The 576,716-nt window shown below is 45.6% G+C and overlaps 4 long non-coding RNA genes and 68 other non-coding genes across 75 annotated transcripts; 2 read left to right on the plus strand and 70 right to left on the minus strand.

The window, feature by feature from the left end:
- Window positions 1-6,530: 6,530 nt before the first annotated feature.
- LOC126426715 (uncharacterized) lies at window positions 6,531-416,319 on the plus strand. 4 transcript variants are annotated; one of them, XR_007576399.1, is made up of 5 exons: window positions 409,933-410,030; window positions 410,189-410,400; window positions 410,540-410,650; window positions 410,759-410,840; window positions 416,210-416,319. It is a non-coding gene; the product is annotated as an uncharacterized LOC126426715 (long non-coding RNA). The 4 variants fall into 4 exon arrangements; XR_007576401.1 differs by lacking the exons at window positions 409,933-410,030; window positions 416,210-416,319 and adding an exon at window positions 6,531-6,571 and having other exon boundaries at window positions 410,759-411,724; XR_007576400.1 differs by lacking the exon at window positions 416,210-416,319 and having other exon boundaries at window positions 409,902-409,940; window positions 410,759-411,724.
- On the plus strand, window positions 6,898-7,523 carry LOC126426712 (uncharacterized). The gene is made up of 3 exons (XR_007576395.1): window positions 6,898-7,036; window positions 7,176-7,286; window positions 7,394-7,523. It is a non-coding gene; the product is annotated as an uncharacterized LOC126426712 (long non-coding RNA).
- Trnas-cga (transfer RNA serine (anticodon CGA)) lies at window positions 38,487-38,563 on the minus strand. The gene has a single exon. It is a non-coding gene; the product is annotated as a tRNA-Ser (tRNA).
- Window positions 39,390-39,466, minus strand: Trnas-cga (transfer RNA serine (anticodon CGA)). The gene has a single exon. It is a non-coding gene; the product is annotated as a tRNA-Ser (tRNA).
- Trnas-cga (transfer RNA serine (anticodon CGA)) lies at window positions 42,398-42,474 on the minus strand. The gene has a single exon. It is a non-coding gene; the product is annotated as a tRNA-Ser (tRNA).
- Trnas-cga (transfer RNA serine (anticodon CGA)) lies at window positions 42,699-42,775 on the minus strand. Its single transcript has one exon. It is a non-coding gene; the product is annotated as a tRNA-Ser (tRNA).
- Trnas-cga (transfer RNA serine (anticodon CGA)) lies at window positions 49,922-49,998 on the minus strand. The gene has a single exon. It is a non-coding gene; the product is annotated as a tRNA-Ser (tRNA).
- On the minus strand, window positions 75,025-75,101 carry Trnas-cga (transfer RNA serine (anticodon CGA)). The gene has a single exon. It is a non-coding gene; the product is annotated as a tRNA-Ser (tRNA).
- Trnas-cga (transfer RNA serine (anticodon CGA)) lies at window positions 75,931-76,007 on the minus strand. The gene has a single exon. It is a non-coding gene; the product is annotated as a tRNA-Ser (tRNA).
- Trnas-cga (transfer RNA serine (anticodon CGA)) lies at window positions 76,233-76,309 on the minus strand. Its single transcript has one exon. It is a non-coding gene; the product is annotated as a tRNA-Ser (tRNA).
- On the minus strand, window positions 76,535-76,611 carry Trnas-cga (transfer RNA serine (anticodon CGA)). The gene has a single exon. It is a non-coding gene; the product is annotated as a tRNA-Ser (tRNA).
- Trnas-cga (transfer RNA serine (anticodon CGA)) lies at window positions 78,043-78,119 on the minus strand. The gene has a single exon. It is a non-coding gene; the product is annotated as a tRNA-Ser (tRNA).
- On the minus strand, window positions 78,949-79,025 carry Trnas-cga (transfer RNA serine (anticodon CGA)). The gene has a single exon. It is a non-coding gene; the product is annotated as a tRNA-Ser (tRNA).
- Window positions 80,157-80,233, minus strand: Trnas-cga (transfer RNA serine (anticodon CGA)). The gene has a single exon. It is a non-coding gene; the product is annotated as a tRNA-Ser (tRNA).
- On the minus strand, window positions 81,363-81,439 carry Trnas-cga (transfer RNA serine (anticodon CGA)). Its single transcript has one exon. It is a non-coding gene; the product is annotated as a tRNA-Ser (tRNA).
- On the minus strand, window positions 82,269-82,345 carry Trnas-cga (transfer RNA serine (anticodon CGA)). Its single transcript has one exon. It is a non-coding gene; the product is annotated as a tRNA-Ser (tRNA).
- Trnas-cga (transfer RNA serine (anticodon CGA)) lies at window positions 83,475-83,551 on the minus strand. The gene has a single exon. It is a non-coding gene; the product is annotated as a tRNA-Ser (tRNA).
- On the minus strand, window positions 83,777-83,853 carry Trnas-cga (transfer RNA serine (anticodon CGA)). The gene has a single exon. It is a non-coding gene; the product is annotated as a tRNA-Ser (tRNA).
- On the minus strand, window positions 84,381-84,457 carry Trnas-cga (transfer RNA serine (anticodon CGA)). Its single transcript has one exon. It is a non-coding gene; the product is annotated as a tRNA-Ser (tRNA).
- Window positions 86,189-86,265, minus strand: Trnas-cga (transfer RNA serine (anticodon CGA)). The gene has a single exon. It is a non-coding gene; the product is annotated as a tRNA-Ser (tRNA).
- Window positions 88,300-88,376, minus strand: Trnas-cga (transfer RNA serine (anticodon CGA)). Its single transcript has one exon. It is a non-coding gene; the product is annotated as a tRNA-Ser (tRNA).
- Window positions 91,910-91,986, minus strand: Trnas-cga (transfer RNA serine (anticodon CGA)). Its single transcript has one exon. It is a non-coding gene; the product is annotated as a tRNA-Ser (tRNA).
- On the minus strand, window positions 92,814-92,890 carry Trnas-cga (transfer RNA serine (anticodon CGA)). The gene has a single exon. It is a non-coding gene; the product is annotated as a tRNA-Ser (tRNA).
- Window positions 94,321-94,397, minus strand: Trnas-cga (transfer RNA serine (anticodon CGA)). The gene has a single exon. It is a non-coding gene; the product is annotated as a tRNA-Ser (tRNA).
- On the minus strand, window positions 95,226-95,302 carry Trnas-cga (transfer RNA serine (anticodon CGA)). The gene has a single exon. It is a non-coding gene; the product is annotated as a tRNA-Ser (tRNA).
- Window positions 95,528-95,604, minus strand: Trnas-cga (transfer RNA serine (anticodon CGA)). Its single transcript has one exon. It is a non-coding gene; the product is annotated as a tRNA-Ser (tRNA).
- On the minus strand, window positions 95,830-95,906 carry Trnas-cga (transfer RNA serine (anticodon CGA)). The gene has a single exon. It is a non-coding gene; the product is annotated as a tRNA-Ser (tRNA).
- On the minus strand, window positions 96,434-96,510 carry Trnas-cga (transfer RNA serine (anticodon CGA)). Its single transcript has one exon. It is a non-coding gene; the product is annotated as a tRNA-Ser (tRNA).
- On the minus strand, window positions 96,736-96,812 carry Trnas-cga (transfer RNA serine (anticodon CGA)). Its single transcript has one exon. It is a non-coding gene; the product is annotated as a tRNA-Ser (tRNA).
- Trnas-cga (transfer RNA serine (anticodon CGA)) lies at window positions 97,340-97,416 on the minus strand. Its single transcript has one exon. It is a non-coding gene; the product is annotated as a tRNA-Ser (tRNA).
- On the minus strand, window positions 97,642-97,718 carry Trnas-cga (transfer RNA serine (anticodon CGA)). Its single transcript has one exon. It is a non-coding gene; the product is annotated as a tRNA-Ser (tRNA).
- Window positions 97,944-98,020, minus strand: Trnas-cga (transfer RNA serine (anticodon CGA)). The gene has a single exon. It is a non-coding gene; the product is annotated as a tRNA-Ser (tRNA).
- Trnas-cga (transfer RNA serine (anticodon CGA)) lies at window positions 98,246-98,322 on the minus strand. The gene has a single exon. It is a non-coding gene; the product is annotated as a tRNA-Ser (tRNA).
- Trnas-cga (transfer RNA serine (anticodon CGA)) lies at window positions 98,548-98,624 on the minus strand. Its single transcript has one exon. It is a non-coding gene; the product is annotated as a tRNA-Ser (tRNA).
- Trnas-cga (transfer RNA serine (anticodon CGA)) lies at window positions 99,152-99,228 on the minus strand. The gene has a single exon. It is a non-coding gene; the product is annotated as a tRNA-Ser (tRNA).
- Window positions 99,456-99,532, minus strand: Trnas-cga (transfer RNA serine (anticodon CGA)). The gene has a single exon. It is a non-coding gene; the product is annotated as a tRNA-Ser (tRNA).
- Window positions 100,661-100,737, minus strand: Trnas-cga (transfer RNA serine (anticodon CGA)). The gene has a single exon. It is a non-coding gene; the product is annotated as a tRNA-Ser (tRNA).
- Trnas-cga (transfer RNA serine (anticodon CGA)) lies at window positions 100,963-101,039 on the minus strand. Its single transcript has one exon. It is a non-coding gene; the product is annotated as a tRNA-Ser (tRNA).
- Window positions 101,567-101,643, minus strand: Trnas-gga (transfer RNA serine (anticodon GGA)). The gene has a single exon. It is a non-coding gene; the product is annotated as a tRNA-Ser (tRNA).
- Window positions 101,869-101,945, minus strand: Trnas-cga (transfer RNA serine (anticodon CGA)). Its single transcript has one exon. It is a non-coding gene; the product is annotated as a tRNA-Ser (tRNA).
- Window positions 102,473-102,549, minus strand: Trnas-cga (transfer RNA serine (anticodon CGA)). Its single transcript has one exon. It is a non-coding gene; the product is annotated as a tRNA-Ser (tRNA).
- On the minus strand, window positions 102,775-102,851 carry Trnas-cga (transfer RNA serine (anticodon CGA)). Its single transcript has one exon. It is a non-coding gene; the product is annotated as a tRNA-Ser (tRNA).
- Trnas-cga (transfer RNA serine (anticodon CGA)) lies at window positions 103,077-103,153 on the minus strand. Its single transcript has one exon. It is a non-coding gene; the product is annotated as a tRNA-Ser (tRNA).
- On the minus strand, window positions 103,379-103,455 carry Trnas-cga (transfer RNA serine (anticodon CGA)). The gene has a single exon. It is a non-coding gene; the product is annotated as a tRNA-Ser (tRNA).
- Trnas-cga (transfer RNA serine (anticodon CGA)) lies at window positions 103,681-103,757 on the minus strand. The gene has a single exon. It is a non-coding gene; the product is annotated as a tRNA-Ser (tRNA).
- Trnas-cga (transfer RNA serine (anticodon CGA)) lies at window positions 104,587-104,663 on the minus strand. The gene has a single exon. It is a non-coding gene; the product is annotated as a tRNA-Ser (tRNA).
- Window positions 104,889-104,965, minus strand: Trnas-cga (transfer RNA serine (anticodon CGA)). The gene has a single exon. It is a non-coding gene; the product is annotated as a tRNA-Ser (tRNA).
- Window positions 105,191-105,267, minus strand: Trnas-cga (transfer RNA serine (anticodon CGA)). Its single transcript has one exon. It is a non-coding gene; the product is annotated as a tRNA-Ser (tRNA).
- On the minus strand, window positions 105,493-105,569 carry Trnas-cga (transfer RNA serine (anticodon CGA)). Its single transcript has one exon. It is a non-coding gene; the product is annotated as a tRNA-Ser (tRNA).
- Trnas-cga (transfer RNA serine (anticodon CGA)) lies at window positions 105,795-105,871 on the minus strand. The gene has a single exon. It is a non-coding gene; the product is annotated as a tRNA-Ser (tRNA).
- On the minus strand, window positions 106,701-106,777 carry Trnas-cga (transfer RNA serine (anticodon CGA)). Its single transcript has one exon. It is a non-coding gene; the product is annotated as a tRNA-Ser (tRNA).
- Trnas-cga (transfer RNA serine (anticodon CGA)) lies at window positions 107,003-107,079 on the minus strand. The gene has a single exon. It is a non-coding gene; the product is annotated as a tRNA-Ser (tRNA).
- Trnas-cga (transfer RNA serine (anticodon CGA)) lies at window positions 107,305-107,381 on the minus strand. The gene has a single exon. It is a non-coding gene; the product is annotated as a tRNA-Ser (tRNA).
- Window positions 107,607-107,683, minus strand: Trnas-cga (transfer RNA serine (anticodon CGA)). Its single transcript has one exon. It is a non-coding gene; the product is annotated as a tRNA-Ser (tRNA).
- On the minus strand, window positions 108,211-108,287 carry Trnas-cga (transfer RNA serine (anticodon CGA)). Its single transcript has one exon. It is a non-coding gene; the product is annotated as a tRNA-Ser (tRNA).
- On the minus strand, window positions 108,814-108,890 carry Trnas-cga (transfer RNA serine (anticodon CGA)). Its single transcript has one exon. It is a non-coding gene; the product is annotated as a tRNA-Ser (tRNA).
- Trnas-cga (transfer RNA serine (anticodon CGA)) lies at window positions 109,418-109,494 on the minus strand. The gene has a single exon. It is a non-coding gene; the product is annotated as a tRNA-Ser (tRNA).
- Trnas-cga (transfer RNA serine (anticodon CGA)) lies at window positions 109,722-109,798 on the minus strand. Its single transcript has one exon. It is a non-coding gene; the product is annotated as a tRNA-Ser (tRNA).
- On the minus strand, window positions 110,626-110,702 carry Trnas-cga (transfer RNA serine (anticodon CGA)). The gene has a single exon. It is a non-coding gene; the product is annotated as a tRNA-Ser (tRNA).
- Trnas-cga (transfer RNA serine (anticodon CGA)) lies at window positions 110,928-111,004 on the minus strand. Its single transcript has one exon. It is a non-coding gene; the product is annotated as a tRNA-Ser (tRNA).
- On the minus strand, window positions 111,230-111,306 carry Trnas-cga (transfer RNA serine (anticodon CGA)). The gene has a single exon. It is a non-coding gene; the product is annotated as a tRNA-Ser (tRNA).
- Window positions 111,532-111,608, minus strand: Trnas-cga (transfer RNA serine (anticodon CGA)). Its single transcript has one exon. It is a non-coding gene; the product is annotated as a tRNA-Ser (tRNA).
- Trnas-cga (transfer RNA serine (anticodon CGA)) lies at window positions 112,136-112,212 on the minus strand. The gene has a single exon. It is a non-coding gene; the product is annotated as a tRNA-Ser (tRNA).
- Window positions 112,739-112,815, minus strand: Trnas-cga (transfer RNA serine (anticodon CGA)). The gene has a single exon. It is a non-coding gene; the product is annotated as a tRNA-Ser (tRNA).
- Trnas-cga (transfer RNA serine (anticodon CGA)) lies at window positions 113,343-113,419 on the minus strand. The gene has a single exon. It is a non-coding gene; the product is annotated as a tRNA-Ser (tRNA).
- Trnas-cga (transfer RNA serine (anticodon CGA)) lies at window positions 113,647-113,723 on the minus strand. The gene has a single exon. It is a non-coding gene; the product is annotated as a tRNA-Ser (tRNA).
- Trnas-cga (transfer RNA serine (anticodon CGA)) lies at window positions 113,947-114,023 on the minus strand. The gene has a single exon. It is a non-coding gene; the product is annotated as a tRNA-Ser (tRNA).
- Trnas-cga (transfer RNA serine (anticodon CGA)) lies at window positions 114,851-114,927 on the minus strand. Its single transcript has one exon. It is a non-coding gene; the product is annotated as a tRNA-Ser (tRNA).
- Trnas-cga (transfer RNA serine (anticodon CGA)) lies at window positions 115,153-115,229 on the minus strand. Its single transcript has one exon. It is a non-coding gene; the product is annotated as a tRNA-Ser (tRNA).
- Window positions 212,920-212,996, minus strand: Trnal-caa (transfer RNA leucine (anticodon CAA)). The gene has a single exon. It is a non-coding gene; the product is annotated as a tRNA-Leu (tRNA).
- LOC126426713 (uncharacterized) lies at window positions 261,765-262,315 on the minus strand. The gene is made up of 3 exons (XR_007576396.1): window positions 262,196-262,315; window positions 261,946-262,056; window positions 261,765-261,838 (listed from the first exon to the last, which is right to left on the minus strand). It is a non-coding gene; the product is annotated as an uncharacterized LOC126426713 (long non-coding RNA).
- Window positions 372,223-450,248, minus strand: LOC126426714 (uncharacterized). The gene is made up of 3 exons (XR_007576397.1): window positions 449,983-450,248; window positions 373,611-373,760; window positions 372,223-372,315 (listed from the first exon to the last, which is right to left on the minus strand). It is a non-coding gene; the product is annotated as an uncharacterized LOC126426714 (long non-coding RNA).
- Window positions 450,249-576,716: the final 126,468 nt, after the last annotated feature.

Consider the following 576,716-nt stretch of genomic DNA (forward strand, 5'->3'; position numbering starts at 1 on the left):
GGGAGGGGCAGGTCCCGGGGCCGGAGTCGGCGCCGGAGATGGTGACGGTGATGGTGAAGGCGACGATGACGATGACGGCGGCAGAGGCGGCGGTGATGGCGAAGGTGACAGGGAAAGCTGGGCGTGGGCAGTGGCCCGACGGGCCACCACCCGAGCTGGAGCTGCAGTGACAGGCTGGGGGAGTGGGGGGAAGGGATCAGAACGAGAGGAGCGGGAGGAAGAAGCGGGAGAGGGGGCGACAAAGATAGAGGGTGAAGGGACAGTGAGGAGAGGTGGAATGGAAGGAGGGAGGTGGGACTGGGCACACCAAGTTATAGTGGTGGAGGCGGCGGAAGGGGAGGTATAGACAATGGCGGTGGTGGTAGTAGTGACAGTGGTGGTGGGGGCGGACATGACGGGAGAGAGAAACAAGAACGAACAGAACGAAGAGGAGAGGACAGAAACCGGGGACAGACAAAGACGAAGACGGATGAAGACGAAGACGGCCGTAGACCAGGGTCAGGACGGCGGCGATGGTGGCGACCAGGCGGCACCGGATGGCGGCGGCGGCGGCGGCGGGCACCGGCGGCGGCGGCGGCGGCGGCGACGGGCGACGAGCCCCGGCAGGCGGCGGCGGCGGCAAGGACCGGAAGGCGGCGACCAAGCGGCGGCGGCGGCGGCGGCGGCGGCGGCAAACAGACGACACGGCAAGGATCTTCCACGTCGAAGGCGCACCCTGAGAGTAGCCCAGGCAGTGAAACTCTTCGATGAAGAAGAGAGGGAATCCAACCCTCGAATGTGCAGCTAACACTTTTTTTTTTTTTTTTACTTTATTGTTATTTTAAAACCTGGACAATTCAGGTAGGCTGGCAGCGGCACACTACGCCGCTCTTCAGCCATAGCGTTTTACAAGAGTATGAAACATGGTGAATGACAATGAACAAAGTGACGGGCAAAAGAGAGAGGACACAGAGACATAAAAAACACGGAGTCGTTCACATGTGACGATAACAACACTGAAAACACGTTGGCACGGCGCACAAAACACTGGTGAGTCCGACGGCACAAGTGAACGTAGGAGTGCGACGGCGGACACCAAAAACACTATATGACGTCACACACACGAAGCACAAAAGGCGACGATCTCCGGCGCGCGAATGTTCACTATACGTGTGCGAGTCCGGGGATCTGCCAAGAGAGGAGGAGGAGGAGGAAGGGGAGTGGGAGAGCGAGAGGGGAGAGCAGAGACGCCACGGGCAGGGGAGATAGGGGGAGGGAGGAAGGGGGAGAGGAAGCCCGGGGGAAGAGGGGGAAGGGAGGGGACAGGGAGATGGAAAAAGAAGGGAAGAGAAGAGAAGAGAGGGAGGGTGCCGAAAGGAAAGGACATGGGAAGTGGGTGGTGGGGCAGGGTCAAAGTTGATAGGAGGGGTAGATGGAGGGGACGAGGACATCATCAGGGAGAGGGAGCCGGCGGAAGCCACCTTGGGAGAGGGCATGGAGGGTGGAGAGATGGAGACCGGGTGGGACGTGCGAATACAGGCGCGGCAGCGGGCGGGGGTGGGAGAGGAGTGGGGAAACGAGCGGGTGAGGAGGATCAAGTGTACGTGAGATGTACAGGATACGAATCCTTTCAAGGAAAAGGAGGAGGTGGGGGAAGGGGATGAGATCATACAGGATCCGCGTGGGGGAGGGGAGACGGATGCGATAGGCAAGGCGGAGAGCATGGCGTTCAAGGATTTGGAGGGATTTATAGAAGGTAGGGGGGGCGGAGATCCAGGCTGGATGGGCGTAACAAAGGATAGGGCGGATGAGGGATTTATAGGTGTGGAGGATTGTGGAGGGGTCCAGACCCCACGTGCGGCCGGAAAGGAGCTTGAGGAGACGGAGTCGGGAACGTGCCTTGGCTTGGATTGTCTGGAGATGGGGAGTCCAGGAGAGGCGACGGTCGAGGGTGACGCCAAGGTACTTAAGGGTGGGAGTGAGGGCGATAGGACGGCCATAGACGGTGAGATAGAAATCAAGGAGGCGGAAGGAAGGGGTGGTTTTGCCTACAATGATCGCCTGGGTTTTGGAGGGATTGACCTTGAGCAACCACTGGTTGCACCAAGCGGTGAACTGGTCAAGATGGGATTGGAGAAGGCGTTGGGAGCGTTGCAGGGTGGGGGCAAGGGCGAGGAATGCGGTGTCATCGGCAAACTGGAGGAGGTGGACGGGGGGCGACGGCGGCGGCATGTCCGCCGTGTACAAAAGGTACAGAAGGGGGGAGAGGACGGAGCCTTGGGGCACACCGGCGGAGGGGAAAAAGGTGTAGGAATCGGTGTTATGGATGGTGACATAGGAAGGACGGCGGGAGAGAAAGGAACCGATCAGACGGACGTAGTTAATGGGAAGGGCAAAGGTTTGGAGCTTGAAGAGGAGACCGGAATGCCAGACGCGGTCATAAGCGCGTTCGAGGTCAAGTGAGAGGAAGATGGCGGAGCGACGGGAATTAAGCTGTTCGGAAAGGAGATGAGTGAGGTGAAGGAGAAGATCGTCGGAAGAGAAGGATGGCCGAAAGCCACACTGGGTGACGGGAAGGAGGCGGTGCTGGTGGAGATGCTGGTGGATGCGGCGGGTGAGGATAGATTCGAGGACCTTGCTGAAGACCGAGGTAAGGCTGATGGGACGGTAGGAGGAGACGGCGGACGGCGGTTTGCCAGGTTTAAGGAACATGAGGATACGGGAGGTTTTCCACAGGTCGGGGTAGTAACCGGTGGACAGGACGACATTGTAGAGCCTGGCCAGGGTGGAGAGGAAAGAGACAGGAGCTTAACGAAGGTGACGGTAGGTGGCACGATCGTGACCAGGAGCGGTGTTGCGTTTTGTGCGGAGTGTATCAATGAGATCCTGTGTAGTGATAGGGGCATTGAGTTCCGTGTGTGTAATGTTGTCCAAGTACTGGAAGCCAGGAGCGAGGGGAGGGGAAGAGGTGTCAGTTCGATCGCGGATATCTGGGAAGAGGGAGTAATCGAACTGTGGATCATCAGGGACGGAAAATACATCGGAGAGGTAGGAGGCAAAGTGATTGGCCTTACTAATTGAGTCAGGGAAAGGGTGATCATCATGGAGAAGAGGATAATAGGGGGAGGGTTTAGTTCCGGTAAGGCGACGGAAGGCCGACCAGAACTTGGACGAGTTGATTGGTAGGGTTGCATTTAAACGGGTGCATGTCTGTCGCCAGTCCCGGCGTTTCTTAGCCGCGAGCAAATTACGAACGTGTCGCTGGAGTTGCCGGTGGCGTCGTAGTGTGTCCGGGTCACGCGTGCGGAGGAAGGCACGGTAGAGACGACGGGATTCACGGAGGAGGAGAACGGCCTGTGGGGGTAAGGGAGGACGGTGGGGGTGGATGGCGACAGTAGGAACGTGGGCCTCCACAGCCTCAGACAAGGTCCGCTGGAGAAAGGAGGCGGCATGGGTGACATCGTCAGGGTGGTGGTAGGTGAGAGGGTGGCTATCGACCTGGGTGGAAAGGGTATCCCGGTAGGCATTCCAGTCGGCTCGGGAATAGTCGTGGACATACTTAGGGGGAGGGTCAGTACGAGGGTCGGGGCGAGGGCGACGACCGTCTGAAACGGTGAGGAGGACAGGGAGATGGTCGCTACCAATAGGCTCCAGGACATCCACCGTGATACGGCCAAGGAGGTTGGGGGAGGAGAGGATAACATCAGGAGTGGAGTTGGATTCAGGACGGGTATGCTGGGGGATGGGGACGAGGTCACCTTGAAGGGTGGAGAGGAACCGATGCCATCGCCGTAACTGGGCAGCGGAACGACTATGGATGTTGAGGTCGGCGGCGATCACGTAGGAGGAAAAGGTACGATCGACGTGGGAGAGGAAGTCGAAGGGAATAGGAGCGTTGGGGCGGACATAGATGGTGGCGCAGGTAACGGTAAGGCCGGGGAAGAAGAGACTAAGGATCAGGTGTTCGGTGGGGTCGGGAAGGAGAGGTTGGAGCCGAACGGGGATCTGGCGGTGGTGACCAATGGCAACTCCGCCACGAGCAATTGGGAGGGGATTATCGGAGCGGTGGAGGAGGTAGGGCGAAGTGTGGACTGTGTGTTGGGGTTGCAGGAAGGTTTCATTGAGGAGGAAGGCATCCACACGGTGGGTGGCAAGGGTGTGCAGGAACAGGTTTTTGTTGGCGGGAAGGGAGCGTATGTTGTGGAAAAGGATACGTTGCTGTCGCGCCATGACTGGGATTTAAACGAGGGTGTCAAGACGGGAGAAGGTGAAATGGGCCTGGTTGTTGGAGTAGGTGGCGTACATCTTGAGTGGGAAGATGGAACGGGCAGCAAGGGAGATCTGCTGGAGGGTGTGAGGGCGCTGAAAGGGATGAACATTCTGGAGGACGATGGTGAGGAACCTGATGATGTCCTCAGCGGTGGGTGGGGGACGAAGGGAATTGCCAGGAGGGGTGGGGGCGTCCAGAGGACGGACAGGTACGGTGAGTTCAGGAGTGGTCGGAGGGGGTCGGGCTTTACACTTTTGGGAGTAGGTGGGATGAGGGAGATTGCAGGTATTACAGGAGGGAGGGGATTGGAGGTTAGGGCACTGCCGGAGGAAGTGCGCCTGCCGACAATGCGGGCAGGTGGGGGCCTCGCGGCACTCAGCTGTGGGGTGCGCATTATAGCGCAGACACCTCTGGCAGCGCAGGGATTGAGGAGGGGAACGGGAAGGGTCTACCTTGTACCGCTGGTGGAAGAGGAGGGCACCCTCCTTCAGGAGACGGTCAATGGAGGGGGCGTCCTCAGAGAAAACCCGCATAAGGCGGGTGGGGCCGGCCGAGTTGAAAATGCGGCGGACCGCCCGCACCTCCAGCGTGGGATGGGCCTGGAGCTCCGCCAACACCTCCTCCTCCGTGATCGACGGACTGAGCCGTGTGATCACGGCGGTGAGGGTCGGCGGGCGACGCGGGGGTTGGGATTGGCGGGTAGGAGATGGAGAAGGAGCAGGGGTAAGGGAGGCGTTGGGACCAAAACGGGTGATGGGGAGACGGGAGAGGATGTCAGTATGGAGGGTTGGGCTGGGGGAGGAGATGAGAACAGAATCTCGGCGAGGAGTGAGGAGGGAGATGGGGGCACCAGGACAATGCTGGCGAAGGAAGAGGGTGAGGTTCCGGGCTTCAAGGAGAGAGGGATCAGGACGGGAGAGGAGGTAGCGGTAGGAGGAAGGGGGAGAGGAGGAGGATGAGGGGGCAGGGACAGGCGGGGAGACTTCCATGGCATCATGGGTGGGGGAAGGAGGACGAGGTGCAGCCTTTTTGGAAGCAGAGGAAGCAGGGGTGCCACCGGGGCGCTTGACGGCGGTGGAGGAGGGGTGGGGGATGGGAACAACGGGAATGTGGCGGGGAGGGGCAGGTCCCGGGGCCGGAGTCGGCGCCGGAGATGGTGACGGTGATGGTGAAGGCGACGATGACGATGACAGCGGCAGTGGCGGCGGTGATGGCGAAGGTGACGGGGAGAGCTGGGCGTGGGCAGTGGCCCGACGGGCCACCACCCGAGCTGGAGCTGCAGTGACAGGCTGGGGGAGTGGGGGGAAGGGATCAGAACGAGAGGAGCGGGAGGAAGAAGCGGGAGAGGGGGCGACAAAGATAGAGGGTGAAGGGACAGTGAGGAGAGGTGGAATGGAAGGAGGGAGGTGGGACTGGGCACACCAAGTTATAGTGGTGGAGGCGGCGGAAGGGGAGGTATAGACAATGGCGGTGGTGGTAGTAGTGACAGTGGTGGTGGGGGCGGACATGACGGGAGAGAGAAACAAGAACGAACAGAACGAAGAGGAGAGGACAGAAACTGGGGACAGACAAAGACGAAGACGGATGAAGACGAAGACGGCCGTAGACCAGGGTCAGGACGGCGGCGATGGTGGCGACCAGGCGGCACCGGATGGCGGCTGCGGCGGCGGGCACCGGACGGCGGCGGCGGCCACCGGCGGCGGCGGCGGCGGCGGCGGCGGCGGCGGCGGCGGCGAGCACCGGCAGGCGGCGACCAGGCGGGGGCGGCGAGCCCCGGCAAACGGCGACCAGGCGGCGACGGCGGCGGCGGCGGCTGCAAGGACCGGAAGGCGGTGACCAAGCGGCAGCCGCGGCGGCGGCGGCGGCAAACAGACGACACGGCAGGGATCTTCTACGTCGAAGGCGCACCCTGAGAGTAGCCCAGGCAGTGAAACTCTTCGATGAAGAAGAGAGGGGATCCAACCCTCGAATGCGCAGCTAACACTGTAACGTTACCATATGTAACGAGCACCTTACCACAAAACTTTATGGGTATGAAGTATATCATTTACATATAATCAAAAGATGTGGCCACTTATTGCAATTCTGTTAGAAAATTAAAAATAACTAAATGATATTCCTGCGATAATGTATGTTACTTCCAATATTTTCCTGCTAAACTTGTCAATGCGAAGTAAAATAAGCAGCGCTTGAATACTGCAGTGTTGCTCGGTGTCGCCAACAGATGTCAGCTCAAGACGCTGTTACAGAAGATATGGCTTTGCTTTTAGCATGGCCATCTAGGAACAAGGCCGCTACACTGTCTTTGGAGTCGCTCGTGATGTAAGTACTCGGGTCATAACAAACACAAGGCAACATGTGCTGTCGTGGTTGATTCGCATGTGTAGCCGTTATATGATTGTGAATTGAAATGTTAGTGTAATAGTGTTCATAGTACTTCAACATATAAACATGCCACGTAGATGCTGTATGCCTACTTTCCACAATTTTCCACCGTTTTACAATTTAAGCACCATTTTATCACCTGTTTTTCTTGTTTCTTTTCTTCTTACGTTTTTAACGTCTGTAGGCTGCAGAGCAGCGTACGGCGGGGGGGGGGGGGGGGGGGGGGGAGGAGATCGAAATGCAGTAAAGGAAAAAAAAGAAGACTTTATGCATGCTTGTAGAGGCTATTAAACTGCTCGGGAAAGAGTCAGTGCATTCCATTTCCCTCGTGATGAAGATGCATGGAGAGAATGGATAAGAGCAGTTCACCGTGATAATTTCATCCCTTCAGATCACTCTGTGGTAAGTAGCAGATTTAGTAAATAAACCTATGAAATGGTTCTGTTTAGTCTGAGTGTTAATTGTAATTTATAAACATAACCTGTATTCATAGGCCAAACTTTTCTCATATTAACGTAACGTAATCCATTATTTTTAACAGATTTGTGAGCTGCATTTCCATGCACACGAAATAGAAAGAAGTACATCGTCATATGATGCTAAGACTGGAAGATTAATTACACGCCTCTTGATCGTCCACGTTTAAGGAAAGGTAAGTTGATCGTTTTCGGACTTAAGTTAGGTTATATAATTATTGGATGAATCTCTTACACTCCTGGTTTATATGGTAAGGTACTGAGAATTAATATTTGTTTATAGGTGCAATACCAGCACTATTGCCAGCATGTCCTGATTATTTATCTACACCATAAGAAGGCAATATCTTTCTTTTCGTTGAAGGTATTATGTGATAAAATTAATAGTAGTCATTTGAATGAGTGGACCTGTGTCAAAAAGTTGAATGGTGTGTATTTTCTTTTAATTAGTGAAATGTCATTTTTGAGAGTTCTGTGGTATGTTACAATTAACGCAAGTCTCACTTTCACTGTCCATGTCAATGATTAAACAGCTTGGTCAAATAGGGAACATAAAGTTTCTAGTAACCGTAAGTACCAAAACACAGTTAGCTAATATTCTTAATATTGTCGAGTTAAAATTTAGCAACAGAGAAGATCAGGAACCTAATGAGAGTATTGATTTCATAACCACTATTTTGAATAATTTATCTGAAAACTTGCCAGATAAACATGAAATTATAAACGTTATGGAAGAACAGATTCCATTGCTAAAATGCAAAAAGAAAATTGCAAGATATTCGTGGGATATTTTAGTTTTGTGGTCATTAGTTCATTCTATTTCTCCTCAGTGTTACAAGTTTTTAAGAAGCAGTGGTATAATAACTATGTCTAGCCCTGCTACTCTGACTAGAATATGTGGTGGATTTGCTAGTAATACTGCTCTTGAACAAGTTCCTGCACATTTTCTGGGATACATAACTAGGACAGTAATATTTTTAACTGAAGAAGACTGGGCGGTCTCCTCTCGATGCATGAAATCCATTTAAAGTCACAAATGGGCTACAAAGGGGGAAACGTAGTTGGCCAGGCCTACAATAGTAGTGAATTTGCATCCGCAGCCTACGTATTCGTGGTGCGTGGTTTGGATACACAGTACACCGATGTAGCTCATATTCTGCCGGTCAAAGTCTTGCAGGCTCCTGCTCTTTTCACCTTCCTTAAAGATATTGTATTGAAGTTAGAAAGCATAGAGTTTGAAGTTGTTGGTATTGTATCTCATAATAATAACATTAATAAGAAAGCTGTATCTTACTTCAGTGATCCACCTGAACTTAAAATTAAATACCGACACCCTTCTCCAGGTGCTGGAAGTAGGCTATTTTATTTTCTTATCGATAGTGTGCACCTATCAAAATGCATAAAAAACAACTGGCTGAATCAGAAAGAAGAGATTATAGAGCTTCCGGATTTTAATTATGAGCTGGGTGATGGTTTTGCGTCTTTCAACAGCTTGAAATCTCTTCATTTGCTGTAAAATGCAAATTTATTGACATTTGCAAACAAGCTATGTCTTAAATCACTGTATCCCTGAACCATAGAAAGGCAGAATGTAAAACTTGCTCTTCATATTTTTGACCATACAACAGCTATTGCTCTGAGAGAATTAGGCTCTAAACACAATACTGAATACTGCAACTTTCATTGAGATCATTTGCAAGTGGTGGATGCAGTTAATGTAAAAACATTATTAAAAGGTCAAAGGTTATTAAATAGGATTCAGCAGCCAATAATCAGGAATTCTAAGCACATACTGGAGTTCCTATTTCAGTTTGCAAATTGGTTAATAAAGGAAAATTCTCAGGGTTTAATTGGTCTTAGCAGATAAACACATTTAGCTCTTAGGCATACCACTCTCACATTGGTGGATCTGGCTAGGTATTGCGACAATGAGAAAAAGAGGCAATACTTTCTAACAGGCAAGGTTCAAACTGATGACCTGGAAAGCAGGTTTGGTAAATTTTGTCAGATGAGTGGTGGTAATTACCATGTGTCAATTAGACAGATTTTTGAGACAGAAAGACTCTGAGGGTATGAAGCTATGTATCATTAATATTAAAGTCCCAAAAACGGGTGGTGTTGTAATTGCCAAGGATGACATTTTTTCTACTGAGACAGATATAAATGACCTCCCAGGAGTGACATATAATGAAGAGTTAAATGTAGTTGTGGAAGATGTTGATATACAGGAATTGGATGAGTATGTGTGGCCTGTACTCCACTACATAAGTCGTTACTGCTCATATGCAGTCATTAAGAAACTTAAATGTGATTATTTATTTTATTTATTTGCCTGTAGATAACTGTTGTGTTGTGTAGGCACGGTCAGATGGTTATACAAATGATTATACATAAGGTCAGTAGTTACATAGTTATACAGATTGTGGTACAAATGATTACACAAAAGATAACATATGGTATATGATTATGCAAAAGGTCAGTATGGTTGTATGACATAAATTACAGTTCCTTTGATCACAATCACATTTATAATAATAGAGAATCATATTTTTTCATCATGTAGGAATTCACTTATGCTATAGAATGCTTTCTCTTTCAATCATGTCTCTACTACCATTTTAAATCTATTCTCATGCAATTCCCTCGTTCCATGTGATGTATTTTTGTAAAATGTTTTGCCAGCATGTAAAAAATTATTTTGGATTTTACTCAAACGTGTCCAAGGATGTCTAATAAGTTCCTATGTCTGGTTTCATACGAGCGCACGTCTGACCTGCTTTCCTACATGTGAGAATTCTCTTTGGCATGCATAAGTGCTTTAAGTATGTATAGACTGGGAACTGAAAGAATTCTGTGCTCAATGAAGCACTGTCCGCAAGAAGTTAAATTGCTCACATCAAAAATACATCTAATGGCTTTCTTCTGCCAGAGGAAAACATCTTTTGCCCCAGCAGAGTTTCCCCAAAGAAGTATTCCGTAATGCAGATGAGTATGAAAATAGGCATGGTATGCCATAAGTATGCACTCCTTACTGACACAATGCTTCAGTTTCCTAAGGAGATATAGAAATCTTTCCAACCTACTGCACAGCTTTTCTGTGTGAGTATTCCAGCACAATTTGGTATCAAGATAAATGCTTAGCAATTTTACTGAATGTCTGATTTCATTAGGTCCATCATTAATATCTCTAAGGGAAGACAGGATGTGTTCAGTTTTATTTTTGTTTAACGACAGCCTATTTTCGTGGAACAAGTGAGCTGCCATTTCCTTCATGGATTTGTTCATTTGTTTGACAACATCCACATCATTATGTGACGTGATAAAAGTTGTGTCATCAGCATACATTACAGATTTATATGGTAATGTGTTGGGCAGGTCATTCACATACACAATGAATAAAAAAGGTCCCAGTACAGACCCTTGTGGGACTCCATATTTTACCTTGAGAAGGTCAGATTTGTTGTTTGAATTTATATAGATCATTTGGTTTCTGTTTGTCAAATATGATTTCAGCAGTAATAGTTCTGTTTCAGTTATTCCATATTTTTCTAATTTCTTAATTAAAATGCTATATGAGGCAGTGTCAAATGCCTTGGTTAAATCAAATAAAATGATAAATAAATATACACCCTAGCTGCAAACAGGCGTTGATGTACTTCATTGGGGTCATGTTGAAATTGTGTGCCCCGACCGGGACTCGAACCCGGGATCTCCCGCTTACATGGCAGACACTCTATCCATCTGAGCCACCGCGGACACAGAGGATAGTGCGTCTGCATGGACTTATCCCTTGCACGCTCCCCGTGAGATCCACATTCCCAACATGTCCACACCACTACATTCGTAGTGCGCCTAATAGATGTTTGCCCATCATTCTCATTACTCGTGGCAGATTAATCCATCAAGTCCCGTACGAGTTCGGGCATAGCGTGTGCATTCGCACAAGAAGGTCAATGGCCGGGAAGCCTTTTTTTTTTAACTATATATGACAGTAGTATCTGTTCCCGAAAGAACAGTTACCGTGGATGACCATGCAGCTTTGCTAGAAATGAAATGATAATTAAATGGACACCCTAGCTGCAACATGTCCCCAATGAAGTACATCAACGCCTGTTTGCAGCTAGGGTGTCCATTTAATTATCATTTCATTTCTAGCAAAGCTGCATGGTCATCCACGGTAACTGTTCTTTCGGGAACAGATACTACCGTCATATACAGTTAAATCAAATAAAGTTGTATAGGTATGTTCCCTTTCTTCAAAACCTTGTAATATTGATAAGACAACTTCCTGAACTGCTTTTATTGTTGATAGCCCAGTTCGGAATCCATACTGAGCCTTATTGAGACGGTTGTGACACTAAAAAAAATCGTTTAATTGGACTTTCAATAATTTTAGATAATATTGGTACTATTGCTATAGGCCTGTAATTTTGGTGTGAATTTCTGTCTCCCTTTTTGTATATGGGCAATACAATTGTCAGTTTAAGGCAGTCTGGAAATGTTCCCTCTGTAAACATCCTATTGATTACGTAAGACAGTGGAATGCATATAGTGTCATATTTTCTTTATGGTAAAATTAGAAAAACCATGGATGTCCTCAGTTGTGGAGTTGCTTAGTGATCTGACTACATCCAGCATATCCTTAAGATAAATTGTTCTCCATTCAAATTTTGGGAAGTCACCTGTCAACTCTGTTTCCTGCAATTTGGGAAGTCTGTCTTCACTATCATCTAAATTACTTTCATCTGTCATAGCTAATTCTCCAGAATTTATGAAACTATTATTTAGTTCAACTGCACTTAGAGGAACAAGTAAATTTTCTGCAAATAGCCCAGTTTCTGCTTTAACTATTTTCCATGCTGCTTTATATTTGCTGCTGGAGTGATAAATATAGTTATCATTAGCTTTTTTCTTTGCAGAAATGATTTCTTTTCTGTACAGCTTTTTTGAATTGGCATATCAATTGCCGCATCATATTCCCCAATCTGTAATGTGCTATTGCAACTCATCAAGACACTTCAGTAGTACAACAAATGTGGCTGTAATCACTAGATGCTGCAGTAAAACAGTTCTCCTCTAACAAACTTCTGTCTAAACCTGACAAGAACCAGCATTTTCTGTCAGAACTATCTAAAGATATAGGAAATTGAACAGTTAAACTTTTAGGAATCCATATTGACTTCAAGTTGACCTGGGAAGAACACATTAGTCACATCTGTAAAAAATTGTCAAAGGTATCACATCTATAATGGATACTGAGAGATTTATGTACTATAGAATATTTAAGATTGACCTATTTTGCACTGCTCCAGTCCCACATTTCTCATGGACTGCTGGTGCGGGGCCACTCTACACATATAAGCCATCTATTGACGATACAAAGAAAATCTTGGTACTAAATGCTTTTTATTTCTTGACTGTGAAAATGATGTAAGCTTACTGAATTTATAATTCGATGAAATGTAAACACTTCAGATGGCTGGCTGGCAGATATCTGGTGCAACTCAAGTAATTGTCTTTTCTTCCTCATTTTCCCGAAATTTTTGACAAGAATAGGATATGAATCTAAGGTCCAGTCAGCATTGTAAGTGAATAGAGTAAACAGTATATGCTTTTATAGATATCAAATTTTTACTACTCAAAGATACACAGACGGTCCTTTGCAAATGTCAGATCAACAGTGAACAGTGCGAACCTCAACCCCACCTGTTATATATGTTTTCAAACAGTTGTTTGATAGTATTGCTCTATTTAGATATTACAATTAAAAATGATCAAAAGTCAATTTTCCCTCTTATTATTTTCAGACATTCAGTTTTGGGTAACAGCAAAACAGAGCAATGTGCTACAATGCAGTTTTAGTATATGCTAATTACAAGACAATGTAACAGTTTCAGATGCTTCTACTATTTTATCGATTTTTATGTGTTTGATGTGTTACTGTTTCATAATCATTTAGATATTATATCATCTAGAATGAAAGATTACTGTTCCTAACATAATAATTATTTTGTAAATTGGAATCTTGCCACAAATGAGCAGAGAGTTGTGGTATCAATCTGCGTGATACCCTTTCTAATGTTTCCTCGTACACATCAACACTTTCAAATATTATTGTGTGTCACCAGGCTATTCACGAAATGGAGAACTGGTAATGAGAATAAATATAAAGGTAAAAAATAAGGTTTCCTGAGCGTAAGCGAATACTGAAGATACATAGTAAACTGTACTGCCTACACAGTTACCTGGTAATCAGCATCTTACTGCCACATGTATTCTGTGAATAAAAATATATTTTATACATCCAGGACTTGTAATTTTGGACTATATGATTTCTCACTCACACAGTTTCTTTTCTCGCACTGTAGAAGCTAATTGTCTCCTCTATCATATCATATGTCATTTATTGTTAATCCTTGAAAAATTGCACACAAACTGGATGACTCTTTCTGTCAACCAGAGCACTTGCGTAAAATAACATGCGTATGTGATTAACAACACAGTGTGAAACATCGGGTAGACAACACACACCGAAACACGTAAAGATTAACCGAAACTTTAGAACCAGCTACAATAATGTATGGGAAAAGTAAAATTTCATATCTTCTGACCCAGTAATTTTGATGTGTTTCTTTGTACACAGTTCCATAGTTTTTAACTAATCCTGGTCGCGCCAGTGTCCTATATGTGGTCTCCTTTACAGATGAACCATACTTTCTTACTGATTAAAAGAAAGCATTTAAATTACAAATATTTACACACAATTCCGCAAAATTATATAACGGTATCAGGTGCCATGCATCCTGCATTTTTGGTGTTACAACCGGAGTGCCTAATAAGGAAATCACCGCATTAACAATTAACGCAACTGCTGACAGTGGATGCAGTACACTGATCAGGAGATTACTGCAGACTGAGATGGTCACTCCTTTGGAACAAAAAGGTAGACACACCTGGAGCTGAGAACAAGGCTGGTCGTATGTGGGTGCCAAGTTATTTTGAGCTAGATGTAACGTAGTGATGTCTAGAGTAGCACGATGTCTTATGTTTGTGACCTATTTAGTGCACTTTTTGTTACAAAAACGAACTGCAAGGTAAATTCAGAAAGCACATACAGGATAAAAGACATGTACCTCATTTGTGCATAACATGTATTGTACGTAACTACAAAAAATGCAGTGGTCGAATGGTATACTGTCTTTTAACCACATACAATAAATAATTCTACTTTGTTTCATGATAAATAGTTGAGAACATCTAACTGGTATTATTACATGAGTTTAATTTGTCAGTTTTTGTTTACATTTTATGCTTAATATAAGAATTTAAGTATTATATTATTTTGCTGTCTTGTCATATTTACTGTTACCACTATAAATGCATAGACAAATCCATGAAAAAGTAAAGAATCACATTTTTTTCATAGGAAAGTATTACAAATGTACAATTATATTAGTAATAAATTGCAAAACAAACAAATGTAGAGAATTTGGATGAACACAAAGAAGTCATTGTACGAGAGTTTGCCAGAACAAGAAACGAACAGCGATTATTTTATGGGTGGTTCTGAGCAAATCACTTCGCTGGGAGCGTCTGGATTCAATGCAATCAAGCAACTAGCTTCTGTTGAATGTACACAATGTGAGGACAATGATGTGCCGCTGGCTACGAATCCACCTTCACCCCTTTGTGGTCATGACTCATTATTATTCTTTTATATAAATGTCAGGTCATATTCGTAATCCTAGTATTCTGTCAGGCATAGACAAGAAAACTGCATTACGTGTTAATAAACTCTGGCTTAGTGAAGATGAGCTGCAACTGCCATGTATCACAGGGGATGGACCTCTGATACGTGTCAGTCATGGCATACTGTGGGAGATGAAGCTGGCTCCCTCTGCCTGCTCCGACTACACCCCAACTACTACCAATAATTCTTTTCTGTCTTTTTCTGTCTATGGACATCTTTTGGTTCTGATTTTCAGTGATATCCATATGAGAGGTAGGCATAAATCTGCCCATTTGTTATTTAGGTCAGATATCATTGTTACAATTGTAGCCTAAGGATCTGACAGCAAAAATACAATTACTTTTGTTTCAAACCATGTTAATTAAAAGTTATGTCTGATTAAACATTTTACTATAGCAAATAACAGAGAAATATATTTTGAGCTACTTTTGGTAAGGATGCGCAAACTGGCTTGCTTCATTAACTGACTGAGCCATTAGTTATAAGATTTGCACAATCTACCACGATGCTCAGTATTTTGCTTGTACCCACAAACGGATCAGTGCCACTGCAGATTCATAAAACGATTCCATATACTTTTCCAAAGTCCTAGATCACTACACTTTTTACAAAGCAAATTAATATTGACAGTTATAAGGAAATTTTTTTTCCAACAATGAAACGTTGAAAGCAATATGTGAAAAAACGAAACCAAAATTTTGGTGGGGCGTATATTTTTTAGCAAACACCATCCTGTACTCATTAAGATTTTCAGCTTTATGACTTCAGACTGATGTGCTACCAAAGAGGCTCCACCGAGGAGAAAACATAAATCAGGTTGGTGGGCTTACAGTACTTGTGCAATAGAGTGTCCTTACTGTGGGTGATACAAGCATAGAAAATGCAATGGAGGCAGCTGCACCATTACGGCCCATGTTAAAAATCGTAACTAAATTTTTGTACTGTATGGCAGACACTAATATTGAAGCATTTGCTCAGTCCTTGAAGAAAATTGACCCTTTTTTTTTTTTTTTGGAAAATGATCTAAGGACAGAATATGTATTCATGGAGACATAAATACTGATCTAAGACTAAGGGAACCACACAATTCAGTTTTGTTAAAATCCTACGACTGGATGACTTGTACTGCATTAATGATACTTCATAACAATTTTTCTGTCATCATCAGTGTTCATTAGTGATACTTCGGAGAATGACAGCGACTTGACAACCTCTCATCATGTCACGAAATGCAAAATATCTCGCCGCCCCCCCCCCCCCAACTAAGGTATTCAACTGCTTACCCAACTTATGCGACATCCTTCCCTGCCCCTATTCCGAATCAATTGCCCCATGGGGCTTATCCTGCAAAACCTGATCCATACAACAACACACTCCAGTCCTGTCCCGGGCATCTCCCATCCCATCAAAGCAAGGGACAAATGTGAAAGCAGCCGTGTGCTCCAGCAAGTCACCTGCAACCACTTCCTGGCATTCTACACGGTCACGACCACTAACAAGTCGTGTGTCCGCACGAATGGCCACCGCCAAACTGGCCGAGAGACAGCTGGACCACCCAGCTGCTCAGCATGCCACCCAACAGGATATGCTCGAATTTTCTAGATTCGCCAATGACCCTAAAACATTGCTCTTCACATTTCACAAGTGGAATTTCAATATGTTTACACAAGCAATTTTTGTCGGTTCTACATGAGTACATAAAATCCACAAATTTGTTTTTCAGTGTAAATATTGATCACTCATAGTGGTATCATGATTTAATGTGTTGCTTACTGCAATAGGTGTGCAAATGTTGCCATTTGATGTATTGTAAGATTCAGTTTTTGGGTTCTTCTATCTCTCAATTGTAAAATCACAGTTCCTTTATTTTGAACTATGCCATAAGGTACTAAGTAGTTCTAAATTTAATGTTCCTTATTCACTACATGTATGTTGTAATTTTACTTAAAACAAATTTCAGTTACTGCTCTTAAAATATTTTGGCAGGCTGTTGTACCACTTGTGTATATTCATAAATGTTTCTTAGTCTGAAGTAATGGTATTGTGCTCATGTATCTTATTACACATATGTTATCCTTAATGGTGTACAGGAAATAAAAAGTAACTGTGAAAATAAATATCTTTTATTACGTTTTCTTGTATCTTGTCCTGAAATGAGGTCCTTCCTAAACAAGCTTACAACTACTTAGCCAAGAGTTCTTTTTTGTAGCTCTTTGTGTTAGGTAATTATAATAAAATATTAATGCTGGATTGTAACTTCACGAATGTAGATCTGATGCAAGTGTTTGTGCACTCTTTTACAACAGTGTTTTGTTACTGTGTGTACTAACCCAAAGAAATATTATTCTATGAACACTGTACCACTTTGTCAAAAGGAGGGAACTATGTTTGATCCAAGAGCTATCTGTCATACTACTATCTACAGCTATCTATCATACTACTATTGACAGTGCCATAAGGTTAGTATATTACCAGATACACTAATTTGGCACAGATGGTAAAATATAAAATAATGTTCTCAGTTATTGACCACAGCCTATCCCTGGCAACCACCCCAGAAAATAAAGGGCGGTGGCAGAAAACGTTTGGTTGTGCAATCCTGTAGTCGTTTTGTTGTGGTGCTGAGTTTGCGATGTGTCTCTGAAAACAAATCAAAGGTATATTGAATGAATTGTTGAATAGTTTCTGATAGAACATGGCAGTAATGGAAAGGACAAACATAAGCAGAATAACATCATTCTGTCAAATCAGAAAAGAATTAAGTCTACACTGATTAGTAACACGATTTCTGTATGTAGAGTACACCACTCTGTCGCCAGTGAGGTGCAAATCAATCTCAAATGAAGTACCTAGGAGCAAAAACTCCTGCATTCGATCAAATACCAAGTTATCAAGTGGTGCTGCCGACAACGATAATAATAAAAGTAATCTGACTACATGTTTTGCTCTGTTTGCGTTGCACGTGCAGCTCTTGTTCGTTCCAAGTATGTGGAATAATGTATACAACCAGCAACACTGCACCACCACACGTGACTGCCAGCCGCGAAGTAGTTTTAATCGAAATTTAGAAGAAAACATAATTATCGTTTATCACTAAATCGCCAAAGGCTCATGAAAGGGTCAAACAATAGCCACAAAAGTTTTGTATTGTTTTCCCACTAATATAATCTGACATGTGCCAAAAAATTTAAAAACCTTTAGTATCTGTCCATTATATGTGTGGGGCATGGTAACTGTCGTGGATCAATCTCTCTAGAAATTACAGTTACCAGCCACATTTTCTATTATTTTCCAATCTTTGTTTACCATGACCAGGTTTGAATCTTTATAATCACATGGTACATATTTGTTGCATGTTTGCAGCATTGTTGGAGTTGCCCAGCTGTGGCCAGATGTGAACCGCACATACTACTCACCACATTACATGCGTACATGTTTCGTTTTCTTGCCATAGCTACATGAGCCACAACAATGCTGCAAATATGCAATAAATATGTACCACTTGATGATAAATCGCTTGTCGATTCAAAACCAGACACTGTAAACAGAGGGGTACATGGAAGATGCCTCAGTGAAGATCGCAACATGAAGAAGATACGACACACAATGTCGTCGTCAGCGCTCGGGCGTACCCTGGGCAATGCTGGGAGAAATTCCAGTGGCAGATCCTTAGACCACCAGAACACTACACATTAAGGAAAAATGGTAAATATAAACTGAATAATAAAACTAAAGGCTACTGGCTGCTGGAAACCATTACACAACATTAAATCTGAACTGAAATTCCTTCTTCTGGCAACATCTGCCCTGAAGATAGATATTTAACAAAAATCTTGTGGCACAAAACACTACAATGATTACTTGTGCTATTGAGAAGTAGATGTAAATGTTACATGAGCAGTGACAGATCAATATGTTCATTATTATTACTTTTCAGCCAGTAATCTGTAAGTAGCTAGTATGTAGCCATAAACACAAAGAAAATTAATATTAAATCTCCGACCATAAGAAACACATATCACTGATTGTTCCAAACATAAAAGTTAATCCATCAGCTATAATATGTAAATTCAAAGTGTCTCACCAGTAAACCAGCACAAATTCTTCCAATAGCAGCCTGAAACATTCAATTCATGTCAACCAATTCACTAACCAACATCCAACTCAAGAGAGGGCCACCAAATGCTACAGCACACCATCTACAAACACAGAGACAAAAACATCAAACCCCACCATGACATCACACACCACATCACAGTTATGTCACGGGCCTAAGCAGACGGGTGTAGCATCAGACCCGACCGAGTGCGAATAACCTTACGTTATCCCCACATAGTAAATGGTGACAATGACTGCCAATTGGCAAGAAAACAGGAACAAATTATCTAACATGAAGCTTAAATGCTGTTGGAACTTTTGTTCAGAGTGTGAGTCTTTTGGTACAATCCAAGAATATCAGTACTGGCTGCTTTGCACTTGGAAATCTTTCTCACTGTACTGGCCCACAAACAGGACTCACAGCATAATTTTATTCAATCTGTCCTGCAGCATTTTCTCTTTATGTGCCACAGCTAGGATATAAAATTGTACATTCTAACACTGAAATTGTTATACTTACAACCTAAACCATTCACTTCCTAATTGTAATTGTTATTAATAATGAGTGCGTTTACTACACACTGATTTGATTTACGAATTTTCAGAATATCAGTCGAGACATTCGTATGAAGACCTACCTGCTATTTCTTCAGCATCTTGTTTTGAAAATGCAAATTTCCCACAGTATCTCCAGTTCTGCTGCATCTCTCCTTCTACTGTTGGCGAGTTTGATCGTTAAATACTTGGTGAATGAAGTTCAATAACTCCACTACTTAACAAGTCAGAATGTTTAAGTGGGAGATAACTTTCAAGAAGCCTTGCACACTCTTTAAAGCAGTACTACATTGCATAAAACACAGCTTTCATATATGCACACAATTACGAAACTAAACTGCAGTTTATGACGTCCATCAGTACAACACTACACTTGCAGCTTGAGTACATACGTCACAGTGTTACATAAATGCTATGCATTTATATTCTACGGCAATATACGATTTTCTAACCACAACCCCTTTAACCGATCAACTAATTTGGATCCCGAACATGAATGTATATTACATTTTTTATTCTCTCTCCAACTATTTTGCGTTCCGCTTTTCGTGTCTTAGAAATCGGAACAGCGCAAACCCTGTTGCTGTGCTACTACTACAGTTCAACGCAGCATCTACTTACCTTGATGAGAACATCAACAAACACGGATCATTCTCCAGAATGAGTTTTTCACTCTGCAGCGGAGTGTGCGATGATATGAAACTTCCTAGCAGATTAAAACTGCGTGCCGGACCGAGACTCGAACTCGGGACATTTGCCTCTCGCGGGCAAGTGCTCTACCAACCGAGCCACCCAAGCACAACTCACGCTCCATCCTCACAGCTTTACTTCTGTCAGAACATCGTCTCCTACCTTCCAAAGTTAACAGAAGCTCTCCTGCGAACCTTGCAGAACTAGCACTCCTGAAAGAAAGGATATTGCGGAGACATGGCATAGCTACAGCCTGGGGAATGTTTCCAGAATGAGATTTTCACTCTGCAGGGGAGTGTGCGCTGATATGAAACTTCCTGGCAGATTAAAACTGCGTGCCGGACCGAGACTCGAACTCGGCACATTTGCCTCTCGCGGGCAAGTGCTCTACCGACCGAGCCACCCAAGCACAACTCACGCTCCATCCTCACAGCTTTACTTCTGTCAGAACCTCGTCTCCTACCTTCCAAAGTTAACAGAAGCTCTCCTGCGAACCTTGCAGAACTAGCACTCCTGAAAGAAAGGATATTGCGGAGACATGGCATAGCTACAGCCTGGGGAATGTTTCTAGAATGAGATTTTCACTCTGCAGCGGAGTGTGCGCTGATATGAAACTTCCTGGCAGATTAAAACTGCGTGCCGGACCGAGACTCGAACTCGTGACCTTTGCCTCTCACGGGCAAGTGCTCTACCAACCCAGCCACCCAAGCACAACTCACGCTCCATCCTCACAGCTTTACTTCTGCCAGTACCTCGTCTCCTACCTTCCAAAGTTAACAGAAGCTCTCCTGCGAACCTTGCAGAACTAGCACTCCTGAAAGAAATGATATTGTGGAGATATGGCATAGCTACAGCCTGAGGAATGTTTCCAGAATGAGCTTTCACTCTGCAGCGGAGTGTGCGCTGATATGAAACTTCCTGGCAGATTAAAACTGCGTGCCGGACCGAGACTCGAACTCGGACCGTTTGCCTCTAGCGGGCAAGTGCTCTACCAACTGAGCCACCCAAGCACGACTCACGCCCCATCCTCACAGCTTTACTTCTGCCACTACCTCGTCTCCTACCTTCCAAAGTTAACAGAAGCTCTACTGCGAAACTTGCAGAACTAGCACTCCTGAAAGAAAGGATATTGCGGAGACATGGCATAGCCACAGCCTGGGTAATATTTCCAGAATGAGATTTTAACTCTGCAGCGGAGTGTGCGCTGATATGAAACTTCCTGGCAGATTGAACCTGCGTGCCGGACCGAGACTCGAACTCGGGACCTTTGCCTCTCGTGGGCAAGTGCTCTACCAACTGAGCCACCCAAACACGACTCACGCCCCATCCTCACAGCTTTACTTCTGCCACTACCTCGTCTCCTACCTTCCAAAGATAACAGAAGCTCTCCTGCGAATCTTGTAGAACTAGCACTCCTGAAAGAAATGATATTGCGGAGACATGGCATAGCCACAGCCTGGGGAATGTTTCCAGAATGGGATTTTCACTCTGCAGTGGAGTGCGCTGATATGAAACTTCCTGGCAGATTAAATCTGCGTGCCGGACCGAGACTCGAACTCGGGACCTTTGCCTGTAGCAGGCAAGTGCTCTACCAACTGAGCCACCCAAGCACGACTCACGCCCCATCCTCACAGCTTTACTTCTGCCACTACCTCGTCTCCTACCTTCCAAAGTTAACAGAAGCTCTACTGCGAAACTTGCAGAACTAGCACTCCTGAAAGAAAGGATATTGCGGAGACATGGCATAGCCACAGCCTGGGTAATGTTTCCAGAATGAGATTTTCACTCTGCAGCGGAGTGTGCGCTGATATGAAACTTCCTGGCAGATTAAAACTGCGTGCCGGACCGAGACTCGAACTCGGGACGTTTGCCTCTAGCGGGCAAGTGCTCTACCAACTGAGCCACCCAAGCACGACTCACGCCCCATCCTCACAGCTTTACTTCTGCCAGTACCTCGTCTCCTACCTTCCAAAGATAACAGAAGCTCTCCTGCGAACCTTGCAGATCTAGCACTCCTGAAAGAAAGGATATTGCGGAGACATGGCATAGCCACAGCCTGGGGAATGTTTCCAGAATGAGATTTTCACTCTGCAGTGGAGAGTGCGCTGATAGGAAACTTCCTGGCAGATTAAATCTGCGTGCCGGACCGAGACTCGAACTCGGGACCTTTGCCTCTCGCGGGCAAGAGCTCTACCAACTGAGCCACCCAAGCACGACTCACGCCCCATCCTCACAGCTTTACTTCTGCCAGTACCTCGTCTCCTACCTTCCAAAGTTAACAGAAGCTCTCCTGCGAAACTTGCAGAACTAACACTCCTGAAAGAAAGTACACTCCTGGAAATGGAAAAAAGAACACATTGACACCGGTGTGTCAGACCCACCCTATTTGCTCCGGACACTGCGAGAGGGCTGTACAAGCAATGATCACATGCACGGCTCAGCGGACACACCAGGAACCGCGGTGTTGGCCGTCGAATGGCGCTAGCTGCGCAGCATTTGTGCACCGCCGCCGTCAGTGTCAGACAGTTTGCCGTGGCATACGGAGCTCCATCGCAGTCTTTAACACTGGTAGCATGCCGCGACAGCGTGGACGTGAACCTATGTGCAGTTGACGGACTTTGAGCGAGGGCGTATAGTGGGCATGCGGGAGGCCGGGTGGACGTACCGCCGAATTGCTCAACACGCGGGGCGTGAGGTCTCCACAGTACATCGATGTTGTCGCCACTGGTCGGCGGAAGGTGCACGTGCCCGTCGACCTGGGACCGGACCGCAGCGACGCACGGATGCACGCCAAGACCGTAGGATCCTACGCAGTGCCGTAGGGGACCGCACCGCCACTTCCCAGTAAATTAGGGACACTGTTGCTCCTGGGGTATCGGCGGGGACCATTCGCAACCGTCTCCATGAAGCTCGGCTACGGTCCCGCACACCGTTAGACCGTCTTCCGCTCACGCCCCAACATCGTGCAGCCCGCCTCCAGTGGTGTCGCGACAGGCGTGAATGGAGGGACGAATGGAGACGTGTCGTCTTCAGCGATGAGAGTCGCTTCTGCCTTGGTGCCAATGATGGTCGTATGCGTGTTTGGCGCCGTGCAGGTGAGCGCCACAATCGGGACTGCATATGACCGAGGCACACAGGGCCAACACCCGGCATCATGGTGTGGGGAGCGATCTCCTACACTGGCCGTACACCACTGGTGATCGTCGAGGGGACACTGAATAGTGCACGGTACATCCAAACCGTCGTCGAACCCATCGTTCTACCAATCCTAGACCGGCAAGGGAACTTGCTGTTCCAACAGGTCAATGCACGTCCGCATGTATCCCGTGCCACCCAATGTGCTCTAGAAGGTATAAGTCAACTACCCTGGCCAGCAAGATCTCCGGATCTGTCCCCCATTGAACATGTTTGGGACTGGATGAAGCGTCGTCTCACGTGGTCTGCACGTCCAACACGAACGCTGGTCCAACTGAGGCGCCAGGTGGAAATGGCATGGCAAACCGTTCCACAGGACTACATCCAGCATCTCTACGATCGTCTCCGTGGGAGAATAGCAGCCTGCATTGCTGCGAAAGGTGGATATACACTGTACTAGTGCCGACATTGTGCATGCTCTGTTGCCTGTGTCTATGTGCCTGTGGTTCTGTCAGTGTGATCATGTGATGTATCTGACCCCAGGAATGTGTCAATAAAGTTTCCCCTTCCTGGGACAATGAACTCACGGTGATCTTATTTCTATTTCCAGGAGTGTATATTGCGGAGACATGGCACAGCGACAGCCTGGGGAATGATTCCAGAATGAGATTTTCACTCTGCAGCGATGTGTGCGCTGATATGAAACTTCCTGGCAGATTAAAACTGCGTGCCGGACCGAGACTCGAACTCGGGACATTTGCCTCTCGCGGGCAAGTGCCCTACCAACTGAGCTACCCAAGCACGCCTCACGCCCCATCCTCAAAGCTTTACTTCTGCCAGTACCTCGTCTCCTACCTTCCAAAGTTAACAGAAGCTCTCCAGCGCACCTTGCTGAACTAGCACTCCTGAAAGAAAGGATATTGCGGAGACATGGCATTGCCACAGCCTAGGGAATGTTTCCAGAATGAGATTTTCACTCTGCAGCGGAGTGTGAGCTGATATGAAACTTCCTGGCAGATTAAAACTGCGTGCCGGACCGAGACTCGAACTCGGGACCTTTGCCTCTCGCGGGCAAGTGCTCTACCAACTGTGCCACCCAAGCACGACTCACGCCCCATCCTCACAGCTTTACTTTTGCCAGTACCTCGTCTCCTACCTTCCAAAGTTAACAGAAGCTCTCCTGCGAACCTTGCAGAACTAGCACTCCTGAAAGTAAGGATATTGCGCAGACATGGCATAGCTACAGCCTGGGGAATGTTTCCAGAATGAGATTTTCACTCTGCAGCGAAGTGTGCGCTGATATGAAACTTCCTGGCAGATTAAAACTGCGTGCCGGACCGACACTCGAACTCGGGACCTTTGCCTCTCACGGGCAGGTGCTCTACCAACTGTGCCACCCAAGCACGACTCACGCCCCATCCTCACAGTTTTACTTTTGCCAGTACCTCGTCTCCTACCTTCCAAAGTTAACAGAAGCTCTCCTGCGAAACTTGCAGAACTAGCACTCCTGAAAGAAAAGATATTGCGGAGACATGGCATAGCCACAGCCTGGGGAATGTTTCCAGAATGAGATTTTCACTCTGCAGCGAAGTGTGCGCTGATATGAAACTTCCTGGCAGGTTAAAACTGCGTGCCGGACCGAGACTCGAATTCGGGACCTTTGCCTTTCGCGGGGAGGTGCTCTACCAACTGTGCCACCCAAGCACGACTCACGCCCCATCCTCACAGTTTTACTTTTGCCAGTACCTCGTCTCCTACCTTCCAAAGTTAACAGAAGTTCTCCTGCGAACCTTGCAGAACTAGCACTCCTGAAAGAAAGGATATTGCGGAGACATGGCATAGCCACAGTCTGGGGAATGTTTCCAGAATGAGATTTTCACTCTGCAGCGAAGTGTGCGCTGATATGAAACTTCCTGGCAGATTAAAACTGCGTGCCGGACCGAGACTCGAACTCGGGGCCTTTGCCTCTCGCGGGCAGGTGCTCTACCAACTGTGCCACCCAAGCACGACTCACGCCCCATCCTCACAGTTTTACTTTTGCCAGTACCTCGTCTCCTACCTTCCAAAGTTAACAGAAGCTCTCCTGCGAAACTTGCAGAACTAGCACTCCTGAAAGAAAGGATATTGCGGAGACATGGCATAGCCACAGCCTGGGGAATGTTTCCAGAATGAGATTTTCACTCTGCAGCGATGTGTGCGCTGATATGAAACTTCCTGGCAGATTAAAACTGCGTGCCGGACCGAGACTCGAACTCGGGACCTTTGCCTCTCGCGGGCAGGTGCTCTACCAACTGTGCCACCCAAGCACGACTCACGCCCCATCCTCACAGTTTTACTTTTGCCAGTACCTCGTCTCCTACCTTCCAAAGTTAACAGAAGCTCTCCTGCGAAACTTGCAGAACTAGCACTCCTGAAAGAAAAGATATTGCGGGGACATGGCATAGCCACAGCCTGGGGAATGTTTCCAGAATGAGATTTTCACTCTGCAGCGAAGTGTGCGCTGATATGAAACTTCCTGGCAGGTTAAAACTGCGTGCCGGACCGAGACTCGAACTCGGGACCTTTGCCTTTCGCGGGCAGGTGCTCTACCAACTGTGCCACCCAAGCACGACTCACGCCCCATCCTCACACTTTTACTTTTGCCAGTACCTCGTCTCCTACCTTCCAAAGTTAACAGAAGTTCTCCTGCGAACCTTGCAGAACTAGCACTCCTGAAAGAAAGGATATTGCGGAGACATGGCATAGCCACAGCCTGGGGAATGTTTCCAGAATGAGATTTTCACTCTGCAGCGATGTGTGCGCTGATATGAAACTTCCTGGCAGATTAAAACTGCGTGCCGGACCGAGACTCGAACTCGGGACCTTTGCCTCTCGCGGGCAGGTGCTCTACCAACTGTGCCACCCAAGCACGACTCACGCCCCATCCTCACAGTTTTACTTTTGCCAGTACCTCGTCTCCTACCTTCCAAAGTTAACAGAAGCTCTCCTGCGAAACTTGCAGAACTAGCACTCCTGAAAGAAAAGATATTGCGGAGACATGGCATAGCCACAGCCTGGGGAATGTTTCCAGAATGAGATTTTCACTCTGCAGCGAAGTGTGCGCTGATATGAAACTTCCTGGCAGGTTAAAACTGCGTGCCGGACCGAGACTCGAACTCGGGATCTTTGCCTTTCGCGGGCAGGTGCTCTACCAACTGTGCCACCCAAGCACGACTCACGCCCCTTCCTCACAGTTTTACTTTTGCCAGTACCTCGTCTCCTACCTTCCAAAGTTAACAGAAGTTCTCCTGCGAACCTTGCAGAACTAGCACTCCTGAAAGAAAGGATATTGCGGAGACATGGCATAGCCACAGTCTGGGGAATGTTTCCAGAATGAGATTTTCACTCTGCAGCGAAGTGTGCGCTGATATGAAACTTCCTGGCAGGTTAAAACTGCGTGCCGGACCGAGACTCGAACTCGGGACCTTTGCCTTTCGCGGGCAGGTGCTCTACCAACTGTGCCACCCAAGCACGACTCACGCCCCATCCTCACAGTTTTACTTTTGCCAGTACCTCGTCTCCTACCTTCCAAAGTTAACAGAAGCTCTCCTGCGAAACTTGCAGAACTAGCACTCCTGAAAGAAATGATATTGCGGAGACATGGCATAGCCACAGCCTGGGGAATGTTTCCAGAATGAGATTTTCACTCTGCAGCGATGTGTGCGCTGATATGAAACTTCCTGGCAGATTAAAACTGCGTGCCGGACCGAGACTCGAACTCGGGACCTTTGCCTCTCGCGGGCAGGTGCTCTACCAACTGTGCCACCCAAGCACGACTCACGCCCCATCCTCACAGTTTTACTTTTGCCAGTACCTCGTCTCCTACCTTCCAAAGTTAACAGAAGCTCTCCTGCGAAACTTGCAGAACTAGCACTCCTGAAAGAAAGGATATTGCGGAGACATGGCATAGCCACAGTCTGGGGAATGTTTCCAGAATGAGATTTTCACTCTGCAGCGAAGTGTGCGCTGATATGAAACTTCCTGGCAGGTTAAAACTGCGTGCCGGACCGAGACTCGAACTCGGGACCTTTGCCTTTCGCGGGCAGGTGCTCTACCAACTGTGCCACCCAAGCACGACTCACGCCCCATCCTCACAGTTTTACTTTTGCCAGTACCTCGTCTCCTACCTTCCAAAGTTAACAGAAGTTCTCCTGCGAACCTTGCAGAACTAGCACTCCTGAAAGAAAGGATATTGCGGAGACATGGCATAGCCACAGTCTGGGGAATGTTTCCAGAATGAGATTTTCACTCTGCAGCGAAGTGTGCGCTGATATGAAACTTCCTGGCAGGTTAAAACTGCGTGCCGGACCGAGACTCGAACTCGGGACCTTTGCCTCTCGCGGGCAGGTGCTCTACCAACTGTGCCACCCAAGCACGACTCACGCCCCATCCTCACAGTTTTACTTTTGCCAGTACCTCGTCTCCTACCTTCCAAAGTTAACAGAAGCTCTCCTGCGAAACTTGCAGAACTAGCACTCCTGAAAGAAAAGATATTGCGGAGACATGGCATAGCCACAGCCTGGGGAATGTTTCCAGAATGAGATTTTCACTCTGCAGCGAAGTGTGCGCTGATATGAAACTTCCTGGCAGGTTAAAACTGCGTGCCGGACCGAGACTCGAACTCGGGACCTTTGCCTTTCGCGGGCAGGTGCTCTACCAACTGTGCCACCCAAGCACGACTCACGCCCCATCCTCACAGTTTTACTTTTGCCAGTACCTCGTCTCCTACCTTCCAAAGTTAACAGAAGCTCTCCTGCGAAACTTGCAGAACTAGCACTCCTGAAAGAAAGGATATTGCGGAGACATGGCATAGCCACAGCCTGGGGAATGTTTCCAGAATGAGATTTTCACTCTGCAGCGATGTGTGCGCTGATATGAAACTTCCTGGCAGATTAAAAATGCGTGCCGGACCGAGACTCGAACTCGGGACCTTTGCCTCTCGCGGGCAGGTGCTCTACCAACTGTGCCACCCAAGCACGACTCACGCCCCATCCTCACAGTTTTACTTTTGCCAGTACCTCGTCTCCTACCTTCCAAAGTTAACAGAAGCTCTCCTGCGAAACTTGCAGAACTAGCACTCCTGAAAGAAAAGATATTGCGGAGACATGGCATAGCCACAGCCTGGGGAATGTTTCCAGAATGAGATTTTCACTCTGCAGCGAAGTGTGCGCTGATATGAAACTTCCTGGCAGGTTAAAACTGCGTGCCGGACCGAGACTCGAACTCGGGACCTTTGCCTTTCGCGGGCAGTTGCTTTACCAACTGTGCCACCCAAGCACGACTCACGCCCCATCCTCACAGTTTTACTTTTGCCAGTACCTCGTCTCCTACCTTCCAAAGTTAACAGAAGCTCTCCTGCGAAACTTGCAGAACTAGCACTCCTGAAAGAAAGGATATTGCGGAGACATGGCATAGCCACAGCCTGGGGAATGTTTCCAGAATAAGATTTTCACTCTGCAGCGATGTGTGCGCTGATATGAAACTTCCTGGCAGATTAAAACTGCGTGCCGGACCGAGACTCGAACTCGGGACCTTTGCCTCTCGCGGGCAGGTGCTCTACCAACTGTGCCACCCAAGCACGACTCACGCCCCATCCTCAGAGTTTTACTTTTGCCAGTACCTCGTCTCCTACCTTCCAAAGTTAACAGAAGCTCTCCTGCGAAACTTGCAGAACTAGCACTCCTGAAAGAAAGGATATTGCGGAGACATGGCATAGCCACAGTCTGGGGAATGTTTCCAGAATGAGATTTTCACTCTGCAGCGAAGTGTGCGCTGATATGAAACTTCCTGGCAGGTTAAAACTGCGTGCCGGACCGAGACTCGAACTCGGGACCTTTGCCTTTCGCGGGCAGGTGCTCTACCAACTGTGCCACCCAAGCACGACTCACGCCCCATCCTCACAGTTTTACTTTTGCCAGTACCTCGTCTCCTACCTTCCAAAGTTAACAGAAGCTCTCCTGCGAAACTTGCAGAACTAGCACTCCTGAAAGAAAGGATATTGCGGAGACATGGCATAGCCACAGCCTGGGGAATGTTTCCAGAATGAGATTTTCACTCTGCAGCGATGTGTGCGCTGATATGAAACTTCCTGGCAGATTAAAACTGCGTGCCGGACCGAGACTCGAACTCGGGACCTTTGCCTCTCGCGGGCAGGTGCTCTACCAACTGTGCCACCCAAGCACGACTCACGCCCCATCCTCACAGTTTTACTTTTGCCAGTACCTCGTCTCCTACCTTCCAAAGTTAACAGAAGCTCTCCTGCGAAACTTGCAGAACTAGCACTCCTGAAAGAAAAGATATTGCGGAGACATGGCATAGCCACAGCCTGGGGAATGTTTCCAGAATGAGATTTTCACTCTGCAGCGAAGTGTGCGCTGATATGAAACTTCCTGGCAGATTAAAACTGCGTGCCGGACCGAGACTCGAACTCGGGACCTTTGCCTTTCGCGGGCAGGTCCTCTACCAACTGTGCCACCCAAGCACGACTCACGCCCCATCCTCACAGTTTTACTTTTGCCAGTACCTCGTCTCCTACCTTCCAAAGTTAACAGAAGCTCTCCTGCGAAACTTGCAGAACTTGCACTCCTGAAAGAAAGGATATTGCGGAGACATGGCATAGCCACAGCCTGGGGAATGTTTCCAGAAAGAGATTTCAACTCTGCAGCGATGTGTGCGCTGATATGAAACTTCCTGGCAGATTAAAACTGCGTGCCGGACCGAGACTCGAACTCGGGACATTTCCTTTCGCGGGCAGGTGCTCTACCAACTGTGCCACCCAAGCACGACTCACGCCCCATCCTCACAGTTTTACTTTTGCCAGTACCTCGTCTCCTACCTTCCAAAGTTAACAGAAGCTCTCCTGCGAAACTTGCAGAACTTGCACTCCTGAAAGAAAGGATATTGCGGAGACATGGCATAGCCACAGCCTGGGGAATGTTTCCAGAATGAGATTTTCACTCTGCAGCGATGTGTGCGCTGATATGAAACTTACTGGCAGATTAAAACTGCGTGCCGGACCGAGACTCGAACTCAGGACCTTTGCCTCTCGCGGGCAGGTGCTCTACCAACTGTGCCACCCAAGCACGACTCACGCCCCATCCTCACAGTTTTACTTTTGCCAGTACCTCGTCTCCTACCTTCCAAAGTTAACAGAAGCTCTCCTGCGAAACTTGCAGAACTAGCTCTCCTGAAAGAAAGGATATTGCGGAGACATGGCATAGCCACAGCCTGGGGAATGTTTCCAGAAGGAGATTTCAACTCTGCAGCGAAGTGTGCGCTGATATGAAACTTCCTGGCAGATTAAAACTGCGTGCCGGACCGAGACTCGAACTCGGGACCTTTGCCTCTCGCGGCCAGGTGCTCTACCAACCGTGCCACCCAAGCACGACTCACGCCCCATCCTCACAGTTTTACTTTTGCCAGTACCTCGTCTCCTACCTTCCAAAGTTAACAGAAGCTCTCCTGCGAAACTTGCAGAACTAGCACTCCTGAAAGAAAGGATATTGCGGAGACATGGCATAGCCACAGCCTGGGGAATGATTCCAGAATGAGATTTACACTCTGCAGCGATGTGTGCGCTGATATGAAACTTCCTGGCAGATTAAAACTGCGTGCCGGACCGAGAATAGAAATCGGGACCTTTGCCTCTCGCGGGCAGGTGCTCTACCAACTGTGCCACCCAACCACGACTCACGCCCCATCCTCACAGTTTTACTTTTGCCAGTACCTCGTCTCCTACCTTCCAAAGTTAACAGAAGCTCTCCTGCGAAACTTGCAGAACTAGCTCTCCTGAAAGAAAGGATATTGCGGAGACATGGCATAGCCACAGCCTGGGGAATGTTTCCAGAAGGAGATTTCAACTCTGCAGCGAAGTGTGCGCTGATATGAAACTTCCTGGCAGATTAAAACTGCGTGCCGGACCGAGACTCGAACTCGGGACCTTTGCCTCTCGCGGCCAGGTGCTCTACCAACCGTGCCACCCAAGCACGACTCACGCCCCATCCTCAGAGTTTTACTTTTGCCAGTACCTCGTCTCCTACCTTCCAAAGTTAACAGAAGCTCTCCTGCGAAACTTGCAGAACTAGCACTCCTGAAAGAAAGGATATTGCGGAGACATGGCATAGCCACAGCCTGGGGAATGTTTCCAGAATGAGATTTTCACTCTGCAGCGATGTGTGCGCTGATATGAAACTTACTGGCAGATTAAAACTGCGTGCCGGACCGAGACTCGAACTCAGGACCTTTGCCTCTCGCGGGCAGGTGCTCTACCAACTGTGCCACCCAAGCACGACTCACGCCCCATCCTCACAGTTTTACTTTTGCCAGTACCTCGTCTCCTACCTTCCAAAGTTAACAGAAGCTCTCCTGCGAAACTTGCAGAACTAGCACTCCTGAAAGAAAGGATATTGCGGAGACATGGCATAGCCACAGCCTGGGGAATGTTTCCGGAATGAGATTTACACTCTGCAGCGATGTGTGCGCTGATATGAAACATCCTGGCAGATTAAAACTGCGTGCCGGGCCGAGACTAGAACTCGGGACCTTTTCCTCTCGTGGGCAGGTGCTCTACCAACTGTGCCAGCCAAGCACGACTCACGCCCCATCCTCACAGTTTTACTTTTGCCAGTACCTCGTCTCCTACCTTCCAAAGTTAACAGAAGCTCTCCTGCGAAACTTGCAGAACTAGCACTCCTGAAAGAAAGGATATTGCGGAGACATGGCATAGCCACAGCCTGGGGAATGTTTCCAGAATGAGATTTTCACTCTGCAGCGAAGTGTGCGCTGATATGAAACTTCCTGGCAGATTAAAACTGCGTGCCGGACCGAGACTCGAACTCGGGACCTTTGCCTTTCGCGGGCAGGTGCTCTACCAACTGTGCCACCCAAGCACGACTCACGCCCCATCCTCACGGTTTTACTTTTGCCAGTACCTCGTCTCCTACCTTCCAAAGTTAACAGAAGCTCTCCTGCGAAACTTGCAGAACTAGCACTCCTGAAAGAAAGGATATTGCGGAGACATGGCATAGCCACAGCCTGGGGAATGTTTCCAGAATGAGATTTTCACTCTGCAGCAATGTGTGCGCTGATATGAAACTTCCTGCCAGATTAAAACTGCGTGCCGGACTGAGACTCAAACTCGGGACCTTTGCCTCTCGCGGGCAGGTAGTCTACCAACTGTGCCACCCAAGCACGACTCACGCCCCATTCTCACAGTTTTACTTTTGCCAGTACCTCGTCTCCTACCTTCCAAAGTTAACAGAAGCTCTCCTGCGAAACTTGCAGAACTAGCACTCCTGAAAGAAAGGATATTGCGGAGACATGGCATAGCCACAGCCTGGGGAATGTTTCCAGAAAGAGATTTTCACTCTGCAGCGAAGTGTGCGCTGATATGAAACTTCCTGGCAGATTAAAACTGCGTGCCGGACCGAGACTCGAACTCGGGACCTTTGCCTCTCGCTGGCAGGTGCTCTACCAACTGTGCCACCCAAGCACGACTCACGCCCCATCCTCACAGTTTTACTTTTGCCAGTACCTCGTCTCCTACCTTCCAAAGTTAACAGAAGCTCTCCTGCGATATTTGCAGAACTAGCACTCCTGAAAGAAAGGATATTACGGAGACATGGCATAGCGACAGCCTGGGGAATGATTCCAGAATGGGATTTTCACTCTGCAGCGATGTGTGCGCTGATATGAAACTTCCTGGCAGATTAAAACTGCGTGCCGGACCGAGACTAGAACTCGGGACGTTTGCCACTAGCGGGCAAGTGCTCTACCAACTGAGCCACCCATGCACGACTCACGCCCCATCCTCACAGCTTTACTTCTGCCAGTACCTCGTCTCCTACCTTCCAAAGATAACAGAAGCTCTCCTGCGAAACTTGCAGATCTAGCACTCCTGAAAGAAAGGATATTGCGGAGACATGGCATAGCCACAGCCTGAGGAATGTTTCCAGAATGAGATTTTCACTCTGCAGCGGAGTGTGCGCTGATATGAAATTTCCTGGCAAATTAAATCTGCGTGCCGGACCGAGACTCGAACTCGGGACCTTTGCCTCTCGCGGGCAAGTGCTCTACCAACTGAGCCACCCAAGCACGACTCACGCCCCATCCTCACAGCTTTACTTCTGCCAGTACCTCGTCTCCTACCTTCCAAAGTTAACAGAAGCTCTCCTGCGAAACTTGCAGATCTAGCACTCCTGAAAAAAAGGATATTGCGGAGACATGGCATAGCCACAGCCTGGGGAATGTTTCCAGAATGAGATTTTCACTCTGCAGCGAAATGTGCGCTGATATGAATCTTCCTGGCAGATTAAATCTGCGTGCCGGACCGAGACTCGAACTCGGGACCTTTGCGTCTCGCGGGCAAGTGCTCTACCAACTGAGCCACCCAAGCACGACTCACGCCCCATCCTCACAGCTTTACTTCTGCCAGTACCTCGTCTCCTACCTTCCAAAGTTAACAGAAGGTCTCCTGCGAACCTTGCAGAACTAGCTCTCCTGAAGGAAAGGATATTGTGGAGACATGGCATAGCCACAGCCTGGGGAATGTTTCCAGAATGAGATTTTCACTGTGCAGCGAAATGTGCGCTGATATGAAACTTCCTGGCAGATTAAAACTTCGTGCCGGACCGAGACACGAACTCGGGACCTTTGCCTCTCGCGGGCAAGTACTCTACCAACTGAGCCACCCAAGCACGACTCACGCCCCGTCCTCACAGCTTTACTTCTTCCAGTACCGCGTCTCTGACCTTCCAAAGTTAACAGAAGCTCTCCTGCGAAGTTTGCAGAACTAGCACTCCTGAAAGAAAGGGTATTGCGGAGACATGGCATAGCCACAGCCTGGGGAATGTTTCCAGAATGAGATTTTCACTCTGCAGCGGAGTATCCGCTGATATGAAACTTCCTAGCAGATTAAAATTGCGTGCCGAACCGAGACTCGAACTCGGGACCTTTGCCTCTCGGGGGCAAGTGCTCTACCAACCGAGCCACCCAAGCACAACTCACGCCCCATCCTCACAGCTTTACTTCTGCCAGTACCTCGTCTCCTACCTTCCAAAGTTAACAGAAGCTCTCCTGCGAACCTTGCAGAACTAGCACCCCTGAAACAAAGGATATGGCATAGCCACAGGCTGGGGAATTTTTCCAGAATGAGATTTTCACTCTGCAGCGGAGTGTGCGCTGATATGAAACTTCCTGGCAGATTAAAACTGCGTGCCAGACCTAGTCTCGAACTCGGGATATTTGCCTCACGCGGGCAAGAGCTCTAAAACCTGAGCCACCCAAGCACAACTCACGCCCCATGCTCACAGCTTTATTTCTGCCAGTACCTCGTCTCCTATCTTTCAAAGTTAACAGAAGCTCTCCTGCGAAGCTTGCAGAACTAGCACTCCTGAAAGAAAGGATATTGCGGAGACATGGCATAGCTACAGCCTGGGGAATGTTTCCAGAATGAGATTTTCACTCTGCAGCGGAGTGTGCGCTGATATGAAACTTCCTTTCAGATTAAAACTGCGTGCCGGACCGAGACTCGAACTCGGGACATTTGCCTCTCGCGGACAAGTGCTCTACCAACCGAGCCACCCAAGCACATCTCACGCTCCATCCTCACAGCTTTACTTCTGCCAGTACCTCGTCTCCTACCTTCCAAAGTTAACAGAAGTTCTCCTGCGAATCTTGCAGAACTAGCACTCCTGAAAGAAAGGATATTGCGGAGACATGGCTTAGCCACAGCCTGGGGAATGTTTCCAGAATGAGATTTTCACTCTGCAGCGAAAAGTGCGCTGATGTGAAACTTTCTGGCAGATTAAAACTTCGTGCCGGACCGAGACACGAACTCGGGACCTTTGCCTCTCGCGGGCAAATGCTCTACCAACTGAGCCACCCAAGCACGACTCACGCCCCATCCTCACAGCTTTACTTCTTCCAGTACCGCGTCTCCTACCTTCCAAAGTTAACAGAAGCTCTCCTGCGAAGTTTGCAGAACTAGGACTCCTGAAAGAAAGGGTATTGCGGAGACATGGCATAGCCACAGCCTGGGTAATGTTTCCAGAATGAGATTTTCACTCTGCAGCGGAGTATCCGCTGATATGAAACTTCCTAGCAGATTAAAACTGCGTGCCGAACCGAGACTCGAACTGGGGACCTTTGCCTCTCGGGGGCAAGTGCTCTAACAACCGAGCCACCCAAGCACAACTCACGCCCCATCCTCACAGCTTTACTTCTGCCAGTACCTCGTCTCCTACCTTCCAAAGTTAACAGAAGCTCTCCTGCGAACCTTGCAGAACTAGCACTCCTGAAACAAAGGATATGGCATAGCCACAGGCTGGGGAATTTTTCCAGAATGAGATTTTCACTCTGCAGCGGAGTGTGCGCTGATATGAAACTTCCTGGCAGATTAAAACTACGTGCCAGACCGAGTCACGAACTCGGGATATTTGCCTCACGCGGGCAAGAGCTCTAAAAACCGAGCCACCCAAGCACAACTCACGCCCCATGCTCACAGCTTTATTTCTGCCAGTACCTCGTCTCCTATCTTTCAAAGTTAACAGAAGCTCTCCTGCGAAGCTTGCAGAACTAGCACTCCTGAAAGAAAGGATACTGCGGAGACATGGCATAGCTACAGCCTGGGGATTGTTTGAAGAATGAGATTTTCACTCTGCAGCGGAGTGTGCGCTGATATGAAACTTCCTGGCAGATTAAAACTGCGTGCCGGACCGAGACTCGAACTCGGGACATTTACCTCTTGCGGGCCAAGTGCTCTACCAACCGAGCCACCCAAGCACAACTCACGCTCCATCCTCACAGCTTTACTTCTGCCAGTACCTCGTCTCCTACCTTCCAAAGTTAACAGAAGTTCTCCTGCGAATCTTGCAGAACTAGCACTCCTGAAAGAAAGGATATTTCGGAGACATGGCATAGCCACAGCCTAGGGAATGTTTCCAGAATGAGATTTTCACTCTGCAGCCGAGTGTGCGCTGATATGAAACTTCCAGGCAGATTGAAACTGCGTGCCGGACCGAGACTCGAACTCGGGTCCTTCGCCTCTCGCGGGCAAGTGCTCTACCAACTGAGCCACCCAAGCACGATTCACGCCCCATCCTCAAAGCTTTACTTCTGCCAGTACCTCGTCTCGTACCTTCCAAAGTTAACAGAAGCTCTCCTGCGAGCCTTGCAGAACTAGCACTCCTGAAAGAAAGGATATTGCGGAGACATGGCATAGTCACAGCCTAGGGAATGTTTCCAGAATGAGATTTTCACTCTGCAGCGGAGTGTGCGCTGATATGAAACTTCCTGGCAGATTAAAACTGCGTGCCGGACCAAGACTCGAACTCGGGAACTTTGCCTTTCGCGGGCAAGTGCTCTACCAACTGTGCCACCCAAGAACGACTCACGCCCCATCCTCACAGCTTTACTTTTGCCAGTACCTCGTCTCCAACCTTCCAAAGTTAACAGAAGCTCTCCTGCGAACCTTGCAGAACTAGCACTCCTGAAAGAAAGGATATTGCGGAGACATGGCATAGCCACAGCCTGGGGAATGTTGCCAGAATGAGATTTTCACTCTGAAGCGAAGTGTGCGCTGATATGAAACTTCCTGGCAGATAAAAACTGCGTGCCGTCCGAGATTCGAACTCGGGACATTTGCCTCTCACGGGCAATTGCTCTACTAACTGAGCCACCCAAGCACGACTCACGCCCCATCCTCACAGCTTTATTTCTGCCAGTACCTCGTCTCCTTCCTTCCAAAGTTAACAGAAGCTCTCCTCCGAAACTTGCAGAACTAGCACTCCTGAAAGAAAGGATATTGCGGAGACATGGCACGGCCACAGCCTGGGGAATGTTTCCAGAATGAGATTTTCACTCTGCAGCGGAGTGTGCGCTGATATGAAACTTCCTGGCAGATTAACACTGCGTGCCGGACCGAGACTAGAACTCGGGACCTTTGCCTCCCGCGGGCAAGTGCTGTACCAACCGAGCCATCCAAGCACAACTCACGCCCCATGCTCACAGCTTTATTTCTGCCAGTACCGCGTCTGCTACATTCCTAAGTTAACAGAAGCTCTCCTGCGAACCTTGCAGAACTAGCACTCCTGAAAGAAAGGATATTGCCTAGACATGGCATAGCCACAGCCTGGGGAATGTTTCCAGAATGAGATTTTCACTCTGCAGCGGAGTGAGCGCTGATATGAAACTTCCTGGCAGATTAAAACTGCGTGCCGGACCGAGACTCGAACTCGGGACAATTGCATCTCGCGGGCAAGTGCTCTACCAACTGAGCCACCCAAGCACGACTCACGCTCCATCCTCACAGCTTTACTTCTACCAGTACCTTGTCTCCTACCTTCCAAAGTTAACAGAAGCTCTCCTCCGAACCTAGCAGAACTAGCACTCCTGAAAGAAAGGATATTGTGGAGACATGGCATAGCTACAGCCTGGGGAATGTTTCCGGAATGAGATTTTCACTCTGCAGCGGAGTCTGCGCTGATATGAAACTTCCTGGCAGATTAAAACTGCGTGCCGGACCGAGACTCGAACTCGGGACATTTGCCTCTTGCGGGCAAGTGCTCTACCAACCGAGCCACCCAAGCACAACTCACGCCCCATGCTCACAGCTTTATTTCTGCCAGTACTTCGTCTGCTACATTCCTAAGTTAACAGAAGCTCTCCTGCGAACCTTGCAGAACAAGCACTCCTGAAAGAAAGGATATTGCGGAGACGTGGCATAGCTACAGCCTGGGGAAAGTTTCCAGAATGAGATTTTCACTCTGCTGCGGAGTGTGCGCTGATATGAAACTTCCTGGCAGATTAAAACTGCGTGCCGGACCGAGACTCGAACTCGGGACATTTGCCTCCAGGGGGCAAGTGCTCACCAACTGAGCCACCCAAGCACGACTCACGCTCCATCCTCACAGCTTTACTTCTGCCAGTACCTCGTCTCCTACCTTCCAAAGTTAACAGAAGCTCTCCTGCGAAACTTGCAGAACTAGCACTCCTGAAAGAAAGGATGTTGCGGAGACATGGCATAGCTACAGCCTGGGGAATGTTTCCAGATTGAGATTTTAACTCTGCAGCGGTGTGTGCGCTGATATGAAACTTCCTGGCAGATTAAAACTGCGTGTCGGACCGAGACTCGAACTCGGGACCTTTGCCTCTCGGGGGCAAATGCTCTACCAACTGAGCCACCCAAGCACAACTCACGCCCCATGCTTACAGCTTTATATCTGCCAGTACCTCGTCTCCTACCTTCCAAAGTTAACAGAAGCTCTCCTGCGAACCTTGCAGAACTAGCACTCCTGAAAGAAAGGATATTGCGGAGACATGGCATAGCTACAGCATGGGGAATGTTTCCAGAATGAGATTTTCACTCTGCAGCGGAGTGTGCGCTGATATGAAACTTCCTGGCAGATTAAAACTGCGTGCCGGACCGAGACTCGAACTCGGGACATTTGCCTCTTGCGGGCAAGTGCTCTACCAACCGAGCCACCCAAGCACAAGTCACGCTCCATCCTCACAGCTTTATTTCTGCCAGTACCTCGTCTCCTACCTTCCAAAGTTAACAGAAACTCTCCTGCGAACCTTGCAGAACTAGCACTCCTGAAAGAAAGGATATTGCGGAGACATGGCATAGCTACAGCCTGGGGAATGTTTCCAGAATGAGATTTTCACTCAGCAGCGGAGTGTGCGCTGATACGAAACTTCCTGGCAGATTAAAACTGCGTGCCGGACCGAGACTCGAACTCGGGACATTTGCCTCATGCAGGCAAGTGCTCTACCAACCGAGCCACCCAAGCACAACTCACGCCCCATGCTCACAGCTTTATTTCTGCCAGTACCTCGTCTCCTACCTTCCAAAGCTAACAGAAGCTCTACTGCGAACCTTGCAGAACTAGCACTCCTCAAAGAAAGGGTTTTGCGGAGACATGGCATAGCTACAGCCTGGGGAATGTTTCCAGAATGAGATTTTCACTCTGCAGCGGAGTGTGCGCTGATATGAAACTGCCTGGCAGATTAAAACTGCGTGCCGGACCGAGACTCGAACTCGGGACCTTTGCCTCTCGGGGGCAAGTGCTCTACCAACTGAGCCACCCAAGCACGACTCACGCTCCATCCTCACAGCTTTACTTCTGCCAGCACCTCGTCTCCTACTTTCCAATGTTAATAGAAGCTCTCCTGCGAATCTTGCAGAACTAGCACTCCTGAATGAAAGGATTTTGCGGAGACATGGCATAGCTACAGCCTGGGGAATGTTTCCAGAATGAGATTTTCACTCTGCAGCGGAGTGTGCGCTGATATGAAACTTCCTGGCGGATTAAAACTGCGTGCCGGACCGAGACTCGAACCCGGGACATTTGCCTCTTGCGGGCAAGTGCTCTACCAACCGATCCACCCAAGCACAACTCACGCCCCATGCTCACAGCTTTATTTCAGCCAGTACCTCCTCTCCTACCTTCCAAAGTTAACAGAAGCTCCCTGCGAACCTTGCAGAACTAGCACTCCTGAAAGAAAGGATATTGCGGAGACATGGCATAGCTACAGCCTGGGGAACGTTTACAGAATGAGATTTTCACTCTGCAGCGGAGTGTGCGCTGATATGAAACTTCCTGGCAGATTAAAACTGCGTGCCGGACCGAGACTCGAACTCGGGACATTTGCCTCTTGCGGGCAAGTGCTCTACCAACCGAGCCACCCAAGCACAACTCACGCCCCATGCTCACAGCTTTACTTCTGCCAGTACCTCGTCTCCTACCTTTTAATGTTAACAGAAGCTCTCCTGCGAACCCTGCAGAACTAGCACTCCTGAAAGAAAGGATAGTGCGGAGACATGGCATAGCTACAGCCTGGGGAATGTTTCCAGAATGAGATTTTCACTCTGCAGCGGAGTGTGCGCTGATATGAAACTTCCTGGCAGATTAAAACTGCGTGCCGGACCGAGACTCGAACTCGGGACATTTGCCTCTTGCGGGCAAGTGCTCTACCAACCGAGCCACCCAAGCACAACTCACGCCCCATGCTCACAGCTTTATTTCTGCCAGTACCTCGTCTCCTACCTTCCAAAGTTAACAGAAGCTCTCCTGCGAAGCTTGCAGAACCAGCACTCCTGAAAGAAAGGATATTGCGGAGACATGGCATAGCTACAGCCTGGGGAATGTTTCCAGAATGAGATTTTCACTCTGCAGCGGAGTGTGCGCGGATATGAAACTTCCTGGCAGATTAAAACTGCGTGCCGGACCGAGACTCGAACTCGGGTCCTTTGCCTCTCGTGGGCAAGTGCTCTACCAACTGAGCCACCCAAGCACGACTCACGCTCCATCCTCACAGCTTTACTTCTGCCAGCACCTCGTCTCCTACTTTCCAATGTTAATAGAAGCTCTCCTGCGAATCTTGCAGAACTAGCACTCCTGAATGAAAGGATTTTGCGGAGACATGGCATAGCTACAGCCTGGGGAATGTTTCCAGAATGAGATTTTCACTCTGCAGCGGAGTGTGCGCTGATATGAAACTTCCTGGCGGATTAAAACTGCGTGCCGGACCGAGACTCGAACTCGGGACATTTGCCTCTTGCGGGCAAGTGCTCTACCAACCGAGCCACCCAAGCACAACACACGCCCCGTGCTCACAGCTTCATTTCTGCCAGTACTGCGTCTCCTACTGTGCAAAGTTAACAGAAGCTCTCCTGCGAACCTATCAGAACTAGCACTCCTGACAGAAAGGATATTGCGGAGACATGGCATAGCTACAGCCTGGGGAATGTTTCCAGAATGAGATTTTCACTCTGCAGCGGAGTGTGCGCTGATATGAAACTTCCTGGCAGATTAAAACTGCGTGCCGGACCGAGACTCGAACTCGGGACATTTGCCTCTCGCGGGCAAGTGCTCTACCAACTGAGCCACCCAAGCACAACTCACGCCCCATGCTCACAGCTTTATTTCTGCCAGTACCTCGTCTCCTACCTTCCAAAGTTAACAGAAGCTCTCCTGCGAACCTTGCAGAACTAGCACTCCTGAAAGAAAGGATATTGCGGAGACATGGCATAGCTACAGCCTAGGGAATGTTTCCAGAATGAGATTTTCACTCTGCAGCGGAGTGTGCACTGATATGAATTTTCCTGGCAGATTAAAACTGCGTGCCGGACCGAGACTCGAACTCGGGACCTTTGCCTCTCGGGGGCAAGTGCTCTACCAACCGAGCCACCCAAGCACAACTCACGCCCCATGCTCACAGCTTTACTTCTGCCAGTACCTCGTCTCCTACCTTCCAAAGTTAACAGAAGCTCTCCTGCGAACCTTGCAGAACTAGCACTCCTGAAAGAAAGGATAGTGCGGAGACATGGCATAGCTACAGCCTGGGGAATGTTTCCAGAATGAGATTTTCACTCTGCAGCGGAGTGTGCGCTGATATGAAACTTCCTGGCAGATTAAAACTGCGTGCCGGACCGAGACTCGAATTCGGGACATTTGCCTCTTGCGGGCAAGTGCTCTACCAACCGATCCACCCAAGCACAACTCACGCCCCATGCTCACAGCTTTATTTCTGCCAGTACCTCCTCTCCTACCTTCCAAAGTTAACAGAAGCTCCCTGCGAACCTTGCAGAACTAGCACTCCTGAAAGAAAGGATATTGCGGAGACATGGCATAGCTACAGCCTGGGGAACGTTTCCAGAATGAGATTTTCACTCTGCAGCGGAGTGTGCGCTGATATGAAACTTCCTGGCAGATTAAAACTGCGTGCCGGACCGAGACTCGAACTCGGGACATTTGCCTCTTGCGGGCAAGTGCTCTACCAACCGAGCCACCCAAGCACAACTCACGCCCCATGCTCACAGCTTTATTTCTGCCAGTACCTCGTCTCCTACCTTCCAAAGTTAACAGAAGCTCTACTGCGAACCTTGCAGAAGTAGCACTCCTGAAAGAAAGGATATTGCGGAGACATGGCATAGCTACAGCCTGGGGATTGTTTCCAGAATGAGATTTTCACTCTGCAGCGGAGTGTGCGCTGATATGAAACTTCCTGGCAGATTAAAACTGCGTGCCGGACCGAGACTCGAACTCGGGACCTTTGCCTCTCGGGGGCAAGTGCTCTACCAACTGAGCCACCCAAGCACGACTCACGCTCCATCCTCACAGCTTTACTTCTGCCAGCACCTCGTCTCCTACCTTCCAAAGTTAACAGAAGCTCTCCTGCGAACCTTGCAGAACTAGCACTCCTGAAAGAAAGGATATTGCGCAGACATGGCATAGCTACAGCCTGGGGAATGTTTCCAGAATGAGATTTTCACTCTGCAGCGGAGTGTGCGCTGATATGAAACTTCCTGGCAGATTAAAACTGCGTGCCGGACCGAGACTCGAACTCGGGACCTTTGCCTCTCGGGGGCAAGTGCTCTACCAACTGAGCCACCCAAGCACAACTCACGACCCCTTCTCACAGCTTTACTTCTGCCAGTACCTCGTCTCCTACCTTTTAATGTTAACAGAAGCTCTCCTGCGAACCTTGCAGAACTAGCACTCCTGAAAGAAAGGATAGTGCGGAGACATGGCATAGCTACAGCCTGGGGAATGTTTCCAGAATGAGATTTTCACTCTGCAGCGGAGTGTGCGCTGATATGAAACTTCCTGGCTGATTAAAACTGCGTGCCGGACCGAGACTCGAACTCGGGACATTTGCCTCTTGCGGGCAAGTGCTCTACCAACCGAGCCACCCAAGCACAACTCACGCCCCATGCTCACAGCTTTATTTCTGCCAGTACCACGTCTCCTACTTTCCAAAGTTAACAGAAGCTCTCCTGCGAAGCTTGCTGAACCAGCACTCCTGAAAGAAAGGATATTGCGGAGACATGGCATAGCTACAGCCTGGGGAATGTTTCCAGAATGAGATTTTCACTCTGCAGCGGAGTGTGCGCGGATATGAAACTTCCTGGCAGATTAAAACTGCGTGCCGGACCGAGACTCGAACTCGGGACCTTTGCCTCTCGCGGGCAAGTGCTCTACCAACTGAGCCACCCAAGAACGACTCACGCTCCATCCTCACAGCTTTACTTCTGCCAGTACCTCGTCTCCTACCTTCCAAAGTTAACAGAAGCTCTCCTGCGAACCTGGCAGAACTAGCACTCCTGAAAGAAAGGATATTGCGGAGACATAGCATAGCTACAGCCTGGGGAACATTTCCAGAATGAAATTTTCACTCTGCAGCGGAGTGTGCGCTGATATGAAACTTCCTGGCAGATTAAAACTGCGTGCCGGACCGATACTCGAAATCGGGAACTTTGCCTCTCGGGGGCAAGTGCTCTACCAACTGAGCCACGCAAGCACAACTCACGCCCCATGCTCACAGCTTTATTTCTGCCAGAATCTCGTCTCCTACCTTCCAAAGTTAACAGAAGCTCTCCTGCGAACCTTGCAGAACTAGCACTCCTGAATGAAAGGATACTGCGGAGACATGACATAGCTACAGCCTGGGGAATGTTTCCAGAATGAGATTTTCACTCTGCAGTGGAGTGTGCGCTGATATGAAACTTCCTGGCAGATTAAAACTGCGTGCCGGACCGAGACTCGAACTCGGGACCTTTGCCTCTCGGGGGCAAGTGCTCTACCAACTGAGCCACGCAAGCACAACTCACGCCCCATGCTCACAGCTTTATTTCTGCCAGTACCTCGTCTCCTACCCTCCAAAGTTAACAGAAGCTCTCCTGCAAACCCTGCAGAACTAGCACTCCTGAAAGAAAGGATATTGCGGAGACATGACATAGCTACAGTCTGGGGAATGTTTCCAGAATGAGATTTTTACTCTGCAGCGGAGTGTGCGCTGATATGAAACCTCCTGGCAGATTAAAACTGCGTGCCGGACCGAGAATCGAACTCGGGACATTTGCCTCTCGCGGGCAAGTGCTGTACCAACTGAGCCACCCAAGCACGACTCACGCTCCATCTTCACAGCTTTACTTCTGCCAGTACCTCGTCTCCTACCTTCCAAAGTTAACAGAAGCTCTCCTGCGAACCTTGCAGAATTAGCACTCCTGAAAGGAAGGATATTGCGGAGACATGACATAGCTACAGTCTGGGAAATGTTTCCAGAATGAGATTTTCACTCTGCAGCGGAGTGTGCGCTGATATGAAACTTCCTGGCAGATTAAAACTGCGTGCCGGACCGAGACTCGAACACGGGACATTTGCCTCTTGCAGGCAAGTGCTCTACCAACTGAGCCACCCAAGCACAACTCACGCTCCATCCTAACAGCTTTATTTCTGCCAGTACCTCGTCTCCTACCTTCCAAAGTTAACAGAAGCTCTCCTGCGAACCTTGCAGAACTAGCACTCCTGAAAGAAAGGATATTGCGGAGACATGGCATAGCTACAGCCTGGGGAATGTTTCCAGAATGAGATTTTCACTCGGCAGCGGAGTGAGCGCTGAATTTAAACTTCCTGGCAGATTAAAACTGCGTGCCAGACCGAGTCTTGAACTCGGGACATTTGCCTCTCGCGGGCAAGTGCTCTACCAACTGAGCCACCCAAGCACGACTCACGCTCCATCCCCACAGCTTTACTTCTGCCAGTACCTCGTCTCCTACCTTACAAGGTTAACAGAAGCTCTCCTGCGATCCTTGCAGAACTAGCACTCCTGAAAGAAAGGATATTGCGGAGACATGACATAGCTACAGTCTGGGGAATGTTTCCAGAATGAGATTTTCACTCTGCAGCGGAGTGTGCGCTGATATGAAACTTCCTGACAGATTAAAACTGCGTGCCGGACCGAGACTCGAACTCGGGACATTTGCCTCTCGCGGGCAAATGCTCTACCAACTGAGCCACCCAAGAACGACTCACGCTCCATCCTCACAGCTTTACTTCTGCCAGTACCTCGTCTCCTACCTTACAAAGTTAACAGAAGCTCTCCTGCGATCCTTGCAGAACTAGCACTCCTGAAAGAAAGGATATTGCGGAGACATGGCATAGCTACAGCCTGGGGAATGTTTCCAGAATGAGATTGTCACTCTGCAGCGGAGTGTGCGCTGGTATGAAACTTCCTGGCAGATTAAAACTGCGTGCCGGACCGAGACTCGAACTCGGGACATTTGCCTCTTGCAGGCAAGTGCTCTACCAACTGAGCCTCCCAAGCACAACTCACGCTCCATCCTCCCAGCTTTATTTCTGCCAGTACCTCGTCTCCTACCTTCCAAAGTTAACAGAAGCTCTCCTGCGAACCTTGCAGAACAAGCACTCCTGAAAGAAAGGATATTGCGGAGACATGGCATAGCTACAGCCTGGGGAATGTTTCCAGAATGAGATTTTCACACTGCAGCGGAGTGAGCGCTGATTTTAAACTTCCTGGCAGATTAAAACTGCGTGCCGGACCGAGTCTCGAACTCGGGACATTTGCCTCTCGCGGGCAAGTGCTCTACCAACTGAGCCACCCAAGCACGACTCACGCTCCATCCTCACAGCTTTACTTCTGCCAGTACCTCGTCTCCTACCTTACAAAGTTAACAGAAGCTCTCCTGCGATCCTTGCAGAACTAGCACTCCTGAAAGAAAGGATGTTGCGGAGACATGGCATAGCTACAGCCTGGGGAATGTTTCCAGAATGAGATTTTCACTCTGCAGCGGAGTGTGCGCTGGTATGAAACTTCCTGGCAGATTAAAACTGCGTGCCGGACCGAGACTCGAACTCGGGACATTTGCCTCTCGCAGGCAAGTGCTCTACCAACTGAGCCACCCAAGCACGACTCACGCTCCATCCTCACAGCTTTACTTCTGCCAGTACCTCGTCTCATACCTTACAAAGTTAACAGAAGCTCTCCTGCGATCCTTGCAGAACTAGCACTCCTGAAAGAAAGGATATTGCGGAGACATGACATAGCTACAGTCTGGGGAATGTTTCCAGAATGAGATTTTCACTCTGCAGCGGAGTGTGCGCTGATATGAAACTTCCTGGCAGATTAAAACTGCGTGCCGGACCGAGACTCGAACTCGGGACATTTGCCTCTCGCGGGCAAATGTTCTACCAACTGAGCCACCCAAGCACGACTCACGCTCCATCCTCACAGCTTTACTTCTGCCAGTACCTCGTCTCCTACCTTACAAAGTTAACAGAAGCTCTCCTGCGATCCTTGCAGAACTAGCACTCCTGAAAGAAAGGATATTGCGGAGACATGACATAGCTACAGCCTGGGGAATGTTTCCAGAATGAGATTTTCACTCTGCAGCGGAGTGTGCGCTGATATGAAACTTCCTGGCAGATTAAAACTGCGTGCCGGACCGAGACTCGAACTCGGGACATTTGCCTCTCGCGGGCAAATGCTCTACCAACTGAGCCACCCAAGCACGACTCACGCTCCATCCTCACAGCTTTACTTCTGCCAGTACCTCGTCTCCTAACTTACAAAGTTAACAGAAGCTCTCCTGCGATCCTTGCAGAACTAGCACTCCTGAAAGAAAGGATATTGCGGAGACATGGCATAGCTACAGTCTGGGGAATGTTTCCAGAATGAGATTTTCACTCTGCAGCGGAGTGTGCGCTGATATGAAACTTCCTGGCAGATTAAAACTGCGTGCCGGACCGAGACTCGAACTCGGGACATTTGCCTCTTGCAGGCAAGTGCTCTACCAACTGAGCCACCCAAGCACAACTCACGCTCCATCCTCACAGCTTTATTTCTGCCAGTCCCTCGTCTCCTACCTTCCAAAGTTAACAGAAGCTCTCCTGCGAACCTTGCAGAACTAGCACTCCTGAAAGAAAGGATATTGCGGAGACATGGCATAGCTACAGCCTGGCGAATGTTTCCAGAATGAGATTTTCACTCTGCAGCGGAGTGAGCGCTGATTTTAAACTTCCTGGCAGATTAAAACTGCGTGCCAGACCGAGTCTCGAACTCGGGACATTTGCCTCTCGCGGGCAAGTGCTCTACCAACTGAGCCACCCAAGCACGACTCACGCTCCATCCTCACAGCTTTACTTCTGCCAGTACCTCGTCTCCTACCTTACAAAGTTAACAGAAGCTCTCCTGCGATCCTTGCAGAACTAGCACTCCTGAAAGAAAGGATATTGCGGAGACATGGCATAGCTACAGTCTGGGAAATGTTTCCAGAATGAGATTTTCACTCTGCAGCGGAGTGTGCGCTGGTATGAAACTTCCTGGCAGATTAAATCTGCGTGCCGGACCGAGACTCGAACTCGGGACATTTGCCTCTTGCAGGCAAGTGCTCTACCAACTGAGCCTCCCAAGCACAACTCACGCTCCATCCTCCCAGCTTTATTTCTGCCAGTACCTCGTCTCCTACCTTCCAAAGTTAACAGAAGCTCTCCTGCGAACCTTGCAGAACTAGCACTCCTGAAAGAAAGGATATTGCGGAGACATGGCATAGCTACAGCCTGGGGAATGTTTCCAGAATGAGATTTTCACACTGCAGCGGAGTGAGCGCTGATTTTAAACTTCCTGGCAGATTAAAACTGCGTGCCGGACCGAGTCTCGAACTCGGGACATTTGCCTCTCGCGGGCAAGTGCTCTACCAACTGAGCCACCCAAGCACGACTCACGCTCCATCCTCACAGCTTTACTTCTGCCAGTACCTCGTCTCCTACCTTACAAAGTTAACAGAAGCTCTCCTGCGATCCTTGCAGAACTAGCACTCCTGAAAGAAAGGATATTGCGGAGACATGGCATAGCTACAGCCTGGGGAATGTTTCCAGAATGAGATTTTCACTCTGCAGCGGAGTGTGCGCTGGTATGAAACTTCCTGGCAGATTAAAACTGCGTGCCGGACCGAGACTCGAACTCGGGACATTTGCCTCTCGCAGGCAAGTGCTCTACCAACTGTGCCACCCAAGCACGACTCACGCTCCATCCTCACAGCTTTACTTCTGCCAGTACCTCGTCTCCTACCTTACAAAGTTAACAGAAGCTCTCCTGCGATCCTTGCAGAACTAGCACTCCTGAAAGAAAGGATATTGCGGAGACATGACATAGCTACAGTCTGGGGAATGTTTCCAGAATGAGATTTTCACTCTGCAGCGGAGTGTGCGCTGATATGAAACTTCCTGGCAGATTAAAACTGCGTGCCGGACCGAGACTCGAACTCGGGACATTTGCCTCTCGCGGGCAAATGCTCTACCAACTGAGCCACCCAAGCACGACTCACGCTCCATCCTCACAGCTTTACTTCTGCCAGTACCTCGTCTCCTACCTTACAAAGTTAACAGAAGCTCTCCTGCGATCCTTGCAGAACTAGCACTCCTGAAAGAAAGGATATTGCGGAGACATGACATAGCTACAGTCTGGGGAATGTTTCCAGAATGAGATTTTCACTTTGCAGCGGAGTGTGCGCTGGTATGAAACTTCCTGGCAGATTAAAACTGCGTGCCGGACCGAGACTCGAACTCGGGACATTTGCCTCTCGCGGGCAAATGCTCTACCAACTGAGCCACCCAAGCACGACTCACGCTCCATCCTCACAGCTTTACTTCTGCCAGTACCTCGTCTCCTACCTTACAAAGTTAACAGAAGCTCTCCTGCGATCCTTGCAGAACTAGCACTCCTGAAAGAAAGGATATTGCGGAGACATGGCATAGCTACAGTCTGGGGAATGTTTCCAGAATGAGATTTTCACTCTGCAGCGGAGTGTGCGCTGATATGAAACTTCCTGGCAGATTAAAACTGCGTGCCGGACCGAGACTCGAACTCGGGACATGTGCCTCTCGCGGGCAAGTGCTCTACCAACTGAGCCACCCAAGCACGACTCACGCTCCATCCTCACAGCTTTACTTCTGCCAGTACCTCGTCTCCTACCTTCCAAAGTTAACAGAAGCTCTCCTGCGAACCTTGCAGAACTAGCACTCCTGAAAGAAAGGATATTGCGGAGACATGGCATAGCTACAGCCTGGGGAACGTTTCCAGGATGAGATTTTCACTCTGCAGCGGAGTGTGCGCTGATATGAAACTTCCTGGCAGATTAAAACTGCGTGCCGGACCTAGACTCGAACTCGGGACATTTGCCTCTCGCGGGCAAGTGCTCTACCAACTGAGCCACCCAAGAACAACTCACGCCCCATGCTCACAGCTTTATTTCTGCCAGTACCTCGTCTCCTACCTTACAAAGTTAACAGAAGCTCTCCTGCGAACCTTGCAGAACTAACACTCCTGAAAGAAAGGATATTGTGGAGACATGACATAGCTACAGTCTGGGGAATGTTTCCAGAATGAGATTTTCACTCTGCAGCGGAGTGTGCGCTGATATGAAACTTCCTGGCAGATTAAAACTGCGTGCCGGACCGAGACTCGAACTCGGGACATTTGCCTCTCGCGGGCAAGTGCTCTACCAACTGAGCCACCCAAGCACAACTCACGCTCCATCCTCACAGCTTTATTTCTGCCAGTACCTCGTCTCCTACCTCCAAAGTTAACAGAAGCTCTCCTGCGAACCTTGCAGAACTAGCAATCCTGAAAGAAAGGATATTGCGGAGACATGGCACAGCTACAGCCTGGGGAATATTTCCAGAATGAGATTTTCACTCTGCAGCGGAGTGTGCGCTGATATGAAACTTCCTGGCAGATTAAAACTGCGTGCCGGACCGAGACTCGAACTCGGGACCTTTGCCTCTCGGGGGCAAGTGCTCTACCAACTGAGCCACCCAAGCACGACTCACGCTACATCCTCACAGCTTTACTTCTGCCAGTACCTCGTCTCCTACCTTCCAAAGTTAACAGCAGCTCTCCTGCGAACCTTGCAGAACTAGCACTCCTGAAGGAAAGGATATTGCGGAGACATGGCATAGCCACAGCCAGGGGAATGTTTCCAGAATGAGATTTTCACTCTGCAGCGGAGTGTGCGCTGATATGAAACTTCCTGGCAGATTAAAACTGCGTGTCGGACCGATACCCGAACTCGGGACATTTGCCTCTTGCGGGCAAGTGCTCTACCAACCGAGCCACCCAAGCACAACTCACGCCCCATTGCCACAGCTTTATTTCTGCCAGTACCTCGTCTCCTACCTTCCAAAGTTAACAGAAGCTCTCCTGCGAACCTTGCAGAACTAGCACTCCTGAAAGGAAGGATATTGCGGAGACATGGCACTGCTACAGCCCGGGGAATGTTTCCAGAATGAGATTTTCACTCTGCAGCAGAGTGTGCGGTAATATGAAACTTCCTGGCAGATTAAAACTGCGTGCCAGACTGAGACTCGAACTCGGGACCTTTGCCTCTCGCGGACAAGTGCTCTAGCAACTGAGCCACCCAAGCACGACTCACGCTCCATCCTCACAGCTTTACATCTGCCAGTACCTCGTCTCCTACCTTCCATAGTTAACAGAAGCTCTCCTGCGAACCTTGCAGAACTAGCACTCCTGAAAGAAACGATATTGCGGAGACATGGCATAGCTACAGCCTGGGGAACGTTTCCAGAATGAGATTTTCACTCTGCAGCGGAGTGTGCGCTGATATGAAACTTCCTGGCAGATTAAAACTGCGTGCCGGACCGAGACTTGAACTCGGGACATTTACCTCTCGCGGGCAAGTGCTCTACCAACCGAGCCACCCAAGCACAACTCACGCCCCATGCTCACAGCTTTATTTCTGCCAGTACCTCGTCTCCTACCTTCCAACGTTAACAGAAGCTCTCCTGCGAACCTTGCAGAACTAGCACTCCTGAAAGAAAGGATATTGCGGAGACATGGCATAGCTACAGCCTGGGGAATGTTTCCAGAATGAGATTTTCACTCTGCAGCAGAGTGTGCGCTGATATGAAACTTCCTGGCAGATTAAAACTGCGTGCCAGACCGGGCACGAACTCGGGAACTTTACCTCTCGCGGGCAAGTGCTCTACCAACCGAGCCACCCAAGCACAACTCACGCCCCATGCTCACAGCTTTATTTCTGCCAGTACCTCGTCTCCTACCCTCCAAAGTTAACAGAAGCGCTCCTGCGAACCTTGCAGAACTAGCACTCCTGAAAGAAAGGATATTGCGGAGACATGGCATAGCTACAGCCTGGGGAATGTTTCCAGAATGAGATTTTCACTCTGCAGCGGAGTGTGCGGTGATATGAAACTTCCTGGCAGATTAAAACTACGTGCCGGACCGAGACTCGAACTCGGGACATTTGCCGCTTGCGGGCATGTGCTCTACCAACCGAGCCACCCAAGCACAATTCACGCCCCATTGCCACAGCTTTATTTCTGCCAGTACCGCGCCTCCTACCTTCCAAAGTTAACAGAAGCTCTCCTGCGAACCTTGCAGAACTAGCAGTCCTGAAAGAAAGGATATTGCGGAGACATGGCATTGCTCCAGCCTGGGGAATGTTTCCAGATTGAGATTTTCACTCTGCAGCGGAGTGTGCGCTGATATGAAATTTCCTGGCAGATTAAAACTGCGTGCCGGACCGAGACTCGAACTCGGGACCTTTGCCTCTCGCGGTCTAGTGCTCTAGCAACTGAGCCACCCAACCACGACTCACGCTCCATCCTCACAGCTTTACTTCTGCCAGTACCTCGTCTCCTACCTTCCAAAGTTAACAGAAGCTCTCCAGCGAACCTTGCAGAACTAGCACTCCTGAAAGAAAGGATATTGCGGAGACATGGCATAGCTACAGCCTGCGGAACGTTTCCAGAATGAGATTTTCACTCTGCAGCGGAGTGTGCTCTGATCTGAAAATTCCTGGCAGTTTAAAACTGCGTGCCGGACCGAGACTCGAACTCGGGACATTTGCCTCTCGCGGGCAAGTGCTCTACCAACCGAGCCACCCAAGCACAACTCACGCCCCATGCTCACAGCTTTATTTCTGCCAGTACCTCGTCTCCTACCTTCCAAAGTTAACAGAAGCTCTCCTGCGAACCTTGCAGAACTAGCACTCCTGAAAGAAAGGATAATGCGGAGACATGGCACAGCTACAGCCTGGGTTATGTTTCCAGAATGAGTTTTTCACTCTGCAGCGGAGTGTGCGCTGATATAAAACTTCCTGGCAGATGAAAACTGCGTGCCGGACCAAGACTCGAACTCGGGACATTTGTCTGTCGCGGGCAAGTGCTCTACCAACCGAGCCACCCAAGCACAACTCACGCTCCATCCTCACAGCTTTATTTCTGCCAGTTCCTCGTCTCCTACCTTCCAAAGTAACAGGAGTTCTCCTGCAAACTTGCAGAACCAGCACTCCTGAAAGAAAGGATATTGCGGAGACATGGCATAGCTACAGCCTGGGGAATGTTTCCAGAATGAGATTTTCACTCTGCAGCGGAGTGTGCGCTGATATGAAACTTCCTGGCAGATTAAAACTGCGTGCCGGACCGAGACTCGAACTCGGGACATTTGCCTCTTGCGGGCAAGTGCTCTACCAACCGAGCCACGCAAGCACAACTCACGCCCCAAGCTCACAGCTTTATTTCTGCCAGTACCCCGTCTCCTACCTTCCAAAGTTAACAGAAGCTGACCTGCGAACCTTGCAGAACTAGCACTCCTGAAAGAAAAGATATTGCGGAGACATGGCATAGCTACAGCCTGGGGTATGTTTAAAGAATGAGATTTTCACTCTGCAGCGGAGTGTGCGCTGATATGAAACTTCCTGGCAGATTAAAACTGCGTGCTGGACCGAGAATCGAACTCGGTACCTTTGCCTCTCGGGGGCAAGTGCTCTACCAACTGAGCCACCCAAGCACGACTCACGCCCCATCCTCACAGCTTTACTTCTGCCAGTACCTCATCTCCAACCTTACAATGTTAACAGAAGCTCTCCTGCGAACCTTGCAGAACTAGCACTCCTGAAAGAAAGGATAATGCGGAGACATGGCATAGCCACAGCCTGGGGAATGTTTGCAGAATGAGATTTTCACTCTGCAGCGGAGTGTGCGATGATATGAAACTTCGTGGCAGATTAAAACTGCGTGCCGGACCGAGACTCGAACTCGGGACCTTTGTCTCTCGCCGGCAAGTGCTCTACCAACATAGCCACCCAAGCACAACTCACGCTCCATCCTCACAGCTTTACTTCTGCCAGTACCTCGTCTCCTACATTCCAAAGTTAACAGAAGCTCTCCTGCGAACCTTGCAGAACTAGCACTCCTGAAAGAAAGGATAATGCGGAGACATGGCATAGCCACAGCCTGGGGAATGTTTGCAGAATGAGATTTTCACTCTGCAGCGGAGTGTGCGATGATATGAAACTTCGTGGCAGATTAAAACTGCGTGCCGGACCGAGACTCGAACTCGGGACCTTTGTCTCTCGCCGGCAAGTGCTCTACCAACTGAGCCACCCAGGCACAACTCACGCCCCATCCTCACAGCTTTACTTCTGCCAGTACCTCGTCTCCTAGCTTCCAAAGTTAACAGAAGCTCTCCTGCGAACCTTGCAGAACTAGCACTCCTGAAAGAAAGGATATTGCGTAGAAATGGCATAGCCACAGCCTAGGGAATGTTTCCAGTATGAGATTTTCACTCTGCTGCGGAGTGTGCGCTGATATGAAACTTCGTGGCAGATTAAAACTGCGTGCTGGACCGAGACTCGAACTCGGGATATTTGCCTCTCGCGGGCATGTGCTCTACCAACCGAGCCACCCAAGCACAACTCACGCTCCATCCTCACAGCTTTACTTCTGCCAGTACCTCGTCTCCTACCTTCCAAAGTTAACAGAAGCTCTCCTGCGAACCTTGCAGAACTAGCACTCCTGAAAGAAAGGATATTGCGGAGACATGGCAAAGCCACAGCCTGGGGAATGTTTCCAGAATGAGATTTTCACTCTGCAGCGGAGTGTGCGCTGATATGAAACTTCCTGGCAGATGAAAACTGCGTGCCGGACCGAGACTCGAACTCGTGACCTTTGCCTCTTGCGGGCAAGCGCTCTACCAACCGAGCCACCCAAGCACGACTCACGCCCCATCCTCACTGCTTTACTTCTGCCAGTACCTCGTCTCCTACCTTAGAAAAATAACAGAAGCTCTCCTGCGAACCTTGCAGAACTAGCACTCCTGAAAGAAATGATATTGCGGAGACATGGCATAGCCACAGGCTGGGGAATGTTTCCAGAATGAGATTTTCACTATGCAGTGCAGTGTGCGCTGATATGAAACTTCCTGACAGATTGAATCTGCGTGCCGGACCGAGACTCGAACTCGGTACATTTGCCTCTCGCGGGCAAGTGCTCTATCAACTGAGCCACATAAGCACGACCCACGCTCCATCCTCACAGCTTTATTTCTGCCAGTACCCCGTCTCCTACCTTCCAAAGATAACAGAAGCTCTCCTGCAAACCTTGCAGAACTAGCACTCCTGAAAGAAAGGATATTGCGTAGAAATGAAATAGCCACAGCCTAGGGAATGTTTCCAGTATGAGATTTTCACTCTGCTGCGGAGTGTGCGCTGATATGAAACTTCGTGGCAGATTAAAGCTGCGTGCCGGACCGAGACTCGAACTCGGGACATTTGCCTATCGCGGGCATGTGCTCTACCAACCGAGCCACCCAAGCACTACTCACGCTCCATCCTCACAGCTTTACTTCTGCCAGTACCTCGTCTCCTACCTTCCAAAGCTAACAGAAGCTCTCCTGCGAACCTTGCAGAACTAGCACTGCTGAAAGAAATAATATTGCGGAGACATGGCATAGCTACAGCCTGGGGAATGTTTCCAGAATGAGATTTTCACTCTGCAGCGGAGTGTGCGCTGATATGAAACTTCCTGGCAGATTAAAACTGCGTGCTGGACCGAGACTCGAACTCGTGACCTTTGCCTTTTGCGGGCAAGTGCTCTACCAACCGAGCCACCCAAGCACGACTCACGCCCCATCCTCACTGCTTTACTTCTGCCAGTACCTCGTCTCCTACCTTCCAAACATAACAGAAGCTCTCCTGCGAACCTTGCAGAACTAGCACACCTGAAAGAAATGATATTGCGGAGACATGGCATAGCCACAGGCTGGGGAATGTTTCCAGAATGAGATTTTCACTCTTCAGTGCTGTGTGCGCTGATATGGAACTTCCTGACAGATTAAATCTGCGTGCCGGACCGAGACTCGAACTCGGGACATTTGCCTCTCGCGGGCAAGTGCTCTACCAACCGAGCCACATAAGCACGACCCACGCCCCATCCTCACAGCTTTATTTCTGCCAGTACCTCGGCCTACCTTCCAAAGATAACAGAAGCTCTCCTGCGAACCTTGCAGAACTAGCCCTCCTGAAAGAAAGGATATTGCGGAGACATGGCATAGCCACAGCCTAGGGAATGTTTCCAGTGTGAGATTTTCACTCTGCAGCGGAGTGTGCGCTGATATGAAACTTCGTGGCAGATTAAAACTACGTGCCGGACCGAGACTCGAACTCGGGACCTTTGCCTCTCGCGGACAAGTGATCTACCAACTGAGCCACCCAAGCACAACTCACGCCCCATCCTCACTGCTTTACTTCTGCCAGTACCTCGTCTCCTACCTTCCAAACATAACAGAAGCTCTCCTGCGAACCTTGCAGAACTAGCACACCTGAAAGAAATGATATTGCGGAGACATGGCATAGCCACAGGCTGGGGAATGTTTCCAGAATGAGATTTTCACTCTTCAGTGCTGTGTGCGCTGATATGAAACTTCCTGACAGATTAAATCTGCGTGCCGGACCGAGACTCGAACTCGGGACATTTGCCTCTCGCGGGCAAGTGCTCTACCAACTGAGCCACATAAGCACGACCCACGCCCCATCCTCACAGCTTTATTTCTGCCAGTACCTCGTCCTACCTTCCAAAGATAACAGAAGCTCTCCTGCGAACCTTGCAGAACTAGCCCTCCAGAAAGAAAGGATATTGCGGAGACATGGCATAGCCACAGCCTAGGGAATGTTTCCAGTGTGAGATTTTCACTCTGCAGCGGAGTGTGCGCTGATATGAAACTTCGTGGCAGATTAAAACTACGTCCCGGACCGGAACTCGAACTCGGGACCTTTGCCTCTCGCGGACAAGTGATCTACCAACTGAGCCACCCAAGCACAACTCACGCCCCATCCTCACAGCTTTACTTCTGCCAGTACCTCGTCTCCTACCTTCCAAAGTTAACAGAAGCTCTCCTGCGAACCTTGCAGAACTAGCACTCCTGAGAGAAAGGATATTGCGGAGACATGGCATAGCTACAGCCTGGGGAATGTTTCCAGAATGAGATTTTCACTCTGCAGCGGAGTGTGCGCTGATATGAAATTTCCTGGCAGAATAAAACTGCGTGCCGGACCGAGACTCGAACTCGGGACGTTTGCCTCTCGCGGGCAAGTGCTCTACCAACTGACCCACCCAAGCACGACTCACGCCCCATCCTCACAGCTTTACTTCTGCCAGTACCTCGTGTCTTACCTTCCAAAGTTAACAGAAGCTCTCCTGCGAACCTTGCAGAACTAGCACTCCTGAAAGAAAGGATATTGCGGAGACATGGCATAGCCACAGCCTGGGGAATGTTTGCAGAATGAGATTTTCACTCTGCAGCGGAGTGTGCGCTGATATGAAACTTCGTGGCAGATTAAAACTGCGTGCCGGACCGAGACTCGAACTCGGGACCTTTGTCTCTCGCCAGCAAGTGCTCTACCAACTGAGCCACCCAAGCACAACTCACGCCCCATCCTCACAGCTTTACTTCTGCCAGTACCTCGTCTCCTACCTTCCAAAGATAACAGAAGCCCTCCTGCGAACCTTGCAGAACTAGCACTCCTGAAAGAAAGGATATTGCGGAGACATGGCATAGCCACAGCCTGGGGAATGTTTCCAGAATAAGATTTTCACTCCGCAGCGGAGTGTGCGCTGATATGAAACTTCCTGGCAGATTAAAACTGCGTGCCGGATCGAGACTCGTACTCGGGACCTTTGCCTCCCGCGGGCAAGTGCTCTACCAACCGAGCCACCCAAGCACAACCCACGCCCCATCCTCACTGCTTTACTTCTGCCAGTACCTCGTCTCCTACCTTCCAAAGATAACAGAAGCTCTCCTGCGAACCTTGCAGAACTAGCACTCCTGAAAGAAATGATATTGCGGAGACATGGCATAGGCAGGGAATGTTTCCAGAATGAGATTTTCACTCTGCAGTGCAGTGTGCGCTGATATGAAACTTCCTGGCAGATTAAATCTGCGTGCCGGACCGAGACTCGAACTCGGGACATTTGCCTCTCGCGAGCAAGTGCTCTAACAACTGAGCCACATAAGCACGACCCACGCTCCATCCTCACAGCTTTATTTCTACCAGTACCCCGTCTCCTACCTTCCAAAGATAACAGAAGCTCTCCTGCAAACCTTGCAGAACTAGCACTCCTGAAAGAAAGGATATTGCGTAGAAATGGCATAGCCACAGCCTAGGGAATGTTTCCAGTATGAGATTTTCACTCTGCTGCGGAGTGTGCGCTGATATGAAACTTCGTGGCAGATTAAAACTGCGTGCCGGACCGAGACTCGAACTCGGGACATTTGCCTCTCGTGGGCATGTGCTCTACCAACCGAGCCATCGAAGCACAACTCACGCTCCATCCTCACCGCTTTACTTCAGCCAGTACCTCGTCTCCTGCCTTCCAAAGCTAACAGAAGCTCTCCTGCGAACCATGCAGAACTAGCACTCCTGAAAGAAATAATATTGCGGAGACATGGCATAGCTACAGCCTGGGGAATGTTTCCAGAATGAGATTTTCACTCTGCAGCGGAGTGTGCGCTGATATGAAACTTACTGGCAGATTAAAACTGCGTGCCGGACCGAGAATCGAACTCGGGACGTTTGCCTCTCGCGGGCAAGTGCTCTACCAACCGAGCCACCCAAGCACAACTCACGCTCCATCCTCACAGCTTTACTTCTGCCAGTACCTCGTCTCCTACCTTCCAAAGTTAACAGAAGCTCTCCTGCGAACCTTGCAGAACTAGCACTCCTGAAAGAAAGGATATTGCGGAGACATGGCATAGCCACAGCCTGGGGAATATTTCCAGAATGAGATTTTCACTCTGCAGCAGAGTGTGCGCTGATATGAAACTTCCTGGCAGATTAAAACTGCGTGCCGGACCGAGACTGGAACTCGTGACCTTTGCCTCTTGCAGGCAAGTGCTCTACCAACCGAGCCACCCAAGCACGACTCACGCCCCATCCTCACTGCTTTACTTCTGCCAGTACCTCGTCTACTACCTTCCAAAAATAATAGAAGCTCTCCTGCGAACCTTGCAGAACTAGCACACCTGAAAGAAATGATATTGCGGAGACATGGCATAGCCACAGGCTGGGGAATACTTCCAGAATGAGATTTTCACTCTTCAGTGCAGTGTGCGTTGATATGAAACTACCTGACAGATTAAATCTGCGTGCCGGACCGAGACTCGACCTCGGGACATTTGCCTCTCGCGGGCAAGTGCTCTACCAACTGAGCCACATAAGCACGACCCACGCCCCATCCTCACAGCTTTATTTCTGCCAGTACCTCGTCTCCTACCTTCCAAAGATAACAGAAGCTCTCCTGCGAACCTTGCAGAACTAGCCCTCCTGAAAGAAAGGATATTGCGGAGACATGGCATAGCCACAGCCTAGGGAATGTTTCCAGTGTGAGATTTTCACTCTGCAGCGGAGTGTGCGCTGATATGAAACTTCGTGGCAGATTAAAACTGCGTGCCGGACCGAGACTCGAACTCGGGACCTTTGCCTCTCGCGGACAAGTGATCTACCAACTGAGCCACCCAAGCACGACTCACGCTCCATGGTCAGAGCTTTACTTCTGCCAGTACCTCGTCTCCTACCTTCCAAAGTTAACAGAAGCTCTCCTGCGAACCTTGCAGAACTAGCACTCCTGAAAGAAAGGATATTGCGGAGACATGGCATAGCTACAGCCTGGGGAATGTTTCCAGAATGAGATTTTCACTCTGCAGCGGAGTGTGCGCTGATATGAAACTTACTGGCAGATTAAAACTGCGTGCCGGACCGAGACTCGAACTCGGGATGTTTGCCTCTCGCAGGCAAGTGCTCTACCAACCGAGCCACCCAAGCACAACTCACGCTCCATCCTCACAGCCTTACTTCTGCCAGTAATTCGTCTCCGACCTTCCAAAGATAACAGAAGCTCTCCTGCGAACCTTGCGGAACTAGCCCTCCAGAAAGAAAGGATATTGCGGAGACATGGCATAGCCACAGCCTAGGGAATGTTTCCAGTGTGAGATTTTCACTCTGCAGCGGAGTGTGCGCTGATATGAAACTTCGTGGCAGATTAAAACTACGTGCCGGACCGGGACTCGAACTCGGGACCTTTGCCTCTCGCGGACAAGTGATCTACCAACTGAGCCACCCAAGCACAACTCACGCCCCATCCTCACAGCTTTACTTCTGCCAGTACCTCGTCTCCTACCTTCCAAAGTTAACAGAAGCTCTCCTGCGAACCTTGCAGAACTAGCACTCCTGAAAGAAAGGATATTGCGGAGACATGGCATAGCTACAGCCTGGGGAATGTTTCCAGAATGAGATTTTCACTCTGCAGCCGAGTGTGCGCTGATATGAAATTTCCTGGCAGAATAAAACTGCGTGCCGGACCGAGACTCGAACTCGGGACGTTTGCCTCTTGCGGGCAAGTGCTCTACCTACTGACCCACCCAAGCACGACTCACGCCCCATCCTCACAGCTTTACTTCTGCCAGTAGCTCGTGTCTTACCTTCCAAAGTTAACAGAAGCTCTCCTGCGAACCTTGCAGAACTAGCACTCCTGAAAGAAAGGATATTGCGGAGACATGGCATAGCCACAGCCTGGGGAATGTTTGCAGAATGAGATTTTCACTCTGCAGCGGAGTGTGCGCTGATATGAAACTTCGTGGCAGATTAAAACTGCGTGCCGGACCGAGACTCGAACTCGGGACCTTTGTCTCTCGCCAGCAAGTGCTCTACCAACTGAGCCACCCAAGCACAACTCACGCCCCATCCTCACAGCTTTACTTCTGCCAGTACCTCGTCTCCTACCTTCCAAAGATAACAGAAGCCCTCCTGCGAACCTTGCAGAACTAGCACTCCTGAAAGAAAGGATATTGCGGAGACATGGCATAGCCACAGCCTGGGGAATGTTTCCAGAATAAGATTTTCACTCCGCAGCGGAGTGTGCGCTGATATGAAACTTCCTGGCAGATTAAAACTGCGTGCCGGATCGAGACTCGTACTCGGGACCTTTGCCTCCCGCGGGCAAGTGCTCTACCAACCGAGCCACCCAAGCACAACCCACGCCCCATCCTCACTGCTTTACTTCTGCCAGTACCTCGTCTCCTACCTTCCAAAGATAACAGAAGCTCTCCTGCGAACCGTGCAGAACTAGCACTCCTGAAAGAAATGATATTGCGGAGACATGGCATAGCCACAGGCAGGGAATGTTTCCAGAATGAGATTTTCACTCTGCAGTGCAGTGTGCGCTGATATGAAACTTCCTGGCAGATTAAATCTGCGTGCCGGACCGAGACTCGAACTCGGGACATTTGCCTCTCGCGGGCAAGTGCTCTAACAACTGAGCCACATAAGCACGACCCACGCTCCATCCTCACAGCTCTATTTCTGCCAGTACCCCGTCTCCTACCTTCCAAAGATAACAGAAGCTCTCCTGCAAACCTTGCAGAACTAGCACTCCTGAAAGAAAGGATATTGCGTAGAAATGGCATAGCCACAGCCTAGGGAATGTTTCCAGTATGAGATTTTCACTCTGCTGCGGAGTTTGCGCTGATATGAAACTTACTGGCAGATTAAAACTGCGTGCCGGACCGAGAATCGAACTCGGGACGTTTGCCTCTCGCGGGCAAGTGCTCTACCAACCGAGCCACCCAAGCACAACTCACGCTCCATCCTCACAGCTTTACTTCTGCCAGTACGTCGTCTCCTACCTTCCAAAGTTAACAGAAGCTCTCCTGCGAACCTTGCAGAACTAGCACTCCTGAAAGAAAGGATATTGCGGAGACATGGCATAGCCACAGCCTGGGGAATATATCCAGAATGAGATTTTCACTCTGCAGCAGAGTGTGCGCTGATATGAAACTTCCTGGCAGATTAAAACTGCGTGCCGGACCGAGACTGGAACTCGTGACCTTTGCCTCTTGCGGGCAAGTGCTCTACCAACCGAGCCACCCAAGCACGACTCACGCTCCATCCTCACTGCTTTACTTCTGCCAGTACCTCGTCTCCTACCTTCCAAAAATAATAGAAGCTCTCCTGCGAACCTTGCAGAACTAGCACACCTGAAAGAAATGATATTGCGGAGACATGGCATAGCCACAGGCTGGGGAATGTTTCCAGAATGAGATTTTCACTCTTCAGTGCAGTGTGCGTTGATATGAAACTACCTGACAGATTAAATCTGCGTGCCGGACCGAGACTCGAACTCGGGACATTTGCCTCTCGCGGGCAAGTGCTCTACCAACTGAGCCACATAAGCACGACCCACGCCCCATCCTCACAGCTTTATTTCTGCCAGTACCTCGTCTCCTACCTTCCAAAGATAACAGAAGCTCTCCTGCGAACCTTGCAGAACTAGCCCTCCTGAAAGAAAGGATATTGCGGAGACATGGCATAGCCACAGCCTAGGGAATGTTTCCAGTATGAGATTTTCACTCTGCTGCGGAGTGTGCGCTGATATGAAACTTCGTGGCAGATTAAAACTGCGTGCCGGACCGAGACTCGAACTCGGGACCTTTGCCTCTCGCGGACAAGTGATCTACCAACTGAGCCACCCAAGCACGACTCACGCTCCATGGTCACAGCTTTACTTCTGCCAGTACCTCGTCTCCTACCTTCCAAAGTTAACAGAATCTCTCCTGCGAACCTTGCAGAACTAGCACTCCTGAAAGAAAGGATATTGCGGAGACATGGCATAGCTACAGCCTGGGGAATGTTTCCAGAATGAGATTTTCACTCTGCAGCGGAGTGTGCGCTGATATGAAACTTACTGGCAGATTAAAACTGCGTGCCGGACCGAGACTCGAACTCGGGATGTTTGCCTCTCGCAGGCAAGTGCTCTACCAACCGAGCCACCCAAGCACAACTCACGCTCCATCCTCACAGCCTTACTTCTGCCAGTACCTCGTCTCCGACCTTCCAAAGATAACAGAAGCTCTCCTGCGAACCTTGCAGAACTAGCACTCCTGAAAGAAAGGATATTGCGGAGACATGACATAGCTACAGCCTGGGGAATGTTTCCAGAATGAGATTTTCACTCTGCAGCGGAGTGTGCGCTGATATGAAACTTCCTGGCAGATTAAAACTGCGTGCCGGACCGAGACTCGAACTCGGGACGTTTGCCTCTCGCGGGCAAGTGCTCTACCAACCGAGCCACCCAAGCACGACTCACGCCCCATCCTCACAGCTTTACTTCTGCCAGTACCTGGTCTCCTACCTTCCAAAGATAACAGAAGCTCTCCTGCGAACCTAGAAGCACTAGCACTCCTGAAAGAAAGGATATTGCGGAGACATGGCATAGCTACAGCCTGGGGAATGTTTCCAGAATGAGATTTTCACTCTGCAGTGGAGTGTGCGCTGATATGAAACTTCCTGGCAGATTAAAACTGCGTGCTGGACCGAGACTCGAACTCGTGACATTTGCCTCTCGCGGATAAGTGCTCTACCAACCGAGCCACCCAAGCACAACTCACGCCCCATGCTCACAGCTTTATTTCTGCCAGTACCTCGTCTCCTACCTTCCAAAGTTAACAGAAGCTCCCCTGCGAACAATGCAGAACTAGCACTCCTGAAAGATAGGATATTGCGGAGACATGTCTTAGCTACAGCCTGGGGAATGTTTCCAGAATGAGATTTTCACTCTGCAGTGGAGTGTGCGCTGATATGAAACTTCCTGGCAGATTAAAACTGCGTGCCGGACCGAGACTCGAACTCGGGACATTTTGTAAGTAGGCTGTTTATGTTTTCTCTATGTAAGTAGGCTGTTTATGTTTTCTCTATGTAAGTAGGCTGTTTATATTTTCTTGTTGGCAACGTTAAGTAGGCTGTTTAGGTTTTTTTATGGTAACGCCACCTCTGTATGAAAATCACTGGCTGTGCTGTGTGCAGTCTGTGGCTGCTTTGCATTGTTGTAATACTCGCCATTGTAGTGTTGGGCAGCGGCAGCTGGATGCGAACAGCGCGTAGCGTTGCGCAGTTGGAGGTGAGCCGCCAGCAGTGGTGGATGTGGGGAGAGAGATGGCGGAGTTTTGAAATTTGTCATGAACTGCTATATTTATATATGATGATATCAAGGTAAATGCATTGTTTGTTCTCTACTAATACCTTTCATTTGCTAACTATCCCTATCAGTAGTTAGTGCCTTCCATAGTTTGAATCTTTTATTTAGCTGGCAGTAGTGGCGCTCGCTGTATTGCAGTAGCTTGAGCAGCGAAGATTTTTGTGAGGTAAGTGATTTGTGAAAGGTATAGTTTAATGTTAGTCAGGGCCATTCTTTTGTAGGGAATTTTGAAAGTCAGATTGCGTTGCGCTAACAAAATATTGTGTGTTAGTTTAAGCACAGTCATGCATAAATAGTAAAAAAGGGGACGTTTCATATGTCGACCCTTAGCCTAGGATACCTCACTGGAATCATCTGATTTTTTTCTTGTAGTTTGTGTAATTAGTGTAGATATTGTTTATTGCTAGCGCGTAATTATAGAGAGAATTTCCTTTGTAGTTGCAGTCTTTCATTGTGGTACAGTAAAACAGTTGTAGCATGCATGCAGTTTTACACCAAGTATTTCTCAGCAGCGCGTGCAATTAACTAGATATTTTTTCAGTGTTATGTTAATGTGTTCTCTTATTTTTGCTCTTCAAATTGTGCTTTTCTGTGTTGTCGTGTGAAATATTATGACAATAATGGCGTGTGAAAAACGTAATACTAGGCTCCAAAGTAAACTGAGAAATGACAGTGAAGACGAAAGCAGTGTGTTAGCGCCGCAGAGTAATGAATTAACAGACATTCAAAGTAGTAATTTGGTAACTGTGCATAGGGAAATGGAGCGGGCGGCAAACAATGGCGTGGACAGTGAAACAATTAGTGAAGAGGGACGCATTATCGAACGATCGGTCGGCAACAGCTCGCCTCAGGAATCCGAAATGACAGGAAACAATCTCGCAAATACTGTAGATTCAGGTTTTGGTTCCTCACCGTTTTCTCAAATAAGTCAAGACACATTTTCTGCTTGTCAAAATGTGAATGTTGCCGGTGCAAATTCACTGCCGAAAAGCACTGAGGAACATGTTCCAGACACCAGTGCATTGTTATTACAATTAATACAGCAAATGGGACAAACACAGCAAAAGCTTCAAAAGTTAGACACAATGGAACAAAATCTTCGAAAGTTAGACACAGTGGAACAAAATCTCAAAAAGTTAGACACAGTGGAACAAAATCTTAAAAAGTTAGACTCATTGGAACAAACTCTTGAACAAACACGTGAAGACTTAACTACTGAGTTACATAACATTGAATCGAAATGTCAAAAAGTCTGTAATGACGTAAAAACACAAATTTGTGAGCATTTTCAACCTATTTTTTCGCGGCATGAAAATGCATTACAGAATCACGAAGCAGCCATAAAAGAACTGCAAATTATTGTTCATGAAAATCATGAGACCTTGCAAGCTAAATTTGACTCAGTTGCATCTACCGATTCGGTTACGCAACTTGCAAAAACTCAGGATAAATTAAAGGACACAGTAGATTCGATTTCAACACAAATGGACACTCTGAAACTTGGTTCAGAAAAACACACTGAGGAAATGTGTTCATTATCAGAGAAAGTAGTTCAACTTTCGGATCAGCTAAATAATTTATCTACGAAGGTAGATGATAATCTGAATGACGCAAAACCGGTAGTCTTTAATGACACAGAACAGAGCGAACAAATTAGGAAACTGAAACAAAATCTGAATCAAATTGATACGCAACACCAAAGAGAAATCCGGGAAGTACAAGATCAGCTGACACAGGTAATACAAGAATTACGTATTTCAGAAGACACTCGCGCTCCAACACGGGAAGAGGAACTTAGAAATACGCAAAAGCCACAAAATAATAACACAGGGCATTTCGGTAATTATGAAAGAAATTGGCAAGGTACACCGAATTTTGAGATGGAACCGCCGACACGACGTAACTATGACCGAGATGCTACTCGCAGACACGATGATTTTGACTATAAGCTGCTCATTACTACACGTAAATTCAAAACGTTTAAGAATTCTGCCAACGACATTCATCCACAAGCGTGGCTCCATCAATTCTCTCATTGTTTCCCTCCCAACTGGTCATTGGAGCACAGGTTAGAATTTATGTGTGGCTACTTAGAGAATGAACCAGGTGTAAGAATGCGATCGGTCATTCACGATTGTCACAGTGAAGGAGATTTTTATCATGCCTTCCTCTCAGCGTATTGGTCTCAAGCTACACAAGACCGTGTAAAACATAGCATCATGATGATGAAACACTTTGAACAATCTGAATTTTCCAGTCTTGTCAAATATTTTGAAGACATGTTGCATAAGAATCAATATCTATCAAACCCATACAGCCCCTCAGAACTCATCCGCATTTGCTTACTCAAATTGCCTGAACATTTACGACATATTATTTTAGCAGGACGCTGCAAAGATGACATTGAAGCATTTCAGGGTCTGTTACAAGAACTGGAAATTGACACTGACAATCGGGGAACGCGGAAACAGGAGCACAACAATTACAGGTCACATCTGTCACAATTCCACGATGAAAGAAATAATAACTGGACACGACAAGGCTATTCTCACAACACATATCGTGACCAAAACAGACACCACCCGTATGACAACCGTTGGCAGAGTAGTAATAATTACAGGGAAAGATCACCTCTCCGCAGTAATGACTATCACAGAGACAATCAGAGAAACAGACAATATGGGAACCAAAATAATTATTATCAAGGGAGACAGAATAACTTCAGACGCAACGGTCCAGCGCGCAGTTACGATTCAGGGAGAAATTCTCCACCACGTGACCGACAAGAAAGATACTATCAAATCTACCGACATGACGACAGACGATATGATCGTAACGACAGACCTGAATTGCATCAGAACTGGCGAGATTTAAACAGAGCAGGGCCCTCTCGAGGAGGTGAATTTGTAGAAGTTAGGTCTCCAAATCCCAATAACGACAAAAAAAAACTTCATCACCACATCTTTAAAGGACATTGCTCATGAACAAGATAAAGATCCGATTTGGAAAGACATCAAGAGCAAATGGCATGAAAAGACACACACACAGATTCGGCATTATTACCTGGTTAGAAACAACATACTCTTCAAACGCTGCACTGTTGATGACAAGCTATGGGTACTTTGCATTCCTGACGATTTTGTTAATAAGCTCATTTGGTACATTCATTTCAGCTATGCACATTTTGGCCCAAGAAAATGTTATCATATTCTTCGAACGACTTGTTATTTTAACAATATGGAAAAGAGAATTCGAAGAGTCTTGTCTATTTGTAAACTTTGTCAAAAGGCGAAACCATCTACTATCTCCCATAGTGCTCCGCTGTTTCCTATCATTCCTTCTAAATTAAAAGAATTTGCTGCTGTTGATCTCTTGGGACCGCTTGTCAGAACATCTAATGGATTTTCGTACGTTCTAGTCGCTGTTGAACTTACTTCAAAATTTGTTTCTTTCACACCGTTACGTAAAGCCACTGGACGGTCTGTATCCAACGCCTTTGTTAAAAATTTCTTACGTGAAGTTGGACACGTTAGTAAAGTCATTTCAGATAACGGACCGCAATTCAGATCTGCTGTTTGGTCACGCATGCTTCGCAACCATAAAATCAAACCTGTTTTTATTTCATTGTACTCACCACATTGTAACCCGTCTGAACGGATTATGAAAGAAATCAATAAGCTTTGCAGACTTTATTGTCACAGAAAGCATCAGCATTGGGACAGATATTTACACTTATTTCAAAATGTGCTGAATGAAATGCCTCATGATTCCACTGCTTTACCACCTACTCTTGTACTAAAGAATGAAGAACCACCGAACAGAATCAGAGAGCTTGTACCTTTCCCAAATACACGTAAACTTCGACACAAAGACATAATTGATTTGGCTCTTAAAAATATAAAATCTGCAGCAGACAAAAGGAGAAAACTACACGGTAAAGCAAATGCAAAGAAATTGTATATTGGTCAGAAAGTTCTCATTAAAGCTCATTCATTGTCACATAAGAAGAAACACTTGAGTCACAAATTCTTTCTAGTTTACAATGGACCTTACAGAATCCGACGTATACCACATGATAATTGTGTTGAAGTTGAAACTCTGCGTACTAGGAAGAGTAAAGGTTTACACCACATTTCACATGTAAAACCATTTATTGACAGATAATCTGTCTTTTAACTTTGTCTTTGCCATAAAACGTTTCACTTCACGTTACTAGTATGCTTTAGAAACTGTTACCATGCAACAATGTTTGAAGTTAAATATCCAGCCAAGAACCAAGAGAAATTATTTAAACAGAAATTACGAATGCATTGTTATTGTGGACAGACGACACAGTGTTATTGTGTGTGTATTCTTGCTTGTTTGTTGCACGATTGCGTAACGACTATAAAGCTCACATACTTAGAACATTTACCAGTACTGCTAATGAGATTTTAATGCAACATTTTGGTTAACTTGAAAATACATTCCGGATTTAAAGTACTTTCTGTGAGATACCAGATGAGACAATAGTTAGTTTATGTGACAGCTACACGATTTTATCACGACGCTACTAATGAGTGACAATTTACAATGTTGATTTTGCGGTGTTTCTGTTTTATATCTGCACAGTTTTTCTGTATTATTCTGGAAAGTAAAACATGTTTTAGTAGTAACTTTTATGGTATAGCTACAAGGAGACAGCCTTTTCTGTAGCACAACAATACGTTACAGCACAGTACTTTCTTCATCACGGCAATAAGCGTAATAAGTATGATATCTATACGCAAAGCATTTCACTTTGTTTATCATGAGGTCAGTACATTGACTTCTGCAGAACTTAGCTTTCGGAGGACGATAACTACGACACTTCCACAGAGATTATGTTGCAACAAGACGCACATTTAGCGCTACAGGACACGTATTTGAGTGATCAATTTTGTACTAAAAACATTTATTTTCAAAGATATTTGAAACACAATGATACAAAGTTTTTCCGTGATACATTTCATTCCATTGCAATAATCTGTAGCACCTGAGGGTATAATTACATTAATCCTCAGGGGGGTACATGCTTACTTTGTGTACCATGTGTGTGGCAACCACAAGGAACCCTAGCTAATATGGTATTTGCTTATACAACTTTACACATCGGTACCATATTTCTCTAACACACAATTTACACAGCTATCTGATCATTTAACTGAGAGAGACAAACATTTATTTTTACTACATCAGTGACACATGTTTACGCAATTACACAGTTGGATAACTTCACACTTATGAAATTGTATTTTGTCTGTACTTTGTGAAATGCTCATATTTTTTCGGAACCATTGTGATACTATGAGAGCTTTGAATGATGTATTTGGTATGGATTCATGATTTTTAAAGTACGTTTGAGGCAGATGACACTTTTGACATGAGCAAAGAATTTTTTTAATTATTGGAGGAAGCTACGACGATTTTGAGATTTGACCGAGGTGTTATGATGTTATTTTTACGACGACGATGTGTATTATGCTGCTGAGGTATGTTTACGATTAATAGGCTGAGGCTATATGAGTTATTTGATTATGCTTCATATTTATAATGACGAAATATTGACGAGTGTCGATGGATACGTATATGTGTAATAAGGTAAGGAGTAATGAATAGTGGGTAGGGACTCTTGACTTGTGAAAAAGGATGTTGGAAACCAAGAATCGTACTTTAAGAGTTATGACATGTGTGAATCATGTGTGAATGTATCACAATGCCACTGAACATTTTTTGGACACTGTTATATTCATAGGATTTTGTTTCTACAGATTTGCAACGCTAATTCTTGACCTGTGAAATATTTTTATGTGAGGCTGTCACTGTAGCGGTAAATATTTCCGTAAGAAAGTTAAGTACCACCTGCACGTAATGCGTCGCGGGCACCCAGCTGTGTCAGACACCTGGAGAAAAAGCCATTATTGCGAGCCCTTTTCAGCGGCACAGGTAGAAAAAAAAGGGGACGTGGGACGTGTCAAACACCTGGAGAACAAGCCATTAGGGTGTGCCTTTCATCGCTAATGCGACACCCTCGTTACTTGAAAACATATGATTACTCGCACTTTGTGCTAATTACTGAAATGCTTATGAATTGATGGGAAATATTCGTACATCTGCACACCTGATTACGACAAGCGTCTTTCTACGAGAGTTGAGAGAATTTCTACTAACTTATGAAATGTCACATGACTATTGAATGATATTTTTATGCTTTGGTTTGCGTAACTGCTTATTTCATTTGATACCTGTTTTTCAGCTGTGTTGCAGCATTGCTTTTATAAAATGAAATGCATTTGCTAATGTGAACACTTTCTGTCAACAGATCTATTAAATAATTATTTTATGATCCACATTCTTTAAAAAAAAGGAGCACTTGGAAAGGAAAGAACAATAAGAAGGAACTAATAACAGTAACACATAATTTTCTTTTCAAGTACTTGGTAATTTCTTTTGTAGAATAAATTGTGATGCATCACTCTAATGTTAAGATGTGACATAGGTATTAGACATGGCCATTTTAGTGTAATATTTTTTCTGCTTGCGCTATGTCATGTTTAGGTATAAGTTGCTGCTGTTTGCCAGGCATAGTGTTATTGAATTTGACTTTTGCTAATTTATACTGTAGCTTGCTTTGCAATTTTCCATTTTTTTCATTGCTGTTTATAATAATTGTTTTACGTGCTGCTGCATTGCCTCATCCCTTAGTTTAGCATCTGAGCTCAGTAGATTTAAGTTAGCTTAAGAGGGGGTAGACTATATGAGAAACTGACTATGGAGAATAGGTAAAGAATGCATTGCGAAGTTATATAAAAAAGGATTTGGGCCCAAATGAGTATTGTACAATCAGAAATAATTATTTTGAAAGAAATATGATTAGAATACAGAAAAGAGGTACAGATAGGACTTTTTGGGAATAATGATGAACGAAGGGAGATCTCCAAGAACAAAAAAGGTTTTGTTCGCAAAATACTGCAGTACCAAATCTTACACTGAAAACAAACCCTGTCCTTTTCTCCTGTGTTATTCTGGTATGTGTATATGTACCCTTGTGTATTTGTCTTTTTCCTGTCTTTATGTGTTTAGCTAATAAGATTTATGTTGTAGAATTTTTCAAATACTATGTTATTTACTTTGTAAAGATATTAGACATTATTCATTCTGTTTAAATGCTTATGTGTGAAGTTGATGTTTCGAGAGTTATTCTGATCTTTTATGTACGTACTCATGTCATAATTCCTGTAACACTGATGTCTATGTTAGTTCGATTCTTTTGTAAAGCCTGTACTACAAATGTTATCTGTATTGTTATGTTCTTTAATGATGTATTTTGTACCTTTGTTATTGTATTCTTCTGTTATAAAATTGTAATTGTCACCAGTTCATGATATTATTAACTTGTAAGTTACATTTCACTGCACACGTTTCCGTTGGTCATAGTATATGGACAATATGTGAGAAGTTGGGACTGTTAGTGTTTGCACATGTGTTAATAATTCCGCAAGGGACTGGATAACAGCATTGCTGGTTCTAAGGACACGTCAAACAAATTTTTTGTGAGTGGACAAGGGGTGGTTTATGGACTTGCTATATTCTCCGCAAGACTCTTCGATGGTGATTGTGCACCTGCACAGTCGCAACAGATGGCTGCTGGCCGTGTCTACAAGGACTACAGTAGGTCTACATCTTTGATGATTCATCAATACCATTATTTCTACAAGGACTGCAGTGGGGTCTGCACCTCTGGTGGCCCACCAATACCACAATCTCTACCAGGACTACAGTGGGTCTGCTCTGTGATGACCTACCTACCAATATTCTTCAAAACTTCGAATGACTCTGCTGTGGGTTTGCTCTGTTGTGACCCATTACTTGTCTGCATGTCGAGAGTCAGCACTGTCTTTCCGTTGGAAGGACAACACTACTTCTTCAAGACTGCATGGAAATCCACTACTTCCGTGTGCATTTTCTTCTACTGCTCAGACTTTGAGAAAAACACTATATTTTACCGTAATGAATGATCAGGAATTTTAGCTTTTGACCAACATTGTATCAATAAGTGTGTGCATTTGATTTCTTTGTTATCGTAATTATGAAAAATTTTTTCAATTCTGTATTGGCCACTGCCCAATCCTATTTGTAAAAATTTTTTGTGGGGAGCATGGGGGCTATGTAAGTAGGCTGTTTATGTTTTCTCTATGTAAGTAGGCTGTTTATGTTTTCTCTATGTAAGTAGGCTGTTTATATTTTCTTGTTGGCAACGTTAAGTAGGCTGTTTAGGTTTTTTTATGGTAACGCCACCTCCGTATGAAAATCACTGGCTGTGCTGTGTGCAGTCTGTGGCTGCTTTGCATTGTTGTAATACTCGCCATTGTAGTGTTGGGCAGCGGCAGCTGGATGCGAACAGCGCGTAGCGTTGCGCAGTTGGAGGTGAGCCGCCAGCAGTGGTGGATGTGGGGAGAGAGATGGCGGAGTTTTGAAATTTGTCATGAACTGCTATATTTATATATGTTGATATCAAGGTAAATACATTGTTTGTTCTCTATTAATACCTTTCATTTGCTAACTATCCCTATCAGTAGTTAGTGCCTTCCATAGTTTGAATCTTTTATTTAGCTGGCAGTAGTGGCGCTCGCTGTATTCCAGTAGCTTGAGCAGCGAAGATTTTTGTGAGGTAAGTGATTTGTGAAAGGTATAGTTTAATGTTAGTCAGGGCCATTCTTTTGTAGGGAATTTTGAAAGTCAGATTGCGTTGCGCTAACAAAATATTGTGTGTCAGTTTAAGCACAGTCATGCGTAAATAGTAAAAAAGGGGACGTTCGCGGGCAAGTGCTCTACCAACCGAGCCACCCAAGCACAACTCACGCTCCATCCTCACAGCTTTACTTCTGCCAGTACCTCGTCTCCTACCTTCCAAAGTTAACAGAATTTCTCCTGCGAATCTTGCAGAACTAGCACCCCTAAAAGAAAGGATATTGCGGAGACATGGCATACCTACAGCCTGGAGAATGTTTCCAGAATGAGATTTTCACTCTGCAGCGGAGTGTGCGCTGATATGAAACTCCCTGACAGATTAAAACTGCGTGCCGGACCGAGACTCGAACTCGGGACATTTGCCTCTAGCGGGGAAGTGCTCTACCAACTGAGCCACCCAAGCATAACTCACGCCCCATGCTCACAGCTTTACTTCTGCCAGTACCTCGTCTCCTACCTTCCAAAGTTAACAGAAGCTCTCCTGCGAACCTTGCAGAACTAGCACTCCTGATAAAAAGGATATTGCGGAGACATGGCATAGCTACAGCCTGGGGAATGTTCCCAGAATGAGATTTTCACTCTGCAGCGGAGTGTGCGCTGATATGAAACTTCCTGACAGATTAAAACTGCGTGCCGGACCGAGACTCGAACTCGGGACATTTGCCTCTCGCGGGCAAGTGCTCTACCACCTGAGCCACCCAAGCACAACTCACGCCCCATGCTCACAGCTTTATTTCTGCCAGTACCTCGTCTCCTACCTTCCAAAGTGAACAGAAGATCTCCTGCGAACCTTGCAGAACTAGCACTCCTGAAAGAAATATATTGCGGAGACATGGCATAGGTACAGCCTGGGGAATGTTTCCAGAAAGAGATTTTCACTCTGCAGTGGAGTGTGCGCTGATATGAAACTTCCTGGCAGATTAAAACTGCGTGCCGGACCGAGACTCGAACTCGGGACATTTGCCTCTCGCGGGCAAGTGCTCTACCAACCGAGCCACCCAAGCACAACTCACGCCCCATGCTCACAGCTTTATTTATGCCAGTACCTCGCCTCCTACCTTCCAAAGTTAACAGAAGCTCTCCTGCGAACCTTGCAGTACTAGCACTCCTGAAAGAAAGGATATTGCGGAGACATGGCATAGCTACAGCCTGGGGAATGTTTCCAGAATGAGATTTTCACTCTCCAGTGGAGTGTCCGCTGATATGAAACTTCCTGGCAGATTAAAACTGCGTGCCGGACCGAGACTCGAACTCGGGACATTTGCCTCTCGCGGGCAAGTGCTCTACAAACCGAGCCACCCAAGCACAACTCACGCTCCATCCTCACAGCTTTACTTCTGCCAGTACCTCGTCTCCTACCTTCCAAAGTTAACAGAAGCTCTCCTGCGGACCTTGCAGAACTAGCACTCCTGAAAGAAAGGATATTGCGGAGACATGGTATAGCTACAGCCTGGGGAATGTTTCCAGAATGAGATTTTCACTCTGCAGTGGAGTGTGCGCTGATATGAAACTTCCTGGCAGATTAAAACTGCGTTCCAGACCGAGACTCGAACTCGGGACCTTTTCCTCTCGGGGGCAAGTGCTCTACCAACTGAGCCACCCAAGCACGGCTCACGCTCCATCCTCACATCTTTACTTCTGCCAGTACCTCGTCTCCTACCTTCCAAAGTTAACAGAAGCTCTCCTGCGAACCTTGCAGAACCAGCACTCCTGAAAGAAAGGATATTGCGGAGACATGGCATAGCTACAGCCTGGGGAATGTTTCCAGAAAGAGATTTTCACTCTGCAGAGAAGTGTGCGCTGATGTGAAACTTCCTGGCAGATTAAAACTGCGTGCCGGACCGAGACTCGAACTCGGAACATTTGCCTCTCGGGGGCAAGTGCTCTACCAACTGAGCGACCTAAGCACAACTCACGCCCCATGCTCACAGTTTTATTTCTGCCAGTACCTCGTCTCATACCTTCCAAAGTTAACAGAAGCTCTCCTGCGAACCTTGCAGTACTAGCACTCCTGAAAGAAAGGATATTGCGGAGACATGGCATAGCTACAGCCTGGGGAATGTTTCAGGAATGAGATTTTCACTCTGCAGCGGTGTGTGCCCTGATATGAAACTTCCTGACAGATTAAAACTGCGTGCCGGACCGAGACTCGAACTCGGGACATTTGCCTCTCGCGTTCAAGTGCTCTACCAACCGAGCCACCCAAGCACAAGTCACGCCCCATGCTCACAGCTTTATTTCTGCCAGTACCTCGTCTCCTACCTTTCAAAGTTAACAGAAGCTCTCCTGCGAACCATGCAGATCTATCACTCCTGAAAGAAAGGATATTGCGGAGACATGGCATAGCTACAGCCTGGGGAATGTTTCCAGAATGAGATTTTCACTCTGCAGCGGAGTGTGCGCTGATATGAAACTTCCTAAGAGATTAAAACTGCGTGCCCGACCGAGACTCGAAATCGGGACATTTGCCTCTCGCGGGCAAGTGCTCTACCAACTGAGCCACCTAAGCACAACTCACGCCCCATGCTCACAGTTTTATTTCTGCCAGTACCTCGTCTCCTACCTTCCAAAGTTAACAGAAGCTCTCCTGCGAACCTTGCAGTACTAGCACTCCAGAAAGAAAGGATATTGCGGAGACATGGCATAGCTACAGCCTGGGGAATGTTTCCAGAATGAGATTTTCACCCTGCAGCGGAGAGTGCGCTGATATGAAACTTCCTGGCAGATTAAAACTGCGTGCTGGACCGAGACTCGAACTCGGGACCTTTGCCTCTCGGGGGCAAGTGCTCTACCAACTGAGCCACCCAAGCACGACTCACACTCCATCCTCACAGCTTTACTTCTGCCAGTACCTCGTCTCCTAGCTTCCAAAGTTAACAGAAGCTCTCCTGCGAACCTTTGCAGAACTAGCACCCCTGAAAGAAAGGATATTGCGGAGACATGGCATAGCTACAGCCTGGGGAATGTTTCCAGAATGAGATTTTCACTCTGCAGAGGAGTGTGCGCTGATATGAAACTTCCTGGCAGATTAAAACTGCGTGCCGGACCGAGACTCGAACTCGGGACATTTGCCTCTCGGGGGCAAGTGCTCTACCAACTGAGCCACCCAAGCACGACTCACACTCCATCCTCACAGCTTTACTTCTGCCAGTACCTCGTCTCCTAGTATCCAAAGTTAACAGAAGCTCTCCTGCGAACCTTTGCAGAACTAGCACCCCTGAAAGAAAGGATATTGCGGAGACATGGCATAGCTACAGCCTGGGGAATGTTTCCAGAATGAGATTTTCACTCTGCAGAGGAGTGTGCGCTGATATGAAACTTCCTGGCAGATTAAAACTGCGTGCCGGACCGAGACTCGAACTCGGGGCATTTGCCTCTCGGGGGCAAGTGCTCTACCAACTGAGCCACCCAAGCACGACTCACACTCCATCCTCACAGCTTTACTTCTGCCAGTACCTCGTCTCCTAGCTTCCAAAGTTAACAGAAGCTCTCCTGCGAACCTTTGCAGAACTAGCACCCCTGAAAGAAAGGATATTGCGGAGACATGGCATAGCTACAGCCTGGGGAATGTTTCCAGAATGAGATTTTCACCCTGCAGCGGAGAGTGCGCTGATATGAAACTTCCTGGCAGATTAAAACTGCGTGCCGGACCGAGACTCGAACTCGGGACCTTTGCCTCTCGGGGGCAAGTGCTCTACCAACTGAGCCACCCAAGCACGACTCACACTCCATCCTCACAGCTTTACTTCTGCCAGCACCTCGTCTCCTAGCTTCCAAAGTTAACAGAAGCTCTCCTGCGAACCTTTGCAGAACTAGCACCCCTGAAAGAAAGGATATTGCGGAGACATGGCATAGCTACAGCCTGGGGAATGTTTCCAGAATGAGATTTTCACTCTGCAGAGGAGTGTGCGCTGATATGAAACTTCCTGGCAGATTAAAACTGCGTGCCGGACCGAGACTCGAACTCGGGACCTTTGCCTCTCGGGGGCAAGTGCTCTACCAACTGAGCCACCCAAGCACGACTCACACTCCATCCTCACAGCTTTACTTCTGCCAGTACCTCGTCTCCTAGCTTCCAAAGTTAACAGAAGCTCTCCTGCGAACCTTTGCAGAACTAGCACCCCTGAAAGAAAGGATATTGCGGAGACATGGCATAGCTACAGCCTGGGGAATGTTTCCAGAATGAGATTTTCACTCTGCAGAGGAGTGTGCGCTGATATGAAACTTCCTGGCAGATTAAAACTGCGTGCCGGACCGAGACTCGAACTCGGGACCTTTGCCTCTCGGGGGCAAGTGCTCTACCAACTGAGCCACCCAAGCACGACTCACACTCCATCCTCACAGCTTTACTTCTGCCAGTACCTCGTCTCCTAGCTTCCAAAGTTAACAGAAGCTCTCCTGCGAACCTTTGCAGAACTAGCACCCCTGAAAGAAAGGATATTGCGGAGACATGGCATAGCTACAGCCTGGGGAATGTTTCCAGAATGAGATTTTCACTCTGCAGAGGAGTGTGCGCTGATATGAAACTTCCTGGCAGATTAAAACTGCGTGCCGGACCGAGACTCGAACTCGGGACATTTGCCTCTCGGGGGCAAGTGCTCTACCAACTGAGCCACCCAAGCACGACTCACACTCCATCCTCACAGCTTTACTTCTGCCAGTATCTCGTCTCCTAGCTTCCAAAGTTAACAGAAGCTCTCCTGCGAACCTTTGCAGAACTAGCACCCCTGAAAGAAAGGATATTGCGGAGACATGGCATAGCTACAGCCTGGGGAATGTTTCCAGAATGAGATTTTCACCCTGCAGCGGAGAGTGCACTGATATGAATCTTCCTGGCAGATTAAAACTGCGTGCCGGTCCGAGACTCGAACTCGGGACCTTTGCCTCTCGGGGGCAAGTGCTCTACCAACTGAGCCACCCAAGCACGACTCACACTCCATCCTCACAGCTTTACTTCTGCCAGTACCTCGTCTCCTAGCTTCCAAAGTTAACAGAAGCTCTCCTGCGAACCTTTGCAGAACTAGCACCCCTGAAAGAAAGGATATTGCGGAGACATGGCATAGCTACAGCCTGGGGAATGTTTCCAGAATGAGATTTTCACTCTGCAGAGGAGTGTGCGCTGATATGAAACTTCCTGGCAGATTAAAACTACGTGCCGGACCGAGACTCGAACTCGGAACATTTGCCTCTCGGGGGCAAGTGCTCTACCAACTGAGCCACCTAAGCACAACTCACGCCCCATGCTCACAGTTTTATTTCTGCCAGTACGTCGTCTCATACCTTCCAAAGTTAACAGAAGCTCTCCTGCGAACCTTGCAGATCTATCACTCCTGAAAGAAAGGATATTGCGGAGACATGGCATAGCTACAGCCTGGGGATTGTTTCCAGAATGAGATTTTCACTCTGCAGCGGAGTGTGCGCTGATATGAAACTTCCTAAGAGATTAAAACTGCGTGCCCGACCGAGACTCGAAATCGGGACATTTGCCTCTCGCGGGCAAGTGCTCTACCAACTGAGCCACCTAAGCACAACTCACGCACCATGCTCACAGTTTTATTTCTGCCAGTACCTCGTCTCCTACCTTCCAAAGTTAACAGAAGCTCTCCTGCGAACCTTGCAGTACTAGCACTCCTGAAAGAAAGGATATTGCGGAGACATGGCATAGCTACAGCCTGGGGAATGTTTCCAGAATGAGATTTTCACCCTGCAGCGGAGAGTGTGCTGATATGAAACTTCCTGGCAGATTAAAACTGCGTGCCGGACCGAGACTCGAACTCGGGACCTTTGCCTCTCGGGGGCAAGTGCTCTACCAACTGAGCCACCCAAGCACGACTCACACTCCATCCTCACAGCTTTACTTCTGCCAGTACCTCGTCTCCTAGCTTCCAAAGTTAACAGAAGCTCTCCTGCGAACCTTTGCAGAACTAGCACCCCTGAAAGAAAGGATATTGCGGAGACATGGCATAGCTACAGCCTGGGGAATGTTTCCAGAATGAGATTTTCACTCAGCAGAGGAGTGTGCGCTGATATGAAACTTCCTGGCAGATTAAAACTGCGTGCCGGACCGAGACTCCAACTCGGGACCTTTGCCTCTCGGGGGCAAGTGCTCTACCAACTGAGCCACCCAAGCACGACTCACACTCCATCCTCACAGCTTTACTTCTGCCAGTACCTCGTCTCCTAGCTTCCAAAGTTAACAGAAGCTCTCCTGCGAACCTTTGCAGAACTAGCACCCCTGAAAGAAAGGATATTGCGGAGACATGGCATAGCTACAGCCTGGGGAATGTTTCCAGAATGAGATTTTCACTCTGCAGAGGAGTGTGCGCTGATATGAAACTTCCTGGCAGATTAAAACTGCGTGCCGGACCGAGACTCGAACTCGGGGCATTTGCCTCTCGGGGGCAAGTGCTCTACCAACTGAGCCACCCAAGCACGACTCACACTCCATCCTCACAGCTTTACTTCTGCCAGTACCTCGTCTCCTAGCTTCCAATGTTAACAGAAGCTCTCCTGCGAACCTTTGCAGAACTAGCACCCCTGAAAGAAAGGATATTGCGGAGACATGGCATAGCTACAGCCTGGGGAATGTTTCCAGAATGAGATTTTCACTCTGCAGAGGAGTGTGCGCTGATATGAAACTTCCTGGCAGATTAAAACTGCGTGCCGGACCGAGACTCGAACTCGGGACCTTTGCCTCTCGGGGGCAAGTGCTCTACCAACTGAGCCACCCAAGCACGACTCACACTCCATCCTCACAGCTTTACTTCTGCCAGTACCTCGTCTCCTAGCTTCCAAAGTTAACAGAAGCTCTCCTGCGAACCTTTGCAGAACTAGCACCCCTGAAAGAAAGGATATTGCGGAGACATGGCATAGCTACAGCCTGGGGAATGTTTCCAGAATGAGATTTTCACTCTGCAGAGGAGTGTGCGCTGATATGAAACTTCCTGGCAGATTAAAACTGCGTGCCGGACCGAGACTCGAACTCGGGACATTTGCCTCTCGGGGGCAAGTGCTCTACCAACTGAGCCACCCAAGCACGACTCACACTCCATCCTCACAGCTTTACTTCTGCCAGTATCTCGTCTCCTAGCTTCCAAAGTTAACAGAAGCTCTCCTGCGAACCTTTGCAGAACTAGCACCCCTGAAAGAAAGGATATTGCGGAGACATGGCATAGCTACAGCCTGGGGAATGTTTCCAGAATGAGATTTTCACCCTGCAGCGGAGAGTGCGCTGATATGAAACTTCCTGGCAGATTAAAAGTGCGTGCCAGACCGAGACTCGAACTCGGGACCTTTGCCACTCGGGGGCAAGTGCTCTACCAACTGAGCCACCCAAGCACGACTCACACTCCATCCTCACAGCTTTACTTCTGCCAGTACCTCGTCTCCTACCTTCCAAAGTTAACAGAAGCTCTCCTGCGAAACTTTGCAGAACTAGCACCCCTGAAAGAAAGGATATTGCGGAGACATGGCATAGCTACAGCCTGGGGAATGTTTCAAGAATGAGATTTTCACTCTGCAGAGGAGTGTGCGCTGATATGAAACTTCCTGGCAGATTAAAACTGCGTGCCGGACCGAGACTCGAACTCGGAACATTTGCCTCTCGGGGGCAAGTGCTCTACCAACTGAGCCACCTAAGCACAACTCACGCCCCATGCTCACAGTTTTATTTCTGCCAGTACCTCGTCTCATACCTTCCAAAGTTAACAGAAGCTCTCCTGCGAACCTTTGCAGAACTAGCACCCCTGAAAGAAAGGATATTGCGGAGACATGGCATAGCTACAGCCTGGGGAATGTTTCCAGAATGAGATTTTCACCCTGCAGCGGAGAGTGCACTGATATGAATCTTCCTGGCAGATTAAAACTGCGTGCCGGACCGAGACTCGAACTCGGGACCTTTGCCTCTCGGGGGCAAGTGCTCTACCAACTGAGCCACCCAAGCACGACTCACACTCCATCCTCACAGCTTTACTTCTGCCAGTACCTCGTCTCCTAGCTTCCAAAGTTAACAGAAGCTCTCCTGCGAAACTTTGCAGAACTAGCACCCCTGAAAGAAAGGATATTGCGGAGACATGGCATAGCTATAGCCTGGGGAATGTTTCCAGAATGAGATTTTCACTCTGCAGAGGAGTGTGCGCTGATATGAAACTTCCTGGCAGATTAAAACTGCGTGCCGGACCGAGACTCGAACTCGGGACATTTGCCTCTCGCGGGCAAGTGCTCTACCAACTGAGCCACCCAAGCACGACTCAACCTCCATCCTCACAGCTTTACTTCTGCCAGTACCTCGTCTCCTAGCTTCCAAAGTTAACAGAAGCTCTCCTGCGAACCTTTGCAGAACTAGCACCCCTGAAAGAAAGGATATTGCGGAGACATGGCATAGCTACAGCCTGGGGAATGTTTCCCGAATGAGATTTTCACTCTGCAGAGGAGTGTGCGCTGATATGAAACTTCCTGGCAGATTAAAACTACGTGCCGGACCGAGACTCGAACTCGGAACATTTGCCTCTCGGGGGCAAGTGCTCTACCAACTGAGCCACCTAAGCACAACTCACGCCCCATGCTCACTGTTTTATTTCTGCCAGTACGTCGTCTCATACCTTCCAAAGTTAACAGAAGCTCTCCTGCGAACCTTGCAGATCTATCACTCCTGAAAGAAAGGATATTGCGGAGACATGGCATAGCTACAGCCTGGGGAATGTTTCCAGAATGAGATTTTCACTCTGCAGCGGAGTGTGCGCTGATATGAAACTTCCTAAGAGATTAAAACTGCGTGCCCGACCGAGACTCGAAATCGGGACATTTGCCTCTCGCGGGCAAGTGCTCTACCAACTGAGCCACCTAAGCACAACTCACGCACCATGCTCACAGTTTTATTTCTGCCAGTACCTCGTCTCCTACCTTCCAAAGTTAACAGAAGCTCTCCTGCGGACATTGCAGTACTAGCACTCCTGAAAGAAAGGATATTGCGGAGACATGGCATAGCTACAGCCTGGGGAATGTTTCCAGAATGAGATTTTCACCCTGCAGCGGAGAGTGCGCTGATATGAAACTTCCTGGCAGATTAAAACTGCGTGCCGGACCGAGACTCGAACTCGGGACCTTTGCCTCTCGGGGGCAAGTGCTCTACCAACTGAGCCACCCAAGCACGACTCACACTCCATCCTCACAGCTTTACTTCTGCCAGTACCTCGTCTCCTAGCTTCCAAAGTTAACAGAAGCTCTCCTGCGAACCTTTGCAGAACTAGCACCCCTGAAAGAAAGGATATTGCGGAGACATGGCATAGCTACAGCCTGGGGAATGTTTCCAGAATGAGATTTTCACTCAGCAGAGGAGTGTGCGCTAATATGAAACTTCCTGGCAGATTAAAACTGCGTGCCGGACCGAGACTCCAACTCGGGACCTTTGCCTCTCGGGGGCAAGTGCTCTACCAACTGAGCCACCCAAGCACGACTCACACTCCATCCTCACAGCTTTACTTCTGCCAGTACCTCGTCTCCTAGCTTCCAAAGTTAACAGAAGCTCTCCTGCGAACCTTTGCAGAACTAGCACCCCTGAAAGAAAGGATATTGCGGAGACATGGCATAGCTACAGCCTGGGGAATGTTTCCAGAATGAGATTTTCACTCTGCAGAGGAGTGTGCGCTGATATGAAACTTCCTGGCAGATTAAAACTGCGTGCCGGACCGAGACTCGAACTCGGGGCATTTGCCTCTCGGGGGCAAGTGCTCTACCAACTGAGCCACCCAAGCACGACTCACACTCCATCCTCACAGCTTTACTTCTGCCAGTACCTCGTCTCCTAGCTTCCAATGTTAACAGAAGCTCTCCTGCGAACCTTTGCAGAACTAGCACCCCTGAAAGAAAGGATATTGCGGAGACATGGCATAGCTACAGCCTGGGGAATGTTTCCAGAATGAGATTTTCACTCTGCAGAGGAGTGTGCGCTGATATGAAACTTCCTGGCAGATTAAAACTGCGTGCCGGACCGAGACTCGAACTCGGGACCTTTGCCTCTCGGGGGCAAGTGCTCTACCAACTGAGCCACCCAAGCACGACTCACACTCCATCCTCACAGCTTTACTTCTGCCAGTACCTCGTCTCCTAGCTTCCAAAGTTAACAGAAGCTCTCCTGCGAACCTTTGCAGAACTAGCACCCCTGAAAGAAAGGATATTTCGGAGACATGGCATAGCTACAGCCTGGGGAATGTTTCCAGAATGAGATTTTCACTCTGCAGAGGAGTGTGCGCTGATATGAAACTTCCTGGCAGATTAAAACTGCGTGCCGGACCGAGACTCGAACTCGGGACATTTGCCTCTCGGGGGCAAGTGCTCTACCAACTGAGCCACCCAAGCACGACTCACACTCCATCCTCACAGCTTTACTTCTGCCAGTACCTCGTCTCCTACCTTCCAAAGTTAACAGAAGCTCTCCTGCGAAACTTTGCAGAACTAGCACCCCTGAAAGAAAGGATATTGCGGAGACATGGCATAGCTACAGCCTGGGGAATGTTTCCAGAATGAGATTTTCACTCTGCAGCGGACTGTGCCCTGATATGAAACTTCCTGACAGATTAAAACTGCGTGCCGGACCGAGACTCGAACTCGGGACATTTGCCTCTCGCGGGCAAGTGCTCTACCAACCGAACCACCCAAGCACAAGTCACGCCCCATGCTCACAGCTTTATTTCTGCCAGTACCTCGTCTCCTACCTTTCAAAGTTAACAGAAGCTCTCCAGCGAACCTTGCAGATCTATCACTCCTGAAAGAAAGGATATTGCGGAGACATGGCATAGCTACAGCCTGGGGAATGTTTCCAGAATGAGATTTTCACTCTGCAGCGGAGTGTGCGCTGATATGAAACTTCCTAAGAGATTAAAACTGCGTGCCCGACCGAGACTCGAAATCGGGACATTTGCCTCTCGCAGGCAAGTGCTCTACCAACTGAGCCACCTAAGCACAACTCACGCCCCATGCTCACAGTTTTATTTCTGCCAGTACCTCGTCTCCTACCTTCCAAAGTTAACAGAAGCTCTCCTGCGTACCTTGCAGTACTAGCACTCCTGAAAGAAAGGATATTGCGGAGACATGGCATAGCTACAGCCTGGGGAATGTTTCCAGAATGAGATTTTCACCCTGCAGCGGAGAGTGCGCTGATATGAAACTTCCTGGCAGATTAAAACTGCGTGCCGGACCGAGACTCGAACTCGGGACCTTTGCCTCTCGGGGGCAAGTGCTCTACCAACTGAGCCACCCAAGCACGACTCACACTCCATCCTCACAGCTTTACTTCTGCCAGTACCTCGTCTCCTAGCTTCCAAAGTTAACAGAAGCTCTCCTGCGAACCTTTGCAGAACTAGCACCCCTGAAAGAAAGGATATTGCGGAGACATGGCATAGCTACAGCCTGGGGAATGTTTCCAGAATGAGATTTTCACTCTGCAGAGGAGTGTGCGCTGATATGAAACTTCCTGGCAGATTAAAACTGCGTGCCGGACCGAGACTCGAACTCGGGACCTTTGCCTCTCGGGGGCAAGTGCTCTACCAACTGAGCCACCCAAGCACGACTCACACTTCATCTTCACAGCTTTACTTCTGCCAGTACCTCGTCTCCTAGCTTCCAAAGTTAACAGAAGCTCTCCTGCGAACCTTTGCAGAACTAGCACCCCTGAAAGAAAGGATATTGCGGAGACATGGCATAGCTACAGCCTGGGGAATGTTTCCAGAATGAGATTTTCACTCTGCAGAGGAGTGTGCGCTGATATGAAACTTCCTGGCAGATTAAAACTGCGTGCCGGACCGAGACTCGAAATCGGGACATTTGCCTCTCGGGGGCAAGTGCTCTACCAACTGAGCCACCCAAGCACGACTCACACTCCATCCTCACAGCTTTACTTCTGCCAGTACCTCGTCTCCTAGCTTCCAAAGTTAACAGAAGCTCTCCTGCGAACCTTTGCAGAACTAGCACCCCTGAAAGAAAGGATATTGCGGAGACATGGCATAGCTACAGCCTGGGGAATGTTTCCAGAATGAGATTTTCACCCTGCAGCGGAGAGTGCGCTGATATGAAACTTCTTGGCAGATTAAAACTGCGTGCCGGACCGAGACTCGAACTCGGGACCTTTGCCTCTCGGGGGCAAGTGCTCTACCAACTGAGCCACCCAAGCACGACTCACACTCCATCCTCACAGCTTTACTTCTGCCAGTACCTCGTCTCCTAGCTTCCAAAGTTAACAGAAGCTCTCCTGCGAAACTTTGCAGAACTAGCACCCCTGAAAGAAAGGATATTGCGGAGACATGGCATAGCTACAGCCTGCGGAATGTTTCCAGAATGAGATTTTCACTCTGCAGAGGAGTGTGCGCTGATATGAAACTTCCTGGCAGATAAAAACTGCGTGCCGGACCGAGACTCGAACTTGGGACATTTGCCTCTCGGGGGCAAGTGCTCTACCAACTGAGCCACCCAAGCAGCACTCACGCTCCATCCTCACAGCTTTACTTCTGCCAGTACCTCGTCTCCTACCTTCCAAAGTTAACAGAAGCTCTCCAGCGAACCTTGCAGAACTAGCACTCGTGAAAGAAATGATATTGCGGAGACATGGCATAGCCACAGCCTGGGGAATGTTTCCAGAATGAGATTTTCACTCTGCAGTGGAGTGTGCGCTGATATGAAACTTCCTGGCAGATTAAAACTGCGTGCCGGACCGAGACTCGAACTCGGGACATTTGCCTCTCGGGGGCAAGTGCTCTACCAACTGAGCCACCCAAGCACGACTCACACTCCATCCTCACAGCTTTACTTCTGCCAGTACCTCGTCTCCTAGCTTCCAAAGTTAACAGAGGCTCTCCTGCGAACTTTTGCAGAACTAGCACCCCTGAAAGAAAGGATATTGCGGAGACATGGCATAGCTACAGCCTGGGGAATGTTTCCAGAATGAGATTTTCACTCTGCAGAGGAGTGTGCGCTGATATGAAACTTCCTGGCAGATTAAAACTGCGTGCCGGACCGAGACTCGAACTCGGAACATTTGCCTCTCGGGGGCAAGTGCTCTACCAACTGAGCCACCCAAGCAGCACTCACGCTCCATCCTCACAGCTTTACTTCAGCCAGTACCTCGTCTCCTACCTTCCAAAGTTAACAGAAGCTCTCCTGCGAACCTTGCAGAACTAGCACCCCTGAAAGAAAGGATATTGCGGAGACATGGCATAGCTACAGCCTGGGGAATGTTTCCAGAATGAGATTTTCACTCTGCAGCGATGTGTGCGCTGATATGAAACTTCCTGGCAGATTAAAACTGCGTGCCGGACCGAGATTCGAACTCGGGACATTTGCCTCTCGCGGGCAAGTGCTCTACCAACTGAGCCACCCAAGCACAACCCACGCTCCATCCTCACAGCTTTACTTCAGCCAGTACCTCGTCTCCTACCTTCCAAAGTTAACAGAAGCTCTCCTGCGAACCTTGCAGAACTAGCACTCCTGAAAGAAATGATATTGCGGAGACATGGCATAGCTACAGCCTGGGGAATGTTTCCAGAATGAGATTTTCACTCTGCAGCGGAGTGTGCGCTGATATGAAACTTCCTAAGAGATTAAAACTGCGTGCCCGACCGAGACTCGAAATCGGGACATTTGCCTCTCGCGGGCAAGTGCTCTACCAACTGAGCCACCTAAGCACAACTCACGCCCCACGCTCACAGTTTTATTTCTGCCAGTACCTCGTCTCCTACCTTCCAAAGTTAACAGAAGCTCTCCTGCGAACCTTGCAGAACTAGCACTCCTGAAAGAAATGATATTGCGGAGACATGGCATAGCCACAGCCTGGGGAATGTTTCCAGAATGAGATTTTCACTCTGCAGTGGAGTGTGCGCTGATATGAAACTTCTTGGCAGATTAAATCTGCGTGCCGGACCGAGACTCGAACTCGGGACCTTTGCCTCTCGAGGTCAAGTGCTCTACCAACTGAGCCACCCAAGCACGACTCACACTCCATCCTCACAGCTTTACTTCAGCCAGTACCTCGTCTCCTACCTTCCAAAGTTAACAGAAGCTCTCCTGCGAACCTTTGCAGAACTAGCACCCCTGAAAGAAAGGATATTGCGGAGACATGGCATAGCTACAGCCTGGGGAATGTTTCCAGAATGAGATTTTCACTCTGCAGAGGAGTGTGCGCTGATATGAAACTTCCTGGCAGATTAAAACTGCGTGCCGGACCGAGACTCGAAATCGGGACATTTGCCTCTCGGGGGCAAGTGCTCTACCAACTGAGCCACCCAAGCACGACTCACACTCCATCCTCACAGCTTTACTTCTGCCAGTACCTCGTCTCCTAGCTTCCAAAGTTAACAGAAGCTCTCCTGCGAACCTTTGCAGAACTAGCACCCCTGAAAGAAAGGATATTGCGGAGACATGGCATAGCTACAGCCTGGGGAATGTTTCCAGAATGAGATTTTCACCTTGCAGCGGAGAGTGCGCTGATATGAAACTTCTTGGCAGATTAAAACTGCGTGCCGGACGGAGACTCGAACTCGGGACCTTTGCCTCTCGGGGGCAAGTGCTCTACCAACTGAGCCACCCAAGCACGACTCACACTCCATCCTCACAGCTTTACTTCTGCCAGTACCTCGTCTCCTAGCTTCCAAAGTTAACAGAAGCTCTCCTGCGAAACTTTGCAGAACTAGCACCCCTGAAAGAAAGGATATTGCGGAGACATGGCATAGCTACAGCCTGGGGAATGTTTCCAGAATGAGATTTTCACTCTGCAGAGGAGTGTGCGCTGATATGAAACTTCCTGGCAGATTAAAACTGCGTGCCGGACCGAGACTCGAACTTGGGACATTTGCCTCTCGGGGGCAAGTGCTCTACCAACTGAGCCACCCAAGCAGCACTCACGCTCCATCCTCACAGCTTCACTTCTGCCAGTACCTCGTCTCCTACCTTCCAAAGTTAACAGAAGCTCTCCTGCGAACCTTGCAGAACTAGCACTCGTGAAAGAAATGATATTGCGGAGACATGGCATAGCCACAGCCTGGGGAATGTTTCCAGAATGAGATTTTCACTCTGCAGTGGAGTGTGCGCTGATATGAAACTTCCTGGCAGATTAAAACTGCGTGCCGGACCGAGACTCGAACTCGGGACATTTGCCTCTCGGGGGCAAGTGCTCTACCAACTGAGCCACCCAAGCACGACTCACACTCCATCCTCACAGCTTTACTTCTGCCAGTACCTCGTCTCCTAGCTTCCAAAGTTAACAGAAGCTCTCCTGCGAACTTTTGCAGAACTAGCACCCCTGAAAGAAAGGATATTGCGGAGACATGGCATAGCTACAGCCTGGGGAATGTTTCCAGAATGAGATTTTCACTCTGCAGAGGAGTGTGCGCTGATATGAAACTTCCTGGCAGATTAAAACTGCGTGCCGGACCGAGATTCGAACTCGGGACATTTGCCTCTCGCGGGCAAGTGCTCTACCAACTGAGCCACCCAAGCACAACCCACGCTCCATCCTCACAGCTTTACTTCAGCCAGTACCTCGTCTCCTACCTTCCAAAGTTAACAGAAGCTCTCCTGCGAACCTTGCAGAACTAGCACTCCTGAAAGAAATGATATTGCGGAGACATGGCATAGCTACAGCCTGGGGAATGTTTCCAGAATGAGATTTTCACTCTGCAGCGGAGTGTGCGCTGATATGAAACTTCCTAAGAGATTAAAACTGCGTGCCCGACCGAGACTCGAAATCGGGACATTTGCCTCTCGCGGGCAAGTGCTCTACCAACTGAGCCACCTAAGCACAACTCACGCCCCACGCTAACAGTTTTATTTCTGCCAGTACCTCGTCTCCTACCTTCCAAAGTTAACAGAAGCTCTCCTGCGAACCTTGCAGAACTAGCACTCCTGAAAGAAATGATATTGCGGAGACATGGCATAGCCACAGCCTGGGGAATGTTTCCAGAATGAGATTTTCACTCTGCAGTGGAGTGTGCGCTGATATGAAACTTCTTGGCAGATTAAATCTGCGTGCCGGACCGAGACTCGAACTCGGGACCTTTGCCTCTCGAGGTCAAGTGCTCTACCAACTGAGCCACCCAAGCACGACTCACACTCCATCCTCACAGCTTTACTTCAGCCAGTACCTCGTCTCCTACCTTCCAAAGTTAACAGAAGCTCTCCTGCGAACCTTGCAGAACTAGCACTCCTGAAAGAAATGATATTGCGGAGACATGGCATAGCCACAGCCTGGGGAATGTTTCCAGAATGAGATTTTCACTCTGCAGTGGAGTGTGCGCTGATATGAAACTTCTTGGCAGATTAAATCTGCGTGCCGGACCGAGACTCGAACTTGGGACATTTGCCTCTCGCGGCCAAGCGCTCTACCAACCGAGCCACCCAAGCAAAACTCACGCTCCATCCTCTCAGCTTTACTCCTGCCAGTACCTCGTCTCCTACCTTCCGAAGTTAACAGAAATTCTCCTGCGAACCTTGCAGAACTAGCACTCCTGAAAGAAAGGATATTGCGGAGACATGGCATAGCTACAGCCTGGGGAATGTTTCCAGAATGAGATTTTCACGCTGCAGCGGAGTGTGCGCTGATATGAAACTTCCTGGCATCTTAAAACTGCGTGCCGGACCGAGACTCGAACTCGGGACATTTGCCTCTCGCGGGCAAGTGCTCTACCAACCGAGCCACCCATGCACAACTCACGCTCCATCCTCACAGCTTTACTTCTGCCAGTACCTCGTCTACTACCTTCCAAAGTTAACAGAAGCTCTCCTGCGAACCTTGCAGAACTACCACTCCTGAAATAAATGATATTGCGGAGACATGGCATAGCCACAGCCTGGGGAATGTTTCCAGAATGAGATTTTCACTCTGCAGTGGACTGTGCGCTGATATGAAACTTCCTGGCAGATTAAATCTGCGTGCCGGACCGAGACTCGAACTGGGGACCTTTGCCTCTCGCGGGCAAGTGCTCAACCAACTGAGCCACCCAAGCCGACTCACGCTCTATCCTCACAGCTTTACTTCTGCCAGTACCTCGTCTCCTACCTTCCAAGTTAACAGAAGCTCTCCTGCGAACCTTGCAGAACTAGCACTCCTGAAAGAAATGATATTGTGGAGACATGGCATAGCTACAGCCTGGGGAATGTTTCCAGAATGAGATTTTCACGCTGCAGCGGAGTGTGCGCTGATATGAAACTTCCTGGCACATTAAAACTGCGTGCCGGACCGAGACTCGATCTCGGGGCATTTGCCTCTCGCGGGCAACCGCTCTACCAACCGAGCCACCCAAGCACAACTCACGCTCCATCCTCACAGCTTTACTTCTGCCAATACCTCGTCTCCTACCTTCCAAAGATAACAGAAGCTCTCCTGCGAACCTTGCAGAACTAGCACTATTGAAAAAAAGGATATTGCGGAGTCATGGCATAGTTACAGCCTGGGGAATGTTTCCAGAATGAGATTTTCACTCTGCAGCGGAGTGTGCGCTTATATGAAACTTCCTGGCAGATTAAAACTGCGTGCCGGACCGAGACTCGAACTCGGGACATTTGCCTCTCGCGGGCAAGTGCTCTACCAACCGAGCCACCCAAGCACAACTCACGCTCCATCCTCACAGCTTTACTTCTGCCAGTACCTCGTCTCCTTCCTTCCAAAGTTAACAGAAGCTCTCCTGCAAACCTTGCAGAACTAGCACTCCTGAAAGAAAGGATATTGCGGAGACATGTCATAGCTACACCCTGGGGAATGTTTCCAGAATGAGATTTTCACTCTGAAGAGAAGTGTGCGCTGATATGAAACTTCCTGGCAGATTAAAACTGCGTGCCGAACCGATCCTCGAATTCGGGACATTTGCCTCTCGCGGGCAAGTGCTCTACCAACCGAGCCACCCAAGCACAAGTCACGCCCCATGCTCACAGCTTTATTTCTGCCAGTACCTCGTCTCCTACCTTCCAAAGTTAACAGAAGCTCTCCTGCGAACCTTGCAGAACTAGCACTCCTGAAAGTAAGGATATGCGGAGACATGGCATAGCTACAGCCTGGGGAATGTTTCCAGAATGAGATTTTCACTCTGCAGTGGAGTGTGCGCTGATATGAAACTTCCTAAGAGATTAAAACTGCGTGCCCGACCGAGACTCGAACTCGGGACATTTGCCTCTCGCGGGCAAGTGCTCCACCAACCGAGCCACCCAAGCACAACTCACGCCCCATGCTCACAGCTTTATTTCTGCCAGTACCTCGTCTCCTACCTTCCAAAGTTAGCAGAAGCTCTCCTGCGAACCTTTGCAGAACTAGCACCCCTGAAAGAAAGGATATTGCGGAGACATGGCATAGCTACAGCCTGGGGAATGTTTCCAGAATGAGATCTTCACTCTGCAGTGGAGTGTGCGCTGATATGAAACTTCCTGGCAGATTAAAACTGCGTGCCGGACCGAGACTCGAACTCGGGACACTTGCCTCTCGCGGCCAAGTGCTCTACCAACCGAGCCACCCAAGCACAACCCACGCCCCGTGCTCTCAGCTTTATTTCTGCCAGTACCTCGTCTCCTACCTTCCAAAGTTAACAGAAGCTCCCCTGCGAACCATGCAGAACGAGCACTCCTGAAAGATAGGATATTGCGGAGACATGGCTTAGCTACAGCCTGGGGAATGTTTCCAGAATGAGATTTTCACTCTGCAGTGGAGTGTGCGCTGATATGAAACTTCCTGGCAGATTAAAACTGCATGCCGGACCGAGACTCGAACACGGGACCTATGCCTCTCGGGGGCAAGTGCTCTACCAACTGAGCCACCCAAGCACGGCTCACGCTCCATCCTATCAGCTTTACTTCTGCCAGTACCTCGTCTCCTACCTTCCCAAGTTAACAGAAGCTCTCCTCCGAACCTTGCAGAACTAGCACTCCTGAAAGAAAGGATATTGCGGAGACATGGCATAGCTACAGCCTGGGGAATGTTTCCAGAATGAGATTTTCACTCTGCAGCGGAGTGTGCGCTGATATGAAACTTCCTGGCAGATTAAAACTGCGTGCCGGACCGAGACTCGAACTCGGGACATTTGCCTCTCGCGGGCAAGCGCTCTACCAACCGAGCCACCCAAGCACAACTCACGCTCCATCCTCTCAGCTTTACTCCTGCCAGTACCTCGTCTCCTACCTTCCAAAGTTAAGAGAAATTCTCCTGCGAACCTTGCAGAACTAGCACTCCTGAAAGAAAGGATATTGCGAAGACATGGCATAGCTACAGCCTGGGGAATGTTTCCAGAATGAGATTTTCACTCTGCAGCGGAGTGTGCGCTGATATGAAACTTCCTGGCAGATTAAAACTGCGTGCCGGACCGAGACTCGAACTCGGGACATTTGCCTCTCGCGGGCAAGTGCTCTACCAACCGAGCCACCCATGCAGAACTCACGCTCCATCCTCACAGCTTTACTTCTGCCAGTACCTTGTCTACTACCTTCCAAAGTTAACAGAAGCTCTCCTGCGAACCTTGCAGAACTAGCACTCCTGAAAGAAATGATATTGCGGAGACATGGCATAGCCACAGCCTGGGGAATGTTTCCAGAATGAGATTTTCACTCTGCAGTGGACTGTGCGCTGATATGAAACTTCCTGGCAGATTTAAACTGCGTGCCGGACCGAGACTCGAACTCGGGACCTTTGCCTCTCGGGGGCAAGTGCTCTACCAACTGAGCCACCCAAGCACGACTCACACTCCATTCTCACAGCTTTACTTCTGCCAGTACCTCGTCTCCTAGCTTCCAAAGTTAACAGAAGCTCTCCTGCGAACCTTTGCAGAACTAGCACCCCTGAAAGAAATGATATTGCGGAGACATGGCATAGCTACAGCCTGGGGAATGTTTCCAGAATGAGATTTTCACTCTGCAGTGGACTGTGCGCTGATATGAAACTTCCTGGCAGATTAAAACTGCGTGCCGGACCGAGACTCGAACTCGGGACCTTTGCCTCTCGCGGGCAAGTGCTCTACCAACCGAGCCACCCAAGCACGACACACTCCATCCTCACAGCTTTACTTCTGCCAATACCTCGTCTCCTAGCTTCCAAAGTTAACAGAAGCTCTCCTGCGAACCTTTGCAGAACTAGCACCCCTGAAAGAAAGGATATTGCGGAGACATGGCATAGCTACAGCCTGGGGAATGTTTCCAGAATGAGATTTTCACTCTGCAGAGGAGTGTGCGCTGATATGAAACTTCCTGGCAGATTAAAACTGCGTGCCGGACCGAGACTCGAAATCGGGACATTTGCCTCTCGGGGGCAAGTGCTCTACCAACTGAGCCACCCAAGGACGACTCACACTCCATCCTCACAGCTTTACTTCTGCCAGTACCTCGTCTCCTAGCTTCCAAAGTTAACAGAAGCTCTCCTGCGAACCTTTGCAGAACTAGCACCCCTGAAAGAAAGGATATTGCGGAGACATGGCATAGCTACAGCCTGGGGAATGTTTCCAGAATGAGATTTTCACCTTGCAGCGGAGAGTGCGCTGATATGAAACTTCCTGGCAGATTAAAACTGCGTGCCGGACCGAGACTCGAACTCGGGACCTTTGCCTCTCGGGGGCAATTGCTCTACCAACTGAGCCACCCAAGCACGACTCACACTCCATCCTCACAGCTTTACTTCTGCCAGTACCTCGTCTCCTAGCTTCCAAAGTTAACAGAAGCTCTCCTGCGAACCTTTGCAGAACTAGGACCCCTGAAAGAAAGGATATTGCGGAGACATGGCATAGCTACAGCCTGGGGAATGTTTCCAGAATGAGATTTTCACTCTGCAGAGGAGTGTGCGCTGATATGAAACTTCCTGGCAGATTAAAACTGCGTGCCGGACCGAGACTCGAACTCGGGACATTTGCCTCTCGGGGGCAAGTGCTCTACCAACTGAGCCACCCAAGCAGCACTCACGCTCCATCCTCACAGCTTTACTTCTGCCAGTACCTCGTCTCCTACCTTCCAAAGTTAACAGAAGCTCTCCTGCGAACCTTGCAGAACTAGCACTCGTGAAATAAATGATATTGCGGAGACATGGCATAGCCACAGCCTGGGGAATGTTTCCAGAATGAGATTTTCACTCTGCAGTGGAGTGTGCGCTGATATGAAACTTCCTGGCAGATTAAAACTGCGTGCCGGACCGAGACTCGAACTCGGGACATTTGCCTCTCGGGGGCAAGTGCTCTACCAACTGAGCCACCCAAGCACGACTCACACTCCATCCTCACAGCTTTACTTCTGCCAGTACCTCGTCTCCTAGCTTCCAAAGTTAACAGAAGCTCTCCTGCGAACCTTTGCAGAACTAGCACCCCTGAAAGAAAGGATATTGCGGAGACATGGCATAGCTACAGCCTGGGGAATGTTTCCAGAATGAGATTTTCACTCTGCAGAGGAGTGTGCGCTGATATGAAACTTCCTGGCAGATTAAAACTGCGTGCCGGACCGAGACTCGAACTCGGAACATTTGCCTCTCGGGGGCAAGTGCTCTACCAACTGAGCCACCCAAGCAGCACTCACGCTCCATCCTCACAGCTTTACTTCTGCCAGTACCTCGTCTCCTACCTTCCAAAGTTAACAGAAGCTCTCCTGCGAACCTTGCAGAACTAGCACCCCTGAAAGAAAGGATATTGCGGAGACATGGCATAGCTACAGCCTGGGGAATGTTTCCAGAATGAGATTTTCACTCTGCAGCGATGTGTGCGCTGATATGAAACTTCCTGGCAGATTAAAACTGCGTGCCGGACCGAGACTCGAACTCGGGACATTTGCCTCTCGCCGGCAAGTGCTCTACCAACTGAGCCACCCAAGCACAACTCACGCTCCATCCTCACAGCTTTACTTCAGCCAGTACCTCGTCTCCTACCTTCCAAAGTTAACAGAAGCTCTCCTGCGAACCTTGCAGAACTAGCACTCCTGAAAGAAATGATATTGCGGAGACATGGCATAGCCACAGCCTGGGGAATGTTTCCAGAATGAGATTTTCACTCTGCAGTGGAGTGTGCGCTGATATGAAACTTCTTGGCAGATTAAATCTGCGTGCCGGACCGAGACTCGAACTCGGGACCTTTGCCTCTCGAGGGCAAGTGCTCTACCAACCGAGCCACCCAAGCAGCACTCACGCTCCATCCTCACAGCTTTACTTCTGCCACTACCTCGTATCCTAGCTTCCAAAGTTAACAGAAGCTCTCCTGCGAACCTTTGCAGAACTAGCACCCCTGAAAGAAAGGATATTGCGGAGACATGGCATAGCTACAGCCTGGGGAATGTTTCCAGAATGAGATTTTCACTCTGCAGAGGAGTGTGCGCTGATATGAAACTTCCTGGCAGATTAAAACTGCGTGCCGGACCGAGACTCGAACTCGGGACATTTGCCTCTCGCGGGCAAGTGCTCTACCAACTGAGCCACCCAAGCACAACTCACGCTCCATCCTCACAGCTTTACTTCAGCCAGTACCTCGTCTCCTACCTTCCAAAGTTAACAGCAGCTCTCCTGCGAACCTTGCAGAACTAGCACTCCTGAAAGAAAGGATATTGCGGAGACATGGCAGAGCTACAGCCTGGGGAATGTTTCCAGAATGAGATTTTCACTCTGCAGAGGAGTGTCCGCTGATATGAAACTTCCTGGCAGATTAAAACTGCGTGCCGGACCGAGACTCGAACCCGGGACATTTGCCTCTCGAGGGCAAGTGCTCTACCAACTGAGCCACCCAAGCACGACTCACACTCCATCCTCACAGCTTTACTTCTGCCAGTACCTCGTCTCCTAGCTTCCAAAGTTAACAGAAGCTCTCCTGCGAACCTTTGCAGAACTAGCACCCCTGAAAGAAAGGATATTGCGGAGACATGGCATAGCTACAGCCTGGGGAATGTTTCCAGAATGAGATTTTCACTCTGCAGTGGAGTGTGCGCTGATATGAAACTTCCTGGCAGATTAAAACTGCGTGCCGGACCGAGACTCGAACTCGGGACCTTTGCCTCTCGGGGGCAAGTGCTCTACCAACTGAGCCACCCAAGCACGACTCACACTCCATCCTCACAGCTTTACTTCTGCCAGTACCTCGTCTCCTAGCTTCCAAAGTTAACAGAAGCTCTCCTGCGAACCTTTGCAGAACTAGCACCCCTGAAAGAAAGGATATTGCGGAGACATGGCATAGCTACAGCCTGGAGAATGTTTCCAGAATGAGATTTTCACTCTGCAGAGGAGTGTGTGCTGATATGAAACTTCTTGACAGATTAAAACTGCGTGCCGGACCGAGACTCGAACTCGGGACCTTTGCCTCTCGAGGGCAAGTGCTCTACCAACTGAGCCACCCAAGCACGACTCACACTCCATCCTCACAGCTTTACTTCTGCCAGTACCTCGTCTCCTAGCTTCCAAAGTTAACAGAAGCTCTCCTGCGAACCTTTGCAGAACTAGCACCCCTGAAAGAAAGGATATTGCGGAGACATGGCATAGCTACAGCCTGGGGAATGTTTCCAGAATGAGATTTTCACTCTGCAGTGGAGTGTGCGCTGATATGAAACTTCCTGGCAGATTAAAACTGCGTGCCGGACCGAGACTCGAACTCGGGACCTTTGCCTCTCGAGGGCAAGTGCTCTACCAACTGAGCCACCCAAGCACGACTCACACTCCATCCTCACAGCTTTACTTCTGCCAGTACCTCGTCTCCTAGCTTCCAAAGTTAACAGAAGCTCTCCTGCGAACCTTTGCAGAACTAGCACCCCTGAAAGAAAGGATATTGCGGAGACATGGCATAGCTACAGCCTGGGGAATGTTTCCAGAATGAGATTTTCACTCTGCAGTGGAGTGTGCGCTGATATGAAACTTCTTGGCAGATTAAATCTGCGTGCCGGACCGAGACTCGAACTCGGGAACTTTGCCTCTCGAGGGCAAGTGCTGTACCAACTGAGCCACCCAAGCACGACTCACACTCCATCCTCACAGCTTTACTTCTGCCAGTACCTCGTCTCCTAGCTTCCAAAGTTAACAGAAGCTCTCCTGCGAACCTTTGCAGAACTAGCACCCCTGAACGAAAGGATATTGCGGAGACATGGCATAGCTACAGCCTGGGGAATGTTTCCAGAATGAGATTTTCACTCTGCAGTGGAGTGTGCGCTGATATGAAACTTCTTGGCAGATTAAATCTGCGTGCCGGACCGAGACTCGAACTCGGGACCTTTGCCTCTCGAGGGCAAGTGCTCTACCAACTGAGCCACCCAAGCACGTCTCACACTCCATCCTCACAGCTTTACTTCTGCCAGTACCTCGTCTCCTAGCTTCCAAAGTTAACAGAAGCTCTCCTGCGAACCTTTGCAGAACTAGCACCCCTGAAAGAAAGGATATTGCGGAGACATGGCATAGCCACAGCCTGGGGAATGTTTCCAGAATGAGATTTTCACTCTGCAGTGGAGTGTGCGCTGATATGAAACTTCCTGGCAGATTAAAACTGCGTGCCGGACCGAGACTCGAACTCGGGACCTTTGCCTCTCGAGGGCAAGTGCTCTACCAACTGAGCCACCCAAGCACGACTCACACTCCATCCTCACAGCTTTACTTCTGCCAGTACCTCGTCTCCTAGCTTCCAAAGTTAACAGAAGCTCTCCTGCGAACCTTTGCAGAACTAGCTCCCCTGAAAGAAAGGATATTGCGGAGACATGGCATAGCTACAGCCTGGGGAATGTTTCCAGAATGAGATTTTCACTCTGCAGTGGAGTGTGCGCTGATATGAAACTTCCTGGCAGATTAAAACTGCGTGCCGGACCGAGACTCGAACTCGGGACTTTTGCCTCTCGAGGGCAAGTGCGCTACCAACTGAGCCACCCAAGCACGACTCACACTCCATCCTCACAGCTTTACTTCTGCCAGTACCTCGTCTCCTAGCTTCCAAAGTTAACAGAAGCTCTCCTGCGAACCTTTGCAGAACTAGCACCCCTGAAAGAAAGGATATTGCGGAGACATGGCATAGCTACAGCCTGGGGAATGTTTCCAGAATGAGATTTTCACTCTGCAGTGGAGTGTGCGCTGATATGAAACTTCCTGGCAGATTAAAACTGCGTGCCGGACCGAGACTCGAACTCGGGACCTTTGCCTCTCGGGGGCAAGTGCTCTACCAACTGAGCCACCCAAGCACGACTCACACTCCATCCTCACAGCTTTACTTCTGCCAGTACCTCGTCTCCTAGCTTCCAAAGTTAACAGAAGCTCTCCTGCGAACCTTTGCAGAACTAGCACCCCTGAAAGAAAGGATATTGCGGAGACATGGCATAGCTACAGCCTGGGGAATGTTTCCAGAATGAGATTTTCACTCTGCAGTGGAGTGTGCGCTGATATGAAACTTCTTGGCAGATTAAATCTGCGTGCCGGACCGAGACTCGAACTCGGGACCTTTGCCTCTCGAGGGCAAGTGCTCTACCAACTGAGCCACCCAAGCACGACTCACACTCCATCCTCACAGCTTTACTTCTGCCAGTACCTCGTCTCCTAGCTTCCAAAGTTAACAGAAGCTCTCCTGCGAACCTTTGTAGAACTAGCACCCCTGAAAGAAAGGATATTGCGGAGACATGGCATAGCTACAGCCTGGGGAATGTTTCCAGAATGAGATTTTCACTCTGCAGTGGAGTGTGCGCTGATATGAAACTTCCTGGCAGATTAAAACTGCGTGCCGGACCGAGACTCGAACTCGGGACCTTTGCCTCTCGGGGGCAAGTGCTCTACCAACTGAGCCACCCAAGCACGACTCACACTCCATCCTCACAGCTTTACTTCTGCCAGTACCTCGTCTCCTAGCTTCCAAAGTTAACAGAAGCTCTCCTGCGAACCTTTGCAGAACTAGCACCCCTGAAAGAAAGGATATTGCGGAGACATGGCATAGCTACAGCCTGGGGAATGTTTCCAGAATGAGATTTTCACCCTGCAGTGGAGTGTGCGCTGATATGAAACTTCCTGGCAGATTAAAACTGCGTGCCGGACCGAGACTCGAACTCGGGACCTTTGCCTCTCGAGGGCAAGTGCTCTACCAACTGAGCCACCCAAGCACGACTCACACTCCATCCTCACAGCTTTACTTCTGCCAGTACCTCGTCTCCTAGCTTCCAAAGTTAACAGAAGCTCTCCTGCGAACCTTTGCAGAACTAGCACCCCTGAAAGAAAGGATATTGCGGAGACATGGCATAGCTACAGCCTGGGGAATGTTTCCAGAATGAGATTTTCACTCTGCAGTGGAGTGTGCGCTGATATGAAACTTCCTGGCAGATTAAAACTGCGTGCCGGACCGAGACTCGAACTCGGGACCTTTGCCTCTCGAGGGCAAGTGCTCTACCAACTGAGCCACCCAAGCACGACTCACACTCCATCCTCACAGCTTTACTTCTGCCAGTACCTCGTCTCCTAGCTTCCAAAGTTAACAGAAGCTCTCCTGCGAACCTTTGCAGAACTAGCACCCCTGAAAGAAAGGATATTGCGGAGACATGGCATAGCTACAGCCTGGGGAATGTTTCCAGAATGAGATTTTCACTCTGCAGTGGAGTGTGCGCTGATATGAAACTTCCTGGCAGATTAAAACTGCGTGCCGGACCGAGACTCGAACTCGGGACCTTTGCCTCTCGAGGGCAAGTGCGCTACCAACTGAGCCACCCAAGCACGACTCACACTCCATCCTCACAGCTTTACTTCTGCCAGTACCTCGTCTCCTAGCTTCCAAAGTTAACAGAAGCTCTCCTGCGAACCTTTGCAGAACTAGCACCCCTGAAAGAAAGGATATTGCGGAGACATGGCATAGCTACAGCCTGGGGAATGTTTCCAGAATGAGATTTTCACTCTGCAGTGGAGTGTGAGCTGATATGAAACTTCCTGGCAGATTAAAACTGCGTGCCGGACCGAGACTCGAACTCGGGACCTTTGCCTCTCGGGGGCAAGTGCTCTACCAACTGAGCCACCCAAGCACGACTCACACTCCATCCTCACAGCTTTACTTCTGCCAGTACCTCGTCTCCTAGCTTCCAAAGTTAACAGAAGCTCTCCTGCGAAACTTTGCAGAACTAGCACCCCTGAAAGAAAGGATATTGCGGAGACATGGCATAGCTACAGCCTGGGGAATGTTTCCAGAATGAGATTTTCACTCTGCAGTGGAGTGTGCGCTGATATGAAACTTCTTGGCAGATTAAATCTGCGTGCCGGACCGAGACTCGAACTCGTGACCTTTGCCTCTCGAGGGCAAGTGCTCTACCAACTGAGCCACCCAAGCACGACTCACACTCCATCCTCACAGCTTTACTTCTGCCAGTACCTCGTCTCCTAGCTTCCAAAGTTAACAGAAGCTCTCCTGCGAACCTTTGCAGAACTAGCACCCCTGAAAGAAAGGATATTGCGGAGACATGGCATAGCTACAGCCTGGGGAATGTTTCCAGAATGAGATTTTCACTCTGCAGTGGAGTGTGCGCTGATATGAAACTTCCTGGCAGATTAAAACTGCGTGCCGGACCGAGACTCGAACTCGGGACCTTTGCCTCTCGGGGGTAAGTGCTCTACCAACTGAGCCACCCAAGCACGACTCACACTCCATCCTCACAGCTTTACTTCTGCCAGTACCTCGTCTCCTAGCTTCCAAAGTTAACAGAAGCCCTCCTGCGAACCTTTGCAGAACTAGCACCCCTGAAAGAAAGGATATTGCGGAGACATGGCATAGCTACAGCCTGGGGAATGTTTCCAGAATGAGATTTTCACTCTGCAGAGGAGTGTGCGCTGATATGAAACTTCCTGGCAGATTAAAACTGCGTGCCGGACCGAGACTCGAACCCGGGACATTTGCCTCTCGCGGGCAAGTGCTCTACCAACCAAGCCACCCAAGCAGCACTCACGCTCCATCCTCACAGCTTTACTTCTGCCAGTACCTCGTCTCCTACCTTCCAAAGTTAACAGAAGCTCTCCTGCGAACCTTGCAGAACTAGCACCCCTGAAAGAAAGGATATTGCGGAGACATGGCATAGCTACAGCCTGGGGAATGTTTCCAGAATGAGATTTTCACTCTGCAGTGGAGTGTGCGCTGATATGAAACTTCCTGGCAGATTAAAACTGCGTGCCGGACCGAGACTCGAACTCGGGACCTTTGCCTCTCGGGGGCAAGTGCTCTATCAACTGAGCCACCCAAGCACGACTCACACTCCATCCTCACAGCTTTACTTCAGCCAGTACCTCGTCTCCTAGCTTCCAAAGTTAACAGAAGCTCTCCTGCGAACCTTTGCAGAACTAGCACCCCTGAAAGAAAGGATATTGTGGAGACATGGCATAGCTACAGCCTGGGGAATGTTTCCAGAATGAGATTTTCACTCTGCAGTGGAGTGTGCGCTGATATGAAACTTCCTGGCAGATTAAAACTGCGTGCCGGACCGAGACTCGAACTCGGGACCTTTGCCTCTCGGGGGCAAGTGCTCTACCAACTGAGCCACCCAAGCACGACTCACACTCCATCCTCACAGCTTTACTTCTGCCAGTACCTCGTCTCCTAGCTTCCAAAGTTAACAGAAGCTCTCCTGCGAACCTTTGCAGAACTAGCACCCCTGAAAGAAAGGATATTGCGGAGACATGGCATAGCTACAGCCTGGGGAATGTTTCCAGAATGAGATTTTCACTCTGCAGTGGAGTGTGCGCTGATATGAAACTTCCTGGCAGATTAAAACTGCGTGCCGGACCGAGACTCGAACTCGGGACCTTTGCCTCTCGGGGGCAAGTGCTCTACCAACTGAGCCACCCAAGCACGACTCACAATCCATCCTCACAGCTTTACTTCTGCCAGTACCTTGTCTCCTAGCTTCCAAAGTTAACAGAAGCTCTCCTGCGAACCTTTGCAGAACTAGCACCCCTGAAAGAAAGGATATTGCGGAGACATGGCATAGCTACAGCCTGGGGAATGTTTCCAGAATGAGATTTTCACTCTGCAGTGGAGTGTGCGCTGATATGAAACTTCTTGGCAGATTAAATCTGCGTGCCGGACCGAGACTCGAACTCGGGACCTTTGCCTCTCGAGGGCAAGTGCTGTACCAACTGAGCCACCCAAGCACGACTCACACTCCATCCTCACAGCTTTACTTCTGCCAGTACCTCGTCTCCTAGCTTCCAAAGTTAACAGAAGCTCTCCTGCGAACCTTTGCAGAACTAGCACCCCTGAACGAAAGGATATTGCGGAGACATGGCATAGCTACAGCCTGGGGAATGTTTCCAGAATGAGATTTTCACTCTGCAGTGGAGTGTGCGCTGATATGAAACTTCTTGGCAGATTAAATCTGCGTGCCGGACCGAGACTCGAACTCGGGACCTTTGCCTCTCCAGGGCAAGTGCTCTACCAACTGAGCCACCCAAGCACGTCTCACACTCCATCCTCACAGCTTTACTTCTGCCAGTACCTCGTCTCCTAGCTTCCAAAGTTAACAGAAGCTCTCCTGCGAACCTTTGCAGAACTAGCACCCCTGAAAGAAAGGATATTGCGGAGACATGGCATAGCTACAGCCTGGGGAATGTTTCCAGAATGAGATTTTCACTCTGCAGTGGAGTGTGCGCTGATATGAAACTTCCTGGCAGATTAAAACTGCGTGCCGGACCGAGACTCGAACTCGGGACCTTTGCCTCTCGAGGGCAAGTGCTCTACCAACTGAGCCACCCAAGCACGACTCACACTCCATCCTCACAGCTTTACTTCTGCCAGTACCTCGTCTCCTAGCTTCCAAAGTTAACAGAAGCTCTCCTGCGAACCTTTGCAGAACTAGCTCCCCTGAAAGAAAGGATATTGCGGAGACATGGCATAGCTACAGCCTGGGGAATGTTTCCAGAATGAGATTTTCACTCTGCAGTGGAGTGTGCGCTGATATGAAACTTCCTGGCAGATTAAAACTGCGTGCCGGACCGAGACTCGAACTCGGGACCTTTGCCTCTCGAGGGCAAGTGCGCTACCAACTGAGCCACCCAAGCACGACTCACACTCCATCCTCACAGCTTTACTTCTGCCAGTACCTCGTCTCCTAGCTTCCAAAGTTAACAGAAGCTCTCCTGCGAACCTTTGCAGAACTAGCACCCCTGAAAGAAAGGATATTGCGGAGACATGGCATAGCTACAGCCTGGGGAATGTTTCCAGAATGAGATTTTCACTCTGCAGTGGAGTGTGCGCTGATATGAAACTTCCTGGCAGATTAAAACTGCGTGCCGGACCGAGACTCGAACTCGGGACCTTTGCCTCTCGGGGGCAAGTGCTCTACCAACTGAGCCACCCAAGCACGACTCACACTCCATCCTCACAGCTTTACTTCTGCCAGTACCTCGTCTCCTAGCTTCCAAAGTTAACAGAAGCTCTCCTGCGAACCTTTGCAGAACTAGCACCCCTGAAAGAAAGGATATTGCGGAGACATGGCATAGCTACAGCCTGGGGAATGTTTCCAGAATGAGATTTTCACTCTGCAGTGGAGTGTGCGCTGATATGAAACTTCCTGGCAGATTAAAACTGCGTGCCGGACCGAGACTCGAACTCGGGACCTTTGCCTCTCGAGGGCAAGTGCTCTACCAACTGAGCCACCCAAGCACGACTCACACTCCATCCTCACAGCTTTACTTCTGCCAGTACCTCGTCTCCTAGCTTCCAAAGTTAACAGAAGCTCTCCTGCGAACCTTTGTAGAACTAGCACCCCTGAAAGAAAGGATATTGCGGAGACATGGCATAGCTACAGCCTGGGGAATGTTTCCAGAATGAGATTTTCACTCTGCAGTGGAGTGTGCGCTGATATGAAACTTCCTGGCAGATTAAAACTGCGTGCCGGACCGAGACTCGAACTCGGGACCTTTGCCTCTCGGGGGCAAGTGCTCTACCAACTGAGCCACCCAAGCACGACTCACACTCCATCCTCACAGCTTTACTTCTGCCAGTACCTCGTCTCCTAGCTTCCAAACTTAACAGAAGCTCTCCTGCGAACCTTTGCAGAACTAGCACCCCTGAAAGAAAGGATATTGCGGAGACATGGCATAGCTACAGCCTGGGGAATGTTTCCAGAATGAGATTTTCACCCTGCAGTGGAGTGTGCGCTGATATGAAACTTCCTGGCAGATTAAAACTGCGTGCCGGACCGAGACTCGAACTCGGGACCTTTGCCTCTCGAGGGCAAGTGCTCTACCAACTGAGCCACCCAAGCACGACTCACACTCCATCCTCACAGCTTTACTTCTGCCAGTACCTCGTCTCCTAGCTTCCAAAGTTAACAGAAGCTCTCCTGCGAACCTTTGCAGAACTAGCACCCCTGAAAGAAAGGATATTGCGGAGACATGGCATAGCTACAGCCTGGGGAATGTTTCCAGAATGAGATTTTCACTCTGCAGTGGAGTGTGCGCTGACATGAAACTTCCTGGCAGATTAAAACTGCGTGCCGGACCGAGACTCGAACTCGGGACCTTTGCCTCTCGAGGGCAAGTGCTCTACCAACTGAGCCACCCAAGCACGACTCACACTCCATCCTCACAGCTTTACTTCTGCCAGTACCTCGTCTCCTAGCTTCCAAAGTTAACAGAAGCTCTCCTGCGAACCTTTGCAGAACTAGCACCCCTGAAAGAAAGGATATTGCGGAGACATGGCATAGCTACAGCCTGGGGAATGTTTCCAGAATGAGATTTTCACTCTGCAGTGGAGTGTGCGCTGATATGAAACTTCCTGGCAGATTAAAACTGCGTGCCGGACCGAGACTCGAACTCGGGACCTTTGCCTCTCGAGGGCAAGTGCGCTACCAACTGAGCCACCCAAGCACGACTCACACTCCATCCTCACAGCTTTACTTCTGCCAGTACCTCGTCTCCTAGCTTCCAAAGTTAACAGAAGCTCTCCTGCGAACCTTTGCAGAACTAGCACCCCTGAAAGAAAGGATATTGCGGAGACATGGCATAGCTACAGCCTGGGGAATGTTTCCAGAATGAGATTTTCACTCTGCAGTGGAGTGTGCGCTGATATGAAACTTCCTGGCAGATTAAAACTGCGTGCCAGACCGAGACTCGAACTCGGGACCTTTGCCTCTCGAGGGCAAGTGCGCTACCAACTGAGCCACCCAAGCACGACTCACACTCCATCCTCACAGCTTTACTTCTGCCAGTACCTCGTCTCCTAGCTTCCAAAGTTAACAGAAGCTCTCCTGCGAACCTTTGCAGAACTAGCACCCCTGAAAGAAAGGATATTGCGGAGACATGGCATAGCTACAGCCTGGGGAATGTTTCCAGAATGAGATTTTCACTCTGCAGTGGAGTGTGCGCTGATATGAAACTTCCTGGCAGATTAAAACTGCGTGCCGGACCGAGACTCGAACTCGGGACCTTTGCCTCTCGGGGGCAAGTGCTCTACCAACTGAGCCACCCAAGCACGACTCACACTCCATCCTCACAGCTTTACTTCTGCCAGTACCTCGTCTCCTAGCTTCCAAAGTTAACAGAAGCTCTCCTGCGAACCTTTGCAGAACTAGCACCCCTGAAAGAAAGGATATTGCGGAGACATGGCATAGCTACAGCCTGGGGAATGTTTCCAGAATGAGATTTTCACTCTGCAGTGGAGTGTGCGCTGATATGAAACTTCTTGGCAGATTAAATCTGCGTGCCAGACCGAGACTCGAACTCGGGACCTTTGCCTCTCGAGGGCAAGTGCTCTACCAACTGAGCCACCCAAGCACGACTCACACTCCATCCTCACAGCTTTACTTCTGCCAGTACCTCGTCTCCTAGCTTCCAAAGTTAACAGAAGCTCTCCTGCGAACCTTTGCAGAACTAGCACCCCTGAAAGAAAGGATATTGCGGAGACATGGCATAGCTACAGCCTGGGGAATGTTTCCAGAATGAGATTTTCACTCTGCAGTGGAGTGTGCGCTGATATGAAACTTCTTGGCAGATTAAATCTGCGTGCCAGACCGAGACTCGAACTCGGGACCTTTGCCTCTCGAGGGCAAGTGCTCTACCAACTGAGCCACCCAAGCACGACTCACACTCCATCCTCACAGCTTTACTTCTGCCAGTACCTCGTCTCCTAGCTTCCAAAGTTAACAGAAGCTCTCCTGCGAACCTTTGTAGAACTAGCACCCCTGAAAGAAAGGATATTGCGGAGACATGGCATAGCTACAGCCTGGGGAATGTTTCCAGAATGAGATTTTCACTCTGCAGTGGAGTGTGCGCTGATATGAAACTTCCTGGCAGATTAAAACTGCGTGCCGGACCGAGACTCGAACTCGGGACCTTTGCCTCTCGGGGGCAAGTGCTCTACCAACTGAGCCACCCAAGCACGACTCACACTCCATCCTCACAGCTTTACTTCTGCCAGTACCTCGTCTCCTAGCTTCCAAAGTTAACAGAAGCTCTCCTGCGAACCTTTGCAGAACTAGCACCCCTGAAAGAAAGGATATTGCGGAGACATGGCATAGCTACAGCCTGGGGAATGTTTCCAGAATGAGATTTTCACCCTGCAGTGGAGTGTGCGCTGATATGAAACTTCCTGGCAGATTAAAACTGCGTGCCGGACCGAGACTCGAACTCGGGACCTTTGCCTCTCGAGGGCAAGTGCTCTACCAACTGAGCCACCCAAGCACGACTCACACTCCATCCTCACAGCTTTACTTCTGCCAGTACCTCGTCTCCTAGCTTCCAAAGTTAACAGAAGCTCTCCTGCGAACCTTTGCAGAACTAGCACCCCTTAAAGAAAGGATATTGCGGAGACATGGCATAGCTACAGCCTGGGGAATGTTTCCAGAATGAGATTTTCACTCTGCAGTGGAGTGTGCGCTGATATGAAACTTCCTGGCAGATTAAAACTGCGTGCCGGACCGAGACTCGAACTCGGGACCTTTGCCTCTCGAGGGCAAGTGCGCTACCAACTGAGCCACCCAAGCACGACTCACACTCCATCCTCACAGCTTTACTTCTGCCAGTACCTCGTCTCCTAGCTTCCAAAGTTAACAGAAGCTCTCCTGCGAACCTTTGCAGAACTAGCACCCCTGAAAGAAAGGATATTGCGGAGACATGGCATAGCTACAGCCTGGGGAATGTTTCCAGAATGAGATTTTCACTCTGCAGTGGAGTGTGCGCTGATATGAAACTTCCTGGCAGATTAAAACTGCGTGCCGGACCGAGACTCGAACTCGGGACCTTTGCCTCTCGAGGGCAAGTGCGCTACCAACTGAGCCACCCAAGTACGACTCACACTCCATCCTCACAGCTTTACTTCTGCCAGTACCTCGTCTCCTAGCTTCCAAAGTTAACAGAAGCTCTCCTGCGAACCTTTGCAGAACTAGCACCCCTGAAAGAAAGGATATTGCGGAGACATGGCATAGCTACAGCCTGGGGAATGTTTCCAGAATGAGATTTTCACTCTGCAGTGGAGTGTGCGCTGATATGAAACTTCCTGGCAGATTAAAACTGCGTGCCGGACCGAGACTCGAACTCGGGACCTTTGCCTCTCGGGGGCAAGTGCTCTACCAACTGAGCCACCCAAGCACGACTCACACTCCATCCTCACAGCTTTACTTCTGCCAGTACCTCGTCTCCTAGCTTCCAAAGTTAACAGAAGCTCTCCTGCGAACCTTTGCAGAACTAGCACCCCTGAAAGAAAGGATATTGCGGAGACATGGCATAGCTACAGCCTGGGGAATGTTTCCAGAATGAGATTTTCACTCTGCAGTGGAGTGTGCGCTGATATGAAACTTCTTGGCAGATTAAATCTGCGTGCCAGACCGAGACTCGAACTCGGGACCTTTGCCTCTCGAGGGCAAGTGCTCTACCAACTGAGCCACCCAAGCACGACTCACACTCCATCCTCACAGCTTTACTTCTGCCAGTACCTCGTCTCCTAGCTTCCAAAGTTAACAGAAGCTCTCCTGCGAACCTTTGCAGAACTAGCACCCCTGAAAGAAAGGATATTGCGGAGACATGGCATAGCTACAGCCTGGGGAATGTTTCCAGAATGAGATTTTCACCCTGCAGTGGAGTGTGCGCTGATATGAAACTTCCTGGCAGATTAAAACTGCGTGCCGGACCGAGACTCGAACTCGGGACCTTTGCCTCTCGAGGGCAAGTGCTCTACCAACTGAGCCACCCAAGCACGACTCACACTCCATCCTCACAGCTTTACTTCTGCCAGTACCTCGTCTCCTAGCTTCCAAAGTTAACAGAAGCTCTCCTGCGAACCTTTGCAGAACTAGCACCCCTGAAAGAAAGGATATTGCGGAGACATGGCATAGCTACAGCCTGGGGAATGTTTCCAGAATGAGATTTTCACTCTGCAGTGGAGTGTGCGCTGATATGAAACTTCCTGGCAGATTAAAACTGCGTGCCGGACCGAGACTCGAACTCGGGACCTTTGCCTCTCGAGGGCAAGTGCTCTACCAACTGAGCCACCCAAGCACGACTCACACTCCATCCTCACAGCTTTACTTCTGCCAGTACCTCGTCTCCTAGCTTCCAAAGTTAACAGAAGCTCTCCTGCGAACCTTTGCAGAACTAGCACCCCTGAAAGAAAGGATATTGCGGAGACATGGCATAGCTACAGCCTGGGGAATGTTTCCAGAATGAGATTTTCACTCTGCAGTGGAGTGTGCGCTGATATGAAACTTCCTGGCAGATTAAAACTGCGTGCCGGACCGAGACTCGAACTCGGGACCTTTGCCTCTCGAGGGCAAGTGCGCTACCAACTGAGCCACCCAAGCACGACTCACACTCCATCCTCACAGCTTTACTTCTGCCAGTACCTCGTCTCCTAGCTTCCAAAGTTAACAGAAGCTCTCCTGCGAACCTTTGCAGAACTAGCACCCCTGAAAGAAAGGATATTGCGGAGACATGGCATAGCTACAGCCTGGGGAATGTTTCCAGAATGAGATTTTCACTCTGCAGTGGAGTGTGAGCTGATATCAAACTTCCTGGCAGATTAAAACTGCGTGCCGGACCGAGACTCGAACTCGGGACCTTTGCCTCTCGGGGGCAAGTGCTCTACCAACTGAGCCACCCAAGCACGACTCACACTCCATCCTCACAGCTTTACTTCTGCCAGTACCTCGTCTCCTAGCTTCCAAAGTTAACAGAAGCTCTCCTGCGAAACTTTGCAGAACTAGCACCCCTGAAAGAAAGGATATTGCGGAGACATGGCATAGCTACAGCCTGGGGAATGTTTCCAGAATGAGATTTTCACTCTGCAGTGGAGTGTGCGCTGATATGAAACTTCCTGGCAGATTAAAACTGCGTGCCGGACCGAGACTCGAATCGGGACCTTTGCCTCTCGGGGGCAAGTGCTCTATCAACTGAGCCACCCAAGCACGACTCACACTCCATCCTCACAGCTTTACTTCTGCCAGTACCTCGTCTCCTAGCTTCCAAAGTTAACAGAAGCTCTCCTGCGAACCTTTGCAGAACTAGCACCCCTGAAAGAAAGGATATTGTGGAGACATGGCATAGCTACAGCCTGGGGAATGTTTCCAGAATGAGATTTTCACTCTGCAGTGGAGTGTGCGCTGATATGAAACTTCCTGGCAGATTAAAACTGCGTGCCGGACCGAGACTCGAACTCGGGACCTTTGCCTCTCGAGGGCAAGTGCTCTACCAACTGAGCCACCCAAGCACGACTCACACTCCATCCTCACAGCTTTACTTCTGCCAGTACCTCGTCTCCTAGCTTCCAAAGTTAACAGAAGCTCTCCTGCGAACCTTTGCAGAACTAGCACCCCTGAAAGAAAGGATATTGCGGAGACATGGCATAGCTACAGCCTGGGGAATGTTTCCAGAATGAGATTTTCACTCTGCAGTGGAGTGTGCGCTGATATGAAACTTCCTGGCAGATTAAAACTGCGTGCCGGACCGAGACTCGAACTCGGGACCTTTGCCTCTCGAGGGCAAGTGCGCTACCAACTGAGCCACCCAAGCACGACTCACACTCCATCCTCACAGCTTTACTTCTGCCAGTACCTCGTCTCCTAGCTTCCAAAGTTAACAGAAGCTCTCCTGCGAACCTTTGCAGAACTAGCACCCCTGAAAGAAAGGATATTGCGGAGACATGGCATAGCTACAGCCTGGGGAATGTTTCCAGAATGAGATTTTCACTCTGCAGTGGAGTGTGAGCTGATATCAAACTTCCTGGCAGATTAAAACTGCGTGCCGGACCGAGACTCGAACTCGGGACCTTTGCCTCTCGGGGGCAAGTGCTCTACCAACTGAGCCACCCAAGCACGACTCACACTCCATCCTCACAGCTTTACTTCTGCCAGTACCTCGTCTCCTAGCTTCCAAAGTTAACAGAAGCTCTCCTGCGAAACTTTGCAGAACTAGCACCCCTGAAAGAAAGGATATTGCGGAGACATGGCATAGCTACAGCCTGGGGAATGTTTCCAGAATGAGATTTTCACTCTGCAGTGGAGTGTGCGCTGATATGAAACTTCTTGGCAGATTACATCTGCGTGCCGGACCGAGACTCGAACTCGTGACCTTTGCCTCTCGAGGGCAAGTGCTCTACCAACTGAGCCACCCAAGCACGACTCACACTCCATCCTCACAGCTTTACTTCTGCCAGTACCTCGTCTCCTAGCTTCCAAAGTTAACAGAAGCTCTCCTGCGAACCTTTGCAGAACTAGCACCCCTTAAAGAAAGGATATTGCGGAGACATGGCATAGCTACAGCCTGGGGAATGTTTCCAGAATGAGATTTTCACTCTGCAGTGGAGTGTGCGCTGATATGAAACTTCCTGGCAGATTAAAACTGCGTGCCGGACCGAGACTCGAACTCGGGACCTTTGCCTCTCGAGGGCAAGTGCGCTACCAACTGAGCCACCCAAGCACGACTCACACTCCATCCTCACAGCTTTACTTCTGCCAGTACCTCGTCTCCTAGCTTCCAAAGTTAACAGAAGCTCTCCTGCGAACCTTTGCAGAACTAGCACCCCTGAAAGAAAGGATATTGCGGAGACATGGCATAGCTACAGCCTGGGGAATGTTTCCAGAATGAGATTTTCACTCTGCAGTGGAGTGTGCGCTGATATGAAACTTCCTGGCAGATTAAAACTGCGTGCCGGACCGAGACTCGAACTCGGGACCTTTGCCTCTCGAGGGCAAGTGCGCTACCAACTGAGCCACCCAAGTACGACTCACACTCCATCCTCACAGCTTTACTTCTGCCAGTACCTCGTCTCCTAGCTTCCAAAGTTAACAGAAGCTCTCCTGCGAACCTTTGCAGAACTAGCACCCCTGAAAGAAAGGATATTGCGGAGACATGGCATAGCTACAGCCTGGGGAATGTTTCCAGAATGAGATTTTCACTCTGCAGTGGAGTGTGCGCTGATATGAAACTTCCTGGCAGATTAAAACTGCGTGCCGGACCGAGACTCGAACTCGGGACCTTTGCCTCTCGGGGGCAAGTGCTCTACCAACTGAGCCACCCAAGCACGACTCACACTCCATCCTCACAGCTTTACTTCTGCCAGTACCTCGTCTCCTAGCTTCCAAAGTTAACAGAAGCTCTCCTGCGAACCTTTGCAGAACTAGCACCCCTGAAAGAAAGGATATTGCGGAGACATGGCATAGCTACAGCCTGGGGAATGTTTCCAGAATGAGATTTTCACTCTGCAGTGGAGTGTGCGCTGATATGAAACTTCTTGGCAGATTAAATCTGCGTGCCAGACCGAGACTCGAACTCGGGACCTTTGCCTCTCGAGGGCAAGTGCTCTACCAACTGAGCCACCCAAGCACGACTCACACTCCATCCTCACAGCTTTACTTCTGCCAGTACCTCGTCTCCTAGCTTCCAAAGTTAACAGAAGCTCTCCTGCGAACCTTTGCAGAACTAGCACCCCTGAAAGAAAGGATATTGCGGAGACATGGCATAGCTACAGCCTGGGGAATGTTTCCAGAATGAGATTTTCACCCTGCAGTGGAGTGTGCGCTGATATGAAACTTCCTGGCAGATTAAAACTGCGTGCCGGACCGAGACTCGAACTCGGGACCTTTGCCTCTCGAGGGCAAGTGCTCTACCAACTGAGCCACCCAAGCACGACTCACACTCCATCCTCACAGCTTTACTTCTGCCAGTACCTCGTCTCCTAGCTTCCAAAGTTAACAGAAGCTCTCCTGCGAACCTTTGCAGAACTAGCACCCCTGAAAGAAAGGATATTGCGGAGACATGGCATAGCTACAGCCTGGGGAATGTTTCCAGAATGAGATTTTCACTCTGCAGTGGAGTGTGCGCTGATATGAAACTTCCTGGCAGATTAAAACTGCGTGCCGGACCGAGACTCGAACTCGGGACCTTTGCCTCTCGAGGGCAAGTGCTCTACCAACTGAGCCACCCAAGCACGACTCACACTCCATCCTCACAGCTTTACTTCTGCCAGTACCTCGTCTCCTAGCTTCCAAAGTTAACAGAAGCTCTCCTGCGAACCTTTGCAGAACTAGCACCCCTGAAAGAAAGGATATTGCGGAGACATGGCATAGCTACAGCCTGGGGAATGTTTCCAGAATGAGATTTTCACTCTGCAGTGGAGTGTGCGCTGATATGAAACTTCCTGGCAGATTAAAACTGCGTGCCGGACCGAGACTCGAACTCGGGACCTTTGCCTCTCGAGGGCAAGTGCGCTACCAACTGAGCCACCCAAGCACGACTCACACTCCATCCTCACAGCTTTACTTCTGCCAGTACCTCGTCTCCTAGCTTCCAAAGTTAACAGAAGCTCTCCTGCGAACCTTTGCAGAACTAGCACCCCTGAAAGAAAGGATATTGCGGAGACATGGCATAGCTACAGCCTGGGGAATGTTTCCAGAATGAGATTTTCACTCTGCAGTGGAGTGTGAGCTGATATCAAACTTCCTGGCAGATTAAAACTGCGTGCCGGACCGAGACTCGAACTCGGGACCTTTGCCTCTCGGGGGCAAGTGCTCTACCAACTGAGCCACCCAAGCACGACTCACACTCCATCCTCACAGCTTTACTTCTGCCAGTACCTCGTCTCCTAGCTTCCAAAGTTAACAGAAGCTCTCCTGCGAAACTTTGCAGAACTAGCACCCCTGAAAGAAAGGATATTGCGGAGACATGGCATAGCTACAGCCTGGGGAATGTTTCCAGAATGAGATTTTCACTCTGCAGTGGAGTGTGCGCTGATATGAAACTTCCTGGCAGATTAAAACTGCGTGCCGGACCGAGACTCGAATCGGGACCTTTGCCTCTCGGGGGCAAGTGCTCTATCAACTGAGCCACCCAAGCACGACTCACACTCCATCCTCACAGCTTTACTTCTGCCAGTACCTCGTCTCCTAGCTTCCAAAGTTAACAGAAGCTCTCCTGCGAACCTTTGCAGAACTAGCACCCCTGAAAGAAAGGATATTGTGGAGACATGGCATAGCTACAGCCTGGGGAATGTTTCCAGAATGAGATTTTCACTCTGCAGTGGAGTGTGCGCTGATATGAAACTTCCTGGCAGATTAAAACTGCGTGCCGGACCGAGACTCGAACTCGGGACCTTTGCCTCTCGAGGGCAAGTGCTCTACCAACTGAGCCACCCAAGCACGACTCACACTCCATCCTCACAGCTTTACTTCTGCCAGTACCTCGTCTCCTAGCTTCCAAAGTTAACAGAAGCTCTCCTGCGAACCTTTGCAGAACTAGCACCCCTGAAAGAAAGGATATTGCGGAGACATGGCATAGCTACAGCCTGGGGAATGTTTCCAGAATGAGATTTTCACTCTGCAGTGGAGTGTGCGCTGATATGAAACTTCCTGGCAGATTAAAACTGCGTGCCGGACCGAGACTCGAACTCGGGACCTTTGCCTCTCGAGGGCAAGTGCGCTACCAACTGAGCCACCCAAGCACGACTCACACTCCATCCTCACAGCTTTACTTCTGCCAGTACCTCGTCTCCTAGCTTCCAAAGTTAACAGAAGCTCTCCTGCGAACCTTTGCAGAACTAGCACCCCTGAAAGAAAGGATATTGCGGAGACATGGCATAGCTACAGCCTGGGGAATGTTTCCAGAATGAGATTTTCACTCTGCAGTGGAGTGTGAGCTGATATCAAACTTCCTGGCAGATTAAAACTGCGTGCCGGACCGAGACTCGAACTCGGGACCTTTGCCTCTCGGGGGCAAGTGCTCTACCAACTGAGCCACCCAAGCACGACTCACACTCCATCCTCACAGCTTTACTTCTGCCAGTACCTCGTCTCCTAGCTTCCAAAGTTAACAGAAGCTCTCCTGCGAAACTTTGCAGAACTAGCACCCCTGAAAGAAAGGATATTGCGGAGACATGGCATAGCTACAGCCTGGGGAATGTTTCCAGAATGAGATTTTCACTCTGCAGTGGAGTGTGCGCTGATATGAAACTTCTTGGCAGATTACATCTGCGTGCCGGACCGAGACTCGAACTCGTGACCTTTGCCTCTCGAGGGCAAGTGCTCTACCAACTGAGCCACCCAAGCACGACTCACACTCCATCCTCACAGCTTTACTTCTGCCAGTACCTCGTCTCCTAGCTTCCAAAGTTAACAGAAGCTCTCCTGCGAACCTTTGCAGAACTAGCACCCCTGAAAGAAAGGATATTGCGGAGACATGGCATAGCTACAGCCTGGGGAATGTTTCCAGAATGAGATTTTCACTCTGCAGTGGAGTGTGCGCTGATATGAAACTTCCTGGCAGATTAAAACTGCGTGCCGGACCGAGACTCGAACTCGGGACCTTTGCCTCTCGGGGGCAAGTGCTCTACCAACTGAGCCACCCAAGCACGACTCACACTGCATCCTCACAGCTTTACTTCTGCCAGTACCTCGTCTCCTAGCTTCCAAAGTTAACAGAAGCCCTCCTGCGAACCTTTGCAGAACTAGCACCCCTGAAAGAAAGGATATTGCGGAGACATGGCATAGCTACAGCCTGGGGAATGTTTCCAGAATGAGATTTTCACTCTGCAGAGGAGTGTGCGCTGATATGAAACTTCCTGGCAGATTAAAACTGCGTGCCGGACCGAGACTCGAACCCGGGACATTTGCCTCTCGCGGGCAAGTGCTCTACCAACCAAGCCACCCAAGCAGCACTCACGCTCCATCCTCACAGCTTTACTTCTGCCAGTACCTCGTCTCCTACCTTCCAAAGTTAACAGAAGCTCTCCTGCGAACCTTGCAGAACTAGCACCCCTGAAAGAAAGGATATTGCGGAGACATGGCATAGCTACAGCCTGGGGAATGTTTCCAGAATGAGATTTTCACTCTGCAGTGGAGTGTGCGCTGATATGAAACTTCCTGGCAGATTTAAACTGCGTGCCGGACCGAGACTCGAATCGGGACCTTTGCCTCTCGGGGGCAAGTGCTCTATCAACTGAGCCACCCAAGCACGACTCACACTCCATCCTCACAGCTTTACTTCTGCCAGTACCTCGTCTCCTAGCTTCCAAAGTTAACAGAAGCTCTCCTGCGAAACTTTGCAGAACTAGCACCCCTGAAAGAAAGGATATTGTGGAGACATGGCATAGCTACAGCCTGGGGAATGTTTCCAGAATGAGATTTTCACTCTGCAGTGGAGTGTGCGCTGATATGAAACTTCCTGGCAGATTAAAACTGCGTGCCGGACCGAGACTCGAACTCGGGACCTTTGCCTCTCGGGGGCAAGTGCTCTACCAACTGAGCCACCCAAGCACGACTCACGCTCCATCCTCACAGCTTTACTTCTGCCAGTACCTCGTCTCCTAGCTTCCAAAGTTAACAGAAGCTCTCCTGCGAACCTTTGCAGAACTAGCACCCCTGAAAGAAAGGATATTGCGGAGACATGGCATAGCTACAGCCTGGGGAATGTTTCCAGAATGAGATTTTCACTCTGCAGTGGAGTGTGCGCTGATATGAAACTTCCTGGCAGATTAAAACTGCGTGCCGGACCGAGACTCGAACTCGGGACCTTTGCCTCTCGGGGGCAAGTGCTCTACCAACTGAGCCACCCAAGCACGACTCACAATCCATCCTCACAGCTTTACTTCTGCCAGTACCTTGTCTCCTAGCTTCCAAAGTTAACAGAAGCTCTCCTGCGAACCTTTGCAGAACTAGCACCCCTGAAAGAAAGGATATTGCGGAGACATGGCATAGCTACAGCCTGGGGAATGTTTCCAGAATGAGATTTTCACTCTGCAGAGGAGTGTGCGCTGATATGAGACTTCCTGGCAGTTTAAAACTGCGTGCCGGACCGAGACTCAAACCCGGGACATTTGCCTCTCGCGGGCAAGTGCTCTACCAACCAAGCCACCCAAGCAGCACTCACGCTCCATCCTCACAGCTTTACTTCTGCCAGTACCTCGTCTCCAACCTTCCAAAGTTAACAGAAGCTCTCCTGCGAACCTTGCAGAACTAGCACCCCTGAAAGAAAGGATATTGCGTAGACATGGCATAGCTACAGCCTGGGGAATGTTTCCAGAATGAGATTTTCACTCTGCAGCGATGTGTGCGATGATATAAAACTTCCTGGCAGAATAAAACTGCGTGCCGGACCGAGACTCGAACTCGGGACATTTGCCTCTCGCGGGCAAGTGCTCTACTAACTGAGCCACCCAAGCACAACTCACGCTCCATCCTCACAGCTTTACTTCAGCCAGTACCTCGTCTCCTACCTTCCAAAGTTAACAGAAGCTCTCCTGCGAACCTTGCAGAACTAGCACTCCTGAAAGAAATGATATTGCGGAGACATGGCATAGCCACAGCCTGGGGAATGTTTCCAGAATGAGATTTTCACTCTGCAGTGGAGTGTGCGCTGATATGAAACTTCTTGGCAGATTAAATCTGCGTGCCGGACCGAGACTCGAACTCGGGACATTTGCCTCTCGCGGGCAAGCGCTCTACCAACCGAGCCACCCAAGCAAAACTCACGCTCCATCCTCTCAGCTTTACTCCTGCCAGTACCTCGTCTCCTACCTTCCGAAGTTAACAGAAATTCTCCTGCGAACCTTGCAGAACTAGCACTCCTGAAAGAAAGGATATTGCGGAGACATGGCATAGCTACAGCCTGGGGAATGTTTCCAGAATGAGATTTTCACGCTGCAGCGGATTGTGCGCTGATATGGAACTTCCTGGCATCTTAAAACTGCGTGCCGGACCGAGACTCGAACTCGGGACATTTGCCTCTCGCGGGCAAGTGCTCTACCAACCGAGCCACCCATGCACAACTCACGCTCCATCCTCACAGCTTTACTTCTGCCAGTACCTCGTCTACTACCTTCCAAAGTTAACAGAAGCTCTCCTGCGAACCTTGCAGAACTAGCACTCCTGAAAGAAATGATATTGCGGAGACATGGCATAGCCACAGCCTGGGGAATGTTTCCAGAATGAGATTTTCACTCTGCAGTGGACTGTGCGCTGATATGAAACTTCCTGGCAGATTAAATCTGCGTGCCGGACCGAGACTCGAACTGGGGACCTTTGCCTCTCGCGGGCAAGTGCTCAACCAACTGAGCCACCCAAGACGACTCACGCTCCATCCTCACAGCTTTACTTCTGCCAGTACCTCGTCTCCTACCTTCCAAGTTAACAGAAGCTCTCCTGCGAACCTTGCAGAACTAGCACTCCTGAAAGAAATGATATTGCGGAGACATGGCATAGCTACAGCCTGGGGAATGTTTCCAGAATGAGATTTTCTCTCTGCAGCGGAGTGTGCACTGATATGAAACTTCCTGGCACATTAAAACTGCGTGCCGGACCGAGACTCGATCTCGGGGCATTTGCCTCTCGCGGGCAACTGCTCTACCAACCGAGCCACCCAAGCACAACTCACGCTCCATCCTCACAGCTTTACTTCTGCCAATACCTCGTCTCCTACCTTCCAAAGATAACAGAAGCTCTCCTGCGAACCTTGCAGAACTAGCACTATTGAAAAAAAGGATATTGCGGAGACATGGCATAGTTACAGCCTGGGGAATGTTTCCAGAATGAGATTTTCACTCTGCAGCGGAGTGTGCGCTTATATGAAACTTCCTGGCAGATTAAAACTGCGTGCCGGACCGAGACTCGATCTCGGGAAATTTGCCTCTCGCGGGCAAGTGCTCTACCAACCGAGCCACCAAAGCACAACTCACGCTCCATCCTCACAGCTTTACTTCTGCCAGTACCTCGTCTCCTACCTTCCAAAGTTAACAGAAGCTCTCCTGCAAACCTTGCAGAACTAGCACTCCTGAAAGAAAGGATATTGCGGAGACATGTCATAGCTACAGCCTGGGGAATGTTTCCAGAATGAGATTTTCACTCTGAAGAGAAGTGTGCGCTGATATATAACTTCCTGGCAGATTAAAACTGCGTGCCGAACCGATCCTCGAATTCGGGACATTTGCCTCTCGCGGGCAAGTGCTCTACCAACCGAGCCACCCAAGCACAACTCACGCCCCATGCTCACAGCTATATTTCTGCCAGTACCTCGTCTCCTACCTTCCAAAGTTAGCAGAAGCTCTCCTGCGAACCTTTGCAGAACTAGCACCCCTGAAAGAAAGGATATTGCGGAGACATGGCATAGCTACAGCCTGGGGAATGTTTCCAGAATGAGATCTTCACTCTGCAGTGGAGTGTGCGCTGATATGAAACTTCCTGGCAGATTAAAACTGCGTGCCGGACCGAGCCTCGAACTCGGGACACTTGCCTCTCGCGGCCAAGTGCTCTACCAACCGAGCCACCCAAGCACAACCCACGCCCCATGCTCTCAGCTTTATTTCTGCCAGTATCTCGTCTCCTACCTTCCAAAGTTAACAGAAGCTCCCCTGCGAACCATGCAGAACGAGCACTCCTGAAAGATAGGATATTGCGGAGACATGGCTTAGCTACAGCCTGGGGAATGTTTCCAGAATGAGATTTTCACTCTGCAGTGGAGTGTGCGCTGATATGAAACTTCCTGGCAGATTAAAACTGCATGCCGGACCGAGACTCGAACACGGGACCTATGCCTCTCGGGGGCAAGTGCTCTACCAACTGAGCCACCCAAGCACGGCTCACGCTCCATCCTATCAGCTTTACTTCTGCCAGTACCTCGTCTCCTACCTTCCCAAGTTAACAGAAGCTCTCCTCCGAACCTTGCAGAACTAGCACTCCTGAAAGAAAGGATATTGCGGAGACATGGCATAGCTACAGCCTGGGGAATGTTTCCAGAATGAGATTTTCACTCTGCAGCGGAGTGTGCGCTGATATGAAACTTCCTGGCAGATTAAAACTGCGTGCCGGACCGAGACTCGAACTCGGGACATTTGCCTCTCGCGGGCAAGCGCTATACCAACCGAGCCACCCAAGCACCACTCACGCTCCATCCTCTCAGCTTTACTCCTGCCAGTACCTCGTCTCCTACCTTCCAAAGTTAAGAGAAATTCTCCTGCGAACCTTGCAGAACTAGCACTCCTGAAAGAAAGGATATTGCGGAGACATGGCATAGCTACAGCCTGGGGAATGTTTCCAGAATGAGATTTTCACGCTGCAGCGGAGTGTGCGCTGATATGAAACTTCCTGGCAGATTAAAACTGCGTGCCGGACCGAGACTCGAACTCGGGACATTTGCCTCTCGCGGGCAAGTGCTCTACCAACCGAGCCACCCATGCACAACTCACGCTCCATCCTCACAGCTTTACTTCTGCCAGTACCTTGTCTACTACCTTCCAAAGTTAACAGAAGCTCTCCTGCGAACCTTGCAGAACTAGCACTCCTGAAAGAAATGATATTGCGGAGACATGCCATAGCCACAGCCTGGGGAATGTTTCCAGAATGAGATTTTCACTCTGCAGTGGACTGTGCGCTGATATGAAACTTCCTGGCAGATTAAATCTGCGTGCCGGACCGACACTCGAACTGGGGACCTTTGCCTCTCGCGGGCAAGTGCTCAACCAAATGAGCCACCCAAGCACGACTCACGCTCCATCCTCACAGCTTTACTTCTGCCAGTACCTCGTCTCCTACCTTCCAAAGTTAACAGAAGCTCTCCTGCGAACCTTGCAGAACTAGCACTCCTGAAAGAAATGATATTGCGGAGACATGGCATAGCTACAGCCTGAGGAATGTTTCCAGAATGAGATTTTCTCTCTGCAGCGGAGTGTGCGATGATATGAAACTTCCTGGCAGATTAAAACTGCGTGCCGGACCGAGACTCGAACTCGGGGCATTTGCCTCTCGCGGGAAACTGCTCTACCAACCGAGCCACCCAAGCACAACTCACGCTCCATCCTCACAGCTTTACTTCTGCCAATACCTCGTCTCCTACCTTCCAAAGATAACAGAAGCTCTCCTGCGAACCTTGCAGAACTAGCACTATTGAAAAAAAGGATATTGCAGAGACATGGCATAGTTACAGCCTGGGGAATGTTTCCAGAATGAGATTTTCACTCTGCAGCGGAGTGTGCGCTGATATGAAACTTCCTGGCAGATTAAAACTGCGTGCCGGACCGAGACTCGAACTCGGGACATTTGCCTCTCGCGGGCAAGTGCTCTACCAACCGAGCCACCCAAGCACAACTCACGCTCCATCCTCACAGCTTTACTTCTGCCAATACCTCGTCTCCTACCTACCAAAGTTAACAGAAGCTCTCCTGCAGACCTTGCAGAACTAGCACTCCTGAAAGAAAGGATATTGCGGAGACTTGGCATAGCTACAGCCTGGGGAATGTTTCCAGAATGAGATTTTCACTCTGCAGAGAAGTGTGCGCTGATATGAAACTTCCTGGCAGATTAAAACTGAGTGCCGAACCGATCCTCGAATTCGGGACATTTGCCTCTCGCGGGCAAGTGCTCTACCAACCGCGCCACCCAAGCACAAGTCACGCCCCATGCTCACAGCTTTATTTCTGCCAGTACCTCGTCTCCTACCTTCCAAAGTTAACAGAAGCTCTCCTGCGAACCTTGCAGAACTAGCACTCCTGAAAGTAAGGATATGCGGAGACATGGCATAGCTACAGCCTGGGGAATGTTTCCAGAATGAGATTTTCACTCTGCAGCGGAGTGTGCGCTGATATGAAACTTCCTAAGAGATTAAAACTGCGTGCCTGACCAAGACTCGAACACGGGACCTTTGCCTCTCGGGGGCAAGTGCTCTACCAACTGAGCCACCCAAGCACGGCTCACGCTCCATCCTATCAGCTTTACTTCTGCCAGTACCTCGTCTCCTACCTTCCCAAGTTAACAGAAGCTCTCCTCCGAACCTTGCAGAACTAGCACTCCTGAAAGAAAGGATATTGCGGAGACATGGCATAGCTACAGCCTGGGGAATGTTTCCAGAATGAGATTTTCACTCTGCAGCGGAGTGTGCGCTGATATGAAACTTACTGGCAGATTAAAACTGCGTGCCGGACCGAGACTCGAACTCGGGACATTTGCCTCTCGCGGGCAAGTGCTCTACCAACCGAGCCACCCAAGCACAACTCACGCTCCATCCTCACAGCTTTACTTCTGCCAGTACCTCGTCTCCTACCTTCCAAAGTTAACAGAAGCTCTCCTGCGAACTTTGCAGAACTAGCACCCCTAAAAGAAAGGATATTGCGGAGACATGTCATACCTACAGCCTGGAGAGTGTTTCCAGAATGAGATTTTCACTCTGCAGCGGAGTGTGCGCTGATATGAAACATCCTGGCGGATTAAAACTGCGTGCCGGACCGAGACTCGAACTCGGGACATTTGTTTCTCGCGGGCAAGTGCTCTACCAACCGAGCCACCCAAGCACAACTCACGCTCCATCCTCACAGCTTTACTTCTGCCAGTACCTCGTCTCCTACCTTCCAAAGTTAACAGAAGCTCTCCTGCGAACTTTGCAGAACTAGCACCCCTAAAAGAAAGGATATTGCGGAGACATGTCATACCTACAGCCTGGAGAGTGTTTCCAGAATGAGATTTTCACTCTGCAGCGGAGTGTGCGCTGATATGAAACTTCCTGGCAGATTAAAACTGCGTGCCGGACCGAGACTCGAACTCGGGACATTAGCCTCTCGGGGGCAAGTGCTCTAAGAACTGAGCCACCCAAGCATAACTCACGCCCCATGCTCACAGCTTTACTTCTGCCAGTACCTCGTCTCCTACCTTCCAAAGTTAACAGAAGCTCTCCTGCGAACCTTGCAGAACTAGCACTCCTGATAGAAAGGATATTGCGGAGACATGGCATAGCTACAGCCTGGGGAATGTTTCCAGAATGAGATTTTCACGCTGCAGCGGAGTGTGCGCTGATATGAAACTTCCTGGCAGATTAAAACTGCGTGCCGGACCGAGACTCGAACTCGGGACATTTGCCTCTCGCGGGCAAGTGCTCTACCAACCGAGCCACCCATGCACAACTCACGCTCCATCCTCACAGCTTTACTTCTGCCAGTACCTCGTCTCCTACCTTCCAAAGTTAACAGAAGCTCTCCTGCGAACCTTGCAGAAATAGCACTCCTGAAAGAAATGATATTGCGGAGACATGGCATAGCCACAGCCTGGCGAATGTTTCCAGAATGAGATTTTCACTCTGCAGTGGACTGTGCGCTGATATGAAACTTCCTGGCAGATTAAATCTGCGTGCCGGACCGAGACTCGAACTGGGGACCTTTGCCTCTCGCGGGCAAGTGCTCAACCAACTGAGCCACCCAAGCACGACTCACGCTCCATCCTCACAGCTTCACTTCTGCCAGTACCTCGTCTCCTACCTTCCAAGTTAACAGAAGCTCTCCTGCGAACCTTGCAGAACTAGCACTCCTGAAAGAAATGATATTGCGGAGACATGGCATAGCTACAGCCTGGGGAATGTTTCCAGAATGAGATTTTCTCTCTGCAGCGGAGTTTGCGCCGATATGAAACTTCCTGGCAGATTAAAACTGCGTGCCGGACCGAGACTCGAACTTGGGGCACTTGCCTCTCGCGGGCAACTGCTCTACCAACCGAGCCACCCAAGCACAACTCACGCTCCATCCTCACAGCTTTACTTCTGCCAATACCTCGTCTCCTACCTTCCAAAGATAACAGAAGCTCTCCTGCGAACCTTGCAGAACTAGCACTATTGAAAAAAAGGATATTGCGGGGACATGGCATAGTTACAGCCTGGGGAATGTTTCCAGAATGAGATTTTCACTCTGCAGCGGAGTGTGCGCTGATATGAAACTTCCTGGCAGATTAAAACTGCGTGCCGGACCGAGACTCGAACTCGGGACATTTGCCTCTCGCGGGCAAGTGCTCTAAAAACCGAGCCACCCAAGCACAACTCACGCTCCATCCTCACAGTTTTACTTCTGCCAGTACCTCGTCTTCTACCTTCCAAAGTTAACAGAAGCTCTCCTGCAAACCTTGCAGAACTAGCACTCCTGAAAGAAAGGATATTGCGGAGACATGGCTTAGCTACAGCCTGGGGAATGTTTCCAGAATGAGATTTTCACTCTGCAGAGAAGTGTGCGCTGACATGAAACTTCCTGGCAGATTAAAACTGCGTGCCGGACCGAGACTCGAACTCGGGACATTTGCCTCTCGCGGCCAAGTGCTCTACCAACCGAGCCACCCAAGCACAACCCACGCCCCATGCTCTCAGCTTTATTTCTGCCAGTACCTCGTCTCCTACCTTCCAAAATTAACAGAAGCTCCCCTGCGAACCATGCAGAACTAGCACTCCTGAAAAATAGGATATTGCGGAGACATGGCTTAGCTACAGCCTGGGGAATGTTTCCAGAATGAGATTTTCACTCTGCAGTGGAGTGTGCGCTGATATGAAACTTCCTGGCAGATTAAAACTGCGTGCCGGACCGAGATTCGAACACGGGACCTTTGCCTCTCGGGGGCAAGTGCTCTACCAACTGAGCCACCGAAGCACGGCTCACTCTCCATCCTATCAGCTTTACTTCTGCCAGTACCTCGTCTCCTACCTTCCCAAGTTAACAGCAGCTCTCCTCCGAACCTTGCAGAACTAGCACTCCTGAAAGAAAGGATATTGCGGAGACATGGCATAGCTACAGCCTGGGGAATGTTTCCAGAATGAGATTTTCACTCTGCAGCGGAGTGTGCGCTGATATGAAACTTACTGGCAGATTAAAACCGCGTGCCGGACCGAGACTCGAACTCGGGACACTTGCCTCTCGCGGGCAAGTGCTCTACCAACCGAGCCACCCAAGCACAACTCACGCTCCATCCTCACAGCTTTACTTCTGCCAGTACCTCGTCTCCTACCTTCCAAAGTTAACAGAAGCTCTCCTGCGAACTTTGCAGTACTAGCACCCCTAAAAGAAAGGATTTTGCAGAGACATGTCATACCTACAGCCTGGAGGGTGATTCCAGAATGAGATTTTCACTCTGCAGCGGAGTGTGCGCTGATATGAAACTTCCTGGCAGATTAAAACTGCGTGCCGTACCGAGACTCGAACTCGGGACATTTGCCTCTCGGGGGCAAGTGCTCTAAGAACTGAGCCACCCAAGCATAACTCACGCCCCATGCTCACAGCTTTACTTCTGCCAGTACCTCGTCTCCTACCTTCCAAAGTTAACAGAAGCTCTCCTGCGAACCTTGCAGAACTAGCACTCCTGATAGAAATGATATTGCGGAGACATGGCATAGCTACAGCCTGGGGAATGTTTCCAGAATGAGATTTTCACTCTGCAGCGGAGTGTGCGCTGATATGAAACTTCCTGACAGATTAAAACTGCGTGCCGGACCGAGACTCGAACTCGGGACATTTGCCACTCGCGGGCAAGTGCTCTACCACCTGAGCCACCCAAGCACAACTAACGCCCCATGCTCACAGCTTTATCTCTGCCAGTACCTCGTCTCCTACCTTCCAAAGTTAACAGAAGCTCTCCTGCGAACCTTGCAGAACTAGCACTCCTGATAGAAAGGATATTGCGGAGACATGGCATAGCTACAGCCTGGGGAGTGTCTCCAGAATGAGATTTTCACTCTGCAGTGGAGTGTGCGCTGATATGAAACTTCCTGGCAGATTAAAACTGCGTGCCGGACCGAGACTCGAACACGGGACCTTTGCCTCTTGGGGGCAAGTGCTCTACCAACTGAGCCACCCAAGCACGGCTCACGCCCCATCCTATCAGCTTTACGTCTGCCTGTACCACGTCTCCTACCATCCCAAGTTAACAGAAGCTCTCCTCCGAACCTTGCAGAACTAGCACTCCTGAAAGAAAGGATATTGCGGAGACATGGCATAGCTACAGCCTGGGGAATGTTTCCAGAATGAGATTTTCACTCTGCAGCGGAGTGTGCGCTGATATGAAACTTACTGGCAGATTAAAACTGCGTGCCGGACCGAGACTCGAACTCGGGAAATTTGCCTCTCGCGGGCAAGTGCTCTACCAACCGAACCACCCAAGCACAACTCACGCTCCATCCTCACAGCTTTACTTCTGCCAGTACCTCGTCTCCTACCTTCCAAAGTTAACAGAAGCTCTCCTGCGAACTTTGCAGAACTAGCACCCCTAAAAGAAAGGATATTGCGGAGACATGTCATACCTACAGCCTGGAGAGTGTTTCCAGAATGAGATTTTCACTCTGCAGCGGAGTGTGCGCTGATATGAAACTTCCTGACAGATTAATACTGCGTGCCGGACCGAGACTCGAACTCGGGACATTTGCCTCTCGGGGGCAAGTGCTCTAAGAACTGAGCCACCCAAGCATAACTCACGCCCCATGCTCACAGCTTTACTTCTGCCAGTACCTCGTCTCCTACCTTCCAAAGTTAACAGAAGCTCTCCTGCGAAACTTGCAGAACTAGCACTCCTGATAGAAAGGATATTGCGGAGACATGGCATAGCTACAGCCTGGGGAATGTTTCCAGAATGAGATTTTCACTCTGCAGCGGAGTGTGCGCTGATATGAAACTTCCTGACAGATTAAAACTGCGTGCCGGACCGAGACTCGAACTCGATACATTTGCCTCTCGCGGGCAAGTGCTCTACAATCCGAGCCACCCAAGCACAACTCACGCTCTATCCTCACAGCTTTACTTCTGCCAGTACCTCGTCTCCTACCTTCCAAAGTTAACAGAAGCTCTCCTGCGAACCTTGCAGAACTAGCACTCCTGAAAGAAAGGATATTGCGGAGACATGGTATAGCTACAGCCTGGGGAATGTTTCCAGAATGAGATTTTCACTCTGCAGTGGAGTGTCCGCTGATATGAAACTTCCTGGCAGATTAAAACTGCGTGCCGGACCGAGACTCGAACTCGGGACCTTTTCCTCTCGGGGGCAAGTGCTCTACCAACTGAGCCACCCAAGCACGGCTCACGCTCCATCCTCACAACTTTACTTCTGCCAGTACCTCGTCTCCTACTTTCCAAAGTTAACAGAAGCTCTCCTGCGAACCTTGCCGAACTAGCACTCCTGAAAGTAAGGATATGCGGAGACATGGCATAGCTACAGCCTGGGGAATGTTTCCAGAATGAGATTTTCACTCTGCAGCGGAGTGTGCGCTGATATGAAACTTCCTGGCAGATTAAAACTGCGTGCCGGACCGAGACTCGAACTCGGAACATTTGCCTCTCGGGGGCAAGTGCTCTACCAACTGAGCCACCTAAGCACAACTCATGCCCCATGCTCACAGTTTTATTTCTGCCAGTACCTCGTCTCCTACCTTCCAAAGTTAACAGAAGCTCTCCTGCGAACCTTGCAGTACTAGCACTCCTGAAAGAAAGGATATTGCGGAGACATGGCATAGCTACAGCCTGGGGAATGTTTCCAGAATGAGATTTTCACTCTGCAGCGGAGTGTGCGCTGATATGAAACTTCCTGACAGATTAAAACTGCGTGCCGGACCGAGACTCGAACTCGGGACATTTGCCTCTCGCGGGCAAGTGCTCTACCAACCGAGCCACCCAAGCACAAGTCACGCCCCATGCTCATAGCTTTATTTCTGCCAGTACCTCGTCTCCTACCTTTCAAAGTTAACAGAAGCTCTCCTGCGAACCTTGCAGATCTATCACTCCTGAAAGAAAGGATATTGCGGAGACATGGCATAGCTACAGCCTGGGGAATGTTTCCAGATTGAGATTTTCACTCTGCAGCGGAGTGTGCGCTAATATGAAGCTTCCTAAGAAATTAAAACTGCGTGCCCGACCGAGACTCGAACTCGGGACATTTGCCTCTCGCGGGCAAGTGCTCTACCAACTGAGCCACCTAAGCACAACTCACACCCCATGCTCACAGTTTTATTTCTGCCAGTACCTCGTCTCCTACCTTCCAAAGTTAACAGAACCTCTCCTGCGAACCTTGCAGTACTAGCACTCCTGAAAGAAAGTATATTGCGGAGACATGGCATAGCTACTGCCTGGGGAATGTTTCCAGAATGAGATTTTCACTCTGCAGCGGAAAGTGCGCTGATATGAAACTTTCTGGCAGATTAAAACTGCGTGCCGGACCGAGACTCGAACTCGGGACCTTTGCCTCTCGGGGGTAAGTGCTCCACCAACTGAACCACCCAAGCTCGACTCACACTCCATCCTCACAGCTTTACTTCTGCCAGTACCTCGTCTCCTAGCTTCCAAAGTTAACAGAAGCTCTCCTGCGAACATTTGCAGAATTAGCACCCCTGAAAGAAAGGAGATTTCGGAGAAATGGCATAGTTACAGCCTGGGGAATGTTGCCAGAATGAGATTTTCACTCTGCAGCGGAGTGTGCGCTGATATGAAACTTCCTGGCAGATTAAGACTGCGTGCCGGACCGAGACTCGAACTCGGGACATTTGCCCCTCGCGGGCAAGTGCTCTACCAACCGAGCCACCCAAGCACAACTCACGCTCCATCCTCACAGCTTTACTTCTGCCAGTACCTCGTCTCCTACCTTCCAAAGATAACAGAAGCTCTCCTGCAAACCTTGCAGATCTAGCACTCATGAAAGAAAGGATATTGCGGAGACATGGCATAGCTACAGCCTGGGGAATGTTTCCAGAATGAGATTTTCACTCTGCAGAGAAGTGTGCGCTGATATGAAACTTCCTGGCAGAATAAAACTGCGTGCCGAACCGATCCTCGAATTCGGGACATTTGCCTCTCGCGGGCAAGTGCTCAACCAACCGAGCCACCCAAGCACAAGTCATGCCCCATGCTCACAGCTTTATTTTTGCCAGTACCTCGTCTCCTACCTTCCAAAGTTAACAGAAGCTCTCCTGCGAACCTTGCAGAACTAGCACTCCTGAAAGTAAGGATATGCGGAGATATGGCATAGCTACAGCCTGGGGAATGTTTCCAGAATGAGATTTTCACTCTGCAGCGGAGTGTGCGCTGATATGAAACTTCCTAAGAGATTAAAACTGAGTGCCCGACCGAGACTCGAACTCGGGACATTTGCCTCTCGCGGGCAAGTGCTCTACCAACCGAGCCACCCAAGCACAACTCACGCCCCATGCTCACAGCTTAATTTCTGCCAGTACCTCGTCTCCTACCTTCCAAAGTTAGCAGAAGCTCTCCTGCGAACCTTTGCAGAACTAGCACCCCTGAAAGAAAGGATATTGCGGAGACATGGCATAGCTACAGCCTGGGGAATGTTTCCAGAATGAGATTTTCACTCTGCAGAGGAGTGTGCGCTGATATGAAACTTCCTGGCAGATTAAAACTGCGTGCCAGACCGAGACTCGAACTCGGGACCTTTGCCTCTCGGGGGCAAGTGGTCTACAAACTGAGCCACCCAAGCACAACTCACGCCCCATGCTCTCAGCTTTATTTCTGCCAGTACCTCGTCTCCTACCTTCCAAAGTTAACAGAAGCTCTCCTGCGAAACTTGCAGAACTAGCACTCCTGAAAGAAAGGATATTGCGGAGACATGGCATAGCCACAGCCTGGGGAATGTTTCCAGAATGAGATTTTCACTCTGCAGTGGAGTGTGCGCTGATATGAAACTTCTTGGCAGATTAAATCTGCGTGCCGGACCGAGACTCGAACTCGGGACCTTTGCCTCTCGAGGAAAAGTGCTCTACCAACCGAGCCACCCAAGCACAAGTCACGCCCCATGCTCACAGCTTTATTTCTGCCAGTACCTCGTCTCCTACCTTCCAAAGTTAACAGAAGCTCTCCTGCGAACCTTGCAGAACTAGCACTCCTGAAAGTAAGGATATGCGGAGACATGGCATAGCTACAGCCTGGGGAATGTTTCCAGAATGAGATTTTCACTCTGCAGAGAAGTGTGCACTGATATGAAACTTCCTGGCAGATTAAAACTGCGTGCCGGACCGAGACTCGAACTCGGGACATTTGCCTCTCGCGTGCAAGTGCTCTACCAACCGAGCCACCCAAGCACAACTCACGCTCCATCTTCACAGCTTTACTCCTGCCAGTACCTCGTCTCCTACCTTCCAAAGTTAACAGAAATTCTCCTGTGAACCTTGCAGAACTAGCACTCCTGAAAGAAAGGATATTGCGGAGACATGGCATAGCTACAGCCTGGGGAATGTTTCCAGAATGAGATTTTCACGCTGCAGCGGAGTGTGCGCTGATATGAAACTTCCTGGCAGATTAAAACTGCGTGCCGGACCGAGACTCGAACTCGGGACATTTGCCTCTCGTGGGCAAGCGCTCTACCAACCGAGCCACCCAAGCACAACTCACGCTCCATCCTCACAGCTTTACTTCTGCCAGTACCTCGTCTCCTACCTTCCAAAGTTAACAGAAGCTCTCCTGCGAACCTTGCAGAACTAGCACTCCTGAAGGAAATGATATTGCGGAGACATGGCATAGCCACAGCCTGGGGAATGTTTCCAGAATGAGATTTTCACTCTGCAGTGGACTGTGCGCTGATATTAAAATTCCTGGCAGATTAAATCTGCGTGCCGGACCGAGACTCGAACTCGGGACCTCTGCCTCTCGCAGGCAACTGCTCTACCAACTGAGCCACCCAAGCACGACTCACGCTCCATCCTCACAGCTTTACTTCTGCCAGTACCTCACTCCTACCTTCCAAGTTAACAGAAGCTCTTCTGCGAACCTTGCTGAACAAGCACTCCTGAAAGAAATGATATTGCGGAGACATGGCATAGCTACAGCCTGGGGAATGTTTCCAGAATGAGATTTTCACTCTGCAGCGGAGTGTGCGCTGATATGAAACTTCCTTGCAGATTAAATCTGCGTGCCGGACTGAGACTCGAACTCGGGACATTTGCCTCACGCGGGCAAGTGCTCTACCAACTGAGTCACCCAAGCACAACTCACGCTTCATCCTCACAGCTTTACTTCTGCCAGTAAATCGTCTCCTACCTTCCAAAGTTAACAGAAGCTCTCCTGCGAACCTTGCAGAACTAGCACTCCTGAAAGTAAGGATATGCGGAGACATGGCATAGCTAGAGCCTGGGGAATGTTTCCAGAATGAGATTTTCACTCTGCAGCGGAGTGTGCGCTGATATGAAACTTCCTAAGAGATTAAAACTGCGTGCCCGACCGAGACTCGAACTCGGGACATTTGCCTCTCGCGGGCAAGTGCTCTACCAACCGAGCCACCCAAGCACAACTCACGCCCCATGCTCACAGCTTAATTTCTGCCAGTACCTCGTCTCCTACCTTCCAAAGTTAACAGAAGCTCTCCTGCGAACCTTGCAGAACTAGCACTCCTGAAAGAAAGGATATTGCGGAGACATGGCATAGCCACAGCCTGGGGAATGTTTCCAGAATGAGATTTTCACTCTGCAGTGGAGTGTGCGCTGATATGAAACTTCTTGGCAGATTAAATCTGCGTGCCGGACCGAGACTCGAACTCGGGACCTTTGCCTCTCGAGGAAAAGTGCTCTACCAACCGAGCCACCCAAGCAGCACTCACGCTCCATCCTCACAGCTTTACTTCTGCCAGTACCTTGTCTCCTACCTTCCAAAGTTAACAGCAGCTCTCCTGCGAACCTTGCAGAACTAGCACTCCTGAAAGAAAGGATATTGCGGAGACATGGCATAGCTACAGCCTGGGGAATGTTTCCAGAATGAGATTTTCACTCTGCAGCGGAGTGTGCGCTGATATGAAACTTCCTGGCAGATTAAAACTGCGTGCCGGACCGAGACTCGAACTCGGGACATTTGCCTCTCGCGGGCAAATGCTCTACCAACCGAGCCACCCAAGCACAACTCACGCTCCATCCTCTCAGCTTTACTTCTGCCAGTACCTCGTCTCCTACCTTCCAAAGATAACAGAAGTTCTCCTGCGAACCTTGCAGAAATAGCACTCCTGAAAACAAGGATATTGCCGAGACATGGCATAGTTACAGCCTGGGGAATGTTTCCAGAATGAGATTTTCACTCTGCAGCGGAGTGTGCGCTGATATGAAACTTCCTGGCAGATTAAAACTGCGTGCCGGACCGAGACTCGAACTCGGGACATTTGCCTCTCGCGGGCAAGTGCTCTACCAACCGAGCCACCCAAGCACAACTCACGCTCCATCCTCACAGCTTTACTTCTGCCAGTACCTCGTCTCCTACCTTCCAAAGTTAACAGAAGCTCTCCTGCGAAAGTTGCAGAACTAGCACCCCTGAATTAAAGGATATTGCGGAGACATGGCATAGCTACAGCCTGGGGAATGTTTCCAGAATGAGATTTTCACTCTGCAGTGGACCGTGCGCTGATATGAAACTTCCTGGCAGATTAAATCTGCGTGCCGGACCGAGACTCGAACTCGGGACCTTTGCCTCTCGCGGACAAGTGCACTACCAACTGAGCCACCCAAGCACGACTCACGCTCCATTCTCACAGCTTTACTTCTGCCAGTACCTCGTCTCCTACCTTCCAAGTTAACAGAAGCTCTCCTGCGAACCTTGCAGAACTAGCACTCCTGAAAGAAATGATATTGCGGAGACATGGCAATGCTACAGCCTGGGGAACGTTTCCAGAATGAGATTTTCACTCTGCAGCGGAGTGTGCGCTGATATGAAACTTCCTGGCAGATTAAAACTGCGTGCCGGACCGAGACTCGAACTCGGGACATTTGCCTCTCGCGGGCAACTGCTCTACCAACCTAGCCACCCAAGCACAACTCACGCTCCATCTTCACAGCTTTACTTCTGCCAGTACCTCGTCTCCTACCTTCCAAAGATAACAGAAGCTCTCCTGCGAACCTTGCAGAAATAGCACTCCTGAAAACTAGGATATTGCGGAGACATGGCATAGTTGCAGCCTGGGGAATGTTTCCAGAATGAGATTTTCACTCTGCAGCGGAGTGTGCGCTGATATGAAACTTCCTGGCAGATTAAAACTTCGTGCCGGACCGAGACTCGAACTCGGGACATTTGCCTCTCGCGGGCAAGTGCACTACCAACCGAGCCACCCAAGCACGACTCACGACACATCCTCACAGCTTTACTTCTGCCAGTACCTCGTCTCCTACCTTCCAAAGATAACAGAAGCTCTCCTGCGAACCTTGCAGAACTGGCACCCCTGAAAGAAATGATATTGCGGAGACATGGCAATGCCACAGCCTGGGGAATGTTTCCAGAATGAGATTTTCACTCTGCAGTGGAGTGTGCGCTGATATGAAACTTCGTGGCAGATTAAATCTGCGTGCCGGACCGAGACTCGAACTCGGGACATTTGCCTCTCGCGGGCAAGTGCTCTACCAACTGAGCCACCCAAGCACGACTCACGCCCCATCCTCACAGCTTTACTTCTGCCAGTACCTCTTCTTCTACCTTCCAAAGATAACAGTAGCTCTCCTGCGAACCTTGCAGAACTAGCACTCCTGAAAGAAAGGATATTGCGGAGACATGGCATAGCTACAGCCTGGGGAATGTTTCCAGAATGAGATTTTCACGCTGCAGCGGAGTGTGCGCTGATATGAAACTTCCTGGCAGATTAAAACTGCGTGCCGGACCGAGACTCGAACTCGGGACATTTGCCTCTCGCGGGCAAGTGCTCTACCAACCAAGCCACCCAAGCACAACTCACGCTCCATCCTCACAGCTTTACTTCTGCCAGTACCTCGTCTCCTACCTTCCAAAGTTAACAGAAGCTCTCCTGCAAACCTTGCAGAACTAGCACTCCTGAAAGAAAGGATATTGCGGAGACATGGCATAGCTACAGCCTGGGGAATATTTCCAGAATGAGATTTTCACTCTGCAGAGAAGTGTGCGCTGATATGAAACTTCCTGGCAGATTAAAACTGCGTGCCGAACCGATCCTCGAATTCGGGACATTTGCCTCTCGCGGGCAAGTGCTCTACCAACCGAGCCACCCAAGCACAAGTCAAGCCCCATGCTCACAGCTTTATTTCTGCCAGTACCTCGTCTCCTACCTTCCAAAGTTAACAGAAGCTCTCTTGCGAACCTTGCAGAACTAGCACTCCTGAAAGTAAGGATATGCGGAGACATGGCATAGCTACAGCCTGGGGAATGTTTCCAGAATGAGATTTTCACTCTGTAGCGGAGTGTGCGCTGATATGAAACTTCCTAAGATATTAAAACTACGTGCCCGATCGAGACTCGAACTCGGGACATTTGCCTCTCGCGGGCAAGTGCTCTACCAACCGAGCCACCCAAGCACAACTAACGCCCCATGCTCACAGCTTAATTTCTGCCAGTACCTCGTCTCCTACCTTCCAAAGTTAGCAGAAGCTCTCCTGCGAACCTTTGCAGAACTAGCACCCCTGAAAGAAAGGATATTGCGGAGACATGGCATAGCTACAGCCTGGGGAATGTTTCCAGAATGAGATTTTCACTCTGCAGAGGAGTGTGCGCTGATATGAAACTTCCTGGCAGATTAAAACTGCGTGCCGGACCGAGACTCGAACTCGGGACCTTTGCCTCTCGGGGGCAAGTGGTCTACAAACTGAGCCACCCAAGCACAACTCACGCCCCATGCTCTCAGCTTTATTTCTGCCAGTACCTCGTCTCCTACCTTCCAAAGCTAACAGAAGCTCTCCTGCGAACCTTGCAGAACTAGCACTCCTGAAAGAAAGGATATTGCGGAGACATGGCATAGCCACAGCCTGCGGAATGTTTCCAGAATGAGATTTTCACTCTGCAGTGGAGTGTGCGCTGATATGAAACTTCTTGGCAGATTAAATCTGCGTGCCGGACCGAGACTCGAACTCGGGACCTTTGCCTCTCGAGGAAAAGTGCTCTACCAACCGAGCCACCCAAGCACAACTCACACTCCATCCTCACAGCTTTACTTCTGCCAGTACCTCGTCTCCTACCTTCCAAGTTAACAGAAGCTCTCCTGCAAACCTTGCAGAACTAGCACTCCTGAAAGAAAGGATATTGCGGAGACATGGCATAGCTACAGCCTGGGGAATGTTTCTAGAATGAGATTTTCACTCTGCAGAGAAGTGTGCGCTGATATGAAACTTCCTGGCAGATTAAAACTGCGTGCCGAACCGATCCTCGAACTCGGGACATTTGCCTCTTGCGGGCAAGTGCTCTACCAACCGAGCCACCCAAGCACAAGTCACGCCCCATGCTCACAGCTTTATTTCTGCCAGTACCTCGTCTCCTACCTTCCAAAGTTAACAGAAGCTCTCCTGCGAACCTTGCAGAAATAGCACTCCTGAAAGAAAGGATATTGCGGAGACATGGCATAGCTACAGCCTGGGGAATGTTTCCAGAATGAGATTTTCACTCTGCAGCGGAGTGTGCGCTGATATGAAACTTTCTGGCAGATTAAAACTGCGTGCCGGACCGAGACTCGAACTCGGGACATTTGCCTCTCGCGGGCAAGTGCTCTACCAACCGAGCCACCCAAGCACAACTCACGCTCCATCCTCACAGCTTTATTTCTGCCAGTACCTCGTCTCCTACCTTCCAAAGTTAACAGAAGCTCTCCTGCAAACCTTGCAGAACTAGCACTCCTGAAAGAAAGGATATTGCGGAGACATGGCATAGCTACAGCCTGGGGAATGTTTCCAGAATGAGATTTTCACTCTGCAGAGAAGTGTGCGCTGATATGAAACTTCCTGGCAGATTAAAACTGCGTGCCGAACCGATCCTCGAATTCGGGACATTTGCCTCTCGCGGGCAAGTGCTCTACCAACCGAGCCACCCAAGCACAAGTCACGCCCCATGCTCACAGCTTTATTTCTGCCAGTACCTCGTCTCCTACCTTCCAAAGTTAACAGAAGCTCTCCTGCGAACCTTGCAGAACTAGCACTCCTGAAAGTAAGGATATGCGGAGACATGGCATAGCTACAGCCTGGGGAATGTTTCCAGAATGAGATTTTCACTCTGCAGCGGAGTGTGCGCTGATATGAAACTTCCTAAGAGATTAAAACTGCGTGCCCGACCGAGACTCGAACTCGGGACATTTGCCTCTCGCGGGCAAGTGCTCTACCAACCGAGCCACCCAAGCACAACTAACGCCCCATGCTCACAGCTTAATTTCTGCCAGTACCTCGTCTCCTACCTTCCAAAGTTAGCAGAAGCTCTCCTGCGAACCTTTGCAGAACTAGCACCCCTGAAAGAAAGGATATTGCGGAGACATGGCATAGCTACAGCCTGGGGAATGTTTCCAGAATGAGATTTTCACTCTGCAGAGGGGTGTGCGCTGATATGAAACTTCCTGGCAGATTAAAACTGCGTGCCGGACCGAGACTCGAACTCGCGACCTTTGCCTCTCGGGGGCAAGTGGTCTACAAACTGAGCCACCCAAGCACAACTCACGCCCCATGCTCTCAGCTTTATTTCTGCCAGTACCTCGTCTCCTACCTTCCAAAGTTAACAGAAGCTCTCCTGCGAACCTTGCAGAACTAGCACTCCTGAAAGAAAGGATATTGCGGAGACATGGCATAGCCACAGCCTGGGGAATGTTTCCAGAATGAGATTTTCACTCTGCAGTGGAGTGTGCGCTGATATGAAACTTCTTGGCAGATTAAATCTGCGTGCCGGACCGAGACTCGAACTCGGGACCTTTGCCTCTCGAGGAAAAGTGCTCTACCAACCGAGCCACCCATGCAGCACTCACGCTCCATCCTCACGGCTATACTTCTGCCAGTACCTCGTCTCCTACCTTCCAAAGTTAACAGCAGCTCTCCTGCGAACCTTGCAGAACTAGCACTCCTGAAAGAAAGGATATTGCGGAGACATGGCATAGCTACAGCCTGGGGAATGTTTCCAGAATGAGATTTTCACTCTGCAGCGGAGTGTGCGCTGATATGAAACTTCCTGGCAGATAAAAACTGCGTGCCGGACCGAGACTCGAACTCGGGACATTTGCCTCTCGCGGGCAAGTGCTCTACCAACCGAGCCACCCAAGCACAACTCACGCTCCATCCTCACAGCTTTACTTCTGCCAGTACCTCGTCTCCTACCTTCCAAAGATAACAGAAGCTCTCCTGCGAACCTCGCAGAAATAGCACTCCTGAAAAAAAGGATATTGCGGAGACATGGCATAGTTACAGCCTGGGGAATGTTTCCAGAATGAGATTTTCACTCTGCAGCGGAGTGTGCGCTGATATGAAACTTCCTGGCAGATTAAAACTGCGTGCCGGACCCAGACTCGAACTCGGGACATTTGCCTCTCGCGGGCAAGTGCTCTACCAACCGAGCCACCCAAGCACAACTCACGCTCCATCCTCACAGCTTTACTTCTGCCAGTACCTCGTCTCCTACCTTCCAAAGTTAACAGAAGCTCTCCTGTGAAAGTTGCAGAACTAGCACCCCTGAATGAAAGGATATTGCGGAGACATGGCATAGCTACAGCCTGGGGAATGTTTCCAGAATGAGATTTTCACTCTGCAGTGGACTGTGCGCTGATATGAAACTTCCTGGCAGATTAAATTTGCGTGCCGGACCGAGACTCGAACACGGGACCTTTGCCTCTCGCGGGCAAGTGCACTACCAACTGAGCCACCCAAGCACGACTCACGCTCCATCCTCACAGCTTTACTTCTGCCAGTACCTCGTCTCCTACCTTCCAAGTTAACAGAAGCTCTCCTGCGAACCTTGCAGAACTAGCACTCCTGAAAGAAATGATATTGCGGAGACATGGCAATGCTACAGCCTGGGGAATGTTTCCAGAATGAGATTTTCACTCTGCAGCGGAGTGTGCGCTGATATGAAACTTCCTGGCAGATTAAAACTGCGTGCCGGACCGAGACTCGAACTCGGGACATTTGCCTCTCGCGGGCAACTGCTCTACCAACCGAGCCACCCAAGCACAACTCACGCTCCATCTTCACAGCTTTACTTCTGCCAGTACCTCGTCTCCTACCTTCCAAAGATAACAGAAGCTCTCCTGCGAACCTTGCAGAACTAGCACTCCTGAAAAAAAGGATATTGCGGAGACATGGCATAGTTACAGCCTGGGGAATGGTTCCAGAATGAGATTTTCACTCTGCAGCGGAGTGTGCGCTGATATGAAACTTCCTGGCAGATTAAAACGGCGTGCCGGACCGAGACTCGAACTCGGGACATTTGCCTCTCGCGGGCAAGTGCTCTACCACCTGAGCCACCCAAGCACAACTCACGCCCCATGCTCACAGCTTTATTTCTGCCAGTACCTAGTCTCCTACCTTCCAAAGTTAACAGAAGCTCTCCTGCGAACCTTGCAGAACTAGCACTCCTGAAAGAAAGGATATTGCGGAGACATGGCATAGCTACAGCCTGGGGAATGTTTCCAGAATGAGATTTTCACTCTGCAGCGGAGTGTGCGCTGATATGAAACTTCCTGGCAGATTAAAACTGCGTGCCGGACCGAGACTCGAACTCGGGACATTTGCCTCTCGCGGGCACGTGCACTACCAACCGAGCCACCCAAGCACGACTCACGACACATCCTCACAGCTTTACTTCTGCCAGTACCTCGTCTCCTACCTTCCAAAGATAACAGAAGCTCTCCTGCGAACCTTGCAGAACTGGCACCCCTGAAAGAAATGATATTGCGGAGACATGGCAATGCCACAGCCTGGGGAATGTTTCCAGAATGAGATTTTCACTCTGCAGTGGAGTGTGCGCTGATATGAAACTTCGTGGCAGATTAAATCTGCGTGCCGGACCGAGACTCGAACTCGGGACATTTGCCTCTCGCGGGCAAGTGCTCTACCAACTGAGCCACCCAAGCACGACTCACGCCCCATCCTCACAGCTTTACTTCTTCCAGTACCTCTTCTTCTTCCTTCCAAAGATAACAGAAGCTCTCCTGCGAACCTTGCAGAACTAGCACTCCTGAAAGAAAGGATATTGCGGAGACATGGCTTAGCTACAGCCTGGGGAATGTTTCCAGAATGAGATTTTCACGCTGCAGCGGAGTGTGCGCTGATATGAAACTTCCTGGCAGATTAAAACTGCGTGCCGGACCGAGACTCGAACTCGGGACAGTTGCCTCTCGCGGGCAAGCGCTCTACCATCCGAGCCACCCAAGCACAACTCACGCTCCATCCTCACAGCTTTACTTCTGCCAGTAGCTCGTCTCCTACCTTCCAAAGTTAACAGAAGCTCTCCTGCGAACCTTGCAGAACTAGCACTCCTGAAAGAATTGATATTGCGGAGACATGGCATAGCCACAGCCTGGGGAATGTTTCCAGAATGAGATTTTCACTCTGCAGTGGACTGTGCGCTGATATTAAACTTCCTGGCAGATTAAATATGTGTGCCGGACCGAGACTCGAACTCGGGACCTCTGCCTCTCGCGGGCAAGTGCTCTACCAACTGAGCCACCCAAGCACGACTCACGCTCCATCCTCTCAGCTTTACTTCTGCCAGTACCTCGTCTCCTACCTTCCAAGTTAACAGAAGCTCTTCAGCGAACCTTGCTGAACTAGCACTCCTGAAAGAAATGATATTGCGGAGACATGGCATAGCTACAGCCTGGGGAATGTTTCCAGAATGAGATTTTCACTCTGCAGCGGAGTGTGCGCTGATATGAAACTTCCTTGCAGATTAAAACTGCGTGCCGGACCGAGACTCGAACTCGGGACATTTGCCTCTCGCGGGCAAGTGCTCTACCAACTGAGCCACCCAAGCACAACTCACGCTCCATCCTCACAGCTTTACTTCTCCCAGTAACCCGTCTCCTACCTTCCAAAGATAACAGAAGCTCTCCTGCGAAACTTGCAGAACTAGCACTCCTGAAAGAAAGGATGTTGCGGAGACATGGCATAGTTACAGCCTGGGGAATGTTTCCAGAATGAGATTTTCACTCTGCAGCGGAGTGTGCGCTGATATGAAACTTCCTGGCAGATTAAAACTGCGTGCCGGACCGATACTCGAACTCGGGACATTTGCCTCTCACGGGCAAGTGCTCTATCAACCGAGCCACCCAAGCACAACTCACGCTCCATCCTCACAGCTTTACTTCTGCCAGTACCACGTCTCCTACCTTCCAAAGTTAACAGAAGCTCTCCTGCAAACCTTGCAGAACTAGCACTCCTGAAAGAAAGGATATTGCGGAGACATGGCATAGCTACTGCCTGGGGAATGTTTCCAGAATGAGATTTTCACTCTGCAGAGAAGTGTGCGCTGATATGAAACTTCCTGGCAGATTAAAATTGCGTGCCGAACCGATCCTCGAATTCGGGACATTTGCCTCTCTCGGGCAAGTGCTCTACCAACCGAGCCACCCAAGCACAAGTCACGCCCCATGCTCACAGCTTTATTTCTGCCAGTACCTCGTCTCCTACCTTCCAAAGTTAACAGAAGCTCTCCTGTGAAAGTTGCAGAACTAGCACCCCTGAATGAAAGGATATTGCGGAGACATGGCATAGCTACAGCCTGGGGAATGTTTCCAGAATGAGATTTTCACTCTGCAGTGGACTGTGCGCTGATATGAAACTTCCTGGCAGATTAAATTTGCGTGCCGGACCGAGACTCGAACACGGGACCTTTGCCTCTCGCGGGCAAGTGCACTACCAACTGAGCCACCCAAGCACGACTCACGCTCCATCCTCACAGCTTTACTTCTGCCAGTACCTCGTCTCCTACCTTCCAAGTTAACAGAAGCTCTCCTGCGAACCTTGCCTAACTAGCACTCCTGAAAGAAATGATATTGCGGAGACATGGCAATGCTACAGCCTGGGGAATGTTTCCAGAATGAGATTTTCACTCTGCAGCGGAGTGTGCGCTGATATGAAACTTCCTGGCAGATTAAAACTGCGTGCCGGACCGAGACTCGAACTCGGGACATTTGCCTCTCGCGGGCAACTGCTCTACCAACCGAGCCACCCAAGCACAACTCACGCTCCATCTTCACAGCTTTACTTCTGCCAGTACCTCGTCTCCTACCTTCCAAAGATAACAGAAGCTCTCCTGCGAACCTTGCAGAACTAGCACTCCTGAAAAAATGGATATTGCGGAGACATGGCATAGTTACAGCCTGGGGAATGGTTCCAGAATGAGATTTTCACTCTGCAGCGGAGTGTGCGCTGATATGAAACTTCCTGGCAGATTAAAACGGCGTGCCGGACCGAGACTCGAACTCGGGACATTTGCCTCTCGCGGGCAAGTGCTCTACCACCTGAGCCACCCAAGCACAACTCACGCCCCATGCTCACAGCTTTATTTCTGCCAGTACCTAGTCTCCTACCTTCCAAAGTTAACAGAAGCTCTCCTGCAAACCTTGCAGAACTAGCACTCCTGAAAGAAAGGATATTGCGGAGACATGGCATAGCTACAGCCTGGGGAATGTTTCCAGAATGAGATTTTCACTCTGCAGCGGAGTGTGCGCTGATATGAAACTTCCTGGCAGATTAAAACTGCGTGCCGGACCGAGACTCGAACTCGGGACATTTGCCTCTCGCGGGCACGTGCACTACCAACCGAGCCACCCAAGCACGACTCACGACACATCCTCACAGCTTTACTTCTGCCAGTACCTCGTCTCCTACCTTCCAAAGATAACAGAAGCTCTCCTGCGAACCTTGCAGAACTGGCACCCCTGAAAGAAATGATATTGCGGAGACATGGCAATGCCACAGCCTGGGGAATGTTTCCAGAATGAGATTTTCACTCTGCAGTGGAGTGTGCGCTGATATGAAACTTCGTGGCAGATTAAATCTGCGTGCCGGACCGAGACTCGAACTCGGGACATTTGCCTCTCGCGGGCAAGTGCTCTACCAACTGAGCCACCCAAGCACGACTCACGCCCCATCCTCACAGCTTTACTTCTTCCAGTACCTCTTCTTCTACCTTCCAAAGATAACAGAAGCTCTCCTGCGAACCTTGCAGAACTAGCACTCCTGAAAGAAAGGATATTGCGGAGACATGGCATAGCTACAGCCTGGGGAATGTTTCCAGAATGAGATTTTCACGCTGCAGCGGAGTGTGCGCTGATATGAAACTTCCTGGCAGATTAAAACTGCGTGCCGGACCGAGACTCGAACTCGGGACATTTGCCTCTCGCGGGCAAGCGCTCTACCATCCGAGCCACCCAAGCACAACTCACGCTCCATCCTCACAGCTTTACTTCTGCCAGTAGCTCGTCTCCTACCTTCCAAAGTTAACAGAAGCTCTCCTGCGAACCTTGCAGAACTAGCACTCCTGAAAGAATTGATATTGCGGAGACATGGCATAGCCACAGCCTGGGGAATGTTTCCAGAATGAGATTTTCACTCTGCAGTGGACTATGCGCTGATATTAAACTTCCTGGCAGATTAAATCTGTGTGCCGGACCGAGACTCGAACTCGGGACCTCTGCCTCTCGCGGGCAAGTGCTCTACCAACTGAGCCACCCAAGCACGACTCACGCTCCATCCTCTCAGCTTTACTTCTGCCAGTACCTCGTCTCCTACCTTCCAAGTTAACAGAAGCTCTTCAGCGAACCTTGCTGAACTAGCACTCCTGAAAGAAATGATATTGCGGAGACATGGCATAGCTACAGCCTGGGGAATGTTTCCAGAATGAGATTTTCACTCTGCAGCGGAGTGTGCGCTGATATGAAACTTCCTTGCAGATTAAAACTGCGTGCCGGACCGAGACTCGAACTCGGGACATTTGCCTCTCGCGGGCAAGTGCTCTACCAACTGAGCCACCCAAGCACAACTCACGCTCCATCCTCACAGCTTTACTTCTGCCAGTAACCCGTCTCCTACCTTCCAAAGATAACAGAAGCTCTCCTGCAAACCTTGCAGAACTAGCACTCCTGAAAGAAAGGATATTGCGGAGACATGGCATAGCTACTGCCTGGGGAATGTTTCCAGAATGAGATTTTCACTCTGCAGAGAAGTGTGCGCTGATATGAAACTTCCTGGCAGATTAAAACTGCGTGCCGAACCGATCCTCGAATTCGGGACATTTGCCTCTCTCGGGCAAGTGCTCTACCAACCGAGCCACCCAAGCACAAGTCACGCCCCATGCTCACAGCTTTATTTCTGCCAGTACCTCGTCTCCTACCTTCCAAAGTTAACAGAAGCTCTCCTGCGAACCTTGCTGAACTAGCACTCCTGAAAGTAAGGATATGCGGAGACATGGCATAGCTACAGCCTGGGGAATGTTTCCAGAATGAGATTTTCACTCTGCAGCGGAGTGTGCGCTGATATGAAACTTCCTAAGAGATTAAAACTGCGTGCCCGACCGAGACTCGAACTCGGGACATTTGCCTCTCGCGGGCAAGTGCTCTACCAACCGAGCCACCCAAGCACAACTCACGCCCCATGCTCACAGCTTAATTTCTGCCAGTACCTCGTCTCCTACCTTCCAAAGTTAGCAGAAGCTCTCCTGCGAACCTTTGCAGACCTAGCACCCATGAAAGAAAGGATATTGCGGAGACAAGGCATAGCTACAGCCTGGGGAATGTTTCCAGAATGAGATTTTCACTCTGCAGAGGAGTGTGCGCTGATATGAAACTTCCTGGCAGATTAAAACTGCGTGCCGGACCGAGACTCGAACTCGGGACCTTTGCCTCTCGGGGGCAAGTGGTCTACAAACTGAGCCACCCAAGCACAACTCACGCCCCATGCTCTCAGCTTTATTTCTGCCAGTACCTCGTCTCCTACCTTCCAAAGTTAACAGAAGCTCTCCTGCGAACCTTGCAGAACTAGCACTCCTGAAAGAAAGGATATTGCGGAGACATGGCATAGCCACAGCCTGGGGAATGTTTCCAGAATGAGATTTTCACTCTGCAGTGGAGTGTGCGCTGATATGAAACTTCTTGGCAGATTAAATCTGCGTGCCGGACCGAGACTCGAACTCGGGGCCTTTGCCTCTCGAGGAAAAGTGCTCTACCAACCGAGCCACCCAAGCAGCACTCACGCTCCATCCTCACAGCTTTACTTCTGCCAGTACCTCGTCTCCTACCTTCCAAAGTTAACAGCAGCTCTCCTGCGAACCTTGCAGAACTAGCACTCCTGAAAGAAAGGATATTGCGGAGACATGGCATAGCTACAGCCTGGGGAATGTTTCCAGAATGAGATTTTCACTCTGCAGTGGAGTGTGCGCTGATATGAAACTTCCTGGCAGATTAAAACTGCGTGCCGGACCGAGACTCGAACTGGGGACATTTGCCTCTCGCGGGCAAGTGCTCTACCAACCGAGCCACCCAAGCACAACTCACGCTCCATCCTCACAGCTTTACTTCTGCCAGTACCTCGTCTCCTACCTTCCAAAGATAACAGAAGCTCTCCTGCGAACCTTGCAGAAATAGCACTCCTGAAAAAAAAGATATTGCGGAGACATGGCATAGTTACAGCTTGGGGAATGTTTCCAGAATGAGATTTTCACTCTGCAGCGGAGTGTGCGCTGATATGAAACTTCCTGGCAGATTAAAATTGCGTGCCGGACCGAGACTCGAACTCGGGACATTTGCCTCTCGCGGGCAAGTGCTCTACCAACTGAGCCACCCAAGCACAACTCACGCTCCATCCTCACAGCTTTACTTCTGCCAGTACCTCGTCTCCTACCTTCCAAAGTTAACAGAAGCTCTCCTGCGAACCTTGCAGAACTAGCACTCCTGAAAGAAATGATATTGCGCAGACATGGCAATGCTACAGCCTGGGGAATGTTTCCAGAATGAGATTTTCACTCTGCAGCGGAGTGTGCGCTGATATGAAACTTCCTGGCAGATTAAAACTGCGTGCCGGACCGAGACTCGAACTCGGGACATTTGCCTCTCGCGGGCAACAGCTCTACCAACCGAGCCACCCAAGCACAACTCACGCTCCATCTTCACAGCTTTACTTCTGCCAGTACCTCGTCTCCTACCTTCCAAAGATAACAGAAGCTCTCCTGCGAACCTTGCAGAACTAGCACTCCTGAAAAAAAGGATATTGGGGAGACATGGCATAGTTACAGCCTGGGGAATGGTTCCAGAATGAGATTTTCACTCTGCAGCGGAGTGTGCGCTGATATCAATGTTCCTGGCAGGTTAAAACTGCGTGCCGGACCGAGACTCGAACTCGGGACCTTTGCCTCTCGCGGGCAAGTGCTCTACCAACTGAGCCACCCAAGCACGACCCACGCCCCATCCTCACAGCTTTATTTCTGCCAGTACATCGTCTCCTACCTTCCAAAGTTAACAGAAGCCCTCCACCGAACCTTGCAGAACTAGCACTCCTGAAAGAAAGGATATTGCGGAGACATGGCATAGCTACAGCCTGGGGAATGTTTCCAGAATGAGATTTTCACTCTGCAGCGGAGTGTGCGCTGATATGAAACTTCCTGGCAGATTAAAACTGCGTGCCGGACCGAGACTCGAACTCGGGACCTTTGCATCTCGGGGGCAAGTGCTCTACCAACTGAGCCACCCAAGCACAACTCATCCCCATGCTCACTGCTCTATTTCTGCCAGTACCTGGTCTCCTACCTTCCAAAGTTAACAGAAGCTCTCCTGCGAACCTTGCAGAACTAGCACACCTGAAAGAAAGGATATTGGGGAGACATGGCATAGCTACAGCCTGGGGAATGTTTCCAGAATGAGATTTTCACTCTGCAGCGGAGTGTGCGCTGATATGAACTTCCTGGCAGACTAAAACTGCGTGCCGGACCGAGACTCGAACTCGGGACATTTGCCTCTCGCGGGCAAGTGCTCTACCAACCGAGCCACCCAAGCACAACTCACGCTCCTTCCTCACAGCTTTACTTCTGACAGTACCTCGTCTCCTACCTTCCAAAGTTAACAGAAGCTCTCCTGCGAACCTTGGAGAACTGGCACTCATGAAAGAAAGGATATTGCGGAGACATGGCATAGCTACAGCCTGGGGAATGCTTCCAGAATGAGATTTTCACTCTGCAGCGGAGTGTGCGCTGATATGAATCTTCCTGGCAGATTAAAACTGCGTGCCGGACCGAGACTCGAACTCGGGACCTTTGCCTCTCGCGGGCAAGTGCTCTACCAACTGAGCCACCCAAGCACGACTCACGCCCCATTCTCACAGCTTTACTTCTGCCAGTACCTCGTCTCCTACCTTCCAAAGTTAACAGAAGCTCTCCTGCGAACCTTGCAGAACTAGAACTCCTGAAAGAAAGGATTTTGCGGAGACATGGCATAGCCACAGCCTGGGGCATGTTTCCAGAATGAGATTTTCACTCTGCAGCGGAGTGTGCGCTGATATGAAACTTCCTGGCAGATTAAAACTGCGTGCCGGACCGAGACTCGAACTCGGGACATTTGCCTCTCGCGGGCAAGTGCTCTACCAACTGAGCCACCCAAGCACGACCCACGCCCCATCTTCACAGCTTTACTTCTGCCAGTACCTCGTCTCCTACCTTCCAAAGACAACAGAAGCTCTCCTGCGAACCTTGCAGATCTAGCACTCCTGAAAGAAAGGTTATTGCGGAGACATGGCATAGCTACAGCCTGGGGAATGTTTCCAGAATGAGATTTTCACTCTGCAGCGGAGTGTGCGCTGATATGAAACTTCCTGGCAGATTAAAACTGCGTGCCGGACCGAGACTCGAACTGGGGACATTTGCCTCTCGCGGGCAAGTGCTCTACCAACCGAGCCACCCAAGCACAACTCACGCTCCATCCTCACAGCTTTACTTCTGCCAGTACCTCGTCTCCTACCTTCAAAAGATAACAGAAGCTCTCCTGCGAACCTTGCAGAAATAGCACTCCTGAAAAAAAGGATATTGCGGAGACATGGCATAGTTACAGCCTGGGGAATGTTTCCAGAATGAGATTTTCACTCTGCAGCGGAGTGTGCGCTGATATGAAACTTCCTGGCAGATTAAAACTGCGTGCCGGACCGAGACTCGAACTCGGGACATTTGCCTCTCGCGGGCAAGTGCTCTACCAACCGAGCCACCCAAGCACAACTCACGCTCCTTCCTCACAGCTTTACTTCTGCCAGTACCTCGTCTCCTACCTTCCAAAGTTAACAGAAGCTCTCCTGCGAACCTTGGAGAACTGGCACTCATGAAAGAAAGGATATTGCGGAGACATGGCATAGCTACAGCCTGGGGAATGCTTCCAGAATGAGATTTTCACTCTGCAGCGGAGTGTGCGCTGATATGAATCTTCCTGGCAGATTAAAACTGCGTGCCGGACCGAGACTCGAACTCGGGACATTTGCCTCTCTCGGGCAAGTGCTCTACCAACTGAGCCACCCAAGCACGACTCACGCCCCATTCTCACAGCTTTACTTCTGCCAGTACCTCGTCTCCTACCTTCCAAAGTTAACAGAAGCTCTCCTGCGAACCTTGCAGAACTAGCACTCCTGAAAGAAAGGATTTTGCGGAGACATGGCATAGCCACAGCCTGGGGAATGTTTCCAGAATGAGATTTTCACTCTGCAGCGGAGTGTGCGCTGATATGAAACTTCCTGGCAGATTAAAACTGCGTGCCGGACCGAGACTCGAACTCGGGACATTTGCCTCTCGCGGGCAAGTGCTCTACCAACTGAGCCACCCAAGCACGACCCACGCCCCATCTTCACAGCTTTACTTCTGCCAGTACCTCGTCTCCTACCTTCCAAAGACAACAGAAGCTCTCCTGCGAACCTTGCAGATCTAGCACTCCTGAAAGAAAGGTTATTGCGGAGATGTGGCATAGCTACAGCCTGGGGAATGTTTCCAGAATGAGATTTTCACTCTGCAGCGGAGTGTGCGCTGATATGAAACTTCCTGGCAGATTAAAACTGCGTGCGGGAACGAGACTCGAACTCGGGATATTTGCCCCTCGCGGGCAACTGCTCTACCAACCGAGCCACCCAAGCACAACTCACGCTCCATCTTCACAGCTTTACTTCTGCCAGTACCTCGTCTCCTACCTTCCAAAGATAACAGAAGCTCTCCTGCGAACCTTGCAGAACTAGCACTCCTGAAAAAAAGGATATTGCGGAGACATGGCATAGTTACCGCCTGGGGAATGGTTCAAGAATGAGATTTTCACTCTGCAGCGGAGTGTGCGCTGATATGAAACTTCCTGGCAGATTAAAACTGCGTGCCGGACCGAGACTCGAACTCGGGACATTTGCCTCTCGCGGGCAAGTGCTCTACCACCTGAGCCACCCAAGCACAACTCACGCCCCATGCTCACAGCTTTATTTCTGCCAGTACATCGTCTCCTACCTTCCAAAGTTAACAGAAGCCCTCCTCCGAACCTTGCAGAACTAGCACTCCTGAAAGAAAGGATATTGCGGAGACATGGCATAGTTACAGCCTGGGGAATGGTTCCAGAATGAGATTTTCACTCTGCAGCGGAGTGTGCGCTGATATGAACTTTCGTGGCAGATTAAATCTGCGTGCCGGACCGAGACTCGAACTCGGGACATTTGCCTCTCGCGGGCAAGTGCTCTACCAACTGAGCCACCCAAGCACGACTCACGCCCCATCCTCACAGCTTTACTTCTGCCAGTACCTCTTCTTCTACCTTCCAAAGATAACAGAAGCTCTCCTGCGAACCTTGCAGAACTAGCACTCCTGAAAGAAAGGATATTGCGGAGACATGGCAAAGCTACAGCCTGGGGAATGTTTCCAGAATGAGATTTTCACTCTGCAGCGGAGTATGCGCTGATATGAAACTTCCTGGCATATTAAAACTGCGTGCCGGACCGAGACTCGAACTCGGGACATTTGCCTCTCGCGGTCAAGTGCACTACCAACCGAGCCACCCAAGCACAACTCACGCTCCATCCTCACAGCTTTACTTCTGCCAGTACCTCGTCTCCTACCTTCCAAAGTTAACAGAAGCTCTCCTGCGAAACTGGCAGTACTAGCACTCCTGAAAGAAAGGATATTGCGGAGACATGGCATAGCCACAGCCTGGGGAATGTTTCCAGAATGAGATTTTCACTCTGCAGCGGAGTGTGCGCTGATATCAATTTTCCTGGCAGGTTAAAACTGCGTGCCGGACCGAGACTCGAACTCGGGACCTTTGCCTCTCGCGGGCAAGTGCTCTACCAACTGAGCAACCCAAGCACGACTCACGCCCCATCCTAACAGCTTTATTTCTGCCAGTACATCGTCTCCTACCTTCCAAAGTTAACAGAAGCCCTCCTCCGAACCTTGCAGAACTAGCACTCCTGAAAGAAAGGATATTGCGGAGACATGGCATAGCTACAGCCTGGGGAATGTTTCCAGAATGAGATTTTCACTCTGCAGCGGAGTGTGCGCTGATATGAAACTTCCTGGCAGATTAAAACTGCGTGCCGGACCGAGACTCGAACTCGGGACCTTTGCATCTCGGGGGCAAGTGCTCTACCAACTGAGACACCCAAGCACAACTCACCCCCATGCTCACTGCTTTATTTCTGCCAGTACCTCGTCTCCTACCTTCCAAAGTTAACAGAAGCTCTGCTGCGAACCTTGCAGAACTAGCACACCTGAAAGAAAGGATATTGGGGAGACATGGCATAGCTACAGCCTGGGGAATGTTTCCAGAATGAGATTTTCACTCTGCAGCGGAGTGTGCGCTGATATGAACTTCCTGGCAGACTAAAACTGCGTGCCGGACCGAGACTCGAACTCGGGACATTTGCCTCTCGCGGGCAAGTGCTCTACCAACCGAGCCACCCAAGCACAACTCACGCTCCATCCTCACAGCTTTACTTCTGCCAGTACCTCGTCTCCTACCTTCCAAAGTTAACAGAAGCTCTCCTACGAACCTTGGAGAACTGGCACTCATGAAAGAAAGGATTTTGCGGAGACATGGCATAGCTACAGCCTGGGGAATGCTTCCAGAATGAGATTTTCACTCTGCAGCGGAGTGTGCGCTGATATGAATCTTCCTGGCAGATTAAAACTGCGTGCGGGACCTTTGCCTCTCGCGGGCAAGTGCTCTACCAACTGAGCTACCCAAGCTCGACTCACGCCCCATTCTCACAGCTTTACTTCTGCCAGTACCTTGTCTCCTACCTTCCAAAGTTAACAGAAGCTCTCCTGCGAACCTTGCAGAACTAGCACTCCTGAAAGAAAGGATTTTGCGGAGACATGGCATAGCCACAGCCTGGGGAATGTTTCCAGAATGAGATTTTCACTCTGCAGCGGAGTGTGCGCTGATATGAAACTTCCTGGCAGATTAAAACTGCGTGCCGGACCGAGACTCGAACTCGGGACCTTTGCTTCTCGCGTGCAAGTGCTCTACCAACTGAGCCACCCAAGCACGGCTCACGCCCCATCCTCACAGCTTTACTTCTGCCAGTACGTCGTCTCCTACCTTACAAAGATAACAGAAACTCTCCTGCGAAACTTGCAGAACTAGCACTCCTGAAAGAAAATATATTGCGGAGACACGGCATAGCCACAGGCTGGGGAATGTTTCCAGAATGAGATTTTCACTCTGCAGTGGAGTGTGCGCTGATATGAAACTTCCTGGCAGATTAAATCTGCATGCCGGACCGAGACTCGAACTCGGGACATTTGCCTCTCGCGGGCAAGTGCTCTACCAACTGAGCCACCCAAGCACGACCCACGCCCCATCTTCACAGCTTTACTTCTGCCAGTACCTCGTCTCCTACCTTCCAAAGACAACAGAAGCTCTCCTGCGAACCTTGCAGATCTAGCACTCCTGAAAGAAAGGTTTTTGCGGAGACATGGCATAGCCACAGCCTGGGGAATGTTTCCAGAATGAGATTTTCACTCTGCAGAGGAATGTGCGCTGATATGAAACTTCCTGGCAGATTAAAACTGCGTGCCGGACCGAGACTCGAACTCGGGACCTTTGCCTCTCGGGGGCAAGTGGTCTACAAACTGAGCCACCCAAGCACAACTCACGCCCCATGCTCTCAGCTTTATTTCTGCCAGTACCTCGTCTCCTACCTTCCAAAGTTAACAGAAGCTCTCCTGCGAACCTTGCAGAACTAGCACTCCTGAAAGAAAGGATATTGCGGAGACATGGCATAGCCACAGCCTGGGGAATGTTTCCAGAATGAGATTTTCACTCTGCAGTGGAGTGTGCGCTGATATGAAACTTCTTGGCAGATTAAATCTGCGTGCCGGACCGAGACTCGAACTCGGGACCTTTGCCTCTCGAGGAAAAGTGCTCTACCAACCGAGCCACCCAAGCAGCACTCACGCTCCATCCTCACAGCTTTACTTCTGCCAGTACCTCGTCTCCTACCTTCCAAAGTTAACAGCAGCTCTCCTGCGAACCTTGCAGGACTAGCACTCCTGAAAGAAAGGATATTGCGGAGACATGGCATAGTTACAGCCTGGGGAATGTTTCCAGAATGAGATTTTCACTCTGCAGCGGAGTGTGCGCTGATATGAAACTTCCTGGCAGATTAAAACTGCGTGCCGGACCGAGACTCGAACTCGGGACATTTGCCTCTCGCGGGCAAGTGCTCTACCAACCGAGCGACCCAAGCACAACCCACGCTCCATCCTCACAGCTTTACTTCTGCCAGTACCTCGTCTCCTACCTTCCAAAGTTAACAGAAGCTCTCCTGCGAAAGTTGCAGAACTAGCACCCCTGAATGAAAGGATATTTCGGAGACATGGCATAGCTACAGCCTGGGGAATGTTTCCAGAATGAGATTTACACTCTGCAGTGGACTGTGCGCTGATATGAAACTTCCTGGCAGATTAAATCTGCGTGCCGGACCGAGACTAGAACTCGGGACCTTTGCCTCTCGCGGGCAAGTGCTCTACCAACTGAGCCACCCAAGCACGACTCACGCTCCATCCTCACAGCTTTACTTCTGCCAGTACCTCGTCTCCTACCTTCCAAGTTAACAGAAGCTCTCCTGCGAACCTTGCAGAACTAGCACTCCTGAAAGAAATGATATTGCGGAGACATGGCAATGCTACAGCCTGGGGAATGTTTCCAGAATGAGATTTTTCACTCTGCAGCGGAGTATGCTCTGATATGAAACTTCCTGGCAGATTAAAACTGCGTGCTGGACCGAGACTCGAACTCGGGACCTTTGCCTCTCGGGAGCAAGTGGTCTACAAACTGAGCCACCCAAGCACAACTCACGCCCCTGCTCTCAGCTTTATTTCTGCCAGTACCTCGTCTCCTAAATTCCAAAGTTAACAGAAGCTCTCCTGCGAACCTTGCAGAACTAGCACTCCTGAAAGAAAGGATATTGCGGAGACATGGCATAGCCACAGCCTGGGGAATGTTTCCAGAATGAGATTTTCACTCTGCAGTGGAGTGTGCGCTGATATGAAACTTCTTGGCAGATTAAATCTGCGTGCCGGACCGAGACTCGAACTCGGGACCTTTGCCTCTCTAGGAAAAGTGCTCTACCAACCGAGCCACCCAAGCACGACTCACGCTCCATCCTCACAGCTTTACTTCTGCCAGTACCTCGTCTCCTACCTTCCAAAGTTAACAGCAGCTCTCCTGCGAACCTTGCAGAACTAGCACTCCTGAAAGAAAGGATATTGCGGAGACATGGCATAGCTACAGCCTGGGGAATGTTTCCAGAATGAGATTTTCACTCAGCAGCGGAGTGTGCGCTGATATGAAACTTCCTGGCAGATTAAAACTGCGTGCCGGACCGAGACTCGAACTCGGGACATTTGCCTCTCGCGGACAAGTGCTCTACCAACCGAGCCACCCAAGCACAACTCACGCTCCATCCTCACAGCTTTACTTCTGCCAGTACCTCGTCTCCTACCTTCCAAAGATAACAGAAGCTCTCCTGCGAACCTTGCAGAAATAGCACTCCTGAAAAAAAGGATATTGCGGAGACATGGCATAGTTACAGCCTGGGGAAAGTTTCCAGAATGAGATTTTCACTCTGCAGCGGAGTGTGCGCTGATATGAAACTTCCTGGCAGATTAAAACTGCGTGCCGGACCGAGACTCGAACTCGGGACATTTGCCTCTCGCGGGCAAGTGCTCTACCAACCGAGCCACCCAAGCACAACTCACGCTCGATCCTCACAGCTTTACTTCTGCCAGTACCTCGTCTCCTACCTTCCAAAGTTAACAGAAGCTCTCCTGCGAAAGTTGCAGAACTAGCACCCCTGAATGAAAGGATATTGCGGAGACATGGCATAGCTACAGCCTGGGGAATGTTTCCAGAATGAGATTTTCACTCTGCAGTGGACTGTGCGCTGATATGAAACTTCCTGGCAGATTAAAACTGCGTTCCGGACCGAGACTCGAACTCGGGACACTTGCCTCTCGCGGGCAAGTGCTCTACCACCCGAGCCACCCAAGCACAACTCACGTCCCATGCTCACAGCTTTATTTCTGCCAGTACCTAGTCTCCTACCTTCCAAAGTTAACAGAAGCTCTCCTGCGAACCTTGCAGAACTAGCACTCCTGAAAGAAAGGATATTGCGGAGACATGGCATAGCTACAGCCTGGGGAATGTTTCCAGAATGAGATTTTCACTCTGCAGCGGAGTGTGCGCTGATATGAAACTTCCTGGCAGTTTAAAACTGCGTGCCGGACCGAGACTCGAACTCGGGACATTTGCCTCTCGCGGGCAAGTGCACTACCAACCGAGCCACCCAAGCACGACTCACGACACATCCTCACAGCTTTACTTCTGCCAGTACCTCGTCTCCTACCTTCCAAAGATAACAGAAGCTCTCCTGCGAACCTTGCAGAACTGGCACCCCTGAAAGAAATGATATTGCGGAGACATGGCAATGCCACAGCCTGGGGAATGTGTCCAGAATGAGATTTTCACTCTGCTGTGGAGTGTGCGCTGATATGAAACTTCGTGGCAGATTAAATCTGCGTGCCGGACCGAGACTCGAACTCGGGATATTTGCCTCTCGCGGGCAAGTGCTCTACCAACTGAGCCACCCAAGCACGACCGACGCCCCATCTTCACAGCTTTACTTCTGCCAGTACCTCGTCTCCTACCTTCCAAAGACAACAGAAGCTCTCCTGCGAACTTTGCAGATCAAGCACTCCTGAAAGAAAGGTTATTTCGGAGACATGGCATAGCCACAGCCTGGGGAATGTTTCCAGAATGAGATTTTCACTCTGCAGAGGAGTGTGCGCTGATATGAAACTTCCTGGCAGATTAAAACTGCGTGCCGGACCGAGACTCGAACTCGGGAGCTTTGCCTCTCGGGGGCAAGTGGTCTACAAACTGAGCCACCCAAGCACAACTCACGCCCCATGCTCTCAGCTTTATTTCTGCCAGTACCTCGTCTCCTACCTTCCAAAGTTAACAGAAGCTCTCCTGCGAACCTCGCAGAACTAGCACTCCTGAAAGAAAGGATATTGCGGAGACATGGCATAGCCACATCCTGGGGAATGTTTCCAGAATGAGATTTTCACTCTGCAGCGGAGTGTGCGCTGATATCAATTTTCCAGGCAGGTTAAAACTGCGTGCCGGACCGAGACTCGAACTCGGGACCTTTGCCTCTCGCGGGCAAGTGCTCTACCAACTGCGCAACCCAAGCACGACTCACGCCCCATTCTCACAGCTTTATTTCTGCCAGTACATCGTCTCCTACCTTCCAAAGTTAACAGAAGCCCTCCTCCGAACCTTGCAGAACTAGCACTCCTGAAAGAAAGGATATTGCGGAGACATGGCATAGCTACAGCCTGGGAATGTTTCCAGAATGAGATTTTCACTCTGCAGCGTAATGTGCGCTGAAATGAAACTTCCCGGCAGATTAGAACTGCGTGCCGGACCGAGACTCGAACTCGGGACATTTGCCTCTCGCGGGCAAGTGCTCTACCAACCGAGCCACCCAAGCACAACTCACGCTCTATCCTCACAGCTTTATTTCTGCCAGTACCTCGTCTCCTACCTTCCAAAGTTAACAGAAGCTCTCCTGCGAACCTTGCAGAACTAGCACACCTGAAAGAAAGGATATTGGGGAGACATGGCATAGCTACAGCCTGGGGAATGTTTCCAGAATGAGATTTTCACTCTGCAGCGGAGTGTGCGCTGATATGAACTTCCTGGCAGACTAAAACTGCGTGCCGGACCGAGACTCGAACTCGGGACATTTGCCTCTCGCGGGCAAGTGCTCTACCAACCGAGCCACCCAAGCACAACTCACGCTCCATCCTCACAGCTTTACTTCTGCCAGTACCTTGTCTCCTACCTTCCAAAGTTAACAGAAGCTCTCCTGCGAACCTTGGAGAACTAGCACTCATGAAAGAAAGGATATTGCGGAGACATGGCATAGCTACAGCCTGGGGAATGCTTCCAGAATGAGATTTTCACTCTGCAGCGGAGTGTGCGCTGATATGAAACTTCCTGGCAGATTAAACCTGCATGCCGGACCGAGACTCGAACTCGGGACATTTGCCTCTCGCGGGCAAGTGCTCTACCAACTGACCCACCCAAGCACGACTCACGCCCCATCCTCACAGCTTTACTTCTGCCAGTACCTCGTCTCCTACCTTCCAATGTTAACAGCAGCTCTTCTGCGAACCTTGCAGAACTAGCACTCCTGAAAGAAAGGATATTGCGGAGACATGGCATAGCCACAGCCTGGGGAATGTTTCCAGAATGAGATTTTTACTCTGCAGCGGAGTGTGCGCTGATATGAAACTTCGTGGCAGATTAAAACTGCGTGCCGGACCGAGACTCGAACTCGGAACCCTAGCCTCTCGCGGGCAAGTGCTCTACCATCTGAGCCACCCATCACGACCCACGCCCCATCTTCACAGCTTTAATTCTGCCAGTACCTCGTCTCCTACATTCCAAAGATAACAGAAGCTCTCCTGCGAACCTTGCAGATCTAGCACTCCTGAAAGAAAGGATATTGCGGAGACATGGCATAGCCACAGCCTGGGGAATGTTTCCAGAATGAGATTTTCACTCTGCAGGAGAGTGTGCGCTGATATGAAACTTCCTGGCAGATTAAATCTGCATGCCGGACCGAGACTCGAACTCGGGACATTTGTCTCTCGTGGGCAAGTGCTCTACCAACTGAGCCACCCAAGCACGACTCACGCCCCATCCTCACAGCTTTACTTCTGCCAGTACCTCGTCTCCTACCTTCCAAAGATAACAGAAGCTCTCCTGCGAACCTCACAGATCTAGCACTCCTGAATGAAAGGATATTGCGGAGACATTGCATAGCCACAGCCTGGGGAATGTTTCCAGAATGAGATTTTCACTCTGCAGGAGAGTGTGCGCTGATATGAAACTTCCTGGCAGATTAAATCTGCATGCCGGACCGAGACTTGAACTCGGGACATTTGCCTCACGTGGGCAAGTGCTCTACCAACTGAGCCACCCAAGCATGACCCACGCCCCATCTTCACAGCTTTACTTCTGCCAGTACCTCGTGTCCTACCTTCCAAATACAACAGAAGCTCTCCTGCGAACCTTGCAGGACTAGCACTCCTGAAAGAAATGATATTGCGGATACATGGCATAGCCACAGCCTATGGAATGTTTCCAGAATGAGACTTTCACTCTGCAGCGGAGTGTGCGCTGATATGAAACTTCGTGGCAGATTAAAACTGCGTGCCGGACCGAGACTCGAACTCGGAAACCTTGCCTCTCGCGGGCAAGTGCTCTACCAACTGAGCCACCCAAACACGACTCACGCCCCATCCTCACAGCTTTACTTCTACCATTACCTCGTCTCCTACCTTCCAAAGATAACAGAAGCTCTCCTGCGAACCTTGCAGAACTAGCACTCCTGAAAGAAAGGATATTGCGGAGACATGGCATAGCCACAGCCTGGGGAATGTTTCCAGAATGAGATATTCACTCTGCAGCGGAGTGTGCGCTGATATGAAACTTCCTGGCAGTTTAAAACTGCGTGCCGGACCGAGACTCGTACTCGGAACCCTTGCCTCTCGCGGGCAAGTGCTCTACCAACTGAGCCACCCAAGCACGACACACGCCCAATCCTCACGGCTTTACTTCTACCATTACCTCGTCTCCTACCTTCCAAAGACAACAGAATCTCTCCTGCGAACCTTGCAGAACTAGCACTCCTGAAAGAAATGATATTGCGGATACATGGCATAGCCACAGCCTAAGGAATGTTTCCAGAATGAGATTTTCACTCTGCAGCGGAGTGTGCGCTGATATGAGACTTCGTTTCAGATTAAACCTGCGTGCCGGACCGTGACTCGAACTCGGGACATTTGCCTCTCGCGGGCAAGTGCTCTACCAACTGAGCCACCCAAGCACGACTCACGCCCCATCCTCACAGCTTTACTTCTGCCAGTACCTCGTCTCCTACCTTCCAAAGATAACAGAAGCTCTCCTGCGAACCTTGCAGAACTGGCACTCCTGAAAGAAATGATATTGCGGATACATGGCATAGCCTAGCCTGGGGAATGTTTCCAGAATGAGATTTTCACTCTGCAGTGGAGTGTGCGCTTATATGAAACTTCCTGGCAGATTAAATCTGCGTGCCGGACCGAGACTCGAACTCGGGACATTTGCCTCTCGCGGGCAAGTGCTCTACCAACTGAGCCACCCAAGCACGACCCACGCCCCATCTTCACAGCTTTACTTCTGCCAGTACCTCGTCTCCTACCTTCCAAAGACAACAGAAGCTCTCCTGCGAACCTTGTAGAACTAGCACTCCTGAAAGAAATGATATTGCGGAGACATGGCATACCCACAGGCTGGGGAATGTTTCCAGAATGAGATTTTCACTCTGCAGCGGAGTGTGCGCTGATATGAAACTTCCTGGCAGATTGAAACTGCGTGCCGGACCGAGACTCGAACTCGGGACATTTGCCTCTCGCGGGCAAGTGCTCTACCAACCGAGGCACCCAAGCACAACTCACGCCCCATGCTCACAGCTTTATTTCTGCCAGTACCTCGTCTCCTACCTTCCAAAGTTAACAGAAGCTTTCCTGCGAACCTTGCAGAACTAGCACTCCTGAAAGAAAGGATATTGCGGAGACATGGCATAGCTACAGCCTGGGGAATGTTTCCAGAATGAGATTTTCACTCTGCAGCGGAGTGTGCGCTGATATGGAACTTCCTGGCAGATAAAAACTGCGTGCCGGACCGAGACTCGAACTCGGGACATTTGCCTCTCGTGGGCAAGTGCTCTACCAACTAAGCCACCCAAGCACGACTCACGCTCCATCCTCACAGCTTTACTTCTGCCAGTACCTCGTCTCCTACCTTCCAAAGATAACAGAAGCTCTCCTGCGAAACTTGCAGAACTAGCACTTCTGAAAGAAAGGATATTGCGGAGACATGGCATAGCTACAGCCAGGGGAATGTTTCCAGAATGAGATTTTCACTCTGCAGCGGAGTGTGCGCTGATATGAAACCTCCTGGCAGATTAAAACTGGGTGCCGGACCGAGACTCGAACTCGGGACATTTGCCTCTCGCGGGCATGTGCTCTACCAACCGAGCCTCCCAAGCACAAGTCACGCCCCATGCTCACAGCATTATTTCTGCCAGTACCTAGTCTTCTACCTTCCAAAGTTAACAGAAGCCCTCCTGCGAACCATGCAGAACTAGCACTCCTGAAAGAAAGGATATTGCGGAGACATGGCATAGCGACAGCCTGGGGAATGTTTCCAGAATGAGATTTTCACTCTGCAGCGGAGTGTGCGCTGATATGAAACCTCCTGGCAGATTAAAACTGCGTGCCGGACCGAGACTCGAACTCGGGACATTTGCCTCTCGCGGGTAAGTGCTCTACCAACTGAGCCACCCAAGCACGACACACGCCCCATCCTCACAGATTTACTTCTACCATTACCTCGTCTCCTACCTCCCAAAGATAACAGAAGCTCTCCTGCGAAGCTTGCAGAACTAGCACTCCTGAAAGAAAATATATTGCGGAGACACGGCATAGCCACAGCCTGGGGAATGTTTCCAGAATGAGATTTTCACTCTGCAGTGGTGTGTGCGCTGATATGAAACTTCCTGGCAGATTAAATCTGCATGCCGGACCGAGACTCGAACTCGGGACATTTGCCTCTCGCGGGCAAGTGCTCTACCAACTGAGCCACCCAAGCACGACCCACGCCCCATCTTCACAGCTTTACTTCTGCCAGTACCTTGTCTCCTACCTTCCAAAGACAACAGAAGCTCTCCTGCGAACCTTGCAGATCTAGCACTCCTGAAAGAAAGGTTATTGCGGAGACATGGCATAGCCACAGCCTGATGAATGTTTCCAGAATGAGATTTTCACTCTGCATGAGAGTGTGCGCTGAAATGAAACTTCGTGGCAGATTAAAACTGTGTGCCGGACCGAGACTCGAACTCGGGACGTTTGCCTCTCGCGGGCAAGTGCTCTACCAACTGACCCACCAAAGCACGACTCACGCCCCATCTTCACAGCTTTACTTCTGCCAGTACCTCGTCTCCTACCTTCCAATGTTAACAGAAGCTCTCCTGCGAATCTTGCAGAACTAGCACTCCTGAAAGAAAGGATATTGCGGAGACATGGTATAGCCACAGCCTGGGGAATGTTTCCAGAATGAGATTTTCACTCTGCAGCGGAGTGTGCGCTGATATGAAACTTCCTGGCAGATTAAAACTGCGTGCCGGACCGAGACTCGAACTCGGAACCCTTGCATCTCGCGGGCAAGTGCTCTACCATCTGAGCCACCCATCACGACCCACGCCCCATCTTCACAGCTTTACTTCTGCCAGTACCTCGTCTCCTACATTCCAAAGATAACAGAAGCTCTCCTGCGAACCTTGCAGATCTAGCACTCCTGAAAGAAAGGATATTGCGGAGACATGGCATAGCCACAGCCTGGGGAATGTTTCCAGAATGAGATTTTCACTCTGCAGGAGAGTGTGCGCTGATATGAAACTTCCTGGCAGATTAAATCCGCATGCCGGACCGAGACTCGAACTCGGGACATTTGTCTCTCGCGGGCAAGTGCTCTACCAACTGAGCCACCCAAGCACGACTCACGCCCCATCCTCACAGCTTTACTTCTGCCAGTACCTCGTCTCCTACCTTCCAAAGATAACAGAAGCTCTCCTGCGAACCTCGCAGATCTAGCACTCCTGAATGAAAGGATATTGCGGAGACATGGCATAGCCACAGCCTGGGGAATGTTTCCAGAATGAGATTTTCACTCTGCAGGAGAGAGTGCGCTGATATGAAACTTCCTGGCATATTAAATCTGCATGCCGGACCGAGACTCGAACTCGGGACATTTGCCTCTCGCGGGCAAGTGCTCTACCAACTGAGCCACCTAAGCATGACCCACGCCCCAACTTCACAGCTTTACTTCTGCCAGTACCTCGTCTCCTACCTTCCAAAGACAACAGAAGCTCTCCTGCGAACCTTGCAGAACTAGCACTCCTGAAAGAAATGATATTGCGGATACATGGCACAGCCACAGCCTATCGAATGTTTCCAGAATGAGATTTTCACTCTGCAGCGGAGTGTGCGCTGATATGAAACTTCCTGGCAGATTAAAACTGCGTGCCGGACCGAGACTCGAACTCGGAACCCTTGCCTCTCGCGGGCAAGTGCTCTAATAACTGAGCCACCCAAGCACGACAAACGCCCAATCCTCACGGCTTTACTTTTACCATTACCTCGTCTCCTACCTTCCAAAGATAACAGAAGCTCTCCTGCGAAACTTGCAGAACTAGCACTCCTGAAAGAAATGATATTGCGGAGACATGGCATAGCCACAGCCTGGGGAATGTTTCCAGAATGAGATTTTCACTCTGCAGCGGAGTGTGCGCTGATATGAAACTTCGTGGCAGATTAAAACTGCGTGCTGGACCGAGACTCGAACTCGGGACATTTGCCTCTCGCGGGTAAGTGCTCTACCAACTGTGCCACCCAAGCACGACTCACGCCCCATCCTCACAGCTTTACTTCTGCCAGTACCTCGTCTCCTACCTTCCAAAGATAACAGAAGCTCTCCTGCGAACCTTGCAGAACTAGCACCCCTGAAAGAAATGATATTGCGGAGACATGGCATAGCCACAGCCTGGGGAATGTTTCCAGAATGAGATTTTCACTCTGCAGGAGAGTGTGCGCTGATATGAAACTTCCTGGCAGATTAAATCTGCATGCCGGACCGAGACTCGAACTCGGGACATTTGCCTCTCGCCGGCAAGTGCTCTACCAACTGAGCCACCCAAGCACGAATCACGCCCCATCTTCACAGCTTTACTTCTGCCAGTACCACGTCTCCTACCTTCCAAAGACAACAGAAGCTCTCCTGCGAAGCTTGCAGAACTAGCACTCCTGAAAGGAATGATATTGCGGATACATGGCATAGCCTCAGCCTATGGAATGTTTCCAGAATGAGATTTTCACTCGGCAGCGGAGTGTGCGCTGATATGAAACTTCGTGGCAGATTAAAACTGCGTGCCGGACCGAGACTCGAACTCTGGAAATTTGCCTCTCGCGGGTAAGTGCTCTACCAACTGAGCCACCCAAGCACGACTCACGCCCCATCCTCACAGCTTTACTTCTGCTAGTACCTCGTCTCCTACCTTCCAAAGACAACAGAAGCTCTCCTGCGAACCTTGCAGAACTAGCACTCCTGAAAGAAATGATATTGCGGATACATGGCATAGCCACAGCCCAAGGAATGTTTCCAGAATGAGATTTTCACTCTCCAGCGGAGTGTGCGCTGATATGAAACTTCGTTTCAGATTAAAACTGCGTGCCGGACCGAGACTCGAACTCGGGACATTTGCCTCTCGCGGGCAAGTGCTCTACCAACTGAGCCACCCAAGCACGACTCACGCCCCGTCCTCACAGCTTAACTTCTGCCAGTACCTCGTCTCCTACCTTCCAAAGACAACAGAAGCTCTCCTGCGAACCTTGCAGAACTAGCACTCCTGAAAGTAACGATATTGCGAATACATGGCATAGCCACAGCCTATGGAATGTTTCCAGAATGAGATTTTCACTCTGCAGCGGAGTGTGCGCTGATATGAAACTTCGTGGCAGATTAAAACTGCGTGCCGGACCGAGACTCGAACTCGGGACATTTGCCTCTCGCGGGCAAGTGCTCTACCAACTGAGCCACCCAAGCACGACCCACGCCCCATCTTCACAGCTTTACTTCTGCCAGTACCTCGTCTCCTACCTTCCTAAGAGAACAGATGCTCTCCTGCGAATCTTGCAGAACTAGCACTCCTGAAAGAAAGGATACTGCGGAGACATGGCATAGCCACAGCCTGGTGAATGTTTCCAGAATGAGACTTTCACTCTGCAGCGGAGTTTGCGCTGATATGAAACTTCCTGGCAGATTTAAACTGCGTGCCGGACCGAGACCCGAACTCGGGACCTTTGCCTCTCGCGGGCAAGTGCTCTACCAACTGAGCCACCCAAGCACGACTCACGCCCCATCCTCACAGCTTTACTTCTGCCAGTATCTCGTCTCCTACCTTCCAAAGATAACAGAAGCTCTCCTGCGAACCTTGCAGGACTGGCACTCCTGAAAGAAATGATATTGCGGATACATGGCATAGCCTAGCCTGGGGAATGTTTCCAGAATGAGATTTTCACTCTGCAGTGGAGTGTGCGCTGATATGAAACTTCCTGGCAGATTAAAACTGCATGCCGGACCGAGACTCGAACTCGGGACATTTGCCTCTCGCGGGCAAGTGCTCTACCAACTGAGCCACCCAAGCACGACCGACGCCCCATCTTCACAGCTTTACTTCTGCCAGTACCTCGTCTCCTACCTTCCAAAGACAACAGAAGCTCTCCTGCGAACCTTGCAGAACTAGCACTCCTGAAAGAAATGATATTGCGGAGACATGGCATACCCACAGCCTGGGGAATGTTTCCAGAATGAGATTTTCACTCTGCAGCGAAGTGTGCGCTGATATGAAACTTCCTGTCAGATTGAAACTGCTTGCTGGACCGAGACTCGAACTCGGGACATTTGCCTCTCGCGGGCAAGTGCTCTACCAACCGAGGCACCCAAGCACAACTCACGCCCCATGCTCACAGCTTTGTTTCTGCCAGTACCTCGTCTCCTACCTTCCAAAGTTAACAGAAGCTCTCCTGCGAACCTTGCAGAACTAGCACTCCTGAAAGAAAGGATATTGCGGAGACATGGCATAGCGACAGCCTGGGGAATGTTTCCAGAATGAGATTTTCACACTGCAGCGGAGTGTGCGCTGATACGAAACTTCCTGGCAGATTAAAACTGCGTGCCGGACTGAGACTCGAACTCGGGACGTTTGCCTCTTGCGGGCAAGTGCTCTACCAACTGAGCCACCCAATCACAACTCACGCTCCATCCTCACAGCTTTACTTCTGCCAGTACCTCGTCTCCTACCTTCCAAAGACAACAGAAGCTCTCCTGCGAACCTTGCAGAACTAGCACTCCTGAAAGGAATGATATTGCGGATACATGGCATAGCCTCAGCCTATGGAATGTTTCCAGAATGAGATTTTCACTCTGCAGCGGAGTGTGCGCTGATATGAAACTTCGTGGCCGATTAAAACTGCGTGCTGGACCGAGACTCGAACTCTGGACATTTGCCGCTCGCGGGAAAGTGCTCTACCAACTGAGCCACCCAAGCACGACTCACGCCCCATCCTCACAGCTTTACTTCTGCCAGTACCTCGTCCCCTACCTTCCAAAGACAACAGAAGCTCTCCTGCGAACCTTGCAGAACTAGCACTCCTGAAAGAAATGATATTGCGGATACATGGCATAGCCACAGATTAAGGAATGTTTCCAGAATGAGATTTTCACTCTGCAGCGGAGTGTGCGCTGATATGAAACTTCGTTTCAGATTAAAACTGCGTGCCGGACCGAGACTCGAACTCGGGACATTTGCCTCTCGCGGGCAAGTGCTCTACCAACTGAGCCACCCAAGCACGACTCACGCCCCATCCTCACAGCTTTACTTCTGCCAGTACCTCGTCTCCTACCTTCCAAAGACAACAGAAGCTCTCCTGCGAACCTTGCAGAACTAGCACTCCTGAAAGAAATGATATTGCGAATACATGGCATAGCCACAGCCTATGGAATGTTTCCAGAATGAGATTTTCACTCTGCAGCGGAGTGTGCGCTGATATGAAACTTCGTGGCAGATTAAAACTGCGTGCCGGACCGAGACTCGAACTCGGGACATTTGCCTCTCGCGGGCAAGTGCTCTACCAACTGAGCCACCCAAGCACGACCCACGACCCATCTTCACAGCTTTACTTCTGCCAGTACCTCGTCTCCTACCTTCCTAAGAGAACAGAAGCTCTCCTGCGAATCTTGCAGAACTAGCACTCCTGAAAGAAAGGATATTACGGAGACATCGCATAGCCACAGCCTGGGGAATGTTTCCAGAATGAGATTTTCACTCTGCAGCGGAGTGTGCGCTGATATGAAACTTCCTGGCAGATTAAAACTGCGTGCCGGACCGAGACCCGAACTCGGGACCTTTGCCTCTCGCGGGCAAGTGCTCTACCAACTGAGCCACCCAAGCACGACTCACGCCCCATCCTCACAGCTTTACTACTGCCAGTATCTCGTCTCCTACCTTCCAAAGATAACAGAAGCTCTCCTGGGAACCTTGCAGAACTGGCACTCCTGAAAGAAATGATATTGCGGATACATGGCATAGCCTAGCCTGGGGAATGTTTCCAGAATGAGATTTTCACTCTGCAGTTGAGTGTGCGCTGATATGAAACTTCGTGGCAGATTAAATCTGCATGCCGGACCGAGACTCGAACTCGGGACATTTGCCTCTCGCGGGCAAGTGCTCTACCAACTGAGCCACCCAAGCACAACTCATGCTCCATTCTCACAGCTTTACTTCTGCCAGTACCTCGTCTCCTACCTTCCAAAGTTAACATAAAATCATCTGCGAATCTTGGAGAACTAGCACTCCTGAAAGAAAGGATATTGCGGAGACATGGCATAGCTACAGCCTGGGGAATGTTTCCAGAATGAGATTTTCACTCTGCAGCGGAGTGTGCGCTGATACGAAACTTCCTGGCAGATTAAAACTGCGTGCCGGACTGAGACTTGAACTCGGGACATTTGCCTCTCGCGGGCAAGTGCCCTACCAACTGAGCCACCCAAGCACAACTCACGCTCCATCCTCACAGCTTTACTTCTGCCAGTACCTCCTCTCCTACCTTCCAAAGTTAACAGAAACTCATCTGCGAATCTTGGAGAATTAGGACTCCTGAAAGAAAGGATATTGCGGAGACATGGCATAGCTACAGCCTGGGGAATGTTTCCAGAATGAGATTTTCACTCTGCAGCGGAGTGTGCGCTGATACGAAACTTCCTGGCAGATTAAAACTGCGTGCCGGACAGAGACTCGAACTCGGGACATTTGCCTCTTGCAAGCAAGTGCTCTACCAACTGAGCCACCGAAGCACAACTCACGCTCCATCCTCACAGCTTTATTTCTGCCAGTTCCTCGTCTCCTACCTTCCAAAGTTGACAGAAGCTCTCCTGCGAACCTTGCAGAACTAGCACTCCTGAAAGAAAGGATATTGCGGTGACATGGCATAGCTACAGCCTGGGGAATGTTTCCAGAATGAGATTTTATCTCTGCAGCGGAGTGTGCGCTGATATGAAACTTCCTGGCAGATTAAAACTGCGTGCCGGACAAAGACTCGAACTCGGGACCTTTGCCTCTCGCGGGCAAGTGCTCTACCAACTGAGCCACCCAAGCACGATTTACGCCCCATCCTCACAGCTTTACTTTTGCCGGTACCTCGTCTCCTACCTGCCAAAGATAACAGAAGCTCCCCTGCGAACCTTGCAGAACTAGCACTCCTGAAAGAAATAATATTGCGGAGACATGGCATAGACACAGACTGGGGAATTTTTCCAGAATGAGATTTTCACTCTGCAGTGGAGTGTGCCCTGATATGAAACTTCCTGGCAGATTAAATCTGCATGCTGGACCGAGACTCGAACTCGGTACATTTGCCTCTCACGGGCAAATGCTCTACCAACCGAGGCACCCAAGCACAACTCACGCCCCATGCTCACAGCTTTATTTCTGCCAGTACCTCGTCTCCTACCTTCCAAAGTTAACAGAAGCTCTCCTGCGAAACTTGCAGAACTAGCACTCCTGAAAGAAAGGATATTGCGGAGACATGGCATAGCTACAGCCTGGGCAATGTTTCCAGAATGAGATTTTCAATCTGCAGCGGAGTGTGCGCTGATACGAAACTTCCTGGCAGATTAAAACTGCGTGCCGGACCGAGACTCGAACTCGGGACATTTGCCTCTCGTGGGGAAGTGCTCTACCAACTGAGCAACCCAAGCACGTCTCACGCTCCATCCTCACAGCTTTACTTCTGCCAGTACCTCGTCTCCTACCTTCCAAAGTTAACAGAAGCTCTCCTGCGAACCTTGCAGAACTAGCACTCCTGAAAGAAAGGATATTGCGGAGACATGGCATAGCTACAGCCTGGGGAATGTTTCCAGAATGAGATTTTCACTCTGCAGCGGAGTGTGCGCTGATGTGAAACTTCCTGGCAGATTAAAACTGCATGCCGGACCGAGACTCGAACTCGGAACCCTTGCCTCTCGCGGGCAAGTGCTCTACCAACCGAGCCACCCAAGCACAACTCACGTTCCATCCTCACAGCTTTACTTCTGCCAGTACCTCGTCTCCTACCTTCCAAAGTTAACAGAAGCTCTCCTGCGAACCTTGCAGAACTAGCACTCCTGAAAGAAAGGATATTGCGGAGACATGGCATAGCTACAGCCTGGGGAATGTTTCCAGAATGAGATTTTCACTCTGCAGCGGAGTGTGCGCTGATACGAAACTTCCTGGCAGATTAAAACTGCGTGCCGGACTGAAACTCGAACTCGGGACATTTGCCTCTTGCGGGCAAGTGCTCTACCAACTGAGCCACCCAAGCACAACTCACGCTCCACCCTCACAGCTTTACTTATGCCAGTACGTCGTCTCCTACCTTCCAAAGGTAACAGAAGCTCTCCTGCGAATCTTGCAGAACTAGCACTCTTGAAAGAAAGGATATTGCGGAGACATGGCATAGCTACAGCCTGGGGAATGTTTCCAGAATGAGATTTTCACTCTGCAGCGGAGTGTGCGCTGATACGAAACTTCCTGGCAGATTAAAACTGCGTGCCGGACCGAGACTCGAACTCGGGACCTTTGCCTCTCGCGGGCAAGTGCTCTACCAACTGAGCCACCCAAGCACAACTCACGCCCCATGCTCTCAGCTTTATTTCTGCCAGTACTTCGTCTCCTACCATCCAAAGTTAACAGAAGCTCTCCTGCGAACCTTGCAGAACTAGCACTCCTGAAAGAAAGGATATTGCGGAGACATGGCATAGCTACAGCCTGGGGAATGTTTCCAGAATGAGACTTTCACTCTGCAGCGAAATGTGCGCTGATATGAAACTTCCTGGCAGATTAAAACTGCGTGCCGGACCGAGACTCGAACTCGGGACATTTGCCTCTTGCGGGCAAGTGCTCTACCAACCGAGCCACCCAAGCACAACTCACGCTCCATCCTCACAGCTTTACTTCTGCCAGTACCTCGTCTCCTACCTTCCAAAGTTAACAGAAAATCATCTGCGAATCTTGGAGAACTAGCACTCCTGAAAGAAAGGATATTGCGGAGACATGGCATAGCTACAGCCTGGGGAATGTTTCCAGAATGAGATTTTCACTCTGCAGCGGAGTGTGCGCTGATACGAAACTTCCTGGCAGATTAAAACTGCGTGCCGGACTGAGACTCGAACTCGGGACGTTTGCCTCTTGCGGGCAAGTGCTCTACCAACTGAGCCACCCAAGCACAACTCACGCTCCATCCTCACAGCTTTACTTCTGCCAGTACCTCGTCTCCTACCTTCCAAAGTTAACAGAAAATCATCTGCGAATCTTGGAGATCTAGCACTCCTGAAAGAAAGGATATTGCGGAGACATGGCATAGCTACAGCCTGGGGAATGTTTCCAGAATGAGATTTTCACGCTGCAGCGGAGTGTGCGCTGATACGAAACTTCCCGGCAGATTAAAACTGCGTGCCGGACTGAGACTCGAACTCGGGACATTTGCCTCTCACGGGCAAGTGCTCTACCAACTGAGCCACCCAAGCACAACTCACGCTCCATCCTCACAGCTTTACTTCTGCCAGTACCTCGTCTCCTACCTTCCAAAGTTAACAGAAAATCATCTGCGAATCTTGGAGATCTTGCACTCCTGAAAGAAAGGATATTGCGGAGACATGGCATAGCTACAGCCTGGGGAATGTTTCCAGAATGAGATTTTCACTCTGCAGCGGAGTGTGCACTGATATGAAACTTCCTGGCAGATTAAAACTGTGTGCCGGACCGAGACTTGAACTCGGGACATTTGCCTCTCGCGGGCAAGTGCTCTACCAACCGAGCCACCCAAGCACAACTCACGCTCCATCCTCACAGCTGTACTTCTGCCAGTACCTCGTCTCCTCCCTTCCAAAGTTAACAGAAGCTCTCCTGCGAACCTTGCAGAACTAGCACTCCTGAAAGAAAGGATATTGCGGAGACATGGCATAACTACAGCCTGGGGAATGTTTCCAGAATGAGGTTTTCACTCTGCAGCGGAGTGTGCGCTGATACGAAACTTCCTGGCAGATTAAAACTGCGTGCCGGACTGAGACTCGAACTCGGGACGTTTGCCTCTTGCGGGCAAGTGCTCTACCAACTGAGCCACCCAAGCACAACTCACGCTCCATCCTCACAGATTTACTTCTGCCAGTACCTCGTCTCCTACCTTGCAAAGTTAACAGAAAATCATCTGCGAATCTTGGAGAACTAGCTAGCACTCCTGAAAGAAAGGATATTGCGGAGACATGGCATAGCTACAGCCTGGGTAATGTTTCCAGAATGGGATTTTCACTCTGCAGCGGAGTGTGCGCTGATACGAAACTTCCTGGCAGATTAAAACTGCGTGCCAGACTGAGACTCGAACTCGGGACGTTTGCCTCTTGCGGGCAAGTGCTCTACCAACTGAGCCACCCAAGCACAACTCACGCTCCATCCTCACAGCTTTACTTCTGCCAGTACCTTGTCTCCTACCTTCCAAAGTTAACAGAAAATCCTCTGCGAATCTTGGAGAACTAGCTCTCCTTAAAGAAAGGATATTGCGGAGACATGGCATAGCTACAGCCTGGGGAATGTTTCCAGAATGAGGTTTTCACTCTGCAGCGGTGTGTGCGCTGATACGAAACTTCCTGGCAGATTAAAATTGCGTGCCGGACTGAGACTCGAACTCGGGACATTTGCCTCTCGCGGGCAAGTGCTCTACCAACTGAGCCACCCAAGAACAACTCACGCTCCATCCTCACAGCTTTACTTCTGCCAGTACCTCGTCTCCTACATTCCAAAGTTAACAGAAAATCATCTGCGAATCTTGGAGAACTAGCACTCCTGAAAGAAAGGATATTGCGGAGACATGGCATAGCTACAGCCTGGGGAAGGTTTCCAGAATGAGATTTTCACTCTGCAGCGGAGTGTGCGCTGATATGAAATTTCCTGGCAGATTAAAACTGCGTGCCGGACTGAGACTCGAACTCGGGACATTTGCCTCTTGCGGGCAAGTGCTCTACCAACTGAGCCACCAAAGCACAACTCACGCTCCATCCTCACAGCTTTACTTCTGCCAGTACCTCGTCTCCTAGCTTCCAAAGTTAACAGAAGCTCTCCTGCGAAACTTGCAGAACTAGCACTCCTGAAAGAAAGGATATTGCGGAGACATGGCATAGCTACAGCCTGGGGAATGTTTCCAGAATGAGATTTTCACTCTGCAGCGGAGTGTGCGCTGATACGAAACTTCCTGGCAGATTAAAACTGTGTGCCGGACTGAGACTCGTACTCGGGACGTTTGCCTCTTGCGGGCAAGTGCTCTACCAACTGAGCCACCGAAGCACAACTCACGTTCCATCCTCACAGCTTTACTTCTGCCAGTACCTCGTCTCCTACCTTCCGAAGTTAACAGAAAATCATCTGCGAGTGTTGGAGATCTAGCACTCCTGAAAGAAAGGATATTGCGGAGACATGGCATAGCTACAGCCTGGGGAATGTTTCCAGAATGAGATTTTCACGCTGCAGCGGAGTGTGCGCTGATACGAAACTTCCTGGCAGATTAAAACTGCGTGCCGGACTGAGACTCGAACTCTGGACATTTGCCTCTCGCGGGCAAGTGCTCTACCAACCGAGCCACCCAAGCACAACTCACGCTCCATCCTCACAGCTTTACTTCTGCCAGTACCTCGTCTCCTACCTTCCAAAGTTAACAGAAAATCATCTGCGAATCTTGGAGAACTTGCACTCCTGAAAGAAAGGATATTGCGGAGACATGGCATAGCTACAGCCTGGGGAATGTTTCCAGAATGAGATTTTCACTCTGCAGCAGAGTGTGCACTGATATGAAACTTCCTGGCAGATTAAAACTGTGTGCCGGACCGAGACTTGAACTCGGGACATTTGCCTCTCGCGGGCAAGTGCTCTACCAACCGAGCCACCCAAGCACAACTCACGCTCCATCCTCACAGCTGTACTTCTGCCTGTACCTCGTCTCCTCCCTTCCAAAGTTAACAGAAGCTCTCCTGCGAACCTTGCAGAACTAGCACTCCTGAAAGAAAGGATATTGCGGAGACATGGCATAACTACAGCCTGGGGAATGTTTCCAGAATGAGGTTTTCACTCTGCAGCGGAGTGTGCGCTGATACGAAACTTCCTGGCAGATTAAAACTGCGTGCCGGACTGAGACTCGATCTCGGGACGTTTGCCTCTTGCGGGCAAGTGCTCTACCAACTGAGCCACCCAAGCACAACTCACGCTCCATCCTCACAGCTTTACTTCTGCCAGTACCTCGTCTCCTACCTTGCAAAGTTAACAGAAAATCATCTGCGAATCTTGGAGAACTAGCTAGCACTCCTGAAAGAAAGGATATTGCGGAGACATGGCATAGCTACAGCCTGGGTAATGTTTCCAGAATGAGATTTTCACTCTGCAGCGGAGTGTGCGCTGATACGAAACTTCCTGGCAGATTAAAACTGCGTGCCAGACTGAGACTCGAACTCGGGACGTTTGCCTCTTGCGGGCAAGTGCTCTACCAACTGAGCCACCCAAGCACAACTCACGCTCCATCCTCACAGCTTTACTTCTGCCAGTACCTTGTCTCCTACCTTCCAAAGTTAACAGAAAATCATCTGCGAATCTTGGAGAACTAGCTCTCCTGAAAGAAAGGATATTGTGGAGACATGGCATAGCTACAGCCTGGGGAATGTTTCCAGAATGAGGTTTTCACTCTGCAGCGGTGTGTGCGCTGATACGAAACTTCCTGGCAGATTAAAACTGCGTGCTGGACCGAGACTCGAACTCGGGACATTTGCCTCTCGCGGGCAAGTGCTCTACCAACCGAGCCACCCAAGCACAACTAACGCTCCATCCTCACAGCTTTACTTCTGCCAGTACCCGTCTCCTACCTTCCAAAGTTAACAGAAGCTCTCCTGCGAACCTTGCAGAACTAGCACTCCTGAAAGAAAGGATATTGCGGAGACATGGCATAGCTACAGCCTGGGGAATGCTTCCAGAATGAGATTTTCACTCTGCAGCGGAGTGTGCGCTGATATAAAACTTCCTGGCACATTAAAACTGCGTGCCGGACCGAGACTCGAACTCGGGACCTTTCATCTCGGGGGCAGGTGCTCTACCAACCGAGCCACCCAAGCACAACTCACGCTCCATCCTCACAGCTTTACTTCTGCCAGCACCTCGTCTCCTACATTCCAAAATCAACAGAAGCTCTCCTGCGAACCTTGCAGAACTAGCACTCCTGAAAGAAAGGATATTGCGGAGACATGGCATAGCTATAGCCTGGGGAATGTTTCCAGAATGAGATTTTCACTCTGCAGCGGAGTGTGCACTGATACGAAACTTCCTGGCAGATTAAAACTGCGTGCCGGACCGAGACTCGAACTCGGGACATTTTCCTCTCGCGGTCAAGTGCTCTACCAACCGAGCCACCCAAGCACAACTCACGCTCCATCCTCACAGCTTTACTTCTGCCAGTACCTCGTCTCATACCTTCCAAAGATAACACAAGCTCTCCTGCGAACCTTGCAGAACTAGCACTCCTGAAAGGAAGGATATTGCAGATACATTGCATAGCTACAGCCTGGGGAATGTTTCCAGAATGAGATTATCACTCTGCAGCGGAGTGTGCGCTGATATGAAACTTCCCGGCAGATTAAAACTGCGTGCCGGACCGAGACTCGAACTCGGTACCTTTGCCTCTCGCGGGCAAGTGCTCTACCAACCGAGCCACCCAAGCACGACTCACGCCCCATCCTCACAGCTTTACTTCTGCCAGTACCTCGTCTCCTACCTTCCAAAGATAACAGAAGCTCTCCTGTGAACCTTGCAGAACTGGCACTCCTGAAAGAAATGATATTGTGGAGACATGGCATAGCCACAGCCTGGGGAATGTTTCCAGAATGAGATTTTCACTCTGCAGTGGAGTGTGCGCTGAAATGAAACTTCCTGGGAGATTAAATCTGCATGCTGGACCGAGACTCGAACTCGGTACATTTGCCTCTCGCAAGGAAGTGCTCTACCAACTGAGCCACCCAAGCACGACTCACGCCCCATCCTCACAGCTTTTCTTCTTCCAGTACCTCGTCTCCTACCTTCCAAAGATAACAGAAGCTCTCCTGCGAACCTTGCAGAACTAGCACTCCTGAAAGAAAGGATATTGCGGAGACGTGGCATAGCCACAGCCTGGGGAAGGTTTTCACAATGAGATTTTCACTCTGCAGCGGAGTGTGCACTGATACGAAACTTCCTGGCAGATTAAAACTGCGTGCCGGACCGAGACTCGAACTCGGGACATTTTCCTCTCGCGGTCAAGTGCTCTACCAACCGAGCCACCCAAGCACAACTCACGCTCCATCCTCACAGCTTTACTTCTGCCAGTACCTCGTCTCATACCTTCCAAAGATAACACAAGCTCTCCTGCGAACCTTGCAGAACTAGCACTCCTGAAAGAAAGGATATTGCAGATACATTGCATAGCTACAGCCTGGGGAATGTTTCCAGAATGAGATTATCACTCTGCAGCGGAGTGTGCGCTGATATGAAACTTCCCGGCAGATTAAAACTGCGTGCCGGACCGAGACTCGAACTCGGTACCTTTGCCTCTCGCGGGCAAGTGCTCTACCAACCGAGCCACCCAAGCACGACTCACGCCCCATCCTCACAGCTTTACTTCTGCCAGTACCTCGTCTCCTACCTTCCAAAGATAACAGAAGCTCTCCTGTGAAACTTGCAGAACTGGCACTCCTGAAAGAAATGATATTGTGGAGACATGGCATAGCCACAGCCTGGGGAATGTTTCCAGAATGAGATTTTCACTCTGCAGTGGAGTGTGCGCTGAAATGAAACTTCCTGGGAGATTAAATCTGCGTGCTGGACCGAGACTCGAACTCGGTACATTTGCCTCTCGCAAGGAAGTGCTCTACCAACTGAGCCACCCAAGCACGACTCACGCCCCATCCTCACAGCTTTTCTTCTTCCAGTACCTCGTCTCCTACCTTCCAAAGATAACAGAAGCTCTCCTGCGAACCTTGCAGAACTAGCACTCCTGAAAGAAAGGATATTGCGGAGACGTGGCATAGCTACAGCCTGGGGAAGGTTTTCACAATGAGATTTTCACTCTGCAGCGGAGGGTGCGCTGATACGAAACTTCCTGGCAGATTAAAACTGCGTGCCGGACTGAGACTCGAACTCGGGACATTTGCCACTTGCGGGCAAGTGCTCTACCAACTGAGCCAACGAAGCACAACTCACGCTCCATCCTCACAGCTTTACTTCTGCCAGTACCTCGTCTCCTACCTTCCAAAGTTAACAGAAGCTCTCCTGCGAAACTTGCAGAACTAGCACTCCTGAAAGAAAGGATATTGCGGAGACATGGCATAGCTACAGCCTGGGGAATGTTTCCAGAATGAGATTTTCACTCTGCAGCGAAGTGTGCGCTGATACGAAACTTCCTGGCAGATTAAAACTGCGTGCCGGACTGAAACTCGAACTCGGGACGTTTGCCTCTTGCGGGCAAGTGCTCTACCAACTGAGCCAGCCAAGCACAACTCACGCTCCATCCTCACAGCTTTACTTCTGCCAGTACCTCGTCTCCTACCTTCCAAAGTTAACAGAAAATCATCTGCGAATCTTGGAGATCTAGCACTCCTGAAAGAAAGGATATTGCGGAGACATGGCATAGCTACAGCCTGGGGAATGTTTCCAGAATGAGGTTTTCACTCTGCAGCGGAGTGTGCGCTGATACGAAACTTCCTGGCAGATTAAAACTGCGTGCCGGACTGAGACTCGAACTCGGGACATTTGCCTCTCGCGGGGAAGTGCTGTACCAACTGAGCTACCCAAGCACAACTCACGCTCCATCCTCACAGCTTTACTTCTGCCAGTACCTCGTCTCCCACATTCCAAAGTTAACAGAAAATTATCTGCGAATCTTGGAGAACTGGCACTCCTGAAAGAAAGGATATTGCGGAGACATGGCATAGCTACAGCCTGGGGAATGTTTCCAGAATGAGATTTTCACTCTGCAGCGGAGTGTGCGCTGATATGAAACTTCCTGGCAGACTAGAACTGCGTGCCGGACCGAGACACGAACTCGAGACCAATGCCTCTTGGGGGCAAGTGCTCTATCAACTGTGCCACCCAAGCACGACTCACGCTCCATCCTCATAGCTTTACTTCTGCCAGTGCCTCGTCTCCTACCTTCCAAAGTTAACAGAAGCTCTCCTGCGAACCTTGCAGAACTAGCACTCCTGAATGAAAGGATATTGCGGAGACATGGCATAGCTACAGCCTGGGGAATATTTCCAGAATGAGATTTTCAATCTGCAGCGGTGTGTGCGCTGATCTGAAACTTCCTGGCAGATTAAAACTGCGTGCTGGACCGAGACTCGAACTCGGGACATTTGCCTCTCGCGGGCAAGTGCTCTACCAACCGAGCCACCCAAGCACAACTAACGCTCCTTCCTCACAGCTTTACTTCTGCCAGTACCTCGTCTCCTAACTTCCAAAGTTAACAGAAGCTCTCCTGCGAACCTTGCAAAACTAGCACTCCTGAAAGAAAGGATATTGCGGAGACATGGCATAGCTACAGCCTGGGGTATGCTTCCAGAATGAGATTTTCACTCTGCAGCGTAGTGTGCGCTGATATGAAACTTCCTGGCACTGCGTGCCGGACCGAGACTCGAACTCGGGACCTTTGATCTCGGCGGCAAGTGCTCTACCAACCGAGCGACCCAAGCACAACTCACGCTCCATCCTCACAGCTTTACTTCTTCCAGTACCTCGTCTCCTACCTTCCAAAGATAACAGAAGCTCTCCTGCGAACCTTGCAGAACTAGCCCTCCTGAAAGAAAGGATATTGCGGAGACATGGCATAGCCACAGCCTGGGGAATGTTTCCAGAATGAGATTTTCACTCTGCAGGAGAGTGTGCGCTGATATGAAACTTCCTGGCAGATTAAAACTGTGTGCCGGACCGAGACTCGAACTCGGGACCTTTGCCTTTCGCGGGCAAGTGCTCTACCAACTGAGCCACCCAAGCACGCCTCACGCTCCATCCTCACAGCTTTACTTCTGCCAGTACCTCGTCTCCTACCCTCCAAAGTTAACAGAAGCACACCTGCGAACCTTGCAGAACTAACGCTCCTGAAAGAAAGGATATTGCGGAGACATGGCATAGCTACAGCCTGGGGAATGTTTCCAGATGAGATTTTCACTCTGCAGCTGAGTGTGCGCTGATATCAAACTTCCTGGCAGATTAAAACTGCGTGCCGGACCAAGACTCGAACTCGGGACATTTGCCTCTCGCGGGCAAGTGCCCTACCAACCGAGCAACCCAAGCACAACTCACGCCCCACCCTCACAGCTTTACTTCTGCCAGTACCTCGTCTCCTACCTTCCAAAGTTAACAGAAGCTCTCCTGCGAACCTTGTAGAACTAGCACTCCTGAAAGAAAGGATATTGCGGAGACATGGCATAGCTACAGCCTGGGGAATGTTTCCAGAATGAGATTTTCACTCTGCAGCGGAGTGTGCGCTGATATGAAACTTCCTGGCAGATTAAAACTTCGTGCCGGACCGAGACTCGAACTCGGGACATTTGCCTCTCGCGGGCAAGTGCTCTACCAACTGAGCCACCCAAGCACGACTCACGCCCTATCCTCACAGCTTTACTTCTGCCAGTACCTCGTCTCCTACCTTCCAAAGTTAACACAAGCTGTCCCGCAAACCTTGCAGAACTAGCACTCCTGAAAGAAAGGATATTGCGGAGACATGGCATAGCCACAGCCTGGGGAATGTTTCCAGAATGAGATTTTCACTCTGCAGGAGAGTGTGCGCTGATATGAAACTTCCTGGCAGATTAAAACTGTGTGCCGGACCGAGACTCGAACTCGGGACCTTTGGCTCTCGCGGGCATGTGCTCTACCAACTGAGCCACCCAAGCACGACTCACGATCCATCCTCACAGCTTTACTTCTGCCAGTACCTCGTCTCCTACCTTCCAAAGTTAACAGAAGCTCTCCCGCGAACCTTGCAGAACTAGCACTCCTGAAAGAAAGGATATTGCGGAGACATGGCATAGCTACAGCCTGGGGAATGTTTCCAGAATGAGATTTTCACTCTGCAGCGGAGTGTCCGCTGATATGAAACTTCCTGGCAGATTAAAACTGCGTGCCGGACCGAGACTCGAACTCGGGACATTTGCCTCTCGCGGGCGAGCGCTCTACCATCCGAGCCACCCAAGCACAACTCACGCTCCATCCTCACAGCTTTACTTCTGCCAGTACCTCGTCTCCTACCTTCCAAAGTTAACAGAAGCTCTCCTGCGAACCTTGCAGAACTAGCACTCCTGAAAGAAAGGATATAGCCGAGACATGGCATAGCTACAGCCTGGGGAAGGTTTCCAGAATGAGCTTTTCACTCTGCAGCGGAGTGTGCGCTGATATGAAACTTCCTGGCAGATTAAAACTGCGTGCCGGACCGAGACTCGAACTCGGGACCTTTGCCTCTCGGGGGCAAGTGCTCTACCAACCGAGCCACCCAAGCACAACTAACGCCCGATACTCACAGCTTTACTTCTGCCAGTACCTCGTCTCCTACCATCCAAAGATAACAGAAGCTCTCCTGCAAACCTTGCAGAACTAGCACTCCTGAAAGAAAGGATATTGCGGAGACATGGCATAGCAACGGCCTGGGGAATGTTTCCAGAATGAGATTTTCGCTCTACAGCGGAGTGTGCGCTGATATGAAACTTCCTGGCAGATTAAAACTGCGTGCCGGACCGAGACTCGAACTCGGGACCTTTGATCTCGGGGGCAAGTGCTCTACCAACCGAGCCACCCAAGCACAACTCACGCTCCATCCTCACAGCTTTACTTCTGCCAGTACCTGGTCTCATACCTTCCAAAGAAAACAGAAGCTCTCCTGCGAAACTTGCAGAACTAGCACTCCTGAAAGAAAGGATATTGCAGATACATGGCATAGCTACAGCCTGGCGAATGTTTCCAGAATGAGATTATCACTCTGTAGCGGAGTGTGCGCTGATATGAAACTTCTGGCAGATTAAAACTGCGTGCCGGACCGAGACTCGAACTCGGGACCTTTGCCTCTCGCGGGCAAGTGCTCTACCAACTGACCCACCCAAAAACGACTCACGCCCCATACTCACAGCTGTACTTCTGCCAGTACCTCGTGTCCTACCTTCCAAAGATAACAGAAGCTCTCCTGTGAACCTTGCAGAACTGGCACTCCTGAAAGAAATGATATTGTGGAGACTTGGCATAGCCACAGCCTGGGGAATATTTCCAGAATGAGATTTTCACTCTGCAGTGGAGTGTGCGCTGAAATGAAACTTCCTGGCAGATTAAATCTGCGTGCCGGACCGAGACTCGAACTCGGGACATTTGCCTCTCGCGGGCAATTGCCCTACCAACCGAGCAACCCAAGCACAACTCACGCTCCATCCTCACAGCTTTACTTCTGCCAGTACCTCGTCTCCTACCTTCCAAAGTTAACAGAAGCTCTCCTGCGAACCTTGTAGAACTAGCACTCCTGAAAGAAAGGATATTGCGGAGACATGGAATAGCTACAGCCTTCGGAATGTTTCCAGAATGAGATTTTCACTCTGCAGCGGAGTGTGCGCTGATATGAAACTTCCTGGCAGATTAAAACTGTGTGCCGGACCGAGACTCGAACTCGGGACCTTTGGCTCTCGCGGGCAAGTGCTCTACCAACTGAGCCACCCAAGCACGACTCACGCTCCATCCTCACAGCTTTACTTCTGCCACTACCTCGTCTCCTACCTTCCAAAGTTAACACAAGCTCTCCCGCGAACCTTGCAGAACTAGCACTCCTGAAAGAAAGGATATTGCGGAGACATGGCATAGCTACAGCCTGGGGAATGTTTCCAGAATGAGATTTTCACTCTGCAGCGGAGTGTCCGCTGATATGAAACTTCCTGGCAGATTGAAACTGCGTGCCGGACCGAGACTCGTACTCGGGACATTTGCCTCTCGCGGTCAAGTGCTCTACCAACCGAGCCACCCAAGCACAACTCACGCCCCATGCTCACAGCTTTATTTCTGCCAGTACCTCGTCTCCTACCTTCCAAAGATAACAGAAGCTCTCCTGCGAACCTTGCAGAACTAGCACTCCTGAAAGAAAGGATATTGCGGAGACATGGCATAGCCACGGCCTGGGGAATGTTTCCAGAATGAGATTTTCGCTCTGCAGCGGAGTGTGCGCTGATATGAAACTTCCTGGCAGATTAAAACTGCGTGCCTCACCGAGACTCGAACTCGGGACCTTTGGCTCTCGCGGGCATGTGCTCTACCAACTGAGCCACCCAAGCACGACTCACGCTCCATCCTCACAGCTTTACTTCTGCCAGTACCTCGTCTCCTACCTTCCAAAGTTAACAGAAGCTCTCCCGCGAACCTTGCAGAACTAGCACTCCTGAAAGAAAGGATATTGCGGAGACATGGCATAGCTACAACCTGGGGAATGTTTCCAGAATGAGATTTTCACTCTGCAGCGGAGTGTCCGCTGATATGAAACTTCCTGGCAGATTAAAACTGCGTGCTGGACCGAGACTCGAACTCGGGACATTTGCCTCTCGCGGGCAAGTGCTCTACCAACCGAGCCACAAAAGCACAACTCACGCTCCATCCTCACAGCTTTACTTCTGCCAGTACCTCGTCTCCTTCCTTCCAAAGTTAACAGAAGCTCTCCTGCGAACCTTGCAGAACTAGCTCTCCTGAAAGAAAGGATATTGCGGAGACATGGCATAGCTACAGCCTGGGGAAGGTTTCCAGAATGAGATTTTCACTCTGCAGCGGAGTGTGCGCTGATATGAAACTTCCTGACAGATTAAAACTGCGTGCCAGACCGAGACTCGAACTCGGGACATTTGCCTCTCGCGGGCAATTGCTCTACCAACTGAGCCACCCAAGCACGACTCACGCTCCATCCTCACAGCTTTACTTCTGCCAGTACCTCGTCTCCTACCTTCCAAAGTTAACAGAAGCTCTCCTGCGAACCTTGCAGAACTAGCACTCCTGAAAGAATGGATATTGCGGAGACATGGCATAGCTACAGCCTGGGGAATGTTTCCAGAATGCGAGTTTCACTCTGCGGCGGAGTGTGCGCTGATATGAAACTTCCTGGCAGATTAAAACTGCGTGCCTCACCGAGACTCGAACTCGGGATCTTTGGCTCTCGCGGGCATGTGCTCTACCAACTGAGCCACCCAAGCACGACTCACGCTCCATCCTTACAGCTTTACTTCTGCCAGTACCTCGTCTCCTACCTTCCAAAGTTAACAGAAGCTCTCCCGCGAACCTTGCAGAACTACCACTCCTGAAAGAAAGGATATTGCGGAGACGTGGCATAGCTACAGCCTGGGGAATGTTTCCAGAATGAGATTTTCACTCTGCAGCGGAGTGTGCGCTGATATGAAACTTCCTGGCAGATAAAAACTGAGTGCCGGACCGAGACTCGAACTCGGGATATTTGCCTCTCGCGGGCAAGTGCTCTACCAACCGAGCCACCCAAGCACAACTCATGCTCCATCCTAACAGCTTTACTTCTGCCAGTACCTCGTCTCCTACCTTCCAAAGTTAACAGTAGCTCTCCTGCGAACCTTGCAGAAGTAGCACTCCTGAAAGAAAGGATATTGCGGAGACATGGCATAGCTACAGCCTGGGGAATGTTTCCAGAATGAGATTTTCACTCTGCAGCGGAGTGTGCGCTGATATGAAACTTCCTGGCAGATTAAAACTGCGTGCCGGACCGAGACTCGAACTCGGGACATTTGCCTCTCGCGGGCAAGTGCTCTACCAACCAAGCCACCCAAGCACAACTCACGCTCCATCCTCACAGCTTTACTTCTGCCAGTACCTCGTCTCCTACCTTCCGAAGTTAACAGAAGCTCTCCTGCGAACCTTGCAGAACTAGCACTCCTGAAAGAAAGGATATTGCGGAGACATGGCATAGCTACAGCCTGGGGAATGTTTCCAGAATGCGATTTTCACTCTGCAGCGGAGTGTGCGCTGATATGAAACTTCCTGGCAGATTAAAACTGCATGCCTGACCGAGACTCGATCTCGGGACCTTTGGCTCTCGCGGGCATGTGCTCTACCAACTGAGCCACCCAAGCACGACTCACGCTCCATCCTCACAGCTTTACTTCTGCCAGTACCTCGTCTCCTACCTTCCAAAGTTAACAGAAGCTCTCCCGCGAACCTAGCAGAACTAGCACTCCTGAAAGAAAGGATATTGCGGAGACATGGCATAGCTACAGCCTGGGGAATGTTTCCAGAATGCGATTTTCACTCTGCAGCGGAGTGTGCGCTGATATGAAACTTCCTGGAAGATTAAAACTGCGTGCCTGACCGAGACTCGAACTCGGGACCTTTGGCTCTCGCGGGCATGTGCTCTACCTACTGAGCCACCCAAGCACGACTCACGCTCCATCCTCACAGCTTTACTTCTGCCAGTACCTCGTCTCCTACCTTCCAAAGTTAACAGAAGCTCTCCCGCGAACCTTGCAGAACTAGCACTCCTGAAAGAAAGGATATTGCGGAGACATGGCATAGCTTCAGCCAGGGGAATGTTTCCAGAATGAGATTTTCACTCTGCAGCGGAGTGTCCGCTGATATGAAACTTCCTGGCAGATTAAAACTGCGTGCCGGACCGAGACTCGAACTCGGGACATTTGCCTCTCGCGGGCAAGTGCTCTACCAACCGAGCCACCCAAGCACAACTCACGCTCCATCCTCACAGCTTTACTTCTGCCAGTACCTCGTCTCCTACCTTCCAAAGTTAACAGAAGCTCTCCTGCGAACCTTGCAGAACTAGCACTCCTGAAAGAAAGGATATTGCGGAGACATGGCATAGCTACAGCCTGGGGAAGGTTTCCAGAATGAGATTTTCACTCTGCAGCGGAGTGTGCGCTGATATGAAACTTCCTGGCAGATTAAAACTGCGTGCCGGACCGAGACCCGAACTCGGGACATTTGCCTCTCGCGGGCAAGTGCTCTACCAACTGAGCCACCCAAGCACAACTAACGCCCCATACTCACAGCTTTACTTCTGCCAGTACCTCGTCTCCTACCTTCCAAAGATAACAGAAGCTCTCCTGCGAACCTTGCAGAACTAGCACTCCTGAAAGGAAGGATATTGCGGAGACATGGCATAACCACGGCCTGGGGAATGTTTCCAGAATGAGATTTTCGCTCTGCAGCGGAGTGTGCGCTGATATGAAACTTCCTGGCAGATTAAAACTGCGTGCCGGACCGAGACTCGAACTCGGGACATTTGCCTCTCGCGGGCAAGTGCTCTACCAACCGAGCCACCCAAGCACAACTCACGCTCCATCCTCACAGCTTTACTTCTGCCAGTACCTCGTCTCCTGCCTTCCAAAGTTAACAGAAGCTCTCCTGCGAACCTTGCAGAACTAGCACTCCTGAAAGAAAGGATATTGCGGAGACGTGGCATAGCTACAGCCTGGGGAATGTTTCCAGAATGAGATTTTCACTCTGCAACGGAGTGTGCGCTGATATGAAACTTCCTGGCAGATAAAAACTGAGTGCCGGACCGAGACTCGAACTCGGGATATTTGCCTCTCGCGGACAAGTGCTCTACCAACCGAGCCACCCAAGCACAACTCATGCTCCATCCTCACAGCTTTACTTCTGCCAGTACCTCGGCTCCTACCTTCCAAAGTTAACAGTAGCTCTCCTGCGAAACTTGCAGAACTAGCACTCCTGAAAGAAAGGATATTGCGGAGACATGGCATAGCTACAGCCTGGGGAATGTTTCCAGAATGAGATTTTCACTCTGAAGCGGAGTGTGCGCTGATATGAAACTTCCTGGCAGATTAAAACTGCGTGCCGGACCGAGACTCGAACTCGGGACATTTGCCTCTCGCGGGCAAGTGCTCTACCAACCAAGCCACCCAAGCACAACTCACGCTCCATCCTCACAGCTTTACTTCTGCCAGTACCTCGTCTCCTACCTTCCGAAGTTAACAGAAGCTCTCCTGCGAACCTTGCAGAACTAGCACTCCTGAAAGAAAGGATATTGCGGAGACATGGCATAGCTACAGCCTGGGGAATGTTTCCAGAATGCGATTTTCACTCTGCAGCGGAGTGTGCGCTGATATGAAACTTCCTGGCAGATTAAAACTGCGTGCCTGACCGAGACTCGAAATCGGGACCTTTGGCTCTCGCGGGCATGTGCTCTACCAACTGAGCCACCCAAGCACGACACACGCTCCATCCTCACAGCTTTACTTCTGCCAGTACCTCGTCTCCTACCTTCCAAAGTTAACAGAAGCTCTCCCGCGAACCTTGCAGAACTAGCACTCCTGAAAGAAAGGATATTGCGGAGACATGGCATAGCTACAGCCTGGGGAATGTTTCCAGAATGAGATTTTCACTCTGCAGCGGAGTGTGCGCTGATATGAAACTTCCTGGCAGATTAAAACTGCGTGCCGGACCGAGACTCGAACTTGGGACATTTGCCTCTCGCGTTCAAGTGCTCTACCAACCGAGCCACCCAAGCACAACTCACGCTCCATCCTCACAGCTTTACTTCTGCCAGTACCTCGTCTCCTACCTTCCAAAGTTAACAGAAGCTCTCCTGCGAACCTTGCAGAACTAGCACTCCTGAAAGAAAGGATATTGCGGAGACATGGCATAGCTACAGGCTGGGGAAGGTTTCCAGAATGAGATTTTCACTCTGCAGCGGAGTGTGCGCTGATATGAAACTTCCTGGCAGATTAAAACTGCGAGCCGGACCGAGACTCGAACTCGGGACATTTGCCTCTCGCGGGCAAGTGCTCTACCAACCGAGCCACCCAAGCACAACTAACGCCCCATACTCACAGCGGTACTTCTGCCAGTACCTCGTGTCCTACCTTCCAAAGATAACAGAAGCTCTTCTGCGAACCTTGCAGAACTAGCACTCCTGAAAGAAAGGATATTGCGGAGACATGGCATAGCTACGGCCTGGGGAATGTTTCCAGAATGAGATTTTCGCTCTGCAGCGGAGTGTGCGCTGATATGAAACTTCCTGGCAGATTAAAACTGCGTGCCGGACCGAGACTCGAACTCGGGACATTTGCCTCTCGCGGGCAAGTGCTCTACCAACCAATCCACCCAAGCACAACTCACGCTCCATCCTCACAGCTTTACTTCTGCCAGTACCTCGTCTCCTACCTTCCAAAGTTAACAGAAGCTCTCCTGCGAACCTTGCAGAACTAGCACTCCTGAAAGAAAGGATATTGCGGAGACATGGCATAGATACAGCCTTGGGAATGTTTCCAGAATGCGATTTTCACTCTGCAGCGGAGTGTGCGCTGATATGAAACTTCCTGGCAGATTAATACTGCCTGCCTGACCGAGACTCGAACTCGGGACATTTGCCTCTCGCGGGCAAGTGCTCTACCAACCGAGCCACCCAAGCACAACTCACGCCCCATGCTCACAGCTTTATTTCTGCCAGTACATCGCCTCCTACCTTCCAAAGTTAACAGAAGCTCTCCTGCGAATCTTGCAGAACTAGCACTCCTGAAAGAAAGGATATTGCGGAGACATGGCATAGCTACAGCCTGGGGAATGTTTCCAGAATGAGATTTTCACTCTGCAGCGGAGTGTGCGCTGATATGAAACTTCCTGGCAGATTAAAACTGAGTGCCGGACCGAGACACGAACTTGGGACGTTTGCCTCCCGCGGGCAAGTGCTCTACCAACTGCGACACCCAAGCACGACTCACGCCCCATCCTTACAGCTTTACTTCTGCCAGTACCTCGTCTCCTACCTTCCAAAGTTAACAGAAGCTCTCCTGCGAACTTGCAGAACTAGCACTCCTGAAAGAAATGATATTGCGGAGACATGGCATGGCCACAGCCTGGGGAATGTTTCCAGAATGAGATTTTCACTCTGCAGCGGAGTGTGCGCTGATATGAAACTTCCTGGCAGATAAACCTGCGTGCCGGACCGAGACTCGAACTCGGGACATTTGCCTCTCGCGGGCAAGTGCTCTACCAACTGAGCCACCCAAGCACGACCCACACCCCATCCTCACAGCTTTACTTCTGCCAGGACCTCGTCTCGTACCTTCCAAAGATAACAGAATCTCTCCTGCGAAACTTACAGAACTAGCACTCCTGAAAGAAAGGATATTGCGGATACATGGAATAGCCACAGCCTAGGGAATGTTTCCAGAATGAGATTTTCACTCTGCAACGGAGTGTCCGCTGATATGAAACTTCCTGTCAGATTAAAACTGCGTGCCGGACCGAGACTCAAACTCGGGACCTTTGCCTCCCGCGGGCAAGTGCTCTACCAACCGAGCCTCCCAAGCACAACTCACGCTCCATCCTCACAGCTTTACTTTAGCCAGTACCTCGTCTCCTACCTTCCAAAGTTAACAGAAGCTCTCCTGCGAACCTTGCAGAACTAGCACTCCTGAAAGAAAGGATATTGCGGAAACATGGCATGGCCAAAGCCTGGGCAATGTTTCCAGAATGAGATTTTCACTCTGCAGCGGAGTGTGCGCTGATATGAGATTTCCTGGCAGATTAAAACTGCGTGCCGGACCGAGACTCGAACTCGGGACCTTTGCCTCTCGCGGGCAAGTGCTCTACCAACTGAGCCACCCAAGCACAACTCACGCCCCATCCTCACAGCTTTACTTCTGCCAGTACCTCGTCTCATACCTTCCAAAGTTAACAGAAGCTCTCCTGCGAATCTTGCAGAACTAGCACTCCTGAAAGAAAGGATATTGCGGAGGCATGGCATAGCCACAGCCTGGGCAATGTTTCCAGGATGAGATTTTTACTCTGCAGCGGAGTGTGCACTGATATTAAACTTCCTGGCAGATTAAAACTGCGTGCTGGAGCGAGACTCGAACTCGGGACCTTTGCCTCTCGGGGGCAGGTGCTCTGCCAACTGAGCCACCCAAGCAGGACTCACGCTCCATCCTCACAGCTTTACTTCTGCCAGTACCTCGTCTCCTACCTTCCAAAGTTAACAGAAGCTCTCCTGCGAACCTTGCAGATCTAGCACTCCTGAAAGAAAGGATATTGCGGAGACATGGCATAGCCACAGCCTGGGGAATGTTTCCAGAATGAGATTTTCACTCTGCAGCGGAGTGTGCGCTGATATGAAACTTCCTGGCAGATTAAAACTGCGTGCCGGACCGAGACTCGAAATCGGGACATTTGCCTCTTGCGGCCAAGTGCTCTACCAACTGTGCCACCCAAGCACGACTCACGCCCCATCCTCACAGCTTCACTTTTGCCAGTACCACTTCTCCTACCTCCCAAAGTTAACAGAAGCTCTCCTGCGAACCTTGCAGAACTAGCACTCCTGAAATAAAGGATATTGCGGAGACATGGCATAGCCACAGCCTGGGGAATGTTTCCAGAATGAGATTTTCACTCTGCAGCGGAGTGTCCGCTGATATGAAACTTTCTGTCAGATTAGATCTGGGTGCCGAACCGAGACTCGAACTCGGGACCTTTGCCTCTCGCGGGCAAGTGCTCTACCAACCGAGCCACCCAAGCACAACACACGTCCCATCCTCACAGCTTTACTTCTGCCAATACCTCGTCTCCTACCTTCCAAAGTTAACAGAAGCTCTCCTGCGAACCTTGCAGAACTAGCACTCCTGAAAGAAAGGATATTGCGGAGACATGACATAGCCACAGCCTGGGCAATATTTTCAGAATGAGATTTTAACTCTGCAGCAGAGTGTGCGCTGATATGAAACTTCCTGGCAGATTAAAACTGCGTGCCGGACCGAGACTCGAACTCGGGACCTTTGCCTCTTTCGGGCAAGTGCTCCACCAACTGAGCCACCCAAGCACAACTCACGCTCCATCCTCACAGCTTTACTTCTGCCAGTACCTCGTCTCCTACCTTCCAAAGTTAACAGAAGCTCTCCTGCAAACCTTGCAGAACTAGCACTCCTGAAAGAAAGGATATTGCGGAGACATGGCATAGCTACAGCCTGGGGAATGTTTCCAGAATGAGATTTTCACTCTGCAGCGGAGTGTGCGCTGATATGAAACTTCCTGGCAGATTTAAACTGCGTGCCGGACCGAGAGTCGAACTCGGGACATTTGCCTCTCACGGGCAAGTGCTCTACCAACCGAGCCACCCAAGCACAACTCAATCTCCATCCTCACAGCTTTACTTCTGCCATTACCTCGTCTCCTACCTTCCAAAGTTAACAGAAGCTCTCCTGCGAATCTTGCAGAACTAGCACTCCTGAAAGAAAGGATATTGCGGATACATGGCATAGCCACAGCCTGGGGAATGTTTCCAGAATGAGATTTTCACTCTGCAGCGGAGTGTGCGCTGATATGAAACTTTTTGGCAGATTAAAACTGCGTGCCGGACCGAGACTCGAACTCGGGACATTTTCCTCTTGCGGGCAAGTGCTCTACCAACCGAGCCCCCCAAGCACAATTCACGCTCCATCCTCACAGCTTTACTTCTGCCAGTACCTCGTCTCCTACCTTCCAAAGTTAACAGAAGCTCTCCTGCGAACCTTGCAGAACTAGCACTCCTGTAAGAAAGGATATTGCGGAGACATGGCATAGCTACAGCCTGGGGAATGTTTCCAGAATTAGATTTTCACTCTGCAGCGGAGTGTGTGCTGATATGAAACTTCCTGGCAGATTAAAACTGCGTGCCGGAGCGAGACTCGAGCTCGGGACATTTGCCTCTCACGGGCAAGTGCTCTACCAACCGAGCCACCCAAGCACAACCCACGCTCCATCCTCATAGCTTTACCTCTGCCAGTACCTCGTCTCCTACCTTCCAAAGTTAACAGAAACTCTCCTGCGAACCTTGCAGAAGTAGCACTCCTAAAAGAAAGGATATTGCGGATACATGGCATAGCCACATCCTGGGGAATATGTCCAGAATGAGATTTTCACTCTGCAGTGGAGTGTGCGCTGATATGAAACTTCCTGGCAGATTAAAACTGCTTGCCGGACCGAGACTCGAACTCGAGACATTTGCCTCTCGCGGGCAAGTGCTCCACCCACTGAGCCACCCAAGCACAACTCACGCTCCATCCTCACAGCTTTACTTCTGCCAGTACCTCGTCTCCTACCTTCCGAAGTTAACAGAAGCTCTCCTGCGAACCTTGCAGAACTAGCACTCCTGAAAGAAAGGATATTGCGGAGACATGGCATAGCTACAGCCTGGGGAATGTTTCCAGAATGCGATTTTCACTCTGCAGCGGAGTGTGCGCTGATATGAAACTTCCTGACAGATTAAAACTGCGTGCCTGACCGAGACTCGAAATCGGGACCTTTGGCTCTCGCGGGCATGTGCTCTACCAACTGAGCCACCCAAGCACGACACACGCTCCATCCTCACAGCTTTACTTCTGCCAGTACCTCGTCTCCTACCTTCCAAAGTTAACAGAAGCTCTCCCGCGAACCTTGCAGAACTAGCACTCCTGAAAGAAAGGATATTGCGGAGACATGGCATAGCTACAGCCTGGGGAATGTTTCCAGAATGAGATTTTCACTCTGCAGCGGAGTGTCCGCTGATATGAAACTTCCTGGCAGATTAAAACTGCGTGCCGGATCGAGACTCGAACTTGGGACATTTGCCTCTCGCGTTCAAGTGCTCTACCAACCGAGCCACCCAAGCACAACTCACGCTCCATCCTCACAGCTTTACTTCTGCCAGTACCTCGTCTCCTACCTTCCAAAGTTAACAGAAGCTCTCCTGCGAACCTTGCAGAACTAGCACTCCTGAAAGAAAGGATATTGCGGAGACATGGCATAGCTACAGCCTGGGGAAGGTTTCCAGAATGAGATTTTCACTCTGCAGCGGAGTGTGCGCTGATATGAAACTTCCTGGCAGATTAAAACTGCGAGCCGGACCGAGACTCGAACTCGGGACATTTGCCTCTCGCGGGCAAGTGCTCTACCAACCGAGCCACCCAAGCACAACTAACGCCCCATACTCACAGCTGTACTTCTGCCAGTACCTCGTGTCCTACCTTCCAAAGATAACAGAAGCTCTCCTGCGAACCTTGCAGAACTAGCACTCCTGAAAGAAAGGATATTGCGGAGACATGGCATAGCTACGGCCTGGGGAATGTTTCCAGAATGAGATTTTCGCTCTGCAGCGGAGTGTGCGCTGATATGAAACTTCCTGGCAGATTAAAACTGCGTGCCGGACCGAGACTCGAACTCGGGACATTTGCCTCTCGCGGGCAAGTGCTCTACCAACCAATCCACCCAAGCACAACTCACGCTCCATCCTCACAGCTTTACTTCTGCCAGTACCTCGTCTCCTACCTTCCAAAGTTAACAGAAGCTCTCCTGCGAACCTTGCAGAACTAGCACTCCTGAAAGAAAGGATATTGCGGAGACATGGCATAGATACAGCCTTGGGAATGTTTCCAGAATGCGATTTTCACTCTGCAGCGGAGTGTGCGCTGATATGAAACTTCCTGGCAGATTAATACTGCCTGCCTGACCGAGACTCGAACTCGGGACATTTGCCTCTCGCGGGCAAGTGCTCCACCAACCGAGCCACCCAAGCACAACTCACGCCCCATGCTCACAGCTTTATTTCTGCCAGTACATCGTCTCCTACCTTCCAAAGTTAACAGAAGCTCTCCTGCGAACTTGCAGAACTAGCACTCCTGAAAGAAATGATATTGCGGAGACATGGCATGGCCACAGCCTGGGGAAGGTTTCCAGAATGAGATTTTCACTCTGCAGCGGAGTGTGCGCTGATATGAAACTTCCTGGCAGATAAACCTGCGTGCCGGACCGAGACTCGAACTCGGGACATTTGCCTCTCGCGGGCAAGTGCTCTACCAACTGAGCCACCCAAGCACGACCCACACCCCATCCTCACAGCTTTACTTCTGCCAGGACCTCGTCTCCTACCTTCCAAAGATAACAGAATCTCTCCTGCGAAACTTACAGAACTAGCACTCCTGAAAGAAAGGATATTGCGGATACATGGAATAGCCACAGCCTAGGGAATGTTTCCAGAATGAGATTTTCACTCTGCAACGGAGTGTCCGCTGATATGAAACTTCCTGTCAGATTAAAACTGTGTGCCGGACCGAGACTCAAACTCGGGACCTTTGCCTCCCGCGGGCAAGTGCTCTACCAACCGAGCCTCCCAAGCACAACTCACGCTCCATACTCACAGCTTTACTTTAGCCAGTACCTCGTCTCCTACCTTCCAAAGTTAACAGAAGCTCTCCTGCGAACCTTGCAGAACTAGCACTCCTGAAAGAAAGGATATTGCGGAGACATGGCATAGCTACAGCCTGGGGAATGTTTCCAGAATGAGATTTTCACTCTGCAGCGGAGTTTGCGCTGATATGAAACTTCCTGGCAGATTAAAACTGCGTGCCGGACCGAGACTCGAACTCGGGACCTTTCCCTCTCGCGCGCAAGTGCTCTACCAACTGAGCCACCCAAGCACGACTCACGCCCCATCCTCACAGCTTTACTTCTGCCAGTACCTCGTCTCCTACCTTCCAAAGTTAAGAGAAGCTCTCCTGCGAATCTTGCAGAACTAGCACTCCTGAAAGAAAGGATATTGCGGAAACATGGCATGGCCACAGCCTGGGCAATGTTTCCAGAATGAGATTTTCACTCTGCAGCGGAGTGTGCGCTGATATGAGACTTCCTGGCAGATTAAAACTGCGTGCCGGACCGAGACTCGAACTCGGGACCTTTGCCTCTCGCGGGCAAGTGCTCTACCAACTGAGCCACCCAAGCACGTCTCACGCCCCATCCTCACAGCTTTACTTCTGCCAGTACCTCGTCTCATACCTTCCAAAGTTAACAGAAGCTCTCCTGCGAATCTTGCAGAACTAGCACTCCTGAAAGAAAGGATATTGCGGAGGCATGGCATAGCCACAGCCTGGGCAATGTTTCCAGGATGAGATTTTTACTCTGCAGCGGAGTGTGCACTGATATGAAACTTCCTGGCAGATTAAAACTGCGTGCTGGAGCGAGACTCGAACTCGGGACCTTTGCCTCTCGGGGGCAGGTGCTCTGCCAACTGAGCCACCCAAGCAGGACTCACGCTCCATCCTCACAGCTTTACTTCTGCCAGTACCTCGTCTCCTACCTTCCAAAGTTAACAGAAGCTCTCCTGCGAACGTTGCAGATCTAGCACTCCTGAAAGAAAGGATATTGCGGAGACATGGCATAGCCACAGCCTGGGGAATGTTTCCAGAATGAGATTTTCACTCTGCAGCGGAGTGTGCGCTGATATGAAACTTCCTGGCAGATTAAAACTGCGTGCCGGACCGAGACTCGAACTCGGGACATTTGCCTCTTGCGGCCAAGTGCTCTACCAACTGTGCCACCCAAGCACGACTCACGCCCCATCCTCACAGCTTCACTTTTGCCAGTACCACTTCTCCTACCTCCCAAAGTTAACAGAAGCTCTCCTGCGAACCTTGCAGAACTAGCACTCCTGAAATAAAGGATATTGCGGAGACATGGCATAGCCACAGCCTGGGGAATGTTTCCAGAATGAGATTTTCACTCTGCAGCGGAGTGTCCGCTGATATGAAACTTTCTGTCAGATTAGATCTGGGTGCCGAACCGAGACTCGAACTCGGGACCTTTGCCTCTCGCGGGCAAGTGCTCTACCAACCGAGCCACCCAAGCACAACACACGTCCCATCCTCACAGCTTTACTTCTGCCAGTACCTCGTCTCCTACCTTCCAAAGTTAACAGAAGCTCTCCTGCGAATCTTGCAGAACTAGCACTCCTGAAAGAAAGGATATTGCGGAGACATGACATAGCCACAGCCTGGGCAATATTTCCAGAATGAGATTTTAACTCTGCAGCAGAGTGTGCGCTGATATGAAACTTCCTGGCAGATTAAAACTGCGTGCCGGACCGAGACTCGAACTCGGGACCTTTGCCTCTTTCGGGCAAGTGCTCCACCAACTGAGCCACCCAAGCACAACTCACGCTCCATCCTCACAGCTTTACTTCTGCCAGTACCTCGTCTCCTACCTTCCAAAGTTAACAGAAGCTCCTGCAAACCTTGCAGAACTAGCACTCCTGAAAGAAAGGATATTGCGGAGACATGGCATAGCTACAGCCTGGGGAATGTTTCCAGAATGAGATTTTCACTCTGCAGCGGAGTGTGCGCTGATATGAAACTTCCTGGCAGATTAAAACTGCGTGCCGGACCGAGAGTCGAACTCGGGACATTTGCCTCTCACGGGCAAGTGCTCTACCAACCGAGCCACCCAAGCACAACTCAATCTCCATCCTCACAGCTTTACTTCTGCCATTACCTCGTCTCCTACCTTCCAAAGTTAACAGAAGCTCTCCTGCGAACCTTGCAGAACTAGCACTCCTGAAAGAAAGGATATTGCGGATACATGGCATAGCCACAGCCTGGGGAATGTTTCCAGAATGAGATTTTCACTCTGCAGCGGAGTGTGCGCTGATATGAAACTTTTTGGCAGATTAAAACTGCGTGCCGGACCGAGACTCGAACTCGGGACATTTTCCTCTTGCGGGCAAGTGCTCTACCAACCGAGCCCCCCAAGCACAATTCACGCTCCATCCTCACAGCTTTACTTCTGCCAGTACCTCGTCTCCTACCTTCCAAAGTTAACAGAAGCTCTCCTGCGAACCTTGCAGAACTAGCACTCCTGAAAGAAAGGATATTGCGGAGACATGGCATAGCTACAGCCTGGGGAATGTTTCCAGAATGAGATTTTCACTCTGCAGCGGAGTGTGTGCTGATATGAAACTTCCTGGCAGATTAAAACTGCGTGCCGGAGCGAGACTCGAGCTCGGGACATTTGCCTCTCACGGGCAAGTGCTCTACCAACCGAGCCACCCAAGCACAACTCACGCTCCATCCTCATAGCTTTACCTCTGCCAGTACCTCGTCTCCTACCTTCCAAAGTTAACAGAAACTCTCCTGCGAACCTTGCAGAAGTAGCACTCCTAAAAGAAAGGATATTGCGGATACATGGCATAGCCACATCCTGGGGAATATGTCCAGAATGAGATTTTCACTCTGCAGTGGAGTGTGCGCTGATATGAAACTTCCTGGCAGATTAAAACTGCTTGCCGGACCGAGACTCGAACTCGAGACATTTGCCTCTCGCGGGCAAGTGCTCCACCAACTGAGCCACCCAAGCACAACTCACGCTCCATCCTCACAGCTTTACTTCTGCCAGTACCTCGTCTCCTACCTTCCGAAGTTAACAGAAGCTCTCCTGCGAACCTTGCAGAACTAGCACTCCTGAAAGAAAGGATATTGCGGAGACATGGCATAGCTACAGCCTGGGGAATGTTTCCAGAATGCGATTTTCACTCTGCAGCGGAGTGTGCGCTGATATGAAACTTCCTGACAGATTAAAACTGCGTGCCTGACCGAGACTCGAAATCGGGACCTTTGGCTCTCGCGGGCATGTGCTCTACCAACTGAGCCACCCAAGCACGACACACGCTCCATCCTCACAGCTTTACTTCTGCCAGTACCTCGTCTCCTACCTTCCAAAGTTAACAGAAGCTCTCCCGCGAACCTTGCAGAACTAGCACTCCTGAAAGAAAGGATATTGCGGAGACATGGCATAGCTACAGCCTGGGGAATGTTTCCAGAATGAGATTTTCACTCTGCAGCGGAGTGTCCGCTGATATGAAACTTCCTGGCAGATTAAAACTGCGTGCCGGACCGAGACTCGAACTCGGGACATTTGCCTCTCGCGGGCAAGTGCTCTACCAACCGAGCCACCCAAGCACAACTAACGCCCCATACTCACAGCTGTACTTCTGCCAGTACCTCGTGTCCTACCTTCCAAAGATAACAGAAGCTCTCCTGCGAACCTTGCAGAACTAGCACTCCTGAAAGAAAGGATATTGCGGAGACATGGCATAGCTACGGCCTGGGGAATGTTTCCAGAATGAGATTTTCGCTCTGCAGCGGAGTGTGCGCTGATATGAAACTTCCTGGCAGATTAAAACTGCGTGCCGGACCGAGACTCGAACTCGGGACATTTGCCTCTCGCGGGCAAGTGCTCTACCAACCAATCCACCCAAGCACAACTCACGCTCCATCCTCACAGCTTTACTTCTGCCAGTACCTCGTCTCCTACCTTCCAAAGTTAACAGAAGCTCTCCTGCGAACCTTGCAGAACTAGCACTCCTGAAAGAAAGGATATTGCGGAGACATGGCATAGATACAGCCTTGGGAATGTTTCCAGAATGCGATTTTCACTCTGCAGCGGAGTGTGCGCTGATATGAAACTTCCTGGCAGATTAATACTGCCTGCCTGACCGAGACTCGAACTCGGGACATTTGCCTCTCGCGGGCAAGTGCTCCACCAACCGAGCCACCCAAGCACAACTCACGCCCCATGCTCACAGCTTTATTTCTGCCAGTACATCGCCTCCTACCTTCCAAAGTTAACAGAAGCTCTCCTGCGAATCTTGCAGAACTAGCACTCCTGAAAGAAAGGATATTGCGGAGACATGGCATAGCTACAGCCTGGGGAATGTTTCCAGAATGAGATTTTCACTCTGCAGCGGAGTGTGCGCTGATATGAAACTTCCTGGCAGATTAAAACTGAGTGCCGGACCGAGACACGAACTTGGGACGTTTGCCTCCCGCGGGCAAGTGCTCTACCAACTGCGACACCCAAGCACGACTCACGCCCCATCCTTACAGCTTTACTTCTGCCAGTACCTCGTCTCCTACCTTCCAAAGTTAACAGAAGCTCTCCTGCGAACTTGCAGAACTAGCACTCCTGAAAGAAATGATATTGCGGAGACATGGCATGGCCACAGCCTGGGGAAGGTTTCCAGAATGAGATTTTCACTCTGCAGCGGAGTGTGCGCTGATATGAAACTTCCTGGCAGATAAACCTGCGTGCCGGACCGAGATACGAACTCGGGACATTTGCCTCTCGCGGGCAAGTGCTCTACCAACTGAGCCACCCAAGCACGACCCACACCCCATCCTCACAGCTTTACTTCTGCCAGGACCTCGTCTCCTACCTTCCAAAGATAACAGAATCTCTCCTGCGAAACTTACAGAACTAGCACTCCTGAAAGAAAGGATATAGCGGATACATGGAATAGCCACAGCCTAGGGAATGTTTCCAGAATGAGATTTTCACTCTGCAACGGAGTGTCCGCTGATATGAAACTTCCTGTCAGATTAAAACTGTGTGCCGGACCGAGACTCAAACTCGGGACCTTTGCCTCCCGCGGGCAAGTGCTCTACCAACCGAGCCTCCCAAGCACAACTCACGCTCCATACTCACAGCTTTACTTTAGCCAGTACCTCGTCTCCTACCTTCCAAAGTTAACAGAAGCTCTCCTGCGAACCTTGCAGAACTAGCACTCCTGAAAGAAAGGATATTGCGGAGACATGGCATAGCTACAGCCTGGGGAATGTTTCCAGAATGAGATTTTCACTCTGCAGCGGAGTTTGCGCTGATATGAAACTTCCTGGCAGATTAAAACTGCGTGCCGGACCGAGACTCGAACTCGGGACCTTTCCCTCTCGCGCGCAAGTGCTCTACCAACTGAGCCACCCAAGCACGACTCACGCCCCATCCTCACAGCTTTACTTCTGCCAGTACCTCGTCTCCTACCTTCCAAAGTTAAGAGAAGCTCTCCTGCGAATCTTGCAGAACTAGCACTCCTGAAAGAAAGGATATTGCGGAAACATGGCATGGCCACAGCCTGGGCAATGTTTCCAGAATGAGATTTTCACTCTGCAGCGGAGTGTGCGCTGATATGAGACTTCCTGGCAGATTAAAACTGCGTGCCGGACCGAGACTCGAACTCGGGACCTTTGCCTCTCGCGGGCAAGTGCTCTACCAACTGAGCCACCCAAGCACGTCTCACGCCCCATCCTCACAGCTTTACTTCTGCCAGTACCTCGTCTCATACCTTCCAAAGTTAACAGAAGCTCTCCTGCGAATCTTGCAGAACTAGCACTCCTGAAAGAAAGGATATTGCGGAGGCATGGCATAGCCACAGCCTGGGCAATGTTTCCAGGATGAGATTTTTACTCTGCAGCGGAGTGTGCACTGATATGAAACTTCCTGGCAGATTAAAACTGCGTGCTGGAGCGAGACTCGAACTCGGGACCTTTGCCTCTCGGGGGCAGGTGCTCTGCCAACTGAGCCACCCAAGCAGGACTCACGCTCCATCCTCACAGCTTTACTTCTGCCAGTACCTCGTCTCCTACCTTCCAAAGTTAACAGAAGCTCTCCTGCGAACCTTGCAGATCTAGCACTCCTGAAAGAAAGGATATTGCGGAGACATGGCATAGCCACAGCCTGGGGAATGTTTCCAGAATGAGATTTTCACTCTGCAGCGGAGTGTGCGCTGATATGAAACTTCCTGGCAGATTAAAACTGCGTGCCGGACCGAGACTCGAACTCGGGACATTTGCCTCTTGCGGCCAAGTGCTCTACCAACTGTGCCACCCAAGCACGACTCACGCCCCATCCTCACAGCTTCACTTTTGCCAGTACCACTTCTCCTACCTCCCAAAGTTAACAGAAGCTCTCCTGCGAACCTTGCAGAACTAGCACTCCTGAAATAAAGGATATTGCGGAGACATGGCATAGCCACAGCCTGGGGAATGTTTCCAGAATGAGATTTTCACTCTGCAGCGGAGTGTCCGCTGATATGAAACTTTCTGTCAGATTAGATCTGGGTGCCGAACCGAGACTCGAACTCGGGACCTTTGCCTCTCGCGGGCAAGTGCTCTACCAACCGAGCCACCCAAGCACAACACACGTCCCATCCTCACAGCTTTACTTCTGCCAGTACCTCGTCTCCTACCTTCCAAAGTTAACAGAAGCTCTCCTGCGAAACTTGCAGAACTAGCACTCCTGAAAGAAAGGATATTGCGGAGACATGACATAGCCACAGCCTGGGCAATATTTCCAGAATGAGATTTTAACTCTGCAGCAGAGTGTGCGCTGATATGAAACTTCCTGGCAGATTAAAACTGCGTGCCGGACCGAGACTCGAACTCGGGACCTTTGCCTCTTTCGGGCAAGTGCTCCACCAACTGAGCCACCCAAGCACAACTCACGCTCCATCCTCACAGCTTTACTTCTGCCAGTACCTCGTCTCCTACCTTCCAAAGTTAACAGAAGCTCTCCTGCAAACCTTGCAGAACTAGCACTCCTGAAAGAAAGGATATTGCGGAGACATGGCATAGCTACAGCCTGGGGAATGTTTCCAGAATGAGATTTTCACTCTGCAGCGGAGTGTGCGCTGATATGAAACTTCCTGGCAGATTAAAACTGCGTGCCGGACCGAGAGTCGAACTCGGGACATTTGCCTCTCACGGGCAAGTGCTCTACCAACCGAGCCACCCAAGCACAACTCAATCTCCATCCTCACAGCTTTACTTCTGCCATTACCTCGTCTCCTACCTTCCAAAGTTAACAGAAGCTCTCCTGCGAACCTTGCAGAACTAGCACTCCTGAAAGAAAGGATATTGCGGATACATGGCATGGCCACAGCCTGGGGAATGTTTCCAGAATGAGATTTTCACTCTGCAGTGGAGTGTGCGCTGATATGAAACTTCCTGGCAGATTAAAACTGCTTGCCGGAGCGAGACTCGAGCTCGGGACATTTGCCTCTCACGGGCAACTGCTCTACCAACCGAGCCACCCAAGCACAACTCAATCTCCATCCTCACAGCTTTACTTCTGCCATTACCTCGTCTCCTACCTTCCAAAGTTAACAGAAGCTCTCCTGCGAACCTTGCAGAACTAGCACTCCTGAAAGAAAGGATATTGCCGAGACATGGCATAGCTACAGCCTGGGGAATGTTTCCAGAATTAGATTTTCACTCTGCAGCGGAGTGTGTGCTGATATGAAACTTCCTGGCAGATTAAAACTGCGTGCCGGAGCGAGACTCGAGCTCGGGACATTTGCCTCTCACGGGCAAGTGCTCTACCAACCGAGCCACCCAAGCACAACTCACGCTCCATCCTCATAGCTTTACCTCTGCCAGTACCTCGTCTCCTACCTTCCAAAGTTAACAGAAACTCTCCTGCGAACCTTGCAGAAGTAGCACTCCTAAAAGAAAGGATATTGCGGATACATGGCATAGCCACATCCTGGGGAATATGTCCAGAATGAGATTTTCACTCTGCAGTGGAGTGTGCGCTGATATGAAACTTCCTGGCAGATTAAAACTGCTTGCCGGACCGAGACTCGAACTCGAGACATTTGCCTCTCGCGGGCAAGTGCTCCACCAACTGAGCCACCCAAGCACGACCCACGCCCCATCCTCACAGCTTTACTTCTGCCAGTACCCCGGATCCTTCGTCCCAAAGTTAACAGAAGCTCTCCTGCGAACCCTGCAGAACTAGCACTCCTGAAAGAAAGGATATTGCGGAGACATGGCATAGCTACAGCCTGGGGAATGTTTCCAGAATGAGATTCTCACTCTACAGCGGAGTGTGCGCTGATATGAAACTTCCTGGCAGATTAAAACTGCGTGCCGGACCGAAACTCGAACTCGGGACATTTGCCTCTCACGGGCAAGTGCTCCACCAACTGAGCCACCCAAGCACGACCCACGCCCCATCCTCACAGCTTTACTTCTGCCAGTACCTCGGATCCTACGTTCCAAAGTTAACAGAAGCTCTCCTGCGAACCTTTCGGAACTAGCACTCCTGAAAGAAAGGATATTGCGGAGACATGGCATAGCTACAGCCTGGGGAATGTTTCCAGAATGAGATTTTCACTCTGCAGTGGAGTGTGCGCTGATATGAAACTTCCTGGCAGATTAAAACTGCGAGCCATACCGAGATTCGAACTCGGGACATTTGCCTCTCGCGGGCAAGTGCTCCACCAACCGAGCCTCACAAGTACAACTCACGCTCCATCCTCACAGCTTTACTTCTGCCAGTACCTCGTCTCCTACCTTCCAAAGTTAACAGAAACTGTCCTGCGAACCTTGCAGAACTAGCACTCCTGAAAGAAAGGATATTGCGGATACATGGGATAGCCACAGCCTGGGGAATGTTTCCAGAATGAGATTTTCACTCTGCAGTGGAGTGTGCGCTGATATGAAACTTCCTGGCAGATTAAAACTGCGTGGCGGACCGAGACTCGAACTCGGGACATTTGCCTCTCGCGGGCAAGTGCTCCACCAACTGAGAAACCCAAGCACGACCCACGCCCCATCCTCATAGCTTTACTTCTGCCAGTACCTCGGATCCTTCCCCCCAAAGTTAACAGAAGCTCTCCTGCGAACCTTGCAGAACTAGCACTCCTGAAAGAAAGGATATTGCGGAGACATGGCATAGCTACAGCCTGGGGAATGTTTCCAGAATGGGATTTTCACTCTGCAGTGGAGTTTGCGCTGATATGAAACTTCCTGGCAGATTAAAACTGCGTGCCGGACCGAGACTCGAACTCGGGACATTTGCCTCTCACGGGCAAGTGATCTACCAACCGAGCCACCCAAGCACAACTCACGCTCCATCCTCACAGCTTTACTTCTGCCATTACCTCGTCTCCTACCTTCCAAAGTTAACAGAAGCTCTCCTGCGAACCTTGCAGAACTAGCGCTATTGAAAGAAAGGATATATTGCGGAGACATGGCATAGCCACAGCCTGGGGAATGTTTCCAGAATGAGATTTTCACTCTGCAGCGGAGTGTGCGCTGATATGAAACTTCCTGGCAGATTAAAACTGCGTGCCGGACCGAGACTCGAACTTGGGACATTTGCCTCTCGCGGGCAAGTGCTCTACCAACCGAGCCTCCCAAGCACAACTCACGCTCCATCCTCACAGCTTTACTTCTGCCAGTACCTCGTCTCCTACCTTCCAAAGTTAACAGAAGCTCTCCTGCGAACCTTGCAGAACTAGCACTCCTGAAAGAAAGGATATTGCGGAGACATGGCATAGCTACAGCCTGGGGAATGTTTCCAGAATGAGATTTTCACTCTGCAGCGGAGTGTGCGCTGATATGAAACATCCTGGCACATTAAAACTGCGTGCCGGACTGAGACTCGAACTCGGGACATTTGCCTCTCGCAGGCAAGTGCTCTACCAACCGAGCCACCCAAGCACAACTCACGCTCCATCCTCACAGCTTTACCTCTGCCAGTACCTCGTCTCCTACCTTCCAAAGTTAACAGAAGCTCTCCTGCGAACCTTGCAGAACTAGCACTCCTGAAAGCAAGGATATTGCGGATACATGGCATAGCCACAGCCTGGGGAATGTATCCAGAATGAGATTTTCACTCTGCAGTGGAGTGTGCGCTGATATGAAACTTCCTGACAGATTAAAACTGCGTGCCGGACCGAGACTCGAACTCGGGACATTTGCCTCTCGCGGGCAAGTGCTCCACCAACTGAGCCACCCAAGCACGACCCACGCCCCATCCTCACAGCTTTACTTCTGCCAGTACCTCGGATCCTACCACCCAAAGTTAACAGAAGCTCTCCTGCGAACCTTGCAGAACTAGCACTCCTGAAAGAAAGGATATTGCGGAGACATGGCATAGCTACAGCCTGGGGAATGTTTCCAGAATTAGATTTTCACTCTGCAACGGAGTGTGTGCTGATATGAAACTTACTGGCAGATTAAAACTGCGTGCCGGAGCGAGACTCGAGCTCGGGACATTTTCCTCTCACGGGCAAGTGCTCTACCAACCGAGCCACCCAAGCACAACTCACGCTCCATCCTCATAGCTTTACCTCTGCCAGTACCTCGTCTCCTACCTTCCAAAGTTAACAGAAACTCTCCTGCGAACCTTGCAGAACTAGCACTCCTGAAAGAAAGGATATTGCGGATACATGGCATAGCCACATCCTGGGGAAGATGTCCAGAATGAGATTTTCACTCTGCAGTGGAGTGTGCGCTGATATGAAACTTCCTGGCAGATTAAAACTGCTTGCCGGACCGAGACTCGAACTCGAGACATTTGCCTCTCGCGGGCAAGTGCTCCAATAACTGAGCCACCCAAGCACGACCCACGCCCCATCCTCACAGATTTACTTCTGCCAGTACCCCGGATCCTTCCTCCCAAAGTTAACAGAAGCTCTCCTGCGAAACTTGCAGAACTAGCACTCCTGAAAGAAAGGATATTGCGGAGACATGGCATAGCTACAGCCTGGGGAATGTTTCCAGAATGAGATTCTCACTCTACAGCGGAGTGTGCGCTGATATGAAACTTCCTGGCAGATTAAAACTGCGTGCCGGACCGAGACTCGAACTCGGGACGTTTGCCTCTCACGGGCAAGTGCTCCACCAACTGAGCCTCCCAAGCACGACCCACGCCCCATCCTCACAGCTTTACTTCTGCCAGTACCTCGGATCCTACCTTCCAAAGTTAACAGAAGCTCTCCTGCGAACCTTGCGGAACTAGCACTCCTGAAAGAAAGGATATTGCGGAGACATGGCATAGCTACAGCCTGGGGAATGTTTCCAGAATGAGATTTTCACTCTGCAGCGGAGTGTGCGCTGATATGAAACTTCCTGGCAGATTAAAACTGCGTGCCATACCGAGACTCGAACTCGGGACATTTGCCTCTCGCGGGCAAGTGCTCCACCAACCGAGCCTCCCAAGCGCAACTCACGCTCCATCCTCACAGCTTTACTTCTGCCAGTACCTCGTCTCCTACCTTCCAAAGTTAACAGAAACTCTCCTGCGAACCTTGCAGAACTAGCACTCCTGAAAGAAAGGATATTGCGGATACATGGGATAGCCACAGCCTGGGGAATGTTTCCAGAATGAGATTTTCACTCTGCAGTGGAGTGTGCGCTGATATGAAACTTCCTGGCAGATTAAAACTGCGTGGCGGGCCGAGACTCGAACTCGGGACATTTGCCTCTCGCGGGCAAGTGCTCCACCAACTGAGAAACCCAAGCACGACCCACGCACCATCCTCATAGCTTTACTTCTGCCAGTACCTCGGATCCTTCCCCCCAAAGTTAACAGGAGCTCTCCTGCGAACCTTGCAGAACTAGCACTCCTGAAAGAAAGGATATTGCGGAGACATGGCATAGCTACAGCCTGGGGAATGTTTCCAGAATGAGATTTTCACTCTGCAGCGGAGTGTGCGCTGATATGAAACTTCCTGGCAGATTAAAACTGCGTGCCGAACCGAGACTCGAACTTGGGACATTTGCCTCTCGCGGGCAAGTGCTCTACCAACAGAGCCTCCCAAGCACAACTCACGCTCCATCCTCACAGCTTTACTTCTGCCAGTACCTCGTCTCCTACCTTCCAAAGTTAACAGAAGCTCTCCTGCGAACCTTGCAGAACTAGCACTCCTGAAAGAAAGGATATTTCGGATACATGGCATAGCCACAGCCTGGGGAATGTTTCCAGAATGAGAATTTCACTCTGCTGTGGAGTGTGCGCTGATATGAAACTTCCTGGAAGATTCAAACTGCGTGCCGGACCGAGACTCGAATTCGGGACATTTGCCTCTCGCGGGCAAGTGCTCCACCAACTGAGCCACCCAAGCACGACCCACGCCCCATCCTCACAGCTTTACTTCTGCCAGTACCTCGGATCCTACCACCCAAAGTTAACAGAAGCTCTCCTGCGAACCTTGCAGAACTAGCACTCCTGAAAGAAAGGATATTGCGGAGACATGGCATAGCTACAGCCTGGGGAATGTTTCCAGAATGAGATTTTCACTCTGCAGCGGAGTGTGCGCTGATATGAAACTTCCTGGCATATTAAAACTGCGTGCCGGACCGAGACTCGTACTCGGGACATTCGCCTCTCGCGGGCAAGTGCTCTACCAACCGAGCCTCCCAAGCACAACTCACGCTCCATCCTCACAGCTTTACTTCTGCCAGTACCTCGTCTCCTACCTTCCAAAGTTAACAGAAGCTCTCCTGCGAACCTTGCAGAACTAGCACTCCTGAAAGAAAGGATATTGCGGATACATGGCATAGCCACAGCCTGGGGAATGTTTCCAGATTGAGATTTTCACTCTGCAGTGGAGTGTGCGCTGAAATGAAACTTCCTGGCAGATTAAAACTGCGTGCCGGACCGAGACTCGAACTAGGGACATTTGCCTCTCGCGGGCAAGTGCTCCACCAACTGAGCCACCCAAGTACGACCCACGCCCCATCCTCACAGCTTCACTTCTGCCAGTACCTCGGATCCTACCTCCCAAAGTTAACAGAAGCTCTCATGCGAACCTTGCAGAACTAGCACTCCTGAAAGAAAGCATATTGCGGAGACATGGCATAGCTACAGCCTGGGGAATGTTTCCAGAATGAGAATTTCACTCTGCAGCGGAGTGTGCGCTGATATGAAACTTCCTGGCAGATTAAAACTGCGTGCCGGACCGAGACTCGAACTCGGGACATTTGCCTCTCACGGGCAAGTGCTTTGCCAACCGAGCCACCCAAGCACAACTCACGCTCCATCCTCACAGCTTTACTTCTGCCAGTACCTCGTCTCCTACCTTCCAAAGTTAACAGAAGCTCTCCTGCGAACCTTGCAGAACTAGCACTCCTGAAAGAAAGGATATTGCGGATACATGGCATAGCCACAGCCCTGGGAATGTTTCCAGAATGAAATTTTCACTCTGCAGTGGAGTGCGCGCTGATATGGAACTTCCTGGCAGATTAAAACTGCTTGCCGGACCGAGACTCGAACTCGGGACATTTTCTTCTCGCGGGCAAGTGCTCCACCAACTGAGCCACCCAAGCACGACCCACGCCCCATCCTCACAGCTTTACTTCTGCCAGTACCTCGTCTCCTACCTTCCAAAGTTAACAGAAGCTCTCCTGCGAACCTTGCAGAACTAGCACTCCTGAAAGAAATGGTATTGCGGAGACATGGCATAGCTACAGCCTGGGGAATGTTTCCAGAATGAGATTTTCACTCTGCAGCGGAGTGTGCGCTGATATGAAACTTCCTGGCAGATTAAAACTGCGTGCCGGACCGAGACTCGAACTCAGGACATTTGCCTATCGCGGGCAAGTGCTCTACCAACCGAGCCTCCCAAGCACAACTCACGCTCCATCCTCACAGCTTTACTTCTGCCAGTACCTCGTCTCCTACCTTCCAAAGTTAACAGAAGCTCTCCTGCGAACCTTGCAGAACTAGCACTCCTGAAAGAAAGGATATTGCGGAGACATGGCATAGCTACAGCCTGGGGAATGTTTCCAGAATGAGATTTTCACTCTGCAGCGGAGTGTGCGCTGATATGAAACTTCCTGGCAGATTAAAACTGCGTGCCGGACCGAGACTCGAACTCGGGACATTTGCCTCTCACGGGCAAGTGCTTTACCAACCGAGCCACCCAAGCACAACTCACGCTCCATCCTCACAGATTTACTTCTGCCATTACCCCGTCTCCTACTTTCCAAAGTTAACAGAATCTCTCCTGCGAACCTTGCAGAACTAGCACTCCTGAAAGAAAGGATATTGCGGATAATGGCATAGCTACAGCCTGGGGAATGTTTCCAGAAAGAGATTTTCACTCTGCAGCGGAGTGTGCGCTGATATGAAACTTCCTGGCAGATTAAAACTGCGTGCCGGGCGAGACTCGAACTCGGGACCTTTGCCTCTCGCGGGCAAGTGCTCTACCAACGGTGCCCCCCAAGCACGACTCACGTCCCATCCTCACAGCTTTACTTTTGCCAGTACCTCGTCTCCTACCTTCCAAAGTTAACAGAAGCTCTCCTGCGAACCTTGCAGAACTAGCACTCCTGAAAGAAAGGATATTGCGGAGACATGGCATAGCCACAGCCTGGGGAATGTTTCCAGAATGAGATTTTCACTCTGCAGCGGAGTGTCCGCTGATATGAAACTTCCTGGCAGATTTGAACTGCGTGCCGAACCGAGACTCGAACTCGGGACCTTTGCCTCTCGGGGGCTAGTGCTCTACCAACTGAGCAGCCCAAGCACGACTCACGCTCCATCCTCACAGCTTTACTTCTGCCAATACCTCGTCTCCTACCTTCCAAAGTTAACAGAAGCTCTCCTGCGAACCTTGCAGAACTAGCACTCCTGAAAGAAAGGATATTGCGGGGACATGGCACAGCCACAGCCTGGGCAATGTTTCCAGAATGAGATTTTCACTCTGCAGCGGAGTGTGCGCTGATATGAAACTTCCTGGCAGATTAAAACTGCGTGCCGGACCGAGACTCGAACTCGGGACATTTGCTCTCGCGGGCAAGTGCTCTACCAACTGAGCCACCCTAGCACGACTCACGCTCCATCCTCACAGCTTTACTTCTGCCAGTACCTTGTCTCCTACCTTCCAAAGTTAACAGAAGCTCTCCTGCGAACCTTGCAGATCTAGCACTCCTGAAAGAAATGGTATTGCGGAGACATGGCATAGCTGCAGCCTGGGGAATGTTTCCAGAATGACAATTTCACTCTGCAGTGGAGCGTGCGCTGATATGGAACTACCTGGCAGATTAAAACTGCGTGCCGGACCGAGACTCGAACTCGGGACATTTGCCTCTCGCAGGCAAGTGCTCCACCAACTGAGCCACCCAAGCACGACCCTCGCCCCATCCTCACAGCTTTACTTCTGCCAGTACCTCGGATCCTACCTTCCAAACTGAACAGAAGCTCTCCTGCGAACCTTGCAGAACTAGCACTCCTGAAAGAAAGGATATTGCGGAGACATGGCATAGCTACAGCCTGGGGAATGTTTCCAGAATGAGATTTTCACTCTGCAGCGGAGTGTGCACTGATATGAAACTTCCTGGCAGATTAAAACTGCGTGCCGGATCGAGACTCGAAATCGGGACCTTTGCCTCTCGTGGGCAAGTGCTCTACCAACTGAGCCACCCAAGCACAACTCACGCTCCATCCTCACAGCTTTACTTCTGCCAGTACCTCGTCTCCTACCTTCCAAAGTTAACAGAAGCTCTCCTGCGAACCTTGCAGAACTAGCACTCCTGAAAGAAAGGATATTGCGGAGACATGGCATAGCTACAGCCTGGGGAATGTTTCAAGAATGAGATTTTCACTCTGCAGCGGAGTGTGCGCTGATATGAAACTTCCTGGCAGATTAAAACTGCGTGCCGGACCGAGACTCGAACTCGGGAAGTTTGCCTCTTGGGGCAAGTGCTCTACCAACTGTGCCCCCCAAGCACGACACACGCCCCATCCTCACAGCTTAACTTTTTCCAGTACCTCGTCTCCTACCTTCCAAAGTTAACAGAAGCTCTCCTGCGATCCTTGCAGAACTAGCACTCCTGAAAGAAAGGATATTGCGGAGACATGGCATAGCCACAGCCTGGGGAATGTTACCAGAATGAGATTTTCACTCTGCAGCGGAGTGTCCGCTGATATGAAACTTCCTGTCAGATTAAAACTGCGTGCCGAACCGAGACTCGAACTCGGGACCTTTGCCTCTCGGGGGCAAGTGTTCTACCAACTGAGCAACCCAAGCACGACTCACGCTCCATCCTCACAGCTTTACTTCTACCAGTACCTTGTCTCCTACCTTCCAAAGTTAACAGAAGCTCTCCTGCGAACCTTGCAGAACTAGCACTCCTGAAAGAAATGGTATTGCGGAGACATGGCATAGCTACAGCCTGGCGAATGTTTCCAGAATGAGATTTTCACTCTGCAGTGGAGTGTGCGCTGATATGAAACTTCCTGGCAGATTAAAACTGCGTGCCGGACCGAGGTTCGAACTCGGGACATTTGCCTCTCGCGGGCAAGTGCTCTACCAACCGAGCCACCCAAGCATAACTCACGCTCCATCCTCACAGCTTTACTTCTGCCAGTACCTCGTCTCCTACCTTCCAAAGTTAACAGAAGCTCTCCTGCGAACCTTGCAGAACTAGCACTCCTGGAAGAAAGGATATTGCGGAGACATGGCATAGCTACAGCCTGGGGAATGTTTCCAGAATGAGATTTTCACTCTGCAGCGGAGTGTGCGCTGATATGAAACTTCCTGGCAGATTAAAACTGCGTGCCGGACCGAGACTCGAACTCGGGACATTTGCCCCTCGCGGGCAAGTGCTCTACCAACCGAGCCTCCCAAGCACAACTCACGCTCCATCCTCACAGCTTTACTTCTGCCAGTACCTCGTCTCCTACCTTCCAAAGTTAACAGAAGCTCTCCTGCGAACCTTGCAGAACTAGCACTCCTGAAAGAAAGGATATTGCGGAGACATGGCATAGCTACAGCCTGGGGAATGTTTCCAGAATGGAATTTTCACTCTGCAGCGGAGTGAGCGCTGATATGAAACTTCCTGGCAGATTAAAACTGCGTGCCGGACCGAGACTCGAACTCGGGACATTTGCATCTCACGGGCAAGTGCTCTACCAACCGAGCCACCCAAGCACAACTCACGCTCCATCCTCACAGCTTTACTTCTGCCATTACCTCGTCTCCTACCTTCCAAAGTTAACAGAAGCCCTCCTGCGAACCTTGCAGTACTAGCACTCCTGAAAGAAAGGATATTGCGGATACATGGCATAGCTACAGCCTGGGGAATGTATCCAGAATGAGATTTTCACTCTGCAGCGGAGTGTGCGCTGATATGAAACTTCCTGGCAGATTAAAACTGCGTGCCGGACCGAGACACGAACTCGGGACATTTGCCTCTCACGGGCAAGTGCTCTGCCAACCGAGCCACACAAGCACAACTCACGCTCCATCCTCACAGCTTTTCTTCTGCCATTACCTCGGCTCCTACCTTCCAAAGTTAACAGAAGCTCTCCTGCGAAACTTGCAGAACTAGCACTCCTGAAAGAAAGGATATTGCGGAGACATGGCATAGCTACAGCCTGGGGAATGTTTCCAGAATGAGATTTTCACTCTGCAGCGGAGTGTGCGCTGATATGAAACATCCTGGCAGATTAAAACTGCGTGCCGGGCCGAGACTCGAACTCGGGACATTTGCCTCTCACGGGCAAGTGCTCTGCCAAACGAGCCACCCAAGCACTACTCACGCTCCATCCTCACAGCTTTACTTCTGCCATTACCTCGTCTCCTACCTTCCAAAGTTAACAGAAGCTCTCCTGCGAACCTTGCAGAACTTGCACTCCTGAAAGAAAGGAGTTTGCGGATACATGGCATAGCCACAGCCTGGGGAATGTTTCCAGAATGAGATTTTCACTCTGCAGTGGAGTGTGCGCTGATATGGAACTTCCTGGCAGATTAAAACTGCGTGCCGGTCCGAGACTCGAACTCGGGACATTTGCCTCTCGCGGGCAAGTGCTCTACCAACTGAGCCACCCAATCACGACCCACGCCCCATCCTCACAGCTTTACTTCCGCCAGTACCTCGGATCCTACCTTCCAAAGTTAACAGAAGCTCTCCTGCGAACCTTGCAGAACTAGCACTCCTGAAAGGAAGGATATTGCGGAGACATGGCATAGCTACAGCCTGGGGAATGTTTCCAGAATGAGATTTTCACTCTGCAGCGGAGTGTGCGCTGATATGAAACTTCCTGGCAGATTAAAACTGCGTGCCGGACCGAGACTCGAACTCGGGACATTTGCCTCTCGTGGGCAAGTGCTCTACCAACTGAGCCACCCAAGCACAACTCACGCTCCATCCTCACAGCTTTACTTCTGCCAGTACCTCGTCTCCTACCTTCCAAAGTTAACAGAAGCTCTCCTGCGAACCTTGCAGAACTAGCACTCCTGAAAGAAAGGATATTGCGGAGACATGGCATAGCTACAGCCTGGGGAATGTTTCCAGAATGAGATTTTCACTCTGCAGCGGAGTGTGCGCTGATATGAAACTTCCTGGCAGATTAAAACTGCGAGCCGGACCGAGACTCGAACTTGGGACCTTTGCCTCTCGCGGGCAAGTTCTCTACCAACTGTGCCCCCAAAGCACGACTCACGCCCCATCCTCACAGCTTTACTTTTGCCAGTACCTCGTCTCCTACCTTCCAAAGTTAACAGAAGCTCTCCTGCGAACCTTGCAGAACTAGCACTCCTGAAAGAAAGGATATTGCGGAGACATGGCATAGCCACAGCCTGGGGAATGTTTCCAGAATGAGATTTTCACTCTGCAGCGGAGTGTCCGCTGATATGAAACTTCCTGTCAGATTAGAACTGCGTGCCGAACCGAGACTCGATCTCGGGACCTTTGCCTCTCGGGGGCAAGTGCTCTACCAACTGAGCCACCCAAGCACGACTCACGCTCCATCCTCACAGCTTTACTTCTACCAGTACCTCGTCTAATACCTTCCAAAGTTAACAAAAGCTCTCCTGCGAACCTTGCAGAACTAGCACTCCTGAAAGAAAGGATATTGCGGAGACATGGCATAGCCACAGCCTGGGCAATGTTTCCAGAATGAGATTTTCACTCTGCAGCGGAGTGTGCGCTGATATGAAAATTCCTGGCAGATTAAAACTGCGTGGCGGACCGAGACTCGAACTCGGCACATTTGCATCTCGCGGGCAATTGCTCTACCAACTGAGCCACCCAAGCACGACTCACGCTCCATCCTCACAGCTTTACTTCTGCCAGTACCTCGTCTCCTACCTTCCAAAGTTAACAGAAGCTCTCCTGCGAACCTTGCAGAACTAGCACTCCTGAAAGAAATAGTATTGCGGAGACATGGCATAGCTACAGCCTGGGGAATGTTTCCAGAATGAGATTTTCACTCTGCAGCGGAGTGTGCGCTGATATGAAACTTCCTGTCAGATTAGAACTGCGTGCCGAACCGAGACTCGAACTCGGGACCTTTGCCTCTCGGGGGCAAGTGCTCTACCAACCGAGCCACCCAAGCACAACTCACGCCCCATCCTCACAGCTTTACTTCTGCCATTACCTCGTCTCCTACCTTCCAAAGTTAACAGAAGCTCTGCTGCGAACCTTGCAGTACTAGCACTCCTGAAAGAAAGGATATTGCGGATACATGGCATAGCTACAGCCTGGGGAATGTATCCAGAATGAGATTTTCACTCTGCAGCGGAGTGTGCGCTGATATGAGACTTCCTGTCAGATTAGAACTGCGTGCCGAACCGAGACTCGATCTCGGGACCTTTGACTCTCGGGGGCAAGTGCTCTACCAACTGAGCCACCCAAGCACGACTCACGCTCCATCCTCACAGCTTTACTTCTGCCAGTACCTCGTCTAATACCTTCCAAAGTTAACAAAAGCTCTCCTGCGAAACTTGCAGAACTAGCACTCCTGGAAGAAAGGATATTGCGGAGACATGGCATAGCTACAGCCTGGGGAATGTTTCCAGAATGAGATTTTCACTCTGCAGCGGAGTGTGCGCTGATATGAAACTTCCTGGCAGATTAAAACTGCGTGCCGGACCGAGACTCGAACTCGGGACATTTGCATATCGCGGGCAAGTGCTCTACCAACCGAGCCTCCCAAGCACAACTCACGCTCCATCCTCACAGCTTTACTTCTGCCAGTACCTCGTCTCCTACCTTCCAATGTTAATAGAAGCTCTCCTGCGAACCTTGCAGAACTAGCACTCCTGAACGAAAGGATATTGGGGAGACATGGCGTAGCTAGAGCCTGGGGAATGTTTCCAGAATGAGATTTTCACTCTGCAGCGGAGTGTGCGCTGATATGAAACTTCCTGGCAGATTAAAACTGCGTGCCGGACCGAGACTCGAACTCGGGACAATTGCCTCTCGCGGGCAAGTGCTCTACCAACCGAGCCACCCAAGCACAACTCACGCTCCATCCTCACAGCTTTACCTCTGCCAGTACCTCGTCTCCTACCTTCCAAAGTTAACAGAAGCTCTCCTGCGAACCTTGCAGAACTAGCACTCCTGAAAGAAAGGATATTGCGGAGACATGGCATAGCCACAGCCTGGGGAATGTTTCCAGAATGAGATTTTCACTCTGCAGTGGAGTGTGCGCTGATATGAAACTTCCTGGCAGATTAAAACTGCGTGCCGAACCGAGACTCGAACTCGGGACCTTTGCCTCTCGGGGGCAAGTGCTCTACCAACCGAGCCACCCAAGCACAACTCACGCCCCATCCTCACAGCTTTACTTCTGCCATTACCTCGTCTCCTACCTTCCAAAGTTAACAGAAGCTCTGCTGCGAACCTTGCAGTACTAGCACTCCTGAAAGAAAGGATATTGCGGATACATGGCATAGCTACAGCCTGGGGAATGTATCCAGAATGAGATTTTCACTCTGCAGCGGAGTGTGCGCTGATATGAGACTTCCTGTCAGATTAGAACTGCGTGCCGAACCGAGACTCGATCTCGGGACCTTTGACTCTCGGGGGCAAGTGCTCTACCAACTGAGCCACCCAAGCACGACTCACGCTCCATCCTCACAGCTTTACTTCTGCCAGTACCTCGTCTAATACCTTCCAAAGTTAACAAAAGCTCTCCTGCGAAACTTGCAGAACTAGCACTCCTGAAAGAAAGGATATTGCGGAGACATGGCATAGCTACAGCCTGGGGAATGTTTCCAGAATGAGATTTTCACTCTGCAGCGGAGTGTGCGCTGATATGAAACTTCCTGGCAGATTAAAACTGCGTGCCGGACCGAGACTCGAACTCGGGACATTTGCATATCGGGGGCAAGTGCTCTACCAACCGAGCCTCCCAAGCACAACTCACGCTCCATCCTCACAGCTTTACTTCTGCCAGTACCTCGTCTCCTACCTTCCAATGTTAATAGAAGCTCTCCTGCGAACCTTGCAGAACTAGCACTCCTGAACGAAAGGATATTGGGGAGACATGGCGTAGCTAGAGCCTGGGGAATGTTTCCAGAATGAGATTTTCACTCTGCAGCGGAGTGTGCGCTGATATGAAACTTCCTGGCAGATTAAAACTGCGTGCCGGACCGAGACTCGAACTCGGGACAATTGCCTCTCGCGGGCAAGTGCTCTACCAACCGAGCCACCCAAGCACAACTCACGCTCCATCCTCACAGCTTTACCTCTGCCAGTACCTCGTCTCCTACCTTCCAAAGTTAACAGAAGCTCTCCTGCGAACCTTGCAGAACTAGCACTCCTGAAAGAAAGGATATTGCGGAGACATGGCATAGCCACAGCCTGGGGAATGTTTCCAGAATGAGATTTTCACTCTGCAGTGGAGTGTGCGCTGATATGAAACTTCCTGGCAGATTAAAACTGCGTGCCGGACCGAGACTCGAACTCGGGACATTTGCCTCTCGCGGGCAAGTGCTCCACCAACTGAGCCACCCAAGCACGACCCACGCCCCATCCTCACAGCTTTACTTCTGCCAGTACCTCGGATCCTACCTCCCAAAGTTAACAGAAGCTCTCCTGCGAACCTTGCAGAACTAGCACTCCTGAAAGAAAGGATGTTGCGGAGACATGGCATAGCTACAGCCTGGGGAATGTTTCCAGAATGAGATTTTCACTCTGCAGCGGAGTGTGCGCTGATATGAAACTTCCTGACAGATTAAAATTGCGTGCCGGACCGAGACTCGAACTCGGGACATTTGCCTCTCGCGGGCAAGTGCTCCACCAACTGAGCCACCCAAGCACGACCCACGCCCCATCCTCACAGCTTTACTTCTGCCAGTACCTCGGATCCTACCTTCCAAAGTTAACAGAAGTTCTCCTGCGAACCTTGCAGAACTAGCACTCCTGAAAGAAAGGATATTGCGGAGACATGGCATAGCTACAGCCTGGGGAATGTTTCCAGAATGAGATTTTCACTCTGCAGCGGAGTGAGCGCTGATATGAAACTTCCTGGCAGATTAAAACTGCGTGCCGGACCGAGACTCGAACTCGGGACCTTTGCCTCTTGCGGGCAAGTGCTCTACCAACTGAGCCACCCAAGCACAACTCACACTCCATCTTCACAGCTTTACTTCTGCCAGTACCTCGTCTCCTACCTTCCAAAGTTAACAGAAGCTCTCCTGCGAGCCTTGCAGAACTAGCACTCCTGAAAGAAAGGATATTGCGGAGACATGGCATAGCTACAGCCTGGGGAATGTTTCCAGAATGAGATTTTCACTCAGCAGCGGAGTGTGCGCTGATATGAAACTTCCTGGCAGATTAAAACTGCGTGCCTGACCGAGACTCGAACTCGGGACATTTGCCTCTCGCGGGCAAGTGCTCTACCAACCGAGCCTCCCAAGCACAACTCAAGCTCCATCCTGACAGCTTTACTTCTGCCATTACCTCGTCTCCTACCTTCCAAAGTTAACAGAAGCTCTCCTGCGAACCTTGCAGAACAAGCTCTCCTGAAACAAAGGATATTGCGGAGACATGGCATAGCCGCAGCCTGGGGAATGTTTCCAGAATGAGATTTTCACTCTGCGGCGGAGTGTGCGCTGATATGAAACTTCGTGGCAGATTAAAACTGTGTGCCGGACCGAGACTCGAACTCGGGACCTTTGCCTCTCGCGGGCAAGTGCTCTACCAACTGCGCCACCCAAGCACAACTCACGCCCCTTGCTCACAGCTTTATTTCTGCCAGTACATCGTCTCCTACCTTCCAAAGTTAACAGAAGCTCTCCTGCGAATCTTCCAGAACTAGCACTGCTGAAAGAAAGGATGTTGCGGAGACATGGCATAGCCACAGCCTGGGGAATGTTTCCAGAATGAGATTTTCACTCTGCAGCGGAGTGTGCGCTGAAATGGAACTTCCTGGCAGATTAAAACTGCGTGCCAGACCGAGACTCGAACTCTGGACCTTTGCCTCTCGCGGGCACGTGCTCTACCAACTGAGCCACCCAAGCACGACTCACGCCCCATCCTCAAAGCTTTACTTCTGCCAGTACCTCGTCTCCTACCTTCCAAAGATAACAGAAGCTCTCCGGCGAACCTTGCAGAACTAGCACTCCTGAAAGAAATGATATTGCGGAGACATGGCATAGCCACAGCCTGGGGAATGTTTCCAGAATGAGATTTTCACTCTGCAGGAGAGTGTGCGCTGATATGAAACTTCCTGGCAGATTAAAACTGCGTGCCGGACCGAGACTCGAACTCGGGACATTTGCCTCTCGCAGGCAAGTGCTCTACCAACCGAGCCTCCCAAGCACAACTCACGCTCCATCCTCACAGCTTTACTTCTGCCAGTTCCTCGTCTCCAACCTTCCAAAGTTAACAGAAGCTCTCCTGCGAACCTTACAGAACTAGCACTCCTGAAAGAAGGGATATTGCGGAGACATGGCATAGCTACAGCCTGGGGAATGTTTCCAGAATGAGATTTTCACTCTGCAGCGGAGTGTGCGTTGATATGAAACTTCGTGGCAGATTTAATCTGCGTGCCGGACCGAGAATCGGACTCGGGACATTTGCCTCTTGCGGGCAAGTGCTCTACCAACTGAGCCACCCAAGCACGACTCACGCCCCATCTTCACAGCTTTACTTCTGCCAGTACCTCGTCTCCTACCTTCCAAAGTTAACAGAAGCTCTCCTGCGAACCTTGCAGAACTAGCACTCCTGAAAGAAAGGATATTGCGGAGATATGGCATAGCCACAGCCTGGGCAATGTTTCCAGAATGAGATTTTCACTCTGCAGCGGAGTGTGCGCTGATATGAAACTTCCTGGCAGATTAAAACTGCGTGCCGGACCGAGACTCGATCTCGGGACCTTTGCCTCTCGGGGGCAAGTGCTCTACCAACTGAGCCACCCAAGCACGACTCACGCTCCATCCTCACAGCTTTACTTCTGCCAGTACCTCGTCTAATACCTTCCAAAGTTAACAAAAGCTCTCCTGCGAACCTTGCAGAACTAGCACTCCTGAAAGAAAGGATATTGCGGAGACATGGCATAGCCACAGCCTGGGCAATGTTTCCAGAATGAGATTTTCACTCTGCAGCGGAGTGTGCGCTGATATGAAACTTCCTGGCAGATTAGAACTGCGTGCCGAACCGAGACTCGAGCTCGGGACCTTTGCCTCTCGGGGGCAAGTGCTCTACCAACCGAGCCACCCAAGCACAACTCACGCCCCATCCTCACAGCTTTACTTCTGCCAGTACCTTGTCTCCTACCTTCCAAAGTTAACAGAAGCTCTCCTGCGAACCTTGCAGTACTAGCACTCCTGAAAGAAAGGATATTGCGGAGACATGGCATAGCCACAGCCTGGGCAATGTTTCCAGAATGAGATTTTTCACTCTGCAGCGGAGTGTGCGCTGATATGAAACTTCCTGGCAGATTAAAACTGCGTGCCGGACCGAGACTCGAACTCGGGACCTTTGCCTCTTGCGGGCAATTGCTCTACCAACTGAGCCACCCAAGCACAACTCACGCTCCATCTTCACAGCTTTACTTCTGCCAGTACCTCGTCTCCTACCTTCCAAAGTTAACAGAAGCTCTCCTGCGAGCCTTGCAGAACTAGCACTCCTGAAAGAAAGGATATTGCGGAGACATGGCATAGCTACAGCCTGGGGAATGTTTCCAGAATGAGATTTTCACTCAGCAGCGGAGTGTGCGCTGATACGAAACTTCCTGGCAGATTAAAACTGCGTGCCTGACCGAGACTCGAACTCGGGACATTTGCCTCTCGCGGGCAAGTGCTCTACCAACCGAGCCTCCCAAGCACAACTCAAGCTCCATCCTGACAGCTTTACTTCTGCCATTACCTCGTCTCCTACCTTCCAAAGTTAACAGAAGCTCTCCTGCGAACCTTGCAGAACTAGCACTCCTGAAAGAAAGGATATTGCGGATACATGGCATAGCTACAGCCTGGGGAATGTTTCCAGAATGAGATTTTCACTCTGCAGCGGAGTGTGCGCTGATATGAAACTTCCTGGCAGATTAAAACTGCGTGCCGGACCGAGACTCGAACTCGGGACAGTTGCATCTCGTGGGCAAGTGCTCTACCAACCGAGCCACCCAAGCACAACTCACGCTCCATCTTCACAGCTTTACTTCTGCCAGTACCTCGTCTTTTACCTTCCAAAGATAACAGAAGCTCTCCTGCGAACCTTGCAGAACAAGCTCTCCTGAAACAAAGGATATTGCGGAGACATGGCATAGCCGCAGCCTGGGGAATGTTTCCAGAATGAGATTTTCACTCTGCGGCGGAGTGTGCGCTGATATGAAACTTCGTGGCAGATTAAAACTGTGTGCCGGACCGAGACTCGAACTCGGGACCTTTGCCTCTCGCGGGCAAGTGCTCTACCAACCGAGCCTCCCAAGCACAACTCACGCTCCATCCTCACAGCTTTACTTCTGCCAGTTCCTCGTCTCCTACCTTCCAAAGTTAACAGAAGCTCTCCTGCGAACCTTACAGAACTAGCACTCCTGAAAGAAAGGATATTGCGGAGACATGGCATAGCTACAGCCTGGGGAATGTTTCCAGAATGAGATTTTCACTCTGCAGCGGAGTGTGCGTTGATATGAAACTTCGTGGCAGATTTAATCTGCGTGCCGGACCGAGAATCGGACTCGGGACATTTGCCTCTTGCGGGCAAGTGCTCTACCAACTGAGCCACCCAAGCACGACTCACGCCCCATCTTCACAGCTTTACTTCTGCCAGTACCTCGTCTCCTACCTTCCAAAGTTAACAGAAGCTCTCCTGCGAACCTTGCAGAACTAGCACTCCTGAAAGAAAGGATATTGCGGAAATATGGCATAGCCACAGCCTGGGCAATGTTTCCAGAGTGAGATTTTCACTCTGCAGCGGAGTGTGCGCTGATATGAAACTTCCTGGCAGATTAAAACTGCGTGCCGGACCGAGACTCGAACTCGGGACATTTGCCTCTCGCGGGCAAGTGCTCTACCAACCGAGCCACCCAAGCACAACTCACGGCCCATGCTCACAGCTTTATTTCTGCCAGTACATCGTCTCCTACCTTCCAAAGTTAACAGAAGCCCTCCTGCGAACCTTGCAGAACTAGCACTCCTTAATGAAAGGTTATTGCGGAGACATGGCATAGCTACAGCCTGGGGAATGTTTCCAGAATGAGATTTTCACTCTGCAGCGGAGTGTGCGCTGATATGGAACTTCCTGGCAGATTAAAACTGCGTGCCGGACCGAGACTCGAACTCGGGACCTTTGCCTCTCGCGGGCAAGTGCTCTACCAACCGAGCCACCCAAGCACAACTCACGCTCCATCCTCACAGCTTTACTTCTGCCAGTACCTCGTCTCCTACCTTCCAAAGTTAACAGAAGCTCTCCTGCGAACCTTGCAGAACTAGCACTCCTGAAGGAAAGGATATTACGGAGACATGGCATAGCTACAGCCTGGGGAATGTTTCCAGAATGAGATTTTCACTCTGCAGCGGAGTGTGCGCTGATATGAAACTTCCTGGCAGATTAAAACTGCGTGCCGGACCGAGACTCGAACTCGGGACCTTTGCCTCTCGGGGGCAGGTGCTCTACCAACTGAGCCACGCAAGTACAACTCACGCTCCATCCTCACAGCTTTACTTCTGCCAGTACCTCGTCTCCTACCTTCCAAAGTTAACAGAAGCTCTCCTGCGAACCTTGCAGAACTAGCACTCCTGAAAGAAATGATATTGCGGAGACATGGCGTAGCCACAGCCAGGGGAATGTTTCCAGAATGAGATTTTCACTCTGCAGGAGAGTGTGCGCTGAAATGAAACTTCCTGGCAGATTAATACTGTGTGCCGGACCGAGACTCGAACTCGGGACCTTTGTCTCTCGCGGGCAAGTGCTCTACCAACCAAGCCCCCCAAGCACGACTCACGCTCCATCCTCACAGCTTTACTTCTGCCAGTACCTCGTCTCCTACCTTCCAAAGTTAACAGAAGCTCTCCTGCGAACCTTGCAGAACTAGCACTCCTGAAAGAAAGGATATTGCGGAGACATGGCATAGCCACAGCCTGGGGAATGTTTCCAGAATGAGATTTTCACTCTGCAGCGGAGTGTGCGCTGATATGAAACTTCCTGGCAGATTAAAACTGCGTGCCGAAACGAGACTCGAACGCGGGACCTTTGCCTCTCGCGGGCAAGTGGTCTACCAATTGAGCCACCCAAGCACGACTCACGCCCCATCCTCACAGCTTTACTTCTGCCAGTACCTCGTCTCCTACCTTCCAAAGATAACAGAAGCTGTCCTGCGAACCTTGCAGAACTAGCACTCCTGAAAGAGAGGATATTGCGGAGACATGGCATAGCCACAGCCTGGGCAATGTTTCCAGAATGAGATTTTCACTCTGCAGCGGAGTGTGCGCTGATATGAAACTTCCTGGCAGATTAAAACTGCATGCCGGACCGAGACTCGAACTCGGGACATTTGCCTCTCGCGGGCAAGTGCTCTACCAACCGAGCCACCCAAGCACAACTCACGCCCCATGCTCACAGCTTTATTTCTGCCAGTACATCGTCTCCTACCTTCCAAATTTAACAGAAGCCCTCCTGCGAACCTTGCAGATCTAGCACTCCTGAAAGAAAGGTTATTGCTGTGACATGGCATAGCTACAGCCTGGGGAATGTTTCCAGAATGAGATTTTCACTCTGCAGCGGAGTGTGCGCTGATATGAAACTTCCTGGCAGATTAAAACTGCGTGCCGGACCGAGACTCGAACTCGGGACCTTTGCCTCTCGCGGGCAAGTGCTCTACCAACCAAGCCACCCAAGCACAACTCACGCTCCATCCTCACAGCTTTACTTCTGCCAGTACCTCGTCTCCTACCTTCCAAAGATAACAGAAGCTCTCCTGCGAACATTGCAGAACTAGCACTCCTGAAAGAAAGGATATTGCGGAGACATGGCATAGCTACAGCCTGGGGAATGTTTCCAGAATGAGATTTTCACTCTGCAGCGGAGTGTGCGCTGATATGAAACTTCCTGGCAGATTAAAACTGCGTGCCGGACCGAGACTCGAACTCGGGACCTTTGCCTCTCGGGGGCAAGTGCTCTACGAACTGAGCCACGCAAGCACAACTCACGCTCCATCCTCACAGCTTTACTTCTGCCAGTACCTCGTCTCCTACCTTCCAAAGTTAACAGAAGCTGTCCTGCGAACCTTGCAGAACTAGCACTCCTGAAAGAAATGATATTGCGGAGACATGGCATAGCCACAGCCTGGGGAATGTTACAAGAATGAGATTTTCACTCTGCAGCGGAGTGTGCGCTGATATGAATCTTCCTGGCAGATTAAAACTGCGTGCCGGCCCTTTGCCTCTTTGAAACATGCCCGTAGGAGACAGGTAGCATGGAAAGATTTGTTTTATATCTTCAGTATCTGCCACATTGTATTCAGTAACACTTTAAAAAATACAGTACAATAAAAACTTATTTTTATTTAAAGGGGGCAAGAAGTATAAAATAATTTCATCCAGTCCCAGACATATAGCCATGAAAAATAGTAATTGTGAAACTTTGATAGCTATAGAAACGCTTGCAATACTTCAAAAAGTGAGAAACGTGGTGTACATCCAGTAGATAATTGATGCATGAATAGTTCCCCTCTTTGCTATTAACTTAAGCAAGCAATTATTCCATAATATACTAGTCTGCAGAAATACGCTAAAGATGTCTGCATTATTAATTTGTCAGAATATGTATATATCTGCAAATATTTTAGACACTCATTAAAATCCAGTGGTTTTGCTGAATAAGAACTTATACTATCATAGGCTTCAAATAAATTTCCCATTTCCATTAACAATTTCTTGCACATCACTTGTTCAGCCTGAGCTGTGTCAATAAATATTTTGATTCGGGGTCCTCTTGTCTCCCTGCGCACAAGTTGCTAAATTCACTACCAGAATCAGATTCAAACACCCAAATAATGGTTCTAGCACTTTTTACCTGTCATAATCTTCTAAGAAAAGTGCATTAAAATCCTCACAAACTAATGACTGATTCAACTTGTTTGGCAGAAAGCTCAACAATTCGTCTAGATTTCTCCTAAATCACTGATAGTCTGCTAGACCCCTGAGGAGTGTTATAATTAGAAGTGTATATTTTTGCTTTTGTGTTAACATCCCTCCCTTTTCCAAGTAAACTGTACACACACATGATGCTAGCCTGTAATCCCTTATATTTAATTTCTCCATCACTGAGAGTACATGGTGCTGAGAGAGGCAAAAAAGACACATCCGAAATTCATACACCTTCCTGACATAAGAAAAGCTCATCTACCTATTCATTCAGCATCCTAATGTTTTAACAAACTAATTTATATTTTCTGGTAACTATTCCATATTTCATGGTTCTACGCAGTTCTAATTCCTATCAAAGCTGTCTGTCTGTAACCTGATTCTAGCCAAAAGTTGTCGCCTCACGCATCCTGCCAGATGCTCATCTAGTATCTCTCCCTAGCCACCCTATTCAGATGCAGGCCATAATCAGCATGTCCACATCTGCAAGTTGGAGCGACAGTAACAGCACACGTGTGAGACATTGTTCCGACAGACGGCAGTTCATTCGGCACCCCGATTACACAGCTGACAGCCGTGTTAACTCGCGGCCGGTCGTGGTGCTGCAATACTTCCACACCAGAGTGCACTGTTACTGCTTGTATTTTCTCCAGACCAGCTTCCGTACTCTGCTCTAACTTGACAGTACTATTTAAGTGAAACGAGTCCAAAACTCATTCTAGACTTTGTGTTGCTTTCTCTGTGGCTTTGTGCATCTGTATAAGTTTTGTTATTTGATGGACTGTAACAGTTGTTGAAATTTTCAGGCAGAATAGATGTACACAAGTTTGGTGGACCAAAGGCTGCAGTTGGACTCTTTACTGATGATGAGAAATGGAAAATAAGAGACAAACGAGGGAAGAACAAACACCTGTTTGGAATTCTATGAGGGTCAGCCAGCATGCGGGTTTTCTTGCCTTCGATCAGCCTGACTGCTTTTCGTACCTGCATTACTGCTGCTTAAATATTGTGGTCGTCACTCCTTAGACCGATTTCATCACATCTCCAATCTAGTCCATCATGTGCGAGCTTCTTAATCTCCGAATAACTACTGCAACCTACGTCCATTTGAACTCACCTACAGTATTCGAGGCTTTGTCTCTCTCTAAAATTTTGCTGCCAACACATCCCAATTCACCGTTACTTTTTACCTCTCAATGTTTCATGTTAACGTGACTGCACTTATAGGCAGGGGGTGCCATAAATTTCTATCGTCCCAGATTATGTACCTGTTTATCTATCATGATCTTCTCCATTATCATAATGTATCATGATCTTCTCCATTACTGTCATTGGAGAACTTCGTGGGTCAGCAAGTGATAAACTGTTTATGATAGCGTAGAAGTTCCACGGCCATAATACATTGTTTTTATTTTGTTACTTGATGTTCCAGTCTTTGTGATTAATTTTGGGATCCGCCACATTATCCATCTGGAATGATGCATCGCCACTGGTCGCAGTTGGCAAAACTAGTCACAAACGTGAAATTGGTAAAATAAAACGATAGAGTGTATGTGTGGGACGTTGTTCAAAAACATTTCCTCTTAATTGGTGGTTCAGTCTACCCACCTAATCTTTAGCATTCTTCTGCAGCACGACATTTAAACAGCTTCTATTCTCCTCTTGTCTATGCTGTTTATTGCTCACGATTCAGTTCCATATAAGGCTACAGTCCACACAAATATTTCAGGCATCAGGTTGATTTATTTGTATTAATAGAGGTGTACATTGTCAAGATTTTAGGGTAACCTGAGCACTGTGTGTAAATAAACAAACCACTGTTTAGAAAACGGCTGTGTGGAGGTCACTAAGACTGGAACATAAATCCAAATATGTAAATAAAATAACTAAAGTGTAGTACCTCCAGTGGTCACGGTCTCCTTTCTGTGCCATATACATCGCAATTAACTAGCAATGAGTTATCTAATTGTTCAGCACCCGACATAAAGGTATTAAGTTCACAGTTGAGGACAAAGTAGGCACCATTGTAAACTTACTAGACCTGACCATTACAATAACAAGTAGTAGACATAAAATTGGAATTTATTGGAAGCCTACAACAACATTCCCCCATCCACAACTCCTCTTGTCATCCCACAGCCCCAAAATGGCAGCATTCTGGTATGTTGTCAAGAGGAACAGCAACCCAACTACAACACTCTGAAGATAAATGTAAACAAGAGATTGAAATAAACACCAGTGTAGCAGAATCCCTGAAAAACACAAATAGTTGCAAAAGAATCACAGCACACAAAACAAATATAAAATAAGACCACCTATACCGTACCATTTGTGGGTAGTATTTCATATCAGATTGCCAATGTCGTGATACGTAAAGGCATAAACATGTATTTTGTCTCATGTAACGTGATTGGGCAGAAAATTGTACATCCTTGAACAACTGCTGATGTACAAATGTCAAAGAAAACAGACAGAGTCCATCCTAATTGACAACATATACCAAAGCGTTTGTCATCTCTGGTCTTAACAGCAGCCTGCACCATTAGATTTGCAATGCACATTTCCAATATCTCTCTATATATCTCTCCGTCTCTGGCAGTCTCTCTCCGTCTCTGGCAGTCTCTCTCCGTCTCTGTCAGTCTCTCTCCGTCTCTGTCAGTCTCTCTCCGTCTCTGTCAGTCTCTCCCCGTCTCTGTCAGTCTCTCCCCGTCTCTGTCAGTCTCTGTCACAGTCTCTGTCAGTCTCTCCCCGTCTCTGTCAGTCTCTGTCACAGTCTCTGTCAGTCTCTGTCACAGTCTCTGTCACAGTCTCTGTCACAGTCTCTGTCACAGTCTCTGTCTCCCCCCCCCCCCCCCCGTCTACCTGCCATCACCATTGGTCCACATGCATCCTTCCTCAAAAACAGTCCACTGTGACGCAGATGGCTTCGACGCCCCACCTCCTGCTCACTTTCATTTTTGCGATTGACGGTGGTGGACCTCGGGATCCCAGTGGGAGCAGTTGTGTGGAAGCAGAGTCGAAATCCTGACACGCAGATCCAAAGAGCCCACTGAATTCGCCACAATGCTGGCCCTATATTCCTCATTCGCATCTTTTCTGAAGACCCCTCAACCGTAGATCGCCACCTTCAGAATGCGGTGCTCATCTGTTACCAGAACACAAAGTAGAGCCTTCCTGATACCTAGTCAGAGACTGTCATTACTACAGATTCATCATCTACAATGATCATTTAACTCCCAACTGCGAAAACCCTCCTACGTGTTCCCACTTGCCCTATTGGTTGGGGAATTGTAGGACGCCCCTAGGTAGGTCAGGGGTGCTCTACACAAAGGAAGCGGCTACTCGGGTAGCAGAGTACTTGTGGCGTGCACAGGGGGGTTTTTTAGGCTAGGCAGCAGTGCGAGGTGTCCTGATGAACACTCACCAGTCGACGTGCGGGCAGGGAAATCGGGACGCGCTCACTTTAAATACACTCCAGCTATCAAGATATTAGCAGTAAATTTTCAGAGTGTTCGGAATAAAGTTCCCAAATTTACTGCCCTCCAGGAAGCGTGTGGTGCGCAAATTATTCTCGGGACTGAGAGCTGGCTGAACTCTGAGATAGGAAGTTCTGAAATATTTAGTGAGGGTCGGAATGTGTATCGGAAAGACAGATTAGACACCGTAGGAGGTGGTGTCTTCATTGCAGTTGACAAAAATATTGTGTCTACTGAGGTCAAAGTAGAGTGTGATTGTGAAGTTATTTGCACACGTTTAACAGAGCAAGGGGAAATAAAGTTAATTGTTGGGTGTTATTACCGGCCACGAGATTCCACCGTGACAGTTCTAGAATCATTCAGAGAGAGTCTACACTCTGTATCGCAGAAGTACGTGGATCGTGCTATATTAGTCGGAGGTGACTTCAACCTATCTAGTATAGACTGGGATGTCTATAGATTCATTACAGGTGGTACAGACAAGCTGTGGTGTGAATTACTTTGGAACACATTATCCGAAAACTGTCTTGAGCAGCTAAATCGACAGCCAGTGCGTAATGGAAATATTTTAGATCTGGCAGCCACGAACAGAACAGACGTCGATGATGTCATTGTTGAGACAGGGATTAGTGATCGTGATGTTGTCATTACGACTATGGTTACGAAAGTTAAAAAGTCGGTCATGAAGGGTAGGAGAGTGTTCTTACTAGAAAGTGCGGATAAGCAGTTGTTAGCATCCCACTTAGTAAATGAATCGACTTCATTTACTTCCGGTACGATGGACGTGGAAGAATTATGGGCAAATTTTAAACACATTGTACATCACACATTGGACAAATATGTGCGGAAAAAGTGGGTTACGGGCGGAAAAGACCCACCTTGGTTTAACAGTGCAATTGGGAGAATGCTCAGGAAGCAAAGACAGTTGCACTCGCGGTACAAGAAAGATCGGGAGAATGATGACAGGCGAAAGTTAGTGGAGATTCGTGTTGCTGTAAAAAGAGCAATGCGCAAAGCATACAACCACTACCACCGTCGTACCTTAGCAAAAGATCTTGCTGAAAACCCAAGGAAATTCTGGTCTTACGTAAAATCGGTAAGCGGGTCGAAGGCTTCCGTCCAGTCACTCACTGATCAGTCTGGCCTGGCAACGGAAGACAGCAAAATGAAAGCTGAAATTTTAAATTTAGCATTTGAGAAATCTTTCACGCAGGAGGATCGTACAAACATACCGCCGTTTGAGTCTCGTGCAGATTCCCGTATGGAGGACGTAGTGATAGACATCCCTGGGGTTGTGAAGCAGCTGAATGAATGGGTTGAAAATAAATAAATCGCCAGGTCCTGATGGGATTCCAATTAACAGTAACAACAGTTCGTTGTTGGTGGCTACAGAGATGACAACTGAATTTTATGCAGTAACACTGTGTAATGATGTTGCTCGTGTATAATACACTTTACTAAATGTAGGAGATTCGTTTTGAGCTCTACAGTAATCACCAATCAATTCAGACCTTCTTCTGTGGAGCTGTAATAAGAACGTGGCTGTGAAATGTGAACCAGCTACACATCCCTCTAAGAGTCGAGCGGCAACTAACAAATTAACTGAACTGCCTTTCAAAATCTGCACTGAAAGCCAGAGCAGTGGTGCATGTACACACAAAGCACACAACTGTGTTTTATTTCACTTGTGCATTCCTAAAATCTGGTTCCCGTAGAGTTACTCAGATCTACAAATAATGCAGCGTTTCTGGACACGTGTGGCATACAGCACTTCACCGTGCACTAATACAAGAGAGTATAACCTGATAGTTGTACCCATAAATGTGCGCCATGTCACACAGTCTTCAGGCGGGCCACATATGTTGTGATTTGGTAGTACAGAGGTGGTGTTGTTGTGATCTTCAGTCCAAAGACTGGTTCGATGCAACTCTCCGTGCTACTCCATCCTGTGCAAACCTTTTCATCTCAGAGTAACTGCTGCGACCGACATCCTCCTGAATTCATCTCTTGGTCTCAATCTACAATTTTTACCCTCCTCGCTTCCCTCCAGTACTAAGTAGGTGATTGTCGATCCCTCAGAATGTTCCTACCGACTTGCCTCTTCTTCTAGCCAAGTTGTGCCACAAAGCTACAGCCCTGTCTCACTCCCTTCTCAATCACTGCTGCCCTTTCATGCCCCTCGACTCCTATAACTGCCATCTGGTTTCTGTACAAATTGTAATTATCTACCGTATCTTCCTTCGCCGTCGGCGTTGTCGTGGTTACCGTGAGACACCGTTATACCAAGAGGAAAGGCGCATCGATCTTCGAGCATGAGATATGGTAGCCTTAAGTCATTGACAACACACAACGGTCACGGTAGCACCTGATTCCAGAATAGCTGCAGTAGTTAAGATCTACGAACTATCCCCTGTTGACCAGGTCCCCAAAACTTAACTCGTAACGAGATCCCTTCAAAGCAAATTGTCACAACGATCGTCTATAAAGGCTTCGTACAACGAGAAGAAATGTTACAGTTTATGGAATAATAACAGATACTACCAAATTGTCTTGTCTCTTCTGCTTTATTTAACATAACTTCGTTCACAGTTTCATTTCGCATTCACCACTCATTCACCGAAACCCTTTGATGAACAGTTTTGGTTGCTTGACACCAACATTCAATGATAATGACACAGTTTTTCTCGTTTTTTATAAATTGAAGCCCGTTCTCCGTGATATAAAAAAAAAAACCGGTCTCAATATCGCGTCCCTCGTGAGATGCGAATATACTTATCCCGGAATTTACCGCCCTGTAGGTGTACTCAATTTAATGACCACACTTCACTGTCCGCTATTTTACGTAACTGAATGTCCATTTTTTAGTCTGATTATACACTGTAGCTATTTAAAATTCGCCCCTATATTTTTCACAACGCACAATTAGCACTTCGTTACTTGTTTTCTTTTTTTTCTTCTTCTAAGAGTAAACGGAAAAAAAAGACGCCGTATCATCGGCTTAGTCGATATAAAGCAAAACACCTTAATATGCCCAATTTTACCTCTTCTTATAGGATCGGCTACCTTACTCATTAATTTATTACATATTATTTCCAATAACGCTAAACAGGTATCGCCGTTATATTTTAATTGTATTCAAAAGCGTGTTACTACTATTATGACCGACCAAATCGTAACAAATCGCGCGGCGTGCGTTTTTAACGATAACTTTACGCTATTCAAGTTCCATTACAGCTGTCTTGACTCGTAATGTTACACGGCCCCCCAGACTGTGATGTCTTGAAGAGGGTTCCAGACAGAACAGGCTTATTTTTTTTTTTTTTTTTTTTGTGTAATGTGACAGGAGAGGGTATTTGTTTCGGCGAATACACTCACTCTCAGATTCACTCAACAAGTCAGTACATACATTCTACAATATTTAAGTTGAGTTAATGGGCCTAGACAAAATGCCCTTAACTAAATTCCACATTTGTTTATAGGTTGTCTTAGAAACACTTCGCACTAATCACTTCATATTCACACCACATTTTTTTTTCTTGGATGAAGTCCTCAGTTCTTCAACCGACTGTCCAAGGCAGAGATCACAGCCGGGTTAGACGATTGGCGTCCTCGGTCATGTTTAACCAGAGAGGATTTGGTCCTTTTCTGTTCCTCTTAATTCCACTTTTAAATCATCCATCCTCGCTGTTCGGTGAGAGGATAAATCGTATTTCAGCGTTGTCATTGTTGTTGATACCAAGAAGGTATCTCATGGAAATCGTCGGTACATTCTTTAATTTTCTTTGTAAGTTAGTATAAGTACGTATTTATCCACTGGTGCTTTTATTTAGTCCACTCTGAGTGTAGTCCTGGTATCATTCAGTGTTTCTTGAATTTATATTTCGCTAATTATTGATAATACTTGTTCAGGTCTATGTGAGGGAACAAGCCTTTAATTGCATCAGTATCACAATCTGCCAGGAGGTAGCTCCCTTCATGAGGTATTTTCATTATTTTGTATGGATCTGTATATAAATATTGCCATTTCTTATTCAGTCTTTTCCTGGTTGATGCTTTTGGGTGATTTCTCAATAAAATTTCTTCCCCTACATCATATGTGACTACTTTCTTCACATTTTTATCAAAACGGGTTTTTCTCAATTGTGCTTGATGCTTCAGGTTTTCGTAGACCTTCTTCAAAATATCTTCTTTCTTTGTAATCTTTTGTTCTATCGCAGGTAATTTCTTCATCCATTCTGGCACAATACTTTCACCAAATACTATTTGGTTAGGTGAATAACCTGTCGATAAGTGTGGTAAGTCATTATACACTTTCTCAAATTCATAAATCCAATCGATCCATTTATAATGTTGTTTGGGTATGTACGTCCGTAAAAATCTGTTCAACTCTCGGAAGATTCTTTCAACCGGATTTCCACAAGGGTAAAATCTTGAGATGTAAATGTGCTGGATTCCTTGTTCTTTCATAGTGTCTCTCCATATTTTGCTTGTATAATAAGCAGCATTGTCTGTCAAGATCACTATAGGTTTGTCAAGCTCAGTTATATAGTTGTTGATAAATTTGCGTAACATGGGTCGAACGTGGAGATTTTTCAAAGGATATAATTTCACATATTTTGAAAAGAGATCATTGAACCGTCCACGTGTCACGGGACATGGCCCACAGACATCACATGACACCAACATTAAAGGTTGTTGTGGGATGATAGGATGTAATTCTATCTTCCGACAATAGTTTATGGGTTTCGCCTTCTGACATATTTTGCACTTCTTAAGAATATTTGTAGCTGTACGTCCCAAATTTGGATGATAGCAGTATTGTGCTATTTTGGCTGTACATTTAGCGGCACCAAAATGACCCCAATTCAAGTGAGTGTACCATACTAGTGATTCTAAATATTTATTTGGAACACAAACTTTCCAAACATCTTCTTCATCCTTCCTCCGATACAATATTCCGGATTTTAATTTATACTGTTCTTGAGAGTGACTTAGCGTTTTGCTTTCAACAGCATGCCTAATGGCTTTCCACAACTTATCATCTTCTTGCAGTTGTGGAAGACTTCGAGATAGCTGTGAAATCTGCCTCTCACAATATTGCCTTGATAAATTCATGACTTTAAAGTCAATAGTCCGTTCTTCACACTCGTCGTCATTCTTTCTTTTCGGTAGTCTTGAAAGAGCATCGGCTATGATGTTGTCTTTCCCTCTGATTTATTTGAGCGTAATATCATATTCTTGCAGTAGCAAGGCCCACCGGGTTAAACGTGAATGGAACATCCTTCCTGTTAAACTAAAAGATAAAGCTTTGTGGTCGCAGAATACAATGATCTTCTTTCCATATACAAAATAGCGAAACTTTCTAAGTGACCAGACCACGGCCAGTACTTCCAATTCAGTAGTACAATATGCACGTTCACAGCTAGAGAGTGTTCTGCTGGCAAACCCAATTATTTTGATGGTACTGATATCTTCTGGATTATCCATCTGCAAAAGAGTGGCACCCAATCCTGTTTCAGAAGCATCCGCAGCAATATAAAAATCTTGATCAAGTCTCGGATGATGTAACAGTGGAGCATTAGTCAAAGCATTGCGGATGTTATCAAAAGCTTGCGTGCATTCGGAATTCCACTCCCACATGACATTTTTTCTTAACAGCCGTAACAAACAGTCTTGGCTTCCTAACTGATTGGGTAAAAATCGTCGAAAAAATGAAACTAAGCCGATAAATGACTTTAATTCCGTTCTATTCTTTGGATAAGCACATCTGTTAATCGCATCCATCTTTTTAGGATTTGGTTTTATCCCTTCAGGAGTGATTATATGCCAAGAAATTTCAATTGGTTATGAGCAAACTTGGATTTTGTCAAATTTACAGTAACTCCGTATTCCGAAAATTTCGCAAAAACTCTTCTTAATAAGTCCAAATGTTCCTCCCAAGTTTCAGAAGCAATTAGCAAATAATCCACATATAAAGTAACTTCATTCAAAAGGTCTCTGCCCAGTACGGTATCTAATGCCGATATGAAAACACCACCGCTTATTTTCAACCCAAATGGCATGACAGTAAACTGGTAACTTCGGCCCAGAAAAACGAATGCAGTATATTTTCTAGATTCTTTCGATATTCTAGTTTGCCAATATGAACTACGCATATCCAAAGAAGTTAAGAAGCGGGCACCATAAAACTTTTGTACTAACTCTTCTAGGTTCTCCGGTCGCGTTTGTACAGGTATAATGACCTTATTGATCTCTCTGGCATCCAACACCAATCTGATGTCACCATTGGGTTTAATTACCGCCACAAGAGGGTTACAATATTCAGAATCTGAGGGCTCAATAATACCCCATTCTAACATTTTATTGATTTCCTTTCTGACTACTTCTTTCTTTGTCCATGGGATAGAATAGGAAGTACGATAAAAGGGTTTATGTGCATACATCTTTATATGGTATTCAAAGTCTTTTATTATACCCGGACGTTTACTAAAAATTGACTGATATGCTTCCAACAAGTAGTACAGTTCATCTCTTTGGATAACAGATAAATATTCTGATTCTAACACCTTTTCCTGCAATGACATTTTATCCATCATTTCTTCAGAACATTCAATAAGGCATATATCAAACACATTTTCATCATCAATACTGACATATTTTACCATTAGATTCATACACAATTGATTTGGAATTACTCGGCCCTTTCTCAGGGTGGTTGTCAAAACATTACCATTGGAATTAAATATACATTCACCTTTCTCTAAATTAATGATTGCACCAGTCTCACATAAAAAATCCAAACCCCAGATACATGGTACTGTCATTTTAGGAACAATCAGGAATGTACTTTCTATTTGAGCCCCCTGTATTGTAACGTCAACACGTACCTGTTTCACAACTTTTTGCATTTTTGCGCTGAACGCGCCAGACACGGTACATCCTGTGATAGGAAAAGTGGGCATTTTTACCCCTCGGCTTATCTGTTTTAAACAGTCCAACGTCATGACACTAATAGTTGCTCCAGTATCAATTAATATTTCAACATCAACATTATTTATACTTGTTGGAATTATTGCCTGTAAAATTTGTCCGCATTTATTAGAAACTTCAGGTTTTTCTTCAATTAACTCATTCCTTATATCCTGATCATTATTGTACCTTAATACTCTCACTTCAAATTGATGCCTGCCTTCCTTCTCCTTTCCAGTCATCCTAGGAAGGCATTTGGTGACTGGTATTAGTTTAATCTATCTCGTTGAGTCATCGGTGGGGGTTCATGAACTTCCACAATCCGTACAGTATGATCCGAATTATGGTATTCACCCCGTCGCACATTGGAGGCTCCTTCGCCCACTGGTATAACTCCTTGTGCTGGACGAGGACTTGAGGCATTTGTTCCATCCTGCCGATGAACATTATGCTTCGAATTATCTTCCCAAGGTCGAATGCTATTGGGTTCATCACTTGGGTACCTGTTACTCTTATTAATATCACTACTATGCACATTCGCGTCACCATATCGAGGTTTACCTCTAGCACAGTAAGTATCTCTTCTATATATATTATAATCATTGTTTTTATTGCAACCATAGGATGAAGATTGTCCACACTCCTGTGATGCGGGTTTGACCTGGTTTTCGGTATTATTATTATCATACGTTAAATTATTATTATAATTATTCGTATTACTATGAGTGCAAGTCGACATTTGATTACTACTCATTTGTCTTGCGTCTTCCATAATCATATCTATAGAGTCAATCACCGACAAGAATTGTTCTACATCGTGGTCAGGAACATTTATTAACTTTTCACGTATATTTATGGGCAACCTTCCCTTCAAAATTCTGATCACTTCCTTGTGAGAAATTGGATCACTCCAATAACGTGTCTTATTTATGTACTTTTCAAAATATTGCCTTAAAGTACTCCTTTTACTGTTAAAATACTCAGGTTGGTAAACCTCTTTTCTTAATTTCTCTTGTTTACTCGACGACCAGTATTTAGCCAAAAAAAGTTGTTCAAACTCAGCGCAAGTATGGCAACTTTCACTTACTTCGGCGGCCCATAATGCGGCTTCTCCGGTAATTTTGGATACTATAAATTGAAGTCGGTCGTGTTCTGACCAGCTACGCGGAAATATTCTTTCGAAATTATTGATAAAGATTTTCGGATGGAGGTTGTTCTTTTCAGTGGAGAATGTTGGGAATTGTCTACTTTTAAAAATGCTGTTCTCCACCTTTAAAGAAGACAAATATCCTCGCTGACCAAAAGAATCTTCATCTTTACCAACCGAATCATCAACTTCCCAATGCAAATTTTCACCACAATTGTACTTCGTATTATCACATGTTCGGTTGTTTTTCGACCTACTCTCCGAACGTTCGTCTTCTGTCAACAAATTTTGTGATGACTTTCGTTCTAACTCCGCCAATTTATGATTGGTTTCCTTTTGCCATTTAGGTAACTCATCAACTATTTTGTCTTTTATTTTCTGAAATTCGCTAGTGAACAGCTTATTTAATTCCTCATTTCTACTTAGGTGCTCATTGATATTTTCATTTGGCTGGGATCCAATAGTAGTCTTAACCTTGTCTACAATTTCATTTCCTTTTATTTCTATCCATTCAGATAGATCTTCGTCAAGTCTTTTAGTTTGATCTACTAAATACTTGTCAATCCCCTTACGAGCATCGGACTCAAACTCGACTATTTGTTTCGAAAGCTCTTCTATCTGTGCGCTAGCATTGAAACAGCTGCTTTCACACTTAACCATCCTATTGGACAGGCCATCATAACTCTTCGAAACTACCTCACATTTCTTTTCTACGTCATGAAGTTTTCCCATTAAATTATTATATTGCCTTTTTAAGGTGTTAGAAAACTCTACATCTAGTTCTCCAAATTTCGCATTTAATTGAGTCTCCCAGTCCGTCTTTAATTCTTTCTTAGTATTTTCCAATTTATAATCAAAGGTGTTCAGTTTGCTTTCCAAAGAATCCATTTTAACTTCTAATGAACCAAATTTGGCCTCAAATTTTTCATTTAACTTTTGATTGTCCTCTTTTAATTGCTTATTATCTTTTTCTAGTGAACCAAATCTTCCATTCATTACACCCATTTGAGTATTTATTGATACCAGCATATCAAATATTTTTTGATTAATATTTCCATTTTGAGGTTCAACTTGCTGATCTACTTCCGAAACCTCAAGATCTGTATGTTCTCCCACGCTGCTTACCTTACTTATCATTGTATTTGAATCTCCTAACGGCTCTAAATCAATAACTATATTATTATCTATACATTTCTCCTGTCCCACATTGAGCTCATGGGATGCATCATCCCTATCCTCTTCACTTTCCTCTCTCTCTCTACTCATTACTCTACTCAACTGCACATTATCATGTATTCTTTTCGTTCGTTTTGACATGATTATTCACTACCAAGACATACACTTATTTTCACTATGTATTTATATATATTTATCTATCGAAATCACAAGTCTCAACTTCCTTTTTTTATAATTATACAGTTATTTTAATCATACCTGGTAGTATCGCTCACTTTTAGCGATTATTGAAGAATACCTCTTTCATTGGAGAGACTCACTGGCTGCTACAATATTTTCCAACTCTAGGGTTCGTGAATCCGGATGACACTCGACTCGATGCAGCAATCCTCCTCGATCGAGCCGCACGTTGGGCGCCACTTCTACCGTATCATCATTATTTAACCATACAGGAAAGCTGTATGCCCCCAGGAAAACTTACGGCTGTAGTTTCCCCTTGCTTTCAGCTGTTTGCAGTACAAGCACAGAAAGACCATTTTGCGCGATGTTACAAGGCCAGTTGAGTCAATTGCCCAGACTCTTGCCCATTGCAACTACTGAAAAGGCTACTGCTCATCTTCAGGAACTACACGTTCGTCTGACCTCTTAACATATACCCCTCTGTTCTGGGTGCACCTACAGTATGGTTATCTGTATCTGTATCACGCAAGCCTTCCCATTAACGTCAAGGTCAAAGGTTAGGGGGAGGGGGGGGGGGGGTAGTAGTGCAGAGCTACATAATTACAATAGCTGACAGCAGTCATTTTGAACACAGCCGAGAGTCATGTGAAAACACTCACATTCAGTTCTCTCAGGAAGTAATAAGGGTTTAGTTTATTTCCAAGACAGCGATCAAATTTTGTTTAAATAGTGTGCATACACATAACACACACAGTTTACTGATGTGCTACAGTGGTCTTGCTCAACGCCTTCTAATTGATTTCACAAACTGATGGCAGATATTTTATGAAACTGCCCACATTACCATTCTCATTTTGTTTCAAGGTATCTGCGCAAGTAGTTGCGCTGTACGAAAATAGCGATCTTCAGTCTCCTTAGATTTTGTTGGTGTGGAGGATGTGGGTGTAGCACATCCTCCTGATTCCATGTCGCTTGTGGTGGCCATAGCTGTTCCACTGTTCAGTCTGATTCACCCACAAGCCTCCATGTCATTTCCCTCCTGCAGCACTATTGGTGGAAACTGCTACAGCATCACTTTCTTGTCACGAGGTTGCATCTCTCTCAAATGTACAAAATAATGATTTAGACGTAGGAGGTCATTAGAGATGGATCAAAAGCTCAGATTAGCGAAGGATGGTAAAGGAAGTAAGGCCTTGCACTTTGATAGGAACCATCCCGGCATTTCACTGAAGTGATTTAGAGAAATAACGGAACATCTGAAATGGGATGTCTGGACACGGGTTTGAACCACTGTCTTTCTGAATACGATTCCATTGTGCTATCCACTGCTCCACCTCGTTCAGCATAATTTAGATATAGTAGCCTGTTTGGTGTTGTGGGTAGTGAAGAAAAAAAAAATTAGTTACGTAGTATCTGCACGTCACAATAAATGCACACATAAAGTTCTGATATCTATGGTTCAATAACTTGTAGCTGCAGCAGTAGATTTAGCAGTAGTACTAGCAGTTGCAAAAATTGCATTTCTGTAAATTATATTTAGCCTTAACAGCAACAAACTAAGATACTGAGATGTTTAATTGAATTGAGTAATCTGTACATTCCTGCTGCTGGTAATTATGAAAATCAGTGCTCAAACATACTGCCATCAATTAAAGATTGTTTTTACTTATTAGGTCACAAAGAGACATACACAAATATGAAAACTTACCTGAGAAATACAGATACTGTGGCAACAGAAGTGAAGAGACATACAAAGTTTTCACTTTGACACACAAAGTGCTGATTCAGATAGCAAGGTTGGATGGGATTTCTGGATGAATTATATTTTTACATAATGACACTCCCATCTTGAATTAAGGTCATGAAGTATCACATTTATGTGTTACATACAAGCCTTGCAAAGCACTAATTCCAAAAACTGCAAAGAATCCACAACCTGGATGGTACATAAATGACTGAAGAGTTGATGCATGCAATTAACTCACAAAAAATGCGAGGGCAAAGCCGTTTCAGTAGGTTAAACATAGTAACTTATAAACTGGAATTATGTTAAATAATTGTTAATGAAGTTGAATTCCTATTTAGATGTAAGTAATGCTCTTTTTGAAATTAAAGTTCTGATGGTAGCGTACAGCCAGCGCAAACAGTTGAAAATAATTAGCACCTAATAGCACAAGGGCAAGAATTTATTTGGAGACTGCTGTAGGATATACTGTCAGGTACTGTATGTGGGTTGTTTATAATGCAAAAGGTGAACGTTGAATCCTTACAGAATCTGTTCCACATACAAGTGTCGTACTATCTTCTCACTTGTGAAACTTTGCAGATCTATCCGATTGCACGATTGAAGGTTTTAAACACGCGTCCCCGTTCTTCCACGAGGAAGCCGTTTCGCTAGCAAGTCCAAAGTTGGCTGCAGTGCAAGTCGAGATGCACTCCACTTTGCAGCGCTGGAGTCGTGGCGTGTTTACCAGGGCAGTACAGCCTCGTATAAAGGGAAGTACGGCCATCGTATTCTGCTGCGTTCGCCGCCATCCACAGTTGGCTGAAATCACATCGTGTAACATTAGCAGCCGTTGTGGGCCCAAGCATTGTGTGTGAGGCATGGGCAGTGTTGTGTAATTTCAAAGTTCTAAGTAGAATACTGCCTCAGTGCTGTGCTTTCCCCTTTTTGGTCTGAGTCAGAAAGGGAGGTAAACTGTACAGAACTCCTTCTGAAGGTAGAGATGCAGCAAGAAGGAGAATATGGCCGATGAAAACCAGCAGAGCGAACTGGCGGCCCACATGAGACTCTCGCTTCTGTATGGAAAGTACAGTTTTCACTCATTAGTGCAAATAATCTTAAGGTTTAACATTCGCTGTGTAACAGACTTGCTGTATTTCGACTCGCTTAGTGATCAGATTTGGTGTGTCATTACATGTGGTTCGTCTCAAACCGGTCACATTTGTTTGTAAAAGGTACGTTGTGTGCAAGTCGTGTAGCTTTCACTATGGTTTGTCCAAAAAGACAGTTCCTAGTTAATCTGTAATGTACTGACTGCTATAAAGACATATTTTTTGCAACACGAAAGGTGTAATAGGTAAACACGGTATTTCGTTTCGTATTCAGTGTGTAGGCCCAATTGTTGAAGATGGGAAGTACAGTATTTGGATGTTTTAATGTATGTTGTTGGCTATGGCTATGTGTACTTCAAAGATCAATTAACAGTGCCTCATTTTCAGTAAATTTTGTGAAAATAATTGGCGTGATACTGACGTGCCTCTGTAAAATACCTGTTACTTGCATTTAATAGTGTAGGCCTACCGTTTCGACAAACGTTGAAATAAATAAAAAGAATAGCATAGTTGAATTGTATCGTCAGTCGTAACAGTACAGTATATTTATAATTAACTCTTTTAATACGGCATCTTGTATATTCAACAGTCTCAGATACAAATACTACACTATGTGATCAAACGTATCCGGACACGTGCCTGAAAATGACTTAGAAGTTCCTGGCGCCCTCCGTCAGTAATGCTGGAATTCAGTGTGGTGTTGGCCCACTCTTAGCCTCGATGACACCTTCCACTCTCGCTTGCATACGTTCGATGAGGTGCTGGAGGGTTTCTCGGGGAATGGCAGCCCATTCTTCACGGAGTGCTGCACTGAGGAGGGGTATCGATGTCGGTCGGTGAGGCCTGGCACAAAGTCCGCATTCTGAAACGCGCCAAAGATGTTCCCTAGGATTCAGGTCAGGACTCTGTGCAGTCAGTTCATTACAGGGATGTTATTGTCGTGTAACCACTCCGTCACAGGTCGTGCAATACAAACAGGTGCTCGATCGTGTTGAAAAATGCAATCACCATCCCCGAATTGCTCTTCAACAGTGGAAAGCAAGAAGGTGCTTAAAACATCAATGTAGGCCTGTGATAGTGCCACGCAAAACAGCAACGGGTGGAAGCCCACTCCACGGAAAACACGACCACAGCATATAACACCGCTGCCTCCGAATTTTGCTGTTGGCACTACATATGCTGACAGATGACGTGCACCGGGCATTCGAAATACCCACACCCAGCCTTCGGATCGCCACATTGTGTACCGTAATTTGTCTCTCCACGCAACGTTTCTCCGCTGCTCAATCGTCCAATGTTTACACTCGTTGCACCGTGCGCTCAACCTTGAAATCCAGTATTTACTATCAAAAACAGTCTTGATCACAATTTATTTATTATGGTACCGATTGGTGGTAGTGATTTACCACCAGAAGGAGGTTCTTACTCAATGCTTTTAAGATGACCACAGTAGTGGTCGAAACCGGTCACCGTAATAAATAAATCTTGATCGAGACTGGTTTTGATAGTAAATGTTTGTAACACATTGACCACTGTTCACTCCCATAATGTACTCAAAAGTAACTTGAAATCAAAGTTTCCCAAGTGTCATGGTACTTGCATTGGATCCCGATGCAGTTTGGAATTCCTGTGTGACGGTCTGGATAGATGTCTGCCTATTAGACATTATGACCCTCTTCAACTGTCGGCGGTCTCTGCCAGTCAACATAAGAGGTCGGCCTGTATGCTTTTGTGCTGTACGTGTCCCTTCACGTTTCCACTTCACTATCACATCGGAAACAGTGGCAGTATGTGGCAGGACTATGCACCTAATATGAAAAACTGATATTTTTGGTGGTGTCCGGATACTTTTGATCACACAGTGTAGGCAGGCGTAGACAACGTGCATCGTACAATATTTGTTGTTACACAGGAAACCCAAACCTAATGAAAATTAAACTTGAATGAAGATACTTTCCCTAAAAGATGTTAGTCGTATCGTGTAAAATGAAATTTTTTCAGTTAGTTTGTAGATAGAATCTGAGTGTTACAATGTTTGTGTATAGCTACAGTACCTAACTCATAGGTCTCTGACTTCTTGCACTGTATGTAGTTAGGAGTAGCATGTACTGAGTTGTATTGATATTACAGATTCATATATTTTATGTTACAAAATATAGTTATAACGTATAGTCTTGAAATTTTTATATCGCTTAAATAACGAAGTTGGTAACCAAACTGACTGATAGTACTGTTTGTGTTTACCAGAATCACTTTACTCCAGACCAGTCTGAACCGACAGACGTGGTGGAGTGGTAAAACGTAAACCAAATGCTGTGCCAACCATTTTTGGTGATTGTAAAGCTCCTGCCGAGAGGAAACCTGTTGGCCTACTAGAGAAACGAAGTGTTGATACAGGTAACTGGAAAATAACATTCACAGCTTCAATTGCTATATGCATACGTCATGCTTTCACTTGCTCCTGAATTATGACACTCTGAAAATCTCGTGTGACTGCTAACAGCACACATACTTCACCACAAGGTAATTTAGTGAACAGGACCACATCTCTCACACACACAGTCCACTTGTATTAGTATCTGATGAAATATAAAGTAATGTAATTTCTCGTACCTTTGTGCTATATCGTTTCTACTGCTTGCCATTGGACACTGTATATACTGTATTTCTAATTTACAGTTAAATGTTATGCACAAATGGGAAAACTGATGCTTTGATTTGTTGCCACAGCTGGTTAAAGTTTCCTTAAACGCCTGTGCTGTTTCCCATACCATTTGTGTTTTTCAGACTCTGTATACAGAGCTTTGCCTTTGTTGGTAATATGTAGCACAACAGGTGCTAAGGTGTCCAATGTTGTGGTTAGGCCTGGTCCTGATTATTTAATCTTTTATTGTAAATAATAATTACTTGCACTGAAAGGTAATCTCCACTAAAACGCACATCAGGAGGTAACACTTGCCTCACAGCTCTTGTAATTTAAGTATTCAGTCCTCACGAGCTGCGTTATTATTGAAGTGTTGTAAAGTGAAGCTCTTTTACATTCTATTCCTGTCAGTTTCCTGTGGTGCCTAGCAAAGAGCCTACAGATTTTTGGAAACACTATAGTAGTGTTTGTTGAGAATTAAATATAATTGGTCAACTACAATTGCACTTTAGGATATGACATTACTTTACCATTTCATAGTATTGAGAGCACACTTGGAATATTACCACTCAGATTGTCATAGACTTGCTTCAGTCCTTTGAAACTAAGATTTTGGCATCTTACGAATCTTTAAATTACGTACCACAGCCTACTGAGAAAGAATTACTGGCTACCTAAAAACATATTACAGTATTAAATGCTTTTTATGTTTGAAGATTGTAATATTGCAAATATGTGTTCCACAGGTTGGAGAGCCTTCGAATGTGATCAGTGACATCCGTCCTGCAGAGAACTTGGACACAACAGAAGATGAAGTCACCACCCTGAAGAACCTAGCTTCAGGCTGGAATTGAAGCTTTCAAGAGAAAACTCATCCTTTCTCAGAAAAGGGAGAGAGGAGTGTCTTTAGAAAAAGACAGCCTCTTTGCGAGTCTGCACGGTTTATTCGGTGCAGATCAGTTTGCAATATGAACAAAAGGGACACGTAAAGGTAGCAAATGGTCCGTGGAAAGGGCGAAAAATTCGACCACCTTGTAGTAGTAAGGGGTACAAAGTCCTGCTGGAAAATAAATTACCATTTCCTTCAGATAGAACCCCAATATGTTCGCTACAGACCATAAAATTTAGACCTGGTGTGCCGAGGGAGCTCGTGAGTTTCCTGAAAGTCAAGCTTGCCCTCATGTTACCAGTGGAGATGCATGCTGTTCTCCTGATGGATGAGGTTAGCATCACTCACCATTGGAATGTGGTTGAGCATTGGCTGCACCATTGATAATGATACGACACCTCCACCAGATCTCGCCCTTGCAAAAACTATAGCTTCTAATGCATCAGTTGTTATGCTGGGTGGTATTACCTCAAGATGGAAACAAACAATAGGTTACCATTACACAGGGCCATCTTTTTCCAGTTCTCACGCCAGACATCATTATAAGCTTCATTAGGGAATCTTAGGCACTCGTACAATGTTCGCTGCATCGCGTCAGTGACGGGAGGGCAAAATTGAGCTGTATGGCGAGAATTTGCAATTGTTGTCGAAAGGTTTTCAAAATTAGTTTCTGCCAGTGTCTTTGTGATGATAATTGGAAACTAATTTTCCTCACAGATACACCACACATTTTGAAAAACGAGGATTCACTTAGTCAATGGGCAATCGGTCTTCCTCCGACGAAATGTTGTCGAGGGACGTGATCTGCCTTGTAATGAGGTACATATAAATCGTGTAGAACAGTTGCTTGACGTAGACAGTGGTTTTAAGTCTTTAACTGGCACCACAACTGCGTGAGAAGCGTTTGATTCCAAACCATTACGAGAAAATGAAAGTTGGCTCGTCTACTGCCATAATTAACAGCCAGACTGCAGCAGCCAGTGAGTATGCTGTCAAGACAGAGAAACTGCAGAAAAATACTTTAACCACAGCGCGGTTTCTAAAGCATGTTCATAAGAGGTCTTGCCTCATGACATCCAGAGCTCCAGTTATGCCTCTGAGTCGTTCTGATCAACAAACATACAGTGATGCTCTCTGTCATCTTCAGGACACTCTGTGATTATTTGAAAACTTGAAAATTGGTCTGAACAGTGCCTGGAAACCAGTTCAGTGTGGTGTAGTTTTGACAGCTGGAGGTATTTTGGAATTGCAGAACACATTCCTGAATGAGAAGAAATTTAAATTTTTGCTGATAACTAGATATAGACAAGATACCTTGAAAAATCTGTTAGCAATGCTCCACTTCAAAAATCCAGTACCAACACTATGAGAAGTAAAATCGTCACTGAGGGTTATTACTCTTTCTCAGTTCTTTAATACTGTCACTGATATTGTGCTGAGGAAGTTGGTGAGCCACTTTGTAACATGGTGTGTGGTCACACTGTCAGGCAGGTTATGAAGTCTCATGCACTTTACAAATTTTTCGAGGAGCGCCTAATAGCGTGCAAAGAAAATCTCTGTACCTGTGTGAACGTGCTTTTACGTCTGAAGTCCTTCACAGATACCTCACTTATTGAGCCATCAAGTGAGGTTTTCAGTGTGTTGCAAAAGGCAGAGATGTGTTTGAGAAGCAACAAGAAGAAATTACTCACAGGTGAATTGTTGCTCTGTGATGTAGCCACTGCCGTGCCTGCATCAGTGAAGGAGAAAGTAGTTTTCCCAGCCTGCCACAGTGCACAGGAGAAAATAATTCACAGTTTCCTGGCAACAAAAATTCATCTGGTTCCAAGGGAGGGAAATAAAATATATCAGGGTGTAGTGACACAAGGCAGTAGAAGCAGGCCATGAGAAAGTTACTGCAGAAACTGTGATTTCCAAAATCACTCTTTAGTAAATGATTTGAAAAATTGACATTCAAACTTCATTTGGTTGCCATTTTCTCTTAAAGTGGTCTCATTATTGTTTCAATCACAGTGATTTTTATAAATTTTTGTTCTATGTTTCTTTCTGAGTATGGAGTATTTTTATTATATCGTATATTATTTGCAAGTAAACTATGTCACTCTCCAGGTTTCAGAATGACGCATATATAAATAAAAACTTCATCCTTCGACCTGTGTACATATTTGACTTCTGTGCTTTGCCACCATCTTTGTTTCTTCCTTGTGCTTCATTTATGTCGTTTATTTTTTTCTCTGGATTTTAATAGCTTTTTATACATACGATTTATATTTTATATAATATTGTAGAGAGTAAAAAAGTATACATTCACTCAGTAAGAACATTAGCTTGTACTCTATACTCTTGTCTAGCTCAGAATGAAATAGCACATATGCAAAATCTGCTGAAGAATACTTTTTGAAGAATACTTGTTTCCAAACACGGTAAAAAGTAAACGTCATTACAAGTAAATGTCGTGCATATTTTGTATTGTAACTGCTATTTTTATTTATTATCAAAATTTAGCATTTTATGTTGAAGACTGGGAATATGTGAATGGAAATGCAGTCAACTGGGGAACTTTGCCCCCCATGAGACCATTTTTTGAAAATACTGCCCACAAAATATGTTACTTGTTGCAACACATGTTGTAGTTACAGTTACTGATCATTTTTTATAGTAAAAATATAGACAAATTGACTGTTTGCTGTTATATTTTAATATTTATAAAAGTTGCTCTGCTATTCCAGCTAAGTTTATGTCAGTCTTGGACAACACATTATTTTACCTACATAAAATACTCTGGGTAATTTTAAGCCATTCCAAAAGTAAATCGGTGGTTAATAAGAAGCCTAAATAAATTGTTCTATTTCAGTAACACGTTTACTTTGAAATTTAAAGATATTTATATAGACCTGTTATTAACAGTTTTTAGGCTAAGGGGTTGTAAATGTAAAAATAACACATTCGTTAAGGATATTATTGATAACACGTGTTACAAATAATAGTGCACACATTGTCTTCAAAGTAGAACAACACTTTCAGTAATATCATATATTAAATACATTCCGTCAAACATTTTCAGATATTTAGCGTAGATGTTCACTGCTATTATGGACCACGCCCCTTTCTGTTAACAGGTATTGGGCGAGATTCAGCTTTTCTGTTAATACACTGTCTTTACAGTACAACACTCCACCTTAGCTTTGAAGCCAAAACCTATTTCTTTTCCCCTTTCTTGATCCTGCAATTGCAACTTATTTTAAACGAGATATACTTGCATTACGTATCTGCTACAGTGACTTCTCCAGCGTATGATTTACCTTCATACAGTGTAATGACATATTTATGTGAAAGCCATACTCAAAGATAAATGTAAATTTAGTGAAGCATTCTATCAGCAAGCCTAGAACCATGTTCCCTTATTGGTAGTGACAGAAATGACGTTTATAAGTTCCCTGTGAGACTGCTGTTTACACCTAATTCAGCTAATTTCATGCTACTATCAGGAGCATCTCCAGGCTCATTATTTTAATTTCAATTTCTGAACACTGCAGCTAGAGATTTTATACATTTTCTTGGTTTTGGGTTTATCTTGGTCCCAATGGGAAAGGTTGCAGGAACTTGATTTAACCATTCAGTTAATTTCATTCATTTCTGGTCTTTTGTCTTATTTTACATTTATGTTACTTAGTTTCCAATCCATCTGAACAGCAAAGAAAAGTCAGAAGAGGTAATAGGATGGTTTAAAGGTAATCTAATTACAAAATAGAAATCTTAGAGACAAAACTGCCTCTGTTAGCAGATAAAACGAAAAATAGTGAGTGGTGGTGTACAAAGTTAAAATGACTGGTAAAAAATAAATTGTTTTTGTTCAACACATAATAATGTAAAAAAAAAAAATATGTACGATGCACGTACCGAACCTACAACCTTATATTCAGTGAATATTGAGGTTACTGGCAGACTATTATTTCTGATGGAACCTGGACAAAAATTTGTAGTATACTAATAAGAGTACAGTTGTTACAGTTCCCTACAGCCTACTTTTGATCATACGACTAGTTTTACCTCAACACATTTGAAACATATTGTATTCTCTTGTACTTTCGTAATCATTCTCCTAATGCTATGAAGAATTTGCAGAAAAAATTTTGTGGGAGAGGCCTGACAAAGATATAAAGCATGCCTAATCATAAAGCCTCGTTTGTCAATTCTATTTACTAGGGTACCGCGCATATATATGTGAATGCAATGCTTCATTTCATATAACAAAAGAGACATTGGGCGAACTTTCGTACTACGAAGTAGCAGGAACAAGAGGTAAGCTGATACAGAGCTTTAAATTAGCGACTTGGTTTTCCCTGCACTTGCGACCTAGTATTGGTCTTACTAACAGTTGGATAGGACCGATTTAATGCTAATTACGAAAACAGGTGTTCAAACTCGATACCGCATCAAGAACTGCGATATCTGCTTTCGCTACTAATAAAGAATAGCAGGCAAAAAACTGTTGTGCTCCCAGCAACAAATGCTTTTCGACTCATTTAGCTTTAATTTGTTGAGCTTTCTTGTTGCAAAATATCCGACATGTTCCGTTTGTAGCCACTGATTACTCTTAGCAGTGTATTGGAGAGCTGAGTGTACTCCTTCAGTAAACACTGCTAAATACGCTGCAGCAGTTAATGTATCACCATCGGCGCAGTCGTTCGAAAATGGCGCCCAATTTCAAGTTGGCCATAATTTCCCTTTACAGAGATTTATGCACTGCAGTTCGCACCTGCCATCTGTCGGTGGCAGTCCGTACTACGCGGGTCCGGCTACTCTGCTGCTCTCTCGCGTCACTCCTCTACATTACGTGCAGCTGGCTGGGTTAGCATCGCCATTACATCTCCTGCCGTCTTCTGCTTGCCTGGACTTCCACTGGGTAATACGAAACGTGGGAAGAATTTTTACGTGAAGCACCCTGCTTTGGCTCACGGCATTGTGCTGTTTACATCTAGTCCACATAAACCTGGAGACACTCGAAGTAAGACCCTATAACAGCAAGTTGGAAAGTATGCTTGAAATTCGATACAAAAACTTAACTAATATGCAGCGAACAAATCGATAAAGTTGCGGGTTGGGCAGAGAAGAAAAGTAAACGGGAAAATATAAGTAACCTGGGCTGCTTTACTGTAAACTCGATATAGGTTTCCCATAACGAAATTTCCTGCTGTTTCGAAAGGCGAAGTTAAGAAACGTTAACCTTTTTGAGTTTCGTGTGTGTAGCCAAGCACATAATGATAGATCATTTATCGACTGAGGAAGTTCCAGGCTGTAGTCGCAAGTACGGCTAACGAATAGAAAATTATGGGTACAGCAATTCCGGTGATGTATCAAATCCCACTGCGCGCTGTGCTGTTAAAACACGAACCCTTACGCTGCCGATATTATTGCATTTAGAGCATGTGCTCGGATCATATTCTCCGAGCCTCCCAAAAATTGAGTATATATAGTAATAACTAATGGATAGACACATCTTTTTTTTTTTTTTCTTTATTGTAATTTGGACACCCCATACAAAGGTGGGCTGGCAGCGGAACAGTGTACTCCGCTCTTCAGCCATAAGCAGTACAATAAAAAAGAAAGGGAGACAGACAAGTAACAGAATGGCGGTTTAAAAAACAGGAGATACAATAGTTAAAAAACATGAAGCCGTTCACACTTGACGAAACAAACAAGAAAAACCGTCGGCACTGGGCACAAACACTGATGAGGTAGATGACACACGTGAACGAAGGAGCGTGGACGGCGAAAAACACTGATGCACAGACATGACGGCACAGACACTAAACCGAGGGCGATGATCTCCGGCGCGCGAAAGTTCACGATGCGTGTGCGAGTCCGGGGACCTGCCAAGAGAGGAGGAGGAGGAGGAGGAGGGGGAGTGGGAAAGCGAGAGGGGACAGCAGGGACGCCACGGGCAGGGGAAAGAGGGGGGAGAGAGGAAGGGGGAGGGGAAGCCCGGAAGAAGAGGGGTGGTGGGAGGGGACGGGGGAAAAGGAAAGAGAAGGGAAGGGAAGAGAAAGGAGGGAGGGTGCCTAAGGGAAAGGACACCAGGAGGGAGGGGGGGCAGGGTCAAAGTTGATAGGAGGGGTAGATGGAGGGGACGAGGACATCATCAGGGAGAGGGAGCTGGCGGAAACCACCTTGGGAGAGGGTAAGGAGGGTGGAGAGATGGAGACCGGGTGGGACATGGGAGTACAGGCGCGGCAGCGGGCGGGGGTGGGAGAGGATCGGGGAGACGAGCGGGTGAGGAGGATCGAGTTTACGGGAGGTGTATAGGATTCGTATCCTTTCGAGGTAGAGGAGGAGGTGGGGGAAGGGGATAAGATCATACAGGATCCGCGTGGGGCAGGGGAGACGGATGCGATAGGCAAGGCGGAGAGCATGGCGTTCAAGGATTTGGAGGGATTTATAAAAGGAAGGGGGGGCGGAGATCCAGGCTGGATGGGCGTAACAGAGGATAGGGCGGATGAGGGACATATAGGTGTGGAGGATGGTGGAGGGGTCCAGACCCCACGTACGGCAGGAAAGGAGCTTGAGGAGACGGAGTCGGGAACGTGCCTTGGCTTGGATTGTCTGGAGATGGGGAGTCCAGGAGAGGCGACGGTCGAGGGTGACGCCAAGGTACTTAAGGGTGGGGGTGAGAGCGATGGGACGGCCATAAACAGTGAGATAGAAATCAAGGAGGCGGAAGGAAGGAGTGGTTTTGCCTACAATGATCGCCTGGGTTTTGGAAGGATTGACCTTGAGCAACCACTGGTTGCACCAAGCGGTGAACCGTTCAAGATGGGATTGGAGAAGGTGTTGGGAGCGTTGCAGGGTGGGGGCAAGGGCAAGGAAGGCGGTGTCATCGGCAAACTGGAGAAGGTGGACGGGGGGGTGACGGCGGCGGCATGTCCGCCGTGTACAACAGGTACAGAAGGGGGGAGAGGACGGAGCCTTGGGGCACACCGGAGGAGGGGAAAAAGGTGTAGGGATCGGTGTTATGGATGGTGACATGGGAAGGACGGCGGGAGAGAAAGGAACCGATCAGATGAACGTAGTTAATGGGAAGGGCGAAGGTTTGGAGCTTGAAGAGGAGACCGGAATGCCATACGCGGTCATATGCGCGTTCGAGGTCAAGAGAGAGGAAGATTGCAGAGCGACGGGAATTGAGCTGTTCGGAAAGGAGATGAGTGAGGTGAAGGAGAAGATCGTCGGAAGAGAAGGACGGCCGAAAGCCACACTGGGTAACGGGGAGGAGGCGGTGCTGGCGGAGATGCTGGTGGATGCGGCGGGTAAGGATAGATTCCAGGACCTTGCTGAAGACCGAGGTAAGGCTGATGGGACGGTAGGAGGAGACGGCGGACGGCGGTTTGCCAGGTTTGAGGAACATGAGGATACGGGAGGTTTTCCACAGGTCGGGGTAGTAACCGGTGGACAGGACTACATTGTAGAGCCTGGCCAGGGTGGAGAGAAAAGAGACAGGAGCTCCACTAAGGTGACGGTAGGTGACACGATCGTGACCAGGAGCGGTGTTGCATTTGGTGCGGAGGGTAGTAATGAGATCCTGTGTAGTGATGGGGGCATTAAGTTCCGTGTGTGGAATGTTGTCCAAGTACTGGAAACCAGGAGCGAGGGGAGGGACAGAGGTGTCAGTTCGATCGCGGATATCTGGGAAGAGGGAGTAATCGAACTGGGGATCATCAGGGATGGAAAACACATCGGACAGGTAGGAGGCAAAGTGATTGGCCTTACTAAGGGCGTCAGGGAAGGGGTGATCATCGTGGAGAAGAGGATAGTAGGGGGAGGGCTTAGTTCCGGTAAGGCGACGGAAGGCGGACCAGAACTTGGACGAGTTTATAGGGAGGGTAGCATTTAAACGGGTGCATGTCTGTCGCCAGTCCCGGCGTTTCTTAGCCGCGAGCAAATTTCGAATGTGTCGCTGTAGTTGCCGGTGGCGTCGTAGGGTGTCCGGGTCACGCGTGCGGAGGAAGGCACGGTAGGGACGACGGGATTCACAGAGGAGGAGGACGGCCTGTGGTGGTAAGGTAGGACGGTGGGGGTGGATGGCAACAGTAGGGACGTGGGCCTCCACGGCCTCAGACGAGGTCTGCTGGAGAAAGAAGGCGGCATGGGTGACATCATCGGGACGGCGGTAGGCGAGAGGGTGGCTATCGACCTGAGTGGAGAGGGTATCCCGGTAGGCATTCCAGTTGGCACGAGAATAGTCATGGATGTACTTAGGGGGAGGGTCATGACGAGGGTCGGGGCGGGGGCGACGACCGTCTGAAACGGTGAGGAGGACAGGGAGATGGTCGCTACCAATAGGCTCCAGGACATCCACCGTAATGCGACCAAGGAAGTTGGGGGAGGAGAGATTAACATCGGGAGTGGAGTTGGATTCGGGACGGGTGTGCTGGGGGATGGGGATGAGGTCGCCTTGAAGGGAGGAGAGGAACCGATGCCACCGCCGTAACTGGGCAGCGGAGCGACTATGGATGTTGAGGTCGGCGGCGATCACATAGGAGGAGAAGGTACGGTCGATGTGGGAGAGGAAGTCGAAAGGAAGAGGGGCGTTGGGGCGGACATAGATGGTGGCACAGGTAATGGTAAGGCCGGGGAAGAAGAGACTAAGGATCAGGTGTTCGGTGGGGTCGGGAAGGAGAGGTTGGAGCCGAACGGGGATCTGGCGGTGGTGGCCAATGGCAACTCCGCCACGCGCAACTGGGAGGGGATTATCGGAGCGGTGGAGGAGATAGGGGAGGTGTGGATGGAGTGGTGGGGTTGGAGGAAGGTTTCATTGAGGAGGAATGCATCCACGCGGTGGGTAGCAAGGGTGTGCAGGAAGAGGTTCTTGTTGGCGGGAAGGGAGCGGATATTGTTGAAAAGGATACGATGCTGTCGTGCCATGATAAGGATTTAGACGAGGGTGTCAAGGCGGAAGAAGGTGAAATGGGCCTGGTTATTGGAATAGGTGGCTTACATTTTAAGGTGGAATATGGAGCTGGTGGCGAGGGAGATCTGTTGTAGGGTGTGGGGGCGCTGAAAGGGATGAACGTTTTGGAGGACAATGGTGAGGAACCTGATGATTGATGATGTCCTCAGCGGTGGGGGGGGGGGGACGAAGGGAATTGCCAGGAGGGGTGGGGGCGTCCAGGGGACGGACAGGTACGGTGAGTTCAGAAGTGGTGGGAGGGGGTCGGGCTTTACACTTTTGGGAGTAGGTGGGGTGGGGGAGGCTGCAGGTATTACAGGAGGGAGGGGATTGGAGGTTGGGGCACTGCTGGAGGAAGTGCACTTGCCGACAATGCGGGCAGGTGGGGGCCTCGCGGCACTCTGCTGTTGGATGTGCATTATAGCGCAGACATCTCTGGCAGTGCAGGGATTGAGGAGGGGAACGGGAGGGGTCGACCTTGTACCGCTGATTGAAGAGGAGGGCACCCTCCTTCAGGAGACGGTCAATGGAGGGGGCGTCCTCAGAGAAAACCCGCATAAGGCGGGTGGGGCCGGTCGCGTTGAAAATGAGGCGGACTGCCCGCACCTCCAGCGTGGGATGGGCCTTCAGCTCCGCCAACACCTCCTCCTCCGTGATCGACGGGCTGAGCCGAGTGATCACGGCGGTGAGGGTCGGCGGGCGACGCGGGGGTTGGGGTTGGCGGGTAGGAGATGGGGAGGGAGCAGGGGTAAGGGAGGCGTTAGGACCAAAACGGGTGATGGGGAGGCGGGAGAGGATGTCAGTATGGAGGGTTGGGCTGGGGGAGGAGATAAGAACAGAATCCCGTCTGGGAGTATGGAGAGAGATGGGGGCGCCAGGGAAATGTTGGCGGAGGAGGAGGGATAGATTCCGGGCCTCGAGATAGGAAGGATCGGGATGGGACAGGAGATATTTGTAGAAACTGGGTGGGGAGGAGGAGGAGGAGGGAGCAGGGCCTGGTGGGGAGACATCCATGGCATTTTGGGGTGGGGATGGGGGGCGGGGTGGAGCCTTTTTGGGAGCAGAGGAAGTGGGGGCGCCACTAGGGCGTTTGACGACGGCAGATGGGCGGGTGGTGATATGAGGGACGGGAACGATGGGGAGGTGGTGGGAAGGGACAGGTCCCGGCACGGACGCAGCAGTCAGCGCCGGAGATGGTGACTGTGACGGTGCAGGCGAAGGTGTCAGTGATGGTGATGGTGATGGCGACGATGACGACGGTGGTGGCGGTGGTGGCGGTGGCGGCGGTGATGGCGACGGCGACGGGGAGAGCTGGGCGTGGGCAGTGGCCCGACGGGCCACCACCCGAGCCGGAGCTGCAGTGACAGGCTGGGGGAGTGGGGGGAAAGGATCAGAACGAGAGGAGCGAGAGGAAGAAGCGGGAGAGGGGGCGACAAAGAGAGAGGGTGAAGGGAGAGTGAGGAGAGGTGGGATGGAAGGAGGGGGGTGGGACTGGGCACACCAAGTTATAGTGGTGGAGGCGGCGGAAGGGGACGTATACACGATGGCGGTGGTGGTAGTAGTGACGGTGGTGGTGGGGGCGGACATGACGACAAGAAGAAGAAAGAAAAAACACAGCACTAAAAGGACAGGACACACACTGGGAGACGACGGACGGCGATGGCGACGGCGACAGGCAGGAACGCTGCTGCCGCGGACGGGGCCGTGGCGGAGGCTGCTGCTGCTGCTGCCGCTGCTGCTGCTGCTGGCTGGACTGCTGCTGGCTGGACTGCTGCTGCCACCGGAGGGCTGGCTGGCTGGCTGGCTGGCTGGCTGGCTGGCTGCGGGACCACTGCTGCAGGCCGGGACCGGGAACTGCGGCTGCTGCTGCTGCTGCTGCTGCTGGGTTGGCTGGCTGGCTGGCTGGCTGGCTGGCTGGCTGGCTGTGACTTATTAAACTGATAGTTCGGTAATTTTCACATCTGTCAACACATGCTTTCTTTGGGATTGGAATTATTATATTCTTCTTGAAGTCTGAGGGTATTTCGCCTGTCTCATACATCTTGCTCACCAGATGGTAGAGTTTTGTCATGACTGGCTCTCCCAAAGCCATCAGTAGTTCTAATGGAATGTTGTCTACTCCCGGGGCCTTGTTTCGACTCAGGTCTTTCAATGCTCTGTCAAACTCTTCACGCAGTATCTTATCTCCCATTTCGTCTTCATCTACATCCTCTTCCATTTCCATAATATTGTCATCAAGTACATCGCCCTTGTATAAACCCTCTATATACTCCTTCCACCTTTCTGCCTTCCCTTCTTTGCTTAGAACTGGGTTGCCATCTGAGCTCTTGATATTCATACAAGTGGTTCTCTTTTCTCCAAAGGTCTCTCTAATTTTCCTGTAGGCAGTATCTATCTTACCCCTAGTGAGATAAGCCTCTACATCCTTACATTTGTCCTCTAGCCATCCCTGCTTAGCCATTTTGCACTTCCTGTCGATCTCATTTTTGAGACTTTTGTATTCCTTTTTGCCTGCTTCATTTACTGAATTTTTATATTTTCTCCTTTTATCAATTAAATTCAATATTTCGTCTGTTACCCAAGGATTTCTATTAGCCCTCGTCTTTTTACCTACTTGATCGTCTGCTGCTTTCACTACTTCATCCCTCAGAGCTACCCATTCTTCTTCTACTGTATTTCTTTCCCCCACTCCTGTCAATTGTTCCATTATGCTCTCCCTGAAACACTCTACAACCTCTGGTTCTTTCAGTTTATCCAGGTCTCATCTCCTTAAATTCCCACCTTTTTGCAGTTTCTTCAGTTTTAATCTACAGTTCAGGACCAATAAATTGTGGTCAGAGTCCACATCTGCCCCTGGAAATGTCTTGCAATTTAAGACCTGGTTCCTAAATCTCTGTCTTACCATTATATACTCTGTCTGATACCTTTTAGTATCTCCAGGATTCTTCCAGGTATACAACCTTCTTTTATGATTCTTGAACCAAGTGTTAGCTATGATTAAATTATGCTCTGTGCAAAATTCTACAAGTTGGCTTCCTCTTTCATTTCTTCCCCCCAATCCATATTCACCTACTATGTTTCCTTCTCTCCCTTTTCCTACTGACGAATTTCAGTCACCCATGACTATTAAATTTTCACCTCCCTTCACTACCTGAATAATTTCTTTTATCTCGTCATACATTTCATCTATTTCTTCATCATCTGCAGAGCTAGTTGGCATATAAACCTGTACTACTGTAGTAAGCATGGGCTTTGTGTCTATCTTGGCCGCAATAATGCGTTCACTATGCTGTTTGTAGTAGCTAACCCGCACTCCTATTTTTTTATTCATTATTAAACCTACTTCTGCATTACCCCTATTTGATTTTGTATTTATAACCCTGTAATCACCAGACCAAAAGTCTTGTACCTCCTGCCACCGAACTTCACTAATTCCCACTATATCTAACTTTAACCTATCCATTTCCCTTTTTAAATTTTCTAATCTACCTGTCCGATTAAGGGATCTGACATTCCACGCTCCGATCTGTAGAACGCCAGTTTTCTTTCTCCTGATAACGACGTCCTCTTGAGTAGTTCCCGCCTTCAGATCCGAATGGGGGACTATTTTACCTTCGGAATATTTTACCCAAGAGGACGCCATCATCATTTAATCATACAGTAAAGCTGCATGTCCTCGGGAAGAAATGCAGCTGTAGTTTCCCCCTGCTTTCAGCCGTTCGCAGTACCAGCACAGCAAGGCCGTTTTGGTTAATGTTACAAGGCCAGATCAGTCAATCATCCAGACTGTTGCCCCTGCAACTACTGTAAAGGCTGCTGCCCCTCTTCAGGAACCACACGTTTGTCTGGCCTCTCAACAGATACCACTCCATTGTGGTTGCACCTACGGTACGGCCATCTCTATCGCTGAGGCACGCAAGCCTCCCCACCAACGACTAGGTCCATGGTTCATGGGCCTCGTCTTTTTACCTCTTGGTTCAAGAATCATGAAAGAAGGTTGTATACCTGGAAGAATCCTGGAGATACTAAAAGGTATCAGATAGATTATATAATGGTAATACAGAGATTTAGGAACCAGGTCTTAAATTGTAAGACATTTCCAGGGGGAGATGTGGACACTGACCACAATTTATTGGTCATGAACTGTAGATTAACTGTATAGTACTGCTTTAAAGAGTGTGCAAGGCTTCTTGAAAGTTAACTCTCATTTAAACATTCTGACTTGTTAGGCCAGTTCTTGAACTTCATTTACAAAGTATTTAACGATGAAACTCGCCAACAGCAGAAGGAGACATGCGGCAGAACTGGAGATACTGTGAAGAAATAGCAGGTAAGTCTTCATGCGAATGTCTCGACTGACATTATGAAAATCCGTAAATCAAATCAGTGTGTACTAAATGCACCCCTTATTATTAATCACAATTACGATTAGGGAGTAAATGGTTTAGGGTGTAAGTATAACAATTTCAGTGTTATAATGTACAATTTTATATCCTAGCTGTGGCACATAAAGAGAAAATGCTGCAGGACAGATTGAATAAAATTATGCTGTGAGTCCTGTTTGTGGGCCAGTACAGTGAGAAAGATTTCCAAGTGCAAAGCAGCCAGTACTGATATTCTTGGATTGTACCAAAAGACTCACACTCTGAACAAAAGTTCCAACAGCATTTAAGCTTCATGTTAGATAATTTGTTCCTGTTTTCTTGCCAATTGGCAGTCATTGTCACCATTTACTATGTGGGGATAACGTAAGGTTATTCGCACTCGGTCGGGTCTGATGCTACACCCGTCTGCTTAGGCCCGTGACATAACTGTGATGTGGTGTGTGATGTCATGGTGGGGTTTGATGTTTTTGTCTCTGTGTTTGTAGATGGTGTGCTGTAGCATTTGGTGGCCCTCTCTTGAGTTGGATGTTGGTTAGTGAATTGGTTGACATGAATTGAATGTTTCAGGCTGCTATTGGAAGAATTTGTGCTGGTTTACTGGTGAGACACTTTGAATTTACATATTATAGCTGATGGATTAACTTTTATGTTTGGAACAATCAGTGATATGTGTTTCTTATGGTCGGAGATTTAATATTAATTTTCTTTGTGTTTATGGCTACATACTAGCTACTTACAGATTACTGGCTGAAAAGTAATAATAATGAACATATTGATCTGTCACTGCTCATGTAACATTTACATCTACTTCTCAATAGCACAAGTAATCATTGTAGTGTTTTGTGCCACAAGATTTTTGTTAAATATCTATCTTCAGGGCAGATGTTGCCAGAAGAAGGAATTTCAGTTCAGATTTAATGTTGTGTAATGGTTTCCAGCAGCCAGTAGCCTTTAGTTTTATTATTCAGTTTATATTTACCATTTTTCCTTAATGTGTAGTGTTCTGGTGGTCTAAGGATCTGCCACTGGAATTTCTCCCAGCATTGCCCAGGGTACGCCCGAACGCTGACGATGACATTGTGTGTCGTATCCTCCTCGTGTTGCGATCTTCAGCGAGGCTTCTTCCACGTACCCCTCTGTTTACAGTGTCTGGTTTTGAATCGACAAGCGATTTATCATCAAGTGGTACATATTTATTGCATATTTGCAGCATTGTTGTGGCTCATGCAGCTATGGCAAGAAAACGAAACATGTACGCATGTAATGTGGTGAGTAGTATGTGCGGTTCACAGCTGGCCACAGCTGGGCAACTCCAACAATGCTGCAAACATGCAACAAATATGTACCATGTGATTATAAAGATTCAAACCTGGTCATGGTAAACAAAGATTGGAAAATAATAGAAAATGTGGCTGGTAACTGTAATTTCTAGAGAGATTGATCCACGACAGTTACCATGCCCCACACATATTATGGACAGATACTAGAGGTTTTTAAATTTTTTGGCACATGTCAGATTATATTAGTGGGAAAACAATACAAAACTTTTGTGGCTATTGTTTGACCCTTTCATGAGCCTTTGGCGATTTAGTGATAAACGATAATTATGTTTTCTTCTAAATTTCGATTAAAACTACTTCGCGGCTGGCAGTCACGTGTGGTGGTGCAGTGTTGCTGGTTGTATACATTATTCCACATACTTGGAACGAACAAGAGCTGCACGTGCAACGCAAACAGAGCAAAACATGTAGTCAGATTACTTTTATTATTATCGTTGTCGGCAGCACCACTTGATAACTTGGTATTTGATCGAATGCAGGAGTTTTTGCTCCTAGGTACTTCATTTGAGATTGATTTGCACCTCACTGGCGACAGAGTGGTGTACTCTACATACAGAAATCGTGTTACTAATCAGTGTAGACTTAATTCTTTTCTGATTTGACAGAATGATGTTATTCTGCTTATGTTTGTCCTTTCCGTTACTGCCATGTTCTATCAGAAACTATTCAATAATTCATTCAATATACCTTTGATTTGTTTTGAGAGACACGTCGCAAACTCAGCACCACAACAAAACGACTACAGGATTGCACAACCAAACGTTTTCTGCCACCGCCCTTTATTTTCTGGGGTGGTTGTCAGGGATAGGCCGTGGCCAATACCCAAGAACATTATTTTATGTTTTACCATCTGTGCCAAATTAGTGTGTCTGGTAATATAGTAACCTTATGGCACTGTCAATAGTAGTATGATAGATAGCTGTAGATAGTAGTATGACAGATAGCTCTTGGATCAAACATAGTTCCCTCCTTTTGACAAAGTGGTACAGTGTTCATAGAATAATATTTCTTTGGGTTAGTACACACAGTGACAGAACAGTGTTGTGAAAGAGTGCGCTAACACTTGCACCAGATCTACATTCGTGAAGTAGTAATCCAGTATTAATATTTTATGATAATTACCTAAGACAAAGAGCTACAAAAAAGAACTCTTGGCTAAGTGGTTGTAAGCTTGTTTAGGAAGGACCTCATTTCAGGACCAGATACAAGAAAACGTAATAAAAGATATTTATTTTCACAGTTACTTTTTATTTCCTGTACACCATTAAGGATAACATATGTGTAATAAGATACATGAGCACAATACCATTACTTCAGACCAAGAAACATTTGTGAATATACACAAGTGGTACAACAGCCTGCCAAAATATTTTAAGAGCAGTAACTGAAATTTGTTTTAAGTAAAATTACAACATACATGTAGTGAATAAGGAACATTAAATTTAGAACTACTTAGTACCTTATGGCATACTTCAAAATAAAAGAACTGTGATTTTACAATTGAGAGATAGAAGAACCCAAAAACTGAATCTTACAATACATCAAATGGCAACATTTGCACACCTATTGCAGTAAGCAACACATTAAATCATGATACCACTATGAGTGATCAACATTTACACTGAAAAACAAATTTGTGGATTTTATGTACTCATGTAGAACCGACAAAAATTGCTTGTGTAAACATATTGAAATTCCACTTGTGAAATGTGAAGAGCAATGTTTTAGGGTCATTGGCGAATCTAGAAAATTCGAGCATATCCTGTTGGGTGGCATGCTGGGCAGCTGGGTGGTCCAGCTGTCTCTCGGCCAGTTTGGCGGGCGCCATTCGTGCGGACACACGACTTGTTAGTGGTCGTGACCGTGTAGAATGCCAGGAAGTGGTTGCAGGTGACTTGCTGGAGCACACGGCTGCTTTCACATTTGTCCCTTGCTTTGATGGGATGGGAGATGCCCGGGACAGGACTGGAGTGTGTTGTTGTATGGATCAGGTTTTGCAGGATAAGCCCCATGGGGCAATTGATTCGGAATAGGGGCAGGGAAGGATGTCGCATAAGTTGGGTAAGCAGTTGAATACCTTAGTTGGGGGGGGGGCGGCGAGATATTTTGCATTTCGTGACATGATGAGAGGTTGTCAAGTCGCTGTCATTCTCCGAAGTATCACTAATGAACACTGATGATGACAGAAAAATTGTTATGAAGTATCATTAATGCAGTACAAGTCATCCAGTCGTAGGATTTTAATAAAACTGAATTGTGTGGTTCCCTTAGTCTTAGATCAGTATTTATGTCTCCATGAATACATATTCTGTCCTTAGATCATTTTCCAAAAAAAAAAAAAAAAAAAAAAAAGGTCAATTTTCTTCAAGGACTGAGCAAATGCTTCAATATTAGTGTCTGGCATAGGCATACAGTACAAAAATATAGTTACGATTTTTAACATGGGCCGTAATGGTGCAGCTGCCTCCATTGCATTTTCTATGCTTGTATCACCCACAGTAAGGACACTCTATTGCACAAGTACTGTAAGCCCACCAACCTGATTTATGTTTTCTCCTCGGTGGAGCCTCTTTGGTAGCACATCAGTCTGAAGTCATAAAGCTGAAAATCTTAATGAGTACAGGATGGTGTTTGCTAAAAAATATACGCCCCACCAAAATTTTGGTTTCGTTTTTTCACATATTGCTTTCAACGTTTCATTGTTGGAAAAAAAATTTCCTTATAACTGTCAATATTAATTTGCTTTGTAAAAAGTGTAGTGATCTAGGACTTTGGAAAAGTATATGGAATCGTTTTATGCATCTGCAGTTGCACTGATCCGTTTGTGGGTACAAGCAAAATACTGAGCATCGTGGTAGACTGTGCAAATCTTATAACTAATGGCTCAGTCAGTTAATGAAGTAAGCCAGTTTGCGCATCCTTACCAAAAGTAGCTCAAAATATATTTCTCTGCTATTTGCTACAGTAAAATGTTTAATCAGACATAACTTTTAATTAACATGGTTTGAAACAAAAGTAATTGTATTTTTGCTGTCAGATCCTTAGGCTACAATTGTAACAATGATATCTGACCTAAATAACAAATGGGCAGATTTATGCCTATCTCTCATATGGATATCACTGAAAATCAGAACCAAAAGATGTCCATAGACAGAAAAAGACAGAAAAAAATTATTGGTAGTAGTTGGGGTGTAATTGGAGCAGGCAGAGGGAGCCAGCTTCATCTGCCACAGTATGCCATGACTGACATGTATCAGAGGTCCATCCCCTGTGATACATGGCAGTTGTAGCTGATCTTCACTAAGCCAGAGTTTATTAACACGTAATGCAGTTTTCTTGCCTATGCCTGACAGAATACTAGGATTACGAATATGACCTGACATTTATATAAAAGAATAATAATGAGTCATGACCACAAAGGGGTAAAGGTGGATTCGTAGCCAGCGGCACATCATTGTCCTCACATTGTGTACATTCAACAGAAGCTAGTTGCTTGATTGCATTGAATCCAGACGCTCCCAGCAAAGTGATTTGCTCAGAACCACCCATAAAATAATCGCTGTTCGTTTCTTGTTCTGGCAGACTCTCGTAGAATGACTTCTTTGTGATAATCCAAATTCTCTACATTTGTTTGTTTTGCAATTTATTACTAATATAATTGTACATTTGTAATACTTTCCTATGAAAAAAAATGTGATTCTTTACTTTTTCGTGGATTTGTCTATGCATTTATAGTGGTAACAGTAAATATGACAAGACAGCAAAATAATATAATACTTAAATTCTTATATTAAGCATAAAATGTAAACAAAAAGTGACATATTAAACTCGTGTAATAATACCAGTTAGATGTTCTCAACTATTTATCATGAAACAAAGTAGAATTATTTATTGTATGTGGTTAAAAGGTAGTATACCATTCGCCCACTGCATTTTTTGTAGTTACGTACAATATATGAGGTACATGTCTTTTATCCTGTATGTGCTTTCTGAATTTACCTTGCAGTTCGTTTTTGTAACAAAAAGTGCACTAAATAGGGCACAAACATAGACATCGTGCTACTCTAGACATCACTACGTTACATCTAGCTCAAAATAACTTGGCACCCACATACGACCAGTCTTGTTCTCAGCTCCAGGTGTGTCTACCTTTTTGTTCCAAAGGAGTGACCATCTCAGTCTGCAGTAATCTGCTGATCAGTGTGCTTCATCCACTGTCAGCAGTTGCGTTACTTGTTAACGTGGTGATTTCCTTATTAGGCACTCCGGTTGTAACACCAAAAATGCAGGATGCATGGCACCTGATACTGTTATATAATTTTTTTTGCTGAATTGTGTGTAAATATTTGTAATTTAAATGCTTTCTTTTAATCAGTAAGAAAGTATGGTTCATCTGTAAAGGAGACCACATATAGGACACTGGTGCGACTGGGATTAGTTAAAAACTATGGAACTGTGTACAAAGAAACACATCAAAATTACTGGGTCAGAAGATATGAAATTTTACTTTTCCCATACATTATTGTAGCTGGTTCTAAAGTTTCGGTTAATCTTTACGTGTTTCGTTGTGTGTTGTCTACCCGATGTTTCACACTGTGTCGTTAATCACATACACATGTTATTTTACGCAAGTGCTCTGGTTGACAGAAAGAGTCATCCAGTTTGTGTGCAATTTTTCAAGGATTAACAATAAATGACATATGATATGATAGAGGAGACAATTAGCTTCTACAGTGCGAGAAAAGAAACTGTGTGAGTGAGAAATCATATAGTCCAAAATTACAAGTCTTGGATGTATAAAATATATTTTTATTCGCAGAATACATGTGGCAGTAAGATGCTGATTACCAGGTAACTGTGTAGGCAGTACAGTTTACTATGTATCTTCAGTATTCGCTTACGCTCAGGAAACCTTATTTTTTACCTTTATATTTATTCTCATTACCAGTTCTCCATTTCGTGAATAGCCTGGTGACACACAATAATATTTGAAAGTGTTGATGTGTAAGAGAAAACATTAGAAAGGGTATCACGCAGATTGATACCACAACTCTCTGCTCATTTGTGGCAAGATTCCAATTTACAAAATAATTATTATGTTAGGAACAGTAATCTTTCATTCTAGATGATATAATATCTAAATGATTGTGAAACAGTAACACATCAAACACACAAAAATCGATAAAATAGTAGAAGTATCTGAAACTGTTACATTGTCTTGTAATTAGCATATACTAAAACTGCATTGTAGCACATTGCTCTGTTTTGCTGTTACCCAAAACTGAATGTCTGAAAATAATAAGAGGGAAAATTGACTTTTGATCATTTTTAATTGTAATATCTAAATAGAGCAATACTATCAAACAACTGTTTGAAAACATATATAACAGGTGGGGTTGAGGTTCGCACTGTTCACTGTTGATCTGACATTTGCAAAGGACCGTCTGTGTATCTTTGAGTAGTTAAAATTTGATATCTATAAAAGCATATACTGTTTATTCACTTACTATGCTGACTGGACCTTAGATTCATATCCTATTCTTGTCAAAAATTTCGGGAAAATGAGGAAGAAAAGACAATTACTTGAGTTGCACCAGATATCTGCCAGCCAGCCATCTGAAGTGTTTAAATTTCATCGAGTTATAAATTCAGTAACCTTATATCATTTTCACAGTCAAGAAATAAAAAGCATTTAGTACCAAGATTTTCTTTGTATCGTCAACAGATGGCTTAATGTGTAGAGTGGCCCCGCACCAGCAGTCTGTGAGAAATGTGGGACTGGAGCAGTGCAAAATAGGTCAATCTTAAATATTCTATAGTACATAAATCTCTCAGTATCCATTATAGATGTGATACCTTTGATAATTTTTTGCAGATGTGACTAATGTGTTCTTCCCAGGTCAACTTGGAGTCAATATGGACTCCTAAAAGTTTAACTGTTCAATTTCCTATATCTTTAGATAGTTCTGACAGAAAATGCTGGTTCTTGTCAGGATTAGACAGAAGTTTGTTAGAGGAGAACCGTTTTACTGCAGCATTTGTTGTACTACTGAAGTGTCTTGATGAGTTGCAATAGCACATTACAGATTGGGGAATATGATGTGGCAATTGATATGCCAATTCAAAAAAGCTGTACAGAAAAGAAATCATTTCTGCAAAGAAAAAAGCTAATGATAACTATAGTTATCAGTCCAGCAACAAATATAAAGCAGCATGGAAAATAGTTAAAGCAGAAACAGGGCTAACTGCAGAAAATTTACCTGTTCCTCTAAGTGCAGTTGAACTAAATAATAGTTTCATAAATTCTGGAGAATTAGCTATGACAGATGAAAGTAATTTAGATGATAGTGAGAACAGACTTCCCAAATTGCAGGAAACAGAGTTAACAGGCAACTTGCCAAAATTTGAATGGAGAACAACTTATCTTAAGGATATGCTGGATGTAGTCAGATCACTAAGCAACTCCAGAACTGAGGACATCCATGGTTTTTCTAATATTACCATAAAGAAAACAAGACACTATATGCATTCCACTGTCTTACTTAATCAATAGGATGTTTATTGAGGGAACATTTCCAGACTGCCTTAAACTGACAATTGTATTGCCCATATACAAAAAGGGAGACAGAAATTCACACCAAAATTACAGACCTATAGCAATAGTACCGATATTATCTAAAATTATTGAAAGTCCAATTAAACGATTTTTTTGAGTGTCACAACCGTCTCAATAAGGCTCAGTATGGATTCCGAACTGGGCTATCAACAATAAAAGCAGTTCAGGAAGTTGTCTTATCAATATTACAAGGTTTTGAAAAAAGGGAACATACCTATACAACTTTATTTGATTTAACTATATATGACGGTAGTATCTGATCCCGAAAGAACAGTTACCGTGGATGACCATGCAGCTTTGCTAGAAATGAAATGATATTTAAATGGACACACTAGCTGCAAACAGGCGTTGATGTACTTCATTGGGGACATGTTGCAGCTAGGGTGTCCATTTAATTGTCATTTTATTTGATTTAACCAAGGCGTTTGACACTGCCTCACATAGCATTTTAATTAAGAAACTAGAAAAATATGGAATAACTGAAACAGAACTATTACTGCTGAAATCATATTTGACAAACACAAACCAAATGATCTATATAAATTCAAACAACAAATCTGACCTTCTCAAGGTAAAATATGGAGTCCCACAAGGGTCTGGACTGGGACCTTTCTTATTCATTGTGTATGTGAATGACTTGCCCAACACATTACCATATAAATCTGTAATGTATGCTGATGACACAACTTTTATCATGTCACATAATGATGTGGATGTTGTCAAAGAAATGAACAAATCTATGAAGGAAATAGCAGCTCACTTGTTCCATGAAAATAGGCTGTCGTTAAATAGAGATATTAATGATGTACCTAATGAAATCAGACATTCAGTAAAATTGCTAGGCATTTGTCTTGATACCAAATTGTGCTGGAATACTCACACAGAAAAGCTGTGCAGTAGGTTGGAAAGATTTCTATATCTCCTTAGGAAACTGAAGCATTGTGTCAGTAAGGAGTGCATACTTATGGTATACCATGCCTATTTTCATACTCATCTGCATTACGGAATACTTCTTTGGGGAAACTCTGCTGGGGCAAAAGATGTTTTCCTCTGGCAGAAGAAAGCCATTAGATGTATTTTTGGTGTGAGCAATTTAACTTCTTGCGGACAGTGCTTCATTGAGCACAAAATTCTTTCAGTTCCCAGTCTATACATACTTAAAGCACTTATGCATGCCAAAGAGAATTCCCACATGTAGGAAAGCAGGTCAGATGTGCGCTCATATGAAACCAGACATAGGAACTTATTAGACATTCCTTGGACACGTTTGAGTTAAATCCAAAATAATTTTTTACATGCTGGCAAAACATTTTACAAAAATACATCACATGGAATGAGGGAATTGCATGAGAATAGATTTAAAATGGTAGTAGAGACATGGTTGAAAGAGAAAGCATTCTATAACATAAGTGAATTCCTACATGATGAAAAAATATGATTCTCTATTATTATAAATGTGATTGTGATCAAAGGAACTGTAATTTATGTCATACAACCACACTGACCTTTTGTATAATCATATACCATATGTTAACTTTTGTGTAATCTTTAGTACCACAATCTGTATAACTATGTAACTACTGACCTTATGTATAATCATTTGTATAACCATCTGACGATGCCTACACAACACAACAGTTGTCTACAGGCAAATAAATAAAATAAATAATCACATTTAAGTTTCTTAATGACTGCATATGAGCAGTAACCACTTATGTAGTGGAGTACAGGCCACACATACTCGTCCAATTCCTGTATATCAACATCTTCCACAACTACATTTAACTCTTCATTATATGTCACTCCTGGGAGGTCATTTATATCTGTCTCAGTAGAAAAAATGTCATCCTTGGCAATTACAACACCACCCATTTTTGGGACTTTAATATTAATGATACATAGCTTCATACCCTCAGTTTCTTTCTGTCTCAAAAATCTGTCTAATTGACACATGGTAATTACCACCACTCATCTGATAAAATTTACCAATCCTGCTTTCCAGGTCATTAGTTTGAACCTTGCCTGTTAGAATGTATTGCCTCTTTTTCTCATTGAGCCAATACCTAGGCAGATCCACCAATGTGAGAATGGTATGCCAAAGAGCTAAATGTGTTTGTCTGCTAAGACCAATTAAACCCCGAGAATTTTCCTTTATTAACCAATTTGCAAACTGATGTAGGAACTCCAGTATGTGCTTAGAATTCCTGGTTATTGGCTGTTGAATCCTATTTAATAACCTTTGACCTTTTAATAATGTTTTTACATTAACTGCATCCACCACTTGCAAATGATCTCAATGAAAGTTGCAGTATTCAATATTGTGTTTAGAGCCTAATTCTCTGAGAGCAATAGCTGTTGTATGGTCAAAAATACGGAGAGCAAGTTTTACATTCTGCCTTTCTATGGTTCAGGGATACAGTGATTTAAGACATAGCTTGTTTGCAAATGTCAATAAATTTGCCTTTTCCAGCAAATGAAGAGATTTCAAGCTGTTGAAAGACGCAAAACCATCACCCAGCTCATAATTAAAATCCGGAAGCTCTATAATCTCTTCTTTCTGATTCAGCTAGTTGTTTCTTATGCATTTTGATGGGCGCACACTATCGATTAGAAAATAAAATGGCCTCCTTCCAGCACCTGGAGAAGGGTGTCGGTACTTAATTTTAAGTTCGGTTGGTCACTGGAGTAAGATACAGCTTTCTTATTGATGGTATTATTGTGAGATACAATACCAACAACTTCAAACTCCATGCTTTCTAACTTCGATACAATATCTTTAAGGAAGGTGAAAAGAGCAGGGGCATGCAAAACTTTGACCGGCAAAATATGAGCTACATCAGTGTACTGTGTATCCAAACCACGCACCACGAATACGTAGGCTGCAGATGCAAATTCACTACTATTGTAGGCCTGGCCAACTATGTTTCCCCCTTTGTGACTTTAAATGGATTTCATGCACCGAGAGGAGACTGCCCGGTCTTCTTCAGTTAAAAATCTCACTGTCCTAGTTATATATCCCAGAAAATGTGCAGGAACTTGTTCAAGAGCAGTATTACTAGCAAATCCACCACATATTCTAGTCAGAGTAGCAGGGTTAGACGTAGTTATTATACCACTGCTTCTTAAAAACTTGTAACACTGAGGAGAAATAGAATGAACTAATGACCACAAAACTAAAATATCCCACGAATATCTTGCAATTTTCTTCTTGCATTTTAGCAATGGAATCTGTTCTTCCATAAGTTTATAATTTCATGTTTATCTGGCAAGTTTTCAGATAAATTATTCAAAATAGTGGTTATGAAATCAATACTCTCATTAGGTTCCTGATCTTCTCTGTTGCTAAATTTTAACTCGACAATATTAAGAATATTAGCTAACTGTGTTTTGGTACTTACGGTTACTAGAAACTTTATGTTCCCTATTTGACCAAGCTCTTAATCATTGACATGGACAGTGAAAGTGAGACTTGCGTTAATTGTAACATACCACAGAACTCTCAAAACTGGCATTTCACTAATTAAAAGAAAATACACACTACTCAACTTTTTGACACAGGTCCACTCATTCGAATCGCTACTATTAATTTTATCACATAATACCTTCAACGAAAAGAATGATATTTTCCTTCTTGTGGTGTAGTTAAATAATCAGGACATTCTGGCAATAGTGCTGGTATTGCACCTATAAACAAATATTAATTCTCAGTACCTTACCATATAAACCAAGAGTGTAAGAGATTCTTCCAATAATTATATAACCTAACTTAAGTCCGTAAACGACCAACTTACCTTTCCTTAAACGTGGACGATCAAGAGGCGTGTAATTAATCTTCCAGTCTTAGCATCATATGACGATGTACTTCTTTCTATTTCGTGTGCATGGAAATGCAGCTCACAAATCTGTTAAAAATAATGGATTACGTTACGTTAATATGAGAAAAGTTTGGCCTATGAATACAGGTTATGTTTATAAATTACAATTAACACTCAGACTAAACAGAACCATTTCATAGGTTTATTTACTAAATCTGCTACTTACCACAGAGTGATCTGAAGGGATGAAATTATCACGGTGAACTGCTCTTATCCATTCTCTCCATGCATCTTCATCACGAGGGAAATGGAATGCACTGACTCTTTCCCGAGCAGTTTAATAGCCTCTACAAGCATGCATAAAGTCTTCTTTTTTTTCCTTTACTGCATTTCGATCTCCTCCCCCCCCCCCCCCCCCCCCCCCCCCGTACGCTGCTCTGCAGCCTACAGACGTTAAAAACGTAAGAAGAAAAGAAACAAGAAAAACAGGTGATAAAATGGTGACTTAAATTGTAAAACGGCGGAAAATTGTGGAAAGTAGGCATACAGCATCTACGTGGCACGTTTATGTGTTGAAGTACTATGAACACTATTACACTAACATTTCAATTCACAATCATATAACGGCTACACATGCGAATCAACCACGACAGCACATGTTGCCTTGTGTTTGTTATGACCCGAGTACTTACATCACGAGCGACTCCAAAGACAGTGTAGCGGCCTTGTTCCTGGATGGCCATGCTAAAAGCAAAGCCATATCTTCTGTAACAGCGTCTTGAGCTGACATCTGTTGGCGACACCGAGCAACACTGCAGTATTCAAGCGCTGCTTATTTTACTTCGCATTGACAAGTTTAGCAGGAAAATATTGGAAGTAACATACATTATCGCAGGAATATCATTTAGTTATTTTTAATTTTCTAACAGAATTGCAATAAGTGGCCACATCTTTTGATTATATGTAAATGATATACTTCATACCCATAAAGTTTTGTGGTAAGGTGCTCGTTAGATATGGTAACAAAAAAACAAAAGTGTTAGCTGCGTTAGGCATCAGCGATGATCGTAATTAATAATTTTTGGAGGGCTCGGATACATTAATTCGTGCCTCAGAATTGTTCATTACAAATAATTTCGCCATGTGATTGAGTGATTGCGGGTGAAGTACACAGCGTGGAGAGATGTACTCATAATTTTCTGTATTTTCAACTACAGCTAGGAACTTTCTTGGTCGATCTATCGACCACGGCTTGGCTACACATACATATCCTTCTTGCAACACATCTCCATCACAGCCGCAAATTGCGTCTTTTTCCCTTGTTGCATCTTGTTTATTTTTTTGTATCGAATTTCTAGCATACTTTCAAACTTCCTATTTTAGATCCTTACTTCGACTATTCTCCAGGTTTCGGTGGACTGTATGTAAACAGCACGATGCTGTCAGCCCAAGCAGGGGGATTCACTCAAAAATTCTTCCCGCGTTTCGTCTCATCCAGTGGAACTATCGAATTATGACGCAAAATTCCGCTGAAATGCCAAGAATATCAGCTTTCGTACCAACTGGCTCGGGATTAGTCTTCCCTCGCTCCTGTACTGAAATGACAATTTTTTCTTTCGCCTACGGCGCCAGTCTGTTCGTTGAGCTCAGCTTTGGAAATCCAGCCAGGCAGAAGACTGTGATTCTAACTCGGCCAGCTGCACGTAGTGTAGAGGAGTGACGCGAGAGAGCAGCAGCCGCCCGCTATGGAGAAAAGCCGGACTCGAGTAGTACGGATTGTCGCCGACAGATGGCAGGCGAGAGCTGCAGAGAATAAATCTCTGTGTAGGTAGAGTAAAGGCAAATTTCGGCCCACTGTGCGCTGATAATGCATTGACTTCCGCTGTACATTTACCGTGTCTAATAAAGAAGTACACTCAACCGTCTAATGCACTGCTAAAACTGATCAGTGGCTTCATACGGAACATGCAACAAAGAATTCTTTTTTTCTTTATTGTTATTTTAAACACCTTGTACAAAGGTGGGTTGTCAGCAGCATAGTACGCTGCTCTTCAGCCGTGAGTGGTACAATATATGACATAAAGGAGGTACAGATAATACAATAAAAATGGCGGACAAAAACTGTAGACACGGAAAACAATATACTCGAAGCCATTCACGCTGGACAAGAAAAAACACTAAAACCTGTTGACACGGCGCACGAAACACAGACGACTGCGACGGCACAGGTGAACGGTGGTGGCGTGACGGTGAAAGAACACTAAACACAAACACAAAGGCACACAAACGAGATGATCTACGGCGCGCGAATGTCCACTGAGCGTGTACGAGTCCGAGGACCTGCCAAGAGAGGTGGAGGGGGGTTGGAGAGGGAGAGGGGAGAGCAGAGATGCCAAGGGCAGCGGAGATGGGGGGGAGGAAGTAAGGGAGGAAGGGGGAGGGGAAGCCCGGGGGACGAGGGGTGGGGGATCTGTATCCGTTCGAGGAAAAGGAGGAGGTGGGGAACGGAATTAGGTCGTACAGGATCCGTGTGAGGGAGGGGAGACGGATGCGATAGGCAAGGCGGAGAGCATGGTGTTCAAGGATCTGAAGGGATTTGTGAAAGGTAGTCAGGGTGGAGATCCAGGCCGGGTGGGCGTAACAGAGGATAGGGCGATTTATAGGTGTGGAGGATGGTGGAGGGGTCCAGACGCCACGTATAGCCGGAGAGGAACTTGAGGAGACGGAATCAGGAGCGTGCCTTGGCATGGATTGTCCGGAGACGGGGGGGTCCAGGAGAGGCGACGGTCGAGGGTGACGCCAAGGTACTTAAAGGTGGGGGTGAGGGCGATAGGACCGCCATAGATGGTTAGATATAAACTGAGGAGGCGGAAGGAAGGGGTGGTTTTGCCTACAATGATCGCCTGGGATTTGGAGGGATTGGCCTTAAGCAACCACTGGGTTGACCAAGCGGTGAACCAGTCAAGATGGGATTGGAGAAGGTGTTGAAACACTGCAGTGTGGGGTCGAGGGCAAGGAAGGCAGTTTCATCGGCAAACTGGAGAAGGTGTAGGGGGGTGTTGGCTGCGGCATGTCCGCCATATACAAAAGGTACGGTAGGGGGGAGAGGATGGAGCCTTGGGGCACACCGGCAGAGGGAGAAAAGGTGTAGGAATATGTGTTATGGATGGTGACATAGGAAGGACAGTGGGAGAGAAAGGAGCCGATCAGACGGACATAGTTAATGGGAAGGGTGAAGGTTTGGAGCTTGAAGAGGAGACTGGAATGCCATACGCAGTCAAAGGCACGTTCGAGGTCCAGGGAGAGGAAGATTGTGGAGGGACGGGAATTAAGCTGTTCGGAAAGGAGACGAGTGAGGTGAAGGAGAAGGTCATCGGAAGAAAAGGACGGCCGAAAGCCACACTGGGTAAAGGGAAGGAGGCGGTACTGGCGGAGATGCTGGTGGATGTGTCGGGTGAGGATAGATTCCAGGACCTTGCTGAAGACCGAGGTAAGGCTGATGGGACGGTAGGAGGAGATGGCGGACGGCGGTTTGTCAGGTTTAAGGAACATCAGGATACAGGAGGTTTTCCACAGGTCGCGGTAGTAACTGGTGGACAGGAGTAAGGAGTACATTGTAGAGCCTGGCCAGGGTGGAGAGAAAAGAGACAGGAGCTTCACGAAGGTGGAGGAAGGTGACACGACCGTGACCAGGAGCGGTGTTGCATTTTGTGCGGAGTGTAGCAATGAGATCCTGTGTAGTGATAGGGGTATTGAGATCCGTGTGTGCAATGTTGTCCAAGTAGAAACCAGGTGCAAGGGGAGGGACACAGGTGTCACTTCGATCGCAGACATCTGGGAAGAGGGAGTAATCGAACTGGGGATCATCGGGGATGAGAAAGACTTTGGGGAGGTAGGATGCAAGGTGATTGGCCTTACTAAGGGTGTCAGGGAAGGTGTGATCATCATGGAGAAGAGGATAGTAGGGGGAGGGTTTAGTTCCGGTAAGGCGACGGAAGGCTGACCAGAACCTGGATGACTTTATAGGAAGGGTAGCATTTAAACAGGTGCATGTCTGTCGCCAGTCCCGGCATTTCTTAGCCGCGAGAAGGTTACGGATGTGTCGCTGGAGTTGCCGGTGGCTGCGTAGTGTGTCCGGGTCACGTGTGTGGCCGAAGGCACGGTAGAGATGGCGGGATTCACGGAGGAGGAGGACGGCCTGTGGGGGTAAGGTAGGATTGTGGGGGTGGATGGGGACAGTAGGGACGTGGGCCTCCATGGCCTGAGACAAGGTCTGCTGGAGAAAGGAGGCAGCATCGGTAACGTCGTCAGGGTGGTGGTAGGTGAAAGGGTGGCTATCGACCTGGGTGGAGAGGGTATCCCGGTAGACATTACAGTCGGCATGGGAATAATCATTGACGTACTTCGGGGGAGGGTCATTACGAGGGTCGGGGCAGGGGCGACGACCGTCTGAAACGGTGAGGAGGTCAGGGAGATGGTCACTACCAATGGGGTCCAGGACATCCACCGCTATGCAGCCAAGGAGGTTAGGGGAGGATTGGATTTGGGGCGGGTGTGCTGGGGAATGGGGATGACGTCGCCTTGGAGGGAGGAGAGGAACCGATGCCACCGCCGTAACTGGGCGGTGGAACGACTATGGATGTTGAGGTCAGCGGCGATCACGTAGGAGGAGAAGGTACGGTCAATGTGGGAGAGGAAATCGAAAGGAATAGGGGCGTTAGGGCGGACATAGATGGTGGCGCAGGAGACGGTAAGGCCGGGGAAGAAGAGACTAAGGATCAGGTGTTCGGTGAGGTCGGGAAGGAGAGGTTGGAGCCGAACGGGGATCTGGCGGTGGTGACCAATGGCAACTCCGCCACGCGCAATCGGGAGGGGATTATCGGAGCATTGAAGGAGGTAGGGCGAAGTGTGGATGGTGTGGTGGGGTTGGAGGAAGGTTTCATTTAGGAGGAAGGCATCCACGTGGTGGGTGACAAGGGTGTGCAGGAAGAGGTTCTTGTTGGGAGGAAGGGAGCGGATGTTGTCGAACAGGATACGGTGCTGTCACGCTATGACAAGGATTTAAACGAGGGTGTCGAGACGGGAAAAGGTGAAATGGGCCTGGTTGTGGGAGTAGGTGGCATACATTTTTAGGTGGAAGACGGAACAGGCGGCGAGGGATATCTCTTGGAGGGTGTGGGGGTGCTGGAAAGGGTGAACGTTTTGGAGGACGATGGTAAGGAATCTGATGATGTCCTCAGAGGTAGGGGGGGGGGTGAAGGGAATTGCCAGGAGGGGTGAGGGCGTCCAGAGGGCAGACAGAGACTGTGAGTTCAGGAGTGGCAGGAGGGGGTCGGGCCTTACATTTTTGGGAGTACGTAGGATGAGGGAGGTTACAGGTGTTACAGGAGGGAGGGGACTGAAGGTTAGGGCACTGCCGTAGGAAGTGTGCTTGCTTACAGTGCAGGCAGGTGGGGGCATGGCGGCACTCAGATGTCGGTTGTGCATTATACCACAAGCACCTCTGGCAGCAGAGGGATCGAGAAGGGGAACGGGAGGGGCCAACTTTGTAATGTTGGTTAAAGAGGAGGGCACCCTCCTTCAGGAGATGGCCTATGGAGGGGGCGTGTTTGGAAAAAAACCCGCATAAGGCAGATGGGGCCAACGGATTTGTGAATGCGCCGAAGTGCACCCACATCCACATGGGGATGCGCCTCGAGCTCCGCGAACATCTCCTCTGTGATCGTCGGACGGAGCCGAGTGATCACGGCGGTGAGGGTCGGCGGGAGGGAGGTGGGGAAGGGGCAGGGGTGAGTGAGGCATTAGGGCCAAAGCGGGTGACGGGGATGCGGGAAAGGATATCGGTGTGAAGGGTAGAGCTGGAGGAGGAGATAAGGACCGAGTCACGGTGAGGAGTGAGGCGGGAGATGGGGCCACCAAGAAAATGTTGTTGAATGAATAGGGTGAGGTTCTGGGCCTCAAGAAGGGAGGGATCAGGATGGGAGAGGAGATAGTGGTAGGAGGAGGGGGTAGAGGAGGAGGAGGAGGAGGAGGAGGGGGCAGGGACAGGTGGGGAGACACGCATGGCACCATGGGCTCGGGACGGGGACAGGGCGGAGCCTTTTTAGGTGCAGAGGAGACAGGGGTGGCACTGGGGCGTTTGACGGCGGCAGAGGCGGTGTGGGGCCTGGAGCAACTGGAAGGTGGCGTGGAGTGGCAGGTCCCGGTGCTGGAGTCGGCGCCGGATATGGTAAGGGGGAAGGCGATGGCGATGACGATGACGTAGATGACGATGAGGGCGAAGGGGAGAGTGGAGCACGGGCTGTAGCCCACCAGGGGACCACCCTGGCGGGGGCCGCAGAAACGGAAGGAGCAGAGGGAGGGAGTGGAGGGGAGGGATCAGAAGGGGCGCGGGAGGGAGGAGCCGGGGATGGGGGGACAAAAAGTGAGGGTGATGGGAGAGTGAGGAGTGGGGGGATGGACTGAGGGGGGAGTGATGCGGCACACCACGTGATAGTGGCGGCGGCGGCGGAGGGGGTTGTGTAGATGATGGCAGTGGTGGTGGCTGACTGGAACAAACTGTCGAACATTAATTCACGAATACAGACGGCACTCAGAACTGTCGAGCCTCGGGTGGAATGGTGGCGTATTAAAGTAAATGTCGACAAGTGGGAAGCAGTTGTGTTTACGAGCGGACCAAAAGTACTGTGCAAACATCAACACAGTAGACAGATAACACTACATACACACCCAATGCGTTTCCAAGAGAAAGTCAGATATCTCGGTGTCTGGCTGGACAGGAAACTTACACGGGGGGACCACATCGAATATGTTGCCAATAGAGCACACGCGAGGCTCAAAAAACTCTACCCAATGCTCGACAGGGGAAAGCACACTGAATAGGAGGGTGTCGAGGTCCGTATATGTGACACATTAGACCTCTGATGACGTACACAGCTCCCATCTGGGGATATGCAGCTCCTACACGACTGCGCCACCTGCAGATCATACAGAAGAAAGTGCTGCAAATCATTAGCAACACTCCACGCTACACACACACCGTGAACCTTCACAATGAATACCGCCTTGAAACCCTCAAGGAAGTATTCAAAAAACATGCCTCATGACTATACAGGAAATCGAGACACTCGAACAATCCTTTCATTCTTACTCTGGGAAACAACGATCACAACCATAGGTGGGAGCATAAGCGGCCAAACACGCTACCAGCTAGGGCATGACCACCTACGGCAAGCTAACATACACCGACAAGCGACAAACGTCGGCAAGCCCCTGCGTCTCAGCGACGTTGACTGGAAATTACCAGCTGCCTTCAGAGCCGTCCGACAGTCCACGGCAGGCAAACCGACGAGCTCGCCCACTGACGCACAAACCAATCGCCAACATCACCCTACACTGTGCATCCGATATATGCCCTATCGGATCCAAAACGATGACAAACCTAACTGTTGTAGGTTGCCGACGCTGATCGAGATATCAACACCGGCCCGCACGAGGCCGAAGGTATCGGCATGCACGATGCCCCCTTGTAACAGTACGGGTCAAGATAGATGTAATGGAACTTGAATAGCGTATTTGCCTCAATCGGTTGCGGTAGAGAGATCGAGCTTTCAGTCCTGTCTGTATAATTACATAATATACTGCATGAATAGTGGATGGGAGAGAGTAAAGCTATCGTTAAAAACGCACGCCACGCGATTTGTTACGATTTGGTCGGTCATAATAATAATAACATGCTTTTGAATACAATTAAAATATAACGGCGATACCTGTTTGGTGTAATTGGAAATAATATGTAGTAAATTAATGAGTAAGGTAGCCGATCCTATAAGAAGAGGTAAAATTGGGCATATTGAGCTGTTTTGCTCTATATCGACGAAGCCGATGATACGGCGTCATTTTTTTGGTTTACTCTTAGAAATAAACAAGTAAAGAAGTGCTAATTCTGCGTAGTGAAAAAATGTAGGGACGAGTTTAAAATAACTACGGTATACAATCAGAGTAACAAAAGGGCATTTAGTTACACGAAATTGCGGATAGCGAAGTGTGGTCATTAAATTGAGTACACCTACAGGGCCGTCAATTCTGGGATAAATCTATTCGCATCCCACGAGGGACGCCGGTATTAAGACCTTTTTTTTAAAAAAATATATCGCGGAGAGCGGGCTCCAATTTATGAAAAGGACAAAAACGTCAACTTTTACGCGACCTCTTAATAATTGCAGATCGGAAAGAGAAGTGTGTAATTGTCTTACGCCCAACAAACATTCGTGGAGGCGGTGGCTTAACTAGAAGAGTCAATTACAAAATACTGTATCATTATCATTGACTGTTGGTGTCTAGCAACCAGCGCTGTTCATCAAAGGGTTTCCATGGAACTCGGGAGTTTGGGTTCAGGCATCAGAGTGTGAATGAGTGGTGAATGCGAAATAAAACTGTGAACAAAGTTGCGTTAAATAAAACAGAAGACACAAGACAGTTTGGTCGTATATGTTATTATTCCATAAACTGTAACATTTCTCATCGTTGTTCGAAGCCTTTATGGATGATCTTTACGCCAATCTCGTTACAAGTTAATTTTTGGAGACCTGGTCAAGAGCGGGTAGCTGGTAGATCGTAACTACTGCAGCTATTCTGGAATCAGGTGCTACCGTGACCGTTGTGTGTTGTCAGTGACTTAAGGTTACCATATCTCGTGCTCTAAGATCGGCGCGCCTTTCCACTTGGTGTAACGGTGCCTCACAGTAACAATGACAACGCCGACGAAGAAGGAAGATACGGTAGACTACTCTACAATACATTACTTTTTCAAGAATTTTGGACAAGGCAGTCAGAAGAGAGATTGGGCGGTAGTTGTTGACATCAGACATAGCCCCCTTTTTTTTATGCAGTCGGATACTTCAGTCTATCTGGGAAAATACCCTGCTTCAGAGAGCTGTTACATATGTGGCTAAGAATCCCACTTATTTCTTGGGAACGAGCTTTTATTATCCTGCTGGAAATGCCATCAATTCCATGTGAGCTTTTGTTCCTGAGAAAGTTTATTATCTCCCTAATTTCAGAAGGAGAGGTTGGTTTAATTTCAATTGTATCAAATGGTGTGGGTAAGACCTCTTTTCTCTACAACATTTAAAAAATGAATATTCAAAATGTTTTCGGCTTCCAGCTTGTTGTTTATCAAGTTTCCATTCTCTTTGATGGTGATGCCATCATCCTGTACTCTTGGTTGCCCTGTCTCCCTTGTAATAATATTCCAAATTTTTTTGATTTTGTTATCAGAGGTATTAATCTCAGACATGAAGCACATGCTTCTGTACTTTTCAATAACCTTTCTTGATGTAGCACAGTAGTTTTTATAATATTAGGCTGTTTCTGGGTCATTACTCTTTCTTGTTGTTAGATACAGTTCCCTTTTGTGGTTACAAGATATTTTTATTCCTTTAGTAAGCCAAGGTTTTTTGCATGGTTTCTTATAATTACATTTAACTACTTACTTGGGGAAACAGTTTTCATATCCTCTTACAAGCGTATCATGAAATAAGTTATATTTTAAATTAGCATCGGGTTCCTTGTACACCTCATCCCAGTCTAACTGCTGAAGATTTTGTCTGAAATTTCTAATTGTTGAGTCATTAATTGAACATGCATCTTTGGAGGGTAGTTTTGAATTACTGAATGGAGCTATGTCATATACTGTAGCTAGCTGAGCATCAAGATCAGAAAGGCCATTCTCAACACGACAATAATTTATGTTTTTAAACATATCTTGGTCTATAAAATTGTTATCTATCAATGTGCTGCTGTCCTTTACTACCCGAGTGGAAAAATTAATGACAGATGTCAAATTGAAAGAACCGAGCAAGACTACCAGGTCATTCTTCCTATTACACTCTTTCAGTGAATCAACATTGAAGTCCCCACAAATAATAATTTACTTTCCCGTACCTGATTGATAGCATGACAAGGCATCCAAGTTTTCCAGGAATAAATGAAAGTTTCCTGAATGGGACCTATATACTGTTACATTTATAAAAGAGCCCTCCTTCAGTTTAAGTTGACAGGCACGTGCTTCTATATGTTGCTCTAGACAAAACTTTTTTGTATCTAAGCTTTCTACACAGTGATAACTTTTGACATATGTGGCCAATCCTCCTCCCACCTGGTTCTCTCTACTCATATGTGCAGCTAGTTTATAACCACTGATATTTAACTTTTCCATATCAGACACAATGTGATGCTCAGACAGGCATTGTATAACTACTACATTATCAGATCGAATGTTGTCTCAACAAACCAGGAGCTCATCTACTTTATTCTTCAATCCCGGGTTATTTTGGTGAAAAATGGTAACATTACTGTTTACTTTACTTTTGTGAGAATCTACTTTTTTCTTTAACCTACCAATATTTTGGTTAAATATGGTAACATCATTATTTACTTTACTGTTGTGAGAATTTTGTGTGTTTTGGACCTCTTTTGCACCTGCCTGCCAGAACTTCTCATTGGACACTGATATTAGTCTAAAACAGAGGTACATCCGTGAGTACTAGTGTCCCCCCTCATGGATTTCGCTAACAACCCTGCCAGTTTACCCTTCCCTTTCCTATTGAGGTGTAGGCCATGCCTCGAGAAATCCCCCCTTATCGATAGCCTCGACAGTAACCAATCCGATGTCTGACAGAGTGGCCGCCCTACGCATCTGGTCCGACTCCATATTTACCCTCCTGACAGAGCGCTTCAACTGGGGCCGATCGTGCCGCACAAAAGCAGGCACCAGCCCAACATTGGTACGGGTCGTTGCCGAGGCTGTTTTCACCAGGTCACACTCGATACTGTAGCTCTGATCCCTATCGACACTGTTTCCCACTCCACCCACTATCATCACACGATCCTGCGTTGTGAATCCCTTGCGTAAGGAACCTACATCCTCTACCACCTGGCTAAGATTTACACTTGGCTTGAAAAAGTTTGTGACCTGGTACCTGTCACCTAATTTTTGCTGAAAAAGCTGGCCCACACCTCTTCCAAGGCTGCTACCTAGCAACAGAACTTTCCTCTTACTTTCTACTTTTTTTGAAACAGTTAGTTTCCTAGTGAGATTCTGTTGCATCCTAACTACATCTACTTCTACTGGAGCCTCTTCCTTACTTAACTGTGGCAGCAAGGCAAATCTATCGGTTGTGCCAATTGGGAAACTGTCAGACACTCTCCTCTTTCTGAAGCCCCTGTTCCCAGCTACCACTTCCCACCGCTGTTTACCCTCCTCCCCCCTTAACCTCTTCAGTTCCCCCCTCGCTCTGTCCAAATCAGCCTGAAGGGATCTAATTTTCTCCTCCTGTTCAGCTGTAATCCTATCTCTTGAGCAAACGCAGCAAAAGAATGGAAGAGTCTCGTTTGCTTCCCCAATTTCCATGCTGTACAATTTCCCAAATGAAACCACCAATACTCGGTGCGGAATCTTAAATTTTCTAATCCACATTAATGCTTGAAAATTGCACTTACTTTACATAAAAGCAGTTGCTTTTCTATTCTGCCAGTTTGCTCTGCAGATGTTCATCAGCCATGTTATTCTTCATGCTGCATCCCTCTCTTCTTGCCTTCAAAAGTACAACTAAAAGCACAGCATTGTTGGTTCATTCAAGACGAAAATACCCAATATCTCCTACTTTAAATGAACATGTCACGAACTGCAGTCAGCTCTAACCTGTGCAGATGTGATGACGGCCATACTTTTGCTGGCAGGGACTCGACCTGCCATCTGTCTGCGGCAGTTGGTACTGCGGCCGGCAACTCCTGCCCTCTCGCGCCTCTCCGGTTCACTACGTGCAGCCGGCCAAGTGTCTTTTCCGCCATTACACCTCGTGTCGTCTTCTCCAGACCTGGTCCCGCAACGTACCAAAGTCGGAAGATTAACTTATCATAAGACCAATTAAAGGATATTGATTGTTAGAACTGTTTCCCAAATCAATTACACATCAAAATGTGCTTCAGATTCAAATAGAGCAACTCTACAGTTATGCACAAGCAACAAACAAATAAAACTCATTGAACCTAAGGATGAGTTCTTTCATTTGTGGGATTTGAAGATAATGACTATCGACTGGATGGGCGGGACCGCCTCCGACTCCTCAAACTCCTCTCTGGCCGGACATGGGGGTTGCCCGCCTCTACCATCCTCCACACCTACAAATCCTTAATCCGTCCCATCCTCTGTTATGCCAGTCCTGCCTGGATATCTGCCCCCCCCCCCCCAAATTCTATAAGTCCCTCCAGATCCTTGAGCGTCATGCACTCCGCCTCGCCTTCCGTATACGCCTCCCGTCCCCACGAGGATCCTCTATGACATCATTCCTTTCCCCCATCTGCTCCTATTCCTCGAACATATCCGCATCCTCTACACCTCCCGCCGCCTCGATCCCCTCACCCCCTGGTTGCTCCACTCCTCTCCCATCCCCGCCCCCTGCCACATCTTCACTGTTGTGTCCCCCCTACCCTCCATCTCTACACCCTTCATCTCCTTTCCCAAGGTGGCTCCTATCAACTACCCATCCTGGATGATGCCCTCTCTCCCTCCATTTATCCCTCCTATCAACTCTGATCCTCACTCCCCCTCCTTTCCTCCGTCCTTTTCCCGGGCTCCCTCTCCCCCCCTTCCATCGTCTTTCGTCCCCATCTCCCTTCTCTCTGCCCCCTTCTTCTCTCCCCCGAGTCCTTTTGCATTTCCCTCCTCTGCCTCCTCTCATTCCCTCTCGCGTCTGCCCTGCCCCTCCCCCCCTTTATTAGTCCTCTCCCTCCTTGGTTCCCCACCCCTTTTCGTTTTTTTCCTTCCTCCTTCCTTGTTCTTCCCCCTCCTCCAGGTCCCCCCCTCCCATCTACCTTTGGCTCGGGAGTGTCATCTTTGTGCCGCCCTTTTCGTGCAGTGTTTTACAGTGAGTGTTCCGTGTTGTGTTTTTTTTGGGAAGTGTTGCGAACGGCCATCATACTGTCGCTGGGTGTGCTTTTTATCTATTGCGAACAGAAACCAGACTGTCGCCGTGTTTCTTTTTTTTTTTTAATTGCGTATGTACTATGTTACTTGTCTGATTCCTGTGTCTTTTATTAACATTGCCAACCCCTTTTGGTTTCTGTTTTAACTTTCCGCATTTTACACTTTATGTCACCGTTTTATCGCCTGTTTTTCTTGTTTCTTTTCTTCTTCCATTTTTTAAAATAAAAGTCTGTAGGCTGTAGAGCAGCGTACTAAGCTGCTGCCAGCCCACCCCCTTCGGGGGGGAATTGAGAATCAATAAAGGAAAAAAATATATGGGCGGGGAACGAAATAAATAGGAGAGCGAAAATAACCTGGCCTACTCGGTAGTGTTTACAACACTAGGCGAGTATACTGAGCCTCCGATTTGTGCGAAAAAGTAAGTTGGGAAGCACTACGATTACCGCTTATGACTTTTAGTATCGAGGTACGCTGGTCAACGTTAACTGGTCAGGAGCTGAAGGTTGGTCTCACAGCAATGTGGAAATGCGCACTGTCAGCTGCTGCATTAAGACAGGGGACTGCGGGAATTACGCACAGCTCCACATCCTCATCCAATTAGCAAGATGTTTCGCGTATTCACAAATAAATCTGCATTGTCCTACCAAGTGCAGCATGCCAAGCTTCGGCTACAACGTTTGACGCGGTTTCATAAACCACGTCGGTCAAAAATTGACGAATAATAAATTATCCTTGCCAAACGTTAGTGGAGTTGACCGAATATGTAGAATACACTACCAAACTTATGCCTGGGTGTAAGAAATTCTCGCCACAAACCTTGTACAGACAGGGGCACGTACAGCATTTTTATTAGTAAAAAAGCTATAACTAAACATTAAGACACACCAAGCAATTGTTTATTACCTCTAAGAGTTTCCTATCAAAGTTCTAAATTGGAAATGAGGTGAAGAAATACGAGTCATGCTCCCGAGTGCACTGTTGCTGATCGTCGCCGATAGATGGCACACCGGCATGCTGCCCTGGTAAACACACCGCAAACGCAGCGCCGCAGAGCTGAGAGCATCTCAACTCACTGTGCTGGCAACACGGCTGCTTCACGGAAAACGAATAAACGAGCTTTTTAACACTAAACTATTAGGCGTGAGCCATTACACACTGTGGTTAATATTCATAAGGCATTGAATGCTGTGCTAATTCTTGGTCCAAGTATGCGGATATGTTAACACCATTTTAATAGTTGTTCGACATGGATACCTAAGAATTATGTGCCAGCTACACAGTCTATGGTTTCACCACATTCTTTAAGTTTTGTTATATTATCTTTCGTATTTGTGTAGAAGTTTATTGTTATCTGACCAGTTACCCAACGACTCAAGTCCTTTTCGTTTTTTACTTTTAGTATTTCTGGTGTCCTATCTGTAATTACTATAATGCTATCAGCAGCAAGTAACACAATTTATCCTAGTGTGACCAACAGTGGGAAGTCATAATGGAAATGAGAAACAGTGTTTGGCCTGACACACTCTGTTGTTGACATATTGGTGATCTGAAGGATGTTTCACCATATAATTAGGGCCACTTGAAATCTGGGATATCTCTGTACTCTGTCTGCTAGGTAAGACCAAATCATTCATTAATCACTAGTGTTTCAATTTTACCTTGAAGTATTTCATGATCAATCGTGTCAAATGCTTCACTGAGGTCTAGGAAAATATCTGTTACTTGTTCTCCTTTACCTTGAGCTGCTAAAACTACTTTTGTAAATTTTGCTATAGCTTCTACTGTTCACTCTCCAGACCTCAAGCCAAATTGTTCTTTGCACCCAAGTTACCATTTATTAGAATAACCCGTAAGTCTGTTTTTCATAATAATTTCTATCATTTTTTTGAAAAGTAAGACAGCAATAAAACTGGTCTGTTGTCACCTGTGTTTTCTGTATCACGTTTTTTATGCATGGGAAGGACTTTTGCTTACGTCAGGCAATCGGCGAGACAACCTGATGAGAACTCATTTATGATGTCTGTTAAGGGTGTTTTTGTGCTTCTAGGGGGAGACCAAGAGATGAAAACACTAAGCAGATTCAGAAGGTTGTAGGTTGCAGTAGGTACTGGGAGAAGAAGAAGCTTGCACAGGATAGAGTAGCATGGAGAGCTGCATCAAACCAGTCTCAGGACTGAAGACCACAACAACAACAATGCAGTTCCTTAGTAGACACATTGGAAGGTGATCAACATCTGCGGAAACTTTATTCTTAAATGTCTGTACAATCGTACCGACTTCCTCCCCAGTGGCACTGTGTATGGCAAGTAATTATTTGTTGCTGTATGTTGCATTTTTGTTAGCTTCTCTTGCAGTCTGGCTGCTATATAGCTGAAGTTTTATGTTCCTCTGATTTCGCTTTGTGATACAAATTTCTTGGTTTGCTACATTCCAAATTGCTTTCCTTTTATTGGTTGAGTTGTGTAGCGTCTTATCATGTTGGATTCGTTTGGTCCCTGCAGCACTTTTCTGTATGTCCTTTCATATCTCAGAAAGAACTGTAAGAACGCTGGATCACTCTTATTTTCCTTAATAGATCTGAGATACAGGGTGGCACACATAAAACTGGCCCCTACGCTGGAAGGAATACGAATGGAAAAAATCAACGTACATCATCGCTTTCTTACATTTTTATTATATAGTTTCGTTATTAACTATGTAATTAACAGTATAAGTAACAGATTTAATTTTATTAGTACAATAAACATATTTTAGAAAGGAATTTAAAGTCTGTGTTCAAAACGTTCTCCTCCAACATCCGAGCAAGTTGTGCACGTCAAAGTGTGTTAAGGAAAACACTTCTCAGTAGTCTTTGAAGAATGTTCGAAATTTCTTCACATATGTCATTTTTTAATGTGTCAAGTGTTCTGGGACTGTTGCAGTAGGCTCTAGCCTTTAGAAACCACCAGAGGTAGAAGTCACACGGTGACAAGTCGGGAGAGCGGGGTGGCCACAAGCCCTTACTAATGGTCCTCTCTTCTGTAAAATCAGTATGTCTTTCCTTGATGAGTCTTAATGTCTTTTGATCAAGTCCTCGTTCTTCCAAGATGTTACAGAGGGTCTGTCGATCAGCTGAATCGTACGCCTTCTCGAAGTCGACGAACGTACAGGTGATTGGAGAGCTTCGGGTTGCTCCATGTTTCGATAGCATCTTCGAATTAAAAATTTGTTCGACACAAGAACACCCTGGTCGGGAACTGGCTTGATAGTCACCAGGTTTGTTTTCAAGCTGTTTTTGTGGTCTTTGAAGAAGGCACATGGATAGACTTGTGTAGGTGACTTCAAGGAGAGAAATACCTACGTGGTTATTGAAATCTCTTCTGTCACCTTTCTTGTGTAACGGATGGATGAGTGCATATTTCCATTCTTCAGGTAGCTTTTCCGTTTTCCAGATATCTATGATGATTTGTGTGAGCTCCTCAAGTGTATTTGGGGCTGTGCTCTTCACTAGTTCTGCAACTGTACCATCTTCTCCAGATGTCCTATTATTCTTGAGTCAGAAGATGTGTCTACTTATTTTTTCTTTAGTAGGTGATAAAGACTCGGGGTTTACTTGTGCGGGAATCTCTTTGGGCCACCTCGATGTGGGCTCCTGGCAACTGACTACCTCTGAGAAATATCGAGCCAATTCTCTACAATTATCTCGGTTGGTCGGTGCGAGTTTGCCGTCTGGTTTTCGGAAACATAAGTTCTGAGGGGTGGATCCTCAAATCCTCCCTGCAAACGTCCTGTAAAAGTCTCGAGTATTGTGACCTCGGAAGTGTTTTTCTATCGAGTCCAACTGGTCCTTCGTGTGCGTCCTCTTTGTTTGTCTGATAATTTTCGGGACTTCCTTTCTGGTCTGAAGATAATGTTGTTGAGTCTCCAGTGACTTCTTAGGGTTATATTTCTGGAAAGCACTCTTTCGTTTTTCCAGTACTTCTTCAGATGCCGAGTCCCACCACAGGTGTTTTGTATTCTTCTTCAACGGTACTGCCTCTTTGGCTCTCTTGATTATCTACTGCCTGGCTTTTCATTTTCCAATTCTTCTTTTATGTTGCTTTCTTTGATCTTTTTGGTGTCGAATTTTTGAAGATAAGTTTTTTTGTGGTGGATTCTTTTCAGAATAAATTACACTTTGATCCGCCCTAGATAGTGGTCAGAGTGAATGTCGGCTCCACTTCGGACTTGCACGTCCTGAATTTCCTTCAGTGAAGGGTGTGTGATGGCCACGTGGTCGATCTGATATTATCTGAAAGACTCTACAGCAGAGCTACATCTCTGGAAATCAAAAGCTCTATATCATGAGAAACAAATAGATAATTCTAATAATAAAATAAAAACAATTTCGAGCATTGTAAAAAAAGAAACAGGAAGAGATACAACAAGCAAAGAAGATGTAAATAAAATCAGATATGAAGGTACCCCTAGTAGATAACCCAAAACTGTGGCTGACATTATTAATAAACACTTCCTATCAGTAACTCAACAGATTCGTTGAAAGCCCAATGTTTATGAGGCTTTAACTCTTTGTCAAGCAGTATACTGAAACACAATTTCAAAAATTCACCGTAATCCTGTCACTGTAGAAGAAATTCAAAAAATGGTCATGTCTCTAAAAAGTAAGAACTCTGCAGTGGTTGACAATATATCTAGTATTTTATTGAAATATTCTTCTGTGTGGATAAGGGACATTCTCTGTTATATTTTCAATGCTTCCCTTCAGAAAGGTGTTGTTCCCAGTAGACTTAAGTAAGCCATTGTGAAGCCCCTGTACCAAAAGGGCGATAAAGCTGAACTAACTAATTATCGACCTATCTCTTTGCTGACAGACTTCTACAAAATTCTAGAAAAGCTAATACATGTAAGAATTACTGATCATCTCATGAAGAATGGAGTTCTCAGCAAGAGCCAATTTGGCTCTCAAAATGGCGCAGTCTTTGCACTTGTAAATGAAGTCCTAGAAACCCTTAATGGAAAAATACTTGCACTTGGTGTCTTCTGTGATTTGTCCAAAGAGTTTGACCTTGTTGATCACCAGATTCTCTTGCAAAAAGCAAAATTAGTAGGAATAAGTGGTGTTGCAGCCAATTGGCTACAGTAATACCTCCGAGACAGGAAACAAAAAGTTGTCTCGAATAGCTCGGGTGGAGTATGTGACGTTTCCTCACATTCTGAGTGGAGTTCCATTACATGCGGAGTGCCTCAGGGCTCAGCTCTTTTGCCACTATTATTCCTGATTTTTATAAATGATCTACCATCACGTACAAGTCTGCCGTGTAAATTTACATTATTTACTGACGATACCACAATTTTTATGGGCAGTAGAACATACAGTAATCTTGAGGAACTCATTAATCACATACTCTCAGATGTGGTTAAATGGTTCAAGGTGAATGGTCTCTCATTAAATTCCAGTAAGACCAGCTTTATTCAATTCTGCATAAGAACAGAAAAAGTGAGAGAGATAAGAGTGACATGTGGTAATCAGCCAATAGAAAGAATGGAGACAACGAAATTTCTTGGAGTGCACATTGGCAAGAAAATGAACTGGTCTTCACATATTATAGATCTCTCTAAAAGGCTCAGCTCTGCTATGGATTGTCACTACATGTGTTGAACCTAAAACTGCAAAGGTGGCATACTATGGCTATTTTCACTCACTCATTGAATATTGCGTTATTTTTTGGGGCAACCAGCTGTTAGCAAGGAAAGTGTTCATTGCACAGAAGCGAGCTTTAAGAATTATATGTGGATTGCGCCCAAGAGACTCGTGTAGAGACAGCTTTAGGAAATTTAAATATACACAACTACATGCAAATATATTTTTTCTCTCATGTGTTTTCTTTGTAAAAATATAGAGATTTTCAACCAAACAGTAATTATCACGATTCATAACAAGAGTAAGTTTAAGAAAGCACTAAAAATATTTCTGCTAGAAAAAGCTTTTTACAGTCTAGATAAATTTTTAACTAAATAAATTGTAAAATTTTACTATTATATAATACAAGTCGACATAATGCCACTAAGAATGTTATTTAACTTGAGCTCTGTATCTGTTTTCTGTAGTACTTTAATGTATTTTCTTTTTACTGTATTGCTGCTCAAAGAATTCACTGTATAAATTTTCATATAATCATGTACTCAAATGTCTGTATATGCTATAAGATTATCATACTGTACTTGTGAAAAACTGACTCGTTCCACGTCCTTGTGAACCCAACACAGTTGGACCTATGGAACACGAAATAAATCAAATCAAATCAAATCCGAGTGTTCGGTTTTCGAGGATGTTTCCTCAGGGAGGTGGATATTATTTTCGGATTCTTCTGTTGGCAATGTTTAATGAGTCTCATGCCATTGTTGTTGACGAATTTATGGGCCAGGAAATTGCCTGCAGTCTTTTGGTATTCCTTTTCTCTGCCAATCTGGGCACTGAAGTCGCCTAGTAATATGTTTGTGTCTTCAGAATGAGATTTTCACTCTGCAGCGGAGTGTGCGCTGATATGAAACTTCCTGGCAGATTAAAACTGTGTGCCGGACCGAGACTCGAACTCGGGACCTTTGCCTTTCGCGGGCAAGTGCTCTACCAACTGAGCTACCCAAGCACGACTCACGCCCGGTACTCACAGCTTTACTTCTGCCAGTACCTCGTCTCCTACCTTCCAAACTTTACAGAAGCTCTCCTGCGAGTAAAGCTGTGAGGACAGGTGTGAGTCGAACTTGGGTAGCTCAATTCGCAGAGCACTTGCCTGCGAAAGGCAAAGGTCCCGAGTTCGAGTCTCGGTCCGGCACGTAGTTTTAATCTGGCAGGAAGTTTCATCTTTGTGTCTTCTTTGGGGACTATTCCTATAATCTTCTCCAATTTACACTAAAACTGCTTTACCTTCTGCAGATCTCTTATTTTCAATGTTTGTGGTTTCATGTACATTAATTAGTGTATATTTTTTGTTTGCACCCTGTATGCACATTGTCATTAGTCTATTACTTGTGGGGGTGACTTCTTTAATCGAATCAACTATGCTCTTGTGAGTTACTTCGTTACTATTTGCACGTGAAATGGATGAATTTTAACTTGTAAATTCTTCCAATCTCGTCCCTGCACATTATAGATGAGATTAATTTAGGGACTACAAAGAATTATGGCTGTTGCTGTGTGATATGTTAGTATCCTATGTGCTGACCCAAGCACCTCAGGGAAATAGTCTTCTGCCATAATTTGTAGTGTCTGTTGTCAACCAGGAACTGTATGCAATAACTGACATTCAAACCCGTTGTTTGCTTGTCCCAGTGTGGGCTTGCACGAAATAAGCGCTACACTGTTTCATAAGTGTAATATATGTTCTCCAACGTAAACTACTCCTAACCGCCCCTCCCCCCCCCTTTTAACTCCTCAGCAGAACTGCTCACTGAATAACATACAAAAACAGTTTGTATTGATCTAGCAAGAACAGAGTAATACGGTATTTGTTTCACACATACTGTTTGAATTCTGAACTTAGGTTTCAACTATGCTGTGGTTCCACTTTCTCAGAGTTCAAATTATTCTCTGAGGGTACGCTTTTTGGTTTTACCTTTGGGTGACATTTCTCACTCTGAAGTCTGTTTCTTCATAGGATATTCACCTAAATACTGAGTAAAGAATTCAGTGCTACGCTGTGGAAGCACACAGCACAGCTGAGACCAATTCAGCAGGTGCTTAGTAATGTGTCTTGCAAATTTGTAGCAAAATTTAACACCAGCCTAGATACTAATCAAACATTCACTCCAAAAAGTATTAAAATGCTTCTGTACACTCGCATTGCTTTTAAATGTATTGTAATTTTTTACTGTTTGTTGTAATATGTTAGCCATTGCCTCTGTGTCTTCTGTCATTGGATATTCCACAACTTAAACATTAAATTAGTTTCATGGACCAAGTGCTGATGACAGGGTGTGAGGGGGAATTAGGTGGTATTATTTTAAATTAGTACAGTATATATATACAAAAACAAAGATGATGTGACTTACCAAACGAAAGCGCTGGCAGGTTGATAGACACACAAACAAACACAAACACACACACAAAATTCAAGCTTTCGCAATCAACCGTTGCTTCATCAGGAAAGAGGGAAGGAGAGGGAAAGACGAAAGGATGTGGGTTTTAAGGGAGAGGGTAAGGAGTCATTCCAATCCCGGGAGCGGAAAGACTTACCTTATGGGGAAAAAAGGACAGGTATACACAAAAAAGGACAGGTATACACTCGCACGCACACACACACACACACACATATGCAGAGATCTCTGTCCAAACTCTTTGCCTTTACAAATGCCTGCTTGTGTCTGTGTATGTGCGGATGGATATGTGTATGTGGGCGAGTGTATGTATATATTTGTTTTTATGGACATAAGATATGTAAAATTGAAAGAGAGGGATTAACTCGAAAATAAAATCTTGAAGCTACTAATTTTTCTAGGACAGACCTTAATGTGAACAAAATACAATCAAGATTTGATGAAGCAGCCTGTATTCATTTTCCATCAAACAAATTAAAAGTTTGTGTTAAAACCTTTTGTTTGAGTAGCAATACAGTAAAAAGAAAATACATATTTTCTTAGAATCATTAAAGCACTACAGAAAACAGAGACAGAGGACCTACTGCTCATTAAAAAGTGAAAAGTTTCACTACTGCAACAGACAATGAAAGAATTTGATTGTTGCTTCTCTGGTTTGAATTATGTACAAACTGGAAGTGTGTGCTATTTCCATGCAACAATATTATTTAAGCTGGATATTCCCCAACGATGTAGAGAATGTGAACTTGAATGTTTGAAGGGATCTGGTATTACTCCAGCACAGCTGTACCTTGACAGCTAGGCATTGTCACTTCCTGCACTGGAGCATCTGTTACAGTAATTTTCAGTGAGGGATTTTGTATATTATAGAAAAGATGAGCAATCAGTAATGAGAGTTTTTCTAGCTTTCACTTACTGCCAAACATGATATTTTGGTTCCATCAGAACATTTCCACCTCGTTATGATTATGTTAATCAGATACTGAAAACGGAGTGGTAACTGCTGTGTGATGAGCGATTTGTACTTTGCTTCGGTGTGCACTCCTCACCTCACCCTGACAAACAATAAAAATTTCACTGAAATTCATCTGGAGAGAATAGTAATGTTTCTTTCATAACACACTGAATGCAAAATGTGCATCGATGGGTTTTCACCACCACAGTGGCGGGCAAGCAGCATCACGCTCTGATGTGGCCGTTGGCAGTCAGAGTGTTAAACATAAAATTATGGGAGTAAACAAGTTAAATGAAGTACTTCATTCTATTGTGTCTAAAATGTAAAGAGATGTTTCCAAATACTGTATGAAATGTTTTGCAGGTCTCTAAATGATTCAGTGAAACAGCGAAATAGCAAGCTAACATTTCGTACCAAATACAATGTACCAAAAGTCGTGGTTTGTTATCCACTCTGGGTAAACCTTCATCAGTCCATTTTCAATGAAAATATAAATTATATGTCATTATGATGTGAAATGTTTTACAGCGTCAGAAATTGTACATTATGACTTTTGCATTGATATACAAGAAGACAAAGTCTATTGCATTTCAAAATTCAGCATTTTGATTTGAATTTTCATGGGACTATATGTGCAAATTAACATTGAAACCACACTAATGGGTAGCTGTATCGTTTATATATTTAAGAAAATAAATTAATGAAAAGACAATTATTTACTGTACTGATGAAAATGGAAGAGAAATGTACACGCACTCTTACATGTTATTCTGTTAAAGGGAACCAGAGGACAAGAAACTGGAATTAACACAGCTTCCACTGCACCCTTGGCCATCTCGATTGTTGACTGGTAATGGTGTGAGCAGGGAGGGAAAACTGGACAAGGTGAGGCCATGTATAAAGCCCTGCAAACTTATTTTTCTAGTAGAAGTACCATTGCTGTGCACAGGTTAGAATAATAATAGTTAATTATCCTGAGATGTGTTAATATGTTTCCAGACGTTGCAGACTTGTAAGTTTCCTCTACAGTCTTTTGGTTTGTCATCTCTAACCATCATCACTGAGTGTAGCAAATGTGAAAGAAATCAGATGTTTCAATTGAAAATGTATAACTTTTGTCTTGTTTATTTAGAATTAATCATTGACATGTGTGTTCATCACATCCCTCACAGAACTGACCAAATACCCACTTCCAACGCGTCTGATCTGAAATAGTTTTCTGGAACTTAAATAAGTTGTTTCAACATTTGCTCTCATTGAATCTACCACTTGGAATAGCTGCTGACTTTCAAGGTGTTAATGAATTATTGGAAGGTTCTCTGTCGTGATATACATGCACCAGTAAATGCACGAGTGAATACATACAAAAGGAATAAACCCTTCCTCTAATATGCACATTGCAACTGGGGGGTTAAAAGTGTCTTACACAGACCGATAACTTCAAAGAGTGGTTGCCAATTTACGACTTTAGCTTTGTTTTAAATGTATGTAGATTCAAAAATCTAATATTTGTGTGTGCTGCAAGTTTATTGCGACACAATACAAATACCATTCAGGAATTTGAATATGAGTGGGAAGTCTATGTGAAACACATATAGTAATCTGTCATCATTATATATATAACAATTTATTGAAATTTACTGTAGCTACCAGATACAAACATCACAAGTATTGCCACCAACCTTCAAAGGACTTCTTCACGATCTTCCAAGTGCCGACAGAGTATTGCCTTTTAGTGCCAAAGTAAAAGGTTTGTATATTTTAGTACATTCTTGTAAATGCACAGAATGGTATCAGAAAAGGCAAATATACACAAACGGCTCTCTTCAATTTTCTAAAACTAGTTTACAAAGCTGTTGAGGACAAGAAACTGATCTGTGGGTTGTTTATGGAGACTTCCAAAGCACATGATCTTATAACTCATAATCTATTGCTGTTAAAACTACACTCCTGGAAATGGAAAAAAGAACACATTGACACCGGTGTGTCAGACCCACCATACTTGCTCCGGACACTGCGAGAGGGCTGTACATGCAATGATCACACGCACGGCACAGCGGACACACCAGGAACCGCGGTGTTGGCCGTCGAATGGCGCTAGCTGCGCAGCATTTGTGCACCGCCGCCGTCAGTGTCAGCCAGTTTGCCGTGGCATACGGAGCTCCATCGCAGTCTTTAACACTGGTAGCATGCCGCGACAGCGTGGACGTGAACTGTATGTGCAGTTGACGGACTTTGAGTGAGGGCGTATAGTGGGCATGCGGGAGGCCGGGTGGACGTACCGCCGAATTGCTCAACACGTGGGGCGTGAGGTCTCCACAGTACATCAATGTTGTCGCCAGTGGTCGGCGGAAGGTGCACGTGCCCGTCGACCTGGGACCGGACCGCAGCGACGCACGGATGCACGCCAAAACCGTAGGATCCTACGCAGTGCCGTAGGGGACCGCACCGCCACTTTCCAGCAAATTAGGGACACTGTTGCTCCTGGGGTATCGGCGAGGACCATTCGCAACTGTCTCCATGAAGCTGGGCTACGGTCCCGCACGCCGTTAGGCCGTCTTCCGCTCACGCCCCAACATCGTGCAGCCCGCCTCCAGTGGTGTCGCGACAGGCGTGAATGGAGGGACGAATGGAGACGTGCCGTCTTCAGCGATGAGAGTCGCTTCTGCCTCGGTGCCAATGATGGTCGTATGCGTGTTTGGCGCCGTGCAGGTGAGCGCCACAATCAGGACTGCATACGACCGAGGCACACAGGGCCAACACCCGGCATCATGGTGTGGGGAGCGATCTCCTACACTGGCCGTACACCACTGGTGATCGTCGAGGGGACACTGAATAGTGCACGGTACATCCAAACCGTCCTCGAACCCATCGTTCTACCATTCCTAGACCGGCAAGGGAACTTGCTGTTCCAACAGGACAATGCACGTCCGCATGTATCCCGTGCCACCCAACGTGCTCTAGAAGGTGTAAGTCAACTACCCTGGCCAGCAAGATCTCCAGATCTGTCCCCCATTGAGCATGTTTGGGACTGGATGAAGCGTCGTCTCACGTGGTCTGCACGTCCAGCATGAACGCTGGTCCAACTGAGGCCCCAGGTGGAAATGGCATGGCAAGCCGTTCCACAGGACTACATCCAGCATCTCTACGATCGTCTCCATGGGAGAATAGCAGCCTGCATTGCTGCGAAAGGTGGATATACACTGTACTAGTGCCGACATTATGCATGCTCTGTTGCCTGTGTCTATGTGCCTGTGGTTCTGTCAGTGTGATCATGTGATGTATCTGACCCCAGGAGTGTGTCAATAAAGTTTCCCCTTCCTGGGACAATGAATTCACGGTGTTCTTATTTCAATTTCCAGGAGTGTATATGATTATGGTACCCCTGCTGTTTCCTATGAGTGGTTCAAGTCATAAGTAACTGATAGGAAACGAAGAGTACACATTTCTCGGGATGGTAATGTGTACCATTCTGAATATAAAAGAGTAAATTATGGGGTGCCCCAGGGCTCGGTATTGGGACCATTGTTATATTCTTGGTTGCAGGGCAAACAATCGATACGACACGGTATCCGAGCTGGAGTACCCCAGGGAAGCATGCTAGGGCCCATGTTGTTCGACCTGTACATTAACGACTTCCCAGCAACACAAAACACTACAATAGCCATCTAAGCAGATGATGCAGCCATCCTCGTGCAAGATTGGAAACCGTCGAACATTAATTCACGAATACAGACAGCACTTAGAACTGCCGAGCCTTGGGTGGAATGGTGGCGTATTAAAGTAAATGTCGACAAGTGCGAAGCAGTTGTGTTTACGAGCAGACCAAAAGTACTGTGCAAACATCAACACAGTAGACAGATAACAGTACATACACACCCAATACGTTTCCGAGAGTAAGTCAGATATCTCGGTGTCTGGCTGGACCGGAAACTTACACGGGGGGACCACATCGAATATGTTGCCAACAGAGCACACGCGAGGCTCAAAAAACTCTACCCAATGCTCGACAGGGGAAAGCACACTGAATAGGAGGGTGTCGAGGTCCGTATATGTGACACATTAGACCTCTGATGACGTACACAGCTCCCATCTGGGGATATGCAGCTCCTACACGACTGCGCCACCTGCAGATCATACAGAAGAAAGTGCTGCAATTCATTAGCAACACTCCACGCTACACACACACCGTGAACCTTCACAATGAATACCGCCTTGAAACCCTCAAGGAAGTATTCAAAAAACATGCCTCATGACTATACAGGAAATCGAGACACTCGAACAATCCTTTCATTCTTACTCTGGGAAACAACGATCACAACCATAGGTGGGAGCATAAGCGGCCAAACACGCTACCAGCTAGGGCATGACCACCTACGGCAAGCTAACATACACCGACAAGCGACAAACGTCGGCAAGCCCCTGCGTCTCAGCGATGTTGACTGGAAATTACCAGCTGCCTTCAGAGCCGTCTGACAGTCCACGGCAGGCAAACCGACGAGCTCGCCCACTGACGCACAAACCAATCGCCAACATCACCCTACACTGTGCATCCGATATACGGCCTATCGGATCCAAAACGATGACAAACATAACTGTTGTAGGTTGCCGACGCTGATCGAGATATCAACACCGGCCCGCACGAGGCCGAAGGTATCGGCATGCACGATGCCCCCTTGTAACAGTACGGGTCAAGATAGATGTAATGGAACTTGAATAGCGTATTTGCCTCAATCGGTTGCGGTAGAGAGATCGATCTTTCAGTCCTGTCTCTATATTTACATAATATACTGCATGAATAGAGGATGAGCGAGTGTAAAGCTATCGTTAAAAACGCGATTTGTTACGATTTGGTCGGTCATAATAATAATAACATGCTTTTGAATACAATTAAAATATAACGGCGATACCTGTTTGGTGTAATTGGAAATAATATGTAGTAAATTAATGAGTAAGGTAGCCGATCCTATAAGAAGAGGTGAAATTGGGCATTTTGAGCTGTTTTGCTCTATATCGACGAAGCCGATGATACGGCGTCATTTTTTTGGTTTACTCTTAGAAATAAACAAGTAAAGAAGTGCTAATTCTGCGTAGTGAAAAAATGTAGGGACGAGTTTAAAATAACTATGGTATACAATCAGAGTAACAAAAGGTCATTTAGTTACACGAAATTGCGGATAGCGAAGTGTGGTCATTAAATTGAGTACACCTACAGGGCGGTCAATTCTGGGATAAATCTATTCGCATCCCACGAGGGACGCCGGTATTAAGACCTTTTTTTTTTTTTTTTTTTAAATATATCGCGGAGAGCAGGCTCCAATTTATGAAAAGGACAAAAACGTCAACTTTTACGCGACCTCTTAATAATTGCAGATCGGAAAGAGAAGTGTGTAATTGTCTTACGCCCAACAAACATTCGTGGAGGCGGTGGCTTAACTAGAAGAGTCAATTACAAAATACTGTATCATTATCATGGACTGTTGTGTCGAGCAACCAAAGCTGTTCCTCAAAGGGTTTCCATGGAACTCGGGAGTTAGGGTTCAGGCACTCGCATATAGTCCGCATCAGAGTGTGAACGAGTGGTGAATGCAAAATAAAACTGTGAACAAAGTTACGTTAAATAAAACAGAAGAAACAAGACAGTTTGGTCGTATCTGTTATTATTCCATAAACTGTAACAATTCTCATCGTTGTTCGAAGCCTTTATGGATGATCTTTATGACAATCTCGTTACAAGTTAAGTTTTGGAGACCTGGTAAAGAGCGGGTAGTTGGTAGATCCTAATTACTGCAGCTATTCTGGAATCAGGTGCTACCGTGACCGTTGTGTGTTGTCAGTGACTTAAGGTTACCATATCTCGTGCTCTAAGATCGGCGCGCCTTTCCACTTGGTGTAACGGTGCCTCACAGTAACAATGACAACGCCGACGAAGAAGGAAGATACGGTAGACTACTCTACAATACATTACTTTTTCAAGAATTTTGGACAAGGCAGTCAGAAGAGAGATTGGGCGGTAGTTGTTGACATCAGACATAGCCCCCTTTTTTTTATGCAGTCGCATACTTCAGTCTATCTGGGAAAATACCCTGCTTCAGAGAGCTGTTACATATGTGGCTAAGAATCCCACTTATTTCTTGGGAACGAGCTTTTATTATCCTGCTGGAAATGCCATCAATTCCATGTGAACTTTTATTCCTGAGAAAGTTTATCTTCCTAATTTCAGAAGGAGAGGTTGGTTTAATTTCAATTGTATCAAATGGTGTGGGTAAGACCTCTTTTCTCTACAACATTTAAAAAATGAATATTCAAAATGTTTTCGGCTTCCAGCTTGTTGTTTATCAAGTTTCCATTCTCTTTGATGGTGATGCCATCATCCTGTACTCTTGGTTGCCCTGTCTCCCTTGTAATAATATTCCAAATTTTTTTGATTTTGTTATCAGAGGTATTAATCTCAGACATGAAGCACATGCTTCTGTACTTTTCAATAACCTTTCTTGATGTAGCACAGTAGTTTTTATAATATTAGGCTGTTTCTGGGTCATTACTCTTTCTTGTTGTTAGATACAGTTCCCTTTTGTGGTTACAAGATATTTTTATTCCTTTAGTAAGCCAAGGTTTTTTGCATGGTTTCTTATAATTACATTTAACTACTTCCTTGGGGAAACAGTTTTCAAATCCTCTTACAAGTGTATCATGAAATAAGTTATATTTTAAATTAGCATCAGGTTCCTTGTACACCTCATCCCAGTCTAACTGCTGAAGATTTTGTCTGAAATTTCTAATTGTTGAGTCATTCATTGAACGCGCAACTTTGGAGGGTAGTTTTGAATTACTGAATGGAGCTATGTCATATACTGTAACTAGCTGAGCATCAAGATCACAAAAGCCATTCTCAACACGACAATAATTTATGTTTTTAAACATATCTTGGTCTATAAAACTGTTATCTATCAATGTGCTGCTGTCCTTTACTACCCGAGTGGAAAAATTAATGACAGATGTCAAATTGAAAGAACCGAGCAAGACTACCAGGTCATTCTTCCTATTACAGTCTTTCAGTGAATCAACATTGAAGTCCCCACAAATAATAATTTACTTTCCCGTACCTGATCGATAGCACGACAAGGCATCCAAGTTTTCCAGGAATAAATGAAAGTTTCGTGAATGGGATCTCTATACTGTTACAATTATAAAAGAGCCCTCCTTCAGTTTAAGTTGACAGGCACGTGCTTCTATATATTGCTCTAGACAAAACTTTTTTGCATCCAAGCTTTTTACGCAGTGATAACTTTTGACATATGTGGCTAACCCTCCTCGCACCTGGTTCTCCCTACTGATATGTGCAGCTAGTTTACAACCACTGATATTTACCTTTTCCATATCAGACACAATGTGATGCTCAGACAGGCATTGTATATCTATTACATTATCAGATCGAATGTCGTCTCAACAAACCAGAAGCCCATCTACTTTATTCTTCAATCCCGGGCTATTTTCGTGAAAAGTGGTAACGTTACTGTTTACTTTACTTTTGTGAGAATCTACTTTTTTCTTTACTCTACCAATATTTTGGTTAAATATGGTAACATCATTATTTATGTTCCTGTTGTGAGAATTTTGTGTGTTTTCTACCTCTTTAGCACCTGCCTGCCAGAACTTCTCATTGGACACTGATATTAGTCTAAAAAAGAGGTACATCCATGAGTACTAGTGTCCCCCCTCAAGGATTTCGCAAACAACCCTGCCAGTTTACCCTTCCCTTTCCTATTGAGGTGTAGGCCATGCCTCGAGAAATCCCCCCTTATCGATAGCCTCGACAGGAACCGATCCGATGTCTGACAGAGTGGCTGCCCTACGCAACTGATCCGACTCCATATTTATCCTCCTGGCAGAGCGGTCCCACTGGGGCCGATCGTGCCGAACGAAAGCAGCCACCGGCCCAACATTGGTACGGGTCGTTGCCGAGGCTGTTTTCACCAGATCACACTCGATACTGCAGCCCTGATCCCCATCGACACTGTTTCCCACTCCACCCACTATCATCACACGATCCTGCTTTGTGAATCCCTTGCACAAGGAACCTATATCCTCTACCACCTGGCTAAGACTTACACTTGGCTTGAAAAAGTTTGTGACCTGGTACCTGTCACCTAATTTTTCCTGAAAAATCTGGCCCACACCTCTTCCAAGGCTGCTACCTAGCAACAGAACTTTCCTCTTACTTTCTACTTTTTTTGAAACAGTTGGTTTCCTAGTGAGATTCTGTTGCATCCTAACTACATCTACTTCTACTGGAGCCTCTTCCTTACTTAACTGTGGCAGCAAGGCAAATCTATCGGTTGTGCCAATTGGGAAACTGTCAGACACTCTCCTCTTTCTGTAGCCCCTGTTCCCAGCTACCACTCCCCACCGCTGTTTACCCTCCTCCCCCCTTAGCCTCTTCAGTTCCAGCCCTCGCTCTGTCCAAATCAGCCTGAAGGGCTCTAATTTTCTCCTCCTGTTCAGCTATAACCCTATCTCTTGAGCAAACGCAGCAAAAGAATGGAAGAGTCTCGTTTGCTTCCCCAATTCCCACGCCGCTACAATTTCCCCAATGAAACCACCAATACTCGGTGCGGGATATTAAATTTTCTAATCCACATTAATGCTTGAAAATTGCACTTACTTTACATAAAAGCAGTTGCTTTTCTATTCTGCCAGTTTGCTCTGCAGATGTTCATCAGCCGTATTATTCTTCATGCTGCATCCCTCTCTTCTTGCCTTCAAAAGTACAACTAAAAGCACAGCATTGTCGGTTCATTCAAGACGAAAATACCCAATATCTCCTACTTTAAAGGAACGTGTCACGAACTGCAGTCAGCTGTAACCTGTGCAGATGTGATGACGGCCATACTTTTGCTGGCAGGGACTCGACCTGCCATCTGTCTGCGGCAGTTGGTACTGCGGCCGGCAACTCCTGCCCTCTCGCGCCTCTCCGGTTCACTACGTACAGCCGGCCAAGTGTCTTTTCCGCCATTACACCTCGTGCCGTCTTCTCCAGACCTGGTCCCACAACGTACCAAATTCGGAAGATTAACTTATCATAACACCAATTAAAGGATGTTGATTGTTAGAACTGTTTCCCAAATCAATTACACATCAAAATGTGCTTCTGATTCAAATAGAGCAACTCTACAGTTATGCACAAGCAACAAACAAATAAAACTCATTGAACCTAAGGATGTGTTTTTTCATTTGTGGGATTTGAAGATAATGACTATCGACTGGATGGGCGGGACCGCCTCCGACTCCTCAAACTCCTCTCTGGCCGGACATGGGGGTTGCCCGCCTCTACCATCCTCCACACCTACAAATCCTTAATCCGTCCCATCCTCTGTTATGCCAGTCCTGCCTGGATATCTGCCCCCCCCCCAAATTCTATAAGTCCCTCCAGATCCTTGAGCGTCATGCACTCCGCCTCGCCTTCCGTATACGCCTCCCGTCCCCACGAGGATCCTCTATGACATCATTCCTTTCCCCCATCTGCTCCTATTCCTCGAACATATCTGCATCCTCTACACCTCCTGCCACCTCGATCCCCTCACCCCCTGGTTGCTCCTCTCCTCTCCCACCCCCGCCCCCTGCCACGTCTTCACTGTTGTGTCGCCCCTACCCTCCATTTCTACACCCTTCATCTCCTTTCCCAAGGTGGCTTCCATCAACTACCCCTCCTGGATGATGTCCTCTCTCCCTCCTTTTATCCCTCCTATCAACTCTGATCCTTCGCCCCCTACTCTGTCCTTTTCCCGAGCTCCCTCTCCCCCCCTTCCATCCTCTTTCTTCCCCACCTCCCTTCTCTCTGCCCCCTTCTTCTCTCCCCCGAGTCCTTTTGCATTTCCCTCCTCTGCCTCCTCTCATTCCCTCTCGCGTCTGCCCTGCCCCTCCCCTCCCTTTAATAGTCCTCTCCCTCCTTGGTTTCCCCCCTTTTCGTTTTTTTCCTTCCTCCCTCCTTGTTCTTCCCCCTCCTCCAGGTCCCCCCCCCCATCTGCCTTTGGCTCGGGAGTGTCATGTTTGTGCCGCCCTTTTCGTGCAGTGTTTTACAGTGAGTGTTCCGTGTTGTGTTTTTTTTGGGAAGTGTTGCGAACGGCCATCATACTGTCACTGGGTGTGCTTTTTATCTCTTGCGAACGGAAACCAGACTGTCACCGTGTTTCTTTTTTTTTTTAATTGCGTATGTACTATATTATTTGTCTGATTCCTGTGTCTTTTATTAACATTGCCAACCCCTTTTGCTTTCTGTTTTAACTTTCCGCATTTTTCCGCCATTTTATACTTTATATCACCGTTTTATCGCCTGTTTTTCTTGTTTCTTTTCTTCTTCCATTTTTTAAAATAAAAGTCTGTAGGCTGTAGAGCAGCGTACTAAGCTGCTGCCAGCCCACCCCCTTCGGGGGGAATTGAAAATCAATAAAGGAAAAAAATATATGGGCGGGGAACGAAATAAACAGGAGAGCGAAAATAACATGGCCTACTTGGCAGTGTTTCCATCACTAAGCGAATATACTGAGCCTCCGATGTGTGTGAAAAAGTAGACAATTCCCAACTTTCTCCACTGAAAAGAACAACCTGCATCCGAAAATCTTTATCAATAATTTCAAAAGAATGTTTCCACGTAGCTGGTCTGAACACGACCGACTTCAATTTATAGTATCGAATATTACCGGAGAAGCCGCATTATGGGCCGCCGAAGTAAGTGAAAGATGCCATACTTGCGCTGAGTTTCAACAACTTTTTTTGGCTAAATACTGGTCGTCGAGTAAACAAGAGAAATTAAGAAAAGAGGTTTACCAACCCGAGTATTTTAACAGTAAAAGGAGTACTTTAAGGCAATATTTTGAAAAGTACATAAAGAAGACACGTTATTGGATTGATCCGATTTCTCGCAAGGAAGTAATCAGAATTTTGAAGGGAAGGTTGCCCATAAATATACATGAAAAGTTAATAAATGTTCCCGACCACGATGTAGAACAATTCCTGCCGCTGATTGACTCTATAGATATGATTACGGAAGACGCAAGACAAATGAGTAGTAATCAAATGTCGAGTTGTAGGGACGCAGCATACTCACGCCTTATAAAATTCACATCAGTCTTTCCATTGTGTGACAGCCTAGTCCGCTATAGCTCTGACGTCATAAATATTGCGCAGTACTTTAAAATGAAGTAAATAACCTGAAACGTTTCTAGCATGTAAGGAGTAATACAAAATCAATATGTGTTGGATATCAATTCAATAACTTTAACCATTTTCGAAATTTGCACGTTTTTCTGTAAAAATCATTGGCGCAACAGAAAAGAGCTAGAAACCTAAAAATTTATATTTAGATTCCTTTTGCATAATAATTTAGTAGAAACAATATTCTGGATCTCACAAATTAAAATTTTAGTTGAAATTCATGATTTTCTGGTTTTTGTCTTAGAAATTAAGGAAGCAATGTAGATTAAGTAGGCGAATAAATAAAGCTAGGATGTTTAAATTTAAGTAGAAGAGAGATCCGCTATAATCATAAAAATGTGAGAAGTTTCAACAGAATAACTATAAAACTATAGCTACAGCGTTTGCACGTTTTTCTGTAAAAATCATTGGCGCAACAGAAAAGAGCTAGAAACCTAAAAATTTATATTTAGATTCCTTTTGCATAATAATTTAGTAGAAACAATATTCTGGATCTCACAAATTAAAATTTTAGTTGAAATTCATGATTTTCTGGTTTTTGTCTTAGAAATTAAGGAAGCAATGTAGATTAAGTAGGCGAATAAATAAAGCTAGGATGTTTAAATTTAAGTAGAAGAGAGATCCGCTATAATCATAAAAATGTGAGAAGTTTCAACAGAATAACTATAAAACTATAGCTACAGCGTATCTCCAAAAAGCAATTTCAGTGCTCGTCTACTGCGTGTAGTGTAGTTAAATTAATTCTCTCGCCCAAAACATTTGACTTCGCCACGTCAGACTTTTATTATGATTACTTACTTGTGTGCTGATTGCGCAATTAAATTGAAAGCTTCATCAGCCATCAGCAAAGGAAGCAATGATTTATTCGATAACTTAAAGTGGTGCATTACTAGCCCAGCGGCTAGTCGGGAGAGCAGATTTGATCAGGCGTTCCCCTAGCCGTCCGCACCGCGGCTTTATATGTAAGAACGCTGCGCGAGAAGGAAGGCCCCAGTTCTCTCCAGACGCTGATTAGCGCACCACCTGTGCCGGGAGTCGCGTCGCGTCGGTACCGTTGATATAAACAGCCTCGGATGCAGTAATAAGTTACTGGGGATATGCGTAACCATGAAATCGTTTTCGAGTGAAGTGTTAATTTTAGGATGACGTTAATGATCTATCTTCAGTTTGCGTATGTCGTATTTTCACGTGCCGCCGCAGGACAGACATTCTACCATTATTAGCGTGCCGTTTGATGAACATTATCATCAAATTATGACGAGCATTCACTTAAACATTTAATTTGAACAGTTATAGTTGCTTCAGCGCATTAGACTCAGAACTGCTCTTGTAGTTGGATTGTGTGGATCCTTTTTGGTCTGTGACTTTCAGAATATAGTGAACATTTTAGAGAGAATGGCTTTTGATTATGAATCCCAGACAATCTCCTAATTCCTCAGAGCTATAAGCTGTAGCTATAAATGTATTTCTCAGATGAAGTGGGCACTAGGAATTCTAATTACAGGCTTCACGTTTTGCTAACCCCTGGTTGCCAATATTGTAGTTAGAGAGCCAGTGTTGAGAACGGCAAACAACAGCATTAAATAAATAATAGGAACATTATTCTATTATTCCACCCGCCGCCCCACAGACTCACACTCATAGTAATACGAATAATTACAATAATAATTTAACTTCTGATAATAATAATACTGAAAACCAGGTCAAACCCGCATCACAGGAGCGTGGACAACCTTCGTCCTATGGTTACAATAAAAACAATGATTATAATAAATATAGAAGAGATACTTACTGCACTAGAGGTAATTATGGGGGTAAAGTCAACCCAGTAAATCAGATTAATGCTGTACAACTTAATCGTAAACATCGATATGGCGACGCGAATGTGCATAGTAGTGATATTAATAAGAGTAACAGGTACCCAAGTGATGAACCCAATTGTATTCGACCTTGGGAAGATAATTCGAAGCATAATGTTCATCGGCAGGATGGAACAAATGCCTCGAGTCCTTATCCAGTTATACCAATGGGTGAAGGAGCCTCCAATGTGCGACGGGGTGAATACCATAGCTCGGATCATACTGTACGGATTGTGGAAGTTCATGAACCCCCACCGATGACTCAACGAGATAGATTGAACTAATACCAGTCACCAAATGCCTTCCTAGGATGACTGGAATGGAGAAGGAAGGCAGGCATCAATTTGAACTGGGAGTATGAAGGTACAATAATGATCAGGATATAAGGAATGAATTAATTGAAGAAAAACCTGAAGTTTCTAATAAATGCGGACAAATTTTCCAGGCAATAATTCCAACAAGTATAAATAATGATGTTGAAATATTAATTGATACTGGAGCGACTATTAGTGTCATGATCCTGGACTGTTTAAAACAGATAAGCCAAGGGGTAAAAATGCCCACTTTTCCTATCACAGGATGTACCGTGTCTGGCGCGTTCAGCGCCAAAATGCAAAGAGTTGTGAAACAGGTACGTGTCGACGTTACAATACGGGGGGCTCAAATAGAAAGTACATTCCTGGTTGTTCCTAAAATGACAGCACCATGTATCTGCGGTTTGGATTTTTTATGTGAGACCGGTGCAATCATTAATTTAGAGAAAGGTTTTGACAGCCACCATGAGAAAGAGCCGAGTAATTCCAAATCAACTGTGTATGAATCTAATGGTAAAATATGTCAGTATTGATGATGAAATTGTGTATGATATCTGCCTTATTGAATGTTCTAAAGAAATGATGGATAAAATGTCATTGCAGGAAAAGGTGTTAGAATCAGAATATTTATATGTTATCCAAAGGGACGAATTGTACTACTTGTTGGAAGCATATCAGTCGACTTTTAGTAAACGTCCGGGTATAATAAAAGACTTTGAATACCATATAAAGACGTACGAGCATAAACCCTTTTGTCGTACTTCCTATTCTATCCCATGGACAAAGAAAGAAGTAGTCAGAAAGGAAATCAATAAAATGTTAGAATGGGGTATTATTGGATCCCCAGATTCCGAATATTGTAACCCTCTTGTGGCGGTAATTAAACCCAATGGTGACATCAGATTGGTGTTGGATGCCAGAGAGATGAATAAGATCATTATACCTGTACAAACGCGACCGGAGAACCTAGAACAGTTAGTACAAGCGTTTTATGGTGGCCGCTTCTTAACTTCTTTGGATATGCATAGTTCATATTGGCAAACTAGAATATCGAAAGAATCTCGAAATTATACTGCATACGTTTTTCTAGGCCAAACCGTCATGCCATTTGGGTTGAAAATAAGCGGTGGTGTTTTCATATCGGCATTAGATACCGTACTGGGCAGAGACGTTTTGAATGAAGTTACTTTATATGTGGTTTATTTGATAATTGCTTCTGAAACTTGGGGAGGAACATTTGGACTTATTAGGAAGAGGTTTTGCGAAATTTTTGGAATACAGAGTTACTGTAAATTTGAGTAAATCCAAGTTTGCTCATAACCAATTGAAATTTCTTGGCATATAATTACTCCTGAAGGGATAAAACCAAATCCTAAAAAGATGGATGCAATTAACAGACGTGCTTATCCAAACAATAGAACGGAATTAAAGTCGTTTATCGCCTTAGTTTCTTTTTTTCGACGATTTTTACCAAATCAGTTAGGAAGCCAAGACTGCTTGTACGGTTGTTAAGAAAAAATGTCATGTGGGAGTGCAATACTGAATGCACGCAAGCTTTTGATAACATCCGCAATGCTTTGACTAATGCTCCACTGTTACATCATCCGAGACTCGATCAAGAGTTTTATATTGCTGCGGATGCTTCTGAAACAAGATTGGGTGCCACTCTTTTCTAGATGGACAATCCAGAAGATATCAGTACCATCAAAATAATTGGGTTTGCCAGCAGAACACTCTCTAGCTGTGAACGTGCGTATTGTACTACTGAATTGGAAGTACTGGCCGTGTTCTGGTCCCTTAGAAAGTTTCGCTATTTTGTATATGGAAAGAAGATCATTGTATTCTGCGACCACAAAGCTTTATCTTTTATTTTAACGGGAAGGATGTTCCATTCACGTTTAACCCGGTGGGCCTTGTTATTGCAAGAATATGATATTACGCTCAAATACATCAGAGGGAAAGACAACATCATAGCCGATGCTCTTTCAAGACTACCGAAAAGAAAGAATGACGACGAGTGTGAAGAACGGACTATTGACTTTAAAGTCATGAATTTATCAAGGCAATATTGTGAGAGGCAGTTTTCACAGCTATGTCGAGGTCTCCCACAACTGCAAGAAGATGATAAGTTGTGGAAAGCCATTAGACGTGCTGTTGAAAGCAAAACGCTAAGTCACTCTCAAGAACAGTATCAATTAAAATCCGGAATATTGTATTGGAGGAAGGATGAAGATGTTTGGAAAGTTTGTGTTCCAAATAAATATTTAGAATCACTCACTTGAATTGAGATCATTTTGGTGCCGCTAAATGTACAGCCAAAATAACAAAATACTGCTATCATCCAAATTTGGGACGTCCAGCTACAAATATTCTTGTTGTTGTTGTTGTTGTTGTTGTGGTCTTCAGTCCTGAGACTGGTTTGATGCAGCTCTCCGTGCTACTCTATCCTGTGCAAGCTTCTTCATCTACCAGTATCTACTGCAGCCTACATCCTTCTGAATCTGCTTAGTGTGTTCATCTCTTGGTCTCCCTCTACGATTTTTACCCTCCACGCTGCCCTCCAATACTACATTGGTGATCCCTTGATGCCTCAGAACATGTCTTACCAACCGATCCCTTCTTCTGGTCAAGTTGTGCCACAAACTTCTCTTCTCCCCAATCCTATTCAACACTTCCTCATTAGTTATATGATCTACCCATCTAATCTTCAGCATTCTTCTGTAGCACCACATTTCGAGAGCTTCTATTCTCTTCTTGTCCAAACTATTTATCGTCCATGTTTCACATCCATACATGGCTACACTCCATAAAAATACTTTCAGAAATGACTTCCTGACACTTAAATCTATACTCGATGTTAACAAATTTCTCTTCTTCAGAAACGCTTTTCTTGCCATTGCCAGTCTACATTTTATGTCCTCTCTACTTCGACCATCATCAGTTATTTTGCTCCCCAAATAGCAAAACTCCTTCACTACTTTAAGTGTCTCATTTCCTAATCTAATTCCCTCAGCATCACCCGACTTAATTCGACTACATTATCCTCGTTTTGCTTTTCTTGATGTTCATCTTATATAATCCTTTCAAGATGCTACCCATTCCATTCAACTGCTCTTCCAAGTCCTTTGCTGTCACTGACAGAATTACAATGTCGTCGGCGAACCTCAAAGTTTTTATTTCTTCTCCATGGATTTTAATACCTACTCCGAATTTTTCTTTTGTTTCCTTTACTGCTTGCTCAATATACAGATTGAATAACATCGGGGAGAGGCTACAACCCTGTCTCACTCCCTTCCCAACCACTGCTTCCCTTTCATGTCCCTCGATTCTTATAACTGCCATCTGGTTTCTGTACAAATTGTAAATGGCCTTTTGCTCCCTGTATTTTACCCCTGCCACCTTTAGAATTTGAAAGAGAGTATTCCAGTCAACATTGTCAAAAGCTTTCTCTAAGTCTACAAACGCTAGAAACGTAGGTTTGCCTTTCCTTAATCTTTCTTCTAAGATAAAGTCGTAAGGTCAGTATTGCCTCACGTGTTCCAGTATTTCTACGGAATCCAAACTGATCTTCCCTGAGATCGGCTTCTACTAGTTTTTCCATTCGTCTGTAAAGAATTCGTGTTAGTATTTTGCAGCTGTGGCTTATTAAACTGATTGGTCGGTAATTTTCACATCTGTCAACACACGCTTTCTTTGGGATTGGAATTATTATATTCTTCTTGAAGTCTGAGGGTATTTCGCCTGTTTCATACATCTTGCTCACCAAATGGTATAGTATTTTCAGGACTGGCTCTCCCAAGGCCGTCAGTAGTTCCAATGGAATGTTGTCTACTCCTGGGGACTTGTTTCGACTCAGGTCTTTCAGTGCTCTGTCAAACTCTTCACGCAGTATCGTATCTCCCATTTCATCTTCATCTACATCCTCTTCCATTTCCATAATGTTGTCCTCAAGTACATCGCCCTTGTATAGACCCTCTATATACTCCTTCCACCTTTCTGCTTTCCCTTCTTTGCTTAGAACTGGGTTTCCATCTGAGCTCTTGATGTTCATACAAGTGGTTCTCTTATCTCCAAAGGTCTCTCTAATTTTCCTGTAGGAAGTATCTATCTTACCCCTACTGAGATAAGCCTCTACATCCTTACATTGCAAAATATGTCAGAAGGAAAAACCCATAAACTATTGTCAGAAGATAGAATTACATCCTATCATGCCACAACAACCTTTAATGTTGGTGTCATGTGATGTCTGTGGGCCATGTCCCATGACATGTGGACGGTTCAAATATGTTTTGGCTTTTTATGATCTCTTTTCAAAATATGTGAACTTATATCCACGTTTGACCCACGTTACGCAAATTTATCAACAACTATATAACTGAGCTTGGCAAACCTATAATGATTTTGACAGACAATGCTGCTTATTATACAAGCAAAGTATGGAGAGACACTATGAAAGATCAAGGAATCCAGCACATTTACATCTCAAGATTTTACCCTTGTGGAAATCCGGTTGGGAGAATCTTCCGAAAGTTGAACTGATTTTTACGGACGTACATACCCAAACAACATTATAAATGGATCGATTGGATTTATGAATTTGAGAAAGTGTATAATGACTTACCACACTTATCGACAGGTTATTCACCTAATCAAATAGTATTTGGTGAAAGTATTGTGCCAGAATGGATGAAGAAATTACCTGCTATAGAACAAAAGATTATCAAGAAAAAAAAATAAGGTGAAGAAGGTCTACAAAAACCTCAAGCATCAAGCACAATTGAGAAAAACCCGGTTTGATAAAAACGTGAAGAAAGTAGTCACATATAATGTAGGGGAAGAAATTTTATTGAGAAATCACCCAAAAGCATCAGCCAGGAAAAGACTGAATAAGAAATGGCAATATTTATATACAGGTCCATACAAAATAATGAAAATACCTCATGAAGGGAGCTACCTTCTGGCAGATTGTGATACTGATGTAATTAAGGGCTTGTTCCCTCACAAAGACCTGAAGAAGTATTATCAATAATTAGCGAAATATAAATTCAAGAAACACTGAATGATACCAAGACTACACTCAGAGTGGACTAAATAAAAGCACCAGTGGATAAATACATACTTATATTAACTTACAAAGAAAATTAAAGAAAGTACCGAAGATTTCCATGAGATACCTTCTTGGTATCAACAACAGAGACGACGCTGAAAAACGATTTATCCTCTCACTGAACAACGAGGATGGATGGTTTAAAGGTGGAATTAAGAGGAAAAGAAAAGGACCAAATCCTCTCTGGTTAAACATGACCGAGGACGCCAATCGTCTAACCCGGCTGTGATCTCTGCCTTGCACAGTCGGTTGAAGAACTGAGGACTTCATCCAAGAAAAAAAAAATGTGGTGTGAATATGAAGTGATTAGTGCGAAGTGTTTCTAAGACAACCTATAAACAAATGTGGAATTTAGTTAAGGGCATTTTGTCTAGGCCCATTAACTCAACTTAAATATTGTACAATGTATGTACTGACTTGTTGAGTGAATCTGAGAGTGAGTGGATTCGCCGAAACAAATACCCTCTCCTGTCACAGTACACAAAAAATAAGCCTGTTGTGTCTGGAAACCTCTTCAAGACATCACTGTCTGGGGGGCCGTGTAACATTACGAGTCAAGATACTGTAACGGAACTTGAATAGCGTATTCGCCTCTATTGGTTACGGTAGAGAGATCGATCTTTCGGTCCTGTCTGTATATTTATATATAATATTGCACGAATAAAGGCTGGGCGAGTGTATAGCTATCGTTAAAAACGCACGCCGCGTGATTTGTTACGATTTGGTCGGTCATAATAATAATAACATGCTTTTGAATACAATTAAAATACAACGGCGATACCTGTTTAATGTTATTGGAAATAATTGTAGTAAATTAATGAGTAACGTAGCCGATCCTATAAGAAGAGGCAAAATTGGGCATATTGAGCTGTTTTGCTCTATATCGACGAAGCCGATGATACGGCGTCATTTTTTTGGTTTACTCTTAGAAATAAACAAGTAAAGAAGTTATTTAACTATATATGACCATGCAGCTTTGCTAGAAATGAAATGATAATTAAATAGACACCCTAGCTGCAAGCAGGCGTTGATACACTTCGTTGGGGACATGTTGAAAATGTGTGCCCCGACCGGGACTCGAACCCGGGATCTCCTGCTTACATGGCAGACGCTCTATCCATCGGAGCCACCGCGGGCACAGAGGATTGTGCATCTGCAGGGACTTATCCCTTGCACGCTCCCCGTGAGATCCACATTCCCAACATGTCCACAACACTACATTCGTAGTGCGCCTAATAGATGTTTGCCCATCATACTCATTACTCGTGGCAGATTAATCCACCAAGTCCCTTACGAATTCGGGCATAGCGTGCTCTAAGATCGGCGCGCCTTTCCACTTGGTGTAACGGTGCCTCACAGTAACAATGACAACGCCGACGAAGAAGGAAGATACGGTAGACTACTCTACAGTACACTACTTTTTGAAGAATTTTGGATAAGGCAGTCAGAAGATAGATTGGGCGGTAGTTGTTGACATCAGACGTAGCTCCTTTTTTTTATGCAGTCGCATATCTCAGTCTATCTGGGAAAATACCCTGCTTCAGAGAGCTGTTACATATGTTGCTAAGAATCCCACTTATTTCTTGGGAACAAGCTTTTATTATCCTGCCGGAAATGCCATCAATTCCATGAGAGCTTTTGTTCCTGAGAAAGTTTATTATCTCCCTAATTTCAGAAGGAGAGGTTGGTTTAATTTCAATTGTATCAAATGGTGTGGGTAAGACCTCTTTTCTCTACAACATTTAAAAAATGAATATTCAAAATGTTTTCGGCTTCCAGCTTGTTGTTTATCAAGTTTCCATTCTCTTTGATGGTGATGCCATCATCCTGTACTCTTGGTTGCCCTGTCTCCCTTGTAATAATATTCCAATTTTTTTTGATTTTGTTATCAGAGGTATTAATCTCAGACATGAAGCACATGCTTCTGTACTTTTCAATAACCTTTCTTGATGTAGCACAGTAGTTTTTATAATATTTGGCTGTTTCTGGGTCATTACTCTTTCTTGTTGTTAGATACAGTTCCCTTTTGTGGTTACAAGATATTTTTATTCCTTTAGTAAGCCAAGGTTTTTTGCATGGTTTCTTATAATTACATTTAACTACTTCCTTGGGGAAACAGTTTTCAAATCCTCTTACAAGTGTATCATGAAATAAGTTATATTTTAAATTAGCATCAGGTTCCTTGTACACCTCATCCCAGTCTAACTGCTGAAGATTTTGTCTGAAATTTCTAATTGTTGAGTCATTCATTGAACGCACAACTTTGGAGGGTAGTTTTGAATTACTGAATGGTGCTGTGTCATATACTGTAACTAGCTGAGCATCAAGATCACAAAAGCCATTCTCAACACGACAATAATTTATGTTTTTAAACATATCTTGGTCTATAAAATTGTTATCTATCAATGTGCTGCTGTCCTTTACTACCCGAGTGGAAAAATTAATGACAGATGTCAAATTGAAAGAACCGAGCAAGACTACCAGGTCATTCTTCCTATTACAGTCTTTCAGTGAATCAACATTGAAGTCCCCACAAATAATAATTTACTTTCCCGTACCTGATTGATAGCACGACAAGGCATCCAAGTTTTCCAGGAATAAATGAAAGTTTCCTGAATGGGACCTATATACTGTTACAATTATAAAAGAGCCCTCCTTCAGTTTAAGTTGACAAGCACGTGCTTCTATATGTTGCTCTAGACAAAACTTTTTTGCATCCAAGCTTTCTACACAGTGATAACTTTTGACATATGTGGCCAACCCTCCTCGCTCCTGGTTCTCCCTACTGATATGTGCAGCTAGTTTACAACCACTGATATTTACCTTTTCCATATCAGACACAATGTGATGCTCAGACAGGCATTGTATATCTATTACATTATCAGATCGAATGTCGTCTCAACAAACCAGGAGCCCATCTACTTTATCCTTCAATCCCGGGTTATTTTCGTGAAAAATGGTAACATTACTGTTTACTTTACTTTTGTGAGAATCTACTTTTTTCTTTACTCTACCAATATTTTGGTTAAATATGGTAACATCATTATTTATGTTCCTGTTGTGAGAATTTTGTGTGTTTTCTACCTCTTTAGCACCTGCCTGCCAGAACTTCTCATTGGACACTGATATTAGTCTAAAAAAGAGGTACATCCATGAGTACTAGTGTCCCCCCTCAAGGATTTCGCAAACAACCCTGCCAGTTTACCCTTCCCTTTCCTATTGAGGTGTAGGCCATGCCTCGAGAAATCCCCCCTTATCGATAGCCTCGACAGGAACCGATCCGATGTCTGACAGAGTGGCTGCCCTACGCAACTGATCCGACTCCATATTTATCCTCCTGGCAGAGCGGTCCCACTGGGGCCGATCGTGCCGAACGAAAGCAGCCACCGGCCCAACATTGGTACGGGTCGTTGCCGAGGCTGTTTTCACCAGATCACACTCGATACTGCAGCCCTGATCCCCATCGACACTGTTTCCCACTCCACCCACTATCATCACACGATCCTGCGTTGTGAATCCCTTGCACAAGGAACCTATATCCTCTACCACCTGGCTAAGACTTACACTTGGCTTGAAAAAGTTTGTGACCTGGTACCTGTCACCTAATTTTTCCTGCAAAATCTGGCCCACACCTCTTCCAAGGCTGCTACCTAGCAACAGAACTTTCCTCTTACTTTCTACTTTTTTTGAAACAGTTGGTTTCCTAGTGAGATTCTGTTGCATCCTAACTACATCTACTTCTACTGGAGCCTCTTCCTTACTTAACTGTGGCAGCAAGGCAAATCTATCGGTTGTGCCAATTGGGAAACTGTCAGACACTCTCCTCATTCTGTAGCCCCTGTTCCCAGCTACCACTCCCCACCGCTGTTTACCCTCCTCCCCCCTTAACCTCTTCAGTTCCCCCCTTGCTCTGTCCAAATCAGCCTGAAGGGCTCTAATTTTCTCCTCCTGTTCAGCTATAATCCTATCTCTTGAGCAAACGCAGCAAAAGAATGGAAGAGTCTCGTTTGCTTCCCCAATTCCCACGCCGCTACAATTTCCCCAATGAAACCACCAATACTCGGTGCGGAATATTAAATTTTCTAATCCACGTTAATGCTTGAAAATTGCACTTACTTTACATAAAAGCAGTTGCTTTTCTATTCTGCCAGTTTGCTCTGCAGATGTTCATCAGCCGTATTATTCTTCATGCTGCATCCCTCTCTTCTTGCCTTCAAAAGTACAACTAAAAGCACAGCATTGTCGGTTCATTCAAGACGAAAATACCCAATACCTCCTACTTTAAAGGAACGTGTCACGAACTGCAGTCAGCTGTAACCTGTGCAGATGTGATGACGGCCATACTTTTGCTGGCAGGGACTCGACCTGCCATCTGTCTGCGGCAGTTGGTACTGCGGCCGGCAACTCCTGCCCTCTCGCGCCTCTCCGGTACACTACGTGCAGCCGGCCAAGTGTCTTTTCCGCCATTACACCTCGTGCCATCTTCTCCAGACCTGGTCCCACAACGTACCAAATTCGGAAGATTAACTTATCATAACACCAATTAAAGGATGTTGATTGTTAGAACTGTTTCCCAAATCAATTACACATCAAAATGTGCTTCAGATTCAAATAGAGCAACTCTACAGTTATGCACAAGCAACAAACAAATAAAACTCATTGAACCTAAGGATGAGTTCTTTCATTTGTGGGATTTGAAGATAATGACTATCGACTGGATGGGCGGGACCGCCTCCGACTCCTCAAACTCCTCTCTGGCCGGACATGGGGGTTGCCCACCTCTACCATCCTCCACACCTACAAATCCTTAATCCGTCCCATCCTCTGTTATGCCAGTCCTGCCTGGATATCTGCCCCCCCCCCCCCCCAAATTCTATAAGTCCCTCCAGATCCTTGAGCGTCACGCACTGCGCCTCGCCTTCTGTATACGCCTCCCGTCCCCCACGAGGATCCTCTATGACCTCATTCCTTTCCCCCATCTGCTCCTATTCCTCGAACATATCCGCATCCTCTACACCTCCTGCCGCCTTGATCCCCCTCACCCCCTGGTTGCTCCTCTCCTCTCCAACACCGCCCCCTGCCACGTCTTCACTGTTGTGTCCCCCCTACCCTCCATTTCTACACCCTTCATCTCCTTTCCCAAGGTGGCTTCCATCAACTCCCGCTCCCGGATGATGCCCTCTCTCCCTCCATTTATCCCTCCTATCAACTCTGATCCTTCGCCCCCTACTCTGTCCTTTTCCCGGGCTCCCTCTCCCCCCCTTCCATCCTCTTTCTTCCCCACCTCCCTTCTCTCTGCCCCCTTCTTCTCTCCCCCGAGTCCTTTTGCATTTCCCTCCTCTGCCTCCTCTCATTCCCTCTCGCGTCTGTCCTGCCCCTCCCCCCCTTTATAAGTCCTCTCCCTCCTTGGTTCCCCCCCTTTTCGTTTTTTTTCCCTTCCTCCCTCCTTGTTCTTCCCACTCCTCCAGGTCCCCCCACCCCCCATCTGCCTTTGGCTCGGGAGTGTCATCTTTGTGCCGCCCTTTTCGTGCAGTGTTTTACAGTGAGTTTTCCCTGTTGTGTTTTTTTTGGGAAGTGTTGCGAACGGCCATCATACTGTCGCTGGGTGTGCCTTTTATCTCTTGCGAACAGAAAGCAGACTGTCGTCGTGTTTTTTTTTTTTTTTTTTTTATTGCGTATGTACTAAGTTACTTGTCTGATTCCTGTGTCTTTTATTAACATTGCCACCCCCTTTTGCTTTCTGTTTTAACTTTGCTCATTTTTCCGCCATTTTATACTTTATGTCACCGTTTTATCGCATGTTTTTCTTGTTTCTTTTCTTCTTCCATTTTTTAAAATAAAAGTCTGTAGAGCAGCGTACTATGCTGCTGCCAGCCCACCCCCTTCGGGAGGAATTGAAAATCAATAAAGGAAAAAAAAAATATGCGTGGGGAACGAAATAAATAGGAGAGCGAAAATAACCTGGCCAACTCGGCAGTGTTTCCATCACTAATCGAATATACTGAGCCTCCGATTTGTACGAAAAAGTAAGTTAGGAGGCACTACGATTACCGCTTATGACTTTTAGTATCGAGATATGCCGGTCAACGTTAACTGCGAGAACTGGTCAGGAGCTGAAAGTTGGTCCCACAGCAATGTGGAGATGCGCACTGTCAGCTGCTGTACTAAGACAGGGAGCTGCAGGAATTACGCATAGCTGCACATTCAAATCCAATAAGCAAGATGTTTCGCGCATTCACAAACACATCTGCATTGTGCTACTGAGTGCAGTGTGCCAAGTTTTGATTACATCGTTTGACGCGGTTTCATAGACCACGCCTTTCAAAAATTTGAATTAGAACAATATTGTAGGTTATACGAACATTATAGGAGTTGACCGAATATGTAGAATACACTACCAAACTTGTACCTGGGTGTAAGAAATTCTCGCCACAAACCTTGTACAGACAGGGGCACGTACAGCAGTTTTATTAGTAAAAAAAGCTATAACTAAACATTAGGACACACCAAGCAATTATTTATTACCTCTAAGAGTTTCCTGTCAAAGTTCTAAATTGGAAATGAGGTGAAGAAATACGAGTGATGCTCCCGAGTGCTCTGTTGCTCATCGCCGCCGATAGATGGCACGCCGGCATGCTGCCCTGGTAAACACACCGCAAACGCAGCGCCGCAGAGCGGAGAGCATCTCAACTCACTGTGCTGGCAACACGGCTGCTTCACGGAAAACGAATAAACGAATTTTTAACACCAAACTTTTAGGCGTGAGCCATTACACACTGTGGTTAATATTCAGAAGACATTGCATGCTGTGCGAATTCTTTGTCCAAGTATGCTGATGTGTTAACACCATTTTAATAGTTGATCGACGTGGATACCTCAGAATTATGTGCCAGCTACACAGTCTATGGTTTCACCACATTCTTTAAGTTTTGTTATATTATCTTTTGTGTTTGTGTAGAAGTTTATTGTTATCTGACCAGTTACACAACGACTTAATTCCTTTTCATTTTTTACTTCTAATATTTCTTGTGTCCTATCTGTAATTACTATAATGCTATCAGCAGCAAGTAACACAGTTTATCCTGGTGTGACCAACAGTGGGAAGTCATAATGGAAATGAGAAACAGTGTTTGGCCTGACACACTCTGTTGTTGACATATTGGTGATCTGAAAGATGTTTCACAATATAATTAGGGCCACTTGAAATCTGGGATATCTCTGTACTCTGTCTGCTAGGTAAGACCAAATCATTCATTAATCACTAGTGTTTCAATTTTACCTTTAAGTATTTCATGATTAATCGTGTCAAATGCTTCACTGAGGTCTAGGAAAATATCTGTTACTTGTTCTCCTTTACCTAGAGCTACTAAAACTACTTTTGTAAATTTTGCTATAGCTTCTACTGTTCACTCTCCAGACCTCAAGCCAAATTGTTCTTTGCAACCAAGTTACCATTTATTAAAATAACCCATAAGTCTGTTATTCATAATAATTTCTATCGAATAGCCAACTTCAGAAAGTGAATCACATAAAATTTTTAGGATTATGGGTGGATGAGCATCTAAGATGGGAAAAACATGAAGAGATGCTTGACAAAATATTAAGCAAGTACTGTTACATATTAAGAATGCTTAAAGATTGCTGCAATACCGACACAGTGTTACGTGCTCATTACTCATAGATGCATAGTCTACTGAAGTATGGTATAGTGTTCTGGGGAAATACCTCTTTTGCAAAGCAGACTTAGAGCACCAAAAGAAAGCTGTAACATTAATAAGTAATACAGCTTACAGAGCATCACGAAGAGGTATCTTCAAGGAATTAAAAATCATGACCTTACCATTTATATTTATATTTTGAAGTTTCTGCTTCATTAAAAACCATCAAGTTTCAGCTTTGAATAGTGAGATCCACAATTACCAAACAAGAAACAGCGATGACTCTCATAGGGATGTGCACAGAAAATCAATATATCAGGACAGTGCTGTTTACAAACCTAAAATTCCTTACAGTGCATCGCCAGATAGCATCAAAACATGCCAAACATTCAAAAAATAACCAACAAATCTACCAATATACAACAGCTTCTACAGCATTAATGAATACCTGAAATTTTGCTCAAATCTGTAGGTCTGCTTCAAACCTCTCGAAACAGAAATTGATTATTATCAAGCATTTCCTAGATAAAACCAAATTTCTTTTATCTATGCATGTATCTAATTGTGTACCTGACTTTTGTGCCATAAGTTACTATGCCTAGTTAACTAAAGTACCGGTATTTAATAGTTTTTGTGAAATCAACCACATTGTTTAACTAGCTTTTATGTTATCTATATGCACATATAAAATCTTTTAATCGAATCAAGCAGAATAATGTTTTTGTTATAAAGGTGTGTTGATACCAGTGATATGCTTTTATACATGATGCAAATATGTAATATTTTATACTGTTCTCTACTTTGACAAGTCCAATATCATGAATGTGATAATAAGGGCAGTAAATAAATAAAAATACTAGAATATTTGCAGTTATTAAAATATTTCGAGAATATCCAAAAGGTTAGTAGCCCGGATTACATCAAGCACCACCAAGACCATACCAACAGGTTCTTATGTAGCACTTCCATTTCCTCATAGCTAATGAGACTACCATGGGTTATAGCTAATGAGACTACCAGGGGGATGAGTATTTGGAAAGCAAATATTTAATTCTTCATAGCAGTAAACTTCAGGTGCAATATACATATATCTCATAATTCATGAGTACACGGACAAAAACTTTCACACCAGTTTAATATTTTGTGTGTGTGTGTGTGTGTGTGTGTGTATTTGGCCAAGGCTATTATATATGAACATACTTTGTTTCCAAGACCCCTAAAAGCGATTCCTTTCCAACATTGTAAAAATTAAGACTAAGAAAGCAAGCAAAATAAATTTTATGGGAATATTGTAACACAATAACAAAATAGTAACAGAATAAGCAATTTTCACGTACGTTCGCCAAGCTAATTTTGCTTTTTGATTCAATGAATTCTTTTGGCACAACTGACTACTGAAAGTGCATACTGGAGGACTTTGGTGAATACTCATACTTTACCTGTGCAGTGCAGTGTAGTCGTTGTAAATTACACACACAGTCCAAATGATGTTTAAAGAATCAGCTGGACATTTGAGTTGAATTTTGTTAATTATCTCTAGCAGGATAATGGAATCAACAGGAACGGGTACACACTGAATTATTTTCGTTATTAATAATACTTGTACATCACCACAGATGCGCTAAGCGTGTACATTACTCATTTTTTTAACTTGGTGTGTTCCCCAGTAGGCCTGTAAACCGTGATGCGCACATAAATCAAAGGCAGATCCATCTAATAACAATATGCCCAATGCCGAGACCATCCCCCGTTCTCATCTGTGAAGTATATTCTCTAATGTCATCATCCCCTTTTTGTTCTCTCTTAAACCACTGTAGCAGCTCACCAGACTTTTATATGTCTGCTTCTTCTAGCAGTTATGTAAAGTTGTACCATGATGCAAATTATTTTCTGACATGCCTATTACACATGTCATTGCACATAAGAAAGTGTTAGTGTTATCAGATAAATTCAAATACTTTAATTACTCCAACTTTCTTCGTGACTGAAGTTAAAAACTGTGTCTTTATATCAGTGCTTTCTTCGTTTGAAATGCAAAATAATGCCTGGATACCACCTTCAAACCCACCTATAACCAAGAATGTGGTCACTAATAATCTGCAAATTTTTACCATGTGTCTAGTCCACACAAATAGTACTCGAAAAAAAATTTCTGAGCAATTCATATTGCAGATCTGTTAACACTGTCATTGTGTCTTCACCAAGAGATTGTCCGTGTCATCATCGTCTTGTTCATAAGTTACAAAACAGTCCAATTCTTTCTAAAAAAGAAAAACGATGACACCAATTTCATCACTGGCATGGTATTGTTTGACACCACTTCCAAATTCTTTTTTGATACTGTGGAGGTCCTTCCGAGTAAGAATGTGCAGTCTCTCTCCTTCTTTGAAATGGATGGAATCTCTCACAACATCCAAAATAATTTGGAACATCACATGCTCCGCTATTTTAACTGTAACTAATAAAACTACAGACGTATCACTAAACAAACACTACTGCCTATACTTAGTGTTTCACTGTTTACGTAATTCTGTCAGGACAAAGGCTGGGTGACAGCAAATGGCCTGAAGAGTTAACAAAATGCGTTACTGCTGCAAGGTATGAAGCTTACTGGAGTTCATCGAAGACGACAGAGGCAGTCACTTTAAATCAAGTATACAGATAATGTATCTTTCGTGGAACTAAACTGTATTTCTATTTTTACTTTAAATGTGTAAGAGATCCAGACAGCACCAATGTGTTTGTGTCTGTACAATGAGCCAGGTGAAATCTGCGTATTAAAACTGGCTAAACAACAGTATGTAATGAGACACACACACATCAGACAGGAGTAGCATATTTAATTTCGTCTGTTGTCAGTATGGCTGCCACGGCTGTTACTTTCATAAGAAGAAGACAAAACACGTTAACTCATAAATCGTCAGTTTCATTCCAATGCACAATTTGTGGTACTCACATACTTAGTTTGCCATTTAGTACATAGTCTACAGTATACAGTATATATATTTAGTATGTATATTTAGTACAACAGGTGAGCAAAGCTGAGGTAGTAACAACACCTAATTAGTACAGGGTGGCCAAGCCAAATATGTCCTGAGACCGGGATTTGGTGACAAATTTGATTACATTTGCACAACATGAACAGTAGCAATTTCCGTCATGTACTCTGCAGAGCAGTTCCATTCATTAACAAGGGCAATATATTTTGTGTCATCCCCAAACATTTTCCAGTCTAATTTTATTCTGGCAACCCTGTATCTTCTCAGAATTTTAGGCAACAATACTTCACCAACATTTTACTATGCACTTTTTAGGCACAGAATGAAGTAAAATAATATTGGAAGATTAAGGAAATAGGGAAGAAAAGGATCAAAAAATAGAAATTTATCAGTGAATTTATTGTTCTAGTCGACATGATTTTCCACAGATATTTTAATTATTGGAATACATTCACCAACAAATAATAGAAAAGGGCAGCAGAAAGATGTTTTATGGACAACTCTCCAAGAACACACAGAAAAAGTCCCAAGAAGGAATTCCTCATTATGGGAGACACGACTGCAAGAGGACGAACTAGGTAATCACATACTGTGGTGCAGAGGGGAAAAACAGAGAAGCAGTTTAAAATGATAATGGAGAGTGACTGATTGAAATTTGTGGCATATTTGATCTAAAAATTATCAACATATTTTATGAACACAAAGACATTCACAGATATACTTTGCAGCACAATACCAAAGAACTTCAGCCTGTAATAGATTCTTGTGCTATTAGACAAATAAGTACTCTCAACATAGTCAATTAAAGTGCTTACAGCTTATTTTTACTAAAAATGAAATTTGCCAGCAGTGGAAAACACCAAGGAAAAATAATAATTGTACTACAAAAATGAACTAAAGTGAGGATCGATATTATTACCGAAGACATATTAGTTGAAAGTATAAGAATATTATTAGCAATAGGCTGGAGAAGATACTGGGCGAATTGTTTGAACAAAATAGAGAAGAAGTGTACGTATACATAAAGACCAATTTTAAAAACGGCAGCTGAGGTTCTGCACATACAGCTAAACTCCAAATATACAGCAGAACATTGGTTGGGAGAAACTGAGATAGCAACGAAAGAAAAAAGAAATGCAATCATTCAGTGAGTGGATGATGAACGAGCAGAAATAATGCCACTCTACAAAGAAGAAAAAAACGAAGTGGGGAAAACAACAAGCACAGGAAACACCCACCCATTACTCGGGCACCTTTGTGTTCCTTATAAAATACACACGACTCGTCGTAAAGGATTTGCCGCTGCTAAAGTCAACACCTTATCTTTGAACCACAAATAAGACTTGGTATTTCAAAAGAGGTAGACCGTCACAACAAAGGCGAACAGTTCCGAGAGACTTGTTCGGTAAACTCTCAGCATAGGCACAATACAATCGTACCTTAATTCAAAAGTCGGCTTCATTATGCTCTTGCATTTCCACAAATGCAGTTATCACGCATTGCGATCGAGCACTGATACGTACACAACAACACGGCTCGAGCAGGGCACCGAGCAAACCATTTGTCCATTTCCAGCTCTCTCAGCTCACCAGCCAAATCTCGCCCGCCGCACTTCCAGCTCCGCACCACTCCAGCCGACTACCACTTCACGTGTGGCCGAACACCACAAAAGAGATCTTCTGGCACATCCCATCCTGAAATTAGATCACCGCCCCTCGATTGAATTGAATTGAATTGAATTTTATTTGATCCTGTAAGATTACATTGTGTACAGTAAATGTACGTGTAATATAGGACACGTCAAAGTATTAAAATTCTTTATCACTTATTTTTCTACACCTTTAGCTTACATTTTTACATCACTGATAACGAGTAACAACATATACAAATTTAATGGCATAAGTATTCTGCAACACTGTAAAACTCCTTTTCAATGAGATAGTCTTTAAGTTTCTTTGTAAAGTCATTGTGAAGTACACTATCTTGCAGGGTTTTGGGCAGACTTCTTAGTAGTCTGATACCAGAGTACTGGGGTCCTTTTTCTAGCATTGCCAGTCAGTGGGGTATGCTCCGTACTTCATTCTTCTTTCTTGTATTGTGGGTGTGTACACTAGCATTTGTAATCCAGTCCTCACTACCTTTTGTGATATACACTATTGTTTTGTATATATACAACGATGAAAAAATTAAGATACCTAAATTCTTGAAACAGTTTCTGCATGTTTCAGAGGTCTTTCTTCTTAAAATGGTCCTAATTGCTTTTTTTTTTGTAATGTGAACACTCGTTTTGTCTCTTCTTTGTTTGAGTTTCCCCACATCGTCACTCCATACTGTAAGTATGGTTTGAAAAGTCCATGATACACTGTACACAGAAGGTTCTTGTCTGAATACTGTGATAGCTGCATCATTAAGAATATGACAGAGCTCAGTTTCTTACAGACATTGTTAATATGTTTTTTCCATTTCAGTTCATTATCCACAAGAATACCTAAGAATCTAGCAGATTCTACTTCTTCCAGCCTTGTTCCATCAACCTCTAAATCCATGTCTACAGTCTTGTCCTTGTTTTTAAACACTGCATACATAGTCTTTTTTTTTAGATTTATAACCAGTTCATTTTCCAACAGCCATTGAACTGTGACATTTGCAGATATGTATGCTCTTGTCTCAAGCTGTTCCATATTTTGGTCACTATTTAGTATTGTCATGTCATCAGCATACAATTTTTTTTTCTTCCTCCTCAACACCTATATCATTAACAAATACATTAAATAACATTGGCCCCATTACCAAACCCTGCGGCACTCCATATTTGATGGATTTGGTTTCTGATTGGTACGAGTTTCCTAATGATACATACTGCTTGCGGTTGCACAAGTATCGATGTCACTATCGATAAGTGCACACGTGATACGTATTCCTCTTTTTGATTTTGGCCATCGCTGGAGGGCCTGTACTTGCCCGCAGGACCCGGGTTTATCCGGGGAGATTTGAGCTCTAATCTGTCTGCAGTCCCGAGGTGCCGCAAGTTCACCGTAACAGGTGTAAGAAGTCCGACGGCCACCGGGAGCCTCTCAAAATGCCACAGCAACCGCGATGTGCTACCGGGATCTTATAAAACAGTGGAGCAGATTTGCCGAGTATACAATACAGTGCCAAACTGATTGATCGAATTACGCAGTAGTGACATTGGGCGTAAATAGCATAACTAGCATCCTGACAGCAAGTAAATATACGAACAACTAACAGGACAAAACTACCAACCTTTAACTTTCATAACATAATTTCTGATTACCAAACTTAACAGTCTGTCACCAAGTCTTCAAAACAACAGGTACAAAATTCAAAATTATTATTATAAAACTAGAATACATTCATTTTGATTTATCCCCTTAATCAAACAACCATAATCCTGGATCCTACTGGTCTTTCAATTCAGGTTAGAACATAGTAGATGAACACTGTTTACAGCATTATTTACAGAAATACAGGAAACTATAATTAATACAAAACATGTGATAGATTATGCACCAGCACTAAGAGCAAATTAAGATTGCGAGAGCAAAAGAAGGATGGTCAGTATTCAAAAGACCCTGACGAGAAACGAAAGCCAAAGCCAATCTCCAGTTGATAACACAAAGGGGATTGGCAGAATATTCGAAATACGTTATTAAATGAAGGTAGAAAATATCTGGAGGAAGGAATAATAACTGAAAGAAAAACAAAGATGAGGATCCAAATTTCAGACAGGGAAATACTTGGCAAATTAAGAACTGACAACTTGAAACAGGTGTTATCAACCTGGAGTTTTTGAAATATGGGAATAAGGTTGTGAAACTATTAACACAGTTAATCAGCACAATTTTACATGGAGATGTAATACCCAAAGAAATGGAGTTTGGTTAAATTACTGCCATATTTAAGAAAGGAGTTACAATATGTGTTTGAAATACACTCCTGGAAATGGAAAAAAGAACACATTGACACCGGTGTGTCAGACCCACCATACTTGCTCCGGACACTGCGAGAGAGCTGTACAAGCAATGATCACACGCACGGCACAGCGGACACACCAGGAACCGCGGTGTTGGCCGTCGAATGGCGCTAGCTGCGCAGCATTTGTGCACCGCCGCCGTCAGTGTCAGCCAGTTTGCCGTGGCATACGGAGCTCCATCGCAGTCTTTAACACTGGTAGCATGCCGCGACAGCGTGGACGTGAACTGTATGTGCAGTTGACGGACTTTGAGCGAGGGCGTATAGTGGGCATGCGGGAGGCCGAGTGGACGTACCGCCGAATTGCTCAACACGTGGGGCGTGAGGTCTCCACAGTACATCGATGTTGTCGCCAGTGGTCGGCGGAAGGTGCACGTGCCCGTCGACCTGGGACCGGACTGCAGCGACGCACGGATGCACGCCAAGACCATAGGATCCTACGGTGTGCCATAGGGGACCGCACTGCCACTTCCCAGCAAATTAGGGACACTGTTGCTCCTGGGGTATCGGCGAGGACCATTCGCAACCGTCTCCATGAAGCTGGGCTACGGTCCCGCACACCGTTAGGCCGTCTTCCGCTCACGCCCCAACATCGTGCAGCCCGCCTCCAGTGGTGTCGCGACAGGCGTGAATGGAGGGACGAATGGAGATGTGCCGTCTTCAGCGATGAGAGTCGCTTCTGCCTTGGTGCCAATGATGGTCGTATGCGTGTTTGGCGCCGTGCAGGTGAGCGCCACAATCAGGACTGCATACGACCGAGGCACACAGGGCCAACACCCGGCATCATGGTGTGGGGAGCGATCTCCTACACTGGCCGTACACCACTGGTGATCATCGAGGGGACACTGAATAGTGCACGGTACATCCAAACCGTCATCGAACCCATCGTTCTACCATTCCTAGACCGGCAAGGGAACTTGCTGTTCCAACAGGACAATGCACGTCCACATGTATCCCGTGCCACCCAACGTGCTCTAGAAGGTGTAAGTCAACTACCCTGGCCAGCAAGATCTCCGGATCTGTCCCCCATTGAGCATGTTTGGGACTGGATGAAGCGTCGTCTCACGCGGTCTGCACGTCCAGCACGAACGCTGGTCCAACTGAGGCGCCAGGTGGAAATGGCATGGCAAGCCGTTCCACAGGACTACATCCAGCATCTCTACGATCGTCTCCATGGGAGAATAGCAGCCTGCATTGCTGCGAAAGGTGGATATACACTGTACTAGTGCCGACATTGTGCATGCTCTGTTGCCTGTGTCTATGTGCCTGTGGTTCTGTCAGTGTGATCATGTGATGTATCTGACCCCAGGAATGTGTCAATAAAGTTTCCCCTTCCTGGGACAATGAATTCACGGTGTTCTTATTTCAATTTCCAGGAGTGTAGAAAGAAATTTTTATTACAAGCACATTAATAATAATTTTGAAAATAGATTCTGCAAAAGCAGGACACTGCTAAGGAAAGCACTGCACATGACAGGCATAGAGGATTCTTTAATCAACGATAACATATGCCAAATAAAAACTGGCAATACCCTTTCACAGAAAAGTTTAGAACAAGCAAAGGGCTATTACAAGGCTACCCCATGCAACCAGTGCAATCCAAAATATTCGTGGGTATTAGTCTCAAAAAATGGTCTCAGAAATGCAAGAGTATGAGGTTACACATTGCAGATCGAATACACATACACCATCTACTATCCGCTGATGGCCAAGTTGTCATAGCACAGGACAGGGAGGATGCAAATTACGTATGTAATCAGCTAGTTATAGAGGTATAAATTTGAGTTTGTAGATTAATTATTAAAAAAACAATATTTTACTAGTGAACTGTATAATGAGGGGGAAAATCAGATGGTTCGTTTTTGCTACCTGAAGCGACATTCATCATTAAGATGCTCAACTCATCTCTTTGGAGTAGGAATGTGATGAACAGAGCAAACAGGCTCAAACTAAATAGAAGGTATAAAGAGGAATATTCGATCCCACTAGCTGGCTTTGAGTAGTGACATAGGAACCAAGTGAGAAATGCCATAATTAATATGGCGACAGTAATGCATTTCAAACGAGCTAAGCTACAGATTAGTCTGTCACCTCAACCAGATTTTCTGCTTCCAAATTCATTGGCTTCGCCAGCTCACAAATAAACTGTCAAATTATGTACCAGAGTGTATAGTCTTCTGTGGAACAGAGACTAGACGTTGAAGGCATTGCGAGTATTAACTTTGAAGACGAAATTTTTGACGGGCAGAAAGATCTGTGTTTGTTATCGTTTTCTTCGAAGTGGTAGATGCTGCGTGGAACTTTCGTAGTAACTCTGTAATAGGCTTTGTGGTGTTGTGATTTCTAAGTGACGAAAAGCGGAACACAAAATTGTTGGAGAGAAAACAGGGAACATAATATACATTCGCATTCTGGGAGGCAAACAAGCTGACTGGTTAAAATGATTGTGGTTAGAATATTGTATTTTCCCATAGAATATAGATGTATAGCATTTATTTAATACTGTGACATATGTACTCAAAACTGCACGTGTAGTGTCGTACTCATGTATGTTACAAACGGGAGATTTAGTTTAATAGCTGTGTTGGGGTCTAGGGAAGTGTTCGATTCCAATTTATGGGATCAAGAGTTGCTGTTTAGGTACACAGGTCAAGGGAAGGGGTAGATTCTAACTTGTGGTATCGGGAGCTGCTATTGAGCTATATAGGTCAAGGGAAGTGTTCGATCCCAATTTATGGGATTGGGAGATGCTGTTTAGCTGTATAGGTCAAGGGAAGTATTCGATTCCAATTTGTGGGATCGGGAGCTGCTGTTGAGCTACGTAGGTCTAGGGAAGTGTCAGATCCCCGATGATATTGTGTTTAGTGGAATTTAGGGAGTTTTGTGTTGTCGGTTTTTTTCGTCGTTTTGTGTGGTTTTGTATGGGGGTGTGTGTCTAAATTTTTTTATATTTAGTTTGCCCCTACCCAGAAACCCCAAATTTCCGTTGCTTGTCCCATTAGTGTCATTAGGCTTTTTGTGGAATGTGTGTGTGTTTGTTTTTCGACGTATTTTCGTCTTTATAATGTTTACATAATGACATCATAGGCGCCATATTGGATTCGTGGTTTACCGTCGTTTCCGCCATATTTGTGAAGTCATGGGTCAAAGCAGACGGGTGGAATCGGTTGCTTCTGTATTTCGGTAAGTGGAATTTTCACGCATTAACGTAGATTAGAAAATTTAAGATTTATTGTCGAGTATATCACGTAGCAGAGCCCTGCAGTATTTTAACTTGTTCAAGTTCATGACATAACTAGCAGCAGAATGTTGAGGTTAAATTCAGACATAGGCCTACAGTATCGGTGCTTTCACATGTGTACACTTGTTGGAAACATACAGAAAAATGTCACAAGTAGGTGAGCCCCAAGACAGAGTCTCGTTTCAATTTGTGGTGTGCAAATCCTGAAGCACGTTCTTCTAATTTTTTTACTTGTGTTTAGTCCATCATCACAGGAAGCGACAAATTGAAACGAATCAAAATAATAAACGTAAAAAGAAAGCAAATGCAATAACAGCATAATTGATTTCTTAATTTCTCTTTATTTTACAACTGTTTGTATAAGAGGTTACGGCTGTAAACGATCTCAAGTGCAAATAGAGCTTCAACATGTGTGTAAAATGTTGCTATACATTAAGCTTAATGGAAATCAAGTACCAAGGAATGAACGTTACATAAGAGGAGATGTTAAATTTTTATATTAAAAATTAAATTGCTTTCGAGCAGTTCAGTAAGTGGAATGCCACGTATGAGGCGTCACGTGTGTTGCTCCAGTATGTGCACTTTCTGTGTTCTCATTAACAGTAATATTTGTAAAGTTTAGTTGTTTTGCAGATGAACATCTTTTCCATTTCCAAATATAACTGTAATGGACAGTTACGAATTTTTGTTCACCTTTAATACACACCAGATCTAATGAGATCAGCCGATTATAGTTTCAGTAATTAATTGAAAATCGTTTTATTCTGGGGCCATTTTAAACCAAAGGAACTAATGGATTTGTGATAGAGATTAGATTAGATTAGATTAATACTAGTTCCATGGATCATGAATACGATATTTCGTAATGATGTGGAACGAGTCAAATTTTCCAATACATGACATAATTAGGTTAATTTAACAACATACTTAAGTTAATATAACAACTTTATTTTTTTATGTTTTTTTTGTTTTTCTTTATTTTTTATTTTTTTTAATATTTTTTTTCTTAATTTATATCTAAAAATTCCTCTATGGAGTAGAAGGAGTTGTCATTCAGAAATTCTTTTAATTTCTTCTTAAATACTTGTTGGTTATCTGTCAGACTTTTGATACTATTTGGTAAGTGACCAAAGATTTTAGTGGCTGTATAATTCACCCCTTTCTGTGCCAAAGTTAGATTTAATCTTGAATAGTGAAGATCATCCTTTCTCCTAGTATTGTAGTTATGCACACTGCTATTACTTTTGAATTGGGTTTGGTTGTTAATAACAAATTTCATAAGAGAGTATATATACTGAGAAGCTACTGTGAATATCCCTAGATCCTTAAATAAATGTCTGCAGGATGATCTTGGGTGGACTCCAGCTATTATTCTGATTACACGCTTTTGTGCAATAAATACTTTATTCCTCAGTGATGAATTACCCCAAAATATGATCCCATATGAAAGCAATGAGTGAAAATAGGCGTAGTAAGCTAATTTACTAAGATGTTTATCACAAAAATTTGCAATGACCTTAAACCAGCGATGCAGAAAACTCTTTCTGTCATAGTAAAATACTAATGGTACGCAAGGCCAGTGCCGAGAGGAAGATGTTTTTGAAATATGCCCCTAGGAGACAGTTAGCATGGAAAAATTTGTTTTATATCTTCAGTATCTTGCACATCGTATTCGTACTATCGTTTGCTGCTGAATCACAACTGCCTGACGTACTATAGGAATACTTATGATTTTATGGTTTAATTAATAGGATGTTAAACATTCTGCACAACCAGCGTGGTGATCATAAATTGACCACTACAAGATAGTTAAGTATTCCAATAAAAGAAGTGAGTGCAATTATCTGGTGTATGCCATGGTGTGAAAACTAGCTTCAGTAACTATTTAAATAAAAATGATTTTTTATTGTACTGTATTTTTCAAATGCTGCAAAAAGTATAAAATAATTCATCCAGTCCCATACAAATAGCCATGAAAATTAGTGATTGTGAAACTTTGATAGCTGTAGAAATGCTTGCAATACTTCAAAAAATGAGAAACGTGGTGTACATTCAGTAGATAATTGATGCATGAATAGTTCACCTCTTTGCTATTAACTTAAGCAAGCAATTGTTCCATAATACATTAGCCTGCAGAAATATGCTAAAGATGTCTGCATTATTAATTTGTCAGAGTATGTATATTTCTGCAAATATTTTAGAAACTCATTACAATCTAGTGGTTTTGTTGAATAAGAACTTATACTATCATAGGCTTCAAATAAATTTCCCTTTTCCATTAACAATTTCTTGCACATCACTTGTTCAGCCTGAGCTGTGTAAATAAATATTTTGATTTCGAGTCCTGTTGTCTTCCTGCTCACAAGTTGCTAAATTCACTACCAGAATCAGATTGAAACACCCAAATAATGGTTCTAGCACTTTTTACCTGTCAGAATCTTCTAAGAAAAGTGCATTAAAATCCTCAAAAACTAATGACTGATTCAACTTGTTTCGCAGAAAGCTCAACAATTCGTCTAGATTTCTCGTAAATCACTGATAGTCTGCTAGACCCCTGAGGAGTGTTATAATTAGAAGTGTATGATTCTGTAGTAACAACTGACAAGCACATGCTTTTACATTGTGATCTACACAAAAACCTCTTGCTTCTATATTTTTGCTTTTGTGTTAATATCCCTCCTTTTTCCAAGTAAACTGTACACACACACATGATGCTAGCCTGTAATCCCTTATATTTAATTTCTCCATCACTGAGAGTACATGGTGTTGAGAGAGGCAAAAGAGACACATCTGAATTTCATACATCTTCTTGACATAAAAGAAGCTCATCTACCTATTCATTCAGCATCTTAATGTTTTAACAAACTAATTTATATTTTCTGGTAACTATTCCCTATTTTATGGTTCTACGCAGTTGTAATTCCTATCAGAGCTGTCTGTCTGTAATCTGATTCTAACCAAAAGATGTCGCCTTACGCATCCTGCCAGATACTCATCTAGTACCTCTCCCTAGCCACCCTATTCAGATGCAGGCGATAGTCAGCATATCCACATCTGCAGGTTGGAGCGACAGTAACAGCACACGTGTGAGACATTGTTCCAACAGACAGCAGTTCACTCGGCACCCCGATTACACGGCTGACAGCCGTGTTAACTCACGGCTGGTCGTGGTGCTGCAATACTTCCACACTAGAGTGCACAGTTACTGCTTGTATTTTCTCCAGACCAGCTTCCGTACTCTGCTCTAACTTGACAGTACTATTTAAGTGAAACGAGTCCAAAACTCATTCTAGACTTTGTGTTGCTTTCTCTGTGGCTTTGTGCATCTGTATAAGTTTTGTTATTTGAAGGACTGTAACAGCTGTTGAAATTTTCAGGCAGAATAGATGTACACAAATTTTGTGGACCAAAGGCTGCAGTTGGACTCTTTACTGATGATGAGAAACGGAAAATAAGAGGCAAACGAGGGAGGAACAAACAAGCCTGAAACTTCCTGGCAGATTAAAACTGTGTGCCCGACCGACACTCGAACTCGGGACCTTTGCCTTTCGCGGGCAAGTGCTCTACCATCTGAGCTACCGAAGCACGACTCACGCCCGGTACTCACAGCTTTACTTCTGCCAGTATCTCGTCTCCAAGCCTGTTTGGAATTGTATGAGGGTCAGCCAGCATGCGGGTTTTCTTGCCTTCGGTCAGCCTGACTGCTTTTCGTACCCGCATTACTGCTCCTTAAATATTGTGGTCATCACTCCTTAGACCGACTTCATCACATCTCCAATCTAGTCCGTCATGTGCAAGCTTCTTAATCTCCGAATAACTACTGCAACGTTCGTCCATTTAAACTCACCTACAGTATTTGAGGCTTTGTCTCTCTCTAAAATTTTTACTGCCAACACATCCCAATTAACCGTTACTTTTTACCTCACGATGTTTCCTGTTAACTTTACTGCACTTATAGGCAGGGGGTGCCATAAATTTCTATCCTCCCAGATTATGTACTTGTTTCTCTATCATGATCTATCAAGTTCCACGGCCATAATACATTGTTTTTATTTTATTACTTGATGTTCCAGTCTTCGTGATTAATTTTGGGATCCGCCACATTATCCATCTGGAATGAGGCATCGCCACTGGTTGCAGTTGGTAAAACTAGTCACAAACGTGAAATTGGTAAAATAAAACGATAGAGTTTACGTGTGGGACGTTGTTCAAAAACACTTCCTCTTAACTGGTGGTTCGGTCTACCCACCTAATCTTTAGCATTCTTCTGTAGCACGACATTTAAACAGCTTCTATTCTCCTCTTGTCTATGCTGTTTATTGTTCACGATTCACTTCCATATAAGGCTACAGTCCAGACAAATATTTCAGTCATCAGGTGGATTTATTTGTATTAATAGAGGTGTGTATTGTGTCAGGATTTTAGGGTAACCTGAGGCACTGTGTGTAAAGAAACAGACCACTATTTAGAAAATGGCTGTGTGGAGGTCACTAAGACTTGAACATAAATCCAAATATGTAAATAAAATAACTAAAATGTAGTACCTCCAGTGGTCACGGTCTCCTTTCTGTGCCACATACATCACAATTAACTAGCAATGAGTTATCTGATTGTTCAGCACCCCACATAAAGGTATAAAGTTCACAGTTGAGGACAAAGTAGGCACCATTGTAAACTTACTAGACCTGACCATTACAATAACAAGTAGTAGACATAAAATTGGAATTTATTGGAAGCCTACAACAACATTCCGCCATCCACAACTCCTCTTGTCATCCCACAGCCCCAAAATGGCAGCATTCTGGTATGTTGTCAAGAGGAACAGCAACCCAACTACAATACTCTGAAGATAAATGTAAACAAGAGATTGAAATAAACACCAGTGTAGCTGAATCCCTGAAAAACACAAATAGTTGCAAAAGAATCACAGCACACAAAACAAACATAAAATAAGACCACCTATACAGTACCATTTGTGGGTAGTACTTCATATCAGACTGCCAATGTCGTGATACGTAAAGGCATAAACATGTCACATGCAACGCGATTGGGCAGGAAATTGTACATCCTTGAACCACCGCAGATGTACAAATATCAATTGACAACATATACCAAAGCGTTAGTGCACACTGCTGTTAAGACCAGAGATGACAATCAGATTTGCAATGCACATGTCCAATTTCTCTCTCTCTCTCTCTCTCTCTCTCTCTCTCTCTCTCTCTCTCTCTCTCTCTTGTATCACATACACTACATTTTTGCCCCACTTCATATTTACTACGAATTTCGTAATTTGTGTTTCATTAATATTTTCTAAATGAACACTTGACTAGCGTACTCCCAGTACTCATTAGATCTACTTAAAATGACAACACAGTTTGGATCATTGTCAATATAGTTGGCTATAACATGCTACAGGTGGAAGCCTAGCAAACCCATAGCTCTGGGATGACCAATATTTCGCTCTTCTTCTGTCACTCCTTTCATCCTCTATCTCTGAATCCCAAACCGAATTGTTATTTATGTATAATTTTATCATTTTTAGCAATATAATTATCACATTTCATGTTTTCAACAGGTCACCTGAATACAAAAATGAATACAACGTTTCAGTTATGTAAACTTAAAAGAAGAGTCATGTTCCATTTTAAATACTTAATATCTATTCATGTGCTCTACCACAGATATGCACAATACTTTAAGACTTACTCAGACATAATGGTCTGTTTTACTATATGTTCTTAGTATTCTGAAGTAGTGTTTCTGCTGTATGTTGTTTGCATCTATCACTTTCTAAACATCATCTTTGTTTACAAAGTGTTTCAGTTTATTGTGCTGTATTATGATGCAGAAACTAGCCTGTGAAGACCAGAGGTATTCTATTATAACTGTTTTATTTGTACATTTAGATTTATGTCCACGTTTTAGTCGGAGATCTCCACAGAGCCGTGTTCCAAATAGTGATTTGTTTCCCTACAGGCAGTGCCTCAGGTTAGCCAAAAATCATAACATAATACAAACATCATATTAATACAAATAATCCACCTGGTAATGGAGGTTTAAATCTTTGAAACATGGCGAGGAAATAAATTAAACAGTGACTGGTAACAGTAAACACATTGCTTCAATTGAATTAATATAGTTACTTAAAGTGGCTTCAGAAGTATTGGGGTGAAGGGCTTAACTGAACCACTCAGCATGTCTTGTAGGACTCCGAATGCAAGTAAACAGAAACCACAGGGAAATGTAAAACAAGGTAAAGGGTTGTAGTCAAATTACAGCAGATAATGCACAAGGGATTAAGAGTGGGAAATGGCACACTTCTAGGACTGGACGAATTTTGCTATTTTGGTAGCAATGCCCAAACTAGAGAGCACGAAAACTGCAGTGCGGCAGTGAAAAAACTGAGATGTTTACATCACGTAATTGTAAATATGAGTAGTGGAAAGTATTTTTTTAAAGAATTTTTGTGGAGTTTTACTAGGTATGGAAGTTAACTGTGGACAACAAATACCATAGACAGGAGGAGAAAGGTAGTTGCTTAAATGTGGTGCTACAGAAGAAAGCTGAAGATCAGATGTGTAGACTGGATAACCCATGAAGAGGTATTTGTTTTTGAATACAATTCCCACAGGAAGTCCTCATATCCATATTTTCACCATGTGTCTTCGAATACAAGATAACCTTCCTTGTTCAATCAACCACCAAACTCTTAGGTCCAAGAGCCCAGAAAAAATACACCCAAAAGCTTTCCGTGTCAGAGGTTTGGAAATATATTTTGTACTCACATAACTTGAAAGAATTCAGAAGACATGATGTTTATATAAGGTGCCTACAGCACTGAGTGATATTTTAATTAACAAAACACACAATGCTCGTTTAACTACTATTTAAGTTAGATTCTCTGCATGCTATTCAAAACTGCACATGCTCAACCGTAGGATGCTTACAACTAGTATAAAGACCTCACTTATCTGTACAAATATATCGCGAGGCAAAAATTTGTTTCTTTGACTGTCTGGGAAGAAATTTTGTTTATTATGACTGTAACTTACAAATGATTCACTGAAATGTTTATATTGTTATAAATATTTGTAGCTACAAATTGTAAACTCGGTCTTTCCGTGTCTCCACACATGACAACTCATCAGTCATGTATACAATGAAGTGGATGATGATAGATGAAATGTTTTGAAATCGCTACTTATATTTACCATAAATATGTCATTGTACCTATAACTACAGATATCTCATGCTAATGTATCTGAATCACAATCATATTCTTAAGGATGCCAACTGTTTGCAGCAAATTTGGAGGCCACAGTTCAAAATCCAGAGTTTTCTTGGCTTTATAAAAAGGTAAACCTCTTGACTGTCAGGTTTTACTCAATTAATGAATAATAAAATTGTCAACCACCTCGAGTCACACATATAGGTAATAAACAAAGTTATGTATCGTCTTGGTGAGCACAGGGCATGAAACTTTTGACACCAGTGCAAGAAAAAGTCAACTCTTCTAAACTACTGTTTGAAACTCTTGGGTTTTATGCCGCACATGAGCTAACTTTCCTGTCACTCTTACCAAAACATGGTGGGTGAATGTGTCACACTTCACACAAATGATGGTGAAATGTCTATAAACTGTTTTTCCCTGTCAAATAGTGGAGTTTGATTTCACTATGAATGATTTCCAGTGACAGAAAGCAGACTTGAGTAGTATACTGGTACAGACTTTAAGTTGAACTCAAAAGAAGGAAAGACAGTAAGGAGTACCTTTGTAACACACGTTAGTGCAAAGTGTGTGAAAAGTAGTGCGAAAATCATATACTTGTGTCACAGAACTGCAGTATTCTCATCTCAGGATGAAGGCTGCTGAAGTCACAAAGTCAGTAACAAGGCGGGAGGCCATTGCAATACTGCCACGGAACTCAATTGACATAGGTGGCGGTTGTTATTGTCGTTTATTCCAAAACACGTTTCAGCAGTGAACTGATCTTCCCTCCTGTCATAGTACTCGGACGACTCCATCCGTCTTCCCACATATTCCCACGCACAGGCGCACACCGTCCCGACACGTAACCGACTGCTCATTTGCGGACGACATCAGTCCAGAACTGACCACAGCTCCACTGCCAGTGCTGCCAACACTGCATACCGTGCCACGTATCTCACAGTTGCAGCAGCCAGCTGCTCCACTTCCACCGTCGTCATCACTACGTCTGGATCCAGAAGCAGCTTCCCGGCATCCCCACATCCTCCAGCAACAACAAACTGACACCTACAAGCTGTGCCACAGTTGTTACCGCACTGGCTCTGTCTGCATTGGCCTGAACCCACCTGCTAAAGGTAAGAAAAGTAAGGAAAGGCATTCAAAATCTTGTCCCACTGCACAGTCAATATCCTCTGACACTGCAGCCTCAAACGATCCCAGTAACCCACCTAAGAGAGGAACCCCACCTATTTGTGACACCCTCCCACATTTGCCCCCACACCCGAACCTATGCGGTCAAATCCCATCCCAGCCCACTTATCTCCTACATCACATTTCTTAATCCTCTCACACTCTGATTTCGGATTCCCCAGTGCTAAAACACTTTTCCTCAAAAACTAAAAAAGAAGAAATTAGTACCGGAGAACATATCACAACTCGTACCCTGCAAAGACTCGGTAATCCTAAAATCCACCGATTCTGATTCCCACACCCGCCTCGTGCAATGTCTACCAGCCATCACCTTTGGTCCACATGCCTCCCTCCCAAAAACAGTCCACTGTGACACAGATGACCCCGACACCCCACCTCCTGCTGACTTTCATTTTTGCGATTGATGGTGGTGGACCCGGGGATCACAGTGGGGGCAGTTGTGTGGAAGCCGAGTCCAAATCCTGACACGCAGATCCAAAAAGCCCACTGAATTCGCCACAATTCTGGCCCTATATTCCTCATTTGCATCTTTTCTGAAGACCCCTCAACCGTAGTTCGCCACCTTCGGACTGCGGTGCTCGTCTCTTACCAGAACACAAAGAGGAGCCTTCCTCATACCTAGTCAGAGACTGTCATTGCCACAGATTCATCATCTACAATGATCATTTAACTCCCAACTGCGAAAACCCTCCTACGTGTTCCCACTTGCCCTATTGGGTGGGGAATTGTAGGACGCCCCTAGATAGGTCAAGGGTTCTCTACACAAAAGAAGCGGCTACTCGGGTAGCAGAGTAATTGCGGCGTGCACAGGGTTTTTTTTTTTAGGCTAGGCAGTAGGGCGAGGTGTCCTGATGAACACTCACCAGTCGACGTGCGGGCAGGGAAATTGGGACACGCTCACTTTAAATACACTCCAGCTATCAAGATATTAGCAGTAAATTTTCAGAGTGTTGGGAATAAAGTTCCCGAATTTACTGACCTCCAGGAAACGTGTGGCGCGCAAATTATTCTCGCGACTGAGACCTGGCTGAACCCTGAGATAGGAAGTTCTGATATATTTAGTGAGGGTCGGAATGTGTATCGGAAAGACAGATTAGACACCGTAGGAGGTGGTGTCTTCATTCCAGTTGACAAAAATATTGTGTCTACTGAGGTCAAAGTAGAGTGTGATTGTGAAGTTATTTGCACACGGTTAACAGATCAAGGAGAAATAAAGTTAATTGTTGGGTGTTATTACCGGCCACGAGGTTCCGCCGTGACAGTTCTAGAATCATTCAGAGGGAGTCTACACTCTGTATCGCAGAAGTACGTGGATCGTGCTATATTAGTCGGAGGCGACTTCAACCTATCTAGTATATAGACTGGGATGTCTATGGATTCATTACAGGTGGTACAGACAAGCTGTGGTGTGAATTACTTTTGAACACATTATCCGAAAACTGTCTTGAGCAGCTAAATCGACAGCCAATGCGTAATGGAAATATTTTAGATCTGGTAGCCACGAACAGACCAGACATCATTGATGATGTCATTGTTGAGACAGGGATTAGTGATCGTGATGCTGTCATTACGACTATGGTTACGAAAGTTAAAAAGTCGGTCAAGAAGGCTAGGAGAGTGTTCTTACTAGAAAGTGCGGATAAGCAGTTGTTAGCATCCCACTTAGTAAATGAATCGACTTCATTTACTTCTGGTACGATGGACGTGGAAGAATTATGGGCAAATTTTAAACACATTGTAAATCACACATTGGACAAGTATGTGCCGAAAAAGTGGGTTACGGACGGGAAAGACCCACTGCGGTTTAACAGCACAATTCGGAGAATGCTCAGGAAGCAGAGACAGTTGTATTCGCAGTACAAGAAAGATCGGGAGAATGATGACAGGCGAAAGTTAGTGGAGATTCGTGTTGCTGTACAAAGAGCGATGCGCAAAGCATACAACCACTACCACCATCACACCTTAGCAAAAGATCTTGCTGAAAACCCAAGGAAATTCTGGTCTTACGTAAAATCGGTAAGCGGCTCTAAGGCTTCCGTCCAGCTACTCACTGATCAGTCTGGCCTGGCAATGGAAGACAGCAAAACGAAAGCTGAAATTTTAAATTTAGCATTTGAGAAATCTTTCACGCAAGAGGATCGTACAAACATGCCGCCATTTGAGTCTCGTACAGATTCCCGTATGGAAGACATAGTGATAGACATCCCTGGGGTTGTGAAGCAGCTGAATGAATGGGATGAAAATAAATAAATCACCAGGTCCTGATGGGATTCCAATTAACAGTAACAACAGTTCGTTGTTGGTGGCTACAGAGATGGCAACTGAATTTTATACAGTAACACTGTGTAATGTTGTTGCTCATGTATCATACACTTTACTAAATGTAGGAGATTCATTTTGAGCTCCACAGTAATCACCAATCAATTCAGACCTTCTTCTGTGGAGCTGTAATAAGAACGTGGCTGTGAAATGTGAACCAGCTACACATCCCTCTAAGAGTCGAGCGGCAACTAACAAATTAACTGAACTGCCTTTCAAAATCTGCACTGAAAGCCAGAGCAGTGGTGCATGTACACACAAAGCACACAGCTGTGTTTTATTTCACTTGTGCATTCCTAAAATCTGGTTCCCATAGAGTTACTCAGATCTACAAATAATGCAGCGTTTCTGGACACGTGTGGCATACAGCACTTCACCGTGCACTAATACAAGAGAGTATAACCTGATAGTTGTACCCATAAATGTGCGCCATGTCACACAGTCTTCTGGCGGGCCACATATGTTGTGATTTGGTAGTACAGAGGTGGTGTTGTTGTGATCTTCAGTCCAAAGACTGGTTCGATGCAACTCTCCGTGCTACTCCATCCTGTGCAAACCTTTTCATCTCAGAGTAACTGCTGCGACCGACGTCCTCCTGCATTCATCTCTTGGTCTCGATCTACAATTTTTACCCTCCTCGCTTCCCTCCAGTGCTAAGTAGGTGATCGTTGATCCCTCAGAATGTTCCTACCAACTATCCTCTTCTTCTAGCCAAGTTGTGACACAAAGCTACAGCCCTGTCTCACTCCCTTCTCAATCACTGTTGCCCTTTCATGCCCCTCGAGTCCTATAACTACCATCTGGTTTCCGTACAAATTGTAAATAGCCTTTCGCTCCCTGTATTTATCATGAGAATTTGAAAGAGCTTGTTCCAGTCAACATTGTCAAAAGCTCTCTGTGTCTACAAATGTTATAAATGTAGGTTTACCGTTCCTTAACCTAGCTTCTAAGGTAAGTAGTGGGGTCAGAATTGACTTGCGTGTTCCTACATTTGAACAGAACCCTAACTGATCTTCCTGAGGCCATCTTCTACCAGTTTTTTCATTTGTCTGTTTTGCAATGGTGACTTATTAAAATGATAGTTTGGTGGTTCACACACCTCTCAGCACCTCCTTTCTATGGATATGGAATTATTATATTCTTCTTGAAGCCCGAGGATACTTCGCCTGTCTCATACACCTTGCTCAGCAGATGGTAGAGTTTTGTCACAGCTGGCTCTCCCAAGGGTATCAGCAGCTCTAATTGAATGTTGTCTACTTGCGGTGCCTTGTTTCTAATTAGCTGTTTCAGTGCTCTGACCAATGCTTCACGCAGTGTCATATCTCCTACCTAATCTTCATCTACGTCCTCTTCCATTTCCATAATAATGCCCCTGAGTACAACACCCTTGTACAGACCCTCTATTTATTCCATCCACCTTCCTGCTCCTCCTTTTATGCTTAGGACTGGGTTTCCATCTGAACTCTTGATATTCATACAGATGGTTCTCTTTTCTCCAAACGTCTCTTTAATTTCTTGTACGCAGTATCTGTCTTGTCCCTATGTGATATGTGCCTCAACATCCTTACATTTGTCGTCTAGCCATCCCTGCTTAGCCATTTTGCACTTCATGTCGATCTCATTTTTGAGAAATTTGTATTCCATTTTGTCTGCTTCATTTGCTGCATTTTGTTTTCTCCTTTCATCAGTTACATTCAGTCTCTCTCTTTTGTTCCCAAGAATTTCTACTAGACCTCGTCTTTCTACCTACTTGATCCTCTGCTGTCTACACTATTTCATCTCTCAAGGCTACCCGTTCTCCTTTTACTGTATTCCATTCCCCTGTTATTGTCAATTGTCCTCTAATGCTCTCCCTGAAACACTCTACAACCTCTGATTTTTTTCAGTTTATCCAGGTCCCATCTCCTGAAATTCCTACCTTTATGCAATTTCTTCATTTTTAATATATAGTCCATAACCAGTAAATTGTGTGCAGAGTCCACATCTGCCCCTGGAAACGCCATAGAACTTGAAACCTGGTTCCCAAATCTCTCTCTTACCATTATGTAATGAATCTGAAATCTTTTGGTGTCTCCAGGTCTCTTCCACTCATACCAGCTTCTTTCATGATTCTTAAACCTCCATATTCACCTACTACTTTTCCTTCTCCTCCTTTTCCTACTACTGAATTCCAGTCCCCAATGAGTATTACATTTTTTTCTCCCTTAACTATGTGAATAATTTCTTTTATCTCATTATATATTTCTTCAAAGTATCATGTGCAGAGCTAGTTTGCATATTAACCTGTACTACTGTGCAAAAGCTTTCACCCTGCTGTTTGTAGTAGCTTATCCGCATTCCGAATTTTCATTCATTATTAAACCTACCCCTATCTGATTTTGTATTTATAACCCTGTATTCACCTGACCAGAAGTTCAGTTCCTCCTGCCAATCAACTAACTAATCCCCATTATGTCTAACGTTAACCTATCCCTTTCCATTTTTAAATTTTCCAACCTATCTGCCCAGTTAAGGGGTTTGACATTCAACGCTCCAATCCATAAAACTACTGTTCTGTTTCTCCTGATAATGATGTTCTCCTGAGCAGTCCCTGATCGGAAATCCAATTCAGGAAGTATTATACCTCTGTAGTGTTTTACCCGAGAGGATGTCATCATTATTTAACCATACAGCAAAGCTGTATGCCCCCAGGAAAACTTATGGCTGTAGTTTCCCCATGCTTTCAGCTGTTTGCAGTACAAGCACAGAAAGACAATTTTGCGTGATGTTACAAGGCCAGTTGAGTCAATTGCCCAGACTGTTGCCCATTGCAACTACTGAAAAGGCTACTGCTCCTCTTCAGGACCCACACGTTTGTCTGACCTCTCAACAGATACCCCTCTGTTGTGGCTGCACCTACAGTATGGGGGAGGGGGGGGGGGTAGTAGTGCAGAGCTACATAATTACAATAGCTGACAGCAGTCATTTTGAACACAGCCGAGGGTCATGTGAAAACACTCACATTCAGTTCTCTCAGGAAGTAATAAGGGTTTAGTTTATTTCCAAGACAGCAATCAAATTTTGTTTAAATAGTGTGCATACGCGTAACACACACAGTTTATTGATGTGCTACAGTGGTCTTGCTCTATGCCTTCTAATTGATTTCACAAACTGATGCCAGATATTTTATGAAACTGCCCACATTACCATTCTCATTTTGTTTCAAGGTATCTGCGCAAGTAGTTGCGCTGCACGAAAATAGCGATCTTCAGTCTCTTTAGATTTTGTTGGTGTGGATTGGTGTAGCAATTCCTCCTGATTCCACGTCGCTTGTGGTGGCCATAGCTGTTCCACTATTCAGTCTGATTCACCCATAAGCCTCCATATCCTTTCCTTCTGCAGCACTATTGGTGGAAGCTGCTACAGCATCACTTTCTTGTCACGAGGTTGCATCTCTCTGAAATGTACAAAATAATGATTGGATCAAAAGCTCAGATTAGCAAAGGATGGTAAAGGAAGTAAGGCCTTGCACTTTGATAGGAACCATCCCGGCATTTCGCTGAAGTGATTTAGAGAAATAACGGAACATCTAAAATGGGATGGCTGGACACGGGTTTGAACCACTGTCTTTCTGAATACGATTCCATTGTGCTATCCACTGCTCCACCTCGTTCAGCATAATTTAGATATAGTAGCCTGTTTGGTGTTGTGGGTAGTGAAGAAAAAAAAAATTAGTTACGTAGTATCTGCACGTCACAATAAATGCACACATAAAGTTCTGATATCTATGGTTCTATAACTTGTAGCTGCAGCAGTAGATTTAGCAGTAGTACTAGCAGTTGCAAAAATTGCATCCCTGTAAATTATATTTAGCCTTAACAGCAATAAACTAAGATACTGAGATGTTTAATTGAATTGAGTAATCTGTACATTCCTGCTGGTGGTAATTATGAAAATCAGTGCTCAAACATACTGCCATCAATTAAAGATTGTATTTACTTAGTAGGTCACAAAGAGACATACACAAAGATGAAAACTTACCTGAGAAATGCAAATACTGTGGCAGCAGAAGTGAAGAGACATACAAAGTTTTCACTTTGACACACAAAGTGCTGATTCAGATAGCAAGGTTGGATGGGATTTCTGGATGAATTATATTTTTACAGAATGGCACTCCCATCTTGAATTAAGGTCATGAAGTATCACATTTATGTGTTACATACAAGCCTTGCAAAACACTAATTCCAAAAACTGCAAAGAATCGACAACCTGGATGGTACATAAATAACTGAAGTGTTGATGCATGCAATTAACTCGCAAAAAATGCGAGGGCAAAGCCGTTTCAGTAGGTTAAAAATGGTAACTTATAAACTGGAATTATGTTAAATAATTGTTAATGAAGTTGAATACCTATAAAGATGTAAGTAATGCTCTTTTTGAAATTAAAGTTCTGATGGTAGCGTACAGCCAGCGCAAACAGTTGAAAATAATTAGCACCTAATAGCACAAGGGCAAGAATTTATTTGGAGACTGCTGTAGGATATACTATCAAGTACCGTATGTGGGTTGTTTATAATGCAAAAGGTGAACGTTGAATCCTTACAGAATCTGTTCCACCTACACGTGTCGTACTATCTTCTCACTTGTGAAACTTTGCAGATCTATCCGATTGCACGATTGAAGGTTTTAAACACACATCCCCGTTCTTCCACGAGGAAGCCGTTTTGCTAGCAAGTCCAAAGTTGGCAGCAGTGCAAGTCGAGATGCACTCCACTTTGCAGCGCTGGAGTCGTGGCGTGTTTACCAGGGCAGTACAGCCTCGTATAAAGGGAAGTACGGCCATCGTATTCTGCTGCGTTCGCCGCCATCCACAGTTGGCTGAAATCACATCTTGTAACATTAGCAGCCGTTGTGGGCCCAAGCATTGTGTGTGAGGCATGGGCAGTGTTGTGTAGTTTCGTAGTTTTAAGTAGAATACTACGTCAGTGCTGTGCTTTTGGCTTTTTGGTCTGAGTCAGAAAGGGAGGTAAACTGTACAGAATTCCTTCTGAAGACAGAGATGCAACAAGGAGGAGAATATGACCGATGAAAACCAGCAGAGCCAACTGACAGCCCACATGAGACTCTCGCTTCTGTATGGAAAGTACAGTTTTCATTCATTAGTGCAAATAATCTTAAGGTTTAACATTCGCTGTGTAACAGACTTGCTGTATTCCAACTCGCTTAGTGATCAGATTTGGTGTGTCATTACATGTGGTTTGTCTCAAACCGGTCACATTTGTTTGTGAAAGGTACGTTGTGTGCAAGCCCGGTGTTTTGGACAAACCATAGTGAAAGCTACACGTCTCTAGTTAATCTGTAATGTACTGACTGCTATAAAGACATATTTTTTGCAACACGAAAGGTGTAATAGGTAAACACCATTTTTCGTTTCGTATTCAGTGTGTAGGCCCAATTGTTGAAGATGGGAAGTACAGTATTTGGATGTTTTAATGTATGTTGTTGGCTATGGCTGTGTGTACTTCAAAGATCAACTAACAGTGCCTCATTTTCAGTAAATTTTGTGAAAATAATTGGCGTGATAATGACGTGCCTCTGTAAAGTACCTGTTACTTGCATTTAATAGTGTAGGCCTACCGTTTCGACAAACATTGAAATAAATAAAAAGATTAGCATAGTTGAATTGTATCGTCAGTCGTAACAGTACAGTATATTTATAATTAACCCTTTTAATATGGCATCTTGTATATTCAACAGTCTCAGATACAAATACTACACTATGTGATCAAAAGTATCCGGACACATGCTTGAAAATGACTTAAAAGTTCCTGCCGCCCTCCGTCAGTAATGCTGGAATTCAGTGTGGTGTTGACGCACTTTAGCCTTGATGACAGCTTCCACTCTTGCTTGCATATGTTCAATGAGGTGCAGGAGGGTTTCTTGGGGAATGGCAGCCCATTCTTCACGGAGTTCTGCACTGAGGAGGGGTATCGACGTCGGTCTGTGACGCCTGGCACAAAGTCTGCATTCCGAAACGTGCCAAAGATGTTCCCTAGGATTCATGTCAGGACTCTGTGCAGGCCAGTACATTACACAGATGTTACTGTCAGGTAACCACTCTGCCACAGGCCGTGCAATATGAACAGGTGCCTGATCGTGTTGAAAGATGCAATCACCATCCCCGAATTGCTCTTCAACAGTGGAAAGCAAGAAGGTGCTTAAAACACCAATCTAGGCCTGTGATAGTGCCACGCAAAACAACAAGGGGTGGAAGCCCACTCCATGGAAAACACGACCACAGCATATAACACTGCTGCCTCTGAATTTTGCTGTTGACACTACATATGCTGGCAGATGACGTGCACCGGGCATTCGGAATACCCACACCCTGCCTTCGGATCGCCACATTGTGTACCGTGATTTGTCTCTCCACACAACGTTTCTCTGCTGTTCAATCGTCCAATGTTTACACTCGTTGCACCGTGCGCTCAACCTTGAAATCCAGTATTTACTATCAAAAACAGTCTTGATCACAATTTGTTTATTACGGTGAGTACTGATTGCTGGTAGTGATTTACCGCCAGAAGGTGGTTCTTACTCATTGCTCTAAAGATGACCACAGTAGTGGTCGAAACCGGTCACCGCAATAAATAAATCGTGATCGAGACTGTTTTTGATAGTAAATATTTGTAACACATTGACCACTGTTCACTCCCGTAATGTACTCAAAAGTAACTTGAAATCAAAGTTTCCCAAGTGTCATAGTACTTGCATTGGATTCTGATTCTGATGCAGTTTGGAATTCCTGCGTGACGGTTTGGACAGACCCTCTTCAACTGTCGGCTGTCTCTGCCAGTTGACACAAGAGGTCGACATGTACGCTTTTGTGCTGTACGTGTCCCTTCACGTTTCCACTTCACCGTCACATCGGAAACAGTGGCAGTAGGTGGCAGCACTATGCACCTAATAAGAAAAACTGATATTTTTGGTGGTGTCCGGATACTTTTGATCACACAGTGTAGGCAGGCGTAGACAATGTGCATCGTACAATATTTGTTGTTACACAGGAAACCTAAACCTAATGAAAATTAAACTTGAATGAAGATACATTCCCTAAAAGATGTTAGTTGTATCGTGTGAAATGAAATTTTTTCAGTTAGTTTGTAGATAGAATCTGAGTGTTACAATGTTTGTGTATAGCTACTGTACCTAATTCATAGGTCTCTGACTTCTTGCACTTTATGTAGTTATGAGTAGCATGTGCTGAGTTCTATTGATATTACAGATTCATATATTTTATGTTACAAAATATAGTTATAACGTACAGTCTTGAAATTTTTATATCGCTTAAATAACGAAGTTGGTAACTACATTGACTGATAGTACTGTTTGTGTTTACCAGAATCACTTTACTCCAGACCAGTTTCAACCAACAGACTTGGTGGAGTGGTAAAACATAAACCAAATGCTGTGCCAACAATTTTTGGTGATCGTAAAGCTCCTGCCGAGAGGAAACCTGTTGGCCTACTAGAGAAACGAACTGAGGATACAGGTAACTGGAAAATAACGCTCACAGCTTCAATTTCTATATGCATACGTCATGCTTTCACTTGCTCCTGAATTATGACACTCTGAAAATCTCGTGTGACTGCTAACAGCACACATTTGTTGTTTTGATCAGTAGGACACACAGAATTTCCCTTCACAGCGTTATCCTTGCAGAAAGTAGGCTTACTTGTATCGTAGTAATTGTCGTAGGAAACACTTTGTCAGTTGAGTACAGTAAGCATATACCTTTTTAAAGTTGTTGTAAATGTGTTGCTTAGAGTTCCTTCTTTAGAAGTTATATTTTGTACACTCATTTTAACCCTGAGTTGTGTACAGAAGAAGACTAAAACATTTCATTTGCAACAGCTGTATATTTTTGAAACTGACATGTCCAGGGTCTGTTGATGGAGGGAACAAAATACTTCACCACAAGGTAATTTAGTGAACAGGACCACATCTCTCAGACACACAGTCCACTTGTATTGGTATCTGATGAAATATAAAGTAATGTAATTTCTCGTACCTTTGTGCTATATCGTTTCTACTGCTTGCCATTGGACACTGTATATACCGTATTTCTAATTTACAGTTAAATGTTATACACAAATGGGAAAACTGATGCTTTGATTTGTTGCCACAGCTGGTTAAAGTTTCCTTAAACGCCTGTGGTGTTTCCCATACCATTTGTGTTTATGAGACTCTGTATACAGAGCTTTGCCTTTATTGGAGATATGTAGCACAATAGGTGCTAAGGTGACCAATGTTGTGGTTAGGTCTGGTCCTGATTATTTAATCTTTTATTGTAAATAATAATTACTTGCACTGAAAGGTAATCTCCACTAAAACCCACATCAGGAAGTAACACCTGGCTCACAGCTCTTGTAATTTAAGTATTCAGTTCTCACATGTTGCGTTATTATTGAATTGCTGTACAGTGAAGCTCTTTTACATTCTATTGCTGTCAGGTTCCTGTGGTGCCTGGCAAAGGGACTACAGCTTTCTGGAAACACTATGGTAGTGTTTGTTGAGAATTAAATATAATTGGTCAACTACAATTGCACTTTACGATATGACATTACTTTACCATTTCATAGTATTAAGAGCATACTGGGAATATTACCACTCAGATTGTCATAGACTTGCTTCAGTCCTTTGAAAGTAAGATTTTGGCATCTTACGAATCTTTAAATTACATACCACAGCCTACTGAGAAACAATTACTGGCTACCTAAAAACATATTACAGTATTAAATGCTTTTTATGTTTGAAGATTGTAATATTGCAAATATGTGTTCCAGAGGTTGGAGAGCCTTCGAATGTGACCAATGACGTCAGTCCTGCAGCGAACTTGGACACGACAGAAGATGAAGTCACCACCCTGAAGAACCTAGCTTCAGGCTGGAATTGAAGCTTTCAAGAGAAAACTCACCCTCTCTCAGAAAAGGGAGAGAAGAGTGTCTTTGGAAAAAGACAGCCTCTTTGCGAGTCTGCACTGTTTATTCGGTGCAGATCAGTTTGCAGTATGAGTGAAGGGGACACGTAAAGGTAGCAAATGGTCAGTGGAAATGGCTAAAAATTAGACCACCTTGTAGTAGTATGGGGTACAAAGTCCTGCTGGAAAATAAATTACCAATTCCTTCAGATAGAACCCCAATATGTTCGCTACAGAGCATAAAATTTAGACCTGGTGTGCCGAGGGAGCTCGTGAGTTTCCTGAAATTCAAGCTTGCCCTCATGTTACCAGTGGAGATGCATCCTGTTCTCCTGATGGACGAGGTTAGTATCACTCACCATTGGAATGTGGTTGAGCATTGGCTGCACCATTGATAATGGTATGACTCCTCCACCAGATCTCGCCCTTGCAAAAACTATAGCTTCTAATGCATTAGTTGTTATGCTGGGTGGTACTACCTCAAGATGGAAACAAACAATAGGTTACCATTACACAGGGCCATCTTTTTCCAGTTCTCACGCCAGACATCATTATAAGCTTCATTAGGGAATCTTAGGCACTCGTACAATGTTCACTGCATTGCATCAGTGACGGGAGGGCAAAATTGAGCTGTATGGCGAGAATTTGCAATTGTTGTCGAAAGGTTTTCAAAATTAGTTTCTGCCAGTGTCTTTGTGATGATAATTGGAAACTAATTTTCCTCACAGATACACCACACATTTTGAAAAACGAGGATTCACTTAGTCAATGGGCAATCGGTCTTCCTCTGACGAAATGTTGTTGAGGGACGTGATCTGCCTTGTAATGAGGTACATATAAATAGTGTATAACAGTGGCTTGAGGTAGACAGTGGTTTAAGTCTTAAACTGACACCAAAACTGTGTGAGGGATTTCTGAGGCCAAACCATTACAAGAAAATGAAAGTTGGCTCGTCTACTGCCATAATTAACAGCCAGACTGCAGCAGCCAGTGAGTATGCTGTCAAGACAGAGAAACTGCAGAGAAATACTTTAACCACAGCACGGTTTCTAAAGCACGTTCATAAGTGGTCTTGCCTCATGACATCCAGAGCTCCAGTTATGCCTCTGAGTCGTTCTGATCAACAAACATACAGTGAGGCTCTCTGCCATCTTCAGGACACTCTGTGATTATTTGGAAACTTGAAAATTGGCCTGAACAGTGCCTGGAAACCAGTTCAGAGTGGTGTAGTTTTGACAGCTGGAGGTATTTTGGAATTGCAGAACACATTCCTGAATGAGAAGAAATTTAAATTTTTGCTAATAAGTAGATTTACACAAGATACCTTGGAAAATCTGTCAGCAATGCTCCACTTCCAAAATCCAGTAGCAACACTACGAGAGGTAAAATCGTCACTGAGGGTTATTACTCTTTCTCAGTTCTTTAATACTGCCACTGATAATAATGAAATTAAGACAGTAGTTTGCAGGCAGAACTACTGGGGGAATCTGTAAGTGAAGATGGGGATGTGTGTGCTGAGGAAGTTGGTGAGCCACTTTGTGACATGGTGTGTGATGAAGAGCAGCAGTCGCAATACTATTTATGTGGTCACACTGTGCAAAGAAAATCTCTGTACCTGTGTGAACGTGCTTTTACATCTGAAGTCCTTCAGATACCTCACTTATTGAGCCATCAAGTGAGGTTTTCAGTGTGTTGCAAAAGGCAGAGATGTGTTTGAAGCAACAAGAAGAAATTACTCTCAGGTGAATTGTTGCTCTGTGATGTAGCCACTGCCGTGCCTGCATCAGTGAAAGAGAAAGTAGTTTTCCCAGCCTGCCACAGTGTACAGGAGAAAATAATTCACAGTTTCCTGGCAACAAGAATTCATCTGGTGCCAAGGGAGGGAAATAAAAGATATCAGGGTGTAGTGACACAAGGCAGTAGAAGCAGGCCATGACAAAGTTACTGCAGAAACTGTGATTTCCAAAAACACTCTTTAGTAAATGATTTGAAAAATTGACATCCAAACTTCATTTGGTTGCCATTTTCTCTTCAAGTGGTCTCATTTTTGTTTAAATCACAGTGATTTTTATAAATTTTTGTTCTATGTTTCTTTCTGAGTATGGAGTATTTTTATTATATCATATATTATTTGCAAGTAAACTATGTCGCTCTCCAGGTTTCAGATTGATGCATATATAAATAAAAACTTCACCCTTCTGACCTGTGTACATATTTGACTTCTGTGCTTTGCCACCAACTTTGTGTCTTCCTTGTGCTTCATTTATGTCGTTTATTTTTTTCTCTGGATTTTAATAGGTTTTTATACATACAATGTACCTATATTTTATATAATATTGTAGAGAGGAAAAAAGTATACATTCACTCAGTAAGAACATTAGCTTGTACTCTATACTCTTTTCTAGCTCAGAATGAAATAGCACATATGCAAAATCTGCTGAAGAATACTTTTTGAAGAATACTTGTTTCCAAACACGGTAAAAAGTAAATGTCATTACAAGTAAATGTCGTGCATATTTTGTATTGTAACTGCTATTTTTATTTATTATCAAAATTTAGCATTTTGTGTTGAAGACCGGGAATATGTGAATGGAAATGCAGTCAACTGGGGGAACTTTGCCCACTTTAGACCATTTTTTGAAAATACTGCCCACAAAAGATGTTACTTGTTGCAACACATGTTGTAGTTACAGTTACTGATCATTTTTTATAGTAAAAATATAGACAAATTGACTGTTTGCTGTTATATTTTAATATTTATAAAAGTTGCTCTGCTATTCCGGCTAAGTTTATGTCAGTCTTGGACAACACATTATTTTACCTACATAAAATACTCTGGGTAATTTTAAGCCATTCCAAAAGTAAATCGGTGGTTAATAAGAAGCCTAAATAAATTGTTCTATTTCAGTAACACAGGTTTACTTTGAAATTTAAAGATATTTATATAGACCTGTTATTAACAGTTCTTAGGCTAAGGGGTTGTAAATGTAAAAATAACACATTCGTTAAGGATATTTTTGATAACACATATTACAAATAATAGTGCACACATTGTCTTCAAAGTAGAACAACACTTTCAGTAATACCATATATTAAATACATTCCGTCAAACATTTTCACTTATTTAGCATAGATGTTCACTGCTATTATGGACCACGCCCCTTTCTGTTAACAGGTATTGGGCGAGATTCAGCTTTTCTGTTAATACACTGTCTTTACAGTACAACACTCCACCTTAGCTTTGAAGCCAAAACCTATTTCTTTTCCCCTTTCTTGATCCTGCAATTGCAACTTATTTTAAATGAGATATACTTGCATTACGTATCTGCTACAGTGACATTTCCAGCGTATGATTTAGCTTCATACAGTGTAATGACATATTTATGTGAAAGCCATACTCAAAGATAAATGTAAATTTAGTGAAGAATTCTATCAGCAAGCCTAGAACCATGTTCCCTAATTGGTAGTGACAGAAATGATGTTTATAAGTTCCCTGTGAGACTGCTGTTTACACCTAATTCAGCTAATTTCATGCTACTATCTGGAGCATCTCCAGGCTCATTATTTTAATTTCGATGTCTGAAGACTGCAGCATGAGTTCTTACACATTTTATTGTTTTTGCGTTTATCTTGGTCCCAATGGGAAAGGTTGCAGGAACTGATTTAACCATTCAGTTAATTTCATTCATTTCTGGTCTTTTGTCTTATTTTATATTTCTGTTACTTAGTTTCCAATCCATCTGAACAGCAAAGAAAAGTCAGAAGAGGTAATAGGACGTTTTAAAGGTAATCTACTTACAAAATAGAAATCTTAGAGACAAAACTGCCTCTGTTAGCAGATACAACAGAAAATAGTGAGTGGTAGTGTACAAAGTTTTAATGACTGGTAAAAAAATGTGACCAGGTTGACTGTAGAGTATGGTTTAAATGTATATTTAGGATGCTCACGATAATAAATTGTTTTTTTTCAACACATTATAATGTAAAAAAAAATTATGCACGGTGCACGTACCGAACCTACAACATTATATTCAGTGAATATTGACGTTACCGGCAGACTACTATTTCTGATCCCCCCCATGAACCATGGACCTTGCAGTTGGTGGGGAGGCTTGCGTACCTCAGCGATACAGATGGCCGTACCGTAGGTGCAACCACAATGGAGGGGTATCTGTTGAGAGGCCTGACAAACGTGTGGTTCCTGAAGAGGGGCAGCAGCTGTTTCAGTAGTTGCAGGGGCAACAGTCTGGATGATTGACTGATCTGGCCTTGTAACATTAACCAAAACGGCCTTGCTGTGCTGGTACTGTGAACGGCTGAAAGCAAGGGGAAACTACAGCCGTAATTTATCCCGAGGACATGCAGCTTTACTGTATGATTAAATGATGATGGCGTCCTCTTGGGTAAAATATTCCGGAGGTAAAATAGTCCCCCATTTGGATCTCTGGGCGGGGACTACTCAAGAGGACGTCGTTATCAGGAGAAAGAAAAATGGCGTTCTACGGATCGGAGCATGGAATGTCAGATCCCTTAATCGGGCAGGTAGGTTAGAAAATTTAAAAAGGGAAATGGATAGGTTAAAGTTAGATATAGTGGGAATTAGTGAAGTTCGGTGGCAGGAGGAACAAGACTTTTGGTCAGGTGATTACAGGGTTATAAATACAAAATCAAATAGGGGTAATGCAGGAGTAGGTTTAATAATGAATAAAAAAATAGGAGTGCGGGTTAGCTACTACAAACAGCATAGTGAATGCATTATTGTGGGCAAGATAGACACAAAGCCCATGCCTACTGTCTGTCTGCCCGCCGCTTACTGTTGTAACGGCAGTCAGTCAGTCAGTCAGTCAGTCAGTCAGTCAGTCAGTCCGTCCGTCCGTCCGCCGCCGTCGCCGTCCGCCCTGGTCGTCCGACCCTGGTCGTCCGACCCTGGTCTTCGTCTGTCTGCGTCTTCGTCTGTTCCCAGTTTGTGTCCTTTCCTTTTCGTGCTGTGCGTTTTTTCTTCCTGTCGTCATGTCCGCCCCCACCAACACCGTCACTACTACCACCACCGCCATCGTCTATACATCCCCTTCCGCCGCCTCCACCACTATAACTTGGTGTGCCCAGTCCCACCCCCCTCCTTCCATCCCACCTCTCCTCACTCTCCCTTCACCCTCTATCTTTGTCGCCCCCTCTCCTGCTTCTTCCTCCCGCTCCACTCGTTCTGATCCTTTCCCCCCACTCCCCCAGCCTGTCACTGCCGCTCCGGCTCGGGTGGTGGCCCGTCGGGCCACTGTCCACGCCCAGCTCTCCCCGTCACCTTCGCCATCACCACCGCCACTGCCACTGCCACCGTCATCGTCGCCATCGCCTTCGCCTTCACCGTCACCGTCACCATCTCCGGCGCCGCCTCCAGCCCCGGGACCTGCCATTCCCCGCCACATTCCAGTTGTTCCCATCCCCCACACTTCCTCCGCCGCCGTCAAGCGCCCCAGTGGCACTCCTGTCTCGTCTGCTCCAAAAAAGGTTCCGCCTCGTCCCCCTTCCCCCACCCATGATGCCATGGATGTCTCCCCGCCTGTCCCTGCCCCCTCCTCCTCCTCCTCTACCCCCTCCTCCTACCGCTACCTCCTCTCCCGTCCGGATCCCTCCCTCCTTGAAGCCCGGAACCTCACCCTCTTCCTTCGCCAGAATTGTCCTGGTTCCCCCATCTCCCTCCTCACTCCTCGCCGTGATTCGGTACTCCTCTCCTCCCCCAGCCCTACCCTCCACACGGACATCCTTTCCCGCATCCCTATCACCCGCTTTGGCCCTCATGCCTCTCTCACCCCTGCTCCCTCGCCACCTCCCTCCCGCCAACCCCAACCTCCACGTCGCCCGCCGACCCTCACCGCCGTGATCACTCGGCTCAGTCCAGTGATCACGGAGGAGGAGGTGTTGGCGGAGCTTCAGGCCCATCCCCATCTGGAGGTGCGTGCGGTTCGCCGGATCCATAACGCTGCCGGCCCCACCCGCCTTATGCACGTTTTTTCTGAGCACGCCCCCTCCATAGACTGTCTCCTGAAGGAGGGTGCCCTCCTTTTTAACCAGCGTCATAAAGTTGACCCCTCCCGTTCCCCTCCTCAATCCATCCGCTGCCAAAGGTGCTTGCGATATAATGCGCACCCAACATCTGAGTGCCGCGAGGCCCCCACCTGCCCGCACTGTAGGCAAGCCCACTTTTTACGGCAGTGCCCCAATTTCCAGTCCCCCCCCCCCCTCCTGTAATATCTGTAACCTCCCTCATCCCACCTACTCCCAGAAGTGTAAGGCCCGACCCCCTCCTACCACTTCTGAACTCACCGTTCCTGTCTGCCCTCTGGACGCCCCCACCCCTCCCGGCAACTCCCTTCGCCCACCCCCTACCGCTGAGGACATCATCCGATTCCTCACCATTGTCCTGCAGAATGTACATCCTTTTCAGCGCCCACACACCCTCCAACAGATCTCCCTCGCCGCCCAATCTGTTTTCCACCTCAAAATGTACGCCACCTACTCCAACAACCAGGCCCATTTCACCTTCTCCCGTCTTGACACCCTCGTTTAAATCCCTGTCATGGCGTGACAGCACCGTATCCTTTTCAACATCATCCGCGCCCTTCCCGCCAACAAGAACCTCTTTCTCCATACCCTTGCCACCCACCGCGTGGACGCCTTCCTCCTAAATGAAACCTTCCTCCAACCCCACCACACTGTCCACACTCCGCCCTACCTCCTCCACCGCTCCGACAATCCCGTCCCAATTGCGCGTGGCGGAGTTGCCATTGGGCACCATCGCCAGATCCCCGTTCGGCTCCAACCTCTCCTTCCCGACCCCACCGAACACCTGATCCTTAGTCTCTTCTTCCCTGGCCTTACCGTTACCTGCGCCACCATCTATGTCCGCCTTAACGCCCCTATTCCCTTCGACTTCCTCTCCCACATTGACCGTACCTTCTCCTCCTATGTGATCGCCGCCGACCTCAACATCCATAGTCGTTCGGCCTCCCAGTTACGGCGGTGGCATCGGTTCCTCTTCTCCCTTCAAGGCGACCTCATTCCCATCCCCCAGCACACCCGTCCCGAATCCAACTCCACTCCCGATGTTATCCTCTCCTCCCCCAACCTCCTTGGCCGCATAACGGTGGATGTCCTGGAGCCTATTGGTAGCGACCATCTCCCTGTCCTCCTCACCGTTTCAGATGGTCGTCGCCCTCGCCCCGACCCTCGTACTGACCCTCCCTCTAAGTGTGTCCACGACTATTCCCGTGCCGACTGGAATGCCTACCGGGATACCCTTTCCACCCAGGTCGATAGCCACCCCTTCACCTACCACCACCCAGACGATGTCACCCAAGCCGCCTCCTTTCTCCAGCAGACCTTGTCTGAGGCCGTGGAGGCCCACGTCCCTACTGTCGCCATCCACCCCCACCCCCACCGTCCTACCTTACCCCCACAGGCCGTCCTCCTCCTCCGTGAATCCCGTCGTCTCTACCGTGCCTTCCTCCGCACGCGTGACCCGGACACACTACGACGCCACCGGCAACTCCAGCGACACATTCGTAATTTGCTCGCGGCTAAGAAACGCCGGGACTGGCGGCAGACATGCACCCGTTTAAATGCTACCCTACCAATCAACTCGTCCAAGTTCTGGTCGGCCTTCCGTCGCCTTACCGGAACTAAACCCTCCCCCTATTATCCTCTTCTCCATGATGATCACCCTTTCCCTGACTCCCTTAGTAAGGCCAATCACTTTGCCTCCTACCTCTCCGATGTATTTTCCATCCCCGATGATCCCCAGTTCGATTACTCCCTCTTTCCGGATATCTGCGATCGAACTGACACCTCTTCCCCTCCCCTCGCTCCTGGTTTCCAGTACTTGGACAACATTGCACACACGGAACTCAATGCCCCTATCACTACACAGGATCTCATTGCTACACTCCGCACAAAACGCAACACCGCTCCTGGTCACGATCGTGTCACCTACCGTCACCTTCGTGAAGCTCCTGTCCTTTTCCTCTCCACCCTGGCCAGGCTCTACAATGTAGTCCTGTCCACCGGTTACTACCCCGACCTGTGGAAAACCTCCCGTATCCTCATGTTCCTTAAACCCGGCAAACCACCATCCGCCGTCTCCTCCTACCGCCCCATCAGCCTTACCTCGGTCTTCAGCAAGGTCCTGGAATCTATCCTCACCCGCCGCATCCACCAGCGTCTCTGCCAGCACCGCCTCCTTCCAGTCACCCAGTGTGGCTTTCGGCCGTCCTTCTCTTCCGACGACCTTCTCCTTCACCTCACTCATCTCCTTTCCGATCAGCTTAATTCCCGTCGCTCCGCAATCTTCCTCTCCCTGGACCTTGAACGTGCCTATGACCGCGTATGGTATTCCGGTCTCCTCTTCAAGCTCCAAACCTTCGCCCTTCCCATTAACTACGTCCGTCTGATCGGCTCCTTTCTCTCCCGCCGTCCTTCCTATGTCACCATACATAACACGGATTCCTACACCTTTTTCCCCTCTGCCGGTGTGCCCCAAGGCTCCGTCCTCTCCCCCTTCCTGTATCTTTTGTACACGGCGGACATGCCGCCGCCGTCAGCCCCCGTCCACCTTCTCCAGTTTGCCGATGACACCGCCTTCCTTGCCCTTGCCCCCACCCTACAGCCCTCCCAACACCTTCTCCAATCCCATCTTGACCGGTTCACCGCTTGGTGCAACCAGTGTTTGCTCAAGGTCAATCCCTCCAAAACCCAGGCGATCATTGTAGGCAAAACCACCCCTTCCTTCCGCCTCCTTGATTTCTATCTCACCGTCTATGGCCGTCCCATCGCCCTCACTCCCACCCTTAAGTACATTGGCGTCACCCTCGACCGTCGCCTCTCCTGGACTCCCCATCTCCGTACAATCCAAGCAAAGGCACGTTCCCAGCTCCGTCTCCTCAAGCTCCTTTCCGGCCGTACGTGGGGTCTGGACCCTTCCACGTGTGCGAGCGCGCGCGCGCGTGTGTGTGTGTGTGTGTGTGTGTGTGTGTGTGTGTGTGTGTGTGTGTGTGAACTAAATAGCCTGTCAGTTCGTTAGTAATATGTTCCAGGGATTACTTTGCATTATAGATTGTAGTGATGTGCAACAAATCACAAATTAATTTGGACATATGATTGCATTCTCAACATTTTTAATTTTGCATTTTTGTTGATGGTAATACCACTAAAGTTGAACATAACTCCACTAGTCAAATGGCAGTGAGAGATGTATGTATACTCTTGCTGGCAATTTGAAGGCAGCACTGAGTGAGGTTTTAAGAGCACCAGACATCTAGGTCTAAGTGAGCTTGGTATGGGTTAGGACAGAAACACTACAGTACATTACATGAAATCCCAATTAGTTTAAATAACACAACAGTCTGTATAGCAATACAGTATCATTTTTAAAAAATGCTGTAATGTGAATAACCCCAAATTGTGTTTTACTGCCAGTGTTGTTTTGTGGCAGTTGTGTACAAATTGTAATCATTATAGTCAATACCTTTCTTAAATTGGTTTCTTGAATTTAGTAAATGTGTGCCAGTGCTATATCTATATTCTTAGTCTTTGTCATCGATGCATGCAGTTGAACATTAATACATATACAAAATTAAACAAATCATTGCTCTCTCCTGTCCAGTTAATAGCTCTCTGTAGACTAGGCAGTGATTTGAAACACACAGTTAAATTACAAGAATCTGGCTTTCATCCACCTACTCATGCCAACCCTCATCTGCAGGTTCTTTACCACACAAGCATAGGTCTCTTTGGACCCTGATTCTGTCTTATTACTTTCTCACATATTTCACAATTTTTCCACACTCCTTTGCTTTTCCCCTTTGTCTTCACTTACCAGAAGCAGAACATTGCGTCACCAAAAGCTGGACATAAACATTCATGGCGAGTACACTTACCTAGTTCAGCTTTCTATCTGCTATTCAAATAAAAGTTTAAAGAGATTCATTGTCCTTTCATTTTCAGAATGAAGTCACAAACTGTGATATGAAGACATGCAGTCTGACTAGTTGGCTTGGCATTTAATGAAAAAATTAGGTTTTTTACAACATTAATGCATTTTTTGTTTAGTTTAGGATGGTTGCCTGAAAGTGTGTTCTCCCAGCAAAAAAATAATTTACTTCCCTTTTAGTTAATTTGAGATGGAAAATTTTTGTTTAGACTCTACATGCCAGAGGAAGCTATCATCATAAGCAATTCCTTTATGCCAACCTTGGTGTAAATGGGGGCAATCTGTTCATAATTCCTATTTAAATGTGATGCTTATATTAACATTGCAAAATATCTTCACTTAATCTTCTAAAATAAAGTTTTAATACCAATTAATAAAATAACAGTTCGTTCCTGCCAATATTACAGTTTATTATTGCCAATATATATCAAAATGCAGGAAACATTTTTCATTATCAGCTGACAGAACTACTTCAGAAAGCAGACATAATATGACAAATTAAATAAGCTACATGTAACCTGAAGGAACAGATGTAAATAAAAAAGAGTCATATGCAGAATATAAAATGTAGTTTACATTTTAAAAAAAGATAATTCACATTTCCCTGAAACTTGTGCAACATACACAATAAGTATCCACATTGTTGGGATATCCCAATTTAAAGAAGAACTTCTATATTTCAATAGTAAGTTTGGTCTGAGCTTTAAGAAAAAAACTTATTTCAATAATCGGGTTAGAAAATGGCTCTGAGCACTACGGGACTTAACATCTATGGTCATCAGTCCCCTAGAACTCAGAACTACTTAAACCCAACTAACCTAAGGACATCACACAACACCCAGTCATCACGAGGCAGAGAAAATCCCTGACCCCGCCGGGAATAATCGGGTCAGACCCTAGCTACAACAAAAAAACTTAATATATTTCAGCAGTCAGGCTAGGCCTGAGCTTTAAGAAAAAACTTACTAGAATCATTCCCTTAATAGTTCCATTACGTTGGATCTCAGATTAAGAAAATCCTACACACTATGCTGCAGTAAACAGTCGCGCACCTTCAAAAGTCTGAAGCTGACTGGGATGACTGCGTAGCTGGTGGTGGAAAGGTAGCCTGAAAAGAAATTAAAATCCACATTAACATTACTGAAAACCTTTATTTCTAAATTATGGATTACTAAGTTTGTTGCACTAATACTGGGTTAATGTTGGGGAAAAATGTTTATGTAACATGGCTTTTCTTATCCATTTCTGTACCGAAATATTCAATGACTGAATGAAACTCAAAGTGGCTCCACATTTGTGTGTATTTACATCTTTATATTGTAATTAGCTACTTAAAGTCATAATATGTATATGCCACACCTTAAAAAAACAATTAGATAACTAATAATAAAAAATATAGGCCTAGTTAATTGTTACAATTTAGATGTCATGTAATGAGAATTTTACTGTACATGCAAGACATACTGGACCAAAGAAACGAAATGCCATGATGTTAATAACCTAACATGTAAACAAGATTAGCAAACAGTTTAACGTGAGTATATTAATATGGGTGATAATACCAGATGTAGTTTTTCTGTCTAGATGGTGTTATAGTCAGGACTGAGATTTTAAGCTAATGGGGAACTTGAGGCAACTGTCAATCAGGAAGTTGTGTTAACACAAGATATGAGCACTTTTACCCATCAGCAATTATTCCATAATGTACTAATGCCGCTGCTTTGGAACAAGACGTGTTGTGAACTATGTTGGAACATTCACATTTGCATGAGAAAGTCACAAGCCAATGGAAATATGCAATGCTGCTGTACATACATCAATTTTTTTTTCGAATGAAACAAAATGTGTAAACACTTTATGACTGATTTGCAGTGTATCATTCAGCTGGCTTGCTGTGTAATGGAATTATCCACACCAAGTTCAAGGTGTGGAGTGACTTCAGTTTTTTCAATAGCAATGTCTACAAATTATTCCACGTGACAGTCACATCAAATCATAATTAAGTATTTTCTTTAATTATACTAACAGAGCTACCTTCAGAAAAAATAAGAATTATTTTAAAAATGGTGCCAGAAACTTGCATGCCATAGCCTTTATCAATACTGGATGTGAGGTCAGTCTGGAGGCAGTTTTCAGTTGCAATTTCTTATTTCTTTTGTGGATTGTTTTGGTCTTTATGCCACCATTAGCACACAGTATTAAATATATGCAAGTTAGCCAATAGCACTGTATGTCCAGCAGTGCTCCCTCAAACTTAAAAATGTTAAATAAATAATAATTACTTTATTCCTTAATATGCCCTTTGGGGAAAGGAAAGTTGCTAGATAAATTTCAAAATGCCATACATGACTTTAGAAATGCAATACTTACCATTTCAGAAATTTCTACTGTCTTTACAAATTCCTCGCTTTGCTTAGAGTGTGGTCTTTGTCTTCCCCCCGGATGACATCTGCGACCTGCCAACTTGTTTTTTCTTCTGCTTATTGCAGTGGACTGAACGGGAATATAGTTACCGCGATTTTTTCTAGATTTTCCTGTAACAAAAATTAGAATTCATACAATATTGAATTACTTGCCATAACATTTATATAAAAGTATGTTTTACTTACCTTCACCAAAATTTGCCAAATAAGATGCAAGCTTTCTCAATTTTTCGCACATGACTTCAAGGCCTGTCCTCATTTCCTCAGGGGATTTATTTGAAAAATCTATGAGACAAGCTTTTATCTCGTCGATTAAATCATTATTTGTATTGTCTGGAACTGTCTCCATGTGAAGTGTCTCTGGCATCTCTTCTTGGCTTTCACAGAGCAAACCTGTGTCCGTTTGCTCCAAACGTTCCGAAGAACTTGAAGCCCCTGCATTCTGAGAGCAATACAGAGGCTCTAGCCACCCTTCAGGAGGCTCCTCATCTGTAGCAATAAAATAATACAGTCTTCGTACACTGTCACTATCCGTCACCTCCCTGTAGTTCCCCAGTCTATATGTTTGCAGATCTTCTCTGTATTGCCTTGGCAACAAGTGCAAACAAGAACAGCCATATTAACAATGTAATAATGATTCTCCCTTTCTTCACTGGGAATGAGCAGAACATCCTCATTGACTTGTCTGATTTTTGCTAGAATCTCCTGTGAAGGAGCCTTTTTAGGCCTACAGAAAGACTTAGGACTTGCTCCATTAGCAGCATCAAGAAGTCTCCTCTGAAAATACAAATTCACCTTTGTGAGAAAAAAGTCCACCATCTGAACCACATTGAAGGCACGCACTCTCTCAATAATCCTATCCTTTAAAATTCTCGTGAAGGCCTCAGTTATATTATTTGTGTTGTGCCCTTCTATAAGCATACCTCGCCGATGTGAAAGGGTCGACAGTCCTCACCTATCCCAACACCCTTCCAAGTATTTCAATAAATTTTGATTATTTTCACCGATGTTCGCTCTTGTTACATTATAGTTTACCACTGCTTCATTTTTTGTTTGCGCAAACATTATTTTTTTGAAATTCTGGAAGAACTCGCACTGTTTTTGCTGTGGTATAGCATTTTTTGCTTTGAGAAGCCAGCGCCACACTGCCTGCAGGACATGGAATATACACAACAAAGCTTTTGTGTTTGGGAAGCACCTTCTAATTGCATTTTGTTCTGACTGGCTGTCGTCAGTCAGAAACACACTTGGGCCATTGATGTTTCCCCCAAAATATTTTCCCCCACTATCTCTTTCAGCAACTCTAGTCCCATTTCTATAACTCCGCAGCTTTCTGAAGACATAATCAGAACTCCTAGTGGTAAACCTCCACACTCACTGTGAGTAAGTAAAACGAACACTCTGCTGCTGTCATGATCCAGAGAACCAGTGGAATCCATAAATACAAGTTTGGAAGCAGCTTTTACACGAGTATGGACTTTTTGCATCAGTGGTGAGCAAATGCCGAAAAACAATTATACAAATATTAATAGTAGCTAAATGTACATGCATAAAGTTTTCATCAGACTACAAATTTGTAAATATACTCTTACCATACTATATAATCATCATCTTACTGAATCATCTTGGCACACACAGCTCCAACTTCGCTGTTGTATTCCTCTAACCTCTGTTGTAACAGCTGCTTTCCATCTTTGTTCAAGTCTGTTGGCCCATACTTTTTCTTAAAAACTTTGTTGAACAAATAGTGGCAAAAGTTGTAATCAGGACACCTGCTTCTGTCTGCAAGGACTAAAGGGTAATCTGAACAATTCAGCTGAATTTCAACCTTTATTGACTCAAGAGCAGTGGCTGGTGAATGACCTCTTTCAAACAGGGATATTAATTTTTCTTTGACATCACTTGATGGTTGTCTAAATCTTAAAGCAGCAGCACTCTCAACACTGTGGTTATGACCCAACACCAAGTTAACCTCACACGGCATTTCCTTGTAGAGCATTGCTTTCTCTACAGACTTACCTCTGTATCTATCATGCACGGCATGAATTGTCACTGTCATTTTTGATGGACAGTTAGTGTTTTTTGTTGCCCTTTGCACTGAACCATGAACTTTTATACTGCGAGTATTGTGGTGACAGACCAGCCTTTGCAAACAACATACTTTCCTGATGCAGGTTCAGTGCACCTTATTGTATAAGTTGTTTTTGTTGTGTTTTCAAACTGTGCCAACCACTGTCCAAACTCATCCCTTGATTTAACATCAACAAGGATGTTTAAAGATTTAATTTCTTGCACATTACAATCATTTCTGTGCAGCTCCAACACACGTGTTTTCCACTGCGGGAGAATTTCCTGTTAAGAGAGAAGAGCATGTATTACTATCACTTCTGTATTTGGCTTCATTTAAATTATGTCAGAATTTTCCTCTCTACAGTAACATACATTTGATATAAGAAGTGCAGCAGGTATGTAGACACATGGTAGACCAGACCACAATTTCATAAAAACCACCAATAAGTACACATTTTACCTTGGGTAGGGAGTGGTAAAAATAAAATAATATTTAAACTTTCGAAATTTTGGGTGAAAAGCTTTTGTACTCGTCAGAATATGGTTAAAAATGTTTCATATTCACACAAACATTTCACTGAAAAAAGAAAAAAATACTTGGGGGGCACAAAAAAAGACCTAGTGACTAAATTGAAGAAAGTGCCTACACAGGTGACAGGACAATAAAAGTATGAGGCAAGATAAAAAGAATTCATATAATGGTCTATTAGACATATCTATGTCAAACAAATTAATGTAGTATAAGCTTTGAGGAAAAGGGTAGATTTTTATACATAGGAAACATTAACTATGTCCATTAATGTTACAAACAGTATTTAAACTAATAGTTTTGGCCTAAACAAATTTTTCTAGACACTTCAGTCTGATAGTTCCAATTCCAAATCTTAAGGGAAATGTTTTTAAGGGAAAGACAAATGGACATGTTGGTGTGCTCCTATAGATTATTTAAAATTTCTGAAGTTTCTGGGTGATTAGAGCTGGGTGTTTGGTAAAATCTGAAAACCAATCCTTACTGGCAAAACTTCTTTTCACTGGTAAATATGCTTTCTGTAGTACCTGAACAAACTCAGCAACAAACTGTTTTACCTTGAATGAAGTTACAGGAAGGCCCATGTAGCCAAGCAAGTATATTCATCTTTACTGAGAACAGATCTTTGTGTATTCAGAACTGTTTAGTATTACTCTCAGATACCAGTGGTATGTTTAAATTACAGTTGAGTAACAGCTTTTATTTACACCTGGCATTAATTTTAAACTACCACAGCATACTCTGTGTCTTTCTCTTAAATGTTGCAGTTTAATGTAATTTCTAGGCATTCAACACTAATGACAGGCTAATGATTTCCAAATTGAAATACAGAGAGTAAACAAAAAAGTTACTAGTTTAAAAAAAAAAGCAAACACTATTTGTAATTAATCTGAACTTAGGACGCAGTCAGCTGTTCAAGATATGATTGCCTTCTGTTTACTCCACTTTTCCTCCACCTTTCCAAACAATGGAAAAAACAACTCACAATTTAGTATACAAATGTGTTTTATAATTCCAGTACACAATGTTAATAAGTTTTAGCTGATTATGAAACTTCTTACACATACACATGTTTCACATATATGTGAAACGTAAAGAAAAAATGGCCTACGAAAAAAGCCTTCTTTTAAAGGATCATTAAAAGTCTATGTGGGTAACAAGAAACATAAAAACCAAATTCGTACAGAAACATGTATTAACCCTGCTGTTCTGTTCGGGTCTATATGACCCGAAACGAATATGAACGTTATTTTACATTATGTAAATACCAATATATATTTATGAAACTTTGTGACTTTGTCTGAAAATGGATGAGCAGCATGTGTTTTAAAAGGTTTTAAAAAAGTTTAAGAAGTTTGGGCTTCAACTGTAATAGTTGCATATGTAATGTTCGGGTCATAATGACCCGACACAAATATGTTTAGTGTAACTCGTATTTATTTCTAAAATCTGGAAATGGCGAAAATTATTTTTGTTGTGTTGTGTGGGAATAGTGACTGCATCATTCCAACTTACTCTCAACAATCACCTAAAGCTCCATGCGTTCACAACAATGGGCTTGTTTGTTGCTTTCCCCAGGAAATAATAATTGGCAGTTCTCAATAATTGGAATGCTTTGTTTCTGCCCAGTTTGACTTGTGACACCATGGCGATGAGACCATTGAATGATCGTGAGTTGGAAGAAATAGTAAATGCCTCACCAGATGAAGGATCACTTTCTGAGTTTGAAGATCACATCAGCAATGCATCTGAAAGCGAGTGTTCCGATGACAGTTACGACAGTCCACAGCCCATACAAAATAGTGTAGAGACTTTTCTTTCTAAAAATGGGAATATAGAATGGCAGTTGCATCCACCAGCACAACATGGTCGCCTACCAGCTTCGAACATCATCAAGAGTACCCCAGGAGTTACCAGGTATGCAGTCAGCAGAATATCTGATGTAAAATGTTCATTTGAAGCAGTATTTCACACAGCGCTTCAAAATGAAATAATAGAGATGACAAATATTGAAGGGCAGCGAGTTTATGGTGAACAGTGGACAGATATTGATGGTTCTGTTTTCCATGCATACTTAGGACTCTTACTCCTAGCGGGTGTATATCGATCTCATGGGGAGTCTACAAAAAGTTTGTGGGATAAAGATACTGGGCGAAACATATTTCGAGCAACCATGTCTCATGAAACATTCTGTAAGATATCACGTGTCCTGCGATTTGACAAGAAATCTACTAGAGAGGAAAGACGACGTACTGACAAACTTGCCGCAATTCGTAGTATTTGGGAGAAGTGGGTAGAGGTCCTTCCTAAACTGTATAATCCAGGAGAAAATGTTACTGTTGACGAGCAGTTAGTAGCATTTAGAGGTCGCTGTCCATTCAAGCAGTATATCCCAAGTAAACCGGCAAAATATGGGATCAAAATATGGACCATGTGTGACAGCAAAACTTCATACGTACTGAAAGCCCAAATTTATACAGGAAAGGTGAGTGGAGCGGCACCAGAAAGAAATCAGGGAATGAGGGTGGTATCTGATCTCACTTCTGAGTTACGTGGTCAGAATATCACGTGTGACAACTTTTTTACGTCGTACAATTTGGGGCAGCTGCTTCTGAAAAGGAAATTGACTATGTTGGGAACTATACGGAAAAATAAGCCGGAGCTTCCACACAAAATGACCAACAAGGAGGTACACAGCTCTTCATTTTACTTCACAAATGACACTACTGTGGTTAATTATATTCCTAAGAGACACAAGAATGTTGTACTTATGAGCACTCTCCACCATGATGCGGAAATCAGTGACAGGGCTGATAAGAAGCCAAAAATGATTTTGGACTATAATTCAACCAAAGGTGCTGTAGACACGCTTGATCAGTTATTAGGTACATATACATGCAAACGAAAAAGTAATAGGTGGCCAATGATAGTTTTCTACAATATTCTTGATGTTTCTGCTTATAATGCATACGTTTTGTGGATTTCGGTTGACCCTAATTGGAATGCAAGCAAATTGACTAGAAGGAGAATATTCTTGGAGGAACTTGGAAAGTCACTGATAAAAGAACATATTGCATCAAGAACGCATTTCCCAAGAACAGAAGATTCTTTGAGAATGGTCACAAGCATCCAAAACCCGAATGATGTGGGTGGTGTGTCAGAATCGGTAACAACAAGAAAATCTACAAAACGTGCACGCTGTAAGTTCTGTCCATCAAGTAATGACAATAAAACAAACATGGTGTGTGGAAAATGTAGTAAACATATTTGCAAGAAACATGTAACCTACTTGTGTCCACAGTGCAAGCAGTAAGAAAAGAACTGTAGTATTTTATAAGATGATTGTATTGAAAATTCTGTTGTTTCAAATTTATGTGAATACTTGTGCCTAAACTACAATCAGTAAGAAGAGAGGATTCTAAAGTTGTAGTGCTTTCTATGTTGGAATGTAATAAAAAAACTGTAGTGTGTTCTGTACTGTAGTGTGCTCTAAGATGAATATCTGTAATGACAACTGTCTGTTGTTAGAAAATGTCAATACTTACGTCTAAACTGTCAACAATAAGAATAGAAGTATGGAAAAACTGTAGTGCTTTCTAAGTTGAATGCCTGTAATGGAAACTGTCTGTTGTTTCAAATTTATGTGCATATTTAAATGAAAAATATCCCTCAATAAAGTTGTATGCATTGTTATTATTATTATTATTACCATTATTATTATTATTATTATTATTATTATTATTACTAACAAGGTACTGGAATAGAACAACAATGTCGATAGCTAAAACTGTACCAAAATTTATGTTTCTAAAGCATTTTGATATGTCGGGTCATATTGACCCGAACAGTATATATGTCAAGTAAAAGTGAACAGAACAGCAGGGTTAAATGGTAATTTTCCAGTACCGAGAAATGAAAATCTGTCAAAATAGGTATACCGCTGTTTTATATTACGATTTGCGCGCGCTGTTTCATACAGTTATTAAATCTCCTGCTTACTATCACACCATTTAAATTACTGGAGTCCACAGCAAGATTTTTAAATGAGGATTTCTGATCAGGTAAACAAGTTGGCTGTACCTTCATCTTATTTCCTTCCATAATGTACTCTAGTAATAGCTATTTTTACCCGATCGTGCTTATTTTATTTTTACCCTACCAATACCCTTATCTTTCATGTTTTATTTGATCCCCGTACTTCTATAATCTTAAGTAGCCAACATTACCAAGTTGCCAATAACAACTGTCAAGTGAGCAGCCTGGATTAATAGCTTCAAAAAGCAAGCAGAGAATACACCCACTTGAGAAATAGTATTAACTATTTCACTCTGCCTTTCGTTCGCCGGCAGCATTATCATTGAAAGCAATGAATTTCAACGCTTAAAAAAAACATTAAGTGCAGAAAATTCATACTAAATATGGTACTTACAAATACTTCAGCCTTTCGCTTGTACACAACACTGTCTTCGAACGAAATCATTTCCAAAATACAGTATGGAGGACACGCTGACGCAGGAAACGCATACACATACAAACCGAGGCCAACGGGCTCGTTGGCCTCGATACAAACACAATAGTGAGTAGTGATTAACACAAAATTTCGCGCGCGCGTGCCTGATGCACAGCACTTTTTCATTGGTAGTCGTCTGGTATCTCCTTATCGGTCGCTAGCTACAGTGCTCAGACAGTGTGGAGGGGAGATGGCTAGACCCCGGGTCAAGTCAGTACTCGCTTAATGTATCACCATCGGCGCAGTCGTTCGAAAATGTTGCTCACTGGCAAGTTGGCCATAATTTCCCTTTACATAGGTTTATGTACTGCAGTTCGCACCTGTCATCTGTCGGTGGTAGTCCGTACTACGCGTGTCCGGCTACGCTGCTGCTCTCTCGCGTCACTCCTCTACACTACGTGCAGCTGGCTGGGTTAGCATCGCCATTACATCTCCTGCTGTCTTCTGCTTGCCTGGACTTCCACTGGGTAATACGAAACGTGGGAAGAATTTTTACGTGAAGCCCCCTGCTTTGGCTCACGGCATTGTGCTGTCTGTTTACATCTAGTCCACATAAACCTGGAGACACTCGAAGTAAGACCCTATAACAGCAAGTTGGAAAGTATGCTTGAAATTCGATACAAAAACTTAACTAATATGCAGCGAACAAATCGATAAAGTTGCGGGTTGGGCAGAGAAGAAAAGTAAATGGGAAAATAAAAGTAACCTGGGCTGCTTTACTGTAAACTCGATATAGGTTTCCCATAACGAAATTTCCTGCTGTTTCGAAAGGCGAAGTTAAGAAATGTTAACCTTCTTCAGTTTCGTGTATGTATTGTGTGTGTGTAGCCAAGCACATAGATGATAGATCATTTATCGACCGAGGAAGTTCCAGGCTGTAGTCGCAAGTACGGCTAACGAATGGAAAATTATGGGCACAGCAATTCCGGTGACGTATCAATTCCAACTGCGCGCTGTGCTGTTAAAACACGAACCCTTACGCCACCGATACTATTGCATTTAGAGCATGTGCTTGGAGAATACTTCTCCGAGCCACTCAAAAATTGATTCCATCTCTTACCCAAATGATAATACACATCATTTTTTTTCCTTTATTGTAATTTTAATCACCTATACAGGCGGGCTGTCAGCAGCATAGTACGCTGCTCTTCAGCCTTAAGTGGAACAATAACATGACAGAGGTGATACAGACAGTACAAAAAACGGCGGGCAAAAAATGGAGATACAAAAAACAATAAACAAGAAGCCGTTCACGTTGGACGATAAAAACGCTAACACTTGTAGACACGGCGCACAAAACACGGAGAACGGTGACGGCACATGTGAACAGTTGAGTTGTAACTGCACGAAACACAAAACGAAGCACACACACTAGACACTGATGGCGATGATCTCCAGCGCGCGAATGTTCACTGAGCGTGTACGAGTCCGGGGACCTGCCAAGGAAGGAGGGGGAGGAGGAGGAAGGGGAAATGGGAGAGGGGAGAGCAGAGATGCCACGGGCAAAGGAGGGAGGGGGAGGGAGGAAGGGGGAGGGGAAGCCCGGGCGAGAGGGTAGGAGGGAGGGGGGAAAGGAAAGGGAAGGGAAAGGGGGGAGGGAGGGTGCCTAAAGGAAAGGACACAGGAGGTGGGGGGGAGACGATCAAAGTTGATAGGAGGGGTAGATGCAGTGGAGGAGGACATCATCAGGGAGGGGGAGCTGGCGGAAGCCACCTTGGGAGAGGGTAAGGAGGGTTGAGAGATGGAGACCGGGTGGGACGTGGGAATACAGGCGCGGCAGCGGGCGGGGGTGGGTGAGGATCGGGGAGACGAGCGGGTGAGGAGGGTCGAGTTTACGGGAGGTGTACAGGATCCGTATCCTTTCAAGGAAAAGGAGGAGGTGGGGGAAGGGGATGAGATCGTACAGGATCTGCGTGGGGGAGGGGAGACGGATGCGATAGGCGAGGCGGAGAGCATGGCGTTCAAGGATTTGGAGGGATTTATAAAAGAGAGGGGGGGGGGCGGAGATCCAAGCCGGGTGGGCGTAACAAAGGATAGGGCGGATGAGGGATTTATAGGGGTGGAGGATGGTGGAGGGGTCTAGACCCCACGTACGGCCGGAGAGGAGCTTGAGGAGACTGAGTCGGGAGCGTGCCTTGGCTTGGATTGTCCGGAGGTGGGGAGTCCAGGAGAGGCGACGGTCGAGGGTGACGCCAAGGTACTTAAGGGTGGGAGTGAGAGCGATAGGACGGCCATAGATGGTGATGTAGAAATCAAGGAGGCGGAAGGAAGGGGTGGTTTTGCCTACAATGATCGCCTGGGTTTTGGAGGGATTGACCTTGAGCAAACACTGGTTGCACCAAGCGGTGAACCGGTCAAGATGGGATTGGAGAAGGTGTTGGGAGCGCTGTAGGGTGGGGGCACGGGGCAAGGAAGGCGGTGTCATCGGCAAACTGGAGAAGGTGGACGGGGGCTGACGGCGGCGGCATGTCCGCCGTGTACAAAAGGTACAGAAGGGGGGAGAGGACGGAGCCTTGGGGCACACCGGCAGAGGGGAAAAAGGTGTAGGAATCTGAGTTATGGACGGTGACATAGGAAGGACGGCGGGAGAGAAAGGAGCCGATCAGACGGACGTAGTTAATGGGAAGGGCGAAGGTTTGGAGCTTGAAGAGGAGACCGGAATGCCATACGCGGTCATAGGCACGTTCGAGGTCCAGGGAGAGGAAGATTGCGGAGCGACGGGAATTAAGCTGATCGGAAAGGAGATGAGTGAGGTGAAGGAGAAGGTCGTCGGAAGAGAAGGACGGCCGAAAGCCACACTGGGTGACGGGAAGGAGGCGGTGCTGGCAGAGACGCTGGTGGATGCGGCGGGTGAGGATAGATTCCAGGACCTTGCTGAAGACCGAGGTAAGGCTGATGGGGCGGTAGGAGGAGACGGCAGATGGTGGTTTGCCGGGTTTAAGGAACATGAGGATACGGGAGGTTTTCCACAGGTCGGGGTAGTAACCGGTGTACAGGACTACATTGTAGAGCCTGGCCAGGGTGGAGAGGAAAGAGACAGGAGCTTCACGAAGGTGACGGTAGGTGACACAATCGTGACCAGGAGCGGTGTTGGGTTTTGTGCAGAGTGTAGCAATGAGATCCTGTGTAGTGATAGGGGCATTGAGTTCCGTGTGTGCAATGTTGTCCAAGTACTGGAAACCAGGAGCGAGGGGAAGGGAAGAGGTGTCAGTTCGATCACAGATATCCAGGAAGAGGGAGTAATCGAACTGGGGATCATCGGGGATGGAAAATACATCGGAGAGGTAGGAGGCAAAGTGATTGGCCTTACTAAGGGAGTCAGGGAAAGGGTGATCATCATGGAGAAGAGGATAATAGGGGGAGGGTTTAGTTCCGGTAAGGCGACGGAAGGCCGACCAGAACTTGGACGAGTTGATTGGTAGGGTAGCATTTAAACGGGTGCATGTCTGTCGCCAGTCCCGGCGTTTCTTAGCCGCGAGCAAATTACGAATGTGTCGCTGGAGTTGCCGGTGGCGTCATAGTGTGTCCGGGTCACGCGTGCGGAGGAAGGCACGGTAGAGACGACGGGATTCACGGAGGAGGAGAACGGCCTGTGGGGGTAAGGTAGGACAGTGGGGGTGGATGGCGACACTAGGGACGTGGGCCTCCACGGCCTCAGACAAGGTCTGCTGGAGAAAGGAGGCGGCATGGGTGACATCGTCAGGGTGGTGGTAGGTGAGAGGGTGGCTATCGACCTGGGTGGAAAGGGTATCCCGGTAGGCATTCCAGTCAGCTCAGGAATAGTCGTGGACATACTTAGGGGGAGGGTCAGTATGTGGGTCGGGGCGAGGGCGACGACCGTCTGAAACGGTGAGGAGGACAGGGAGATGGTCGCTACCAATAGGCTCCAGGACATCCACCGTTATGCGGCCGAGGAGGTTGGGGGAGGAGGGGATAACATCAGGAGTGGAGTTGGATTCGGGACGGGTGTGCTGGGGGATGGGAATGAGGTCGCCTTGAAGGGAGGAGAGGAACCGATGCCACCGCCGTAACTGGGCGGCAGAACGACTATGGATGTTGAGGTCGGCGGGGATCACGTAGGAGGAGAAGGTACGGTCGATGTGGGAGAGGAAGTCGAAGGGAATAGGGGCGTTAGGGCGGACATAGATGGTGGCGCAGGTAACGGTAAGGCCAGGGAAGAAGAGACTAAGGATCAGGTGTTCGGTGGGGTCGGGAAGGAGAGGTTGGAGCCGAACGGGGATCTGGCAATGGTGCCCAATGGCAACTCCGCCACGTGCAATTGGGAGGGGATTATCGGAACGGTGGAGGAGGTAGGGCGAAGTGTGGACGGTGTGGTAGGGTTGGAGGAAGGTTTCATTAAGGAGGAAGGCGTCCACGCGGTGCGTGGCAAGGGTATGGAGAAAGAGGTTCTTGTTGGTGGGAAGGGAGCGGATGTTGTTGAAAAGGATACGTTGCTGTCGCGCCATGACAGGGATTTAAACGAGGGTGTCAAGACGGGAGAAGGTGAAATGGGCCTGGTTGTTGGAGTAGGTGGCGTACATTTTGAGGTGGAAAACGGATCGGGCGGCGAGGGAGATCTGTTGGAGGGTGTGTGGGTGCTGAAAAGGATGTACATTCTGTAGGACAATGGTGAGGAATCGGATGATGTCCTCAGCGGTAGGGGGTGGGCGAAGGGAGTTGCCGGGAGGGGTGGGGGCGTCCAGAGGGCGGACAGGAACGGTAAGTTCAGGAGTGGTAGGAGGGGGTCGGGCCTTACACTTCTGGGAGTAGGTGGGATGAGGGAGGTTACAGATATTACAGGAGGGGGGGGGGGGACTGGAAATTGGGGCACTGCCGTAAAAAGTGGGCTTGCCTACAGTGCGGGCAGGTGGGGGCCTCGCGCCACTCAGATGTTGGGTGCGCTTTATATCGCAAACACCTTTGGCAGCGGAGGGATTGAGGAGGGGAACGGGAGTGGTCAACTTTATAATGCTGGTTAAAAAGGAGGGCACCCTCCTTCAGGAGACAGTCTATGGAGGGTGCGTGCTCAGAAGAAACGTGCATAAGGCGGGTGGGGCCGGCAGCATTACGGATCCGGCGAACCGCATGCACCTCCAGATGGGGATGGGCCTGAAGCTCCGCCAACACCTCCTCCTCCGTGATCACTGGACTGAGCCGAGTGATCACGGCGGTGAGGGTCGGCGGGCGACGCGGATGTTGCGGTTGGCGGGAGGGAGGTGGCGAGGGAGCAGGGGTGAGAGAGGCATGAGGGCCAAAGCGGTTGACAGGGATGCGGGATAGGAGGTCCGTGTGGAGGGTAGGGCTGGGGGAGGAGATGAGTACCAAATCACGGCGAGGAGTGAGGAGGGAGATGGGGGCACCAGGACAATTCTGGCGAAGGAAGAGGGTGAGGTTCCGGGCTTCAAGGAGGGAGGGATCCGGACGGGAGAGGAGGTAGCGGTAGGAGGAGGGGGTAGAGGAGGAGGAGGAGGAGGGGGCAGGGACGGGCGGGGAGACATCCATGGCATCATGGGTGGGGGAAGGGGGACGAGGCGGAACCTTTTTTGGAGCAGACGAGACAGGAGTGCCACTGGGGCGCTTGACGGCGGCGGAGGAAGTGTGGGGGATGGGAACAACTGGAATGTGGCGGGGAGTGGCAGGTCCCGGGGCTGGAGGCGGCGCCGGAGATGGTGACGGTGACGGTGAAGGCGAAGGCGACGGCGACGATGACGATGACGGTGGCAGTGGCGGTGGTGATGGCGAAGGTGACGGGGAGAGCTGGGCGTGGACAGTGGCCCGACGGGCCACCACCCGAGCCGGAGCGGCAGTGACAGGCTGGGGGAGTGGGGGGAAAGGATCAGAACGAGAGGAGCGAGAGGAAGAAGCGGGAGAGGGGGCGACAAAGATAGAGGGTGAAGGGAGAGTGAGGAGAGGTGGGATGGAAGGAGGGGGGTGGGACTGGGCACACCAAGTTATAGTGGTGGAGGCGGCGGAAGGGGATGTATAGACGATGGCGGTGGTGGTAGTAGTGACGGTGTTGGTGGGGGCGGACATGACGACAGGAAGAAAAAACGCACAGCACGAAAAGGAAAGGACACAAACTGGGAACAGGCGAAGACGCAGACAGACGAAGACCAGGGTCGGACGACCAGGGTCGGACGACCAGGGCGGACGGCGACGGCGGCGGCGAACAGACGGACGGACGGACAGCAGGCGAGACGGACAGCGAGCAGGCAGGCGGACGGACGGACACAATCTTCGAAAGCGGAGATTCCAACCAGAGAGTAGCCCAGGCTTTGGAATCTGGCGCCTTCGAATGAGGGGATCCAACCCTCTGATGCAGCCCGGCAAATGGCAATACAGCTTTTATAAGGCGCTATGTGATTGGATACTCGGTTTCGCCCACTTATGAACACTCATTGGTCGCTAGCTTGGTGCTCAGACGGAATGGTAGACCCCGTGTCAAGTCAGGAGTTGCGATACGTTAACTGCTGCAGCGTGTTTAGCAGTGTTTACTGAAGGAGTACACTCAGCTCTCCAATACACTGCTAAGAGTAATCAGTGGCTACAAGCGGAACATGTCGGATATTTTGCAACAAAAAATCTCAACAAATTAAAGCTAAATGAGTCGAAAAGCATTTGTTGCTGGGAGCACAACAGTTTTTTGCCTGCTATTCTTTATTAGTAACGAAAGCAGATATCACAGTTCTTGATGCGGTATCGAGTTTGAACACATGTTTTCGTAATTAGCATTAAATTGGTCCTATCCAACTGTTAGTAAGACCAATATTAGGTCGCAAGTGCAGGGAAAAAGAAGTCGCTAATTTAAAGCTCTATATCAGCTTACCTCTTGTTCCTGCTCCTTCGTAGTACGAAAATTCACCCAATGTCTCTTTTGTTACATGAAATGAAGCATTGCGCGGTACCCTAGTAAATAGAATTGACAAACGTGGCTTTATGATTAGGCATGCTTTATATCTTTGTCAGCCCTATCCCACAAAATTTTTTCTGCGAATTCTTCATGGCATTAGGAGAATGATTACGAAAGTACAAGAGAATACAATTTGTTTCAAATGTGTTGAGGTAAAACTAGTCGTATGATCAAAAGTAGGCTGTAGGGAACTGTAACAACTGTACTCTTATTAGTATACTACAAATTTTTGGCCAGGTTCCATCAGAAATAATAGTCTGCCAGTAACGTCAATATTCACTGAATATAGGTTGTAGGTTTGGTACGTGCATCGTGCATATTTTTTATTTTTTTTTTTACATTTTAATGTGTTGAACAAAAACAATTTATTGTCGTGAGCATCCTAAATATACATTTAAACCATACTCTACAGTCAACCTGGTCAAATTTTTTTACCAGTCATTAAAACTTTGTACACTACCACTCACTATTTTCCGTTGTATCTGCTAACAGAGGCAGTTTTGTCTCTAAGATTTCTATTTTGTAATTAGATTACCTTTAAAACGTCCTATTACCTCTTCTGACTTTTCTTTGCTGTTCAGATGGATTGGAAACTAAGTAACATAAATGTAAAATAAGACAAAAGACCAGAAATGAATTAACTGAATGGTTAAATCAAGTTCCTGCAACCTTTCCCATTGGGACCAAGATAAACCCAAAACCAAGAAAATGTATAAAAACTCTAGCTGCAGTCTTCAGACATTGAAATTAAAATAATGAGCCTGGAGATGCTCCAGATAGTAGCATGAAATTAGCTGAATTAGGTGTAAACAGCAGTCTCACAGGGAACTTATAAACGTCATTTCTGTCACTACCAATTAGGGAACATGGTTCTAGGCTTGCTGATAGATTTGTTCGTTAAATTTACATTTATCTTTGAGTATGGCTTTTACATAAATACGCTCCTGGAAATGGAAAAAATAACACATTGACACTGGTGTGTCAGACCCACCATACTTGCTCCGGACACTGCGAGAGGGCTGTACAAGCAATGATCACACGCACGGCACAGCGGACACACCAGGAACTGCGGTGTTGGCCGTCGAATGGCGCTAGCTGCGCAGCATTTGTGCACCGCCGCCGTCAGTGTCAGCCAGTTTGCCGTGGCATACGGAGCTCCATCGCAGTCTTTAACACAGGTAGCATGCCGCGACAGCATGGACGTGAACCGTATGTGCAGTTGACGGACTTTGAGCGAGGGCGTATAGTGGGCATGCGGTAGGCCGGGTGGACGTACCGCCGAATTGCTCAACACGTGGGGCGTGAGGTCTCCACAGTACATCGATGTTGTCGCCAGTGGTCGGTGGAAGGTGCACGTGCCCGTCGACCTGGGACCGGACCGCAGCGACACACGGATGCACGCCAAGACCGTAGGATCCTACGCAGTGCCGTAGGGGACCGCACCACCACTTCCACGCAAATTAGGGACACTGTTGCTCCTGGGGTATCGGCGAGGACCATTCGCAACCGTCTCCATGAAGCTGGGCTACGGTCCCGCACACCGTTAGGCCGTCTTCCGCTCACGCCCCAACATCGTGCAGCCCGCCTCCAGTGGTGTCGCGACAGGCGTGAATGGAGGGACGAATGGAGACGTGTCGTCTTCAGCGATGAGAGTCGCTTCTGCCTTGGTGCCAATGATGGTCGTATGCGTGTTTGGCGCCGTGCAGGTGAGCGCCACAATCAGGACTGCATACGACCGAGGCACACAGGGCCAACACCCGGCATCATGGTGTGGGGAGCGATCTCCTACACTGGCCGTACACCACTGGTGATCGTCGAGGGGACACTGAATAGTGCACGGTACATCCAAACCGTCATCGAACCCATCGTTCTACCATTCCTAGACCGGCAAGGGAACTTGCTGTTCCAACAGGACAATGCACGTCCGCATGTATCCCGTGCCACCCAACGTGCTCTAGAAGGTGTAAGTCAACTACCCTGGCCAGCAAGATCTCCGGATCTGTCCCCCATTGAGCATGTTTGGGACTGGATGAAGCGTCGTCTCACGCGGTCTGCACGTCCAGCACGAACGCTGGTCCAACTGAGGCGCCAGGTGGAAATGGCATGGCAAGCCGTTCCACAGGACTACATCCAGCATCTCTACGATAGTCTCCATGGGAGAATAGCAGCCTGCATTGCTGCGAAAGGTGGATATACACTGTACTAGTGCCGACATTGTGCATGCTCTGTTGCCTGTGTCTATGTGCCTGTGGTTCTGTCAGTGTGATCATGTGATGTATCTGACCCCAGTAATGTGTCAATAAAGTTTCCCCTTCCTGGGACAATGAATTCACGGTGTTCTTATTTCAATTTCCAGGAGTGTATGTCATTACACTGTATGAAGGTAAATCATACGCTGGAAATGTTACTGTAGCAGATATGTAATGCAAGTATATCTCATTTAAAATAAGTTGCAATTGCAGGATCAAGAAAGGGGAAAAGAAATAGGTTTTGGCTTCAAAGCTAAGGTGGAGTCTTGTACTGTAAAGACAGTGTATTAACAGAAAAGCTGAATCTCGCCCAATACCTGTTAACAGAAAGGGGCGTGGTCCATAATAGCAGTGAACATCTACGCTAAATATCTGAAAATGTTTGACGGAATGTATTTACTACATGGTATTACTGAAAGTGTTGTTCTACTTTGAAGACAATGTGTGCACTATTATCTGTAACACGTGTTATCAAAAATATCCTTAACGAATGTGTTATATTTACATTTACAATCCCTTAGCCTAAAAACTTAATAACAGGTCTATATAAATATCTTTAAATTTCAAAGCATTACTGAAATAGAACAATTTATTTCGGCTTCTTATTAACCACCGATTTACTTTTGGAATGGCTTAAAATTACCCAGAGTATTTTATGTAGGTAAAATAATGTGTTGTTCAAGATTGACATAAACTTAGCCAGAATAGCAGAGCAACTTTATCGGTATGAATATTAAAATATTACAGCAAACAGTCAATTTGTCTATATTTTTACTATCAAAAATGATCAGTAACTGTAACTACAACATGTGTTGCAACAAGTTACATCTTTTGTGGGCAGTATTTTCAAAAAATGGTCTAAAGTGGGCAAAGTTCCCCCAGTTGACTGCATTTCCATTCACATATTCGCAGTCTTCAGCATAAAATGCTAAATTTTGATAATAAATAAAAATAGCAGTTACAATACAAAATATGCACGACATTTACTTGTAATGACGTTTACTTTTTACCGTGTTTGGAAACAAGTATTCTTCAAAAAGTATTCTTCAGCAGATTTTGCATATGTGCTATTTCATTCTGAGGCTAGAAAAGAGTATAGAGTACAAGCTAATGTTCTTACTGAGTGAATGTATACTTTTTTCCTCTCTACAATATTATATAAAATATAAATCGTATGTATAAAAAGCTATTAAAATCCAGAGAAAAAAATAAACGACATAAATGAAGCACAAGGAAGAAACAAAGATGGTGGCAAAGCACAAAAGTCAAATATGTACACAGGTCGAAGGATGAAGTTTTTATTTACATATGCATCATTCTGAAACCTGGAGAGCGACATAGTTTACTTCCAAATAATATACGAGATAATAAAAACACTCCATACTCAGAAAGAAACATAGAACAAAAATTTATAAAAATCACTGTGATTTAAACAAAAATGAGACCACTTTAAGAGAAAATGGCAACCAAATGAAGTTTGAATGTCAATTTTTCAAATCATTTACTAAAGAGTGTTTTTGGAAATCACAGTTTCTGCAGTAACTTTGTCATGGCCTGCTTCTACTGCCTTGTGTCACTACACCCTGATATCTTTTATTTCCCTCCCTTGGAACCAGATGAATTCTTGTTGCCAGGAAACTGAATTATTTTCTCCTGTACACTGTGGCAGGCTGGGAAAACTACTTTCTCCTACACTGATGCAGGCACGGCAGTGGCTACATCGGAGAGCAACAATTCACCTGTGAGTAATTTCTTCTTGTTGCTTCTGAAACACATCTCTGCCATTTAAAATATACTGAAAACCTCACTTGATGGCTCAATAAGTGAGGTCTCTATAAAGGACTTTAGATGTAAAAGCACGTTTACAGGCTTACAGATATTTTCTTCAGGTGCTATTAGACTCTCCTCGCAAAATTTGCAAAGTGCATGACACTTCATAACCTGCCTGACAGTGTGACCACACACCATGTCACAAAGTGGCTCACCAACTTCCTCAGCACAATATCAGTGGCAGTATTAAAGAACTGAGAAAGAGTAATAGCCCTCAGTGACGATTTTACTTCTAGTAGCGTTGGTACAGGATTTTTGAAGTGGAGCATTGCTAACAGATTTTTCAAGGTATCTTGTCTATATCTAGTTATTAGCAAAAATTTAAATTTCTTCTCATTCAGGAATGTGTTCTGAATTCCAAAATACCTCCAGCTGTCAAAACTACACCACACTGAACTGGTTTCCAGGCACTGTTCAGGCCAATTTTCAAATTTTCAAATAATCACAGAGTGTCCTGAAGATGACAGACAGCCTCACTGTATGTTTGTTCATCAGAACGACTCAGAGGCATAACTGGAGCTCTGGATGTCATGAGGCAAGACCACTTACAAACGTGCTTTAGCAACCGTGCTGTGGTTAAAGTATTTTTCTGCAGTTTCTCTGTCTTGACAGCATACTCACTGGCTGCTGCAGTCTGGCTGTTAATTAGGGCAGTAGACGAGCCAACTTTCATTTTCTCGTAATGGTTTGGAATCAAACGCTTCTCACTCAGTTTTGGCGCCAGTTTAAGACTTAAAACCACTGTCTACCTCAAGCCACTGTTATACACGATTTATATGTACCTCATTATAAGGCGGATCACGTCCCTCGACAACATTTTGTCAGAAGAAGACTGATTGCCCATTGATTAAGTGAATCCTCGTTTTTCAAAATGTATGATGTATCTGTGAGGAAAATTAGTTTCCTATTATGATCAGAAAGACACTGGCAGAAACTAATTTTGAAAACCTTTCGACAACAATTGCAAATTCTCGCCATACAGCTCAATTTTGCCCTCCCATCACTGACGCGATGCAGCGAACATTGTATGAGTGCCTATGATTCCCTAATAAAGCTTATAGTAATGTCTGGCGTGAGAACTGGAAAAAGATGGCCCGTGTAATGGTAACCTATTGTTTGTTTCCATCTTGAGGTAATGCCACCCAGCATAACAACTGATGCATTAGAAGCTATAGTTTTTGCAAGGGCGAGATCTGGTGGAGGTGTCGTATCATTATCAATGGTGCAGCCAATGCTCAACCACATTCCAATGGTGAGTGATACTAACCTCATCCATCAGGAGAACAGGATGCATCTCCACTGGTAACATGAGGGCAAGCTTGACTTTCAGGAAACTCACGAGCTCCCTCGGCACACCAGGTCTAAATTTTATGGTCTGTAGCGAACATATTGGGGTTCTATCTGAAGGAAATGGTAACTTATTTTCCAGCAGGACTTTGTACCCCTTACTACTACAAGGTGGTCTAATTTTTAGCCCTTTCCACTGACCATTTGCTACCTTTAAGTGTCCCTTTTGTTCATATTGCAAACTGATCTGCACCGAATAAACCGTGCAGACTCGCAAAGAGGCTGTCTTTTTCTAAAGACACTCCTCTCTCCCTTTTCTGAGAGAGGATGAGTTTTCTCTTTAAAGCTTCAATTCCAGCCTGAAGCTAGGTTCTTCAGGGTGGTGACTTCATCTTCTGTCGTGTCCAATTTCGCTGCAGGACTGATGTCATTGGTCACATTCGAAGGCTCTCCAACCTCTGGAACACATATTTGCAATATTACAATTTGCAAACATAAAAATCATTTAATACTGTAATATGTTTTTAGGTAGCCAGTAATTGTTTCTCAGTAGGCTGTGGTATGTAATTTAAAGATTCGTAAGATGCCAAAATCTTACTTTCAAAGGACTGAAGCAAGTCTATGTCAATCTGAGTGGTAATATTCCAAGTATGCTCTTAATACTATGAAATGGTAAAGTAATGTCATATCCTAAAGTGCAATTGTAGTTGACCAATTATATTTAATTCTCAACAAACGGTACTATAGTGTTTCCAAAAATTTGTAGGCACTTTGCTAGGCACCACAGGAATCTGACAGCAATAGAATGTAAAAGAGCTTCTCTGTACAACACTTCAATAATAACGCAGCACGTGAGAACTGAATACTTAAATTACAAGAGCTGTGAGGCAAGTGTTACTTCCTGATGTGGGCTTTAGTGGAGATTACCTTTCAGTGCAAGTAATTATTATTTACAATAAAAGATTAAATAATCACGACCAGACCTAACCACAACATTGGACACCTTAGCACCTATTGTGCTACATATCTCCAATAAAGGCAAAGCTCTGTATACAGAGTCTCATAAACACAAATGGTATGGGAAACACCACAGGCTTTTAAGGAAACTTTAACCAGCTGTGGCAACAAATCAAAGCATCAGTTTTCCCATTTGTGTATAACATTTAACTGTAAATTAGAAATACGGTATATACAGTGTCCAATGGCAAGCAGTAGAAACGATATAGCACAAAGGTACGAGAAATTACATTACTTTATATTTCATCAGATACCAATACAAGTGGACTGTGTGTCTGAGAGATGTGGTCCTGTTCACTAAATTACCTTGTGGTGAAGTATTTTGTTCCCTCCATCAACAGACCCTGGACATGTCAGTTTCAAAAATATACAGCTGTTGCAAATGAAATGTTTCAGTCTTCTTCTGTACACAACTCAGGGTTAAAATGAGTGTACAAAATATAACTTCTAAAGAAGGAACTCTAAGCAACACATTTACAACAACTTTAAAAAGGTATATGCTTACTGTACTGAACTGACAAAAGTGTTTCCTACGACAATTACTACGATACTAGTAAGCCTACTTTCTGCAAGCATAATGCTGTGAAGGGAAATTCTGTGTGTCCTACTGATCAAAACAACAAATGTGTGCTGTTAGCAGTCACACGAGATTTTCAGAGTGTCATAATTCAGGAGCAAGTGAAAGCATGACGTATGCATATGGCAATTGAAGCTGTGAGCGTTATTTTCGAGTTACCTGTATCCTCAGTCCGTTTCTCTAGTAGGCCAACAGGTTTCCTCTCGGCAGGAGCTTTACGATCACCAAAAATTGTTGGCACAGCATTTGGTTTACGTTTTACCACTCCACCAATTCTGTCGGCTCAAACTGGTCTGGAGTAAAGTGATTCTGGTAAACACAAACAGTACTATCAGTCAGTTTAGTTACCAACTTCGTTATTTAAGCGATATAAAAATGTCAAGACTATACATTATAACTATATTTTATAATATAAAATATATGAATCTGTAATATCAATAGAACTCAGTACATGCTACTCCTAACTACATACAGTGCAAGAAGTCAGAGACCTATGAGTTAGGTACAGTAGCTATACACAAACATTGTAACACTCAGATTCTATCTACAAACTAACTGAAAAAATTTCATTTTACACGATACGACTAACATCTTTTAGGGAATGTATCTTCATTCAAGTTTAATTTTCATTAGGTTTGGGTTTCCTGTGTAACAACAAATATTGTACGATACACGTTGTCTACGCCTGCCTACACCGTGTGATCAAAAGTATCCGGACATCACCAAAAATATCAGTTTTTCATGTTAGGTGCATAGTCCTGCCACCTACTGCCACTGTTTCCGATGTGACAGTGAAGTGGAAACGTGAAGGGACACGTACAGCACAAAAGCGTACATGTCGACCTCTTGTGTCAACTGGCAGAGACCGCCGACAGTTGAAGAGCGTCTGTCCAAACCGTCACGCAGGAATTCCAAACTGCATCAGAATCAGAATTCAGTGCAAGTACTATGACACTTGGGAAACTTTGATTTCAAGTTACTTTTGAGTACATTACAGGAGTGAACAGTGGTCAATGTGTTACAAATATTTACTATCAAAAACAGTCTCGATCACGATTTATTTATTACGGTGTCCGGTTTCGACCACTACTGTGGTCATCTTTAGAGCAATGAGTAAGAACCACCTTCTGGTGGTAAATCACTACCAGCAATCAGTATTCACCGTAATAAATAAATTGTGATCAAGACTGTTTGTGATAGTAAATACTGGATTTCAAGGTTGAGCGCACGGTGCAACGAGTGTAAACATTGGACGATTGAACAGCAGAGGAACGTTGTGTGGAGAGACAAATCACGGTACACAATGTGGCGATCCGAAGGCAGAGTGTGGGTATTTCGAATGCCTGGAGCACATCATCTGTCAGCATATGTAGTGTCAACAGCAAAATTCAGAGGCAGCGGTGTTATATGCTGTGGTCGTGTTTTCCATGGAGTGGGCTTCCACCCCTTGTTTTGCGTGACACTATCACAGGCCTACATTGATGTTTTAAGCACCTTCTTGCTTTCCACTGTTGAAGAGCAATTCGGGGATGGTGATTGCATCTTTCAACATGATCGGGCACCCGTTCGTAATGCACGGCCTGTGGCAGAGTGGTTACCTGACAGTAACATCCCTGTAATGGACTGGCCTGCACAGAGTCCTGACCTGAATCCTAGGGAACATCTTTGGCACGTTTCGGAATGCGGACTTCGTGCCAGGCCTCACCGACCGACATCGATACCTCTCCTCAGTGGAGTACTCCGTGAAGAATGGGCTGCCATTCCCCGAGAAAACTTCCAGCACCTCATTGAACGTATGCAAGCGAGAGTGGAAGCTGTCATCAAGGCTAAGGGTGGGCCAACACCACACTGAATTTTAGCATTACTGACGGAGGGCGCCACGAACTTTTAAGTCATTTTCAGGCATGTGTCTCGATATTTTTGATCACGTGGTGTAGTATTTGTATCTGAGACTGCTGGATATACAAGATTCCGTATTAAAAGAGTTAATTATAAATATACTGTACTGTTACGACTGACGATACAATTCAACTATGCTATTCTTTTTATTTATTTCAATGTTTGTCGAAACGGTAGGCCTACACTATTAAATGCAAGTAACAGGTACTTTACAGAGGTACGTCATTATCACGCCAATTATTTTCACAAAATTTACTGAAAATGAGGCACTGTTAGTTGATCTTTGAAGTACACACAGCCATAGCCAACAACATACATTAAAACATCCAAATACTGTACTTCCCATCTTCAACAATTGGGCCTACACACTGAATACGAAACGAAAAACCGTATTTACCTATTACACCTTTCGTGTTGCAAAAAATATGTCTTTATAGCAGTCAGTACATTACAGATTAACTAGAGACGTGTAGCTTTCACTATGGTTTGTCCAAAACACCGGGCTTGCACACAACGTACCTTTCACAAACAAATGTGACCAGTTTGAGACGAACCACATGTAATGACACACCAAATCTGATCACTAAGCGAGTTGGAATACAGCAAGTCTGTTACACAGCGAATGTTAAACCTTAAGATTATTTGCACTAATGAATGAAAACTGTACTTTCCATACAGAAGCGAGAGTGTCATGTGGGCTGTCAGTTGGCTCTGCTGGTTTTCATCGGTCATATTCTCCTCCTTGTTGCATCTCTGTCTTCAGAAGGAATTCTGTACAGTTTACCTCCCTTTCTGCCTCAGAACAAAAAGCCAAAAGCACAGCACTGAGGCAGTATTCTACTTAGAACTTTGAAAATACACAACACTGCCCATGCCTCACACACAATGCTTGGGCCCACAACGGCTGCTAATGTTACAAGATGTGATTTCAGCCAACTGTGGATGGCGGCGAACGCAGCAGAATACGATGGCCGTACTTCCCTTTATACGAGGCTGTACCACCCTGGTAAACACGCCACGACTGCAGTGCCGCAAAGTGGAGTGCATCTCGACTTACACTGCTGCCAACTTTGGACTTGCTAGCAAAACGGCTTCCTCGTGGTAGAACGGGGATGTGTGTTTAAAACCTTCAATCGTGCAATCGGATAGATGAGCAAAGTTTCACAAGTGAGAAGATAGTACGACACGTGTAGGTGGAACAGATGCTGTAAGGATTCAACGTTCACCTTTTGCATTATAAACAGCCCACATACAGTACTTGATAGTGTATCCTACAGCAGTCTCCAAATAAATTCTTGCACTTGTGCTATTAGGTGCTAATTATTTTCAACTGTTTGCGCTGGCTGTACGCTACCATCACAACTTTAATTTCAAAAAGAGCATTACTTACATCTAAATAGGAATTCAACTTCATTAACAATTATTTAACATAATTCCAGTTTATAAGTCACTATGTTTAACCTACTGAAACGGCTTTGCCCTCGCAGTTTTTGCGAGTTAATTGCATGCATGAGCTCTTCAGTTATTTATGCACCATTCAGGTTGTGGATTCTTTGCAGCTTTTGGAATTAGTGTTTTGCAAGGCTTGTATGTAACACATAAATGTGATACTTCATGACCTTAATTCAAGATGGGAGTGTCATTCTGTAAAAATATAATTCATCCAGAAATCCCATCCAACCTTGCTATCTGAATCAGCACTTAGTGTGTCAAAGTGAAAACTTTGTATGTCTCTTCACTTCTGCTGCCCCAGTATCTGTATTTCTCAGGTAAGTTTTCATCTTTGTGTATGTCTCTTTGTGACCTACTAAGTAAATACAATCTTTAATTGATGGCAGTATGTTTGAGCACTGATTTTCATAATTACCAGCAGCAGGAATGAACAGATTACTCAATTCAATTAAACATCTCAGTATCTTAGTTTATTGCTGTTAAGGCTAAATATAATTTACAGGGATGCAATTTTTGCAACTGCTAGTATTACTGCTAAATCTACTGCTGCAGCTACAAGTTATTGAACCATAGATATCAGAACTTTATGTGTGCATTTATTGTGACGTGCAGATACTACGTAACTAATTTTTTTTCTTCACTACCCACAACACCAAACAGGCTACTACATCTAAATTATGCTGAACGAGGTGGAGCAGTGGATAGCACAATGGAATCGTATTCAGAAAGACAGTGCTTCAAACCCGCGTCCAGGCATCCCATTTTAGATGTTCCATTATTTCTCTAATTCACTTCAACGAAATGCCGGGGTGGTTCCTTTCAAAGTGCAAGGCCTTACTTCCTTTACCATCCTTTGCTAATCTGACCTCCTACGTCTAAATCATTATTTTGTACATTTGAGAGAGATGCAACCTCGTGACAAGAAAGTGATGCTGTAGCTGCTTCCACCAATAGTGCTGCAGAAGGAAATGACATGGAGGCTTCTGGGTGAATCAGACTGAATAGTGGAACAGCTATGGCCACCACAAACAACATGGAATCAGGAGGATGTGCTACACCCACATCTTCCACACCAACAAAATCTAAGGAGACTGAAGATTGCTATTTTCGTGCAGCGCAACTACTTGCGCAGATACCTTGAAACAAAATGAGAATGGTAATGTGGGCAGTTTCATAAAATATCTGGCATCAGTTTGTGAAATCAATTAGAAGGCATAGAGCAAGACCACTTTAGCACATCAATAAACTGTGTGTGTTACCCATATGCACACTATTTAAACAAAATTTGATTGCTGTCTTGGAAATAAACTAAATCCTTATTACTTCCTGAGAGAACTGAATGTGAGTGTTTTCACATGACCCTCGGCTGTGTTCAAAATGACTGCTGTCAGCTATTGTAATTATGTAGCTCAGCTCTGCACTACTACCCCCCCCCCCCCCCCCCCCCCCGAACCTTGGACCTTGCCGTTAGTGGGAAGGCTTGCGTGATACAGATGCAGAAAACCATACTGTAGGTGCACCCACAACACGCAACAGAGGGGTATCTGTTGAGATGTCAGACAAACGTGTGGTTCCTGAAGAAGAACAGTAGCCTTTTCAGTAGTTGCAATGGGCAACAGCCTGGGCAATTGACTGAACTGGCCTTGTAACATCACGCAAAATGGTCTTTCTGTGCTTGTACTGCAAACAGCTGAAAGCAAGGGGAAACTACAGCCATAAGTTTTCCTGGGAGCATACAGCTTTCCTGTATGGTTAAATAATGATGACATCCTCTCGGGTAAAACACTACAGAGGTATAATACTTCCTCAATTGGATTTCCGATCAGGGACTGCTCAGGAGAACATCATTATCAGGAGAAACAGAACAAGAGTTTTATGGATTGGAGCGTTGAATGTCAGATCCCTTAACTGGGCAGATAGGTTGGAAAATTTAAAAATGGAAATGGATAGGTTAACGTTAGATATAATGGGAATTAGTTAGTTGATTGGCAGGAGAAACTGAACTTCTGGTCAGGTGAATACAGGGTCATAAACACAAAATCAGATAGGGGTAATGCAGGGGTAGGTTTAATAATGAATAAAAATTAGGAATGCGGATAAGCTACTACAAACAGCAGGGTTAATGCTTTTGCACAGTAGTACAGGTTTATATGCGAACTAGCTCTGCACATGATGCATTGAAGAAATGTATGATGAGATAAAAGAAATTATTCACATAGTTAAGGGAGAAAAAAATTTAATACTCATTGGGGACTGGAATTCAGTAGTAGGAAGAGGAGGAGAAGGAAAAGTAGTAGGTGAATATGGAGGTTTAAGAATCATGAAAGAAGGTTGTATGTGTGGAAGAGACCTGGAGACACCAAAAGATTTCAGATTGATTATACAGGGCATTACAAAAAGGTAGGACCAAACTTTCAGGAAACATTCCTCACACACAAATAAAGAAAAGATGTTATGTGGACATGTGTCCGGAAACGCTTAATTTCCACGTTAGAGCTCATTTTAGTTTCGTCAGTATGCACTGCACTTGGTCGACACACCGCCAGTTGGCCCAACTGAAGGAAGGTAATGTTGACTTGGGTGCTTGTGTTGACATGCGACTCATTGCTCTACAGTACTAGCATCGAGCACATCAGTACGTAGCATCAACAGGTTAGTGTTCATCACGAACGTGGTTTTGCAGTCAGTGCAATGTTTACAAATGCGGAGTTGGCAGATGCCCATTTGATGTACGGATTAGCATGGGCCAATAGCCGTGGCGCGGTACGTTTGTATCGAGACAGATTTCCAGAACGAAGGTGTCCCGACAGGAAGACGTTCGAAGCAATCGATCGACGTCTTAGGGAGCACGGAACATTCCAGCCTATGACTCGCGACTGGGGAAGACCTAGAACGGCGAGGACACCTGCAACGGACGAGGCAATTCTTCGTGCAGTTGACGATAACCCTAATGTCAGCGCCAGAGAAGTTTCTGCTGTACAAGGTAACGTTGACCACGTGACTGTACGGAGAGTGCTACGGGAGAACCCGTTGTTTCCGTAGCGTGTACAGCGTGTGCAGGCACTATCAGCAGCTGATTGGCCTCCACGGGTACACTTCTGCGAATGGTTCATCCGACAATGTGTCAATCCTCATTTCAGTGCAAATGTTCTCTTTACGGATAAGGCTTCATTCCGACGTGATCAAATTGTAAATTTTCACAATCAACATCTGTGGGCTGACAAGAATCCGCACACAATTGTGCAATTACGTCATCGACAAAGATTTTCTGTGAACGTTTGGACAGGTATTGTCGGTGATGTCTCGATTGGGCCCCACGTTCTTCCACCTACGCTCAATGGAGCAGTTATGATTTCATACGGGATACTCTACCTGTGCTGCTAGAACATGTGCCTTTACAAGTACGACACAACATGTGGTTCGTGCACGATGGAGCTCCTGCACATTTCAGTCGAAGTGTTCGTACGCTTCTCAACAACAGATTCGGTGACCGACGGATTGGTAGAGGCGGACCAATTCCGTGGCCTCCACGCTCTCCTGACCTCAACCCTCTCGACTTTCATTTATGGGGGCATTTGAAAGCTCTTGTCTACGCAACCCCGGTACCAAATGTAGAGACTCTTCGTGCTCGTATTGTGGACGGCTGTGATACAATACGCCATTCTCCAGGGCTGCATCAGCGCATCAGGGATTCCGTGCGACGGAGGGTGGATGCACGTATCCTCGCTAACGGAGGACATTTTGAACATTTCCTGTAACAAAGCGTTTGAAGTCACACTGGTACGATCTGTTGCTGTGTGTTTCCATTCCACGATTAATGTGATTTGAAGAGAAGTAATAAAATGAGCTCTATCATGGAAAGTAAGCGTTTCCAGACACAAGTCCACATAACATATATTCTTTCTTTGTGTGTGAGGAACGTTTCCTGAAAGTTTGGCCGTACCTTTTTGTAACACCCTGTATGATAGTAAGACAGATTTGGGAAACAGGTTTTAATTTCTATGACATATTCCACGGGCAGATGTGGACTCTGTACACAATTTACTGGTTATGGACTATATATTAAAAATGAAGAAATTACAAAATGGTAGGAATTTCAGGAGTTGGGACCTGGATAATCTGAAAAAATCAGAGGTTGTAGAGTGTTTCAGAGAGAGCATTAGAGGACAATAAAAGGGGAATGGAATAGAGTAGAAGGAGAATGGGTAGCTTTGAGGGATGAAATAGTGAAGGCAGGAGAGGATCAAGTAGGTAAAAAAAGACTAGGGCTAGTAGAAATCCTTGGGTAACAGAAGAAATATTGAATTTAATTGATGAAAGGAGAAAATATAAAAACGCAGTAAATGAAGCAGGCAAAAGGGAATACAAAAGTCTCAAAAATGAGATTGACAGGAAGTGCAAAATGGCTAAGCAGGATGGCTAGAGGACAAATGTAAGGATGTAGAGGCTTATCTCACTAGGGGTAAGATAGATACTGCCTACAGGAAAATTAAAGAGACCTTTGGAGAAAGGAGAACCACTTGCATGAATATCAAGATCTCAGATGGAAACCCAGTTCTAAGCAAAGAAGGGAAAACAGAATGGTGGAAGGAGTATATAGAGGGTCTGTACAAGGGCGATGTACTGGGGGGCATTATTATGGAAATGGAAGAGGACGTAGATGAAGATGAGGTAGGAGATATGACACTGTGTGAAGAATTGGTGAGAGCACTGAAACACCTAAGTAGAAACAAGGCACCGCAAGTAGACAACATTCCATTAGAGCTACTGATGCCCTTGGGAGAGCCAGCCGTGACAAAACTCTGCCATCTGGTGAGCAAGGTGTATGAGACAGGCGAAGTATCCTCGGGCTTCAAGAAGAATATAACAACTCCATATCCACAGAAAGCAGGTGCTGACAGGTGGGTGAACCACCAAACTATCGTTTTAATAAGTCACCATTGCAAAAGAGACAAATGAAGAAACTGGTAGAAGATGACCTCAGGACGGTCAGTTTGGGTTCTGTTCAAATGTAGGAACACGCGAGCCAATTCTGACCCTACTACTTATCTTAGAAGCTAGGTTAAGTAACGGTAAACCTACATTTATAACATTCGTAGGCACAGAGAGCTTTTGACAATGCTGACTGGAACAAGCTCTTTCAAATTCTCACGATAAATACAGGGAGCGAAAGGGTATTTACAATTTGTACAGAAACCAGATGGCAGTTATAGGAGTCGAGGGGCATGAGAGGGCAGCAGTGATTGAGAAGGGAGTGAGACAGGGCTGTAGCTTTGTGGCACAACTTGGCTAGAAGAAGAGGCAAGTCGGTAGGAACATTCTGAGGGATCGACGATCTCCTACTTAGTACTGGAGGGAAGCGAGGAGGGTAAAAATTGTAGATCGAGACCAAGAGATGAATGCAGGAGGACGTCGGTTGCAGCAGTTACTCTGAGATGAAAAGGTTTGCACAGGATGGAGTAGCACGGACAGTTGCCTCAAACCAGTCTTTGGACTGAAGATCACAACAACAACACCTCTGTACTACCAAATCACAACATATGTGGCCTGCATGAAGACTGTGTGACATGGCGCACATTTATGGGTACAACTATCAGGTCATACTCTCTTGTATTAGTGCATGGCGAAGTGCTGTATGCTACACGCGTCCAGAAACGCTGCATTATTTGTAGATCTGAGTAACTCTATGGGAACCAGATTTTAGGAATGCACAAGTGAAATAAAACACAGCTGTGTGCTTTGTGTGTACATGCACCACTGCTCTGGCTTTCAGTGCAGATTTTGAAAGGCAGTTCAGTTTATTTGTTAGTTGCCGCTTGACTCTTAGAGGGATGTGTAGCTGGTTCACATTTCACAGCCACGTTCTTATTACAGCTGTACAGAAGAAGGTCTGAATTGATTGGTGATTACCGTAGAGCTCAAAACGAATCTCCTACATTTAGTAAAGTGTATTATACATGAGCAACATCATTACACAGAGTTACTGTATAAAATTCAGTTGCCATCTCTGTAGCCACCGACAACGAACTGTTGTTACTCTCAATGACGCTACTGTTGCTACTGGCAAGTGTAACAGCAAATAAAAGAGAATGCTGTATGTACAAAAATAATGACTAATAAGCACTATTATATTCTACATCTACATACATACTCCGCAATCCACCATACGGTGCGTGGCGGAGGGTACCTCGTTCCACAACTACCATCTTCTCTCCCTGTTCCAAACAGAACGAGGGAAAAATGACTGCCTATATGCCTCTGTACAAGCCCTAATCTCTCTTACCTTATCTTTGTGGTCTTTCAGCGAAATGTAAGTTGGCGGCAGTAAAACTGTACTGCAGTCAGCCTCAAATGCTGGTCCTCTAAATTTCCTCAGTAGCGATTCACGAAAAGAACGCCTCCTTTCCTCCAGAGACTCCCACCCGAGTTCCTGAAGCATTTCCGTAACACTCGCGTGATGATCAAACCTACCAGTAACAAATCCAGCAGCCCGCCTCTGAATTGCTTCTATGTCCTCCCCCAATCCGACCTGATAGGGATCCCAAACGCTCGAGCAGTACTCGAGAATAGGTCGTATTAGTGTTTTATAAGCGGTCCCCTTTACAGATGAACCACATCTTCCCAAAATTCTACCAATGAACCGAAGACGACTATCCGCCTTCCCCACAACTGCCATTACATGCTCGTCCCACTTCATATCTCTCTGCAATGTTACGCACAAATATTTAATCGACGTGACTGTGTCGAGCGCTACACTACTAATGGAGTATCCAAACATTACAGCATTCTTTTTCCTATTCATCTGCATTAATTTACACTTATCTATATTTAGAGTTAGCTGCCATTCTTTACACCAATCACAAATCCTGTCCAAGTCATCTAGTATCCTCCTACAGTCACTCAACGACGACACCTTCCCGTACAGCACAGCATCATCAGCAAACAGGCGCACATTGCTATCCACCCTATCCAAAAGATCATTTATGTAGATAGAAAACAACAGCAGACCTACCACACTTCAAAATGGCTCTGAGCACTATGGGACTCAACTGCTGAGGTCATTAGTCCCCTAGAACTTAGAACTAGTTAAACCTAACTAACCTAAGGACATCACAAACATCCATGCCCGAGGCAGGATTCGAACCTGCGACCGTAGCGGTCTTGCGGTTCCAGACTGCAGCGCCTTTAACCGCACGACCACTTTGGCCGGCTACTACACTTCGCTGGGCCACTCCAGATGATGCCCTCACCCCTGATGAACACTCACCATCGAGGGCAATGTACTGGGTTCTATTACTTAAGAAGTCTTCGAGCCACTCTCATATTTGGGAACCAGTCCCATATGCTCGTACCTTAGTTAGGAGTCTGCAGTGGGGCACCGAGTCAAACGCTTTCCGGAAGTCAAGGAATATGGCATCTGTCTGATACCCTTCATCCAGGGTTCACAAGATATCGTGTGAAAAAAGGGCGAGTTGCGTTTCGCAGGAGCGATGCTTTCTAAAGCCGTGCTGATGCATGGACAGCAAATTCAGTATATTCGAACTGAGAATATGTTCGAGAATCCTGCAACAAACTAATGTTAAGGATATTGGTCTGTAATTTTGAGGATCCATCCTTCTGCCCTCCTTATATACAGGCCTCACCTGAGCTTTTTTCCAGTCGCTCGGGGCTTTACGTTGGGCAAGAGATTCGCGATAAATGCAAGCTAAGTAAGGAGCCAATGCAGTAGCGTACTCTCTGTAAAACCGAACTGGAATCCCATCAGGACCTGGCGATTTATTTATTTTCAACCCATTCAGCTGCTTCACAACCCCACAGATGTCTATCACTATGTCCTCCATACGGGAATCTGTACGAGACTCGAACGGCGGTATGTTTGTACGATCCTCCTGCATGAAAGATTTCTCAAATGCTAAATTTAAAATTTCAGCTTTCGTTTTGCTGTCTTCCGTTGCCAGGCCAGACTGATCAGTGAGTGACTGGACGGAAGCCTTCGACCCGCTTACCGATTTTACGTAAGACCAGAATTTCCTTGTGTTTTCAGCAAGATCTTTTGCTAAGGTACAACGGTGGTAGTGGTTGTATGCTTTGCGCATCGCTCTTTTTACAGCAACACGAATCTCCACTAACTTTTGCCTGTCATCATTCTCCCGATCTTTCTTGTACCGCGAGTGCAACTGTCTTTGCTTCCTGAGCATTCTCCCAATTGCACTGTTAAACCAAGGTGGGTCTTTTCCGCCCGTAACCCACTTTTTCCGCACATATTTGTCCAATGTGTGATTTACAATGTGTTTAAAATTTGCCCATAATTCTTCCACGTCCATCGTACCGGAAGTAAATGAAGTCGATTCATTTACTAAGTGGGATGCTAACAACTGCTTATCCGCACTTTCTAGTAAGAACACTCTCCTACCCTTCTTGACCGACTTTTTAACTATCGTAACCATAGTCGTAATGACAACATCAGGATCATTAACCCCTGTCTCAACACTGACACCATCGATGATGTCTGGTCTGTTCGTGGCTACCAGATCTAAAATATTTCCATTACGCATTGGCTGTCGATTTAGCTGCTCATGACAGTTTTCGGATAATGTGTTCCAAAGTAATTCACACCACAGCTTGTCTGTACCACCTGTAATGAATCCATAGACATCCCAGTCTATATACTAGATAGGTTGAAGTCGCCTCCGACTAATATAGCACGATCCACGTACTTCTGCGATACAGAGTGTAGACTACCTCTGAATGATTCTAGAACTGTCACGGTGGAACCTCGTGGCCGGTAATAACACCCGACAATTAACTTTATTTCTCCTTGCTCTGTTAGACGTGTCCACATAACTTCACAATCACACTCTACTTTGACCTCAGTAGACACAATATTTTTGTCAACTGGAATGAAGACACCACCTCCTACGCTGTCTAATCTGTCTTTCCGATACACATTCCAACCCTCACTAAATATTTCAGAACTTCCTATCTCAGGGTTCAGCCAGGTCTCAGTCCCGAGAATAATTTGCGCGCCACACGCTTCCTGGAGGGCAGTAAATTCGGGAACTTTATTCCGAACACTCTGAAAATTTACTGCTAATATCTTGATAGCTGGAGTGTTCATCGGGACACCTCGCACTGCTGCCTATCCTAAAATAAAAAACCCTGTGCACGCCGCAATTACTCTGCTACCCGAGTAGCCGCTTCCTTTGTGTAGAGCACCCCTGACCTATCTAGGGGCGTCCTACAATTCCCCAACCAATAGGGCAAGTGGGAACACGTAGGAGGGTTTTCGCAGTTGGGAGTTAAATGATCATTGTAGATGATGGATCTGTGGTAATGACAGTCTCTCACTAGGTATGAGGAAGGCTCTACTTTGTGTTCTGGTAAGAGACGAGCACCGCAGTCCGAAGGTGGCGATCTACGGTTGAGGAGTCATCAGAAAAGATGCGAATGAGGAATATAGGGCCAGAATTGTAACAATTACGTGGGCTTTTTGGATCTGCGTGTCAGGATTTGGACTCGGCTTCCACACAACTGCCCCCACAGTGATCTCGGGGTCCACCACCGTCAATCGCAAACATGGGTCAGCAGGAGCTGGGGCGTCGGGGTCAGCTCGGTCACAGTGGACTGTTTTTGAGGAGGGAGGCATGTGGACCTAAGGTGATGGCTGGTAGACATTGCAGGAGGCGGGTCTGGGAATCAGAATCGGTGGATTTTACGATTACCGAGTCTTTGCAGGGTATGAGTTGTGATATGTTGTCTGGGAATATCTTTGTTTTTTTTGTTTTTGAGGAAAAGTGTTTTAGCACTGGGGAATCCGAAATCAGAGTGTGAGAGGATTAAGGAATGTGATGTAGGAGACGTGTGGGCTGGGATGGGATTTGACCGCATAGGTTCGGTTGTGGGGGGGGGGGGGGGGGCAAATGTGGGAGGGTGTCACAGATAGGTGGGGTACCTCTCTTAGGTGGGTTACTGGCATCGTTTGAGGCTGCGGTGTCAGAGGATATTGACTGTGCAGTGGGACAAGATTTTGAATGCCATTTCTTACTTTTCCTACCTTTAGCAGGTGGGTTCAGGCAAATGCAGACGGAGCCAGTGCGGTAACAACTGTGGCACAGCTTGTGGGTGTCGGTCTGTTGTTGCTGGAGTAGGTGGGGGATGCCGGGAAGCTGCTTCCGAACCCAGACGTAGAGATGACGATGCTGGAGGTGGAGCAGCTGGCTGCTGCAACTGCGAGATACGTGGCACGGTCAGCAGTGTTGGCAGCACTGGCAGTGGAGCTGTGGTCCGTGCTGGACTGATGTGGTCTGCAAACGAGCAGTCGGTTACGTGTCGGGATGGTGTGAGCCGGTGTGTGGGAATATGTGAGCAGTCGGTTACGTGTCGGGACAGTGTGTGCCGGTGTGTGGGAATATGTGAGCAGTCGGTTACGTGTCGGGACGGTGTGTGCCGATGTGTGGGAATATGTGAGCAGTCGGTTACGTGTCGGGACGGTGTGCGCCTGTGTGTGGGAATATGTGAGATGTCGGTTACGTTTTGGGACGGTGTGTGCCTGTGTGTGGGAATATGTGAGCAGTCGGTTACGTGTCAGGACGGTATGTGCCTGTGTGTAAGAATATGTCAGCAGTCGGTTACGTGTCAGGACGGTGTGTGCCTGTGTGTGGGAATATGAGAGCAGTCGGTTACGTGTCGGGACGGTGTGTGCCTGTGTGTGGGAATACGTGAGCAGTCGGTTACGTGTCGGGACGGTGTGTGCCTGTGTGTGGGAATATGTGAGCAGTCGGTTACATGTCGGGACGGTGTGTGCCGGTGTGTGGGAATATGTGAGCAGTCGGTTACGTGTCGTGACGGTGTGTGCCTGTGTGTGGGAATATGTGAGCAGTCGGTTACGTGTCGGGACGGTGTGTACCAGTGCGTGGGAATATGTGGGCAGTCGGTTACGTGTCGGGTCGGTGTGTGCCTATGTGTGGGAATATGTGAGCAGTCGGTTACATATCGTGACGGTGTGTGCCGGTGTGTGGGAATATGTGAGCAGATGGTAACGTGTCGGAACGGTGTGTGCCCGTGTGTGGGAATATGTGAGCAGTCGGTTACGTGCCGAAACGGTGTGTGCCTGTGTGTGGGAATATGTGAGCAGTCGGTTACGTGTCTGGATGGTGTGTGCCTGTGTGTGGGAATATGTGAACAGTTGGTTACGTGTCGGGACGATGTGTGCCTGTGTGTGGCAATATGTGAGCAGACGGTTACGTGTCGGGACGGTGTGTGCCTGTGTGTGGGAATATGTGAGCAATGGGTTACGTGTCGGGACGGTGTGTGCCTGTGTGTGGGAATATGTGAGCAGTCAGTTACGTGTCGGGATGGTGTGTGCCAGTGTGTGGGAATATATGAGCAGTTGGTTACGTGTCGGGATGGTGTGTGCCTGTGTGTGGGAATATGTGAGCAGTTGGTTACGTGCCGGGACGGTGTGTGCCTGTGTGTGGGAATATGTGAGCAGTCGGTTACGTGTCGGGACGGTGTGTGCCTGTGTGTGGGAATATGTGAGCAGTGGGTTACGTGTCGGGACGGTGTGTGCCTGTGTGTGGGAATATGTGAGCAGTCGGTTACGTGTCGGGACGGTGTGTGCCTGTGTGTGGGAATATGTGAGCAGTTGGTTACATGTCGGGACGGTGTTTGCCTGTGTGTGGGAATATGTGAGCAGTCGGTCACGTGTCGGGACCTTGTGTGCCCGTGTGTGCGAATATGTGAGCAGTCAGTTACGTGTTGGGACGGTGTGTGCCGGTGTGTGGGAATATGTGAGCAGTTAGTTACGCGTCGGGTCGGTGTGAGGGAATATGTGAGCAGCCGGTTACGTGACGGGACGGTGTGTGCCTGTGTGGGAATCTGTGAGCAGTCGGTTACGTGTCGGGACGGTGTGTGCCGGTGTGTGGGAATATGTGAGCAGTCGGTTACGTGTCGGGATGGTGTGTGCCGGTGTGTGCGATTATGTGAGCAGTCGGTTATGTGTCGGGACGGTGTGTGCTGGTGTGTGGGAATATGTGAGCAGTCGGTTACGTGTCGGGGCGGTGTGTGCCGATGTGTGGGAATATGTGAGCAGTCGGTTACGTGTCGGGACGGTGTGTGCCTGTGTGAGGGAATATGTGAGCAGTCGGTTACGTGTCAGGAAGGTGTGTGCCTATGTGTGGGAATAAGTGAGCAGACGGTTACGAGACGGGATGGTGTGTGCCGGTGTGTGGGAATATGTGTGCAGTTCGGTTACGTGATGGGGTAGGTGTGTGGGAATATGTGAACCGTCGGTTACGTGGCGGGACATTGTGTGCCAGGGGGTGGGAATATGTGAGCAGTCGGTTACGTGTCGGGACGGTGTGTGCCTGTGTGTGGGAATATGTGAGCAGTAGGTTACGTGTCGGGACGGTGTGTGCCTGTGTGTGGGAATATGTGAGCAGTCGGTTACGTGTCGGGACGGTGTGTGCCTGTGTGTGGAAATATGTGAGCAGTCGGTTACGTGTCGGGATGGTGTGTGCCGATGTGTGGGAATATGTGGGCAGTCGGTTACGTGTCGTGACGGTGTGTGCCTGTGTGTGGGAATATGTGAGCAGTCGGTTACGCGTCGGGATGGTGTGTGCCTGTGTGTGGGAATATGTGAACAGTTGGTTACGTGTCGGGACGATGAGTTCCTGTGTGTGGCAATATGTGAGCAGTCGGTTATGTGTCGGGACGGTGTGTGCCTGTGTGTGGGAATATGTGAGCTGTGGGTTACGTGCCGGTACGGTATGTGCCTGTGTGTGGGAATATGTGAGCAGCCAGTTATGTGTCGGGACGGTGTGTGCCAGTGAGTGGGAATATATGAGCAGTTGGTTACGTGTCGGGATGGTGTGTGCCTGTGTGTGGGAATATGTGAGCAGTAGGTTACGTGTCAGGATGGTGTGTGCCTGTGTGTGGGAATATGTGAGCAGTCGGTTACATGTCGGGACGGTGTGTGCCTGTGTGTGGGAATATGTGAGCAGTCGGTTACGTGTCGGGACGGTGTGTGCCGATGTGTGGGAATACGTGGGCAGTCGGTTACGTGTCGTGACGGTGTGTGCCTGTGTGTGGGAATATGTGAGCAGTCGTTTACGTGTCGGGACGGTGTGTGCCCGTGTGTGGGAATATGTGAGCAGTCGGTTACGTGTCGGGACGGTGTGTGCCTGTGTGTGGGACTATGTGAGCAGTCGGTTACGTGTCGGGACAGTGTGTGCCTGTGAGCGGGAATATGTGAGCAGTCGGTTACGTGTCGGGACGGTGTGTACCAGTGCGTGGGAATATGTGGGCAGTCGGTTACGTGTCGGGACGGTGTGTGCCTGTGTGTGGGAATATGTGAGCAGTGGGTTACGTGTCGGGACGGTGTGTGCCTGTGTGTGGGAATATGTGAGCAGTCGTTTACGTGTCGGGACGGTGTGTGCCTGTGTGTGGGACTATGTGAGCAGTCGGTTAAGTGTCGGGACAGTGTGTGCCTGTGAGTGGGAATATGTGAGCAGTCAGTTACGTGCCGGGACGGTGGGTGCCTGTGTGTAGGAATATGTGAGCAGTCGGTTACGTGTCGGGATGCGGTGTGCCTGTGTGTGGGAATATATGAACAGTTGGTTACGTGTCGGGACTATGAGTGCCTGTGTGTAGCAATATGTGAGCAGTCGGTTACGTCTCGGGACGGTGTGTGCCTGTGTGTGGGAATATGTGAGCAGTGGGTTACGTGTCGGGACGGTGTGTGCCTGTGTGTGGGAATATGTGAGCAGTCAGTTATGTGTCGGGACGGTGTGTGCCAGTGTGTGGAAATATATGAGCAGTTGGTTATGTGTCGGGATGGTGTGTGCCTGTGTGTGGGAATATGTGAGCAGTTGGTTACGTGTCGGGACGGTGTGTGCCTGTGTGTGGGAATATGTGAGCAGTCGGTTACGTGTCGGGACGGTGTGTGCCTGTGTGTGGGAATATGTGTGCAGTGGGTTACGTGTCGAGACGGTGTGTGCCTGTGTATGGGAATATGTGTGCAGTCGGTTACGTGATGGGGTAGGTGTGTGGGAATATGTGAGCCGTTGGTTATGTGTCGGGACGGTGTGTGCCTGTGTGTGGGAATATGTGAGCAGTCAGTTACGTGTCGGGACGGTGTGTGCTTGTGTGTGGGAATATGTGAGCAGGCGGTTACATTTCGGGACGGTGTGTGCCTGTGTGTGGGAATACGTGAGCATTCGGTTACGCGTCGGGAAGGTGTGTGCATGTGTGTGGGAATATGTGAGCAGTCGGTTACGTGTCGTGACGGTGTGTGCCTGTGTGTGGCAATATGTGAGCAGTCGGTTACGTGTCAGGACAGTGTGTGCCAGTATGTTTGGGAATATGTGAGCAGTCAGTTACGTGTCGGGACGGTGTGTGCTTGTGTGTGGGAGCATGCGAGCAGTCGGTTACGTGTCGGGACCTTGTGTGCCTGTGTGTGGGAATATGTGAGCAGTCGGTTACGTGTCGTGACGGTGTGTTCCGGTGTGTGGGAATATGTGAGCAGTCAGTTACGTGATGGGACGGTGTGTGGGAATATGTGAGCAGTTGGTTACGTATCGGGACGGTGTGTGCCTGGGTGTGGGAATATGTGAGAAGTTGGTTACGTGTCGGGATGATGTGTGCCTGTGTGTGGGAATATGTGAGCACTAAGTTACGTGTCGGGACAGTGTGTGCCAGTGTGTGGGAATATTTGAACAGTCAGTAACATGTCGGGACGGTGTGTGCCTGTGTGCGGGAATATGTGAGCAGTCGGTTACGTGTCGGGACGTTGTGTTCCTGTGTGTGGGAATATGTGAGCAGTCGGTTATGTGTCGGGACGGTGTGTGCCTGTGTGTGGGAATATCTGAGCAGTGGGTTACATGTCGGGACGGTGTGTGCTTGTGTGTGGGAATATGTGAGCAGTCGCTTACGTGTCGGGACGGTGTGGGCCTGTGTGTGGGAATATGTGAGCAGTCGGTTACGTGTCGGGACGGTGTGTGCCTGTGTGTGGGAATATGTCAGCAGTCAGTTACGTGTCGGGACAGTGTGTGCCTGTGTGAGGGAATACGTGAGCAGTCAGTTACGTGTCGCGACGGTTTGTGCCAGTGTGTGGGAATATAAGAGCAGTCAGTTAAGTGTCGGGACGGTGTGTGCCTGTGTGTGGGAATATGTGAGCAATCGGTTACATGTCGGGACCTTGTGTGCCTGTGTGTGGGAATATGTGAGCAGTCGGTTACGTGTCGAGACGGTGTGTGCCGGTGTGTGGCTTTATGTGAGCACTCAGTTACGTGTCGGGACGGTGTGGGGGAATATGTGAGCTGTCGGTTAGGTGTCGGGCTGTTGTGTGCCTCTGTGTGGGAATATGTGAGAAGTCAGTTACGTGTCGGGATGGTGTGTGCCTGTGTGTGGGAATATGTGAGCAGTCGGTTACGTGTCAGGACGGTGTGTGCCTGTGTGTGCGAATATGTGAGCAGTCGGTTACATGTCGGGACGGTGTGTGCCAGTGTGTGGGAATATGTCAGCAAACGGTTACGTGTCGGGACGGTGTCTGCCTGAGCGTGGGAATATGTGAGCAGTCACTTACGTGTCTGGACGGTGTGTACCAGTGTGTGGGAATATGTGAGCAGTCAGTTACGTGTCGGGACGGTGTGACCCTGTGTCTGGGAATATGTGAGCAGTCGGTTACGTGTTGGGACATTGTGTGCCTGTGTGTGGGAATATGTGAGCAGTCGGTTACGTGTCGGGACGGTGTGTGCCGGTGTGTGGGAATATGTGAGCAGTTAGTTTCGTGTCGGGACGGTGTGTGGGAATATTTGAGCAGTCGGTTACGTGTCGGGACGGTGTGTGCCTGTGTGTGGGAATATGTGAGCAGTCGGTTACGTGTGGGGACGGTGTGTGTCAGTGTGTGGGAATATGTGAGCTGTCGGTTACTGTTGGGTCTGTGTGTGCCTGTGTGTAAGAATATGTGAGCAGTCGGTTACGTGTCGGGACCTTGTGTGCCTGTGTTTGGGAACATGTGAGCAGTCGGTTACGTGTCGGGACGGTGTGTGCCGGTGTGTGGGAATATGTGAGCAGTTAGTTACGTGTCAGGACGGTGTGTGGGAATATGTGGGCAGTCGGTTACGTGCCGAGACGGTGTGTGCCTGTGTGTGGGACTACGTGAGCACTCGGTTACGTGTCGGAACGGTGTATGCCGGTGTGTGGGAATATGTGAGCAGTCGGTTACGTGTCGGGATTGTGTGTGCCGGTTTGTGGGAATGTGTGTGCAGTCGGTTACATGTCGGGCCGGTGTGTCCCGGTGTGTGGGAATATGTGAGCAGTCGGTTACGTGTCGGGACGGTGTGTGCCGGTGTGTGGGAATATGTGAGCAGTCGGTTACGTGTCGGGACTGTGTGTGCCTGTGTGTGGGAATATGTGAGCAGTCGGTTACGTGTCGGGATGTTGTGTGCCGGTGTGTGGGAATATGTGAGCAGTCGGTTACGTGTCGGGATGGTGTGTGCCAGTGTGTGGGAATATGTGAGCAGTCGGTTATGTGTCGGGACGGTGTGTGCCGGTGTGTGGGAATATGTGAGCAGTTGGTTACGTGTCGGGACGGTGTGTGCCTGTGTGTGGGAATATGTGAGCAGTCGGTTACGTGTCGGGACGGTGTGTGCCTGTGTGTGGGAATATGTGAGCTGTCGGTTACGTGTCAGGACGGTGTGTGCCTGTGTGTGGGAATATGTGAGCAGTCAGTTACGTGTCGGGTCGGTGTGTTCCTGTGTGTAGGAATATGTGAGCAGTCGGCTATGTGTCGGGACGGTGTGTGCCTGTGTGTGGGAATATGTGAGGAGTCGGTTACGTGTCGGGACGGTGTGTGCTTGTGTGTGGGAATATGTGAGCAGTCGGTTACGTGTCGGGACGGTGTGTGCCTGTGTGTGGGAATATATGAGCAGTCGGTTACGAGTCGGGACGGTGTGTGCATGTGTGTGGGAATATGTGGGCAGTCGGTTACGTGTCGGGACGGTGTGTGCCTGTGTGTGGGAATATGTGAGCAGTCGGGTACGTGTCGGAACGGTGTGTGCCAGTGTGTTTGGGAATATGTGAGCAGTCAGATACATGTCAGGACGGTGTGTGCCTGTGTGTTGGTATATGTGAGCAGTCGGTTATGTGTCAGGACCTTGTGTGCCTGTGTGTGGGAATATGTGACCAGTCGGTTACGTGTCGGGACGGTGTATGCCTGGGTGTGGGAATATGTGAGCAGTCGGTTACTTGTCGGGACGGTGTGTGCCTGTGTGTGGGAATATGTGAGCAGTCGGTTACGTGTCGGTACGGTGTGTGCCAGTGTGTGGGAATATTAGAGCAGTCAGTTACATGTCGGGACGGTGTGTCCCTGTATGTGGGAATATGTGAGCAGTCGGTTACGTGTCGGGACGGTGTGTTCCTGTGTGTGGGAATATGTGAGATGTCGGTTACGTTTTGGGACGGTGTGTGCCTGTGTGTGGGAATATGTGAGCAGTCGGTTACGTGTCAGGAGGGTATGTGCCTGTGTGTAAGAATATGTGAGCAGTGGGTTACGTGTCGGGACGGTGTGTGCCTGTGTGTGGGAATATGTGAGCAGTCGGTTACGTGTCGGGACGGTGTGTGCCAGTTTGTGGGAATATGTGAGCAGTCAGTTACGTGTCGGAACGGTGTGTGCCTGTGTGTGGGAATATGTGAGCAGTCGGATACGTGTCGGGACGGTGTGTGCCTGTGTGTGGTAATATGTGAGCAGTCGGTTACGTGTCGGGACGGTGTGTGCCGGTGTGTGGGAATATGTGAGCAGTCAATAACGTCTCCTGACGGTGTGTGGGAATATGTGAGCAGTCGGTTACGTGTCGGGATGGTGTGTGCCTCTGTGTGGGAATATGTGAGCAGTCGGTTACGTGTCGGGACGGTGTGTGCCTGTGTGTGGGAATATGTGAGCAGTCGGTTACGTGTCGGGACGGTGTGTGCTGTGTGTGTGTGAATATATGAGCAGTCGGTTACATGTCGGGACAGTGTGTGCCAGTGTGTGGGAATATGTGAGCTGTCGATTACGTGTCGGGACGGTGTGTGCCTGTTTGTGGGAATATGTGAGCAGTCGGTTACGTGTCGGGACCTTGTGTGCCTCTGTGTGGGAATATGTGAGCAGTCGGTTACGTGTCAGGACGGTGTGTGCCAGTGTGTGGGAATATGTGACCAATCAGTTACGTGTCGGGACGGTGTGTGGGAATATGTGAGCAGTCGGTTACGTGCCGAGACGGTGTGCCTGTGTGTGGGAATATGTGAGCAGTCGGTTACGTGTCGGGATGGTGTGTGCCTGTGTGTGGTAATATGTGAGCAGTGGGTTACGTGTCGGGACGGTGTGTGCCTGTGTGTGGGAATATGTGAGCAGTCGGTTACGTGTCGGGATGTTGTGTGCCGGTATGTGGGAATATGTGAGCAGTCGGTTACGTGTCGGGATGGTGTGTGCCGGTGAGCGGGAATAAGTGAGCTGTCGGTTACGTGTCGGGACGGTGTGTGCCTGTGTGTAGGAATATGTGAGCAGTCGGTTACGTGTCGGGACGATGTGTGCCGGTGTGTGGGAATATGTGAGCAGTCGGTTACGTGTCGTGACGGTGTGTGCCAGTGTGTGGGAATAAGTCTGCAGTCGGTTACGTGTCGGGACGGTGTGTGCCGGTGTGTGGGAATATGTGAGCAGTCGGTTACGTGTCGGGACGGTGTGTGTGGCTGTGTGTGGGAATAAATGAGCAGTCTGTTACGTGTCGGGACAGTGTGTGGCTGTGTGTGGGAATATGTGAGCAGTCGGTTACGTGTCGGGACCTTGTGTGCCTGTGTGTGGGAATATGTGAGCAGTCGGTTACGTGTCGGGACGGTGTGTGCCTGTGTGTGGGAATATGTGAGCAGTCGGTTAAGTGTCGGGACGATGTGTGCCTGTGTGTGGGAATATGTGAGCTCTCCATTACGTGTCGGGATGGTGTGTGCCGGTGTGTGGAATATGTGAGCAGTTGGTTACGTGTCGGGACTGTGTGTGCCTGTGTGTGGGAATATGTGAGCAGTCGGTTACGTGTCGAGACTGTGTGTGCCTGTGTGGGGGAATATGTGAGCAGTCAGTTACATGTCGGGACGGTGTGTGCCAGTGTGTTTGGGAATATGTGAGAGGTCAGTTACGTGTCGGGACGGTGTGTGCCTGTGTGTGGGAATATGCGAGCAGTCGGTTACGTGTCTGGACCTTGTGTGCCAGTGTGTAGGAATATGTGAGCAGTCGGTTACGTGTCGGGACGGTGTGTTCCGGTGTGTGGGAATATGTGAGCAGTCAGTTACGTGACGGGACGGTGTGTGGGAATATATGAGCAGTCAGTTACGTGTCGGGACGGTGTGTGCCTGGGTGTGGGAATATGTGAGCAGTCTGTTACGTGTTGGGATGGTGTGTGCCTGTGTGTGGGAATATGTGAGCAGTCGGTTACGTGTCGGGATGGTGTGTTCCTGTGTGTGGGAATATGTGAGCAGTCGGTTACGTGTCGGGACGTTGTGTTCCTGTGTGTGGGAATATGTGAGCAGTCGGTTATGTGTCGGGACGGTGTGTGCCTGTGTGTGGGAATATCTGAGCAGTCGGTTACATGTCGGGACGGTGTGTGCTTGTGTGTGGGAATATGTGAGCAGTCGGTTACGTGTCGGGACGGTGTGGGCATGTGTGTGGGAATATGTGAGCAGTCAGTTACGTGTCGGGACGGTGTGTGCCTGTGTGTGGGCATATCTGAGCAGTCGTTTACGTTTCGGGACCTTTTGTGCCTGTGTGTGGGAATATGTGAACAGTCGGTTTCTTGTGGGGACGGTGTGTGCCTGTGTGTGGGAATATGTGAGCAGTCAGTTACTTGTCGGAACGGTGTGTGGGAATATGTGAGCAGTCGGTTTCTTGTGGGGACGGTGTGTGCCTGTGTGTGGGAATATGTGAGCAGTCAGTTACGTGTCGGAACGATGTGTGGGAATATGTGAGCAGTCGGTTACGTGCCGGGACGGTGTGTGCCTGAGTGTGGGAATATGTGAGCAGTCGGTTACGTGTCGGGATGGTGTGTGCCGGTGTGTGGGAATATGTGATCAGTCGGTTATGTGTCGGGACGGTGTGTGCCGGTGTGTGATAATTTGTGAGCAGTCGGTTACGTGTCGAGATGGTGTGTGCCTGTGTGTGGGAATATGTGAGCAGTCGGTTGCGTGTCAGAACGGTGTGTGCCGGTGTGTGGGAATATGTGAGCAATCGGTTACGTGTCGGGACCGTGTGTGCCTGTGTGTGGGAATATGTGAGCAGTCGGTTACGTGATGGGATGGTGTGTGCCGGTGTGTGGGAATATGTGAGCTGTCGGTTACGTGTCGTGACGGTGTGTGCCTGTGTGTGGGTATATGTGAGCAGTCGGTTACGTGTCAGGACGATGTGTGCCGGTGTGTGGGAATATGTGAGCAGTCGGTTAAGTGTCGGGACAGTGTGTGCCGGTGTGTGGGAATAAGTGAGTAGTCGGTTACGTGTCGGGACGGTGTGTGCCGGTGTGTGGGAATATGTGAGCAGTCGGTTACGTGTCGGGACGCTGTGTGCCTGTGTGTGGGAATATGTGAGCAGTCGGTTACATGTCGGGACGGTGTGTGCCTGTGTGTGGGAATATGTGAGCAGTCGGTTACGTGTTGGGACGGTGTGTGCCTGTGTGTGGTAATATGTGAGCAGTCGGTTACGTGTCAGGTCGGTGTGTGCCTGTGTGTGGGAATATGTGAGCAGTCGGTTACGTGTCTGGACCTTGTGTGCCTGTGTGTAGGAATATGTGAGCAGTCGGTTACGTGTCGGGACGGTGTGTTCCGGTGTGTGGGAATATGTGAGCAGTCAGTTACGTGACGGGACGGTGTGTGGGAATATATGAGCAGTGAGTTACGTGTCGGGACGGTGTGTGCCTGGGTGTGGGAATATGTGAGCAGTCGGTTACGTGTTGTGATGGTGTGTGCCTGTGTGTGGGAATATGTGAGCAGTCGGTTACGTGTCGGGACGGTGTGTTCCTGTGTGTGGGAATATGTGAGCAGTCGGTTACGTGTCGGGACGTTGTGTTCCTGTGTGTGGGAATATGTGAGCAGTCGGTTATGTGTCGGGACGGTGTGTGCCTGTGTGTGGGAATATCTGAGCAGTCGGTTACATGTCGGGACGGTGTGTGCTTGTGTGTGGGAATATGTGAGCAGTCGGTTACGTGTCGGGACGGTGTGGGCATGTGTGTGGGAATATGTGAGCAGTCAGTTACGTGTCGGGACGGTGTGTGCCTGTGTGTGGGAATATGTGAGCAGTCGGTTACGTGTCGGGACCTTTTGTGCCTGTGTGCGGGAATATGTGAGCAGTCGGTTTCTTGTGGGGACGGTGTGTGCCTGTGTGTGGGAATATGTGAGCAGTCAGTTACGTGTCGGGACGGTGTGTGGGAATATGTGAGCAGTCGGTTACGTGCCGGGACGGTGTGTGCCTGTGTGTGGGAATATGTGAGCAGTCGGTTATGTGTCGGGATGGTGTGTGCCGGTGTGTGGAAATATGTGAGCAGTCGGTTATGTGTCGGGACGGTGTGTGGTAATATGTGAGCAGTCGGTTACGTGCCGGGAAGGTGTGTGCCTGTGTGGGAATATGTGAGCAGTCGGTTACGTGTCGGGATGGTGTGTGCCGGTGTGTGGGAATATGTGAGCAGTCGGTTATGTGTCGAGATGGTGTGTGCCGGTGTGTGGGAATATGTGAGCTGTCGGTTACGTGTCGTGACGGTGTGTGCCTGTGTGTGGGAATATGTGAGCAGTCGGTTACGTGTCAGGCCGATGTGTGCCGGTGTGTGGGAATATGTGAGCAGTCGGTTAAGTGTCGGGACAGTGTGTGCCGGTGTGTGGGAATAAGTGAGTAGTCGGTTACGTGTCGGGACGGTGTGTGCCGGTGTGTGGGAATATGTGAGCAGTCGGTTACGTGTCGGGACAGTGTGTGCCTGTGTGTGAGAATATGTGAGCAGTCGGTTACGTGTCGGGACGGTGTGTGCCTGTGTGTGGGAATATGTGAGCAGTCGGTTACGTGTCGGAACGGTGTGTGCCTGTGTGTGGGAATATGTGAGCAGTCGGTTACGTGTCAGGTCGGTGTGTGCCTGTGTGTGGGAATATGTGAGCAGTCGGTTACGTGTCGGGACCTTGTGTGCCTGTGTGTGGGAATATGTGAGCAGTCGGTTACGTGTCGGGACGGTGTGTGCCGGTGTGTGGGAATATGTGAGCAGTCGATACATAACTATGTTTATTACCTATATGTGTGACTCGAGGTGGTTGACAATTTTATTATTCATTAATTGAGTAAAACCTGCCAGTCATGAGGTTTATCTTTTTATAAAGCCAAGACAACTCTGGATTTTGAACTGTGGCCTCCAAATTTGCTGCAAACAGTTGCCATCCTTAAGGATGTGTTTGTGATTCAGATATATTAGCATGTGATATCTGTAGTTATAGGTACAATGACATATTTGTGGTAAATATAAGTAGCGATTTTAAAACATTTCATCTATCATCATCCACTTCATTGTATACATGACTGATGAGTTGTCATGTGTGGAGACACGGAAAGACCGAGTTTACAATTTGTAGCTACAAATATTTATAACAATATAAACATTTCAGTGAATCATTTGTAAGTTACAGTCATAACAAACAAAATTTCTTCCCAGACTGTGAAAGAAACAAATTTTTGCCTCTCCATATATTTGTACAGATAAGTGAGGTCTTTATACTAGTTGTAAGCATCCTACGGTTGAGCATGTGCAGTTTTGAATAGCATGCAGAGAATCTAACCTAAATAGTAGTTAAACGAGCATTGTGTGTTTTGTTAATTAAAATATCACTCAGTGCTGTAGGCACCTCATATAACCATCATGTCTTCTGAATTCTTTCAAGTTAAGTGAGTACAAAATATATTTCCAATCTCTGAGATGGAAAGTTTTTGGGTGTATTATTTCTGGACTATTGGACCTCAGAGTACAGCTTGAATATACAGAAGAGTAAAAATGGGCGAGGAAGCAGACCGGCGGGATGGACATAATTACAGCTATAATGGGAATGTGTTACAGATGGGCAGGGCATGTACCCAAGGGAATCAACGGTTGATTTATCAAGGAAGGTTCCCTCGCATTCGAAGACACATGGTGAAAATATGGATATGAGGACTTCCTGTGGGACTCGTATTCAAAAACAAATACCTCTTCATGAGTTATCCAGTCTACACATCTGATCTTCAGCTTTCTTCTGTAGCACCACATTTAAGCAACTACCTTTCTCCTCCTGTCTATGGTATTTGTTGTCCACCGTTAACTTCCATACCTAGTAAAACTCCACAAAAATTCTTTAAAAAATTACTTTCCACTACTCATATTTACAATTACGTGATGTAAACATCTCAGTTTTTTCACTGCCGCACTGCAGTTTTCATGCTCTGTAGTTTGGGCATTTCTGCCAAAATAGCAAAATTCGTCCAGTCCTAGAAGTGTGCCATTTCCCACTCTTAATCCCTTGCGCATTATCTGCTGTAATTTGACTACAACCCTTTACCTTGTTTTATATTTTCCTGTGGTTTCTGTTTACTTGCATTCGGAGTCCTACAAGACATGCTGAGTGATTCAGTTAAGCCCTTCACCCCAATACTTCTGAAGACACTTCAAGTAACTATGTTAATTCAACTGAAGCAATGTGTTTACTGTTACCAGTCACTGTTTAATTTATTTCCTCGCCATGTTTCAAAGATTTAAACCTCCATTACCAGGTGGGTTATTTGTATTAATATGATGTTTGTATTATGTTATGATTTTTGGCTAACCTGAGGCACTGCCTGTAGGGAAACAAATCACTATTTGGAACACGGCTCTGTGGAGATCTCCGGCTAAAACATGGACGTAAATCTAAATGTACAAATAAAACAGTTACAATAGAATACCTCTGGTCTTCACAGGCTAGTTTGTGCATCATATACAGCACAATAAACTGACACACTTTCTAAACAAAGACGATATTTGGAAAGTGGTAGATACAAACAACATACAGCAGAAACACTACTTCAAAATACTAAGAACATATAGTGAAACAGACCATTATGTCTGAGTAAGTCTTAAAGTATTGTGCATATCTGTGGTTGAGCACATGAATAGATATTAAGTATTTAAAATTGAACATGACTTCTTTTAAGTTTACATAACTCAAACGTTGTATTCATTTGTGTGTTCAGGTGACCTGTTGAAAACATGAAATGTGGTAATTATATTGCTAGAAATGATATAATTATACATAAATAACAATTCAGTTTGGGACTCAGAGATAGAGGATGAAAGGAGTGACAGAAGAAGAGCGAAATATTGGTCATCCCAGAGCTATGGGTTTGCTAGGCTTCCACCTGTAGCATGTTATAGCCAACTATATTGACAATGATCCAAACTGTGCTGTCATTTTAAGTAGATCTAATGAGTACTGGGAGTACGCTAGTCAAGTGTTCATTTAGAAAATATTAATGAAACACAAATTACGAAATTCGTAGTAAATATGAAGTGGGGCAAAAATGTAGTGTATGTGATACAAGAGAGAGAGAGAGAGAGAGAAATTGGACATGTGCATTGCAAATCTAATGGTGCAGGCTGCTGTTAAGACCAGAGATGACAAACGCTTTGGTACCATGTTGTCAATTAGGATGGACTCAGTCTGCTTTCTTTGATATTTGTACATCTGCGGTGGTTCAAGGATGCACTATTTTCTGCCCAATCGCGTTGCATGTGACATGTTTATGTCTTTACGTATCACGACATTGGCAGTCTGATACCAAATACTACCCACAAATTGTACTGTTTAGGTGGTCTTATTTTACGTTTGTTTTGTGTGCTGCGATTCTTTTGCAACTATTTGTGTTTTTCAGGGATTCTGCTACTCCGGTGTTTATTTCAATCTCTTGTTTACATTTATCTTCAGAGTGTTGCAGTTGGGTTGCTGTTCCTCTTGACAACATACCAGAATGCTGCCATTCTGGGGCTGTGGGATGACAAGAGGAGTTGTGGATGGCGGAATGCTGTTGCAGACTTCCAATAAATTTCAATTTTATGTCTACTACTTGTTATTCTAATGGTCAGGTCTAGTAAGTTTACAATGGTGCCTACTTTGTCCTCAACTGTGAACTTAATACCTTTATGTGGGGTGCTGAACAATTAGATAACTCATTGCTAGTTAATTGTGATGTATATGGCACAGAAAGGAGACTCTTGGTGTCCCCCTGCATTAGAAGCACAAAAACACCCTTAACAGACATAATAAATGAGTTCTCATCAGGTTGTCTCCCCGACTGCCTGACGTAAGCAAAAGTCCTTCCCGTGCATAAAAAAGGTGATACAGAAAACATAGGTGACAAGAGACCAGTTTTATTGCTGTCTTACTTTTCAAGAAAGTGATAGAAATTATTATGAAAAACAGACTTATGGGTTATTTTCATAAGTGGTAACTTGGGTGCAAAGAACAATTTGGCTTGAGGTCTGGAGAGTGAACACTAGAAGCTATAGCAAAATTTACAAAAGTGATAGCTAGCTCTAGGTAAAGGAGAACAAGTAACAGATATTTTCCTAGACCTCAGTGAAGCATTTGACACGATTGATCATGAAATACTTCAAGGTAAAATTGAAACAATAGCGATTAATGAATGATTTGGTCTTACGTAGCAGACAGAGTGCAGAGATATCCCAGATCTCAAGTGGCCCTAATTATATGGTGAAACACCTTTCAGATCACCAATATGTCAACAAGAGAGTGTGTCGGGCCAAACACTGTTTCTCATTTCCATCATGACTTCCCACTGTTGGTCACACTAGGATAAACTGTGTTACTTGCTGCTGATAGCATTATAGTAATTACAGATAGGACACCAGAAATATTAGAAGTAAAAAATGAAAAGGAATTAAGTCGTTGTGTAACTGGTCAGATAACAATAAACTTCTACACAAATACAAAAGATAATATAACAAAACTTAAAGAATGTGGTGAAACCATAGACTGTGTAGCTGGCACATAATTCTTAGGTATCCATGTCGATCAACTATTAAAATGGTGTTAACACATCAGCATACTTGGACAAAGAATTAGCACAGCATGCAAAGCCTTATGAATATGAATCACAGTGTGTAATGGCTCACGCCAAAAAGTTTAGTGTTAAAAAGCTCGTTTATTCGTTTTCCATGAAGCAGCCGTGTTGCCAGCACAGTGAGTTGAGATGCTCTCCGCTCTGCGGCGATGCGTTTGCGGTGTGTTTACCAGGGCAGCATGCCGGTGTGCCATCTATCGGCGACGATCAGCAACAGTGCACTCGGGAGCATCACTCGAATTTCTTCGCCTCATTTCCAATTTAGAACTTTGACAGGAAACTCTTAGAGGTAATAAACAATTGCTTGGTGTGTCCTAATGTTTAGTTATGGCTTTTTTACTAATAAAACTGCTGTACGTGCCCCTGTCTATACAAGGTTTGTGGCGAGAATTTCTTACACCCAGGTACAAGTTTGGTAGTGTATTCTACATATTCGGTCAACTCAAGTAACGTTTGTTTACCATACAATACTCTTCTAATTCATATTTTTGAACGGTGTGGTTTATGAAACCGCGTCAAACGATGTAGCCGAAACTTGGCACACTGCACTCAGTAGCACGATGCAGATGTGTTTGTGAATGCGCGAAACATCTAGCTTAAAAATCATAAGCAGTAATCGTAGTGCCTCCTAACTTACTTTCTCGTACAAATCGGAGGCTCAGTATATTCGATTAGTGATGGAAACACTGCCGAGTAGGCCAGGTTATTTTCGCTCTCCTATTTATTTCGTTCCCCACGCATATTTTTTTTTCCTTTATTGCTTTTCAATTCCTCCCGAAGGGGGTGGGCTGGCAGCAGCTTAGTACGCTGCTCTACAGCCTGTTGTTGTTGTTGTTGTGGGGGACGTGAGGTGTATACGGAAGGCGAGGTGGAGTGCATGACGCTCAAGGATCTGGAGGGACTTATAGAATTTGGGGGGGGGGGCAGATATCCAGGCAGGACTGGCATAACAGAGGATGGGACGGATTAAGGATTTGTAGGTGTGGAGGATGGTAGAGGCGGGCAACCCCCATGTCCGGCCAGAGAGGAGTTTGAGGAGTCGGAGGCGGTCCCGCCCATCCAGTCGATAGTCATTATCTTCAAATCCCACAAATGAAAGAACTCATCCTTAGGTTCAATGAGTGTTATTTGTTTGTTGCTTGTGCATAACTGTAGAGTTGCTCTATTTGAATCTGAAGCACATTTTGATGTGTAATTGATTTGGGAAACAGTTCTAACAATCAACATCCTTTAATTGGTTTTATGATAAGTTAATCTTAGGAATTTGGTACGTTGCGGGACCAGGTCTGGAGAAGACGGCACGAGGTGTAATGGCGGAAAAGACACTTGGCCGGCTGCACGTAGTGTACCGGAGAGGCGCGAGATGGCAGGAGTTGCCGGCCGCAGTACCAACTGCTGCAGACAGATGGCAGGTCGAGTCGCTGCCAGCAAAAGTATGGCCGTCATCACATCTGCACAGGTTAGAGCTGACTGCAGTTCGTGACATGTTCATTTAAAGTAGGAGATATTGGGTATTTTCGTCTTGAATGAACCAACAATGCTGTGCTTTTAGTTGTACTTTTGAAGGCAAGAAGAGAGGGATGCAGCATGAAGAATAATACGGCTGATGAACATCTGCAGAGCAAACTGGCAGAATAGAAAAGCAACTGCTTTTATGTAAAGTAAGTGCAATTTTCAAGCATTAACGTGGATTAGAAAATTTAAGATTCCGCACCTAGTATTGTTGGTTTCATTGGGGAAATTGTAGGGGCGTGGGAATTGGGGAAGCAAACGAGACTCTTCCATTCTTTTGCAGCGTTTGCTCAAGAGATAGGCTTATAGCTGAACAGGAGGATAAATTAGAGCCCTTCAGGCTGATTTGGACAGAGCGAGGGCTGGAACTGAAGAGGTTAAGGGGGGAGGAGGGTAAACAGCGGTGGGAAGTGGTAGCTGGGAACAGGGGCTACAGAAAGAGGAGAGTGTCTGACAGTTTCCCAATTGGCACAACGGATAGATTTGCCTTGCTGCCACAGTTAAGTAAGGAAGAGGCTCCAGTAGAAGTAGATGTAGTTAGGATGCAACAGAATTTCACTAAGAAAAAAAGAGTACAAAGTAATAGGAAAGTTCTGTTGCTAGGTAGCAGCCATGGAAGAGGTGTGGGCCAGATTTTGCAGGAAAAATTAGGTGACAGGTACCAGGCCACAAACTTTTTCAAGCCAAGTGTAAGTCTTAGCCAGGTGGTAGAGGATATAGGTTCCTTGTGCAAGGGATTCACAAAGCAGGATCGTGTGATGATAGTGGGTGGAGTGGGAAACAGTGTCGATAGGGATCGGGAGCTACAGTATCGAGTGCGACCTGGTGAAAACAGCCTCGGCAACGACCCGTACCAGTGTTGGGCCGGTGGCTGCTTTTGTGCGGCACGATGGGCCCCAGTTGAACCGCTCTGTCAGGAGGGTAAATATGGAGTCGGATCAGTTGCGTAGGGTGGCCACTCTGTCAGACATCGGATCGGTTCCTGTCGAGGCTATCGATAAGGGGGGATTCCTCGAGGCATGGCCTACACCTCAGTAGGAAAGGGAAGAGTAAACTGGCAGGGTTGTTTGCAAAATCCATAAGGGGGGACACTAGTACTCATAGATGTACCTCTTTTTTAGACTAATGTGTCAATGAGGAGTTCAGGCAGGCAGGTGCTAAAGAGGTCCAAAACACAAAATTCTCACAACAGGAACATAAATAATGATGTTACCATATTTAACCAAAATATTGGTAGAGTAAAGAAAAAGACTTGAGTCCGGCTTTTCTCCATAGCAGGCGGCTGCTGCTCTCTCGCATCACTCCTCTACACTACGTGCAGCTGGCCGATTTAGAATCACAGTCTTCTGCCTGGCTGGATTTCCAAAGCTGAGCTGAACGAACAGACTGGCGCCGTAGGCGAAAGAAAAAATTGTCATTTCAGTACAGGAGCGAGGGAAGACTAGTACGGACCCAGTTGGTACGAAAGCTGATATTCTTGGCATTTCCGCGGAATTTTGAGTCATAATTCGATAGTTCCACTGGATGAGACGAAATGCGGGAATAATTTTTGAGTGAATCCCCCTGCTTAGGCTGACAGCATCGTGCTGTTTACATATAGTCCACCTAAACCTGGAGAATAGTCGAAGTAAGGATCTAAAATAGTAAGTTTGAAAGTATGCTTGAAATTCGATACAAAAAAAATAAACAAGATGCAACAAGCGAAAGACGCAATTTGCGGCTGTGATGGAGATGCGTTGCAAGAAGGATATGTGTGTGTAGCCAAGCCGTGGTCGATAGATCGACCTAGAAAGTTCCTGGCTGTAGTTGAAAATACGGAAAACTACGAGTACATCTCTCCACGCTGTGTACTTCACCCCACCCGCAATGACTCAGATGGCGAAACTATTCGTATTGAGCAATTCTTGGGCACGAATTAACGTATCCGAGCCCTCCAAAAATTTCACGTTAAGGCCGTGAGTGCCGCTCTAGCAATTAGATATTTTTCTTTTTTTTTTTTTTTTTTTTTACTTTATTGTAATTTTAAAACCTGTACAATTCAGGTAGGCTGGCAGCGGCATACTTCGCCGCTCTTCAGCCATAGCGTTTTACAAGAGTATAAAACATGGTGAATGACAATGAACAAAGTGACGGGCAAAAGAGAGAGGTCACAGAGACATAAAAAACACGGAGTCGTTCACATGTGACGATAACAACACTGAAAACACGTTGGCACGGCGCACAAAACACTGGTGAGTCCGACGGCACAAGTGAACGTAGGAGTGGGACGTCGGACACCAAAAACACCATATGACGTCACACACACGAAGCACAAAAGGCGACGATCTCCGGCGCGCGAATGTTCAGGGGACCTGCCAAGAGAGGAGGAGGAGGAGGAAGGGTAGTGGGAGAGCGAGAGGGGAGAGCAGAGATGCCACGGGCAGGGGAGATAGGGGGGAGGGAGGAAGGGGGAGAGGAAGCCCAGGGGAAGAGGGGGAAGGGAGGGGACAGGGAGATGGAAAAAGAAGGGAAGAGAAGAGAAGAGAAGGGAGGGAGGGTGCCGAAAGGAAAGGACACGGGAAGTGGGGGGTGGGGCAGGGTCAAAGTCGATAGGAGGGGTAGATGGAGGGGACGAGGACATCATCAGGGAGAGGGAGCTGGCGGAAGCCACCCTGGGAGAGGGTATGGAGGGTGGAGAGATGGAGACCGGGTGGGACGTGCGAATACAGGCGTGGCAGCGGGCGGGGGTGGGAGAGGAGCGGGGAAACGAGCGGGTGAGGACGATCAAGTTTACGTGATGTGTACAGGATACGTATCCTTTCAAGGAAAAGGAGGAGCAATTAGATATTTTTTTTTTTTTTTTTTTACTTTATTGTTATTTTAAAACCTGTACAATTCAGGTAGGCTGGCAGCGGCACACTACGCCGCTCTTCAGCCATAGCGTTTTACAAGAGTATAAAACATGGTGAATGACAGTGAACAAAGTGACGGGCAAAAGAGAGAGGTCACAGAGACATAAAAAACACGGAGTCGTTCACATGTGATGATAACAACACTGAAAACACGTTGGCACGGCGCACAAAACACTGGTGAGTCCGACGGCACAAGTGAACGTAGGAATGGGACGACGGACACCAAAAACACTATATGACGTCACACACACGAAGCACAAAAGGCGACGATCTCCGGCGCGCGAATGTTCACTATACGTGTGCGAGTCCGGGGACCTGCCAAGAGAGGGGGAGGAGGAAGGGGAGTGGGAGAGCGAGAGGGGAGAGCAGAGATGCCACGGGCAGGGGAGATAGGGGGGGGGGGAGGGAGGAAGGGGGAGAGGAAGCCCGGGGGAAGAGGGGGAAGGGAGGGGACAGGGAGATGGAAAAAGAAGGGAAGAGAAGAGAAGGGAGGGAGGGTGCCGTAAGGAAAGGACACGGGAAGTGGGGGATGGGGCAGGGTCAAAGTTGATAGGAGGGGTAGATGGAGGGGACGAGGACATCATCAGGGAGAGGGAGCCGGCGGAAGCCACCTTGGGAGAGGGCATGGAGGGTGGAGAGATGGAGACCGGGTGGGACGTGCGAATACAGGCGTGGCAGCGGGCGGGGGTGGGAGAGGAGTGGGGAAACGAGCGGGTGAGGAGGATCAAGTTTACGTGAGGTGTACAGGATAGCAATTAGATATTTTTTTTTTTTTTTACTTTATTGTTATTTTAAAACCTGTACAATTCAGGTAGGCTGGCAGCGGCACACTACGCCGCTCTTCAGCCATAGCGTTTTACAAGAGTATGAAACATGGTGAATGACAATGAACAAAGTGACGGGCAAAAGAGAGAGGTCACAGAGACATAAAAAACACGGAGTCGTTCACAGGTGACGATAACAACACTGAAAACACGTTGGCACGGCGCACAAAACACTGGTGAGTCCGACGGCACAAGTGAACGTAGGAGTGGGACGGCGGACACCAAAAACACTATATGACGTCACACACACGAAGCACAAAAGGCGACGATCTCCGGCGCGCGAATGTTCACTATACGTGTGCGAGTCCGGGGACCTGCCAAGAGAGGAGGAGGAGGGAGGGGAGTGGGAGAGCGAGAGGGGAGAGCAGAGATGCCATGGGCAGGGGAGATAGGGGGAGGGAGGAAGGGGGAGAGGAAGCCCGGGGGAAGAGGGGGAAGGGAGGGGACAGGGAGATGGGAAAAGAAGGGAAGAGAAGAGAAGGGAGGGAGGGTGCCGAAAGGAAAGGACACGGGAAGTGGGGGGTGGGGCAGGGTCAAAGTTGATAGGAGGGGTAGATGGAGGGGACGAGGACATCATCAGGGAGAGGGAGCCGGCGGAAGCCACCTTGGGAGAGGGCATGGAGGGTGGAGAGATGGAGACCGGGTGGGACGTGCGAATACAGGCGCGGCAGCGGGCGGGGGTGGGAGAGGAGTGGGGAAACGAGCGGGTGAGGAGGATCAAGTTTACGTGAGGTGTACAGGATACGAATCCTTTCAAGGAAAAGGAGGAGGTGGGGGAAGGGGATGAGATCATACAGGATCCGCGTGGGGGAGGGGAGACGGATGCGATAGGCAAGGCGGAGAGCATGGCGTTCAAGGATTTGGAGGGATTTATAGAAGGTAGGGGGGGCGGAGATCCAGGCTGGATGGGCGTAACAAAGGATAGGGCGGATGAGGGATTTATAGGTGTGGAGGATTGTGGAGGGGTCCAGACCCCACGTGCGGCCGGAAAGGAGCTTGAGGAGACGGAGTCGGGAACGTGCCTTGGCTTGGATTGTCTGGAGATGGGGAGTCCAGGAGAGGCGACGGTCGAGGGTGACGCCAAGGTACTTAAGGGTGGGAGTGAGGGCGATAGGACGGCCATAGACGGTGAGATAGAAATCAAGGAGGCGGAAGGAAGGGGTGGTTTTGCCTACAATGATCGCCTGGGTTTTGGAGGGATTGACCTTGAGCAACCACTGGTTGCACCAAGCGGTGAACTGGTCAAGATGGGATTGGAGAAGGCGTTGGGAGCGTTGCAGGGTGGGGGCAAGGGCGAGGAAGGCGGTGTCATCGGCAAACTGGAGGAGGTGGACGGGGGGCGACGGCGGCGGCATGTCCGCCGTGTACAAAAGGTACAGAAGGGGGGAGAGGACGGAGCCTTGGGGCACACCGGCGGAGGGGAAAAAGGCAATTAGATATCTAACGTTGCCATATCTAAAGAGCACCTTACCACAAAACTTGATGGGTATGAAGTACATCATTTACAAATAATCAAAAGATGTGGCCACTTATTGCAATTCTGTTAGAAAATTAAAAATAACTAAATGATATACCTGCGATAATGTATGTTACTTCCAATATTTTCCTGCTAAACTTGCCAATGCGAAGTAAAATTAGCAGCGCTTGAATACTGCAGTGTTGCTCGGTGTCGCCAACAGATGTCAGCCCAAGACGCTGCTACAGAAGATATGGCTTTCCTTTTAGCATGGCCATCTACGGACAAGGCCGCTACACTGTCTTTGGAGTCGCTCGTGATGTAAGCACTCGGGTCATAACAAACACAAGGCAACATGTGCTGTCGTGGTTGATTCGCATGTGTAGACGTTATATGATTGTGAATTGAAATGTTAGTGTAATAGTGTTCATAGTAGTTCAACATATTAACGTGCCACGTAGATGCTGTATGCCTACTTTCCACAATTTTCCGCCGTTTTACAATTTAAGTCACCATTTTATCACCTGTTTTTCTTGTTTCTTTTCTTCTTACGTTTTTAACGTCTGTAGGTTGCAGAGCAGCGTACGACGGTGAAGGGGGGGGGGGGGCGGCAATCGAAATGCAGTAAAGGAAAAAAGAAGACTTTATGCCTGCTTGTAGAGGCAATTACACTGCTCGGGAAAGAGTCAGTACATTCCATTTCCCTCGTGATGAAGATGCATGGAGAGAATGGATAAGAGCAGTTCACCGTGATAATTTCATCCCTTCAGATCACTCTGTGGTAAGTAGCAGCTTTAGTAAATAAACCTATGAAATGGTTCTGTTTAGTCTGAGTGTTAATTGTGATTTGTAAACATAACCTGTATACATAGGCCAAACTTTTCTCATATTAACGTAACGTAATCCATTATTTTTAACAGATTTGTGAGCTGCATTTCCATGCACACGAAATAGAAAGAAGTACATCGTCATATGATCCTAAGACTGGAAGATTAATTACACGCCTCTTGATCGTCCACGTTTAAGGAAAGGTTAGTTGGTCGTTTACGGACTTTGAGTTAGGTTATATAATTATTGGATGAATCTCTTACACTCTTGGTTTATATGGTAAGGTACTGAGAATTAATATTTGTTTATAGGTGCAATACCAGCACTATTGCCAGAATGTCCTGATTATTTAACTACACCACAAGAAGGAAAATATCATTCTTTTCGTTGAAGGTATTATGTGATAAAATTAATAGTAGCCATTCGAATGAGTGGACCTGTGTCAAAAAGTTGAGTAGTGTGTATTTTCTTTTAATTAGTGAAATGCCATTTTTGAGAGTTCTGTGGTATGTTACAATTAACGCAAGTCTCACTTTCACTGTCCATGTCAATGATTAACAGCTTGGTCAAATAGGGAACATAAAGTTTCTAGTAACCGTAAGTACCAAAACACAGTTAGCTAATATTCTTAATATTGTCGAGTTAAAATTTAGCAACAGAGAAGATCAGGAACCTAATGAGAGTATTGATTTCATAACCACTATTTTGAATAATTTATCTGAAAACTTGCCAGATAAACATGAAATTATAAACGTTATGGAAGAACAGATTCCATTGCTAAAATGCAAGAAGAAAATTGCAAGATATTCGTGGGATATTTTAGTTTTGTGGTCATTAGTTCATTCTATTTCTCCTCACTGTTACAAGTTTTTAAGAAGCAGTGGTATAATAACTATGTCTAGCCCTGCTACTCTGACTAGAATATTTGGTGGATTTGCTAGTAATACTGCTCTTGAACAAGTTCCTGCACATTTTCTGGGATACATAACTAGGATAGTGATATTTTTAACTGAAGAAGACTGGGCGGTCTCCTATCGATGCATGGAATCCATTTAAAGTCACAAATGGGCTACAAAGGGGGAAACGTAGTTGGCCGGGCCTATAATAGTAGTGAATTTGCATCCACAGCCTACGTATTCATGGTGCGTGGTTTGGATACACAGTACACCGATGTAGCTCATATTCTGCCGGTCAAAGTCTTGCAGGCTCCTGCTCTTCTCACCTTCCTTAAAGATATTGTATTGAAGTTAGAAAGCATACAGTTTGAAGTTGTTGGTATTGTATCTCATAATAATACCATTAATAAGAAAGCTGTATCTTACTTCAGTGATCCACCCGAACTTAAAATTAAATACCGACACCCTTCTCCAGGTGCTGGAAGTAGGCTATTTTATTTTCTTATCGATTGTGTGCACCTATCAAAATGCATAAAAAAAAAGAGATTATAGAGTTTCCAGATTTTAATTATGAGCTGGGTGATGGTTTTGCGTCTTTCAACAGCTTGAAATCTCTTCATTTGCTGTAAAAGGCAAATTTATTGACATTTGCAAACAAGCTATGTCTTAAATCACTGTATCCCTGAATCATAGAAAGGCAGAATGTAAAACTTGCTCTCCATATTTTTCACCATACAACAGCTATTGCTCTGAGAGAATTAGGCTCTAAACACAATACTGAATACTGCAACTTTCATTGAGATCATTTGCAAGTGGTGGATGCAGGTAATGTAAAAACATTATTAAAAGGTCAAAGGTTATTAAATAGGATTCAGCAGCCAATAACCAGGAATTCTAAGCACATACTGGAGTTCCTACTTCAATTTGCAAATTGGTTAATAAAGGAAAATTCTCAGGGTTTAATTGGTCTTAGCAGATAAACACATTTAGCTCTTAGGCATACCACTCTCACATTGGTGGATCTGGCTAGGTATTGCGACAATGAGAAAAAGAGGCAATACTTTCTAACAGGCAAGGTTCAAACTGATGACCTGGAAAGCAGGTTTGGTAAATTTTGTCAGATGAGTGGTGGTAATTACCATGTGTCAATTAGACAGATTTTTGAGACAGAAAGACTCTGAGGGTATGAAACTATGTATCATTAATATTAAAGTCCCAAAAATGGGTGGTGTTGTAATTGCCAAGGATGACATTTTTTCTACTGAAACAGACATAAATGACCTCCCAGAAGTGACATATAATGAAGAGTTAAATGTAGTTGTGGAAGATATTGATATACAGGAATTGGATGAGTATGTGTGGCCTGTACTCCACTACATAAGTGGTTACTGCTCATATGCAGTCATTAAGAAACTTAAATGTGATTATTTATTTTATTTTATTTATTTGCCTGTAGACAACTGTTGTGTTGTGTAGGCACCGTCAGATGGTTATACAAATGATTACACAAAAGATAACATATGGTATATGATTATACAAAAGGTCAGTATGGTTGTATGACATAAATTACAGTTCCTTTGATCACAATCACATTTATAATAATAGAGAATCATATTTTTTCATCATGTAGGAATTCACTTATGCTATAGAATGCTTTCTCTTTCAACCATGTCTCTACTACCATTTTAAATCTATTCTCATGCAATTCCCTCGTTCCATGTGATGTATTTTTGTAAAATGTTTTGCCAGCATGTATAAAATTATTTTGGATTTAACTCAAACGTGTCCAAGGAATCTCTAATAAGTTCCTATGTCTGGTTTCATATGAGCACACGTCTGACCTGCTTTCCTACATGTGGGAATTCTCTTTGGCATGCATAAGTGCTTTAAGTATGTATAGACTGGGAACTGAAAGAATTCTGTGCTCAATGAAGCACTGTCCGCAAGAAGTTAAATTGCTCACATCAAAAATACATCTAATGGCTTTCTTCTGCCAGAGGAAAACATCTTTTGCCCCAGCAGAGTTTCCCCAAAGAAGTATTCCATAATGCAGATGAGTATGAAAATAGGCATGGTATGCCATAAGTATGCACTCCTTACTGACACAATGCTTCAGTTTCCTAAGGAGATATAGAAATCTTTCCAACCTACTGCACAGCTTTTCTGTGTGAGTATTCCAGCACAATTTGGTATCAAGATAAATGCTTAGCAATTTTACTGAATGTCTGATTTCATTAGGTCCATCATTAATATCTCTAAGGGAAGAAAGGATGTGTTCAGTTTTATTTTTGTTTAACGACAGCCTATTTTCGTGAAACAAGTGAGCTGTCATTTCCTTCATGGATTTGTTCATTTGTTTGACAACATCCACATCATTATGTGACGTGATAAAAGTTGTGTCATCAGCATACATTACAGATTTATATGGTAATGTGTTGGGCAGGTCATTCACATACAAAATGAATAAGAAAGGTCCCAGTACAAACCCTTGTGGGACTCCATATTTTACCTTGAGAAGGTCAGATTTGTTGTTTGAATTTATATAGATCATTTGGTTTCTGTTTGTCAAATAAGATTTCAGCAGTAATAGTTCTGTTTCAGTTGTTCCATATTTTTCTAGTTTCTTAATTAAAATGCTATGTGAGGCAGTGTCAAATGCCTTGGTTAAATCAAATAAAAAGATAATTAAATGGACACCCTAGCTGCAAACAGGTGTTGATGTACTTCATTGGGGTCATGTTGAAATTGTGTGCCCCGACCGGGACTCGAACCCGGGATCTCCCGCTTACATGGTAGACACTCTATCCATCTGAGCCACCGCGGACACAGAGGATAGTGCGACTGCAGGGACTTATCCCTTGCACGCTCCCCGTGAGACCCACATTCCCAACATGTCCACAACACTACATTCGTAGTGCGCCTAATAGATGTTTGCCCATCATACTCATTACTCGTGGCAGATTAATCCACCAAGTCCCGTACGAGTTCGGGCATAGCGTGTGCGTTCGCACAAGAAGGTCAATGGCCGGGAAGCCATATTTTTTTTAACTATATATGACAGTAGTATCTGTTCCTGAAAGAACAGTTACCGTGGATGACCATGCAGCTTTGCTAGAAATGAAATGATAATTAAATGGACACCCTAGCTGCAACATGTCCCCAATGAAGTACATCAACGCCTGTTTGCAGCTAGGGTGTCCATTTAATTATCATTTCATTTCTAGCAAAGCTGCATGGTCATCCACGGTAACTGTTCTTTCGGGAACAGATACTACCGTCATATCCAGTTAAATCAAATAAAGTTGTATAGGTATGTTCCCTTTCTTCAAAACCTTGTAATATTGATAAGACAACTTCCTGAACTGCTTTTATTGTTGATAGCCCAGTTCGGAATCCATACTGAGCCTTATTGAGACGGTTGTGACACTCAAAAAAATCGTTTATTGGACTTTCAATAATTTTAGATAATATTGGTACTATTGCTATAGGTTTGTAATTTTGGTGTGAATTTCTGCCTCCCTTTTTGTATATGGGCAATACAATTGTCAGTTTAAGGCAATCTGGAAATGTTCCCTCTGTAAACATCCTATTGATTAAGTAAGACAGTGGAATGCATATAAAGTGTCTTATTTTCTTTATGGTAAAATTAGAAAAACCATGGATGTCCTCAGTTCTGGAGTTGCTTAGTGATCTGACTACATCCAGTATATCCTTAGCATAAATGGTTCTCCATTCAAATTTTGGCAAGTCTCCTGTCAACTCTGTTTCCTGCAATTTGGGAAGTCTGTCCTCACTATCATCTAAATTACTTTCATCTGTCATAGCTAATTCTCCAGAATTTATGAAACTATTATTTAGTTCAACTGCACTTAGAGGAACAGGTAAATTTTCTGCAATTAGCCCTGTTTCTGCTTTAACTATTTTCCATGCTGCTTTATATTTGCTGCTGGACTGATAAATATAGTTATCATTAGCTTTTTTCTTTGCAGAAATGATTTCTTTTCTGTACAGCTTTTTTGAATTGGCATATCAATTGCCGCATCATATTCCCCAATCTGTAATGTGCTATTGCAACTCATCAAGACGCTTCAGTAGCACAACAAATGTTGCTGTAATCACTAGATGCTGCAGTAAAACAGTTCGCCTCTAACAAACTTCTGTGTAAACCTGACAAGAATCGGCATTTTCTGTCAGAACTATCTAAGGATATAGGAAATTGAACAGTTAAACTTTTAGGAGTCCATATTGACTCCAAGTTGACCTGGGAAGAACACATTAGTTACATCTGCAAAAAATTATCAAAGGTAACACATCTATTATGGAAACTGAGATACTCATATTTATTTACTATAGAATATTTAAGATTGACCTATTTTGGACTGCTCCAGTCACACTTTTCTCATGGACTGCTGGTGCGTGGCCACTCTACACATATAAGCCATCTAATGACGATACAAAGAAAATCTTGGTACTAAATGCTTTTTATTTCTTGACTGTGAAAATGATATAAGCTTACTGAAACTATAATTCGATGAAATGTAAACACTTCAGATGGCTGGCTGGCAGATATCTGGTGCATTTCAAGTAATTGTCTTTTCTTCCTCATAGCAGTCAGCATATTAAGTGAATAGAGTAAACAGTATATGCTTTTATAGATATCAAATTTTTACTACTCAAAGATACACAGACGGTCCTTTGCAAATGTCAGATCAACAGTGAACTGTGCAAACCTCAACCCCACCTGTTATATATGTTTTCAAACAGTTGTTTGATAGTATTGCTCTACTTAGATATTACAATTAAAAATGATCAAAAGTCAATTTTCCATACATGTAGAATTTTCAAAATTCCTCTTATTATTTTCAGACATTCAGTTTTGGGTAACAGCAAAACAGAGCAATGTGCTACAATGCAGTTTTAGTATATGCTAATTACAAGACAGTGTAACAGTTTCAGATGCTTCTACTATTTTATCGATTTTTGTGTGTTTGATGTGTTACTGTTTCTTAATCATTTAGATATTATATCATCTAGAATGAAAGATTACTGTTCCTAACATAACAATTATTTTGTAAATTGGAATCTTGCCACAAATGAGCAGAGAGTTGTGGTATCAATCTGCGTGATACCCTTTCTAATGTTTCCTCGTACACATCAACACTTTCAAATATTATTGTGTGTCACCAGGCTATTCACGAAATGGAGAACTGGTAATGAGAATAAATATAAAGGTAAAAAATAAGGTTTCCTGAGCATAAGCGAATACAGAAGATACATAGTAAACTGTACTGCCTACATAGTTACCTGGTAATCAGCATCTTACTGCCACATGTATTCTGTGAATAAAAATATATTTTATACATCCAAGACTTGTAATTTTGGACTATATGATTTCTCACTCACACAGTTTCTTTTCTCGCACTGTAGAAGCTAATTGTCTCCTCTATCATATGTCATTTATTGTTAATCCTTGAAAAATTGCACACAAACTGGATGACTCTTTCTGTCAACCAGAGCACTTGCGTAAAATAACATGCGTATGTGATTAACAACACAATGTGAAACATCGGGTAGACAACACACAACGAAACACATAAAGATAAACCGAAACTTTAGAACCAGCTACAATAATGTATGGGAAAAGTAAAATTTCATATCTTCTGACCCAGTAATTTTGATGTGTTTCTTTGTACACAGTTCCATAGTTTTTAACTAATTCTGGTTGCGCCAGTGACCTATATGTGGTCTCCTTTACAGATGAACCACACTTTCTTAGTGATTAAAAGAAAGCATTTAAATTACAAATATTTACACACAATTCAGCAAAAAAAAATTATATAACGGTATCAGGTGCCATGCACCCTGCATTTTCGGTGCTACAACCGGAGTGCCTAATAAGGAAATCACCGCATTAACAATTAACGCAACTGCTGACAGTGGATGAAGTACACTGATCAGCAGATTACTGCAGACTGAGATGGTCACTCCTTTGGAACAAAAAGGTAGACACACCTGGAGCTGAGAACAAGACTGGTCGTATGTGGGTGCCAAGTTATTTTGAGCTAGATGTAACGTAGTGATGTCTAGAGTAGGACGATGTCTACGTTCGTGCCCTATTTAGTGCACTTTTTGTTACAAAAACGAACTGCAAGGTAAGTTCAGAAAGCACATACAGGATAAAAGACATGTACCTCATTTGTGCATAACATATATTGTACGTAACTACAAAAAATGCAGTGGGCGAATGGTATAGTGCCTTTTAACCACATACAATAAGTAATTCTACTTTGTTTCATGATAAATAGTTGAGAACATCTAATTGGTATTATTACACGAGTTTAATATGTCACTTTTTGTTTACATTTTATGCTTAATATAAGAATTTAAGTATTATATTATTTTGCTGTCTTGTCATATTTACTGTTACCACTATAAATGCATAGACAAATCCATGAAAAAGTAAAGAATCACATTTTTTTCATAGGAAAGTATTACAAATGTACAATTATATTAGTAATAAATTGCAAAACAAACAAATGTACAGAATTTGGATGGACACAAAGAAGTCATTGTACGAGAGTGTGCCAGAACAAGAAAGGAACATCGATTATTTTATGGGTGGTTCTGAGCAAATCACTTTGCTGGGAGCGTCTGGATTCAGTGCAATCAAGCAACTAGCTTCTGTTGGATGTACACAATGTCCTTGTGACAGTAGACTACACACTGAGCACAATGATGTGCCGCTGCCTAAGAATCCACCTTTACCCCTTTGTGGTCATGACTCATTATTGTTCTTTTATATAAATGTCAGGTCATTAAAAAGTAAAATTTGTAATCTTAGTATTCTGTCAGGCATAGACAAGAAAACTGCATTACGTGTTAATAAACTCTGGCTTAGTGAAGATCAGCTACAACTGTATGTATCACAGGGGATGGACCTCTGATATATGAGGCACTGAGAGCACAAGCGGACTAACCCCGGAGAAGTCAATATGGAGGAAACAGGTCTCATAATACGGGCCCACAAATAATGTATGTTTGTGATACATTGCAGCCTTGTAACATGCATATGATGTAACTGTGGTTTTATTGAACAATATTTTGACATAGATAAATTACAAAAGTACTATATAGTAGAATATTAGCAGTTTTGTTGTGGCTTAGTCCATTTTCGCTCCAAGTAGTTGAACATTCTCAATGACAGGTCCGTTAGTACGCTGATGCATGTGACAATAGTATTCATTACTAGTATACATTGTACACATTACATGTACCATTTTACATTGGTTTCTGTAATGTTACGCATTGTGTTACATTTCAAAATCATCCACAGGCAATGTTTCTACAGCATTTGATGACTTTGGAAAGTTTTGTAGAAATCATGATGAAGTGGAGGTACATACCGAAGCAAACTTAGCAGATCCTTCTTTTTTGCCTCTGTAATTACATTTCCATTAGGATAAAGCAGTTCGAGATTGCTGATGCATGTGGATGTTCGTTTGGCCACATCAATTTCCTGAAATGGCTCTTGGTTTTGGTTCGAGTATTTATACAATATTTTGAATCTGTTGGTTGCTTCATACCGCAGCCACTGTATGTTCAACCATTGTACTTTACAATTGCCAGAAGACATTTTTCGATTCGTGATGTTTCTTTCGAGTTGTTTTGTTGAAAAGAAACATTCCGCATTCATATTAATTACCTTGAATGGATTCCTTTTTCTGGCACTCACTACCACATCATTCCAGTGTTTAGGACGGTAAATATTAGGAAAATACTTTTTTCGTTTCTGAACTAAGCCAAAATCCTGATCACAGGGCAGGTACGAGTGTCCGCTAACTAAAAATTTATGGTCTATTTCCTTCACAGAGAACTCTGAGCTGTTGACAATGTATTGGCACAGTACAGCAACCTTTATGTTTCTATTCTGGCCTCCGCACTGATCAGAGTACATAATTAGTTTTTCAGTCCTGACAAAATTGCGTATGAAGTACAGCAAACAAGAACCAATTTCTTGTGGCCCTCTCGACGCAATGGATTCATGCCACAGAAACATGTATACATCATCATTGTGCATATTGTGGATGCCAAAGCAATATGTCCACAACTGACGTTTGTAATAGCAAACTCCAGTTGAGATGATCGGTGTAGGCAAAGTTTTCATCAAATCAAATGTTATCACTGTAACGTTACCATCTGATTTGCTAAGCAATGTATCACTATGTAAACCTGCCCGTGCATACTCAGCTTTTTGCTGATGGAATTCACGTTCTGCAGTTAACTCCGTCCTCTCCTTATCATTATCGGCAGCTGTTATTTTTACCTGCAAAGCATCACATGTTCGACAAGAGTCGGACACTGGTGGATGAAATGACAAATTGAAGTTTTCGTAAAAAATTTTGCGGAAAATAAAATGGGAAACGGGCATTTGCTCCTCTGCACAGTACAGTGAATACATGACTGATAAATTTAAATCTGGTCCTAAATACTTTCTACCGTTATTTTTATGATACGCATAATGGCTTTCATACGCCGGGAATTTTTCTAAGAAACGTTTTACTACATCAACTTTGTGGCGAGGTGTTTTATTACCAGGTTCACCTTTACCTCTACCATCACGAGGAGGGGTGGCTTTTTCCCCTTTATTCTTGAGTACCCTATCGATTCTTCCAGCAGATACGGCTAAAGTATTCTGAAAGAATCTTTTGCACACCCTCGTTTCAGACCCATTTGAATTGAGCAAGTAATACAATCTCGTCTTCTCCCTACGTGAATGTTGCTGACCTACGTAAGACCGTGCTTTATCAACGACTTTAATCATGGTAAACAGGAAAGCCGACTGCAGATCGTGGCTGCCTAAATTGTAAAACTCATTGAACACTTGTTCCTGCTGTTCTTCGTTGATGTGTTTGTGGCACTCATACCGGCACGTACACTCGCTGATTTTCCGCAATTCCTTTCGAGGTACAAGGTTACCCTTACGGTTTACATACTCTTGACCTAGAGCTCTCCGTTCTTTCCTAACGTTACGAAGCCATTTATCTTCGTTTCTAAGGCGCTTCTTTCCTCGGCTCCGTACCACGGCATCGTCGTTCGTCTCTGGCACGTCCTCTGGAACAGTTGTTGCTGCAGCCGTGCTCGCTCTCGCGTCTCCCGGCACTTCCCCATCGGACGCAAACATCTCTGTAATAACAATATCCATCCCTCAATGTAATATTAACTACACTACAGTAATGGTCAACGTGTGCATTGGTATCCACAGGCGAAGCAATTGCTCAACACAACTCGGCGGGCGGTAAAACATTGTTGTACACATAACATTACAAGTGATCGTTACTTGATTACACAAAATAGCAATACATAAAGTATTGTTTGTATGTCATTCTGTTTTCGTATGGAAAACAACCTGCATTTTCTGAACAAAGTCACCATTCGAGATACGGTACATCTAGACGTGTTTGCATATGAACGCGTTAGTGTACAATCGACAATGTTATCCGCAAAAAAGGAATGGAACACAATACAAACTAACCTTCCAATTGCTCCTCCACGCTTTTCGCAGGGGCTGCCATGCTGATCAACTGAAATACACGTCCACGTGGTCACTGGTCCAATACGTTGTTCCACACTAAATACACAAGTCTTTCGTTCGCCGGCGTCACGCGCAATGGCAGTGGACGGAGAGCATAGAGCACAAATGGACTATGACGCATAGTCCACTCCTGCTCTCAACGGTATCTATCGGCGGTTGAGTGCAACAGCAATGTTTACGTTGCTACATTAGACAAACCTTCAGATAAACAAACAGATCAACATGCATTGCATAATACTCGTATACTGTTATCACAACATGTCAGTACCTCAAATTCACAAAAAGTGTGGGTTAGTCCGCTTGTGCTCTCAGTGCCTCATATGTTAGTCATGGCATACTGTGGGAGATGAAGCTGGCACCCTCTGCCTGCTCCGATTACACCCCAACTACTACCAATAATTCTTTTCTGTCTTTTTCTGTCTATGGACATCTTTTGGTTCTGATTTTCAGTGATATCCATATGAGAGGTAGACATAAATCTGCCCATTTGTTATTTAGGTCAGATGTCATTGTTACAATTATAGCCTAAGGATCTGACAGCAAAAATATTTTTGTTTCAAACCATGTTAATTAAAAGTTATGTCTGATTAAAAATTTTACTATAGCAAATAGCAGACGGATCAGTGCCACTGCAGATGCATAAAACGATTCCATATACTTTTCCAAAGTCCTAGATCACTACACTTTTTACAAACCAAATTAATATTGACAGTTATAAGCAAATTTTTTTTCCAACAATGAAACGTTGAAAGCAATATGTGAAAAAACGAAACCAAAATTATGGTGGGGCATATATTTTTTAGCAAACACCATCCTGTACTCATTAAGATTTTCAGCTTTATGACTTCAGACTGATGTGCTACCGAAGAGGCTCCACAGAGGAGAAAACATAAATCAGTTTGGTGGGCTTACAGTATTTGTGCAATAGAGTGTCCTTACTGTGGCTGATACAAGCATAGAAAATGCAATGGAGGCAGCTGCACCATTACGGCTCATGTTAAAAAACGTAACTACATTTTTGTACTGTATGCCAGACACTAATATTGAAGCATTTGCTCAGTCCTTGAAGAAAATTGACTTTTTCTTTTTTTTTTTTGCAAAATGGTCTAAGGACAGAATATGTATTCATGGAGACATAATTACTGATCTAAGACTAAGGGAACCACACAATTCAGTTTTGTTAAAATCGTACGACTGGATGACTTGTACTGCATTAATGATACTTCATAACAATTTTTTCTGTCATCACCAGTGTTCATTAGTGATACTTCGGAGAATGACAGCGAATTTGACAACCTCTCATCATGTCATGAAATGCAAAATATCTCGCCGCCACCCACCCCCCTCCCCCCCAACCAAGGTATTCAACTGCTTACCCAACTTACATGACATCCTTCCCTGCCCCTATTCCGAATCAATTGCCCCATGGGGCTTATCCTGCAATAGATGCAAAACCTGATCCATACCACAACACACTCCAGTCCTGTCCCGGGCATCTCCCATCCCATCAAAGCCAGGGACAAATGTGGAAGCAGCCGTGTGCTCCAGCAAGTTACCTGCAACCACTTCCTGGCATTCTACACGGTCACGACCACTAACAAGTTGTGTGTCCGCACGAACGGCCACCGCCAAACTGGCCCAGAGACAGCTGGACCACCCAGCTGCTCAGCATGCCACCCAACAGGATATGCTCGAATTTTCTAGATTCGCCTATGACCCTAAAACATTGCTCTTTACATTTCACAAGTGGAATTTCAATATGTTTACACAAACAATTTTTGTCGGTTCTACATGAGTACATAAAATCCACAAATTTGTTTTTCAGTGTAAATATTGATCACTCATAGTGGTATCATGATTTAATGTGTTGTTTACTGCAATAGGTGTGCAATTGTTGCCATTTGAAGTATTGTAAGATTCAGTTTTTGGGTTCTGCTATCTCTCAATTGTAAAATCACGGTTCTTTTATTTTGAACTATGCCATAAGGTACTAGGAAGTCCTAAATTCATGTTCCTTATTCACTACATGTATGTTGTAATTTTACTTAAAACAAATTTCAGTTACTGCTCTTAAAATATTTTGGCAGGCTGTTGTACCACTTGTGTATATTCATAAATGTTTCTTAGTCTGAAGTAATGGTATTGTGCTCATGCATCTTATTACACATGTTAACCTTAATGGTGTACAGAAAATAAATAGTAACTGTGAAAATAAATATCTTTTAGTATGTTTTCTTGTATCCTGTCCTGAAATGAGGTCCTTCCTAAACAAGCTTACAACTACTTAGCCAAGAGTTCTTTTTTGTAGCTCTTTGTGTTAGGTAATTATAATAAAATATTTATGCTGGATTGTAACTTCACGAATGTAGATCTGATGCAAGTGTTTGTGCATTCTTTTACAACAGTGTTTTGTTACTGTGTGTACTAACCCAAAGAAATATTATTCTATGTACACTGTACCACTTTGTCAAAAGGAGGGAACTATGTTTGATCCAAGAGCTATCTATCATACCACTATCTACAGCTATCTATCATACTACTATTGACAGTGCCATAAGGTTAGTATATTACCAGATACACTAATTTGGCACAGATGGTAAAATATAAAATAATGTTCCTGGGTATTGGCCATGGCCTATCCCTGGCAACCACCCCAGAAAATAAAGGGCGGTGGCAGAAAACGTTTGGTTGTGCAATCCTGTAGTCGTTTTGTTGTGGTGCTGAGTTTGCGATGTGTCTCTGAAAACAAATCAAAGGTATATTGAATGAATTATTGAATAGTTTCTGATAGAACATGGCAGTAATGGAAAGGACAAACATAAGCAGAATAACATCATTCTGTCAAATCAGAAAAGAATTAAGTCCACACTGATTAGTAACACGATTTCTGTATGTAGAGTACACCACTCTGTCGCCAGTGAGGTGCAAATCAATCTCAAATGAAGTACCTAGGAGCAAAAACTCCTGCATTCAAGCAAATACCAAGTTATCAAGTGGTGCTGCCGACAACGATAACAATAAACGTAATCTGACTACATGTTTTGCTCTGTTTGCGTTGCACGTGCAGCTCTTGTTCGTTCCAAGTATGTGGAATAATGTATACAACCAGCAACCGTGCACCATCACAGGTGACTGCCAGCCACGAAGTAGTTTTAATCGAAATTTAGAAGAAAACATAATAATCCTTTATCAGTAAATCGCCAAAGGCTCATGAAAGGGTCAAACAGTAGCCACAAAAGTTTTGTACTGTTTTCCCACTAATATAATCTGACAGGTGCCGAAAAATTTAAAAACCTTTAGTATCTGTCCATTATATGTGTGGGGCATGGCAACTGTCGTGGATCAATCTCTAGAAATTACAGTTACCAGCAACCTTTTCTATTATTTTTCAATCTTTGTTTACCGTGACCAGTTTTGAATCTTTATAATCACATGGTACATATTTATTGCATGTTTGCAGCATTCTTGAAGTTGCCCAGCTGTGGCCAGATGTGAACCGCACATACTACTCACCACATTACATGCGTACATGTTTCGTTTTCTTGCCATAGCTACATGAGCCACAACAATGCTGCAAATATGCAATAAATATGTACAACGTGATGATAAATCGCTTGTCGATTCAAAAGCAGACACAGTAAACAGAGGGGTACGTGGAAGAAGCCTCGCTGAAGATCGCAACACGAGGAGGATACGACACACAATGTCGTCGTCAGCGCTCGGGCGTACCCTGGGCAATGCTGGGAGAAATTCCAGTGGCAGATCCTTAGACCACCAGAACACTACACATTAAGGAAAAATGGTAAATAGAAACTGAATAATAAAACTAAAGGCTACTGGCTGCTGGAAACCATTACACAACATTAAATCTGAACTGAAATTGCTTCTTCTGGCAACATCTGCCCTGAAGATAGATATTTAACAAAAATCTTGTGGCACGAAACACTACAATGATTACTTGTGCTATTGAGAAATAGATGTAAATGTTACATGAGCAGTGACAGATCAATATGTTCATTATTATTACTTTTCAGCCAGTAATCTGTAAGAAGCTGGTATGTAGCCCTAAACACAAAGAAAATTAATATTAAATCTCCGACCATAAGAAACACGTGTCACTGTTTGTTCCAAACATAAAAGTTAATCCATCAGCTGTAATATGTAAATTCAAAGTGTCTCACCAGTAAACCAGCACAAATTCTTCCAATAGCAGCCTGAAACATTCAATTCATGTCAACCAATTCACTAACCAACATACGTCAAGAGAGGGCCACCAAATGCTACAGCACACCATCTACAAACACAAACAGAGACAAAAACATCAAACCTCACCATGACATCACACACCACATCACAGTTATGTCACGGGCCTAAGCAGATGGGTGTAGCATCAGACCCGACCGAGTGTGAATAACCTTACGTTATCCCCAGATAGTAAATGGTGAAAATGACTGCCAATTGGCAAAAAACAGGAACAAATTATCTAGCATGAAGCTTAAATGCTGTTGGAACTTTTGTTCAGAGTGTGAGTCTTTTGGTACAATCCAAGAATATCAGTGCTGGCTGCTTTGCACTTGGAAATCTTTCTCACTGTACTGGCCCACAAACAGGACTCACAGCATAATTTTATTAAATCTGTCCTGCAGCATTTTCTCTTTATGTGCCACAGCTAGGATATAAAATTGTACATTCTAACACTGAAATTGTTATACTTACACCCTAAACCATTTACTCCCTAATCGTAATTGTGATTAATAATAAGGGGTGCGTTTAGCACACACTGATTTGATTTACGGATTTTCATAATGTCAGTCGAGACATTCGCATGAAGACTTACCTGCTATTTCTTCAGCATCTTGTTTTGCAAATGCAAATTTCCCACAGTATCTCCAGTTCTGCTGCATGTCTCCTTCTGCTGTTGGCGAGTTTCATCATTAAATACTTTGTAAATGAAGTTCAAGAACTGACTTAACAAGTCAGAATGTTTAAGTGAGATTTAACTTTCAAGAAGCCTTGCACACTCTTTAAAGCAGTACTATACAGTTAATCTACAGTTCATGACCAATAAATTGTAGTCAGTGTCCACATCTGCCCCTGGAAATGTCTTACAATTTAAGACCTCGTTCCTAAATCTCTGTCTTACCATTATATAATCTATCTGATACCTTTTAGTATCTCCTCCTCCGTGAATCCCGTCGTCTCTACCGTGCCTTCCTCCGCACGCGTGACCCGGACACACTACGACGCCACCGGCAACTCCAGCGACACGTTCGTAATTTGCTCGCGGCTAAGAAATGCCGGGACTGGCGACAGACATGCACCCGTTTAAATGCAACCCTACCAATCAACTCGTCCAAGTTCTGGTCGGCCTTCCGTCGCCTTACCGGAACTAAACCCTCCCCCTACTATCCTCTTCTCCACGATGATCACCCCTTCCCTGACACCCTTAGTAAGGCCAATCACTTTGCCTCCTACCTCTCCGATGTTTTCTCCATCCCCGACGATCCCCAGTTCGATTACTCCCTCTTCCCGGATATCCACGATCGAACTGACACCTCTGTCCCTCCCCTCGCTCCTGGTTTCCAGTACTTGGACAACATTCAACACATGGAACTCAATACCCCTATCACTACACAGGATCTCATTGATACACTCCGCACCAAACGCAACACCGCTCCTGGTCACGATCGTGCCACCTACCGTCACCTTCGTGAAGCTCCTGTCTCTTTCCTCTCCACCCTGGCCAGGCTCTACAATGTAGTCCTGTCCACCGGTTACTACCCCGACCTGTGGAAAACCTCCCGTATCCTCATGTTCTTTAAACCTGGCAAACCGCCGTCCGCCGTCTCCTCCTACCGTCCCATCAGCCTTACCTCGGTCTTCAGCAAGGTCCTGGAATCTATCCTCACCCGCCGCATCCACCAGCATCTCCGCCAGCACCGCCTCCTTCCTGTCACCCAGTGTGGCTTTCGGCCATCCTTCTCTTCCGACGATCTTCTCCTTCACCTCACTCATCTCCTTTCCGAACAGCTTAATTCCCGTCGCTCCGCAATCTTCCTCTCCCTTGACCTCGAACGCGCTTATGACCGCATCTGGCATTCCGGTCTCCTCTTCAAGCTCCAAACCTTTGCCCTTCCCATTAACTACGTCCGTCTGATCGGTTCCTTTCTCTCCCGCCGTCCTTCCTATGTCACCATCCATAACACGGATTCCTACACCTTTTTCCCCTCTGCCGGTGTGCCCCAAGGCTCCGTCCTCTCCCCCCTCCTGTACCTGTTGTACACGGCGGACATGCCGCCGCCGTCGCCCCCCGGCCACCTCTTCCAGTTTGCCGATGACACCGCCTTCCTCGCCCTTGCCCCCACCCTGCAACGCTCCCAAGGCCTTCTCCAATCCCATCTTGACCGGTTCACCGCTTGATGCAACCAGTGGTTGCTCAAGGTCAATCCCTCCAAAACCCAGGCGATCATTGTAGGCAAAACCACCCCTTCCTTCCGCCTCCTTGATTTCTATCTCACCGTCTATGGCCGTCCTATCGCCCTCACTCCACCCTTAAGTACCTTGGCGTCACCCTCGACTGTCGCCTCTGCTGGAGTCCCCATCTCCAGACGATCCAAGCCAAGGCACGTTCCCGACTCCGTCTCCTCAAGCTCCTTTCCGGCCGCACGTGGGGTCTGGACCCCTCCACAATCCTCACAACCTATAAATCCCTCATCCGCCCTATCCTTTGTTACGCCCATCCAGCCTGGATCTCCGCCCCCCCCTACCTTCTATAAATCCCTCCAAATCCTTGAACGCCATGCTCTCCGCCTTGCCTATCGCATCCGTCTCCCCTCCCCCACGCGGATCCTGTATGATCTCATCACCTTCCCCCACCTCCTCCTTTTCCTTGAAAGGATACGGATCCTGTACACCTCCCGTAAACTTGATCCTCCTCACCCGCTCGTGTCCCCGATCCTCTCCCACCCCCGCCCGCTGCCGCGCCTGTATTCCCACGTCCCACCCGGTCTCCATCTCTCCAACCTCCTTACCCTCTCCCAAGGTGGCTTCCGCCAGCTCCCCCTCCCTGATGATGTCCTCCTCCCGTGCATCTACCCCTCCTATCAACTTTGATCCTCCCACCCACCCCCTGTGTCCTTTCCTTCAGGCACCCTCCCTCCCCCCTTTTCCCTTCCCTTCTCTTTCCTTTCCCCCCCTCCCTCCTACCCTCTCCTCCGGGCTTCCCTCCCCCTTCCTCCCTCCCCCTCTCTCCTTTGCCCATGGCATCTCTGCTCTCCCCTCTCCCATTTCCCCTTCCTCCTCCTCCACCACCTCTCTTGGCAGGTCCCCGGACTCGTACACGCTGAGTGGACATTCGCGCGCCGGAGATCATCGCCATCAGTGTCTCGTGAGTGCCGTCATGTTTAGTGTTCAGTGTTCCCGTCATACTCCATCGTTCACCTGTGCCATCGCCATCTTCAGTGTTAGTGCGTCGTGACGACAGTTTGTAGTGAATTATCGTCGAGTGTGAACGGCTCCGTGTTTGTCTTTATGTGTCGACTGTTTTATTACCCACCGTTATGTCACATTTGTGTATTCTTTCTGTTCTTTCTTTATCTCCTCTACGGCTGGAGAGCGGCGTACCATGCTGCTGACAGCCTGCCTGTTTGTACGGGTTTGAAAATAATAAAGAAAAAAAAAAAAAAAAGATTTGTACCGCCTCCGACTCCTCAAACTCCTCTCTGGCCGGACATGGGGGTTGCACCCCTCTACCATCCTCCACACCTACAAATCCTTAATCCGTCCCATCCTCTGTTATGTCAGTCCTGCCTGGATATCTGCCCCCCCCCCAAATTCTATCAGTCCCTCCAGATCCTTGAGCATCATGTACTCCGCCTCGCCTTCTGTATCTGCCTCCCGTCCCCCACGCGGATCCTCTATGATCTCATTCCTTTCCCCCATCTGCTCCCATTCCTCGAACATATCCACATCCTCTACACCTCCCGCCGTCTTGAACCCCCTCACCCCCTGGTTGCTCCTCTCATCTCCCATCCCCGCCCCCTGCCACGTCTTCACCGTTGTGTCCCCCCTACCCTCCATCTCTACACCCTCCATCTCCTTTCCCGAGGTGGCTTCCGTCAACTCCCCCTCCCGGATGATGCCCTCTCTCCCTCCATTTATCCTTCCTATCAACTCTGATCCTCAATCCCCCTCCTTTCCTCTGTCCTTTCCCTGGACTCCCTCTTCCCCCCCTTCCGTCCTGTTTTTCTCCCCACTAAACCTCTCCCTACCTCCCTTCTCCCCCCAGTCCTTTTGTATTCCCCTCCTCTGCCTACCCCACTCCCTGTCGCATCTGCCCCCCACCCCTCTTATGGGTCCTCATCCTCCTTCAGCTCCCTTCCCGGCTCCCCCCTTCGCTTTTACTCTCCTTTCCCCCCTTTTTTGTTTTCCCATCTTCTGTCCAGTTTCCCCCCACCTGCTCTCGACTGTGGTGTCACATTTGCCAATTTTTTAGTGCAGTGTCCCAGTGCCTATTCAGTGTTGTTTGTCTTTCTCGCGTTGCGAACAGAAACCATGCTGTTGCTAAGTGTGAATTTTATGTCCTTTGCGAACAGAATCCAGACTGTCGCCGTGTTTTTTAATTGTCTCTTGTTTTCCCTGTCTGCTTCGTATGCATTTTTATTAGCGTCATCAACCCTGTGTTGTTGTTTTAAGTTCCACGATTTCTTTTCGCCTTGTTACTCTCTAAGTCTCCGATTTTATCGCCTGTTTTTTATTATCCGTTCTCTTGATCTTTGTCACAAAATCTGTCGGCTGAAGAGCGGCATACTAAGCTGCTGCCAGCCCGCCCCCTTCGGGGGGAATTGAAATTCAATAAAGAAAAAAAATGATTAATATTTGGTTTAATAGGAGATGGAATCAATTTTTAGGAGGCTCGGAGAATATGATCCGAGCACATGCTCTACATGCAATAGTATGGGCGGCGTAAGGGCTCGTGTTCTAACAGCACAGCGCGCAGTGGGATTTGACACATCATCGGAATTGCTGTACCCATAATTTTCCATTCGTTAGCCGTACTTGCGACTACAGCCTGGAACTTCCTCGGTCGATAAATGATCTATCATCTATGTGCTTGGCTACACACACACAATACATACACGAAACTGAAAAAGGTTAACATTTCTTAACTTCGCCTTTCGAAACAGCAGGAAATTTCGTTATAGAAAACCTATATCGAGTTTACAGTAAAGCAGCCCAGGTTACTTTTATTTTCCCGTTTAATTTTCTTCTCTGCCCAACCCGCAACTTTATCGATTTGTTCGCTGCATATTAGTAAGTTTTTGTATCGAATTTCAAGCATGCTTTCCAACTTGCTGTTATAGGGTCTTACTTCGAGTGTCTCCAGGTTTATGTGGACTAGATGTAAACAGCACAATGCCGTGAGCCAAAGCAGGGGGCTTCACGTAAAAATTCTTCCCACGTTTCGTATTACCCAGTGGAAGTCCAGGCAAGCAGAAGACGGCAGGAGATGTAATGGCGATGCTAACCCAGCCAGCTGCACGTAGTGTAGAGGAGTGACGCGAGAGAGCAGCAGCGTAGCCGGACACGCGTAGTACGGACTGCCACCAACAGATGGCAGGTGCGAACTGCAGTGCATAAATCTCTGTAAAGGGAAATTATGGCCAACTTGAAATTGGGCGCCATTTTCGAACGACTGCGCCGATGGTGATACGTTAACTGCTGCAGCGTGTTTAGCAGTGTTTACTGAAGGAGTACACTCAGCTCTCCAATACACTGCTAAGAGTAATCAGTGGCTACAAACGGAACATGTCGGATATTTTGCAACAAAAAATCTCAACAAATTAAAGCTAAATGAGTCGAAAAGCATTTGTTGCTGGGAGCTCAACAGTTTTTTGCCTGCTATTCTTTATTAGTAGCGAAAGCAGATATCGCAGTTCTTGATGCAGTATCGAGTTTGAACACCTGTTTTCGTAATTAGCATTAAATCGGTCCTGTCCAACTGTTAGTAAGACCAATGTTAGGTCGCAAGTGCAGGGTAAACCAAGTCGCTAATTTAAAGCTCTATATCAGCTTACCTCTTGTTCCTGCTACTTCGTAGTACGAAAGTTCGCCCAATGTCTCTTTTGTTATATGAAATGAAGCAATGCATTCACATATATATGCGCGGTACCCTAGTAAATGGAATTGACAAACGAGGCTTTATGATTAGGCATGCTTTATATCTTTGTCAGGCCTATCCCACAAAATTTTTTCTGCAAATTCTTCATAGCATTAGGAGAATGATTACGAAAGTACAAGAGAATACAATATGTTTCAAATGTGTTGAGGTAAAACTAGTCGTATGATCAAAAGTAGGCTGTAGGGAACTGTAACAACTGCACTCTTATTAGTATACTACAAATTTTTGGCCAGGTTCCATCAGAAATAATAGTCTGCCAGTAACATCAATATTCACTGAATATAAGGTTGTAGGTTTGGTACGTGCATCGTGCATATTTTTTATTTTTTTTTACATTATAATGTGTTGAACAAAAACAATTTATTGTCGTGAGCATCCTAAATATACATTTAAACCATACTCTACAGTCAACCAGGTCAAATTTTTTTACCAGTCATTATAACTTTGTACACTACCACTCACTATTTTTCGTTTTATCTGCTAACAGAGGCAGTTTTGTCTCTAAGATTTCTATTTTGTAATTAGACTACCTTTAAACCATCCTATTACCTCTTCTGACTTTTCTTTGCTGTTCAGATGGATTGGAAACTAAGTAACATAAATGTAAAATAAGACAAAAGACCAGAAATGAATGAAATTAACTGAATGGTTAAATCAAGTTCCTGCAACCTTTCCCATTGGGACCAAGATAAACCCAATACCAAGTAAATGTATAAAAACTATAGCTGCAGTGTTCAGAAATTGAAATTAAAATAATGAGCCTGGAGATGCTCCAGATAGTAGCATGAAATTAGCTGAATTAGGTGTAAACAGCAGTCTCACAGGGAACTTATAAACATCATTTCTGTCACTACCAATTAGGGAACATGGTTCTAGGCTTGCTGATAGATTTGTTCGTTAAATTTACATTTATCTTTGAGTATGGCTTTTACATAAATATGTCATTACACTGTATGAAGGTAAATCATACGCTGGAAATGTTACTGTAGCAGATATGTAATGCAAGTATATCTCATTTAAAATAAGTTGCAATTGCAGGATCAAGAAAGGGGAAAAGAAATAGGTTTTGGCTTCAAAGCTAAGGTGGAGTCTTGTACTGTAAAGACAGTGTATTAACAGAAAAGCTTAATCTCGCCCAATACCTGTTAACAGAAAGGGGCGTGGTCCATAATAGCAATGAACATTTACGCTAAATATCTGAAAATGTTTGATAGAATGTATTTAATATATGGTATTACTGAAAGTGTTGTTCTACTTTGAAGACAATGTGTGCACTATTATTTGTAACACGTGTTATCAAAAATATCCTTAACGAATGTGTTATTTTTACATTTACAACCCCTTAGCCTAAAAACTGTTAATAACAGGTCTATATAAATATCTTTAAATTTCAAAGTAAACGTGTTACTGAAATAGAACAATTTATTTAGGCTTCTTATTAACCACCGATTTACTTTTGGAATGGCTTAAAATTACCCAGAGTATTTTATGTAGGTAAAATAATGTGTTGTCCAAGACTGACATAAACTTAGCCAGAATAGCAGAGCAACTTTATCAGTATAAATATTAAAATATTACAGCAAACAGTCAATTTGTCTATATTTTTACTATAAAAAATGCTCAGTAACTGTAACTACAACAAGTAACATATTTTGTGGGCAGTATTTTCAAAAAATGGTCTCATGGGGGGCAAAGTTCCCCAGTTGACTGCATTTCCATTCACATATTCCCAGTCTTCAACATAAAATGCTAAATTTTGATAATAAATAAAAATAGCAGTTACAATACAAAATATGCACGACATTTACTTGTAATGACGTTTACTTTTTACCGTGTTTGGAAACAAGTATTCTTCAAAAAGTATTGTTCAGCAGATTTTGCATATGTGCTATTTCATTCTGAGCTAGAAAAGAGTATAGAGTACAAGCTAATGTTCTTACTGAATGAATGTATACTTTTTTCCTCTCTACAATATTATATAAAATATGGGTACATTGTATGTATAAAAAGCTATTAAAATCCAGAGAAAAAAATAAACGACATAAATGAAGCACAAGGAAGAAACATAGTTGGTGGCAAAGCACAGAAGTCAAATAGGTACACAGGTCGAAAGGTGAAGTTTTTATTTTTATATGCATCAATCTGAAACCTGGAGAGTGACATAGTTTACTTGCAAATAATATACGATATAATAAAAATACTCCATACTCAGAAAGAAACATAGAACAAAAATTTATAAAAATCACTGTGATTTAAACAAAAATGAGACCACTTGAAGAGAAAATGGCAACCAAATGAAGTTTGAATGTCAATTTTTCAAATCATTTACTAAAGAGTGATTTTGGAAATCACAGTTTCTGCAGTAACTTTCTCATGGCCTGCTTCTACTGCCTTGTGTCACTACACCCTGATATATTTTATTTCTCTCCCTTGGAACCAGATGAATTCTTGTTGCCAGGAAACTGAATTATTTTCTCCTGTACACTGTGGCAGGCTGGGAAAACTACTTTCTCTTTCACTGATGCAGGCACGGCAGTGGCTACATCACAGAGCAACAATTCACCTGTGAGTAATTTCTTCTTGTTGCTTCTCAAACACATCTCTGCCTTTTGCAACACACTGAAAACCTCACTTGATGGCTCAATAAGTGAGGTATCTGTGAAGGACTTCAGACGTAAAAGCACGTTCACACAGGTGCAGAGATTTTCTTTGCACGCTATTAGGCGCTCCTCGAAAAATTAACAAAGTGCGTGACGCTTCATAACCTGCCTGACAGTGTGACCACACAAATAGTATTGGGACTGCTGCTCTTCGTCACACACCATGTTACAAAGTGGCTCACCAACTTCCTCAGCACAGACATCCCCATCTTCACTAGTTCTGCCTGCAAACTACTGCCTTCATTTTCATAATTATCAGTGGCAGTATTAAAGAACTGAGAAAGAGTAATAACCCTCAGTGACGATTTTACTTCTCGTAGCGTTGGTACTGGATTTTTGAAGTGGAGCATTGCTAACAGATTTTCCAAGGTATCTTGTGTAAATCTAGTTATTAGCAAAAATTTTAATTTCTTCTCATTCAGGAATGTGTTCTGCAATTCCAAAATACCTCCAGCTGTCAAAACTACACCACACTGAACTGGTTTCCAGGCACTGTTAAGCCCAATTTTCAAGTTTCCAAATAATCACAGAGTGTCCTAAAGATGACAGAGAGCCTCACTGTATGTTTGTTCATCAGAACGACTCAGAGGCATAACTGGAGCTCTGGATGTCATGAGGCAAGACCACTCACGAACGTGCTTTAGCAACCGTGCTGTGGTTAAAGTACTTTTTTGCAGTTTCTCTGTCTTTACAGCACACTCACTGGCTGCTGCAGTCTGGCTGTTAATTATGGCAGTAGATGAGCCAACTTTCATTTTCTCGTAATGGTTTGGCCTCAGACATCCCTCACACAGTTTTGGTGCCAGTTTAAGACTTAAACCACTGTCTACCTCAAGCCACTGTTATACACGATTTATACGTACCTCATTACAAGGCAGATCATGTCCCTTGACAACATTTCGTCAGAGGAAGACCGACTGCCCATTGACTAAGTGAATCCTCGTTTTTCAAAATGTGTGGTGTATCTGTGAGGAAAATTAGTTTCCAATTATCATCACAAAGACACTGGCAGAAACTAATTTTGAAAACCTTTCGAGAACAATTGCAAATTCTCGCCATACAGCTCAATTCTGCCCTCCCGTCACTGACACAATGCAGTGAACATTGTACTAGTGCCTAATATTCCCTAATAAAGCTTATAGTAATGTCTGGCGTGAGAACTGGAAAAAGATGGCCCTGTGTAATGGTAACCTATTGTTTGTTTCCATCTTGAGGTAGTACCACCCAGCATAACAACTGACGCATTAGAAGCTATAGTTTTTGCAAGGGCGAGATCTGGTGGAGGTGTCGTATCATTATCAATGGTGCAGCCAATGCTCAACCACATTCCAATGGTGAGTGATACTAACCTCGTCCATCAGGAGAACAGGATGCATCTCCACTGGTAACATGAGGGCAAGCTTGACTTTCAGGAAACTCACGAGCTCCCTCGGCACACCAGGTCTAAATTTTATGGTCTGTAGCGAACATATTGGGGTTCTATCTGAAGGAAATGGTAACTTATTTTCCAGCAGGACTTTGTACCCCATACTACTACAAGGTGGTCGAATTTTTAGCCCTTTCCACTGACCATTTGCCCCCCTAACGTGTCCCCTTCACTCATACTACAAACTGATCTGCACCGAATAAACCGTGCAGACTCGCAAAGAGGCTGTCTTTTTCTAAAGACACTCTTCTCTCCCTTTTCTGAGAGAGGGTGAGTTTTCTCTTGAAAGCTTCAATTCCAGCCTGAAGCTAGGTTCTTCAGGGTGGTGACTTCATCTTCTGTCGTGTCCAAGTTCGCTGCAGGACTGACGTCATTGGTCACATTCGAAGGCTCTCCAAACTCTGGAACACATATTTGCAATATTACAATCTTCAAACATAAAAAGCATTTAATACTGTAATATGTTTTTAGGTAACCAGTAATTGTTTCTCAGTAGGCTGTGGTATGTAATTTAAAGATTCGTAAGATGCCAAAATCTTAGTTTCAAAGGACTGAAGCAAGTCTATGACAATCTGAGTGGTAATATTCCCAGTATGCTCTTAATACTATGAAATGGTAAAGTAATGTCATATCCTACAGTGCAATTGTAGTTGACCAATTGTATTTAATTCTCAACAAACGCTACTATAGTGTTTCCAAAAACCTGTAGGCTCTTTGCTAGGCATCACAGGAACCTGACGGCAATAGAATGTAAAAGAGCTTCACTATACAACACTTCAATAATAACGCAGCACGTGAGAACTGAATACTTAAATTACAAGAGCTGTGCGGCAAGTGTTACTTCCTGATGTGGGTTTTAGTGGAGATTACCTTTCAGTGCAAGTAATTATTATTTACAATAAAAGATTAAATAATCAGGACCAGACCTAACCACAACATTGGACACCTTAGCACCTATTGTGCTACATATCTCCAATAAAGGCAAAGCTCTGTATACAGAGTCTCATAAACACAAATGGTATGGGAAACACCACAGGCGTTTAAGGAAACTTTAACCAGCTGTGGCAACAAATCAAAGCATCAGTTTTCCCATTTGTGTATAACATTTAACTGTAAATTAGAAATACAGTATATACAGTATCCAATGGCAAGCAGTAGAAACGATATAGCACAAAGGTACGAGAAATTACATTACTTTATATTTCATCAGATACCAATACAAGTGGACTGTGTGTGTGAGAGATGTGGTCCTGTTCACTAAATTACCTTGTGGTGAAGTATTTTGTTCCTTCCATCAACAGACCCTGGACATGTCACTTTCAAAAATATACAGCTGTTGCAAATGAAATGTTTTAGTCTTCTTTTGTACACAACTCAGGGTTAAAATGAGTATACAAAATATAACTTCTAAAGAAGGAACTCTAAGCAACACATTTACAACAACTTTAAAAAGGTATATGCTTACTGTACTCAACTGACAAGGTGTTTCCTACGACAATTACTACGATACAAGTAAGCCTACTTTCTGCAAGGATAATGCTGTGAAGGGAAATTCTGTGTGTCCTACTGATCAAAACAACAAATGTGTGCTGTTAGCAGTCACACGAGATTTTCAGAGTGTCATAATTCAGGAGCAAGTGAAAGCATGACGTATGCATATAGCAATGGAAGCTGTGAGCGTTATTTTCCAGTTACCTGTATCCTCAGTCCGTTTCTCCAGTAGGCCAACAGGTTTCCTCTCGGCAGGAGCCTTACGATCACAAAAAATTGTTGGCTCAGCATTTGGTTTACGTTTTACCACTCCACCAAGTCTGTCGGTTCAAACTGGTCTGGAGTAAAGTGATTCTGGTAAACACAAACAGTGCTATCAGTCAGTTTAGTTACCAACTTCGTTATTTAAGCGATATAAAAATTTCAAGACTATACGTTATAACTATATTTTGTAACATAAAATATATGAATCTGTAATATCAATAGAACTCATCGCATGCTACTCGTAACTACATACAGTGCAAGAAATCAAGAGACGTATGAGTTAGGTACAGTAGCTATACACAAACATTGTAACACTCAGATTCTATCTACAAACTAACTGAAAAAATTTCATTTTACATGATACGACTAACATCTTTTAGGGAATGTATCTTCATTCAAGTTTAATTTTCATTAGGTTTAGGTTTCCTGTGTAACAACAAATATTGTACGATGCACGTTGTCTACGCCTGCCTACACTGTGTGATCAAAAGTATCCAGACACCACTAAAAACCACTAAAAATATCAGTTTTTCATATTAGGTGCATAGTGCTGCCACCTACTGCCACTGTTTCCGATGTGATGGTGAAGTGGAAACGTGAAGGGACACGTACAGCACAAAAGCGTACAGGTCGACCTCTTGTGTCAACTGGCAGAGACCGCCGACAGTTGAAGAGGGTCTGTCCAAACTGTCACGCAGGAATTCCAAACTGCATCAGAATCAGAATCCAATGCAAGTACTATGACACTTGGGAAACTTTGATTTCAAGTTACTTTTGAGTACATTATGGGAGTGAACAGTGGTCAATGTGTTACAAATATTTACTATCAAAAACAGTCTCGATCACGATTTATTTATTGCGGTGTCCGGTTTCGACCACTACTGTGGTCATCTTTAGAGCAATGAGTAAGAACCTCCTTTTGGTGGTAAATCACTACCAGCAATCAGTACTCACCGTAATAAATAAATTGTGATCAAGACTGTTTTTGACAGTAAATACTGGATATCAAGGTTGAGCGCACGGTGCAATGAGTGTAAACACTGGACGATTGAACAGCGGAGAAACGTTGTGTGGAGAGACAAATCACGGTACACAATGTGGCAATCCGAAGGCAGAGTGTGGGTATTCCGAATGCCCGGTGCACGTCATCTGTCAGCATATGTAATGTCAACAGCAAAATTCAGAGGCAGCGGTGTTATATGCTGTGGTCGTGTTTTCCATGGACTGGGCTTCCACCCCTTGTTGTTTTGCGTGGCAGTATCACACGTCTACATTGATGTTTTAAGCACCTTCTTGCTTTCCACTGTTGAAGAGCAATTCGGGGATGGTGATTGCATTTTTCAACACGATCGAGCACCTGTTTGTATTGCACGACCCGTGACAGAGTGGTTACACGACAATAACATCCCTGTAATGAACTGGCCTGCACAGAGTCCTGACCTGAATCCTAGGGAACATCTTTGGCACGTTTCAGAATGCGGACTTTGTGCCAGGCCTCACCGACCGACATCGATACCCCTCCTCAGTGCAGCACTCGGGGAATGGGCTGCCATTCCCCGAGAAACCCTCCAGCACCTCATCGAACGTATGCAAGCGAGAGTGGAAGGTGTCATCGAGGCTAAGAGTGGGCCAACACCACACTGAATTCCAGCATTACTGACGGAGGGCGCCACGAACTTTTAAGTCATTTTCAGGCACGTGTCCGGATACGTTTGATCACATAGTGTAGTATTTGTATCTGAGACTGTTGAATATACAAGATGCCGTATTAAAAGAGTTAATTATAAATATACTGTACTGTTACGACTGACGATACAATTCAACTATGCTATTCTTTTTATTTATTTCAACGTTTGTCGAAACGGTAGGCCTACACTATTAAATGCAAGTAACAGGTACTTTACAGAGGCACGTCAGTATCACGCCAATTATTTTCACAAAATTTACTGAAAATGAGGCACTGTTAATTGATCTTTGAAGTACACACAGCCATAGCCAACAACATACATTAAAACATCCAAATACTGTACTTCCCATCTTCAACAATTGGGCCTACACACTGAATACGAAACGAAATACCGTGTTTACCTATTACACCTTTCGTGTTGCCAAAAATATGTCTTTATAGCAGTCAGTACATTACAGATTAACTAGAAATGTGTAGCTTTCACTATGGTTTGTCCAAAAAAACGGGCTTGCACACAACGTACCTTTTACAAACAAATGTGACCGGTTTGAGACGAACCACATGTAATGACACACCAAATCTGATCACTAAGCGAGTCGAAATACAGCAAGTTTGTTAGACAGCGAATGTTAAACCTTAAGATTATTTGCACTAATGAATGAAAACTGTACTTTCCATGCACAAGCGAGAGTCTCATGTGGGCTGCCAGTTGGCTCTGCTGGTTTTCATCGGTCATATTCTCCTTCTTGCTGCATCTCTACCTTCAGAAGGAATTCTGTACAGTTTACCTCCCTTTCTGCCTCAGAACAAAAAGCGAAAAGCACAGCACTGAGGTAGTATTCTACTTAGAACTTTGAAAATACACAACACTACCCATGCTTCTCACACAATGCTTGGGCCCACGACGGCTGCTAATGTTACACGATGTGATTTCAGCCAACTGTGGATGGCGGCGAACGCAGCAGAATACGATGGCCGTACTTCCCTTTATACGAGGCTGTACTGCCCTGGTAAACACGCCACGACTCCAGCGCTGCAAAGTGGAGTGCATCTCGACTTGCACTGCTGCCAACTTTGGACTTGCTAGCAAAACGACTTCCTCGTGGAAGAACGGGGACGTGTGTTTAAAACCTTCAATCGTGCAATCGGATAGATCTGCAAAGTTTCACAAGTGAGAAGATAGTACGACACTTGTATGTGGAACAGATTCTGTAAGGATTCAACGTTCACCTTTTGCATTATAAACAACCCACATACAGTACTTGATAGTATATCCTACAGCAGTCTCCAAATAAATTCTTGCCCTTGTGCTATTAGGTGCTAATTATTTTCAACTGTTTGCGCTGGCTGTACGCTACCATCAGAACTTTAATTTCAAAAAGAGCATTACTTACATCTAAATAGGAATTCAACTTCATTAACAATTATTTAACATAATTCCAGTTTATAAGTCACTATGTTTAACCTACTGAAACGGCTTTGCCCTCGCATTTTTTGCGAGTTAATTGCATGCATGAACTCTTGAGTTATTTATGCACCATCCAGGTTGTGGATTCTTTGCAGCTTTTGGAATTAGTGCTTGGCAAGGCTTGTATGTAACACATAAATGAGATACTTCATGACCTCAATTCAAGATGGGAGTGTCATTCTGTAAAAATATAATTCATCCAGAAATCCCATCCAACCTTGCTATCTGAATCAGCACTTTGTGTGTCAAAGTGAAAACTTTGTATGTCTCTTCACTTCTGCTGCCCCAGTATCTGTATTTCTCAGGTAAGTTTTCATCTTTTTGTATGTCTCTTTGTGACCTACTAAGTACATACAATCTTTAATTGATGGCAGTATGTTTGAGCACTGATTTTAATAATTACCAGCAGCAGGAATGTACAGATTACTCAATTCAATTAAACATCTCAGTATCTTAGTTTGTTGCTGTTAAGGCTAAATATAATTTACAGAAATGCAATTTTTGCAACTGCTAGTACTACTGCTAAATCTACTGCTGCAGCTACAAGTTATTGAACCATAGATATCAGAACTTTATGTGTGCATTTATTGTGACGTGCAGATACTACGTAACTAATTTTTTTTCTTCACTACCCACAACACCAAACAGGCTACTACATCTAAATTATGCTGAACGAGGTGGAGCAGTGGATAGCACAATGGAATCGTATTCAGAAAGACAGTGCTTCAAACCCGCGTCCAGGCATCCCATTTTAGATGTTCCATTATTTCTCTAATTCACTTCAACGAAATGCCGGGGTGGTTCCTTTCAAAGTGCAAGGCCTTACTTCCTTTACCATCCTTTGCTAATCTGACCTCCTACGTCTAAATCATTATTTTGTACATTTGAGAGAGATGCAACCTCGTGACAAGAAAGTGATGCTGTAGCTGCTTCCACCAATAGTGCTGCAGAAGGAAATGACATGGAGGCTTCTGGGTGAATCAGACTGAATAGTGGAACAGCTATGGCCACCACAAACAACATGGAATCAGGAGGATGTGCTACACCCACATCTTCCACACCAACAAAATCTAAGGAGACTGAAGATTGTTATTTTCGTGCAGCGCAGATACCTTGAAACAAAATGAGAATGGTAATGTGGGCAGTTTCATAAAATATCTGGCATCAGTTTGTGAAATCAATTAGAAGGCATAGAGCAAGACCACTTTAGCACATCAATAAACTGTGTGTGTTACCCATATGCACACTATTTAAACAAAATTTGATTGCTGTCTTGGAAATAAACTAAATCCTTATTACTTCCTGAGAGAACTGAATGTGAGTATTTTCACATGACCCTCGGCTGTGTTCAAAATGACTGCTGTCAGCTATTGTAATTATGTAGCTCAGCTCTGCACTACTACCCCCCCCCCCCCCCCCCCCCGAACCTTGGACCTTGCCGTTAGTGGGAAGGCTTGCGTGATACAGATGCAGATAACCATACTGTAGGTGCACCCACAACACACAACAGAGGGGTATCTGTTGAGAGGTCAAGCAAACGTGTGGTTCCTGAAGAAGAACAGTAGCCTTTTCAGTAGTTGCAATGGGCAACAGCCTGGGCAATTGACTGAACTGGCCTTGTAACATCACGCAAAATGGTCTTTCTGTGCTTGTACTGCAAACAGCTGAAAGCAAGGGGAAACTTCAGCCATAAGTTTTCCTGGGGGCATACAGCTTTCCTGTATGGTTAAATAATGATGACATCCTCTCGGGTAAAACACTACAGAGGTATAATACTTCCTCAATTGGATTTCCGATCAGGGACTGCTCAGGAGAACATCATTATCAGGAGAAACAGAACAGGAGTTTTATGGATTGGAGCGTTGAATGTCAGATCCCTTAACTGGGCAGATAGGTTGGAAAATTTAAAAATGGAAATGGATAGGTTAACGTTAGATATAATGGGAATTAGTTAGTTGATTGGCAGGAGAAACTGAACTTCTGGTCAGGTGAATACAGGGTCATAAATACAAAATCAGATAGGGGTAATGCAGGGGTAGGTTTAATAATGAATAAAAATTAGGAATGCGGATAAGCTACTACAAACAGCAGGGTTAATGCTTTTGCACAGTAGTACAGGTTTATATGTGAACTAGCTCTGCACATGATGCATTGAAGAAATGTATGATGAGATAAAAGAAATTATTCACATAGTTAAGGGAGAAAAAAATTTAATACTCATTGGGGACTGGAATTCAGTAGTAGGAAGAGGAGGAGAAGGAAAAGTAGTAGGTGAATATGGAGGTTTAAGAATCATGAAAGAAGGTTGTATGTGTGGAAGAGACCTGGAGACACCAAAAGATTTCAGACTGATTATACAGGGCATTACAAAAAGGTAGGACCAAACTTTCAGGAAACATTCCTCACACACAAATAAAGAAAAGATGTTATGTGGACATGTGTCCGGAAACGCTTAATTTCCACGTTAGAGCTCATTTTAGTTTCGTCAGTACGTACTGCACTTCCTCGACACACCGCCAGTTGGCCCAACTGAAGGAAGGTAATGTTGACTTGGGTGCTTGTGTTGACATGCGACTCATTGCTCTATAGTACTAGCATCGAGCACATCAGTACGTAGCATCAACAGGTTAGTGTTCATCACGAACGTGGTTTTGCAGTCAGTGCAATGTTTACAAATGCGAAGTTGGCAGATGCCCATTTGATGTACGGATTAGCACGGGGCAATAGCTGTGGCGCGGTACGTTTGTATCGAGACAGATTTCCAGAACGAAGGTGTCCCGACAGGAAGACGTTCGAAGCAATCGATCGACGTCTTAGGGAGCACGGAACATTCCAGCCTATGACTCGCGACTGGGGAAGACCTAGAACGGCGAGGACACCTGCAACGGACGAGGCAATTCTTCGTGCAGTTGACGATAACCCTAATGTCAGCGTCAGAGAAGTTTCTGCTGTACAAGGTAACGTTGACCACGTGACTGTACGGAGAGTGCTACGGGAGAACCAGTTGTTTCCGTAGAGTGTACAGCGTGTGCAGGCACTATCAGCAGCTGATTGGCCTCCACGGGTACACTTCTGCGAATGGTTCATCCGACAATGTGTCAATCCTCATTTCAGTGCAAATGTTCTCTTTACGGATGAGGCTTCATTCCGACGTGATCAAATGGTAAATTTTCACAATCAACATCTGTGGGCTGACAAGAATCCGCACACAATTGTGCAATTACGTCATCGACAAAGATTTTCTGTGAACGTTTGGGCAGGTATTGTCGGTGATGTCTCGATTGGGCCCCAAGTTCTTCCACCTACGCTCAATGGAGCAGTTATGATTTCATACGGGATACTCTACCTGTGCTGCTAGAACATGTGCCTTTACAAGTACGACACAACATGTGGTTCGTGCACGATGGAGCTCCTGCACATTTCAGTCGAAGTGTTCGTACGCTTCTCGACAACAGATTCGGTGACCGACGGATTGGTAGAGGCGGAGCAATTCCGTGGCCTCCACGCTCTCCTGACCTCAACCCTCTCGACTTTCATTTATGGGGGCATTTGAAAGCTCTCGTCTACGCAACACCGGTACCAAATGTAGAGACTCTTCGTGCTCGTATTGTGGACGGCTGTGATACAATACGCCATTCTCCAGGGCTGCATCAGCGCATCAGGTATTCCGTGCGACGGAGGGTGGATGCACGTATCCTCGCTAACGGAGGACATTTTGAACATTTCCTGTAACAAAGCGTTTGAAGTCACACTGGTACGATCTGTTGCTGTGTGTTTCCATTCCACGATTAATGTGATTTGAAGAGAAGTAATAAAATGAGCTCTAACATGGAAAGTAAGCGTTTCCGGAAACATGTCCACATAACATATATTCTTTCTCTGTGTGTGAGGAACGTTTCCTGAAAGTTTGGCCGTACCTTTTTGTAACACCCTGTATGATAGTAAGACAGATTTGGGAAACAGGTTTTAAGTTCTATGACATATTCCAGGGGCAGATGTGGACTCTGTACACAATTTACTGGTTATGGACTATATATTAAAAATGAAGAAATTACAAAATGGTAGGAATTTCAGGAGTTGGGACCTGGATAATCTGAAAAAATCAGAGGTTGTAGAGTGTTTCAGAGAGAGCATTAGAGGACAATAAAAGGGGAATGGAATAGAGTAGAAGGAGAATGGGTAGCTTTGAGGGATGAAATAGTGAAGGCAGGAGAGGATCAAGTAGGTAAAAAAAGACTAGGGCTAGTAGAAATCCTTGGGTAACAGAAGAAATATTGAATTTAATTGATGAAAGGAGAAAATATAAAAACGCAGTAAATGAAGCAGGCAAAAGGGAATACAAAAGTCTCAAAAATGAGATTGACAGGAAGTGCAAAATGGCTAAGCAGGATGGCTAGAGGACAAATGTAAGGATGTAGAGGCTTATCTCACTAGGGGTAAGATAGATACCGCCTACAGGAAAATTAAAGAGACCTTTGGAGAAAGGAGAACCACTTGCATGAATATCAAGATCTCAGATGGAAACCCAGTTCTAAGCAAAGAAGGGAAAACAGAATGGTGGAAGGAGTATATAGAGGGTCTGTACAAGGGCGATGTACTGGGGGGCATTATTATGGAAATGGAAGAGGACGTAGATGAAGATGAGGTAGGAGATATAACACTGTGTGAAGAATTGGTGAGAGCACTGAAACACCTAAGTAGAAACAAGGCACCGCAAGTAGACAACATTCCATTAGAGCTACTGATGCCCTTGGGAGAGCCAGCCGTGACAAAACTCTGCCATCTGGTGAGCAAGGTGTATGAGACAGGCGAAGTATCCTCGGGCTTCAAGAAGAATATAACAACTCCATATCCACAGAAAGCAGGTGCTGACAGGTGGGTGAACCACCAAACTATCGTTTTAATAAGTCACCATTGCAAAACAGACAAATGAAGAAACTGGTAGAAGATGACCTCAGGACGGTCAGTTTGGGTTCTGTTCAAATGTAGGAACACGCGAGCCAATTCTGACCCTACTACTTATCTTAGAAGCTAGGTTAAGTAACGGTAAACCTACATTTATAACATTCGTAGGCACAGAGAGCTTTTGACAATGCTGACTGGAACAAGCTCTTTCAAATTCTCATGATAAATACAGGGAGCAAAAGGGTATTTACAATTTGTACAGAAACCAGATGGCAGTTATAGGAGTCGAGGGGCATGAAAGGGCAGCAGTGATTGAGAAGGGAGTGAGACAGGGCTGTAGCTTTGTGGCACAACTTGGCTAGAAGAAGAGGCAAGTCGGTAGGAACATTCTGAGGGATCGACGATCTCCTACTTAGTACTGGAGGGAAGCGAGGAGGGTAAAAATTGTAGATCGAGACCAAGAGATGAATGCAGGAGGACGTCGGTTGCAGCAGTTACTCTGAGATGAAAAGGTTTGCACAGGATGGAGTAGCACGGAGAGTTGCATCAAAGCAGTCTTTGGACTGAAGATCACAACAACAACACCTCTGTACTACCAAATCACAACATATGTGGCCTGCCTGAAGACCGTGTGACATGGCGCACATTTATGGGTACAACTATCAGGTCATACTCTCTTGTATTAGTGCATGGCGAAGTGCTGTATGCCACACGTGTCCAGAAACGCTGCATTATTTGTAGATCTGAGTAACTCTATGGGAACCAGATTTTAGAAATGCACAAGTGAAATAAAACACAGCTGTGTGCTTTGTGTGTACATGCACCACTGCTCTGGCTTTCAGTGCAGATTTTGAAAGGCAGTTCAGTTTATTTGTTAGTTGCCGCTTGACTCTTAGAGGGATGTGTAGCTGGTTCACATTTCACAGCCACGTTCTTATTACAGCTGTACAGAAGAAGGTCTGAATTGATTGGTGATTACCGTAGAGCTCAAAACGAATCTCCTACATTTAGTAAAGTGTATTATACATGAGCAACATCATTACACAGAGTTACTGTATAAAATTCAGTTGCCATCTCTGTAGCCACCGACAACGAACTGTTGTTACTCTTAAGAGGCTACTGTTGCTACTGGCAAGTGTAACAGCAAATAAAAGAGAATGCTGTATGTACAAAAATAATGACTAATAAGCACTATTATGTTCTACATCTACATACATACTCCGCAATCCACCATAGGTGCGTGGCGGAGGGTACCTCGTACCACAACTACCATCTTCTCTCCCTGTTCCAAACAGAACGAGGGAAAAATGACTGCCTGTATGCCTCTGTACAAGCCCTAATCTCTCTTACCTTATCTTTGTGGTCTTTCAGCGAAATGTAAGTTGGCGGCAGTAAAACTGTACTGCAGTCAGCCTCAAATGCTGGTCCTCTAAATTTCCTCAGTAGCGATTCACGAAAAGAACGCCTCCTTTCCTCCAGAGACTCCCACCCGAGTTCCTGAAGCATTTCCGTAACACTCGCGTGATGATCAAACCTACGAGTAACAAATCCAGCAGCCCGCCTCTGAATTGCTTCTATGTCCTCCCCCAATCCGACCTGATAGGGATCCCAAACGCTCGAGCAGTACTCGAGAATAGGTCGTATTAGTGTTTTATAAGCGGTCCCCTTTACAGATGAACCACATCTTCCCAAAATTCTACCAATGAACCGAAGACGACTATCCGCCTTCCCCACAACTGCCATTACATGCTCGTCCCACTTCATATCTCTCTGCAATGTTACGCACAAATATTTAATCGACGTGACTGTGTCGAGCGCTACACTACTAATGGAGTATCCAAACATTACAGCATTCTTTTTCCTATTCATCTGTATTAATTTACACTTATCTATATTTAGAGTTAGCTGCCATTCTTTACACCAATCACAAATCCTGTCCAAGTCATCTAGTATCCTCCTACAGTCACTCAACGACGACACCTTCCCGTACAGCACAGCATCATCAGCAAACAGCCGCACATTGCTATCCACCCTATCCAAAAGATCATTTATGTAGATAGAAAACAACAGCAGACCTACCACACTTCGCTGGGCCACTCCAGATGATGCCCTCACCCCTGATGAACACTCACCATCGAGGGCAATGTACTGGGTTCTATTACTTAAGAAGTCTTCGAGCCACTCTCATATTTGGGAACCAGTCCCATATGCTCGTACCTTAGTTAGGAGTCTGCAGTGGGGCACCGAGTCAAACGCTTTCCGGAAGTCAAGGAATATGGCATCTGTCTGATACCCTTCATCCAGGGTTCACAAGATATCGTGTGAAAAAAGGGCGAGTTGCGTTTCGCAGGAGCGATGCTTTCTAAAGCCGTGCTGATGCATGGACAGCAAATTCAGTATATTCGAACTGAGAATATGTTCGAGAATCCTGCAACAAACTAATGTTAAGGATATTGGTCTGTAATTTTGAGGATCCATCCTTCTGCCCTCCTTATATACAGGCCTCACCTGAGCTTTTTTCCAGTCGCTCGGGGCTTTACGTTGGGCAAGAGATTCGCGATAAATGCAAGCTAAGTAAGGAGCCAATGCAGTAGAGTACTCTCTGTAAAACCGAACTGGAATCCCATCAGGACCTGGCGATTTATTTATTTTCAACCCATTCAGCTGCTTCACAACCCCACAGATGTCTATCACTATGTCCTCCATACGGGAATCTGTACGAGACTCGAACGGCGGTATGTTTGTACGATCCTCCTGCATGAAAGATTTCTAAAATGCTAAATTTAAAATTTCAGCTTTCGTTTTGCTGTCTTCCGTTGCCAGGCCAGACTGATCAGTGAGTGACTGGACGGAAGCCTTCGACCCGCTTACCGATTTTACGTAAGACCAGAATTTCCTTGGGTTTTCAGCAAGATCTTTTGCTCAGGTACGGCGACAGTGGTAGTGGTTGTATGCTTTGCGCATCGCTCTTTTTACAGCAACACGAATCTCTAATAACTTTTGCCTGTCCTCATTCTCCCGATCTTTCCTGTACCGCGAATACAACTGTCTCTGCTTCCTGAGTATTCTCTGAATTGCGCTGTTAAACCGAGGCGGGTCTTTTCCGTCCGTAACCCACTTTTTCAGCACATACTTGTCCAATGTGTGATTTACAATGTGTTTAAAATTTGCCCATAATTCTTCCACGTCCATCGTACCGGAAGTAAATGAAGTCGATTCATTTTCTAAGTGGGATGCTAACAACTGCTTATCCGCACTTTCTAGTAGGAATACTCTGCTAACCTTCTTGACCGACTTTGTAACTTTCGTAACCATAGTCGTAATGACAACATCATGATCACTAATCCCTGTCTCAACACTGACACCGTTGATGAGGTCTGGTCTGTTCGTGGCTACCAGATCTAAAATATTTCCATTACGCACTGGCTGTCGATTTAGCTGCTCAAGACAGTTTTCGTATAATGTGTTCCAAAGTAATTTACACCACAGCTTGTCTGTACCACCTGTAATGAATCCATAGACATCCCAGTCTATACTAGATAGGTTGAAGTCACCTCCGACTAATACAGCACGATCTGGGTACTTCTTGCGATACAGAGTGTAGACTCCCTCTGAATGATTCTAGAACTGTCACGGTGGAACCTCGTGGCCGGTAATAACACCCGACAATTAGCTTTATTTCTCCTCGATCTGTTAAACGTGCCCAGATAACTTCACAATCACAATCTACTTTGACCTCAGTAGACACAATATTTTTGTCAACTGGAATGAAGACACCACCTCCTACGCTGTCTAATCTGTCTTTCTGATACACATACCGACCCTCACTAAATATTTCAGAACTTCCTGTCTCAGGGTTCAGCCAGGTCTCAGTCCCGAGAATAATTTGCGCGCCACACGCTTCCTGGAGGGCAGTAAATTCGGGAACTTTATTCCCAACACTCTGAAATTTTACTGCTAACATCTTGATAGCTGGAGTGTATTTAAACTGAGCGCGTCCCGATTTCCCTGCCCGCACGTCGACTGCTGAGTGTTGATCAGGACACCTCGCACTGCTGCCTATCCTAAAATAAAAAACCCTGTGCACGCCACAAGTACTCTGCTCCCCGAGTAGCCGCTTCCTTTGTGTAGAGCACCCCCGACCTATCTAGGGGCGTCCTACAATTCCCCACCCAATAGGGCAAGTGGGTTCACGTAGGAGGGTTTTCGCAGTTGGGAGTTAAATGATCATTGTAGATGATGAATCTGTGGCAATGACAGTCTCTGACTAGGTATCAGGAAGGCTCTACTTTGTGTTCCGGTAACAGACGAGCACCGCATTCCGAAGGTGGCGAACTACGGTTGAGGGGTCTTCAGAAAAGATGCAAATGAGGAATATAGGGCCAGAATTGTGGCGAATTCAGTGGGCTTTTTGGATCTGCGTGTCAGGATTTGGACTCGGCTTCCACACAACTGCCCCCACTCTGATCTCGGGGTCCACCACCGTCAATCGCAAAAATGAAAGTCAGCAGGAGGTGGGGCGTCGGCGTCACCTGGGTCACAGTGGACTGTTTTTGAGGAGGGAGGCATGTGGACCAAAGGTGATGGCTGGTAGACACTGCAGGAGGCGGGTCTGGGAATCAGAATCGGTGGATTTTAGGATTACCGAGTCTTTGCAGGGAACGAGTTGTGATATGTTGTCCGGTACTAATTTCTTCTTTTTTAGTTTTTGAGGAAAAGTGTTTTAGCTCTGGGAAATCCGAAATCAGAGTGTGAGAGGATTAAGGAATGTGATGTAGGAGACATGTGGGCTGGGATGGGATTTGACCGCATAGGTTTGGGTGTGGGGGCAAATGTGGGAGGGTGTCACAGATACGTAGGGTACCTCTCTTAGGTGGGTTATCGGCATCGTTTGAGGCTGCGGTGTCAGAGGATATTGACTGTGCAGTGGGACAAGATTTTGAATGCCTTTCCTTACTTTTCTTACCTTTAGCAGGTGGGTTCAGGCCAATGCAGACAGAGCCAGTGCGGTAACAACTGTGGCACAGCTTGTGGGTGTCGGTTTGTTGTTGCTGGAGGATGTGGGGATGCCGGGAAGCTGCTTCTGGACCCAGACGTAGTGATGACGACGGTGGAAGTGGAGCAGCTGGCTGGTGCAACTGTGAGATACGTGGCACGGTCGGCAGTGTTGGCAGCACTGGCAGTGGAGCCGTAGTCCACGATGGACTGATGTCGTCTGCAAATCAGCAGTCGGTTACGTGTCGGAACGGTGTGCGCCTGTGCGTGGGAATATGTGGGAAGACGGATGGAGTCATCCGAGTACTACGATAGGACGGAAGATCAGTTCACTGCCGAAACATGTTTTGGAATAAACGACAATAACAAATTCCACGTATGTCAATTGAGTTCCGTGGCAGTACTGCAATGGCCTCCCGCCTTGTTTCTGCCTTTGTGACTTCAGCAGCCTTCATCCTAAGATGAGAATACTGCAGTTCTGTGACACACGTATGTGATCTTAGCACTATCTTTCACATGCTTTGCAGTAACGTAGCTTACAAAGGCAATCCTCACTGTCTTTCCTTCTTTTGAGTTCAACTTAAAGTCTGTACCACTGTACTACTCAAGTCTGCTTTGTGTTACTGGAAATCATTCATAGTAAAATCAAACTCCACTATTTGACAGGGAAAACAGTTTTCAGACATTTTACCATCATTTGTGTGAAGTGTGACACATTCACCCACCATGTTTTGGTAAGAGTGAGAGGAAAGTTAGCTCATGTGCGGTATAAAACCCAAGAGTTTCAAACAATAGTTTAGAAGAGTTGACTTTTTCTTGCACTGGTGTCAAAAGTTGCTCACCAAGACGATACATGACTTTGTTTATTACCTATATGTGTGACTCGAGGTGGTTGACAATTTTATTATTCATTAATTGAGTAAATCCTGCCAGCCAAGAGGGTTTTTTTCCCATAAAGCCAAGACAACTCTGGAATTTCAACTGTAACCTCCAAATATGCTGCAAACAGTTGGCATCCTTAAGAATATGATTGTGATTCAGATACATTAGCATGAGATATCTGTAGTTATAGGTACAATGACATATTTATGGTAAATATAAGTAGCAATTTCAAAACATTTCATCTATTACCATCTGCTTCATTGTATACATGACTGATGAGTTGTCATGGGTGGAGACACAGAAAGGCCGAGTTTACAATTTGTAGCTACAAATATTTATAACAATATAAACATTTCAGTGAATCATTTGTAAGTTACAGTCATAACAAACAAAATTTCTTCCCAGACAGTCAAAGAAACAAATTTTTGCCTCTCCATATATTTGTACAGATAAGTGAGGTATTTATACTAGTTGTAAGCATCCTATGGTTGAGCATGTGCAGTTTTGAATAGAATGCAGAGAATCTAACTTAAATAGTAGTTAAACGAGCATTGTGTGTTTTGTTAATTAAAATATCACTCAGTGCTGTAGGCACCTTATATAAACATCATGTCTTCTGAATTCTTTCAAGTTATGTGAGTACAAAATATATTTCCAAACCTCTGACACGGAAAGCTTTTGGGTGTATTTTTTCTGGGCTCTTGGACCTAAGAGTTTGATGGTTGATTGAACAAGGAAGGTTATCTTGTATTCAAAGACACATGGTGAAAATATGAATATGAGGACTTCATGTGGGAATTGTATTCAAAAACAAATACCTCTTCATGTGGTTATCCAGTCTACACATCTGATCTTCAGCTTTCTTCTGTAGCACCACATTTAAACAACTACCTTTCTCCTCCTGTCTACGGTATTTGTTGTCCACAGTTAACTTACATACCTAGTAAAACTCCACAAAAATTCTTTAAAAAAATATTTTCCACTACTCATATTTACAATTACGTGATGTAAACATCTCAGTTTTTTCAGAAAAGCTTTTTACTCTACTGCCGCACTGCAGTTTTCATACTCTCTAGTTTTGGCATTGCTACCGAAATAGCAAAATTCGTCCAATCCTAGTAGTGTGCCATTTCCTGCTCTTAATCCCTTGTGCATTATCTGCTGTAATTTGACTACAACCCTTTACATTGTTTTACATTTTCCTGTGGTTTCTGTTACTTGCATTCGGAGCCCTACGAGGCATGCTAAGTGACTCAGCTAAGCCCTTCACCCCAATACTTCAGAAGCCACTTTAAGTAACTAGGCCTATATTAATTCAATTGAAGCAATGTGTTTACTGTTACCAGTCACTGTTTAATTTATTTCCTCGCCATGTTTCAAAGATTTAAACCTCCATTACCAGGTGGATTATTTGTATTAATATGATGTTTGTATTATGTTACGATTTTTGGCTAACCTAAGGCACTGCCTGTAGGGAAACAAATCACTATTTGGAACACAGCTCTGTGGAGATCTCTGACTAAAACCTGGACGTAAATCTAAATGTACAAATAAAACAGTTAGAATACCTCTGGTCTTCACAGGCTAGTTTCTGCATCATAATACAGCGCAATAAACTTAAACACTTTGTAAACAAAGATGATGTTTAGAAAGTGACAGATGCAAACAACATACAGCAGAAACACTACTTTAGAATACTAAGAACATATAGTAAAACAGACCATTATGTCTGAGTAAGTCTTAAACTATTGTGCATATCTGTGGTAGAGCACATGAATATATATTTAGTATTTAAAATGGAACATGACTCTTCTTTTAAGTTTACATAACTGAAACGTTGTATTCATTTGTGTGTTCAGCTGACCCGTTGAAAACATGAAATGTGATAATTATATTGGTAAAAATGATATAATTATACATAAATAACAATTCGGTTTGGAATTCAGAGATAGAGGATGAAAGGAGTGACAGAAGAAGAGCGAAATATTGGTTATTCCGGAGCTATGGGTTTGCTAGGCTTCCATCTGTAGCATGTTATAGCCAACTAGATTGACAATGATCCAAACTGTATTGTCATTTTAAGTAGATCTAATGAGTACTGGGAGTATGCTAGTCAAATGTTCATTTAGAAAATCTTAATGAAACACAAATTACGAAATTCATAGTAAGTATGAAGTGGGGCACAAAAACGTAGTGTATGTGATACAAGGGAGAGAGGGGAGAGAGAGAGAGAGAGAGAGAGAGAGAGAGAGAGAGAGAGAGATTGGACATGTGCATTGCAAATCTAATGGTGCACACTGCTGTTCAGACCAGAGATGACAAACGCTTTGGTATATGTTGTCAATTAGGATGGACTCAATCTGTTTTCTTTGACATTTGTACATCAGCAGTGGTTCAAGGATGCACAATTTTCTGCCCAATGGCGTTGCATGTGACACGTTTATGCCTTTACGTATCACGACATTGGCAGTCTGATACCAAATACTACCCGCAAATGGTACTGTATAGGTGGTCTTATTTTACGTTTGTTTTGTGTGCTGCGATTCTTTTGCAACTATTTGTGTTTTTCAGGGATTCTGCTACACTGGTGTTTATTTCAATCTCTTGTTTACATTTATCTTCAGAGTGTTGCAGTTGGGTTGCTGTTCCTCTTGACAACATACCAGAATGCTGCCATTCTGGGGCTGTGGGATAACAAGAGGAGTTGTGGATGGTGGAATGTTGTTGTAGACTTCCAATAAATTTCAATTTTATGTCTACTACTTGTTATTCTAATGGTCAGGTCTAGTAAGTTTACAATGGTGCCTACTTTGTCCTCAACTGTGAACTTTATACCTTTATGTGGGGTGCTGAACAATCAGATAACTCATTGCTAGTTAATTGTGATGTATATGGCACAGAAAGGAGACTCTGACCACTGGAGGTACTACATTTTAGTTATTTTATTTACATATTTGGATTTATGTTCGAGTCTTAGTGACCTCCACACAGCCATTTTCTAAATAGTGGTTTGTTTCTTTACACACAGTGCCTCAGGTTACCCTAAAATCCTGACACAATGCACACCTCTATTAATACAAATAAATCCACCTGATGACCTCAGGGAGTCACACCTAGTGATACGTGGCTGGCGACCACGGGGCCCCGAGCTGAGTCCTGGCATTGCTTCCACTTACTTATGCCAGGCTCCTCACTCTTATCTTTCCTATCTGGCCACCCTCGGCCAGCTCTTGTTCTTTTCCGACCCTGACGCTATTAGGTTTCGAGGGCTAGGGGTCTTTCATTTTCCAACCTATACTTCTCATGCAGCGTCTGACCCAGAGCGGGCGGCTGCAAAAGGCGTCTGTATCCCATGTTAGGGGCGGCCTCCAGAACTGCGGAAGGCAACAGAATACCACCGCAGATTATCTTCCCTGCATAATGCAGTCTCCATTTTATGCACAAAAAATGGCTTCCTCTCATGTTAAATCAGTGTCCGGAGGTAAAATAGTCCCCCATTCGGATCTCCGGGGGGGACAACTTGAAAGGAGGCAAAAAATCAAAACGAGAATTGGTACCTGGAATGTCAGAACTCTGCTACAAGCAGGAAAACTAGAAAACCTTAAAAGAGAGATGGAAAAGAATCATATGGGCCTCGTAGGAGTTGCTGAAGTAAGATGGAATGGACATGGAGAGTTGCAGTCAGATGAATATGTATTCTACTACTCAGGAGGAGAAGTAAAAGGAATTAATGGAGTAGGAATGATTATGACAAAGGAATTGGCTAAATGTGTGGAATATGTAGACTATGCAAATGACCGGGTTATTGGTGTAAGGCTGAAAGGAGCATAGAAAGATTTACTGATTGTCCAGGTGTATATGCCAACTTCAGAACATGATGACCAAATTGTAGAGGAAACGTACAATGTAATAGAGAGAATAATGGACGAAAATAAAAAATGCTGCAAAATAGTAATGGGAGACTGGAACGCCATTGTGGGAGAAGGGAAAGAGGGAAACATAGTAGGCAGTCATGGTCTTGGAAAGAGAAATGACAGAGGTGAATGGTTAATTGACTTCTGCAGGGAAAGGCAGCTGATAGTGGCAAACACATGGTTCAAGAACCATAAGAGGAGGCTCTACACTTGGAAATCACCAGGGGATAAATATAGAAACCAAATCGATTTTATACTGGTAGAAGAAAGATACAGGAATGGAATCAAGAAGGTGCACACATTACCAGGTGCAGATATTAATAGTGACCACAACTTACTTATGGCAGAAATAGAAATAAGAATGAAAAAACTGAAAAAGGCGACAATGGTGAAGAAATGGGATCTAGAGAAGATAAGGTCCAACAAAGAACAAATTACAGAAATGCTGTCTCGGGACTTTCTAAACACATTACGAGACAAAGAAGCACCTGATGATGCCAACGAGTACTGGAATATGCTGAAAGAAGGAATCATTAAAGCAGGACAGCAAAATACAGGATATGTAAAAGGGAAAAGGTAAAAAAAACCATGGGTCACACAAGAAATGATTTCCAAGATGGAGGAGAGAAGAAAATTGAAAAACAAGAACACTGAAGATGCAAGAAAGATATACCGAAGGTTAAATAACGAACTGTGAAGAGAAACAGAGCAGGCTAGGAAAAAATGGCTAAAAGAGGAATGTGATGAAATTGAAGAACTGGACAGGAAAGGAAGATACGACTTACTATACAACAGAGTAAAGACTATGACATGGGAACAAAACAGAGCAGGAAGTGCTACTATGGAAATTTTGAGTAAAGACGAAGAGGTAGTGTATAAAGATCGTGACAATGTCCTCCAGAGATGGGAAGAATATATAAAAGAGCTATATGACACAAATAGCAAACCAGAAACTCTGGAACTTGAATCACACAACAGTGTAAGTGATGAAGAGAAAGGACCGACCATCATAATGGAAGAAGTAAAGTCTGTTATTGCTGCAATGAAAAATGGCAAAGCAGTAGGTACAGATACAATACCGGGAGAAATACTAAAATGCTTGAACCACAATGGAATAAGAGAAATATTGAGGTTATGCAATAAAATATATGACAGTGGTGAATGGCCTGAGGACTTTTTGACAACAGTAATGATTCCATTGCCGAAAAAACAAGGAACCAAGAAATGCAGCGAGCACAGGACAATCAGCCTCATTTCACATGCAGCCAAAGTGATGTTAAGAATAATTAATAAAAGACTTGAAAAAGTAATAGAGGAGAATCTCGGCGAGGAGCAGTTTGGCTTTAGACGGAATACGGGCACCAGAGATGAAATAGGGCTCCTACGAATCTTAGGAGAAAGGTTTATTGAAAAAGGAAGAGACCTATATATGTGCTTCATCGATTTAGAAAAGGCATTTGACAATGTGGTTTGGGACAAGCTGGTGACTATTATGAGGGAAAAGAGAGTGGACTGGAAAACCAGAAGACTTATAAACTCATTGTACCTTAATCAAAAAGTTTCAGTTAAAGTGAGAGGAGAAAGTACAAACTGGATCAGACTAGGGAAAGGAGTAAGACAAGGATGCTGTTTATCACCTACTCTTTTCAACCTGTACTTGGAAAATATGATTGACCAATGCTCATTAGATGACAAAGGAGTAGAAATTGGAGGAAGAAGAGTAGGGTGCTTGAGATTTGCTGATGACATGGTCCTTCTAGCCACAGGGGAAAAAGAATTACAGGATTTGGTGGACACCATTGCAACTAACGGAAAAAATATGGAATGAAAATTAACACAAATAAAACAAAAGTATTGGCAATAGGAGGAAATAAGGAAATAAAAATTGTGCTGAATGGAGAAACACTAGAACAGGTGCAAAATTTTAAGTATCTTGGAAGCAGGATAGACACCGACTGGAAGTGCACCACAGAAATTAAAACAAGGGTAGCAATGGCAAAAGAGGCGTTTTATAAGAAAAGGAGAATCTTCTGCAGCGGTATGGACAGGGAACTCAGAAAGAGACTCATAAAATGTCTTGTATGGAGTGTTCTTCTATATGGCGCTGAAACATGGACTATGAGGAAAAAAGACAGAGAAAGGCTGGAGGCTTTTGAGATCTGGACATGGCGGAAGATGGAAGGAATAAGTTGGATGGACAGAGTAAAAAATGAAGAGGTACTGAGAAGAGTGGGAGAGAAAAGGCAGTTACTAGATGTAATAAAGAGAAGAAAAAGAAATTGGATTGGGCATATATTAAGAAAGAATGACGGACTGATAAAAACAGTTTTAGAAGGTTATGTAGAAGGGAAAAGGAAGCGAGGAAGGAAGAGATTCCAGATACTGGATGACATGATGGACGGTACAACATACAGCAGCCTTAAGAAGGAAGCAATGGATCGCAGAAAATGGAGAGGCAAAGGACCTGCTAATATAGCAGATAACTGATGATGATGATGACTTTGAAACATCAATTGACTCAAATGGGATACCGTTTTTCACATACATGGCTACTCCCCCACACCGCAAAGAGCTCCTAGAAAAGCTGCCCGCCAACCTGTATCCTGGTAAAGGAAGCTTCTGAATTATCTCCTTATTTAAGAAGTGTTCAGATATACCAATAAAAAAAGGAGACACCTAACATGAAGGAGCGGTCACCACCCGTCAACGTTGCAGAGAAGACGTGAACTCCGGTGACATAGCGAGTTGTCGCGTGACCGTGGCGTGTCGGGTACGCTGGCGACGCGTGCGCGGTCGGATGTGTGGATCCTTTCCATCGGAGGTCGTGTACTGCCTGTTCGAGCATAATTGCAAGTTAAGTTCGTGGAAGGTTTAATCATTAAGTAATGATTTTGTGTAACCAGAGGGTCTTCTGCCTTGTGGCCTCGGGCAACCGTGTTTCCTGTCCCAGGCACCGGTGTAATTGAAGACAGTGATCTTTCCCCCTCCTCTCGTTACTGTCCGATGGGAGGTGTAGTTTTGGCAGTTTAAGTATTTCGCTGTTCTGACGTGGGTTATGAGTAAATTCACGCTTCTCGTTGGTTGATCATGTGGTTCCTTCATTCAGGACTGTGTGGTGTAATGTTTCCTTGCAATTGTGTTTACGGACGTATTTAAATTGGTCAGTCTTCTGCCTAGCCTGAGCACCCCTGAGTGGGTGATTTGTGGCCGCCTTACACGGGTCCGTCATATCTGTTATGTTCTAATGATATTCCAGGACACTTTTGTTTAAAAATTTTTTTAAATTTCTCCAAGTTTGCGAATTCCTTTTATTGACATTAATCGTGTGTTTGCTGAGACCTGTTTAATTTTTTTAATGGCGGTGTTGGTAGCTTCACTACCTCACTGTACTTTATTAACGAAGCTCTGTATTTACTTTATTAGCCTGTTTACTAATGTTCTTTAAATTTTTTTAAATTGTTGTGTTGCAATAAATTACTTTGATTGGCGTCAGCGGCGTGTTTTAAAAGGTAGTTTATTGCCGTACTGCTAGCTTCTGTAACATATGAGTAAAACATTTATGAAAATCTCAACTCGACAGTAAACTACTAGAAATTTGGCCCCGTTTCCCAACTTGTGGCGTTTCTTGTAGTAACCGTAACCATTGTGTGTGTCATATAAACAGTCAATAAAACGCGGGGACAAAGATATATCGGAAACGATAGTTTTAAGGCAGCCTCGTAAATGATTTGTTTTGTTGCTTCTTATACGTAAACAAGAAGATGAACGATTTGTTTTCTTGATTTCGACACGTAAACAAGAAGCTGCGTGTTATGAAACTGATATGCATCGTTGAAAATCGTACATAATAAAACGGAACAAGGAAACGGGGAAACAATTTTCACACAGTAGATGCAGTCAGTAATTGCCACAGGCATGACACACGTGTGGTGAGTCGCGGTCTTTTAAACTGTAGCACTTTTCCGCTCTTGACAAAGCACTGGCAGCTGCTTCCCGTTGTCTGTGGGCAGCGTGTTTGGCTGGTAATCAGAACGTCTTCCGACGTGGTCTGGTCGATGGCGAATTGTGCAACAGTACCACGTAAACTTTTATTTGTGAATCTGGAAAAGTCATACTGCCGCAAAATTATGGTACTTCACAAAGTAGATGCACATTCGTAAACACTCATTTTCGCAGGTTTGGCTCACACATTTTTCCTCACATTGAATTAATTAATGTTGTTTTCGATGATTGTTGCAGTCATTGAAATTGCTTACGGAGGCGTCGTTACTACGTCAGCACGGTAGCATGAAGATGGGGGAGGTGAAGTGGAGGGACAGTGACAGGAAATATGAAGTGAGCCAAAAGCACCTTCATTTTTAAGCAATATATTTATATTTATTACTTAAAATTCATAACGTTATTTCAGTTGTGAAGTGTAATTGGCAAAAGCTCGCACTTTTTACCGCAATATTTTTAAATGCGACTTCGTATGTCAACTTTCGCATTATTTAGTATTTCGTACCGTTCATATTATTTAGTTCCGTACCCGTAGCCAGTTTCCTCGTGTTGAAAAACAGTCAGCACGTGACAAGCAATGAATTCAATTTCTATTTTCAGTTTGAACGTAAGGAATACATGTGCACATGACATGCAGAAGGTATTGTAGGCATAGAGAACAGTGAGTAGGTATACAGTTAATGAAACTCCACATAATTTTTTAAAAAATCACAAAAATTAACTATAATGCACAGAAACAGTTAACTTGAAAGGGCAGTTTTAAAATGCTGGCAGAGGCATGATTTGAGTTGCTTTTCCTTATACAGGAAGATGAAGCTGCTTGGATTATTAGTGGCATCTACAGTAAAACTTGAGCACGATAAAAAATCAAAACGCGATGCAAGTAAACTGCAGGGTGGTTGCAATTAAGGTATCGCTGCTCGGGTGGGCCGCCACGGAAAGGAAAGGAGTGACGGCAGGAGAACGACACTTTGCGGAAACACTTGTCAGGACAGACGGAAGAGAAATCCGACAGAAAGTGCAAGGGGATTCAGTCGCATGTGAAGTACGCCAGCTGCGAGACACAATCTGTACCTGCTCTGCGCGATGACAACCGTAGTGTTACCGACGACGGTGACACGAGATCGGAGACATTAAACACAGTTTACCGAAATTCCTCCAGCAAAGAAGACCAAGCAAATATTCCAACACCTAGAGTAACTTAAAAGTACATATCTACAGGTGTAGCAAAGCAGCTTGCATCAATCAATAAAGGCAAGTCTTCCGGTCCAGGTAGCGTGTCAGTCAGGTTCCTTTCGGGAGTGTGCTCACATACTAGCTCCGCACGTTAGACTGATAATACTACAGTGCGCGTCATTTATGACGGTGGCCGAGTTTAGGTTCGTTCTGCGCATCTGACGTCACAAAACACAGTCAGCCAATGAACAGAGAATGACGTTGCCAGAGCTCGACTGCAGTGCAGAGCACGAACGAGTGTCTTGTTTTAGAAACGTTCAGTCACAAATAAAGTAACTGAACGAAAGCAATGGCTTGATAGCAGAATTTCTTTGATAGAAAGCTTGGAAAAAGCATTCTTTATACCAATTGCTTCATATTCTATTAATTAATTAAACCAAACAAGCAATAAGCCTCCTAATTCAGGCGATAGCAAGGAAAGGTGTTTGTATCATTCTCACTAACCGCTTTTTCGCAATAAAGAACAGTGGTAATTGTTTATTTCCTATTGTACTTCGACGAAACGTGAGTAATTCATAGTCATACCAACAGCGTTTGTCGGTATTTTGCGTCCTAGTTTAAAGTCCTCCAGTAATCGTATTGAATGATGAGCTGCGTTAGCGTAATGGTTAAAGGGTTGCTGGCACGGTAGTTCAGAGTGTTCGGTCAAAGGGTTAGCTGCCCTCTTTAATAAAAAAAAAAAAAAATAAAAAAAAAAACTGAGTTCACCGATCAACATCGAACTAAAACGGATGTCTTACGACGTCCGCCCCGAGCGGATGTAACGAACGAAAGCGAATAAAATGACATAAAAAAAAAGTTTGGCTGCTAAGCGGAAGGTTCCGAGTTCAAACCCTGTTCTGTGCTTAATATTTTCTTTATTTAAAAACAATATCGAAGTGTCTTACTTCATGAATTTTATTCGTTTGAATGTAATTTTTTGAAATTTGTAGAAGTAACTGAAATCAACCATACAGAAAGTATAAGCTATGGATTTTTACCTTTGTAAACTCTTTACATTTAATGCTGACCAATAACTGCGTTGAACATCGAAACAAAATTAAGTCATTTATGGGGGGAAGGTATCAGTCAAGAAGAAGTGTAAAAACCAAATTTTTGGGCCAAATAGTTTTTGTGAAATCGAATGATAAGTGTGTCAAAGCAGTCGGAACACGATGTGTCTGCACAGGCGAGCAGTGCAGTGATGACAAAATCGCGCACAGCGCGGAATGCGGGGAGCACGTCTCTGTAGCAGCGGAAGGGTTAATGCGGTCGTGGCGGCTTTACTTCATAAACTGCGCGCTCCCCCCTAAACCTAAGTTTGCTTGGCGCGTGCAGCTGGCAACGCAGCAATCTCCCGCGTCTGGGCGGGCATGCGCGAACCGCCAAGATACAAGAATTGAACCATAGTCTTCGAAGACTGATAATACTAGCGACACTCAATGTCATAATGATAGATAATCCACCAACTACAGATAATCAGTGCATGCTGATTACCAGTAATGATTCTAATCCAAATGATGAGCAAACAAATTCAGATATGTCCACAGAAAATTTAACGACAGTTGATGACGTTGCACGTTCCGCTACAATGAACGCTGCCCATTCTAAAAAACCTGATTTGCAAAATTTACACAATGGACAGATCTAGCGAAGACGAACAATGTACTCAAAATACTCCAGATTTATTTGATTCCGATGTAGTGAGCCACAGTGCACAATGACCAAAAGGGTAACAAAGAAACGTGACAAATGCAGATACACCATCACACAGCACAGAGAATAGAGTCGCAGCAATCATCTACGTCTACATCTACATACATACTCCGCAATCAACCATACAGTGCGTAGCGGAGGGTACCTCGTACCACAACTAGCATCTTCTCCCTGTTCCACTCCCAAACAGAACGAGGGAAAAATGACTGCCTGTACGAGCCCTAATCTCTCTTATCTTTATGGTCTTCCCGCGAAATGTAAGTTGGTAGCAGTAAAATTGTACTGCAATCAGCCTCAAATGCTGATTATCTAAATTTCCTCCGTAGCGATTCACGAAAAGAACGCCTCCTTTCCTCTAAGGACTCCCACCCGAGTTCCTGAAGCATTTCCGTAACACTCGCACGATGATTAAACCTGTTGTTGTTGTTGTGGTCTTCAGTCCTGAGACTGGTTTGATGCAGCTCTCCATGCTACTCTATCCAGTGCAAGCTTCTTCATCCCCCAGGACCTACTGCAACCTACATCCTTCTGAATCTGCTTGGTGTATTCATCTCTTGGTCTCCCTCTACGATTTTTACCCTCCACGCTGCCCTCCAATACTAAATTTGTGATCCCTTGATGCCACAGAACATGTCCTACCAACCGATCCCTTCTTCTAGTCAACTTGTGCTACAAAATTCTCTTCTCCCCAATCCTCTACAACACCTCCTCATTAGTTATGTGATCTACCCATCTAATCTTCAGCATTCTTCTGTAGCACCACATTTCGAAAGCTTCTATTCTCTTCTTGTCTAAACTATTTATCGTCCATGTTTCACTTCCATACATGGCTACACTCCATACAAATACTTTCAGAAACGACTTCCTGACACTTAAATCTATACTTGATGTTAACAAATTTCTCTTCTTCAGAAACGCTTTCCTTGCCATTGCCAGTCTACATTTTATATCCTCTCTACTTCGACCATCATCAGTTATTTTGCTCCCCAAATAGCAAAACTCCTTTACTACTTTAAGTGTCTCATTTCCTAATCTAATACACTCAGCATCACCTGACTTAATTCGACTACATTCCATTATCCTCGTTTTGCTTTTGTTGATGTTCATCTTATACCCTCCTTTCAAGACACTGTCCATTCCGTTCAACTGCTCTTCCAAGTCCTCTGCTGTCTCTGACAGAATTACAATGTCATCGGCGAACCTCAAAGTTTTTATTTCTTCTCCACGTATTGTAATACCTACTCCGAATTTTTCTTTTGTTTCCTTCACTGCATGCTCAATATACAGATTGAATAACATCAAAGAGAGACTACAACTCTGTCTCACTCCCTTCCCAACCACTGCTTCCCTTTCATGCCCCTCAACTCTCATAACTGCCATTTGGTTTCTATACAAATTGTAAATAGCCTTTCGCTCCCTATATTTTACCCCTGCCACCTTCAGAATTTGAAAGGGAGTATTCCAGTCAACATTTTCAAAAGCTTTCTCTGAGTCTACAAATGCTAGAAACGTAGATTTGCCTTTCCTTAATCTAGCTTCTAAGACAAGTCGTAGCGTCAGTATTGCCTCACGTGTTCCAATATTTCTACGGAATCCAAACTGATCTTCCCCTAGGTCGGCTTCTACTAGTTTTTCCATTTGTCTGTAAAGAATTCGCGTTAGTACTTTGCAGCCGTGACTTATTAAACTGATAGTTCGGTAATTTTCACATCTGTCAACACCTGCTTTCTTTGGGATTGGAAATATTATATTCTTCTTGAAGTCTGAGGGTATTTCGCCTGTCTCATACGTCTTGCTCACCAGATGGTAGAGTTTTGTCAGGACTGGCTCTCCCAAGGCTGTCAATAGTTCTAGTGGAATGTTGTCTACTCCGGGGGCCTTGTTTCGACTCAGGGCTTTCAGTGCTCTGTCAAACTCTTCACACTGTGTCATATCTCCCATTTCATCTTCATCTACATCCTCTTCCATTTCCGTAATATTGTCCTGAAGTACATCGCCCATGTATAGACCCTCTATATACTCCTTCCACCTTTCTGCTTTCCTTTCTTTGCTTAGAACTGGGTTTCTCTTTTCTCCAACGGTCTCCCTAATTTTTCTGTAGGTAATATCTATCTTACCCCTAGTGAGATAAGCCTCTACATCCTTACATTTATCCTCTAGTCTTCCCTGCTTAGCCATTTTGCACTTCCTGTCGATCTCATTTTTGAGACGTTTGTATTCCTTCTTGCCTGTTTCATTTATTCCATTTTTATATTTTCTCCTTTCATCAATTAAATTCAGTATTTCTTCTGTTACCCAAGGATTTCTACTAGCCCTCGTCTTTTTACCTACTTGATCCTCTGCTGCCTTCACTACTTCATCCCTCAAAGCTACCCATTCTTCTTCTACTGTATTTCATTCCCCCATTCCTGCCATTTGTTCCCTTACGCTCTCCCTGAAACTCTGTTCAACCTCTGGTTTAGTCAGTTTATCCAGATCCCATCTCCTTAATATCCCACCTTTTTGCAGTTTCTTCAGTTTTAATCTACAGTTCATAACCAATAGACTGTGGTCAGAGTCCACATCTGCCCCTGGTAATGTCTTACAATTTAAAACCTGGTTCCTAAATCTCTGTCTTACCATTATATAATCTATATGGAATCTGTCAGTATCTCCAGGCTTCTTCCATGTATACAACCTTCTTTTATGATTCTTGAACCAAGTGTTAGCTATGATTGTGTTCTGTGCAAAATTCTATCAGGCGGCTTCCACTTTCATTTCTTACCCCCAATCCATATTCACCTACTACTTTTCCTTCTCTCCCTTTTCCTACTACCGAGTTCCAGTCACCCATGATTATTAAATTTTCGTCTCCCTTCACTACCTGAATAATTTTTTTTATTTCGTCATACATTTCTCCATTTTCTTCGTCATCTGCAGAGCTAGTTGGCATATAAACTTGTACTACTGTAGTGGGCTTGGGCTTCGTGTCTATCTTGGCCACAATAATGCGTTCACTATGCTGTTTGTTGTAGATTACCTGCATTCCTAGTTTTTTATTCATTATTAAATCTACCCCTATTTGACTTTGTATTTATAACCCTGTATTAGCCTGACCAAAAGTCTTGTTCTTCCTGACACCGAACTTCACTAATTCGCACTATATCTAACTTTAACCTATCCATTTCCCTTTTTAAATTTTCTAATCTACCTGCCCGTTTAAGGGATCTGTTATTCCACGCTCTGATCCGTAGAACGCCAGTTTTCTTTCTCCTGATAACGACGTCCTTCTGAGTAGTTCCCTCCCGGAGACCCGAATGGGGGACTATTTTACCTCCGGAATATTTTACCCAAGAGGAAGCCATCTTCATTAACCATACAGTAAAGCGGCATGCCCTCGGGAAAAATTACGGCTGTAGTTTCCCCTTGCTTTCAACCGTTTGCAGTACCAGCACAGCAAGGCTGTTTTGGTTAGTGTTACAAGGCCAGATCAGTCAATCATCCAGACTGTTGCCCCTGCAACTACTGAAAAGGCTGCTGCCCCTCTTCAGGAACCACATGTTTGTCTGGCCTCTCAACAGATACCCCTCCATTGTGGTTGCACCTGCGGTACGGCTAACTGTATCGCTGAGGCACGCAAGCCTCCCCACCAACGGCAAGGTCCATGGTTCATCGGGAGGGGGGGGGGGGATCAAATCTACCAGTGACAAATCTAGCAGCCTGCCGCTGAATTGCTTCTGTGTCCTCCCTCAATCCGACCTGATAGAGATCCCAAACTCTTGAGCAGTACTCAAGAATAGGTCGTATTAGTGTTTTATAAGTGGTCTCCTTTACGGATGAACCACATCTTCCCAAAATTCTATCAGCGAACCGAAGACGACTATCCGCCTTCCCCACAACTGCCATTACATGCTTGTCCCACTTCATATCGCTCTGCAATGTTACACCAAAATATTTAATCGACATGACTGTGTCAAGCGCTACACTACTAATGGAGTATTCAAACATTAAGGGATTCTTTCTCCTATTTACATTTATCTATATTTAGAGTTCAAATGGTTCAAATGGCTCTGAGCATTATGGGACAACTTCTGAGGTCATTAGTCCCCTAGAACTTAGAACTAGTTAAACCTAACTAACCTAAGGACATCACACACATCCATGCCCGAGGCAGGATTCGAACCTGCGACCGTAGCAGTCGCGCGGTTCCAGACTGAGCGCCTAGAATTTTAGAGTTAGCTGCCATTCTTTACACCAATCACAAATCCTATCCAAGTCGTATCCTCCTACAGTCACTCAACGACGACACCTTCCCGTACACCACAGCATCATCAGCAAACAGCCGCACATTGCTATCCTCCCTATCCAAAAGATCATTTATGTAGATAGAAAACAACAGCTGACCTACCACACTTCCCTGGGGCACTCCAGATGATACCCTCACCTCCAATGAACACTCATCATCGAGGACAATGTACTGGGTTCTATTATTTAAGAAGTCTTTGGGCCACTCACATATTTGGGAATCAATCCCATATGCTCGTACCTTAGTCAGGAGTGTGCAGTGGGGCACCGAGTCAAACGCTTTCCGGAAGTCGATGAATATGACATCCGTCTGATACCCTACATCCATGGTTCCCAAAACTTCATGTGAAAAAAGCGCAAGTTGCGTTTTGCAGGAGCGGTGCTTTCTAAAGCCGTGCTGATTCATGGAGAGCAACTTCTCTGTCTCAAGGAAATTCATTATACTCGAACTGAGAATATGTTCGAGAATCCTACAATAAACCGATGTTAAGGTTAAGGATATTGGTCTGTAATTTTGAGGATACGTCCTTCTACCCTTCTTATATACAGGCGTCACCTGCTCTTTTTCCCAGTCGCTCGAGACTTTACGTTGGGCAAGAGATTCACGACAAATGGATGCTAAGTAAGGAGGCAATGCAGTAGAGTACTCTCTGTAAAACCAATTTGGAATCCCAGCAGGATCTGGCGATTTATTTATTTTCAACCCATTCAGCTGCTTCACAACCCCAGGGATGTCTATCACTATGTCCTCCATATGGGAATCTGTACGAGACTCAGACGGCGGTATGTTTGTACAATCCTCCTGCGTGAAAGATTTCTCAAATGCTAAATTTAAAATTTCAGCTTTCGTTTGGTGCCTTCCGTTGCCAGGCCAGACTGATCAGTGAGTGACGGGATGGAAGCCTTCGACCCGCTTACCGATTTTACGTAAGACCAGAATTTCCTTGGGTTTTCAGCAAGATCTTTTGCTGAGGTACGACGGTGGTAGTGGTTGAATGTTTCGCGCATCGCTCTTTTTACAGCAGCGTGAATCTCTTCTAACTTTTGCCTGTCCTCATTCTCCCGATCTTTCTTGTACCGCGAGGGAAACTGTCTTTGCTTCCTGAGCACTCTCCGAATCGCGCTGTTGAACCACTGTCGGTCTTTTCCGTCCGTAACCCATTTTTTCGGCACATACTTGTCCAATGCGTGATTTACAATGTGTTTAAAATTTGCCCATAATTCCTTCACGTCCATCGTACCGGAAGTCAATGAAGTCGATTCATTTACTAAGTGGGATGCTAACAACTGCTTATCTGCTCTTTCTAGTAGGAATACTCTGCTAGCCTTCTTGACCGACTTTTTAACTTTCGTAACCATAGTCGTAATGACAACATCATGATCATTAATCCCTGTCTCAACACTGACACCGTCGATGAGGTCTGGTCTGTTCGTGGCTACCCGATCTAAAGTATTTCCATTTCGCGTTGGCTGTCGATTTAGCTGCTCAAGACAGTTTTCGGATAATGTGTTCAAACGTAATTCACACGACAGCTTGTCTGTACCACTTGTAATGAATCCATAGAGATCGCAGTCTATACTAGGTAGGTTGAAGTCGCCTCCGACTAATATAGCATGATCCGGGTACTTCTGCGATACAGAGTGTAGACTCCCTTTGAATGATTCTAGAACTGTCACGGTGGAGCCTGGTGGCCGGTAATAACACCCAACAATTAACTTTATTTCCCCCAGCCCTGTTACAAGTGTCCAGATAACTTCACAATCACACTCTACTTCGACCTCAGTAGACACAATATTTTTGTCAACTGCAATGAAGACACCACCTCCTACGGTGTCTAAGCTGTCTTTCCGATACACGTTCCAACCCTCACTAAATATTTCAGATCTTCCTATCTCAGGGTTCAGCCAGGTCTCAGTTCCGAGAATAATTTGCGCGCCACACGCTTCCTGGTGGGCAGTAAACTTTATTCCGAACACACTGGAAATTTACTGCTAATATCTTGATAGCTGAAGTGTCTTTACACAGGGCACGTCCTGATTTCTCTGCCTCGACCTGGACTGGTGAGTGTTCATCAGGACACCTCGCACTACTGCCTAGCCTAAAAAAAACCCCATGTGCACGCCACAAGTACTCTGCTACCCGAGTAGCCGCTTCCTTTGTGTAGTGTACCCCTGACCTATCTAGGGGCGTCCCACAATTTTCCACCCAATAGCGCGTCTAGAAATCTGCAGCCGAGACCGTCACAGTGCTGACGAAGCCTCTGGTTGAGACCCTCCACTCGGCTGCAAACAAATGGACCCCAATCTACTCTGGGAACGACGCTGCAAATAGAGAGCTCTGCTTGCACCCCGCGTGCGAGGCCAGCGGTCTTCACCAAATCCGCCAGCCGCCCGTACGAACTGAGGATCGCTTCATAACCCGAGCGACAGGCATCATTGGTTCCGACGTGAGCAACTACTTGCAGGTGACTGCACCCCGTACACTCGATAGCCGCTGGCAAGGCCGCCTCCTCATCTCGGATGAGGCCCCCCAGCAGACAGAGTGCGCGTCGGATTTCTTTCCAGCCCTGTACGCTGCTTCCCTAAGGGGCTCCATCATCCGCCTAACGTTGGAGCTCCCAATAACCAGCAAGCCTTTGCCTCCGGGTGCCTGCTCGGGCCTTGCTGAAGGAGCGGCCACCTGCCCACTGACAGGAAGAACGGGCGAGGCCAGCCGGCCAGCCTCCACATCGGCCCTCCGCCTCGAGCGACGCGAACGCGTTGCAGTCCGCCACTCACCCTGAGGTGAGGGCGGCCCCAACGCGCCGGGTACACTGGAAGGTGCCTCGGCGGCTGAGTCAGCGGACGCAGCAAGCGACACCTGGGGTGTGTCAAGCGACGCCCCAGACCCTCCGCCGTCGCTGCACCTAGAGGCAGCAGCCTGAAGGCGGCCAACAGCACGCTCAGCTGCTCGCGAACCGCGGCCAGTCCCTCCTGCGCCCACACACAGCACGCACACACCATCCTACTGCTAATATCTAACGACTCCGCGAATTTATACTCTACAGCTATCAATGAGCAGTATTACTCCTCTCAAATACGAGAGTACGCAAAGGTTTTAGGTAATTAAATATACAAGCGCACAAACACTCGGAAAGAAATTAAGAATCAAACTACAAAACATATATGAAAGCTAAATATGCAACTCCGCTACTGCACTGCTGCGGCACTGATACTTCACCAGCGGCTGCTCAAGGCTCACTATTCCTTCATAAATAAAAATTTTTCACAACATAACCAAGGCCAACAAGCATACGGTAATTATGACCTTAGAATCAGCCACGCTATTTTAATAGCAAGGGTGAGAGACGCTCCAGGAATGACAACCACCAGAACTTTAATAACAGAGAAAATTTTAATTATCAATATCGTCAAAATTATCAGTATCGTCAAAATTATCAGCAACAGCAAACACATTTTGCCAAGAATAGAGTCTTTTCCCCACAACAACAACAAAACCAGCCAGTTCGCATACCTAACCAACAACGTAGTATGCAAGGTCAACCAAGCTTACATGTTTCTCCGCTTACTCGTATAGCGTCGGCTCTGCCAAATAGTAACGGACCACAAGGAAATCATTACGTACAGAAGACACATCATTTCAACTCATATCGCAATGCGCCGTATAGCAATGATTGTCATGACAGACGTAAAGGTAATGAGCACAATTTTCAGCGTACGTTTAATAACAGTCCGTCTTACCAGCAGCAGAATCATCCGCAACAACAGATTATCATGAATGAACCAGACAGTCGATATCATCCCGAACCTAATACGTCAGGACGAAGTAACAGAACAGTACAAATAGTCGAAATGTCACAACTTCCTCCTGCAGATAACAGCACGTCAGGAAGAATTTGACTGGATACAGTACAGGTTGCATCTTCCAGCAACGTAAGCAATACTTTTGGTACACAGAATCTTGTTCACGAAAATGTTATTATTTTTGACGATTTCCGAGACACACTCTTACATGAAAAACCAGTCATACAAAAAACCATTTCCCACCCTGTTATTGAAGTAAAGATTGGATCGTCCAAATTTTCAGCAGTAATCGATTCTGGATCACCTATGTCAGTTATACATGAAGAAAAATTTGACGAATGTAACAAATAAAATACACTCCTGGAAATGGAAAAAAGAACACATTGACACCGGTGTGTCAGACCCACCATACTTGCTCCGGACACTGCGAGAGGGCTGTACAAGCAATGATCACACGCACGGCACAGCGGACACACCAGGAACCGCGGTGTTGACCGTCGAATGGCGCTAGCTGCGCAGCATTTGTGCACCGCCGCCGTCAGTGTCAACCAGTTTGCCGTGGCATACGGAGCTCCATCGCAGTCTTTAACACTGGTAGCATGCCGCGACAGCGTGGACGTGAACCGTATGTGCAGTTGACGGACTTTGAGCGAGGGCGTATAGTGGGCATGCGGGAGGCCGGGTGGACGTACCGCCGAATTGCTCAACACGTGGGGCGTGAGGTCTCCACAGTACATCGATGTTGTCGCCAGTGGTCGGCGGAAGGTGCACGTGCCCGTCGACCTGGGACCGGACCGCAGCGACGCACGGATGCACGCCAAGACCGTAGGATCCTACGCAGTGCCGTAGGGGACCGCACCGCCACTTCCCAGCAAATTAGGGACACTGTTGCACCTGAGGTATCGGCGAGGACCATTCGCAACCGTCTCCATGAAGCTGGGCTACGGTCCCGCACACCGTTAGGCCGTCTTCCACTCACGCCCCAACATCGTGCAGCCCGCCTCCAGTGGTGTCGCGACAGGTGTGAATGGAGGGACGAATGGAGACGTGTCGTCTTCAGCGATGAGAGTCGCTTCTGCCTTGGTGCCAATGATGGTCGTATGCGTGTTTGGCGCCGTGCAGGTGAACGCCACAATCAGGACTGCATACGACCGAGGCACACAGGGCCAACACCCGGCATCATGGTGTGGGGAGCGATCTCCTACACTGGCCGTACACCACTGGTGATCGTCGAGGGGACACTGAATAGTGCACGGTACATCCAAACCGTCATCGAACCCATCGTTCTACCATTCCTAGACCGGCAAGGGAACTTGCTGTTCCAACAGGACAATGCACGTCCGCATGTATCCCGTGCCACCCAACGTGCTCTAGAAGGTGTATGTCAACTACCCTGGCCAGCAAGATCTCCGGATCTGTCCCCCATTGAGCATGTTTGGGACTGGATGAAGCGTCGTCTCACGCGGTCTGCACGTCCAGCACGAACGCTGGTCCAACTGAGGCGCCAGGTGGAAATGGCATGGCAAGCCGTTCCACAGGACTACATCCAGCATCTCTACGATCGTCTCCATGGGAGAATAGCAGCCTGCATTGCTGCGAAAGGTGGATATACACTGTACTAGTGCCGACATTGTGCATGCTCTGTTGCCTGTGTCTATGTGCCTGTGGTTCTGTCAGTGTGATCATGTGATGTATCTGACCCCAGGAATGTGTCAATAAAGTTTCCCCTTCCTGGGACAATGAATTCACGGTGTTCTTATTTCAATTTCCAGGAGTGTATTTATCCTACGTTACCATTAGGCAAAACTACAATAAAAGGCGCAGTATTTGGTGAAGGAGTAGATGTAAAATAGCAGACACACATATCATTTGGTATTGCAGGTAATACGTTCCACTCAAATTTTTGGATTGTTCCCTTATTGACAACAGACATTATTTTAGGTACGAATTTTTTGGTACTGCACGACGCAATTATTGACTTTCAACATTCCTATTTAATGTTAAAGGATGGAAAGGTACATCTGGCATTACAGTTTCTGCATAAGAACAAGCAATTAATCGAACAGAGGTCATTTCTACATCGTGTAACATAGACTGTCTTTCCACATTGTTCACAGATACGTATGTACACAATTACAATACACAAGACGAAGCCGACTATGACGTTATGCATATGATTACTGAGAAGGGGTGGGATTGGGTTGTTTTGGGAAAGGAGACCAGACAGCGAGGTCATCGGATTCATCGGATTAGGGAAGGATGGGGAAGGAAGTCGGCCGTGCCCCTTGAAAGGAACCATCCCGGCATTTGCCTCGAGCGATTTTGGGAAATCACGGAAGACCTAAATCAGGATGGCTGGACGCGGGATTGAACCGTCGTCCTCCCGAATACGAGTCCAGTGTCTAACCACTGCGCCACCTCGCTCGGTTTCTGAGAAGGTAAAACAGAGCAGTGTAAATACAGATGACGAATGTACTCAACTACACAATATTCTTTTATAGCAGGCTCCAGTTTTTGACAACATCCCTGGTACTATTCCGGTTTTATGTACGAGTTTCAAGTTAAACAGCATGACACATTTAAAGCCAAACATTATCCCATTCCATATATCCACAGAGAACAAGTCAAGAATGAATTGCAAGCTATGCTTGGCCAAGGTATTATTGAACCGGCAGTAAGTCCGTACATAAACCCGCTCCATATCCTTAAACAAAAAGAACGGCTCACTTCGCCTCGTACTTGATTCGCGTCATGTCAACGACATTATTACTAATCAAACAGATCGTCCACAGATACTAGAAGTAGTTCTACAGAAATTTCATGGTACTGCTATTTATTCCACATTAGATTTAAAATCGGGATTTTTGGCAAATTCAGCTCCATCTGAACTGTAGAAAGTACACACCATTTCTCTGCTTTGGTGACTGTTATCAATTTTGCAAATTATCGTTCGGTCTAACAATTTCTTCAACAGCATTTATTCGCGGTTTGAATAGTATACTTCCGACAGAACGTAAAGACAGAATCACAACGTATGTAGACGACATCCTTATCGCAGAAGCTAACTGGTCTGAACACAATTTGATTCTGGAACAACTGTTGCAAACTTTTCGTGCACAAGGACTCACAGTTGATCTTAGCAAATCGCACTTTGCAAAAACTTCCATAAAATTTCTTGGACATTTAATTTCAGCAGAAGGCATTGCGCCTGTCCCAGAAAAACTTCAAGCTTTACGTGAGATTACCGTTCCAACGACCAAGAAACAACTGCGCAGCTTTCTGAGATTAATTAACTTTTTCCGTAAATTTATTCACCACTCTGCTTTAGACACCCTTAGAGTATGCCAGTTGACGGGTAAAAACGCTATTTGGTCCTGCGATAGCCAAGCACAGTCTGAGTTTGTTTAAAAACATCGCCTTGGCAAGTCGCATTCTGTCACTTGTTGAACGCAATTGTTCTGTTAGAGAGCTTGAAAGATTGTGTGTTGTATGGGCATTTACCAGATTTAGGCATTTTCTTTATGAAAGATATACTACCGTTTATACAGATCATACACCTATACAGTTTGTGCTTTCTGCTAAATTTACACACGACAGGTTAAGCAAATGGAAACTTTATTTACAGGAATTGAATTTTACAACTGTTTACATTCCCGGTACACAAAATACTGTAGCAGACGCACTATCCCGTTCTCTCAGCAACAGTCAGCAAGACATCGCAACCGACTTCTACCAAGCAAATTTTAGCCTCATGTATATTCAACAACCTGCATTTGAAAATTTGAAATTTTAGCCTCATGTATATTCAACAAGCTGCATTTGAAAATTTCATTTCGTCGTCATTACGAGACATAGCACAAGAGCAGAGCAAGGACAGCGTATAGAAAGAAATAAAACATCTTTGGCAAGATAGGAATAACGTTACCATTAGAAACCATTATACTGTACGCAACAACATTCTGTTTCGCCGCTCTCACCCTGACAGCAACAACTGGTTATTATGCATTCCTGACGAGCTTGTTAAGAAATTAATTTGGTATACTCATTTAAGTTACGCACATTACGGAGCCAGAAAATGTTTTCTTATACTGAGACAGAACTGTTATTTTGCCAACATGGAGAAACGTATTCGACGAGTTTTAGCGTCATGTAAAATCTGACAGAAAGCTAAATCACACACGACTTCACATAATCCTCCGTTACATCCCACTGTACCCATTAAATTGAGACAAATGCCCGCTGTAGACATTTTTGAGCCGATTCTCAGATCTAATAGAGGTTGTTGTTACATCTTTGTCGCTGTGGAACTCACTTCGAAATTTGTTACTTTCACTCCGTTACGCAAAGCTACTGCTAAATCTATTTCGAATGCATTTGTAAAACACTTTGTATTTCATGTTTTGCATGTACTGAAAGTAATTTCCGACAATGGACGACAATTCTGATCTACGATATGGGCATGTATATTACGAGCTAGAAACATTTCTCCGATCTATATATTCAGGTACGACAGTACTTCAAACCCTTCTGAACAATTAATAAAAGAAATTGGTAAACTATGTAGAATATACTGCCATAAAAGACATATTGATTGGGACACACACATGCTCTCATTCCAGGATGTAATTAACTCCATACCAAATGAATCTACTATGCTATCTCCGACTGTTATATTGAAAAATGTTGAACCACCGAATAAAATTAAAGAATTAGTATCTTTTCCTACATCTCGTCGACTACGCCACCATGAGATAATTGACATTGCGCTCAACAACATCAAACGTGCCTCAGAGCGCCGGAGATAACAGCAGAAACAGGTTTGTACACGCCATGAATTTCACATTGGACAGAAGATATTTGTACGCACACACTATTTAACCAACAGAGGAAAGAGTAGATGCAGTAAATTTGAGCTTCTGTAAGCTGGTCCAGTACATGTCGAAACTTTGAGAACCACGAAAACCAAGGGCAACCACCATATTTACAATATTAAACCCTTCATTGAATGAACATACTTCATGATCTATCACACTATAATGCCATTTCCAGATATTTATATGACCACTTATTGATGACGATCATAGTTTTTCTTGGCAAGTGCCGTGCAAGGTACGGTTAGCAGGTCGCTTTTCTTGTCGTTATGTATCAGACCGTGCACGTTTTCCATGTTTCTTATATATGTATGATGGTTTTCCTATAGAAAGTAGAATTTTCTCTGTATGCACTATGAAATCTTTAAGATATAACAAACACCAGTTGACTTTGACATTTTGCCTTATGATATCTCAACATCTTGACTATTCTACATTTTTTTTGCTACTACTTTATGATACTGTGTGTACATTTCTGCACTTGAAAATTGTCTATGGTTCTGACCTAATACGTTTTCTGTAATATTGTTCTGTGTGCTTAGTCATATCACTAGAAAAAAGTTCTCATTTAATGGGTATATGATTTAAATGCAAGATATTAATCCATATTTATCATTTTCAGAAAGCAATACTGTATAAAAAAAAATTAAACAACCTTTCACCATCGGAATGAACGAAAGAAAATGCAATACCTTGTCATGAAGAGTAAATGGATTAGAATTAACGAAGATTGCCAAAATAAAGTGTATGCACTGTATGATAGCAACCTTGACTAATTACTTTTCTTTCAGACGCAATTGCCGTGGACCATCGAGCAGAGCTGTGTATGTTAATTTTAGTGATGAAGTATACTAGAAGTAAGAAACTTACTAATATATGAAATGATGACACTGATGAATGATGCTGATAAATAAGATAATGAATAGTGAACTATTTGGCAGAGGATAATAAATGACGGTGTCTAGTTATATGAAGAAAATGGTAATGAATAATGAAGTTTCTTTTTCTCTTTTGCAGATGAGGATAATGGTGAAGTATATGTAGTTATTTAAGTATTTGTTGTAGTTCTATTTGACAGTACGTCGTATATCGCGTAGTATGATGATTGAATGTTTTGCAAACGGACAGCTAGAGTACATGCATGTTAAGCAGGTGTGTCATTACCTGTTAATTAGCATTTTACCACTTTTCAGCATAATATACATTTCTTCTCTCAGCTCAATAATGAACTTTCTATTTCTTTCAGGATAAGCTTTTCATGACGTTAAAATGATTTCTGTAATATGTCGTTCTGCTATATGCTACAAGCACTTAGTTGTTAAACCTGTTCTAGAATGTGCATTTTTGGTACCCAGGTGTGTCTCTATGATTCATGAATGTGATCACATATACTCTACTTGTTTGATAACCTTGCTACAGCTGACTCATGATGAATGACATTAATAATCCTTATTTCCAGCAATAAATCAAAAGCAAATATTTTCATGCCTCAGCAGTTGACTGTTGATCCCAACACAATGCAGTGCTAGCACAAAAAAAATTATTGCTAGTCCCAACTATTACCAGTATACAACTAAATAATGCTACCAGTTTAAGACATGTTGCTAGTCCTAAATATAATGCAAATTTTTCTGATGTATTGATTCCATTATGTCTATATATTATTGGACTAAACACCTTGAGTGCTAGGTACAATGTCTTACATTTTAAATACGTCTTATGTCACTTGCATGATATCAGATATACTCACTAGCAACATGTTGGTACACGCAATAAATCCTGTTTTGAATAATGACTTCTATGTCATTTTTAATGCTTAATACTGTTCTGTAATGCTACATAAATGCTTTGTAACTGGCCAACAAGTGCCAATAGTTATTGCAATGAGATGACTTCTGAATAATATTTCGTAATACTACATAAATGCTTTGTAATTGGCCAATGAGTGCCAATAAATATTTAAATGAGATGACTTCTGAATATTGTTTTGTAATACTACATAAATGCTTTGTAACTGGCCTACAAGTGCCAATAATGATACAAACAGGATGATACACTAGTGTAGTTCTGAATGATGACTAGCATAAGAATGAATTGTTCATCTTCTGACCAAAATCACCACCAGTTACTGCGATATCCGTATGACCTATCCATCCTCATGGTCATGAAGCACTCTATTTGGTTTTTGCACTAATGCTACATTGATGCAAGATTATGGATTCTACAAGACTGTGTTGCTGACATATCAAGCTGCCCACCACTCTGACCAACGGAGGTGTCACTATGGTCCTACTGTTTGGTGTACCTACCGTACTACCAAAAGGACAACATGCAGTTTTAATACTGCATTTCACTATCTTGGCTACACTGATAAATACTTCAGCGACAACACTTGGTGTTGTGCCTCTGTGAAAAGATATGGACTTTTGTGCAGCGATGTGCAACCCACTGTGCTACAACCGTGATGCTATCTGTTGTGTACATAGTTCTGTGTAGTCAGCGCGTACACAACTTTCCCACTAGAGCGCGCCCCGCTAAGCACAACAGCGCAGGCGCAGCGCTCGTCCGTCTCGCACTACGAGATGGCGCCGCCATAGAGACGGACCAAATTCTGCTTCCGCCGATCCGCGTATTAATATGTAACGCAGCCAATGAGATTGCTGTTAACGTAGAACCTTTTCTCCTCACGGATCACACCCGCACAGTGATACCTGAACGCTCGAGGTATTATAACGAGTGTACAGACCTCCGATTAGTCAGTCTGCATCAGTCTGTAGTCAAGTTTCAGTCTGCGCCTAATAAGATTATCATATTCCTGTACATAGCCATGAAGAGAAATGTATAGACACTTTGTCAAGTATCAGAGATATGTGAGAGTAAGACTAACGTACCAAGACCAAAGGACCTTCAGATTGTCAATTGTAAACAGCATCCAGAATCAAGTTCCGTAATATCTATAATTTTTATTATTTTAATAAATGTGTGTGAAAATTAATCAAGTTCTGTTTAAAGTTGGTCACCGTCAATCTGCCACTTTAAACGTGCAAGTGGCATTTCATTTTCTCACAGAGAGCACTTGTGTCCTGTATGGAATTACCAAGGTCGGTTGTGGGGAACGATGACGATGCCTCAGCGATGTAGTATGAGGTAAAAGCAAAATGTTATTGTTCTTTATTGCCATGTGCGTATGTTAATTGCTACAACTGATTTTTGTACTATTGTTGTATCAAAGTGCCACGTAAATATTTTCAAAAATCTTTCAGTAATAACGTTTCTCATAAAGATAGCTTTTGACAGTCATTTATCTGAATTTAAAGTTTTCTTCTAATTTCTCCTATCGACAGTGATGCCGATTATCGTAAAAAAAATCAGCTGTTTTTCATACAAAACAAAATCTACTGGCCAACATTGCACTGGGCTGTGCCACAAAAATTTCTTACAGGAGCAAATATATACGCGTTATCCGGCGACATCATTGAGGTAAGAAATTTCAGTTTATTCAGAATGATTTTCCAGGGCCGCGACGCAGCACTGCTGACGTCCAGATTTACCAGTTTAGATTCACAGTCAGTTCATTATTAAAAAGGTTACATTCCGAGATTTATTTTGAAAGGTTATATATGAGTCACATTTTTATTGGGAGGTTAGTCACATTTTTGTTGGAAGGTTACGTAATTTATCTGTTGGGAGGTTACACTTGGTGTACAGGATTTATCTTTTGGGAGGTTACAAACCCTTCCCTATGACCAAGTCACAAATTTTGGTGGGATGAAGAGGCTGAACACACGGTGCTGTGTTAGCAGGAAAAAATTTTGCTTTCACATTTGATAAGTTTTCACTGCAGTGACAAGGTTCGTTATCTTCGAAAAGTAGGATTTTACTTTTCTGAATGCTCATTCTTGAATTTAAGTTATTCAGCCAAGAACGAAAGAAAATCCATGAATTTTTATTTACATGCCAAGAGACACTAATGAGCAAGGAAATGTCATTGTTTTTGAAGCATCGTAGACGATTTGTTGTGTCAGCAGTGATTCGCCTTCTCCGCCGCGTAGTTAGCACAAAGACCGATCGTTAATCTTTGTTTCGCAATTTGCCGCCTTTGCACTGATCGCCCTTCACAGTTAGTGTTTTGTCCGGAATAGCTTTCACAAATAGACCAGTTTCATTCATGTTGTAAATGTCACTGCCACAGTAGCCACCTGGAATTTTACTAAATCTCGACTCCCAGTCTCATACAACACGCTGATTAACTTCTTCTCCACAGATTGGTCGGAAAACAATGTCGGACACGAAATCGGTCCAACCAGCCGTTGCTTGTATTGGAATTAGGGATTCCAAGGTCACATGCAAATTTAAGAGCTTTTCTTTGTAACATCGGTCCACTAATAGGCAATCCTTTAGCACGAGGTCTATTAAACTACTTTAAAACAGAATTATTAACGTCTTCAAATGGTTGCCAGTGACTTTTCTTTGAATTTTTGCTGGTGTTTTCTTCCTACACTTCTGGCCATTAAAATTGCTACACCAAGAAGAAATGCAGATGATAAACGGGTATTCATTGGACAAATATATTGTACTAGAGCTGACATGTGATTACATTTTCACGCAATTTGGATGCATAGATCCTGAGAAATCAGTACCCAGAACAACCACCTCTGGCCGTAATAACGGCCTTGATACGCCTGGGCATTGAGTCAAACAGAGCTTGGATGGCGTGTACAGGTACAGCTGCCCATGCAGCTTCAACACGATACCACAGTTCATCAAGAGTAGTGACTGCCGTATTGTGACGAGCCAGTTGCTCGGCCACCATTGACCAGACGTTTTCAATTGGTGAGAGATCTGGAGAATGTGCTAGCCAGGGCAGCAGTCGAACATTTTCTGTATCCAGAAAGGTCCGTACAGGACCTGCAACATGCGGTCGCGCATTATCTTGCTGAAATGTAGGGTTTCGCAGGGATCGAAAGAAGGGTAGAGCCACGGATCGTAACACATCTGAAATGTAGCGTCCACTGTTCAAAGTGCCGTCAATGCGAGCAAGAGGTGACCGAGACTTGTAAGCAATGCACCCCGTACCATCTCGAAGGGTGATACGCCAGTATGGCGATGACGAATACGCGCTTCCAATGTGCGTGCACCGCCATGTCGCCAAACACGGATGCGACCATCATGATGCTGTAAACAGAACCTGGATTCATCCGAAAAAATGACGCTTTGTCATTCTTGCACCCAGGTTCGTCGTTGAGTACACCATCGCAAGCGCTCCTGTCTGCGATGCAGCGTCAAGGGTAACCGCAGCCATGGTCTCCGAGCTGATAGTCCGTGCTGCTGCAAACGTCGTCGAACTGTTCGTGCAGCTGGTTGTTGTCTTGCAAACGTCCCCATCTGTTGACTCAGGGATCGAGACGTGGCTGCACGATCTGTTACAGCCATGCGGGTAAGATGCCTGTCATCTCGACTGCTAGTGATAAGAACCCGTTGGGATCCAGCACGACATTCCGTATTACCCTCCTGAACCCACCGATTCCATATTCTGCTAACAGTCATTGGATCTCGACCAACGCGAGCAGCAATGTCGCTATACGATAAACGGGAATCGCGATAGGTGGGGTATGATTAAGTGCATAAGAATCGCGTTGGGGAATTTATAAAGGAATGCAGAGTTCAGTAAATAGTTCATTCGCATATCGCCTCACGGCAGCAAAGCAGAACTCGGAGGTCGCTTCTGGGCACAACAGGTCGAATCACCAGACTGACGTACAACTTAGCAGTCAGGGTGCATTGAGTAACCACGAGAGTGATCCTGCAGTCATACGAAACCACACTGCAGATCGTAACCCCGGGTGTGGGTCCCGCGTGTCTAGCAGCCAGGCAGGTCGGCTGCAGGCACTCAAGTCGCCTCCTCCTAGTCAACTCCCGGCCATCACTGGCACTGAGGTGGAACCAGCCTCCACCAGAAAACACACGACAACTCCACCCTGCTGCACTCCACTGAGTTCTCGCTTGACACCACTCAACTCTCCAATGTCGCTGGTCTTCGGGCAGTGGTATGCACGCTACAAGCCACCCACCTCGGACCTGTTCCTGAAGTAACCACTTTGTAACAGTTCATTGTGTCATTGTGGTGCCAACTTCCATCTAAGCTGCTGCTGCAGATGCAGTACGGTACGCCAGAGCCATACGCCAAACACAATTGTTCTCCCTCTCTGTAGTTCCACGTGGCCGTTTGGAGTCCAGTCTTATTGGCTCCGCAGTACATTGTCGTGACCGTTTCTGACAACGATGATGTACAGTGGCAACATTCGGGGCAAGTTTTTCTGTAATGTTGCAAAAGGAACATGGACCTTCTTGTAGCCCTAATACACAACCTCTTTCAGCCCCAGTGACAAACATCAAATGGCAAAGTCCAATTTCAAAGATAAATGAAATGTCGTGTGACTAGGGCCTCCCGTCAGGTAGACCGTTCGCCAGGTGCAAGTCTTGCGATTTGGCGCCACTTTCGCGACCTGCGCGTCGATGCGGATGAAATGATGATAATTAGGACAACACAGCACCCAGTCCCTGAGCGGAGAAAATGTCCGACCCAGCCGGGAATCGAACCCGGGTCCGTAGGATTGACATTCTGTCGCACTGACCACTCAGCTACCGGGGGCAGACAGTTTCAAAGGTAATTAACGCTCACGAACGTTGCAGAAAGTATATAAAGGAAACCTGATTTGCATCCCCATAGTGGCGCTGCTAGCCACTCTCTTGTGCGACTGGCACTGCTCTTAAATCTGCATAGACATCATCAGACATCATCATACTGAAGCAGAAAGCCGCCTCCAAACTTACGTTTCAGATGCAGAACAGCTCCTTGGTGTTGCGATTTTCAGATCCGACTATAGGGGTGCAGCTTTCTCCATTTCGAAGGAATCCCCCCCTCTCCACCCCTCCCCTTACAACCACCACCTACTCTCCCCCCCCCCCCCCCCCAGCTGATGTGGTGCCTTTGTCTTTTCAACTAATATCCTAGTAGCGCAGTTTTCTCGCCAATAGTAGCCATCTCGACACCTCACACTTACTACAATATATACACACACTAAGCGGTACTTGGCGGCATTCAACTTCCCGGACTGCCGTGGTGGTCATGTGTTCGCTCATTAGCGTATTTCCTGCATAACGTATCCATCGACAATCATTTTCATCAACAAATTTATTTTTGTTACAAACGCAGTTATCGACGGGTTTATATAACGATACGATATTGCAGTGCGTGTGTTATTCCGAATTACAACGTGAAGTTCGCTTCGACGTGCCTGCATCGTAATTCGGAATAACACAGGCTCTGCAATGGCGTATTCATCCTCCGACTGTAGGCAGGTGACTTTATACAGAAACGTCTCCCCTGTGTTGGAATACACATAATGGAGGTAAGAGTACAGCTTGCAGACACGTGGTTGACAACAAACAGGTGTTTGCGGCTGGCCGCGGGTCCCGCTCGGATAGCCTAATGGTAAGGCGGCCACTCGCGACGAGTGGGACGTCCGGGTTCGAGTCCCGGTCCGGCGCAAACTTTCCCTGTCGTCATTCCACTCCACAGCTTATGGTTGTCCATGTTCGCAATTTCGAATATATATTTAATACACAAAGAGCGTTCAAAAAGTTTTGCACAGTCGTCTCTAATTTTTTTATTTTTTGAAGGAGGAGAATGAAATTTTTTGTTAACATACTTGGAACATTTAGCTCTACATTGAGCCTACACTATGTAGCTTCCATCAGCTGTGACGCATCTGGCCCAACGTTCTTTCCATGACGTAAATGCACTTTGGTAAAATTCTGGGGATTGACTTTTAACCATCGCGTGACACAGGAAATAAGTCCCACTATCAAATGTTTTACCGCGCAGGCGGGCCTTCTGACGATCAAAGAGGTAAAAATCAGACGGAGCCAAGTCCGCACTGTAGGGAGGATGAGGAACGATTTTCCAACCCATTGTTCTGATTTTTTTCTGAGGCGTAAGAACTGTATGGGGTTTGGCATTGTCACGGTGTAGTCTGAAGAACTGACGCTGAAGCTGTGGTCTGTGGGTCTTGACGGCACGTCGCAGCTTGTCCATTGACAAACAGTAATGGTCCCGATTAACTGTGGAGCTAGGTTCCAAAAAGTCGATGAAAACGACACCACACTGATCCCAGAAGAACGAGGCCATCACCTATCACCCTGCTGTTCGTGAAAGTCTTTGTTTCTACTTCCGAGGGGAACCTGGATGCGCCGCTCCATGGATTGGACTTTGCTCTCAGGTTCGGACAAAAACAACCATGTTTCATCCTGTGTAATGACGCCGTCAAGACACTGTTTCCACTCTTCAGTGAAGGTCTTCATGAGACCCTAGCACACATTCTTCCTCATCGTTTTCATTTCGCTTGTCAGTAATCTGGGCACCCAACGTGCAGAGACTTTTCTGTACCCTAGTGACTGTACCAGTGATACCACACTACCCAATGACAAACGAGTCATCGTCGTGTCGTCACACATCTGTCATTTTGGATGATTTGATCAATGGTCTCCTTATTCACGTCACTCACTGCCGTCGATGGTCTACCGCATCGTGGATTGTCCAGTAGAGAGAAATCAACTTCTTTAAACCTCTGCAACCACCTCTGGATACTGCTGCGATTCACACTGTCCTCCCCATTAACAGGGAGCAACATCTTGTGAATCAATGTGGCAGAGTCATCGCCTGTATGAAAGGGGAACTCCATCATCGACCGTAGTCGCCACCTGACATCTACTTCACGGTCCATTATGGCTCACCTGTAAATGAAAGGAAATACCTTTATATACCAATTTATAGCTGAATGTTCCAAGTATGTTCACAAAAAATTTAACTCTCCTCCTGCAAAAAATAAAAAAATTAGCGACCACTGTGCAAAACTTTTTGAACGCCCTTTGCAGATCTACAATGAAGCGCGAAAGAAACTGGTATAGGCATGTATATTCAAATACATAGATATGTAAATAAGCAGAACACGGCGCTGCGGTCGGCAGCGCCTATATAAGACAACAAGTGTCTGGCACAACCATTAAATTGGTTATTGCAGCTACAGTGGCAGCTTATCGACATTTAAGTGAGTTTGTACGTGGTGCTATAGTCGGCGCACGAGCGATGGGACACAGCATCTCCGAGGTAGATATGAAGTGGGGAGTTTTCCCCGTACGATCATATCGCGAGCGTACCGTGATTATCAGGAATCGGGTAAAACATCAAATCTCCCACATTGCTGCGACCGGAAAAACATCTGCAAGAACGGTACCAACGACGACTGAAGAGAATAGTTTAACGTGACAGAAGCGCAACACTTATGCAAATTGCTGCAGATTTCAATGCTGCACCATCAACAAGTATCGGCGTGCGAACCATTCAACAAAACATGATCGATATGGGCTTTTGGAACCAAAGGCCCACTCGTCTACCCTTGGTGACGACACAACACAAAGCTTAACGCCTCGCCAGGACCCGTCAACACCGACGTTGGGCTGTTGATGGCTGGAAACATGTTACCCGGTCTGACGAGGGTCGTTTCGAATTCTAGCGAGCGGATGGATGTGTGCAGGTATGGAGACAACCTCATAAATCCCTGCATGTCAGTAGCGAGGGTTCAAGCTGCTGGAGGCTCTGTAAGGATGTGGTGCATGTGTACTTGGAGTGATATGGGACCTCTGATACGTCTATATACGACACTGACTGGTGACACGTACGTAAGCACCCTGCTTGATGACCTGCATCCATTCATGTCCATTTTCCATTCCGACGGACTCGGGCAATTCCAGCAGGACAATGCGACCGACGTCCCACACGTCGTGAATTACTACAGGGAACACATTTATGGGTTTAAACACCTCCGCTGGCCACCAAACTCCCCAGACATGAACATCACTGACCACATCTGGTATGTGCTGCAACGTGCTACCCAGAAGATATCTCCACTCCCTCTTGCGGATTTATGGTGTTCATACCTTCCAGCACTTCTTCAGACATTAGTCGAGTGCATGTGGCACTTCTGTGTGTTCGCTGGTGCCTTACATGGTTAGGCAGGTGTACCAGTTTCTTTGGCACTTGAATGTGCATCAGTTGCCAATTCATTATTAAAGACTGGCACGTCATGAGATTTTTGTGTCGGAATAGTAAACCAGTACGCCCGGACATCTGCTACAAGTCTCTTAGTGTAACGCGATGTCGTCCTAAGTCCACGTTGCAGGCGTATTTGTGAAAGAAATACTCTTTTGTGACGAATGCGTGTCCACAGTTGATGACTGATAAAGTAAAGGGAAAAATGAGCGAGTCACGGGTGGGAGACGTCACGCTTCCTGCGGTTTAACCTTCCTGCGGAAACTCTTCCGCTGCACGTAGCGCACACTCAGTCAGTGCTCCCTGCGGTACGCACCGCGTGTGTTCGTTGCCACCTCTGCGTGAGCAGCTGACAATGGACGCAGCGGGCGTAGCTACGTCGCTGCTGGTTTTGCTGGCAGCAAACAACACCTCGATACTCGACTGTGTCTGCAACCACGTCGCCAGCGTCACCGACGAAATAAGCTACGGCGATGGACTGATGTGGGAGACGTACTGCCAAGACCTCGGTGAGTACATCTTCGTACAGCGTCGATTCACTCGACGTTACGCAGTACGCAGTTATTATCTGCAAACAGGTTGTTTGACTTACACGTAGTGCTGTCAAACGTTCGCAGCCCACCAGCGAAGGAGTACATCATACGTCTACATCTGTATGATCACTCTGCAATTCACATTGAAGCAGTTCATCGAACTACATTGTCCCCTCAAGTTACGTGGCTAGTGTCCCACTCTCGAACAGCCGGCGGGAGAAATGAACATTTAAATCTTTCCATGAGAACCCTGATTTCTCCTCGTCTTCTCTGTGTAGGTGGGCGCCAAAAAAGATATTCCCACACTCTGAGGAGAAAGCTGGTGACTGCAGTTTCGTGAGAAGAACCTGCCTTAACGTGAAACGTCTTTTTTTTTCATGACAACCACCCCAATTCCTGTATTATATCAGTTCAAATGGTTCAAATGGCTCTGAGCACTATGGGACTTAACTTCTGAGGTCATCAGTCCCCTAGAACACAGAACTACTTAAACCTAACTAACCTAAGGACATCACACACATCCATGCCCGAGGCAGGATTCGAACCTGCGACCGTAGCGGTCGCGCGGTTCCGGACTGTAGCGCCTAGAACCGCTCGGCCACCCCGGCCGGCTATTATATCCGTGGCACACACTCCCCTATTTCATGGTAATACAGAACGAGTGCCCTTCTTTGGACATTTACGATGTCCGTCAATCCTACCTGGTAAGAATCCCACTCAATACAGCAATATTCCGGAACAGGGCGGACAAGTGTAGTGTAGGCAGTCTCTCTAGTAGGCCTGTTGCAGTTTTATAATCTTCTGCCAGTAAATCGACGCCTTTGGTTAGCCTTCCCACACACATTACCTATGTGACATTTCCAGTTTAATTTACTCGTAATACTAATCTCTAATTGTTTAACTCAATTAGATTTCTTTAATTTATCGTGTTACTGAAATTTCGCGGATATATTTTACTACTCATGTTAATGACTTCACACTTTCCATTATTTAGAGTCAGTTGCCACTTTTGAAATCATACAAATATCTTGTCTAAATCACTTTGAAATTGTTTTTGATCGCCTGATGACTTTACGACAATAGTAAATTACAGCATCAGCAGCAAGTGGCTTGTAGTGAAATAGCGTGCTGACGGAATATCGTTTCAATTATGCGACTGGATTCGTGATTTCCTGTCAGAGAGGTCGCAATTCGTAGTAACTGACGGAAAGTCATCGAGTATAATGAAGTGATTTCTAGCGTTCCCCAAGGTAGTGTTATTGGACCTTTGTTGTTCCTCATACACGTAAACTATTTGGGAGACAGTCTGAGCGCCGGCCGGTGGGGCCGTGCGGTTCTAGGCGCTTCAGTCTGGAACCACGTGACCGCTACGATCGCAGGTTCGAATCCTGCCTCGTGCATGGATGTGTGTGATATCCTTAGGTTAGTTAGGTTTGATTAGTTCTAAGTTCTAGGCGACTGATGACCTCAGAAGCTAAGTCGCATAGTGCTCAGAGCCACAGTCTGAGCAGCCGCCTTGCAGATGATGTTTATCGACTAATGAGGTTATCAGAGGATCCAAACGAATTGTAAAACGATTTAGAAAAAATATCTGTATAGTGGGAAAATTGGTAATTGTCGCTAAATAATGAAAAGTGTGAGGTCATCCACATGAGTGCTAAAAGGAATTCGTTAAACTTCGGTTACACGATAAATCAGTCAAATCTAAGCACCGTTAAGTTTAACTATATAGCCAGGAATGAGAATAATCAACATTTTAAATTGGAAGGAACACACAGAAAATGTTGTGAGGAAGGCTAACCGAAGACTGCGTTTCATTGGCAAAACACTTAGAACATATAACAGGTCTACTCAAAAGACTGCCTACACTACGTTTGTCCGTCGTCTTTTAGGATACTGCTGCACGGTGTGGGATCTAAGGACCAGATAGGATTGACAGAGTACATAAAAAAAGTTCAAAGAAGGGCAGCACGTTTTGTATAATTGCGAAATATGGGAGAGAGTGTCACTGAAGTGATACAGGATTTGGGCTGGAAATCATTAAAACAAAGGCGTTTTTCGTTGCTACGGAACCATCTCACGAGATTTCAATCAGCAACTTTCACCTCAGAATGTGAAAATATTTTGCTTACGCTGACCTACGAAAACCGTAATAAAATAAGGGAAATCAGAGTTCGCACTGAAAGATACAGGTGTTCGTTTCCTCCGCGCTGTACGAGATTGGAATAATAGAGAATTATTGTGAAAGTGGTTCGATGAACCTTCTGCCAAGCACTTAAATGTGATTTGCAGTACCCGTGCAGATGTGGATTTAGATGAAAAAATCTTTGTGGACTGATCAGATTGTCTCCTAAATGATTCATGTAGATGAGGAACAGCAGAGGTCCTGTAAATATTCCTTTGGAATTACTCGAAGAGTTTTCGTCGATTACTACGAACTATGACCTTTCCGACATGAAATCACGAATCCACTCGCACAACTGAGACACACGTAATTTGATAACATGCCGCCTGTGAGGAACAGTGTCAAAAGTCTTCTGAAAACATAAAAATATTAAATCAATTTGACATCGCCTTTCGATACCAATTAGTACTTCGTGAGAATAAAGAGCGTGTTGTTTTTTCACGAGAACGATATTTACTGAATACGTGCTGGTTATCTCTTGATAGATCCTCTTCTTCCAGGTGATTCATAATGTTCGAACACAGTGCATCTTCAAAATCATTCCGCAAATCGTCGTTACTAATGTGGATCTGCAATGCACAGGATTACCCCTGCTTCCGTTCTTAGTACTGGTGTGACTCGTGCAACTTTCCAGTCTTCGAGTACGGATCTTCGGTGGAGGGAGCGGCTGTATGCGACTTCTAGGTACGGAGCTGTTGCATCAGCGTAGCCTGGAAGGAACCTGACTGGTATACAGTCGGGACTGGAAGAGTTCCCTTTATCAAAAGATTTGAGCTGCTTCGCTACAGCGAGGACAACTACTTCTAAGTTACTCATGTTGACAGTTGTTCTTTATTCGAAATCTGGAATATTTACCTCGACTTCTTCGGTGAACGAATGTCGGAAAACGATGTTTAGTAACTCTCATTTACTGGCACTGTCATCACTAACATCACCATTGTTAACGCGCAGTGAATGTACTGATTGTGTCTTGCTGCTGCTGTACTTTACGTATGATCGGTATCTCTTAGTTTTCTTTTTGAGAAAACTATTCAAGACATGTCCCATCGAAGTTCCCTTCTGTAAAACTTTGATGATCTAGTTGTTCTTTCCTTCGTTTAAAAATTTGCGTGATTTTTTCTGTTGCTTCTGCAACACCGTTCTGATATGTTTTGTGTATCGTGGGGAATCTGTTTGATACGTATCTCTCAACTGCGGTCGATGCCATTTCCTAGCATTCAAACCCCATCTTGTCTGTATTTACATATTGCGGTCGAAAAGAGTGGAGATTGCGTGAAGCGGACTTTTATCTGCTTGTTAAAGTAGATGTATTTTGCATGTACACTATGTGCTCAAAAGTATCCGGACACCCCTAAAAACGTACGTGTTTCATATTTGATGCATTGTGCTGCCACCTACTGCCAGGTACTCCATATCAGCGACCTCAGTAGTCATTAGACATCGAGAGAGAGCAGAATGGGGCGCTCTGCGGAACTCACGGACTTCAAACGTGGTCAGGTGATTGGGTGTCATTTCTGTAATACGTCTGTACGCGACATTTCCACACTCCTAAACGTCCCTAGGTCCACTGTTTCCGATGCGATAGTGTAGTGGAAACGTGAAGGGGCACGCACAGCACACAAGCGTACAACCCGACCTCCTCTGTTGACTGACAGAGACCGCTGACAGTTGAAGAGGGTCGCAACGTGTAATGGGCAGACATCTATCCAGACCATCACGCAGGAATTCCAGACTGCATCAGGATCCACTGCAGGTACTGTGGCAGTTCGGCGGGAGGTGTGAAGACTTGGAGTTCGTGCGCGAGCGGCAGGTCGTAAGACACACATCACGCCGGTAAATACCAAACGACGCGTCGCTTGGTGTAAGGAGCGTAAACATTGGACGATTGAACAGTGGAAAACGTTGTGTGGAGTAACGAATCACGGTACACAATGTGGCGATCAGATGGCAGGGTGTGGGTATGGCGAACGCCCGGTGAACGTCATCTGCCAGCGTGTGTAGTGCCGGCAGTAAAATTCGGAGCCGTTGGTGTTACGGTGTGGTCGTGTTATTCATGAAGGGGGCTTGAACTCCTTGTTGTTTTGCGTGGCACTGTCGCAGCACACGCCGACACTGATGTTTTAAGCATCTACAAAAACGGTTCAAATGGCTCTGAGACTTAACTTCTGAGGTCATCAGTCCCCTAGAACTTAGAACTACTTAAACCTAACTAACCTAAGGACCCGAGGCAGGATTCGAACCTGCGACCGTAGCCGTCGCGCGGTTCCAGACTGTAGCGCCTAGAACCTCTCGGCCACTGCGGCCAGCTTTAAGCGTCTTTGTACTTCCCACAGTTGAAGAGCAATTCGGGGATGGCGATTTATGCTTAAAACACGATCGAGCACCTGTTCATAATACATGGCCTGTGGCGGAGTGGCTACACGACAATAGCATCCTTGTAATGGACTGGGCTGCACAGAGTCATGACCTGAATCCTACAGAATACCTTTGGGATGTTTTGGAACACCGACTTCTTGCCCAGCCTCACCGACTCACATCGATACCTTTTCTTAATGCAGCACCCCGTGAAGAATAGGCTGCCGCTCCCCAAGAAACGTTTCGGCACCTGACTCAACGTACGCTTGCGAGAGTGGAAGCTGTCATCAAGGCTAAGTGTGAATTCCAGCATTACCACGAACTTGTAAGTCATTTTCAGCCAAGTGTCCAGATACTTCTGATAACATGGCATACGTTTGGTGGGTTTAGGTGTTACGGTATTCAGTCTCGCTACAACAACCTTGTAGTCATTAATCTGTGTATCAGCCACTGTGCTCTCTATTTGCTCACCATTATTTGTTGCTAAGAGTTAAAATATAGTTTCGCAACCATTAACACTTCGAGTGCGCTCCTGAACTAACAGTTCGAAATAGTTTTCTAAGAAAGCATTCAGTGGTATTTCGAAATAAGTTTCTTGCATGCCACCGACTATAAACATATATTTTTTTCCAACGTATCGAGGGTAGATCGAAGTCACCATAACCTATAATTGAACGTATGGGGTGCCTGTTTGAAATGAGACTCAAGTTTCCTTTGAAGGACTACGTTTATTAGGACTGAGTTTTTTAGACGAAACCGACACCTCAGTTTCAAGTCTACAGATCTATGGACTTTGCCTAATCTGTTTTTCAGGCGAGACGATATCTTGAAGTATAATTGGGAAAGTCTGCAAATTACCCGTGTAGATCAATCAGAACGAAAGAAATTGGAGAAGGTAGTTGAAGATTGCGATCTTTTTGCAGGGGCAAGGCATCGGAATTCGGTGCATGCGCAGTGATAGCCAAATGTAAATTTCCGTGTCATAAGCGAAAATGGCGAACGGCATTCTGCGTGTTACAATTCATCTGTCTGTCATGACAGTACTGAGCAGGTATCATCAGCGACTCAGTTAAGCGCCTCCTAATGCCGACAGTACGAGCGTTCTCAGGCGGCATCGGCAGACTGAAGGGACAGAACGTTCGTACAAAGAAAGAACAACCGGCCGGCGCGAAGCAGATTATCGCCAATGTGTTCTCCATGAAACCCACACAGAACACCTGTTGAGCATGAACATCTTTTTGATGTCTTTTACACTGAAAAGCCAAAGAAATGGTACGCCTGCCAAATATCGTGTAGGGCCCCAGCAAGCAAGCACAAGTGCCGCAACACGGCGTGGCATCGACTCGACTAGTATCTGAAGCAGTGCTGCAGGGAACTGACACCGTGAACCCTGCAGGGCTGTCCGTAAATCCGTAAGTGTACCAGGAGACGGAGGTCTCTTCCGAACAGCACGTTGCAAGCCATCCCAGATATGCTCAGTAATGTTCATGTCTGAAGAGTTTGGTGGCCAGCGGAAGATTTTAAACTCATAAGAGTGTTCCTGGAGCCGCTCTGTAACAATACTGGACGCGAGGGTGTCACATTGCCCTGCTGGAATTTTCAAGTCCGTCGGAACGCACAATGGACGTGAATGGATGTGGGTGATCACACAGGATCCTTACGTGCGTGTCACTTGTCAGAGTCGTGTCTAGACGCACCAGTGGTCCCATATCATTCCAACTGCACATGGTCCACGTCGTTAGAGGGCCTCCACCAGCTTGAACAGTCCACTGCTGACATACAGGATCCATGGATCCGTGAGGTTGTCTCCATACTCGTACACGTCCATCCACTCGATAGAATTTGAAACGGGAGTCGCCCGACCAGAAAACACGTTTCCAGGCATCAACGGCCCAATGTCGGTGTTGTCCACACCACTTTCTTTGGCGCTCAAGTGTATATTCTTTGCATTTCCTGTCGGTATGTACTGCAGTGCATTGAACAGCTACATCCGTTTCCAGTCGCTATATTACTTTTCCAGTGCCCTCTGTCATTTCGAGCAGTGGTTTGTAGAGCTACCAGTGTTTTGCAATGGCCGGTGAACGTGCTTAGCTGACATGGCGAGTCAGACTGCGTGGTGCTTACAGCAGGCCGTAGTTGTGAGGGGTGGAACGGTACTTGAGAAGACTTCCTGCCTGCATACAGTCATGTAGATCGCGGATCACCCACAGAAGGGACGCCAAACATCTTCATAGTTATAATAATCTACACACACACACATACACACATACACACACACACACACACACACACACACACACACATATATATATATATATATATATATATATATATATATATATATATATATATATATATATACACTCCTGGAAATTGAAATAAGAACACCGTGCCGGCCGCGGTGATCTCGCGGTTAAGGCGCTCAGTCCGGAACCGCGAGACTGCTACGGTCGCAGGTTCGAATCCTGCCTCGGGAATGGATGTGTGTGATGTCCTTAGGTTAGTTAGGTTTAAGTAGTTCTAAGTTCTCGGGGACTGATGACCACAGATGTTAAGTCCCATAGTGCTCAGAGCCATTTAAGAACACCGTGAATTCATTGTCCCAGGAAGGGGAAACTTTATTGACACATTCCTGGGGTCAGATACATCACATGATCACACTGACAGAACCACAGGCACATAGACACAGGCAACAGAGCATGCACAATGCCGGCACTAGTACAGTGTATATCCACCTTTCGCAGCAATGCAGGCTGCTATTCTCCCATGGAGACGATCGTAGAGATGCTGGATGTAGTCCTGTGGAACGGCTTGCCATGCCATTTCCACCTGGCGCCTCAGTTGGACCAGCGTTCGTGCTGGACGTGCAGACCGCGTGAGACGACGCTTCATCCAGTCCCAAACATACTCAATGGGGGACAGATCCGGAGATCTTGCTGGCCAGGGTAGTTGATTTACACTTTCTAGAGCACGTTGGGTGGCACGGGATACATGCGGACGCGCATTGCCCTGTTGAAACAGCAAGTTCCCTTGCCGGTCTAGGAATGGTAGAACGATGGGTTCGATGACGGTTTGGATGTACCGTGCACTATTCAGTGTCCCCTCGACGATCACCAGTGGTGTACGGCCAGTGTAGGAGATCGCTCCCCACACCATGATGCCGGGTGTTGGCCCTGTGTGCCTCGGTCGTATGCAGTCCTGATTGTGGCGCTCACCTGCACGGCGCCAAACACGCATACGACCATCATTGGCACCAAGGCAGAAGCGACTCTCATCGCTGAAGACGACACGTCTCCATTCGTCCCTCCATTCACGCCTGTCGCGACACCACTGGAGGCGGGCTGCACGATGTTGGGGCGTGAGCGGAAGACGGCCTAACGGTGTGCGGGACCGTAGCCCAGCTTCATGGAGACGGTTGCGAATGGTCCTCGCCGATACCCCAGGAGCAACAGTGTCCCTAATTTGCTGGGAAGTGGCGGTGCGGTCCCCTACGGCACTGCGTAGGATCCTACGGTCTTGGCGTGCATCCGTGCGTCGCTGCGGTCCGGTCCCAGGTCGACGGGCACGTGCACCTTCCGCCGACCACTGGCGACAACATCGATGTACTGTGGAGACCTCACGCCCCACGTGTTGAGCAATTCGGCGGTACGTCCACCCTGCTTCCCGCATGCCCACTATACGCCCTCGCCCAAAGTCCGTCAACTGCACATACGGTTCACGTCCACGCTGTCGAGGCATGCTACCAGTGTTAAAGACTGCGATGGAGCTCCGTATGCCACGGCAAACTGGCTGACACTGACGGCGGCGGTGCACAAATGCTGCGCAGCTAGCGCCATTCGACGGCCAACACCGCGGTTCCTGGTGTGTCCGCTGTGCCGTGCGTGTGATCATTGCTTGTACAGCCCTCTCGCAGTGTCCGGAGCGAGTATGGTGGGTCTGACACACCGGTGTCAATATGTTCTTTTTCCATTTCCAGGAGTGTATATATTGTGGATCATAATTACTGCTGTAAACGCATGTAGTTCAAAGTACACGATACTAGAAGTAAAAAAGTCTCAGTAAACATACCGTCCTAAATGCATACCTTAAGAGCTACGAGCAATTCTTCAGCTTCGATACTGTGAAGCAGGTCTCACCTACTGCAGGCTCTTTGCTTTCCACATTTTGGGAAGTATGTCCAGTAACATTTGCTATAAAATGCAAACCTGTAAAGTTATAAGCAATTGTTCATTAGAAGAGTTGTGTTTCCAAGTAGCGAAGATGAGCACGTGCTCATAGCTCTTAAGGTGTACATTTTAGAGCCAATGTTTACTGGACATCTTTTCTTGGTTTGGTCCGTACTACTACTTCCCAAAATGTGGAAAGCAAAGAGCTTGCAGTAGAAGAGATTTGCTTCATAGTATCGAAGATGAAAAACTGCTCGTAGTTCTTAAGGTATCCATTATCGACCCCATGTTTCCTGAGACTTCTTTGCTTCTAGTATCGTGTACTTTCAACTGTATGTGTTTACACTATTTATTATGATACACGGTGTATAGTGTTCGTTTCATTGTAATTCATAGAAATCTACAGTATTATTCCGATCTTCATGAAATTTTGCACACTTTACCTTCAAGGGAAGAGGAAGGTCACTGTCTGCATAATATTTCGTAATCTGGATTTAAATACATGTGTATGTGGTATATATAGAGGAAAGGTTTTTGCGAAATAACTCTAAAAGTTCTTCGCCGATTTACTTCAAATTTCTACATGATCCCATAGTGAACGTTTGGGAGGACGTAAGCTACATATACTTTTAGCAAGAGCTGGTATTGTCATTTGGAGAGCGAAACCTGTAGATACATAATACTAACTGCGACCTGTGGCTCTTTTCAGAAACTTGTATACATACCTACACACGAGCAGTGGCGGATACAGAAAAACCTCAAGGAGGGGCGCTAAAGCTATCTTGAGCTACCTTTACTTTTAGCTTAATATTAAATAATCGCCGGCCGGAGTTGCCGAGCGGTTCTAGGCGCTACAGTCGGGAACCGCGCGACCGCTACGGTCGCAGGTTCGAATCCTACCTCGGGCATGGATGTGTGTGATGTGCTTAGGTTGGTTAGGTTTAAGCAGTTGCAAGTTCTAGGGGACTGATGACCTCAGAAGTTAAGTCCCATAGTGTTCTGAGCCATTTGAACAATTAAATAATCAAGTCACACGGAAAGTTTAAGAAAGTATCATTTGAACTGATTTATACGCATATACAACAGCATGCCATCTTACGATATAAAAAAGTTACAAATCTGGTTCTCTTCCTCAAATGAAGAATTGTATGCGCAAATTGATTAATTGGCATAACATACATTACTGGGCAACTGAAAATCCATGTTGGCTGCGGCAAGTTGCACACCAAAAACCGTGGTCGGTGACTGTACGGTGTGGGATTCCGGAGGACAGAATTACAGGCCCCTATTTCATCGAATGAAATCCTAATGTTAGGAAGTGCACCGCGTTACTGCAAGAAACATTAGGTCTGTTATTGGAAGAAATACCTTTAGGAACAGAATGTAGTATCGACACTTTGCGTGTCCGACACATTTTTCGCTGATGGCCAGAAACGAGTTGCAGAGACAATTCCCAGATGGTTGGATTGGACGCGGAGGAGACGAGTCGCGGCCGGCTCGTTCGCCAGACTTGACGCCTCTGGAGTTTTTCTTGTGGGGATTCATAAAGGACATTGTTTATAAAGACGTTCTACTACACCTGAAGATATGCGAGAGAGAATTGTCAGACCATGTGGTCCGATAAGTGTCGAAGTGAGAAGGAATACCACTCAATCTATGATAAGAAGATTGCAGCACTGACTTGATACCAATGGTCATCAGTTCGAACACCTTCTGTACATGGACGTTCATTCCGCGTTTTTGACCTTCGTTGATCTTCAAAGACCTTACTGTTACACGTCATTCGATTCGTCTCGATAGCCGCTGTCAGCTAATAAGTAACAACTATAGCATGCCACTTAAGAAAACGAATTTGACCTTTATATCTCTGACACAACACCACCTAGTAACAAACAACCAACGTCATATTAGGGCTACCGTTGTCCCATGCAACATTTCTCCCACAAACTTTTAAGCTACTATCATACTTTCGGAGTTACTCTTGGTGGCAATAGTTGGTGACTCACCCTGTATATTCGTATGCGACTCTCATTTTCCATTCATCTGTATCTGTAATTTAATTAATTACTAAATCAACTTCTTGTATTTTGACTTGCATAGCTGTCGATCTGTCTTTTATTGTACAAAACGTAAATTTTTTTGGCAACTGCCATGTCCAGCTTTTATAATACTTTTCTAAAAATTTTCCTCTCATTTGACTGAAGCGCGGCAAATTATACCCGCTGACGATCCAACCTAAGCCCATACATTGGCGGGGGGTGGGGCAGGAGGGAGAAGCAACAGTAAGGAAGAAAAAAAGTTGATTGCTGTTTCCCAAGCGGGTTGATTTCGCTGTGGGTATCAGCAAGTCACAGGGCCAATCACTTTGTTGACAAATATTAAACATCTTGGGCAACGTCGGCAATTGCACTTACTTAGAAGTAGAAATAAGTATGATTAATTTTTGTTGTAAAAAATGTCAGGCAATGTCTTTCAGCCACTGCGACGCTACTACGATCCAGTAAACTTCCAGCCTTCTCCAAACAAATGACGAGGACAGTGATCAGACGAGAGGCCACGCAGTCGTACCAAAACTACTCAGTGGGCTGTGCTGCGTGCGAAGTGGATTCGTTGGCTCTTAGACACAATGCAGCCAAGATCTGTCTGTTGATTAGGACCTCGAAGCTTTCTGCATTTACAAGTTTACTAATATCTCATGAACATTACTGTAAAGCTCGCACTGTTTATCTGCAAAGTACACACTACGATGGCATCCCAATGTTTCGGCTGTTGATGATAGCTGCCTATCAGGGGCCTCGCTTCATGAGTTTACTTCACGACAGTGCTACCGACTGCGAGGATCACCACAACGAACAGTAACACGGAGCAGGTACGAAACAGCTTAAATGTTCTCCCGCGAGATTATCTCTCAACCGAGATAAACTTTATCAGATGGCTCCGAGGTCGCTTCTCTCGCGCTCAGCGTTGTTTCCTTCCAGAAACACTGAATCTTCTCCTGTATTTCTTAGTCTAGGGCTCTTATTGCTCTTTCTCGGTGCTTTTCCTAAAGGGGACTTGAGTCGCCCTTTTATAAAATATTCTCCTATCCTTCGTAACGGAACTAGCGGGGATAATGTCTTTTGCGTGGTAGAATAATCTGACCATAAATTTTTAGGCAGCTGAATATAATTTTTTTCTGTTTTTTTATTTACTGTGGGTCCACTTGCTGCCATTCAGTGCTCTGACTGCTGCTTCATTTCCGGCGTGTACTCATCTGTGAGCCACACTACCGCATATAAAGGCAGATCCTGTTGGATTATTGTTTTAACCGATCCGAAGACTGTTGAGTAATCAGCTATCTTATTAGCTTACTGTCAACTGTGTAAGTGTAGGTGGAAAAACACTGTAACACTCTGACTCTCTTACACGAGTAAAAAACAAGGAATGGCGCAGTGCGTCAGGTAAATATACGTGACGAGATATTCAACGTATGCAGCTCAGAGGCGCATCACAGAAATTAAAACCACTACACTAGGGGCGTTCAATAAGTAACGCAACATATTTTTTCTCGGAAATTTTTGATTGAAAAAATACGGAATTTTGTATGGTACATATTGGAACATTCCCGCCGATTGTCTCATGGAGCTCCGATAGGTGCTGGGGGACAATACGTAGCCTTTAAAATGGCGTCTCTAACAGAGGTGCGTTCCAAGCAGACAGAATTTCTCATTTCTATTGGCGGAACACCAAAGTGTCGCAGATACTCACAGGCGCGTGCAGAATGTTTACGGTGACGTGGCAGTGAACGAAAGCACGGGGAGTCGTTGGGCGAAGCATCTGACGTCATCGCAACAAGGCCGCGCAAGACCTTCCGATCTGCCGCGTGCCGGCCGTCCACACACAGCTGTGACTCCTGCAGTGTTGGAACGTGCGGACACTCTCATTCGAGATGATCGGCGGATCACACTCAGACATCTCGCTGCAGAACTGGACGTCCGTGTTGTTAGCGCTGACACGCTCGTCCACCACGTGAACTACTCAAAGGTGTCCGCCCGCTGGGTTCCTCGTCACCTAACAAAAAGAGTGTTCTAGCAGCAGTGGACACCGGAAGATCCTGAAGAATATCCCAGCAGAGAGGCCGAAACGTCGATTATTTTAGAGGAAATATGAAGCGGCCTAATAGCCCAGAAGATTTTAACTTCATGGAAGGACCGTCTGTGCGGAAATGCTTGCACATTACGTGACTGATAGTTACAATTTTTTGTTTGACATCGTCACATGCTATGAAACTTGGATTCATCACTTCGAAACTAAGAAAAATCGACAATCCATGGAGTGGCGCCACACAGCCCCACTTCTGAAGAAAAAACTGAAAGCTGTACCGTCAGATGGTAAAGTAACGGCGTCCGTCTTGTCGGATTCTGAAGGGGTTATTCTGTTTGATCTTCTCCCTCATGGTGCGAAGGTCAAATCTGAAGCGTACTGCGCTACATTCAGTGAACTGAAGAAACGACTTCTGCATGTTTGGCGTCACAAAAATGCGAACTGAATTTTACATCTACATCTACATGGATCCTCTGCAGATCACATTTAAGTGCCTGGCAGAGGGTTCATCGAACCACCTGCACAATTCTCTATTATTCCAATCTCGTGTAGCGCGCGAAAAGAACGAACATCTATATCTTTCCGTATAAGCTCTGATTTCCCTTATTTTGTCATGGTGATCGTTCCTCCCTATGTAGGTCGGTGTCAACAAAATATTTTCGTATTCGGAGAGGAAAGTTGGTGACTGGAATTTCGTGAGAAGATTCCTCCGCAACGAAAAACGCTTTTGTTTTAATGACATCCAGCCTAAATCCTGTATAATTTCAGTGACACTCTCTCCCCTATTTCGCGATAATACAAAACGTGCTGCCCTTCCTTCAAATTTTTCGATGAAGTCCGTCAATTCTATTTCGTAAGGATCTCAAGGCGCAGCAGAATTCTGAAAGAGGACGGACAGGCGCAGTGTAGGCAGTCTCCTTAGTAGGTCTGTTACATTTTCTAAGTGTCCTGCCAATAAAACGTAACCTTTGGCTAGCTTTCCCCACAACATTTTCTCTGTGTTCCTTCCAATTCAGGTTGTTCGTAATTGTAAGTCCTAGGTATTTAGTTGAAGTTATGGTCTTTAGATTTACTGATTTACCGTGTAACCGAAGTTTACCGGATTCCTTACAGCACTCATGTGGATGGCCTCACACTTTTCGTTACTTAGGGTCAACTGCCAATATTCACACCAGTCAGATATCTTTTCTGAATCGTTTCACAATTTCTTTTGATATTCTGATGACTTTATTAGTTGATAAACGACAGCGACATCTGCAAACAACCTAAGACAGCTGCTCAGATTGTCTCCCAAATCGTTTACGTAGATAAGGAGCACCACATGGCCTATAACACTACCTTGGGAACGCCAGAAATCGCTTCTGTTTTACTCGAAGACTTTCCGTCAGTTACTACGAACTGTGACCTCTCTGACATGAAATCATGAATCCAGTCACATAACTGAGATGATATTCCATAGGCACGCAATTTCACTACAAGCCGCTTGTGTGGTACAGTGTCAAAAGCCTTTCGGAAATCCAGAAATGCGGAATCAATCTGAAATACCTTGCCAATAGCACTCAACATCTCGGGCGAGTAAAGATCTAGTTGTGTTTCACAGGAACGATGTTTTCTACACCCATGTTGACTGTGTGTTAACAGACCGTTTTCTTCGAAGTAATTCATGATGTTCGAACACAATAGGCTATATGTTCCAAAATCCTGCTACATATCGACGTTAACGATATGGGCCTGTAATTTAGTGGATTACTTTCTTGAATATTGGTGTGACCTGTGCAACTTTCCAGTCTTTGGGTACGGATCTTTCGTCGAGAGAACGGTTTTATTTGATTGTTAAGTATGGAGCTAATGCATCAGCATACTCCGAAAGGAACCTGATTGGTATACAGTCTGGACCAGAAGACTTGCTTTTGTTAAGTGATATAAGTTGTTTCACTACTCCGAGGATATTTACTTCTACGTTAGTCATGTTGGCAGCTGTTCTGGATTCGAATTCTAGAATATGTACTTCGTCTTCTTTTGTGAAGGCATTTCGGAAGGCTGTGTTTAGTAACTCGTCTTTGGCAGCACTGTCTTCGATAGTATCTCCGTTGCTATCACGCAGAGCACACATTGATTGTTTATTGCCATTCACATACGACCAGAATCTCTTTGGATTTTCTGCCAGGTTTCGAGACAGTTTCGTTGTGGAAACTGTTATAGGCATCTTACATTGAAGTGCGCGCCAAATTCCGAGCTTGTAAAAGATCGCCAATCGTGGGGATATTGCGTCTGTTTAAATTTGGCATGTTTGTTGCGTTATTTCTGCAACAGTGTTCTGACCCGTTTTGTGTACCAAGGAGGATCAGCTCCGTCGTTTGTTAATTTATTTGGTATAAATATCTCAGTTGCTGCCGACACTACTTCTCTGAATTCAAGCGACATCTGGTCTACACTTACATTATTAATTAGGAATGAGTGGAGATTGTCTCTCAGGAAGACATCAAATGCATTTTTATCTGCTTTTTTGAATAGGTCTATTTTTCGTGGATTTGCGGATAAGAATATTCAAGCTCGCTACGACAACCCTTTGTTCACTAATCCCTATACCGATTGTGATGCTGGTTATTAACTCAGGATTATTTGCTGCTAAGAGGTCAAATGTGTTTTCACAACCGTTTACTATTCGCGTGGGCTCATAAACTAACTACTCGAAATAATTTTGAGAGAATGCCTTTAGCACACTTTCGGATGATGTTTTATGCGTACCTCCGGAATTAAACATGTATTTTCGCCAACATACCGAGGGTAAATTAAAGTCACCACGAACTATAATCGTATGAGTCGGGTTGGTGTTTGAATTCAAACTCAAGTTTTGTTTGTACCTTTCAGCAACTGTATCACCTGAATTGGGAGGTCGGTAAAAGGATCCAGTTATTATTTTATTCCGGTTGCCAACAATGACCTCTAGCTCACAGGAAGCATCTACTTCAGTTTCGCGGCAAGTTGAACTACTTGTGACAGCAACAAACACGCCGCCGTCATCCATGATTGTGGATGGCCTTTGACAAGTCTACACACCCGAGACGAGCTCACAGACCTTCATGGGACTGTTCTTCCTCGTGCATACTACATCAGGGAACTCACACATTCCGATTGTGATCTGTTTGGCCCAATGAAGGATAACCACTGCGGGAAGCAGTGCGTGGATGATGGGGAAATTATTGATGCTCCGTCATCACCCAGTAGAGTGGTGCCATGCGGCCCTCCCAATGAGGCGGCGTAAGGATGTCGTACTGAACCGACGTTGTGTTCAAAAATAGAGTTTAGGAGCCAGAGAACTGGGGGATAGTATGGTGTCTTGGTACCCTGAACAAAACATAACTGTTGGCATAGAAACAGTGTTGCGTTACTTACTGAACACCCGTCGTATGTCCATTATAATGATGAGGATTTTTGGTTTCCTGTGTAAATGTGGGCAGACAGGACATGGTGGGGGATGTAAAGAGGGTGTAATTCCGGGAGGTGAGAGCGTGTTGGGAGGCAGGCGGGAAGTCGACGGCAAAGGCTGCAGGTCTGCAGAGCAGGCCGGACTCAAGCTCTGGAGTCGGCAGCACCCACCCCCACTGGCAGCCAGCGTACAGACGAGCCAAGTCTTGGGGCTCCTGCGAGCGGCAGTTCAGGTGCCACAGGTGCAGTCCAGCGTCTCTCATGAAGCCTTGAACAGACCTCTCGCTCACTGACGTACCGGTATCTCATCTCTATCGCTCTGAAAAGTTTCCCATTGGTAGAGGTCTGCGCGGATGCGGATATTCGCGGATATATCCGCGGATATCCGCGGTATTTGTTACTTGGCGGATAAAATCGCGACCGGCGCGGATATCCGCGGGTCATCTGCGGATAACGAGCAAGGCATCTGCCCAGTACGTATGTTGCAATGTTAGTTGTAAACTTCAAGTCTGTTGACATTCTTGGAATCTTGCTGGGCCCGAGTAGAGCGGATGCCTGTTGTCCTCAGCCCCGGCTACGACCAATGTAGCTGTACCCAAGAGACCTGCGCCTAATCCGTTTCCTCGACCGTGTCTTTTGTGTGGCCTGTGAAGCGCTCTCTGGGGGGCAAACCTGCCCACTGTCTACCAGGCAGGTGCCCGTTGCAATTCTCCGCTGCCTTCAGTTAGCGCTTTGCAGTGACCGAGTGACAACGTGCATCGTTGCAAATATCAGTGAGAGTTCTTTCGTCAAATGAACACCACATCGATGGATACAATTTCGTGTAAGGTGAAAAAAGGTGATTTTACATTAGTGAAGGAAAACAAATTGAAATCGCCAATTTGGAAAAAATTCGCATACTTATTTGATGGCAACGAAAAGATAAAACATATAGTGGCTTGTTTTGCATGTAAAAAAAAGTATATTCCTACACTGGACACAAAAGTGGAACTTCAAATTTGCTAAAAAATTCGTGTGAGGCTCGACAAAGTAGCATAATTACTTATTTAAATACCAAGAGAGGCGTGAAAGTTCCTGAAGTTCCGCCAAATTTGAAGACAGCCGCGACAGAAAAACTTATCAATCTTGTCAGCAAAGACATTTTACCATTCGAAATTGTGCGTGGATCTGGGTTTCTCGAGACGGCGCTGTTTCTTATTGATGTGGGGGCCAAGTATGGTGCAGTGAGTGCTAAGGAACTGCTACCTCATCCAACCACTCCTAATTTCTGTAACGACTGATTTTGTTGTCACTCTTCGGAAGACGAGTTATTTCTTCCAGACAACGTCAATTATTGCTGGCAGTTTAACTTTTTCACAGGTGCACCAGAGTTTTGCAGTGTAGGCCTCATACTGTAAATATTTTCACCTGGAAATGACTAGGACTGAACGCGTAAGCTATAATATAATCATCAGCTGACATGAATGGCTTAAAAAATTGACACGTCCAAGCAGTGAGTACCAAAAAACTGTCGGTAAACGATGCAATGTGCTAGTAACAGTTTAAAACCATCGTCATTTTCAGCTGCCTTGCCACAAGAGCAGCGAAATATAATTGTTTCTATACACGTATTTTCATCATTGAATACTATTACATTGAATTTTATTTTTTTAAATAGCGTTTCCAATCTCACAAGATCCGAGCCGCTACTGTGTGTGCTCCGGAGCGCCAATGCTTTACTGTTTGGAATGGTCTGCTTTAGAGTAGGTATAGAGCACTTCCTGTGATTCAAGAAGTCGAAACTAGTTAAGTTGTCGCAGAAATGGCACCCTAACAGTAACTATGTCATTACATGCCATAATTCTAAGTACTACTGTCTATTACTATTAATTACTCATTCAAAACTTAAATATATGCGGATGCGGATAAGGAACTTGCGGATGCGGTGCGGATGCGGATTGCAGTTTTCTTATCCGCGCAGACCTCTACCCATCCGGGCGTGCATACATCTGCCTAGCCACCTCAAATTCTCCACGATGCCAATCAAATCACTGAGCAACAGCTACGTTTTCGACTTGGAAAACACTCTCTGTGCTCGCGTTACGCATTGCGCTAGTACGAGTTACTTCGGATAAAGCTGCAATTCAAACTGTGTGTAGACTGCCAGTCGAAATATCCCTGTTCCGTGCGATCTGAATCCACTACGTGAGTGGGTATTAAAATTATCTGTTTAACACTGTCCTGTATTTAGTACATACTGTGTCGAAACATCTATCAACATTTAAAGCGTGTTGTCAGCCTGCCTTCATACTCCTGCAGATATTTTTCCAGTAGCACTTCGTCATATACTGATCGGCCAACACATTGTGACCACCGATCTGCTATCGATGTAACCCTGTCCAGGCGACAACAGCGCCACCTGGTGGTCAGACACATGCACACTGCATGTAGTATCGGTGAGCATGCCATCTGTGAGTAGAATGGGGAAGGCGTGCGATCTGTCTGAGTTTGACTGCTGGCAGACTGTGCTGGCCCAGAGGCACAGCACCAGTATTTCGGAAACGGCACGTGTTGTCGGGTGTAAGAGGAGTCCTGTGGTGAGTGTCTTCAGAACGCGGCGAAACCAGAGTGAAACCACGTGCAGAGGTTGGGCAGCCACCCCTCATTAAAGATGTCGGACATCGTAGGCTGGGCAGCGAACTGTGGCGGAACTAGCGTCAAACTTCCATGTTGGGTAGAAAGCATATAGATGCAGCAACAAGGAATATCTCAGTGGGCAGTACAGTTGAAGAGGGATGGACATCCCTAAAAAGGGCGATAACAAAGGTTAGGAAGGAAAACACAGGTACAAATAAGGTAACTGCGAAGAAACCAAGGGTAACAGAAAAAAGTATATCAATTGATCTATGAAAGAAGGAAACAGAAAAATGTTCTAAGAAACTCAGGAACACAGAAATACAAGTCGCTGAGGATCGAAATAAATAAGAAGTGCAGGGAAGCTAAGACGAAATGGCTGCATGAAAAATGTGGAAGGATCAAAGAAGAAATGATTGTTGGCAGGACTGACTCAGCATACAAGAAAGTCAAAACAATCTTCGGTGACGTTAAAAGCAAGGCTGATAACATTAAGAGTGCAACGGGAATTCCACTGTTAAAGGCAGAGAAGAGAGCGGATAGGCGGAAAGAATACAATGAAAGTCTCTGTGAGGAGGAATTGTCTGATATGATAGAAGGAGAAACTGGAGTCGATTTAGAAGAGTTAGCGGACCCTGTATTAGAGTCGGAATTTAAAAGAGCTTTGCAGGACTTAAGATCAAATAAGGCAGAAGGGCTAGATAATATCTCATCAGAATTTTAAAAATCGATGGGGGAAGTAGCAACAAAACGACTATTTATGTTCGTATGTATCAGTTTGGCGACATACCATCTGACTTTCGGAAAAACATCACCCACACAGTTCCGAAGACGGCAAGAGCTGACAGGAGCGAGATTTATCGCACAATCAGCTTAACAGCTCATGGATCCAACTTGCTGACAAGGATAATATATAGAGATGAGTGGAAAAGAAAATTGAGAATGCGGTAGATGACGATCAGTTTGGCTTTAGAAAAGGTAAAGGCATGAGAGACGCAAAACTGAAGTTATGGTTAATAGTGGAAGCAACACTAAAGAAAAATCAACACACGTTCACAGGATTTGTCGACCTGGAGAAAGCGTTCGACAGTGGAAAATGGTGCAAGATGTTCGAAATTCTGAGCAAAATAGGGGTAAGCTACAGGGAGACACGGGTCATATACAATACGTACAACAGCTAAAAGGGAATAATAAGAGTGGAGGACCAAAAACGAAGGGCTCTTATTAAAAAGGGTGTAAGACAAGGATGTAGTCTTGCACCCCTACTGTTCAATCTGTACATCGAGGAATCAATGATGGAAATAAGGTTCAGGAGCGGAATTAAAATTCAAGGTGAAAGCATGTCAATGATACGATTCGCTGATGACATTGCTATAGTGTGTGAATGTCAAGAAGAATTACACGATCTGCTGAATGGAATGGTCTGATGAGTACAGAGTATGGATTGAGAGTAAATCGAAGAAAGACGGAGGTAATGAGAAGTAGTAGAAATGAGAACGGAGAGAAACTTAACATCAGGATTGATGGTCACGAAGCAGACGCAGTTAAGGAATTCTGCTACCTAAGCAGTAAAATAACGAGTAGCGGACGGAGCAAGGAGAACATCAAAAGCAGACTAGTAATGGCAAAAAGGGTATCCCTGGCCAATAGAAGTCTACTAATATCCAATATCGACCTTAATTTGAGGAAGAAATTTCTGAGAATGTACTTCTGGAGTATAGCACTGTATGGTAGTGAAACACGGACTGTGGGAAAACAGGAACATAAGAGAATTGAAACATTTGAGATGTGGTGCTACAGACGAATGTTGAAAATTAGGTGGACAGATAAGGTGAGGAATGAGGAACTTCTGTGCTGAATCGGAAAGGAATATGTGGTAAAAAAGTGGTAAGGAGAAGGGACAGGATGATAGGACATCTGTTAAGACATGAGGGAATGACTTCCATTGTACTAGAGGAGCTGTAGAAGACAAAAATTGTATAGGAAGACAGAGATTGGAATACTTCCAGCAAATAATAGATGACATAGGTTGCAAGTGCTACTCTGAGATCAAGAAGTTAGCACAGCAGAAGAATTTGTGGCGGGCCGTATCAAACCACTGATGACTCCCCACGTCCCCCCCCCCCCCCAAAGAAAAGAGTACAAGTATGTCTGAACACACAGTGCGCTGAACACTTCTACCAATGTGCCTCTGTAGCCGACGACCCATGCATGTGCCAATGTTAACACCATGGCATCGACAGCTATGACTGAAACGGGCACATGGCCACTGGCACTGGAGGTTGCCACAGTGGCAGAGCGTTGCACGGTCTCGTGACTCCCGATACCTTCTTCATGATGCCGATGGCAGGGCGCGAATCCGTCATCTTCTGGGGGAACAGTTCCTTGACTCCTGTACTGTGGGACGGAGACAAGCTGGCAGCAGGTCTGTTTTGCTCTCGGGGACGTTCACGTGGGAATCTGTGGGTCCAGTGGAGCTCGGGCAAGGCACCGTGACACCCAAGGAGTATCGTAACTGGTTGCAGACCATGTACACGATCATGTTTCCCAACACTACTGGCATTGTCCAGCAAGATAATGCTCGATGTCACAAGGCCCGGAGTACGATTGAGTGGTGCGGGAAACAGAGTGGCGAGTTCCAGTTGATGCACTGGTCCCCATGCCACCAGATCTGAACACAATTACACACATCTGCGATGTGACCGAATGTGGAGTCAGAGCTCATCACCCCCCTCCCCGGAATTTATGCGAATTAGGCGACATACAAAGGCAACACTGCTTCCATGCTGTGATGTGTCGCCGCCGTTACCTGTGCCAAAGGTGGACATACCGGCTATTAGCTAGGTGTTAACAGTTTCCTGGCTGATTAGTGTAGCTGGCTGCATCACCTGGGCTTACTATTAATATTTTCTGATGGGTAATCGACATACAGTTTGGACAGTAAGGTTCCTGTAATTTTCCCAAAGTATCATTCTGTTTATGAACGTAGTGAATTTCTTTACGTCAAGCAGCAAGGAATCTGAAATATGTGGGACATGCATGAACAGACATAAATCTTTATATATGTGTCAACTCAAAGGCTACGACTCAGGATATCAGGTAGGGTATTTACTTATCTTAAAATAAATTTGAGTAGTCATCAAACCAAAAATTACTAAAATGACTACCGTGATGGGGTTCCATTCAGACTGCAATAACGCAGCTAGGGCTGAGACTAATTTGACAGATGCAGAGCTAATCATAGCGAAGTACACTACAAAATAAATACGACGCACCATGAATTATGCGAATGGGACGGAAATTGGTAGATGTGATGTACATCGACCGACAAACATGTAATTGTAGTTTAAGAAAAATTGGATGATTTATTGAAAAAAAACATAACTTCACAAGTTGGGCAAGTCTGTAACACGTTGATCAACCTCTGACCTTATGCAAGCAGTTGTTTGACTTACCTTACCACTGTCTGGGGCGCCTCCACGCACCTCTCCACTGGCCATCGGGGCCAGTTCGAAGCAGAATTCATCAATGAAGACGATTCTACTCCAGTCACTGAGCTTTCAGACCAAAGACGTGTCTGCAGTCGTCCCGCGCAATGGCGGGACACCAACCAGAATGTCGCCCGCCACATGGCGCGACACCCAGGTCTGGGGCGACGTTTCTTTTCTCTTCGTAGCAGGAACTCTTTGGTAGGCATCTGCACCGCCTTTACTGCACAGTAGTACGTCGACGATTTTCTACGCCCACTTTTGTCGCCTTTCATGGCAGACCATCCTGGGCTTATATTTCAGCACGATAATGCTCTCCCGCAGACGGCGAGGATTTCTACTGCTCGTATTCCTGCTTGCCAAACTCCACCTTGGGCAGCAATGTCGCCGGATCTCTCCCCAATAAAGAACGTAAGGAGCATTGTGGAAAGAGCCCTCCCACCGTCTCGAGGCTTTGGCGATCTAATTTGCCAGCTGAGCAGAATTTCGCACGATGTCCCTCAGCAGCCCATCCAACAACTCTGTCAGTCAGTGCTAAGCCGAATATCTGCCGGCATGAGGACCAGAGGTGTACAGCACGTTACTGACTTGCTCAGTTTGTGAAGCTCTTTCTCTTGAAAAAACTATGAATTTTTTTTTCTTCGCTTGTCATCACTTGTTTGTTTATATCTGTACACCACATCTACCGATTCGGATAATTTCTTCGTGGTGTGTCGTTTCATCTTTGTGTTAGAGTGTACTCTGAGAAATTTATGTTCGTATTGAATGTTGATTACGCAGTGGAAAATATTGATATTAACCTCCCATGACGCAGTTATCTATAATGAAGTGCTACCCGAAAGAACCGGCACAAACATCTAACCATATGTTGAAAATCGATATGATTTCAAACTGGCACAAAGAATGGCAACTTGCATTAAACGTTCAGAAGTATAAAATCGTGCACTTCACACATAGGAATCACTCATCTCGTAGAAATACCTGGGTGTTACAACTTGTAAACATATCGGAATGATCACATGTGCTCAGTCATATGCCAAGGCGGTGGTGGACAACGGTTAACTGGTACGGTACAGGGAACGTACAACCTATACATATATTACAGATGCAAAAGTAACTCTGTGTATTACATTGTCATGACTAAATCGCTGAACCAATTTGGATAAAATCTGGTATGGAGATAGCTTGGACCCCGAAGGAAAACGTGGTAAACTCAGGGAAGAAGAAAAAAAATCGTGTTAAATTGTGTAGCTGTTCTGCTGCTAATGTTTCTTTGCTTCTCTAACACTATCTTTTTTTTCAGCTTCTAAAATGTTTTCAATATTATCTATTTGTAGAACATCCTTTCCATCTTTTTTTAAGCTGCGTAGTTGTATTATCTTTAGGAGTATTATCCACATTTTAAACATGGTTTACGTTAGTATCACACAGACGATACTCCTGCAGATGTCGACGACTACAAGTGTTTATAGATTAAACCGTTACAGTGCGAAACCGAGGTCTGCTCATGCCTGCGGTTTCTGCAGTTTTAAAAATAACTGCTACACCACCTGGTGAAGCCATACGATTTTTACGGCGTAATATTGTGGAGATGCAATGATAAAATGCTAATGTAAGCCCGAGAACCATGTTTAAAACTATTACACCGGTTCAAATGGCTCTGAGCACTATGGGACTTAACATCTGAGGTCTTCAGTCCCTTAGACGTAGAACTACTTAAACCTAACTAACCTAACGAGATCACACACATCCATGCCCGAGGCAGGATTCGAACCCTCGACCGTAGCGGTCGCGCGGTTCCAGACTGAAACGCCTAGAACCGCTCGGCCACCCCGCCCGGCTATTACGCTGGGAAAGCTATGAGAAACATACCACTAGCAGTGGAAAAATGGCTCCTATCGGAGCACAAAAAAATCATTTCCATAAAAGGCTCTCATTCAAAAGTGGGTTAGCAGCTACTGTCTTTGCACCTGTAAAATTTTACTCAAAAATATAGGCATGCGAACATATTCGCTCTTTTTTTTTTATTGACATGCAGACTTCAACAAGTTCCACTACCTGTAACTCGCTCACATCCAGTAGTCCTCCCCTGTAAACGGCTAATACTCATCCACTTCCAGATGTCCTCCGTCACCCACCCATTCAGCCCATCTCATCGCTGTTATAACTTTGTGTATCTCTGTCATTCTCTCCTCCCTCACAACCACTCTCCCCTTCATTCTGTCCTACTACTACACCCTTCTGTCACTGTCTCAGTCTCCCTCTTGCTCTTTCTTATTGCTAATATACTATTTCTTCCTCCCCACTGCTTGTGTCTCTTCTTCTTTGTCATTGTCATACACTTCATTCTGTCTGTCTCTTAATATCGCTGACTCTCCTCCACTCCCCCCCCCCCCCCCCCCGCCCCACGCCCCACCACCCTGGGACTGTCTCCTTCCCTCGTTTCAAAGAACTGTTCTGTCACTCTCAACTATGCTCCACTGGCACTGAGCTTCTCTGTTCCCCCCACACTGCCACTGTCCCGTTTGCATTTTCTAAAGCACAACCACTTTCTACCTTCCTTCAGTATTTATTACTTTTCTGTCTCTTCGCCAATGCCACTCTCTTCTTCTCTCGCAGCTTAAAAGAGCGTGAGTATGTATGCATGCCAAAATCTTTAGAGGTGCTGAGGAACGTAGAGTGGGGCAGATAGCACTAAGTTTTCAGTCAAGAGTCTTTTAATTAAACAGGGACATATTCGCATTTTTTCTGTCCGATACGAACATTTCTCAGTTGTTTTCTTTCCTTTCCCTGATGCAACAGGGCATGTAACTTATATGAAAAGAAAGTTATTGGCCAATAAAATATAGATACTTCACTTACACTACGTGATCAAAAGTATCGGGACACCCGGAAACCATACGTTTTTCATATTAGGTGCATTGTGCTGCCATTTACCACCAGGTACTCCATATCAGCGACCTCAGTAGTCATTAGACATCGTGAGAGAGCAGAATGGGGCGCTCTGCGGGACTCACGGACTTGGAACGTGGTCAGGTGATTGGGGGTCACTTGTGTCATGAATCTGTACGCGAGATTTCCACACTCTTAACGTCCCTAGGTCTACTGTTTCCGATGTGCTAGTGAAGTGGAAACGGGAAGGGATACGTACAGCACAAAATCGTACAGGCCGACCTCGTCTGTTGACTGACAGAGACCGCTGACAGTTGAAGAGGCTCGTAACGTGTAATAGGCAGACGTCTATCCAGACCACCACACAGGAATTACAAACTGCATCAGGATCCACTGCAAGTACTACGAGAGTTAGGCGGGAGGATTTCATGGTCGAGAGGCTGCTCATAAGCCACTCATGAGGCCGGTAAATGCCAAACGATCCTTGGATTGGTGTAAGGAGCGTAAACACTGCACGACTAAACAGCGGAAAAACGTTGTGTTTAGTGACGAATGACAGTATACAATGTGGCGATCCGATGGCAGAGTGTGGGAATGGCGAATGCCCGGTGAATGTCACCTGCCAGCGTGTGTAGTGCCGATAGTAAAATTCGGAGGCGGTGGTGTTGTGGTGTGGTCGTGTTTTTCATGGAGGGGCTTGCACCCCTTGTTGTTTTGGGTGGCACTGTCACAGCACAGGACTACATTGATGTTTTAAGCACCTTCTTGGGTCCCACTGTTGAAATGTAATTCGGGAATGGCGATTGCATCTTTCAACACGATCGAGCACCTGTTCATAATGCACTGCCTGTGGCGGAGTGGTTACACGAGAATGGCATCTCTGTAATAGACTGGCCTGCACAGAGTCCTGACGTGAAACCTATAGAACACCTTTGGGGTGTTTTGGGACGCCGACTTCGTGGCAGTCCTCACCGACATCAGTACCTCTCCTCAGTGCAGCACTCCGTGAAGAATGGGCTGCCACTCCCAAAGGCCCCTGATTAAAATTATGACTGCGAGACTGGAAGCTGCATCAAGGCTAAGGGTGGGCCGATACCATATTGAATTCCAGCATTACCGATGGAGGGCGCGACGAACCTGTAAGTCATTTTCAACCAGGTGTCCGAATACTTTTGTCCACATAGAGTATGTGAAACTGAAATAACGCAAAACTGAGTTTCGCCTTCAGACCTGATTTTTAGGAGCAAATGGATTTTAGTTTTACAACATGAAGTTCCCAGATGATAACGGAGACACCTCACAGCATATTTCTTCTTGTTACGTCACTTTATGTATCATGATTTCGTCTCAAACCTGATTATAGGTGCGTATTTTGCGTGTACAAGTAGGATATCTTTTAACCTCTCTGTATCTCGGAATGTAAAAAGTTATGAAAACAATTTTCAAGGTTGTTCGAGACCGGGATCTTTGGGATATTTGCTGTGCATCGCTGTCTTGGAATCCTCGGCTGGGTTCTGGTCAGCCAGTGCAGGCGAAAATATAGTAAAAAGCCTTTTTTGTATGGTTTTCCAAGGAACCGCATATAAACTAACGGTGCCTCTGTCAGTTTCATCAAACACATTATAAACACTCCGTCTTCAGGCCACAAGTGCCCCATCGCTACCATCCGACCGCCGTGTCATCCTCAGCTGAGGTTGCGAATAGGAAGGGCGTGTGGTAAGCACACCGCTCTCCCGGTCGTTACGATGGTTTTATTTGACCGGAGCCGCTTCTATTCGGTCGAGTAGCTCCTCGATTGGCATCACGAGGCTGAGTGCACCCCGAAAAATGGCAACAGCGCATGGCGGCTGGATGGTCACCCATCCAAGTGCCGGCCACGCCCGACAGTGCTTAACTTCGGTTGAAACGTCCCCTTTGGACAATTATACGTGACTGTGCTTAAACTGATACACAATATTTTTAGCGCAACGCAATCTGACTTTCAAAAATCCCTGCAAAAGAATGGCCCTGACTAACATTAACCTATACATTTCACAAATCACTTACCTCACAAAAATCTTCGTTACTCGAACTACTGCAATACAGCGAGCGGCACTACTACCAGCTAAATAAAAGATTCAAACTACTGAAGGCACTAACTACTGATAGGCATAGTTAGCAAATGAAAGATTTTAATAGAGAACAAACAATGTATTTATGTTAATAGTCATAATATATATAGCAGTTCATGACATCCAGTCTTACAAATTTCAAAACTCCGCCATCTCTCTCCCCACATCCACCACTGCTGGCGGCTCACCCCTAAATGTGCAACGCTACGCGATGTTCGCATCCAGCTGCCCAACACTACAATGGCAGACAACAATGCAAACTAGCCACAGACTGCACACAGCACAGCCAGTGATTTTGATACAGAGCGCTACGTAACGTTGGCAATAAGAAAACATAAACAGCCTACTTACACGGTGATGTGACGGGAACCGGTGTATCCACTGCGGCAAGGCCGTTGCCCAAACACATTATGGACCACGTCAAATGCAAAAAGAGCCAACCGATTTGCTCCATTTGCCTAAGCAGGATGAAGTGTGTACTATTCGTACTTTGATCCTGTACTGTAGGATAGTGGCGCTGAGAGGATCCTTCTGCTGGGTATGCAACTGGCCTCTAGCCCAAGGTCCATCCACAACACTGGGCCCTACCTTTTTATCATCAACATAACCTCAGGTACGAGAACATTAAGGTCCTGTTTTTATACGCAGAGATTTGGAGTATATTAGGTTCGCGTGCTGCAAGATGCGCACTGATTATCGTTTATTTCATGCTACGCTTCGTAAACATAAGTGTGATTTAGAGTATTTTCTAAGATAGCTCGGTCTGCGAAAGTTTCTCGAACTCAACAAGCCTCGAAGCAGTCTCAGAGCCGTACACGCAGAACATCACGCGGCCGTAACAGCTGCAGAGACAGACCATCACTAACACGCTGCATTTTAGACACTGAGTGTCGCAGGTGTCTTACAGCTTCCGAGACGCTTGAACGCTCTGAGCGACGGCGTTATTTAAATGCAATATAAGAAACAGAGAGACTGCGTACCTTTACATGTAAAATGTGAGAAGCATTTAGTGAGCTGCATTTAATTATGAATCGTTTAACTGACTACGTTAATCATCGATTGGTCATCTTAGGGAGTATAGATCAAAAATGTAAACATCGTAACGCGTTGAAATAGTAGGAAGGAATGGTTGGTCTGATTTGCTCTGGAGACGAGCTCTCACTTACATTCCTAGGAAAGCCAGAGGAACCCCTAAAAACTGCACTTTTGACGGAATGTAATTAATCAGTGTGTTGTTAAAATATAAATGGGAAATGCAATGCATGCTTTGAGATGACTTCATTTGCTGCGGGTACGGAGGTAAAAATGCCGGGTTTTCACCTACTCTTACGATTCAAGGTGAAAATTACCGTAATTGCCTCTTTGCGTCCTCCACGTAACCGTCAGCATTAGTCCCTACAGACAGACGTAGTGGGGAATGGAACCAATGAAGCAGCCTGTAGGCATAAATATATCCGAGGCGTGGAAAAAAGAGAATGTTGCCTGAATACAATCACCTAATTACCAATTTTAAAACTGCATTGGAGAAAATGCTAGGAGGAGATTACAAAGAAGTGATTCACCCTGTCCATGCACCGAGGGCCGAACTGTAAGTTCGGTGTACTGCTCCGTTACTCATCACAACATAACCACGGGTATGGGAGTACAGCTGCGTGTAACGACTAATTAGTCTATACGGGAGCTTCCTTACAAAACGGTCGTGCAACCCAGCCCTGCTTACTGGTCAAATGAATGGGATGCATACCAAAAAGGATTAAGTGGGGATACCGAAGGTAGGCGAAGAGAGCAAAGGAAGTTATAAGATGAACATCAACAAAAGGAAAACGACGATAATGGAATGTAGTCGAATTAGATGGTGCCGAGGGAATTAGATTAGGAAATGAGGCACTTGAATACTAAACTAGAAATTAGTTTTGCTGTTTGGGAAGCAAAATAACTGATGATGGTCCAAGTAGGGAGGATATGAAATGCAGCCTGGCTATGGCAAGAAAAGCGTTTCTGAAGAAGAGAAATTTGTTAACATCGAGTATAGAATTAAATGTCAGGAAGTCCTTTCTGAAAGTATTTGAATGGAGTGTAGCCATCTATGCAAGTGAAAAATGGCTGGTAAATAGTTTAGACAAGAAAGGAATAGAAGCTTTTGAAATGTGGTGTTACAGAAGAATGCTGAAGATTAGATGGGTAAATCATGTATCTAATGAGGAGGTACTGAATAGAAAGGGGAGAACAGAGATTTGTGATACAGTTTGACCTAAAAAAGGGATCGGTTGGTAGGACACATTCTGAGATATCAAGCGATCACCAATTTAGTACTGTAGGAAAGCATGTGGTGTAAAAACCGTAGAGGGAGATCAAGAGATGAATACAGTAAGCAGATTCAGAGGGATGTAGGTTGCAGTAGTTACTCGGAGATGAAGAGGTTTCCACAGGATAGAGTAGCATGGAGAGCTCCGTCAAAACAGTCTCAGGACTGAAGACCACAATAACAACAACAACGAAGAGAGCAATTCGAATGGCCACAGGCTTCTCTGAGTCGCATAAGAGCATCAGGGGAACGCTGTAAAGGCCAAACTAGTCTCAGCTATTACTCGAAATCCTATCTATATAGGGTGACGATCCAGTAAAAAGTTTGGAATCAGAGATTAAACTAGAGCCACCTACGTATTTCATTCTTCCCGTGTACAATACGCAAAGCATTGAGGAACCCCTCGTGTGTAATTCAAGGGAAAGCAGCCTGTAACAAGCATTCCATCTACATCTACGTACGTACTGCCCCGGCCAATACACGGTGAATGCAGGAGGGTTCAGTCCGCCACTATTAGTCAGTTCCATTCCACTTGTGAATTTCCTCAGCAGGTTTTCGCGAACGGAACATCGTCTTCCCTGCATGAATTCCCATTTGACGTCACCAAGTATCCTAGTAACAATCGCGTGTCTATCGAACCTACCGGTAACAAGTCCAGGAGCACTCCTCTGATTTTCCTCGACATCTTCCTACAGTTCCACTTGGCGGACGTACCACACACGCGACCAGTACTCAAGAATGGACCGCACAATTCTTCTATACGCGGCCTCCTTTGCAGATGGGCTACACTTTCCTGTAACCGAAGTCGACCATTCGCCTTACCTGTTACCGTCCTTACGAGCTAGCTCCATTGCTCATCGCTTTGCAGCGCTACTTCTAGGAATTTCACTGATCGCTTCTTCCGTTACCGTTTCTACATGGATATAGGTTCTCTCTCCCAAAATGTTAGCTAACCACACATAAAACAACGTAGATTACAAAAAGACGTTACGAAAATGAACATAGAAAACGCCGCCAACAGTTCCCTATCCACAACAATGCCAACCACAACATCTCATTTCTTTTACACTTAACAGCCAAAGAAACTGGTACACCTGCCTAATATCGTGTAAGGCTCACGCGAGCACGCAGAAGTGCCGCAACATGACGTCGTATGGACTCGACTAATGTCTGAAGGTGTGCTGAAGGGAACTGACACCATCAATCCTGCAGGGCTGTCCATAAATCCGAAAGAGTACTACGGCGTGAAGATCTCTTCTGAACAGCACGTTGCAGGGCATCCCAGATATGCTCAATAATGTTCATGTCTGCGGAGTCTGGCGGCCAGCGGAAGTGTTTTAACTCAGAAGTGTTCCTGCAGCCGCTCTGTAAAATTCTGGACGTGTGGGGTGTCCATTGTCCTGCTGGAATTGCCCAAGGCCGTCGGAATGCACAATGGACACGAATGGGTCCGTGTGATCAGCCAGGATGCTTATGTACGTGTCACCTGCCAGAGTCGTATCTAGACGTATCAGGGGTCCCATATCACTCCAATTGCACACGCCCCACTTTACAGATTCTCCACCAGCTTGAACAGTCCCCTACCGACAAGCAAAGGTCCGTGGATTCATGAGGTTGTCTCCACACACTCACACGTCCATCCGCTCGATACAATTTGAAACGAGGCTCGTCCGACCAGCCAACATGTTCCCAGTCGTCAACAGTCCAGTGCAGGTGTTGACAGGACCAGGCGAGGCGTCAAGCTTTGTATCGTGCAGTCACAAGCGTATACGAATGGGTGCTCTGCTTCGAATGCCCATATCGATGACGTTTCGTTAAATGATTCGCACACTGACACTTGTTGATGGCCCAGAACTGAAATCTGCAGCAATTTGCAGAAGGTTGGGGCTTTTGTCACGTTGAGCTATTCTCTACAGTCGTCGTTGGTCCCATTCTTCCAGGATTTTTTATCGTTCGCAGCGGTGTCGGAGATTTGACTTTTACCAGATTCCAGATATTCACGGTACACTCGTGAAATGGTCGTACGGAAAAATCCCCACTTCATCGCTATCTCGGAGATGCTGTGTCGCATCGCTCGCGCGCCGACAGGAACGCCACATTCAAACTCGTCTTGATTAACTGTCATTGTAGCGGCAGTAACCGACCTAACAACTGCGCGAGACACTTTTTGCTTACATAGGCCTTGCCGACCACAGCGCCGTATTCTGCCTGTTTACATATCTCTGCATTTGAATACGCATACCTATACCAGTTTCTTTGGCGGTTAAGTGTATAATGCTTCACTAAGCTGAACCGTTATGTGTCGGAGATAAAAGGTATGATACTGAACGTATCGTTAGAACCGACACTGAAGTGTTTTAACGAATGATGAAATTTGAGATTGTTCTTGAAAATGCTGCAGTATTGAACAAGAATTTTGTTTAAAAAAGACGGGTAATTCATGTCATACCTCAAAATCTGCAGAAAATGTGCAAAATCAGAAAACTGGATGAAGGAGTGCTATTCCCGTAAGTTTCGCAGGAAAACTTCTATGAAGTACTGGCGGAGGTAAAGCTATGAGGAGGGGTCGTGAGTCGTGCTTGGGTGGCTCAGTCCAGAGAGCAAAAAGTAAAGTTCCCGAGTTCGAGTCCCGGTCCGGCTCGCAGTATCATTCCTTCAGAAAATTCCACATAGCTGGTTTGCTGTACACCAAAGTCGTCGCTAAATTATGGATGTAGAAGCCCACATTTGGTTACTAGATTCGTAACAGCAGAAAGTACAGAAAATAACTAAATTGTACTTTCTGTGTGTATTTAGAATACAGGCAGATTATATGATTGCGTTGTTAGCTGATTGATGACTATACAGGTATGAAACGTCCCCTTTGAACAATTATACAGGACTGTGCTTAACCTGACACACAATATTTTTAGCGCAACGCAATCTGACTTTCAAAATTTCCTACTAAAGAATGGCCCTGACAAACATTAAACTATACCTTTCACAAATCACTTACCTCACAAAAATCTTCGCTGCTCAAGCTACTGCAATACAGCGAGCGCCACTACTGCCAGCTAAATAAAAGATTCAAACTACTGAAGGCACTAACTACTGATAGGGATAGTTAGCAAATGAAAGATATTAATAGAGAACAAACAATCTATTTACCTTAATATCATCACAAGTCATAATATATATATCAGTTCATGACAAATTACAAATCTCCGCCATCTCTCTCCCCACATCCACCACTGCTGGCGGCTCACCTCCAACTGCGCAACGCTACGCATTGTTAACATCCAGTTGCCCAACACTACAATGGCAGACAACAATGCAAACTAGCGACAGACTGCACACAGCACAGCCAGTGATTTTCATATTGAGCGCTACGTAACGTTGCCAATAAGAAAACATAAACAGCCTACTTACACAGGGTACGTACACAGAGCCTCCAGTTGTGCCATCAACAGTGGCTGTGATCTGACTGAACACTGAGTCGAACTAAAGCTTAGATGACAGGTATAGTTACATTCTACCCTTCTTCAACTCTGTACCAGAGCTCAATGGCTGGTGAGTTTTGACGTGCCCGTTTCCTAGCAACACGTGACAAGGTGCTCTCAATGGGTGAGAGGTCTGCAGGACGTGCTGGACGTAACAGCCCAAAACTCTCTGTATTGATGTACGTTGGGACAGCATGGGAAACATAGAATGAGATTTTCACTCTGCAGTGGAGCGTGCTCTGATATGAAACTTCCTGACAGATTGAAACTGTGTGCCTGACTGAGACTCGAACTCTGGACCCGAAACTTCCTTGCAGATAAAATAGGTGTGCCCGACTGGGACTCGAACTCGGGACCTTTGGCTTTCGTGGGCAAGTGCTCTACCAATCGAGGATTTGCCCGCGAATTCAAAGGTCCCGAGTTCGAGTCTCCGTCCGGCACACGATTTTCATCTGCCAGGAACTTAATATTTTGCTGGAGACAGAATGATGGAGATCTCGAAGATAGAGAACACTGACTGGTGTTAACATGTCAGAAATTTAACGATTGTTGTAAAACTTGCCAGCCATTTACTCTGTAGCAATTGGTTCCGCGTACGATGACGCCAGGTGCCAGGCATAAATGAGTGCGACCAGCTCAACCTGGCAACCTTCGGTCTCGGTGGAGTCAAATTTTTGTGTTGCAATTTCAATGGCTGCCAGTGACTGTCTAGACCAGGGATTCCCAGAGTGGTCGATATCGAAAACTGATTTTGGGGGTCGACGAGGTCGAAAAATCGACCCCTATTAAATTAACACAAGTTCTTATTTAAAACTTTCAAGGTAGGCAGGTACTGTATTGCTTATGTTGTGTTACGTGTACTAAGAATAATTAATATTTTTGTAGGAAATAGCATTGTTGCAGTAATGTAAAGTCTCAAGTTCGTACAAGATGAAGAATTCGGCAAGTCTGTGTGGACAAGTTTGTGCAAGATAATGAGTTGGAGCGTAGGTCTTTTTACTTTTTTTTAATTTTGATGAGAAAATGAAGTCAACTTTACTCACTTAACCAAGTTCAAAGTTTTCCAATTGGTACCTTAGTACCTAGGTATTTTGTATCAATAGGAAACAACTAAAGATAGCTCCCCTTATTCATAATAGTCTGCTAACTTGAAGCATTGCTAATTCTCACTCTCTCTTCTTCTATTGACCTAAGTCAGAATGAAAAATAACACTCTGTAGCAGCTGTTTTAAGTTAGCGCACCATTATGAATAAGGGGGTTGATCATAAAAGTAGGTAATTTGGCCATGGGGGTCTGAGGTAACAGTTCATTTTGGAAAAGGGGTCACTTGTCCAAAATAGTTTGGGGATCCCTGGTCTAGACAGTACTAGTCAACAAGAACCTGTCTGATCTGTCAGTGTGGCAGCCTAATGGGTACTAAAAATCGTTTCGCAGGAAATTACTATCTGTTCGAAACGTGCGAGAACCTGGAGGCGCCGTCCGTCGCGGTGCCGGCCGCCACACGGCTGGTGCCGCGCAGAGGCCACGAGGAGGACGAGGAGTGCGGCCGTGCCCTCGCGGAGGTCCGCCACCTCACGGAGGACAGCTCCAGGGAACTCACCAGGGGCCTCATCCGCAGCGTCGCTGCCGGCTGCATTCGATCTTGCTCTGTACAAGGGTACGTACGCCACTGAAAGAACCAACCCATAATCACACATGTAATCCTCTTCTCCAGTTCTCATATTTGTTCTCTAAGCTACTACCTCTATTTTCCGAGACTAACATTAGATAGTCAGCGGACGGGACGAAACACTGGTCATCTAGGAGACATCAAGGTAACACCTTGTGACACCGCCTGAGAACTTGATAATGACCTCTGGAGTTCATAAGACTCTTCAGGTTTGTCATACGGAGCTGAACTTCCCTTAAAGCTACCAGTTGAGCAGGTGGGAAGGGCAATGGCAAAGGGAGATGAGAGGAAACAGAGTAGTAAAGGCATTGATGAAACAGAAGGCTGTGTAGAGCTGGAGTGAGAGCAGGAATGGGATAGGAGTGTGGAGCAAAAGGAATAGCAAAGGCTCGGCCAGGGGGCTTGTGGGAAGGTAAGATAAACTGCAGGAGAGTTCCCACCAGCTCAGTTAGGGAAAAGCTGATGCTGTTAGTAAGGATCCAGATGGCCCAGGCTGTGAAGCAGTCACCGAACTGAGGTCCAATGTATTGGGCAGCGTAATCAGCAACTGGGTGTCCAGCTGCCTCTTGCTCACAGTTTGTCATGCGGACTGACAGCTTGTTTTTTGTCATGTCCCCATCATTTTCCTGCGTGTTCCCACAAGCAACACAGCACCCTTCCCCACCGCTTCCTTGCTATCCTTCCTCCTTCCCCACCCTCCTCCTTACCACCAGCACTCACTGATTGCTTCTCCCATCAGACACAGTTGTAGTCATATGTGTGTAGATGAGTTTACAGTTCTACCCTGCAACAATACTTCTGTACTAAGTGGTCCACCGAATGGGACTTAAGTCCACAAAGTCTATATGATTTTGGATCTGCTGGCAAGTAATAACATGACACAAACCGATTTAAGCCTGTCATCATGACCAAGAGGCCACGCACGATGATATAGTCACAACATTCACCCAGTCGACAACTTGGCACCCTACATCGTCCCACTTACCATTTAGAGTTGGGGTGATGGTGTATTGCACTGCGTTAGCTTTGCTCATTATGTATCATCTTTTAAGTCTGTGCAGATTGTCACAAAACAAAATATACTTCATCAATGTCAAACAGACTCACTTCCTATGAAACTGTATTTGATGGCAGTTTGTTAACTGGGAATGAGCAAGAAAAGCTTGTTATGCCATAGAGGTGAAGCACCAATTTTTTGCCTGTCCAGTTTCTTCCAACACCTGGCGCCTTCTCACTGAAGAACTGGTTGCCATCCTCTCTGCTCACATTTTTTTGCTGCAGTGACGTCAGACATTTCAGTGTAGGACAAATAATGCTTTTCATACTATAATGGCCTAATTCGATGGCCCCACTGAAACACTCTCCTGACCATCCATTAAATAATTTTTTATACCTCCCATCGCTGACAACGTGTAATTCTATGAAGGACTATTTTTCCTTTCAGTTCTACACTGCCTGTGACTGTTTCACCTGTTAGCACCTCAGGAGGTGTCTGTCTCTGCAAACTACACAGTATTTTTTCTCCTGACGCCACATTACAAACTACTGCCATGTTGACTTGGGACTTTTGTGGGCACTGTCTTCCAACTGCGCTTCACTGAATTCTTGTAGCTGTCGTATTCTGAAAATTAAGCAGTTAGTAACAAAATTCTAATCCCTCGTGATTCCAGGTTTGGATCATGATGTAGTTTTCGCTAACCTCTATTTAATAAAAGTTTACACCCATGTACATACACTATGTGATCAAAAGTATCCGGACAAACCCCAAAAACATACGTTTTTCATGTTAGGTGCATTATGCTGCCAGGTACTCCATATGAGCAAACTCAGTAGTAATTAGACAGCGTGAGAGAGAAGAATGGAGCGCTCTGCGAAACTCAGGGATTTGGAACTTGGTCAGGTCGTTGGGTGTCACTTGTGTCATACGTCTGTACGCAAGATTTCCACACTCCTAAACATCTCTAGGACCACTGTTTGCAATCTTATAGTGAAGTGGGAATGTGAAGGGACACGTACAGCGCAAAAGCGTACAGGCCGACCTCTTCTTCTGACTGACAGAGGCTGCCGACAATTGAAGAGGATCGTAGTGTGTAATAGGCAGACATCTATCCAGACCATCACACAGGAATTCCAAACTGCATCAAGATCCACTGCAAGTACTATGACAGTTTGGCAGGAGGTGAGAAAACTTGGATTTCATGGTCGAGAGACTGCTCATAAGCCACACATCACACCAGTAAATGCCAAACGACGCCTCGCTTGGTCTAAGGAGCGTAAACATTGGACAGATGAACAGTGGGGAGTGACAAACCACGGTACACAATGTAACGATCCGATGGCAGTGTGTGGGATGGCGAATGCCCAGTGAACGTCATCTACCAGCGTGTGTAGTGTCAACAGTAAAATTCGGTGGTGTTATGGTGTGGTCGTGTTTTTCATGGAGGGGGCTTGCACCGTTTGGTGTTTTGCTTGGCACAATCACAACACAGGCGTACACTGATGTTTTAAGCACCTTCTCGCTTCCCACTGTTGAAGAGCTATTCGGTGGTGGCTACTGCATCTTTCAACACGATCGAGCATCTGTTCATAATGCACTGCCTGTGGCGGAGTGCTTAAACGACAATAACATCCCTGTAAAGGACTGGCCTGCACAGAGTCATGACCTGAATCCTATAGAACACCTCTGGGATATTTTGGAACGCTGACTTCGTGCCAGGCCTCTCCGACCGACATCGATACCTCTTCTCAGTGCAGCACTCCGTGAAGAATGGGCTGCCATTCCCCAAGAAACCTTCCAGCACCTCATTGAACGCATTCCTGCGAGAGTGGAAGCTGTCATCAAGGTTGGGCCAACACCATATTGAATTACAGCGTTACTGATGGAGGGCGCCACGAACTTGTAAGTAATTTTCAGGCAGTTTTAGTGATTGCCACTCCGATTCACGTATCATATCTGTGGTACTATCTCCCCAATTTCGCCATAATACAAAACGAGCTGCCCTTCTTTGAACGATTTAGATGTCATCCGTCAGTCCCACCTGATGCGGATCCCACACTGCACAGCAGTACTCCAGAATAGGGCGGACAAGCTGGTGTAAGCAGTCTCTTTAGTAGACCTGTCGCACTTTCTAAGTGATCTGCCAATGAATCGCCGTCTTTGGTTTGCTCTACCCACAACATTATCTATGTGATAGTTCCAATTTAGGTTATTTGCAATTGTAGTCCCTAAGTATTTAGTTGAATTTACAGCCTTCAGTTTTGTGTGACTTACTGCGTAATCGAAATTTAGCTAAATTCTTTTATTGCTCATGTGAATGACTTCAAACTTCTCTTTATTCAGAGACAATTGCCACTTTTCGCACCATACGGATATCTTACCTAAATCATTTTGCGAGTCGTTTTGATCATCTGATGACTTTACAAGACGGTAAATGACCGGGTCATCTCCAAACACCCTAAGAAGGCTACTCAGATTGTCTCCTATGTTGTTAATACAGATCAGGAACAACAGAGGGCCTATAACACTTCCTTGGGGAACGCTGGATTTTACTTCTGTTTTACTCGATGACTTCCCGTCTGTTACTACTAACTGACCTCTCTGACAGGATATCACAAATCCAGTTGTGTTTCACAAGAACGATATTTTCTGAAGCCATGCTGACTATGTGTCAATAAATCGTTTTCTTCGAGGTAATTCGTAATGTTCTAACATAGTATATGTTCCAAAACTCAACTTCAGATTACTGATTACTCCTATTTCCCTTTTTGGATATTGTTGCGACTTGAGCAATTTTCCAGTCTTTAGGTACGGATCTTCCTGTGAGCTAAATGTGGGGCTATTGTATCAGCTTACTCTACATGGAACCTGACTGGTATACAATCTGGACCGGAGGCCTTCCCTTTATTAAGCGACTTAAGCTGCTTTGCTGCTGCGAGGATATCTACTTCTACGTTTCTCATCTCGGCAGTTGCTCTTGATTGGAACTCAGGAACATTTAGTTCGACTTCTTTGATGAAGGAGTTCCGGAAACTCTGCTTTGGCAGCACTGTCATGAGTGACTTCCCTGTTGTTATCGCACAGTGAAGGTATTGATTGCGTCTTCCCACTGGTGTGCTTTACGTATGACCAGAATCTCTTCGGGTTTTCTGCCGGATTCCGAGACAGAGTTTCGTTGTCGAAATTATTAAAAGCATCTCACATTGAAGTACGCGCTATATTTCTAACTTCTGTAAAACTTTACCAGTCTTTTGAATTTTGCGTTCTTTTGAATTTGGCATGCTTTTTTCATTGCTTCTGCAACAGCCATTTGACCCGTTTTGTGTACCATGGGGGTCAGTACTATCACTTATTAATTTATGTGTTATATATCTCTCACTTGCCATCGATACTATGTTTGATATCATTCCACATCTTTTCTACGCTTACATGATCAGATGGGAAGGACTGGAGACTGTCTCTTCAAAAGGCATTAAGAGCTCTTTTATCAGCTTTTTTTAAATAGGTATACATCGCGTTTCTTTTTGATCGTTGTAGGTGTTACGGTATTCAGCCTAGCAGCAACTACCTTGTGGTCGCTAATCCCTGTATTCGTCATGATACTATTTGTGCAGGATTTGTTGCTAACAGGTCAAGTATGCTTTCGAAACAATTTACGTTTCGAGTGGGCTTATGAACTAATTGTTCAAAATTATTATCTGTGAAAGCATTCAGTACAATTTTGGATGACGTTTTATGCCTGCAGCAGGCTTTAATCGTATAATTTTTCCAGCATATCGAGGGTAGATTAAAGTCACCAACGAGTATAATTTTATGAGTGGGGTACTTATTGGAAATGAGACTCAAGTTTTCTTTGAACTGTTCAGTAAATATATCTTCTGAGTCGGGGGGGTCGGTAAAACGAGCCTATTAATAGTTTAGTACGATTGTCAAGTACAACCTGCACCCATACAATTTCGCAGGAACTATCTACTTCAATTTCGCTACAAGGTAAACTACTCCTGACAGTGATAAATACTCCACTACCAACTGTGTTTAATGTATCCTTTTTGAAAGGTGCATTGAAAAATTTTCGGCTGAACTTATTTCCGGCTTTAGCCAGATTTCCGTACCTATAACTATTTCAGCTTCAACGCTTTCTATTAGGGCTTTCTGGTTCTTTCCCAAAACAGCTACGACAATTTACAATACCGGCTGTTGCTACAATTGCCTCACTGTGTTTTACCTGCCCCCTTTTAGCAAACTCCTTTTCTGTTGTTTCCTGATACCCTCTAACCTAAAAAAGACCTTCTAACCTGAAAAGGAGGATGAAACAGGAATCAATATAGAAGAGATACGGGATCCAGTATTACTATCGGAATTTAAAGTGCTTTGGAAGACTTAAGATCAAATAAAGCAAAGGGGATGGATACCATTCCATCGAAATTTTTAAAATCATTTGGGAAGTCGAAAGTAAACGATTATTCACGTTGGTGTGTAGAATGTATGAGTTTGAGGACATTCCATCTGAGTTTTAAAGAAGCATCATCAACATAATTCTGAAGATTGCAAGACCCGACAAGTGCGAGAATTATCGCACAATCATCTTAACATCTGACATATCCAAATTTCTGATAAGAATAACATTCAGAAGAAACAAAATTAATATGGAGAATCCGTTAGATGACTATCACCTTGGCTTTAGGAAAGGTAAACCACTAGAGAGACAATTCTGACGTTGCGGTCGATAATGGAAGCATGGAAGAAAAAAAGACACTTTCATTGGATTTGACGACCTGGAAAAAGCGTTCGATGGGTTCAAATGGTGTAAGATGTCCGAAATTCTGAGTAAAATAAGGGTAAGCTATAGTGAATAGCGGGTAGTATACGACATGTACAAGAATCAACAGGGTAGAATGAGAGTGGAAGATCAAGAGTGAAGTGTTCGAATTAAAAAGATTGTAAGACTGGGATTTACTCTTTCGCCCCTAATGTTCAATCTGTTCTCCGTAAAAGCAATGATGGAACTTAAAGGAAAGGTTCAAGAGTGGAATTAAAGTTCGAGGTGAAAGGATATCAATGATAACATTCGCTGATGACCTTGCTGTCTACAGTGGAAGTGATCAAGAATTACAGGATTTTCTGAGTGGAATGAACAGTCTAATGAGTGCAGAACATGGACTGAGAGTAAGAAAGACGAAAGTAGCACAAATTAGAACAGCAACGAACTTAACATCAGAACTGGTGGTCACGAAGTAGATGAAATTAAGGAATTCTGTTACCTAGGCAGCAAAATAACCCATGACAGACGGAGCAAAAAATGCAGCCTAGCATTGGCGAGAGAGCATTTATGGCCAAGAGGAGTATGTCAGTATCAGACATAGGCCCTAATTTGTGAAAGAAATTTCTGAAAATTTACATTTGGAGCATAGGATTGTATGGTAAGTGAAATATGGACTTTCGGAAAACCGGAAAAGAAGAGTATCGAAGCATTTGAGATGTGGTGCTACAGAAGAATGCTGAAAATTCGGCTGACTGATGAGGTAAGGAATGGGGTGGTTCTCTGGTGAGTCAGTTAGGAGAGGAATATATTCGAGCACTGACAAGAAGAAGACACAAGACTGTAGGACATCTTTTAAGATATTGGGGGACAGCTTCTATGGTACTAGAGGGAGTTGTCGAGGGCAGAAACCACAAAGAGAAGCAGAGATTAGAGTACATCCAGCAAATAATTGAAGACAAACGTTGGAAGTGCAACTCTGAAATGGAGAGATTAGCACAGGAGAGGAATTCATGGTGAGGTGCATCAAACTTGTCAGAAACCTGGTGGATTAAAATAAAGTGCATGTCGTTTAAGAATATAGTATACCACCAGACACGAGAACACACTGTGTCCTGATGCATTACTCACACCACCATTGTAGGAGTTGAACACCAGGAAGGACATATTCATTCACAAGAAAGTGCATGTACCTACTTTTATTTTATCAGCTATAAACGAAAAGCTACTTCCTCCAGAATATAATTTATTCAGCTCCTAATTCGAGTGTGTAAACATAGTGTCTATACCCTCCACAAGAAAAACGTCTCCAGAGTCATCTGCTGAAGTTGCTACATTGTCATTAAGGTATATTAGAAAAAGAAACGGCTCTAGCATGTCAAGTTACTTAACGACGTGTTCCATAAATCATAGTCACGATAAATAAATAAATAAATAAACGTTTTGATGGGAAGCGTCTCATTTGAAGAAAAATAGTACACAATTTTTAAACCAAAATATACTATTCACGTGACTATGTGCTACTCAGTTGAAGAAATCCTCTGTGGAATAAAAGGAGTTGTTAAGGAGACACATCTTGAATCTACGTGGAAAAACTCTTCTATGATCTGAAATTTTTTCAGATGGTGTATATTGCAGTTTTTCTGTGACGAGGTTGCATGAAGGGCAAAGCAAATGTTTCTAGTGTTATGAATATCTCTGTTACTTTCAAACTCGGATTCACTGATTGTAACAAATTGTAAAGTTCATAAATGAATTATGAGGCTGTGATTAATATTCTCGGATTATTAAAGGGATACTTTCTGGACGTATGTGCGAGGACCACTCACATAATTGTAAGTAATTTCTTTGGGGAAATGATACTTTTTGCCTCTCTGAGGAGTTAGCCAAGAATATTTAAGACATCAGTGAATGAAAATATGGAAAATATGGAAAGCATATCAACTTACTGACTTCTATATCCCCAGAGTTGGAAATTATTCTCATTGCAACAGTAAACAAAGCTAAACATTTTAGCAAGTCTAGTCAACGGGTTTTCCGGTTCAACTTTTCATCAGTATGGGCACTCAACAACTTAAAACTTCTACACTGTTAACTATTTCTGTTCTGTATTCTCGGTTAATCAGTGGTAGGATGCTTTTGACAGTACAAAACTAGTTGGTGTGTCTGTGTGAGTGTGTTTTCAAATTTTAAAGACAGCCCATTAGAGGCTACAAGTCAGTAACTTTTCCAAAAGCACAATTTACTATTTTTTCTGCTCATGATTTTTTACTAGCCTTCACAATAATGCATGTATCACCTGTGAAAATCACTAATTCTGTCTGCTGATGCCAGTAAAATAATAGAACATTAACATGAAGCAAGAACAGCAGTGAGTACATTTATCAGTCAGTTAATTAGAGCAGAAATTGCTGTGTTCATGAGCATGGGTATGTACCGAGGAATAAAAATATCCAATAGATTGCTTAAGAAGACAAAAGAGACTAGAAACGAAAATATTTACAGATGCAGTTAATAACCACCTGTTAAACAGTAAGTTCTATACAGTGAAGTATTACTTGATAACACAGAGGTTTCCTAAGAATGTAACACAAGTAAATAATAATAACACACCACAGTTATCTGCATTTTGTTTTTATGTAAAACTTCATCACAATGTTCTGTACTGGAAAATACTGACACACCTCTGAGCCCAATATCTCACTCATTGTGGAAGGATGTTAGCTCAGTATTTTCTGGCAAGCCAATGGGAAGTTATGGTACATGAAATTAAAACCTTACATCATCATCATACTGTTGATTGCAGTTGATATTGTGTACATAGAGTATGCAGGTCTGTCTCTAAGGGATGAACGGACAGTACACCACCAGTCTGCTCTATTCACCACCCAGATATTCTAACTTCAGTATTCTGTTTCCCCTAAATCACTTCGGGCAAATGTCCATATGGTTTCTGCTATGAGGCCCCGGCTGACTAACTGCCCCTTCTTGTCAAAATAGATGTGCAGATATCTAAATGTCTGTCCATAAGAATCGTAAGAATTATGTTTGTTGTCTTCAAGCTGTAAAACAACGACATGTACAACATCCTTAAAACATTGATCCACACAGGCATAAAACAACCATTCCAGCTGTTGCATGAACCAGGTTGAGCATGCTTTAGACCTGGTGAAAGTGTGGGTCCACCACCACGAGAACTCTCTCCATAATCATTCGATGGTGTCAGGAATGCCTCCATGGAAAAGTGTGGTAGACCTGGGCAGCGATGAATCGGCCAGACAGCATGCCAAGAGTCACTAGCAATGTGTCCCACAGAAGCGTGTTAGGGCCCTTGTTGTTCATGTTTGGTATTAACGACCTGGGAGCATAATTTGTAATAACCTCAGGCTTTATGTCAATACTTACTTACCTTACGTGTCCAGATTGGTAACTGTACTAGAGACCCGATCAGCCAGAACATTATGACCACCGACCTACCAGTGATATAAACCCACCCAGGCGATGGAACTGTCACCCTCTGAGGAATAATTGCCAGTCGACACACGCACAGTGCATCTCTAGTTTTTTTTTTTTTTTTTTTTTTGGTCATCAGTCTACTGACTGGTTTGATGCGGCCCGCAACGAATTCCTTTCCTGTGCTAACCTCTTCATCTCAGAGTAGCACTTGCAACCTACGTCCTCAATTATTTGCTTGACGCATTCCAATCTCTCTCTTCTTCTACAGTTTTTGCCCTCTACAGCTCCCTCTAGTACAATGGAAGTCATTCCCTCATGTCTTAGCAGATGTCATATCATCCTGTCCCTTCTCCTTATCAGTGTTTTCCACATATTCCTTTCCTCTCCGATTCTGCGTAGAACCTCCTCATTCCTTACCTTATCAGTCCACCTAATTTTCAACATTCGTCTATAGCACCACATCTCAAATGCTTCGATTCTCTTCTGTTCCGGTTTTCCCACAGTCCATGTTTCGCTACCATACAATGCTGTACTCCAGACGTACATCCTCAGAAATTTCTTCCTCAAATTAAGGCCGGTATTTGATATTAGTAGACTTCTCTTGGCTAGAAATGCCTTTTTTGCCATAGCGAATCTGCTTTTGATGTCCTCCTTGCTCCGTCCGTCATTGGTTATTTTACTGCCTAGGTAGCGGAATTCCTTAACTTCATTGACTTCGTGATCATCAATCCTTCATGTTAAGTTTCTCGCTGTTCTCATTTCTACTACTTCTCATTACCTTCGTCTTTCTCCGATTTACTCTCAAACCATACTGTGTACCCATTAGACTGTTCTTTCCGTTCAGCAGATCATTTAATTCTTCTTTACTTTCACTCTGGATAGCAATGTCATCAGTGAATCGTATCATTGATATCTTTTCACCTTGTATTTTAATTCCACTCCTGAACCTTTCTTTTATTTCCATCATTGCTTCCTCGATGTACAGATTGAAGAGTAGGGACGAAAGGCTACAGCCTTGTCTTACACCCTTCTTAATACGAGCACTTCGTTCTTGATCGTCCACTCTTATTATTCCCTCTTGGTTGTTGTACATATTATATATGACCCGTCTCTCCCTATAGGTTATCCTTACTTTTTTCAGAATCTCGAACAGCTTGCACCATTTTATATTGTCGAACGCTTTTTCCAGGTCGACAAATCCTATGAAAGTGTCTTGATTTTTCTTTAGCCTTTGCGACCGAACCGCCGAATCTTTCCATCAGTAAATGGGGTATGTTCTCAAGTGACTCCGTTGTTTTAACCCCTCCACTGACAGAATGACCCGCTTCCTACTTCCGTATGTATAAAGCCAATACGGACTTGTAGCTGTCACGCCTTTGCGCTTACTGCTACGTATTTTAACCGTAAATAGCTCAGCCCTAATGGTAAGAGTTAGTAGTGAATTCTGGCGTTATTAATCTTTGAAGACAGCACAGCTGCCACAAGCTCAGCTCACTTTTAATCCACTCCTACCCTCGCCATTACACCACATTAACTAGGTGCTACATAGACCTTGCTAAATTCACTTGCGTATACATTTCTGAGCGTTACTCGCCAGTATTTACCTATTGGATTAGTACACTCCTAACCGGACTATTTCTCAAAGAGCTGTGATGATTGAACGGGTTCGATCCACGGCCTACAGTGCCCTACAGTTCACACGGTAACACTGCCTACCTGACCCACTTAACTTGGTAGTGAGCTTATGTATCCAATCACCACTGCTAGCAACGGTGGATAATCCTATCAGCACGACGAGAGCAGCAGACTTACCGTCGCATCCTCCTGAAAATACTTATAACTACGGTCGCCAGCTCTGAAGGAGCAAAAGAATAAATCAATTTTTTGGCTCGTTTCAAAGTGAAACGGCTTAAGTTGAATTTAAACTTAATTCTGAATATTACTATTTCTGATCATTCTAGATGATTCTACAAAGCAAATACTCTCTCAATTTCTGTGAGTTAGCTTGGTAATTACCACCAAGACAACTTATGCAACTTAGGTTAACAAAATTCTATCCTTCAACTTATTTAATGATTTTGGATATTACTCATTGGACAATTGCTATAGAATTAGTTAAGTGACTTTACTTGAAAGGTTACTCAGAAAAATTTAATTAACTATAAATAGGCGACTCATTCTGGTGTGACCATTGCTATTTTCAACATTCTTAAACGCTAAAGTATTCTACAACCAAAAGAATTGTAAATGAAAGAGGCGATGGTGGCCTCAGTCTGATTTCACTACACTATGTTTCAGGTTACTACACTTTACAATGAACAACATGCGTCGTAATTTTACTCATTACTATATTCTGTCCTCTGCACTTGAATAAAAGATAACTGGTATTCTCCTTTTACATGTATACAAAGTTCGACTTAACAATTGCAAGCAGTCTTGCCTTGGGTAGACGTGTCGGTGCTGGTGGTGAGATGCAGGTGGCTAACGCAGTTCTTCCTCTTCACGCCTCGTGCCCTTAATGGCGGCTGGAACTACGAGCTGTAGCACTCGTATAAGCTACTGCGCGTCCGCCATAAAATCTGGGCGCAGGAACTCTTACACTCAGCCCCAGTGGCATAGAGACGGCTTCGACAACCATTCGTCGCGTTCCACTCCACAAACGGCGACGATATTCGCCTCTTCGCTGTTGCACAGTCACTTTTGCGTGAGCACAGTTACGCACGTCCGCTCACGTCAACACTCCCCAGGCCATTTCATTGTTCAGTCCCTGTGTCTCCAGCTACCTCTAGCTACGCTCGTACCACCAAGAGTGGGGCGTTCCCCTACCACCTTTTCACCGAAATCATTTAGTATTTAAGAATATTTATATTTATTACCCTGGAGTTCATACCAGTCATAATAATTTACTACCAGCGCTTTATAACATTAAATCATACAGTAATAGCTTATAAATACCAAGAAAAAGAATACATTTGACTCCGATATCTTATTGCATTGTCTGAGACAGCGCTAATTCCCAGTTTCGCCAATAGATGGCATCAGGGTGCACTCCCTGGCAGTCTCACACCAGCGCGCCCGTTTCCGACGCGCGGGCTCCAAATTACTGTCAGCCCACCATCATTTCAGTTCCGTTACACCTTGCTTCCATTATTAGCCTTAACGTCAGAATTGCCTCTCTCGTCCCTTTACTTTTCCTAAAGCCAAACTGATCGTCACCTAGGGCATTCTCAATTTTCTTTTCCATTCTTCTGTATATTATTCTTGTAAGCAACTTCGATGCATGAGCTGTTAAGCTGATTGTGCGATAATTCTCGCACTTGTCGTCTTCGGAATTGTGTGGATGATGCTTTTCCGAAAGTCAGATGGTATATCGCCAGACTCATATATTCTACACACCAACGTGAATAATCGTTTTGTTGCCACTTCCCCCAATGATATTAGAAATTCTGATGGAATGTTATCTATCCCTTCTGCCTTATTTGACCGTAAGTCCTCCAAAGCTCTTTTAAATTCCGATTCTAATACTGGATCCCCTAGCTCTTCTAAATCGACTCCTGTTTCTTCTTCTATCACATCAGACAAATCTTCACCCTCATAGAGGCTTTCAGTGTATTCTTTCCACCTATCTGCTCTCTCCTCTGCATTTAACAGTGGAATTCCCGTTGCACTCTTAATGTTACCACCGTTGTTTTTAATGTCACCAAAGGTTGTTTTGACTTTCCTGTATGCTGAGTCTGTCCTTCCGACAATCATATCTTTTTCGATGTCTTCATATTTTTCCTGCAGCCATTTCGTCTTAGCTTCCCTGCACTTCCTATTTATTTCATTCCTCAGCGACTTGTATTTCTGTATTCCTGATTTTCCCGGAACATGTTTGTACTTCCTCCTTTCATCAATCAACTGAAGTATTTCTTCTGTTACCCATGGTTTCTTCACAGCTACCTTCTTTGCACCTATGTTTTCCTTCCCAACTTCTGTGATGGCCCTTTTTAGAGATGTCCATTCCTCTTCAACTGTACTGCCTACTGCGCTATTCCTTATTGCTGTATCTATAGCGTTAGAGAACTTCAAACGTATCTCGTCATTCCTAAGTACTTCCGTATCCCATTTCTTTGCGTATTGATTCTTCCTGACTAATGTCTTGAACTTCAGCCTACTCTTCATCACTACTATATTGTGATCTGAGTCTATATCTGCTCCTGGGTACACCTTACAATCCAGTATCTGATTTCGGAATCTCTGTCTGACCATGATGTAATCTAATTGAAATCTTCCCGTATCTCCAGGCCTTTTCCAAGTACCTCCTCCTCCTCTTGTGATTCTTGAACAGAGTATTCGCTATTACTAGCTGAAACTTGTTACAGAACTCAATTAGTCTTTCTCCTCTTTCATTTCTTTTCCCAAGCCCATATTCTCCTGTAACCTTTTCTTCTACTCCTTCCCCTAGAACTGCATTCCAGTCGCCCATGACTATTAGATTTTCGTCCCCCTTTACATACTGCATTACCCTTTCAATATCCTCATACACTTTCTCTATCTGTTCATCTTCAGCTTGCGACGTCGGCATGTATACCTGAACTATCGTTGTCGGTGTTGGTCTGTTGTCGATTCTGATTCGAACAACCCGGTCACTGAACTGTTCACAGTAACACACCGTCTGCCCTACCTTCCTATTCATAACGAATCCTACACCTGTTATACCATTTTCTGCTGCTGTTGATATTACCCGATACTCTAGTAATAGCATCTCTAGTATCAGTGAGTATTCTATCCATGTTTATAATGTGGAAGGCACGTGATATACTTGAGTGTGATCGAGGACAGAGTGTGATGGCCCGGAGGTCCAGCACGGAAACTGCACGACTTGTCGGGTGTTCTGGGACTGCAGTGGTGAGTGTGTTCAACATGTGGCGACACCCTGGTGAAAGCACGTCCACACGTCGTGGGGTTGGGCGGCCACCCATCATTACAGATGTCGTACGTCGTAGGCTGTGCAGACTGGTGAACCACGACAGGCAGCGAACTGTGGCGGGACTAACATCAAACTTTAGTGCTGGTCAGAGTTCAAGTGTGTCTAGACACACAGTGCACCAAACACTCCTAATGACAGGCCTCTGCAGCTGAGGGCCTATGTGCCTGCAAATGTTAACGACGTCAGCAACTGTGACTGAAGTGGGCACACTACCATCGACTCCCGAACTTGGCGCAGTGGTATATTGTGGCATGATATGCTGAATCCCGATACCTTCTTCATCATTCAGCTGCAAGGGCCCCAGTCCGTCGTCTTCCAGGGGAACAGTTCCTTGACACGTGTACTGTGAGGTGGAGACAGACTGGTGGCGGCTCCATTATGCTCCAGGGAACACTCACATGGACTTCCGTGGGTCCAATGGAGCTCGCGTAAGGCACCATGACGGCCGAGGAGAATAGTAAACTGGTTTGCAGAGCACATACACCCCTGCATGACGATCATGTTTTTTTCAGCTAGATAATGCACCATGTCACATGGCCAGGAGAGTGACGGAAAGGTCCAAGGAACACAGTGACAAGTCCCATTTGGTTTTCTGGTCCTCCAACACACCAGATCTGAACCTGGTCGAACACATCTGGGATGTGCTCCAACGTGGCGTCGCAGCTCATGGCCCTGCTCCCCGGAATTTACGGGAATTGGGGATTTGTGTGTGCAGATGTAGTTCCAGCTACCTGCAGAGGCCTAGAAAGGACTTACTGCTTCCATACCATGATAAGAATCCACTATTATCCATGCCAAACGTGAACGTACAGGCTATAAGGTCATAATGTTCCGGCTGATAAATGAATTTCCAGTACTGAGACACATGGGTGGCTTTGTCATTTGCCATCATAAAGTATGCCACTGTGATCGTTTTGCCTGTTTTTGGACGTATCGTTAAGTCTTGTGTTGCGGCACATTCACAGGAGTTGTTCTTGTTACACCTCCATTTTCTCAGATTGGTATTGCAGTGTGTGATGGTAGTTCTTAAGTGGTGAAGCACCTGCCATGTCGGAAACAACAGATGATTCGCAGCAGCCAGTGGTTCTTCAGGCTTTATGAGCATCTGATCAGTACAGTTTTGCAATAAATTTTTCATCCTATTTCATGAGGCTCGTTTACAGAATTAGTCCTTCGCATTAAACTCCACTGGGATATCAGTAGCCTGTGCTGTATTTGGTAACCGTATAAATGGTGCCGGTGATAATCGGACTGCAACTTACCTTCTGTTCATGGGTCGAGCTATGTCGAAAGTTAGCTAAATTTGCCGAACTAGCTTTGTTTTTAGGAGACAGACACTACGTGCTCTTTCTCATTGTTTGCCACCTCGGCATATGTGGCAACTGCAGAGTGGTACCAGGCATTTGCCGCATTCTCAGCTGCAGAGAAACATAAGACGTGAGTCGATGTTCTCAGAATTTGAGGATGAACTCCCCATTTCGTGCCGCTGAATTTTTGGATGATGTTATTATTCGTACACACTTTTCCCTTAACGTCCAAAATGTCACATTGTTGTCAAGTCGGATACCCAAATATTTCAGCGGTTCATCTGGTTCAGTTCTTGACACAGCCTCGCCACTTTAAATTGTGTATGTGCGTCTTTATTTGTAAAGTGAAAGTCACACATCAGAGTTCTACTGGGATTTGATGTGCGGAAGTATTCTCCATAGTATGTCTTTGAGAATTCACACCACAAACAATTTTCCTTGTGAGCCCATGGCAATATCGTCGATATATATATATATATATATATATATATATATATATATATGTGTGTGTGTGTGTGTGTGTGTGTGTGTGTGTGTGTGTGTGTGTGTGTAGACCAGCCGAAGTGGCCGAGCCGTTCTTCGCGCTACAGTTTGGAACCGAACGACTGCTACGGTCGCAGGTTCGAATCCTGCCTCGGGCATGGATGTGTGTGATGTCCTCAGGTTAGTTAGATTTAAGTTGTTGTAAGTTCTAGGGGACTGATGACCTCAGAAGCTAAGTCCCATAATGCTCTGAGCCATTTGAGCCAATTTTGTGTTTGTGTCATTTTTTCGCCTTCTCCTGTGCCTATTTCTTGTTTGTAGCGTCACATAAAAAGTCTATTTTGAAATAGACGTTCCCCTAATTTTGTCATTCGGAAGTCCTTGTTATAAAACTTAATGAGCAGCCGTTGGTGACTGACAGTATCATAGCCAGCCGAAAGATCTGTAAAAGCGAGTCCCATTATCTGTTTCTGTTGGAGGCCGTCCTCTATATGTTGAATGAGACTATTTTACCACAAACACCAGGCATAAATCCTACTGGTTCTGGTATGAATTTGGTCTCTAATGCTACAAAAAGTCTTTCAAAAAATATTCTTTCAATGGCCCCATAGAGATGACACGAATGTGAGAAAGGCGAGAAGTTTGAGTATCTGTAGGGTTTTTAGCAGGGCTACCACTCCGGCTTTCCTCTAGAGTTTCGGAATGTGCGTGCTAGTGATACAGCTATTCACTAACCGTACATTACATTTTAGTGTTGTAGTACCAAAATGCTTTATTCCTGTATTGCAGATATCATCCAGGCCAGCAGGCCTGTGTTCCTCCATTTCTTGGTGTGGCAAAGACGTCTGTTTCATTATTCATATCTCGTTCGATTTTCAGTCTTTTTAATTTTATGCTTTCCCGTTTAATTGAGGGCGGTAAGATGATCTGTAGGGAGTTGCTCTGGTTTGATCAGGTGCTGGAGTTGTAGGATGTCAGGATGTGGTTCCGCCTTAGCGTCGCCTCGCATTGAAGACACTCCCGCAGTACTCCCGGAACATCCGTCGAGTCGTGCAGTTTCTGAAATGCTCGTGCCGAGCCTCTGGGCCATCACAATCCGCCCTTGGAGGAACTCAGATGGGCTGCGTGCCTTCCCATTCTACACACAGACAGCTCGCCCACTGATACCACATGGTGTGTGTGTGTGTGTGTGTGACTAGCACACGTTCCTCGCCAGGTAAAGCTGCTACAGTCTGGACAGTTTCATATCGATAGTAATTTGGTGGTCACAGTGCTTTGGTTGACCAGTGCGCTGACCCTGTCCAAACCCAAACAAAATAAAGATCACAGCGTTACATCTCCACAATGAAGAGGTACGCAGCAAGTTCCAGATGCTACCAAATTAAATAAAAGTCTCCTTTAACTGCTTCCCGCAACACCTACTGTAGGTGTCTTCTTTTATCTATCTCTGTCATTTGTGCTGCACTTAACGAACCTGACAAAGTTTGGGTCAACAGTAAACCAATTTTCTGGAAACGACTGGGGATTAAATGCAGATATGCTACGCAATGCCACAGCATGAAAATGTAGTGACGATTATGCACAATGAGGCCTTGAGAACCGTTAATGGCGCTGCCAGATCAAGTGCCACTCAATGGTTGCCTGTCCTATCCAACATTGCTCCTGCTCACCTGATATGTAAAGCGACCGAGGTGCAAATTGTTGAAGCCCTGTATGAACTCAGTTCTAAATACCGTATTCCATAAATCCACTGACTGCACACCTGAAGAAAGTCACACACGCCACTTTGTGTTTATTTGCGTATTTATCTTCGATGTCACCGAGATGTAGAAAGAATGTGGGAATGAACATCCACCCAAAAGGCGCAGCTTATTCAGAAACCAATGGTGAAGCATGCAGAGTCTGATCTTCGTTGTGGTGAATGCTCATGACTCATCTACATCCGAGCGGTGCAAGGGAGATATGGCCACCTCCTGATGAAGTGGTGGCTTTATAGTGAAAGTGTTGCATGTGGCTGTGCTGTGCAGGAACAGACACTTGTAGAGAACTGTCAACGGCATGTTTCGAATCTTAGCCTGAAAGACTTGCGTCAAGTGCTATGATCTGATTATGAAATTTGAACATTCACCAATCAACGTAATGTACATGTTTGTATGTTCTATAAGGAGTACGTTAGTAATGATCTATCTGTACTAGAGTTTGTACTTGTTCTATCATAATATTGGATGAATTTGTGCACAAGTATTCTTGTATTTCAACAAAGACCGCTCACTTTACCATAACGTGTCAACAGACTCGCATACCATTCACAATTCACGCTGGAATAAGTCAGTCTAATATCTTGATTCATACCTAATGACCTGGATGTCAGTGTCGAAGGGCGACATAAAAACTTGAGAAGTGGCTGCCTGAGTTTGGTTTCATTGTTCTGTTCAAGAAAAGACGGTCTAGTACCAAAATGTCACTTGTTACATCAGGTGACCGCATTTTATTGTTTAAGGTTGGATAACATGGAATGGAACCTGGAGACACTGCAAACGGATCGGCTGAGGGGTGCGACCCTCTCCAAGTTACTGCACGCTGTACAGCAGATCACAAGAGCCATAAACCACAGGAATCGCCTTGTCTTGGATTATAATTGGGAATTTCTTCATAATGACCACAACATCAGCAAAACTGGTGAGTACCTCCTTTGACAGTTTGTTATCTCTGTATATGAAGGGCCATGTCCTGAGTGACTGACTCGTCACGACCCAGCCTTGACCACCATGGACAGAAATTCGAAATTTGGAGAGAGTAAAGAAACAGTGTTTCAGCACTTTTGGGAATTGAACTCCTGTGGGGGTGGGGGGGGGGGGAGAAATAGTGTGTGACTGTCTTTTTAAAAAAAACAAATCGTTATTAAACAACTATTGAAGTAATTATTGAAGCTACATCTATGTTAGTTGAATTTTTGCTTAGAAATAAAAAGAAATACGGTTTTCAACGTATTTGGAAATTCAGCGCCTAAGGGGGTGAAATAGGCGGTGAAATGTTTTATGAATTTGTATTTGGATTCTCGGTTAGAAACAAGAAATACGTCTTTTGGTGTTTTTTGGAAATTCAGTCCCTAAAGGGGTGAAACAGACGATGTAAATTTTTATGAAAGTGTTTCATTAAGTAATCCTTTTTGAAGCTAAGTTTAAGAAAATTTGTATTTGCGTTCTTGGTTGGAAATTTAAAAAAAAATGTGTTTCGGTGTTTCTGGAAATTCAGCCGATAAGGAGGTGAAATTGGGAATAAAAATGGTTCTGGAAATATTTGATTACGAAGGAATTTTTCAAATAAAATGTCTCAAAATTTGTATTTGGCTTCTTGGTTAGACGTAAAGAAATTCATGTTTAAACGTTTTCTGGAAATGCAACTTCTAAGGGGGTGAAATAAGGGACGAAAGTTTTATAAAAAAATTCTTTATATTAAAACATATTTCAAGTTTAATCTATAAAATTGGTATTTGACTTGTAAGGCAACATGCGTTAGGCAATGAAAGTTTTGATGAAAGTAAATGTCACCACAAGAACTCACAATGGTGGATTAACGAGGATGTCTGACTCCAGCTACCAGAATTGATTTCTGGTCGGAAGTGCATTCGGAAAAGACCATACTTCTACGGCCTTAATTAGCGTGAAAACTTTAGAAGATGTAGCGATTTCTGAACGACGTAAGAATTCGATAAAGAAATAATCTGTTTAGACCATACACTCCACACAAGAGAAGCAGTGGGTGCTAAGATAATTGTTAAATGAAGCGGAATGTACCCTTTAAGTTATGTTAGGAAATAAATCTTGTCTAAGACAGAGAACACATAGATTATGGGGCTGTGTTTACCGCACACTCCTCGAAGAGACACAAATGGCACACTAGTCCCTTGCCTACATGTGGGTGCTTCTATACCCGCGTCAGAGTCATGCTACACTGCAGATATCCTGTAGCAAGAGCTTTCAGATGAAACTTTTTGATCGTCCCTTATATAACTGAGACATTACTTCTGGTTGTACTTGCCCTTTATTTGTCTCTACCACTTCTTGCCGCACTGCAGTTATCTGCGTTTTCCTGAGTCATTTCCGAGAAAACTTCTCCCTACTGCCCAAAACCTCTTTTCCTCCTCAATATACACGACGTTTTATACTCTTTTTATCCAGTATATCTCCATACTTCATCATTATACTGATCCCTTTCAACGTATAGGGGCGTCTACTTCATGCCACATCTTCAGTTCTTTTAAGTAATACCTTATAACTACACTTAGTGGCATCTTCAGGCTTTTACTAGCGTCATCTTCAATGCAACGAACATAGATCTGATTTAATATAGGTCTGTGCCTCCATACACGTCATATTCTCTACTATCTACATATAGATATAAATGTATATCTGAGGTGCGACAATAAAGTAATGAGACTGATTTTCTTTGCAAGATGTGGCAACCCTGCAGTACCTTTGACTTTGATCTATGTTTCTAGTCCAAGTGGCACATCGATGCAACTGCTCAGTCGTGAGTTGTGCTGTAATAAGTTAACACGTGTTTGCGTCTCTCGTCACGGAAATGGAACCAGATAATATTGCGCAACGGTATGTCATTTCTTTTTGCATGAAATTGGGTGGGAACGCGTCGACAACTTACGGTAAGCTTCAGAAGGCTTTTAGAGAGGAGGTTATGTCAAGCGCTCAAGTTTTTCGTTGGCAAAAAATGTTGAGTGAAGGCAGAACCAATGTTGAAGATGAAGACTGCAATGGACGACCATCAACCTCAAGGACGTGTGTCAACTTGGCCAAGGTGCGTGAACTCGTACGATCTGATCGAAGATTATCTGTGAAAATGATTGCAGAAGAACTGAACATCAATCGAGAAACGGTTCGTCTAGTAATAACTGAAGATCTTGGTATGAGAAAAATTCCTGCAAAATTGGTCCCCAAAAATCTCACACCACAACACCGAGAAACATGGAAAAATGTGGCAGCCGATCTGTTAGAGCAAACAGAAATGAATCCAGAATTGTTGGGCCGTGTTATCACTGGTGACGAAAGTTGGTTTTTTTCAGTACGATCCAGAGACAAAAGGCCAAAGTTCGCAATGGTGCTCAAAGGGATCACTCAGACCAAAAAAGCTCGCATGTCAAAGTCAAAAGTGAAATGCACGCTTGTGTGCTTCTTTGATTCCAAGGGAACTGTTCATAAAGAGTGAGTGCTTCCTGGACAAACAGTTAACTGATATTACTACAAAGAGATTTTAGAAAGACTTCGTAAAAGAGTTGTTCGTGTCCGTGCCAACATTGCTAATAATTGGGTGCTGCATCACGATAATGCGCCATCCCATACTGCTCCGTCAGTACAGCAATTTTTTACCTCAAAACAAATTTCAGTACTACCACAGACACCTTATTCACCAGATATCGCTCCGTGCGACTTTTTTCTATTTCCAAGAGTCAAAACGGCGGTCGAGGTACACCATTTTCAAACAAAACAAGACGTCAAAAAGCTGTGACGAGGGTCTTGGAGAATATTACAGAAGATGAGTTCCAGAAATGTTACCATCAATGGCAGAAGCGCTGGAAAAAGTGTGTGCAATCAGATTGGAACTACTTTGAAGGAGACAACACTAAACTTGACTAAAACGGTAAGCAACATTTTTTTCACACCAGTAACATTACTTTATTGTTGCAACATGTATATTTGTTTACGTAGTTCTCAGATGCAAACTCTCTTTTCCGATTTCTGTCTTGATTCAGAGTGGTCAGTATCAGGTAACTGTTTCAGCTGCGCCATTCTAATCAATATAGTCAAAAATGAAGACAAATAACACGTAATTATCAAGAACGAAAGATGAATGGAAGTATGAAACTTGAATTTGAAAATAAAGTTCCATCTATATCAGATCTCACTGGTCGCCAAACTGGTAACTACCATGCAGAAACACCTTCCCAAAAAACTCTTAGTTACTGTTACTTATAATTTTTTCAGGGCTATAATGTTCCTGAGTTTCAATTCCTTCCAAATTTTCTGATATTCGAGAGACATTCATGTGGGGTTTCGTACAATTCTGAATGGTTGCTGATATACCTGCATATCCATTTTAGTTTGTGCCATTCTGCGTTTTTCATTACTAGTCCCTGTTATCCCACTTTGAAACTAGAGGTAGGTGACAGATTTTACATCATATCACCATTTCGCATCTAACACTCTTTCCCCTATATTTACTCTTTCTTGTGCTTGATTGTTGCCTAATGAGATATCGAATAAAACAAGAAAAGTCAGTCAGCTCTGGTTCATGGTTACATATTAATTTGCATTCACATCTACATCTACATCCATACTCCGCAAGCCACCTGACGGTGTGAGGCGGAGGCTACCTTGAATACCTCTATCGGTTCTCCCTTCTGTTCCAGTCTCGTATTGTTCGTGGAAAGAAGGATTGTCGGTATGCCTCTGTGTGGGCTCTAATCTATCTGATTTTATCCTCATGGTCTCTTCGCGAGATATACGTAGGCGGGAGCAATATACTGCTTCACTCCTCGGTGAAGGTATGTCCTCGAAACTTCCAAAAAAGTCCGTACCGAGCTACTGAGCGTCTCTCCTGCAGAGTCTTCCACTGGAGTTTATCTATCATCTCCGTAACGCTTTCGCTATTACTAAATGATCCTGTAACGAAGCGCGCTGCTCTCCGTCGGATCTTCTCTATCTCTTCTATCGACCCTATCTGGTACGGATCCCACACTGCTGAGCAGTATTCAAGCAGTGGGCGAACAAGCGTACTGTAACCTACTTCCTTTGTTTTCGGATTGCATTTCCTTAGGATTCTTCCAACGAATCTCAGTCTGGCATCTGCTTTACCGACGATCAACTTTATATGATCATTCCTTTTTAAATCACTCGTAAAGCGTACTCCCAGATAATTTATGGAATTAACTGCTATATTGTAGCTAAATGATATGGGATCTTTCTTTCTATGTATACGCAGCACATTACACTTATCTAGATTGAGATTCAATTGCCGCCATTCCCTGCACCATGCGTCAATTCGCGTGGTGCAAATACTGTTGCATCATGCTTGTGGTTGTTAAGGATGCCTTCTAAATACCTAATATTATTACGCCATGTGGAATGTTTCCTCTACATCTCCTGCAAAGTCCCCTGTAACCCTACCGCTCATATTTATCCAAAGGAAACCCCTAAGATAATTATGTATCGTGTCCCGACGACATTTCATAAATATTTTAGCATGAAACTGTTTACCATTATTCAACACAATACTCTCAGGCATGCCTAAAACAACAAAATTGTTGTTACCCAGCTTTTCTGTAGGTGTTGTGGCATTAGCTCTTCTGTCTGGAAATAGGTTAATGTATTTACTGAATCCCCTGACGTAGACCAAAACACGCTCCTCTAGAACTACGTGTAGGTCGAAAATGATCTAATGCTAATAATTCCACTGTGTTAAAGGGATTGCATATTCCTTTGCACAATGATACTTACTAGTCTCTAACTCAAAACGCATATTTTCAAAAGTTACTGTGTCACTGAAGTTTGCAATACATTTCTTAGTCCCTTAATGCTCTTACTGCAAATACACATAGTCTATTAAAAGCGCAGATTTTTGGAGGGGAAGCATAGTAGCCGTTCTGGCAAATCCATGTTCGTTCTCCTGAACCAAATTCCTTGATGGATGTGATATTGTGTTACCATGAGATAATTAGGGTCTCGCAAATGACATTTTTTAATCTCCGATGATCACCCTATTCTGTTCTCTTTCAGAGTACTGACATATTTTCTTCAAAGCATTTTCCACCTTGATTTAATTTATAGCTAAAGTGAGTACCGAATCGTTTTCAGTTAATGTAATTTCAGACGCCTTATATAGCTCAGCATTTCTAGGCAACCTGTTGGACGCCAAAGTACACTTCCTTCATATGTTTTTAATTTCATGATCGAACTGTTGCAGGAACATTGCTCACCTTGCATGTTTCAACTTACAAGTTTACAAAAATGTTAATGCTTTAAGACCATTGCATATTATTACTTGGTGACTCAACAAAGAATGCTCAAATTTCTGCATTCCGAATACGATGGCCACTGCGTCTAGATCTGATACTCCGTTATGCACTTCAATATCCCCTTCTTTTTTATTTTAAACACCTACACTCTTATACCATATGCATCAGAGCTCACTAAAATAAAAGAAGTCTTCTCAAAATCTGAGTGATTCAGCAGCGGGTTATTTAAGAAACAATTTATGAGCTTTCGAAATGTGGGCTGATATTCTTCAGTCTGAACCCAGGAGCTATCCTCTTTTAACAACTGATGTGTGTAAGGAGCGTAGAATGACTCCTTCCACAAAACGCCGATCAGACATAAACAGGCCAAACATGGCTTTAAGTTGTTGCTTTTTCTTTGACGTTTCAAACAGCTCAGTCACTGAGAACCTGGATGGTTTCGCTAAAATACGTTCTCTGCTAAACACATGGAGCAAGAAATTCAATTGATTCTTAGTGCATGCCATACTTTCTTAATTCAGTTTTGTGCCACCTTTTCCTACTTCATCACATACATTGTCCAGAAAACTAAAATACTCTTCCCAAGTAGGACATGCAACTTCATGTTGTCTACGTAAAATGTCACTTGCCCTAATGGTTCCTGCCCCTGTAACAGCGCCATATCTCTTAAAATGGCAAAGACCGATATATTAAAGACAGACGGAAATACTCCATACCCACGAAAAAATCCATTATATATACGGAACACGTATTTTTTCAGTCTTTTGCCAATGGAAAATTCGAGTAACCACAAATTATATCGAACCATTCATGTGAAACAAGTAGCTTCTCTGAATTATTGCAATAACTTTGTGTATTTTGTGCGCTGACCCTCATTAAATTTTGTTTAAAGTATGAGCATCTAGTACCAGCCTTACAATTCTATAACAATTCAGTGCTACCGCCAGTGGATTTTTAAAAATATGTATTGCGTGTTACAATATCCCCCAATCTAACGTTCGTTGAATCGTTTCTTAATAGGTTCTTGGCAACTGGTCATCATTGGATATGGTTTCTTGAAAAATATTTCCAAAGTCTTACATTTAAAATGCATTAGTAATATGTTTCCATACATTTGAAAACGCAGTGTTATGCTTGAGTAACACTTGCCTAAGCTTCCCTCTCTGTTTACATGAAACTAGATGTACGGATTGAGTTTTTATGTTCAGTACACAAGGGCTCCTAATATTTTTAATTCTATTGTAGGGTGGCTCAACTTATTATGAACTACACTGAAGCGCCAAAGAAACTGGTATAGGCACACGTATTCAAAAATGGTTCAAATGGCTCTGAGCACTATGGGACTTAACTGCTGAGGTCATCAGTCCCCTAGAACTTAGAACTACTTAAACCTAACAAACCTAAGGACATCACACACATCCATGCCCGAGGCAGGATTCGAACCTGCGACCGTACCGGTCGCTCGGCTCCAGACTGTAGCGCCCAGAACCGCACGGCTACTCCGGCCGGCTAGCGCCTAGAACCGCTCGGCCACCCCGGCCGGCACACGTATTCAAATGCAGAGATATGTACACAAGCATATGTAAACAGCAGGTCTGTACTTGTAACTATGAAGTACATTGTGTTTTGTAACGGGTTATTTTCACTTTCTTAAGCTGGTTTTAATAATGAAACTAATACAATATTTAAAAATGTCGTCTCCGCCTCTTTTTGTTATACTCAAGCGACTGAGACGAAATCTTGGATGGACGAATCTATTATTTGCTTTGAAAAATTTTGAAGTTCTAAATGGTTTCCATGTTTGTTTAGGACGTAATACACTTTAATCATGCACATACCCTCGATAGTGCATATGTTAATATCATATATGTTTTTGTACTAGGTAATAACAAAACAAGTTTTAATCTGGGCTTAAATTCGAAAGCTGTAGAAGTTTAAAAAGCTACTGAATAAGACTGACGGAAAAAATTGCAACACAAAAACCTATTTAATGTAGAATAACTAAATTTCGGGAATATACATGTCTAGGTACCATATTTAGATGATTAGCGCTGGTAGATAACAGCTCAATGTAAGCATGGCGAAAGCCATTCCAAATGTGAAATGCTGGTACATTAATAAACGTGTAACTGCCGGAATTTAGAATGCAGGCATGCAAAACGAGCATCCATTGTGTTGTAGAGGTGCCAGATTTCAGTTTGGCGGATGGAGTTTCGTGCCTGTTGCACGTGCTCACTGAATGCAGGGATGGTTGAAGCTTGGTAAGGATGACGCTGGAATCGTGGTCTGATGATGTCTCATACGCGCTCGATCGGAAATCTGATGGTCGAACAGCCCAAGGCAACATGTCGACACTATGTAGAGCATGTTGGGGCCACTACAGCGAGCGTTATCCTGTTGGAAAACACTCCTTAGGACGCTGTTCGTGAATGGCAGCTCAATAGGTCGAGTCATCAGACTGACGTACAAATTTGCGTCAGAGGCATGTGATAACCACGAGGGTGTTCCTGCTACTATAGGAAATCGCACCTCCTACCATAACTCCAGGTGTAGGCTGAATGCGTCTAGCACACAGACAAGCTGGCTGCAGGCCTCTGGGCTCCTCCTAACTGACACATGGCCGTCACTGGCACCGCGGCAGAACCAACTCTCATCAGAAAACACCACAAACCTCCACCCAGCTCCCCCCCTCCCCCTCCAAGAGTGCTCTCTCTTGACAGCACTGAAGTCGCAAATGGCGGTGGTTTGGGGTGAGGATAGGGCACAGTACAGGGAGTTTTGCTCGGAGCTGTCCTTGAAGTAACCAGTTTGTAACAGTTCATTATGTTACTGTTGTTCCAACTGCTGCTCACATTCCTTCAGCCATCTGCTGAACACGATGGTTTTCCTTCTCCTCAGAGCCACGTGGTCGTCTGGAGCCCAGCCTTCTCGAGACCGTGCATTCTCGTGCCCACCGTGGCCAGCACTCACGTACAGTGGCTACCTACCTACCTGTCAAGTCTTTCTGCAATATCACAAAGGAACATCCAGGTTCCCATAGCCCTATTACAAACGCTGTGAGGTGTTGATAGTAGCGTGTCTGTCGCCTTAAAGATATTCTTGACTAACGTCAATGTGCCACATCCAGTATCAAAGGTAACTGACCATCATAACAGTTACAGTGTGTATTTAAATAAATGTAATTTGTATCGTCATACGCGACTGGCGCGAAATTGGAATAGGCGTCATCATTAAGATATAGAAACACTCCTACTTTCGTTTATGTCACACAATTCTTTCTTGGCATTGCGTTTTCTTTCCCCGTCAGTTTATGTGGTCTGCGACCTTACCAATCCTCCAAAAAATGATTTTACCTTCCAATTTTTTTACTTTCTTCAAGGAGATCTCCCATTTAGAGTCTTTTATGATGTAATCCTACCTATTTGGTCCCCCTCGAATTTAGTGCTGGTGACGCCAGTGTTTAAAATGCTAAAAGTAAGCTGACATAGAGATGACATTTCCATCAACATATGATACAGGCACAGATATACTACTCGTGTACCGCTTCGGTCCGAAAAAGGTGTCCATACTGTAGTGTGACTGTAGTCTGACAGTGTATACATATTTAGTAAATTCTACCTTCATACCCTCTTTATCCTTGTTTGAATGCAGAAAGTGAATGTTGTGCTCGCATAGAAATCTGATTCACTGACCTCTTCACCACTTTGTCGTCTGTCGTCTGTCTTCTTGTCCAGAATTCCAGGCCGAGATACCGGTCTTCCTGGAGCACCTCTCTGACTACTGGCGGGACTCGGCGCAGCTGCTCTCACTGGGTGTCAAACATTTCTCTCAGCTGCTCGTCCCCCTCGCTTTCGAGCAAATGGTAAGTGGAGATTCTTTTCGTGTTTTATGTTATATGTACGCGGGATGAGAAAGTGATACACACAGCCACGATTACGTGGTCAGTCCTCTTAGTCTGTTTACTGGCTTACGTGGCTCACACTGTCGCTGTTTCCGCCGCTCTGACTGCAATGTTAACTCACTGCAAGAGATCGGACCCCCTCTACCTTGTGCGGTTATTGGGCAAAGCAAGCACAGTGGGAACGGTTAAGGATAGCCAAGAAAATCATCCGTACCTTTCTTGTTCGTAGTTTCTCGTAACTTCCTAAAGCAGCTGGAAAACTTCCTGTCAGATCCTACAGTACAAGCCTAAGCCTGGTGGCCACATATTTCTTAGACAATGGTCCAGATGTTACTAAACCGTCCTTTATCTCACTATCTGAGAATCTGCTTATTTGGAGTCTAGTACTCTGTAGGTAATAGGCGGGAGAGAGGGGTCAGGGATTACGGTCTGCTATAAAGATCACCTTGCGTAATAGAATTTGACAGCCTATGTTGATTTTTTAAAGGCTTCATCGTTCGGAAATAACTTGGAGAATGTCTATCCACACATGAAGAATTTAATGGGCGCAAACTTAAGCTTATGCACCGTGGACATCATGACCAACCACTACCTACCTCACACTCCAGTATTCCTGCTCCTTCTGCGAAATTACACTGAGATGACAACGCACGGGGTAACGATGTGCTCACTTACTGACGGTGGTAATGTCGCGTGCACAAGGCGTGGAAGGGCAGAGCATTGGCGCAGCTGTCATTTGTACTCGGGTGATTCATGTCTGACGTGGTTATGATCGCACCACGGCAATTAACAGGCTTTGTACGCGGAATAGTAGTTAGAGCTAGATTCATGGGCAATTCCATTTCGGAAATCGTCAGAGAATTCAGTATCCTGCTGCCTACAGTATAAAGACTGTGCCGAGAATAGCAAATTTCAGGGATTTCCTCTCACCACGGACAATGCAGTGGCTGACGCCCTTCAGCTGATGATCGAGAGCAGCGGCGTTTGACTACAGCTGTCACTGCTAACAGACAACCAGCACTGCGTGGAATGACGGCAGAGATCAGTGCGGGGCGAATGACGAACGTATCCATTAGATCCATTTATAATCTGTTTAGGGAAAGTTTATCTATAACTACCCATACACATCCATAGCTAGTATGTGTTAACGTCGAATGTAGGTGGTGCTCACATTAATTCGACTCCATTGTGTACAAATAAATGCAACTCTCTGAACTGACTTTGTAGCTTGAGAATCGTGTGTTTGATAAGACATCAATACAACCCACTTTGCATTAATGTTATAATATGTTGTACAAAACTGAATATTTAGTCATAAGCTGGCATTAACTTAAGCATTATGCAATAGTCGCACCTACACGTGTAACTTAAAGTTGGCTGCTAATTGTGAATATTGTAAGTAATTTGAACCTCCTTCTGTGTGTCTCAGGGTATCCACTCAAATGATCTGCAACTCCACGGATGGATTAACAGCATGAAACATCTCAGAGACATGCTGCACACGAGATTAAGCGGCTGGGTTCATGATGTGCAATCCGTCAGCGAGCAGATGGCGTACTACAAAGTGGAAGAACACAACAACAGGCCTGGGACTTATATACTTAGGTAAAAGCAAGTATACTTTGTAACTTTTGTCGAACTAATTACGATTCATGAATTTTTATTCCATTCCTTCCCCTCGTACGTATTTTTTACAGTTACGTAAACAGCTGCGATAATTTAATTCAGGACTGAGCAGAAAATGTGACTAGTGGACAACAGTCAAATACCGTTGCTGCCAGATACTACATAAGTTTACATAATTTATGGAAACAGTGAGAACCTCTGAAAATTTGTGGTACTTGACACATAAACCTAGTATAGAGGTCAAACAGGGCTAAAACAATTTGTCTAATCGAGGAAAGTCATGCTAATAACGTGTATTTCCACGTCTAGCCTAGATGATGGCACCAATTAGGGAAGGAAGAGCGTACAAAAGTTATATTAATCTAAGGGCTAACCAGCGATAACGATTAAACAAAAGATGAAGAGGTGTCGATAGGAGGGTGTGGGGTGGTAATTGGTCATAGTTTTCATGTCTTACACTGTGACGTGCGGTTTTAAATCCGCTCATAGCACAGTGCATAAATACTGGAAGATAGAAGTGAGAGGTACAACGTGTATGCCTCTCCACCACTGGGCATGTGGGGTCAGGGAGTGGCCAGCTTGGGATTGTCGAGGATGGTGAGTGTGTCTTGGAGGTGGAGGGCGACAAGTTTTACTATACTTACGACGACCCCTTTGAGTGCGGTGTGGCAAAAGGCCAATGATGTTTGTGGCATTCGACTGCTCACATATTGTCTATCGTGCAACCACAATATTGACTGCCAATGGCAACAGGGGTGGAACTGGAGGTCTCCAGCTGCGAGCACAACATTAGGCTATGGAACATAACTGATCTGCTCAGTCAACGAGTAACTCGCAATAGTGTTACAATGCTAGTGGTGCTGATATGAAGCAGAGCAATGGCAACAATAAAGAAACAAACATTGCAATATATCTACAACAACACTTCACGAAGTTGATGATTCGTCAGAAAGAAACACAGGGATTTTTGCAGAGTGAGAAAGAAGTGGCAGATGAAATATTAAGTCTTCTGCAAGATGATTCAGTGGGATGTGTGGCATCGTATATGTTTGACTGTACAGATGGTATAAATAACGAGTGCAATGATGATAATATGTGCTTAACGAGTGAAACTGATACTGAAACGAGTCCCAGCTATGTAGTTCATCACACTTGTAGGGCAGGGAGCCAGAAATCTCGGCTCCATTGAAACGTAGTAAAGGCCAATCGTTGTCCAAGGAGCTGGTATTAAACATAATAACATACATGGAAGATCATCCGCAGGATAGGAATAACGCATCTGTGAATAGATTTCGAATAATTCCACAGCAGTATGACCGTGTTCTGCATAAGAAAAAGGACAAATATTCAGGGTAGAACAAGAAGGACTTTTTACAAAAACTGATCTCCGCGCGTTTCAAGGTTTCTTGATAAAATTTATGGGATGTCCATGATAGTTACCTACTACGTTATGCACATCAAATTGTGTGTGACGTAGATTACAGTGATTTCAAGGGAAGTAGTAGACGGTAGCATAACTTGAAACAGTGCTATAGAATTGGAAGACATAAGATAACGACATTTCAAACGAAGTGTCCACTTGATATGCACAGCAAAATACGGAATCGACCCGAAAATTTGTAGATGATTATTCTATCCTTCAGTAAGGAATTTGTTTGAAGAAGAAATGCATTTAAAAGGAATCCAGGAAATTAGAGGTACTAAGAGAGTTGTGTCAAAGTCGAGTAAAATCAATGCCTCAATACATTAGTATACAATTATACCGATTGTTTAACTTGATGGTAAATCGGCTATAAAGTTATTTATTGTGCTGCGACAAGCTGAAGGTGCTCTGCTCCCTACGACTCTTTCTCGTGTGTGTGATCTTGCAAGGGCAGTAGGATATATTTATGTCACAGAAAGCAAGAATGGAATAGCGGCGTAAGAAAACAACAGCAATGGTAAGAGCAGTGGTTTGGGCCAATCGCTGGTCCATTTAACTTGCTTTTGCTTGTTTCCTCGTCTCCAGATAAAAATCATGCTCCTTTAGAGCAAACTATTCCTCCTAAAAAATGTGTGACATTGCATTTCACACCACCTGGAACCACTGTGTAAATTCGACCTCTGGATGTCTGCTTTTTGCACGTCTATAAACCATATTATAGCACTTTCTGGAGCTATGTCTTCAAGGATATCAGTTTCACAATAAGCTCTTCGGCGTGCTGTTCTGCATTAGGCTGGATGAATCACATTCCATCTGTTTTCACCACCCTATTACACCAATATGATTCTGTATGCTTTCTTTAAGAGTGAATATGCAGTTGGACGTCCTTTTCGGTTTGTAACCCCAAAGAAGTTCGCCTTGGATCTTGATGGTTGGCACCTCTTTGACGACTATGACGCACTATTTTTCATTTGGTGTTCATAGTGCAATTTCATGGTTTGCTTTTAACATGTCTTGAATATCGACAGTGTCTGTCTGTGAAGCATAATGCATATGTGCCATTAGAAGTATGACCTGTGCACCTCCTGGACACTTATTTTCTGTCACCCTCCTGATGCACATGGTGAGTCATTTGCAGCTAATGTTCTTCCTGTCAGAATTGTTAACACAACGCTTTGAAATTAGCTTTACTAAAGACTGAAGTTGTGATCTTGGACTCAAGAGGGTCCTTGTTAGACTGTCAGTCAGGGGTTGATTATTGAGAAAGAGAGGGTAATGTTGAGTGGATCATGGCTGGTAAGTCAATAGAAAGCTTGCCAGTACTTGAGTTTATAGTTGGTATACTCAGAGCTTGTCTGTCGTCAGTTCAGGCGTCTTTTTGTATGAAGTATATTGCTGTGGCATCTCTCTAATTCCTAGTGGCGAGTTAGTGTGTTCAAGACATTGGTGAGGAAGAAGGAACAGTAGTACCCATGAGATTCTTTGAATATTTCAAGAGGTCAAGGAGTAGGGAGAATTTAAATGGGACTGATAGCTGGGATGAGTGTGTGTGTATGTGTGTGTGTGTGTGTGTGTGTGTGTGTGTGTGTGTGTGTGTGATAGTGACTTTCGTTGAAATTTGCTGCAGGAAAGAATTTGTATCGGATATACCTTCAGGATATGGAGAGTGACAAGGTATTTTCTGATTTGAGTCTGTACAAGCTTCCAGTAAACGTCCTAGATTTTATGGTACTATTCTAGAATTATTTTACGTGGGTTATTGTGGGGTGGATATGAGATGGAGTGAGAATAAGGGTTGACTTTTGCATGAACTCGTGATCACTTTCAATCAGATGAAGGATATGTGCAGTTATGCGTCTGAGGAGGTAGACAGACGAATCATTTCAGTGATAGGGGAGTTGAGACATGAAAGGAAGTAGATCATTTGCCCTCAGCTACGTTCAACATGGTAACTGCTGTGGATATACAGGTCCACAACGATAATGTAGGTGTCGAAGGGTTAATCAAAGTGAGCAAGGAAATAGTGTACGACAACTCAGAAAGATATGGGTGGTGACTGTTAGGTAGGGTAGATCACATAACTAAAGACGAGGTACTGAACAGAAGTGGGGAGAAGAGGAGACTGTGGCACGACTAGAAGAAGGGATCGATTGGCAGGACATGTTCTGAGGCACAAAGGGATCACCAATTTAGTACTGGAAGGAAGCGTGATGGATAAAAATCATAGAGGGAGACTAAGGGATGAATTCAGCAAGCAGATTCAGAGCGGTGTAGGTTGCAGTCGTTACTCGGGCATGAAGAGGCTTGCAAAGGATAGAATAACATGGAGAGATGCATCAAACCAGTCTTCAGACTGAAGACCACAGCAACACCAACATGGGGAATGAGTCCTGCTACCCAATATCCTCTTACTAACTTGGGAGGTGGCGAGGCTTACCTGAACACCTACAAAATGAATTCGTTTTAAACAAGTGCCAGTTGTTTATATTATTGGATATTCTCTCACTTCCTTCCCCTTCACATATCTTATTAATCTGTAGTCCACTGCAAGGTGTTAACGCTATTCAGTGTTCTGTTACTTTCGACTCCTTTATACACTTTAATGATCGGAACAGCCTGCTCCAGCTGGTTTCCTCCCAAGTCCTACTTTTTTGACTTATTAACGCAAATATCTACTATCCTTATAGTGTTATTCACTTATCTGTTCTTTGCCTTTTACCTTCTAATCCTTATTTTTTCACGTTTATTTCTGTATACTCATCAAACTTTAGTGTCAATTACGTCTCCATAGGGGAGTAGTGATTTTTTAGGTGCTGCGTCGTTGATACTACAGGATATATTTTGCGTGTTTCTGAGTACATCTTATCCACCCATGTGACTTTATATTTTCACATATATGCACCTGTCAAAGACTATCGTGTCACTTGATCTATTTTATGTTCATGATTTCTATGACTTCCATTTGTTTAGCATTTTTGTTATTAGGTATAGTTAAAAGAATTTAGGTTTATGCTTTAAAGATTGACACGATATTTGAAGAATGCATTGCCATACAAAAAACCTAAATGGAGAGATTACCAAACATGAACTTGAGCCCTTATGCTCCTTATCCGCATGTTCTGTATAGCTGCACAGCGCAGAGATTTTGTTTAATGCTGAGACTCAATCTATTACTCCATAATTGAGTGTCACACTTACTTCTACTTCAGTCCCCTTCGATCCACGATTAAAGAGTACTCTTGACAAGAGAGTTGGCAGTAGTGCAGAATTGTGATATAAACTAGATAGCACCACCGTAGCTAAGGGCCCTATAATGGCGAATTTCATAGCTGCAGAACAGTTGTGCATCCCCTGAGGTTACTTAGTATAGACTACTGCGATCAGTTTAAATTTTGTACTCTTCACTAGTTTCTAATAAATACTTTTTTTCGTCAAATGTATCCATTTTCTCTTCATCAGGTATCAGATCGATGTAGCTTCGACTTTACTTTTGTTTCTCGTTTGTCATTTCTTTATAATCTGATTTATACTTCTCCCTTCTCTCATAAATATTTTCTGAATTGCAAATGTTTAGCGACTTATCTTTCAGTGGATTCATTCTTGGCTTGTTGAAATATACATCTTCTGCAACACAGTCACATGAGACAATACTAGTGTCCTCCCTGTCTTTAGCAGACTCCTTTATTCAATCCCCATACAGGTATTTACGATGTCTATGTTCTCTTCACATGGGTGATTGGTTTCGTTTCCATATGCGTTAAACCATACTATTTTCTTGGGCCGTTTCTGTTTTACTCTCCTTGGTACCTTCAAGAATTTTACTTTGTGCAATCCCTTTGTCGTTAATGTAGATGATCGGACTTCATAAGAACCTGATACGTTACCCATCACCCTCCTGTCTCCATTTGTATTTCCATGTGGTGTGACGTGGGTAACTTTTGACTGAGTCAGGTAAATTTAATTTCCGGTAATTGTACGTTATTCCATAAGTGCACAATGCTTCGCTTTTCAGGGTGCCTTAGATAGCTACCTAACGATAGCTGGCGAAAATAGCTATCAAATCCATATCTCTATTTCACCGCAATCTTAGATCAAAAGACAGTTCACCTGCAACCTCATTACATTTGATTTTAAATAGATCTCTTATACTAGAAAGAGATTTGCATACACTTTATCCAGTGAATCACTGCTGCTTATGTTAAATGTGACATTCTCGTTTTTCATTTGTTTTTTAATTAACTGAACGTCATTAACTTCTAAAGCCACCAGTTTTTGGTCATTTCCTATGAAATGGTGATGCAGTGTCTACAAGACAAACTGAAATTTCTAAGTGAACTTCATTCGGTAACGACCCCACATTAGATTTAAACAAGCTATTGTAGGCTTGTATGCCTCAAACACACTCTAATCTTACATAATATTTCGGACATGTCGCACTGTCCTACTGGCTTTGTCCAAGTCTGTCAGAATGCACAATGGACATGAATGGACACAGGTGAACAGACAAGCTACTTATGTATGTGTCACCTGTCAGAGTCGTATCTAGACTCATCAGGGATCCCACATCACTCCAACTGCACATGCCCCACACCATTACAGAGCCCCCACCAGCTTGAACAGCCCTTGCTGTCATACAGGGTCCATGGGTGTCACCTGTCAGAGTCGTATCTAGACTCATCAGGGATCCCACATCACTTCAACTGCACATGCCCCACACCATTACAGAGCCCCCACCAGCTTGAACAGCCCTTGCTGTCATACAGGGTCCATGGGTGTCACCTGTCAGAGTGGTATCTAGACTCATCAGGGATCCCACATCACTTCAACTGCACATGATTCATTAGGTTGTCTCAGTTGTTCCTTTCACGTTACATACATTTTTTTTTAAATCGAAATTTTCTGCCTACGTTCAATAGAGTATTCCCTCTTTAATCTACATTCACTTTAATCGACATTTACTAGCAAGAAGAACAACGAGTACTCCAGCAGCAACTCCCACGCCGCCTTGGTGCGTGCTAACAGCTACTGCCATGCACCACCGCCACTCCTTCAGTAATGGTTATTCTTCCTATCTTACTGGCCCTGCTAATTCATACCGATAAAACGTATGTCTCAACAGGTGCCCTAATGGGCGCATAAAACCCCTATTCTAAAATTGTTTTGAATGTAAAGGAAAATAAACAGACCTTTGGTGAAGTCACTGGGCATCTCATGATTGACATGACGATCAGCTACTTCGCTCCTCTCCTAAATGGATACTGTTACTGCCGCCTTACCCCAAAATATTCCATGCATTATGGGTATAATTTGAAGGGTGTGTTGGTAAGGGTAAATGTTTGCATTGGAATTTGTACTCTGAAGAGACTAAAGTCATGAGATACCTAGTTATATCGTATCAGGAGTCCATTTGCCTGGAGTAGTGCAGCAGCTAATGCGGCATTGATTCATTGGAAATACCCTGCAGAAATATAGCAAAAGTGTTTCCAGTGCACGATTTTGTGCAAAAACTGACCTCACAATTATGTTAAATTAGTGTTCCATGGCACTCATGTCCTTGATTGTCCAGAATGTCCTTTGAACCAGTTGCAAATAATTATTACCTCATGACATGAGTAGTGGGACAATGGGGGTGTGGGGCCATTTTGTTACTGCAGGTTGCTTCCATCAGGGGCAGGTATGCACTCAGAGGCAATCCTATATGTTCTCCTTTGATTGACACATACTTAACCTATTGTCCCATTAAGTGGTTTTCCAAGTCACTGCAGATAACTTATTGTCCCCCCCCCCCTCCCACTCCAACTCCCCTGCCCCTTTCACTGCTACAGGTACACTTTGAAGTCTGAATTACTGGAATAGAAACTGTCACTACTATTTCACATGATGACACAAGTACAATTAGAGCTATGATGTCACAGACACACTGATTGACCTCCCATCGCAAATCCAAGATGGCTGCCGTGATGGCGCAAGTATCGTTACCCAAAATGGTCATGGTGGGAAATTCAAAAAGTGCCATACCCCCTCACAGACGGCAAATTCAAATTTTGTCAGTTTTTCGCGAGGGTCATGCTCACCTAGATTTAGAATGAGCTTTTGTGAGTGCCATACCCACCTAGACTTTGAAGGAATTAGTTAAAGCCTCCACCACGATCTTCAACTGACCACCACATCCTTGGTGGTCTAATGTGTTCTAACATGCACTAATGTGTACTAACGTGCACAGTGCATAGCGTCATCTAAGATGGCGGCTGTGACATCAGTTGATGATGCAAGTGCCACACCCCACTGGCGGGATGTTGAAATTTCGGTGGGAAGATAGGTCAACTGGGCTACCTCCCCTAACATAACCCCCCTCCCCTCACTCCAGGCCGGCCGTGGTGGCCGTGCGATTCTGGCACTGCAGTCCGGAACTGCGGGACTGCTACGGTCGCAGGTTCGAATCCTGCCTCGGGCATGGATGTGTGTACTGTCCTTAGGTTAGTTAGGTTTAAGTAGTTCTTAGTCTAGAGGACTGATGACCTTAGATGTTAAGTCGATCTGTCACTAACTCTGTAAACAGCACTCCTGTCGGGCAAATATGTACACTGGGAATGCAGTATCACTAACTTAGTTATGACGCTGAAGTCTATATTTTACACCCAATATGCGGCAGGAGGATGGAGTACATCACATAAATCAAAGTTCGTTTACTGGGATGTGTCACGTCTCATCACACATGAGATGGAAGTCCTCTGATGACAGACAGGTTTACTGTTAACGATCGGAAATGTTATGCTGCTGCTTGAATGTGAAGGTACCATGGCTTATGTTCTGACATACGTTTGTGGGATGTAATCAAACTACTATTCATGTATAAAGAAAAAAGATTGTGTATGTCTAGTCATAACAGAATGATGGATTGAACATGGTGAATTGTGATTTCAATGCATCGGGAAGTATATCCGAACATAGGTGGTGATAGATTCATTTCCTAAGCAGCTGCACAATATAGCAATGCAAGTGTTCATCTGGACCTGCTATAGTGTACAAACAGGACAGTCAATACAGCTGTTACAATACGTCCCCTCATCGGCACCCTGTAAGCATACCCTAGTATTTTCCTTGTTGTCTGTCAGAAGTGATATTGATTCAGTATGCCAACCCGTGTCTGTGACGCCTTTCTTAGCATTACATCCGCGGATGGTGTATTCATTACCACACAGTGCCAGGCGCCTGTCCTTCCTAACACTTGTTTGAAGAATCTCGGCAGGGTGCAGCACCTTCCAGAAGTGATGATTCGACGACTTTGTCGGGTAATTTCCTAGGACTGAGGAGAATCAAGACATATAGCCAGTGTGAGTGTGGGCCTTTTTTTGGATGCTGTGCAGATACAAACGATAACTGCACTGTTTGTGCAAAATGTGTATATACTGCATTGTAAAGTTACTGTGGTTTATGGTGTGGCATGACTAGAGAAGATGACTGTGTGTCCTATCGTGTGGGACGTAAATATTAGGGACATCGATAACCACAAGCGATTTTTTACATGGGAAATTACAGTATGTGCACTGTAGATAATGAGATTCGTTCCAGAGGAAACATTAGCTGCACATCTATCGGTGTCAGACTGCAGTTGCAATCCTAATATTTAATTGTAGTTAGACTGTTAAATATTCTTGTGAGTCTTGTATGTATTTGACGATCTGTAGACAATTTTTGCAGGGTTTAACTGTCAGTGCAATGTAGCGATCTGTGCAAAATAATTTTGTCTCTGAAAGTCTCGTCTGCAGGAAACAATAGCAGATGGTGCTCCCAGACGAGCAGTTTTACAGGTAAGTTCACTGGTGGACAGGATCTCTCGTTAGGAATGTGCCCTGGGAAGCATTGCAACATCTCTAGGTGGTGGACCGAACTGCAGCTGTGTGTCATCACACCAGCAATGGTGCCTAGGTGAACACGTATTTCGATAGGAATTTCTCAAGTGTAAAGTATGAAAGAGATGACAGCGTCTCATACTCACAGAGCCCAAACTATTGCGTCATAGCTTCGCTGGGAGTGCCAGTGCAGCGTCAGGTGTCAGGTGGTGGGATGTGTTTTTTATTATTAGCAATCTTTTATTTAAACTATAGTCCATCTAAATATATATTCTGCTAGCCACCAAGCGGTGTGTGGTGGAGGGCACTATTCACACCAAAGTTATATTTCCCTCCTTCTGTTCCACTCTCAGTTTGTGTGTGGGAAAAACGTCTGTCTGATCACCTCAGTATGAGCTCCAATTTCCCTTATCTTTGAATGGTGATCATTGTTCGATATGAAAGTTGGTGGTAATAATATATGCTCTGAATCCTCGGCAAAGATAGGATTTTGAATTTAGTGAGCAGCCCTTCCATTTAGTGCGTAGTCTATCTGCAAGTGTGTTCCACTTCAAATTTTCAATGAGATTTGTAACACTCTCGTGATGGTTAAAGGTACCAGTCACGAATCTTGCTGTTCTTCTCTGAACCTTCTCAATCTCTTGAATCAGAACCAACTGGTAAGAGCCCCCATACGTACAAACAATACTCAAAGACCAATAGGATGCCACAAATTACAAACAACTACACCATACATGTGAAGAATATCGATTTAATTAATTTGCATAAATTTTTTATGTCAATGTGGTATTAGCGGTACAGTAGTTAAGGGGAGGCAGTGTATGCGTGGGTGACATGGAGCAGAGCAGCAGGTTAATTGCAGCACACTAAGTTAATTTGAATACTTTTTATGTGAAACGCAGTTCAATAGTTTAAGGGGGTGGGGATGACAATGAAAACCATTTAACAGAATAACAGGTTAAGTGCCGACAAAGGGCCAAACATTAGGTTAAACAACCAGAGTACAGTGCTGAACATTACGTTACACAACATGTTTTCCCCATGTCATTGATTATTACAAGACCTAGATGTTTCCAAACAGCAGAGAATGATGAGCCAGAGAAATCCAACCCCCACAAACTGAATTTCTTATAAATAAACAATATACCTTTTCCATATATTCCATAAATTTTCTTAATTGTTTAAACAATATTCCATACAGAGCAATCAAATACCCTCCAAATGATCGATCAACTGAGTCATTTTCCTACCAATTCCTAGAAAGAAGTGTTGGTTGGGTGAATTAGGTCAGTGCAGGTGCTCTTTTTTCCTGCCATTTTCTTAGGTATGTTGCATTATCCTGTTGCAATTTGAACTTCCCACCATTTTTTTGTGGGAAGAGGAGGGGTGTTAGGTTAGCAGAGGTAGCCCAATTGACCTATCTTCCCGTCGAAATTCCAACTTCCCACCAGGTGTTGTGTGGCACATCTGTCATCAACTAATATCACAGACGCCATCTTAGATGACATCATGCACTGTGTACGTTAGTACATGTTAGTGCACGTTAGTACCTGTTAGCCTGCTAACATGGGTTGGTAAGGGGATGTGGCAGCTGGTTGAGGTTCGTGGAGGAGACTTTAACTATTTCCTTGCAAGTCCAAGTGAGTGTGGCCCTCGAGAAAAAATGACAAAATTTGAGTTTCCCACCTGCAAGGGGGGAATGGCACTTTTTGAATTTCCGCCGCCGCCATCTTCGGTAACGGTACGTGCGCCATCATGGCCCCCATCGTGAATTTGCGATGGGAGCCCCATCAGTATGTCTGTGACGTCACAGGTCTAATGGTACTTGTGTCATCATGTGAAATAGTAGTGACAGGGGCCATTCCAATAACTCAGACCTCAAAGTGTACCTGTAGCAGTGAGGGGGCGCAGGAGTTAGTGTGGGTGGGGAGGGGGACAATAGGTTAACTGCAGTGACATGGAAAACCACTTAACAGGACAATAGGTTAAGTACCTGTCAATCAAAGGAGAACAATAGGATTGCCTCTCAATGCATACTGCCCACGATGTAGGTAACCTGCACTAACAAAATGCGTCAGGATCCCCTTCCTGAGGGGGGAGTGGAGTGGGAGGGGCTGGAAGGGACAATAGGTTAAGTGTCGCAACATGGTAAAGCATTTAGCAGAATAATATGTTAAGTACCTGTCAAACAAAGGAGAACAATAGGTTTCCCCCTGAGTGCATACCTGCCTCTGATGTAGACAACCTGACTACCCCTCTGTCCCGCTACTGACATGGTGCATGGTGCTCTATAAAATTTCCAACTTTGTTTGGGAACATTACTGCATGAACGACTGCAAATGGTCTCCAAGTAGCCGAACGAGACCGTTTCAATCATTTATCAGTCCAGATGGACCAGAGGACCCTGTTGATTCCATTATGGAGCCACCATCAGCTTGCACACTGCCTTGTTGGGAACTTGGGTTCACGGCTTTATGGTGTGTGGTCTACTCTCAGACCCTACCATCAGCTCCTACACAATGAAATCGGGAAACATCTGAAAAGGCCACAGTTTCCCTTACTCTAGGGCGCAACCAATACGGTCACTAGCACAGGAGCAGTAGCAGCATCTTCTACTATCATTCCCCATTGACAACAAATTGCATTGCACTTTCCTAACGGATACGTTCGTCTTACGTCCAACACTGATTTCTGTGGTTGTTTCACACAGAATTGCTTGCCTGTTAGCACTGACAACTCTACGCAAACAGTGTTGCTCTCGGTGGTTGAGACCATCGGCCACTGTGTTGTCCGTAATGAGAAGTAATGCCGGATATTTGGTATTTTTGGCACACTCTCTTGGAACTGTCAATCTCGGAATATTGAATTCTCTAACGATTTCCAAAACGCCTATGCGTCCAGATCCAACTAGCATTCCGTGTTCAGAGTCTGGTGATACCTGTCATGCGATCGTAATCGCGTAGAAACCCTTCTCACGTGAACTGCCTGATTACAAATGACAGCTCCACCAAAACACTCCCCTTTTAAACTTCGTGTACGTGATACTGTTGCCGTTTGTGCATGTGCATATCGCTACCCCCAGACTTTTGTCACCTCCATGTATAACACTGTAATTCATCGTAATTCATTACAATAAACGACTTTTATTTGAGCAAAATGTTCTAATGACAGACCGACACACAATTTTAATTTGCCGTGAAGTTTCATACCAGTGCACCCTCCAGTGCCGAAAGTAAATACTTTGCGGATACCTCTACATCACACGTGAGCTGCACATGATCTGGCACGCTGGATTAACTTGTTTTTAACTTTTAACGTCGCAACTTTTTTTGTTACAGACGACCTCTGTTGAATCATGACCTACTGTCCTACCACGAGCGGTTCCTCTCCTTCAGGGACGACTTTACTGCACTGTGCGTCGCTCGACATCGACGGGCGTCACAAATGTTTGGTCTCGCCGACGCACTGTATTCCTTCTATTATTACAACTGGTTCTTCGACCTACAGTTTGTAGGTGACATCGAGAGTTTAGGTAAGAATAATTGTCTCAGTCAGCCACTTCATTTTTGTGCACTGGTGACTCCCTACTGTATTCCAGGTCGAGGACTGAGCCTCGTAAACAGCTAATGATGTGTGGTTTCACATTTTCCGTAATTTCCCATGTGACCTGCGTTAACTACTGGTGTGCTTTTCATTGCTGGTTCCTCGACTGGTTGGCAACTCTCCCCCTAGTTCTATTGCAAGCTGATTACTCCAGTTCGACGTATCTAGAGACTCCTGCCCAATAGGATGTAAAAACCTACATATAGCAAATATTACAGTGTTTGGAAGAGATAAAAAGAATCACTTTAAATGTTACAGAAACGTCACTGGAGCGTCGGTTCCCCACTAGGCATCCGTGAATTTCGCGACGCTAGTGATATTCACAGACGTTGTTAACACTGCTGCTTGACTAGTATGGTTTTAGAGACGTTGCTGAAAACGTCGCGCAATTACATTTACCCATTGCTGCCATCGCCATAGCAATGCCCAATTCCATCAAAACAACCAACTGACTCGTGTTCACTAATGCGCCAAAGGAACTGGCATAGGTATGTGTATTCAAATGCAGAGATATGTAAACAGGCAGAATACGGCGCTGCGGTCAGCAACGCCTATATAAGACTACAAGTGTCTGGAGAAGTTGTTAGATCGGTTACTTGTGCTGCAATGACAGATTATCAAGATTTAGGTGAGTTTTAAAGTGGTGTTACAGTCGGAACAATGGACACAGCATTTCCAAGGTAGGGCTCAAGAGGGGATTTTCCGATACGAGCATTTCAGTGTACCGTGAATATTAGGAATCTTGTAAAACATCAAATCTCCGACATAGCTGCGGCCCAAAAAGATCCTGCAAGAACGTACCAACATCGACTGAAGACAATCGTTCAACGTGACGGAAGTGCAACCCTTCCGCAATTTGCTACATATTTCAATGCTGGGCCATCACCAAGTGCCTGCGTGCGAACCATTCAATGAAACCTCATCGATACTGGCTTTCAGAGCTGAGGCCCCAATCATGTACCCTTGATGAATGCACGACACAAAGCTTTATGCCTTGCCTGGGCCTGGCTATACCGACATTTGAGTCTTGATGACTGCAAATATGTCGCCTGGTCAGACGAGCAGATGGACGAGTACGGGTATGGTGAGAACCTCATGAATCGGTGGACACTGCATGGTCGCAGCGGTCTGTTGAAGCTGGTGTAGGCTCTGTAATTGTGTGGAGCGTGTGCAGTTGGAGTGATGTGGGACCCCTGATACGTCTAGATTCTGTAACCAAATGAAAAATCAACTCTTCTGGAGTGTCTATCGTTGCCCCATACACCGAAGGCTTCATGTCCCTCAGTACGAGATCAGCAGCATCCTGAAAACAATATTCATCACACAGCCATCTGAACATGGTCTCTGAACACAGATTACGTCAAAACTTCATGGACAGCTAGCGGGATAACGGTACGTCTGTGAGAGTTCTGTCACATGAGAGAAACTTTTCTTATCATCTTCACTGAACAGTGTAAAGCTTTGCATACACAGTTCTTTTGAAACCGAACAAAAGGCCGGTTTTAAATATGTTTGTTTTCTGTAGCTCAACAGCTACCTATATAAATTTTTTGCTAAGCACTGAACTGCTGTGGACGAGCTAAATCGTCGTGTTCCGCTGCACCACAGTTACTGAGTGTGGAGTCTTGTACCGCAAGGAAGCAAGGGAGCAGACGTTGTTATGGATGGTTCGTATCCTCTTTCTACACTACAAATGCACACGTGGACTAATATGGTTCTTTATTTACATGAACAGACTTTTACTTAATTTCAGTAGAGTTCATGTGTTTTGGTACAAGTTCATCAGTAATAGTCCTCTTGCACGCAATATCGGTAACCTTGATATTACAAACTTTAGTGTCATTGCTAGTCCCACTATAGTAAACAATCTGGTCACAATGTACTGTCATAGGCTGTGATGTGCTCTGCAAATGTACTGACAGATGCCAAACAGGAGTTTGAGTTCGTGAGTGAGGCCTAGAGGGCGTTGGCGACATCTTGCTTGTGGGTGTGTCTCTGGCCTCTCTCGTGACAGGCGCGCTTGATTCAGCGTGCGGGCATTCTCAATAAAAATGTGATGATGTGAATGGATGGCCCTCAACTATGTACCCTACGACAGAGTTGCAATATGAAAAGTTTTGGCTGGTTTCGTTGTCTAGGAGCTGGGATACGTAGTTGTCGCATTACAGGCCAAATACAGCTGAGTCTACAGTATACAATATGGATGTACACATGAATCGAATGGTCGAAGCTTCCTATGACTGCGAATTTAGGACGTAAAAAAAACGTTTATAAATGAAGCATTGCAATTAAATAAATCTGCAGATTATCTTAACGACTTTAAATGATGAGTATGACAGTAGAAGTACTTTTGACAGTGTGGTATATATTTCTGGAGAACACTTATTGGTGTCGATGGTCCAATAATTAAATAAAATATAAGTTGAATAACAGGAAAACAATAGATTCCTACTGCACGTAATTAGTTATGAACGACAACATAGCTCGCGAGATATTCACTTCTACAGGCACACTACGTCTTCACTGTAGAAGCCACGGAAATCTCACAAGTGCAAACGTCGGCATTCCGAAGTATTTCTATCTGTGGCGACCAGGCGCAAACCGCTGCCCACTCTCCAAGTCTCTGCCTCGACTGCCGCGTCAAGCACCTCCCCTGTGTCCTCTGCCGTACCCCTCTCCCACTTCCATCGAGTCTCCCCATTCACGAGCGCTGTGATTGGCTAGAGCGCTCCCGCCATGTCTTCAAGCCAAAGTACGCTCACAAACATCAAACACTCTCGAAATACTGGATTTACATCTAAATAACTTGAAATTAAATAAATATTCCTACGGCTGGACTATAAACAAGCTCTAACATCCATTATTAAATACATCAACAAATTATATAAACATATATCAAAGGAATAGCGAGCCAAAGTAACCCAGTAGCCTAATGTCTCCGTGCTTTCTAAAACACGGTAAATAATTGACCATTTTCTTCACGAATAGCATATATCGGATTTAAACAAAGACATAGATGAATAAATATATTTATAAGCATGCTGTGGAGTACTTATGGCCTGACGCTATCTATAGTAATCGGCTATTTTCACCTCCAATAACTCGTGTACTATTGACGTTAGATGCCTGTAATTCTTACCACTTTAGGTTTAATCTAATAGCTTTCCAAAGACACGTCGATCGACGAAATCGAATGAAGTGTTTAAATTTTGGAAATTCACTGCTGGGTGTTACTTGTACAATTTACCCGCAGATACTAAACTTTAAACTAATAAAGATATTGAAAATCTGATTACAGCATCAGAATCGTCGTGCAAATGATAGTAATTTACATGTTTCTTTTTGAGGTATCATGATTCATCTGGCTAGTATTAACATCTATACAAACTGCGAAATGTCTGCCACGATGGTTTCACAGAGTCCGCCACCTTTGGCACTCTCGGCGTGCAAGCCTCCTTCACTGACACAGCCTCACCGTGGAACTGCCAGCCTCGTGGCCGGGCTGCACCCCTCTTGCTTCGGCCAACGTCCGGCACCACGTGGTCGGCCTGCCGAGCGGTCCACGCGACCATGACAACTCCGAACTTGGAATACTTTCAGGGCGCCACAATCCGCCTTTTAGAGGCGTCTACTATTGAACTTTGCATATCATCTTTGCCAATTGCTGTGCTGGCGACAGCTTACACCAGCACACTGAGGGCACGTGTAAGTGCGCTCCCTGGGATTTCCTAAAGCACTGTTGACGTATTTATGTGTCCCACTCTGCCGACCTCTCCCTGCTCCATAGCAGCTACTTCATCTCGATTAACAGAAAAGTTTCGATTATTCATCATACAAACAATGTACGTCTTTGAGTGCTGTCATTTGCGTAAACCTTGTTTCACTATCTCGAACGGTTTATGAAATATTATGTTGATTACGATCACATCACTATGATGCACAGGGACGGAAATGAACGCATTTCACGGAAGTGTCCAACAGATATAAAAATCAATAACTGGAGGACGGAATGAGATAACGATCTGTTCTAAGTTTGAAATAAAATTTCCGTATTTTATCTACATTTCCTATAATGCAACGAATGAAGTGAAATTAAACATACACACGGTTAATGCAATGTGTTATTAGTTATGGAAACTCTTCCATATTTCGTGCAATGTTTTACTTAATTTGACATAGTGAAATATGACAAGAAGGAAATGAAATTCTGTACCTTATGGAGATAAGATGTCAGACAGTAGTATGTGCAAAGACGAAACTTCTTCACGCAATACTTTTCCAAAGATCGGATGATAAGTAGTTCATGACAGCACAGGTATAATAATTTGGCCAGCAGTATCCACATTACACCCAGCACGTCTGAGGCAGTGAAAGTGTTAATATTGTAAATGCTGCAGTTATTTTAACGTTTCGTATATGATCTAAGTATAATATTTCTTATAATTTTCTATTTTTCATTAATGATTAATATTTTTATTTAAAATTGAATAGTTAATTATGGAATATAAATTGTTAATAATTTTCTTATAAATGTTGATTCTGTGAATCCTAATAATACTGAGAAAACTTTGTATGAATGATGTGTAAAAACAGTAGTGTTGGTTGAAAAAATCATTTTAAAAGGTCAGTGTTGCTGCATTCTGCGCAAGGAAAGTACTGGATTGTACAGTATGATATGTTCATGATGAAAGAGGTGTTATGGTCGTTCTGACGGTTAGAAACTTAGTACCAGACAAGGGTTGCATGTATAACTAACTGATCACTGGCCTAAGGAGGAAGTGCAGTCGGATGTAGGTATGCCAATTCATACATGACTAGCTGCAAACTTTGCTGTGACATTCTGCTAATGCAGCACCTGCATAGTACCTCTAGGACAGTGATAAACATGAGTAATCATCAATATTAATATTGATATAATATACCTACAAAATATGTATAAGCCAATATTACCACCTAACTAGTGTATATGAAATCATATCAAAAGTGCTATCCTGACAGGGACACAAAATAAGACATAACTATTACTTTCACTTTACCGGAAATGAGATTTCTTGACAGGATCCAAGTGCCTATCAAAAGATTCTGGCAGTGTCAGTTAAATAAAATGTGAGGACTTACTGGAGACAGACCTGAGTGCCTGCCAAAACGTTGTACCAAGGTTTATCAAATAAAACGTAACCATTGAACTGAATGACTCTGTTTATGAACTATGACAATAAGAGATTTTCGAGTATCATCAGTTATATCCAACAGGCTAGTTGCGGTGGTCCAAATGCAAGTTCACTAGCATTGTAATGGGACACCGTTAATGAGATTAATGCTCAATGGATTTAAAGGTGGCAATGGGAAACAATTTACCCACTGACTTCTTGTAGACAAGGGTAATCAAAATGAGTGCCTTTGGTCTCTACTGGCCAATACCAGCTGAGTTAATATTCTTTTCAAACAATGCATAGCAATTAGGATCAGTATTTAAAGTAAAATCTTGATACTGATAGCTGTAGGAGTAGATTTCTAAGGAATTTCACACAAGATTTATTAAACCATAGATGAGTGGGTAACGTTAAACAAAAAAGCATAGATAATTATGTAATTCAGGTTAGTCCTCACATGGAATGAATTAATTGACTGTTCATTAGTACTCATTGCTTCCACCTATTAGTTATGCTGAATTATTCAGAGCACCACACAGCATCATGGATTTTAGGATAGGCATGTGGTAACCTATGATATTGACGCACAGCAGAATAAGACTCACATGTGTGTACAATCTACAAACACAGCTACAAATGAGTTTCCCTTCCGAAAATCAGCGTTAGAATAACACTACAGTGTTCTTGGCATAGTAGGTGAACTGCATTAGCAGACAGGTGCCAAGCCATGAGAGGTTTCATTAACTGGATAATCAAGGACTTGAACTGAACTGAGTAGTGATTTATTATTTACTATTATTTAGTTATTATTTATCTCCACAGAGCATGTACTCCCACAATGTGTGTTCTGGTGTACCTGCACTGTCCCAGGAACAGCTATCATGTATCTATCTTCTGATTTTGTATAGATACTTAGCATAAGGGTCATAACAGTCAGGTAATGAATCAGTCCAGTCGCCGGGTTAAGAAATCTCATTTTCAGTCCCTCCCATTCGTTGAGCCACAGTTGTAATGTGTGATCTTTTATCTATTATTTTTTCGGATTGATTTCAGTTCCAGGCACCCTTCATACTTTCATTTGTTTGCTTTTCTGTAGCCAGTAAAAGACCAGTTTTTTATTTTCCAACTAGTGAGCATATTCCTAGAATTACTGACAAAGCATCATATGGGGTAGTTAAACAGACGCCCATTAATTTTGGCAGCACTCCTCATTGAACTCTCCTCACTAATGAGGCTGCCTTAACTAGCTCCAGTCTATGAGCCCAAAGTCTCACACGATGTCCTGTAATTGATGCTAATATAGATGGGTGGTATACTCTGATTGTTTTAAAGAGAAGCCAAATTGCCTGTTAGCTATGGTAATAACTTTATTCATCACATTTTCTGCCTGTTTGCTCTATTTTTAGTACAGAGTTACAATGTTTGTCCAGAAGTACACCCAGCTATAAGTATAGATTTATTCAGAATATGGAGTGTGATTCATTTATCGATATCATGGGGGACTCCAATGGACATTTGAATCGATATGGCCAAACTGAGAAAACAATGCTAATTCCATATACCACAACTGATTAAAAATTGGCCAAGTTTACAGAGTAGATTCAGGAAAAAGAGACCTCTTTATTTAGCAAGACATTTACAGCTTACGTTAACTTTGGTGCACGTGTGGGAGTGTATGACAGTAAATTCCTACACATGTGCTACCTATTTACCAAATCTCGTTTACTACACACTATGTCCCAATAGAACAAATAGTCCTGTCATGGGAAAAGCCACATATAACACTATACAGCACCATTTAGTATTCAGATATAATATTTATAACCAAATTTGGTATTTAGATGTAGTATAATGTTACCCTCTGTGAGAGTTTTTACAGAATTTAACTGTGAAATGCCTAGAGGATTTTGCTTATCGGAGTTGAAATTACAGTTACATAAAAACACAGAAAGGGTCAGATCCAATTTAGATAATGTTTTAACTACTCAAACTTACTGAAATGAAATAGAATACGGTCGCCAGCCTAATTAAACATAGAAATGCGAAACATTTCTTTTAAAGATAAAGTAGCCAGCGTTAGTGGAGAAACGCTGCCTACACTTCTTTCCTGCGAAAGTGCAATGAACCCAAGCACACGCAAAAAAGTGGTAAAGTGGATCCTAACAGTTATTGTAAAACATGCCTGTCCTCACATACACAAAAGACATTGCTACACTCATCAATTTTAAATACTTGGTTAAAGCTGAGTAACTTCATCAACACAACAATTGCAAGCAAATACTAACTGGAAATTGGACACAGGTCATTACTGATGACTGTAACAGTGTAAAGGAATAGGTGGACCTCATCACACGATAGATCCAACACGTCACTGACTTATCAGTCCCAAAGTCCTGTTGCTTGTTGGACTGGTGAGTGCCGCTCAGCAATCCAGGACAGGCGTACAGCTAGCTCTTCAACGATTTAAGTATATCCCAGCAGCAGACAACCTCACAGCCTATCTGGTCACGAGAGCCAAGACTTGACACGTCATTAAGGAGAGCAAGAAAACGGCATACCAAGCGTTTCTGGACTACATCAACCATTCCACTTCTTCTAGAAAAGTACTGGAACCCATTATGAGGGTTTCTGTAAACACATTCGTTTACCAATAACAGCAGTGCTGAAACAGAAGTGTCCCCAAACACATCACTCAGACCCTGGCAGAGAATTTTGCACCGACTACTGCTGATGCCAGCTTTCAGAAGCTGTGAAGGGAAGACCCTGGAGCGAATGGTTAACCGTCGTTTGGTCTGGCAGAGACCAGGCAACTGCTTAGCCACTCTCAGTGTGGATTCTGGAGGTTTCGATCCACTGTTGTCAACCTGACTCTACTAGATGTGGCTCTTCAGCAGGCCTTTCTAGGTAGACAGCACTGTCTTGGCATATTCTCTGATATCAGTAAGGTGTACAACGCTATGTGGAGACACAGTATTCTCGTGCAACTCCACGAATGGGGCTTTCATGGTCTTCTCAGCATCTTCATATGGTCTGTCATGTGTAAGCTCTTTTTTAGGTCTTGAATTAGTAACACGCTGTTGGAATGTTTTGAGCAAGGGAATGGTGTTCCTAGAGGAATGTTTTGAGTTTTAACCTCTTTTTTTTTTTTTTTTTAGCGATAAACAGTATCACATATACAGAAAGGAGCCTTGTACAGTGCTTCTTAACTGTGGACAATTTTGCTGTTTCATGTTCCTCCTCCAGAAGTGCTACGGCGACCCACCAGTTGCACTTAGAGTGCGGAAGTTAGGGAGGTGGGCTGCAAAGACAGGGTTTCAGTTTTCTGCAGATAAGAATTTTAATTATTCTCATTGTAATTTTAATTCACCTGACTTGCATGTAAGGGATACTAGTCGACATTTTAAAGACTCAACCAAGTTTCTGGGCCTCAGTTTTAACACCAAATTTTCGTGGTTGCCACACCTGTGAGACCTGAAAGCCAGAACCCAGAAGGTACTGAATATTGTAAAGTGCCTCAACCAAAGGTCTAGTGGATCAGACAGGGTGTGTCTGCTCCAGTTTTATAGGGCTCTTGCGTGTTTGTGGCTAGACTATAGATGCACAGTTTACAGGTCAGAGAGGCCTTTTCACCTCAAGATTGTTGATGCATAAGGATATTAGGATGGCCAGATGCGCTTACAGAACCAGCCCCATACCCAGTCTCTGTGCTAAGGTTGGGAAACCGCCACGCACCATCTAGCGACACCCCCTCATGGTGAATCAGGCATGGAAGTTTCTTGTAGCTGCAACTTCACCTGCACACCATACCATTGCTCCTCCACCTCTGGAATGCCTTTTCTCCATGAGCAACATGGACATCTGGACACTAGGTAGGGCATGTGCTATAGTCACCTGGTGTGGAGCAAGTGCAACACCAAATCCGGGGTTTTAAGTCTGCTACCCTGATTACTGTAGAGGTCCAGAGTAACTTTAGATTTAGTGTTAGTATAGCAGATGTAGCAGTCCAAAGCACTTTTTTAATGGTCACCAAACCTTTAGAACTGTCTTTATGGACGGGTCGAAACAGGGGGACTCGGTTGGTTGCACTATTGTTTTCTCTGTTTGTATACTCAATGTCTGACTGCCTTGCAAGTTTTCTGTCTTTGATGCAGACTGACATGCGACCTTGCAGGCACTGCAGCAGACGAGATGTGCTTAAAGTGCTAAATTCCTTGTCTGCTCTGATTCCCTGAGTGTTCTTCACTCTCTACAACGTTTGTACCCAGTAGCTGAAGTAGCGCACAATATGCGGGACGTCCTCCTCCAACTACAACGGAAGTGGAAGGAGAAGTCAGTCTGCTGAGTGCCAGGGCATGTGGATATTGCTGGAAACGAAAGGGCAGGTCTAGCAAGCAGGGAGGCGTGCCGTGCTGCTGAGTTGGCGCGGTGTGCCATCCACCTGCCTGCTGTCTGCTTGCTTTTGGGTCGGTGGGAGGATGAGCGGCTCCCCAGTCGCCTTCACACAGGCCACAGCCCTGTGACACGTGGCTTCTTGCTCCGGTGAGGACTCTGTCCATTGTGTGGTACTTGTGGCATACAGATCATGGTGTGCCAGATTTTATCAGACTGTGTTTTATTCTCCGACCAGTGGGCAGCGACTGATTTGATGATTGATCTGCCCCCTGTTTTAATTAACGTTCAAACGAATGTGATGAGAGTCTTAAGTTTTTGTAATTTTTCCACTATGTTTCCGAAAGTATTAGGGAGTTTTTAACGCATTAATTGTGTGCCCAGCTAACCCATCTTTTTCGTATGCGGTCAGCCAATCAGATTCCCTAGCGCCACTTTTTTTAGCTCATCTGTCCTTTTATTTCCGTTTTAATCCCAGGTATAGCACCTTCCACCCTTTATCCGTTGTCTTAACGGGTGCGAGACAGAGTGCTTGTGTGGTAAACGTGAGTGAGGTGGGAGAGAGAGGATGAGCGTCACTTTAAAGCTTTCCTCCTCACTGTGTGATACCATTTTCTTAGTTTTATCCACATTTGTTTCTTTTAATGTGAGTAAGGGTGCTGATAATCTCGCTGTTGACCGACCGTAAGCTCCAGACACACACACACACACCTGCAGCAGTTACTGAGATTAGCGTTCACATATAGACAGATAAACGTGCCATGGTAATCGCATGGTTTTCACTCAGGCAAGGGCTTTAATTTATCAATGCTCAGGAAGTTTGCACTAAAAATTTACAGATGATATACAAAAACCTATTTCGTGAACCTGTCTCTCTGTTAGTGGAAATTGCGCCAAAATCTCTACAGTAGAGCCTGAGATTAGGCTTCGCTTCAGACTCCAAAATACGGCTAGAGACTATAAAAAATAATACTTGTTGTTAACACTCTTGGGCGAGAGACGGCAGGTCGCAACTAGTCGCTCCAAGCAGCAGTCAGATTCTTTATTCATTAACTTCGGCCTAAATCCTTTCATTATCAAATATTTTTTAATGTGGTCATATGTTGGTGACCACAATGTTTGAATGTGAGCAACTCTTTTGCGAAAGGATTTCATTCCAGATTTGATATATTATTAGTTCTCTGAAATTCATGTTACAACGCGCATTAACATCGACAAAGGGCAACATTGATATCAAACGCTCACTCTCACAACATCATCATCATCATTTAAGACTGATTATGCCTTTCAGCGTTCAGTCTGGAGCATAGCCCCCCTTATAAAATTCCTCCTGATCCCCTATTCAGTGCTAACATTGGTGCCTCTTCTGATGTTAAACCTGTTACTTCAAATTCGTTCTTAACCGAATCCAGGTACCTACTCCTTGGTCTGCCCCGACTCCTCCTACCCTCTACTGCTGAACCCACGAGTCTCTTATGTAACCTTGCTTCTCCCATGCGTGTAACATGACCCCACCATCTAAGCCTGTTCGCCCTGACTGCTACATCTATAGAGTTCATTCCCAGTTTTTCTTTGATTTCCTCATTGTGGACACCCTCCTGCCATTGTTCCCATCTACTAGTACCTGCAATCATCCTAGCTACTTTCATATACGTAACCTCAACCTTGTTGATAAGGTAACCTGAATCCACCCAGCTTTCGCTCCCATACAACAAAGTTGGTCGAAAGATTGAACGGTGCACAGATAACTTAGTCTTGGTACTGACTTCCTTCTTGCAGAAGAGAGTAGATTGTAGCTGAGCGCTCACTGCATCAGCTTTGCTACACATCGCTTCCAGTTCTTTCACTATGTTGCCATCCTGTGAGAATACGCATCCTAAGTACTGGAAACCGTCCACCTGTTCTAACTTCGTTCCTCTTATTTGGCACTCAATCCGTTTATATTTTTTTCCCACTGACATTACTTTCGTTTTCGAGATGCTAATCTTCATACCATAGTCCTTACATTTCTTATCTAGCTCTGAAATATTACTTTGCAAACTTTCAATCGAATCTGCCATCACAACTAAGTCATCCGCAAATGCAAGACTGCTTATTTTGTGTTCACATATCTTGATCTCACCCAGCCAGTCTATTGTTTTAAACATATGATCCATAAATACCATAAACAACAGTGGAGACAGCCTTGTCTTACCCCTGAAACTACTCTGAACCGTGAACTCAATTTACCGTCAACTCTAACTGCTGCCTGACTATCCATGTAAAGACCTTTAATTGCTTGCAAAAGTTTGCCTCCTATTCCATAATCTCGTAGAACAGACAATAACTTCCTCCCAGAAACCCGGTCGTATGCCTTTTCTAGATCTATAAAGCATAGATACAATTCTCTGTTCCACTCATAACACTTCTCCATTATTTGCCGTGAGCTAAAGATCTGGTCCTGACAACCTCTAAGAGGCCTAAACCCACACTGATTTTCATCCAATTGGTCCTCAACTAATACTCGCACTTTCCTTTCAACAATACCTGAGAAGATTTTACCCACAACGCTGATTAAAGAGATACCTCTGTAGTTGTTACAATCTTTTCTGTTTCCATGTTTAAAGATTGGTGTGATTACTGCTTTTGTCCAGTCTGATGGAACCTGTCCCGACTCCCAGGCCATTTCAATTATCCTGTGTAGCCATTTAAGACCTGACATTCCACTGTATTTGATGAGTTCCGACTTAATTTCATCCACCCCAGCTGCTTTATTGCACTGCAATCTATTGACCATTTTCTCCACTTCCTCAAATGTGATCATATTTCCATCATCATTCCTATCCCATTCTACCTCGAAATCTGAAACATTGCTGATCGCATTTTCACCTACATTGAGCAACTCTTCAAAATATTCCCTCCATCTGCCCAAGGCATCCACAGGATTCACCAACAGTTTTCCTGACCTGTCCAAAATACTGGTCATTTCCTTCTTACCTCCCTTTCGAAGACTGCTAATTACACTCCAGAATGGTTTTCCAGCAGCTTGACCCATAGTCTCCAACCTGTTTCCAAAGTCTTCCCAAGATTTCTTCTTGGATGCTGCAATTATCTGTTTGGCTTTGTTTCTTTCTTCAACATAACTTTCTCTGTCTACTTGAGTTCTAGTATGTAGCCATTTTTGATACGCTTTCTTTTTCCTTTTACAGGCTTCCTTGACTGTGTCATTCCACCAAGCTGTTTGCTTCGTCCTACCTTTACACACTACTGTTCCAAGACATTCTTTAGCCACTTCTAGTACTGTGTCCCTGTACCTTGTCCATTCCTTTTCCAATGACTGTAATTGACTACATTCAACTAACTGGTACCTTTCTGAGATCGCTGTTATGTACTTGTGCCTGATTTCCTTATCCTGAAGTTTCTCCTCTCTTATCCTCCTACATATGGACCTGACCTCCTGCACTTTCGGCCTCACAATCCCAATTTCACTGCAGATTAAATAACGATCAGTGTCATCAAAGAATCCCCTGAATACACGTGTGTCCCTCACAGCCTTTCTGAATTCCTGATCTGTTATTATATAGTCAATGACAGATCTGGTTCCCCTGCCTTCCCAAGTATACCGGTGAATGTTCTTATGTTTAAAAAAGGAGTTTGTGATTACTAAGCCCATACTGGCACAGAAATCCAAGAGTTGTTTCCCGTTCCTGTTGGCCTCCATATCCTCTCCAAACTTACCCATAACCTTTTCGTACCCTTCTGTTTGATTTCCAATCCTGGCATTAAAATCACCCATGAGCAGAACACTGTCCTTGTCCTTTACTCTAACAACTACATCACTGAATGCCTCATAAAAACTATCCATCTTATCTTGATCTGTCCCTTCACAATGCGAATATACTGACACAATCCTAATTTTCTTGCTAGACACTTTCAAATCTATCCACATCAGTCGTTCATTTACATACCTTACTGCTACTACGCTGGGTTCCATTTCTTTCCTGATGTAAAGCCCTACACCCCATTGTGCTATTCCTGCTTTGACTCCTGACGGGTAGACCTTGTATTCTCCCACTTCCTCTTCTTTCTCACCCCTTACCCGAATGTCACTAACAGCTAAAACGTACAGCCCCATCTTACTTGCAGCCTCTGCCAGCTCTACCTTCTTCCCAGAGTAGCCCCCATTGATATTAATAGCTCCCCATCTCATTACCATTTGTTTGCCAAGTCGTATCTTAGGAGTCCCTGGTTTGTCAGTTAGAGGTGGGACTCCGTCACCTCCAAAGGTCCGAGGCATTTTGCTCTGATTGTTGCCAGCATCGTATTTAAAGTACCAGGGAAGCAGGTTGCTAGCCTTACTTGCCCCGAGTCCCATTGGGTTTTACCCCTAACGGCTGAGGGACTAGCCGGTGGATTTGGTAGTCTTTGCCGTATGAGCACAAAGGTGACCACGACTCAGAATATGTCCGAGATGCCCAGCCTTATTCCAAAGTAACTGGTATCCCGACTGTCGGGACCACTTACTTGGCCACTCACACGTTGCCCGTGGTTCATGAACTAGGACATGACTACAGGAAGCCACACCATGGACCACTCACTCTCACAAATGTTAGAAAAATAATTAATAGACATGAAAAATCCCTTGCAGTGAAAATTAAACCCTCTTTAAT

Source organism: Schistocerca serialis, chromosome 11, assembly GCF_023864345.2.
Source record: "Schistocerca serialis cubense isolate TAMUIC-IGC-003099 chromosome 11, iqSchSeri2.2, whole genome shotgun sequence".
Taxonomy (NCBI): Eukaryota; Metazoa; Arthropoda; class Insecta; order Orthoptera; family Acrididae; genus Schistocerca; species Schistocerca serialis.